Source organism: Nyctereutes procyonoides, unplaced genomic scaffold (genome assembly GCF_905146905.1).
Source record: "Nyctereutes procyonoides isolate TBG_1078 unplaced genomic scaffold, NYPRO_anot_genome, whole genome shotgun sequence".
Taxonomy (NCBI): Eukaryota; Metazoa; Chordata; class Mammalia; order Carnivora; family Canidae; genus Nyctereutes; species Nyctereutes procyonoides.
Window position 1 is genome coordinate 19,058,264 of NW_026575117.1, and position 576,716 is coordinate 19,634,979.

At 34.1% G+C, this 576,716-nt stretch overlaps 1 pseudogene; it reads right to left on the bottom strand.

Moving 5' to 3' along the window:
* Positions 1-54,655: 54,655 nt before the first annotated feature.
* LOC129515100 (heterogeneous nuclear ribonucleoprotein D-like) lies at positions 54,656-55,635 on the bottom strand (annotated as a pseudogene).
* Between the last annotated feature and the right edge of the window lie 521,081 nt (positions 55,636-576,716).

The following is a 576,716-nucleotide window of genomic DNA, read 5'->3' on the forward strand; positions in this document are numbered from 1 at the left end:
TTGTTATTTTGTATGGGAGGTTGAACAAGCTTTGTACAACTTGACTCAATATTAGATTGACTGGCTTTTGTTACCTCAGTGTACATGTTAAATCTTCCGGAGACATTTTCATTGCTGGTTAATGTAGTCATCTTCCCTAAAACTGTATCATCTACTAACAACCTTGTTTTATTATTCTTTTTGTTCATAGTATCTTACATATAAAGTTGGAAAGATTCTCACTTTGAAATTTGATAAAAAATGTGCTTTGATCATGTAACCTACATAAATTTAAGACATGACATGATGATAAGGGAAATCATTAAATGATTATAAGGGAAACAATTATATTAGGGTTTTGAAAGAGTTAGTACAGAATCTTTATCAGAAATGTGTGATGACTCAGGGATAGTCACTTAGAAGAAGGAATTTTTGATCCAGATCCCTGAGCTAAGGAGAATAAGCAGGAAGCCCAACATGGTGTTCAATCCCAGGACCCCGGAATCATGACCTGAACTGAAGGCAGATGCTTAACTGAATTAACTAACCATCGAGGTATCCCTCAAATAAAATCTTTTAAAAAGTTATTTAAAATAATGTTTTAAATGAAACAAGATATTCTTGATATAAGTATGGTTTGTCTTTCTCTGATTAATATTATCTTTAAATAAGTATTTTTCAAGGGGCACCTGGATGGTTCAGTGGTTGAACATCTGCCTTTGGCTCGGTCTTGATCCCAGAGTCCTAGGATGGAGTCTCGCATCAGGTTCCCGGCAGGGAGCCTGCTTCTCCCTCTGCCAATGTCTCTGTTTCTCTGTGTCTCTCATGATTAAATAAATAAAATATTTATTATTTTTTAAAGATGTTATTCATTTATTCATGAGAGACACAGAGAGGGAGAGAGGCAGAGGGAAAAGCAGGCTCCATGCAAGGAGCCCAACACGGGACTCATCCGCGGTCTCCAGGATCACGCCCTGGGCTGAAGGCAGCACTAAACCGCTGAGCCACATGGGCTGCCCATAAAATATTTAAAAATAAATAAATATTTTTCAAGATAAAAAGGCAAAACAGCAAGTTTTAAATTTAACCTTGGAAATATATAAACACACATATATAAATTAAATTACACATATGTATGTTAGGGTAAATTATATGTATTACTAAAAAGTAAAAAAAAAAATAAAATAAAATAAAATAAAAATTAAAGTATGGCTATTACAGTACCAGTAGCATCACCAGCTAGATGCCAAAGCCTGACCTTTACAGCACAGCTGCTTGTATACATTGACCTTTGTCCTCTATTTTTCCTTAAGCTCTTCTTTTTTTTTTTCTTTTTTTTTTTAATTTTTTATTTATTTATGAAAGGCACACAGTGAGGGAGAGAGAGAGAGGCAGAGACACAGGCAGAGGGAGAAGCAGGCTCCATGCACCGGGAGCCCGACGTGGGATTCGATCCCGAGTCTCCAGGATCGCGCCCTGGGCCAAAGGCAGGCGCCAAACCGCTGCGCCACCCAGGGATCCCTCCTTAAGCTCTTCTTTACGGCTTATCTCTTAACTCAGGCAAAAGACCCATGGGTATAACATACCTCAATGGAAACCAAAACTACTCCTCAAGCAATAACAACTGCCCAGACCACCCAGACTAGTTTGAACTTAATCCTCAATTCACCTTTGTGCAGATGGACCATGCAGTGACCTGTAGAATGACCTATCTTTACCCCATTATAATACTAAAATCTCTGCCAGAGGAGCACAAGCCTCATTTACATAATATACAATGTATATTTAGGTATGTTTCCATGTCTTATGCATGACCTTACGCCCACTTCTACACATGATGACAAGGTTCCCCTATGTAAATATTCATCCTAATCCTAAATAAAAAGAACCCATTCACCTCTGCTCAGGGAAGTCACGGTTTTGAAAGTTATTCCCTGTGATCTCCTTATATGCTGCAAATAAAGTTTCTAATTTTTTTCTTACGGAGTTGTTATAGTTATACCCATACATGAATATTATTTCTATCTCATTCCTCTTTCCCTACCTCTTTCTCTCTGATTTCTCATTTGTATTAGTTGCAGATGTGTTTTCCAGTTTGTAGCTTGTCTTTTGACTCTAATGCCTCTTTTGTGGATAAGATTTTTCAATTTTTAAAATAGAAAAAGGTATTACTATTTTCCATTATTTGAATGTTTGTGTTTTCATACAAAGACATTACTATGCAAATAATAATGCTGTGATTAGCATTATTAAAACATGGTTCTAAGCCAGGGATGCTGGATTTAAATCTTCACTTCCTCTAGACTAGCTGAGTAATCTCAGGCACATTACTTAAGTCCTGGGCGGTAAGTGGAATTCTAAGATAGACCTTAAAATTTCTGCCTTTTTATATGCATATTTTGTATAATCTCCCCCTGTTTTGGTGTTTGGATAATTTATAGATATTGCAGGATATCATATCTGTGATAGGTTACTTATCAGTTGACTTTTATTTATTTATTTTATTTATTTATTTATTTATTTATTTATTTTATTTTATTTTATTTTTTTATCAGTTGACTTTTAATCAAAAGGAGATTATTGAGATGCTACTGACTTAACCAGGTGAGTCTTTAGAAGGGAGGTTAGAGGAGATCCTTTCTGAGGTTAGAGGAGATGAAGTGTGCAAGAGCTTATGCCTATGGAGAGGTCCTTACATCAGATAGATTGCAAATATGAGAGAGAGAGAGGCTCATGTGGGAAGGACCTGAAAGCAGTCCCTGGTCACCTGCTAGCAAGACAATGGGGACCTTAGTCATATGCCCCAAGGAGATTATTTCTGCCAACCACTTGGACGGGGATCTTTTCCTAATGGAACTTCCAGATGAGCACATAGCCAGCCAACACCTTAATTTCAGCCTTGTGAGTCCTAGAGCAGACATCCCAGCCAAGTATGTGAGGTTCCTCCCCCACAGAAATGTTGAGATAATATATTTGTGTTTTCAGCTTGTAGGTTTGTGATTATTCATCAGTAAAAAATGTATGCACCCTTGAGGTCCAATTTCTTCATTTGTAGAATGAAGATAGCAGTAGTTTCTAGTTCATAGAGTTGATAGTTGCCAAGATTGCATGAGTGACTAAATCAATATAGACTTGAAAGTGCTTAGCAGTACACAATGCTTGACGAGGTGAACACTATGCTAATGATAGATTTTAATATGAGGAATATAGTTTTCCATATTTTATTCTAAAACTTTTAAAGTCTTGTTCTTTTAAGTTTATAGTCAACTAGATAGTGATTTTTGTGGAGAATCTGAGGCGGGAATCCATCCTTCCTCCCTTCCTCCCTCCCTACCTTTCTTCCTTCTGTGGAGAACCAATTGCGTAAACACCATTAGTTGAAAATTCCATACTTTCCTCTGTGATATGAAATTCCATCACTTTCCTAGGCCAAGTATTCATCCATGCATGAGTTGATTGCTCTGCTCTGTCATGTGCTATATTTCTTTCTTTCTTTTTTTCTTGTATCAATAACTCAGTCATCAACACAGTCTTAATATCTGTCAGGGCAAATCCCATCATTTTACTATTCATAAGTTTTCCCTCATTATTTTTTCCTTTTGAAAGAGTGAGACATGCATATTGCTAGAGGACACTAATGTTAACTATATGCACTATGTATTTTTTTTTACATATATATAAAAAAACATATATATATATTACAGGGCATATATACATATTATATATATTATCAGGGCAACTGTTACCCAGACCGAGATATAGAATATTTAGAGTATGCATGTCTCTTATGAACAATACAAGTCTGTAAAAACTTTTTTTTTCTATAAAAACTTCTAACCAGTATTTGGACTTCTAAAACATGAATTTAGTTGGACTATTTTTGAACTTCATATAATTATACTTTTTAAAAATATTTTGTTTTGTTTATATTGTTTCATTCAACATAATAATTCTGAGATCCACCCATTTTTGGATGTAATAAGATTTTTTTTTTAATTCTGAGTGGCATTGCATTGTGTGATTATGCTGCAGTTTCATAATTTGCCTGTTAATAGTTTGTTTCCAGTTTTTGACTATTTGAATAATGTTGCTATGAACATTTTCCTGAAGGTCTTTAATTGATATATCCACTTATTATCTTGGATATATAGAGAAAAATATAATCACTGGGCCATTAAATAGATATATGCTTAATTAGAAACTTCTAATAGTTGTCCAAAACTGTTGCATAATTTTATTTTATTTTTTTTTAAAGATTTGATTTATTTATTCATGAGAGATGGAGAGATAGAGAGAGAGAGAGGCAGAGGGAGAAGCAGGCTCCATGCAGGGAGCCTGACGTGGGACTCGATCCCAGGTCTCCAGGATCAGGCCCTGGGCTGAAGGCAGCGCTAAACCACTGAGCCACCCGGGCTGCCCTGTTGCATAATTTTATATTCTCATTACAGTTGCTCCATATTGCCAGTAATATTTAATAGGGGAGGTTATCTTATTTTTTAACCATTCTATTTCATTTTAGCTGATTAGGTCTTCATTATAGCTGTAATTTACTCTTCTTTGTAGCACATTTTCATATTCTTATTTGTTTATTGGCCATTTGATATCTTCTTAGTGAAATGTCTCCTCAGATATTTTTTATTTGTGTTCTTTGTTTTTTCTTACTGACATGATTTGTTTTACATTCATACATATACAACACACATATATTTAGTTTCTATAAATACACATATATCTAGTTTCTATAAATATAATTTGTAATGATACATATGATTTTATTGAAATAAAGGCTTTTATGTAGAAAAAAAGTTTGAAAGTCATTGATTGAATTAGCATTTATTGAGTGCATAATGGCTGATGACAGAAGTATTTGTTGAGCACTGACTGTTCCAGGCATCATATTAGGTTCTGAGAATTAAGTAGTGAAGAGCATAAATGCAATTCTGATGTCAGGTTGCATACAGTGATAGAACATAAATAAAACAAATCAATATTTAAGTGCAATACATACAGGCTATTCTTAGAGCAATTAACAGCTAAAATATCCTAATCAAGAAAGTCAGGAAACAAAGGTTTTTTTTTTTTTAATTTTATTTATTTATTCATGAGCGACACAGAGAGAAAGAGAGAGAGAGACATAGGCAGAGGGAGAAGCAGGCTCCCTGCGAGGAGCTTGATGGAGGACTCGACCCCAGGATCCTGAGATCACCACCTAACCTGAAGTCAAATGCTCAACCACCAAGCCCCCCAGGTGTCCCAGGAAAGGAATTCTAAGGAAGGACCATTGACGTTGAGGCTTTAACTGTGTCAAAGAAAAATATGGCACAGAATTCAATTTTTTTTTTTGTTATCTTATGGAAAAGGCAGGCCCTAAAAAGGTAGTTACAATACTGTTAAATGTTATGATAAGAGGAATTCATATAGGATATAAGAACATAGAAGGAACAAGTGACCAAGTTTGGTTAGAAGTCTTATTAGAGGAATTTATAGCATAGCTGAAGAAAATTTCAGACATTTTAAAGACAATTCCTGGGGGCACCTGAATGGCTCAGTAGATTCAGTGTCCAGCTCTTGGCTTTAGCTCAGGCCACGATCTTATGGGTCCTGAGATTGAGCCCTGTGTCAGGCTCCATGTTCAGTAAAGGAATCTGCTCAAAGATTCTCCCCCTTGTCCCTCCCCCAGCTCATGCCCTGCTCTCCACACATGCACATGCAGGTACTCTCTCTCTCTCCCTTTCTCAAATAAATAAAAAAATATATTTTTTAAAATGGACAATTGCTGAATATTGGACTTCTACTCGTACTACTTCTTTACTTTGATGATTTATTTCCTATTTAAGAAATCTCATGGTACTTAAACTTTCAGTACCTAATATTATCTTTATGGTGCATTAACAACAAAAAATATTAGGCCCTGGATTCAGATACCATGCTGTAAATGAACTTGATGAAGTTTGTGATCATGTACCTACAACTAGGCAGCCAGGTGTATGAAACACATTATGTTAAAGCAATATAAACTGATCTAATATAAATGTTAACGAAGTCGATTATTTACCTTATGATTTTAACATAAACTTACAGCATGTTTGTGTCTGTGGCACCAATAATTTTTGAATAAGGATAGCATCCTTATATATTATATTTAAGAGCCCTTATATGATATCCATCAATCCCCCAAGAAATTTTGCATGCACACAACATACAGGATAAATTAGCACAAGATTAATCAGCTGGGTAATACACAACAATTACTTTTTTTCCACACAAGGATAGATCATCAAAGGAAGCTTCAGATTTGCTTTCTGATGTCTAACATGATTAATTGTATTTTTGTGACCTGAAAAGGAAAACTTTCTGCTATTATGGAGATCGACATTATTGGGCTTTGAAGGCTGTGTGCTCTTTTCCTTCATCTGGAAATTATTTTAAAATTCGATAACGCTGGTTGAGAGGACTTCCCTCATTGCTCAATTTTGTTTTATATTTGACAAAGTGCTGATTTTTGGAAGCCATAGTTTCATTATATAAGACTTCAAATCAAATGAATCATTTTATTAGTACTAGGATGGAATTAATGTTATATGAGGAGAATTTTCTTGTTCAAAATGGATAGAATTTCACTTTAACATTTGAAAATACCAAATAGTTTTATAATTCCTTGAAGAATAAGATATTTTTGCTTTAAGCCTATGTAACAATTTTTGGGGAAATATAAATAAAAACATTTTCTCAATTTTAAATATCTTTTCTTCAATTTAAACCAGTAAAATATAACAAGTTTATAATATAGGGGTGACTTCTTCGATTACTTCTATTTCCTGTGTATTTAACTTTAGTTTTGAAAGCTACTACTACTATTTAAAGGAAGGGATATATAACATCCCATTATGTTTACAAACTACTTGTCTTTGTTATTCAATGTCAAATAATTTCTTAGGATGCCAAAATTGGCATCAGTGTTTTATATAAGTAGTGCTTCAGTTAGTTACAAATGATGAGTACATATATGCAAACATTCTTCAGGAAAATTGATTGGAATAAAAGTATCTTTCTACTTACCATATCTGGGCCTATATAGCCAACACATACACAAGAGAAAGCAGCTACAAAGAGTCATAGGCAGAATGTTTTTAGTTCTCAGTTCAGTAGCCAGAGGGACAGCTTGAAGTGTTGGATCAGAAGACATTAATGAGGCAGGAATGTTGGAAGGTGAATAGCACCCTTCCCGCCAAAAGTACACACCAACACTGCTTAACATTTAGTTCAGGTTGAAATGTGTAGTGCAAAAAGTTAAGCATATTAAAGAATTCAGAAGGCAGAAGCATCAAGAAAGAGGACCTCTTCAGTTTATTAAAGATTAGTAGTTTTTAATCATAATACATGGACATTGAGTAAAGCACCAAAAAGACCCATTGCTGTTGCTGACAAAATGCTTCTGTAGCCAGAAAAAAAAGGCAGACAATGCATAAATTCAGAGGAGCTCGAGAAATGATAGAGTAGGGATGCCTGGGGGGCTCAGCTGTTGAGCGCCTGCCTTCAACTCAGGACGTGATCCTGGTCCAGGAATCGAGTCCCACATCAGGCTCCCTGCAAGGACCCTGCTTCTCCCTCTATCTCTCTGCCTGTCTCTCTGTGTCTCTCATGAATAAATAAATAAAATCTTAAAAAAAAAAAGAGAGAGAAAGAGAAATGATAGAGTAGATCTCAGGGTAGAAAGGTAATCTAAGTGAAGATAACTAGTCATTTCATATTCTAAATACACATAAGTGTTAAACAGTTTTTGGTAAGGATGTCACACTTGGAGACAATATATAAAATGGTTACAGGCAGGGACTGTGACATCCCCACCTACTGGTATCCAAATCCATGTTCATTCACATATGGTCTTGTGCTGTTTCTAGTAAGTCCACTGTATATATTGGCTATCATTTTTCTTGTTAAAAAAAGGGTGATGGTGTCTAAACTATGGATACCGTAAAACCGAGAGGATGTCTACTCCACCTTTAAAGTGTGCCCAACTCCAGATTCTGACAAGTGATATGCATTCAATAAATATTTGTTCAGCGAGTGAACAGATGGATTGTATTATGTAAGTTTCTAACAAATGAGGTTTTATATTAACTCTTGAGTTTTTAGTTCTGTATTTGTTTGTTTCTGAATTCAATTAACTAATCCATTAATCTACCATGCCATGCCAGGTTTGCTCCCCTTATGTGTGTAGACTGCATTCCATGACTAAGTCTACCCACACTCTTCCTTGAATACAGTTTGAACTGTTATTTTTTTTGGTATTGCTTTACATAAATGCCCTCATTTCTTATCATTCTCCTCTTAAAAATCTGTTTATCCTTCAAGTAAAAGTCTTATGTACTTCTCCAATCATGACTAAACACTCATTTCTAAATAACAGTAGTAATCATAATACTAAGATTAGGATATGGAAGCACTTTAACGTACAGTACTTTCCCCTCACTTCATATTAACTGTCTTTTTTTTTCAGCAAGATAGTAATGGTCTTACATGTCTCATATATATATTATCTTTCTTATTTGTTTGTTTTTGTTGTGAGCATTTCCTTCCTTAACATTTATTGCCGTATGATAGCATAGATGCTTTTTCCTAATGTTTAAGTTCTTTAAGTTACACCAGGGTAGAAATCTTTGTATTATTCACTGATGTGAACTACTGAACCAAGTGCTTAGAAAGAGCCTGGCACAGGCAATAGACAACAAAAGTTTGCAGGGAAAAAAAAATGATTTGAGTTCTCCTGCTTAAAGAACTCTTAAAGCATAATCTGAATAAGATCCTCACATGCAATTAGATGCTGATATTTTGTCACACTGTATTTGCAACAGGGACTTGATTGTTATATTGGGTGTTACTGCTGCTGTAAGGTGTACTCTTTCTTGGGGTAATCCTTTCTATTTGCTTTTTTTAAAAGAAACTCCAGAGCTGAACATTATATTATAAAACCAGTTAATTCTAGGAGTGAAGTAGGCTCTGTTTTTTATGTAGCATTTTTGTACTCTTCAAATCTATACTGAGAGTCTTTGATATTACTATTTTACAAAGCAGCCTTCCTTCCTGAGTTTTTGTCAATTAGATGTACTTACTAAATATTCTAGTTCATCAAAATTTTACATAAAATATAATGCAAGAATGGTATATTGTGTTTCTATTTTTCAGCTTCAAAATAATTCAGGAAAATATAGGCAAATATTGCAGGACTCTAAAGAGGGAATCAGAGGGGTCAGGCTCGTGGTGTACTGTGTGTCAGACCCTTTGGCCTCATTAATGTATATATACTTATAAGGTGATCCTTTTCTTCTGTCTAATTGAGGGGAGAGTGGGTTATTAATAGTTTCCCTTTTATGAAAAGAGAAGAACAAGAAAGTCAGGAAGTGTAAAATCAAGGATGCCATGTAGGTTATTGATTTGATATTCTATTTGTACCATTTTATGAATGACTTTAAATCTTTGTAGCTTCTCAATTAACTATGGATCATAGATATCGACTGAGAGGAAATTTAGAGTTACTTAAAAATCTATGTTCTTTATTGAAATTCTTTTCTAGACTGTTGTCATTTCAAATACATAAACAAAAAGCAGGGTGCAAAGAGAGGGGAGGGGCAAGACGGCGGGAGAGTAGGGTCCCCAAGGCACCTGTCCCCACCAAATTACCTAGATAACCTTCAAATCATCCTGAAAATCTACGAATTCGGCCTGAGATTTAAAGAGAGACCAGCTGGAACGCTACAGTGAGAAGAGTTCGCGCTTCTATCAAGGTAGGAAGACGGGAAAAAGAAATAAAGAAACAAAAGGCCTCCAGAGGGGGAGGGGCCCCGCGAGGAGCCGGGCTGAGGCCGGGGCGAGTGTCCCCAGGACAGGAGAGCCCCGTCCCGGAGGAGCAGGAGCTGCACCAACCTTCCCGGGGCGGAAAGGGGCTCGCAGGGAGTTGGAGCAGGACCCAGGAGGGCGGGGATGCCCTCGGGCTCCCGGGGACACTAACAGACACCTGCGCCCCGGGAGAGTGCGCCGAGCTCCCTAAGGGCTGCAGCGCGCACGGCGGGGCCGGAGCAGCTCGGAGGGGCTGGGGCGGCGGCTCCGCGGAGGGGGCTGCGGGGCGGGAGCGCGAATCCACCAGCGCAGGCCCCGGAGCACAGGGCGCCGGGACACAGCCCAGGATCCGGCCTCCCCCGGGACAGGCAGAGGCCGGGAGGGCCCAGGACAGCAAGGACGCTCCTGCCCCGAACTGAGCAGATCAGCGGCCCCGCCCCGGAGCCTCCAGGCCCTGCAGACGGAGAGCTCTGGAGCTACTGCGGGAGCTGACTCCAGGGCTGCAGAGCTGCCGCCGCCACTGGGGTTGTTCCTCCTGGGGCCTCACGGGTAAACAACCCCCGCTGAGCCCTGCAGCAGGCAGGGGCAGAGCAGCTCCCCCAAGTGCTAACACCTGAAAATCAGCACAACAGGCCCCTCCCCCAGAAGACCAGCTAGACGGACCAGTTCCAGGGGAAGTCAAGGGACTTAAAGTACACAGAATCAGAAGAAACTCCCCGTGTTTTGTTTGTTTTGTTTTGTTTTGTTTTTTTGCTTTTTGATTTGTTTGCTTCTCCCAACCTTTTTTTCCTTTCTTTCTCTTTTTCTTTTTTTATTTTTTTTCTTCCTTTTCTCTTTTTTCTTTTTCTCTTTTCTTTCCTTCTTTCTCTCCTCTCTTTTTCTCCTTTTCCCAATACAACTTGTTTTTGGCCACTCTGCACTGAGCAAAATGACTAGAAGGAAAACCTCACCTCAAAAGAAAGAATCAGAAACAGCCCTCTCTCCCACAGAGTTACAAAATCTGGATTACACTTCAATGTCAGAAAGCCAATTCAGAAGCACTATTCTACAGCTACTGGTGGCTCTAGAAAAAAGCATTAAGGACTCAAGAGACTTCATGACTGCAGAATTTAGATCCAATCAGGCAGAAATTAAAAATCAATTGAATGAGATGCAATCCAAACTAGAAGTCCTAACGACGAAGGTTAACGAGGTGGAAGAACGAGTGAGTGACATAGAAGACAAGTTGATGGCAAAGAGGGAAACTGAGGAAAAAAGAGACAAACAATTAAAAGACCATGAGGATAGATTAAGGGAAATAAACGACAGCCTGAGGAAGAAAAACCTACGTTTAATTGGGGTTTCCGAGGGCGCCGAAAGGGACAGATGGCCAGAATACGTATTTGAACAAATCCTAGCTGAAAACTTTCCTAATCTGGGAAGGGAAACAGGCATTCAGATCCAGGAAATAGAGAGATCCCCCCCTAAAATCAATAAAAACCGTTCAACACCTGACCTCTAATAGTTAAGCTTGCAAATTGCAAAGATAAAGAGAAGATCCTTAAAGCAGCAAGAGACAAGAAATCCCTGACTTTCATGGGGAGGAATATTAGGGTAACAGCAGACCTCTCCACAGAGACCTGGCAGGCCAGAAAGGGCTGCAGGATATATTCAGGGTCCTAAATGAGAAGAACATGCAACCAAGAATACTTTATCCAGCAAGGCTCTCATTCAAAATGGAAGGAGAGATAAAGAGCTTCCAAGACAGGCAGGAACTGAAAGAATATGTGACCTCCAAACCAGCTCTGCAAGAAATTTTAAGGGGGACTCTTAAAATTCCCCTTTAAGAAGAAGTTCAGTGGAACAATCCACAAAAACAAGGACTGAATAGATATCATGATGACACTAAACTCATATCTTTCGATAGTAACTCTGAACGTGAACGGGCTTAATGACCCCATCAAAAGGCACAGGGTGTCAGACTGGATAAAAAAGCAGGACCCATCTATTTGCTGTCTACAAGAGACTCATTTTAGACAGAAGGACACCTATAGCCTGAAAATAAAAGGTTGGAGAACCATTTACTATTCAAATGGTCCTCAAAAGAAAGCAGGGGTAGCCATCCTTATATCAGATAAACTAAAATTTACCCGAACACTGTAGTGAGAGATGAAGAGGGACACTATATCATACTTAAAGGATCTATCCAACACGAGGACTTAACAATCCTCAATATATATGCCCCGAATGTGGGAGCTGCCAAATATATCAATCAATTAATAACCAAAGTGAAGAAATACTTAGATAATAATACACTTATACTTGGTGACTTCAATCTAGCTCTTTCTATCCTCGATAGGTCTTCTAAGCACACATCTCCAAAGAAACGAGAGCTTTAAATGATACACTGGACCAGATGGATTTCATAGATATCTACAGAACTTTACATCCAAACTCAACTGAATACACATTCTTCTCAAGTGCACATGGAACTTTCTCCAGAATAGACCACATACTGGGTCACAAATCGGATCTGAACCAATACCAAAAATTGGGATCGTCCCCTGCATATTCTCAGACCATAACGCCTTGAAATTAGAACTAAATCACAACAAGAAGTTTGGAAGGACCTCAAACACGTGGAGGTTAAGGACCATCCTGCTAAAAGATGAAAGGGTCAACCAGGAAATTAGGGAAGAATTAAAAAGATTCATAGAAACTAATGAGAATGAAGATACAACCGTTCAAAATCTTTGGGATGCAGCAAAAGCAGTCCTGAGGGGGAAATACATCGCAATACAAGCATCCATTCAAAAACTGGAAAGAACTCAAATACAAAAGCTAACCTTACACATAAAGGAGCTAGAGAAAAACCAGCAGATAGATCCTACACCCAGCAGGAGAAGAGAGTTAATAAAGATTCGAGCAGAACTCAACAAAATTGAGACCAGAAGAACTGTGGAACAGATTAAAAAACCAGAAGTTGGTTCTTTGAAAGAATTAATTTATCTAATTAATTAGCCAACCTTATTAAAAAGATGAGAGAGAAGACTCAAATTAATAAAATAATGAATGAGAAAGGAGAGATCACTACCAACACCAAGGAAATGCAAACGATTTTAAAAACATATTATGAACAGCTCTACGCCAATAAATTAGGCAATCTAGAAGAAATGGACGCATTCCTGGAAAGCCACAAACTACCAAAACTGGAGCAGGAAGAAATAGAAAACCTGAACAGGCCAATAACCAGGGAGGAAATTGAAGAAGTCATCAAAAACCTCCCAAGACACAAAAGTCCAGGGCCAGATGGCTTCCCAGGGGAATTCTATCAAACGTTTAAAGAAGAAACCATACCTATTCTACTAAAGCTGTTTGGAAAGATAGAAAGAGATGGAGTACTTCCAAATTCATTCTATGAGGCCAGCATCACCTTAATTCCAAAACCAGACAAAGACCCCACCAAAAAGGAGAATTACAGACCAATATCCCTGATGAACATGGATGCAAAAATTCTCAACAAGATACTAGCCAATAGGATCCAACAGTACATAAAGAAAATTAAAAAAGAAAGAAAGAAAGAAAGAAAATTATTCACCATGACCAAGTAGGATTTATCCCCAGGACACAAGGCTGGTTCAACACTCGTAAAACAATCAATGTGATTCATCATATCAGCAAGAGAAAAACCAAGAAACATACGATCCTCTCATTAGATGCAGAGAAAGCATTTGACAAAACACAGCATCCATTCCTGATCAAAACTCTTCAGAGTGTAGTGATAGAGGGAACTTTCCTCGACATCTTAAAAGCCATCTACGAAAAGCCCACAGCAAATATCATTCTCAATGGGGAAGCACTGGGAGCCTTTCCCCTAAGATCAGGAACAAGACAGGGATGTCCACTCTCACCACTGCTATTCAACATAGTACTGGAAGTCCTAGCCTCAGCAATCAGACAACAAAAAGACATTAAAGGCATTCAAATTGGCAAAGAAGAAGTCAAACTCTCCCTCTTTGCCGATGACATGATACTCTACATAGAAAACCCAAAAGCCTCCACCCCAAGATTGCTAGAACTCATACAGCAATTTGGTAGCGTGGCAGGATACAAAATCAATGCCCAGAAATCAGTGGCATTTCTATACACTAACAATGAGACTGAAGAAAGAAAAATTCAGGAGTCAATCCCATTTAGAGTTGCACCCAAAAGCATAAGATACCTAGGAATAAACCTAACCAAAGAGGTAAAGGATCTATACCCTAAAGACTACAGAACACTTCTGAAAGAAATTGAGGAAGACAAAGAGATGGAAAAATATTCCATGCTCATGGATTGACAGAATTAATATTGTGAAAATGTCAATGTTACTCAGGGCAATTTACACGTTTAATACGATCCCTATCAAAATACCATGGACTTTCTTCAGAGAGTTAGAACAAATTATTTTAAGATTTGTGTGGAATCAGAAAAAAACCCAAATAGCCAGGGGAATTTTACAAAAGAAAACCATATCTGGGGGCATCACAATGCCAGATTTCAAGTTGTACTACAAGCTGTGGTCAAGACAGTGTGGTACTGGCACAAAAACAGACACATAGATCAATGGAACAGAATAGAGAACCCACAAGTGGACCCTCAACTTTATGGTCAACTAATATTCGATAAAGGAGGAAAGACTATCCAGTGGAAGAAAAACAGTCTCTTCAATAAATGGTGCTGGGAAAATTGGACATGCACATGCAGAGGAATGAAACTAGACCACTCTCTCGCACCAGACACAAAGATAAACTCAAAATGGATGAAAGATCTAAATGTGAGACAAGATTCCATCAAAATCCTAGAGGAGAACACAGGCAACACCCTTTTTGAACTAAACCACAGTAAATTCTTGCAAGATACATCCACGAAGGCAAAAGAAACAAAAGCAAAAATGAACTATTGGGACTTCATCAAGATAAGAAGCTTTTGCACAGCAAAGGAAACAGTCAACAAAACTCAAAGACAACCTCCAGAATGGGAGAAGGTATTTGCAAATGACGTATCAGATAAAGGGCTAGTTTCCAAAATCTATAAAGAACTTATTAAACTCAACACCAAAGAAACAAACAATCCAATCATGAAATGGGCAAAAGACATGAAGAGAAATCTCCCAGAGGAAGACATAGACATGGCCAACATGCACATGAGAAAATGCTCCGCATCACTTGCCATCAGGGAAATACAAATCAAAACCACAATGAGATCCCACCTCACACCAGTGAGAATGGGGAAAATTAACAAGGCAGGAAACCACAAATGTTGGAGAGGATGTGGAGAAAGGGGAACCCTCTTACACTGTTGGTGGGAATGTGAACTGGTGCAGCCACTTTGGAAAACTGCGTGGAGGTTCCTCAAAGAGTTAAAAATAGACCTGCCCTACGACCCAGCAATTGCACTGCTGGGGATTTACCCCAAAGATACAGATGCAAATGAAACGCCGGGACACCTGCACCCTGATGTTTCTAGCAGCCAAACTGGGGAAGGAGTCTTGGTGTCCATCGAAAGATGATGGATAAAGAAGATGTGTCTATATATTCCTCAGCCATTAGAAACGACGAATACCCACCATTTGCTTCAACGTGGATGGACCTGGAGGGTATTATGCTGAGTGAAGTAAGTCAATCGGAGAAAGACAAACAGTGTATGTTCTCATTCATTTGGAGAATATGAATAATAGTGAAAGGGAATATAAGGGAAGGGAGAAGAAATGTGTGGGAAATATCAGAAAGGGAGACAGAACATGAAGACTCCTAACTCTGGGAAACGAACTAGGGGTGGTGGAAGGGGAGGAGGGCGGGGGGTGGGGGTGAATGGGTGACGGGCACTGAGGGGGGCACTTGATGGGATGAGCACTGGGTGTTATTCTGTATGTTGGTAAATTGAACACCAATAAAAAATAAATCTATTATAAAAAAAAAGCAGGGTGCGCTGGAGTCTCAAAAATATAATTAGGTTAGACTGCAAACCTCTTTGTTTTAGCTAGTGCATTCTATATACCAAAACACTCTTTGAAACTGAAAATTTCAATTTCATTTACATGTTTACAAACACCCTTTTATCCTAGAACTTTTGATATTACTTAGCCTCTCTTCCTTAGAGAAATGTGGTGGCTAGTAAGTTAATTTTATGCCTATTCCATACTATATATATAGCAGGCTGGATCCTCTAAACTTAGGCATTTTAAAGATGATAATATTTGTTGAACATTATTTTGAATCAATTATGCGGCCATTTAATAAATGACATTTTAAAAGTACTGACTTTTTAAAAATACTTTTTAAATGGAAATAGTTAAAAGGACAGTCATTGTCTTCCTTACTTTGGCAATTAAGCCACCTAAAATTTCTCTGTATCATTAGCCTAATGTAAATATAATTCACAACTAATATTAAATAACGCATAACACTTTAAGAGTATCAATCTTCAAAATTCCAAACGATATTTTTCAAATATCTCTACTTAAATTGTTTGACATTTAAGTGTTGTGTTCTATATTATTCTGTTGAGCAAATTTTAAGGTAGGTTAGGGGTTTAGAAATATTTATTTTATGGATATTTCACTTTTTATCTTTTGGATTTTCTTGACATTAATATATTTTTGTATGTGCATGTTATCATATCTCTTAACTTTTCTAAAAACTTTTAGCCTTGACCTGGAGTTCATCTTCTTTTATATCATGTTTCTTTTTTTCTCGGGGCAGTTCTTGGCTTTGTCAAGGATACCAAAGACAAAAGACTCAAAAAGCAGTAAAGCACTTCTCTTTTTTGTTCCTGAAGTTATTTTTTTTGTACGTTATTTTATGTTTTATCTTTTTGATTTCTTTTACAAAATTCAGGTATTGTTACTAGTCAGCAATAGGCTCTCTTCAGGGGTCCTTTGGTTTCTCGTAAACTACTGTGATAATTTATTGGGTGCTTTCACAACACACGCATAAGATATTTTGTGATTTATATGTCTTAATGTGTACTGACTTTGCTATAAAACATCTTTAACTTTTATGATTAACTATTCCAGTGTACCTCGTAACATTCAATAGCCATGCATAAAACATCTGATGATTATGCTGTTTGAAATCTAGCTTCAAAGATTGCAATTTGAATAATTAGGAAATTGGTGGAATATTTTTCTTGCATGTCATTGATTTCTTTTTCCCTCCAAACTACTAAAGTGTGTTTCTGTAAAGTATTATAATTGATGCCACCAACATATACCAACTGTCATTTTTGCTTCTATTAAAACAGATTTCAGTTAGTCACTGTAATAAAATATTCTTATGTGCAGATTCTGTTCAGTGTAATGTTTAGTTTGATAGAATGAGACAAGTGATATCACTATATTGTCTATTGGATCTGATGCCCAATAAATCAGATGAAAGCTTGATCCACATGCCATGCTGCAGAAAAATAATAATCAAATTTGGAATCTTAGACATTACAAAAAGTAGATTCTGTTTCTAAATCCCTGTGTATGAAAATAATTTTAATCAACCATAACCATGAATTTCCCATTCTTAATGTCATGACGTTGAACATGTTTATGAATCAAAATAGAATAGCATGCTTGTTTTCCAAGTGAAGCTTACATATTATTTTATATTCCAAGTTATGAAAGGCACTGCTTTCAGTACTCCAGAAATTCAGGCAATAAACATTGGTTGGGAAAAGTCAAACATGATATATTTTAAAAATGGAAGCACTTATGTAAGGTATAATAGGGCTTAATATAATTTATATGAAACCCAACAATAATTTCTAGACAGAAATAATATTTAATATGATTGGATTTAAACAAGATTAGTATGCATCAGTGTGTATACCACACCTGTACTTCGGAAATGTGCCCAATGTTATAATCTGAGTTAAAATTGAAAAGAAAAATGTGTCTCAAAATATATTTTATGGGAATTACAGCTAAAAGCACTATGATATAATGTATTTCTAAAGAAAACGTGGTTTTGGGGTGAGCGTCTATTAGAATCTTCTCCCTCTTCATTTTTCCTTTTTCCCACTCTACCCTTTAACTTGGCATATATTTGAAAAGTGAAGGATGCTCTGTCCGGCCAGTTTCTCTGTCCCACGTTACATGCTGTCAATTCCATGTGGTAGCCAGTGTTGGGCAGGTGCTACAGGTGTCTCAGAGTTCCTCAGCCTGTGGATATAAACAAGTGCCAATTTTAGTTTTTTGTTTTTTTCTCTTCAGGTCATTATGATACGATCATACATCCTTTTCTCAGTTTCCTTTTATCCTAATGTTTGTAGTGAACCCAGGGTTACTTGCCTAAGTTCAAAGAACCATTGCTCTCGTTACCTTGCCATTTGTCACTTGTTATCCGAGAAAGAGAATTTAGAGTGATATCTAAAAGCTAGAATCCCTATAAAGTGATTTCAAATAGTCTTGCCCATCGGGCTAGTTTGCTTTCTGGGCTGAGTGGAGAATGTTGAGATCCAGGTGGGATGCTCAGTCAGGGGCTGATTAAATCACTGTTTTAGGTGCTTCGTTCAGTGCCATCAGGAATGTGTGGACAGGCATCTCTCAGTTGGGTTGTGTAAAATGCTATTAGTAAAAGCATTTCTGCACTCTGTTAGGTAGAATTCTAAGACAACCCTCAAGATTCCATATTCCCTTTTAAATTCCAGGGATATGAGTATGATGGGATATTAGTCATGTGATTAGGTTACGTTATATCCCACAGATGATTTGGGAAGATAATCTAGATAAACTAATTCACAGGAACTGTTGAAAAGCCATAAATTCTCCCTTGCTGGTTACAGAAAAGGAAATCACAAAAGATTTGAAGTGTAAGAAGCTTCCAACACAAGGAAGTTTTTCACTGCTGAGATGGAGGGGTCCACACGGCAAAGATGGGGCGGTAGCATAAGCAGCTGAGAGCAGTCCATGATCCACAGCTTGCATGCCTATAGGGACCTGGCTTCTACACCCACAGAAATGAATTCCGCCAATCTGAACAAGATTAGAAGTCCATCTTAAAAAAAAAAAAAAAAGTCCATCTTTCTCTAGTGCCTCATAAGAATGCAACAGACTGATGCCTTGATTTTAGCCACTAAAGCCCTCAGAGCAGAGAGGATCCAGTTAAACTGGACAGACTGCTCACCCACAGGAACTGAGGTGATAAATGTGCATTATTTTGAGACGGTAACTTTGAGCAATAAAAATACTAATACAGGTACCAAGTGTTTCCTCTATCTTTTTCATTAAGATTTCTAGGGGATCCCTGGGTGGCTCGGTGGTTTGGTGCCTGCCTTTGGCCCAGGGTGTGATCCTGGGGTCCTGGGATTGAGTCCCTCATTGGGCTCCCTGCGTGGAACCTGTTTCTCCCTCTATCTGTGTCTCTGCCTCTCTCTCTGTGTGTGTCTCTCATGAATAAATAAATAAAATCTTTAAAAAAAAATTCTATTTGGACTTGTCCTTCACAGCTGTATGGGCACCTTACAGAGCCACTTTAGTCCATAGGACTGATTTTGATACTTTTCAAAGTCAAAATGAAGAGAAAGGACCACAGAATCTTCTCAAAGATGAATACTGAACACATTAAGTTCACATAAATGTATTAAATAGATAGAAAAGGATGCCACCAGTCTTTGACTACTTTGTAGTCTAACTCCAAAGCCCCACACCACCTCATGAACAGAGCTTGGGGTTTTGCACTCTATTTGCATCATGAAAGGACCTATTCGAGGAGGACCCAGAAGGCAGATATTGTTTGTAAATTTCAAGGTAGTAGATTTTTCTGCTTCAAAATAGTCATTGGTTTTTCTGTTGTTTGATTTCCTGTATCAGTTTTGGAAAATTAGAAGACATCTTTTCAAATACTGCTTATGTCCCACTTCACTCTTCTCCATCAGGTACTACAATTCTTTCTGAGATGCTTGCAGTATCCCTTGACCTCTTATTTTCACTTTTCCATTTTTTTAAATATTATTTTTGTCTCTCTGTCTGTCATTCTGGTTATGTTCTTCTACCTAATTACCAGCTTAACAATTTTATTTAACTGTGTCTAGTTGGCTGTTAAACACACCCATTGAGCCATTAATTTCAGTTACTGTGTTTTTCAGTTCCCCTATTTGTAGTTCTATTTTTCTGCAAATTGGTTTGCTTTCCTTTCTTTAATCTCAATTACAATACTGTCTTTTTTATAGTAGACATAACTATTTTATTTTTTTAAAGATTTTATTTATTTATTCATGAGAGACACAGAGACAGAGAGAGAGAGAGACAGAGACAGAGACACAGACAGAGGGAGAAGCAGGCTCCATGCAGGGAGCCCGAGGTGGAACTCGATCTCGGGTCTCCAGGATCAGGCCCTGGGCGGAAGGCGGCCCTAAACTGCTGAGCCACCCGGTCTGCCCCGGCATAACTATTTTAAAGTTTGTATTTCAATGCATCATTTTTTGGCTTCTCAATCGAATCCATTTCTATTCTCTGTTACTTCTCTTATGTTTGTATAATCTTACCTTGTTTGCATATACGCATCATTTTCTTTTTAACTAAATGCCAACTTTTATGAATAAATGGAGGTGTGGAATGGTGTTATCTCCATCAAGAAAAGATTTATTTCTTATTCTGATAAAACGGAATCACTTTAAATCCAATTATATTGAAATGATTAAAAGTTGGACTTCCTGTATGGACATGTCTGATTTTGGTTAACCCTCTAGCTATAGCACTGTTTGCTGGAGTCTAAGCTGAAAGCCTGGGTAGGAAGATTATCAAGCCATTAACATATTTTTTCTCAACTCATGAACCTCAACTTTGCTCCTCTTAGGCTCTAATCCCTTTGGGCTATCAATCTCTCCCCTGATTCTTATTCAGCTCTCTATCTGAACTGTTAGAGAACCCTGGGAGAAAAACATTACAAATCTTATTTCATGTTTCTGGATTCCTTTAAACTTCTGGATTGGGACTTGAGATACATATTTTTGAATCCTGTTGCAGATTTGCTAGTTTATTATGAAAAAGATTTTGAATTATTTAGATGGTTATTATCTAAAGCAAAATTGGTCTATGTATGTATGCGTGTGTATATGTTATTTATATAGTATATGTATACTATATATTTATTTACTATAATTACTTTATTTATAGAGTATATATATATATATATATATATATATATATATATATATATATAACATTTTATGCTTACAAAATATCTTTGATCATGAATTAAATGAAAAGTCCATAACCTTACTGTTCAAAACTTACCTGAGTGGTAGGTTATGCCAAACATTTATTACAGACTCTCATAGAATTGCACATTTAATTTTTAAAAAAATTTTTTATTTATGATAGTAACAGAGAGAGGGAGAGAGAGAGAGAGAGAGAGGCAGAGACACAGGCAGAAGGAGAAGCAGGCTCCATGCACCGGGAGCCCGATGTGGGATTCGATCCCGGGTCTCCAGGATCGCGCCCTGGGCCAAAGGCAGGCGCCAAACCGCTGTGCCACCCAGGGATCCCAGAATTGCACATTTAAAGTCTCTATTCTTTATACATATCATAGTCTTGGATTGTTGGAAAGAAATTGAAGGAAAAATAATGCATTGAATTGGAAATATTACTGTTAATGATGGTTGATTATTATGTGCAAAACTTGTTTACAGCTTAGAGTACGTTTTGATTTAAATTTCACCAGATTTTTATTGATTTCCCCCCTTATTTTCTATTTTAGAAATCTTGCACCGATAATTAAGTTTTGGTTCAGCACATGGTGGAAGGAAAGGTAAGAAATTCATTTTTTCAGTAATGTATGTAATATATGTGGAATGTTTTGGATATTTGAATCCTTAAATAGAGAATTATGTTTATTATACTTTTTAATCAATAGCTCTTGATAACAGTAGCACTGATTGTCTAAAATATTTTTTGAAGTAAAAAGTATTGTGTATCTTAAAGCAAACATTCCTGATGCTCAAAACAAGAAATATTTGACAACTTTATTGATAATTAACATTTAAATCATATATCAGGTATGACCCTATATTTAATAATTTTTGAAATAGTTGGCAATAATAGCTTTGACTACATGAGGTAAGGAATTCTGTATTATTTTATGAGTTTAAAAAATGATGACTATAAGCTATCAAAACACTTTCCTTTTTATGGAAACTTAATTCGATATTCCTTGAAGTTTCTGACAGGCCAAATCATGTTGGGCATAAACTTTTGCTGTTCACTCTAGCATGGAGAACATATATTCATAAATATTTATTCATATATATAAATTACATATTTCCCCTGAAAGTATTCAGTGAGATTATATATATACCAAAAATTTAATATGAGGACCCTTTATGAGATTTGGAAAAGAACCACTCCTAATTTTATGATATTTATAGATATTTATGATAACATAGGATTATTTATTCTATTTTAATGTATATGATAACATAGGATTATTTTAATGTATAAGTAGTTAATACCTTATCTTTTGGCTTAGAACACATTGTGTATATTATGTACATTTTATTTAAAAAATACAAAAATCAAGGCAGCCCTGGTGGCTCAGTGGTTTAGCCCCACTTTTGGCCCAGGGTGTGATCCTGAAGACCTGGGATGGAGTCCCACGTCAGGCTCCCTGCATGGAGCCTGCTTCTCCCTCTGCCTGCATCTCTGACTCTCTCTCTGTGTCTCTCATGAATAAATAAATAAAGTCTTAAAAACAATCATATGGTTTCAATGTACATTGGGATTTAAATATACATTGATATGTTTACGTTGAACACCTTGAATAATGTAGTAACATTAAAAGTGGTTTTCTTTTATTATTTTAGTGTTGGTCCACAAGAACTAATTGGAGTTTTCTGGGTTGTTTTGTTTTGTTTTGTTTTGTTGTGTTTTAAGATTTTATTTATTCATGAGAGGCAGAGAGAGAGAGACAGAGACAGAGACACAGGCAGAGGGTGAAGCAGGCTCCTTGCAAGGAGCCCGATGTGGTGGAACTCGATGCAGATCCTGGGATCATGCCCTGAGCAGAAGGCAGCTGTTCAACCACTAAGCCACTCAGGCCTCCCTGTTTGTTTTGTTTTTAGCTAGGTCTTGGCTAGAAGCTGGAGAGTTTTCAAAGCTATAAATATATCATCATTGCCATATAGAAACTTATAGTTTTATTTGACAATATAATGTGTAAAAATGATTGCCCTGAAATAGAACCTTCCTAGTCACTCAAAAAATCCATTAGATGAGCAACATTTTTCTTTTCTAGAGTATAATATATATCTAAAAAAAAGTCTGTGAAAATGCTGGGTTTTGTAAATGCTACGCATGATCACATAGCATCAGAGTTTAGAACAGGCAAATTCTCAGTCTTAATATTTAGGTCATTTGGGGCTCAGGGAATATATAAAATTTGCATAGATAGATCCATTCAGAAAAAAAAAAGGACTTTTGCTTATCTTATAAAGGCACAGAGAAGAAATGAATCATGATTATATTTTAGGTGATTTTGAATTAACTCACTTTTTTCTGGAAAAAGAGGCTAATCTCAAAACATAATTTTAGTATGGTTATTTATCTAGCTGCTATTCAGGTAATATACACAAGATAAAATTTTGATCCTTAGAAATTAATTATATTCCTTCTAATGTATGGTCTAGACTGACATTTTCCCTTTCCAAAACATCTTCCAAACTAAGTGCTTTTAATCAGACGATGAACTAAATGATGAATTTATAAACCAATATATCAGTACAAATCAATCATTCATGGGAAAGCAAATAATGGTAGAGCAAAGATGAAGCCTTGGGGTGCTCTATACTTAGAAAATAAGGCATTCACATGACAGTATCTTATCATCATTGTTATGGACATTATGTATTTCCCAAAACTTACAGTTTACAGAGATTATTTCCTCTACTTTGATGCTGTTTTACTAAGAAACATTAACTAGGGCCCTAAAACTTTTCAAACTGTCTGGAAAAAAATAGGGGTCACAGGTTGTAGATGTATTCTCCTATTTTATAAGAATTCATGCTTAGATTTTCATTTTTCCTTTTTTTTTTTTTGTCATTTGGCAACTCTTCCTAGAAATGTTTCTATGAAAATGAATGATAACTATGCAATAAATATTTATATGAATAAAAAATAGTTACATTTGATTATCAGCAATTTCTGTTAAGACTAAAAAATAAACTAGTGTGAACTGACTTATCTTCATTCTGAGAAATATTGGTTTTAATGGACTCATGTTATCCTGTGAACTTTGTTCAGCAATGTTAAAACATTACCCCTAGTACATCTGGTCTCAAAAGAAAAATGCCATTATAAAAATAATGATAATACAAATGAGGCTTATTCTGGTGATTCTTTGTTACATATTCATGTTCATGCCATGCAAATTAAATGTGAAGGTAGAAATACATATAGAAATAGATTAACTTAACCATAAAGCAAAAATTTTGAAATTTCAAAAAAATAAAATGACACTAAATAGCTTAAAAATATGAGTCATTGGAAAAGTAGGAAGTTTTTTTTAAAGGGGGAGATGTGTTCTGATTTTGTGTTATCTCAAAGTATAATTTTATAATATTTTATGCTTCAAGATACCAAAACTCATTAAAATTTGTATTTGTAGAAATTCGAACAAATGTAAAACTAGCTGCCTTTCTAGTTAAACTAAGCATTTAAGCAAAAGGCAAGGAATTCTAAAACTTTTACTCATGACACCAGAAAGAGCATTGCATTTTGATTTATTCATTAGTGTCTTCTTTCCTCTAACAAAGATGTTAGAGGACACTTTGAAATGGAGTCTATGGCAGGCAAGGAAAATATAAACATGATAGATATGTTAAAAATATAACCTCAAAGATCTAACACCTGTGCCAAAGAACTGGGCATGTAAAGGAAAACAGTAGACTACCCTGAATGCAATGGTGGAGATGTTATCCATATGATTTGTTGTGTGAGAAGGTCTCAACTATGGCCACAGAGAAAAGCTATTAGAGCTGTGGCTTAAGAGGTTAATTAGAACTTATTCGATAAGAGAGCAAACCTTAGGAAAAGTTAGAGTCTAGAGAAAGCATGTGCTAAAGAGCAAGAAGTCTGGAGATGTTGCCAAAGAACAATTTGAGAGTGGCAAGAAATGGGAGCAAGATGATTTGTGGTCAGGAAGAGGTGGCTTTCAGGACACATTAAGGATCATGGACTATAGACTGTCAGATGATAGGGCTTGTTTTTTTTATTCTCCATGAAAATATCAAGCACAATCCAAATTCCCTGTTACAATTTCATGCAATATAGAAACTATGAAAATTAGTGATGGCTTCTACGCCACTCAGTAACATGGGTAAGTGGTCTGTTCAGATAGATCACCCTGGAAGTTATTATGGAGGATAACTTTGAGGAAAATAAGAAAAAAGATAGAAGGACTAGTTTATTGGAATGTCCTAGAAGTAGAACTCAACCAAGAAAATGTTAAAATGACTATTACTACAACTGCAATTATTATTAATGGTTATGTTTATGTATGTCCTGTATATGCAAGGCACTGTGTTAATTGTACACATATTGTCCTATTACAATGCCAAGAACAAATCTGTGAAGGTGATATTTATATCTTCATTGTTAGTCTACATCCTCCAGAAAGCAGACACCAAAAGGGGACCAAATGTGCAAAGATGTTTCCCCACAGGGAAAATGCCTATATGAGAGAAAATGCTGAGGAATCCAGAAAAAGGTAGAAAGTCTTCAGATTTCGATGTCAATCTGACATATGCTCAAGGGAGGGAGGACTGAAGGCTGGGTGGAAGTGATCTGGACTGCTGCAGAATCTAAAGTAGCTTTGTCAAGACTGTCAGGGAACCCTGGAGCCAAAGTCAGCAGTCATTGGAATCCCCTCTGTCCCAGGAATAGACCTTGCTTTGTATCCCTTCCCTACTCTGGTGTTGGTTGGGAGCAGCCCCCAGGAAGCATGGCCTCAGAGAAAACATGGCAGTGGATATCAGAGCGCAATGACTGAGGCCCTTGGTCAGTTATGATTCCCCTGGTTGGACGTCTGTGAGAACCATTCTTATAGCCAGGAATAGCTATATAATTTGTGGGACCCAGTGTGAAATTAAAAAGCTGGATGCTTTGTTAAAAATAGTAAAAATTTCAACATCGCAACAACAGCGGGTTAAACCAACTGTAGCACAGGTCACATGCCCATAGAACAGCTCTGCTCATAGCCACCACAATTCCATTTACTAGATGAGAAAGTAAATGTTAAAAAGTATTCTCAAACATTGTAAATAGTGTGGAAAAAACCATCAGTGGAGGAATGGATAAAGCAATGTGGTATATGTATATAATGGAATACTATTTAGCCATTAAAAAAAAAGATAGCACGGATGAAACTTGAGGGGATTATGCTCTGTGAAATAAGTCACAGAAAGGCAAATACTGCATGATTTCATTTATATGTGGAATTTTAAAAATAAAACAAAAAGTCTCATAACTACAGACAATAGATTGGTGGTTGCCAGAGGTGGGGGGTGGGAGAATTGAGGTGAAGGTAGTCAAAAGGCATAAATTCCAGTTCTGAAGTAAGTAAGTCCTGGGAAGTAATATAGACCATAGTGACTATAATTAAAAATAGTGTATTAAAAAAGTTGCCAAGAGAATATCACAAGAAAAAAATATTTTGTAAATATATTGTGATGGATATTAATAAGACTTATTGTGATAATTTTATGATATATACAAATATCAAAATTTTATGTTGTATACCTAAAACTATTAGGTTGTATGTCAGTTCTACCTCAGTTAAATTTTTTTCATGGTTAAATAGCCAAGGGACAGTGGTATCTTCTTACAAATGCAGATATGTACTTAAATATCATCTTCCTGCATAGATCTCTAGAATAGTTTTTTGGGTTTTTGTTTGTTTGTTTTAACACTTTGCTGTTGGTGTTGTCAGTGTTCCAGATTATGGCCATTCTAATAGGTGAGCAACAGTATCCCATTGTTTTAATTTGCATTTCTCTGATAACATATTATGTGAAGCATCTTTTCCTTTGCTTATTTTCCATCTACATCTCTTTGGTGAGATGTCTATTAAGGTCTCTGCCTCATTCAGTAACTGTGTTGTTTTCTTATTGTTGAATATTAAGAGTGTTTTGTATATTTTAGAAAGGAGATGTGTCTTTTGCAAATGTTTTCTCATAGTCTGTGGCTTATCTTCTCATTCTCTTGACATTATCTTTCACAGATCAGAAGTTTTTAATTTTAATGAAGTCCAGCTTATCAATTATTTCTCTAATGAATTGAGATTTTGGTATTGTATCTAAAGAGTCATTGCCATATTCAAAGTTATCTAGGTTTTCTCCAATATTATCTTCTAGGTGTTTTATAATTTGGCAATTTACATTTAGGTAGCTGATCCACTTTTAGTTAATTGAAGGGTGTAAGGTTTGCTTGTATTTAGAAGATGATGATTGCATGTGAGGATCTAGTTGATCCAGCACATTTCTTGAAGAGACTGTCTTTGCTCTATTGCATTGCTTTTGCTCATTTGTCAAAGAAGAGTTGAGTATACTTATATAAGTCTATTTCTAGACTTTCTATTGTGTTCCAAAGATCTATTTGTCTGTTCTTTCACCAATACCACACTACCTTGAAGTGGTGCACTGTCTTTATGGTATGTCTTGAAGTTGAGTGTTGTCAGTCCTCTAACTATTCTTCTCCTTCAGGATTAAGTGGACTCCTTCTGACTCTTTTGGCTCTCCATATAAACTTTAGAATCAGTTTGTTAATATCTACAAATAACTTGCTAGGATTTTGTTTGAGATTGCATTGAATCTATAGATCAAGTTGGGAAGGACTGACATCTTGACAATATCGATTCTTCCTATCCATGAGCCATGGAATAAAAATTAGTTCTAAAAAGGTATGATAGATTACAAAGTCCATAGGAATTGAAATTGGCTGAACTGATGAATAATGTGATAGGTTGAGTGATTTTTTGTAAAGAATGTGACATGAGATTCTTGCTTAACATAAATTGGTACCTATAGCAGAGACAGATAATTCAGGAAGAGAAATAGGTTTGAGGCATAGATCCTGAGAACATTTTTGGACATGCTGATTTGGAAGTGCAGTGGGACATCTAATTGAAGATTTGAAGGACACAGCTGTGGGCATGAATCAGAAGTTTGGGTGAGAGGCCTATGTAGAAATGAAAAATGTGTATTGTCAGCACATTATCAGTTTATTGACCCATCTGAAATCAGTGATGCACAAACTCAAAGGTTTATTTTTATCCAATTATTGCATTTGAGAAAGAAAAGAAGTAGCCCCTCAGCTGTCAACTGAGAGCTGACCTTGCAGTAACAGCAAGGCCATAGAATTCCTCTGCCGAAAAAAAACCATTTCACAGAACACCAATATCAGACAAGGTCATTCCGTGACAGTGATGGAGTGAGACAAAAACAAGACCCCCCTGTAGTCATGGCTGAGCACAGATAAATGCAACAACACTGCTCATACCACAAAAATGACCAAACATCCCCCTCCCCAGACTAATTGGAATGCTGACTTCTTTCCTATTGATTTGTACTTTTGCCCTGTTTTACATGCTCTCCTAGTTAAAAAGTTACCCAATCACAGAACAGTTTATTCTGAATGACATTTTCCACTTCAGAGCAACACCATGGTGTTGTTGATGTCTGGTACACGCTGCAGCTTCCTACTCTTAGGGATATTATCACTGACAAGTTCTGTTGTGTGGGCTTTCGATAATATGCTACCTTTCCTTAGGGCCAAAGTAAATTTCTTGCTGGGGCAAAATGTAGGAATGTGAGCTTTACTGATGCATGTCTTATCCATTTTAACATTATGAGTCGTTCATTGTTTACTCTCTCTGCTCAAATGGACAGAAAAATCAGCTCAGCTCAGCTGTTCTATAAGAAGCAGGGTATGGGATGCCAGTCTTCTTTCTTACTATCTTCCTTGATATCTGTTTGTTCTTTGGCACACCTCATTCCTGAGAATGGAGCTCCCTTCTTTGATGCTACTAGTGATGGAAGGAAAGTGTGTACGTTCACCATGTGAGGAAAGGATGGGATGTCAGCATCGCACCTTAACTAGTCTCTCCAATAGAGTAGTCATTAGCCATAGGTGGCTATTTAAATTTATTCAAAACTAAAGAAAAATTAAAACTTAATTGCAGTTCTACTAGCTTTTTTCAAATGCTCAATAGCCTTTTGTGGCTGGAAGTACTATATTAGATAGCTCATATATAGAACTTTCCATCCTTATGGAAAATGATATTGGACAGGACACCTGGGTGGCTCAGTGGGTGAGCGTCTGCCTTCAGCCCAGGGCATGATCCTGGAGACCCAGGATCTAGTCCCACATCAGGCTCCCTGCATGGAGCCTGCTTCTCTCTCTGCCTATGTCTCTGCCTCTCTCTCTATGTGTCTTTATTTAAATAAATAAAAAAAATATTTTTTTAAAGAAAATGATATTGGACAGATTGCTCTAGAGAAGAAGACACAGACTGGTTGAATAATATAGGATAGCCGAACAGATTCATTAGTTTATTCATTTTCTATTGCTATGTAACAAATTACCACAACTTAAGAAGTTGTATCAACACATTTTATCTCACAGTTTCTCTGGTTCAGGAGTCTGAGCATGACTTATCTGGAACCTCTCCTCAGGGTCTCACAGACTGCAATCAAGATGTTGATCAAGCTGTCTTCTCATCTAGAATTTGGGATCTTCTTTCAAGCTCATTCAGGTGGTTGGCAGGATTCAGTTCCTTGTAGTAACATGTCTGAGGCTCCTGCTTTCCTTTCATCTCTCAACCAAAATCTGCTCTCAGCTCTTAGAGTCTACCTGCAGTCCCTTCACCATGGTCCCATAGAAAATTCATGACATAATTATTGCCTTCTTCCAGGGCAATAGGAGTGTTTGTCAGACATTTTGCTGTATGAACAGCCAGAGAAAATATTTTACTTTTAAAGATCTTACTTGATTAGGTCAGACCTAAAATAACCTCCTTTTGTGTCACATATGATGAGTTATGAAAACAATATATCATATTTATAGGTCACATCCAAAATTAGTGGAATCATAGAGGGTGTTTACACCAGGAGAAAGGTATCTGAGTGGTCAGCTTAGAATATTGCCTGCCACAGTCAGCTTTTTCATTCTTGAAGGGGTATCTTAACCACAAAGCACTGAAGATTATATTCTGAAATCATGGACACATTTAACTTCAGGTTTAGAACTCGTTTATCAGATACATAATGGGAATCCTCTCTTTAGCAGTACCTATGGACACAAAAGTGGTTGAGATAGAGCAGAGAGAATGCATAACATTAAAAGAGCAGAAGGAAAGAAAAAGTTATCCAGGAGGTCAGCAAATATTTAAAGGATGGATGGAGGCAGTGGAGCAAAGTAAGGATAGCTATGTAATCTGAAGAGGAATAAAGAGAATATTTCTCTGTATGTCAATGAAGTCAAAGGAATGAGAACTGTAAAGATTGAGAACTACAATAGAGTCAAATATAGGAGAAAGTTTGGATTTTAAGGAGAATCAATGATTTGTCAATGAGTTAGTGGCAGTTATCATAGATTGATGGAGGTAAGCTTTATTAGGAAAAAATTAAGGATAAATATGTACAATGGCTATTTGAATGAAGATGTTGGAAATATGGAAAACAAGGTCACAGTATTGTAGATTTGTTTGTATTATATTTTTGCTGCTTATTTATTTCTAATATGAGAAGGACTGAGGTTATTTATAGACATGAAGAAAGGAGCCATAATTAAGAGGTTTGGGAAAAAAAAGTTTGAAAATCTATGAGAGAAAAAAGACAAAACTGATAGAATAGGAATCTGGTAGAGAAGAATAAAGATGGAGCGAAGGATCAAAGTGCAAATAAGAATCATCCTGGACTGCATGAGGAGAGGACATAAAAATGAGTGTAGAAATACAAATAGAAACATTTGTAGAGTGAGTGGGCAAGATATCAAAGGAGGATATATTAGCTATGTTCAATTTTCTAAGTAATAGAATTCAAAGAAACAATGTCATTTGTTGAGAGCAAGAGTTATAGGCATTGAGTAAGAAAATTTATTAACCTGATGGAAGTTGTGAAAATGCACTGTAACCATGACATATGATCAAAACTACATAAAGGAATGAAGAAGGGATAAAGGCACAGGGAAAGCAGGGTCAGGATTTTTATTGGCATCACTTTGTACAAGTATGTGACTTTCTACAGCAACAGTTAATCATATTATATATAAAAACAGTTTACTTATTTACACAGGAGCAAGTGTATTGAGAGAGGGTTTACATTTTGCTAGTTTGCATAGGATTAAGGAGAGTTGGATTTTGGAGAATGGGTAGGTGGCCTGAAGTGGGAATAGCAAAGACCAGGATACAAAAAGAGGTGAGACCAAGATTTGTAACTAAGAGAAAATAGAGTTAGAAAATACAGAGTTAGAAAAAAATTAGAAAGATGGGGCAAAAGTTGGATGTGAGGAGACAACCTTGGATATATCCAAAATAAGAGCATTATTTAATTTTGCTACCGAAGTTTTTGTTGAGGAATTTTATGTAAGTAGTTTTATGTGTTTGCTGTACATGTGATCTTTAGCAAGTTTTAATTTCTAATTAAGTAACAATCCAGTTTCTTTTCTAATATGCCTATAAAACATGAAGAATTACTAAAATTCATTAAAATATTTGCAAAAGAATTGAGGTACTGTGTAGTTATCTGTTTTAGTAGCAACTTAAACACACAGAAGCAATAAGACAAAAAATGCAAAAATAATGGTATTTCCTCGTCAAATCAATACAAAAAAAGAGTGAAAAAAGTGCCACTTTGTGATGACACAAAGTGTGAATTTGACATGAAGTACTGGTCCATGCTGTCAGCTTCTTTTATTGATGATCAAGCTGGAACCACTTCATAGAGAGTAGGGGTCTGACAGTTTGAGTAAATTAGTAAGAGTCTAACATCACTAAATGCTCTCTTTTCTCTATACAGTTAATGTCTTTCTAACCCTATAAATTGTTACTCTACTTAGGATGATTACTACTATTTTATTTTATTTTTATTTTTTTTAATTTTTTTAAATTTTTTTTAATTTATTTATGATAGTCACACGAGAGAGAGAGAGAGGAGAGAGAGAGAGAGGCAGAGACACAGGCAGAGGGAGAAGCAGGCTCCATGCACCGGGAGCCCGACGTGGGATTCGATCCCGGGTCTCCAGGATCGCGCCCTGGGCCAAAGGCAGGTGCCAAACCGCTGCGCCACCCAGGGATCCCACTACTATTTTAATGGAAACATAAAAATAGTGTATTTAGAAAACAGATACTGCAGTAAAAAAATATTAAAATACATTAAAAGTAACAAATTCTGATCCTAAATGGACAGTATCACATTGATTAGCATAATAATTCGTTGTCTTAAAAGACACTTTTATGGAAATTTCTAATGAAAAGCAAAACAACTATATTTCATCTTGACTGTGGGAGCTCCATAAATGTTAGTTACTTTGTATTTTGATGAATTGGTGTCAAAGGACAACAACAACAAAGACATTATTTGGAAGAAAATAAAAATATAGTAATCTGGTCTCTGGAAAAATGTAAGCATCTATTTCTGATATGAAAAGGAAGACCACTCTTATTCAAAAGCACATTAAAGCTTAATTTTGCATGTTTTCTAAATCAAGACACATTTAACTTACTTTTGCATAATGAGGACACATTTTGTTTGCAGTTCCAGTAAACTTCTGTCTTTCTGCCAATGTCACTAAATTTAGAATAAAATATGATTATTTTTCTAGTGTTCCATATTTTATAAACATATAATAAATCATTGTTCAAAGTAAAATGCAACGGACAGATTTACATTATATTCAATAGGATACATAGTGTTGACTTTTAAAATATGCAAAAATATGTATATAAATATTCTCTTCTTTCCTACATATGTTTATTTAATGATAACAGAACATTTCCCTGAGAATGGAATGAACATAGCAAACAACTGAAATCTGCTGCAAGATTCCACACTGTACCACAATTGGTGTGAGGGTTCTGCTTAAAAGGGGAAAAAAAGAAACTAGCATATTTTAATTTAGTTTCTTGGAATGGCATTTGTGGCATTATAATAAGAAATACATTTGGTCTCCCTCCCATTTCTGATACAGAGTTCCTAAAACCCCTAGAATTTCTTAAGTGTTGAGAGAAACAAAAGTACCCTTTGTTTTGTTAATGAAGTAAATTTTGACCCCACCTCAGGATGGGGCTGGTGGTTAGGAAAACCAACTGGGTGAGCAGGGTGTTAGAACTTTCAGTTCCATCCCATGACTTCCCTGAGAAGGGGAGGGCTTGGAATTCGAATGAATCATCAATGGCCAATGGTTTAATCAGTCATGCTCAACGCCCTTGAAAGCCCCACATCAGAATGTAAACAGAACTTGGAGAAATTCCTCCATCCCTTCTGAAAATCCCCTAGACCAGCCTATAAAAAACCCAGCTGTAACCCACTTCGAGTTCCAAGTGCCTGCTCCCAAGCTTGAGCTTGCTAATAAACCCTCGTGCACTTGCATCGGTGTGGGCTCCTTGGTGGTTTCTCGGATTCGCAATCTTGGGCACAACAAAACCTTTTACTGGTTTCCATTTAGACTTCAAATACTATGCCAAATCTGAATTTCTTAATAAATCAAATTTTTAAGTATTTTGACTATTCATTCTAGGAAAAATAAAGTAGTGCCTCTCTATAGCTTCTTCCAAATAATTTCTCCCAATCTCTTAATTCTGTCATCTATATTTTTTTTGTCATTTATATTTTTACTTTTAAATTCACAAAGTTTAAATTTTTTAAATATTGTCTTCTGTACTATATAGCTTATGCTTCTGTAATATCTATAGTTTGATCCTACAAATTTAAAACAAAATAAGTGTTAATAATGTAAAATATTTCTAACAGTAGAGAAGTAGAGTAATTGATCTGTAGAGAAAAGATATTCTAATACATATATTTCTGTAGAGCAAAGAATTCTACAGAATGAAGTGGTCTTTGAATACTGGACACTTTTATGCCTCCATACAAAAGGCAGTCCATCATCACATTGAGCTAAACATCAGACTCTGACTTAATTCTATGTAATGCACCATTTAATACAACAGAAGATAAATAAAATAGAAGCTGAACAAATATTTGTAAGGTAAAATTAAACACTGTAGAAGAAAAGTGTCACAATGATTTGAGAGCCCTTGGGGTGTAGAGTTTGTGATTCAAAGCAGGATGGTTTAAAAAAAAAAATGACCCTTATATTTACTTTGCATTGCAGTGAGTGAGTTACCAGGACAACAGTCCCCATTCTGTCCCTGGGAGAGGCTATGGCAGCTTAGCTACCCATGGGAATGGGGATTGCTCCTCGTTTTCTAAGATGAAACAAATTAGCCATGGATCTCATGTTATCATGTCTTGGGCAACTGGCTTTCTCAGACAATTACTGTGAATAGTTACTACCCAAATCCAGGAGCAATCGGTATATTCTTCTCACTCTTAAAAGTTGTCCTTGTGCTATCGAACAATAGAGAGCGCTATGGTATGAATGTTGGTGTCTCCCCAAAATTCACATGTTAGAATCCTAATGTGGTCAATGTATTGGTGTTAAGTTTTAAGGGTGGAGCCCTCATAAATGGAATTAGTATTCTTATGCAAAAGATCCCATAGGGCTTCCTGGCCCCTCTCACCATGTAAAGACACGGAGAGAAGTTGTCAACCCAGAAGAGAGCTCTCACAGAACCCCCTTCCTCCTTAACTAGACGTTAGCTTTTGGTACAAGTGAATCATGTTGAAAGTAAGGAGCACTATCAGAGCTCCTCATCCATACTATACAAACCTCACTTTTCTGGAGTATTTATAGATACATACTTTAATAAGTAATATATTTAAATGATTAAGAATCGTTAGCAATCAGTCAGAGAAAGACGTATACCATATGATTTCACTCATGTGGAATTTAAGAAACAAAACAACCATCGTAGGGAAAACACACACACACAGAGAGAGAGAGAGAGAGAGAGAGAGAGAGGCAAACCCAGAAACAGATTCTTAACTATTAAGGACAAACTGATGGTAACCAGAGGGGAGGAGGTGGGGGGATAGAGATAGAGATGGGTGAAATAGGTGATGGGGATGAAAGAAGGGCACTTGTGATGAGCACTGAGTGTTGTATGGAAGTGTTGAATCGCTGTATTGCACACCTGAAACTAAATTACACTGTATGTTAACTGGAATTTAAGTAAAAACTTTAAAAAAAATAGCACATTCAGCTAACCAGGATATATATCTCTATACTTATACATACTTGGTTTTGATGCCCTGCGTTGTCATTGTGAAATTCATAGCTGTCTTTCACTAATAATCTTATTTTTTTTAATTAGGACATACTATTTTTAATAGTAAATATTTTATATAATGCATAAATGAGTAATAAGAAAAACATCTACTTATTTACCATTCACTTTAAGAAATAATGCCTGATAAAATTCCCCTCTCTTCCTGAGAGATAACCACCATCAAGATACTTGGTGCTTTATTATTGTGCGTTTTCATGTACATTTACTATATAAATTTTAACTAAACAATATATGGTATTCTGCATACTTTAGTGAATATCAGTGCCTTTAAAAATCTATAATAGCTCCCAAACCTTTCTTTAATTACTGATAATTTTTAGTTTTCATCACAATTTGAGATATGTTTGAAACATGCTATTTCAATTCTCCTTCAGGTTTTATTTATTTCTGTATTTTTGCCTTTTGTATGTTCATAGGACTTTCATGACATTTTCTCCATTGGTGGCACCTTTGATTAGTAGCCAAATTTATGGAATATCTGGCAGTTATTATTTCTGTTCACATGCTAGTTGAGAAAATGAGGATTTCAGAAGCTCTGTAACTTGCCAAGTCTCACAACTAGTAAATGATGCAATTGGAACTTGTGCATAGATATCTCCGCTTAAAATATCTTGTACTTCACTGGTGTTCTGCAGTTTCTTATGTATTATAGTTGTTTATGTATTACCCTATAGCTTTCTGTGTACTTTGATTAGGACTGGGATTTTCGACAACTTTATATACCCCTGCTGCATGTTGTCCTTCTTTGAATAGGCACTTCATAATTGTTACTTCCTTTCACCTATTAATCACTTAAGTGAATGGCCTTCTCATGCTTTGTTGTTCAAAGGCTAAAGAGACTAAATAGTACTATTAATCAGAATAGGACAGTCAAGTCACTCAAGAGTCCAGTCTTGCTTACCAATAGACGTAAATTTGTGTTGTCTATTTGAATTGACAGATCCTATACATCTTACCAGAGTTTCAGTATTTGGAATGGGAGAAAAACTGTACAACCATTTTAAGACACTTTTATAAATTTGAGGTATTAAACATAAGAATCAGTCCTTAAAAATAACAAGAAACCTTTTTATCAATGAGAAAAAAAGTAATGAAAATCTATATAGAAATAAACCAGACACTGGATCTATATGATTAAAACATCAGTTCAGAATTCAGGAATACGACAACTAGAAGCTGGAGTGAAATTATTCAACAAAATGCCAAACAAGGAGAAATTTAAAACTCTGTCTTCCAGAACAGGATCTGATCACAGAGTGAGGGAATATGAAGAAAGCATTTAGTATCTTTACCCAGAAAGATAACAGTATAGAAAGATGCCCAGTTGTCTGAAATGAAAAGTGAATAGAATCATTTAAAGTAGATGGATAGCTAACAGAATATTTATATAAGTAATTCTAACTAATATATAATGTTAAAATATTTATTTTACGTAGATCAAGAATATAATTCTTTTGTATAATTGTATCGGAAAGTGGAAGAACATCTTTAAAAATTAATATAATGATACTCTTTTTAAATAATTGTACTTGGATAAGAAGTTAGAAATTATATAAATTGCCCAATATGAGCAACTCTTAAATGGTGAATCAAGGATTTGAACCCTGAAGTTGGACTCATATTTACTAAACAAATTATCCCAGTGTAGCCATTTTTTTTCATTAGATCAAATACCTAATTTTGTACTTCTCTAGACAATCACGGTGTACCTAAAGGTAGCTAACTAGATATTTTATCAGACAGTGATTAATCTACCTCACTTGAATCATACAATCTCAATCTTAATTCAGTGGCAGAAGACATCACAAGGGTAACTTGTCAACTGAATTTCCTGAGATATAGTTATGGTGCCCAGTAAACCTGCAATATCTATGAGGAAGCAATATGCTAAACTGGACCCTAACTGAAACTAGCAGGTGCACGCTGCATTTATAAGAGAATCTATGCATCCTCTTCCTAATATCTGGTTTGTCAGCAGCAACTGCCATTGCAGTATAACCACCCAAGACATCTTTACATGGATGATTTATTGAATAAAGAAAGAAGCCATCGGATACAGGTGATGCTAATATCTTAGCAGTCTACATAAGCAAATCAAAACCTAAGCCTATAAGTGCCTCAAGGTTAAGAAATCAAAACCTAAGGGCAATCAATCAGTCAACTAAGTTTTCTCAAAGCGAATGCTTAAGCTCTGGTCCAATCATTTCCTTGTTTTGCTTCTGCCTTTCTTCTATATAAGTCTTTTCCCTAGCTTGGTTGGTAGAGGGTTAGTAACCACTTCTAGTTTGACTCTGCCCAATTTGAATAGATTTTTGGCCAAAAAAAACTCTTAAAAATTTAATATGCCTCAGTTTATCTTTTAACAGGTGGTTTCTGGCCTCTGGAATTGATATGAAATTAGACCGTGGCCAGTACTATAGTGAAAGTACTGGCATCTGTGTGACATAAAAGCAGCCATGATTTTATTGATGTTAGATCTTCCTTACTTAGACATTGACTATTCCTGTAACCAAGAAAACCAGTTATTCTCTATGCTATTAGATTTTTTTTTTATACTGAGTAAATGTTGCTTTGAGGAGGTGAAATCAGAAAAAGGATTCATTTAAAAGCAAGAACTTCTGACCCTAAGATGGAACCCTGATACTGATCTTGACATTCACCCTACCTAAATTTATCAATAAATCCATAGAGAAAACTTCAAACCAAATCTTAACCAAACTTCCAGTATAACTGTCTCCCTTAATGCAAAGTTATAAAGTTTGCAGTGTCTGATATCCCTTCTGTCAGGTGGCCCTGAACAGTGTGTTGTACAATGAACAATCAAAATATGTCAGGGGATATTGAAAGACCAATGATTTTAAACTGTACCTATGCATAACAAAATTTTTTGTTATAAAAAAAGTAACAACTTAGTGGCATTGTTGAAACGTACACACACAATGTTTCAGTGAATTAATTTTAAACTAATGATTACTACTGAAGATATCACAATCACAAATATATGAATGAATGCACGTTGGGCATTTTAGTAAGTAATTACAACAATATTTTTTAATCTTCTGAGTAATTGGGGAAAATATCATAGGTTCCGGAGCTGAATTCATTTTGTGAAGTATCTTGACTCATTATCTCTATTAAGAGATAAATAAAGTAAAACAAGGAAATCAATTGTACGAGGTTGACTGATTTTAAAGTGAAGCAAAGGCCCTTCTGTAGCTCAGGGAGTTGAAAAATCACTTGAGAACAATAGAAGCTATCAACTAAGTCAAGGTATATTGCGAGAGAAACAGCCTGTTCCAACACATGAAAGCCAGCATGTTCAGTGTGATTCATGTTTTTTAAATTTGGTCTGTATCAGTGGTTCTCAAATTTTAGTATGCATCAGAATCACTTGGAAGGTTAATTAAAATACAGGATTCTAGGCTCTAATCCTAGAGTGTTTGGTCAGTAGTTTTAGGATGGGAACTTAGAATTTGATGGTTCAAACTTCCCAGATGATGCTAATGCTTCTGGTCCAGGGATTACATTCTTAGAACCACCGGTTTTATTTATTCTTTTCAAAGTTAGGTGAGTGTAAGAATCCTTCTAGATCTTGCTCAACATCTTGAATCCATGGCATGGTTTCTCCCCTCCTCATCTTCATTCATCTGGTTTCTGTGGTTCCAGCAGTGTGTGTGTGTGTGTGTGTGTGTGTGTGTGTGTGTGTGCTTTCAAACACCCCAGGTGATTTTTATGATGAAGTAAGACTGCAAAAACACATCTAAACACCTAGGGTAGAGAGCAGGAGAATAAGCGTGATTGGTTCTGTTTGCCACAACCGTGTATGTGCAAAGCTACCTAAGCACAGATGGTAACACTTTTATGATACTGACCCCTGAATAAATTGGACAATCCTCATTTTTCCCATAGGACTGCATTTCTGTCATGGTAGAGCTGTGGCTTATTATATAAACTGCTTAAATAAAAATGACTTAAGAATTCAGTCCTTGGACGTGCAGCAATCAAAACAACTGCTGTAACTCTTACTCATTTTGAAGACAGAAGGTTCCTGTTTGGAAGAGAATGATGAAGTTCGATGTTTTTAATTAGAAATCGTCAATTAATAAACCAGAATTTGTGTCAAGAGGAAGCACATATTTTTTTAGAGCAATTACAATTCCAAGAGACTTGCCATTGATTTCATGATTCACACATCTTTCTCTGATATCAATAGAGCACCTTTGAAAAACATTATAATACAATGCAACTGCTTAGTCTCAGCCTTAAATATTAAGGTTCTTACATGCTTTTCCACTTCTGATTTGAATTGAAATAAGTTCATGGTGAAGAAGGATCATTTTGGAAATAATTCAAAGTTCAAAATGCAAAATGGTACTTTTATATTATGTTACTTGAAGGTATATTTTACTTCTCAGTTTCTGAGAACTGAATGCCAGTTGAAGAAGATATTACTGCCCTGAAACCCTCACAAAAATGCTGCAAGAGGATTTAAAATTGATTTTGGAAGATATACGGGTGACAAACAGAAAAGAATATTGTGAAGTGTCACTAAATATTTCCTCTATCAAAACATCTGGAAATATTATATGCTATTTCTATTTCTTCTTAGAGAAAATACTGAACTTAATGTTTCCAGCAGCTGGTATGTAACTCATATTTCTAGTCATTCCCATACTTCACAGCCTGCAGTTCCTGAGGCAATATCAAAGTGGACAAATAGCGAGCCTAATCAGATAGGACTGTAATACAATGTTGCACAAGGTAAGCTAAGTGTATTTTCTGTGTAAATGCAATATTTCCATAGCTCCTATAGGAATAAATAGTTCTGATATAATGCCATTTTCTATGAAAAAAAGTGTTAGTTTCTGAAGGAAATTCTTCATAATCCTCAGAAATGTCATTAAAGTTAGCAAACAACTTCATGTAAGAGTGAATATCCATTTGAAGTAAATAGCAGAATTGCAAAACTAGGGGAAATATCTGAACAGCCCATCAATTCAACCATATAACCTAGGGCATTTTAAATACAAAGCATTTCATAGACGTGCACGTTTCAAGTGGTAGGGGTTTATTTATTGGTATTTTTAAACTGATAGAAACATGGCTAAATAGCTTATATGTCAAATTAATTAAACTGAGCATGAGGACTCTAATTCTTTTACAGCAAATTAATGCACAGAAGTAAGGGACTTGAATGTTCAGATGGATAAATGTTACTAGGCAACCTTTTTAAAGATAACCCTTCATTTACTGAATATTTTTATATAAATTTATTCAAACATATTTTTGTCAGCTACACAGTATAAAATGAACACTGTTCATACTTCCAAGAATGTTTTATTATGACTATTTTGTAGAAACGTTGACCCTGCTTCTAGATGTAGAATACATGACTAGTTCTTGTACAGTCTTGGGTTAAGTGAAAAAATGACTTCAAAGAGTAATTGAATTGACATCTAACAATGGATTTATTGGCACTAGAAACTGGACAAAATATAATTTTTATTCAGGCACCACAGGACTGCAATTCCTCAGAGAAGAGAAACTCACCAAGTGAGGCCCATGATAACCCTGTTTTCTGCCTATGGAAGATTACAGGGAGCCTGGTGAACATGCTGAGCTGAGGAGGTAGAGAACAAAATCGGGGCTAGTTGTGGGTTGGGGTATTTTTTTTCTTCATATTACTAACAAAGAATTAGGAACATTTTTTAAAAAATATTTTATTTATTCATTTGAAAAAGAGAGAGAGCATGAGAGAGTGCACAAGCAGGGACAGAGGCAGATGGAGAGCAAGAAGCAGATCCCCCTTGCTGAGCAGGAAGCCTCATGCAGAGCTCAATCCCAGGAACCTGAGATCATGACCTAAGCCAAAGGCAGACACTTGACCAACTGAGCTACCCAGGCACCCCAAATTAGGAACATTTTTATCACATCTCTTAACAGCCTGTGTAACAAATGTTTTTGGAAATATACAGTGGAAAATTCTTGTATTTTGTCATCTTCCTAAATTTTAATTTAACCTGAGGCCTCAGTGTTAAGCAATGAATGGGCTTCTCTGTTCCCTAGGAAGAGCTTTCCCCATTGGAAATTGGTGTTTGCTTTGAATCCTCTGTCTTAGGGATGCCTGGGTGGCTCAGCAGTTGGGCGCCCGCCTTTGGTTCAGGTCATGATCCTGGGTCCTGGGATCGAGTCCCACATCAGGCTCCCTGCAAGGAGCCTGCCTCTCCCTCAGTCTGTGTCTCTCATGAATAGATAAATAAATCTTTAAAAAAGAAATCCTCTGTCGTGTCTTCTTTTACTATCCTGCCTATTGATACTAGCACAGATTAACCAAGCTTGATGTTACCTATATTTTTGGATCTCTATGTTTTACCTATATTATTATCAACTTCATTCTATTGATAATTCTAATTCTACTTCTTGCTCTTGAACTGCACTGAGAATGAAGAGCTGTGAACATTTGGACATTTTAAATTTTACAGTTATCTACTGTCTACCAAGCCTATCCCTTCCAAACCTACCTTAAGCCCAGGAAATATGTCTAATGGCACAAATCTATTACTTGTGGCATTAGACAAAATAGCATTGCTGAGTGAAAAGTCTCAAGATTTTACAACCCCTTCCCATGTGGTTTCATTTGCTACCTTTTACTGATGCTATACACTCCATGAATATTTTCTGCATGAATGAATTATGGACACCAGACCTCACATAGGCACCTTTATTCTCATTTTCTGTTACTTCCCTGTTTTATCTTTGTATTTGTCACTACCCACTCCTTCTGCTGTCGTTTGACATTATCCTTTTTGAATATGTATTTACTTATGTAATAAGTCTAGATTACTTTTCTGTTAAGTGGTGGGTGGGTAGAATGGTAATGATCAACCTTGGAAATTTTCAGTCCAAGAAGAAAATAGTCCTGGTTGTGACCATGATGTATGGACAGTATCAAGAAATGTCAGTTGCTAACATAGAGCCTGTCAGAGGTTTGAGTGAACATGTCATACATTCAGAACCCTTCACACTCAATCTGCCTGCCACTTTACTTACCCTTCTTACAACTGCTTCCTCCCCTCTATTGTTATAGTCCTATTGCCATGTTGAAAAAAATCTCATTTAGCTCTTGAATCTTAAGGACTAAAGTATTAGAAGTGAAGAAAATACACTAATATATATTTTTATAAGAATTCAGAAGGTTGATGAATTGCAGAGTGCTTTATAATTATGTAGTTATTACAGCTGGTGTTGAAATAGAGTTGCCAAAAATCAGTAGAGCAACTGTTGTTTAGTCTGAACCACTTTCAAGAAAAGTGCAAGGGATCTCTAACTCACAGAAATCAGTTGCAAATAATCTGGCACAAATTAGGACCAATGTTCCTTTAAAACTTCTCTGTTATACGTTTATTTTTTTCTCTTTGAAGCAGGACTCTTACCATTAAAGTTCAAAATATCATTTCATAAAGGAAATCCCTCTTTGGGAGTTTTCCTCTGAATTTCTATCAAATTTCTCTTTTATATCTACACTCATTTCCCTCCTGATTTCCTTACTGAAACACACAGAGTTGTAAGATGTTAGTGGCAAGAGTAAAATTACTTGGTCTTTGTATTTTGGTCAGTATTACTGACTTTGTGTGTAAAAGATGTAGGATATAGTTTGAGGCATGTGGAATTAGATCATGAAGACATACGCATATTATTAAAGAGAGCTTGAAATTTGGTGATCAGGCTACAGTGGATCCATAGTTTGGACTCTGAAGGATTTTCAAATATGACTTTGAATCATCCAAATGGATAGTCCGTGGAGAGGAGAATACAAAGAGGAGTGCCAAAAACCAGTGGATCTGAACCTGAACACTGCCATGAAGATTTTCTAATGGGATGACCTCAGAAGGAAGAAACAAAAGGGAATACCTGAAGGAAAAAAAAAAAAAAAAGGAAAGAAGTGTGATTCCTCCCACATTCTTTGCCTCCTATGGTTCCTTTACAATCTTTTGGCTAGGAAAAGGAGGATTTATTTTGCAGTTTTGGCTGTGTCTACTCATAGTTCAGTCCAGCTCCACCCTCATGTCAAAATGGAGAAAAAATTGAGAAAAACAACTGTGAAATTAGATCACTTGAGGATCATATTGTTTAGACTGTGGTTTCCTCTGTGATCCACCTGCTGCTATTAACTTTTCATCATCCTCTGGTATTGCTATTTGGGTTATTATGTCTTGAACTTTGAGATTGTAATAAGATGGGGAGTTAAGCTATGGGGATCTCACTCCATCTTGGCAAGAAGGCAAGGTTGCCAAGCACAAGAGTCATATACGAAATACAGCAGAATTTGTAGACCAGCAATACCAACTACAATATAAGAACATTTGGGTTGGATGGCATTTGAGAAACAAAATGAAGAAAAATAAGACCAAATAGGTAGTGAGTGCCTTATATAAGGGTGAACTCCAGATAAAATAAGATGATCTGTAAAACCGGAAATAATGTGGACAGCATGGGATATTACTGCATCATAGGGTTGGAAAATATTTCTATATACATGAAAAGCAAAAGGTATAAAGTAACAACCAATAATGAATTTGAATATATCAAAATTAAGAATTCTTATTCAGTAAAACAAAGCACAACCTAGGAATAATTATCAGAAAGTAACACTTTGAGAAAATATTCTTAATGTCTGAAAATGAGAAAAAGTATGGAAGGGACTCTCGAAAATTAACTAGGAAAAGATCTGATCCCAATAAATGGGCAGTTTGATTGAAGAGAAATCCCAGAAAGCTGAAAATCATATGAATATTAAAATTCACTTATAATCAGAGGAATATAGAATAAACCAATGATGGATATTACTTTATGTTAATAAGATTAGAAATGTAGAGAAGGAGGTATCTATATAAAACCTTCATGCACTGCTGATGAGAATGTAGTTTGAAGCAGCCATCCTGGAAAGCAATCTGGCAGTGTTTAGTCATGTCAAGAATGTGCATGATTTATTCCATTCCTCAGTATATATTTCAAATAAATTCTAACACTGATCCATAAAAGGACACATTAAAGGATATTCAATAGGGCATTATATATGGCATTTTGGGGACATTGGAATTTGGAGTCAATCTGTCTATTAGTATGAGAACATATCAGTTATTTATAGATCTGTCAAAAATTGAGTGGTTAGAAAAAGCAGATTCAAGGTGCCCATACAACATGAATGAAACATAAGAATATATCTGAGTTAAAATTTCATAAGTATATTTAAAATATATATATAAATTTAAAATTTAACATGTTCCGAGAGAACACATATAAATAAAAAAGCAATATATTAGGATCATTAGAATTATTATCTTTGGGGACGTGGAGGAAACAGAAAATGTGAATGAAAATAATGCAGAGTAAATACTTAAGACATATTTTAATATAATCAGAAATTACATAGCATTTTTTAAATAATTTTCCTTGAATTCTGAAGTATAATTAGCTCAACCCCAATAACCCGTTTTTTTTTTTCAATGCACAAAAAGTAACAACAAAATGCTCTTGTCATAAGTTTTCAAAACATTTTGGATGAAGCAGTGTAATAGCAAGTGATTAACTTTCCTTAGGGAATTCCTGCTAATCTTTCCTGAAGAACTTTTGATCTATGCCTTGAAAAGAAAACAGACGTTGATCGTTAATGTAAGACAAAACATTCCAGAAATAAATATTGGCACTGTATCCTAGCTTTCTTCCTATTTTGTAGCTGCTTTGTCTTTCAGTATAAACGTACTATCACCTGAGTTGTTTTTATAAAACACAGATTTGACCATCTGATTTCTCCACTGCTTTAAAATTGCAATAGCTCTCTGTTATCTGCAAAATGCAATATAGGTTACAGTTTTTAACTTTGTGTTTCATCACAACCCTACAATTACCATTGGTCCACTTTAATCAAATCTCAAAACGGTAGACTGAAATGTTGGGTTGTTTTTGGTATTGGATCCCATCTCTCAGGATGTCTTCTATTAAAGTCAGGGTATTGATTGGGAATGAATAGGATCCTGAAAATTAGAATGAGGACATATGCACTGATAAAGCTGGGGAGATTGAACCCTAAATTTTGCTGAGTCTTTTTTTGCCAATAGAAGCAGCCTTTTCACTTCTGTTTGAGAAAGTTTACTCTCCTTTGCCTGAAGAATTTGTAATAGTCTCTTCTAAAGTAGTTGTCTAGGTGGACAGCTGATTCTCTTCAGGACCTACCTCTATCACACTTCTTTGCTTCAAGACCTATAACTAGGCTCCAGTTCCAGAAGGATCTAAAGGGAGAGGTACAAAGTATAGCCCACGAGGAGTTGTACTACACTCCAAAGTAATTACATGAGGTTTTCTAATCCATATGGCTACAGAAGGCTGGGTAAGAGAGTGAGAATGAGGATATTAATGATATGGGGCAATGATGGAAGAAACCAAAGTTATGTCAAGACAAATTTATTGATATGGGCCATTAAGTAGAGATTCTCAGTTCATTGTTGTAGTTCAAGGGATAAGTAAGGGCTCTGTTTGTTTGGTTATTTGGCTGAAATAGCTCAAAATGTGGCCTTAAATGAAGCCAAAATCCAGAACTGATTTGGTATAGTATAGAGGAAGGTATCAAAAGGTTTAGAGAGATTGGAACTTTATAGAAGGAAATTTTCATTAAAGACCTGTTTAACAACTCCTCTTACCATGATTGTAAGAAATAAATTTGTGAGAGGAGACCTGGCATTCCTTTTTTTCTTTTTTTAAGATCTTATTTATTTATTTGAGAGAGAGAGTGTGTGTGTGAGAGCGAGAGAAAGAGAGAGCTTGAGCAGGGTGGAGGGGTAGAGGGAGAAGCAGACTCCCTGCTGAGCAGGGAGCCCCACACAGGACTCGATGCAGGGTTCTGCCCCAGGACCCTGGGATCCTGACCTGAGCTGAAGGCAGATGCTTAATCGACTGAGCCACCCTGGCATTCTTGAAGAGCTCTGTAGTTACTCTTCTCTGCAGGACATAATTTACAGTGGAAACTACTGCCCTGGATTATGAACTACCATATTGGGGAAAATTGGATATCAGGAGGCAGGGGCCAGGAGGCAACCTAGTTATCAAAAATAAGGTCATCACGGATACTGTAATGGACAGCAGAGCCAAAGTACTACACAATAGTTTAATTCACGGAGAGTTACGTTGTTGACTAGCTGATCATGGATTCCCAAGAAATAAAATAGATGGGCATCTACTAAATTCTTGTTTGACTTCTCAAGCGGAAGAATTCTAGATCAAGTGAGCAGAAGTCCAACTTGAATCATGAAAACAGAGTTATAGTCCCTCAGTCAATCCCTAGACTTGAGTCAGTTTACTGATGTACAGTGTGTGAATGAAGGTGAAGCAGATTCCCTTGAGGAAGGACCTCACCACACTACCATAAATTTCTACTTTTAACCTTTCTTCCAACCTTCCCCAACAGGACCTATGGCCTATTGTCACAGTGAATGTGCATTTAGGGAAAAGGAAATAATCAGATTTTATAGGAGTTAATAGATACTGCCTCTGAACTAATTCCAGGAGATCCAGAATGTCACTGTGAGTCATTAGTCAGTGTAGGAGCTTATGGAGATCAAATGATTAATGGGATTTTAGCTCAGATCCATCTCACAATGGGTCCAGTTTTGTCTCCAGACCCATCCTTCAGTCATTTCCCCAATTCCAGAATGCAAAATGGAAATAGACATACTTGGCAGTTTGTAGAATTCTCAGATTGATTCCCTAATTTTGGTAAAAACAAAACAACAACAACAAAAAATCCTGAAAAGCCCAGTCGGAGGCACTGCTTAGGAAGAGGGAACTAAAAACAACACCATGTTACTAGAGGGATTGCAGGGACTAGTGCCACCAGCTGGGACATGAATGATGCAGGGGTGGTGATTCCCACAGGATCCTCATTTAACTCACTTATCATCCTAGGCGGAAAACAAACAGATATTGGAGAATGGCAGTGGATTATCATAAATTTAACCAGCTCCAATTGTAGCTGCTGTATTAGGTGTGTCTTTATTGCACAGTGCATCCCTAATACCCAGTATGCAGGTATTGATCTGCAAATACTTTTTCTTTCTTTCTTCTTTCTTTCTTTCTTTCTTTCTTTCTTTCTTTCTTTCTTTCTTTCTTTCTTTCTTTCTTTCTTCTTTCTTTCTTTCTTTCTTTCTTTCTTTCTTCTTTCTTCTCTTCTTTCTTTTTCTTTTCTTCTTCTTTCTTTCTTTCTTTCTCTTTCTTTCTTTCTTTCTTTTCTTTCTTCTTTCTCTTTCTTTTCTTTTCTTTCTTTCTTTCTTTCTTTCTTTCTTTCTTTCTTTCTTTCTTTCTTTCTTTCCCTTTTTTCTCTTTTTCTTTCTTTTTCTTCCTCTTTCTTTTTTCTTTCTTTTCTCTTAGTATCCCTTAATGAAAACTACCAGAAGCAGTTTGCTTTCAGCTGTCAAGGCTAGCAATACACCCTCACTGTCGTATCTATGTGGTATACCAACTTTCTAGTTCTGTATCATGATTTAGTAAACAGAGGACTTGATTTCATTTCTCTTCCATAAGACATCATACTTTTCCATGCACTAAGATTATGCTGATAGGATCTGGTGAGCAAGAACTAGCAACTATTCTAGATTTATGGGTAAGACATTTGCATGTAAGATAGTGAGAAATAATTCTGACAAAAACTCAGATGGCTTCTACCTTCAGAAAAATTTCTAGAGGGCAGCCCGGGTGGCTCAGCGGTTTAGCACCGCCTTCACCCCAGGGCCGGATCCTGGAGAGCAGGGATCGAGTCCTGCATCGGGCTCCCTGCATGGAGCCTGCTTCTCCCTCTGCCTGTGTCTCTGCCTCTCTCTCTCCCTCTCTGTGTGTCTGTCATGAATGAATAAACAAAATCTTAAAAAGAAAAAAAGAAAGAAAAATTTCTAGAGATACAGGGGGTGTGGGGCATGTGGAGATCATTCTTTCTAGGGTGAAGGATAAATTGCTGCTTCTTCTGGTCCCTCTTGTTTTCATTTCTCACCTTTTTTTCTTGCTGTCCTGTGGGTTACTTGAACATTCTGGGGAGTCCACCTGAATCTAATATTATGAGAGTATCTCTTTGTATACTTTTTAATCATGATTGCTTTGAGTATTCCATTATACATATGTAGAGTATAATATATATAGACTTAACCAATCTATTGGTAACAACATTTAGCACTTCAAGTGAAATGTGGAAATAGTCCATTTAAGCACCGGATTTTTTTTTTTTTTTTTTTTTTTTTTTTTTTTTTTTTTTTTTTTTTTTTTTAGAGTAAGAGAAACAGAGAGAGAGAGAGTGTACACATATGCAGGACAGGGGCGGAAGGAGAGAGAGAATCCCAAGCATTTTTTTTTCCTAGTATTTAAAAACTACTGTCCCCCTTTCTTCTGGCCTCCATGGTCACAGATGAGAAATTTGCTACCATTTTAATTGGCTTTTTTTAATGGGTAATGTGGTTTTGGGGGGCTGTTTTATATATTTTTTTCTTTGCCTTCAATATTTAAAAGTATAATTTAATGTGTCTTGGTGTGAATTTCTTTGGTTGCTTATGTTTACAGTTTTCTTATCTTCTTGGGGCTGTACATCTGTGTCTTTTGCCAAATTTAGAGGGTTTTCTGCTATTACTTCTTCAAATATTCTTTTAGCTCCAGTCTGTTTTTCCTCTCCTTTTTGGACACCAATGTACAAATGTTGGATATTTTGTAATTGTCCCAGTGCATTGGACCTTAAGGCTCTGTTTAGTTTTTTGTTTTTCTTTTTCAGTCTATTTCTCTATTATTTTTTTAAGATGGAATGAAATCTATTTCTCTGACTTCAGTTTATTGATTTTTATCCTCTTATCTTGCTCTAATAAAAATCCCAAGAGATTTTAATTTTTGCATATAGTTTTATATCTATAATTTCCATTCATTTTTTTTATAATTTCTGTTTCTTTGCTGAATATCTCTATTTTTTCATTTGATTCAAGAGAATGTGCAAGCGAATGTTGGAATAATTTCATGAGGATTGCCTTAAAATTGTGGTCAGATAATTCCATTGGATTGAACTGGGTGTTAGTGTTAACTGACTTCCTTTTCTCATTCAAGTTGTGTTATTACTGATTATTGGTATGACAGGTAGTTGTTTATCATATCCTAGACTTTTTGTCTATTATGTTAGGAGGCTCTAGGTCTTATTTAACTCTTTCATTTTAGCTCGCAACCACTATTTAGAGTTAGTATCCTGGTATTGGCTTACTTCGGTGTGATGTGTTTTTAATGACAGCTTGATTTTTAGAGTCTTTTGGTCTGTTTAGTGTATCTGGTGCTGCTTTGCTCTCATTGGACCCTGTTGGTACTGCTTGGCAGAGCAGAAGCAGGTTGCTTGGCTTCTCTGGGGAGGAAGGGGAGCAGGGGATGTGGAGTGATCCTGCTATCCCCTGGCTGCCCCATGTTCTTGAGCAGGTGAAGATATTCTTGGGCTTGTGAGGACAAAGAGGCTGCCTGGATCATGATGTTGGTTGTGGTTGAGTCCCATCTGTCTGTTCTACTTACTTGTCAGGTATATCTGGGCAGGCCAGGAAACTCTGGAGCACATAGGACAAATAGGCTTCTAGGATAAGGCTACTTCCCAGAACTAGATCCTTTTTTCTTGTTCCATAGGTTCTCCCCAATATCCTTGAGTGAAGAGGATAACCTTTGCCTGGAAGGACATGCTTATTGATTGGGATGCTCCCTGTAGCTGGGTCTCTTTTGTAGGGGCTACCTATATACTCTAGAGTCTCTTGGCTGAAAATTGGAGGTTCAGACCTGGCAAAAAAAAAAGAGAGAGAGAGAGAGAGAGAGAATGCTTCCTCTGGCCACTTATTTTTGGGTTCTCAGTAGATTTTCCTTTCCTAGTAGTGTTGGGTTCTTCTGAGGTTCAGAAGGATTCCCATCTAATCTGACAAAGGAATAAACTTTCCTAGGTGCCTTCTATTGTTAGGTCAGGAAATGGGATAAGGGAAGTCTGAGTGCTCTTTATCTGTTTGTTGAAGGGATAACAAATTGCCCTGACACTATGGTGTTTCTTTAGTCCCGAGGTTGCAAACCAGTTTGCCTTCTTCTTGCCATCTTTAAGAGTTTTCTCTTAGTTTTCTCTTGTGTCACTTCCGGAGTTTGTGATTTAGCAGGATAGAGTGGGGAAAATAGGTCAACATCATCTTTTTCAGACTAGACATCCTTGGTTTAAGAATTATCATTAAAAACATGTTTATTATTTCCAGTTAATTCTTGTTGGATTTTGGTTGATCTCTGCCCATCATAAAATTATATATTTGCTTAACATCTTCATAAATGATTCTGTATTTAGCATCTAGTTGATCTTAGTCTTATTATTTATTTTTATAATTTACTGTATCTTCATTTTACAATTGTGGAAAATTTGGATTCAGAAATATAACTCTCTCAGTTTTACTTAACCATTAAATGGAAGAGCAAGGATTAAAAGACTAATTAGACTCAGTCATAATATCACTCTCTTTTCTTGGCTTTATGTGGCCTCTTTTGTGAGAAAAGCACACGTAATTAGGTGTTTCTTTTCTTAACATAGAAGTAATTAAATGTCCTTTGTGTGTGTGTGTGTGTGTGTGTTTAGTAAAGCCTTGGATGACACTACTGCTGTCCATTCCTCCCAGATAATATTAAGTATGACATAAACTTTGTAACGGTAGTATTTTTAGTATCATTAGTGTTTTTGCTTATGCCAGTGGTGTGCTTATTTTTGACTATAGCATGACTGAGCTAGTTACTAGAGAGACTCACATGGGTATTTTCCAGTGTGCATTTGATAATACAGCCTACCTGTGACCATATGTATATCTCAATGGCTATGTGTTATAAAAATGGGGAATTATTTGCTAATCTAAGATAGTTATATTTTATGGTTATATTTTTGTGTGTATTCCTTTTTTAGGGTCATACTTATTATTGTTCAAGTTTAATATAGTCTCTAAAATACACTGATATACGTATAAACACTCATGCCATCTGATATTCATTAAAAATAGCATAGAGGCCTCCCTATATACATTAATATTACATGTTACAAGTTCATAATATACTATAGATATTATATTTTAAAGGGAATTGAATTCCTGAAGGAGCATTAATATTTAAAGGAAGCAGCATAAGACGTTACTTTTTTTTTTTTTTTGCTATATCTAAAAAAAAAAATGCAAGCAGGGTTTATTGTGACCTGTAAAATAAATCTCTAATATTATTAATAAGAGGCATTCTGAGAACTTCTACTTCCAGCCAAGATAGGGAAATAGGGGCCAGACTTATCCTTCTGACTGAAATAATTAAAAAATAAATCAAAATGTATGACATAATGGTTTTAAAGCCATTGAACATTAGGTAATATAGAAGAGTGATACTTCAATACCAGAGACAAGCAAGGTGAGGGGGAACACTCTCCAGATTACCACCTTGAAGATTTTCCAGGCTGTGGTGGAGGGAACAGGTACCAGTGGCAGAGCCTGACTGACTCTCTAGGTTGAAGTGATATAGCTGAGAGTATAGGGAAGCTGTTGTGATAAAGTTCACAGGGAAGTGAATGGAAAGGAGAGAGATTCATAGAGAATTCCAAATATCTCCTGAAATATTGAGTATTGGGTAAAATACATGTATGAACTCACACATGAAATAATGAAGACACTACTTGAGAATGGGAAAAGAGCCACATGAAAGGATTGAAGAAATTAGTACTCAGTATTCACACAGGCCAAATATCTGGGCCTGTTTTCACGATAAGTTATGAAATTGTGGATCTAGTACACAATAAGCTCTTGCCTTAGCAGTGGAAGATCCTTAGACATAGACTAAATGCTGCCCTAGACTTGCCTAACATATCTTAAAAAGACATAACTACTGAATGACCGCTCATTGTTCAATGTGTATGACATTTCAATTATGTTAGATGAGTAAGTTCTAGAGATTTGCTCTACAATGTAGTGCCTATAGTTAATAATACAATTGTTGTATACTTCAAAATTTGTTAAGAAGACAGTTCTTTTTTTAAAAAATATTTCATTCATTTATTTGGGGAGAGAGAGAGAGAGAGAACATGAACAAGGGGGAGGAACAGAGGGAGAGGGAGAAGTAGACTCCCCACTGAGCAGGGAGCCCTGTGTAGGGACTTGATGTGGGGCTCATCCCAGGACCCTGGGATCATGACCTGAGTCAAAGGCAGATGCTTAACTGACTGATCCACTCAGGTGCCCCAAGAAGGTTGATCTCATGTTAAGTGTTCTTAACACAAAAAAAGCCCTAACAAACACCACCAACAACAACAAAAACAACAAAATCAAAGACAGAAGGAATCTCTGGTAAGGTTTTTTAAACTAGCATTGATAAAGTGGCATGATATCATTTAGAGACAGCTGGAAGGTATCTAATGGTGTATAATCTAAAACAACCACCAAAATAAAATTTGTTAAAGAGTGTTATAGAGGGACAGCTGTGTGGCTCAGCAGACGAGCATGTGCCTTCAGCTCAGGTGTGATCCTGGGTCCAGGGATTGAGTCCCATATCTGGCTCCCTGCGAGGAGCCTGCTTCTCCCTCTGCCTCTGTCTCTGCCTCTTTCTCTGTGTTTCTCATGAATAAATAAATAAATAATCTTAAAAAAAGAGTGTTATAGATAATAAACCAACAGAAGATATAAAATAGAATAACAGTACTTGATGATCCAAGACAAGAGAGAGAGAAAGCGAGGTGTAAATGGAAGAAGACTAGAGGGGACACATGTAAACAAATAGCAACATAAAAGATTTATACACAGACATAAAACATCATATTAATTATAAATGGCATGGTATGGACATCCGGATTAAAAGCCTAAAATGGTCAGTCAGATTGAATAAAAAAACCAAGTAACAACTCTATGCTGCCTTTAAGCTGTTCATTTTAAACATAAAGACACACATTGTTTAAAGTTAAAAAGATGATGGAGACATATATAACTTGCTAACATTAATCAAAAGAAACCTGAGGTAGCTCTTTTAATACCAGATAAAGTAGATTTCAGAGCAATGAATAAACTAGTTATTAAAAATATTTTTTAATGGCCAAGGGTACAATTCATGTAGTGGTCATAACAATACTAACCCTAATATTATTGTACATTTAATAACCACGCTTCAAAATACAAGGAAGAAACAGTGATAGATCTCTAGGAAAAAATGACAAATCCATAATTATAGTTAAACATTTTTATATCACTCTCAGTATTTGATAGATCAAATAGACTAAATATCACTAGGTATATAGAAGACTTAACTGCACTTTAATTAATTGAAATGTGTTACACATTCCACCAACAAGAGAAGACACATCCTTTTAAAGACCACATCAGACATTAACAAGACTTTCTTTCCATATTCTGGACAATAAAACATACTTAATAAAATTTTAAAGAGTTATGCTGTACAAAGATTATTCCCAGAACACAATAGAATCCAAAAAGAAGTCAATCTTGAAAATTCCCAAATATTGGAACTTTAAATAAGATAATTTAAAATAATCCAGACATTGAGGAAGAAATAAAAATTAAATTGTCTTTTTTTTTGTTTTTTGTTTTTTTTTTTGTTTTTGTTTTTTTTTACTGTATAAAAATGCTCTCCAAATTTGTGGGATTCTACTAAGGCAATGCTTAGGAAATAATTTATAACACTAAGCATCTATGTAAGAAAAGAAAAAAGGTCTCAAATCAAGAACCACAGCATTCATTTAAAACAAAACAGAGTTCCTGGGGTGGCTTAGTCTGTTAAGCATCTGCCTTCAGCTCAGGTCATGATCTCAGGGTCCTGGGATTGAGCCCCACGTTGAGTCCTTCATTAGGATCCTTGCTCAGCAGTGAGTTGGCTTCCTCTCTGTCCCACGGCCCCTCCCCCATCCTTCTCCTGCCCCTGTCCCCTGCTCATACTGTGTCTCTCTCTCTCTCAAATAAATAAATAAAATCTTTAAACAAACAAAAAAAAACTAAACAAATGAAGAACAAATAAAACCCAAAGAAAGGAGGAGAAAGACAATAATAAAAATGAGAGTGGAAATAATTAAATAAAAAACAGAAAAGTAATAAGGAAAATCACTCTAACCAATAGTTGGTTCTTTTATATTTATTTATTTCACATAGGGAAGCATTTGCTTGGGGTTTAACATAAAATCATACAAATAAAATTTGCATGAATGCAAATCCACACTGAGTCATAACACAGCAAAAGACAAAGCAAAGACAATTAATTGGTAGCTTTATACAATTGATCACAGTTGTGTTTTGTACATTAGAACGTCTCAATAAGCATCTTAGATCAACAGAAGACCAATCTTCAATGTTATCCTGCAATCTCATCCTGTTTTCTAGCATCCTCCTTTAGTATGGCTAATAATTGTTTTGGTGATTGCTATGCCCTCCAGACACCTTGCCATAAGTGCTCTGTTGCCCACTGTGGTCTGCATATCCCTGTCCATATCCATAGTTCCCATAGTCATACCTACTATAATCATAGCTGCCATAGCCACTATAGTTTTGATCACCACCATAGGCACTAATTATAATTTCCATATGCTTGAACATAAGAGTTATTGAATCCTTGGTTCCATTTTTGGCCCTGACCTCTCCATGACCCCTAGTACTACCTTGTCCACTAGCTGTAGCACCCCTTCTTCCTTTTTCTTATTGCTATTGCTGCCTATATATCTCTTCGGGTTGCACAACTTTGATTTCACACTTCCCAGAACTAGTTTGATGGTATCTGCATTCTCACAATTTCTTTACTTACTCTTCGTCTATGTATATGATAAAACAAAATCCTCTTCTTTCATTTGTTTCTGTTTCCATGGAGTTCAATTTTTCAATCTCTCCAAAGACTGTAAAACATCTTTTAATTTGTTCTTCAGAACTATCTGGGCTAAATCTACCCCAAAAACCTTTCTGGGGGATTTTTTCCAGAGAGAGAGAGAGAGAGAAAGAGAGAGAGATGTATGTGGATATAAATGTATGCATATATACAGAAAGAGAGAGAGAAGGTACATACCCTTTTGAGGTCTATCAATTTGCCATTCAGTTGGTGTTCTTTTAGTTCCAAAACCTTATCAACACCAGCAGCATTTTTGAAAAGCACAAATCCAAATCCTCTTGATCTTCCAGCCACAGGATCTGTTTTAATGGTACAGTCTACCACTTCCCTTCCCCAAATTGAGACAAATATTCAGTCAGAAGTTTCTTGCTTGTATCCTAGCTCACCCTCCAATAAACATTTTGCCATCATCCTGCTGATTTTTGTTCACATGGACCTTGGATTCTTCTGCAAATTCCTCTATGTTGCTGTACTCCTTCATGTCCTATGGGGTGGAGCTGGCCCATGGCATCCTGTGTGTAGTTGGGGTCACAGCAGCAAGAGATGGTGTATGGAGTAGGATTTAAAGTGGTAGTGGAAGAGAAAAGTTGATTCTTTCAGAAGATCTATAACATTGACAAAGGTCTCGCAAGACTGATAAGACACACATGACAAACACCAGAATTGAGAAGTTTACATCACTACAGATTTTACAGAGATTGAAATATTAATAAGGGGAATATAACAAACAATTGTATGACAATAAATCCAACAAAATAGAAAATAGACAAATCTAGGAGCCCCTGGGTGGCCCAGTTAATTGGGTGTCCAAACCTTGATTTTGGCTGAGGTCATGATCTCAGACTTGTGGGATTGGACCTAGGGTCAGACTCAGTGCTGGTGGGGAGTCTGCTTGAGATTCTCTCAAGAGATTTCCCTCTGCCCCACCTGCTTTTAGGCTCCCTCTCCCTCAAAATAAGTAAGTGAATCTTTAGAAAACAGGTAAATCTAAAAGACTAGGAATCTAGTAAAAACTCTCAACAGATAAAAATACAAGGGAACTTCCTCAACTTGAGAAAGAGCCTCTGTGAAAAACTTAATGCTAATATCATATGTAATAATTGAGACTAAATACCTTAAAGATCAGGGAAAAAGGAAGAATGTCCATTTGTATTCCTTCTATGCATTATTGAATTGGAAGGGCTAGCAAATACTGTAAGAAAACAATAAATATGTGTATATATATTTATATATAATTTATATATATGGTGGTAGAAGAAAAAAGTTGGTTCTATTTTCTATTTCTATATATTAACAAAAAGTATCCTCAAAATAAATTCAAAAGATACCAATTACAATGGAGAAAAAGTATGGTAAGCTAAATTTTATTTAGGAAATCACAGTTTCTGATATGGACAAAATGATTTTGAAAACAAAAAATTTGAGGATTCACAGTATCTAATTTTAAGATTTATTATAAAATTCTATATTCCATATCAATATGGAACTAACATAAAGATATATAAAAAGATGAACAGACAAATGAAAGAGAATAGACAGTTTAAAGATGTATGTGGATATAAATGTGTGCATATATACAGAGAGAAAGAGAGAAGGTACATAGGGAAATGATACATAGAATGAATAATCTTTTAAAACAAAGGTGTGGGATCCCTGGGTGGCGCAGCGGTTTGGCACCCGCCTTTGGCCCAGGGCGCGATCCTGGAGATCCGGGATCGAATCCCACGTCTGGCTCTCGGTGCATGGAGCCTGCTTCTCCCTCTGCCTATGTCTCTGCCTCTCTCTCTCTCTCTCTCTCTCTCTCTCTCTCTCTCTGTGACTACCATAAATAAATTAAAAAATTAAAAAAAAATAAAAAATAAAATAAAACAAAGGTGTTGGAACATTTGTATATAACAATGCAGAAAAAAGGACAAAAGAAACTTAATTGCATGCCATGGCCGGATAATAAAAATAACTCAAAATGTATCATCAACATGTAAATAAACTACACATTTTAAATATGTAAAAATAAAAAAAATTAGGGAAAATCTTTGTGTCCTATGTTATATATATATATATATATATATATATATATATATGACTTATTTAAAAATAAGAATGTCGTTCAAAGAATACTATTAAGAGAATTAAAAGATAAAGCCCGAAGAAAATATTTGAAAACCACATATCTGATAAAAGATGTCTATCCAAAGTATATAGAGAATTATCAAAACTGGATAATAAAAAACAATAAAAGTAAGCAAAAGATTTCAGCAGATAATTCACCAAAGAAAATGCACAGATGGCAAACGAGTCTATAAAAGGTGTTCAAAATCATTAGTCATTAGGGGAATGTAAATTAAAACTACATTATGATACCACTATATGCACATTAGAATAATAAAAACAGACCAAAAAACCTGTTCAAACCAAGCATTTGCAATGATATGCAAGAACTGCTCTCTTACACCCTATGAGCTAGAAAGATACAAGTTTTCCCATTTAGGAAAGAAGTTTAGAAATTTGAAAAAATATTTTTAATGTAAAATATAGACCTACCATCATGTTTATTTCTAGGTATTTATTCAAGCCAAATAAAAGCATATATCCCAATATAAAGACTTGTGCATGGATATTCATAGCATGTTTGTAATAGCTATAACCTGAAAACAACTCAAATGTCTAAAAAAGATGAATGGAGCAACAAAATATGATATACTGTACCATGGAATACTACTTAGCAGTAAAAAAGAATTAACTACCAACACAAAAACAACATGTATGAATCTTGAAATAATTATCATGAGAGAATCGTGACAAAAATCAAAACTCTATTATTGCATTCATATAAAATTCAAACATGTAAAGAGAAATAAAAACATATTAGTGGTTTCCTGCAAAAGAGTTTGGATGGAGAAGGGCTAGAAGGAAGAATTAAATAGGCAGGAGAAAACATTCGGGATTGATGGATATGTTTAGTAATGCATAATGGTTTCATGGATATATATGCCAAAAGTCATAAAATCGGACACTTTAAGTGCAGTTTATTTTTGCAGATCATAAAAAAGTATTCTGGTTCACTTTCAGAAAAATATAGAGCCATATTTTCCCATTTCACATGTACCAACTAAGAAAGTTAAATATTATTTGTTAAACAATCTCAGTCATAAACTTAATCTTACAAAAAGCTTCACAAATTCTTAATCACAAGCATCTGTGTACAGGTATTTAGGTAGATAATGTAGCTGATGTGATACATTTATTAAGCCCTATGAACAATGTTAACAACAATTAGACTCCTCAAGCTAATAGAACATTCATGTTTGATGTTTAAATAATTTCATTATCAAGATGAATAATAGGATTGACTTTGACAACTTTCTTAATTACTGATTTTGACAGGAAGCCAACACTAATTAGAATTTCATCTTTATAAAATGAATACACTGTTTGTAATCAGCCAAACATCCCTCAATTAAATCAGAGCTCTAATATTGCCCAAGTTGTCATTTTAATTACTACATAATATATGTAGAAAAATAAGTATTTATGTTAATTTTAAAATATTACTTTATAAACACCAATTTATATGTGAATTTTTGGTAATCTACTGCAATTTTTCTACATGTGAAAGAGACATTAGAAGTATGCTTAGCACTTCAGTTATATTTAAGAACTACAAGTGTCTAAAGACTTACCTTTTCTAATTCTTTTCAAAATAAAAATGTTTACTCTCCTATGGGAATGGGAACATTACAATAACCACAACAACACTCAAAAGTTTTCTTTGAGGTTCCTTAAGTCTGACCTGTGGGGGCACAGGTTGAGAGTGTGTTCAAAGTGCACCCAGCCAACTGGTAGACCATATGGTTCCTAGTTCACTTGGAATCGTTAAGTCTCATCTGTTTCTGGAGAAACTGCTTGAAGGAAGTCATTCCAGTCTGTCCTGTTTGTTCATGCCAATTTCAAGGTGACATTTCCACTCCATAAAATGACTGAGAATGGAAGTAATCCCATTTGGGGGTCCCCAACAATGGTATATAACCCTTTCTTTCCAGGAGTATCTTGTGTGTCATTGGGATTGTATTTCTTGTATGAGGAATCAGGCATTAATTTCCATCCCTCTGAAAAAATAGTGACCTGCACCTGAAGGTTAGTCATGAGTCCTTTAAGTGTTTAAAGTCATGGAAGGCATCCCTACAGGTTAGGCTCAATAGGCTGAATTGCCTTACTTGTAGTCCAAGGTGGAATCTGGGCGATCTTTAATACATCCTGCTGTTTCTGAATTGACGCTTTGAAACCAGTACAAAGGTGCTGCCTGGCTCTCTAAGCTAAATGCTGATGGCTTATAGGGTTTATTCAGGTGAGAGTGAGGAGTATAAGGTTGAAGTCAATAGTACAAGTTATTATCATTTTGCTGCAAGGGTCCTGTTGATAATAGCTTTAGTTAAATGCCACATAAGACATTTCAGAGTGATTTAGTTCCAGCCCTGTCAGTCAAATTGGAATCAGAGTGGCAGAGAGGATACACATGTGGGAAAATTCTACCTGTAGTGATTTGGTATAGAAATGAGGGTTAGGTATTGTTGGGAGATAATTCTCCATGAGTCCCATTTTTGACTGGCTTAAATTAAATTGTATTGTTTGAACTATCTTTTCAAGGATAATTATACAACAAACAGCATTGGAAGATAGAGATAGTCGCTCACTCTAGGACAGAGGACCCATGGGTTTCCTAACCAGTATCTTTATTAGATAATCTATCTTTCCATGGCAACAGTTAGGCAGGCTTGCAAGCACCCCAATTTAAAAGATTGGAACTTTCTAAGCTTCAGGTTCGTTGACTATAATCCCAAACCTCTGCATTCAGGACACCAGATGAGCCTTTTCATTTTGCCTACTGGGATGGCAGGTAAAAGAAACCGATTGGAACATGAGGGTAAATGTACCTACTGTGCCCTGAGTAACAGAGTCCTTTCCTCCCCCTGATGCAGAAGTCTAATATTTCTTGCTAATATCTATGAAACTGTCTGGATAGCTTCTTGTTTTATAAAGAAGGTAAAAATCTCAGACATTTCATAGTTCTTACCTCCCTTGCCACATTCTGTAACCAAACCATTAATTCCCAAGGATCAGATTGATGATTCCTTGCACAAAGAGACAAAAGTGATGGGGCAGTAGTTATAGCTTTTTAGGTGTATTTGCATATTTGTTGTGTTAATTCATGGAAGCTTTGTTTTTCGGGGACCAAGAGTCTTTATATTGGCAAAGACAAATTCCTTGAAATGTTTGGGTGTTCTCATTTTATGAGTAAAGTCATTCCAGGAAATGGCCACAAGTCCCTCTTCATGGGAAGACTGAAGGAATTGTTCCTGTGTATATTTGCCATAGCTTTGCCTGATTCTTCTCCTGGGGTGCGGGCTACTTCTTTTGTCAGTCAATTCAAGTCATGGTTCAACTGATTCAGACCCCAATTGGCATAAAGTTTGTGACTTTAAACCAGGGTGACTACCAATTGCCCAAGCTTGTTTCGTTCATGTAGATTAAGCAATTCCTTTTTTGGTGACTTATCGGTTTTATCTTAAGGGAATTCATGTTCTCTTGACCATCCCAAGGATCTCTAAGGGTTCATTCACCTGTCTGCTACTCACATATTGATATTCTTTACAAGAATTGCAGTCTACTTCTGAGGGTTAAGCATCATTATTATCTACTTTATGTCATTCCCTTTGCTATCCAGATGGTCAAATCTATGATAGTGTATCCTACCATCAGCTCTGACCTACCGAGAGCACCCACCACTTGTTTTCCTAAATTATAATGCCAGTACACCTCTCATCCAAAGTGTCTTCAAGGCACTCTCCCAAATCATAGTCAATTGGTAGGTTGATATTATTACTCTCTTAACACAGGAGATTTCTACTGTATCAATAACATTTGCCAACTTTATGTTCTGCACCTTTTGTTCTAGCTCCTACCAGATCCATTCTCTTTCTGGTCTGCTGGTGTATGTGGACTAAGTCCTACAGCTCATTGAAGATATAGTATTGTTCCTCTTTTAGCAGACATTGCTCTTTCTTTATCAGGTTGTGTGGTGAGAATTCTAGTTATTGATCTTATGGCTAGGTACCTGAGCCAGAGTCTACTCTGAATGAAGCATATTGTCTTTAGAGACAAAGGGGTAAGCTATATCTGAAGGTCCTGTGAGTGAAGAAAGTCTGGGATTTCAGGGTTTTCAAGTGTATATATATATATATACCCCCAATTTCTCAATCTGCTGTCTCAGGGTCCTAGTCCTCCCAGATCAGGACCCTTATGTTCTCATAATGGATTTGCTGGGTTTGAGAATTTAGACTTAATATTCAGCTCTATTGTTGTCAAGCTGGCTTTGTGATAATGTGCCAGTCTTATGTTAGCTTGGAAGTAGAGAAATGTAATGAAAGGTGGGGACAAGGGTGGGAATGAAAGTTCTATCCATACACCAGCAGGAATTGTAGGAGATAGAGTTTGAGTTCAGACCTCTGAGGGAGAAGCTTTCTAATCAGAGTCTAAGAGTTATAGAGTTTATAGAGTTATAGCAAATACATTTAGTTCCTCTCCAGAATTAGTGGATATCAAATTTAGAGAGGTGGGAGGAGAGGTTTTTCAAATCTATCCAGTAACTGAAGGAAGGAGAAACTTCAGTGCTACTGAGGAAAGCCAGTCAGCTTGTCTGACACTAAGCAACACATTCTAGTAATTTGTTCTAAAGTGAAGAGAAAGCAAGATAAAACCAGAGCACAGGCCAGTTACCAAAAACTGGACGAGCAAGAACAAAGCAGACACTCCGTTTTCTTTCTGGCTCCATCCTTTGCTTCCTTTACAGCCTGTAGTTATGGCTTCACCCCTTCCTTCTCTTTTAGTTTCCTTGTCTCTGCAGTCCATTTTGAGGGATAGCACATCTAGTTTACAAGGTACAAGGAGTAAAGAAAGGGATAGAAGTATTATGAAGAAACTGTGGCTGAAGCATACTGCACAAGTAAGGGATTACAAACAACTACCTCTAATCCCTACATTTTGCAAATGCAAAATTCTTTTATCCAGGGGGCATTTCATTGATCAGGGAAAGAGAGATTGGGCAACCGGTCGTTAGTTTCATACTCAGTAACAACTAAGATGGAGGTAAAGTGGTGGCAGGACTAATAATCTTAATCTTAATATATATTAACAAAGTGAGAAATCTATCTCAGGATCAAGGAGAATGATGATTATGGATCTTTTTATTGAAACGCATTATCAGTAGAAGAAAGTGGATATAGACTACAGAAGAAAGTATATGTGAGAAAAGTCAGGAGACTCTAAAGGAGCAATAACTTAATTTATTGTTCATTTATTAGCATATTTAAAAAATTAAATGGAATGAATCTATTATTTCATCAACAATAGGATGTTGCTAATGGTGCTTTAAGATAAAAGAAAAGTATATTTAAACAGTATTAGCAACTAAAATAAACAGATGTTCATATAAAGCCAATATAGTTGAAAGTTATTTCCTGTATTCCTTTATTGACTTCCCTCAGGATAAAACTAAGAACCATGAAGTCAGTAACTGTATGAACATTTCCTTTTGATGTCACAAGGGCTGATGAATTCTTAACTGGATTACCTTTCTGAAACATGGGGTATAATATGGACATGAATGTGATTGTTTTTGTCCTTTCTGAATGTACATGAACTAACTCCATATCATTAATTTGGGGGACTATTCTTACCCAAAGAGTGTATTTCCTAATAGAATTCTAAAAATAGAAGGATAGCCTAGTAATAGAAATATTTCCTAATAATAAAATTCAGGTATCTGATGGAGTTTAGAAACAGAATATATGATACTTTAGAGAAAATCATCAATTTCATAAAGAAGTCTGAGCAAATTATTCTCTTTGGGAAGATAATGTCTAACTATAGGAATAAAGTAGAAATTTTGTAAACTCAACTTGGATAAACTATAGAAACTAACTCAAAATAATGTATGCCGTGCAAAATCTTCAGTAATAAATGCTTAGTGAATGCTATATACAGAACCTAGTCTTAGTGAGGGAAATACAAATATACAGACCTTCTCTAGAAGTAATTAATTGTTGTTGTTAAGAGGTAGCCATATGCTCAGTTTAAGAACAAGGTGCCCATGTGACTGGAATTTGGCCATCTGGGGGAGGACAGTAGAAAATGATGCCTGAAGAGAGTCCTTTAGCCGGTCATGTAGGGCCTTTTGGAATATAGTAAAGATTTCTGATTTTATGTGAAGTGTGAGCCCTGGAGGACTGTAAGCAGTAAAGAGACACCATCAGATCTGTGTTTTGAAATGATTACTCAGATTGATGTATGAAGGATAGATTATAAGGGGAATGCGCTATAAATTATAAACAAGGATATGCACATGGAGGCTGTTGCATAGTCGGATAAGTGACATTGATGGTTTGGATTAAGATGATAGTGGAATTGTTGATAAATGTTCAGACATGGGATATATTTTGAAAGCTGATGACAGAATATTCTTCTATTTTTATTTGGAGTATGAGAAAGAGTAGTCAGGATGCCTCCAGGGTTTTTGGCTTGAGCAAATAAATGCATAAACAGAATTGACATATAATGAAATAAAAAATTTGGGAATGGATAATGTTGGGTGTGGGATATGAAAATTACAGTTTTGGACACGTATACTTAGTGGAATGATATATGGGTCTATAATTTGTGGAAATAATTTGAACTAGAGAAAAATTATATGCCACTTGAATTCATAGGATTAGTCTAGTGATATAATTATCATTGACTCCAGACAATTTACAGTATGAGTGTAATAGTGAAGAGAAGAATTTCTAGGACAAAACCCTAAGACATTCTACATTGAAAGATTGGTCCGGAAGAGAAGTGGAGCCAGAAGAAAAACTGAGAGGAGGAAGCCATAGGAAATCCAGTGTAAACCCCATAACTCTCTATTAAGTTTTCCTTCCTTTGCCTTCCAACCATTTTTACAATGTTAATTTATATATTTGACGGCTTATATTATTAATGTCTTTATTAAATGTAAGCCCTTTGATGGTAGGAAGTGTGTTTCTTTTACTCACCACTTTATATCTAATGCCTGCCATGGTGTCCAACATACCTAGGTGCTAAAAAAATTATTTGATGATTGAATAATTACTTTCTAATATTATCCATGAAATGTTATTTAAATATATAAGATAAATGTTAAAAATTTCACTTTCTGGAAGTTTTTATTGATTTTTTCTGTAAATATCAGTATCAATAAATCAATATTTATATCCAAATATTTGACTACACTTCTATTGTTTTCCTCAGCTTATACTTTTTAAAATATTTATAATTATATGGATATTTACTATTTCCCATAGATTATTTCTTGATTTGTGTTTATTTCATTTTTAAAATTTACAAACAAAAAAATTATACTGAAGAGTCTATAATACTATCAGACATTTTTTAAAAATTCATTTTACATTTATCTCTTTAATGTATCTAGAGTACATCCTGAAGGCAATTGTGATATGAAGAAGAAAACATAATTTTTTCCTGTCAAAAAATAACTCTAACACCTTTTATTTAATACTTCTTCCTTTCAAGACATGTGTAAGATGTTATTTTTAAAATTTATTCTAGTAAAACTTGCTTATGGAAAAATGCATAAGTCATAATTATATAGTTCCATGATTTTTCACAGTGAACATATCCATACAATCAAGACCCAATTCTAACAAAACTCTATCTCTAAAAATAGCATTTCGATTTAAAAATATGGCATTTTTGATTGATTATACCGAATCTATATATCTATATATAGAACTTGAAGTGACTTATAAAAATGAGTCTTTTAATTTGTCTCATGGGGTATCCTTTCACTTACTATGTCATCTTTAATTTCTCTCAATTAAATTTTATAGTTTTCAGTGTAGGATTATAATATATTCTGCTTTTATTTATTTTTATACTCTATATTATAAGCCATTATAATAGCGATTCTTTAATATAAGTGTTCACACAGTTTTTGTGTACTCTATTTATCTTGTTTTACCTTCAATATGAAAGTGAATATTTTAATGGAATATGACATTTTTGACTGACAGATTAGCACTTTTGGATGAAATTTTAAAACCCATCTACTGCATTCTTAATTTTTGTTACTGTATTTTTCAGTTCTAGAAATTCTATTTGACTTTTTAATGGATTTCGGTTCTTTGTGGAAATGCTCTAAATTTTTGTTTATTTTGTGAATCTTATTTTTTATTACTTAGAATTTATTAAGCATAGAACTTAAAAAGTCTTTGATAATTTCAATATATGGATCATCTGTAGGTAAACTTTTTAAAAATATTTTATTTATTTATTCATGAGAGAGAGAGAGAGAGAGAGGCAGAGACATGGGCAGAGGGAGAAGCAGGGTCCATGCAGGGAGCCCGATGTGGGACTCAATCCTGGGACTCCAGGATCACACCCTGGGCTGAAGGCAGCGCTAAACCACTGAGCCACCCGGGCTGCCCATTTGTAGGTAAACTTCTATTGATGATTTTTGTTACCCTTGTTTGTGTCATGCCCTTAGCCTGCTTTGCAAAATTTTTACTAAAAGCCAGACATTGTGACTGAACAACATGAAAACTCTAGATGATGTAAATGTTTCTAGAGAGAGATCACCCTTTTCTCTGCAAAATGGGTAAAGTAGGGATTGAGTTTAACCTGATTTACAGTTTCAGACAGTCTCTGCTTCCAGTTGAACTTTTAGATCCGTGGTCTAACCTGCCCAGTAGTTTCAACTAAGTTGTTGTACGGACCAGTCTCGCAAGAAAAGTCTAATTCTTGTCTTCTCAACACATCAGGAGTTCAGAAAATTATGATAATTTTCAGAAAATCTCTGCTTTGCTTTTCAGTCTCCTACTCTATACTGCTTGAAAATTCAGTACCAATTTCGGTAGAACATTTGGTACAATTTAGAGCTCAGATCTCCATTTTTGTTTTACTTGAATTTTCAGCCTTTAGATCTCTAATTTTCTATGTAAAGCTGTCTGTACTATGCCCGGCCCACACCTATAACCTCAGACTTGCCTGGAATCAGCAAATGTCCTGAAGGACAATATTGGTGCAGTGTGATGGTCTCCTTTCTGAGACATTTCTCAAGTCTGTGTTTCTTTCTGCTAAAGTACTGTTGCCTCAAAAGTTTTCCAGTGTCTTCAGTGTTTTTGTTATATTTTATTTTGTATTTTATGTAGATTTTCTAGTTGAGCTTGGTAGAAGAATTGATCTCTCAAGAGACTCATTCTCACCATGTTATATATTCTTAAATATCAAAAACAAGAGAATAAACTCTACAGATCTTAGTCTGAAGACACACATGCACATACAAACATATCATTGTTAAAATGAGTACTATTCATCAGGATTATGTAGTCAATGATATTGTAATAGTGTTGTATGGTGACAGATACTGTCTACACTTGTGGTGAGCATAGCGGAACATAGAGACTTGTCAAACTACCATGTTGTATACCTGAAACTAATGTAACATTATGTAACAACTATAATTTGAAAAAATGAGTGCTGTTCGCTTTTAATCCATAGTCTTATTTTCAATTATACTTTTGTTGGTTTTTATGTTCCTATAGTTTCCAAAATTTCAAACAATGGAAATGGAAAAATATACTTAGCAGAAGTAAGCTTAGAGAAGGAGTATGTTCTATTAATGAGATTTATATGAATACTATGGAAACTAGATGGCATAATGTATTTATTTGGAGTTTTTAGATAATTTTTTTATAATGCAATAACAGAAGTGTATTTAGTGAAGCAAAACATTTTGTTTGAACTACCAAAAATGACTTTAAATATTATTATAGCATTTTAGGATAGTGATAGGTCTTATTTATTTATTTTTATTTTCCACAAGCAAACTTTTTATTATTAACTCGAGTAATCATGGCCTTCTAAAGACCATTCTGGTTATCTTTGGTTTTCCTGGGTTGGTGGGGGGAGAACTCTGTGCCTGCTATTTTGTTTCAAGTAGGTTTTTAGCTATGAGCAGTTGAATTACTTACAAGATAGCTCTAAATAACACATGAGTTTGAATCCTATGATAACTTTTTCAGAAGATAATTATTTGGTAGAGGACTGTATCAGAGAGCATGTAAGAATATTGTGAATTCTTGTGTTCTCAATCACTGATGCTCCAAACTTTCAAATTAAATATACATTGCTGGTTGATGTTCACTGGTTTGTGATTATTTTAACTCACACTGACATTTACATACTGCCTTGTGTATATATTATTTATATGTGTGTGTATATACATTGCATATACTGGAGTATGTACACTGTGGCTGTTTCAATTTCAGTGATGCAAAGATCAACATCCAGCAATATACATTCAGAATATTTAGTTTATATAGAAGGTAGTGGCAGATATATGTTGATTATTTTTTTAAAGATTCTATTTATTTATTCATGAGAGCACAGAGAGAGAGGCAGAGACATAGGCAGAGGGAGAAGCAGGCTCCCTGTAGGAAGCTCAATGTGGGACTCGATCCTGGGACTCCAGGATCACACCCTGAGCCAAAGACAGATGCTCAACCACTGAGCCACCCAGGCGTCCCTATGTTGATTATTTTAAAGCTGTTTTTGTTTGTTTGAGAGAAATTTAAACTGTTTTCTGCATTACAACATCTTTAGAAGTTTTCAACATTTGATGGAAGACCATACAATTAAATAATATGATTTAGCTTGTTTTAAAGTATCGAGTTATAAATATTGTTACCAAGGTGACGATTCATTTAATGAAAACATCCTTTGACTGAGCCAGATTTGGGACATTAAAAAGTTCAGTTAATAAAGTTTATGCAGTGTTTGAAAAACAGAAGTAACTCCTGTTTATTAGGAGGTATTTGTTTATTTACTTCCTTGTTTATTTAGATAAGAGAGTAGCTTTAATGGATTCCCCAAATGCATAATAGCTAGAGAAGCAAATTGGGTCATGATAAATAAATGAGGATTCTGGTACACTTCATTTTTACAAAAAGTACAAGTATTTCCTGATCCAGAAGAAAGTAGCCAGCAATGGGTATTTAGGGAAGATGTTACTACATTATTATCACAATTAAAGACTGAACAGTGTAATGAGTAAGAGCCTAACATTAGGAGTGAGATCTCCTGGGCTCATATCCCAGCTGTGTCTTTAACTAGCTGCATGGTTTTGAAAAAGTTACCATGTTCCTCTCTCCTCAACTTTACAGTTGAGGAAATAAATAGTATTAATCAATAGGGTTAGTGTTGGGGTTAAAATATTGTACACGAGATTCTTTGAACAGCACTATGGAAGCTTTAGCTAGTTTTATCATTGAGATCAAATATTGAAATAGTCTCTGGGAAAAACAGATAATATATTCACATTCACATTTATTTGAAAGACATAACAAGCTTTATTCAATGTATTGTTCTTATTACCAAAAATACATTATGATCCATTTTGAGTTTATCTTTGTGTATGGCATAAGAGATTGGTCTAGTTTCATTCTTCTGCACGTGGCTGTCCAATTTTCCCAGCACCATTTATTGAAGAGACTGTCCTTTTTCCAGTGGGTAGTCTTGCTTTGTTGAATATTAGTTGACCATAGAGTTGAGGGCCCATTTCTGGATTCTTCATTCTGTTCCATTGATCTATGTGTTTGTTTTTGTGTCAGTACCACACTGTCTATGAAGGCAAGGGAAACAAAAGCAAAAATGAATTATTGGGACTTAATCAAGATAAAAAGCTTCTGCACAGCAAAAGAAACAATCAACAAAACTAAAAGACAACCTACAGACTGGGAGAAGATATTTGCAAATGACATATCAGGTAAAGGCCTAGTATCCAAGATCTATAAAGAACTGATTAAACTCAACAGCAAAGAAACAAACAATCCAATCATGAAATGGGCAAAAGACATGAACAGAAATCTCACAGAGGACATAGACCATGGCCAACAAGCATATGAGAAAATGCTCCCCATCACTTGCCGTCAGGGAAATAAAATCAAAAGCACAATGAGATACCACCTCACACCAGTGAGAATGGGGAAAATTAACAAGACAGGAAACAGCAAATGTTGGAGAGGATGTGGAGAAAGGGGAACCCTCTTGCACTGTTGGTGGGAATGTGAACTGCTGCAGCCACTCTGGAAAACTGTGTGGAGGTTCCTCAAAGAGTTAAAAATAGATCTGCCCTTGGACCCAGCAATTGCACTGCTGGGGATTTACCCCAAAGATACAGATGCAGTGAAACGCCGGGACACCTGCTCCCCGAAGTTTATAGCAGCAATGTCCACAATAGCCAAACTGTGGAAGGAGCCTCAGTGTCCATCGAAAGATGATGGATAAAGATGTGGTCTATGTATACAATGGAATATTCCTCAGCCATTAGAAACGACAAATACCCACCATTTGCTTCGATGTGGTTAGAACTGGAGGGTATTATGCTGAGTGAAATAAGTCAATTGGAGAAGGACAAACATTATATGGTCTCATTCGTTTGGGGAATATAAACAATAGTGAAAGGGAATAAAGGGGAAAGGAGAGAAAATGAGTGGGAAATATCAGTGAGGATGACAGAACATGAGAGACTCCTAATTCTGGGAAACAAACAAGGGGTGGTGGAAAGGAAGGTGGGCAGGGAGATGGGGTGACTGGGTGACGGGCACTGAGGGGGGCACTTGACAGGATGAGCACTGGGTGCTATGCTATATGTTGGCAAGTCAAACTCCAATAAAAAAATATACAAAAAAAGTACATTTTGAAAAGGTGCTGAAAACAAACATTGGTAATAGTCCACATCATCAGTGTTCACCTTTTCAAATGTTGAGAGTCAGTCATGTTTTTGAGACTTTTTGTTTTCCTAATTAATATTTTATATCAGGTATTGTTCTTACTATCACGGGAGCTAATGTTTTTAGTGTAGGTTATGAATAAAATAGCTATTTGCCATTTTTTTATAATGAGAAATTCAAGCAGTCTTCTATAACCTGTCTGCATCAATCTTTGCCACTTCTTTATTTCTTTCACAGCAAGGTATTTCAAGGTAATCTTATACTTTCTATGGGATCATCAATTTCTTCAAGAAGCTTTGTTTCCTATAAGTAGAGTTTGTAGAAAACATCTGGGTATTGGTATTTCATTGCTGCTGGGCTGTCATTGCTTCTAAGTACTCTTAGGAGACACATGTTTATGTGTATCTTATCTGACTACCCACCCACACACATACCTACCTGTATATGGATTTAAAAAAACATAGACACATTTTAAAATCTGCCAATTCCAACCTAATTAGCACAAGCTTCTTCTGGCATCTTTTAAAGTATATTTTTAATTTCCTTGTCTAGTAGAAAGAAATATGTCTCCAATTTCCCATATATATATGTATGTATATGGGAAATGAGACATATATATGTATATATATAAATATATATATATATATATATATTGCTTAATCTTCAGATAGAAATGAAGTACATGATTCAGACTCACTAATCCATATTGCTATGAAAAATGTACTATTAGGAGTCCAACATGAGTTTACAGTTCTTTGATCTTTAAGCTTGAAGCAGAAACATTTTCCAAGTGTCTGTGTGATAATTTGCTGTTGATATGTTGGTGAAAGCAAGACTTCTTCCATGTGAATGGGCAGGGAGCCTCCTAAGCACGTGGCTACAGAGAAGAGCGATGCCTGCGGGTAAAAGTCCATCACAGTGTGTCACTGGACCCAATGATTCATAACACTTCACATCCAAGGGTTCACTTCTAAGATCCCCAAAGTCTTATCTAATCATGTCATCAGAATCATAATCCATAGTTTTGTGAGCATATCGAATCCGGTTGTAGATGAAACTCTTCTGATGTATCTCCTCTTCATTCAGAGTTCTCTGAAGTAAAAAGACAATTATCCAGCCTGCCTCACTCTCAGAGTGCTTATACTCTGCAGTAGGCAAAATTCTAAGATACCCCCAAGATTCCCTCCTTCTGGTACACATGCCCTAAATCACTCTCTCTCTTTGAGTGGCGATGGGACTGGTGTCTACCAATCATATGATGATCTATCTCTCATATGATTAGATTACTATTCACCTCACTTTCAGTTAATCAAAAGGGTGATTACCCTGAGTAGGCCTGACCTAAGCAAGTGAGTCTTTTAAAAGAAGGGAAAGCATCAGACACATGCTTCTTTTGATTTAGTAGGAAGCAAACTACCAGTTTGTAAAGAGAACCATGTGGCAAAGAGAGGTGTTCTCTAGTAGCTGCGATCCATCATCCTGCAACCACGGAAACTGAATCCTGCCAACAGTGATCTTGGAAGAGTTCCTGGAGCACCAGGAGAGTTCATGGGGTCTGGCCAACTCCTTGCACCGAACCTGGTGAGACTCTGAGCAGGAAACTAAGCAAGTTGCTGGTACCCAGACTTCTGAGGCAGATAACCAATTTGTATTCTGTTAAGGCAGAAGTTTGTGGTAATTGATAATGCAGCAGAAGAAAGCTAATGTGTGTCCCATGTAAAACGAGAGAGGAAGAGCTTGTTCAGAGAAACTGTGAAATTCAGGCCCATGTTTCTGATGTTCCTATTCTAGCAGCAGGGAATGGTCTCTGATCAGGCCCCAGTTTTGCCCCCTAGGAGTACTTTCTTAGTCTAGCTTTCTCTGTAGTTCTTGGCTCTCTCCTTTAGATTGTCCTTCCTTTTCCAAAAGAAATGGTCCATGTTTGCAGCAAAGCAACCCTCCTGCAGTGTCTGCTTCAAAAATGGGGCCAAGAGACCTCATTTAATTTCAAATTTTCTCAGCCCCTGCTTCCCAGTGCAAGCTGGCAGGGTTTTTAATAGTACACTTATTTAAATAACTTTGTGAGTTTCCTGTGACATTTTGGAAGGCTTACTCCCTGCCCCAAAAGTCACATTAATTTCATGACAGACTTATCTCCACCTTAGGGGCATCAGGCTACTACGTGACAATATTGATATGATTTTTTTGAATTCCATTTTTGTCAAGCTGATAAGATCTATTAGGCATAGTTTAAATCTTTCTGAGATCTTTAGAAAAGACTTTACTGCTACAACCTTGCTTTGATCTTTACCTTGAGGCCACTTATTGCTTCAGAATCTTTGCCAGGTCCACAGACTTGAAATGTGAAAGCTTTATATTCCAGATCAGCTAGTCATGACGCCTCCCATATTTTCCCTTCAAATTGACCTTGCAACATGAATGATTCATTTTTATCACTTCCCTTTATTCTAGTACCTTATCATACTCAGATAAAAGAAGCCAGAAGATACTTTGTAAATTCTGCTAGAACATGTCTTTAGCCAGATCCACTAGCTCATTAGGTATAGTTGCCGCCTTTCCTGGTACTTTCTCTGTCTCTGCACACGTGGGTCGCCAGTATCCCATCCTGCACAGTAGTTTCCTCACCGTATTTATAGATATAGTAGCAATTTATTTGCAGTTCCTCCAGGCTTCTCATTAGGCCTCTCTCTGCTTTTCCTCTTTCCCTGTTGACCACCTGCTGAAGGTCACAAAGACAAAGCAACATTTCAGGTTTTTGTTATGGCAGTACTGCATTTCAAGGTACTATTTCTACTTCAGGCATTCATCTATAATTATAGATACACACACACAATCCTCAAAAACCAGGGGCCTAAAACACCGACAATATTTTTTTTTTTCCCACAATTCTGTGGATCAGTGATTTGGGCTGGACTCAACTGGTTGTTTCTACTGTTGTGTTCTACTGGAGGTGCTCATGTGGCTGGCCATTCAGTTGAGGCTAAATGGACTCACAGCACATTAGGTGGTTAATGCTGGTTGTCATCTGGGCTGCATGTCCACAGCGTATTAGCCTAGGCTTCTTCACCTGTTGGAAATATTACAAGAAGCCCCAGTGCAAGAGGGGCTTTTTGTTTGTCTCTACTTGTATTACCTTTGTTTTTGTCCTATTAGGCAAAATAAATCACATGGCCAAACCTAGAATCAATGTGGAAGTGACTACAGAGGGCATGTATGTAATATATACAGAAAGGTTCATTGGGTGTCATCACTCTGACACCTTTCATTTTGTTAATAGGAATATTCTGTAATGCTAAAACTATAAGTTAGAAACTCTGTAACTTCTCCAACCCACAATGACACAATTGCGTGAAATTTTTGGGATCATGACCGGGTTTTCTATGTATATTTTTCAACATGCTTTGAGCTATCTGGTTACCCTTATGGAGGTCATCTCTGTTACAGAATTATTTTTGTTAAATCTCACCAGCTCTGGTATGCATTTTTTCCTTCCTTCTTATTAGTCTGATATTGAGGGCCAGCATTTATCTCTTTTGGTTCCACATGACTTTCCAGAGGCACTCTTTATAGAACATTCACCTCCTATCCTGCCTTATCTCTTTTTCTGTTCTCTTCAGGTAGACAGTGTTTTCTTCTCTAAAGAAGAGATATTGTCATCTTTAAGTTACAATGCTGGTTATGAATGAGCTCTTTCTTCAAATGTCATATTCTAATTAGGAAGATTTCTGAACAACTTAATCTTATAGTAACCCTAGTTAAGCAGGTATGATTTTGAAGAAGTAAATTTGAAAGAATCTTCTCTCTCTGCCATGATTTCCTAATCAAAAGTTATTATGCGTGCATGGCATAATTATGAGGTTTTTTTAAAAATCTGTTCTATCAGTTCATGGCTTCAGTGTATTTTTAATGAGCTCAGAATAAATAAGTCATATTTTTCTTTTTTTAAAGATTTTATTTATTTATTCATGAGAGACACAAAGAGAGGCAGAGACAGAGGCAGAGGGAGAAGCAGGCTCCACATGGGGATTCCGACGTGGGACTCAATCCCGGGACTCTGTGTTCACGCCCTGAGCCGAAGGCAGATGCTCAACCGCTGAGCCACCCAGGCGCCCCAATTTTTCTTTGATAGTATACACATTAGAGTATGATCCCTGAAATTCCAGTAGCCATCCTCTTCTACACTAAGATGACAGTTTGAAGGGTGAGAGAATGAAAAGCAGATAAAAAAAGAAAATCTTAATGACTTTTGAGTCATTTATTCTGTCAGTTGTAAGCACTACTATGTTTTCTTTCTTTCCTTATTTTCTGTATATACTTACTAATAATTATTCTCCTATTATAAGCATTTAGGAATATTATTTTCTTGGTCACTTGCAACTAATACTGTATATGATTAATATAAAACCCTAATAAAAGCATTGATTTCATGGGCACCTGCATGGCTCAATCTGTTAAGCATCGGCCTTTGGCTCAGGTTATGATCCCAGGGTCCTGGAAAGGAGCTCCACAGGGGGTTTCTTGCTCGTGGGGAGTCTTCTTGTCCCTCCCTCTTGCTTGTGCTCTCTCTCTTTCTCAAATAAATAAAATCTTTTAAAAAATTGATTCAAGGTATAAACATACTAGAGAGGCTATTGTGAGGAAAGTTCAGTCATAACAAAACATTACCAAATATTAATGATATTTTTTGTGGATATTAAAGGGTATGTTTACATTTGGTATATTCAGTCTCAATTTATATGCGTTTTATAAAAGTCACATGCTGTCATCTTTCACATCATCTGTTTTTAGTCTTTCTTATACTAATCCATCCTTCAGATAGACGTTTATCATTTACTTTGATCTAAATACTATGATTTGTGCTGGGGAACAACCATCAACATTCATTTCGAGAAGTTTTTTTGTCTACTTTAAGGATAAGAGACAGTGAATTGAAATACAGTATGATGAAAGCTAGTTGAGGGAGCTTTCTGGCATGTTAAAAATCTGTTTTAATTGTGTAATGCAGATGTATACATTTGTCAGAACTCATATAAATTTACGAATAAAATTGAAGCATTTTGTTGTGTATAAATTGTGCTTCTGTAAAGTATCCATTGTAATGAAGTGCAATAATAAGAGTAAAGAATAAAGCAACAGGTATTCACTTGTTTATATAGTTATGCTCCAATTTTATCTTATTTTCACATTTTACACATCCTACTCTATTCTAGTTTGCCTTGCAATTACATTTTTTCTTTTTCTGCTTTCATTTCTTTAGGTATCTTCCTGTGGCCTTTACCAAATTCAAGCTATGGACTTAAACTTGATCGCATATTCTTCATTGGGTCATAAGCCCTACTGAGGGTGAAATACAATTTTTCTCAGTTAATTACACAATATGCTTGACTATAGGAAAAAGAAAACTTGAAAAAATTGTAAAATAAGGGAATAATTTGGAAGGCATTGCAGGAGTAGATGGATAAGAGTGAAAAGTTAATTGAAATTCTTGAGGAAATAAGAATCAGAAAAATTATGCCGTTTAAAAAAAAAACAACTAATGTGTAGATGTTTAGACTTCAGCTTGGGCTTTCTGCAGTTTTATTTTTATCTGTTCAGCAGATAGTTATTTAATTATTTTAGTTGATCTTTCTTTTAATAAAGGAACCATATAACTCAGAGTAAAATAAAATAACTCCAGGTTAGAACTAGAGCAATTTGACCACCATCTTGAAGAGTGACCTGGTTGATGACCTTTCACAATTCCACTTTACCAGTCCTCCATGTTCTTTGATGTGGAGCTAGAATCTCTCACCAGGAAGTAATTTATATGCAAAAAAATGATATCAACATAACTCTAGGGAACCATCTTCCTTATTTATTAACTGCATGTTTCTTTAATAGGAATTTCAATAAAAATAAGTACTCAGTATTTAAATATTTAGTTTCTAAGTAATTTTTGAAATGCATATTTCAACTTTTACATTCTTAGTGGGATTTTTTTTAAGAGTGCCAGAACTTAGCTTTTAATTTTAGTTATTAAAGCTTTATTGAGATCTTTATTTAAATAAAGTACTTTGTAATATTTCTCTAGTGTGTATTTTGAATATATATTCATTTCTCATAATATTATTACTTCAAAAAAGTCATGTGGGACTTGTTAGACTTTTTTATATAAGTTTTAAATATATGATTAATTGATCGATTGATTTAAAGAAAGGTTGCATTGAATTGGCAAACCCAGGTCCTTTTGTTTTAATTTGTCGATATCAGCCATAGTTAAGTAGACACATGTTCAAAGCTGTCAAAATTTAGAAGAATGAGAAGGCAAATTAGTTTGGATTTTCACTTCACCCTCCATAGCAATTGAATTTTGGGTTCTTCTGTAGATTCAGGTTCATAAGGATAGACTTTAAACATGTTTTTCTTCCTCATAAACAATGCTTCTGAAATTGAAATTGTCCCAAAGAACAATGGTACTTTTAGCATTTCCTTCTTAAATTCTTAAATATACTTTAAATTAAACTTGAACAGGACAGTATTATTTGAAAATTATTATCAAATAATTATCACACATATTCTACTTCCTTTGTTTTCAATTTATGAAAATATTTGATTGACTCAATAGAGAAATGACCCTAAATTTAATTGAACTTACAGATTTTATGTGTAAATGTAGCTGATTTATTAAATCAGTTATGTTTATGCCTTTTAATCATGTTATAATTTAGCCAAGTAGCTTAGTTAAAATATTTTTTTAAGAAAATGCAATGTAACATCAAATACAACAGAACTTTTCTTTCAAATTGTGATTTTGTAGGAAGAAGAAAATAGGAAGAAGAAAAAAAGAAAATACTTAAATTTACTTTAAATCTACTTAAATCTAAAGTCAGTTATCTGGGGTTTTTTGAAGATCAATACAAAAGGAGAATAAAAAGTAAACCATGAAATAGAATAATTTCTATATACTTATACAGCCATAGAATATGTGGCTATATAAACCAAACACTTCTGAAAAGTGGTTGGCTGAAGGATTATTTTAATATTTTAAAGCAATAGTATTACACAGAGTTAAAGGACAGTATATGTGATTTTATTTTTAAAAGGCAAACATTTGATTTGCGAATAATATTCAGTGCATGCAGTTCTAAGTTGTATATATTCTATGTTGGATAATATAAGATTGGTTGCTAGCACTCAATATGGCTATTTTCTGGTGTTTCTGGTGTCTGTTTCTGTGTAACAAGCCACCACCAAATCAAATGACCTATAGCATTTTCTTATTATTAAGGAGTCAAACAGAAAGGGAAAGTGGGGATAACTTTTCTTACCTTCACTTTGTCTGGGGCCCCAGCTGGAAGATTTGAATGACTAAGGGTGGCTTTTAGAGATGCAGTTGAAATACTTGGAGCTAGATTATCCAATTCAAACATTGTTTGTTTGTTTATTTGTTTGTTTGTATTCCTTCCCCAACACTTCTGGCTCCTATTGGGATGGTTGAGACCAAATCAACTGGTATTATTGACTGGAATGTTCCAAAAAACAAAACAAAACAAAACAGTATGGCACCTGAATACTGTGTATAACACAGCTTCACTATGAAGCTTTCAGTTTCCAGGAGCATTTTCTCAAAAAGTACTTCCTCTTGGAGTCCTGATGCGCCATGCTAGAGAAGCATTCCAGGTCAACAGTCAGCAATCTTTACTGTACCTGCCCTTCAACTATCCCAGATCAGGATTCAAAGCACTACATCTGATATATCTTTAAAATAAAGTGAAGTTTTCTGGGGTGCCTGGGTGGCTCAGTTGGTTAATTGTTGGCCTTCAGCTCAGGTCATGACCCTAGGGTTCTGGGATTGAGCACTTCATCAGGGTCCCTGCTCAACAAGGAGCCTGCTTCCCCTCTGCCTCTTTCTGATATTCCTCCTATTTGGACACTCTCTCTTTTTCTGTGTCAAATAAGTAAATAAAAATCTTTAAAAATAAAATAAAATGAAAATTTCTATAATTGATACTTCTTGTATTTATAAAGATTGGTGATATGTATATAATTACTGAAAAGATGCTTTTAAAATTCAAATCTTAGCCATTATTATCTATATATTTTTAAAATTTTGATAGTTATTCCTTTAAGAAGGTAGATTATTTCCTAATCTGTGACCATAATAATTATTTTGTTTTATTTTTTTTCAAGAAATAATTAATACTCTACATGTTTTGTATGGTCAGTCATATATCTGATTATACCTACTGTAATCCCTGTAACATCATTATCATCCAATATAAAAATTCAACCTTGTTGAATTTTATTAAATTTGGATACTTCAATATGTCTATTTTTAATATGTCCACTGGCAATGAATGATATGTCTCCCTATAATTTAGTTTGTCTTTTCTATATTTCAATGATTTTACCATCTTTATATCTTCTTTGGTGAGGTATCTGCTTAAATAATTTGTCAATTTTTTATTCATCAGTTCACTTTCTTATTGAGTTTTGAGAGCTCTTAATGTACTCTAAATAAGTCTTCTATCAGATGTGTAATTTTCAAATACTTTCTCTTACTCTATTCTTGCTGTTTTATCTTCTTAACGGTGTATTTTGAAGAAGAGAATTATTTTAAATTTTGATGAAGTCCAATTTATTATTTCTCTTCTTTAAGGAAGAAGTTAACAAGTTTTGGTATAGTATCAAAGAAGAATATTTAACACGACTTGAAATGACTTATACTTACAGATAAGAACTTCTTCATATTCATATTCTCCAAGCATAAAATATTGTAGCATGTTAAATGCAGAAGCAGATATAAGAATTCTTTTGTCTTCTGCTAAGCTAGACACTAAGAGACTTGCAAAAATGTAATTCAATGCTAATCTTCTCTTTTTTTTTGTTTGCTTTTGAAAAGGTGGTTACTTTTCATAAAATACCTTTTATATTAACATGTGACAGGTGTATTATTGTTGTTTTAAGTTAATTAGTACATACATGTTTTTTTTAAATGTTCTCAGTTCAAATTGCCAGCATGGCAAATATTAGTAGATAGAGGACATAAACAAAATCTCTTTTGGGGGCCCAATAATTTTTAAATGTGTAAAGAATCCTAAGACTAAAAAAAAATTGAGAAACACTAGTTTAAGACATATATCAAAAATTTATGAATAAAGTTATCATCATTTCCTTTTACATACAAGGAAATTCTCAGGTAAGTCAAGGAATTAGTCCATTGCCACTCATCTAGAATATGGCAGAGCTTAGATTCTAACCAAGCTTTGATTTAGGAATGGTTATAGAAAATAAAGAAATATATGAAGAATAAGGGAAAAGGAAAAAAAAGATGAAAAGAAAGAGGAATAGTGCATGGAAATCTGATCCTGAAGAAGAGGGGTTATGAGTTCATGTTTTTAGATCCTATTTTTGCAGTCTAATGTGCTTTTAGTAAATAATAGTAACTTTTGTACTAATCCTCCTGAAATTGGTAGAATATTTTATTGTTTTGGTTTTGACTTTTGGACTTATACTTCTTTGTTATTTTATGTTATTTTTAGGCTTTGCCTTAAAAGTTTCATTGAGTGAGGGTAGGCTAAGATAAAATAATCATTTGTTTGAAAACTAGTGATGCTATCAGGAATTGTAAAGGGTCTTTTCATTTTATGTTACTGTTATTTCTTCTCTGTCATTAGTTTCTCTTTCCTTTAAGCACCCTTCTTCCTAGCACACAGCTCTCTAATTTTTTTTTTTTGAGAACTTAGTTGAGATGTCTGAGAAATTTCAAATTTCTTCTCCTAACTCCCTTTTACCATTATTATTTTTCCTGATGACTTTAAAAATTGTTTCATTATGTCCATATTCTTCTCACTTAGTTTAGTGATTCATAACTTGCCATTAATAATTTGTTAAAGATTAGCAATGAAGTAATGATTTCTATCTCCCATAGACATATGCATTTTAATGCATATTTTAGGTGATACATCCAATTTTTGGATGCCTTTACAATTACAATAAATCATATCATTTATTCATGGAGGATTCTTTCAATTACACTTACTTTGTAAAGCTTTTATTAAAGGCTATCTTATTAAGATATATAGAGTTCTTATTAATACTTATTGATACTGATCAATATTAATCAATCAGTATTAATACCGATCAAGCACTGGAAAAACAGAAGTAAAATAGCAGATTCAGTCTCTATTTTCAAAGAGCTTACACTCAAAGAAGCATGGACACATATAAATTTTTATAATATAAAAATAAATGTTAATTAAAATCACTTTTAGAATAAAGTGATTTAATAGTAATAAGGGTTATTATGAAAGTAAAACAGGGAAAGAATGTGAGCCAAATGGCAGTAAGTTGTTCTTCTCTAGGCAGGATAGAATTCCAGGATTCTCCAAGGAATTTTAAAATTCCTCCAAGGAATTTTAACTGAAAAGTAAATATCAAAAGGACCAGTTGAAAGGGAGGAAAACCTCTAGGTGAGAGTGAACCATAGCATAAAGGTCTATGTGTGGAACTAACTTGGGTGCTCAACAGCAGAAAAAGCTGAATTTGCCAGATTACAGTGGCAAGATTAAGAGTTAACAAAATCAATAAACTAGATGGGCACAAGATCACATAGGATTTTGCAGATTAAATAAGAAATTTGGATTCTATTCTAAGTACTAAAGGAAAGCATGGGAGAGTTTAAAGAAGGACTGGCATGATTTAAAGTTATATGGATTACTCAAGCTACTTTGTGGCTAATAGACTGAGAGAGGAAGAGCAGAAACAGGAAAATCATTTAGAAGAATATTCCCTTACTCCAGAGAACATACAATGTTGGCTTGCAGGAAGGTGATAGAAATAGAGAGCACAGTGGTGAAAACCAAGATCTACCTTGGTGGAAGTGTCTCATGGAGATGTGATTCAGGCTGCTATTCAGTGCTTTGGGTCTACTCATTTGGGGGAATGGAAGTACCAGGAAGTGATATAGGAAAACTGGAGTTGGAGGCATCAGAAGTGGTGTCTGTTGTTGAAACCATGAAGTACACTTGTCTAGAGCAAATACATTCAGAGTTATCCCCTAGAAACAAATACACATTAGTGGAAAAGAAGTAGTCTGGTTTCATGTATGCTCTACTTATTTTCACGGTATGTTTATGCAACTTGAAGTTTGTGATGAGCACTTTCACATCTTAGACATAATCTTTTTTGTTAATTTCTAGTAAAAGATATCCAACTGTTAGCATATTTGAAATTTTTTTTCCTTTTATAACAATGCTTGTCCTTTAATGAAATTATTTCTCTTAAGAAAGATGAGAATATTCAGTTTACAACTGATGATCCCATAACATATATCTTGCAGTATTAAGCTTCAAGATATATTTGATTCTTCGGTAAGCATTTTAAGTGTATTTATCACTTGAAAACATTCCACATTTTCTTTTTATTTTTAATGTAGTTACCATGGTAATTATAGCTGTTACTTGATGTTTGCCTCAAAAAAGGAGCCATGTCATTTTAGACAGAAATGATGAGGGATGTAGTTTCCCAACCTCCCTGTATATTTTCTCTTTATTCTTAGGATAACATAATGTGATGATAATTTTAAAGATCAGATTATATAAATGCCAAGTTGCTCAAGGGTTTGTGGCATGTCTTAAGTCTTTCTGCTTTATGTTACTGCAGTGTAAATACTAAATTACTACCTGATTTTACCACTTAAGCAACAGTTAGTTGTTCTACTATGATAGATCTGTGACATGAAAATTGACTCCCTGTGTGAATTAGAGACCTTGAATCATGCTGCATAATGAGGGGTTATATAAATTATTGGCAAAGCTTATGGTAAAGGTGAAACTATTGCTAAAATACTATTTAAGATTTGAGCTGTGGGGGATCCCTGGGTGGCGCAGTGGTTTAGCGCCTGCCTTTGGCCCGGGGCGCGATCCTGGAGACCCGGGATCGAATCCCATATCGGGCTCCCGGTGCATGGAGCCTGCTTCTCCTTCTGCCTATGCCTCTGCCTCTCTCTCTCTCTGTGACTATCATAATAAATAAAATAAAAAATAAAAAAAATATATATATAAAAAAAAAAGATTTGAGCTGTGTGGGATCCCTGGGTGGCGCAGCGGTTTGGCACCTGCCTTTGGCCCAGGGCGCGATCCTGGAGACCCGGGATCGAATCCCACGTCAGGCTCCCGGTGGATGGAGCCTGCTTCTCCCTCTGCCTGTGTTTCTGCCTCTCTCTCTCTCTCTGTGACTATCATAAATAAATAAAGAAAAAATATTAAAAATACTTTAAAAAAAAAAGATTTGAGCTGTGTAATGTGCTATGTCTGCAAGTTTAAACTTTAGAATGGGTTTCCTGATGTAAGATTCTTATTGAATCTGAGTCAGCTACCTGTTTGAGCTAACTTTATCTACATCTTTAATCCCCTTTTCTGAGAAAACCTGGTAAAGGAGTGAGCTGCTACTTGACTATTCAATACAATTTTTGCCTTAAACTAGTGAAACTTAATTTTATTTAGGGTGGCAATATCCCTGCTTCTTTAGCAGGTAAAGATTGCCATAGAGCTATACATAAAAAGTATGTCAGTCTGTAGGGTTTCTGGTAAAGCTTTATAAAAGGTTCCAACTCACCTGTGAGATTTACTGTTTTCCCTTTTTTCTTACATACCTTCTAGAGGTTATGACATATTGCTTCAAAGGCCATATTAGAACATAAAGTACTTTGGGCATAGGAGCTTTGAGTTAAAGATGGCCGGGGAGAAAGATTTGAAAAGAGAAGAGAGAAAGAAGAAGAGGAGAAGAGAAGAGAAGAGAAAGAAGAGAAGAGAAGAGAAGAGAAGAGAAGAGAAGAAGAGAAGAGAAAGAAGAGAAGAGAAAGAAGAGAAGAGAAGAGAAGAGAAGAGAAGAGAAGAGAAGAGAAGAGAAGAAGAGAAAAAGCCTGAGGTCGTTATATCATTTGGGATCCTCCTATACTACTTACCTCTGGATTTCATGTTATAAGAATAAAATAAACCTTTATACACTGGTTAAGTCATTAGGTTTCCTGTTCTGTGTTGCCAGGTATACTCTCTAACTCCTTTGCCTTATATAACAAAATCAGTTCAGTGTGTGCATTTTGACATGTAATATCCACTACTAATTTTGATAATTCTCTCTGAGGTTTGTGTTTGTTATGTATGAGCTACTTTGAATCCTTCATTCAACCTTCGCAACAACTCTATGGAGGTATATTGTTATCTCCTTTATTTGATGAGAAAAATAAGTATTAGGATGGGTAAAGGCTTTTACCATGGTCACATAGCTTCTGAGTTCTGTTGACATTCGAATCTACCCTGCCTAACCCAGAGGCCACATTCTCAACAACGCATTTATCTGCCTCTAGACTGCTTTAGATCTGTGTTTGAAATAGGGCCCCAAAATGGAGTTTGTGGAAAAATATTTTGTGGGTGAAGGAAGTTAGCTATAAATCTGGTAATGAGGTGGCAATCGTATGCAATTTTACTCAGCAGCTCATTATTTAATTTTCTGGCTTAACAAACATTTCCCGTTGTTTTAAACTTTGTGCTTCAGGGAAAGAAGTTAGTAAAAGAAGAGTAGAAGAAATTTCTTTCCTCTAATAGGCTTACCATTAATAATCTATGGAGCAAAATAGGAAAGTGAAATTCAGTCTCAAGAGTATAAGTAAAGGAAAACAATGATGATATAATAAAGAGTCAAAATGATGCTGATAATAAAAAGTCAAAATTCTAGAAAATCCTCCATGGAAATTAATGATATGGGTCCTATAATTACAGAGATATCAATTAATTTATTGCATAAACTTTATCTGCTGGGTATGTGTTAAGCTCAGTACATAAATTATCATATTTAATTCAAGAAACAACATTACGAAAAAAAAATAAAAAAAAAGAAACAACATTACACCTAGGGTGTAACCCTTTCCCCATTTCATAGAGAGGTAGAGGATTAAAGAAATACTATGTAATTTGGCACTTTCAAATATGGACTCCATGAGAGTAGGAACAATATACCACTTCATGTTGTATTACTTCTCTCAAAACAGTACCTGTCCTATGGTAGATCTCAATAATACTATCTATGAATGTCATGATTTCCGGATCCTAAGATGGAGCCTCATGTTGGGCCCTGAGTTCAGGAGGGAGTCTGCTTGAGATTCTCTCTCTCCCTCTGCCTCTACTCCCCGTGCCTGCCTTCTCTCTCTCTCAAATAAATAAATAAATAAATAAATATTTCTTAAAAAAAGTTTTTGCTACTAATCCCTCCAGAATGTGGAGCTTAATACTTTTCTTCAGTGTGGGCTGGATTTAGTGACTTACTTCTAACAAATAGAATATGACAGGAGTGACAGTATATAACGTATGAGAGTAGCCATAAAAATCATTGAAGTTTCTTCCTTTCTCTCTCTTTTGGGATCATTGGCATTGGGAAAGAGTAGTCATGTCACAAGAACACTCAAGTCCTATACTTAGTTACTCATTTCAAGGAGGGCTGGGTGGTTTTTGTTTCTGTTTTTAGGTATAGTATAATAAGAGAATATTATATTAGTTTCAGGTGTCTAATGTAATGATTTGACAATTCTATACAATACGAAATGCTCACCATGGTAAGTATAGTTACCATCTGTCACCATGCAAAATTATTTTGTATACAGTATTTATACAGTATTATTGACTATATCTGCTATGCTGTATTTTTATTCCTGTGACTTATTTACTTTATTACCGAAAGACTGTACCTTAATCTCCTTTACCTTTTTTGTCTATCCTCACCTACACCTTCTCTGGCAACCACCAGTTGGTTCTCTATATTTATGAATTTATTTCTGGTTTTTCTTTATTTATTCATTTGTTTCATTTTGTTTTTAGATTCTACATATAAATGATATCATATATTAATATTTTTCTTTCTGACTTATTTTACTTACCATAGTATACTTTAGGCCCATCCATGTAATCATGAATAGCAACATTTCATTTGAAAAAAAATATATATATATAGTGCAGTATATATTATATTTTGCAATATATTATATATATTTTGCAACATATATACAGATATACGTGTGTGTGTGTGTGTGTATACATATATATCATATCTTCTTTAGCTATTTATCTTTCATTGGATGGTTAGGTTCCTTCCATATCTTGACTATTGTGAATAATGCTGCAATAAACATAAGGCTGATTATATCTTTACAAATTAGCACTTTTGTTTTCTTTAGATAAATAACCAAAGGTGGAATTACTGGATCATATGGTATTTTTATTTTTAACTTTTCAAGGAAACTTCATACTGTTTTATGTAATGGCCCCACCAATTTACATTCCCACCAACAATGCATGAGCATCCCTTTTTCCTCCACATCTTCTCCAACATTTATTAGTTATCTTTTTTTATTAAAAACATTTAATTCAAGTATATTTAACACACAATGTTCTATTAATTTCAGATTATTTCTTCTCTTTTTGATTCTAGCTATTTGGATAGGTATGAGGTGATATCCTATTCTGGTTTTGATTTGCATTTCCCTGATGATTAATGATGTCGAGCATCTTTTCATGAGTCTGTTGGCCATCTGTATGACTTCTTTGAAAAAAAAATGGTCCTCTGTCATTTTAGGTCCTCTGTTCATTTGTGTGTGTGTGTGTGTGTGTGCATGTGTGTTGAGTTTTGTTAAGTTCTTTATATTTTTGGATATTACTCTATATTGGATATATCATTTGCAAATATCTTCTACTATTCAGTGGGTTTCCTTTTCATTTTGTTGGTTTCTTAAACTGTGCAAAAGTTTTTAGTTTGTTATAGTCTCAATTGCTTACTTTTGCTTTAGTTTCCCTTGCCTGAAGAGACAAATCCAGAAAAATATTGGTAAAGATGATGTCTAAGAGAGTACTCTTTTCTTTTGGGAATTTTATGGCTTTAGTCTTAAATTTAGGTCTTTAATCCATATTGAGTTTATTTTTGTGTGTGGTATAAGAAAGTGGTCCAGTTTTGGAAAGGTCCATGTGGCAAGGAGCTGTTACCTGCAAACAGCCACGTCAATGAGCCATTTTGGCAGTGGATCTTTAAGTGCCACTCAAACCTTCAAACTATTGCAGCCACTGCCAAGATCTTGACCGCACCCTAGTAAGAATCCCATGTCAGAACCTCCTAGCTCAGGCTGCCACAGAACCACTCCCAATATTCTGACCCACAGAAAACATGAGATGAAAAGTTTGTCTTATGGTGCAAATTTTTGTGGCAATTCATCATACAGCAATTGATAGCTAATATGCCATGTTTAATGATCTTTCACATATTTGCTTTGTTTTGATAAAAATTATTCTCATTATGGTAATAGATTCTGTGGAATAATGTTATTGCATTTAAATAGTAGAACCAATTACCTTTTCTAATATCCTTTTTGTGTTCAAGGATCTGCAAATACCTTAGATTTTAAAGCTGTGGTAATAATAAAATTTAATTTTATATTTGTCTATTATTTATAGTTTACATTCACTTTATCATTGCATTACCATGTTTAAGCCCTAAATAATGCTGAAAGGTACATTAATCATGTTTTCCAACTTCATGAAGGAAAAAAGAAGGCTTAGAGCTTTTAAATATCATGTTCCCAGAGTCACACAGCAGGTGACTCAGTGCCAGGTCTTTGATTCAGGAATAGTGCTGTTTCCAAGGCATCATTCTGCTTACTAATGTTTTCTAATATGTGACATGTGAAGATGAAAGAAATGGTTGTAGGCTGACTGTATTGCCACTAATAAAAAGTATCTATCTGAGGCAAATTATATTAGAATGTTAAAATATGTAGGTATGATCATTTTAGACAAATTGTCAAATAACTGCATTAAGTGAAACATTCTAAAATATAAATGATTAACTTCTTAGAACTACATTATTTATTTTTAAGGATTTCACTCTAGAAACAAATGGAGAAGGAATCATAATATCAGTCTATTGTTATTGAAATAGAGCTAAGTATTAGTTCAAAGGTGATATGATGAAAAGGCAACTTTATATCTTCATCCATCTGCTCCTTTGAATTTTAGGTGCTTTCTTTTCCTTATATATTATTTTGTATTTTTGTGATATGTTTAGGAACTGGCAAAAGATCCTTACTGTGATTATTGGGAAAATATCGGTAGTACTTACTATTTGATAGTTAAAACTGTAATTACAGGGATCCCTGGGTGGCGCAGCGGTTTGGCGCCTGCCTTTGGCCCAGGGCGCGATCCTGGAGACCCGGGATCGAATCCCACGTCGGGCTCCCGGAGCATGGAGCCTGCTTCTCGCTCTGCCTATGTCTCTGCCTCTCTCTCTCTCTGTGTGTGACTATCATAAATAAATAAAAATTAAAAAAAAACTGTAATTACATAGATTCCCTAAAACTGATTTTTTGAGTAATACTATTTCTTTGAAAATACCAGTACTGAATTTTGAAATGCTCATTATAATGAATTAATTTTAATCACATCAAATATGTACTGCTATTATAGACTTTTATGAAAACAGAAACAGCATCATATTAACTTCAAAACAATTATATCTAAGTTTTGTAAAAGAATTTTGCATGTATTAAATTTATCATCTGCATGTCTTAGAGAGGGTCATCAGCCTTAAAAACAACATAAGTCAAATCAAATATTAGTGTCTGATATTTTTCCAGGAAAATCTAGCAGGGTGGGATACATAAATAATATATTTCACTAGGATATTAAGATTCAGTGTGATAGTTGAGCACATGGGTTTAGTCAGCAGACTTAATGGGCTTGAAATCTAACTCTGCCACATAATATATTTGAAATCCTGGACAAGGTACTTCAATTCTGTGTTAATTTCCACATTTTTCTCTTTTTTTAAGATACTGTACTTTCTCTTATATATTAACAGTAACCGTTTTTAACTGATAAGCTTACTGATAATATGTTGTTTTCTTTGTATAATTTGTTATTCATTATTTTCTGTTACTATTAATGCTAAATTAAGTATTCAGTAATATTACGTATTATTGAAAACAGCATGAACTGTCTTTATCGACTACATACTAATGGTACAATCCATCCATAGTACAATTTCTCATAAGACTTCTATTAATGACTTAGTATTTTGTATTTCCAAAGGCTACTCTGGGAATTGCCCTCTCCCTTTAGATCACAAAGCCTCAAAGCCTCAAAATGAAGACTTTTTTTTTTAATCTTTCTAATTAGTTAATTTTAAAATATAATTCTTTGAGGAATTTTGTTGTGCTCTGTGCTCAGTGTGGAGTCTGCTTGAAATTCTCTCTCTCTGCCCCTCCCACTTGCACACTCTCTCTCTTTCTAAAATGAACAAATAAATCCTTTTAATAATTCTCTTATTGTTGCAAAGAAAGACTTTGAGGTTTTTTTTTTCTGATTTTACATAGTAGTGAGGACATTAGTTTGTGGTCTTTATTATAATCATTTAAATATGAGCTTTAGGGAAAGAAAACATCAACAGTAATCATGACATAATGTATTTCTTTAGTCTTCTTATAGTGCAAGATGATTCATTTCAGATTCTGTTCTCTATCTGTGCCATGAAGAAACAGAAAACCCTTGGGGAGCAAACCTTATGTAAATGGTGTATTATATAAACATCTTAGGTTAATGGGAAGTGAATCTTCCAACTTGCCAAGTGTTTTGAATTTGCTATGGCTTTCTGCTTTTAAAATCATTCATACATTCTGGAGATCAGGAAAATCCTGATTTATTGGAGAATATATGGATATTCTTATGGATTTTGCTTGTTTCAGAATATGATCCACATTGTTTTAATAACTCTCATCATCTGCATCTAATCATCTAATATTTCTAGGTGCATCTCTTATGTTTTTGTTATTCTTTACAGTTTACAAAACATGTTTGTCTTTATGTTATAGCATACATGAAACTTTTAAAAATAGTCTTTATTACTTTCAGTCATAGATGACAAATATTGTCTTATATCACCTATTAGAAACTTGTGGAATCATTACTTAGAATTGAGTCTTGTTACTCTAAACCCAGTAATTCTGAGACTATATTATATATGGTAAATGAAGTTGTTGGTTACAAGCATTCACTCTTCTTTTACTTCTACACATCTGCCACAACCACATGATGGATGGAATACCTGATACTATCAACCATGTGACTTGCTTTAATTAATAGGAAGTGAGGTAGATGTGATGGCAGCCAGAGCTTGAATACAGTGTGTGATCATGATGCCTCTCTTGCACTCTGACACCACCATAAGAAGCTGCCCATTAGTCAAAGGAGTCTGAGACAAATAAAGCAGACCAAGACCTATTTGAAGCATGGTGCCAGGCTGATCCCAGTCTGATTCAAGATCTTTCAAGTGTCTGACCCATAGGCACATGAGGGGGTTTTCTGATGCTTTGTTTATGCGATATTTTTGTGGTAGGAGCTGATTAATACCCTATGTTATGAGAATGAATCAACTATGTAGAAAATGGATGATAGAGCTATGAGGAAGTCAAATATATGGTCTTAATCCTTGTTTATTTATTTAGTTAGTTAGTTATTTATTTAGTTATTTTAGAGATTTTAAATATTTATTTATTTATGAGAAACAGAGAGAGAGAAGAGAGACATAGGTAAGGGAGAAGCAGGCTCCTTGTAGGAAGCCTGATGTGGAACTTGATCCCAGAACTCGGGGATCACACCCTGAGTGAAGGCAGATGCCCAACTGCTAAGCCACTCAGGCATCCCAATCCTTTTGTTATTTAAAATATAGTTAATTACCTCTTTAGTTAGGTTTACTCCTAGGTATCTTATGCTTTTGGGTGCAGTTGTAAATGGGATTGACTCCTTAATTTCTCTTTCTTCAGTCTCATTGTTAGTGTATAGAAATGCCACTGACTTCTGGGCATTAATTTTGTATCCTGCCACACTGCCAAATTGCTGAATGAGTTTTAGCAATCTTGGGGTGGAGTCTTTTGGGTTTTCTGTGTACAGTATCATGTCATCTATACCCTAAAAACTACAGAACACTTCTGAAAGAAATTGAGGAAGAGACAAAGATGGAAAAATATTCCATGCTCATGGATTGGAAGAATTAATATTGTGAAAATGTCAATGCTATCCAGGGCAATTTACACATTTAATGCAATCCCTATCAAAATACCATGGACTTTCTTCAGAGAGTTGAAACAAATCATCTTAAGATTTGTGTGGAATCAGAAAAGACCCCGAATAGCCAGGGGAATATTAAAAAAGAAAACCCCCCAAAAATAAAATAAAATAAAATAAAATAAAATAAAATAAATAAAATAAAATAAAAAAGAAAACCATATCTGGGGGCATCACAATGCCAGATTTCAGGTTGTACTACAAAGCTGTGGTCATCAAGACAGTGTGGTACTGGCACAAAAACAGACACATAGATCAATGGAACAGAATAGAGAATCCAGAAGTGGACCCTCAACTTTATGGTCAACTAATATTCGACAAAGGAGGAAAGACGATCCACTGGAAAAAAAGACAGTCTCTTCAGGTGCTGAGAAAATTGGACATCCACATGCAGAAGAATGAAACTAGACCACTCTCTTTCACCATACACAAAGATAAACTCAAAATGGATGAAAGATCTAAATGTGAGACAAGATTCCATCAAAATCCTAGAGGAGAACACAGGCAACACCCTTTTAAAACTTGGCCACAAAAGAAATAAAAAAAGTAAAATAAAAAATAAAACTTGGCCACAGTAACTTCCTGCAAAATACATCCATGAAGGCAAAAGAAATAAAAGCAAAAATGAACTATTGGGACTTCATCAAGATAAGAAGCTTCGCACAGCAAAAGAAACAATCAACAAAACTCAAAGACAACCTACAGAATGGGAGAAGATATTTGCCAATGACGTATCAGATAAAGGGCTAGTATCCAACATCTATAAAGAATTTATTAAACTCAACAGCAAAGAAACAGACAATCCAATCATGAAATGGGCAAAAGACATGAACAGAAATTTCGCCAAAGAAGACATAGACATGGCCAACAAGCACATGAGAAAATGCTCTGCATCACTTGCCATCAGGGAAATACAAATCCAAACCACACCAGTGAGAATGGTGAAAATTAACAAGACAGGAAACAACAAATGTTGGAGAGGATGTGGAGAAAGGGAACCCTCTTGCACTGTTGGTGGGAATGTGAACTGGTGCAGCCACTCTGGAAAACTGTGTGGAGGTTCCTCAAAGAGTTAAAAATAGACCTGCCCTACGACCCAGCAATTGCACTGCTGGGGATTTACCCCAAAGATACAGATGCAGTGAAACACCAGGACACCTGCACCCCGATGTTTCTAGCAGCAATGTCCACAGTAGCCAAACTGTGGAAGGGGCCTCAGTGTCCATCGAAAGATGAATGGTTAAAGAAGCTGTGGTCTATGTATACGATGGAATATTCCTCAGCCATTAGAAACGACAAATACCCACCATTTGCTTCTAAGTGGATGAAACTGGAAGCTATTATGCTAAGTGAAATAAGTCAATCAGAGAAGGACAAACATTATATGGTCTCATTCGTTTGGGGAATATAAAAAAATAGTGAAAGGGAATAAAGGGGAAAGGAGAAAAAAATGAGTGAGAAATGTCGGAGGAAGACAGAACAAGAGAGACTCCTGACTCTGGGAAATGAACAAGGGGTGGTGGAAAGGAAGGTGGGCGGGGTTTGGGTGACTGGATGATGGGCACTGAGGGGGGCACTTGATTGGATGAGCACTGGGTGGGATTCATGGGCTTCGTGGGTTCACTCTTTTTGGGCAAATTAAAAACATGAGCAGAAACTAGTGTGAGGAAAGGGTAAAGTGGGGTCCCTGAAGCCCTCAGTTATTAGGGCACCCTGGGCTTTCTGAAAAGGGAACTTCACAGGTAAGAAAGGCCTGAGTTGTTTCACTAATAGCTTATCATAAAGGTGGATATATGTTTATTCAACATGGATGTCTTTGAAATGGAAGCCACAGCAATCAAAAGCTTAGTCTCAGTCACTTACAATGGAAAAGGTTATTGTCAGGCACTTAAACTACATATTCATATATGAAAAAACCTAAGAGGTATTCTCCTGTAAACTCCTTTTATTTATTTTTCCAAAAATGGTGTGTTTCTTAAAATGTTTTGGTCATCAAATGCCATGAAAAACAGGAATGTTCTGAACCATCTCCAGGAAATTGGTAGATATATGGGTGTATGTGTGTGTGTGTGTGTGTGTGTGTGTGTATGCACATAGATATGCATATATATGTGTGTATATATATATATATATATATATATATATAATATTTCATCTTTACCATGGAGATATTTAAAAGAATAGATTTCCAGTCCCTACAACTTGTAAATTGAATTTGTATATTTTAAATTTTCCTTATAAGATTTTGATGAAGCTCCTTTAGAAAAAATATTTGAATCCTATATCATTGTTTGATCATTTTGTGTTTTGTGATATTTTCTAGTTCTTCAATGGATGATGATTATAATACAAGAGTAGCGTATTCTCTTTTTCTACCATGAATGTATTTCCTAAATATTTGAAAACACTACATTTGTTTAGGGAATATCTCATTGCATTTGGGGAGAAATTTTGGAAATGAGAATTTCTGATGTATATTATAATTTCTTTTCAATGAACGTTATTTTAATTGAAGATGAAAGCACCCTAATATTCTAATTTTTAATTGAAGAAATGTGTTTATACATCAACAAATCATCTTCCTCAAGTATATAAACCAAATACATTTCATAAATATTTCTTTGCTTTTGGTCAAAAATTAATAAATACTTTCCATGGTAAATAAACTTTTGGAGTTGGAGAAACCTTTTAGTTCTACAGATTTGAGGATAAAATAATTATATTTAAAAGGGTTGCTTAAACTGAGGTTGAACAGTTGTTTTTGTAACTTATTACTTACAAGTTTATATTAAAACTGCCAGAATTGTTCCTTTTCTTTAAAATAAAAAAAAAAGCCTCTAGAAACTAGTTTTAAAGGAGATACATGCCCAGTATTTCCACAGAAGGGCCATTTTGGGAATTTAGGGAGGTAGTCTTTTGCTGTCTTGGTAACAAATCTATGTTAATCTTATGGACTGGTATGCTGGAGGTCAAACAAAACAAAATAAATGTATTTTTTAAAGATTTTATTTATTTATTCATGATAGACACAAAGAGAGGTGGAGAGAGGCAAAGACTTATCCCTGTGAGGAGTCTGATGTAGGACTCGATCCCAGGACCCTGGGACCATGACCTGAGCTGAAGGCAGATGCTCAACCACTGAGCCACCCAGGTGCCCCAACAATATAAATATTTTTAAACAAAAATATTTAGAGTCCCCCAAATGTTACAATGGTAATAAAATAATTTTAATATTTGGGAGGCCAAAGTATCACTCCTGTATTGTACTTGTTATCACCGTGATTGTGTGTGTACTTCATTATTTATTCTGTTATCACAGTACCCAAGAACTACTTACATCATGAGATATGTATTCATTTATGGAAATTTTCCTTCCTTTTTTCTCTTTCATATTAGAATTACAAAACAGACCAACAGAAATTGTTTTTTAGTACTTACGTCCAATGAACACTTTGGTTTTAGTTGCTTGTAATATAAATTGAGATTATTTTCTTCTCTATTTTCTGGGAGTGTTTGTGTGAAATTGGAATGATTTCTTCTTTAAATGTCTGCAAAAATTTACCAGTGAACCCAACTAGAGTGTTCTGTGTGTGAGATATTTAATAATGAAAGGAATTTCTTTAATAGATATAAAGACTATTCAGGCTATTTCTTCTTTACTGAATTAACATATTTAGTTCTTGATTGATTGATTGTTGAAGATTTATTTATTTATTTATTTTAGGAGGGGAGAGGCAAAGGGAGAGAGAATCTCAAGCAGACACTGTGCTGGATGTATAACCCAACTTGGAGCTTGATCTCACGACTCTGAGATCATGACTTGAGCCAAAATCAGGAGTCAGATGCTCAGCTGACAGTGACACCCAGGCACCACTAATATATTGGTTTTTAAAGATATATATTATGTACTAATCCTTTAGGTGCATCCTTCAAGTTTTGATACATTGAATTTTTATATTCATTCAATTCAAAATATTTTATTTTTTTAAAGATTGATTGATTGATTGATTCATGAGAGCCACATAGAGAGGGAGAGAGAGGCAGAGACACAGGCAGAGGGAGAAGCAGGCTCCATGCAGGGAGCCTGATGTGGGACTCGATCTTCAGACTCCAAGATCACACACTGAACCAAAGGCAGACATTCAACTGCTGAGCCACCCAGGCGTCCCAATTTAAAATATTTTATAATATCACTAGTGACTTCCTTTATTTATTAAACATATTGTTTCTTTTGAATTTTTTTGGTGGAATTTTTCTCATATTCATTTTGATTCCATCATGATTATAAAATATACTTCATATGATTTAAATTCTTTTAAATATTCCTAGGCTTACTTATGATCTAGAATATACCTACATGATCATGTTCCTTATGCTCTTGAAAAGAAGCATATCTTCTGCTGATATTGAGTGAGGTGTTCTATAATTATCTAGTCACTCTATAATTATTCATTAGTTCTAGTTGGCTAGTGTTGTTCAAATATTTCATATTTACTGAATTTTTAAACTTTATGTACTACTTAATAAAAGGATGTTTAAGACTGCAACAAAAATTTTGGGTTTGTTCACTCTTCTTTTTCGTTCTGTCACTTTTTGTTTTATATATTTAGAAATTTTGTTGTTAACAGACATAGACATTTAAGATTAGTGTGGGTTTTTTCTGGTGTGTGAAAAGTTGACCAATTTTTTATGATGCACTACTCCTGTTTGTTATTCCTTGTCCCAAAGTCTCTTTTTTTCTAATATTCTAGTCACCTCAGAATTCTTTTACTTAGTAGTTAAATACTGCATTTTCCACTATTTACTCTTAACTTATCCATGTCTTTATATATTTTTTAAGAATTTATTTATTTATTCATGAGAGACACAGAGAGAAGGGGGGAGCACGGAAAGGCAGAGACACAGGCAGCGGGAGAAGCAAGCTCCATGCAGGGAGCCTGATGTGGGACTCGATCCCTGTACTGTAGGTGACATTAAACCACTGAGCCACCAGGGCTGCCCAATGTCTTTATATTTCTATTTAATCTGTCATTCTCTTTGGATTGATGTGTTCTAGAACATTTGTATTTAACATTTTTAAAGTGGTTAACTTAAATCTACTATTTCATGAGTTGCTTCTTTTTTTTTTTTTTTTTTAAGGACTGAATTGATTATCACTTTTCTCTGCTCACATTGAATGACAATGATGACCTCTCTGTAGCAGGTGCCCACATTCCAGTGTTCTCCCAAGTGCCTTGAAGGGTAATTCTCCAGTGTATTTGAAATAACTAACTTTAGGTCAACTCCTTTTAGTCATCTTCAGCTCCTAATCCTGTTGGTGTGCTTCAATCCTAGGGCATCTATTAAATTGTTGGCAACAGATAAAAGTAGTAAGCCAACAGTGCAGGTAATATGGAATGATAATATTGAAAAAACACAAAACACTTCTGTATGAATCAAAAGCACAGAGAAAAGAGGAAAAAAAAACAGAAAAAGAGAAGTAAATATTCATATATCCATAACTTTATCATTTCAGCATCTCACAGGTGAGAGAAAAGATTTAAAAAAATAACAAAACCATTATTGATACATTGAGAATCACATTTTATGCCACAGAAGGAGGAATATAATAATGAGATAGGAAAAATTGTTAGTAGTAGCAAAATCAGAATAGTACAAAATCTTACTATCCAAGAGAGGGAATATATATATTTTTAATGATGATGAAAATGTAAATATCACAGAGAAATCCTAAAAGATTATCTCTGGATTTAGCATTTAGTAAGCCATTGAAGACAGTCAGAGGTAATGGCTTCTGGGGCATTATAATCATAGTAATAGAGATTCACGGAAAGTAAAGAGGTATTGTAGAAATGTATTTGACAAAAAAAAATATATTTGCAATATTTGGGAAAGTAATATGAGAAGAAAAACACTGCCTAATAAAGAATGGTGAGTAGCAAAAAGGCTAAAACAATGAAAGATCTGTGCACATAAAAGGATAAAAAAAAGGAATAAAGGCTGAAGATAGAGGAGTAAGAAGGAATTTTTGAAGAGCAGGGGGAAAGTGGAAAAAGGGGAAATCAGTAATTCCTAAATAAGACTTCCATATCTTCCTCCACTCCCAGTTACTTAGGGTAAGAAAAAGAGTATGGAATTCAGCCCTACTCATGTGTTGAGAATGAAATTGTAATGAAAACCTTATTTATTTTATTTTATTATTTTATTTTATTTTATTTTATTTTATTTTATTATTTTATTATTTTATTTATTTTATTTAAGATTTTATTTATTCATGGGAGACACAAAGAGAAAGTCAGAGACATAGTCAAAGGCAGAAGCAGGCTCTCTGCAGAAAGGGATCCTTCAGAGAGAGACTCCGGGATCATGCACTGAGTCAAAGGCAGATGCTCAACCACTGAGCCACCCAGGTGTCCCAAAAACAGTATTTTAGGAATACAGCACAACCTTTGCTTTTGGTAAAAGCCCACCAATTTTCTAACTTTATGCCTTTTTTTTTTTTTTTTTAAGATGATAGGAGTGGTCCTCTGAAGGTTAAAGGATTTAGAAAAAAATGAGTCATTCATTGTACCCTGAGTCAAGGCAAATAGTTCAGTTGCACTGGCCTATTCAAAATAGTTTCTTAAAAGTTGCAGAACTCCTGAAAAGCACAGAAGATAAGTTCATCAGCCAAACTTCTCTTTCTGATATTATATTCAGATTGTTTTTTAATTTTGGCAAACTAAACTAAAATCAGCAGGAATCCCATGGGTCACATATTGTTATGTTTACTTTTTATGTATTTCTGACAATAATTAATCTCCCAATACACCATAGACAACTGTGTGTTTAAGCTGTAGCAAGTATTCCCTTATGATATCTGCAGAAAGGGTGCAATTTGTTCTCTTAAAATAGCAGAGTTTTGAGAAGCTATCACAATTCACAAAGGACATTCAGATTCATATGGTAAGGTTAAGTGACATTTAATTTGCATTTTTACTTCCAGGCTTCTTTTGTATGCTGCTGAACATTTTGAAATGCTTCTAGATCTTTCAAAAATGGAAACCCTTGTTCTATATACCAACCTCACTACTTTACCATTACAGTAAAAGTAAAATATACATGTTAGCTCAACAGTGTCCCCAGTTTTCCATAGGGGACACTGGCAATAGATTGTTTTTCCTTTATTTTGCCCATCAAAACCCACCTTCATTCATTTTCCTACCCCTTCCTCCTACTTATTCAAACATGAAATTATAGAGAGTGTGCCTCAGTCACTGTGCTAAACATTGAGAATACATCAGAGAATATAATTAGCAGCAGCTCCTCTTTTCATTGAGTTTACAATCTAGCTGATAAATTTTAAAAATGAGATTTTAATTGAGAATGTGTATAGAATGTATTAATGAAGTATATAGGAGATCACTTAGTATAAATCCTGGTCCTTGCTTGCAAAAACAGAAATATTTTAGCTTAAGCAGCAAAGGAATCTTTTTTGGAAGATATCTACTAACTCAGAGAGTCAAAGGGAAAGATGGAGGGTCAGGCTCAAATAGAAACCAAGGGAGAGAAAGCACAGCCAAAATCCTGCCCCAAGCACTTTTGTCCTAGGGTGTCCACATTGTCTTGACCTCAAAGGTGCCATTTCACATTAACTAAAGGTCCTACAGCACTGAATCACTTCATAAGGATTCAAAGGGGAAGGGAACACTCTGCTTCCCACTTATTTTTGGATTCCCTTCAAGTTGGGGGTTTACATACTGGTCAGAAAAAAAAAAAAAATCCTCTCTAGCCGGTTTGGGAGATAGCTCCATTCACTTTTTTTCTTTTTGTTTTTTTTCTAGTTCTGACTCTATTCTCAATCTGTGCCTTATATTTTGCTTTCTCCAGCAAGAGCATTCTCAAGAGGTTAGAAGCTCCTTTTATAGGAAACCATTGTGTCTTCAACTTAAATAGCATTAAAACATTTCTTATCATTACTTAGTCTCTTGGTGTTCACATTCAAAAGTACAGTAGAGTTGGTTTTATTGATTGAGAAAAATCATATTCTTTCATTCCTGAACTTAGAAAATGCAGGTTTCACTTTTTTTTTTTTAAATCGGTGGCGATTTTTTTAATTGCTGGCACAGTTGTGAAATGGGAGGCATTGCTTCTAAATCAGTGGAAAATAACAAAGAAAACACATCAGAGAATGAAGAGTTAAAATGAAACTAGGGGCACCTGAGTGGCTTAATCAGTTAAGCATCTAACTCTTGGTTTCAGCTCTTGTCCTGATCTCAGGGTCATGAGATTGAGCCCTGGGTTGGACTCCACATTCAGCACAGAGTCTGCTTGAGATTCTCTCCCACTCTCTCTCTCCCACTGGCCCTCTCCCCATTTGTGCTCTCTCTCTAAAATAAGCAAATAAATACATCTGAAACTAAAAGTATAAAACAAAATAATAAAAACAGAAACATAGAAGTTATTAAAAAAATAAAAATTTTTAACTCACCACTCAGAAGAAAAGTAGTATTAGGCTGAATTAAAATTTGTTTCTGTAAAGGGGAAGGAGAGAAAATATCAGTGAGGGTGACAAAACATGAGAGACACCTAACTCTGGGAAACGAACAAGGGGTAGTGGAAAGGGAGGTGGGTGGGGGTTGGAGTGACTGGGTGATGGGCACTGAGGGGGGGGGCACTTGGCGGGATGAGCACTGGGTGTTATGCTATATGTTGGTAAATTGAACTCCAATAAATAAATATATATACATATATATATAAAATAAATATAAAAATAAAATAAAATAATAAAATAAAATAAATAAAATTTGTTTCTGAGTGGAAACAACAAAATGAATAGTACCTACCTGGCATATGCTAGGCTCTCAATAAATAGTTGCTGAATGGGAAAACTGTTTTCCACTTACAAAAAATTTAAGTATTAGTACAATAAATATAAATAAGAGGATGATATAATACTAATTAGAAAAGTTCTAACAGTGTTTATGATTAAAATGTAAATGAAAACTAGCATAATAGTACTAATTTTAGACAAAGTTAAGGAAACCAAAGAAGATTGCAAAATTTACAGTTAAATGAAAATAATATTCGGAAATATTTAAATGGCAAATTACATATCATTAAATATAAAGTGAGAACTGTTAGATGGGTTCTCTAGTTGGCTCCTTAACACTCTCAAGCAAATGAAAAAGTGAATATTGCTTATCATAATATGGTAGATATTAAAAATATACCACAATTACTATCATTTTTTCATCATTATTATCATCTTGTGATCTTTTAGTATTACAAAGATATGTAAATTAGAAATATTAAAAATAAAATCAAAGAAATCAGTAAATGTTAAAGATTGAATACTAAGTGACAGAAAAATACCTGAAAAATCATTTGTGGATAAGGCAGCTGATCGCCTACCCTGCCACTCTTCCTCTTTTTCTTACTAAGAGTTCCCCCCATTAGAGCACATTATATCTAAGCAGAAGCTATTTCTCAACAATCCCTGCAGGTAGGTTTGGTTATGTGACTATTATCTGACAGATAAGATATAAGCTGAACCTATTGGATACTTTGTGAATAACTCCATAAAATGTGGGTGATGAGCAGACAACTGGGATGATCACATTTGCCCTCATACTTATACCTGGAATACAGATATGATGGATAGATCTTCTGCAACTTGTCCTGAGCCATGAAGATGTAACCATGAAGCTGGAAGAGAAAGACAGAAGCCCAGTCTTTGATAAAACCATTGAGCTACTATGTCAACCCTGAACTCCAATCCCTAGGCTTTTTTAGCATGAGGAAGAAAACAACCTTTATCTTGTTTAATTCACTGTTATTTCTCATATCTCTTAATAGCAGGTGACTATAATTCCTAAATAGTATTATAGAGGTACCTTGGTGGCTCAGTCAGTTAAGTGTCCTACTGTTGGTTTCAGCTCAGGTCATGATCTCATGATTGTGGGATCCAGACCCACATGGGGCTCAGTGCACTGTATGCTTCAATTCTTTCTCACTCTTCCTCTGCTCCTCCCTGTTCACATTCTCTCTATCAAATAAATAAATAAAGGCTTTAAAAATAGTATTACATAGGGAACCCTGGATGGCTAAGCTGTTTGGCGCCTGCCTTCAGCCAGGGGCGTGATCCTGGAGTCCCAGGATCATCCCACGTCGGGCTCCCTGCATGGAGCCTGCTTCTCCCTCTGCCTGTGTGTCTTCCTCTCTCTCTCTCTCTCTCTCTCTGTGTCTCTCATGAATAAGTAAATAAAATCTTTAAAAAATAGTATTATATATTATAAATATATCACTAAGGTAGCCAAATGAAAACACATAAAGGTAGTAGTTTTTTTTAATGTATTAATATTAGTTAGAATATATAATGAATAAATGAGCCTATTCACAAAAGCAATATAATTCTTAAAATAGATCTGAAGAAATTTAACAAGAATTTTGCAGGGCTTACATTAATGTTTATAAACTTTATTAGGATTTTAAGAAATGGAAAATAATAATTATAGTAGTGGGAAGGACAGCAGAACATCAAAAATCAGTTGAGGGTACAATGGATTCTCTGCAGGATTTCATTTAAAATTGGTGAAAATGATTCTTAAATTTATCTTGAGTGATAAATGATCATAAAAGATTAAAATGAAAGATTAAAAATTTTATCAACAAAGATCTTAATGATTAGTAACTGATTAGTATATATTATTAAAAATACTTATTTTAAATGTTTGATATTTGCTATCATGTCAGTGACTCAACTAATTCACTGAGCAAATTTTTGAGAGCAAATGTAGGTTTGAGAAAGTATGAGCAGAGTCTGTTGATAATGTGTCACTGTGAGAGACTTAGAACAATATAAATATTTAAAAATATCTTAATGCATTGTGTTATGTACAAAATTGTGACACATGTTTAAAGTAACATGCTATAGTATTTTATGATTGATTTTTAAACCATTTTAAGTGAAAGCTTAGGTACACAGCATAATTCTTATAAATTTCCATAATCTGTCATCTGTCAGCGTTCATATTTATAATATAATAGGCATGCTGTTTATTGTTCATCAAATGTGTTTGAAATGGTCATGCCTAAGCCATGTCCTTTCAAGGCTGAAAATACATGAATTTATGGATACTGTGTTTCTTGTGTTTAGAGCTTAAATTTCCTCTTTTCCTTCCCAACAGGGAAAATTTGAGTTTTTGAATTTTTGTGTGGAAAATTCATGAACTGATTGGAAAGCTGACATAAGGCCTTGAATTTAAGGAGTGGATCTTTTGATCCTGTGCATCCCCTCCTCTTGGACATTGTGTTAGGAGTGAACTAAATCTGTCCAATCAGAATAAATCTCAAAAGGTTACTTTTTTCAACTCAGATATGAAAGAAGCTACCCTTAGGAGGAAGGTGGAAAACAAAACCATGAATGGAGGCTGAGATCAGATGGTATCATATCCCCCTATCAAATTGTGCCTGTAGGGAGCACCATACTTAATTCCTGTAAATCACATTTGTGGCTTAAGGATGGTTGATTTTGATTTTCCATAACTTGTAACTGAAAAATTATAATTGAATTTACACACTTTGAAAATGATACAGAGGCCTAAATGGATAAAGTGAAAAAGGTGGCTTGTAAACAATTGAAGACCGCCTAGTTTTCTTGATAGAGCTAATAAACAGGCAGATTTAGGCAGTTAGGACAAGACTCTAGACACTCATGGGAGACTCTGAACAGGAGCTGAGCAGGGAAGGCAAAGTTGGACTAGGAGGAGGAAATAGGAGGAAAACCCCAGTAGGGAAGGCAACGTAGACTACAGGCAGGGGTAGGGTTATGGAGAATTTTGAAAGAATACTCATTCATTTAATGACTACTTTTGAAAGTAACAACTTGCTGACTATTTATTAGTTTCGACAAATCACAGGCATATATTAGATCTATCAGACACAGTTCAAAACATATCATAAGTGGCTCCAAGCCAGGTGATCATTAGGAATAGGTTGTGTTTCTACTACCCTTAGATATCAGAATACAGCTGAGGTTAATAATGCCTGACATTGGTGTGCATGGGGTAGGTGAAGATGCTTTGAGCTTTTCTTGCTGCTTTTTATTCTTAGTTATTGCTAAACGTTAAGCATCTCTCTAGGTGAGCTGTTCAGCCAATCGAGAAGAAGCTGCAATAATGTATTTGGAGAATTAATCTGCTGTATTTAGAGAATTAATCTGCTGTAGTCCAATTTCACCTCTGCCATATTTTTTAAATTTCATTCTCACAATGCCCTATAAGCAGGATTATAAAGCGGGGTCAGCCAACGGTGAGATTGGCACCTAGCTCCCACTCCTGAATGTGAACAGGGTGATTTGATAGCAGATTACACCACAGTCCCAAATTTTGTTGAGATCCAGGGGTCTCAGAGATCTGCGGTCCTTGTCACATTTTCACTTCCCTCCCACATATGCCTACCGCTTTGGAGGATTATTATAGGCGATATAACTGGCTGGCGATGAACAAGCATATGCTCAAAGGTTTCATGGCATGGATTTTGGACTCTCTTGGCAATTAGCTTCTGTGATTTTCCAAGCCTCTTAAACAGCTTTATCTTCTGTAAAATAAGAATAATGAAAACAGTAATGCTATCAGATTGTTTTGAGAATTAATTCATATAAAGAGCGCAGCAAAGGTCTAGAAAGAGAAGATTTCAAGTAAAGATAGTTATTTCTTTTCTCTACTTAAGAATTATTCCCCAAAGATCAGTGAGTATAGTTTTATAAATCACTTGATGTTTTTGTGCTCACTAGTGTGAACACATGAAAACTATGCCTAGATGTGCCATTGTATTTCTACTCCGTTGATAGAGATGTTTACCCTATAAAATATCACAATGTGTAATCTTCACCGAGTGAAACTGTGATATTACCACTGAACTGTCAGAACAATGAATCAGAATAAATTGCATTGTAATCTACTCTAGAATACCTAAAGACTCTAGAATACTTAAGTACATAAATAAGGGAAAGAATGTGTTCCTAACCATATGCTCCTAAAATTTAGCAAATGGTATTGGAAATCTGGTCTATTTTGAAAAAAAAAAATTTTTACCATAGTTGTGACATCAAATAAAATATCTTTGAAAGAATTATGAAATTTAGAAATATGTAAGAAAAAATGTATAATGTTTGCATTATAAAAATTGGCAAAAGAAATACACAGATGGTTTACAAAATAAATGTACAAGGCTAAGACAAAAGCAGAAAGCCCAACCTTAATAATAAACTATAAAAATGTTTTTCCATATAAAACTGATAGAAGCACTAAAGTTTTTATTAGGAAGCATTAAATGCTGTTTTTTCTCAATTCTGGACAATTTCTCATTTTGTGGGAATGTAAATAGGCAGAGTCTCAGAGTAAAATTTCATTAATTCAAAAAATTCATATTCTTTCCATTAGTAGGATTATGATAAACGAAGGGAGGAGGGAAATACATATTTCTATTTCTTACTATACTATTTGTAACTGTACACTGTTATAAACTGTGGAAGAGTTTAGCAAAATGGCTAATTGACTTATATATACTTAATGAAATGTTTAGTAGTCCTTAATAATGTTATCACAATGTCATGAATAACTGTGGACAAGAGAAACAAGATTTGGTATGATAAAAAAACCAAAAAAGTCAATATTCGAAATTTTCTTTTAAGTCTGATTGGAGTATATACATAGATTTGTGTGTTTATGTATGCATCCTGACAATACCACCCCTGCATCTAGGCCAATCACGATAATTCCATCACCTTTCCTACTGACCAATTCTGGAACAGTGATGTGGCTCAGTTTGACTGATGATACTCCAGGGGAAATGCTTCTGGGATCTTCTGGAGGAAGTTTCCTTTCTCCTAAAGGAGACACATAGGAAAAGATACGCTCTCCTTCTTCTGGGTACTATTGTGCTTGAAGTCCAGCAATTGTGCATGTGATTACATGTGACTACAGCAACTACTGCGGTCTTGTTATGCTGTAATAATGAAGCCAGCGCTGCAGACTATTAGAATCTCTGAATGAACCAGTCTGGATGCCCACTTACCTCTGGATTTATTGTTATTTCTACATGCTTATTATTAAAACTAATTATTAATTGTAGCACAGTATGTTTTAATATTTGCTACATCATCACTTATATATGTTAAAAAAATCTATCTGTAATAAATATTCCAGATTGATTATATTAGATAGATAGATGATAGATAGATAGATAGATGATAGATGATAGATAGATAGATAGATAGATAGATAGATAGATAGATAGATGATAGATAGATAGATAGATGATAGAGAGATGATGATAGATAGATAGATAGATAGATAGATAGATAGATAGATAGATAAATGATAGCGATGGACTGTTCTTATTCCACTACTTGGGATTTTCATTTTGATGGACTTGAGTTTTTCTTTAATATTTTTTACTCAAATCTTTTTTTCCATAAAAATTAGCTTATTTCCCTTTTGATTAAATTCTATTGGTTCCCATTTTATTTTTTTTTTCCTTTTCTTAATTAATTGTCTTCTGGTATCTAACACTCTTTTCTGAGTTTTTGGTCAGGACACATCCTTTTTAATTTTGAGATGTAGTTCAGATTTCTTCTTAAGAAAGTTATTGAGGGCAGCCTGGTGGCTCAGCAGTTTAGCACCGCCTTTGGCCCGGGGCATGATCCTAGGGACTCAGGATCGAGTCCCATGTTGGGCTCCCTGCATGGAGCCTGCTTCTCCCTCTGCCTGTGTCTCTGCCTCTCTCTCTGTTTCTCATGAATAAATACATAAAATCTAAGAAAGAAAGAAAGAAAGAAAGAAAGAAAGAAAGAAAGAAAGAAAGAAAGCAAGCTATTGAGTAGTATTGTGGTGTGCAGTAAGGTTAGCAATGGCTTTTATATATGAACCACAGGGACCTCCTAGAACTATATCGAGAAAGAAATTAGTGAATTCATAGATGAAGGGGCAGAAATCTGCTAAACTTAGGGAATGCCATGTAACCAGGACACTAATCCCATCTTTTCTCTATTGCTTTTTATGCTTCTACTTTGTTTTTAACTTTTATTACGGATAATCCTCCTCTCCACTTCCCCCACTCAGGTTACATGACCTAAAATACCACGCAGAGCACTGTGTTTACTTCTTCTCAGTAATATTAAACCAAATTTAGCCTTTGGATCTCAATTCAGTTCCAAATCACCAAGTAGTAAACACTGCTTCACTTTAAGTCATTGATTAAGTTTTCAATTAATTAAATATAAGAGGATGTAGGATTTGGAAAGAGGATTCTGATGTGTGAGCTTAGATCACATAGCACAGACCAAATCAAATATAAGAGAGTAAGAGCAATTTTTTTAAACAAATTAGTTTGTACAAAATGAGTTTATGAGCTTGCCTAATAGGGATGATTAAAAGAAGACACTGTTCATAGAAGAGGGTTCTGGATGTGTGTGGCAGAGGAGGGCTGGATATACAATCAAGTAAGTGTCCAGCAGATTGTATGTGAGAACAGAAGGAACGTTGTCTTGGATCGCAATCCTCACCTTGCTTTAATCCAGGTGTGTGTTTTTGGCAAGTCACTATTGTGTGTGAAACTTAACTTTCCCTTTATAAAATGTTGTGTTGGAGGTATTCACAGATTTTTTTCTTAAGATTTTATTTATTTCTTAATGAGAGACATACAGAGAGAGAGTCAGAGACACAGGCAGAGGGAGAAGCAGGCTCCCTGCAGGGAACCCGCTGTGGGATTCCATCCCTGGACTCCAGGATCACACCGGGGGCCGAAGGCAGAGCTAAACTGCTGAGCCACCTGGGCCTCCCTATTCACAGACTTTATAATCCTGTAGTAATTTTTTTTTTCTACAGGTAAATGCATTCTTTATAAAATATTTTGCAATTCCTTCCCATTGATCTGCATCACAACTTTATTGCTTTTTTGATTATCTCCTCTTCTCCTATACCATTTCTTCTTCTTCTTTTTTTTTTTAAATGATAGGTTAAGGTCATTTCTCACTAAATGTACCCTCGGGCCTACATCATTCATAAACTCAACAGAGCCACCAACAAATTTGTTTTACATATGTGTGTATAATGTTATACATATATACAAATTAAGTATATATGTATATATGTATGTGTATATACATAGTCATCATTTGCCATCTAGATACAATGAACTATTGCTGTTTGTATATATTGTCACCTTATGAATAATTTACAGAATAAAAGGGATAGTGAAAAAATATTTTTAGAAATATTTGTAGGAAATTAATCAAAGCAGACCCACATTTTTTATTCAGCGTTTCCTGGCTTTGAAGTCATAGATTCCTACAGTTGGCAATATAACTGTAACGCAACTAACTTCACAAGCTGTTGGTACATATTCATAAATACTGATCCCAGATTATAAAAGCCAAAGGAAATGCATCTCCATTTAGTATTTAATTATAATTGTTCTCGTGTCCTATCTTACTGCATGTTGAATAGTAAAACTTTTTCAAAATTTTGACAAAATAGTTTCTTGATGAGAGGGCCTCATCACTTTGTTCCATAATTTAAAACACTTTTTTTTAGATTTATAATATCAACTAAAATGATCAATTCAACTAATATTTTCCTTTCTAAATCAGATTACTCTCAATCTCCCCATATAAATTTCTCTTCCCATTAGTTTGTAATTTAGGAAACAGAATCAAGTAAAATTTATGTACAGACATAATGAAACATGAAAACAATGTTCACACATTTTTATAACTAAATAGATGATGCGATTCTTGTCACAAGATATTCTATAATGGTGTTCTGCCTCTTTAATAATTAATCAGGCAGGGTTACCAGATCATTTTGTCTAGGAATATATTGTTCACTCTTTGATCTTGATTTTGAAGAATTATGTCCAAGTAAATCATCATCTGTAGACGATATTAGTCTGTGATTTTGCTTTTAATATCTACTTAACCAATATCATATGGAGTCTTAACTCTATTTGTTTCTGATCCATCTACTCGAAAGCATTTTCTCGAACTGCCATTCATGAAAGCTAACAGATGAAAAAAAACATAGAAAAAGATATTCCTAATTTATTTATACTTTCGTGGAAGAAAATAAAGCATTACCTTCCTATTTAAAATTTATTCCTAACCCCCAATCAATATGGAGAGCAATTGCGAGTCATTTGTATACCTGGGCAACCAATGGAAAAATCATTGCTTTGGCAGTCACATGTGATGAAAACCAAAGGATGCTGCATAAAAGTAATATTCTATCATTTTTCATTTTACTGATTATTTTTAGTAATTTTCAATATGTCTAGGAATAACTTAATAGTGGTGAAATAATTTTTCGGGTATAAAATAGCAATTTTAACTTCAAGATACAGGAAAAAAATAAGATTATTAAGATTCTTTAAGAATCTTAGGTTTATAAAATGGTCTAAAGGACCCATATAGTAATTGAAAAATAGAATAAATTTATTTTATTTAAAAGGTAAAAGTGAATTTTCTTTTGTTCTCTGAAAGACTACTAAAAAGGATAAAAATGATGAAATATCAATATTTACAATATTTTTTATTAGAACTACTTATAAATAATTTTAAAAAATCGACTCCAGTGGTTCCCGGTGATACTGTAGACTAAATGAAGAGTTAAAAGCATATTTTTTAAAAAGCTACATAAAAATTATAATTTTACATTTCAGCTACATTAAAATGGACTCCTGACATATTGCTGTTGTTGTTTACTTCAAAAAAACACAAGAAAAAAAGAAAAGAAGAAAAGAAAAACAACAAAACTTTCCTCTTTTAGCCCAGAGGAAAGGCATAAACCAATAAAGGTGATGAAAAAATTCACAATATCAATTAGCATGTCTCTCACCTGGTATCTGCTCTTTAAATGTTATTTCCAACTAAAATGTCCAGGAATTTTTGGATAAATGTCTGGTTCTAAATCTCAGGCAAGATGTACCAAATGAATCATGGATAGGATTATGTCAAAGTCCCAGGAGCCAAAATAAAGGGGATTATACTGGCCTAGGAGAGTGCAATTTGTACATAACCAACACAAGCAAAGAAACACAATATTTGTTTAAAAAATAAAATTTATGAATTTGATTAAAAAATAAAATTTATGAATTCATCTGTGAGTTCATAATAACTTTAAAAAACCTTTACTATGCACTATTTGAAATTGATAAGGAAAGAATCAAGTAATCACATAATTGTCTTTTATAGATTGCATAGCCTGGGTTTCCTTAAGAGGGAAACCACCTGGGTGGTGGAAGAAAAAGAAAAAAAAATAAAATTAAAAGAAAGAGAGCAAAGAAAGAAGTTAGATTAAAAACAAGGAAAGCAGCAGATACAGTCCAGGTTTTCATAAATGATATATATAAAGCCAGGGTAAAGTGTGGTCTGTGCATAAATTGTGTCCCTATGTGTGTTTGTAGGGAAAAGTAGAGAAATTCTCCTTACTAGAATAGTCCTACATAATAATTGTAGGAGACATTTTTTTTTATTACAAATTTAACATCCCTTTTGGAATTTGTAAATTTGCTACTGCTGCAATGACTATGTGAATGGTTCGTAGCCAATTTGTAATCAAGGAAATCAGGTCAAAAGCAGCTGGGCTCATTGACTAGTTGCAGCATCTCTAGTTGTGAGATGTCATGACTTTATGTGTCTTCTCAGGATATAATAGAAATGATATTGCCTGGAAGATATTCTTGCCTCTAGATTTTAAAAATATATCTTACCATTATTATTTTTTATTCCATTTTATTGAAGTATGATTGACATGTAAAAAGATGTACATATGTAACATAGACTTGATGAGTTTGAGGATAAGTATACATCTGTGAAACCATTACTAATTTCAAGACCATAGATATTTCTATCACCTCACAAATTTTCTTCTCAGCCACTTCATTATTATTATTTTTGTTGTTATGATCATCATTATCTTGTCATAAAATCATTTAACATTAAAATATGCACTCAGTAAATTTTAAGTATGTAATACAGCATTTATTGTTAGCTCTGGGCATGATACTATATAAAAGGTTTCCAAAACTTATTTATCTCATAAAACTGAGGTTTTGTAGCTTCCATCATCACCTACTTTTTTCCATCTTCCTACAGGACTGCAATCCCTAGTCTCTGCTTCTGTAAGTTTGACTGTTTTAATTTTACATATAAGTGAGATCATACAGTATTTATCTTTTTCCAGCTTTTTTCACTTAGCAAAATGTTCTCCACATCAATCTGTTTTATCACAAATAATAGAATTTCCTTTTTTTTAATGGTTAAATAATATTCCATTGCATGTATATACCACATTTTGTTTACTCATTCATCCACTGATGGATGTTTAGGTTGTTTCCAAATCTTGGCTATTGTGAATAACCTCAGTGAAGATGAAAGTGCAGGTATCTTGAGATCCTGACTTCATTTCCATCCTTTTACATGTGAATATCCGGTTTTCGCAACAACACTTATTGAAGAGTCTATCCTTTACCCATTTTGTATTATTGTTACTCTTTTTTTAAAATCAGTTGACCATATTTGTGTGAGTTTATTTCAAAGCTCTCTCTTCTGTTCCATTCTTCTATATGTCTATTTTTATGCCAGGACCATACTGTTTTGCTTACTACAGCTTTGTAATATAGTTTGAAATTAAAGAGTGAGACTTGTAGCTTTGTTCTTTGTCAAGATTATTTTGGCCATTGGGGGTCTTTTAGTGATTCAGTATGAGTTTTTGGAGTGTGTTGTGTTGTGTTTTGTTTTGTTGTTGCTATTGTTTGTTATTTTTTTTTTTTGTCTTTGCATCATCACAAATATTTCTTGTAATTTTCTTTTTTTTATAGCATACTTGTCTGACTTTGGTATCACAGTAATGCTATTAAGACTATGTTTAACCATATTCCAGGAAAGTAAATAGAGTAAAAGTTAAAAAAAAAAAAAAAAGAAAAGAAAAAAGAAAAAGAGACTCATTAAGAAACAATCAACCAGAACAGCAACACAGGAATTTCTTGTACAGATTTTTCTGGTTTCTTCAGCATATAGATGGTATGAGATGAAAAGAGAGAGTGAGACCTAAAAGAAATGAAATGTTTAAAATGGACTTCCTTTGGAACCTGATTTAAATGTACCAACTATAAGAATATATTTTGAGATATTTGGAGAAATATAACTATGAGGTTCGTTACTAGATGATATTGAGGAATTATTTTAATTTTAGTAGGTAATAAGGTATTATAGTCATGGGAAATATAAAAGACTATATGTCAGAGAGCCATCATAAACTATTTATGGGTGATATGATATGATACCTAGGATTCGTTTCAAAATGCTTGCGATCAAAAGTTGTAGGTGAGTAAATTAATTAGATTTGTTAGAAATGAATTACTTTTAAAGCTAAGTATATAATTTCACCAGTTCTATGTTTTGAAAATTTCCATCATAAAAATTTTAAATAATAGAATCAAAATAGAATATTTTTCACTTCCATAGAAGTGATCTTGTATTTTTTAACTGTAATAATACAAATAATCTAGCACTGAATGTTATAAAGCAATCATTTTTCATATCAGGGCTAATAATTTTTAATAGGATTCTTGCATTTGTCAGTTTTCTCATTATTAATGATTTCTTCTTCTTCATACTAAAAAAAATTGATTTTAAAAAAGAAAAAATTCTGCTTCTGAAATTTCCTTCTTCACATTATGAAATTTATTTTGGTCAATCTTTTAACTCTTACTAATTTCCTGCCTCTAGCTATCTTTTCAGTAGAAAATTGGTATTCTTAGGTTTTATGAGTCTGTTAATGGAAAATGAAGTGCTCATGCTTTGTTTTACAGAAGGTAAAATTGTTTCCTATTATATATTTGAGAGTCATTAATAATTTTGCCCCATGAAAAATCTGTCAGGCTTCCCTTCCACTGTCCCTTCTGCCTTCATTTCTAAACGTGACTGGCTCTGGGCCACTGAATCACAGCTTTTCTTTGGCTTTGCCACAGGTGGGGAAAGGGTTTTTTTGCTTTGTTTTGTTTTATTATTCATTTATGCTTTCTTGTCTTCTTAAGTGTGTAGCAGACACATAGTACTTCCTGAGATCAAGCTGTAGAAATTTATAGGATTTAATGGAACCCTTAGGAAGAACAGCTTTGAATTAATTACATAACACAGAGCAACTTAAACCTGCTACTAGATGGGAATATTTTACAGCCTTCTGGTCCAGACCCGTTCACATCAGCTCTGAGAATACATCTTATTCTTTCTTTTTTTTTTTTTTTTAACGATTTTATTTATTTATTCATGAGACACACAGAGAGAGAGGCAGAGACACAGGCAGAGGGAGAAGCAGGCTCCCTGCAGGACGCCCAATGTGGGACTCGATCCCAGGTCCCCAGGATCATGTCCTGGACTGAAGGTGGCACTAAACTGCTGAGCCACCCGGGCTGCCCAACGTCTCATTCTTAATTCTGATCTCCCTGCATGTGGCAGGGCCCCGCTATCCTTCATCATCAAAAGTGAAGAGAGCATACCCAGAAATTTCAGAGCTCACATTGCCATTGCTTCCAAAGATGTTGAAAGTTACCTTTGTATCCCATTTCATGATCAAAAATCTGTCCCTGGAGTCTGAAATGTAACTGGGGATGGGAAGGTAAATGGAGTATGGGTGACAAGACTCTGCCTCACATATTCTTTAAGTGCTTTTTATGATAACAAATTGACATGGTGATCTTTAAGATAATGAAAACAAAGATCCTAGTGGAAGCCATTTGTAAACAAGACTATGAAATTCTTAGAGAATTCAGTCAAAGGTCGTATTATTTTTTGTTCCCTCACATCAACTACTGACTAGCTTGTCTTACTTGTTCAGTTGTTGTCTTTTCCAGAATTGATGATAAAGAGAAATGCCATCATTTTCAGGTGTGGATTTGGGCTTGGAAGGATTCTTCTCAGTCCATAGTATTTATCAGCATCCTAAAGTTACTCAAGATATGTAGAATATTTATATAAAAAGATGTTTATGCAATAAAAGTATAGTTTTGCAGTGAATATCGGAACTCCCCTTTGCTTCTCTGACACACAGATTGCCTGCCTTTCTTGCAACCAGGGTGTTTTTCCTAAATATCTCTGTAAAAAACCTGGAGCACAGTGGTTCACTACTGATTTATTTTTCAAAGTTTAGAATAGTAAGTATCAACACTACATTTTTATTTGGGCCGTACTAGATAAAGCCCAGCCTTTTTGTATACTGACAGGGTCCTCCAAAATGAGATGATATTTATGACTGCACATTTTTTTCTATGGCTGTCTCCAGAACTGTAACTAGAGAAGAAATGTAGGTTTAACTTGAAACTCAGAGGGACACAATTTTAAAAATAGTAATATAATTGTGCATGTATTTATATTCATGTCTTCCTCCTCTATTTCTCTGAACTCTCTTTTTGCCCTGAGTTTAGGCTTTCCTTTTCCATCCAGAAGCAACTTGGATGCTTCAGAAAGATGAACTCTGTGTAAAGAGAGAAAAAAAAAAAAAAACTCAATCCAGAAGCTTTTTTTTTTACATGTGTGTTTGAGACAGTATCTTCCATTTCTTATTTCCTCTCCTCACTCCTACCCACACACATATCACAACTTTAAAGTATTTGTTTCCGTTGGTTTTTGAACAAATTTATGTATTGCTTGACCTTCTGTAAAGTAGCCTAAGATAAAATTACTGATAAATATCTTTTCTTTTTGGGAGTTTATCTCCTATAAGCAATTGCTTATAAAAATAAAATACGCATCTCTCCATGGCAACATGTAGTTTAGAGAGAGAGAGTGCATTCAGAAACCATACAGGAATTATCACCACAGAAACCTACACCAACTAAATCTCCGTAAACAGTATCACAATAATACAAAATGCAGTAACCACCTCAGATATTTATGTCTGTATCAAAAGTAAATTTTAATATACATTAGTGAACCTAACACCTAGTACTACTGACTTGATTCAGATCCCTGAATCTTCATTCAGTTACTGCACCTTTCTCTGAGAACACTGGGCCTCTACTTGATTTATTTTATGTAGTTTGGTTTCTTTTTTCTAGTATTTGCTCTCAGTAATTTCAATTGATCTGTTTTTTATTTCATCAGTCATTAACTTGCCTTTTTCCCCCTCATTTCTAATCTAACATTGAGTCTATCTAGTGAAACTTCCATTTGGTTATTGTATGTTTTTGTTCTACAATTGTCCTTTGGCTCTTTTATATATATATATCTTCTATTTCTTTGCTAAGATTTTCAATTTCTTATTTGTTTCAAGAATACTTATAATTGCTTGTTGATACATGTTTACAATTAATACTTAAAATCCTTGTCAGAAAATTCTAACATCTGACATCATTGAGTCATCTCAATGTTATGGTCTATTGATTGCCTTTTCTCATTCAAGTTATGCTTGTTTTTGGCAATTCAAGAGGTTTTCAGTTGTATTATGTCATGAGACTGAATTCATTTAATCTGTCTTTTATCAGGCAATTATTTGTTTAGATGTCTTATACAGGTTCATTTGGGAGTGGAAGCTCAGCTCCTTTACAGATTCTGACACCTAAAGCCCAGGGAGAGACTATTTTTTCATCAGTGTTAAGCTGGAGCAAGTGTGGTACTGTCAAAATTATTTTGTTCTGTTAGGCCAACTTTTTTCCCAACCCTTTGTCTGGAGGTAGTAGGTTCTTTTGGTACATATACAGGTTTTTGTATGGAGACATATGTAATGGTGGTTCTAGTTTGCTGGCTCCTCTAGTGCCCTTATAAAATGTGTGTGAGGCAACATGAAAATCCAGGAATTCATTGCTGTGTCATTTCTCTGTCCTGAAGTTCTACTTCTTCTTACCATCTTTCAGAATCCTCATAGACTTATTTGTTGCACTAATTCCCAGTGATTTTTAGATGCAATAGAGAGCATTAGGCAGGGATAGGGTAATCCTACCTTGCCTAGCAATTTTATGTTAATAAAACCAACCCAGTTATACCAGTATGGGATGGATATCATTGGAACTGTGTAGTCATTCTGTCAGACTAAAGGGTAGCAACTGGCTTGGCACTAACTGGCCGTGCTGCCCATATTTATTGGGTAGCTCTGAATGGGATCCATGGTTGTATGACACATACCTTTGGCATGGCTTTTACCTGAGTGGTTGGGTTACTGCCACTGGGTTTTTCCTGGGCTGGGTGGGGAGAATCCATGCCACAGAATAAACTTTGCCATTCTATTTTCCATTGGTACAATCATTTGGCTTCTTTCTCTGTCCCTGCATTGGCCTGGGGGACATTACAGCCTCCTTAGAAACCCTTACTAACTTCACCTAGCAAGCGTTGAATGACAGCCAGCAAAGCCCATTTTTATCAGATACTGGTATGTCCCTAATGAGATAAACTCTCCTCCAAAATGCAATGGTCTGGGATGCAAGGAGGAACCTGTGCCTTTTTCAAACAAAGTAGTGAGTACTCATACCTGATGAATCTGCTATATGATCTTTATTAAATCACTTGAGGCTATGAGTGAATGTCCTGAATGATCCATCTTACAACCCAGGGGAATTAACAAGTCAGTGGTTTGGATCATGGAGTCTTTAATGGAAAAAAAAATTACTTATTTTAAGAATTATTATCTTCATCTGTATTTTTCTCTTGCATGTGCCTATATTGTTGTGGTGCATCTGCCTCCAGTGCAGCCAGATGGTTGCCATATAAGCCATCTCCACACCAGTGAAATCCCTTGCTAATTGTTCAGGGCACATAGCAGAAGAGGGGAGCATGTGAAGTTGTAAGAACCAGTCCTGAGGGATGAAGTGTCAAAGGAGGTCCTTTGAAGGACAAGAGCACTGGTTGTCCCCAGAGCCATATCCAAGCAATCCAAGGCTCCTTAGCACCTCCCTGAACTTGGAATGTAGGTCTGCCACCATTCCTACAGTGGGAGCCATTTTCAAAACAGAGAGAGTAAGGTGTTACTGATACCTTGTGGATGGTATATGTGATTAAACTTTTAAGATTCTGGCAGACGGACGTGGAGATCTACTCTTCTTGTGGCCACCTCAAAACAAGCCTCTATGTAAGTTTCCTTGTTTATTAAAACCACTACCTACCACTGTGGAATGTGGTCTCCCTCTTTCTTCAGCTTCTCTTTGCCCTCTGAGTATGGGGCTGAGTTTCAGATTTCCCTGGGGTAGCTCTCAAATTTGCAAGGGAACAATGTAATCCTCCTGGCTGGGTCCTTGGAAAAAAAAAAAAAAATGGCTGTGAGTTAGGAAGTTTATGCAAAGCTCAAAGACACCTGGGAATTGGCATCCAGGAGATTAAACTGATGATTTTAAAGGAATTACCAAGCTTAGAAATTTAAATAGAGTTATTTCCAGGAGACACCTGTTGGCTGAGCTAATCATGTTATTTCTGGTGCTGCTAGATTTGTTATAAAATTAAAATAGGGATTTGTGTTGGTTCAGTGACCTTTAGTATTTGCAGATTGGGAAATGACTATATATGTATGATAAGAGTGTGTATGTGTGTGATCCCTTCCTGTGTTCTGTGTGTGTATCATACTAGTGTTCATGGTTGTATATATAGTAATTTAATTCTCTATACAAGTGTTGTCTGCATTAGGACTGACACAACAATGCTCATTTCCTAATGCATTCTAGTTAATGATTAAATAAATGCATGCAAAAATTTTAATTGTAAATACAATAATTTGTTACTAATACCAATTTGATCTTACTTAAAATTTGAAACAAGGAAATTATGAAATTACATTCTCAAGCATATTTGTTTTATAAAAATCCTTTTGAAAAATCAAGCAAACAACAGTTGCAATGACAAACAGTATCCCTATTATTTGAGAATTGAACCCAAGATTAGAAACACATTATTAAGATTTAAGGTCAAGATTGAAACTGTTAATTTAAGGCTGGTGAAGAAGTTATTTCTTCAAAAATAATTCCCTTCTAACAAAAGGTATGTTAATATAAACTGTTAAATATTTGTGGCAATATAGGTAAATTACTATTTTATTGTGCAACATGATATAAAGAGGTATTTATTTAAAAAAAATCTCATTCTAGAAAATTAACTTTCAGTAGTTAATTGAATTCATGACATGAAAACTCTGAAATATTCTATCAATAGTCTCTAAATTACACTGACCATTTTCTGCTAAGAACGAAAGAATTTATACTAATCAATAATGTAGCACTCCTGTCAATTAATTTTTAATCTTCCCTGATTAATAAGACTCTGCTTAATAAGACATAGATAATCAGGGTGTTTAGAATTGACACAGCTTTTAAAGATCTAGCAGTAGAGCTGCTTAATATAAAATTTAATTTTTCAAAAAGAGAAAAAAACAATTTTTTCCTCAACTTGACTATACATGATTATCTTGTTATTATGAAATTAGATGTTGTTTAAATATGTAAAACAATAAATAAAAGGCATTACTTTATTCAGGATACCCTCTTACTCTTTAGACAGAATGTGCTCTGAATGTGGCTAGAGAAGTTTTAACAATTCACTTTATGCTTGTGAAGTTCATTCATTAATAAAAACTTTAATTGTGTTTCTTGCAAACGGTGAATTCATGGATTGAAAGGCAAGCTTCTGAAATCAGGGTTTGTTTGTTTTTTTTTCCTGCCTTTCTAAGCACTTTGTTAGTATATAAAATAATCCCTGTCATGAAACTGTAGCTGTAGCTGTGGTTTCCCTAATTGAATTAAGACGTAAGGAAGATCTGCCTTTAAATACTTAATGTTTTGGTGTATGTGTTTTGTGTAAAGTTCTCTGTGCTTATGGGGATTGACTTTTTAGATAAGTTTGATTTAAAGGAGCCACGTTTTTCTTGTCCATACTGAGATACTGGATTTGTAAACCATGGATTACAAACCTCCTTTCAGATTTGTCAGTAATTCTTATTCTCAGTCTGATGTCATTCAACTGTCAGCATGACACTGGGACTACAGTTATCTGACTTTTTCAAAGATAATGAGACTCGAGAAAATTGTAACTGTATTATCTTACTTGGCTCAAGGTAGCCAGGGCATAAAACTCAAATTCATCCAGACATAAAGTTCTTATCCAAGACCTGCTACATAGCAATGTGATGTAGGACCAATATTTTAGTATGTTAGAGTTAAAGCCCTACTTGAAAAATGGCATTAATTGGATATTCTTAATACATATTGTCTTTTATGGTTGTGTATCATCATCTGCAATGTTGCTTCTTTCAAAACCTAAATATTACCTTGATATCCAAGAAACTGTCCTTTACCTCCTACGTGTTCATGCTTTCCTTATATACTTTATTCTGATTCTCTTGACTTACTTATTTTGCCTAAGAGAGAGGAAAAAAAGTGAGTTCATTGTGCATTCAAAGTGTTAAAAACATGCAGAAATTGATTTTTTATGACATTACAATCTTATTAAATGCTTAACCACAGGGAGCAAAAAGATTTATTCAATCAAAATGACTTTATTAAGAAGAAAATGAAAGAATCAAAGCTACTTTTTACCCCTCTGAACATCTAATAGGAATAGCACATATTTCTACATTTTTAGAATATTTTAATATGCCATATTTTTGGCATCTTAGTGATGTATGTAAGTACTACCATATGGTGTAAATATTAACACATTTCATTTATAAATGTTGTGATTTGTGGAGATTGAAGTTCAAGTTCTGATTCATTGGCTTGGAGGGTCTTTCCTCCTGAGAGAAAATCATGTCTTTGGAAAATAATACGTGTATGCTAAAATGTTAAAGTTAATTTTTTTCATGCAAATATTATAGTTTTGAAGTTAGAAAGGTATTTTTTCTGAGAATTCAACAGGAAAGCAATAAATACTTCTAACATTTCCCACTTATCCCACTATTCTCACTCTTTTAAAATATTTCTTACTTTTTGATATTGTGACATGTCAAAGCATGTATTTCAAATTTCTATTATTATGCAAAGTATCAAAACAGCAATGAAAATTGTTCTGTTTCTGATGATATTGCATGCAACTCTTTGCTTCTTTTTAAATTATTTTTTCCAATTTTCAAAATTGCCATTTTAAATTATGATAAACATCCCAGTAATATTTCAACTTTATAGAAATGTGTATTTTGGTGATTTGTAACAAAGAAAACATCTGTGTGAACCACTGAAGTCAATAAATGGAACATTGCAAACATCTCCAAGTCTTGCTTCAATTCCTTTCCTATTATTCATCTCTTCCTATTCCTGTCCCACAAAGCATCCTAAGTAACACTAAGTACACTACCAGACATTCATTCATTCATTCGTTCATTCATTCATATAGAGCAGTTCTTTCCTCGCTTTTCTTTACATTTTTTCCACTTAAGTGTAAATCCCAAAACATTGTTACTTAATTTGAAATTATTCTGAGTTTTATATAAATGGTATCAGAGGGTAAATATTGTCTGTGTTTTTCTTTTCTTTTTTAAAAGATTTACTTCTTTTTGAGAGAGAGAGAATAGTGAGGGGGGTGCAGGGAGGGGAAGGGGAGGGGGTGAGAGTGTTAACCAGACTCTGCCCTGAGTGTGGAGACAAACTTGGGGCTTGATCTCACTACCCTGAGATCACAACCTGAATGGAAACCAAGAGTTGGAAGCTTAACGAGACTACCATCCAGAGGCCCCAAGTCTGTGGTTTTCAATCAATTCTTTTTGTATGATTCCTCTATGTTGTTGCCTATATCTGTCATCTGCTCATTTTTATAGTACTTGATTTTGTGTACATAGCTTGCTTTATTTATTTATTTATTTATTATTTATTTATTTATTTATTATTTATCTATCTCTTGATGACAGTAACATATCTATATTTCAGCTACACAAAAATACCTCTTGGTGACTGTGTATGCCTTGCTTTTAGGTAGATAGTTCAGTTTTGATAATTCAGCAGTTGCCACATTCTCCATCTCTGAACTCCTTTGTGTTCTTAAAAGTTACTGAAGAATCAAAGAACTTCAGTTTATGTGGATTGTTTTTTTCTGTATTAATATTGCATTTGATATTGACAGTTACTGTATTAGACATTAAAATAAGAATATTTAATTTTTATATATTTATTTTTAAACACTAAATAATATGTGAACACAAATAATTTTCTTGTGTGAAAAATATATTATTTTCCAAAGAAATAGAATAGGGAATAGTTGGCATTATTTTACCTTTGTGCAAATCCATCAATGTCTCACTCCTGTTTGTGATAAAAATAGGTAGGTTCTCACAACTGTTTTCTGCATATTCAATCTGTTGCAATGTCACACATCGTGTAGCCTCTGGCAAACTTCACTGTATGCTTATGAGCTATGGAGAGTGAAGAAAGAAAATCGCATCTTAGAATTATAAAAATATTCTTTAGGGATCCCTGGGTGGCGCAGCAGTTTGGCGCTTGCCTTTGGCCCAGGGCACGATCCTGGAGACCCAGGATCGAATCCCACATTGGGCTCCCGGTGCATGGAGCCTGCTTCTCCCTCTGCCTGTGTTGTGTCTCTGCCTCTCTCTCTCTCTGTGACTATCATAAATAAATTTAAAATTAAAAAATATATATTCTTTACCCATAGACCTTATAAAAATGTTTCAGGAACTCTCCATTGATCTCAGGACCATACTTTGAGAACTGTTGTAGTAGACTGTGCCCAAGTGATTTGTAGAGTAGTTATACTCTCATTATTAGTACAGAACAGCAGTAAAGGATATGGGATAGCAGTTTCCCCATTGCTTTTCCAGTAGATCTTTTAAATCTTTCTTGTAAATTTGTGTCAATCTGGTAGATGCAGAGTGTTTATCTCACTGTGGCTTTATAATTTTCATTTTCCTAATTATCAGTGAAGGTCAGAACTTTTTTAATATACACGTTCCATGTTCTGTAGAAAATACTAGTCCAAGTTTCCTGGTCATTTTTCTCTTAGACTTGTCTTTGCCATATGGATTTGTTGGAGCTAATAGCTTTGAAGATTTTTTTTTTTAACCATTAGGTTTAAATAGTTTTACTTTCTATCCTTTGGATGGGTTTCTTTTTAGTTATATCAAACCCATATTGGGGTTCATAGATACACTTAAATTTCCAATTTCATGTATTTTTTAAGTTTCAGAAAAATTCTCAGGCATTTATTTTTTCAACTTATGATCCAGCACTACTACCTTCTCTATCTAAAATTTCAATTATACATGTAGACTATATTCACTGCATTTTCTGCATTTTCCATAAAATTTTTTCTGCATACTTCATTGTCCATATTTTCTTCCATGTTATCTTCTAGCTTCTGACTTACCTCTTTAGCCTTTCTTATTTTTAAATAAATATGAATTAACCATATGCATTTCTCTATATACATAGCTTTATCATCATCTTAAATAATTTATTTATTTTTTTATTTTTTCTCATTAAACTTTTGTTTTAATGGGTTTCAAAATTCTGTGACAGATTTTTGGTCAAGTTGTTTCCATTAAAAAGTACTGATTTTAAAAACTAATAACTTAAAACTTCCACACATGCACAAAAAAAAAAAATGGTTCACAAAACATTCTCCTTTTCTTCTGAAGGTGTTATGATGTGTTGTTAGCATTAACCAGTCTTTTTACTATTAAACTTAAATGGCCAATTGACCCAAACTGTTCTGAGACTGTTCTTCCACCACTGATTAAGACTGGGGTGGCAGGTATTGGGGATAATATTCATTTAGCCTTCTGAGCTTTCTGGGCAGACTTGGTGACTTTGCCAGCTCCAGCTGCCTTCTTGTCCACTGCTTTGATGACACCCATAGCAACTGTCTGTCTCATGTCACGAACAGCAAAACGGCCCAGAGGAGGATAGTCAGAGAAGCTCTCAACACACATAGGTTTGCCAGGAACCATATAAACAATGGCAGCATCCCCAGATTTCAAGAACTTGGGACCATCTTCCAGCTTCTTTCCAGAACAACGATCTATCTTTTCCTCCAGCTCAGCAAACTTGCAAGCAATGTGAGCTGACAATCCAGCACAGGTGCATATCCAGCATCGATTTGGCCTGGATGGTTCAGGATAATCATCTGAGCTGTGAAGCCGCTGCTTCCATTGGTGGGTCATTTTTGCTGTCACCAGCCACATTGCTACGATGAACATCTTTGACAGATACGTTCTTGACATTGAAGCCCACATTGTCCCCAAGAAGAGCCTCACTCAAAGCTTCATGGTGCATTTCAACAGACTTGACTTCAGTTGTAACATTGACTGGAGCAAAGGTGACCACCATGCCAGGCTGAAGAACACCAGTCTCCACTCGACCCACTGGGACAGTACCAATACCAACAATTTTGTAGACCTCTTGGAGAGGCAGAGGCAAGGGCTTATCAGTTGGACGCGTTGGTGGCAGGATGCAATCCAGGGCTTCAAGCAGTGTGGTTCCCCTGGCATTCCCATCTTTATGGGTGACTTTCCTTCCCTTGAACCAAGGCATGTTAGCACTTGGCTCCAGCATGTTGTCACCATTCCAACCAGAAATTGGCACAAACGCTACTGTGTCGGGGTGGTAGCCAATTTTCTTAATGTGGGTGCTGACTTTCTTAACGATGTCCTCGTATCTCTTCTGGCTGTAGGGTGGCTCAGTGGGATCCATTTTGTTAACACCAACAATTAGTTGTTTTACACCCAGTGTGTGAGCCAGAAGGGCATGCTCACAGGTCTGCCCATTCTTGGAGATACCTGCTTCAAATCCACTGACACCAGCAGCAGCAATCAGGACAGCACAGCCAGCCTGAGATGTGCCTGGAATCATGTTTTTGATAAAGTCTCTGTGTCCTGGGGCATCAACGATGGTCTCGAATTTCCACAGGGAGATATCAATGGTGATACCACGTTCACGTTCAGCTTTCAGTTTATCCAAGACCCAGGCATACTTGAAGGAGCCTTTTCCCATCTCAGAAGCCTCCTTCTCAAATTTTTCGATAGTTCTTTTGTCGATCCCACCACATTTGTAGATCAGATGGCCAGTAGTGGTAGACTTGCCCGAACCTACGTGTCCAATGACGACGATGTTGATGTGAGTCTTTTCCTTTCCCATTTTGGTTTAGGTTTAGCGATGGTTTTCATGACACCTGTGTTCTGGTGGCAAACCCGTTGCGAAAAAGCCATCTTAAATAATTTAATGCGCATTTGCATTATTATTCAATTCCTTCTCTTATTCTATTTATTCATCAATTTCATTTTGTCTTTTTTCATCTCTTTATAGTTTAGATTTTTTAATGTGTGCTATACATATTTTGTCTATATTTGATAAACAATATCTAGAGTACTTCTAAGATTTTTCATATCCATTTTTCTTTATTTTTGTATCATTGCTGTTGTTATCCACACATTCCTGATAATTCTTATTGTTTGACAGATATTATATTTGAAAAGTTGTCTGTAGAAATTGAGGCCCAGAATTGTGTTATTTTCCTTCTGAAAAGATTTATTTTTGTTTCTACCAGATGCATATGGTCATAGACAGTGAGACAGCTCAGTGCATCCCATTGGCCTGTGCACTTCCAGTTCTCTTATACTAATCATTTCTTTCTCTTTATAGTTTCTACTTTTCATTTTGTATTATCTACCTTATATATTCTACTGTGGACATATTATTTTAGTAGTAGAATAATTATAGATCTTCACGATCCCAATTCTATGTGAAGACAAGTAGCATCCATCCACACTGCTTTGGGATGCCTTGGATACCAACCAATGCCTTTGTCTTAAAACAGAAAGTCTGTTAAGGGAATACTTAGCCTTTCTGTCATGCCATCCCACCATCAAAATTAACAACACCACAGAGGAAGAGTCCCAAATTCCATAATACTTTCATAAACCTTTTCTAGAGATGGATCAGATGGTCCTTTCTTCTCTTGTTAGCTTTCTGCATAGAAAAAATATATATATATATATATATTATATAATTATATATATGTAATTTCAGCTTTCTCATATGTGTTTAGTAAAAGGGCTTGAGCAAATTATCCAGTCCACCATTGGTAGAAGTGGAAGTCTGCTGAAAAGATTTCAAAGATATCTTCTTACCTGCCTACTGTGGTCTGAATATTGTACTCTCAAAATTCACATGCTAGAAACCTAACACCTAATGAGATGGTATTAGGAGTTGGGGCCTGATAGGATTAGTACCCTCATGAAAGAGGCCTGAGAAACCTTCCTTGCTCCTTCCACCGAGGGAGTTTATAGAAAAACAGTGGCTATGAACTAGAAAGCAGGCTAGACACTAAATCTGCTGATGCCTTGAACTTGGAGTTCCTAGACTCTAAAACTATAAGAAAGAAATGTTTATTGTTTGAACTACCCAGTCTGTGATATTTTTCTTGTAACAGCCCCAATAGACTAAGATACTGAATTGCCACAGTAATCACTCTTTTCTACTTAAAACACTTTTGTCCCTTGGATTCCGTAACACTTCACTCTCTTGGTTATCATCTTATATCAGTAGCTTCTTGTAAGTCTATTTATTAGGTTTTCTTCACCTTTCTGACTTCTCAGTGTTGGAATGCCCCAGGACTTAGTTTTTTATTCTTCTGCTCTCTCTATTCACTTGCATGGTGACTTAATCCCATAGCTTGCCTGAAAAAGATTTATACCCTGAAGACTCACCAATTTATATCTTCAACCCACACTTCTCCCCTGAACTTTACATGCATGTCTTGCTTGACATCTCCACTTGGATGCTTAATAGGCATATCAAACCTAACTTGTCCAAAAACAAATTTTTTATTCACTCCCCCTCCTCCCAAAATAACTTTTTCTATTTCACTCTGTTTTTTCTACTTCATAAATAGAAGCTGCATTCTTCTCCCAGTTTTTAAGTCATCTTTGACTTTTTTTGTTGTTTTTTTCTTTCTTTTACAACTGACATCCAGTTCTTCAGGGGATGCCATCTCTGAGTTCTTCAAAATATATCCAGATTATGACAACTTTCTGGCAATTTATCTTAATACGAATCTGGTTTAAGTCATCACTTCCCTTCTGAATTGCAAGATCAGTGTGATAGAGAGGTCTCTGCCAGTCCTGGACCACTTACCTAAGGGCTATTATGGTAAGAAGTGAACTTTTATTTACTTTAAATCATTGTATTTTTGAAAATTTTTGTCTTCCAGTACTTATGTTTAGCATGTATTCTAAATAACACAAATTCTAAATACTTGCTATTATAAATTTTTTGCCAATTTGCTCTCATAGCAATGATGAAAGCCCTATGTTGTGGCTCTGCCTCTCAAACCTCAGTGTGCTTGGAATAGCCTGGTGATCTTACTATGCAGGTTCTGCTTTAGGACATTTAGATTTTGGCCTGAGAGTCTGCATTTCTAAAAGCTCCAAGGTGATACTGATGTTCCTGGTCCTGACATCCCATTTTGAATGTCAACTCTCTGGAACAAAGCAATATTAATTTCCTTCTCATAAGGGATGCCATTAGTTGCTGCTTATCTAATTTCATTTTTTTCTTACAAATGAGTTTTAGGAATATATTTTTGTAAGTAAACAAAGTATTCAAAAGCATATTTCTTTCTAACTTTTCTAAGAACTTTTATTCTAAATTGATTAATAGATAGGTGTAGACCAAAGCCAAAAAGAGATTTTTGGGGGGAGGAATTCTACAGCTAAAAAAGCCTTATTTCCACTCATCTAGATGAAGAAGGTAACTCTCCATAATCAGTGTACTTGGGTATACTAATCACTTCCCAAAAAGGAGATAGCAACAGACTTTACTCTAGTGGGACCACAAGTGGAATTAGCTATTAGCATTAAGGCCCTATAACAATGAGCTCAGTAAAGTCCCTGCTGCTACCACAAGATCTCAACACCTGCTTTGTGGGACTGAATAAATGTGTGAATCTGGAACATCCAGAAATTTCAGCGAGAGAACACAATTAGTTTAAATGAGGTTTTCAGTAAAATCCAAACACCTGACAGTGGTAAAACTAGAATCTTTCTGTCTCAAGAGAATGAGAAAATTAAGTGTCATTGGGGAAACAGAAGGAAATAGTGCAATTTTCTGTGAATCTCTTTCCTTTCTCCCTTCTATTTGATAATTAAAGAGTTGTGCTATATCACACTCAGTCTTTCTCTGAAATTTTAAAAAAAGAATTTAAGGAAGAATGAGGCAGTCAGTGTTTACCATTTTGGAGGATGAGTCAAGATTTATATTGCTAGGAAATGTGGAACCCACTTGAGGATTTTCTACATTTGTTTCTCTCCCACACCACCCATTCTCTTTCTCTCTCTCTCTCTCTCTCTCTTTCAAAAATAAATGGAACTTTTTTTTTTCCCCGAGCTTATGATGATGAAGTTGATTGTTGTTTTAGAGATCATTAATTATGCAGGACATGCTGTTATGAAATTTCTTCTCTCTGAATGTGACACCTTGGGCCACTTTATTGAAGAAGAAATGAGGACACTTGAAAGTATATAAGACTGGGTTTTATTTACTTACAGTATAACTGTAGCTTAATGAAAGAGACTATAGAGTATAAGAGAGATTAATCAAATTTTAAAATGTACAGGTCCCTAAATCTCCCAGTCTCCTGTTGTATGAGTTATCTACTACCGTGTAATAAATCACTTCAAAACGTTGTGGCTTAAATAATAAAATGCATTATTTACTCATGATTCTCTGGGTCAGAAATTTGGGCTTTCAGTAGTGGATGGTCAGACTGCAATCATTTGGCAGCTCCACTGAGAATGGGTAATCTAAGATACTTTATTCCCATGTCTAGCAGTTCATGATGACTGTTTGCTGGGTCAAGTACCTACAGCAGGTTAGGTTGGGCTTCATAGCAGCCCTCTGAGATAGGGCCCAATGTTTCTTTTCAAGCTCTTGATTACAATGTTTTTGCTGATGTCACACTGGCCAAAGTAAGTTACATGGCCAAGCACAGATTCAGTGTAAGAAAAGGGGCAACACAAAAGCATAGAATCAGAGAGAGAGGATTCCTTGGAGGCTGTTACTTCACACATTTACCATGCTTCCCTTCATGAATCAATATGCCAAATCCAGGATTCACAAAATTAAAGATTCACTCACACAATATACCTTTAACTATAAAATTATAATCCATCATATTTTATTCTTCTGTAACTTTAGTGGAGAATTCTCAGGAAAGCAAAAGATGGTGAAACTATTACTAGATTTCCCATTAAGACTCTCACAAATTTCAATGCTCCTTTTCAGAATAGCATGGATAATTTATGAACAATTTACATTTTTATTTTATTTTACTTCTCAGCAGCCTCATTAACAATTTGGTTATATTCCATTTGATATTCGGGAATTTGAATATGGGTGTTCTGCCTTGAGCCCTGGCTCTTCTTGAGGAATCACAAACGTCCACAAGATTAATTCCAAAACTCCTAAGTATTAATGTTGATTTTACCTATAATGTAATTTTATCAATAAGGCCTACTCTGACTCCATATTAAAAATTGTTTTCCCAAATGTGATGCTTTCACAACTTGAAATGTGTTCTATTTTACTTTTAAAAATGTGTTTATTGTCTTTCTCCATCCTCTAGAACATACACTCCAAGAAAACAGGGACATTTTGTTTCATTAGCTGCTTTATTGTAAGAACCAGAGTGACTGTCATATTTACTTGCTCAATAAATATTTTTGGATGAATGGTTATATGGATGAAAGGGCTGCTCAATTATTTTAAATGAGCATGCTCCAAATGCTATCTCCTAAACCCATAACTCATCAAAAGTTTAAAATATTAACAAATGATAATAACATGGCAAAGTTGTATGATGTGATTTGATCAGTTGGCCTGGGGCTATTTTAATTGAGTTGTCAAGAAAGGTCTCTTTGAGGAGACGCATTTAAACTTGGACCTAAACTATAAGAGAAGTTACATATACAAGTTTCACCTCAGGCAGAGGGCACAGCTTATACAAAAATGCCTAAGGTATAAATGAGCTTAGTATGAGTGAGAAATATGTGAGTGTATTTGTGCAAAATGGCACAGAAGAGACTAAAGTTTATTAATTATGTAGATTTTTATGGAACAACAACTACGTGTTGGGAATTGTGTGTAGAACAGGGAACAAATTTCATGCTGTCACAGAACCTGGTAGGTAGTAGAGTGGGAAAGAGAAGCAGAAGCCAGGTCATGTGAGGCTTTGAGGATAGTAGGGAGACCAGTTTTATCAGCATGATTAGAGCCTTTTAAACGAATGATATGATTTGATTTACCTTTAAAAAATCACTCTGATCAATGCTTAGAAAATGGACTATAGAAAGTCCAGGTTATGTAGTAGCTCTGACTTGGACAATGCTGTGGGAGTGGAAATGGAAAAATGGGTACATTCAGGCTAATACTCAACACTGGCATCTACAGGACTAGCTGTGAGTTCTTTGTGAACAGGAAAAGAAGAGTAGTCATGTATGACAGAGTTCTCATTCTTATTATCAGCTATTTAATAATTTAGTTCACTTGTGCTTGCCTAATAAGTAACTTCCATTTTGAGGACATTACAGTTATGAATATCATATCTTCAAATGCTTTTGATAGTATGTATAGTAGACTGGGAGTAGGGATCTAGCAGTGGAATTGGCTAAAAGAATACACTTATTTTAAATTTTGGTACATGTTAAATTGACTTGACAAGAAATTTGAACTATTTTTTTTTAAGATTTTATTTCTTTATTCATGAGAGACACACAGAGAGAGGCAGAGATAATAGGCAGAGGGAGAAGCAGGCTCCCTGTGCAGAGCCCCATGTAGAACGCCATCCCAGGACCCTGGGATCATGAGCTAAGCTAAAGGCAGACACAACCACTAAGCCACCCAGGTGCCCCTGAACTAACTTTTGAAATCACAAACCAGGGATTTTATGAGAGAAGACTCTTGTTGATATCATAAAACATTTTCTTTAATAGCTGGAAAGTGGTTAGCCATTGTTAATTTGGTCTGCATTTTTTTTTATAGTGAACCAGCCTGAAACTCCTTTTATGTATTTTCTGTTCATTTATATTTTTTTCTGTGTATGCCATGCCTCATGTCCATTTTGTTCTTGTGTTATTGTTATTTTGCTTATAAATGGTGCTAACTGCTATTTTTATAGCTCAGAATTAATTTTTCTAGTTTGTTTAGTTTTTGTTATGTGGACATTTTGAACTGCCTTTTGTTATCAGTGACTTCCTTAATGATCTTGTATGTTCCACAAAACCTTGTCTACTACATACATACTATAAAGCAAAACATATAAATGAAAGTTCAATTTTTTTTTACCTAATATATACACAGTTTTTTGTGCTTGTATGCCAAAATGCTGGTATATTTGGGATTTATTTTGTTTTAAGCACTAATTATTGATCAGATCTTCTGTCCTCCCTCCTGACCTCCTTCCGCCTCCTCCTCCCTCTACCTTCCTCCCTCTCTCCCTTCTTTTCTTTTGATCTTCCTTCCTTCCCAATTACTATGTTAATTTGTGAAAGCATCATTTTTTGTCTCTGGAAAGAAATGCCACCTTCATACACTATAATTTTTTTATGTATTTTGATCTGTATCTAGACTAACCAGTTCTCATAGTCTCTTTATTTTTTTTTTCCTGTTAGTGTCTTTATATCCCAATAGTAACCTGTTCATTTTACTCTAGTTTAATATACATTTTCACAAAATTTCTGGGCCCATTCTTTACTATAACTATTCTCTTTAAAGATATTTCTAGAATTTTTTCCTGTTTAATGTTTTCTTAATGAAATTCAGAATCACCTTATGAAATTCCCAAAACAGAACACAATAAAACAACATCAAAAATGGGTATTTTTTATTATAAGTACATTAAATTCGTATGAGGATGTCAATCAAATTCACATCTTCACATTATTGAACCTTTCTAAGAGAAGGTAGGATTTTTCATATTTTTATACTTGATGTAAACTTTTAACTCTTTTCTCAGAGGACCTGTCTGCACACTAATTGTTGAGTATATTTCCAATCTTTGATTTTATTGTAACATGTATATAAGGAACTTAGTCAGTTATGTAGTTTAATTTTAAACCAAATGACATAATAAATTCTTGTGATTTCTATTATGTGAATATAATAACAAATATTAAATTGATTACTACTTAGGTAAGAGCTTTTATCAGAATAGGTAGGATTATTAATAGCATACATATGCATCTTATAAATATGTTTTATTTAAATATATATACACATGTAATTAATACCATTACAGTTAATGTTTTTAAAGTAATTAAAAAATAATTTGGCTGAATTTTATTATTATTTATATAAACCTTTTTTGTATAAACCTTTTAAAGAGAATAGATTGATAATATATAATATATACTTTGAATATAAATACACTTAAATATATAAATACACATATATATATATATCAACTTACTGTTCTTTTTCAAGGTGTTTTCTGATGTCAGTTTACCGTCTTTTGAAATATTTTAAATAATCATAGTTGAACTTTATTGAAGGAATTAATTTCTCTAGAATTTATCATAGACCTGTGTTTTTAGCCTTCTAATGTATGTATTCATGTATATGAATACAAAACTCCTTTGAATGCTATTTATTGGTATATTGATTTTGCCTTCTACAACTGGAATCTATTTTCTGTGATTTAATTCATGGTTTTGCATTTGTAGTCAAATGTTATTGGCATGAAGCTGTCATTATTTCAATCTCTTATTGAATTAGGAAATCAGGAAATTATGTAAACCAAATTACATTGGTTTCATATCTATGGTGGCTTTCTTATTTTTATTAAATTCTGGAATTGTAGACATAGAATTGAAATAGCCTGTCTTAATTAGTTGATGGCATTCTTCTGTGATTGCTTCCGTAACCAATATTTTTTTTTGGAGATGGGAGTTGTTAGGTGAATTATTCTTCAAATTTTCACATGTGAATTATTGGGTTACATTTTCTTTTGCATTTCTTTAAGCGTCTGTTTTATTAATTGACATTTATTATTAATTTATTAATTGACATTTTCCTAAAAATTCATATCATACAAGTTTTTAAATTTGTTTTTATAAGTGAGATACATTTTGGTCTCCTTTGATTACCTCTCTACCAGTCATTTATTTAGTTTTGTTTCTTTTCTTTTTTTAAGATTTTTAAAAAATTTATTCATGAGAGACAGAGAAAGAGAGAGAGAGAGAGAGGCAGAGCCAGAGAGAAGCAGACTCCCCGCTGAGCAGGGAGTCAGATTTGGGACTTGTTCCCAGGATGCTGGGATCATGACCTGAGCCAAAGGCAGACACTTTTCTGCTTAGCCACCCAGGCACTCTTGGCCTTGCTTCTAATTTTGTAAAAGCTTTCTTTAGTTTCTTGAGTTAATTAGCTTTTTGTGAATCTTTTTATTATTATTATTATTTCCTTTTCATGATACTTAATTTTGATATATTTACAGATTCCTTGCTATTTTTCAAACTAATTGTGTAATCTTTAGAATTCTCTTTCCTGTGAATTTTTTTATTTCATTATTATATTATAAAATTTTTAGTTGAATGTTTAATTATATATCTTTGTTCTTTTATTTGAAATGTTTGTGACTTAATTTTCTCTTCATTCATTTTTTTAAAGACTTAAAGAGAGCAAGTGGGGAGAGGGGCAAAGGGAGGAGATGATCTCTAGCAGACTCCATACTAAGCATGGAGTCTGGCACAGGGCTTGATCCCAAACCGTGAGATCATGACCTGAGCCCAAATCAAGAAGAGGATGTTTTTAAAAGACTAAGTCACTCAGGTGGCCCTCTTTGTCATTTTTTTTAAAGCACATTCATTGGTTATGAATATGCAACAATTTGACCAAATTTTACTCCAAATTTTTTACAATTGATATTTGATTCCCCCTTTGGTGTAAGAGTTATTAAAAAATCTTAATGTGTAATAGTGTCATAAAAATATCATGGTAGAGTTTAAAAAATTGGACCCTCCACTGAAGCAACCATTAAGTTGGCAAAAACTAATAAAATCAACTTTTTAAAAAAATATATTTTATTTATTCATTCATGAGAGACAGAAGGAGGGAGAGGCAGAGACACAGGCAGAGGGAAAAGCAGGCTCCATGCAGGAGCCTGATGTGGGACTCGATCCTGGGACTCCAGGATCACACCCTGGACCAAAGGCAGGCACTAACCCTGAGCCACCCGGGGATCCCCCAAAATCAACTTTTTATAAGTCTGGAATATAATCAAAAACAGAAAACCAGGAAAGTACCAAATGAATAATAAAGCTATTAAATTTTGATAAATTAGTTTATCTACCATTCCCCATTCTTCAGATTTGCACCAGTTATTGCTCATCTTCCCAGGGCAGCTTACTGATGCTGGGGAGTGGGGAGGGCTTAAAGGGAAAATAAATATGCATCTTGTTTTCAAAAAATTGTTTTTAGACATTATGATCAGGTTGTAGGTCCCTAAGAGGCCAGTATAGAGGATGGCTTTCATTTTACTACACTTTTAGGCTACTGCTGCTTTCCTAGCAGCAGCTGTAGAAAGTATGTATGTATGTATGTATGTATTTAAAATATTTACTTATTTATTTTAGAGATGGAAAATACTTTAGAGTGGCAGTGAGGAGGGACATAGAGAGCGGCAAGCCAATCTTAAGTAGACTCTGTACTAAGCATGGAGCCTCTCACAGAGCTTTAGCTCATGATTCTGAGATCACTACCCAAGCCAAAACTAAGAGGCAGATATTCAAATGACTGTTCCATACAGGTGCCCCAGCTGTAGGAAGTATCTAAAGACTTGTATCACTCATAGCTTCCTGTGGCAAGGAAGAACAGATGGAGCAAGTAGTATCCAAAGCAAAAAGCATGAAAAGGAAGAGACTGAGTGGCAATTTCTTGGAAGAATTAAGGACTTAGAAGAGCTGCAATGTATAGCATGGAATTTGGAGTTCACATACTAGGGACAGATGCATACTCAGAAAATATTTGAGAAACTCTAGGCTTACATCAATGGTTGATCTTTGTGCCCCACGCAAGTGAAAAGTGAAAGCTAAAGCAGAGTTGTAGACAAGAGGCTTATCATTAAAGGAGTGAGCTGCACAGAGCCAGTCTGCAAAACCAGACAGTTTTTTTTTTTCTTTTAGTCACAGGCATTTAAGGAAGTCTCTACCAAGAAACTGGCTGACCAGTGAAATAATAGAATAGATACTTTTATGACAACACATGACAAGAAATAGAGTCTTTGAAAAAGAATAATTTGAAAACTCACTGACTATATGGACAACTATAGTTCTCAATAATCAATAAAAGCAAACTCTGGAGAAGAGGAGAATCTGACTTCCAAAATTATCACATTCTAAAATTCAAAATATCCATTCTTTAATAAAAAATAGTAAAGGTATACAAGGAAACAGAAAAGCATGGTCTAGTCATAGGACAAAAACCATCCCTGAGCAAGTTCAGATACTAAATTTGATGGAAACATATTTAAATACAGTGTCTTAAATATGCTCAAAGTATTAAAGGAAAATGGACAAAGAACTAAAGGAAATAAGGGAGAATGATATATGAACAAATAGAGAACATCAAGAAAGAGAAATTAGAAAAGGAGCCAAGTAGAAATTCTGGAGATTCAAAATCCTATAACTGAAATGAAAAATTCGCTGGAGAGATTTAACAACAGATTTGAGTAGGTAGAAAAAAGAATCAGAAAACTTGAAGATTTGGTCAATTATAGTTACCCTGGCTGAGGTGCAGAAATACAAAGAAAAAAATAAAAACTAAGAGACATTTAGAATACCATCAAGCTTATCAACATATATATATAATTGTCCTAGAAGGAAAAGAAAGGGAAATAATGTTTGATTAAATAAGATCAAATTTTCCCCAAATTTCTAGAAACAAATGACTCTACATATCCAAAACCTCAACAAACTCCATTTCAGATAAACTAAGAAAGACCCACACCAAGATACATTATAATCGGAGTTTCAAAAGCTAAGGATAAGCTTATCCTTGAAAAGAGCAAGAATCTTGAAAAGAGCAAGAGAGAAATGATTCCTCACTTAGAAGAGATTCTCACTAACACTTATAGCTAAGAGCTAAACATTAGAGTCTAGAGCTCTATGCTCTTATTTCCCCACAGAAACATAAAAAACAAAACAAAACAAACAAAAAACCCCCAGAATAATCAGAAGCAAGTTTTTCAGAATTCTGGAAAAATATAAAAGTTTATAGCAATTAAATAAATGTTAAATTAAGAAAAAGACAACCTCAAAACGGCAAGTGTGTGTTACATTTCTTTGTCTTGGTTTTGAAATGTTTATAGTCTAAGCTCCCAGTTTGGGATATTGGTCTTCGTTTCTGTAAGGAGCATACAGTAGTGGCAACTATTGTGTATGTCTGCTTTTATCTGTCTGAGTTCTACCTGAAGGACTGACAGGAGACACTCATCTACTTTACCTAACTCAGAGTCTAGGTTGGAAGGGCAGCACATACTGCTCAATAACACAGCAAACTGAATTAATCTAGGGGCAAAATTATAATCTACACATATAATAGACCATTTAAGGACCAGGAGCAAAAGCTGGATAGAATATATTTGAAAAATTTGGACATTCAAAAGCAACCATGTACATAGAGAACTTTAGAAAACAATTACATGCCCAGGAAAATTTTCATGCACAAAAAAGACTTGAGAAGACCTGAAGTTTTCACGATGGGCTAAATCCTAGGCTCACTGCAATCATGACTAGGTGCCGAAGAAGTGTCCTGGCACAGAGCCAATCTGCAACACTGGAAGAAAACTTTTTCTTTGCACAATATACAAACACAGCCTAAATATAAATGGTAACAGACAATACTCTTAAAATAAAATGTAGGGAAGTCTTCATGACTTTATATTTGGCCATATATTTTTATATATGGCATAAAAGGAATGAGTAACAAAATAAAGTAAGTAAGTTGGACTTTATCAAAATATAAAACTTTTGTGCACCAAAGAACATTATCAGGAAAATGCAAAAACAACTTGAAGGATGGGTGAAAATATTTGGAAATTATATATCTGGTAATGGTCTAATATTCAGAATTTATAAAGAACACTACAACTCAGCAACAGAAAGATAAACAATCTAATTTAAAAATGAGCAAAGAATTCATGCAGACATTTCTTCAAAGAAAACATACAAATTGCCAGCAAGTACAGGAAAAAAATGTACAACATCATTTTTAGGCAAATGAAAATCAAAATCACAATGAAATACCTTTCCACACACTAATACACAATAATTGTTGGCAAAAATGTGAAGAAATCGGATGCTTTCACATTGTTAGATGAAGTGTAAATTAGATCAGCCTCTGTGGAAAAGAGTTTGGTAGTTTCTCAAGAAGCTAAACACAGAATTACCATATTATCCAACAATTCTCTTCATAAACCCCAAATAATTGAAAACGGATACTTAAATACTTGCATGTGAATGTTCATAGCATTATTCCAAATGTTGGAAACAACCCAAAAGTCCACAAATGAATGAAGGTATAAACAGAGGTATATACGTACAATGTAACATTATTTATCCATAAAAAGGAGTGAAGTGATGATACAAGTTATAATACAGATGCGTCTCGAAAGCCTGCTAAGCGAAAGTAGACATCAAAGGTCACATAATGTATGATTCCATTTATGTGAAACATCCAAAAAATATAAATCCGTGGAGACAGAATGCAGGTTCTGGTTGCCAAATACTAGAGGCAGGAGTAAGTGTCGACTGTTTAATAAGTATGGAGTTTCGTTTTGGAGTGATAAAAATATTTTGAAAACAGAGGTGGTGGTTGTACAATATTGTGAAGATACTAAATGCCATTGATCTGTTAACTTTAAAATGATTAATTTTACACTGTGTGAATTTCACCTCAGTTAAAAAATGAGTGATCATAAAATCTTATGGGGTAGCCTGCCCCTTTCTCCAATTTTTATCATTAGTTTATGTTTTCATTGCATAATGACTAGAAAATTTGATCTATTTTTCTTACTTTTGCTTTGAGATCAATTTTTATTTGTTAACCTGTGGATAATATAGGTAGATACTTTTTAAACTCATAATTTAATGTCAACTTTGAATATTCAAAGTTGAACTGTGGAAAATATATTTGCTTATTGAAACTATAAAATCATTTACTGTATGTTAGTGATTGTAATGAAATAAATTGGTTTATTACACTAAACACAATCTTTTGAATTTTAAGCCTCTTTAAACAAAAACCTTTGATTTCTGATTGTCATGTGTAATCTAATGTATGATTAGAAATATTCCATCAACCATTACCTACATTAGATAATGTAATACTACATTGCCAATTTTCACTATATTAATACATTTAAACTAATAGCTGTCATATGAAGAAATATTTATCTACTTAGCAATTCTTACAATTTTATTATATTCTTTTTTGAATTAAAGTTTATTTTCAGGATTGGCTTATGAATATTAAAAAACTTTTTCATAAAGGCATTTTGTCAATCTGTATACCATTTATTTTTAAGTATTCATTGAGAGTTATCTGATTACTTTTACTGAAATTAGATTTAATTATATTAAGTGAATTTTGAGTGTTTTTCCTTTTCTTGCTATACTTGTCTTCTACTGTTTGATTCATTTATAATAATAAATATTTTTATATAAAAATTGTAATTACCTTTTTTAAAAAAAGACTTTATTTATTCATGAAAGACACAGAGAGAGAGGCAGAGACAGAAGCAGGCTCCGTGCAGGGAGCCTGACGCTAGACTGGATCCCAGGTCCCCAGGATCACACCCTAGGCTGAAGGCAGTGCTAAACTGTTGAGCCACCCAGGCAGCCCTATAATTACTGTCTAAAGTAGAAGCTTTATAGAAAAAAAAGATAGAAATATATTACAAGGCAATGGTAAATATCCATAATTTTTAATCTAGTGTTTTCTAGAAATACATCACAATGCAGAAATCTGAAATACTGACCAATATTTGTGATTACATGTGCATTTACAACATTGTTTATAATTAGAAAAATTAGAAGGAATCTAAAAGCTTATTGATAACTGAATAATAAAATAGATAACAATTTTCATTTGATCTTCATACTTAGAAAAACCATGTGCACTTTTTCTCAACCATCCCCTTATATTCACAGACTTTATCAGCATTTATCACTTGGAATACTGCCATAGTCTCTTGAATGATCTTCTTTATCTTCTCCTTAGGCAAGCCTCAGGTAAGATACTGATTAGGTCAAGCCATTATAAGCTTCTTACTTCACCAGAATGCTCTTTTTTTTCAGCATTTGATAGAGAATTTTTTTTTTACATTTTTATGCACTTACTAGATTTATGTATGTCTTCACAAATGACTGCTATGATCACAAAATTAGGAATTTTGTATTTTTCTTATATTTTTCAATATGTCTTCATATATTTGGGTCACTCAATAAATATTTATTAAATTAATGAATAAATAATGTAAATTATGGTGTCATTAATAAAACCACAAAGTTATGCAAAGTTCTTTAGAAAAATAGAAATGTTTCCAACATAGTTGTAATTAAAAAGACAAAGAGGAATATAATTTTTTTGGTCAATCTTCTGATTTCAAGTATGATAAAATATTCAAGTTAAAGAAAACACTAGAAGGGAAAAATTTAATAAGAGTATTTCATGAATATAAGACTTGTGAATATTCTGTAAAAAGGTAGGTGATGATGATATTGTATTAGATGTTAATATTATTTTAAGTGTTGAATTTCAAATGCTTTAGAAGTTAAATCAATTTCACATTAATTTAAAAACCAGGAGAAAAGAACAAGAACTTAGAATCAAGTGTGAGTTTAGAACCAACATAGAATCATGTACAGGAGGAATTACAATTACCATGCATTTTAAGAAACTTCTTTGCCCCTAAAATAAATATAAGTAAATATTTCTTAATATTCCAAGAAATACATACTTTCTCTACCTGTAGTCTTTTACTATGAACCTAGTCAGTAAAGATTACAGGGAAAATCATAGAACATGTTCTGTTAAGCAATGAGGAGGACATGTCATTCAAGTCCATTTAACTCCTATAAGAAATCAAGTGTTGGTAAATTGGACTTTTCATCACTTTCCATCTAACTACACCTAACAACTAAAATACATCAAAATATAAGGGAAGGGAGAAGAAATGTGTGGGAGATATCAGAAAGGGAGACAGAACATAAAGACTTCTAGCTCTGGGAAATGACCTAGGGGTGGTGGAAGGGGAGGAGGGCGGGGGTGGGGGTGAATGGGTGACGGGCACGGAGGAGGACACTTGACGGGATGAGCACTGGGTGTTATTCTGTATGTTGGTAAATTGAACACCAATAAAAATTAATTTATTTAAAAAAATAAAAAAACAAACAAACAAACAAAAAAAAGATAAAGATGTTTGGCCATTGTTCATGACTTTCACATGAACATTAACTTTGACACCCTACAGTCATTCTTCAGGTAAGAATGATAGCATATAGGTATTCGGTGCTATTAACTAAAAGTTATTTACACTTGCTGTGGCCAAGGGTATATATTGTCATAATAATGAATCTTAATTTTTCTATAGCTTATTATTTACTTTATATTTTTCTTATACATTGTTTAAAGTGGATATAAACTTGGATATTATGAAATAAAAATTTAAAATGACCAAAACCTCAGATTTTTATGATCTCATGTGCTTTTTTGGCATTATTTGAGTTTAAAGAAGTTAATAATATCCTGATTAACTAGAATATTATTCTCTTCAGATGACGATATTCATGCAGTTACGTAAGTATGTGGATCATAAGGTACCTGCTATAATCAAATCACCATTGATGGGAATGATTTGCTGAATCAATGGTGCATTAATAATTAAAGAGCTATTTCTGTTTCTTATAAATCACTATAGAGAAAATGGAGTCATACTTTCCACATAGGCACATGTGGAAAAGGATCATAGTTAGAACCTATGCTAAATGTAATTTTACTGAAATAGATTTTGCACCCATTAAAGCTAGGAAGCATATCAAATCATTTTGGATATACATGCTGCTTCACTTACATTTTTTTGAAATGTCTTTAGAACAAACAAAGAATTGCCATTCCGTCATCTTCTGGTTATCATAATTACATTATAAAACCAAAATCTCATTTGTAATCCTCATTAGTTTTAGGAAAAAATGGAGTCGTGTCACTTGATGAGAATCTATGCCAAAATGTTCTGTGAAATTTAGTGTTATTATCAATTTACAGGCACATAAATGCTATTATTATCTAACAGTATGATGTTTCTTATACTCTAAAGTACTAGGAAATTTCGTTTTATCATTAGAGGAAAGATAGATCAACTTGAAAAAAAATCTTTATATTATTGGAGTAATCTATCAAATGCTTAACTTGGTCAGAGGACCCAAGAACCTCTGAGTTCAAGGTCATTGCAGAGTCAAGAAACCAGAACTACTAAAAATTGAATCAAAGCTAAACACTTTGAAAAAACAAGGTAAATGTTGTCCTGAAGTATTGATTCAAACATTAAATGCTATTTGAAGTTTATTTTGATGAGGTGAGGAGATGGAAAAGTATTGGGGGAGAGGGCACTGCTGGTGAAAGGTAAAAAGGAACACTGGTCTCTGTTAAACTACCCTTCATGTGCCTAAAGTTTCCTGGTAGAAAGTCATGATCTATTCTGGATTATTTTTAAGGATGGAGTTATGTTTCTATAAATGCTTTTCTGTTTTCCCCATTCTCTGTATAACAGTGTTCATCCTCCCCTGATGGATATGCGCATCTTTACCACCTTGTCCTCCAGTTTATGTAGCACAGTGACTAGTAACCCTGATGAAGACCGGGTGGACAGATAGTGCAATGGGCCAGAATATTGTACATTTGGTTAACTTTTTATTAAAGCTCTGATAGGTAAGATAATTAAATCTCATCTGGATTGAAAATTTAGCAAGAACAGTAACTTGGGACTCTTCAGTCAGTTTTAATGCAAATATGCAGTGCAAAGTTATCAAATGGGCAAGGTTACAGGTGAATGAGTGGATACAGTTCTTGCAGTGAGCACAGTTACAGAGATGGTTGATATCTGATGGTCAGGCAGCTTGCTAAGAACGCAAAATTATTTAAGTCAGAGTAGCTCAGAGTCACGGGTTTATATAGCTTGTATATAATTTAATAGATTGGAAAGTAGTGCTTTATGCCACTCTAACTGACTCATTTGATTAACTGAAGACCTGGCTATGGGTAGAAATGGGAAGTATGGAGGGAACATGTACAAAGATAAACCTTAAAATAGGTGTTAATGCAAAATTATCTCTTGCTGCCATTGCCTATTTTTTTAATTTAAATTCATTTAACTAACATAGTGTATTATTAATTTTAGAGGTAGAGTTCAGTGATTTATCAGTCTTATATTTTATCCAGTGTTCATTCCATCAAGTGCCCTACTTAATGCCTTTCATCTCCCTCCCTGATTTCATCTTGTTTTATTTTTCTCCCTGTCCTTTGTTCTGCTCCTGTAAAAGCAACATATTACCCATACTGGTTAGAGTTTTTCCTGACAATCCTCCAAATATTGATCAGCCTTGGCATGGTAGTAGACCACGATGTAGGGAAATAACAACAGCAACAACAAAATCTACTACTAAATTTATATTTAGGTGAAGATTTATATTGAAATAATATGCTCATGATTGATATTTGAAAGTATTTGGAGCTGACAAATAGTCTACTAGATGAGTAGTATAAAAACATTATTTCAGGATCAGTGCAGTCTTTCTAGTCACTAGACACCTAAATAGTAAGTGGAAAGGTGAATGCAGGTAGATATGGCTTGATTTGAGGACATTGTTACTTATTACCGTTTACAAACAGATATTAACTGCAAACCGGCTCAACCATAAAATGTCTTTGTTGACTTTGCACCAGACTTAGACCTGGTGGCTCAAAGGATTTCATCAAGGCTCCCCAATCCCACATCTGAATGTTTTGTTTTTTGTTGTTTCAGGCTTCATAAGGGTGATTATTCCCCAACTTAGGATGTCCAAGATGTTGTTTTCTAACCAGGCAAATATTTGTGGTGTTTTCACAGATCACATACTCCCATGACATCCTCTGGGGGAAGGGAAAGGGTCTCTTCTGAGAATCTAACAGAAGTCTACTTTCCATTCCTATTAATTGTACAAAATTGGGTTAGGTTCTCATGGTTGAACCAGTAACTATTGGCAGGAGTGAGACTGTTTGATTGTCTTAACTCATAAAATGAAAAAGGGAAAATTAATGTTACCAAAATGCATGATCAAGAATAGGGGAGTGGCAAAAGGGTAGGGGAAGGAGAAAAGAAAAAGAAAAAATTGGGGCATGCCAAAAGGGCACAGGAGCTAATCTGAAAGAACTCCCAGTGGCCAAAGTGGGAAAACTTTGAGCAATGCTGAAATTAATGACAGGTAATGCTGAATTATAAGTCAAAGAACGAAAGAAATATCCATGATTACACACATGAATAATAATCAAATAATATAAATAAATAGGTAGAGTGTGAAACTATTTTTAGAAAAGAATTCCAGTTAATAATGTAGAAACATTGAAGTATAAAATTACCATTAGATGTCCACAGCTATATTTTCAAAGGCAAGATACAAAAAAAATTGTATTAAAATAATGAATAACAATTAAAGGAAAAAGGGACTGTATGCACATTCTCAATGCACCCTAGTAAATATGTGTTAATTACAAACAGGGTAAAGGTAACTATCTAGTGGAGAACCTTGGCACTTGCCATCTTAACCAAGTTACCAAAGAGCATTGCCAAAAATAATACTTCACATCATGTGCTCCCTGACATGCACTGAGAAAGTCATACCACAGTTGTCATTTTCTTCCCGATGGTGCATAACTTTAATACAGTTATGAGAAATATCAAACTTACATTGAGAGTCATTCTAAAAAAAATACTTGGCAATGTTCAAAATTTCAAGGCTAACATAAGTAAGGAAAGTCTGAGGAACTATTACATATTTAAGGAGACTAAGGAGATGTGACAACAAAATGTACTGTGAATCTTGAGTTGTCTCTGACTTTAGTTAAAATGATTGATGGCATGACCTCAGCCACGGAGGGCATTTGGGTCAATCTCAACTCACTGTCCAGGGTAGTTCTGGACGATAAAATCACTTCATGCTTTTCTTCTTATGGGACAGCGTACAGTCTTTATATCTCTAATACATTCTACACTATCTAGATAAGATACCCCAGACTGTTGTAAAGATCAATACTAGCCTTTGTAGAAATCCACCTGACTTTCTAAGTTAGACATCAAAGGTTTAAAAGATTTGTTCAGAATTTGATATCTGTGTTCAGGCCCCTGGGAGGAGTGGTTGAGGTCAATACTTCAGGTTCACTTCCTATTGCTGTTTGGAGTCCTATTAATAGAAGCCCTTAATTAAATACTTTATAGGAAAAATAAATAGATTTGTTACTATATTCCATTGGTTACATTAGAGCCACCAAAAAGGAATTCACCACAAACCAAGCAGGGTGGATAAGAGAAGTGGGTATTGTTGAGCAAAAATTGTGTATGGTCTGTGCGTTTCTATATGATCTGTGAACAGACACTTGCTGTTCTGGACTATCTTTGAAGGATAATTTTATAGCAGACAGCCTTGAAATATTGAGATGGGGTTTCCCTTCTGAGCAAAGGACAGGTTTCCTTACTATCCAATATAATAAAGATACTATCTCCCTCCAGAGCCAAGGTCAGGCAGGCTTACTACTTATAAAAGATCTGGGTCCCTAAGCTTGTGGCTCTGCTCCAAGAATTAATATTACTGTTTGCAAAGACTTAATGTTGGGCTCAAGGAACTGGCATAGATACACCATAGCCACTGCTATTGTTGTGAGTATAATACAGTATTTTGCCTCTGACCAAGGAGTGGTGTAGATTTTTTTCCCTCTTCTGTGTAATTGTGCCAAGCTAGCTTGTTAACATTTACTATGGTAAAAACTCAGATCGTTCATAGTTGTTGACACTCACTTCAAACTACTGTTTCTATAAATCAAAGGAGAAAGTCATGCTTACTATAATAGGGTATATTAATAGTCAAGAGCATCTTGAGGATTCAAAATGTTAATAAATAAGACATTACATAGAATGGACACTAAATTTTAGAAGGAATGTAAAATTTTCTAGGGAAAACCTGAAACCTGCCTTCTGCTATCACACCTCTACTCAAGCAGCTCTTATTTATGCTAATATTGAGCTTCTAATTGCTTTTTTTTTTTTGAGCTTCTAATTGTTAAATACATTAAACAATTTTTAATTTCTGGATTATTGGACCTGTCTGTTACCTTGGACATTTTGACTATTCCATTCTACTTAAAAATTTTCTTTGGGATCTGCAACATTTCTTTCTTCCTTCCTTCCTTCCTTCCTTCCTTCCTTCCTTCCTTCCTTCTTCTTCCTTTCTTCTTTTTCTTTCTTTCTTCTTTCTTTCTTTCTTTCTTTCTTTCTTTCTTTCTCTTCTTTCTTTTTGTTGGGGGGCTCCACAACATTTCATCTTTTCATTCTACTTGTACTTTTTTATTTATCCCTTCTCAATAGGATACCTCTTCCTATCTTTTAAAGGGTTACTGTTTCCCCAGGATTTGCCAATGTGAAAGATTATCCACTCTTCATAGATTTCATTTCTCAAGTATTCACTTTTTACTCTTACTCTGATATATCTCTCTCCATAGCTATCATTTCCCTGAGCTCTAACTTCCTGCTGGATAATTCTATCAGAACACTTGAATATGTTCAAAACTGAACTCACAATCTCTGTATTTTAACCACAGTTTCTTATTATTTTTTCATTTGTTTCATTAGTTGGCAACATCATCCAATCAGTTGCTAGAAAGCTATCTTTCACACTCTCTCTTTCATCTTAAATCTAGTCAACTACCTAGTCCCTCTGGGCTTTCTCAAATTGTCCCTAACCTCTCCATCTTTGTCAATACTACTTTTGCTGTGGCTTTCATCTATTGTTTTCTGCACTTGTATTGTGATAGTTAAAATTGACTTCTGCTTTGCTACCAGAAATTCGTCTTCTGCTAGATGCCCGTTGGATAAAATGGAAATTACTCTGAATTCAAAAATCTCTATAAATTATCCCCTGCCTCCTCTTCCATTTTGTCTGCATTGAATTCTATAGCCAAGGAATAGTAAACTATGAATTTCTACTCCGGTCCTGCATACAAGCAGATAAAACACTCTCACCTTCAAGATTGTGCTCATGCTATCCTCTGGAGTGATCACTTGCCTGAAATAATTTCATCTTTCCTATGTTTCCAATAAATAAATAAATAAATAGATAAATAAATAAATAAATAAATTCTTCCTTTAGGAATCAGGATTTAGCTTCACTTTTTTTTTTAAACTAAATAATTTTTTTTTATTGGTGTTCAATTTACCAACATACAGAATAACACCCAGTGCTCATCCTGTCAAGTGCCCCCTCAGTGCCCTTCACCCATTCACCCCACCCCTCCTCCCCCCCCCACCCCTAGTTTGTTTCCCAGAGTTAGGAGTCTTTATGTTCTGTCTCCCTTTCTGATATTTCCCACACATCTTCAATCCTAATAATTGAATGAGTCTATTATCTGATGTTACTTATTTTGGGTGCTTTCATAGTTTGTTGTGAATTCCCTTTACTATAAATACACAGTGACTTTTGATCATCTCTTTTTCTATGCTTCTAAGTTGGTGAATTCCTTAAGGTCAGGTGAAGTCTGGGAAACATGACTTTTTGTTTTGTTTTGTTACTTTGATTTTGTCTAACACAGTGTTTAGTGCAGGCTCATCAACTAAAAAAACTAGTGGAATAAAATGAGCAAATGCTAAGTGATATGTTTATATCTATATCTGTGTGCGCACGTATACATATAAGATAACTATAACTGAAAATTGACTAAACCATTTTGGCTATTCTGAAGCAGTGACATTTATTAAATAATGCCCAAACTATATCTGGATTGCCCTTTAGCAGAAACAGCAGAATTTAGTGTCTATATTTAACATACTGGCTGCAGAGCCTTGTATGAAGCTCTTCAGACTAATTTCCAAGTCATTTATTTTAATAGCTATAGCATCTCTTTAAACCAATCCTGCCTTCACACTTTCCCCCTAAGCAAATGTGGGGCTCTGCATTAAGAAAAATACAACATAACTCTTATCTCCTGAACACCAGTTATTTAACAAATAACCAACATAATGAGTTATGTACCCTTTTATAGTTTTTTGACTAAACATTACCATGATAATTTGAAGCACACCCACTATTGAACATGTACATTAAATATATGTAATAAAATATAGTTTGCACCTTTCAGACATTGAAAGTCTTCCAATAAGTTACTGATGTTTATCACTTTTTAAAGACAAACCATAAGATTCTACCTTCTAGAAATAACTATTTAATGATACCTTCTTGCACTCTGAGATGCAAAAAAGAGTCCATGTTATCAGGAATATCCAATGTTATCAGGAATATAAAATGTATATGTTCATATATGAGAATATATCTGAAAACTCCATCTAGATATCTGGCATACTTCTAACCCCATGTGGGAGCAGCAAAAAATTGGCAACAAATAAAAATGTTTACTTACTTAAAAAATAAAAGTTATCCAAGCACTGTTTAAAAAAAAAAAAAGACAATTCAAATTCAGGAAAATAAACATCAACATTCATTGACTCATGATACTTGTATAGCTTTATACTAGCCCCTAAAAAAAAAAATCATATTAAGACCAAATTGGTATGATGGGACAAATATGGAAAATATTTTAATAAGAAAAGTTTTTGTGAAAGTAATCATGAATTTTAGATTGATTATTGATTGAATATACAATCCCATTAGAATTCATTTTAGATATATTTTAAAGTTACTATTTACTTATAAAGATAATACATCATTTAAAAATTAGTAACTATTACCAGGCTACTAACAAAAATAGTAGCTCTCTAAGAATTTCCAAATATAAATTCCTGCTGCTTTTTATTTAAGTAATCTCTACACCCCACTCAAACTTGCGCTTAAAGTCACAACCCTGAGATCAAGAGTTGCACGTTCCTCCAACTGAGCCAGGTAGGCATGCCTTGATGGTATCATGTTTAACATGTATTTTTTGAGTTTTTTTTTCTGCATATACCATAACTGTCTCTTTGATATTGAGGTTTTGGAAATTACATGGTTTCTTTATTTTAAAAAATGAGAATTTCTTATATCTAGTTCCACAATGAGCTTTCCTTTGATTCTATCATTATAGTCGTAGTACCATTTTCATCAAATAATATTGCTTTTTGTACTATTATAGCTAAGATACTTAAAGCACTAAGATTGCATTGTATTTCTTATATGACATTTGTGTTTTTAAATTGAAGTTAATAATTACCTCATTTTTTTTTCATTTTGAGAAGAGAATTCAAATTTTTATCTTATTTTTATTTACCTGGTTGGTTTTTAAGCACACTACATACTTGTTCTCCAGGGATACTCTTTTACCATAATCTAGTAATTCCTTCATTCTATTGCAAAGAAAAAATACTTTAATGAAGAATGAACTTTATAGAAAAGTGGTACAAAGATATAAATGCACAGTTTTTTAAAAATATTATATTTATTTATTTTTGAGAGCACAAGCAGGGGGTGTGGGGCAGAGGGAGACAGAAAATCCCAAGCAGACTCCTTGCTGAGTGTGGAGTCCAACACAGGGCTGGATCCTGTGACCCTGAGATCATGACCTGAGCCAAAATAAAGAGTTGAATGCTTAACTAACTGAACCACCCAGGTGCTCCTATGAATGTGTTTTGATGAATGTCCATATATTAAATAATCTTATGCCAGATCAAGAAACATTTCCTGGGGCAGCCCAGGTGGCCCAGCGGTTTGGTGCTGCCTTCAGCCCAGGGTGTGATCCTGGAGACCAGGGATCGAGTCCCATGTCGGGCTCCCTGCATGGAGCCTGCTTCTCCCTCTGCCTGTGTCTCTGCCTCTCTTTCTCTGTCTCTCATGAATAAATAAATACAATTTTTAAAAAAGAAACATTTCCTGAACCTGAAAGACCCCTGTTGTGCACCCTTTAGTCACTGTTTCCCAACATAACTTCTATTCTAACTCCCAACACATTAGTTTTGTCTCTTTTGTACTTTCCATAAATGAAAAGAGTCAAAGAGTATATGCTTTTTGTCCTACTCTGTTATCTCTAAATAATTTTTATGAGATTATATTTTGTGGAATTATAGCATTTACTCAATATTAGTCTCCTGTATGGTTATATTCCACTATTTTGATTCATTTTACTGTTGGACATTTGAGAAGCTTTCACATTTTGGTTTGTTTTATTATAAGTAGTCCTGCTTAGATGTTTAGTGTTAGTGCTCTATCTTGGTGCTGCTATTAAGAGTTTGTTGTCGGGATCCCTGGGTGGCGCAGCGGTTTGGCGCCTGCCTTTGGCCCAGGGCGCGATCCTGGAGACCCGGGATCGAATCCCACGTCGGGCTCCTGGTGCATGGAGCCTGCTTCTCCCTCTGCCTGTGTCTCTGCCTCTCTCTCTCTCTCTCACTGTGTGCCTATCATAAATAAATTTAAAAAAAAAAGAGTTTGTTGTCATTCTCATTCATATGTTCTAAAAATTCATAGTGGTATGGTTGGATGTGTGTGTGTGTGTGTGTGTGTGTGTGTGTGTGTGTGTGTAAGCATTTCATTAATTGTATGCAGCACATAGGAATTTATTTCATTCTCAACATTGATACCTTCAGTACTCAAAATTAAGCTGGTGCAATTTACTTAATAATTTACACCTATTTCATTTCTTTCTTCTCTTTACGTTTCTATTATTTGGACAGTGGATCTCTTGAAGGAATTCTTTATATTTCTTGCTCTTTCCCCTGATATTTCATTGCTTTTTATTTTGTTCTTTGTCTCAGATTTCCTTAATATTTTTTTTCATTACTTTTTCGAAAGTTCATTGTTTGAAATGTTTGTTTTTTGCTATCATATCTTTATTCTAAAAAGCAGTTTCTAATTCTGAGTATCTGATTTTCATTTTTCAGTAGACTTGTGTTTTCATAATTCAGTGTCTTCTGTTTGTCCTTTGAGACAAAAATACATTTATATTTATATAATTTCACAGTATCTTTTCCTTTGTCCTAAGTCTTGATCAGATTGATATTTTGGCCTTGATCTATGATGATACAGGCTTTTTAGAAATATTTGTTATTCTTTATTGTTATAATCATATAATGATGAGGACCTCAGATATTGAATGGAAATTTGTCTGCTGTTGGGAATTGAACATGTCATTGAAAGATACTAAAGACTTGTAACTACTCCCCCTCCCCCGCCTTTAAAAAAAAAAGAGAGAGTTCTACTTTCTTTTCTTATAAATTTTTTGGCTTGGAGCATCTTGGTGGTGGAGGGTATGGGGAGTACAGTTCGAGACCTTGTGGTACCTGGTATAACAGGTATAAACGTCCTGTTTTGAGGATACCTGGGTGACATAGTCAGTTAAGCATCTCACTCTTGGTTTGGACTTGGGTGTGAATCTCAGTGTTGAGAACTCAGAGTTGTGAGATTGAGCCCCACTTTAGGCTCTGCACTCAACGTGAGTCTGCTTTAGACTCTCCCACGCCTCTCTGTAAAATAAATAAATAAATAGATCTTTAAACTTCCGTTTTCAGAGGTGCCTGGGTAGCTCAGTCTGTTAAGTGTCTGCCTTTGGCTGAGGCCATGATTCTAGGATACTGGAATGAAGTCCTGCATGGAGCTTGGAATCAAGATTCCCTTCTCAGCAAGGAGTCTGCTTCTCCCACTCCCTCTGCCCCTCCCCCTACTAGGGTTGTCTTTCTCACTGCCTTTCAAATAAATAAATAAATAAAATCTAAAAAAACAAACAAACAAACAAAAAAACCCACACAAAACAAATCCCTGTTTTCAGCATGGTTTCTGTTATTACTTCATCTCTTCTCCCACTTCTAAAATATATTAAAATACATTAATTTCCTTCTATTGTCTCTTATGTGATTCTTTTTAATCTTTTGATTGATGACTATTTTTCAGATCCTCTGACTGCAATATTAGTGAGGTTGCAGAAGGAAATGGAGATGAAGATAATGAAGTGCATTTAACCTGTTATGTTAACCAGAAGACCTATCTCCTGCAACTTCATTCCAACTTCCCTGCAAGTTAGGAAGAGAAAATGGATGAAAGTGTAATTATTTAGTGATGTGTTTTTTCTTTCATTGATCTCAGTGATTTCATAACTATTTTTGACTGTTCTGGTGCTGTGCTGAGAAAGGTTCTATAGTAGTTAACCAGAGAGCAGTGACCTCTCCCTGCAGGACAATATTCCTTGATGGATGGGCTTCGGTGAAGCAGCTAGTTGTTCAATGGCAGGATGATGAAAGTTGGGCTGGGTCAGAAGGAGAGAGTATTACCTTGAGGCTGCTCACCAAGGAAAAGGTTCAAGGGACATCCGAGATGGTCTCCTGGAGTGAATTCTAGAATACCCTGTAGCTGCCAAGAGGAAGAAAAGTCTCAAGGATTTGCATAAATGCCTGTTTTTTGTTTGTGTTTGTTTTTTGTATGTGTTTGTGTGAAGGACTGTGTATGTGTGTGTTTGTGTATGTATGTGTTTGCATGCAATTGTTTCCTTTTGTCTCTACCTAGTATGTGAAGTATACTAAGTGTTCTTTGTCAAGAACAATGTCTAGGTGGACAATACAATGTGTCTTAAGACAAACCGAATATGTGTACAGGTCAGTATACCTTGGGTTCCAGGTGTAAGGACCACTAGAAAAAAAAATTAAAAATCAGAGAATTTAGGCCTCATGATATCAAATGAAATGTGTCTTGTGATTAAAAAAAAAAAAAACATGCTGATTAATATAACAAGCAGTAATCTAATCTTGGATACCAGGGTGGCTTTCCTCGGGTATTTATGGTTAATTTGATACCTAGTGAGTGAGTAAAATACACAATGTAAGTCGGGGAGAAAAAGCATTTTAAGTACTATGAAAACTATATTCAAAGACCCTAAGGTAGAAAATAACTTTGAATACTCCAGAAATTTTAAAAGGTTAGCATATTTAGAATATACTTGTTGATATAAGTAAGGGAAAAATAATTCAGGATCTTCTGTTTTATAATTTTATGAAAGTAACATATAGGGAGGTCTTAATCATATTTACATTTATAAATGTTCTCATAATTTTCCTGGGGAAGATGTGATGAAAACTTAAATCAAGTATTAAGCCAGTGGAAAGAAGAAAGCCCAGTCTGTTCTGTTACCATGTATGTTTCAATGACACAAGTTATCTCAACCAAGTAGTTAAATTTGTGTCAATATAACATAGAGTTTGTATTTTTGCATACCAAAATTTTCCTGTATTTATAGACCAGGATAGTGGAAATAGAATAATAACTTTAAGCAAGAGAGAAAAATTCCCTTTGGCTGCTGCACAAACAAGCTGTAAGAAAGTTTAAATGAATGCCTGGGATTTCTGTTTCCGAGAGGTTGGAGTAGCATAGTTTTCCCTGTTCTTTCCACTAAGTACAACTTAAACCCCTGGGAGTGATATCTATCTATATCTATATCTATATCATCTATATCTATATCTATATGTATATCTATATCTAATCTCTTAAGATTCTGAAAGATGGAGAAAAATAGGTAACCAACCAAGGCCCTGGGAACCTGAGGAATGAGATATGATGAGGTCTCTCAGTTTTCAGAGAAAAATAAAATTACTGGAGAAAAAGAAGAATATTATGTTATAAACAAATCACTCCATCATGAATAGAATTCCTCTATGTGTTTGTATCAGCAACCACAAATGATGTGAAGCCAGACTGACAGACCTGAAAAGAGTAATAGACAAATCCAAAATTATAGCTTCAGTTATAAATGCAATGAAATTATACATATACACACAGTGCTGGGGCATTTGGACATCCATAGGCAAAAAAGCAAACTGTGACCTAATATTGATACCTTATATAAAAATTAACTGAAAATAGATTATGGACATAATTGTAAAATGTAAAATTCTGAAACTCTGAAGGAAAAAGTAGAAAACCTTTAGGATCTAAGTGTAGGCAAAGACTTCTTGTACTTGATACCAAAACATGGTACATAACAGAGATTGATAATTTTGATTTCATCAAAATTATAAATGTTTCCTTTGTGAAAGAGATCAGGGAACAAGAATATGTTAAGGGGATAAAGAGAACAAACTACAAGGTAAGAATTTTTGCAAACCACATATCCAACAATAAACTAATATCTAGAATTTATAAAAGACTTTCAAAACTCAGTAATAAAAAGCAAATGATCCAATTAGAGTATGAGCCAAAGGCATAAAGAGATGTCTTCTTCAATAAAGAAGATATACAAATGGTAAATGAGCACATGAAAAGATGTTCAAAATAATTAGCTATCAGAGAAATTGAAATTAAAACTTACATACCCATCACAATAGATAAACTAAAAAAAAAATCGTTATAGCATCAAATGCTGGTAAGGATGCAGAAAACCTGGGCTATTCATATTGGCATAATTTAAAATGGTATCGCAACTCTAGAAAATACATTGTCAACTTCTTTCCAAAATATGCAATTATTATACAATCCATCAATTAAACTCCTCAGCATTTATCCCAGAGAAATACAAAGTTATGTTCACACAGAAACCTGTACAAAAATGTCTATAATAGCTTTACTTGTAATAGGCATAACTGGAAACTACCCAAATGTCCTTCAAGGTATGAAAGGTTCTGTTATACATCCATACCATGGAATATACTCACACTACATGGGAGCAGACAACTGATACATGCAACAACTTGCACATGCATATGTACATCCCTAAATAATTATCCTGTAAGAAAACAATCCCAAAAGGTTACACGTTGTATGATTCCATTCACATAAAATTTTTGAAGTCTTACTCTGTATCAATATACACAAATAAATTGAAATGTTGATATACTATAATGATATCCTACAATATAATTATAGAAATGGAAAAAAGGTTACCAGTTACTGGGACTTAAAGAAGGGGTTGGGGATTAGGGAAGCAGGTGACATAGGTACCCTTTTGGTGATAGGAATGTGCTTTATCTCCAGTGTATTAATGCCAATATCCTGATCATGCTACTGAACTATCATTTTGTAAAATGTTATCATTCAAGGAAGGTGGGTGAAGAGTCCACAGCACTTCACTTATGTTGTTTCACTTACGTTATTCACTTATGTTATTTCTTACAAATACATGTTTATGATTATTTTAAAATAAAAAGTTTAGTTTAAAAAAATGAATGGCTGAACCTGAGTTCCATCTTATATGATAAACAACTCCTGGAAAAGTTGTACTTTTTCCTGTGGCTACCTTAGTTGTAGCTAATTATCTACAAGCTAGCATTTTTACTATGAATGTGTATGTGTATGTGCGTGGGCATACGCATGCACACACACACACACACGCACACGTTTTTAATATAAGAGTCAGCCTCTAACTATTTTAAGATCTGTCAAGTCTGAATTATTCAAGTCATTTCCTGAAGTAGCAATTATTCATTAGTTCATTTATTCATGCATTCATACGTTTATTTGTAAAAGTTCTGGTAAACAAAGTTGCATAGATTTTGAATGGTCTATGACAAATCCTGCTTTATGTTGGTGATAACATAATTTATGTTGGTGATAACAATATGTTAGACTGATAGTGTATGACTTTGAAGTGTGTGGAATTTGTCAGGAATGCCTATATTAGGCTATATGGTCTTTTTTAAAGACCTATTTTGAGGTCTTTAAAGATAAAATCAACTAAATTTTCATTGATGGAAATATAGAGGCAGAAGAATTAAGGTTGTCTTCATAATTATCCCTTGAGGGGCAAGGTGGTGGTGCAGCGGTTTAGCGCCACCTGCAGCCCAGGGTGTGATCATGGAGACCCAGGATTGAGTCCCACGTAGGGCTCCCTGCATGGAGCCTGCTTCTCCCTCTGCCTGTGTCTCTGCCTCTCTCTCTCTCTCTCTCTCTCTCTCTCTCTCGCTCTCTGTGTGTGTGTCTCATGAATAAATAAATAAAATCTTTAAAAAAATAATTATCCCTTGAGTACCTGGATCCAAGAAAAGTTTATTTTATTTATTTTTAAAAATTATTTATTCATGAGAGACACAGGGAGAGAGGCAGAGACATAGGCAGAGGGAGAAGCAGACTCTCTGCGGGGAGCCCGCAGAGATGTGGGACTTGATCCCAGGACCCCAAGATCACCACCTGAGCCATAGGCAGATGCCCAACCACTGAGCCACCCAGGTGCCCCCAAGATAAGTTTAATTCCTGATAGAAGCACAAGTGGATAAAGCATAGATTTGAGGGGAGAAAAAAAAAAGAAATCTTAAGATTTTTATATATTATGATTTTGTTCTAAAGCCAAGAAAGATGTTTGAGATAAAGTTATTTATTTTGGGTTATCAGCAAGCACGATGATGATGCTGTGAGGGTATGTAAGATTAACTTGGGAAGAAGAATAGAGCAAGAATAAAAGAGAACTGTTGGGTACAGAGCTCTGGTTATTCATTCTGTGGTCAAGAAATATAGAGACCAATTATTATGAAAATAATATTTTAAGCATTTAAAAATTATTGACTTTGTTCAATATTGTTCAGACTTTAGTGATAATAAAGATTCAAAAGTATCTCACGGATATAAAACAAAAGAAGTCAGTGACAACTTGAGCAGATTCATTCACGTTGTGGAGGCAGGTTGAAGATGAGAATGTGTTGAGTGATGAGTGGGAGATGAAGAAACACCCATGAATTTCTATCCTTTTTAAGAAAGTTAGCTTTGGAGCTATTTTTACTGGGTAGATCTGGTCATAAAATCCAATTTTGCCATGCATCAGTTGTGTGAACTCAGGCAATGGAATGTTAAGAAACCAAAGAAAACAGAAATCAAACAACAATATCTAGCATATATCCCTCCATAAACATAGGCAAAGAACGGGCACTAGAAATGTTCCTTGGGAGAGTATATTTTCAAATACTTAAGAAGTTAGCTAGGAATCTTGAAATCTGAAGAAAATGGAGATTGGCAGAAGCCCAAATAACTAAAAGATGAGCAGCAGTTTTCAAAAGGCGGGTGCTAACGGGGGTTAAAGAGACATTTACTTTTTTGTAGTTCTTTAGTGATTGGACAAAGCACATTATAAAAATAATGCTACCTTTCTTCTAATTGAAATTGCCTATAATTTTCCAGGTGGCAATGAAAACTCTTTTTTCCTCTTCACTAATCTTCATTAGTCTACAGTATTCATTTATGTTTTATTTGGGCGTATGGGTGTTGGGTTGTGGCTGTGTAAATTGTGTAAGAGGCTGCATTTCGCGTCTTTCACATCTGAGTTAATGTATTGAGTGTGAAAGTACATGTGGGAATTTGCAGAATCCTTGGATATCCAAGGATATCCAAGTTTTGGATTTTCACAACTAATGGATATCAGTGTTTACTTCAATTATAAGTTGATCAAAAAAGAAAATCTCCATTTGTCCATCTGGATTATAATTTCATGTGTATGTGCGTCAGCTCCTTATAAGTATAATGGCATAATAGTAGAATTGTTTTGAGTAATTGAGTTTTCCTATATTTTGCATGTTTTATATTATAGTGGTAGCAAAAAATATTTTTTGTCCTCTTTTTATTGAAGTTCAATTTGGCAACATATAGCATAATACCCAGAGCTCATGCCGCCAAGTGCCCCCTCAGTGCCCATCACCTAGTCACCCCAACTCCCCATCCACCACCCACCTCCCCTTCCACTACCCCTTGTTCATTTCCCAGAGTTAGGCGTCTCTCATGTTTTGTCACCCTCACTGATATTTTCACTCATTTTCTCTCCTTTCCCTTTATTCCCTTTCACTAATTTTTATATTCCCCAAATGAATGAGACCATATAATGAAAAAATATTTTTATTATCAAATATCTAACCCAGAGTAAGAAAAAGGAGAATCTCTTAAAATAGCTCATTTGGTCATTGGGCATCTCTGAGCAATCAGACCATCCTCCTTAAAATAATCCCAAATCTTTAATGCTTAATTATCTATATGTCATCCCTAGTTATTCCAATTGGAAAATCTTCATACAAGCCTAAGACAATTTAATGTGCATTTTATGTTATTGTATTTTTCAGGAAGTTAAAGGCAACTCTCATTCTTCTCTGAATATTTCCTTTCATAGAATAAATATCTCCCGTTCCTTTAAGCACATAATAGAATTCACACTTCCTCATCATTATTGTATTTTTTTTTTCCTACTCTAACCACCCTGGGTTGTGTGGCACAAGCTATCAGTTATATTAAGCAACTCACTTGTACCTCTCCCTTTCATCTGGACTCTTAACAAGCTGCTCTGTTTTTAGTTCCTTAAACACACCAAGATTTTTTTAATTTCATAGCGTTCCCATATTCTGTACTATAGATTTGGAATGTATTCGTCTCATCTGTTAAGAGCTTAGCTTCTTCTCACATTATTTAAAACTTATCTTAAATGCCACTTATTAAGAGACGCATTCCCTGATAGCTAAAGCTTGCCGGGCATCAGTATTTATTTTTGCAATCCTTTCTCTCTTTCTTAATACTTTTAGCAACACTGAGTTATTTCATGTTGTCTTCTTTGCTTGCTTTTATGTCTGCTTCCATACAGAAATGCAATACCTCCTTAAATGTAGAGGCCGTAACTGAATTTGAAATTGCTGTTTTTCTAGTACTTCAATCAATAACTAGCACATATGCTCAATTAATATTTGTTTAATGAGTGAATAGAGTGAGTGAAGTAATTAAATATGTTAATATTTTAACTCTTTATGTTATAAACAGTTTACTTAATTTTTTATCCATCGAGATATATGGTGTAATATGGAATTAGTATAAGTGATATATAAGAAGAGTAGACCTACTCTTTATAAGATCTAATTATGGGCATGAATAATCTCCATACTTCAGTTCTCTCATGCTCATTTATTCAGCTGGTGTCTTTGAATCACTCAGTTATATGTTAAATACAAAATTAAATTGCTCACCTGGATCAGTATCCAAGCTATTGATTCCATGGACTACATATAGTTTCAGAAGACGATTGGCAAAATTATTAAAAATAGGTTTTAGTTTTCTTTTTTTTTTTTTTACCATTAATAGTAGGATTTAGGTGGATTCTACTTGCTTTGGGGCCATGCCTAAATTAAAAGTAATGATTTTCATCTTTGCCTTATAAACCTTATCAATCCTAGGTAACCTATATGAATTGATTCTTAAATACTCATATATTGTCTGAAGATTTTGGGGAGTCGGTGTTTGAGTTTAAATCTTTGAACTTGTGATGAAAATATCACTTACACTAGTTCTGACATCCACAGTGCCAGACCTATCTTTTAGCTCCCGATAAATGGCAAATGTAAGAGTTTTGTAAATACATTTATGTAAGAGAGCTCTTAAGTTTTCCCTTTACATAGTTCTTATGTTAGAAGAAATGCATGATCCTATAATTTGAGGTAGTGTCTGCTTTGTGATGCAATATGCAAATATCAAAATAAATATAAAACTCCAGCCGGATGTCATATGTGTGAGGTATGTGGGAATGGTGAATGATGGTGTGTGCACATGTGCTGATCAGGGAAAAACTACTAGAGGAAAACTTGGGAGTTGCCAACTGTGAGCAATGTGAAAGCATAAAATCAAAATCTTTTGTTGTTGTTTTTTTTTTAAATCTAATGGGCTGAGATCAAGGATAACAGAGAATGATAATGGAATAAAGGAAATTAAAATAAGACACAGAAGACTAAATGTAAAAAGTCATCCAGAGATCTCGGTCCCTCTCCCCATCTCTGGCAAGATCCACTTAAAGTTCTATAACTTTTTCATCTTTACCACAAAAGGGTTGAGCTCGGTTCATATCCTTACATGTCTATTAGTTTCATCTGCTTTGCAAAACATCAACATCTCTCCTCTCTTCATAGCTCTAGGTGGCACAGTCCCTATTTGATAACGACGCTCTCTATTCTAAGCACTTAATATACTTTAGTAATAATAGTGGATTTTTTAAAGCCTCAAAACAAAGTATCATGAATATATTTATACCACCCGTGACATCAAGAAAGGCCTTTTTACCTTACCTCAGGAAATTAAAAAAAAAAAAAAACTTGGGACTTCATTAGTCATGATGGTTTGGATGTTCTTATAAGGGAATGCACATGATTTCTTCAGAGGAAGATATCATACACAAAATAAGACAGCAATTAGGAACAATTTCCTAAATGAAAATATCCTATCTTCTTTTGCCAAATTATATTTGGAATCCTTCTGGTAGTGACACAAACTCTAATGTTCTCTGGAATTAGGCAGAACTATGGAATCAGAGGGTGAAAATAATGAAGTTGTAGGGAGGGAGAAATACTGTCGCGCTAAATGAGATAATTCAGAGTGTTTCAGACACTTAATCCAAATAACTCATTCTTGCAGCTTTTCTTTCTTTATATTCCCCTATTTCAAGAGGAGCAAAAATAATTTTGGTGCAAAGAATTTACTAAGTACAGTCCATATTCTATTTCCTATCAGTGTAAACAGGGACACATCTTCAAATGTCTCTGTGATATTGAGATTAGAATAATGCAAGACTATTATGGAATGCACATGTGAAATGATGTGAGATAATGAGAACAGATTTATTTAGAAAAATATGTATAACTATTTTATTCACTGATCTCATGAGGACACAATTTCATCATACCTAGCAATTAGGTTTGCCATGATCAATGAACTAATGCGAAGTAGGGAGACCTTCATTCTTATTTTTCTTTGTCAGTTCACTTGCTATCTTTCTGTCTTCATTTTTTCTCTATAAGTGAAGGTAATTTCTGGGCTTACAGAAGAATTTCAGATTTTTAATGCTAATATGAGAAAGGAATTATGTGAATTTTATAAGAAGGCAAGTCATCGAATATAGTTCATCTCAATACTGGCATATATTTTGGTAAGTTTTTACATGGGACATCAGACTTCTGATTTTCACTGTAGAATATTAGTGATAATGATTCATCTGTTCTGTCTCATTAATGTTCAGAGGAATGTGCACAGATTTATTCCTGCATTTCTGTTCTTTTCTCAGTGGTTATTATCCTTTTCTTGCAAAACTTTCTATAATATTCTTCTAGTATGGGTTCTGATTGTTAAAATCAATACATCACAAAACTCAGTTTATTGTGTTTTTCTGACGACATGCTTGTTTATTCTCGGTATTCTATGATATGTTTGCTTGATTTAGAATTTTAGAAAATAGCATTTTTCTTTTATTTCCTTTTTATATTTCAGAATTTTATAAACATTTTTCGATTGTTTGCTGATCTTTGTCACTTCTGTTAAAAAGCCAGCTATCAGGCTTTCATTTGCTCTTTTGAAGATAGTAAACCATTTCCTCTGGATGTTTTTATGATTCTGGTTTTGTTTTGTTATGTTCTTGGTTTTATAATTTGATTTTAATATGCCATGGTAAAATATTGTTCTTGTTTTTATTTGTATCTTTTGTATCTATGTGGCTTGAGATTCTCTGAACTTTTGTAGTATTTATAGGCTACCAAAGCCATTTTATGAGTTCCTAGTATCAGGTATTGTAGTTTTCAGTCTTAGAATATCAATATCATCTTTTTTTTTTCTTTCTAGATTCTAAACTCTTGAAATTTTCCATACTTATACTATTGTCATTCTTCCTTCTTGTTTTCTCGAACTTACTAACCATCACTATTTCCAAGTTTGTGTATTATTCACAACTTTTATTTATTCAATTTCCATTTGTTTTTGTTTTTTTTTTTTTTTTTTTTGGCTACATGGTCTAAAAGGGAGAAAATAGAGTTATGGCACTATAATGGAGAAACCCAGTCCTGGTGAAAAAAAAATTATTTAAATAAATGTTGCCTGAAGCATGATGGTTATCTCTGGATTTTTTTTCAGTTACATGAGCAAAAATATTTCCTGTATATCTTCCTATATCTTCTGACAGCTAGCACAGATGTGTAGCAAGATTAAGGTTAAATAGATGTTGAACATAAAGTGAAGAGAAAGAACTAGATTACTCTAGTGAAATTTGCTAGAATTGTATGGCATTTTCTGTGCCAATATATGGAGGGTTAAGGGCAACAAAAAGTATTTTGTTCTCACCTCAAATTTTAAGGAGCTCAACCAGAGGGCAAAGTAGTACAATAGCATTCCCTAGAGTGTCAGGCACACAGTGGTTTCTAATTGGTATCTCAACAATGTAAATATAGATCTGTGAATAGAGCCCTTTTGGCAGACAGAGGAGCATGCATTTCTCACTAACCAGATATGACTCTAAATTTGAAGCACATTTCAAGTGCTTTTCCCTTAGAGATGAGTCAGTATAATAAGAAGCAGATATTTTGACAAGGTTATGGGCCACGTAATGTCCCATTTTTTCTCTGAGAGGGAGATTTTACAAATTTGTGTTTACGTTACAGGTAATTGACTCTAGATTCTTGGATCAGATTCACTATCATTCTTACAAAGTCAAAGTAATTGTTTCCTCTTTTATTTTCTACCCATTATGTCTACTCACATTCTGTAAACTTGTCTAGCATTAAAATGTAGGGAATATCTTTTTCTTGGGAGAAGGTTGCTATAGGTCCTTCTGGGCCCATGATTTTTTGGAACTTAAGCTACGGATATAATAATCTTATAGGTCTGGTTAGTGTTCTAAAACATAGAAAATGTTTCCAATTTCTCCGGCATGAAAGATTTGGTCTTTATTTATTTGTTTGGTTGATTATTTATTTATTTGTTTCTGTTCAGGTGTTACATAAACATTTCATCAAGTTTTAAAGAAGGAATTTAGTCACAACAGGTAAAGCTGCAGAAGGCCTATTTGTGGCCTGTAATCTTTAAATTTACTAAGGTTTTAATTAATGGTCTCCTTTTAAGTTTACTGTTAAGGAGGAGGGATAGATCTCTGCAGAAACCTGACAATGAGAAGAGTTTATATATTTAAGTTTTTATGGTTTTTATATTGGTGGATTATGCTGCCACAAGTCACCCTGCTAAAGTGGAACTAGTATGAGCTTGACTGAGTCAGAAAACTCTAGGTTTGATTCATGGTTCTGGTACTTAGTAGACTGACTGCGAGCCAATTGCTACATACAGCCAAATGTCTTCCTTTTTAACTCTAGAATGGGTGCTATGGTAGATATTATGTTACAACATAAATGTGGATTTTAATTGTGTTAGGTCTTATTCTAAGGAAAGTGTTATTTATTTATTTATTTATTTATTTATTTATTTATTTATTTATTTATTTATGAGAGACAGAGAAAAGAGAGAGGCAGAGACCCAGGCAGACGTAGAAGCAGGCTCCATGCAGGGAGCCTGATGTGGGACTCGATTCCGGGTCTCCAGGATCAGGCCCTGGGCTGAAGGCAGTGCTAAACTGCTGAGCTACCCGGGCTGCCCCAAGGAAAGTTTTTCTATTCAGAATTTTATCCTTCTGGAGTGTTCAGCTAGTATCTGATCACAATGGCCACACTCTAGAGGCAGTTACTAGAACAACTTAGTTATTTGTATTGGCAACCAATGTCTGAGGCTTTCTATTAAGATAACAAATATTAACATTTAGATTTTCATTGATGAATTTAGTGACTAGCTTATCTGCATAATGAATGCTAGAATGGTATCTCGATAATATAAGCGGTATTCAAGATCTGTGAATTAAATATCCTAGAATATTCTGATATTACTCCTTATACTTCTGTATGCACGCCCTGCAGTTTGTACTATTTATGGATGGAATGCAAAATTTGATCCTTAAATAGTCTTGTGTCCAGCTACTGAGTGGGAGAAAAATTGGAGGGAGGTATTTTTCTGAAAATAATGTAATGGAATCTTACCTCTAGAATAAGACTGCATCTTCTTAAGGAAACTTTTGGGTAAAATATGTTGGATTACGTAGAAAGACAGACAGCTGGGAACTGTTTTGTGTCTGCTTACACAAAAGTGTGTGTACTAAATGCCTGGATATATGTCTTGGTAACAAATTTGTGGGGTTAAAACTTTCGGTACCTATACTTTTAACAAAAAAAATGTTTGAAGGCTCCACTTATCTTGTTGCTCAGTTTACAACAATGCTTATTCCAAAATTACTTATTTCTTAAGGCAGGACAAAATAAGATCGAATACATAATACAGTGTGAACGCATATAAAGTGCTCACTAAAATGCTAATCCTGTTAGAATATGGATTGATTGTCATGTCTGTGAATCTAAGTCAGATGGGGAAAAAATCAAGAGGGAATTGGGATAAGTGAAATTTGCAAAGTATAGCATTGGAATATGTTGATTAGTGACCTAACCTGATTCACATCACAACTTTCTGAGAATAGTGTAAATAGGAAATCCCTTGAATTAAACTCTCCGTGTACCTGGAGTATTTAGAACTTTCCACTTACCTAGGATATTTCTAAATGTAGTAAAAGCACATGGGAAATATTGTTCTTAGGTGAGATAGATAGGATTTTCTTGAATACTTCAGCGATGTCCTACTGTGGTTGATGTGTGGCTTTTCTCATAAATCCGGTGAGGGAACATGAAGAACTGACTCTGGATGAAAATTGGCATCTGTGAAAGAAAAACCCTTTTAATTTCCTCCTTTCTCATCTTCCTCCCTAGGGAATTAGAATAACTAACCTAAGGGGTTTGATTCTAGGAGAGTTTTAGGGACATTTAGTGGAGGAGTCATTGTTAAAAGGCCACATATTTAATGTGATTCTTGTTTTCTTCAGAGTGCCAAGACCTAGTAAAAAGTAAATAGTTGGGCCATAGTGTGCTTTCCATAGCAGGAATCTGACTATTAGGGTCTTTTTCTCATGAACACCACAACTCACTTGGTTATTGTTTAAGTGAGCCTGGGAGTATGAAAAGCATCAAGTAAAATCCAAAGTTTAAGTTTAGAAAATTCATCTATCTCCATATACTCCTACATAGCTTACTAAACTCCTTAACATTGAGAAAATAATTATTTCACAGAAACATTAACACCTAAAATCATTACATTTCACAAATCATAAAGCTTTTGCATATACGTTAGGATGCTTTATTCCCATAGAACCCCGTAAGTTTGTATATGTAATATTATTGACTTCTCAACATAAAGATTTAAATAAAGTGCACTATACTGAAATAAATGCTGAGCCTACATATTAACAGAAAAAAGGGATTTAGGGCAGCCCAGGTGGCTCAGCGGTTTAGTGCCACCTTCAGCCCACGGCCTGATCCTGGAGACCCGGGATCGAGTCCCACGTCAGGCTCCCTGCATGGAGCCTGCTTCTCCCTCTGCCTGTGTCTCTGTCCCTCCCTTTCTCTCTCTCTCTTTCTGTGTGTCTCTCATGAATAAATAAATAAAATCTTTTTTTAATTTTTTTTCATTTTTTTAAGATTTTATTTATTTATTCATAGACACACACACACACACAGAGAGAGAGAGAGAGAGAGGCAGAGACACAGGCAGAGGGAGAAGCAGGCACCATACAGAGAGCCTGATGTGGGACTCAATCCAGGGTCTCCAGGATCACGCCCTGGGCTGCAGGCCGCACTAAACTGCTGCACCACCGGGGCTGCCCCCCACCCTTTTTTTTAATAGAGAGATTTAAAATACAAATCATTTTTTCCTTTGTACTTTAAATTTAGAAAAGGTGGCAAAGTTTGTTATGCTTTTTAAACAAGTTCATGTGATTTCAAATTCAGTTTGACTATGTCAGGAAGAAGTTAAACACTGTTTATCAGATAATCACCCATTTGTAGGGTATTTACCCATTGGGGTGTTCTAACAGGAGCAATTCTGCAGTTATACAAAGGAAATAATTTTTTTTTCCCCAGTAATGTCTTATACCTGAAAGTCAATAGAATAACTTCTGTGCGATTTGAAAACAGAGCAGAAAGGACTCAAGGGTTGAATCTAGAAACCATAGTTGTGATGTTTTACTCGGCCACCACCTCTTTCAGCAAGATGTTGGGTGGCTCCGGAGGAAGTGCAGCCTGATTGCCCTCTGGTTTCAACTCTCTCACAGATTTGGCCAACGCAAATTTCTTGTTTTTGTTATTTCATGCCTCTAGGAGAATTACAGTAGATAGACAATGAGCAAGAGAGATTATAATGTTATATTATTAATATATAATTCTGTGGTTCTTGTTCTAAATTCAAAAGTCTCTGTAACTGCTGTAAATAGTGTGTTATAAGAGATTTGTATGGCTTCATAAAACTTCACATTGTATCAATACCCTTCACTTTGGGTAATAGAGCTATACATGTAATTCCCATTAGCTGAACATCTGTTACACAGTTTATTGAAGTTTAATTACTTATGTGATTCTGGGTTGCAAGCAGTTATTTTAAAAGTGCTTTCACTTTTTAAAAAAATAACTGAATAGATTTCTTTTCCTTCAAGCCGCTAATGGGATAGATATTATTACTCTCTGTTTTATCCCCAAGAAATCTAACACAGAGATTGATAAAGTCACTTGAAGTCATTCAATTTATAAAATGTTGAACTTCAGCTCTGTAGGGTCTTATTCTTCAAAAGGCTGTGCTCATTTTCACATACTTAATGTTACTACCTTGTTTTGAAATTTAACAGTTTTGATCACTTGAGAAATTGATCACTTGAAATATTAATTGTGCAGTTTTTGAAAAAAGAGTGAGTCATTAGAATATTTTTCTTACAAATAATTATTGTCATCTAACTTATAAAATTTCCAATTTAGGTTAAGAATTAAATCTATAGAAACCATACCTCTGCTATGTATCTACCATTCTGCAAATGATTCATTTTTATATTTTAGCAATAAAATTATTATTTCCCTTTTTTAAGATTTATTTATTTATTCACGAGAGACACAGAGACATAGGCAGAGGGATAAGAGGGCTCCCTGCAGGGAGCCCATTGAGGGACTTGAGGGACTGATCCTGGAATTCCAGAATCATGCCCTAAGCCTAAGTCAGACACTCAACCACTGAGCCACCAAGTCGTCCCTATCTTCTTTTTTAAAGATATAAATAATTATAAATAAGTTGGATTTTCTCAAATATAAAAGTTGGACAATGAAGCAAACTTCCAGAGACAGTAGAATATTCTATTTTTCTATTCAAAATACTGTGTTCTATTTTCCAACTTTACTCCAAAAAGATTTCCCCCAACTTTTTAACTGAAGCCTATACAGAAAAAAATAACCAAAAATATGGATACTATAGATACATAGAGTGGCTTTAGTAATCTTTACCTAAATTATAAATTGTTATCTCAAATACTTTTGATTAGACAATTAGTAACATTTTAAAATACTATAATTCTGTAAAATCTCTTATTCATGTCAGATTTTATTACAGATATCAATGATTTTAATAATTTCCCTTTTAAAATTATATATATTTGTGTATATATATATATATATATATATATATATATATTTCTACAAACTGGAAAAGGGTGTTTATTCTGATTGTTTTTCATAAAGTCGCCCTCATCCTTTGAAACCAATGCTTTGAAATGTCACCATTAACACATCCTTTTATAAGTGTTAAAATTATAATGGGCCCACACAAATAAGTGGGAGGTGCTAATGGGCACTTTATTTTTCCTGAATACAGAATATCTATTAGAAAAGAGATGCTACATAGCTTTTAAAGGCTTGGTGGTTTCTTATTAACTGAATTTCACATGAAAGTCCAAAAAGGTAGCTGTAATATACTTTTCTACTGTACAAAGTAGAGGGATGAATCTAGAAACTATGGCATATATATATACACACACACATACATATATATATATATATATATATATACACACACATATACATACACATATATATAATGTTATAGAAATTTAATGGCAATTATGGGCTTTTCTTGCATATGGATAAAAATTACTTTTTTGTAGATTGTTATGGAACAGCCTATTTCTGACCCAGTTAAATGTTTGTGGACCCTAGACTCATCACACATTCATGATATGTCAGGGAAAAACCTATGTACCCATTAACTTTCATTGAGAATAGCATAAAGATATAACATGAACAATAATAGCTTTAAATTGTTTTGTGATGAACTGTACCATATGTTTCTATCTGGACTTCTCAGAATCCCAATCATCCCAAAGCTTGAACAGCTGCTGCCATTTTGCAGATGATTGCTGTAAGATGCATTTTGTCCTTCCATGTGTTGATTTCTCCTTCTGTTTCTTTAAGTCCAACTGGATGCTTATCACATTCCTTTTTCTAAATGTGTCTGCTTTCCTCCTGAGCTCACTTTGCAAACTAAATACTTTTATCCAGGAAAAATTCCTCCAGGTGTGTATCTTTCCAAGATATATGAGAACTGATGATAAAGATTTATTCTCCTGCTTACTTTGTATTCTCAACAAATATTTAGATTCAGTCTAACCTTTAAAAATGTAGCATGCCTTCCCTTCTTCTCTGAATAATGAATTGTGATTTTTCTTCAGAGTTGCTACGTGATGCAAAGCATGGAGAACTTGTAAACCAAGGGGGATAAGGTTGTCTTTTTGTTGTTGGTTGTTGTTGTTGTTGCTTTTAAAAATTTAAAGAACATTTCTAAATCTGAAAAGCTTTTGTTTAAATATTAATTTTAGGGAAACACACAGAGTTGTATTGCAAAAGGATAATGGCAATATTGAATAATTAGTGATTATCATGAAGCCTTTTTTCTTAAATGTTTTTCACCTGTGAGTAACCTGTTTAATTATATTTCATATAAATGTATATGATCCTCTGATTTCACTGAGAAACATTTGACTATCAGGTTTTTCCTTTAAATTTCTTAACTTCTATAATTTTTGCAATTCCAAAAATAGTAATTGGCATAATGTAATAGTATGAAACAAAAATTGCTTTTCCAAACTTATAGTATCATTAAATATATTGGGCACTGTACCTAAAAGGGTGCTTATTTTCCTTTAAGGAAAGTCAACCTGGGGTCCAGATTTCATTCTATGGGATTACAAATGTTCTTAGGCTATACTGAATTAGGACAGTAACACTCAGAAAGCCATGAAGTTGGCAGGGATGAGTGATCTCTCCCTTCTTTGAAAATACTCCCTTAACATCAAAGATATAGTACTGTGTCCATTTTTAATTTTTTTTTAAGATTTTATTTATTTATTCATGAGAGACGCAGAAAGAGGCAGAGACGTAGGGAGAGAGAGAAGCAGGCGCCTCACAGGGAGCCTGACTTGGAACTCGATCCCCAGACCAGGATCATGCCCTGAGCCAAAGGCAGATGCTCAACCGCTGAGCCACCCAGGCATCTCTATAATACTGCTTTCAATGACCTTTTATCAAATATTCTTCTCAAGCATTATTAGAAAAGGATATATCCACAAAATTATTTCCATTAAAACACAGTGATCAGTTTTGTTGTAATGACCATGCTCCCAAGAGAATTTACCTGTCTGAAATGGGTATGAGTCCAGAAAAGACAACAATGTGATCTGCTTGGGAGAAAAAAAAAAAAAAAGTTTGCAACTGCTTAAATCATATGGATGGCCCAGGTAACAAGGTTTGATTTGTCCTATTGAAGTTTATTAGCTTGAATCAAACAATGGCAGGGCATTTTTTTTTGATTGACATTTTTACTTTGTCTATGTTTTTCTTAATTTAGAAATAATGGTTTATAGTCATACTTACTAAAGGAGATTATCCTAATAAGGGCTGAATATTGGAACAAAGTGCAAGCTTTCTTGTCATGTCTGTTAGTGAGTTTCACTCCACCCAAATAATACTTAGCCTTTAAAAGACTGGTAACTAGAGTGCAAGGGAGAGGTAGTATTTTTTTTTCAATCCAAATACAAAATATTACTGTTAAACAAATCATACATTCTTAGGTTCAGAAATTGGTTGAGTATTTATTTATTTGTCTATAGGGAGGATATCACAAATGTGAACTACCCAGAAAATTAGCTTTGGAATACTATTTCTTCCATCTTATGGAGGCAAATCTTGCAAAATTAGTGATTACCTTTGATTTTTCTGACTCATTCAAATATTTAAGACAAAGACACTTCCACTTGGACTATGGATAAATCTCTTTCTACTGTAGTGAAATTAATGTCACATGTTTTCTTGAAATTTCTATTACATAATCAAGCAATTATATGAGAGTTCTGGTTTAACTTTTAAAAAATATATTTTGGGCAGCCTGGGTGGCTCAGTGGTTTAGCATTGCCTTCAGCTCAGGGTGTGAACCTGGAGACCCAGGATCAAGTCCCACATTGGGCTCCCTGCATGGAGCCTGCTTCTCCCTCTGCCTGTGTCTCTGCCCCTCTCTCTCTCTGTGACTCTCATGAATAAATAAGTAAAATCTTTAAAAAAATAAAAATAATAAAAAATATATTTCTAATATATATGGCCATGAGTTATAATTTGATTAATGCAGTGATCTCTGTGATCTAATTCAAATAGATCATGAAATGATGTATGTAAATGTATTAAAATCATCTTTATTTTTGTGGATTTTAATCTAAATCTTTATTTTTGTGGATTTTAAAAACACAGAATTTGATTAGTTTAATTATATTCTGTGGCTTATGATTTAATGGTATCAATAGTTCATGTGGCATCGATATTCATATTTTATTGCACTTAGTTATATCTTATTAACATTATCTTGATATCATATCATGTCATGTCATATCATATTATACATCCTGGCCAGGACAGCCTTAACATTTCCCTTAGCTTGACTAAACTTAAGGTTTTTCCTGATGATAGGCCCCTGACTTCCTTTTACTTCAGAAAACTCTTGAGATTATAAATTCCTCTCTCTGCTCCTTTGAGATGTAAATCTTCTTCCAGCCTTTTAAAGTTTTGAAACCCAAAAGTGTCTTTCTCAAGGAGGTAGCATTGATACCTTTGAAATGCAATCATCAAGCAAGATAGGACCCCTATCATCTAGCCTTTTGGAGGGGAGGAGTCAAACCTCCGTTAAGTACCAGTTAGCAAATACAGATAGATGGTCTCATCACATTGACTAACCTTCTCCTTAATGTGCTCCAGTACTTTTCCATGAGCTCACCCAGTTCTTGAAATATCTCTTGCCCTTTATTTCAACTGAATTTATTTCAATTCTTGTTCTTATTTCAATAGCCTTGACTCCCAGGGTCATAGTCTTGAATAAAGCCTTCCTTGCCTAGTTCTGTACAATGCAATTTTTCTTTGAGAGCTCCAAGATGTAAAATCTTACCTGCAATCCGTGTTCTTCTTGTGTGTTCTATTCAGCTACCTTCCATGTATGGGCCATCACAAGCTGGATTTAAGATTTCTCCTTCCCTTCCATTTTATTTATTTTATTTTTATTATATATACATGAATGTTAAAAATATTATCCTTTCTTTAAAAAATTTAAAAGGGCATTGTGCTTGTGCTTTTCAATTGATTATACCTTACTAAGATTTATTCATATATTTTTAAAAGATTTAATTTATTTATTCATTAGAAACATACACACAGGCTGAGACATAGGTGGAGGGAGAAGCAGGCTCCACGCAGGAAACCCGATGTGGGACTCAATCCTGGGACTCCTGGATCATGCCCTGAGCCAAAGGAAGATGCTTAACTGCTGAGCCACCCAGGCATCCAGATTTATTCCTATTTTGATTAATATTCACAGCTGTAGTACATTTTCTTTTGTGAATATACAACATTGTTATGAATAGACTTTCTGTACACCTTGTTGTATACATTTCCAGGTACATAAAATGAGAGGTTTGTTGACTCTGTTTTTGGGAATGAAATAATTTAAGATATATGAGTTATAAAATTTTTCATATTCGGTTAAATGGATTTCCTAAATGGCTGTATTAAACATCAGTTTACACATATTTTCCAAAACTTGATAATGTCAATCTTTGTCTCTCTTTTTTTCTCTCCCTCTTTTTAAAAGAAAATAACAGGTATGCCTTTAAAAGATTTACCATGTTAAGAGCAAAAATTTTCATTACTGTCAGTTGTGTCTACCTTCAGCTGAGATCATGATCCCAGGGTCCTTGGATTGAGCTTGTGTCCCTGTGTCCTTTGTTGAGCTCCCTGCTCAGCCAGGAGTCTACTTCTCCTCACCCTCTTACCTTCTCCCTGGCTCATGCTCTCATTCTCTCTCTTTCTCCCAAACGAATAAAAAAATTTTTTAAAAATATTTTAAACTTAAAAAATAAAGTGACAAGCCACAATCTGGAAGAAGACAAAAATCTACAAAAACATAAACAAGAGTTTCAAAGGAGAACATATGTTGTCAATAAACATATGAAGAAATCATCGACTTTGCTAAGGATCGATGGAATGCAAATCAAGAAAAAAAATGTAACGTAGCAACTCTTGAATTTAGATCCTCCACCAGTTCACATCCATGACAGTCTTATTATTGCTAATAATTGCTATGCATATTCTTTTGGATTTAATAAAAAAAACCATGTGTTATTACCAATTAAAATAAGAGGGATAAAATTGATGACATGGTGAATGTATTTCTGAAGGTATTTGTTTAAAAAGAATTCAATTTTAAACTATGTTTGCTGTGGTAGAATTACAACAAATGCCGCATAGACATTCAGTATCTAATATTAATTACACTTTAATAATTATACATATATTATTATATTGCAAACTAATGTATAATTCCCAATTGTATATTAGAAATTATATATAACACCATTGAAATTTGATAAGAACACATTTTATGAAAGACACAAAATAATTATATTGAAAATCTCTCCATTCCTAAGAATATTATTGAAAAACCCTTTGAAGCTTTTATTCAAGTAACTAACACTGGAAATATCTGGATAAATATACAATAAAGTAGTTCCAAATTATGAAATGAAACATTTTGGATATGGAGGGGATATTTTAAGACTTTGTCTCTTAGAGCAATTTTATGTTTACAACAAAATTGAAAAGGTGGTACAGAGATTTCCCATGTACCATTTACCCCTATACATGCATAGCTCCCTCCTCTTGATAATATTGCCAGAAAGGTACACCAAGAATGAACCCACATTGGCACATTCTAATCAACTGAGGTCCACAGTTAACCTCAGAGTTTAGTATTGATATTATACATACTTGGGTTGGACAAATGCATAATGACATATACCCATCGTTGTCATATTGAGTTTCACTATCCTAAAAAGTCTCTGTACTTTGCTTATTCTTCTCTCTCCTTCTCCAACCCTGGCAATCCACTGACTTTTTAATTGTCTATTGTTTTGCCTTTTCCAAAATGTTATATAGTTGCAATCATAACATATGTAGCTTTTTCAGATTGGTTCATGCCACTTACCAATATGCATTTACAGTTCCCCCATGTCTTTCATGATTTGATAGCTCCTTTCTTTATAGTTCAGAACAATAAAGAATTCACCTACTGAAAGACATCCTAGTTGTTTCTAAGTTTTGGCAATTATGACTAAAGCTGCTATAAACATCCATGTGCAGGTTTTTGTGTAGGCACAAGTTTTCAGTTCCTTTGGGTAAATACCAAAGTGTGTGATTGCTGGATCATATGGTAAGATTATGTTTTGTTTTGTAAACAACTGCCAAACTGTCTTCCAAAGCCGCTATACCATTTTGCATTCCCACTGGCCAAGTATGAGAATTTCTTTTGCTTCACATCCTCTTTGGAACTTGATGTTTTCAGTGGCAGACTCTTGCCATTGTAATAGGTGTGTAGTGGTAGCTCATGTTTTCATTTGTATTTTCCTAATTAAAACGATGTAGAGCACCTTTCATATTCTTATTCGCATGTGTATATATTTCTTTTCCATGAGGCATCTGTTACTGTTTTGGGACCATTTTTTGGGAGGAGCTTGGGAAGATGTTGGAGGAGGAGGACCCTAAACTCATCCCATCCCACATTTACAACTCAATATCACTCATATCTGTGTAAATAGACCAGACAGCAATCTGAAGACTGGCAGAAGGAACTCCACAACTAAATGTAGATATTAAGAAGGGCATAAAAAGTGGTCAGGAGCTGCCGGCAGGAGTAAGGGAGCCACAGGTATGGAGAAGGGAAGGAAACAGTCTCTCCTACCAGGGAGCCTTCACAGAGAAGATGAATCCTAACATCTTGCTTTGAAAACCAGAGAGGCTGTCTTAGAGTTTGTACAACCAGCAGGAGCTGGAGCCTGGAGCTTTAAAAGTCAGCTCATTCAGCCTTGGGCTAGCCCTGAGGGTGAATGATAGCTGGCTTCCCACTCTTAAAGAGACAACAACACGTGGAGGGACAATCTAAAAGTGACAGTTTGCACAACACCTGGGGCAAACAGGTGGAAGATCTGTTTATAGTCTTTCAAAGTGTGTTGAGGGACTTTATGAGGAACAAAAGGGCTGGCTGGCAGGCACCTACTTCTCCCCTGACCCCTGGCATAAACACAGGACCACCTGCAGGAGGCGGCACTGCACAGACACTTGCTACCTAACCTGCTAGCAGTGTGCACCACCCATGAAGTCTCCTGAGGACTTGCCCACTCCAAACCTGCTGGCCTCAGCCTTGGGCTCAGTGTAAGTATTGCTAACACCACATGTGTGTCCTGCTCAGCCACCACAAACAGATGCTGGGCAACCCCAATCATTACCACAGCAGGCTATGGCCACTGCACTTTGCGGATGTGGCTAGGACTCGCAGTTCAGTGCAAATTTTACTAAAGTGCCACCACTCTACCTGGAGCCACCCTATGGTCACACCCCCTTGGAGCCAAACTGCCTGGGTCTCACTAACACCACAGAAAGCAAGCTTAAGCATAGCCCTTAACAAGCAGAGTCAGTGCAGATATCTGGACTGAGAGAAAAGTGACTCAGACACAACAGCAGGACTCAAGCAACAAACACAGGAGACTCTCCTGAAGTGCCAGGTTCTGGTGAGCAGGGGGCACTGTATGGCAAAGTACTACACGACAACTTCTTCATAAAGTTACTACTTTCAAGAGCAGGTGACATAGCTGACTTTCCTAACATGCAGAAAGAGACACAGAGAGATAGACCAAATGAGGAGACAGAAGAATATATACCAAATGAAAGAACAGGACAAACATCACAGCAAGACATCTAAATGAAACAAAAATAAGTAATATGCCTAATAAGAATTTAAAGTAATGATGGTGAAGATGCTCCCTGGACTTAAAAAAAGGTGAAGGACATTAGTGAGACACTTGACAAATAGATGAAAAATAACATATCAGAGATGAAGAGCTCAATAAATGAATTTAAAAATACAATAGATGGAATAAATAGTAGGCTACAGGAAATGGAGGAACGTTATCAGTGACCTGGAAGATAGAGTAATGGAAAGCAATCAAGCTGAACAGGTAAGAGGCTGAGAGACAAATACTACATGATGAGAATAGACTTAAAGTGATACCATCAAGTGTAATAACATTAGCATTATAGGGACCCCAAAAGAAGATAAAGAAAAAGAGACAGAAAATGCATTTGGAGAAATAAGAGCTGAAAACTTCATGAACCTGAGCGAGGAAACAGATCCAGATTCAGAAGGCACAGAAATCCCTCAACAAATTCCACCCAAGGAGGCCCACATCAAGATATATAATAATTAAAATAGCAAAAAATGTGGATGAAGAATTTTAAAAGTTGAAAGAGGAAAGAAGGCACTTACATTCAAAGGAAACCTAGAGAGCTGTCAGCTGATTTTTTCAGCAGAAACTTTGCAGGCCTGCAGAGAGTGACACTATATATTTAAGGTGTGGTAAGGAAAAAAAAACATGCAGTCAAGAATGCTCTCTACAGTCAAGGCTATCATTCAGAATAGAAGGAGAGATAAAGAGGTTCCCAGACAAACAAAAGTTAGAAGAATTCATGACCACTAAAGCAGCCCTACAAAAAATGTTTAAGGGGACTCTCTCTGTAAGTGGGAAACAAAAAACATAAGTAAGAGTAAGACAAATGGGAAGTATGAAAGCAAAAAAATAAAAATAAAAAAAATTGAATATATCTGTAAAAATCAGTTAAGAGAAGTACAAAACAAAAGGATAGAAAGTATGATACCAAATATCTGAAATATGGAGGGGAGAGGTGTAAAGGATGAGTTCATAATTAGACAACCATCAACTTAATATAGACTGCTATATGCAGGAATCACCATACAAAACCAGCAACTGTGAAAGAGAGAAAGAGAAGGAGGGATCGGAGTGAAATTACAAAGACAACCACAAAACAAGTAACAAAATGACAATAAATACATACCTATCAATTATTACTTTGAATATAAATGGGCTAAATGCTCCTATCAAAAGATATAGGGTGTGGGGAGCCACCTGGGTAGCTCAGCTCCTTGGGTTTCTGACTCTTGATTTTGTCTCTGGTCATGATTTCAGGGTCCTGGTATCAAGTCCTGCCTTGGACTCCTCACTCAGTGGGGGAGTTTGCTTGTCTACCTCTCCTTCTATCCCCCTTCCCTGACTCATGCTCTCTCTCTAAAATAAATAAATAAGTCTTAAAAAAAAAAAGATATAGAGTGACAGAGTGGTTAAAAATAAGACCCATGTATATGCTGCCTATAAGAAACTCATTTCAGACCTAAAGACACCCGTAGATTGAAAGTGAGGGGATGGAGAAATATTTATCATGTAGAGGCATGTGAAAAGAAAGGCAGAATAGTTTGAAAAGTAAAAAGAAAGCCACAATTCTTATATTGAACAAAATAGACTTTAAAATGAAGGCTGTAACAGGAGACCAAGAAAGACATTATATAACAATAATAAAGGGGACAATTCAACAAAAAGAAGTAACAATTGTAAATATTTATGCCCCCAACCTGGGAGCATTCAAATACATAAAATGGTTAATAACAAACATAAAAGAAATAATTGATAGTAATACAATGATAGTAGGACAATTTAACACCCACTTCCATTGATGGCCAGATCAAACAACAAATCAACAAGGAAACAGTGGCTTTGAATGACACACTGGAATTGATAGCTTTAACATTTACATTCAGAACATTCCTCCCTATAATAAAAGAATACACCTTCTTTTCAAGTGCATACAGAATATTCTCCAGAACAGATTACACATTAGGCTACAAAACCAGGATCAACAAATTCAAAAAGATTGAAATCACACCATGTATCTTTTCTGATAACAGCACTATGAAACTAGAAATCAACCATAAGAAAATATCTGGAAAGAACATAAATATATGGAAGTTAAATAATACACTACTAAACAATGAATGAGTCAACAGGAAATAAAAAATAAATAAATAAATAAAGTACATGGAAACAAATGAAAACGAAAACACAATGGTTCAAAACCTTTGGGAGTCAACAAAAATGGTTTAAGAGGGTAGTGTATAGCAATACAGGGCTAGGCTACCTCAAGAAAAATGTCAAATAATCAACATAACCTTATACCTAAAGAAACTAGGAAAAAAGTAAATAAAAACTAAAACTAGCAGGTGGAAGAAAATAATATAAATTAGAGCAGAAATAAATACAATAGAAAATAAATGAAAGGGGGGGCTCAAAATCATAACTCAAAGAGGGGAAATAAAAAACAATACCACAGAGAACAAATAATTATAAGAAAATATGAAAGTATTATGAAAAAATATATGCAAACAAATTAGAAGAAATGGATAAATTCCTAGAAATATACAACTTATCAAAACTGAAGGAGAAGGAAACAGAACATTTGAACAGACTGATTATCAGCAAGGAGATAAAATCAGTAAAATCAATAAACCAAAGTCCAGGGCCAGATGGCTTTATAGGCTAATTTTATCAAACATTTAAAGGCAAGTTAATACCTATTCTTCTCAAACTATCCACCCCAGCCCCCCTCCAAAAAAAAAAAAAAAAAAAAAAAAGAGGAAGGAAAACTTCCAAATTCATTCTATGAGGCTAGTTTCACCCTGATACCAAAGTATGAATGTAACACCACAAAAAAAAAAAAAAAGAGAGAGACCTAGAGGCCAATATCCTGATGAACATAGACGCAGAAATCCTCAAGAAAATACTAGTAAACCAAATTCAACAATACATTAAAACAAAAAAATCACTCACCACAAACAAGTGGGAATTATTCCCTGGATGCAAGGATGGTTCAGTATTCCCAAATCAATCAACATGCTACATCACATCAATATGAGGGAAAGGATAAAAACCATATGATCATTTTAATAGATGCTGAAAAAGCACTTTGACAGAGGACAACATTCATTCATGATAAAAGCCCTCAACAAAGTAAATTTAGAGGTACTATACCCTAAAATAATAAAGGCCATATATGAAAAACCCACAGTGAATATCATACTCAATGAAGAAAAACAGAGCTTTTCCATTAAGGTCAGGAACAAGACTAGGATGTTCATTCTTACCACTTTTATTCAACATAGTACTGGAAATCCTAGCCGCAGTAATTAGAAAACAAAAAGAAATAAAAGGAATCCAAACTGGATTAGGAAAAAGTAAAACTTTCAGTATTTGCAGATGACATGGTATACTGAAAACCTGAAAGACTCGACAAAAAAACTGCTGGGACTGATAAACGAATTCAATAAGGTTTCAAGATACGTCAATGTGTAGAAATCTGCTGAATTCTTATATACTAAGAGTGAAACAGCAGAAAGAGAAATTAAGAAAACAACCCTATTTACAATGGCACCAAAAAGGATAAGATACCTGGGAATAAACTTAACCAAACCAAATCTTGAAAAAAAGAAAAGTAAAGCTGGAGGCATCACGATTACAGACTAAGTTATATTACAGACAATATGTTACTGGCACAAAAATAGGCACATAGATCAGTGGAACGGAATAGAAAGCCCAGAAATAAACCCATAATTATATAATCAATTAATCTTTGACAAAGTAGGAAAGAATATCCAATGGGCAAGAGTAAGTCTCTTCAACAAATGATGCTGGGAAGGACCATTGCAAGGAACGATCCTTGTAATGCATGCAAGGAATGAAACTGGACCACTTTCTCACACCATACACAAAAATAAACTCAAAATGGATTAAATACTTAAATGTGAGACCTGAAACTATAAAATCCTAGAAGAGACCACAGGCAGTAATGTCTCCAACATCAGCCATAGCAACATTTTTTCTAGGTATGTCTCCTGAGGCAAGAGAAACAAAAGAAAAAATGGACTATTGGGACTACATCAAAATAAAAAGCTCCTGAACAGCAAAGAAAACAATCAGCAAAACCAAAGATATTTGCAAACGACATATCTGATAAAGAGCAAGGATCCAAAATATGCAAAGAACTTATACAACTTAACACCCCAAAACCAAATAATTCAATTAAAAAATGGACAGAAGACACGAACAGATGTTTTTCCAAAGAAGACATCCAGATGGCCAACAGACACATGACAAGATGCTCAACATCACTCATCATCAGGGAAATGCAAATCAAAACCGCAATGAGATATCATCTCATACCTGTCAGAATGGCAAAAATCAAAAACAAGAAATAACAAGAGTATGTGGAGGAAAAGAAGCACTTTTACACTGTTAGTAGTAATGCAAACTGGTGCAGCCACTGTGGAAAACAGTTTGAAGCTATGTCAAAAAGTTAAAAATAGAATTACGCTAAAATTCAGGAGTTGCACTACTGGGTATTTACCCAAAAATACAAAAATATTAACTTAAAGGAATACATGAGGGGATACCAGGGTGGTTCAGTGGTTTAGCGCCTGCCTTTGGCCCAAGACATGATCCTGGAGTCCTGGGATCAGGTCCCACATTGGGCTCCCGGCATGGGGCCTGCTTCTCCCTCTGCCTCTGTCTCTGCCTCTCTTTCTCTGTGTGTCTCTCATGAATAAATAAAACCTTTAAAAAAAAAAAAAACAAATATATGAACCTCAATGCTTATAGCAGCATTTTTTATGATAGCTTAATTATGGAAGCAAGCCAAGTGTCTTTTGATAGATGATAAAGAAGATATTCATACTCATATATATATATGATGAAATATTATTCAACCATAACAAAAGAATGAGTATCCTGCCATTTGAAATGACATGGATGGAACTAGTGTATAATGCTAAATAAGTCAGTCCAACAAAGACAAATACCATATGATTTCACTCATTTGTGGTATTTAACAAACAAAACAAAGGGGCAAAGGATAGAGGAGGGTTGGATGGGATGAGTGAAATAGGTGATGGGAATTAAGGAGTGCACTTGTCATGATGAGCGTTGGGTGGTATGTGGAATTGTTGAATCTCGTTATATTGTACATCTTCAACTAATATAACACTGTATATTAACTATACTGGAGTTAAAATACAAAAAAAAACAGTTTTGGACCGTTTTGTAATAGAATTGCTGTGTTTTTAAATTTGTTTTTATTTTTGAGTTTTATAAGTTCTATATGCTCCCCTGTGTTTACTGTAGCATTATTTACAATACTCAAGATATGGAAGCAACCCAAGTGTGTCCATGTGTCTACTAATAGGTGAATATATAAAGATGGCTGGAAGCCCAAGGGGATTTTTCTCTGGTATTTACTGTAGGAACTTCCTAGAGATTTTGGAGGTGAATCTTACAATATTGTGAGGATCCCCCCATGACTGGGTTTCCTTGGTGTTTTTAACTCTCAGGCTTATCTACCCTGAGTCTCCAGGAATTTTTCAAATGCAGTTCAGGGTTTCCTACTGTAGTACTTATTTTGGGCCAATTTCTGCTTCTGAGTCTGTACCAGCGAGCCACGACTCCCTGAATTCTCTTGTTCTGTCCTTCTAATCTTGGAAGAAGTGACCTGCCCTGTGTCTTCCCACTTGGATCCAAGAAGAGTGGATTTTTCAGTCTGTTAGTTTTTTAACAAACTGTTGTCAGAATGGAGTGATGCCTTCCAAGCTCCTACACGTGGACCTGGAAAGTAGGAAGTTTTTTGCTTTTGTAAAGGTTCCAACTAGTAAAAAGGGATTCTGCTATAGGAAGTAGAGGAGAAAGGAGAAAAGGAGCAGGGTGTGCATGCCAGGTGAGAATGAGAATTCGGAGCTCAACATCAGGAGTTTGAATCCCAGCTTTGAAAATACTAGCCCCTCTATGATTACTTCCCCTTGACTCAAAAATTTGCAAAATAGGAGTAACCATTTTTAGGGTGCTAGAGATTTAAGATTTCATAAAACCGGCATATTTAGAGCCATTCCTGATATATGCTAAGTTGATTTTTGCATAGAATTTATATTAGCCTGCGGATATAGTATTAGTTTGATACTAATTATTTGGTATTAACTATTAAATAATATAACTCCCTACTTTTAAACATGTCTTCATAGAAACTTAGAAAGTTGTGCGTCATTCATTTTTAATATATTCTTATTCATACCGAGTCTTACTTAGCCTCTTTCAGATTTAAATTCTCATAATTGAGATCCCTCCATATATTTTACAAGAAAAATATAATTTGAGGAATAGAACAAGATCTTATGTTTTCACTGAACTTATAACTCTAAAGACATGGGCATTTAATAATAAACAGTTTATTGTATATTCACAACTGGAAGAGCTCTATAGGATAGAATTATCTATTTTTTCCAAAAACCCATTCAATTCTGTGGATAATTCTAATCCTTTTTAACACACACATACACACATTTTTATATGTTTATATGTTTTATATGTTTAAATTTTTTTAAAGATTTATTTATTTATTTATTTATTTATTTATTTATTTATTATTTGAGAGAGAAACAGAGATAGTGACAGCGCTAGTGAGAAAGAGCACAAGCAAGGAGGAAAAGGACAAGCAGACTTCTCACTGAGTGGGGAGCCTGACGTGGGGCTTGTTCCCAGGACCCTGAGTTCATGACCTGAACCAAAGGCAGATGCTTAACCAAATGGGCTCTTCAGGCACCCTATGTTTAAATTTTAAATGTTTAAACACACATTTTATTTTTTTTTCTTTTTTTGCTAGAAAGCCAGATGTACTCTACCATCATTTAATGTAAATAATTTGAATCAAAGTTTTCTTCACCATCCTTATAGTATTTAACAGTGTATGTTTCCCTATTATACTTTGAGCTTTCCTTATTTTTAAAATTGTTATTCTGGAATCCAAGATATCTACATTCTTGCTAGTTTTGCACATAAACCTGTCATATTATCTTACAGTCTTCTCTTTTCTATGTGAAAACAAAGAAATTAAGTGTGACATTATAGCAGCTAGGAAACATTTAGCAAAGCAGGGTCTATGGCCAGATCAAGAAGGGCTAGTGAATTATTAAAGTAGTTCAACGGTTGATTTTTCAAGATGCAGTTGATTTTTTTTCCATATGGCCTTAGAATTGTAAGCTGAAACTGCAGAGGTAACAGAAAGAGCAAGGCCCTTGGCTGCCATCCCTCTTGATTCAAGGGCAGAAAATATTGGTCAAAAATATAAATTTGGACATAGTTACTGTAAGGAGTTATTTTTTGCTTTAAAGGATGTGTCTATAGATCCCTTAGCTGTTAGCAAGAGAAAAGGGATGAAAGAAGATAATTCTAAAAAGTGGATACATGTGAAAATTCACAAGAGTATTTCACACACAAAAGAAAAGTGAAGAAGTAGAAAAAGATTAAGGTAAAGACACAAAAACTCAGTGCACATATAGAATAATATGGAATGATACAACTGCTTGGGGAAGAGGTACTGAGATACTGTATAATTTCAGTTGCCATATCACATCCACAAGGTCATTCTTAAATATATGAATATATTTATATGTTCATTAATTTCATCTCTCTGAGCAATTCCTATGAGTAGAAAAAATAATTTTGGCCTTTCAGTTTCTTTTCTACTGAGTGTTTAAGCTTTGTGTCTTTTTAAGCACTCTTTTTTTTTTTTTAATCAGGAATTAAATTTTATCTTTGGGATTCAAGATCTCTTTTTCAGCAGTATCCTTTTTATATTAGCCAATTGAGTTTTACATATAAATATAATATTTGTAAGCTAATATTTTTTCTCTGCAAACACTAAAATCTTTTAAAAATAATTATTATAAAAAATCACATATTTTATACTAGTTAATATTATTCTTAAAAGAGCAATCTAGATTAATGTAACCATTTATTTAATAATCATCATTCTGAACATTCATCACTGTAGTTTACAGTGACCTTAGTCTGTTGACTACTTTCAATGTTTTTCATCTCTGATCTCTTTGTCAAAATGTCATCCTCATGTCTCCTGCCATTATCATTTTTGCTTTTAACAGTTAAGTCTATACATAGATCATTTCCTCTCACTCATAAAGTAAAAGCTATTGTCAACTGGGGATTAGTTTGAGTGATCAGAGTCCTTTTTACATAAAAATGGAGTTATGGAAAGAAAATTAAATGGCCAGAAAGCTATCCTCTGAGTAAGAAAAGCTGCTACTTATTATTTTTAATATGTTATAATTATTAGTTAACATTTTATTATATCAGATGATGTTAAAAAAACAAATTACAATTTAAATAATTGTCTCTGTCTTTTAAAGTTTACAAAAATAAATATTAATCAAGTTTCTTCAATTTGGAAAGAGCTGTAAAAATTAGTTAAAGGATGTGAGCAGCTTTTTTATATTCAAATCAGTCTGAAATGACTCAGAAAGCTGATTATAATTTGCTTTAGCACAAAGAATATAATCAGAGCTTGTCAAATCAATGTACTTAGAATCATTTTATAGTGCAAGGGACATCTGATGACTAAAGCTGAATCTTATGTAATGACTTAAAATAAATATATCCCTTATCAATACTACAGTAATATGTAAATGTTTTATTATATGCATATCAATTTGTATTCAAACATTAATATCACTATACAATCACTAAATATTCTTCATGGTTCCTTTCCAAGCACTTAGTGTCTTTTTAACTTTATTAGAATTAATTGAAATTTACATATATGTGTGAATATATATATACATGCATATATATATATATATATATATAGTCCCCATGTATGTATGCATATTTGTGATGTATACACACACATATATAGTATTCAAAATGGATGGTGGAAGTAATTTTTTTTTCCCCTCCCAAGATCCACAATTTCTACTAACAGAGATAACAACTCATCTTTGTTCCATATACATACCCCCAGAAATAGTCAGTGCTTATAGAGGACATACTGTACCACTTTAATGAACCATTTTTTTTTAACATATCTTGGGGATTGTTTTACATATGTTTATGTAGATCTAAGTTATTATTTTAGTCATGTAATAGCATGTTTCACTGTTACATCATCATTTTATATTGATGAACATTATGTTGCACTCTCAGTAAAATTCATATTGCAAAAACATTATAAACTAACCCTCTTTGTATATATGCATTTGTGAAAAAAAATTGGAAGTGGATTTCCGGGTCACAGGTATGCAAAAAAAGGATCTACGAGTATGCTTCAGTGACTGAACTTCATGCTAACTTATAATCGCACTTACAATATATGAATTTTTCTTTGTTTCCTACCCCCTTTCAACCTGAGCATTACGAAAGTTTTTAACCAACTTTTCATTTGTTTGAAAGTCATTTAAAAGTATTTAATGTGTATTGCTAGGTCATATGTCTTACATTGTCTAAGGAGTCATTAATCTGTTATTGATTTTTAAGAGGTCTTAATTACAACATGAAAAATACTTAGGATATATTAAACAGATGTAGTTTCAACTTATTCTTGCTTATTGTTTCAGAAATGGAGGTCACAGGTCCCGTCTAGAATGATGAATTTACAGCGACCCTGGCAGAAAGCAAACAAAACACTCTAGACATATAAAAGAAAAAAAAAAAAAGAAAGAAAAAGATCTTCCAAATCAAATGAACCTTTAAATTCATCAGTGAATGCTTGCTTAAATGAACCAAATCATTATTCAACTTTTAATGCTCTAAGAACATAATATATATGTAATACAGGATCACAAAACACACACACACACACACACACACACAAAAAAAAAAAAAAAAAAAAAAAAAAACACCAGAATGAAAAAAGAATGCCCCTTCCATGAGTAGAACAATGTCCATTTTCTTACAGATTTCGCTTCTTAGATACAATGTTCTGCTGCTCTTCCACACATATTCACAACAGATCTTCATCAAAGGATATGGATTCTATGAAATGTAAATTACTTTTTTGGGATCACTTAATCGTTTTGATCCTGACTTGAGTTTTCTGTTGATTTGGGGATTGCTCTGGCCTCCCTTCCCTTCTCCCTTTCTCCTTTCCTTCTTTAATCCCCTTTTATCTTCCTTCTTATTTTATTTTACTTAATTTATTTCCTTTTGTCTCTCTGACTCGTGATCCCTGCTCTTAGTCATCGTATCAGAAAGGCCATTCATGGAAAACAGCTTGGTTAATGTTGACTACAGAGTTCTTATTTCCGCTGACTTTGCTGAGGATCTGCTGAGGCAGGCACCCTCCTTGCCATCCCCTAGCCTTGGGTTAGTCTTCACACCACTTATCATGATGGTTCCTGACATCATTAAGTACAAGGGTTGGTTTCTCACTCTCTTTTCGTCCCCCTCCCCTTGTTTTGGTTTGTTTGTTTTTGTTGGTTTTTGTTTGAGAGGAAAAGTATTAGAGGAAATTTTGCTATACCATCTTTTCTAAAATCCTTATTTTTAACATAGATTATCATTTGTCAAAACAGCATCAGAAACATTCTTTTAACAATATTGTTCTTAAAGAGTAAGATCTGATGTAAGTGCTTCGTGAAGAATAACACTCTAAAACAAAGAAACAAAAATTAATAGTAAATAAGTTTTTCCATATAAATCATGGAGGGGAAATCATGTGTTGTTAATCTGTTGTTATGTTGTATTTGTAATATTTTAAAGACAGTTTTAGTATGAACTATTCAGTACACTTTGAGCTCCTTTTTTAAGAGAATAGTTTTAGACGATTCATAAATGTATACCATGCATTCATTGTTAAACGAAGCACATATAAAATCCTTGCAGGTATAAAATTCAATCAATAATCATTTTGTGTAGACTAGAGATGCAGTTATAAAACATCCCATTCTATTTGTAACTTAAATATGCCTTTGTGTTTGAAACTCTGGTCTATCACTTTATAAATACTTTCAAATGGCCCCTACCTGGTTACATACATTAAAATTGCCCTGGATATCAAGAATACCAAAGGGACAACTACAACTTCTATTTATTTTATATGCGTGTATTTATGTTCAAGTTAATTTGCTACTTTCATATCAAATACATAGAATCAGAGCACTACAGTCCGGAAAATAAATTTAAAGTTTTCTACAGATTATTATAACAGAAACAAGACACCAGCTAGCCCATATATACCTACTTTTTTTTTTTTAACCACAGATTTCTTCTAGATCTTATACGTAGTATAAGCGATGAAGTGTGTGCTTTTGTCTTATTTTAAATATGAAGTGCCTGGCTCTGAAAGTTTCCATATAACACTGGAGGACATATGGAGTGTTTGAATCTTAATCTACCTAATCATTAGACCAGCTATTTTACTAGAGTAGTATAATGCTTCTCTGTTATTTAAAATTTAAAAGAATTTTAAAAGTGTATAGTATTATTCTTACATACAAATAGAAGACCTTATAAAATAATCTTAAATAAAAGCCAAAAAGCTAATCAAGTCTAAATTTGGTGGAGAGTTCTCATTATTTAAATAGAAAAGTCCAAGATATTCAGAGAACAAGAGCCCTGTACTTGTTATGTAACTATAGGGATTTCTTTTTCATTTTTTTGAAGTATAGTTGACATACAATAATTTATTAGTTTCATGTGTACAATGTAGTGATTTGGCAATTATATCTATATATCTATATATCTATATAATCTATCTATCTATATGAAATGCTCATCACAAGTATAGTTACCATCTGTCACCATACAAAGTTAATATAGGTATTTTACTGACAGTCTTTAACAAATTTAATGTGAGGTTCTTAAAATGTTTTATAAACTTTTTTAAGAAGAAAAAAAAAACTTAGAGCATCAAGAAGCCCATTATTTAGACACTGTTATAATACATATGTATTTTTTACCACTTCCCTCTATTTAAATTTGTGAGTACAGATATCTTTTGGCTGAGATCATATGCTGAATGTATAACCTGAAGATGTTAATTAAATTCAACCATGATAGTTTCCTTATAATTAATGTCAGAAAACTTTAAATAGCCACATACTGTCCTATCTAACTTAAACATTTTCATTGATTCTACCTTTTTATCTAGTATGTTATCATTTTTTCCACTGAAAGTATATGTAAATATATATATTTAAATATGAAAGTCTAATTCAATAATATTTGCATATGCTTAATTCCTCATGATAAGCTTCTGTAAAATAAATGCTGAGATAAAGAATATGGTTATTTTTAAACGCTTTGTTATTGACTTTAAATTTGTTATCAGAAGAATTTATATCTATATGCCATTCATCAAGCCATGAATGGAGGTACTGATTTTGCCACATTTTACTCTAGTCATTATTTCTATTTAAAAAAATCTCACTGATTGTAAAGTCATACATTTTAATAATAATAGAATTGAAAATGTTTTCTCATCTTACTAAATATAGTATTTTTATTATTTGCCTATCAATAAATTTAGTTCATTTGTCTTTTGATGTATTTGTCCTTTGAGTAAATATGCTTTTGCTTCCATTGCCTTGATATACATACCTATAATATCAGCATTGTTCTATTGCTTTTAAGAGAAGGCAAAAGAAAGAAAGGAGGTAAATGAACACGTCTCCATCTTTCCATTGTATCACTTAGGTTCCCTGTTCATTTTTTCCATGTTCAGAAATAACAAAAATAATGAAAGTTGCCAAATGATTATAACCATCTATAATCAGGTTAAAGTAGATTATTTAGACTTCTACCTCAGGTGCTTTGTGACTGCAATTTAATCGAAAGAAAATAACACTGTCAATTAAAAATAGAGTGAAAAGTGGGTTGTGACTGAAATGTAGTTTCTTTAGAAGCAAAGAAAGTAAGGCACAATTAATAAAATTATAATTGGGCAATGTGAAAACAGATAATTTGTCTGTTCTTTTGTTCATCTAGAATTGAACATACAGCATTTGAGTAATGACATAAATAAAATAGATGCATAACATTTATTCTGATGAGAATGATTAGTAAAATTCTATTTCTAAATTGACTTAATTTTCTTCAGGAATAATGCTAATATGGGATCTGGTTCAGGGTTGCACATGAGATGTAAGAAAAGCTCATCAAATTTCTCTTGATTTATGAAGAGTGAAGAGAAAAAGGCAGATTTCCCCAGGATTGTTAAACTCGGAGATGTAAGTCTGGTTTAGTCCAGCAGTAAAGGAAAATGGGACCTGTAATCAGTAAGCATGCCAGCCACCACGAGAAAACAAGTGAGCAACATAAGTCATTCCAAGGAATATTGTTTGCATGATTATAATTCAGTAGGGGAAGCCATAGTTGAAGTACATCTGAGTGTCGTATTGTCTCATGCGCTTCATCAATTTAGAGAAGTAGAGGATTAGAAAGTGATGTTAAGGGCAGGCTTGACCTGAGAACATTGGGGACATAACAGATGTTAGAATTCTGGAAATGGGACGTGGTTTTAGAGCTTTTTGTAAGGACATACATACAAACAAACAATAGCTCAAGGAATTAGAATTTGACAAGTTCACATATGTATTGAAGGTGATTCACAGAAAGAAAAAAATGGAGAAGGGGACAGAATATGGGAAGGAGAGAAGGAGAGAAGGATTGAATTATTTAATATACCTGGTATAAAATAAAATCCTTAAAAAGTATTTCATTTGCCCTCACATCATAACACAAAAATGTTTATAATAATTTACATGTATTAAGAGATTATATGGATATAGTTGACCAGCAGTGGTTTTTTGGGGATGATTCTTTGTCAAAAAGTTGTCACTCGTATCCCCTTAAAATAAGAAAATTAAACAATATATCTATTCTCCTTTTCTATTAAGAGAAGTTGAAGTATTCATGATCCAGACTGAGCAACAGAAAGTATATGATTTCCAGACTTGCTTCATTTTTTCAGTAATTAAAAGATGGCATGTGGCTTGCTATTGTCATTATGCCACCTTCCTTCCCCTCTTAGTCCTCCTCTTCACCATCTATCCAGACTCCCTCACCTCTGAGGGGACAGTTGGCTCACCAGCCACTGGCAGGTCAAGGCCTTTTATTTTAATGATAGAGATAATGAGCAAAACATGGAAAACAAAAATGAAGACACTAAGTGGATTTACTACACTTGGAAAGGGTTAAAATCTATTTGTAGAAGAAAAGAGCAGACTCTGAAAAGTAAGGAGGAGTGTTGTTGCTTTCTTTTAAATTTTTGTGTTTAACTTTTATTTTTTTTGTAGGGGAGAGAGAAGTGAAATAAGTCATAGAATTTTTTTCCTCCCAAACTGACTTTTTAAAAATGTATAAACACACATGAAGGTAAATTCAAGTAAAATAATATACAAACAATAAAAGTTGAAATAAGATTTTCTGTATCTCTTACCATTAATGTTTTCCAGATTTGAGTCCTGATGTAATACTAGATATTTTTAAAAATAATAACATGTTACGGTTACTCTTCTGAATAAGTTTTTATATATACATGTGTCTTAAAAGCCCTTGTCCTAAAGCTAACAAATAATTCTTTTTCTAGCAATGTCATGAGTTAATTTCAGGATAACTTCTATCAGGGCAATGATCTGATACATTTTCAGTGTTATAAAATAAGCCATTTCAGATGGAGCTTATGCATTATAATTTTTCTAGGTTCTTGCTTCCTAATTTGTATTACTTGGAGGAATTTGACACTGAAGAAGTATTGTATTTTAGAAAAAAAAATCACTATTTTTAGATAAAAAATTCTTCCAGTGTAATGGCTCATATCATTCACCCATTATTGACAAAGAATTTGCATGTGATATGGAAAATACAGCTAAGGAAATCCCACCACCCAGAAATAACCTATTTCTCTTGAAGTTCTATCAGTTTTATTTTCATATATTTTGATATGTTATTGTTAGGTGCATATGTATTCCTGATTGTTACATCTTCTTGGAGGAATTGTTTCTTTTATCCCTCTGCATCCCCAATAAATTTTCTTGTTCTGAAATCTGCTTTGCCTAAAATTAGTATATTTTTATAAATGTTAGCTATGAATAGTCTGCCCATAGACTGGGTGGATTAAACACCAGAAATTTATTTTTTCAAAGTTTTGGAAGTTAGAAGTCCATCATCAAGGTACCTGCAAGGACTGGGGAAGCTGGTGAGGGAGATAGGAAGGAGGAGAGAGGAAGAGAGAGACAGAGAAAGGGAGAGAGATATTTATTTTTTTAGGAGGTTAAGATAGAATTGGTATTTTTCACAGTAATCCTCAGACATTTTTAATACATATTGTCCAAGGACCACAAGTTGAGTGAGACTCACTGCTAAGGTGCATATATTAACATAGAATTCTCAAACAATCCTATTTTATATTTACCATTATTATCCTTGTGTGTAGATGAAGAATCTGAACTACAGAATGGTCGAACTAGCCAAAACCTGCACAGCTAATAAAGGACATAAATAAGCATTTCAATTCCAGATGCTGTGTTTGTAAATAGTGCATAAGACCCCCGTATATGGATACTTGTCAAATGAATTTACTTCTGTTGATAAAAAGTAAGTACTTGAAATAAGATCTTTAAAACTCGATATAAAATCTTTATTATTTACATACTACCATTTGTTAATGTTTCAAGCTTTTTTAAAAAAATATTTTACTTATTTATTCATGAGAGACACAGAGACAGAGGCAGAGACACAGGCAGAGAGAGAAGTAGGCTTCCCTGCAGGGAGCCTGATGCAGAACTAGATCCCAGGACCCCAGAATCATGACCTGAGGCAAAGGCAAATGCTCAGCCACTGAGCCACCTAGGTGTCCCATAATATTTCAAGTTTTTATTTAAATTCTAGTTAGTTAATATATAGTGACATACTACCTTTAAAAGTAAACAAAAATCTTAAGAAATATAATTTCTAAGCAAATATTTAAACAAAGAGTAAGAAAATTTGAAACAAATATTTAGTCTGCTAAATATTTAAACAACTATTTAGATATCTAAACTTTTAGATATTGAAAGTGCTGAAAGATCATGTACTACTTCAGGGTCTTAAGAATGGAAATGGAAATTAGTAAAAGTAAAAATGAGATTATTACAGTAATATATGCCCAATCCTTCCACTCCAACCTTATTAAAATCCTACACTTTAAACTGAAGGATAACAATGAATAATAGGGTATTAAAGTGTTGAGTAGAACAGTGCATTTTTATGAAAATACTAGCACTAATGTTTTTCAGAAATTTCAATTTTATCTACTTTCACATTTCCAGTAATGTACAACCTCCTAAGAACTTAGGGAAATAAAAATCTAAATAAGAATGGATTACATGTTATTCACTGAAAAAAAAAAAAAGAGGGAACTGAAAAATTAAGAACCCAGTATTGAAAAGGATTTGATAAAATTCAAACTTCAAACTCTCTTAAAGAAATGTAATTTGTTACAAAGTATTTAGAAACCAATACTTTCCATGTATTTTTCCATCTACTTTTAATTTTAATATAAATATTGCTGGGAGTAACTTCTTATAACAATATTGACATAAGCTCAAATATTCCTAAATAATACCCTCATCAATATAATACTGAAAATCACCAGTATTTGCAGAATAGTGGTTTCTGAGAGTTAAGCTGTCAGAATTATTCCTATCCTGAAAGAAAATATTTTTATCATCTTTCCTAGACCACATTAAAGTTATGCCATTGTAATTATACCATACTTCTAGCGGTGTGGTACAGTGATAAACATAATAGCTGCTCTTTACCTTTATACAGTAGTTCATTGTGGTGTTCTAGATCTATCTATCTATCTATTTATTTATTTATTTATTTATTTATTTATTTATTTATTTCCATCCTAGATTTAATAACAGAGGAGCACTTAAGAACAATTCTGTGACTCACTAGCTGTTTGATGATCAAGTTCTGTTTTCCACGATTTTTGTCTCACATTTGCCATGTGTACAATATGTCATTTTTGTGCCTTCCATGAAGTCTGTAAAAATCAAAAAGTCAATGGATATGAATGTACACTTTGGAGCTAGAAGAGGATTATTCTAAGCTAAATAAATCCGAGAGAGACAAGTACCAGATGATTTCACTCATGTGTAAATTAAGAAACAAAACAAATGAACAAATAGAAAAAAAGATAGAGGCAAAACAAGAAACATACTCTGAACTCTAGAGAACAAATGGCAGTTACCAGAAGGGAGGTGGGTAGGGAGGATAAGTTCAATAGGTGAAGGGGATCGAGGAGCACACTTGTGAGGTGCACAGGGTATTGTACGGATGTGTTGAATCATTGTATTCCACACCTGAAACTAGTACTACACTGTTTATTAACTAACTAGAATTTAAGTAAAAACTTAAAAAAAGAACCTGTAGATCATTATATGTATTTTAGATACACTTTTATAAATCTCTACTTAAAAAAATTAAATAAGTGGCCAAGAGGATAAACTATTTCTTTGATTAAGAAACAGCTGATAGCTGTTAATATAGCATTTGCAGAGTGGCTTCCTTGCAAGGGCTTAGAGACCTGCTCATACAGAATGTTGAGGGTTCCTCTACTTTCAGCTGGAGTTTACTTACACTGCCTGGAACACTGTCACCGCTTCTGCAATGCAACATATTCAGTACTCCTTTGGTAAGGATCATTTTGGGAGAGTTAAAAATGAGAATGTTTCTGAATTAAGTATTCCTGGAAGACTAACGTGACATTAATTGATACTGAAGAGCAGAATATCACTTCTGTAGCATTTTTTTTATGCTATACAAGAAAAATTAATACCGCTAAATAGCATTTATCACTTTACTAAAGGCATAGTTTTAAAGGTTTATATAGAGTTGTAAATTCTTTAAAAGAATCTTAGTTACAAGAAGGGCACCTGGATGGCTCCAAGGAGCTGGGTGTCCAGCTCTTGATCTTGGCTCAGGGTTTGACCTCAGAGTTGTGTGTTCAAGCCCCATGTTGGGCTCTGCCTAGGCACAGAGCCTACTAAAAAATAAAAATAAAAAATCTTAGTTACGAAAAGATGTGAGTTTAAGCCAATGAATGTGATGTAAAGAGACAGAGAGAAACTACTCGAATGCATAGCTGAAGTTAAAACAATATCATTTCATAAGTATACAACTCTGCTGATTTATAATGAAAGAACCTGTATGAAAGATTTTTCTATGGCTGGATAATTTGTATTATCTCTTCTGATACTTGTGTTTGTAGAGTTATATGCAGAAAAACAGAATCTATTTTAGACATGAACCTTCGATTAGAATGTCCCCCATATCCCTTTGGGTGAATAGCCAACTATTAGACAGTTTTGTACATAATATGGTCACCTATCTTTTTCTATAACATGAGCATAGCAGAATATTTTTTTTTACGATTTATTTATGAAAGAGTGAGAGAGAGAGAGAGAGACAGAGAGAGAGAGGCGGGGGGTGGCAGAGGGAAAGAGGAGAGAGGTTTTTTTTAAGATTTTATTTATTTGAGAAAGAGAGAGTGAGTATGGGAGAGAGAGAGAGAGAGCACAAGCAGGGGGAAGGGACAGAGGGAGAAGCAGACTCCCCACTGAGCAGGGAGCCTGATGTGGGACTTGACCTCAATACTCAGGGATCATGACCTGAGCCAAGGGTAGACACTCAACCCCTGATCTACCCAGATGCTCCTGAGAGGAGAATCTTAGGCAGATTTCACGCTGAGCATGGAGCCTCGCACGGAGCTCAGTCACCTCTTTTGATATATTTATAGATGCATTTCCAGATACAATGATATTTCCATCAGTGTTAGTAGCAGAATGGAGGAACCTTATATATTATCCTTATATTTCTAAATATTGCCTGCCCAACCCAACAGCTCTTCTTAACTTAATATCTTCCATCCATAAGTAAAAACTCAATTCAAATTATTCTCCTAAAATTATTTCTGAAAATTGCAGTTGAAATAAAATTATTTTACTCAGAATAATAAGTTTTATGTTATCTAACCATCATCATATTTATGAGCTTCCATAGGACTCCTTTTGGACCTCAGATTTTTTTTTCCTTTGTGGACTGAAATGTTTTAAACACATTAAAAAAGAAGCAGAATTATTTTAAGGCCAAATTATATAGTTTTTCATATAGCATTTTACAAATTCAAAGATTTATGTAATTCATAGTTTATTTAAAATTAATTTTTCTGTCTTTAAAAATATTTATTAACCTATCCTTAGAAAAAGAAGACCCTGGGTACTACTTTTTTTTTTCTTTTTCTTTTTCTTTTTTCTTTCTTTTTTTTTTGTGGGAGGATTATTCTTTGGGTAGAATTTTTAAAATATTCTGCCAATAAATATAAATGCAAATTCTGATGTATGTATTTCATAGTTGCAAAATTAGGAGTGATATCCTGCATTATATGCAGATACACAAGAAAATTGTGTACCCACCATCTATCTGATCAATTTTTATGTCTGACATCTATAACCTACATCTGTATTCTAGCACCAAAATTAGTTTCAGAAAAAGTATTGCTTAAGAAAAAAAAAAGAAAAAAGAAAAAGAAAAATAGTTTTGAAAACACTACTCCAAAGTTAAATCACTGTGAAAGGAAATACTCTGTCAATAATTTTTGTCACTTCTGGAATCTATTACAATTATTTTTTGCAACTTAATACACAAGTATGCACATACTGCTCAAGCTGTTTTCATTGTTTTCAGGTACTTCACTTTCCTGGGGCAATACAATCAGTTAAGAAATGAGGACCAGCTTCTTGATACTGTGCCTTTTCTTCTCCCTATGTTGTCTAGTCAGACTTCTTCTTACCTTACACTCTATACCTCTTCATTAAATCTTACTGATTTTTAAAAAGATTCTATTTATTTATTCATGAAAGACACAGAGATAGCGGCAGAGATACAGGCAGGGGGAGAAGCAGACTTCCTGTGGGGAGCCTGATGCAGGCTTGATCCCAGGACCCCGGGATCATAACCTGAGCCAAAGGCAGACGCTCAACCACTGAGCCACCCAGGTGCCCCTAAATCTTACGGATTATGTATCCTAAAGATAACTGAATCTCTGCCACCACTTCCTTATGCTGGAGATATGTAAAATAAGTCTTCAATAATTGTTTCACTTTAAGATGATCCCCAATGCTATTGAAAATGGGTAAAATAATTACCCTCATTTTCTAAAAAGAGAGACTAAGCACATTTGTAGTGCTTGTTAATGAGAACCTCATAGCCTATCCTTCACTATCCTTCAGGCTAGAAAGTGAAATAACCCATGGGGAAAGTAAGGGGATTTTTCAGAATGTTTAGAATACCAGTGTGCACATACCTACTCTCCAACCCCCTTCCTTAATCTCAGTCCAAGAGGATTAGATTTAAGCAATCTTTAGCCGACTCTTCTCAAGAGGACTACTTTGCACATCATAGCTGGAAGGTGTGGTTTATATTTTAGATCCATTCCTGACAGATAGATAAGATAGAATAATTCTAAAGCCATGTAACTGTCATTGCCTTGCTAGGAAATGGGTGGTAAGGAGAAGGTCTTCAGGACATGACTAAAGATATCTCTGAATCTACAAAATAACCTCCAGGGAAATAACCAGCATTCAAGGGTCTGCTGTATAGACATTGGTTGCACCTACTCCAGATTATAGCAACACTACTCAAGAAGAACTGTTTTTGATACCTTACCATTCTTTCCTTCATTTATTTAAAACCTGAGGGAAGAGTATGGCTGCTCCTATCTCCCCAGTATTGGTGAATTTGCTGGGCAAGACAAGCTAGATGAACAAAGATTTATTTGGATGAGGTTGATATTTTGATATTAAAATGAACTTTTTCTTGTTGAAAATGATATTGTTCTTTAGCACCTTAAAGTGCCTGGGAAAGTGTGGGGTCTAACCAAGATATTTTTCAGAATGGAGAGAAGTTATGATAAGAGTAAGCTTGAATATATGGTAATAAAAATTAAGTTGTTTTCTCCTTCTAACTTCTTGATTTTAGTTCATTCACTTATGTAAGTTTCACCATCACTTTTTATGATAGTGGTCTGCTTGCTTTATTTTTAATTTTTAAAAATATTTATTTATGAGAGACAGAGAGAGAGAGAGAGAGAGGCAGAGACATAGGTGGAGGGAGAAACAGGATCCATGAAGGAAACCTGATGTGGGACTTGGTCCAGGAACTCCGGGATCATGCCCTGAACTAAAGCCAGACGTTCAACCGCTGAGCCACCAAGGTGTCCCAGCAGTGGTCTGTTTTAATAGTATATTGACTTCTAACTTTCTCACCTCTAAGGGAAAAAAAATGATCTATTGCAGACCAAGCCAGCATTTTCATCCATAAATATGGTTATATCTTAGTCCTTGTGAATATTTTTCAGCTGCTTCTTTTAGCTAAACGATAAGTGGCCAGCTTCTCAGCCTGATTCTCTTTCCCTCTCTAGCCTCATCTTTTCCCTGTACCCATATCCCAATTTGAATCTAACCTCCAGCTATAATTAACTCTTTTTTGGTTGAGATATAACTCATATATAACACCATTTAAGGTGTACAACATGTGATTTGATACATTTATATATTGCAAATGGTTGCCATTATGGTCTTAGCTAATGCCTATGTCATGCCATATAATTATTATTTTTGAGTGATAGGAAGACAATTGAGATCTACTCTTTTCACTTTTTGAGATATCTAGTTTTTTGTACAATTTATTCGCCATGTGTAATCTATTATCTATCATCTATCTATCTCTATCTATCATCTATCTATCATCTATCTATCATCTATCATCTATCATGAGAGACACACAAGAAAGAGGCAGGGACATAGGCAAAGGGAGAAGCAGGAAGCCCAATGTGGGACTCGATCTGGAGACTCCAGGATCACGTCCTGAGCCGAAGGCAGATGTTCAACCACTGAGCCACCCAGGTGTCCCTGTAATATTTTTTTCTAATACTCTCACATGTCTTTCTGATGGATTCTTACTCATGCTTCATGTTTCAGCTTGAATGACTCTGAGCATTTCCCTAAAGACTTAAGAATGGAGTAGATGTTTCTGAAATATGCTTCGAAATGTATGTTTTCATAACCACAGCTCCTATAATATTAGCTTTTGTAGTAATGATAATATTTAGCATCATCCAGTAAACTACAAACTACTGGTAACAAGGAATCATGTTTTTCTTTAGTCCCCATCACAGTACAATTGTAATGATGTTTAACATCTTTCTGAATGGGAGATGGAAAAATCTGCATGGGAGCATAAGCACATAGGCACTTTTGGTGTTGTCCTCCTAATAAGTATATACCAGGCACCATGTGAGATCATTTTATATTTTTAAAAATACCTTTTGCTGCATTGAGATTCAAATGAAAATAAAATTGCATTGGAAGAATTGTTGCTGTATATTATTATCTAGGAAAGGCTCCCCAAGGCAGGTATGTTTTCTTTATTGAAGTGGCAAATTTAGTTTGTTCTGAGAGACCACAGAAAAATAGTAAAACACAATAAAAAGCTGAAAATAAAAGAAAAATAAACTTTTCCAAAAAAAGCCTAACTTAATATATTTTATGGATATTTAGAGATATTTTGCATTATTTTTATTTCCTCTTGTACTTCTTTGTGGGCTTTTGCCAAATGCATAGGCCATCGCCCTGCTAATTGCACCCTGCTCTTAGGCTTGACTTCTGCTAGTTTACAGTGATCCCTTTTCAAATTAAAGATCAGAGATTTAGTAATCTTGATGCAGTACTTTCGTAATGTAATGATGCTTATTATTGTCGCTTTTAAAAGTTAATAACGAAAAAGACATTTTGAAGATAACACTGACCTGACTCATTTAAAAAACAAATTAGATTACACAATTTGCCTTAGTTCATAACACATGGCCATTAGGTTTCTTAATGGATTTGGAAAACTCAATAATTCCTTGCTCAGATTAGATTTTATTAGATTTAGTTGTCATTCGTACCAACTTTTAAAGATCTGTAGACAGTATAATCAGATTAGAGTCCCAGACTCAGTGACTTACAATGTATTATAACATTTTTACTGGTTCTTCACAAGCACATAAAGTCACTTTTTTATTGAAGTATAATTGACAAAAAGTATTATATTAGTTTCATTTATACAAAATAGCAATTCAACATTTGTGTACATTGTGAACTGATCATCATAATAAATCTAGTCACCATCTGTCACCATGCACAGTTAATACTATATTATTGACTCTGTTCTCCATGCTGTGCATTACGTCCTCATGACTATTTGTTTTATAGTTAGAACTTTTTACCTCTTGATCCTTTTCACCACTTTTGCCCCTCTCCTTGGAAACCACCACTCTAATCTCAGTATCTGTGAGTCTGGGTTTTGTTATGTAGTGTTTTTTAGATTTTATTTATAAGGGCACCTGGGTGACTCAGTTGGTTAAGTGTCTGCCTTCAGCTCAGGTCATGATCCCAGTGTCCTGGCATTGAGTCCTGAATTAGGCTCAATTCCCTGAATTAGCAGGGAATCTGTTCTTCCCTTTCCCTCTGCCTTCCCCAACACTCATACTCACTCACTCTCTCAAATAAATAAAATCTTTAAAAAATAGATTATATTTATAAGTGAAATAATGCAGTATTTTTCTTTTTTCTGTCTTATTTCACTTAGCATAGCACTCTCAAGGTCCATCTATGTTGTTACAAATGGCAAGATTGTATTCCTTTTTATGACTGAGTAGTATTCCATTGTGTGTGTGGGGGGTATGTGTGGATATTATATCATCTTTATCCATTCATAGGTCAATGGTCACTTAGATTATTTCCATATATTGGAGATTGTAAATAATGATACAGTGAACATAGGAGTGCATGTATCTTTTTCAAATTTGTGGACTTTTTTTTTCCTTTGGATAGAGACCCAGGAATGGAATTGCTGGATCATATGGTAGTTCTATTTTTTTTTAATTTTTTAAAGAAAACTCCACACTATTTTCCATCATGTTTGTACCAATTAATATTCCCTCCAGAAGAGCACTAATACTGCCTTTTCTTTACATACTTGCCAACACTTGTTATGTTGAGTCTTTTTGATACTAACCATTCTAACAGATGTGATGTAGTATCTTATTCTTATGAGAGATCACATAAAATTAGAAAAAGTTTTGATTTGCATTTCTCTGATGATTAGTGATGTTGAGCGTCTTTTTGTGTATGTGTTGGTATTATATACCCATTCAGATGCTCATTTTTTAAAGTTAGATATTTTTTTTGTTGTTATTATTGAATTATATGGAATTCTTTGTATATTTTGGATATCAATTCCTTATCAGATATAAGATTTATAAATATCCTCTCCCATTCAGTAAATCGCCTTTTCATTTTATTGATGGTTTGATATAGTTGTTGGTGGTTTCCTTTGCTGTGCAGAAGCTTTTTAGTTTGATATAGTCTCAGTTGCTTATTTTTGGTTTTGTGCCCCTGGCTTTGGGGTCAGATCAAAAAGATCATTGTGAAGACTGATGTTAAGAAATTTACAGCCTATGCTTTCTTTTTGGTATTTTTATGGGTTTATGTCCTAAATTCAAGACTTTAATCCATTAGTTCACATCAGTTATGTTGTGAGGAGCAGGAAGGACATGGGCTACAGGTCCTTGTCACTTACACTTCTATCCTTTCTCGATCACTTAATAGTAGTACTATCTTGGGCAAGTAAATTTACTTTACTGTATTTACCTCTGATTTCTCATCTGTAAAAGGTGATTAAATTACACAACCAAGCTCTTAGTGTTGTTTCAATTTATAAAGTGCCAAGCACATAGTAAACCCTCAATAAATGCAAGTTATTATTATTTCTTTTAATTTAGCTAGAATCTAGTATGTAGAATTATAGCTCCTACGTTATCTTTAATTTCAATTCAGTAATAATGTTCTGAACTACAGTGATATGAGACACATGCTAACAAATGCAGGAGTTTTAGTGTATATATATATATATATAATTTCATTTTTTTAATTTACTTTAATTTATTATTATTATTATTTTTAAAGATTTTATTTATTCATTCATGAGTTATATATAGAGAGAGGCAGAGACACAGGCAGAGAGAGAAGCAGACTACACGCAGGGAGCCGGATGTGGGACTAGATCCCAGGAATTCAGGATCACACCCTGGGCCAAAGGCAGGTGCTAGACTGCTGAGCCACCCAGGGATCCCCCTGTGTGTGTGTGTGTGTGTGTGTGTGTATATATATATATATATATATATATAAATTTTATATATATATATAAAAATTTAAGTTAATGCCCCTGCCCTTGTGAAGATATGAAATAATTATCAACCACAGTGAGCAATGCTCCATTAGCTTACTGTATTAGAGATAAGAGTAAAGGCTTTATAGAGAATATGTCACATGTGAAATACCTTTGAAAAACTGCAAAAGAATATTAAGTGATGGGATGAGTGGAGGGTTGCTGTAAATTAAGTAATATCAGTAAGCAACCAAAGCAAGGTAACACAAAGTATGTTCTAGTAATGAAGATAAATAAAGATTAACAAAAAATCATTTATAGATAGACAGGTGTATTAAAATTAAGGATATCTTGAGTGCCAAGGTATGGTCTATGTACTTGCCTTACTTAATAGGCTACCAGGAGACATTGAAAATAAGTCTGTTTCTACAGAGTCCTACAGTTTTAAGGTGATTAATCTAATGGAGAATACGAAATGGTTCAGAGCTGCAGGTGACTGACAGCTAAAAAGTCATGCTAATGAGTCAACAGTAGAACCTGCACTATTTCACGGCTTGCGTCTCTAGCATGGTACTGTTCATGGACTTTGTCATTCTCTCCATCCACAGTGTTGGAATTTTTGTCATCAAGTAAATTCTCTGCCTTTATAATTCATCTTCTCATGTGTGTTCAGTGATTTTTGTTGCATAAAAAGATGAGTTCATTGAATCATTAAAAATATACTAAGCACATATGTTTGATATAGTGTAAATAAATCATTGACATCTGTGTTTCCTCTTGATTATGCATTTGTCATATAGTGGACATTAGATGGATTCCATAGTGAGATATACACAGTTTTAAATATAATAGTGTCTGCTTATTAGATATGTGCCTTTGGGAAACATATTTAAATTCCTCTGTTTCTTTATGCATAAAATGAGAATTATAAATCTACTTCATAATGTTTTGTGAATACTAAATAAAGTACATAAATTATGTGGTCTAATGTTCAGTACATTTAGTTACTAAACCTTTTTATACATTCTTCAACAGATTTAATAATATTTTCAAAAATAAAAAAACAAAAAACAATATTTTCACTGCTTTGCAACAGCAATAATCAATAAACCCAAGAGTCTATTTTTATATCAGATTTTCCTTACATAAGTTCTGGCAGTAAATTTCTCTCTTTTTTAAAAATTAAGGTTGCATAATATTCACTTTTTCTCTTAAAATCCTCTGCATAAATAAATAAAACCCTCTGCTTAAAAGTATTCAGGGTGATCCTTTTAACATTTTCTGAACTTTTGATCTAATGACTGTATGAAACCTGTACAAAATTGAAATGACTTTTTGGTAATTCCGAATAATGTTATTTTTCTAGTTTATTTTATGCTTTGATGTTCAAAACAGATAATTTTATAACTATCACAAAATGACACATTATTTTTAATTAAAGTTAAATAGTTGAATCAATTGATTTTTAGAAAATGCTGTTCTAGTCCTACAAGAATAATTGTCTTTATCAACAATACATTATATTCTATTTTTCTTATTGTACTTTCCTTAGCAATTTCACAGAAGAATTGAGGTACAAATGAATAAAACATGTGTTTATCACAGTGGGTGAAAGAAAAATGACAAGTTTCACATCTTCTTTCCTTGGCAGCTGTCAGACAGGGGAGGAGTCGAGACGGTCAGAAAATGGAATGACCCATCAAAGAGATATATTTAGAAGTTGTTTTTTTTTTTTTTTGTCTTTTTTTTTTTGTTTTTTGTGTTTTCTTTTCTTTTTTTTTTTTCTTTTTTTTTTTTTGACTTTCCTAAGAAGTTTTTTAAGTCATACTACAAATGGGAACAAAGACAGAGACACTAAATGTATAGGAGTTTTTAATTATATGCTTCATTAAAATTTGGCTATTTTTTATGAAAAACTAAAAAAGTAACATATATTCATTACATAGTCTATCATGTATACTTTTCTGATTAAAATAACAACAAATATTGAAACATGGAAAGGCTTATGTTTACAATTGTAATTGCACAACTCAAACCAGTTAGAAAACAAAATTGTAGTAGCTAGAACTTTGCAAACTTGGGAAAATGTACAAGGATATACTTGAGTGCAAAGGAAACTATGATGAAAGCGTCAAAGAAGAATATCTACTAATAAATACTAATGGGAAAAATTGAATTACGGAAGCAATATGATGGGTCCAGTAGTGGCCTATTACTGATTAAAAATCCCTACTAGTGTTTTTTAAAATTACAATAACTGCCCAGAAGGCAGGGAGATCTTAATCATAAACTAGAAAGAAAATTTGTGTTTTATATCAAAAAGCAAAAAGAATATGCACATTTAAAGATATATCATTATACTCGAATATGCACATTTAAAGATATATCATTACACTTGAATATGCACATTTAAAGATATATCATTATACTTTAAAGTGAAACATATCTGCTTACTATATTCACAAGATATCTTATAATGTCTACTTGATCCAGTTAAAGATATTGAGAAGTCTTTCAATAAAGTCATTAGTTTTAGTATGACACCTTTTCATGAAACTATTTTTCTTGGATGATACCTTGAAAAAATACAATTTGAAAGTTTTCAATAAAGGAAGAAATATATAGGGACACCTGGGTGGCTAAGCATGAGCGTCTGCCTTCAGCCCAGGACATGATCCTGGAGTCCCAGGATCGAGTTCCACATTGGGTTCCCTGCATGCAGTCTGCTTCTCTCTCTGCCTATGTCTCTGCCTCTCTCTCTGTGTTTTTCATAAATAAATAAATAAAATCTTTTTAAAAAATTAAAAAAGAGGAAATTTCATACATATATGAAATTCATATATATTTCATATATATATGAATATATTCATATATATATGATATATATATATATAAAATTTAAGCAGGAGAAGAGATACCTGATGGATTCTTGCTGCTGCTCTTCAGATATAGGAGTATTTCAACGTAGAGGGTGGGGGGAGTGCAATGATTATATTTATAGTTTACTAGTAACTGAAAGTCATTGGAATCGTTAGAAGGTCAAGTACTTTAAGGACTTGAAAATCTGTTATTGGAGAGCTAAATAACCTGTAGGTCCTTGGATCTTTAACATATATGTCAGTTTAGGTAGAGATTTACCTATAGGCAGAGAAATAAACTGAATTATCTGCCAAGTCCCTTTTACTTTGATGCTTGATTTTCACATAAAGAAATTGAAGGTACTGTTGGATTAACTTGCTCAATTTTCTCTTTACAAATCAAACAGTTAAGCACTTATTTTATGTGTAAACTGAAATTTTAATATGAAAAGGTACTGGCACAAACCCTCCTAAATGTTATTATGAAGCTATAGCAATGGAACTTATGGGACACATTATTAAAAAGTTATAAAATAGGATCTAGGCATAGCATCATACTTTAATTCTCCAGAAACATTTTAAGTTGTTTTTTTTAATGGCTACAACACAAAGTGGCAATAAAGCAATAGAAGATTATGCACTTTTATGAGTGTCCTGATGCAAGGTGTAGTGTGCTCACAAAGTACAGAATTGCTAGGGGTTATATATTTCCCATGGCTTTCAGAAAAGTCATTGATTCCATGACTTAAAAATTTTATTAATACCTGGAGATTTTTGCATATAACATGAAATAAGAAAAGGTAAGATGAGGCAATTATAATCACTTTATTGGCAGGTGCAAGAGTATTTTATATAAATTACAAAATTACAAAGGAAGCGGATATAGTAATTAACAACCACAAACCCTTAAAAACTTTAGTGCCCTAAATTCCATTAAAAAATCCACAATAAAGAGGAAATTAGAAAAAACATTCTTTAGCTCGTAACATTATTAAACATTAAAATTTATAGTGTAAAACCTTGTGCCAACTGTAATTTAAATCAGTTTACAAAATTTAAAAACTATCTTGTCTCCCAAATAGATATTTTTATACAGTATTCCATCCTCAGAGCTCTCGTTCTTTTTTTCTGTTCTTTCTTGATTACTGTATTTATTCTCAAGCATCAGGCTATGTGCAGATAGTGTGCCTTTGAGTTTCATTTCCATGACATTTCTCACATTTATGGTAATGCATGTTTCCACTGCCACTACTCTAGCTTGGATTTTCACTGTTTTTAATGAGGTTGAGCATGTGTGTGCACACAGCTGCACACACATTTTCTTTCCTTCTCTGATTAAAGATTAAGATATCTATATTTCATCTGAATAAAACTTCTTTACCAATTTTTGATCACTTTATCTCATTATTTTATATTCTTTTTTTTAATATTTTATTTATTTATTTATAAGACAGAGGCAGAGGGAAAGGCAAGCTTCTCGTGGTGTCTGATGCGGGACTTGATCCCAGGACCCCAGGATCACCTGAGCCAAAGGAAGACGCTCAACCACTCAGCCACTTAGGCGTCCCTCCTTATTTTATATTCTTGAAATATCCTTTTTCATATTCTCTGAAATAAAGTATATGAATCACACCCATTTAAATTTCTTCAGGAAGATTCATAGAAGGAATATTCTTTCTTTTGTGTTAATACATTATTTTGCATTAGGTATTTTATTATATTTTTCACATTCTGCCTACATTTCAATGTTATTTGTACTTATCTCTGCTCTTAGATTGTAACTACTTAAGATCTTTTCATCATTGTATTTACCAAAATAAGAGGTACTTAGTACCTATTTGCTGAATTGATTTGAATTTGCAAGATAGAAAGTTATAGTTTCAACTTAGTAATTGCAGTGGAAGAGAAAATTGAAACAAAACAAACATCTTTAGTGATTTTTGTAGAATTGTATCATTTAACAATGTCAAAAATGAAGTTGAGTGCTTAAATTTTTTGCGAAGTATTTTTTTGACACATATTCAACAAACATTGGTTAAATATATATGCTGTGCCAGGAACTATATCACTATTGAGATACAAAGAGCTCAAAACTCTTTCATGCATGGACAAATTAAGCATGCCAACAATCAGTAACAGTGCGCTGCTATAAATATAATCCCTTCGGGCATCAGATCATCTGGTGGCATAGAGTAAGGAGTTCCTATCTCTGTTAGGGGTGTCAAGGCCCAAAGGAGTTCACAGTGGTGTCACGTGTAAACTCCTGACATTTTTAGCTTTTAACCATATAAAATTCTGAAGTAATCAATAATTTAAAGACCTCCATAAATATTAAAGCAGTCATTTTAAATATATGATCTTGAATAGCTACAAAAAGAACAATTTAATTGCTGAAGATAGTAAGTAAATAAAATATCGGTAATCCAAAGTGTCTTAACGTTTATTTTAAAAATGGTAAAAAAAACCTTCTCGCACACAAAAATCAACTGAAAATGGATTAAAGACTTAAACATAAGACCTGAAACTCTAAAATTCCTGGAAGAAACCATAGGGGAAAAGTTTCTTGATGTTGTTCTTGACAATGATTTCTTGAAGTTAACACACAAAAGAACAGACAATAAAACCAAATATTAGACAAGTGGACTATATCAAACTAAAAGCTTCTGCACAGTAATCAACAGATTGGAAAGACAACCTGTGGAATGGTAGAAAATATTTGCAAACCATCTATCTGATAAGGAATTAATATCAAAAATATATAAGAAACTCTTACTACTCAACAGCAAAAAAGAAAAAAAAAACTCACAAACAACCTGATTAAAAAATGGCCAAAGAATTTAGAGATTAAGAAGAAATATAGTTAACAAGTAATGTAAAGGTGCTCAATTTCATTTAATTATCAGAGAAATGAAAATCAAAATCACAATAGGTTATTATCTCATACCTGTTATGATGCCTATTATAAAAAAAATGACAAGTGTTGGTGAGGACGTGGAGGAATTGGAACCCTATATACTGTTGTTGGGAATGTAAAATGGTGCAGCTACTGTGGAAAACAGTATGGATGTTCTTCAAAAAATTAAAAATTGAACTACCATATGATCTAATAATCGCACTTCTGGATATATAAATCAAAGATAACATATCAAAATACATGTGATAGGGATCCCTGGGTGGCACAGCTGTTTGGCGCCTGCCTTTGGCCCAGGGCGCGATCCTGGAGACCCGGGATCGAATCCCACGTCAGGCTCCCGGTGCATGGAGCCTGCTTCTCCCTCTGCCTGTGTCTCTGCCTCTCTCTCTCTCTCTCTGTGTGTGACTATCATAAATAAATAAAAATAAAAAAAAATGCATGTGATAAACATAAAACAGCATTCAGAGAGTAATTTATATCATAGTATTAAAAAATAATACTAAAAAAGAAAAAGATCTAATATGAGAATATAAGGTTTGCCTTAAGAAAATAGAGAAAGAAAAGTCAAATATAACTAAATCAAGGAAAAGAAAGGAATATAATTGAGAAGAAATAAATGAAATTGAAAACACAAAACATTATAGAAAATCAATGGAAACAAGAGCTGCTTCTTTGAGAAGATCGATAAATTGATAAACCTCCAAACTACATTGGCAAAGAGAAAAAAAATCAATTATAAATATTAATGATTAAGGAGAAGACATTACTACTGTCTCTATAGACATTAAAAGTATAAGGAAATATTAAAATAAAAATGCCCATAAATTCAAATACTTAGATGAAATGAACCAATTCCTTAAGGATGCAAACTGTTAAAACTGACTCAAGAAGAAATAGTCTAAACATCCGCATATCTATTCAAGAAATTGAATCTGTAATTTAAAAACTTCCATAAACAAGGTCTCCAGGGACAGGTGGTTTCAGTGACAAATTTACCGAACATTTAAAGTGGAAATATTACCAGCCCCTGCGGTCTCAGCTGGATAATAGAGGAGGCCATGGTAGGGAGTGGGAGAGGATATAGAAGTAGGGATAGTGTTGAAAACCCAAGTGATTTAATAGGAAGCTTTCTTATACTTACCAACAGATTAAAATTGTTAGAATCTTTCAAACTCGAGAGAACTTTTACTCCCCACCTCAAATGTATCAAAACCATGGTATTACACTTGCTGTGACTATTTGGAATGTTTTTCTACCATATTCATGTGATGCAGCTTTTTTTATTTGGGTCTCTGCTCAAAGGTCACCTCCTCAGAGAAGCTCTCCCTTCTAGAATAGAATAGTCATGCAACATTTTCTTACCACTTAATTGGCTTTATTAGGATTCAGCACACTTGTCATTATCTTAGATCACATTATGTGTTTATTACTTTGTTTTACCTACTTATGCTAATGCTGTAATCTACTTGATTTGACTGAGAGTTTTCATGTTTGTTCATCACTATTCTTTTTCATTTCCACTTTTTAGTTGAAGGGCAAAGGTAGACTGTGCAGATATTAAAGGACTATTTTGGCCAAAAGCATATAAAAATGGCAGCTAGGCTCACACAATCATTTTAGAACGCTAAACTGTCTTTACAAATTTATGTGGTGAGTCAGTATTTGATTTGGGATCCATGGGTCATCTTTACAATGGGGAAATTTTGGGTTGCCCCCAGGTACTTTTCCCCTTGTGGCTCTAAGAATTTGCCAAAACATGGGACTAACGTCTAGTCCCATGAGTACTAGTCATATCTATTATTACCCCCTGTGCTTTTTATGTAGTAACACTATTTTTAAGATATACTATAAAGTCTCCTATTTTAATTCATGTGAAGAGAAGGATTATGTAGGAATAAAAGAAGGGTGATGCATATTAAAGTTCTCCACACATTTTTATATAACTTATTAGGAAGATACTAAGTTGTACATGCTTTGTGAGTGTGTGTGTGTGTGTGTGTGTGTGTGTGTGTGTGATGCCCTAAATAAACAACTCATCATGTTGAACAGAAAGATATTTCAAAGAACACACTAAAAAGGAGTTGGTTCTGCATTCAAACACTATGCTGAGAAGTGAGGCATTATTCAGTCCCAAGGATCAGCTAGTGACAAAACCTAGGGAGACAAGCGTTGAGGCAGAAGCCGAAGGTATTTGTTAACAGATCATCCACACAAGTGGAGATCCTTACTACTCTTTAGAAAAGAACCTGTTTTTTGTGGCTTATCCTAGTTGACTCTACCAGGACTTTCTCATATTTATCACTTTCTTCTAGTACCTTCCAAGTGCTTAATACCATAAATCTATCCATATTTCAAGAACTGGCATTACTTTCCTCGATTTCAACATTCATACATTAGTCATATATGGCTTTTCCTTGTCTTGCCTTCTCCACGTTAAATGACTTTACTATTTATTCTACCCCAACAAAATATGACCATATTCTAGAATTTACAGGAATCTAAATCTGCTCCAGTACTCAGACCTTGATTCAAAAATGTCACTGTCTTAATTTCAATGTATTTTTATTATTTATTCAATAATCCACAGCAGTCCTAATCTCCATCCTAGTAAGTTTTTAGTCCTCTTTGTCCAAAAGTACTGAATGCTTTCCTTTTTAGCCTATCTGTATGCCAATGACCCTCGAAATCTGTATCTCCAGCCAAGGTTTTTCTTTTATTTTTCACATGCATCTTTATTTAGATTTCTGATAGACACATCAAACTGAAAACATTTATCTTTCTCCTCTTACTTTTCCTCTAGTGTTTTCCATTCTCAGTATTGACACCACTACCTAACCAGTGCCTTAGGCCAGAATTTAAAGTATAATCTTTGACTCTTCCTGGTCACTTATCCCCCATTTCTATCAGTTGCTAAACATTTTCTAATTAATGGCTTAAATATTCCTCAGGCCTACTCTCACTCTCTTAAGGGTGCATCTTATCATGGCTGGAATTCTTTAACAATATTTCAGATATTTTCTCTACACATTCTTTTTTTAAAATATTTTATTTATTTATTCATGAAAGACAGAGAGAGAGAGAGAGAGGCAGAGACACAGGCAGAGGGAGAAGAAGGCCCCACTCAGGGAGCCCGATTGGGACTCGATCCCAGATCTCCAGGATCATGCCCTGGGCTGAAGGCAGCGCCAAACCACTGAGGGGCTGCCCTCTCTACACATTCCTGAGACCCTTCTGATCTTTTCAATATACCGAAGACAATGTGATATTTTGGAAATGCATAGTTAACCAAGCAAGCCCCTGATAAAACTTGGATAACTCAGATTATAATAATAAAAGTTTGGAGACAAGCTAAATGCTCAAATTTTCAAACAGGGTTTGGCCATAGTGGAGTGGGAGGAAGGTGATGTGAAGATGGACCTGGGCTCCAGGCCAACTCTGCCAGTTGTACAGTTACCTGGGGGTACTTCTATCAACTCTCTAAGGCTTAATTTTCCTTATTCTTAAAATAATACATTTCATGCTGTTAGATTTGAGGAATAAGCCAAGTAACTTAAAGGCCAAAGCAACATAAAGTCCTCAGTTACAATGATTCATATTCTTACTTTATAATAAGACATCTGTCAGTTTTGTGAAGTAGGGTAGTATGTATGCTAGTATATTCTCTTCCATCAGAGTGGGCTTGCTTTTCTCCGCAGCTTCACCCCCTGGCTGTGCAAGAAAACTTGGTACTTTGGTTGCCCATGGTCTATGGTCTGCCCATAGCTCCTGACAGAGCTGATGTAGCAAGTAAAGTTGTATCTGAGCTGAGATATTTAAAAGGACAATAAGCTCTAGCTGAGTTTATTACCTCTTATCTCACCATTTCAATTTTATAGGAAAAAGAATCTTTCTAAGTAAGACTAAATTGGTAAGAACAAGCAAAACCAAATAATTCCTGAGTAGTATTGAATAACATGAATGGCAGTTGTGTCACAAGGCTTAACCAGATATAAGGTACAGGTCCTAGAAAATTCTTTATTTGAGGTTTAGTTAAAATATAATTGAAAATGGCTTGGCTAAAGAGATGCTACAGTGGCCATGATGATTATTTTTATAATACTGATACCAGGTTTCAAAGAATCATAGGCACTGAGCCAATACTAATGATATATTAGTTTTTAATACAGTACAACATACAAGAAATCAGTAATGATTTTATTAACAAAAAAAAATAGCAATCAGTTTAGTCTGCATATTCCATTGACTCAACTAGATCTTTTTCCCCTTGCTTTTAAAAGCTTTGTCACGAACATTGACTAGAAACAACTTTTAATTACAGAGGACTACTCATACTATTAGTTATTTAATTCTGCTATATGGCCATTCTTTATTAATTTAAATTAATAATTTTAAAAGTAAAAGGAAATCTGTAACATAATGAAAAACGGCTCAAATGGGATTATTATTCACTTGATCATGTTTTAAATAGCCTGCATTTATATAAATTTATAATAAGAGAACGATTAAATTTGTGAATTTTTCTTAATCTTCAAGGACAAGTTTGCAGAAAGAAAAAAAATATGTATTATTTTTTATCATGTTAAGAGGACACATATACATTACACTGTCTTATAAAAATTACTTTAATAAAACACTAATAGGAAGAACCTCAAATAGATTTGTGGGTCACATAAGGACACATTTTTGATGACATAATAAGGAATTTGCCATAATTCAAATCACTCCACTTAAAAAACTTCATCAATAATTCATTTCATCCATTCATTCAAAATAGAAGTGGGCAGCAATTGTGAGAAAGGAATTTTCCCAGGTGTTTGGCATTCAGAAATTGATACATTGTTGTTTTTGTCCTTAAAAATGGTGCTTTGGGAATGACGAAGTCCTGATAATTTATGGCCATACAGAGTGATGAGTATAAGCTCCTCGTGTTTAAAATGGGGGTAATAATAGTGTACTCCCTTCAAATAAATGGGACCATATAAATAAAACTTTAGTATTGGACATATTAAGAGAAGGTTCTCACAATCAATATTAAAGGTGAGTGCAAGGCTCTAGCTTATACAGAGAAGGGTGACTTTCTGGGAGGAACAGTAAGAGAAAAGTAATACCATTCTATGATTCTCTTCCAAATCCTTGGAGTCATCATTCATTTTTCTCTTCTTTATATAGTCCACTTCCAATATGTTAGTAAATCCTGTTGCTTTTGCCTTCAAATTCTGATAACCTATTACTATTTTCCTGTTAACATCTTGTTCTAAAAAAAAAAAAAAAAAAAAATCTTGTTCTGAGTCACCATCATTTTTCTCCTGGATTACCTATATCACTGTTTTAACTCTTATCCCTGTAGAGACTGTTTTACATTCAGCAGTTAGAATAATCCTATGAAAGCATAACTCAGTTTATGGCAATTTCTCTTCACCAAAGCAGGAAATTGAACTGCTCCATTGCAGAACAAAAGGCAAGGTCTCCTCAAGGCTATATGCAACTTGCACCTTTCTCCTTTGTGATTTGACCTCATTTTCTAACTCCCTTTTTATGCACCCTGCTGACATCAGCCTGGTCTCCTTTACAGTTTCTTGAACATGAATGCACATCCTCACCAAGACATTTAATGTGCCATTCTCACTGTTAGGTTGCTTTTCTTCAAGATAACTATGGGGCTCCCTCTGCTGAGTCAGCTTTTTAGATCTTCGTTCAATTATCACTTCCTCATCAAGATGTTCCCAACCCACATTATTATAAATTGTCAATTCCTTCCTATCTAAAACCCATAGTGGTTTTTGTCTCCTTTTGTTGTTTTGTTTTTCTTATGATACTTAACCGTCTTCTGATGTTTTGAGCATTTATGTGTTATCTGTTTCTCATACTGAAATATAAGCTCCACAATGGGAAGCATCTTTGTCTCTTGTTTCCTGCCATATCCCCAACAATATTATTACATAGTACTTAATAAATACTTTTTAATTAAAAAAAGAATAAATGATCATAAAGAATAAATAAGCAATTATCAGATGGTAAGGGAGGAAGAAAAGATATTCTAAGCAAAATATATATATATATATAGCATATAAAAAGCCAAAAGCATCCAACAAGAAGACATTGTAAGATTTCTTTATATAAGAGAATAGGAACAAATGAGATTGGAGAGATTAGCAGGGGACAGAGCTTTTTGAATCATATCAATATAATGCCAAGTCTAAGCTAACTTCATTTTAGAATCAGATATGATGAAATGGAATTATACACATTCTCTGATTTTAAATGGCTGTCCTTTAGTCCTTGCCTATGGCTTACCTACATGTTCATATTATCTTGCTAATTTGAGGAGAAATAGGTAAGCACATATTTTATAAGCTTACCAAGAAACACAATAATAAATCAATAGCATACCTTCCAGGTACATTACATGTGAGAAGATAGTGAAGTAAGAACTATGTTCTGTATTTAGAGATATTTATTTGAGATTTATTAGTGTTTCAGAATTAGAACATCATTTTGATCTATTTCCTTTAACTTTTGAAAATACACTGAAGAGATAAATTAATTTTAATAAAGGTCACCACCTAAAATTAAAGGGCACATTTTATTAACATTTCAAGTTATGTGCTGGTATATTTAACAAAACTGAAAAGACAACTTAATGAAAACCTTACTCTGTTTTCCAAAGGCAAGTTTATTAAACATATATTTAAAATTTCATATTTACACATCACACTCTGTAATTACAGTGATTTAAGAACTATTAGCAGCAGAAAATAACCAAAGACTTTGTAAACATATAAAATATTTATACAATGAGTAATAGTCAAACACAAGAGGCTCTTTTCTATATATGTTTATTATTGACAGGAGAATTCGAAGAGGTGAATAGTACCTATATGAGTAAAGTGAAACTTTAAGCAATTTCATAATAAACTTTGTCAAGTTAGTTTTTGCTGCATAAATTTCTGGTTAAAATATATGCATTTACCTATGACTTCTCTGCCTTACTCTTTTAGAGAATATCACATTCACTAGTAAGAGAAGAGCATGTTCTAATTCCTGATCTGCCACTATTGGTTGTACCAAACCTGAGCAAATTAGGGTTAGGGATTGAGGGAAAAATCTGTGCATGGAAAAGTCTGGCAAATTTGAAGTGCTGAATTAATATTAATCTCACTCCCTTATTCTAGCATTCTCTCTCACTCTGTTAGACTGTCCACCTCAACATCTCTCTTAAAGATAGGAAAGCAACTTGATCATTAATCTGTGATCTTAGACTCTTGGTATGACTTGGTTTTAAATGAATATTTCTTTAAGAGGGATATAGAAGGGATTATGGTAAGAATAGCTAACAGTTATTGAGTAATTATATTCGCCAGACACTGGCCTACATATTTTCTTATATAAATTTGTTCATTGGGGGGCGGGGGTAACTCCTTGAAGATATACTTATTTTGATAGATGATAGAAGAGGGAACTGAAGCATAGTAGGTGTAATTATTTTTCCATGGTCATCACTTAAATGGCAGAACCAGAGTCTAAACACAGGAAATTTGGCTCTGTAGTCTGTGTGCTTAAGCACTTCTCAAACAAAGGACGTTCAAGGACAGTTTTCATACATGTTAGAGTAAATTTAAGATATTTTCCTCACCTCTTATTTATTTCTCTTGGCAAAAATGATGTTGAATGGGGGTGGGGTGCTCTACATGTTTATGCTCTGTAGAAAAAAAAAATATATATATATATATTTTTGGCTTTACATTCCAGATGTTTTTCTTGTATTCTCCATAGAAACTTGAAAGATGCTTTATATGGTGTATGGGCTCAAATGTATTTTTGACAGACAAAAATGGAAAGAAAATTTGGTGAGGAATCCTTTCTAAGCTTGTGTTCTGGATTGTTAGACTTTCAATAATGAAGGACAATAGAGAAGTCCTTGGAAAGGCCTCACTCCACAGGACAATAAAACTTCCATGTGAAAATACGTGAGCTAAGATCACTCCTAAAAATTCAGGCAAAGGGATGTGTTAGCCAGGATCTGTGTGTCACAGGTATATAACTGTGATATTATTTTCCCATTGCTCACCACCTGCCTTGATACACACCCTATCATCAGCAGGCTAGTGGGATTCCTTCAGCAATGGCAACAGAAGGGCTAAAATTTGCAAGCATGAATAACTACAAACTACCATATAGGGCTGTTTCTCTGATTGCTTTCCTCAGCTAGGTCATAACTCATAATGATGATAATGCATTAAATTTATTTTTCTTTTTTCTTTCAAGTTCCCTTATTCAGGATTAGCCTGCCAGAAGCATCCATTTGCTTTGGAAATAAGTAGGATTTATAGCAGGAATACAAAAAGGATGAAGACACAATGTATTCACCTTTTGATATCTAAAGTAATATTTTAAGTCATGAAAAATCAAGCTTTTTTCAGATTGTCTTGGTTCTTTCACCTTTCACTGACACAAAGAATCTTCCTTGTTGATTAGGTCAGAAATTTAGTAAACTAAAGCTGTGGTAATAATAACTCAGGATATGAAATATTAAAAGTCCCTGTCATAAGAGAAGAGAATAAAAGCCTAGTAGCTTCTAGCTCCAAAAGACTGTGGGAAAGGAGAAAAGTCAAACCAGTGGGATATACTGTGCTGATCTCCTGTAAAATGGAAGTAGGTTCAAAGGCTTAAGAGCAATCTTAGAGCAGAGGGATTTTGACTTATTTTCTGTATGAGATCTTTGAAAGAGTCTGCTTTGCACAATGTCTTTATTCTAGGATGGGAGCTGATGGCAGAGCAGTTGTAGTACCATGGAATGTCGCATCTAGAGGCGTAAATCTGATTCAGTGATTCTGTTCTCCACATTTTGTCTGGCAAAAAAAACAGAATCGGAAGGTTGTTTATGTCTGTGGAGGCCATGAAAATGTGCCTCTCCTAGTTCCTCCTTTTGATAGCATAATTGAACAATACCCCATCTGCTGACACTCTGTATCCACCATTGACTTTTTTACCCAGACCACACATTCATAGACTGCTCCTAGACAATGACTAAGCATAGAAAGGGATACTAACGCAGGTTCATTCATGTGAGATATCAGACACATCCAACAGGTCTACCCTTTGGCATGGCTCCAAAATTCTTAGAACTGCATTGTGATGTAAGACTCTTCCACACAATCATCCTTCCTTCCTTCCTTCCTTCCTTCCTTCCTTCCTTCCTTCCTTCCTTCCTTCCTTCTTTCCTTCCTTCCTTCCTTCCTTCCTTCCTTCCTTCCTTCCTTCCTTCCTTCCTTCCTTCTCCTTCTCCTTCTCTTTCTTCTTCTTCTTTCTTCTTTCCTTTTTCTTCTTTCTTCTTTCTCCTCCTCCTCCTCCTCCTCTTCTCCTTCTTAAGGGTCAGATTTGCATGATCACCCTAACAGTCTTCCTGATCCATCTCTTCCAAAGTAAAAGATCTGTTTGCAGCAGATCTAGGTTTTGATGAAAACAACCCTACCACGTGGCCATAAAAACGTATGATCAGAAATGCCAGTGCTAGGAAACAATGCAATGTGGAGCTCACAATGGATTTTGAAGGGAGAATTACAATGTGGGCTTCTGAGATTCTGGAGCAATTTGGAGAATTTTACCCCTTTTGACAACTGGCTCTAGGTATATTATTGGTTCCTGGAAGAGACAGGATACTTGATCATAAGTAGCAAATGACCTGCCCACTATGAATGAGGGTCTCTCGGGCACATCAGATCATGAAATTGGACAGGCCTATTTACAGTTTATCATTAAATAGTATAACATCAAGCTTGACCAGGACCAGAGGCATAAGTAAGCCACAGAGGCACGAGGAAGCCAAGACCCTTATGTTGCCCACCGGAGTTGTCCCAGTGTCCCCCCCCCTGGTTTGTACCTATGACCATATGGGAGTTGTTGCCAGATAAAAGAGGAACAAATGGTATAAGCTTGGATTATAGATGATTTGGCTCTGTATGTGTGTGTCAGCTGAAAATGAACTATTATTGCATAATAGCCTCAGTTAGAAGTGACCTTAAAAGACAATAATGATGGAAAATTTCCCATAGATTGAGTACATGACCAGCAAAAATGATCATCTACTTTGTATGGAGAGAGAAGTAGCCCAAGATGAGAATATATACTATAAGCTAAAGGTATGGCCAACTGAAGCATCACACATGAGGATGGATAGACCTGAGAGTGGACACAAAATGTGGAATATTATATCACATTTTAACATATAGGAAGAAAGCATTCACCGTAGAAGAGACATTGAACAACTGAATTTAAAATGTCTTGGTTACTTGGTATTAACTTTGTTGAGGTCACAATGAAACTGGCAAAATGGTGCATGAATAAATTGGTTAGGGTTGCAGTGATGGAGGCTGCATATGAGCCCATCAACATTAATTATCATTTATAAAAACTAGTTGCTTTTGCAGTTTCTGAAGATCTAATCAGTCAACAACAGAGACCAATGCAGCCATGCTAATATGACAGTATAATTTAAAGGAGACCAAATGGCCACTTGGCAGCAAGTCAATTACATCAGGATCTTTCTGTCTTAGAAGTGAAATTAAGCAATCTTTCCTCATAGGAATACATACCTATCCTTGATATGGATTTGACTTTTCTTCTTGTAGAACCCTAGTCACCTAGACTATCCAGTCGTTTATGGAATACCTCATCCACAGACCTGGAATCCTACACAAAATAGTATATGAATGGGCGACCATTTCATGTCGAAGTCTGGGAATTAGCCCATGACTGTGGGATCCATTGGTTATAGATAAATCACACAATTTAGAAGTAGTTAGCATTTCATAGAATACTGGTATATCCTTCTAAAGGTACAACTGAAACACCAACTCAGAGGCAACACATCTAAGACTGCCATCCTTCAGTCATATCCATCAAGTCAAAGATATTCCTCACCCCCACATAATGTTCTATTCCCAATAGAGAGAAGACCTCACTCTGGAAAGAGTAGAAGCAGAAGCACTTCTAAAACTCCCAGTGGCCCATTGCAAAATTTGTTTCTTCCTGTCCCCATTCTTCTATATTCTATAGGAATGGAGGTCTTGTGTCATACTTGTGCCAGGAGTCACAGGAAAGGTCCCATGAAAGTAAACTATGGAGATCACCAGTGAGATTTTGACTCCTTGTCTCCAGAGACCAGCATGCAAGAAGAAGAGTCAACATCTTGGCAAGGTTATTAGCCTTGACCATCAGGATAAGGTAGGGCTGCTTTGTTTTGTTTTGTTTATATTATGCATGAAAGAATATGTGTGGAATTAAATTGTCTTGCTTGGATGCTTTTCTTTGTCCTTTTATAACTGAATGAACATGTGTAGCAACCCAGCCTGAGAGAGATATGATTGCCAAAGACCTAGAATTAATGAGTCATCTCTGGCCCCTCAGTGTGAATCAGCCTCTGCTCTAAAGTCATTTGCACTGGTTTCAGGCTATCAGCATATCATCAATTCATCTCTAAAAGAAAGACCAGTCTCATGTCTTGGCCTGTTTATTGCTGGCAAAATAACAAGAGATTTCAGGTGCCCTGTGGCAGCATAGTAAATGTGATGATACAGATACTTCCCTTCTCACTTAACTCCTTTTCCAAATCTGGAAAACTGAATGTGTAATAGGTCTCCCCACTCAAGAGAAGATGATAAGAGAGACACTTGAGCACTATTTTCTCAGAGAAGAGACTCTGGATCTTCCAATAGTTCACTTTTCCTTCTGGTAAATCAGAATGCGGTAGTTCAGGGTCATACATAGAGAAGGCTCATTTGTTCTTAGGCAACGACTCAGTTTCTCAGTTTTCCCAGGAGAGGGACATCAGTCTCCATAGGCAAAATTTGTCCTTTAATGACTCAACTGCAATGCACAGATACATCAAATAAATGCACCTCAGGCTTCTAATATTCCCCTTCCTGATAGTGGCCAAGGCTATTCTCTGTTTCCTATCTTGTTGGAGAACAAGGAATAATTATGGCACCATTTGGGCTGCTTATTTCATTCTTACCTCTCACCATTCAGATTCTATCCATTGACTTGACTCCTGTTCATTAGCATGTACAATGTTCAGGGATGCACTTGTGACATGCCACCCCACTATCACTTACGACTTGGACAAAAAGAGTAACTGGTAATTCTTGAGGAGTTTCCTCCCATCCCTGAATCTGGCCCATAACTTGTCATAAGGTGATTCCACCATGGAATGACATGATATTTTATCGAAGGCTAGAGGGCAGTGTCCAGGAGATACACTTGCTAGGGCATGCAGCAGAGAATACTATCAAGATTCCCTTGATAGAGGGAGGTTAACCCAGTGGCATTCAACCATAGCTCTTAGTGCCCACAAATGGGCCAGGTCAGGTAAAGCTCAGTGGAGATAGCTGGAGATAGCACCCCCCCAATGTGAGATCAGGGCATATTTCATCCCACAGCTAAGAGGACCATACTCTTTCCATAAGACCAAACAGAGAAATGAGGAGCAGATGATGAAGAGTCTTGGATTTAAAATTTGCATTGTGTTTGGAGTTAAGATGGCAGAGGAGTAAGAGAACTCTAAGCTTTCCTTATCTCTTGAAGACAGCTGGATAAATACCAAAGCATTTTGACCACCCAAGAAATCGGTCTGAGGACTGAGAGAGCAAAACTGCATGACTAGAGGTAGCAAAATGGCCACATTGTGGAAACCATTTCTTTCGGGAGCAGGGATGCATGGAGTTAGTTGTCTCTCTTCTATCACCGATCTTGCCCAATAGCCTCTTACTCTGTGGTTGAGGTTTGTAATGAGGTTGATTGTTATAATTAGAGAAGATGAGGAATTATATTTTCTTTTACAGCTTTTTACAGTGGATTGATTCATAAGATTTTTTACACAGAGATTCCAGATAATAAGATGTTAGAATATAATTACGTGTATGATTTGCATGTATTTCTGTGACAGTGTTTTATCCTGTTTTCATTGATTACTATACACTTCAGATTCTTGACTTGATTTTTTTCCAAGATTACTTTATAATTTTCACTACCCCATTGATAATCTATTTTCCTCCAAATATCCTGTATAATTTTTCACTACTACCTAATAGTGCATGTGCTCTGCCTACATTGATCTCTCTTCAGTGTCCTATAGATGTAAGAATCATACGGTATACAGCAATAACAACCCAACTTATAGCCCAAATGCTTGGATTTCAGTTGTGCTGCCTGCATATGAAAGTTGCGACCTATGGCACTTTTTCAAAAAGGTTTCTGAGCTTTTGATTATTTTTCGGAAGAGTGGAAATTATTTCTTATGTATTGAATTATTGTAAACATCAAAATTAAACAAGATAAAGCATAGGTGAGCATGTTGCAAAGTGGAAAATGTGATATAAATAATTGTTATTAAATATCCTTCCTTAGTGTTTTAAAGCTTTGGGTATTCAGTGTATAAGTCAGTGCCCAACTGTTTCACATCATTCCTGAAAACTGCACATTTCCTCTAGACTTATTGGAAACACCTGGAGAGCTTCTGCAGTATGGCATTGTCTTGCCTCCAACAATCAATCTCAGAGAAAATGGTGAGCCTGAGCATGAGTATATTGGAAATATTCCCCTGATGCCAATAATGTACAGATACGGTTGAACCTCAAATATCTGTTGCTATCCTCTCAGTATGGGGAAACTCAAATTCTTTATCTCTAACCCAAATGTTCAGATTAGAAACTCAGCCGGGGGTGTGGGGGGTGTGGGTAGATCACCTTCTGGTGATTCTGATGCTCATTAAGGTTTTCACCACTAATTTTTAGTACGATCATCTATTTTTGGTTAGTCTTTTTCTCTTCTATATTTTTAACAGTGGCTGAAGTACCGGAGAAAACATTAATTAAAAGTTGGGTGAATTTTAGAAATTTTTTTTTTTCATTGCAATGTCTGGTCATCTGTCTTCTTTGAACCTTCTGTGGTCATAGAATCATTATACAAGCAAATTTTACTATTTCTTACTGTTTCCTGAAATTGTCTGGTACCAAAGACTACTCGTGTGTAGAAAAGCAGGTAAGTATGAATAATAACTATTAATAAAACAGGAAAAAATCCTCTAACTTTATCTAGTCATTACCAGGATATCTCAGAGTGTATTAAGTATACTTTCACCTTGTTAATAGGCCTTCAAAAGTTTTCCTATACAATTTATGTTTAGCCACTTCACTGCAACAGAATGGTTTCTGGGTACTAATGACTTCTATTGTATTATCTTTAATAATAATAATAATAATAATAATAATAATAATAATAATATAAGTTCAGTGGAACACCTAGCCAATAGATTGATCAAGAGATGAAATAATATCCCTTAATGGGACGCCTGGGTGGCTCAGCACTTTGGCACCTGCCTTCCGCCCAGGGCGTGATCCTGGAGACCCGGGATCGAGTCCCACATCGGGCTCCCTGCATGGAGCCTGCTTCTCTCTCTCTGCTTCTCTCTCTGTCCCTGGGTCTCTGCCTCTCTCTCTGTATCTCTCATGAATAAATAAAATCTTAAAAAAAAAGAAATAATACCCCTTAAAGTCATTCACATTACCAGGACCACCGGGGTGGCTCAGTTGGTTAAGCGTCTGATTCTTGGTTTCCACTCAGGTCAAGATCTCAGGGTTGTTTGAGGGAACCGCTCATTGGGCTCCATGCTGAGTGCAGAGATCTCTCTAAAAAAGAAAAAAAAAAAAAAGATTCTAAGTATTGACTTATAGTTACTGATGATAAACCTGCTTATATATTCAACACTATGGAAAAATTTTTTCTAGAGAATCAAGCAATCTTTAATGAGTTATTTTAAGTGTTTTGTTTAGAATTCCAGAGATAAAGAAAATATGGTTTAATGTTATTATTTTAACTCAGAATTTGACATCAAATACACATACATACATTTTAGAAAGTAAAACCTAATTAAGATAATTCTTTAGATGATGTCAAAAATATTAATATTTCATGAATTTTTGATTATAAGAATGTAGGTTCTGTTAGTTGTGCTAAGAAATCAGATATTTGCTTACCAATGTTATGATCAAGGCTACTGTTGGTATCTGAGTATCATAAAACTGTAATTTATATTTTTATATTTTATATTCAGTGTTAATGATTAAGGCTAATATTTGCATATGACTGTGCTTAAAATGTTTATATTTAAATGTTTTCATCAACATCTGAAGTCTCTATGTGCTTGTTTTACACTTTTCCTATTCAATTAAATAACTACAAATTAGACTTTAGGCCAAGATGTTATCCAGTAACATAATTTGTTGGCTTTTGTGTTTTAAGGAAAACTGACTGCTGTTCAGACCATTGACACTAAAATATAGAGTAGAATAGCTCCCTGCCTTATCCACTGGGAATATGTTCCAAGACCTGAAGTGGATGCCTAGAACCATGGATAGTATCAAATCCCATATATTCTAATTTTTTTCTATACAAACATACCTATGATAATGTTTAGTATAAATCAGTAAAAGATTAACTACAGTAACTAATAATAAAATGGAACAATTACAGCAACATACGGCAATAAAAGTTACGTGAATGTGGTATGTGCTAATTCCATAGATACTAAGGCGGTTTGACCTATTGCCAATTACCAAGCACTGAGGACGATCTCATTATTTTATGATAGACACTTTAGCGCCTTTGGAGTGTCAATCATTATGCTAGGCACTAGAAAGACTGAGACAAATAAAGCCAGGTTTTTTCTAATTAAGGAATTTATAACCTAGTAGAAGAAGCAAACCACAGAAAACAGATAATTTCCACAGTTTGTTTAAGCTATGATATTTTATAATGGTTTGTTTAGATTGCATGGTACATGAGGGGAACTCAACCCATTTCAGAGGTCCAGGAAAAGAATTTTAGAGGATATATTTGATTTGATTCTTTGAAAATAAATAAGATTATGTTTTCTCGTTTGTGAAAGAAATAGGGTGGGAAAAATTCTTATTTTTCCGGGCACTAGTAGAAAGTCAAAGAGATGTAAAGGAGAATATTGCATGCAGGAGTTATGACCTGTTCTACATCACTTGCACTAAAATAAATAAGTGAGGGCAAGGAGATAGCTGGATGGGTGCAGGTCACAGAGCACCTTGTGTTTTGGTAAGGGATATGGGTGTTATCATTTGAAATATGATTTCATGAGCATTTGTCTGATTCTTCCACATTTCCCTGAAACAGCCACACATTTCTAAAAAGTGTTTAGTTTCTAGACAGGATTATGATTTTCAAAAGACTTATAAAAGACTTTGTTTACATAATCCTTGAGAATGAAAAAGTATTAGATGAGTTCTTAGTCATTTATGAAATCATTCATAGGGAAATTTTTTTTGGCTGATATCTTAGGCCCATTTCTATTACTTATTCATCCAGTCATCCAGTTTTTTAAAACCAGTTGCTCTTTGACCTTTTCCCTCAAGTTTTTTTTTTTTAATTTCATAGAATTTTTATTAAATAGTAATAACAAGGTGCATTTTACAGCCAGTAATTATCTTTTTTATTTCCAAGTATAGGCTAAAAAAGGATTCAAAATAGGGGCACCTGGGTGGCCCAGTTGGTTAAGCAGCTTCCTTCAGCTCAGGCCATGATCTCGGGACCCTGAGATCCAGCCTCATGGGGCTCCCTGCTCAGTGGGGAGCCTGCTTCTCCTTCTGCTGCTCCCCCTGCTTGTGGTTTCTCGCTCACTCTCTCAAACAAACAAATAAAATCTTTTTTTAAAAAAAAGGATTCAAAATATAAATGTTTAGGGTTTTTGTTAGATTAGGTTACTGTCTTTAGTTGAGGTACTATTTTCCCCTGAGGAAAGGTGGAGGAAATGATTTCAAGGGAGAAACCAACGCAGAAATATAAGATGAGGTAATAGCAAGAAAGGAATGTATTCATGTCTGATGATATCCTTCAAGGAAAAAGGAAGGTTATCAGGGCACACAATCTGCTCTTAAAATATCTTTCCCCAGAATTACCCCTTGACAGCTGTGTATGGTCTATTGCAAAAAGTTAGATCTTTGCATCTATTTGGTTACTTAGCTTTCGATTTATCTATCTATCTATCTATCTATCTATCTATCTATCTATCTATCATCTATCTATCTACATATATATATAAAATATATATATACATCATATATATATATGACATGTAGAAAGAAGTGATTATGTCATCTACACAATATATATATAATATATATAATATATATGAAATGCATATATATATTATGTAGAAAGAAGTGATTATGTCATCTACACAATAGTTTCAATTTCCAGTGTGAAAGCAAATAAATTAAATAGTAGTTGCCTTTTATCTGTTATATTATTTGTCGTTATCTAAAATTTGACTAAATAATATGTTTTCTTCCAAAGGACCTGTCATTGATAGCTTTTTTAACCTGAGTCTCAGAAAGAATTTGGCAAAGCCATATCTCTTTCTGCCTTTAAAATTTTATTTCTTTCTGTTTTTATCAGTCACTATGAAATAATAAATATTAAAAATGGCAGGCAATATATTTTAAGTGCTACTGTTATAGCATTGTTTTCCTATAAATAAACAGGCCTGTTTCTCTAGAGCTTAAATAGGAATAAAAATTTGATACACTCTCTTCCCCCATCAAGCAGATGTGGCAAGAAGCCATTAGGGAGTTGTTAGATTTGCTGAAGTTTTCCGTTATGCCAGGTATTAAATTAACTGTTGTACGTGTTCTGGAGTAAAGGGAAGGTTGTAATCTTATGAGGATGCTTAACATGCTGACATTTTCATTGCTCTGAATATAAGTAGACATAATTACTGACTCTTTATATGGGTTTTTACGTGATATGTTGACCAGCAGGAAGGAGTGTGCTTGTGAAGACATTAAACATCCAAAAATAATGTCTTTTTTAATGAAATGGATCTAAGTGAAATCATAAAATACCTTTAATTATTTTGTACCAGTAAATTAGTGCTAGGGTATAGGCTATGAAAACTACATGGTTCAAAACAGGCACTGTATTGAAATGGATGCTGTTGGAATGGAGGAGTCCAAACTAAGTGTTAGCCATTTTTCGCCTCTACTGTGATATGTTCATGTTGCACAGTGCTCATGGGCTGATAATGGTGGGATTTACAAGTTGAAATCCTTAGTCTATTCTTCCCATTTACTATAACAGTCTTCCTGCTTTTACTCTTATTTCTAGGCTCCCATTTATCTAACTTTCCTATGTACTGGGATTGGATGACTGCAATGCAGAAGATAATTATAATTTATAGCTTGCATTATTAGTAGTTATATCCTATGTCCTATATAGCATTTTTTTTCCTTATTGCCTGCCCCCCACCCCCAAGTCTTGTTTCCAGGATTTCAGTCTGTTCTTGAAATCCAGCCCAGTATGATAAAACTACCTTCTACCTTTCTGGATCTCTGAATAACTTCCTTCCTTGACCAATCTGTACATAATACTCTACCCTGGCTCTTCTTCATTTTCATTTATGTTACAAGAGAAAACTTTGTAATTCTTAGGACAAATCAGGAACTTTATGTCATTTTTTTAGTTCAAAGGTTACTGCTGTAATAATTGAACTGGCCTATAAATGCAGTAAATATGTAGGAATGAAAGATATTCTCAAATTTTAAGGATTGTGATTTCTAGTTGAATATTCAAATAGCTACATTAAGCCTAAATATAACTCTGGGACTTTGTGTTTTAGAATCATTCATTCATTTCAGAATTCATTCATTCATTCATTCATACTAAAGTGACTTAGAGAAGCTAATATTTGCTGAGCTCTAGTCTAGTGTTTTGGTATATAACTATAAATTTCTGTAAAACTATAGCAGTATATAATGCAAATATATGTTTTTTACATTATTTATGGAATATTAATGTATAAATATAACTTATAAAGTTAATATTAAAAGTTGCATATGCCCTTCTAGACCTTATGTTTTAGTTGGAGATGCCAATGAAAAATGTAACTATTAAGTTATTAAGTTATGTATTATTATAGAAGCTTATAAAGTCTATGAAAAAAATAGTCCAAGTAAACTTTTGTGTTGTATAGCAGAGATACCAGGTGGAAGAAGAGGCCAGGTGTGTTCACATGCTTTTGCATTAGCAAGGGGGCAATAAGGATGGAGTGGAGTAGGGGAGGGAATAGTTGTAGAAGATAGAGTGGAAAGGAGGTGCAGGGTGTTGCACAGAATGTAGAAACTTGTAAGCAACTATGAAGATCATTCTAAGACCTGTTAAACTTTAAGTGAGGGGATGCCTGGGTTGCTCAGTGGTTTAGCACCTGCCTTCGGCCTAGGGCGTAGTCCTGGAGACCCAGGATCGAGTCTTGCATCAGACTCCCCGTATGGAGTCTGATTCTCTCTCTGCCTGTGTCTCTGCCTCTCTCTTACCTCTCTCTGTGTCTCTCATGAACAAATAAATAAAATATTTTTTTAAAAAAAAGTGAAGTGGGGAGCTAGTGAAAGTTACTAAAATAAGTTTGACCTCGTTCACTTGGGCCTTAAAGGAATTATTTTGGCTGTAAATTATAAGAATTGTTTGTGAAATGAAAGAGAGAAGCAGAGAGACTCTTTTGAATGTTCCTCTAGTCTTCTAGGTATAAAATGATTAAGGTGAGATGAGGGCTGTAGCAATGGAAATGGAAAAAAAAAAAGTGGTCAGATTTTAGATACATTTTGAAAGCAAGCCAATTTTTTTTTTTTTTTTTTTGCAATGGATTGAATGTGAGATGAGAGAAAAAAGAGCAAAGATTATTCATCTAGATTTTTGGCCAATTATCTGGATCTCACCAGACTTTTAAAAAAAGAATCAAACAATGATATAGCATGCTATTGATATGCAAGGCACTGAAGAATATTATTTTTCTCACAAAGCTTCACATCCAATGGGAGTAAAAGAAACATTTAAGGACTAATACAAAGTTACATATCTCAGTACCAAATGATACATATATATGTTTTATTAGTTTTTCTAGTATGCAGTATCAAAAATTATTTGCTAATACACATACACACAATAACAGTTAAGCTGCTAAAGCATATAAGTTGGTCACCAGGGCCCATCTGCATCAAAACCTACTTCTATTATGGGCCTTCTAGAATAATTATATGAGAACATAGCACATTGGAAACATTTATAAATATACTTATCAATATTGGAGATTTGCTTACAAAATATTTAAGACTCTCTCCATTACAAGGGTGCCTAGGTGGTCCAGTTAAGCATCTGACTCCTGATATCAGTTCAGGTCTCAGGCTCATGAGTTCAAACCCCACATTAGAAAAACAAACAAACGAACTGAAGGAATATATATATATATAAAATAGAGTTTGCGTGTGCTTTGATTAAAATACTAACAAAAGATCCAATATATCAAGCATATATTTTATATTAAAATTAATGATATATCTTCAATTTAGGTCTAAATTATAAATTATTTTAGTATATTTAAAACTATATTTATTTTGCAAAAGAAAGAGCAAAATTCACTCTTACTTACATTGTTTAAAGTAAGTCTATTCTGTAACAGGAAGAACATCTGCAATAAAGTAGTTCCAGGGAAAACGCTGAATATAGATATCACAAGGAAGCCTAAAAATAGATATAAAATACTTCTTTGGAAAGAAAAATAAAGCTAATTTATTCTTGCACTTCCTTGTTTAGAGACACTACATCATAGTTTATTTATAGCTTCTCATAATGTTTTAGGGAGACATAAGATCTCATTGTCAAAGAAAAACAACTAGCATTTATTAAGGGCTCTCCATATTCAAAAAGCACAGTACTAAATCTTATGGAAGAGATAAAAATGAATAAGACTTAGGCCCTTCTGTCTTAGGGCATTCACAGTGTAATGTGGTAGAAAATTAAAAGAAAAAATACAATAGAGGGTAGCGAATGCTAGGTAGGGTAACACACTCTATGAAGAGACAAACTGAGAATACTATGTTTTCCTATGGAAGTAGCAGAAACTTAAATAGAGAATTTTGTATTGTGTTTTGACAGAGTAAGAATTCAATATGGTAAATGGAGCTGCTATTAGAATGAAAAATCTGGAAAGAGAACCACAAGTTCCTCTGAAAGGAGTAGTAGAGAAAGATTTAGTGTGAGTGGTTTATGGGTTATAGGTTGGAGATTTAAGAGTCATGTCAGAGAGTTTATCTTGAAAGCTATCCTGTGATTTAAATAGTTGAAAGTGACCGTGTGAAGCAAGAAAAGAGGGCTGAAGATAATACCTGGAGGATTGCCTTTTTCTTCCTTGATTTTCTTCTTCCTCTTTTTCTTCTTTCTTTTTAACTTGAGGAGTAAGAAAAGCCAGTGAAGTGTGCTGACATAAATGACTGCAGATATAGGACGAGTGCATTATTATGCAAGACAAATGAGAAAAGGATTTCAAGAAAAATGTTGTACAAGAAAACAAAATATATATGCAGGGTGCAGTCAGAGGAGTTCAGTGCTTCCAAGGGGTTACCAAGCCCAGGACTGAGTATAGGCCAGAGGAATTGGAAACAAAAGTAGGCACTGGAAACCTTGGATAAAATACTGCCTGGATAATTGTGCAGATAGATATCAGACTGTAGGTATTCAAATTGGAATGTAAATAGAGGCAAAAATACTGTGAAGTTATAGACTAATTCCAATTTGGGTATTTTATAAGATTTTCTGTTCTCCTCCAAGAGATTTAATGTGGATAATAGAAAAGATCTTCAGATTTCCTCTTTCCCTAGATCCTTCTTCTCTACCACCTACTAGGATTTTATTCTCCATTGTGTCATTTCCGATTACTTATTATATGGGCTGCCTATTAGCAGAGAAGGCCGGTCATTCAGACAGTGACAAATGTTGCCCTCTGGTCTGTAGAGCATTTTGTTCTATAGTTTCTCTTCATACTTTCAGCTAACCTTTAGACCAACTATTTCTTAACTGTGAACAAATGGATGAAGACCAATCCAGCTACATTTCCTTTCACCGTCAGCCCTTTTCTCACATATGTCTTGAGCCTATAAACCCTTGAGCCTTTATTATTTTTATTTTTTTTAATTTTTATTTATTTATGATAGTCACACACAGAGAGAGAGAGGCAGAGACACAGGCAGAGGGAGAAGCAGGCTCCATACACCGGGAGCCTGATGTGGGATTCGATCCCGGGTCTCCAGGATCGCGCCCTGGGCCAAAGGCAGGCGCCAAACCACTGCGCCACCCAGGGATCCCCACCCTTGAGCCTTTAAATGATCAATTTAAGAAAAATGTTTTTCCAAAGATAAAAGCTTGACATACACTGTCTGATATTGCAAACTGTCTCTGAGATCCTGAGATAAACACAAAATACAAATTTTTAAATAATGTCTTATGGATATATTAAACTGCACTTACCAAGGTGAGAAAAGAAAAGATCTCAGCGTGACGTGGGCATTCTTCATTTGTTTTATTTTCTGGGTGATACAAATGCCAAATTTTAGAATAAATTTAAAAAAAATGAAATCTCATTTCTTGTTTATTATAAATGATTGGCAGCAAAGAGGGTATTATGTCATTAAAATAATTCTAAATAGTTGACAGTTATCGTTATAATAGCTATTTGAAAGAACAACCAGGATGATGATGCCCTGGAGGTCTAAAAGTCAAAATGTCAGACAGTAAAAAGGCTAGTGAATATTAATTATCCCAGTTCAGAGAACAGAGAAGAAGGATAATTAATATCTTAGCAGATACCTTTTCTAAATTCAAGGTACTTAATATCAGCTTTTTATTCAACTGTAGATGTTAAAACTTAAAAAGAGAAGGAATGGCACATTTTCTTGTCCAGTCCTTCTCTTCCCTCACCTCCCTGTGGCATTGCTAACTTCCCTTGAAAACTGTACCTTTCTGCAAATCTATGCTCGCCCAGCCTGCCTACGTATGTTATAATTTCTCAGTCTCTTTAAGTGATTTTTCTTTAAATTCATCCAGAAACTATGAGCATTTGTCCAAGTTGTGTCCATCTCTGTCTTATCAATTTCCAATGGGTCAAAAGAGACAGCTCGCTGAGAGCACAGACACTAATCCCAAACCACCTCGTGGTACGGAGACCCTGACACTTGAATAAAATTACTTAGACTCTGAGGAGTTGCAATTCTTCATTCACTTCCCGCTGTATCTCGCTTTTTACGAGTCTGACTTAGAGTGTATCCGCTGCATCATTAATAAAAGTGATAAAAATCAAAATAAACACAATATACACTTTCTACAATTGTAGAAGTTTTATTGGGCAGCCTTTTATTTTTCTTTGTGTGGCTTCCTTGGAAATCTCATCCTCTGTTGTAACCCTTATTCTTACGTATCTTGTCCCATCTTCTCCTGAGTGATTACCTTTAATACTTTCAAATCTCCCAGAAGTTTTCGTTTCCAGTATCCCACTAAAACCTCAATTTCAACATGTCCACCCCTCCTTCAGCTTTTTATACTAATTGTTATTAGTACCTTGGAGTCACATGGCTTGATAACTGGAATTAATCTTTGTATTAATGTGACATGCCTCAGTGATCACACCTTGTCAAATCTACCTTCATAGCATCTCTTACATACAGTCTTCCATTCTCTCACTTTAGACATAAATATTAAATGTCTACCAAGTGCTGTGGGTTTCCTGCTCATCGAGGTAACAATGGCGAGGTAGATTAATTACATTCTCTTATGTGGTTTATACTCTAGCAGTGAAGACAGTCATTTACATGTGGGAAATACCATAATAGAAAAAGTGTAGGATGATAAGGAATGACAAACAGGAAAATTGTTATATTCTGGGAAATGGGGTATGATGGTTAATTTAATTTAATTTAGAAAATAAATTTTAAAGATTTTATTTATTTATTCATGAGAGACACAGAGAGAGAGAGAGGCAGAGACACAGGCAGAGGGAGAAGCAGGGAGCCTGATGTGGGACTTGATTCCAGACCCTGGGATCACTCCCTGAGCCAGAAGGCGCATGCTTAACTGCTGAGCCACCCAGGCATCCCAATGGTTAATTTCACATCAATTTGGCTGGATTGTGGTAGTCAGATATTAGGCCAAACACTATTCTAGATGTTTCTGTGAAGGGTTTTTGTTTTGTTTTGCTTGGTATGGGATTAGAATTTAAATAAGTTGACATTGAATAAAGCATATTGCCCTCGATGATATGGGTGGGTTTCACATAATCAGTTGAAAGCCTTAAGACAAAGGTAGACTTCCCCAAAGAAGAGAGTTTTCTATCATCTGGCTACCTGTGGACCTGACCTGCAATTGTTCCCTTAGAAGAATTGTGTCTAGACTGCTAGACTACCCTGTAAATTTTGGACTTGTACCTGCACAATTAATCTTATACCTCTAAATCTCTCTTTCCCATTCTGTCTTCTTCACTACACACACATGTACACACACTCACATTTTATTTATTCTAATTTTTTGGAGAACAATGACATAGGGCAAAAAAAGACTTTCTGGAGAAAGTTTTTTTTTCTTGCATATTAATTTAGTATTTTTAACAGTTTTAGTGAGGTATAATTGTTAACAACGAACAGTACAATACCAAGGAATGTGATTGCTGGATCATATAGTAAGGATATGCGTAATTTTGTAAGAAACTGCTGGACTGTCTTCCAAACTGGCTGTACTAGCATTCCTACAAGCGATGCATGAGAGTTCCTTTTGCTTCACACTCCACCAGGATTTGGTGTTGTCAGTGGATTTTAGCCATTCTAATGGATGTGTACCGTTATTCGTTGTTGGTCGAATTTGCATTTCCCTGGTGACATATGATGTGAAGCATCTTTTCATGTGCCTATTTTCCAACTGTAGATCTTCTTCAGTAAGATGTCTGTTAGATCTTTGGCTCATTTTTTAAAATGGGTTGTTTGTTTTCTTATTGTTGAGTTTTGAATGTTCTTCACCTATTTTGTATGACTGTCCTTTATTAGATGAGGTTTATTTTTGTAAATATTTTCTCCCACTTATTGACGTGTTTTTTAATTCTCTTGATACCATATTTTGCAGAGTGGAAGTTTTTTTTTTTTTTAATTTTAAATAAGTCCAGTTTACCAATAGTATTACACTTTTGCTTGAAAAATACCTTTAGTGAAAAATTACTTTTGATGAAACTTCTCAATTTTTTTGACTAAAATTTTTTCTCCATTTTGCCTTAAATTTTTCAGGTTATTCTTACTAGATGTAGAATTCTTTGTTGGTAGATTTTTGTTTCTACCTCAGCACTTGAAAATAAATAATTTCATGGTCATTTTTGCTCACTTCTGTCATCAGGCCACTATTAGTCCTATCATTTTTGAAGATATCTAGATTGTTTAGATATTCTTTTTTCCTTTTGACATTTTAGATATTTGACTATAAATCACTTTCTTTATATATGTGTTTTAGTTGAAGTTTGAAAAGCTCCTTAAATCTTTGACTTGATGGCATTGGATCAGTTTGGAAATCTTCAGATATTAATTTTCAAATATGTTTTCTGCTTCATTCTATTTTATTTCTTGTGGGACTCCAGTTACACATATGTAGACATGTTCATAGTATCCTTTGCTTTCTGTTTTCTTTCCTTTGAATATTTGCATTTGTTGTATTCTTCAAATTTTTAATCTTGTCTTCTGCTATCTTATCTGGTTTTAAATCTAGCTCTTTGCTTCTCAATTTCGCCTATGGGATGGCTTTCACTCTTAATTTTTCATGACCATTTCCTAGAATTCAGGTCCCTTATAAAAACTTCCAGTATATCTATATTTTCTTGAAAATTCTAATTTCACATGTCTTAAAATCTGTCTCAAAACTCCAAACTGTGGCTTTCCTCTGGAAATAGAAATGCATTTTGTCTTTCTTTTTATCATCATCATCATTATCATCATCATCATATTCATTCTTGTCTCTTATTAGGCCATTTTTTAAGAGTTGAATTCTGAACATTGTGGAAGAAAAATTCTAGAAATAAGGTAATATACTGGATCCTGTTTCTTCATAGATATTTTACTTTGTTTTTCATAGACCATTCAATTAGGTCCATATGCTTTAGTACAGTATAAAAGTAAGCTTACTTAAAGCTGAGTATGTCACTTTTGGATAGCTGACTTACATCTCATTGACCTTGAATTCCAGTGTAAGTGACAGTATAGTATATTAATCAGAAGTGCTCCACCTCTACAAGTCATGAACTCCAATACTGCTTCCATGCCTAGTAAAATTATTAATAGCTTTCTTCAGTCTAACCCTTGGGTCTCAATGTAGGCTAAGCATATATAATCATAATTCAATCAGTAACTGACCTCATCTTTGGTGTGGTTTCAAACTTTGTGAGAGCTAGTCTCTTTCTAAGCTTGCCATTACTCTTAGAGAATGTTTCTTCAAGTATCACAAATGAAACACTGAAATATTTACAAGTTCTCCTTCCCCTTGGTGGGTCTCAAATTTAATTCTGTTATTTTACCTTTGAAAGATTGCAAAAATATTGGTTCAGTATCTTGGCTTTTGCACCAACATATGTGGATTGTTAAATGCCAATAGGAAGAAGCACCTAGGAAATCTAGACTCACTTCTTTACTTCCCATTTGTCCAGGATCTACTTCTTTCAGATCTTGGCAGCCTTGAAGTAACTTTGTTTGTTGTTTTTAATTATCTGTTTTCTAGTTTGGGGTTGGTAAATTTGTCTGATACAAGCTAATTTGACATAGACCTAAGAAGTACTTCTGTTATTTATATGTAAAGAGTCACCCTCTTGTTCCAATTATGCATATGATTTTTATTATTAAGCATATGATGATCACCAAAATTAAAGCTGAAAATTATCTAAATATATTTTCTTTTTTTCTCATCATTTAGTACTGTAATATGTACTACTTAGGAAGCCTTTATAATTTTCATATATATTAATTATACTTCTATTTGTATAGAGGTATATATTAAATATACTTCTATATATTAATTATACTACTGCTTGAGGTAGTAAATTTTCATTTGTGTTACTAACTTCTAGACTACTGAGAAACTTAATATTAAAAATGTATTGTTTTTTTTTAAAGGAGCAAGATTTATATAGCATAATTAACTCATGGGAGGGACTTCCTGAAGTTTTAAGGCCAGGTTTGGGCATCTTAAATATTATTTTATTTTTTTAAATATTTTATTTATTTATTCATGAGGGACACAGAGAGACAGGCATAGACATAGGCAGAAGGAGAAGCAAGCTCCCTGTAGGGAGCCTGATGTGGCACTTGATCCCCAGGGTCCTGGGATCACAACCTGAGCCAAAGGCAGATGCTCAACCACTGAGCCACTCTGGTGCCCCAATTTAAATATTATTAATTAAGTATCTAAAGAATAATGGATATCCAATAACTCACTCCATATTGTGATAAAAATTGGGAAAAAATTTTTAGAACACATCATTATTCTTGCGGATGCATTTCTGAATTATCTGTGCAGCCATTAGAAAGGTAAGATTGATCCAATAAATTTATTTCATGAAGAATAATTCCTTAATTAATAAATATTATGGCAAAAGATAACAAATAGTTAGGATATAAACTAAATACTCATCTGCTTACTTAGTCTTTTGCATGCATGGTCACTATATATCAATACAACTCTTTGAGATAGATATTAGGCTTTTAGTCTAAATAAATTGCCCAAGATCTCAGAGGTAATAAGTGGTTAAGATTGGACTGAAGAACAGTATTTTCTGATTTTAAACTCAGTTTTTAAAATAAAATTCTTCTTACTCCACATATTACTTCGCAAGTTTACAACTTATTCTCAAAGAAGTATTTAAAGTACAGATTGTGAAATAAAAGTTAGTTCTCAATTTTCTTTTCATAGCCAGTTACTTTATGTGATTTGTTAACTGTTTATTACTAATAAATACATAATCCGAAGTACAATAATGTGGGTAAATATAAGAAATCAGGAATTTCTGGGGCACATGAATTGGCTTTGTTTGTTTTAGATCTATTTGTTTACCTATCAACTCTGGTTATTAAATCAGACTAGATATGGATACCTACTGAGATAGTCTACTTCAATATTGTGGTCATTTTTAAAAATTTTTCTGATGTTACTGTGGATAGTGCAGGATAGCAAAATATGCCATCTCAAAATATAACTGTAGGAGTTCAATGCATGAAAACCCCAAATATGCCACACTAACATAAGGAATATTTTGAGCCACAGGCTCAAAATTTTGAGAAGAGGCAGACACAAGTAAAGCTCTCTGACCTCCCTCTATTTGCCTAAAATTTGCCAAGACATAAATTTACAAAGGTCTTCCTCCTTCTTGCTCTACCAAGAAAGACAGAAGTTAAATACATTTCTGAATTATCTGTGCAGCCATTAGAAAGGTAAGATTTATAATACTTTAGACCATTCATGGGAGGGAGATCATGGAGATAATACTTTAGACCATTCACGGGAGGGAGATCATGGAGAAAGCAATGACTTAAATCTGCATAACAGACCTTAGCCTTGTTTACCATGTTTCTTCCAGTTAATCTTCCCATACTGGACTCCCTGCTACTCACCCTACGCACCCTTATTTCTTTTGTCTTAGCTAAAGGTAATATTTAAGCTGGAGTTCTATACCTTGCTTAAACTCTCTTTACATTTGCCATTCCTTAAAATTGGAGAAATAATAGGCCACAATGGAGAGATTGGCTGTAGAACCTAAAGTGGAGAAGCCATAGTAGACAGTTGAATTAATTTATGTGTGTGTGTGTATGTGTGTGTGTTTTAGAACTACTTGTTGCTGATTCAATATTAGTACTTGTCAACTCAAGTGATTCAAACCAGCTGGTCTATGGATTAGTGTTTTAGGCAAGAGTTTTAGCAAGGCTTAAGGAATATTGTGTTACATGAAATGCCTTCTGCCTATCTCTATGAACCTAAGATGGCAACAGGTGACTGTTGGAAATATGATGTTTCAGATCTTAATTAATTATCTGTCAAAATAACTAACACCTCACTAAGGAGATTTGGCTTGTCTAAGACTAACAGATGTGCAAAATACTGAAGGAGGTTTTGTGTTTTTGTGTTTTTTGTTTTGTTTTGTTTGTGTTTTTGAGAGAGAGAGAGAGAGAGAGTATGTGAGTGGGAAGGGAGGGGCACGGGGAAATGGGGAGAGAGAATTCTAAGCAGGCTCCACACCCAGCATGGAGCCTCACCTGGGGCTGGATCTCACAACTCTAAGATCATGCCCTGAAATCAAAAGTCTGATGCTTAACTGACAGAGTCACTCAGGTACCCCAACACTGAAGGAATTTAGGCAAGGAACAATTATAAGATTTACTTACTTGAGAAACTACTCAGAAGACAGTGAGTGGAGAAGAGAATGAAAAGCTATAAATCCTATAGATTAAAGAAAAATTATAAGACTATAATTGTTATGATAAATGTTCATGATATTCAGATTTTTATATTAGCTAGTTAAAAACTTAATTCACACTTGCTATTTTTCTTAGAGACAGATCAAATGATTTAGTGGCTTTTCTATCAGTTTCTGTAGGATATCCCTTTTGGTTAAGCCTTCCCCAAGCATCAGGGAGATTAAGAGACCCAAAGAAAGAGCTGTTAGGTTTTATTTGTTTGTTTGTTTCATTTTGATTCACTGAGGACACTAAGTGGTGAAGATCAAACTTTGTATTTTATTTCATTGATAGTCTTTTAAGAAGAAGATGATCACATAGATTATAAGTCACGCAGTTACTTACTGCCAGTGTCTGCTTCCTTTATTGAAATACATCACCCCAGCATTCTTTGGAAGGCCCAGACTCCCATTATCAACCATGTGGTGTAATCATTTGCTCCTGAGGTGGGCTGTGTTAGATTCAGCCCATGCTGTATAATCGACTTCATTACCATAGTAGTATTTTCAGAAAAGGGCTTAAAATCCAAACATCTATTGTGACTAAGATAAGCATCCTATGAATTTTTGGAGAAAGAAACTTCTCCTCTCCCAAAGTGATTAAATGAGGTCGTTCTTTTAAGAGCGATTGTCCATAAGAGTTGATCTACATAATTATCTTCCGTGTATTATAGCTATTTATTTTCCACACTTACACTAGTTCAAATGCTTCAAAGGAAGGGAGTGTGTGTGTGTGTGTGTGTGTGTGTGTGTGTGTGTGAATTGTAGTACATGATATTAAATATCCTTTTTTTTAAGCATACTGATTGACCTACTAGAACAACTGAGAGAGAAGGTTAAAATTTAGCATTCTTCTGTGATTCCAGATGAAATGAAACTCACAGTGATATAATTAACTATTTACAATTAATTACATTTATCTTAGTTAGCTATGTATGATCAACTATTTAGTTTTTCTTGTTTTGTTTGCAGTTATATAAATGGAATATTTGTCAAACTGTAATAAATTTTCACTTACTAATAGCAAGAAATATTCTATATTCCTAAGCTCTGAATGGTTACCATGAGAAACACATTTACATTGGAGATACACGTGATAACAACTATATTAAACAACTACCTTGTGCTATCATGTCTTAGAATATTATTTTATTTTTATGAAGTCCTTTTATTTATTTATTTTTAAATTTTTATTCATTTATGAAAGTCACAGAGAGAGAGAGAGAGAGAGAGAGAGAGGCAGAGACACAGGCAGAGGGAGAAGCAGGCTCCATGCACCGGGAGCCCAACGTGGGATTCGATCCCGGGTCTCCAGGATTGCGCCCTGGGCCAAAGGCAGTCGCCAAACCGCTGCGCCACCCAGAGATCCCAAGTCCTATCCTTTAAAAGTGATATTTGCTTTATATGAAACATAAGATTAAAAAATAAGTATATAAAACTAATTTTTAAAAATGTTTATTTTATTCTTGAGAGACACAGAGACAGAGGCACAGGCTGATGGAGAAACAGGATGGGGAGCGTGATGTGGGACTCAATCCCAGGACCCCTGGATCATGACCTGAGCCAAAGGCAGACACTCAACCACTGAGCTACACAAGTGCCCCTATACAACTAATTTAAAAAAATGTTACCAAACCCAAATTTGGCAGCCTGTTGCTGGAAAGACCAATACCTAAGAGACGTCTTTTAATTGGAAAGGAATGGGAGCTTTATTCAGGCCAACCACCTGGAGAAAAGGTAGACTTTAGTCCAAAAGCCAACTCTGAGGTGTCTGGCTGTCCCAGAGACTTTTAAAGGGATTTAATTAGTTAAGGGAGTGCAGTGTTTTGTGACATTTCTTGATGTTCTGTAAACCGATGATGCCATCTAAAGAGTTATCTGGTGCTCAGAGGCTATGCAAGAAACTCTAGTTCCTTGGTACCTGGGGTTTGTGCAAGAGTACCCTGTTCTTTCTGTAAAGGAGGGCTCAGGGCAAGGTCTAAGGTCTGCAAGGGGAGGTCAATAAGTCATGTGTGACCTTATAAAAGGAAAACATTTTGCTAAAAGATTGTTGGACTAATCAGAAAGCTGAGGCAGCTTCAAACAGACTTGCTGGCCTGGGAAAGTTCTGGTCCTCCATTCCCCAAGGCCAGTGGTCTGTGAATCTCAAAGAAAGTAAATTAGTTCTGTTACAGATCAAGGGCCTTAAGTCAGCAGGCCAGGAGTAAATTAACATGAAGCAAGTTAACCCTTAAGACAGACTAGAGTTCTGACAACACTAGAAAAAAACATTACTAACATTTGCTAAATATCATTTTAGACACTTCTCTAGGAATTTGATAAGTTATAAAGAAAAAAATAAGAACAAAAATAAATTGATTTATTATATTCAATATTAAAATTATTATATCTAAGTTGATTTTCACCCAAGGAGAAGGAAACAATACTGAATCTCTTTTAAAATATTTATTTATTTATTTGAGAGACACAGAGAGAGAGAGAGAGAGAGAGTGTGTGTGTACGAGCAGGGGGAGACCGTCTCCCCCCTGCTGAGCAGGGAGCCCAGTGAAAGGCTTCATCTCAGGACCCTGAGGTCATGACCTGAGCTGAAACCAGGAGTCAGATGCTTAACCAACTGAGCCACCAACATGCCCCAAAACTATACTGAGTCTTAAGGGACTAATGGTAAATACTTTTTCATAAGAGATGAGAAATATTCTTTAAAACCAGAAAATAAAATTTTGTAAAAAAAGATAATTAGGAAAAAAAAAGATCAATATCACTGTATTTAAAGTCTTGTATTTTAAATTAGATTCTATAAAATCAAGATCTTGGTATAGGAAGTGAGGAAATTAGTATATGCATGCTAACACTGACTTCTTTCCAATATTCTATCTTCTGATATGTTACAGTGCTAATTTTGAAATATAAAGGCTTATAGCATTTATATTGTTTTCTCAGATTTTTAGTCTTTGCTCCTTTCTAAATATATTTATTTAATATATTTAATACTTAACCGAAATCTTTTTACCATATTTTCTCTATTTTGCTTAATTTTGAATCATAATCTATCCCATGGATTGATCTTCACAAAAGATTTTAACATTTTTTATATGTACTCCATTTCCTGGATTCTAACATGATGCAAATGTCTATGTTTTACCACCAGAACTAAAACATCATTTACATATTTGTATCATTCTTGGTCCATTCTTTTTCTCAAATTTTTGTTGGAATTACTCCACTGTCATTGGTAGTAAATATTGCTACAGAGACTCTGAGGCCCAACTGATTTTCCACATATAGGTGATTCATTTATTTTTCCTAGACCCACATTGATTTCATCTTTATGATTAAGTTTACTGCCTTCACTTGGATCATCCTTTTCCCCTAACTGAAACACAGTGAGACATTCACTATAACAAAATCTTTATAAGAAAAATCTCTTCTCCTAGATGAGTATTTTTCTCTTCTATTTTTTTATTCTAAGCAAATGCCAGTTATACCCACTAAATTTCATTTGTCTGGTTTCTATAATTAATCAATAACCATTTTATTTTTTTTTAAGATTTTATTTATTTATTTATTCATGAGAGATACACAGAGAGGCAGTGACACAGGCAGAGGGAGAAGCAGGCTCCATACAGAGAGCTCGATGCAAGCAAGACTCCATCCCAGGACTCCGGGATCACACCCTGAGCCAAAGACAACCCCTGAGGCAACCACTGCTCAACCACTGAGCCACCCAGGCGTCCCTATTCCACTATTTTTTTTTAAGATTTTGTTTATTTATTCATGAGACACACATACACACACAGAGGCAGAGACACAGGTAGAGGGAGAAGCAGGCTCCATGCAGGGGGCCCTACATGGGACCCGATCCCAGGTCTCCAGGATCACGCCCTAGGCTGAAGACGGTGCCCAACCACTGAACCACCCAGGCTGCCCCTCCACTGTCTTTAAACAAAAATTTTGTTCCATAAAGCACTATAACTGAATGGAACATTAGTGGCCATTTAACTGAACCTCTCTGTTTCACAGACTGGAAAATTGGATCCCAGTAGTTAGTGGCAGTGCTAGAATAGAAGACCAAACTTCCCAATTTATAACCCAGTGCTTATCCCACGTTACCTGACTGCCTTTCTATAGAACAAATACACCTGTTCCACAGAGGACATTTCTATTGTATTCACAGGCAAAAATAATTTTTGTTCCACTATTATTTCAGTGATGCCACTATGGCCCTTCTTTCAAAGTATGAGTTACTATTGAACTTCCTATCTTTCTTTGGTTTTATTGGTGGAATCTGATTGTTTTGGACAGAAAGCAGAAGGCACAGATGGAATCACAAACTGCATGTTGTTTAGTTTTTGTTGGCCGTAAAGGAGCTCTTGGGTTTTGTTTCTCACTAATCTTGTTTTGTGGGTGGAGGAAGAAAAGGAAGTAGTAACAAATGAATCAAGAGCATTCATATCCAGTATAAAATTTATTATCGAAGCTAGAAGGTCAATGATAGTTCTTGAATTCATAATCTGAGTAGAATAAATTTTGTTGTTGTGGTGGTGGTGGTGGTGGTGTTTGGTGTGTGGGGGTGTGTGTGTGTTTGTTTTGTATAACCTCGTCAGAACTGATATAGCAGATCTAGCTATAATGGTTCCATTGACATCCTAGGATTCTGACCTTCATAGATGAAAATCTTTATGATTTTTAATCATTCACATCTATCAAAGTGAAGAGAATCAAATCTAAGAGGAAGTAGCCTCTGTTCTAAGACCAAAGGTTAAAGCCTCGTCATTAGCATTGTTCTTCTCTGCTTTTGACCCATTTTTCAACATTGAGTTCCTTAACTATAACTAAGTAAACGTTAGCCTCTTGTTCTAATCTGAAGGGTTCTGCCTTTAACTTTACAAGCCATTGACCTTGATCAGATCAAGACCCTAGACTCATTTGCCTGCCTGTGTCTAAAACACTGGCATTCTCTTTTCTGTATTACACTTGCCTGGGATTTGATTTATTGACTGGTTAAAATGCTACTGTTTTCAGAGTCCTTTTCTACAAGATTCATTACTCCACTGGTCTTCCTTAATATGTTTCAGCCCAAACAACATCATGACATGTTTCTAAAAGAATTTACTAGAACTATTTTTGGAATTTTACACCCTTTGGAGAATTTCTTTGATGTTTATCTTTTCAGAGTTCTATGTAGATATATTGCTTATGAATACAACTATTTGATCTTTTGAGGTTTTAATTTTAATTGAATTAATAATTGTTAAAGCCCCATTTTCTCTTACATGAGTCTATGAACATAGTAGAATCAGGGCAGGAGGGGGTTCTCAGAAATTTGGATTTCCTTTCTTTAATGTCTTTACTTTTTGCAAACCCTTTATAATTCATCTGAGGTATCATTTCCAGAAATATTTTCCTGACTTCTTCAGGGTCCCTTAATATTTCAACAATTCCCTGTTCATAGCTCATAACAATTAAATACTTATTTTTCCTTTTCTCTCACATTGCTGTATATTCTTTTTTTAAAAAAAAAAAAGATTTTATTTATTTTTTATTTTTTTTATTTTTTTATGATAGTCACAGAGAGAGAGAGAGAGAGAGAGAGAGAGAGGCAGAGACACAGGCAGAGGGAGAAGCAGGCTCCATGCACCGGGAGCCCGATGTGGGATTCGATCCTGGGTCTCCAGGATCGCGCCCTGGGCCAAAGGCAGGCGCTAAACCGCTGTGCCACTCAGGGATCCCATTTTATTTATTTATTAATGAGAGACACACACAGAGAGAGAGAGAGAGAGAGAGAGAGAGAGAGAGAGAGGCAGAGACACAGGAAGGGGGAGAAGCAGGCTCCATGCAGGTAGCCCAACGTGGGACTTGATCCCAGGTCTCTAGGGTCACACCTGGGCTGAAGGTGGCACCAAACCACTGAGCCACCCAGGCTGCCCACATTGCTGTATATTCTTAAAGACTTACTCATCTTGATTTTTCTGGAAGTTAGCACAATGTGTAATATGGAAAGTGTTCGACAAGTGTTTGATGGACAAATAAGTAAGTCAGTAATATGAATTCAGTTTTTACTTCTGCCATTGTTATAACAAAAGGGGTTGAATTAGGCAAATTATAATGCCCCATCCACATCTAAATTCTTCATTCTTCAGAAGTTTGGAGTATATGAAACAAGAAGCTTAGAATTTTACAGTTATGACAATAGAGTAAACCATCTAGACAAAGATCTTTATCTCATGGTAAGCAAGAAACTGAAAATCTTCACTTGCTGAAAATACAGAATTTATAGGTTGCAGAATTAGAGCTGCAATCTGATTAGTCTGATAATTGTGATATCATTATTTTTTCAGTGACATACAGCACAGTTGAAGAAATAAGAAGTATTAAATGATTGGCAAATATATATATATATATTTATATATATTTGCTGTATATATCTATATATTTGCTATATATATATATATATATATAGGTAAATATGAAGTACAATTAAATGAAATAGATATTTAGTAAAATAATAGGGATATGGGCAACATGAAGTAAAATTGGATCCAGAAATTTGGTAGGATTTGCATAGAAACGGGGATGCAGGTAGATAACATTATGAAAGACATAGGCAGGCATGCTTGGATTGCTTAGGTATTTCAAAAGTAAATTTTAGTAAAAAAATGGCAGAGCCCCCAACCTTTCTAAGAATTGGGAATTACCAACTTAATTTAAACAATAATTTTCATTCAATATTCCTCATGTTCATTTGCCTCAAAATATTTATCTGTTATTATTATGGAATTCATCAGCTACATGAAGGTGAAATAATAACAATATTGCCTATTAAAATAGTTTTCTAAACTGAACCATAGGTCATCATCATGTTAACATTTGGGTCTCTGGTGTTACTATTTTTTTAAGATCTATTTATTTATTTTAGAGTGAGGAAAGGTCAGAGGGAGAGGGAGCTGAGTGTGGAGCCCAATGCAGGGCTTGATCTCACAACCCAGGAGATCATGACCTGAGCTTAAACCAAGAGTTGGAGACTTACCTGACTGAGCCACTCAGGCACCCCTCTGGTGTTACTATATATATATACTTTTTGCCTTTCAGAACTAGTAACTTTTAATAGTCTCCCACATTTTCTAATATTTATTTTTGTCTCTCTCAACTATAATGGTACACTCTCTGTTCATAGATTATTAAGGTTATATAATGCCTGCATGTTTCTGTGTTTTGTAAGATAATAAAAAAATTACAAATGCTATCAATGTTGCATTCGTAGCTTTTGGAAACCAATGTACTTTAATGGAAAGTCTCAAGTTTTAGGACTAAACCATGTAAGTTTACAGTCCTCCTTCAGACATTTATATATAAGACCTCATTGTAAATTTTAGTCAGCCAGTAGTAAGATTCTGTTTATTTTATTGATTAAACAATATCATGAGCAACTGTGATTCATTTAACAATATAGATAGTGGCTAAATAAAAATTTAAAAAAAAATAATTTTAAAAGGGATCCCTGGGTGGCGCAGCGGTTTGGCACCTGCCTTTGGCCCAGGGCGCGATCCTGGAGACCCGGGATCGAATCCCACGTCGGGCTCCCGGTGCATGGAGCCTGCTTCTCCCTCCGCCTATGTCTCTGCCTCTCTCTCTTTCTCTCTCTGTGACTATCATAAATAAATAAAAATTAAAAAAAAATATAGATAGTGGCTTAATCATTTAGTCTTAATTCCTGTCACAGTCTTTATATGATTTTCTTTATATATGTGTAGCCGGTGATAATTTTTTTTTTTGGTAAACCCCTTTCCATTATTAAGCATGCATATTGGAGTGTAAGAATATTTGAAAAATATTTAATATTTAATAATCACATTTGTATAGCTTATGCCCTATGGCTATGTATAGATTCCCATTCCAAAGTTTTGGTATTATGTAGCTTCAATTTTGTATGTGTGTGTATTTGCAGATGAGAAAGACATTTAAAAGAAAATACATGAGTAAAGAATTGAAAACTTTTACCTGCTTCTGTTTTCAAACTTTCTTGATATTTATAAATGCAAAATTATTTACTTAGATGCCACTTTCATATTTTGATTCAGATATCACTCCTCCCATTCACAGTGAATTTGCCTTCTTAAGACAGATAATTTTGCCCTTGAGATGTTAGGTCACTTTCTGACATCCTGTGAAAGAGTCCACATCTGTTCAAATGATGAATACTCAATCTCATGTGGTTTTTTATTTGTGGGAAAAGATATCCTCATGGTTATAATTTTACTTTGTCACTCGAGCATGGTTCTGTTGTTTTAGCCCAAGTGAGGACTGATCTGTTTCTTATACTTATGCCTAAATAGAATATGTCTGAGGAGGAAATATGGTTGTTTATTGAAGGATCCATAGTCAGAAAATGACCTTTCAAAATTCGAAGTGAAGTTTCTTATTTTCTGGCTTTGCCATTGAAAATATGCTTGTCCATCTCTTTACCTTCTTTAATAACTTTTGCACATTTTCTCCATTGATTTTTCAAAACTAACTGACCTTGCTTGGGATGTTTTTGATTTTGTTTTTTCTTAAATAAACTATGAAAAACTAGGCAAAATCAACGGTTTCAACATTTTCATGTGCCATTTTCTGTATTTCTATTAACAAAAATTATAAAGAGGTTTTTCTCTTATCACAGCAAAATCTAAATTACTGTACTTATAGGAAACAATATGGGAATTGGTCTGTATGTTGTGCAAAAGCCTTTTTTTTCAATACTTATAATGCAATATTTATTGGGAATATATACATTTTAAAAATTATATAAACCTATACTATTATGGTAGCCACAGTCACATATGCCTATTTGAATTTAAATTTAAACTAATCGGGATGCCTGGGTGGCTCAGCAGTTTATTGCTTGTCTTTGGCCCAAGGCATGATCCTGGAATCCCTGGATCAAGTCCTACATTGGGCCACCTGTGTGGAGCCTGCTTCTCCCTCTGCCTATGTCTCTACCTCTCTCTCTCTCTCTCTCTCTCTCTGTATCTCTCATGAATAAATAAATAAAATATTTTTTTTAATTTAAGCTAATCACATTTAATAAAATTAAATATTCTGTTCCTCTTTTGTAGGAATCACATTTCAAGCATTTCATAACCACATGTGGCTAGTGGATGCTATATTGAATAGTGCAGAATTAGTACAGGTCCATCATAGCACAGAGTTCCATTGTTCCATTAAACAGCACTGTGAACCTTGACACTGGAAATTGTTTTTTTCCAAAGCCTGCTTTTTCATGAACTCACAATATTTTTTTGATTTTAAAAATAAAATAAATAAAATATTTGATAGGCAATATAAGATCAGTCTGTGCAGACATGAAAAATATTGCTTCTTTCCCAAATGAAAAAGTGCTATATTAGCTGATTATTGTATTAGCTCTAATAGAGATTTTCTTGTGTGACATAGAAATTTATCATTTAAAAATAATTTTTGCTTATCTTCATTTTACTGATTATACCTTCCATTGATATGTTTTTTTATTTATTATGATAGCTCGGGCCTTCTGAACAGCATTGAATGTAATGGTCATGGCAGCCTTATTTTCGCTTGATTGAAATGAAAATGATTCCAAAGTTTGACTACTAAGTATATATTTTTTATGATTTATTTATTTATTTTAGAGAGAGAATGTGTGCTAAAGCTGGGGAAGGACAGAGGGAAAGGGAAAGACAGAGTCCTCAAGCAGACACCCCATTGAGTGAGAAGACTGATGTGAGACTTGATCCCAGGACCCTGAGATCATGACCTGACCCAAAATCAAGTTGGCCACCTAACCAACTGAGCCACCCAAGCTCCCCACTATGTATAATTCTTACTCTATTGTTTGTACAAATAGAGTATATATTTTAATTTTTAAGTTTTAACTATTTTTTACTATATTTACAAAGTCTTCGGTAATTTTTCAAATTATTATTAAATATTTTATGCTTGTCGATAATTTGCAACCATGAGCAATGCAAGAGTGTTTATTATACATAATAATACCATCTATAGTATCATAATAGATACTAGTTCATAAAAATATAATGAAATAAACCCCACCCCATTTAAAAAATAGAAATAGAAATATCTTACAGAAATAGAAATGTGATTCTATTGCATGAAATATTACTAGTCAAAGGAGAACATCATAAAATTTCATGTTTATTTATTTTTAAAGATTGTATTTATTTATTCATTAGGAGACATGGAGAGAGAGATAGAGACATAGTCCCTGTGAGGAGCCTGATGCAGGACTCTATTCTGGAATTCCAGGATCATGCCCTGAGCCAAAGGCAGATGCTCAACTACTGAGCCACCCAGGAATCCCTAAAATTTCATGTTTAAAAGATCTTCTTTAATTTCATCAGTTGCTCAAAATTACAGCATGTTTTCATTTTCTTCATATTTGCATTAAACATTTTTGTCTATAAAAAATAATTTTCTATAGCTTTGCTTTTGTCACAGAGATTATAACTGATTTCATTTCATATTTTTTCTTAAATAATAACCAAATATTACACTTTCTCACACAGATTATCCGAATTATTTTCTTTGTACATTTTTTAAAGTGTAAGAAATTTTATCAGCCGTCTTATTTCTAATTATTCTCTCTTCTGCTCTGAAACATTCTTCTTTATTACTTTGCTAAATATTTGTTCCTCTCTATGAACTAATTGATTCTTCCAACACATGACTTTTGTTGCTTATGGAATTACCTTATTCATTTATCACTTCCATTTTATGCTTGGCTATCAATTTACACTTTGGAAAGTCAATTTATATTTGTCGTTGATATGAGTTTCCTTTGTTATCACTCAGGTTTTTTTTTTCCAATGAGCTAACCCAGAATTAGGTAGATTATATGAACTTGCAACTCTCATTTTAGGGCATTTAGTTTAGATGGAAAGCAGCCCATGAGAGTGCCCTCCATCCAGTCAGTTCAGAAGCACCAATCTTCACTAAAATCCCTAACAGTGAAAGTCATACTACTTGTTTCCTTTAGAAAACATACCTGATTTTAACTTGGGCCCAATATTCTGATTCCTGTCTTTTATGCAGGTAGGGCCAAAGTTGGAAAAGCTGCCAATGGGTTCCATGTACATTCTGAACACTGTACCCACACCCATATGCTTTCTGTATTTTCAGTGAGCTTGGAAATTTTTCAGAATCATGGTGAGAAGAACCACTCACACTCTGCTCTAGTCTTTTGTTGTTAAGGTTTTGGTCTGAGGATGTGCTTCTTCATTCCTCAGTATGACTCTTTCCACACTCCATCTTGCAGAAATGTGTCCAAAATTATTGTGGCTCTTCCATGCTCTGTATTCTCAGGCTTGAAAAATGCAATAATTTTGTTGATTTAAGCAATTTTTCATTTTCATTGGAATTCTAGGAAGATAAAAAGGAAAGAAAGAAGAGCCATATGCCTTAAGAGACATATTTAACTGTTTTTTTTTCTACCAATGATGAAAACAAATCTTTTTAAGTTTTTTATTGAGGTATGATTGATACGCAAAAAGTTATACATATTTAATGCATACATCTTGATGAATTGTGAGACTGTGAGAGTCTCACTTGTGAGACTGTCACTATATACAATATCCTAAACTAGCCATCACCTCTAAAAATGTCTTCCTTCTTTCCTTTTTTTAAACATGAGAAATTAATTCTTATAATCTCTTTCCACTCATCAGAGACATTGACTGTATCTATTTTTTCCTGTAATCCTCCATATAGTATGAAATCATCTAAAGATGTTTTCAACAGATACTCTGAGATTCTCTGTTGAAAAAGTAATGTTTACAGTTTTATCAAATTTTATTTTCAATTTTTACTGTCAGTTACATTGGTTTATTTGTCAGTGTTTTCTCACGTGAATACTTTCTATTTTATCGATACTTCAAGTTTTTATATTTAGGAAAATCTCTTTATTTTGTCCTTAAACTTGAGTATTTGCATGTATTTACATGTACAGAATCTGTTCGAAATCTTTCTTTCTTTCTTTCTTTCTTTCTTTCTTTCTTTCTTTTTTTTTTTTTTTTTTGCTTCAGAGAAATGAATATTTTGTTTCATTATCTAAGATTTGTCCACAGAAAAATCAGTGGTTGATATGACAGGTTTTCATTTAACAGATAACCTGTTTGGTGTTTGTTCTCTTGAGAAATTATAATAATTTTCTTTATTATAAGTATCTTACATTTTATCATTTTGTTTCTAGATATATATTTTATAATTTTTGCTTTGTTCCCCACAAATCTCATTTTTATGCCATTATTATAATGATGTCTACTTTTTTCTTTGTATCTGCATTTTCAACTACTGTGAGTTAAAATTGAGGCCTTCTGCTTTTATAATCTATGACACTTTCCTTTTACAATATCCTTGCATAAAACTTGGTGCCCAAAGACAAACCAGCTGTTTTTCTGCAGTAAGTTTTAAGTAATGAATTTTTAGAATGCTTATTTTTACATTGAAAAACCTTTTAATTTTTATCAAAAATTTGTATCCAAGTCTCTTCTTTGATTGTGGTTAAATATCCTCATAATGTTTTTGTATATGTATTTTTTTCCTTATTTTCAAACTTTATTATTTATTTGGTTAACTATTTTGCAGTTGGGAAAACTTTGCAAAATTTCAAGCTAAAGGCATTCTGTGATTGTTTGCTGATTCTTAATTTTCTGACTATGTTAGACACCACAATATTAGTTGCTAGAGTGCATATCATCAAAGTAAGTAGTAAGTAAGTAAGTACGTAAGTAAGTGATGATTTATTTAAGAATTGTTGGGAGTCTTGGCCATGTAGTTGCATGAGTACTCAGAAGGAGGGCTAGGAAGAGAAAGCTTTCTGCTGAGGTCCAAAAGTCATCTCTAGGTCCTGTTTGATTTTTTCTAGCCTCACAACCTGTTTGAGAGGTGTCCCACATCAGAGAGTTGATATTCTTAGCTCCAGACTGGAAACAAACATTGGCATCAGTATTTAGTGCTCAAGATCAACATAGGTTTGGTTTGTTTGTTTGTTCCCGTTCTAACACCCAAATCTAGCATATACCCCTAATCACACTTCTTAGTATAAAACTAATATTTTTGGCAGTCCCTTTGATAGCACCCTTTTTTTCTTTGCAGCACTGCTGTGAATTTATATTTATTCGTTGTCTTTTTTCCTAGTTGTATTTAGAAGGATAGAAAGGTAAAGCAGATACCTCTTTATCTACTGTGGATTAGCTTTGTCCTCATCTTTTCCCCAGGATCTGATGTGTAGATAGCACATGTGCTGCAGCCGTTGCAGGTTATTATTGTTAATTGTACACTGGTGATTTTTGAATTATCAACTATTTTTGGCAATAAATTTACTTAATTCCATTAAACTTGTTTTTTAAGAGTGCACATCCTGATTCTAAATTATAAGTCCCTAATTATGTATTTACATTCAATACCAAACTTTTATCCAGGGGGAAAATTAAGCATAATAATGATGCTATATTGTTCTCCTCCAACTATAGGGACAATGACTTATGGCATTGGTAATGAAAGGGAATTATTTTCTAGTAAAAGACTCACTACAATTATATTTTAAAGTGTTTCTTCAGATTGCTCTTATGAGTTAAAGAGCAAAATGAATCTTACTTCAATCCATTTCCAGATGCTAATGATTAGAAGTGATTTTAACATTACAGCTGTTACCCAATATTATGAGTATTTTATTATTGCTTTTCAGAAAGTAATATATCTACTATTGATGAGATGAAGTGAGGGAAATCAATGGAATTCTTAAAAAGACATGTTCTTGAAGCTTGCTGTTATTTCATCATTGTACTCGACAATGAGCCTTTAATTAAGCAGAGCCTGGTAGATATATAACATAAAAGATTGCATTTTAGTGTAAAAATCCTTCTAACAGTGAACACTTAAAATGTATATCATGTAAGAGTGGAAAAAAGTTGAAAAATGAATGAGCTTTACTAAGTATATAAATGCCTTTCTGTAATACAAAATATACTTGAGTAAGTATTCACTCTATGATGCACATTTGTGTTTAGATAAAAAAATATAGCAGCTGGAAATAAAGAGTTATAAATCATAGTCTGTTTTGCAAATGAAGAGAAATGAGTATCCTTATCTAGAAGAAGATAGAAAATCAAACCAAGAACTTTGGCTGATAAACCAATAGCACTAAAAGGAAATGAATAGATTTTTCTGGAGTTTAAGTGTATTTTATAAGTTTCTCATTTTTAAAAATGCATAAAATAGTTTTAAAAACAAAGTTACAAAATGCAAGTCTAAAGTAGTAGGATGTTTATCTACATTAGTGGATCTTCTAATTGAAATCTGCTTGCTCCTCTCAAACATTATTTGTAACATAAATATATTTTGAGGTAGTATGAATTCATGTAATTTCCTAAGTGGGTCAGGACATTTGTTTTTGGAAAGCTATAGGGTACCAGAAATACACAGAATCTCACCTGAATGTTGGGTCTGAGTAAATGAAATAAGTCAATGATGTAAGAATTGATGTAAGGAAGACTCACAGAGGAGCCTTCAGAAGGCATTGTCAGAATTCTTTCATTCCTCTAACCATTGTCAACACATTTATGGAGATTCAAGAAATTCCTCCGAACAAAATGGCAGTGCTTGTCAGAGGGAAGTCTGTCCTCTTGCTCCCAAATGACTAATTGCTAAGCTGCAGAAGTTTTGTGTTTCTGGACATAATGAAAGGTGGAGTGTTTCTGATCAGAGTGGAGATATTGTCAAGTGACTCCTAGAACCTGTGCAGAAAAATGTGTTGGTAATTGACTTTTACCTCATAAATTCTGAAAAAAGACTGAGTGAAATTTCTGTGACATGGAGTGCATTAGCTTCCAATGGCTGCTGTGATAAATTACCATAAACTTTGTGGCTTAAAACAATACACATTTACTCTTTCACAGTTCTAAAGGCCAGAAGTCTGAAATCATTATAACTGAGCCAAAATCAAAGTGTCAGTGTGGCCATGCTCCTTCCAGAGTATTTGGGAAGAATCTCTTCCTTACTTTCTACTGCTTCTGGTGGCTGCTGTCCTTCCTTGTCTTGTGGCTGCATTACTCCAGTTTTCAGACCAACACCTTCAAATCTTTCTCAGCTATGTCTTCACATCACCTTCTCTGTGTGTCTAAAATCTCACCCCTTGGGATCCCTGGGTGGCGCAGTGGTTTGGCGCCTGCCTTTGGCCCAGGGCGCGATCCTGGAGACCCGGGATCGAATCCCACATCGGGCTCCCAGTGCATGGAGCCTGCTTCTCCCTCTGCCTGTGTCTCTGCCTCTCTCTCTCTCTCTGTGACTATCCTAAGTAAATAAAAAAAAAAATAAAATAAAAAAAAAAAAAGTAAAATCTCACCCCATCTCCTTTCTATGAAAATATATGTGATTGTATTTATGGCCCACTCATATATCCAGAATAATGTCTCTGTCTCAAGATCCTTAATTTAATTGGACCTGAGAAAACCTTTTTTGCCATATAAAGTAACATTCATAGGTAGGAATCAGGTCCTCTTTTGGGAAGTCAGTTTCAGCCTACCACATAGCATCATAAGAGATGACACAAGTGAGTGAAATTGTTCACTTATCCTCAAGGCCAAAATGAAGACACAGGAATAGATTTGAAGGAGGTATCTGGGCTCCCTTGCATTGAAAGAGTATTCTATTAAGAGACATTACTTCCATCTCCAAATCAATGAGTGTAAAAATGAGTGTAAAATGAGTGTAAAAATCTTAAGAGGTAAAATATTAAACTCGATGAGATAAAACAATAAATTGTTTTAAAAGGAAAAACACATATTTGAGAAAAATACTTTAGAAAAGATTCCTGGGTGGCTCAGTTGTTAAGCGTGTGCCTTCGCTCAGGTTGTGGGATCAAGCCCTGCATCAAGCTCCCTACTCAATGAGAGTCTGCTTTTCTCTTTCTCTCTTTCCTTCCTGTCCTCACTGCTAGTTCTCTATCTTAAATAAATATAATAAAATCTTTAAAAAAGAAAAATACTATAGAAAAATTCTAGAAATAAATTTGTAGTGGTAAATAAGAGTAAAGGACTTTAATAACCCACTTACATTAATGGATAGATTATCAGATAGAATTTCAATGAGAAAACTAGGATATTAAACAACATGCTAGATCAGATGGGCTTAACAGGTGTATATATATATATATATATATATATATATGTAAAACATTTCATTCAAAAGTAACAGAATACACTTTTTTTTCAAGTTCATATGGAACATTCTCTAGGACATATTGTATGGTTGGAAACAAAAAAGTCTTAATAAATTTAAGAGGCATGAGATGATATCAAGCATGTTTTCTGACTACAAGTGTATGAAACTAGAAATCGATTACAAGAGGAAAACTGGAAAGTTCATGGAGATTAAATAGCTTGTAACTTGAACAACCAATGGGTCAAAGGAAAAAATCAAAAGAGAAATTAAAAAAATATATATCTTGAGACAAGTGAAAATGGAAATACATCAAAATGTATGGGATGCAGCAATACCAGTTCTAAAAGAGAAGTTCATAGTGATAAATGCCTACCTAAAGAAACAAGAAACACTTAAATCATCTGACTTTGCTCAAAGAACTATAAAAAGAAGAAAAAGCCCAAAGTTAATGAAAAGAAGTAAATAACAAGGATTACAAGAAAAACAAATGAAAGAGTACAAAGACAATAGAAAAGGTCAATGAAAATAAGAACTGGTTCTTTGAAAAGATACATAAAATGGACAAATCTTTACCTAGACTCAGAGAAAGAGAGAGAGAATTTAAAGAAGTGAAAGTAGAGAAAGAGAAGCTACAACTTATACCACAGAATACAAAGGATCATAAGAGACTAGTAAGTATGATCAATTATATGCCAACAAATTGGACAATCTAGAAGAAATTGATAAATTTTCCTAGAAACATACAACCTAGCAAGACTGAATTGTGAAGGAATAGAAAATCTGAACAGATTGATTACTTTTAAAGAGATTGAATCAGCAATCAAAAACTCCCCAATAAACAAAGTCCAGAACAAAATAGCTTCACTGGTAAATTCTACCAAACATTCAAATAATTAATATCAATCCTTCTTAAACTCTTCCAAAGAGTAGAAGAGAAAGCATCTCTTCTAAACTCATTTTACAAGGCCAGCATTACCCTGATACCAGGGTAGGACAAAACCAGATCAGGGCAGCAAAAGAAAGGACAATTACAGGCCAATATCCCTAATGAACATAAATGCAAAAATCTCAACAATAAATTGGCACCCTGAATTCAACAATATATTACAAGGAAACTATACCATGATCAAGTGGAGTTTATTCTTGTGATATAAGGCTGGTTCATCTGCAAATCAGTAATTGGGATACATCATATTAACAAAATGAAGGAAAAATCATATGATCACCTCAATGAATGCAGAAAAAAATCTGACAAAATTCAACATCAATTTGTGATAAAAACCCTCCACAAAGCAGTTATAGAGAGAATGCATCTAAACATAAAGACCATATATGACAACCTCACAGCTATCATACTCGATTATGAAAAACTGAAAGCTTTTCTGTAAGATTAGAAACAAAATAAGGATGCTCACTCTTGCCACTTTTATTCAACATAGTATTTAAAGTCAGCCACAGCATGTAGGGGGAAAAAAGCATCCAAATTATAAAGGAAGAAGTAAAAGTATCGCTATTTGCAGATGACATAATATTGTATACAGAAAACCCTAAAGATTCCATTAAAAGACTGCTAGACTAATAAATTCAATAATGCTGCAAGTTACAGAATCAATACATAAAAATTTGTTGCATTTCTATACAATAATAGTGAATTATCAGAAAGAGAAATTAAGGATACAACCCTATTTGCAATTGCATCAAGAAAAATAAAGAATCTAAGAGTTAATTTAGTCAAGAAAATTAAAGTCCTTAATACCAAAAACTACAAGACATTAAGTATGGAAATTGGAAAAGACACAAATAAATGGAAAGATTGTCTATGCTCTTAGACTGGAAGCATTGATACTGCTAAAATTTCCATACTACCCAAAGCAATCTGCAGATTTGGTGTAAGTCCTATCAAAATTCTAATGGCATTGTCACAGAGCTAGGACAAATAATCCTAAAATTTCTATGGAACCACAAAAATCCCTGATATAGTCAAAGCAATTTTGAGAAGGAAGAATCAAGCTGTAGGCAGCACACTCCCTAATTTAAAACTCCAGTACTCTGTACTCCAGTACAGAGTGATTGTAATTAAAACAGTATGATATTGGCATAAAAATAGACACAGAGACCACTGAAACATAATAGAGGAAACAGAAATACACCTGGATATATATAACCAACTAATATTTCACAAAGGATCCAAGAATACTCAATGGAGAAAGGATAGTATCTTAAATAGATGATGTTGACAAAACTTGATAACTACATGCAGAAACATTAAATTGGACCCCTATCTCACAACACTCACAAAAAAATTAACTTAAAAGGGGTTAAATACTTAGTATATATAGATCAATGGAATGGAATAGAGAGCCCAAAATAAGCCCACATCTATATCGTCAATTAACTTAGGACAAAAATGTCAAGAGTATACAATGGAGAAAAAATGGTCTTTTCAATAAATGGTATTGGGAAAACTGAAGAGTAAGATCTGAAGCTATAAAACTCCTAGAAGAAAATGGGTCATAAGGTTCTTGATATAGGTATGGATGATGATTTTTTAAAATCTGACACCAGAAATGAAAGTAATAAAAGCAAAAATAAACAAGTGATATTACATGAAACCAGAAAGCTTCTGCACAGCAAAGAAAGCCATCAACAAAAGGTAACATTGAAAAAAAAAATTTGATAAAGAACCAAAAAATCCCAATAAACCCTCATAATATAATGAAGTGGTTATGCACTGAGGAGAGAATAAAAAGGATAGAATGAAGAAGCAAAGAGGAAAGCAAGACCTATACATGTACCTTGTTTTTATTGTTTAGACTTTGAAAGAATGTATGTGTTTCACATATTTTCAATAGAAATATTACAGGAAAAAGAACAAAATTCTAAAACTTGAAGATGGATTGAGAGTAGATCTATATCAAGTTGGTAACAAAACCAATTATAACAAATGATTTTAAAACATGTTTATAAGGGATCCCTGGGTGGCTCAGCAGTTTAGCACCTGACGTCAGCCCAGGGCATGATCCTGGGGACCTGGGATCGGTCCCGTTGTGGGCTTCCTGCATGGAGCCTGCTTCTCCCTCTGCCTGTGTCTCTGCCCCTCTCTCATTCTGTGTCTCTCATGAATAAATAAAATCTTTAAGAAAAAATAAAACATGTTTATAGTGTCTATAAATCTTATTAGCACAGAGTACAAATAGATATACAAATAAATGTTAAATATCATTTATGAGTCTTATTTTAGTATTGTTATCTCCATTTGAAACTACCCTATGTATATTATAGCATAAAACAAACAAGAAAACATAAGAGCTGTGGGTTTTAGCATAACAAACAAAACCAGAGTTAAAAATGTTCAAAGTTTAAGTAAATCACTATAATCTTGAAATTCAAATTATTTTATCTTTTAGAAATAAATGTATTTCTTAGCTCCCCACTGAAATGCCTGGAGAATGGTATTCTAATAATAATAATTTAAAAAGTTGTATCCTAAGCACCCAGATTGTAGTTTGTAAATGCCATTTCTCCCTAAAGGACATGAAATTAGAAGAAAAAAAAAAAAGGAAAAATTCAGATATCAGGCTGGAAAGTCCACATGGAGTCAAGGACTCTTATTGTACCAGATAGAAAGAAGCTATTAGGATTATGTTCAAAAAGAAAGAAAGAAAGAAAAAAAAAAAAACCTTGAGGAGATTCTCACTATCAAAGAATGGTACAATTGGAGCATGAAAATGAATAGTGACTCACTGAAATATATCAAATATAGAAAATCCATCTGGTGTTCAAGAGAAACTATGTCTTACACTCAAAATCAACAAGGGAAATAAAGTCTATATTCTCTTTCTTGCAAACTAGTGGCAAGTGGGGAAAACATTCTTCTTCATATTAAATGCAGTAAAATACATATTTTAAAGGTTTGATAGAGCTAGTTAGCCATCACAAGTGGATGCTACAACAATTAAGTGATAGATAAAGAAGAAATATTATAATGGTTGAATCACACTGACGACATCTTTACTTGATGATCATTTATCAATCCTAGCATCCTCAAAATTGTACCATGTATATTTAGTGTATAGTAATATGATTCAGTGAGAATAATACAGAATATCACCTGTGAATTACTTTTAAAAATAAATTATTTTATTTAAGAGAGTCTCTAGCTATTTGCAACTTTATTTTTTTAATGAGAAAAGTAACAAGTTTGAGGATTCTTTTAAGAAGCAATCACATATATCCATGAAGTATCTGCAATATTGACTCAATGTCTTCAACAAATATGATATGGAAAAGAAAAGACAATTGATACAGATTAAGAAGTTATAAGATACATACAAATACACTTTGTGTGTCTTGTTTTAATTCCCCTATTTGGATGAATCAACTATAGAAAGACATTTTAGTAAACTAAAAATTGAATATGGACTAGGCATTAAAATATGTTAAAGTATTATTTTTTGTTACGTTTGATAATGTCATTGAGATTATTATTAAAACAAAACCCAAAAGTCATACGATTGTAATATATATTGAAGTACTAACTTGTAATATAAAGAAAACCTGTCTAGAATGTGTTGGAAAGTACTCCAAATAGGAAAAACCAATCAAGCAAATAAAAACAAAGAGAAGGAACATAGATTAAAAAAAAAAAAGTTGGAAAGATGTTTATAATTCTTAAAGTGGGGTGAGGCATGTATGGGGTTCATTATACAATTCTTACTGCCCTTATGTGAAGTAAAAATTTCCGTTTAAAAAATAAAATCTGATAAAAGACACAACACAGAGAGGCAATCATTTTACTGACAGTAGGTTTCATAACTGTGCTTATAACAGCCAGAAGATAATGGAATAATATTTTCAAAATCCTGAAGAAAAGAAAGCTGTAAATCTCAGATTCTCTAGTCTCTTACATATCAATCAGAATTGAACATGATAAAAAGGTCTATCCCATTTAAAGACTAAGATCTTGCTAATAATAAGTGAACATGAGGATTTTTGTGTAAGGTGTATTGCAAAATAGTGTTGAGTTAAAATATCAACTAAAATGAAAATTGTGATAATGTCAACTGGTAAAAAATGAGAAATAGAAGACAACTTATAGAGGAAGAGTCCTATTTATTGCAAAAGCATGGCATGCATGGGCAGTACAAATATATATTCCTAACTAGATTATAGGATGCCGGAAGCATGTGTTATGGGCTAAGTCCACCAGAGAAGCTAGCGATCACATCACACAGAGGAGTCTTGCCTGCTCTCTTATTGAATTTGAACATACTGCATAGAAACAGGAAAATTTTCAAAGGTCATTAGAAAGATTATTATTAGAGTCAAGATTACATTAGAAGAGGATCCATCGGGATCCCTGAGTGGCGCAGCGGTTTGGTTCCTGCCTTTGGCCCAGGGCGCGATCCTGGAGACCCGGGATCGAATCCCACGTAGGCTCCCGGTGCATGGAGCCTGCTTCTCCCTCTGCCTATGTCTCTGCGCCTCTCTCTCTCTCTCTGTGTGTGACTATCATAAATAAATTAAAAAAAAAGAAGAGGATCCATCTGTTAGTATTATGCATGTTAGATTTTGAGAGGAAAAGAGAAGTGAAGAAACAAAATAGGAGGTTATTGAATAATAAAAAAAAATATATTACAAAGTCTGTCATTAAAGCCAAAATGCGGTAAAGATAGAAGAACAGATTTAGAAAATATTTAGGAGGTGAAACCTGAAAGAATATGGGTAACGTTTGATTCAGAGTGTGGATGAACTATGAAGATACAAGACCCACTCCAGATGTCTGTCTGGATATTCCAGGGGATGCTCACACTGTTTTTTGAAATGAGATTTACAGAATATCCAATTTTAATAGGAGGGAAAGGGGCACCTGGGTGGTTCAGTGGTTGAGCATCTGCCTTTGGCTCAGATTGTGATCCCGAGGTCCCAGGATCAAGTCCTGCATCAGGCTCCCCGCAGGGAGCCTGTTTCTCCCTCTGCCTATGTCTCTGCCTCTCTCTGTGCCTCTCATGAATAAATAAATAAAATCTTTTAAAAAATTAATAGCAGGGGCAAATATGATATGTTTAGTTGTGTATTGTTGAGTTGATGGTAATTTTTTGGCATTCAGGTGCAGAGATCACTGAGGATTTTTATACGTTGGATGTAAAAATTGAATATATTATTCTGGAGCTTAAGGAATGAACGGGGTAATATTTTAGGAGCCACTGTATTATTAGTGACAGTGCATAAATATATTCCAGATGGAATGAGAAAAGAAGATTAAGGATCCCTGGACAACATAGGCATCTGTAAGCTGAGAATAGATGGGGGACCTTTAGTGAATACTCCGATATTTGCAAAGATGTGATGAAAGAAATGGGAAAAGATAGTCAAATATGAGTTAGGCCTTTAAGCAAAGAGAGATATTTAAAATTTAAAAAGTTTCCCGAATTTCTTAAATGATATCAATGAAACCTTTTTTCAGGATAATTCTAATGTAATAAAAAGCACAAGTAAAATTTAGGTGTAAAAGGACAAAGTGGTGAAATCAGCTGTACAGTGGTTTTAGAGAGGGGAGCTAAAAGGGAAGGAGAATCGAAAGTTTTTGTTTTGTTGTTTTTGTGTTCTCATGGAGAAGCTAAAGAAAACAAGTCTAAACAAAAGGATAGAAACTCTTGAAAAAAGTAACAGTAGATGTTGCAAAGTCAGGGAAGAGAGAGGATGAAATAATGTGTAATTTCATGTCAAAGATGATAAGAGATTGGATCAAAACATAGGTGGGAGAATTAATCTTGACCTATAGTAATACATCTAGTCTTTAGAAACTGCATAAGGAAAGCAAAGAGCAAACATAGAGGTTTATCTAGAGATAGGAGTGAGCATGGGGATTGAATGAATTTCATTGTAAAGTAAAAAGCTAAAATATAAGCTAAAAAAGTATAGCCCAGAAAGAGAGAGGAATATCTGATCAATGGTACACTTATTATTAAGCACTAAACAAACCATTGCAGTTAAGGAAAATGAATTTGTTTTGTTTTTCTCCTGCACCACTTTGTGAATCCCTCCAGAGACCTTGAGAGTAAAAGCAGAGACTCAGGTAGTTGATCCAAGGCAGGAGGTTTGTAGCTTAAAAACAAAGAAGAAAGGGATGACATATTAAGGACACTATCAAAAAAGTGGCTACAGAGAGATTCATCTTTGATTACAGAGTGAAATAGATGAGTAGCATAAAGCTGAAAATATGAAGGTCATAGTGAAGTCAAAGATGAAGGCCCAAGATATCATATGTAACTCACAAAAATTACTCTGTTCATAATAGGTGCTAATTGTATATTTTAACATTATTTTTACAATTATTAGAATAACACTGGTTGTACCTTTTTGTAATAGTTTCCCTTAGCTACTGTAATAAACTGGCACAAATTGGCAATGTGGCAAACTTCAGAATGAAAGAAATGTATTTTTGTACTTCTGAACACCAGAAGTCCAAAATTTAAGTCAGCAGGCCCACACTGTAGGAGATCCTTTGTGTCTTCCAGCTTTTGGTGACTCCTGGTGTTCTTGGCTTGCAGCATGGCTCCAATTTCTGTCTCCATTTTCACATGGGCTTCATCATTGTGTCTCTGGTCTTTGTCTTTTCTGATTCTTCTAAGGACACCTGCTGTTTGATTTAGGGTTTATTCTAATCCAGGGTCATCTCATTTTATAATCTTCACCTTAAACACGATTGCAAAGACCCTAATTCCAAAATGGTCATATTATGTGATTGTGAGTTGATATATCTTTGGGGGTGGAGGGGACACAATTCAACCCTGTAACTTGGGGATCTGTAAGGTAAGTCTGTGGATGAGTGGCCTTCCCTTCAAAGGAAGAGGTGTGCTGGAGGAAAGGTAAAGCAACTCAAGTTAGGGTCTGGAGGTGAAAGGAGGATTCTGTGAAGTGGTTGAATATTTAAGACAATGTGGGGATCCCTGGGTGGCGCAGCGGTTTGGCGCCTGCCTCTGGCCCAGGGCGCGATCCTGGAGACCCGGGATCGAATCCCACGTCGGGCTCCCGGTGCATGGAGCCTGCTTCTCCCTCTGCCTATGTCTCTGCCTCTCTCTCTCTCTCTCTGTGTGACTATCATAAATTAAAAAAAAAAAAAAATAAGACAATGTGTGATCACACAGAAGAGTTGGGATGAAGATAGACTTACAAAATATTGGGGCACAGTGACAAGTAGAAACGTAGGGAGGAAAACATGTGACTAGAGTTGATTGGAAGATACTTGCGTTTAAGGAAGTGGCCAATGGCCATAGTGAAGAGTGTCATAGAAAGACTCACCTAGATATTACCTCGTTTCTGAGGCTTTTCACAGAATTCAAAGGGAATGTTGCTAAGAAGTTTTCTGGCATATATGAAGATAACTCTCCTGAGACTTTTCCAGGATCTTTCCAAAAAGATATTTCTAAAACTGCAAATGGTCTAATAGGCTTCCTCTTGTTAGATTATTGCTAGTAGGTCTATTTCTCTGAAATGAGAAGAATAAGCATGATGTCTTCACTTTCTCTACAAAAAGTCAAAATAAGAAAACTTCAAATATAAATAATAATAATATAGAAATATTGCAACATTTGGTTTAGTTGGAAACTACTAATTTTACATAATTGCAAATGTTGTTAAATTATCTTCTTTTGTATCTTACCTGAAATACAAAAAGAAGTTGTCCTATCAATTAATGAGGGTATTCTTGACAGGCACCTTGACAGGTGTATGTTTCAACAGCTTACACTACCACATCAGAGAAATATATTTTAAAATCTTATTGCATTCTATTAAAAAAAAAAACTTTCGGATTGAAAACTTAGAATATATTTCCAGTGAATTTCTTGTACATATTTGAAAGTTTTAAAGAAGAAATATTAACATAGACCTCATCAATGACGTGAAAAATGTTAAACATTAAATTAACTTTCATATGGGTAATTTTCTCTTTGTCTTATACCAGTATTTTCAACTCGAAGTTAATCGTTTATTTTTAATAATGAGTTTTCTAAATATCTTCACGTTTTTTATACATTCTCCCAATTTTAAATGTTTTATTTTAAAAATCAATCACTCTAAAATTAAGCATTCTTCTGAACTCTGTCCTAAAACTGTTATCTCATGGTTCTTAGATATGAATGCTACATTATGTCTGCAGATATATACACTAATAATATATTTTTCCCAGTGGCAATAGTAATATAATCATCTTCCATTCTTTATTACTTCTAAATCTTTTCAAAAGCATACAATGCAGGATGTATAGAAAAGTAGTCTTACTTATAATTTAGGGGGACATGTATATATCCAATGATACAAGTCATCTTTATATGCAAATACATTTTTACAAGTGTCTAAAAGGGAACATGTAATTAATAATATTAGAAAATATGTAGAGTCATCTATATTCCTATAGTGCCCAACCACAGTGCTTCAAAAATAACAGTTATTATTCATAGATGAAGGATTGATTTATATGACTGTTCATTAAATAGTAATTTACTCAATGAATTATTAATTCCCTTGTAAATTTTTCATTAAACTTTTAAGTGTCAAAGAGATCTTAGACACGAATTTAGACATTATGACTACAAGCATGAATGAGGTATGGCTTCTTCAGTTACTCATATTTAATGTGAATTTTATTAGTTGTTGATACTCTACAGTGATATATTGATTCACATACCAAACATTCTCTATTTTTGTTTATTGATAAATGTGGTACCTTACTGAATATATATCATTTAATGAGCTACCAAGATTCCTTGGATAGTGATTCAGTGAAAGGGTGTGGAGTATAACCAAAAAGTTGGCAAACAGTTTAAAGTAATGAGTATGTATTTACTCCTGTATGAAAAATCACAATTTTTAAAAGATTTATTTATTTACTTATTTGAGAAAGAGTGTGTGTGTGTGTGTGTGTGTGCAAGGTGGGGAATGGTAGACAGATTGGGAGAGAATCTCAAGTAGACTCCTGGCTGAATGTGGAGCCCAGAATAGGGCTGATATCAGGATCCTGAGATCATGACCTGAGCCAAAATCATGAGTCAGACACTTGACCAACTGAGCCACCCAGGCGCCCCAAAATAATAAATATTTTACTTAAGTTTCAATAAACTCCCCAAAATAATTTTATTCTTTGTCGTGCAAGTTTTCTGAAATAGAAATAAATAGCTTGATAATTTTAAGTGAATGCATTTATCCTGCATTTATTCAATACTTTAATACTAAGAGTAAGATAAGTTAGTAAGCATACATTATCTTACAGGTTGGTAATATTTACCAAAAACATAGTATATAATATAAACAAAATTGTGTAAATGATGATCTCACAACATATGAAAAATGTGTGTGCTCTTAACTAATATTATTTGGACTTAAAAATCAATATAGTATATCCATATTTGAAAAAACATTTTTATTTCTCATTTTAAACTCATATATCTTTATTTTTAAAGACATTTGTAGAGAAGTTACAGAAAATCATGTAAATTATATTCTTAAGTAAAAATAGCATGAATCTATCTGTTTAGATAGATCCAATTTATGTATCCTAAAATATTACAGACATTTTTCAGGAATGATACAAAAATTATTATTAGTTATTACCTTTAGGAATAGAAATTAAGATGAAATAAGTGGTGTTATTTTTCAGAAAATAATTTTTAAGTTAATTAAATGAAAGATGAACAGTATGTTTTTATTTAGAAGCCTAACAAAGTTCATTAATGCTCTAAAGAATTTCAATTATTCCTTTTGTGTTGGAGAGAGTATAAAATTTTAGTACATGTGCCACTGTAAATGTTGTCCTAGAGATCCTTATTTCACTAGGTACTTGTTTGTTTGGTTTTTTTTTAATATGGTTTGAGATACATTGGAATAAATGATAACACCCATAAAATTGTTTCTTTCTTTTCTTGGTAAGCTTTGAAAAATCTTTCCAAGCTTTGAAGACGTTCTGATTTCTTGTGTACAATAGTACTTGAAAACAGGTCATTAAAACTCTTTTGAACTTACCAAGATGGTTCATTAATTTGAAAAATAACTGTTGGGGGACGCTTGGGTGGCTCAGCAGTTGAACAGCTGCCTTTGGCTCAGGGCATGATCCTGGGGTCCTGGGATCGAGTCCCACATCCGGCTCCCTGCATGGAGCCTGCTTCCCCCTCTGCCTGTGTCTCTGCCTGTCTCTGCATCTCATGAATAAATAAATAAAATATTAAAAGAAAAACCAAAAAACTGTTGGGTGTCTATTATGGGCTAAGGATACTCTTCAATACCTGAAACTTTCGATTTAAAGATACCTCTAAAGATACTTTATAGAGACTGAATATTGTGATTAAAAACATTAATTTCTGTTTTACACACACACACACACACACACACAAAAGGCAGTCTTATTTGTGATCTTTTTTCACCAATATGTCCCTCTTTTTTTTTTTTTGTATCCTCAAAATCTTTTCTCTAAATTATTTGTCCTGAATCTGTAAACACAGTTAATTTCAAACATTCTTTGATCCTGATTGGGTCACTATTCTCACTGTTTCTTTGCAATCTAGGTAAGCAGCAGAACTCACATAGAACATTTGCTCTTCCGGGATCCCTGAGTGGCTCAGCAGTTTAGCGCCTGCCTCCACCCAGGGCCTGATTCTGGAGACTGGGGATCGAGTCCCACATCAGGCTCCCTGCATGGAGCCTGCTTTTCCCTCTGCCTGTGTCTCTGCCTCTCTCTCTCTCTCTATGTCTATCTTGAATAAGTAAATAAAATCTGTAAAAAAAAAAAAAAAAAAAAAAGAAGAACATTTGCTCTTCCATATTTCCTAGCCCCCCTTCAGTTCATCAGAACTTACCAGTGAGTTCTACAGAATGGGCTATATCCAGAATGAGATGTGTCACCTTTGGGCCAACCCATAGAAGAGACCATGAAGTGTGCCGCTGAATGATATCTTGTCAGCAGTGGTGCTGCCCTGCTTAATAGAGCCTATGCTGACTTAGAAGTGACTCTGTGGATCAGGGCCTGCCATCCCAAACCCTATCACCAGTACATGCTAGACATGTAGTTAGGGAAAAACAGGCAAATCTTTGCACTATTAAACAACTGAAGTTGCAAGGTTAACTTGTTAATGCAGCATAATATAATTTATCCTGACTAATACACCAGTGATCCATTTTTTTTTGTTCTATCCAGTGATATCCTTTTGTTGTTATTGCTGTTATTTGATTTGAATAAAATCTCAGTTTTATTATTCACTAGCCCAGGAAATATACTTAATGTCTTTGCTTCTCAGTAGTACTTCTGTAAATTGTTAATATTAATCGCTGAACTATTCCTTTGCTGTAAAAACAGAGATTAAATAGTTGTTACTTTATTTCTCCTTTCTCCAGATAACCTGGCTTCTATATTATTTAAATCTCCTGGGGTTCCTAACCTTTTTATTTGCTCTGTATTTCCTTGAGTGACTCATCTGCCCTTACTCAGCCACAGAAAACACACACTAAAGCACTGCTTTCACATTCTCCCTTTCCTTAGCACATGTATTTAATCCTCTCAGTGCTCTCATTTCTTTTCATAACCTCAACTAACATTTCTATGACATATTCCTATATTTATCTAACCAAGAGCTCCCTTCTGAACTCCACACTTCCTTTTCTAACTTCCTGTGAGATGTTTTCTCGTATCTGTCATAAACTAAGCACATCCAAACATTTTACCCCACTGTGTCTCCCTAGGTTACATTTTCCTTCATGGTTCTTGGCATCATACTTCTTCTTAGATGAATTATTGAAAATGTTCTCTTCAGCCAACTGATTACAAATTATCAAATCATAGTGCTACTATTTTGTAGTTATCCTCCTCTTTGACACATCTTCATTGGTTCAGCTGAGGCTTACACTTACGATTCCCACTGTGTACAGAATAAAGTTTTAAAAATATGTATATGCACAAACACGTACCACACACACTTTTTAATACTTGTCTTTCCCAATAGAGCCCCAAGTCCTATTTCCAAACTCTCATCTTCCTATTCTATGTTCTAGACACACAGTTTTATTTCCCTATTTGATGAACACGGGTAATTCTAGGCTCAAAAAGTGTGAGAATAAGATCATGGAACTTTGATTTTTTTTCGATTTCCTCCCTCCAACCATATCTGAAAATAAATAAACTCCCTGTCAGCAATGCACTCTAGAAAGTTAATTTCATCCAATAGAAAGCAATCTCTTCCTAACCTCCTACAGAATTTGGTTCCTGCTTTATAGCACTATCATGGTGTGCCTTATACTTTAGTAATTGAAATGTTTATGAATTCTCTATTAATACGTGGCTTATAAAGAACAGCAAGAAATGCCTTAATCTTCTTCTATTTCTCATAATAACTAGAACAGTCTGGAAGCACTTAGTAATGCTATAAAATTGGAGTGAACATCTTTATTAGATTATCTGTAGAAATTAAGATATAATTCATTTATAATAATTATGTGATCTAGGCCTCTAATCCTTTTAGATTTCATCTATAAATTCTATGTTTGGAAAATGCATGGATGCATATTTATAACCCCCACTTCTGCCAACAGAACACCTAATGCTGTTTTTGAAAACAACTTATATTAGAGCACTATAGAACATAAAAATAGTTTATTTTTATATTAGAAAATCTATCTGTCTCTATTTTATTGGAATACTTTGGTACATGTCTACTACTTAGCTAGGGCATATAACCTTCTTAGTAATATGCTGTACCTAAACAAATGACACAATATGAATTAAAAATTAAAGCTACCACAAAAAAATTAAAGCATGCCCATGCGTTAAAATGAGAAAGACTGGTGGCTCAGCAGTTTAGCGCCGCCTTCAGCCCAGGGCCTGATCCTGGAGACCCAGAATCGAGTCCCATGCCGGGCTCCCTGCATGGAGCCTGCTTCTCCCTCTGCCTGTGTCTCTGCTTCTCTCTGTGTGTGTGTCTCTCATGAATAAATAAATAAAAATCTTTAAAAAAAAGGAAAAAGACTGATGATAACAAATGTTAAGAAGGATATTTCTTTTTTTAGCAAGGATATTTCTATTCAGAGAGTATGTCATTTCATATGAGGAATTGCTATTTTAGTTGTAAACTCTAGCTATAATTGTAGAATGGCAATGTTTGTTGAATTTATTGATAAAAACTAGGGCTCATATTTGCATGTATTTGGCAGTCTTCTAGTAATTCATTTATTTATAGTACATACAAAATATTATTTCATAATATATTAGAATGAATAATAATATATAATGGAAGATAATAGTATAATAAATATAATTAATAATAATAAAGATTATGATAATGACAAGAATAAGTCGATCTTTTAATAATAGTTTAGAAACACATCTCAGACCCACTGAAGGGACACTTGCATAGCAGGGACTTGGAAATAATTATCAGGGACAGAGTGGCCTGACATTCTAGGAATTCACTGGGAGTAGTTTGTGATACTCACCATATTTCACTAATGAAGAGATTCATATACTGTGGTATCTTTTAATTATGGAAGCAATATTTATAAGCTATTTACCATGTACCTAGAAAAATTGTTCACTCTTAAAGGGATTTATAATCAGATTTTTTTAAAGCAAATCCAGGTTCCTCGATGTCCCCTTCTCTCTTACCTCAGAAATGACAATTACTGAAATCTGTGTAATAGTCTGGCTTAAGGTAGTGAGGAACTACAGCAGATCCTAACAGAAGAATTACAGCAAGTAGTCTCGTTAGTCCATTTGATAATTTTAGCGGAACACCATACTCTTAGATATGGGAATGCACTTCTATTTCCTGGCAAAAATCCAATATCACTAAATGTATATGATACATAAACAAACAAGCTGTAGGAGTCTCAACAGGCACAAGTAAGATCCATGATCAGATTTTTCAAATTTCTAACACACTCAATGTTTTTGAGTATCTTTTTTATTCTCTCAGCTAATGAATATGCAAAGAAATACTTGATCTCACTTTACGTGTGGTTTCACATGATATCATGGCACTAGTTGGAATTGAACTGCGATAGCTTTGGAGAACATGCTGGAAAGTGAGGAGAGCAAAAAAAAAAAAAAAAAACATGCTAGGGTAAAGATTATAGTTAAAAGTGATATGTCCTGCCATCTGCTATTCTTATCCAGAGCTTTCTGATATGATGGATGGTCCAATTTCTTTTTATTTATCTACATTTTAATTATAGGCATTCTTTTGAAGGATAACATGATCTGAGTGATGCTCTGTTGGAGTCCAAACACTGATCTTATTATGAAGGGTTGGAGTTAGTGACTCTGAGTCACATATGATGGCCCACTTTCTTTTTTTTTTTTTTTATTATTTATTTATGATAGTCACAGAGAGAGAGAGAGAGAGAGAGAGAGAGAGGCAGAGACACAGGCAGAGGGAGAAGCAGGCTCCATGCACCGGGAGCCTGACGTGGGATTCGATCCCGGGTCTCCAGGATCGCGCCCTGGGCCAAAGGCAGGCGCCAAACCGCTGAGCCACCCAGGGATCCCGATGGCCCACTTTCAAAATGGGTCAGTTGATCTTCAGGATCATGAGCTCTGATAATCTGGACGTTTTATGATTGTTGATAAGAACACCATCAGCTAGATGGTTCAGGCTTCTTATGTTGTTAGAAGAATAGAAAGAAAAGAACTATGGTATGCTCTGAATTCATAGGATTTATGGGTAGAGGTCTATTATGTAAAACAGATGATCTATAACATAATTGTCACTCATTGTGCTGCCATTCCCATAAGGAAAATTAATGGAAGAGTATTTCAGTTATATGCATAATGCACTGCCTCAGAATCTATGAAGGTAGAGGCTAAATTTTCTCTATTAGACAAGAGAAGTTGAAATAGCCAAATACAGGAAAAAGGCAAGAAAAATGTCAAGACAGTAACGGAGGAGAGAAGCAATAAGATCACTGGCACTATGAAAACTCTGGTTTGTGCTTATATTTTATGTTAGTTTTCTTTCTGTTACTAGTGAGTGGTACTTAGAATTTATAAGCCCTATCCACGGTCTTTTTTTTTTTTTTTACATTTCCTAGACAGTATTCAAAGTGCTAATGCCTCCACCGTTTAATTTTCAGAACAAAATTGGCAAGACTATTGGAATTGAAAGAAATTACAAAAATACAGTGACAAATGGTTACCACTAGTTCACAGGTTGCAAACCAGCAAGATACACTCAAACTAATGGAATCTCCATGATAAATGAACACAAGTTGACATTGCCCTGTGATAATGGACTCTAAGACTTTAAAAGTCACATCAAAGAACTCTAAAATATCTGTAACTTCCTGACTCAAAAGTGGAATATAGGGGATCCCTGGGTGGCTCAGTGGTTTAGCACCTGCCTTTGGCCCAGGGCGAGATCCTGGTGACCCGGGATTGAGTCCCACATCGGGGGATGGAGCCTGCTTCTCACTTGGCCTGTGTCTCTGCCTCACTCTTTCTCTCTGTCTCTCTCTGTCACTCATGAATAAATAAATAAATAAAATCTTTAAAAAAGTATATAATTTCAGAAAAGAGAAAATGAGTGTGATGATTCTACTCAGAACTGCTATTCTTTGTTAGCAGGTCACTTGTATATATTGACGTGTAAAGAATTCTTGCACATCACTGCCACTGTCCAGGTAATTTCTTTTCAATCTCGAATATATTGGCACTGAACTTCAGTTTTTGTAAATGGTAGGAGCATAACTTTACTTTCAATTCTCAGCAACGTGGCCAGGAAGTTCATGAAGTACTGATGAGTAACATATAAGAAAGTCAGAAAAAGACGTAGTAAAGCAGTTGTAAGTGTTTCCTCCTCGTTATTTTCTGGAGGACAGGGATTATGTTGTTTATATTATGTTCATTTCTGAGCACTTGTCAGCTGGCCTATTGTAATAATATTATACTTCATTGGAAAAATGGGAAATACAGCAAGTAATATAAAAGACTTACTTTCCAACATCTGTCAATTTCCATAACAGGAGATTAGGGCTAGAGGTCAGGAAATGACCAGATTTGGGAGAAAACATGGAGAGATAGGAAGAAAAGCAAGTTACTGGATGCTTCCTAGTCTGTAGCACAATTTTAGCAGCTGATTTCAAAAATACCATTGCTAATAATTAGTCTTGTATGATGCTTTCCCACACAATATATCCCATATAAAAGATCCTGATACAGAAGAGAATCTCACAAATAATTTTAGACCACAGGATAAATACAAGAAAAGAGAGGATGAAAAGAAGAGAGGAAACTGATAGAAACAGCTGTAAGAAAACATCAGAGAAAGTTCCACTGAGAAAAAAATAAGGGAAAAAATTAACAGTGAAGAGCTTAGACTACATGTGATTCCAGGTAATACCTTGCTTGTCATATGTTAACCATATTAACATGAAGAAATGTACATATGCTATCAGAGGGAGGAGGAGAGATAAATGAGAGAGAGAGAGAGAGAGAGAGAGAGAGAATCATTTTCAATATGGGGAACTGGGAACAGGAATATTTGATCTCATTTGGAATAAATCAATACTGATGTCAGATTGTGACAAACTTGTACAATAAAGGTAGAGTTATCACGTTTTTTTTTTTTAACCTCACTTGCAGATTTACATTTAATCTTCCATTTTATTTTAAAACTTCCTGAACAAATGTTTATATTTTCCAAGATTTGTTTGTTGCATGGCAGCCATGTGTGTTTTGTATTATGGTAGATATGGCAAGACTGAGTGTCTTGGATTTAGAAAATCTTTTACTGTTGACTCCTAATCTTAATTAGTTACCTGCTACACTTGCTTATTCCTACACTATCTTTTCCACTCTGTTGCTTTATAGTGACAAGCAGTGATGCTACATGCCTGCCCAGGGCTTTACTTGTCAAATTGAAGTCACAGAAAGCACAGCACCTTGTTTTGGATGGAGCTGGATAAGATAAATTTTGTTTTTCTCTTCTTCCTGCTAACAGCTAGCTTCTTTGAAAAAAAAAATGGCCTTTTTCAAACTGAATACATAAAATCTAGAAGGTTGGAACTGCAGAGGGTCCACTTGCAAAGTCTAAAGCCAAATAAATTACAGAGCTATTGTGGTATAACAGCATGTTGGGAACACAGGGACTTTTTCCCCCTCTTTTATTGGATTTAGGTCAAAGAAGGATCAAGTGAAACTATAGCTCTCCTGGGAGGAAAAGGACTGATGGCTGTAAGTGGTTTCTGGCTTTGGCACTGAACTGACCTTAACAATCTGTGTTAAGATAATAACTATTTTAAAATAAACATCTATGAATTGGTTAAAAATATAATGATGATGAAGAAAGGGTATTGTTCACACATAAAAATCCTTGTAGTATTTAAACTTCTATAAAATTATAAAATTATATAATAATCATTTGAATATTATATGTTGCTACATAATGTTATTTTTATAATTTGCATTTTCATTGTTATGATATCTATAAAGTAAAATTTCCCATTTAGTTGTGCTGTATTCTTCACATTGAGACGAGAATGATGGTGATGAGAAGCATATATATTACTTCACAGCTAACCCAACATACTCACATTATTATCTTATTATCTCACATACATACATTATTATCTTAATTGTAATAGGAAAGCTGAGTAAGACTATGATTGAGACATTTCGGAGAGTTTATTCAAGGTATCACCATTATAGAGTAAGAAGTGCTTAACAAGGATCTGAATCATGAGAATTTCTTCCATTTTCAAACCATTATTATCTGTAAATAAGATGGGTATTATTTATCACATTTTTAGTTATTCTTGAGGCTTTTTTAAATAATCTATTTTGGCAGGGTACCTGGGTGAATTAGTTGGCTATACTTCTGGCCTCTGTTCAGGTCATGGTCTCAGGGTCCTGGGATTGAGCCCCATGTCAGGCTCCTTGCTCTCAGTTCTCCTTCTCCCTCTCCCTATGCCCCTTCCCCATACTTGTGTGCTCTCTCGCTCTCTCTTTCTCTTTCAAATGGATAAATAAAATTTAAAAATCTACTTTGGAAATTATATATATATATATATATATATCCAGTTGGTAATTTACAAATATTTCTTGAATATCTACTAAATGAGAACTACAGTGTATGGCAAGGAAATAAGGGTAAAGAAAAGGAAATGGCATTGCTGCTATCATGTAACAAAAAGGTATACCAAAATAAATATAATAAATAAAAGAGTGACTCTTTCTCATGAATGTTATAGTGAATTGCAGGATGCTATAGGAGTAGAGAGAAATTGTATGACCTACTCTGGAAGATAAAAGACGTCCAGAGAAATACATTTTTATTTGTGACCTAAAATTATTAGACAATACTAGAGCATTCATTGCTCACTCAAATGGAAGAGCACATGTTGGGAAATCTGGGAGAAAGCACAGTCCAGTGAAAGAACTGAAATGAATCCACTGTTATCTGGAGAGTAGAGAGAAAGGAGCAGTGAAGGGAAGACTACATATATTTACACATGTAAATAGGGCAATATGCACAGGGGCGCATTTACTCAAAATCACAGGACAAAACCACAGATGAGCTTTTCAGTCAGTATGTGATATGAGATTTACAGTGGTGGCTGGAATTAGATTGGGCTAGAACTGGCTCACAGAGAGCTCACATCTGTACATCTCTTTCTAATTCCACATTCACATTGTTAGCTTGAGATCAGCCATACCAGGGGTATTTATACCACAGAACTCACGATGGGGCCACTTTTTAAATCCTTCTGAAGAATGACTGTACAGTGTGCAACGAGAAAGGATGCAAGAAGGCTCATTACATGTCTATTGTAGTAATTCAAGTGAGATGTAACTGAAATTTAGATTAGGAAATTGACAGTGAGGATCAGTGTAAATTAGTTTTGAGAAGTATTTAGGAAGTTGAAGTAGGATTTGTTGATTGATTGGAATTGGGAAGTGAATGAGGGGGAGTTGCAAAAGACATACATTTCTGGCATGAACAATTGGGTGCATAGTCCCCTTTATGAAAGTCATATAAATGTCTTACCACTAAATGGGGAGACATTTGTTCCTAGATATTTGCTAATGGATATCTATTTGCTCTTGAATAATTGTATAGCTGTTCCCATTTTGTCTAAAATAGAGAGCTCTACCAAACATGATTTTTCTTTTCAACTCCAATCTGTGGAGTGGGCAATGATTATTCAAGGTGAGATGCAGAAGGGGATTTTATGAACAAAGATAAATGTATCAATGATAGTGGTTAGTAGTTGGAGTCAAGTTAATAGTGTTGGTGAGATCTTAGGAGACACAAGTCAGACAAGGAGATAATGGTGACATAGGGATGGGATTGTTTGCATTCTTTTAGCCACCATTGGGATAGGAGAAAAATACCGAGTTGGGGTTTAGCGCAAGAGAGAAACTGAGCATACGGCGGTTTGATTCCCTTGCAAGGTGCCTTCAGACTCATAATAATGATTTCTTGCTAAGGAATAATACTACAGATACAATAACTAGTAATTTGGAGTGCAATATTTGGTGAGAAGATTTGGAGAGAATTTTGGACAGATTTTGTGATGAAAGGATAGGGACACAAGAGGAGGAATCTGAGCATTTTTCTTACTGGTTTGGTCACAATTGAGGCCAGTAAGTGAGGTCCTGAATATCATATCATCTCACAAGTTATGAGAATTGATGTTGCTGCCTGCCAAACAATCTTGCTAGAAAAATCAACTTCATTTTCTTAGTTATTTATGTAAGTTTGTAAAAAAAATGTTTTAGCATCTCTAGAGCTACCTTCTCTAAGATCACTCAAGTGATAAGTGGCTGAGCCAGTATCAAACCTGAATTTCATTGTCCCAGTATCCTAGAATACCACCAATGGAATGCAAAGTTATTTTTCTAATTTTATTTTAAAGATAATGACATTGTACATAATAATGTTCTTAAAACCAGTTTGCTAACAAATTAAATCTTTTTTAACAACAGAGAAACTACCACAAAAATGTTTCCCCTTCCATTTTAACCTGATTGGAGGCAAAAAAAAAAAAAAAAAAAAAAAAATTATAGCGGCCTATTATGGTTGAGAGCCTACTCAATAAAAGTGTTTTTTGCAATTGTTCCATGTTCCTTATGGGTTTATAACTCATAAATTATTTATAATTAAAGGAAAATAGTAAAACATCAGAACAAATCACAACTCAGGAATGAGGTACCTAAAAGGATATTTGAGGCTCTTAATTCCACTTTCAGCATTTTAGTTTTTTTTATGTAGAAAAAATTGTGTGAATCACTTTAATTTGAAAGGGTTTTGTTTGTATTTTGTCCTTTTAGAATATATGCAATCACCCAACATACTGCTTGTCAAAACCTGCCAGTATAATTTTGGTATGTTGTACATACAGAGACTCTCAATTTTAAATTAAAGGAGGACTGCTTTGGATAACTAAATGTGGAAAAGTATTGGTTATGTTAGTGTTTTGTTTTTGCAAGAAGATGAAAACTAAAGTACAACGAGCATTTGTTCATTAAAAGTGGCTGAAACCTAAGTGCAAAAAACAATTACTTCCATTCCCCTGGTCAGACTCCAAATTGGGTAATTGCATTTTTGCTTTCTTACAGTTTCTTCCCAGCTCCCACTACAGCTGCTATGCCCCTCTATTGCTATTCTAAAACTACAGCCAGGGCTCCCATGCATAATGTGAGGCAGCAAATTGTTTTACTCTCCAGAGAGGTAAGGCTAGGAGCAGGAGATGGGGATGGACTCTGTTTCTTTTCTCTGATTCTAGGAATGCTGTATGATTTGATCATATTTTGGGGGAAATGGCATTGTGTATGTAGTATTTTCCTTTGTTATCATGTTTTGTCTCATATATATATATATATATACATATATGCATATATGCATATACACACACTTCTTAGACCAAATTTCAGGTAAATTTCCTTTAGCATGTAGGAGGTCTCTAATATAAGACTTGTGTGACCCTGTAATGCATAGACATGATTTTTTATATATAGATAAAAATGGATTTAAAAAAGTATCTTCAGGGATCCCTGGGTGGCGCAGCGGTTTGGCGCCTGCCTTTGGCCCGGGGCGCGATCCTGGAGACCCGGGATCGAATCCCACGTCGGGCTCCCGGTGCATGGAGCCTGCTTCTCCCTCTGCCTGTGTCTCTGCCTCTCTCTCTCTCTCTGTGACTATCATAAATAAATAAAAAAAATAAAATAAAAAATAAAAAATAAATAAAAAAGTATCTTCAGTCTGCCAAATGATTTACGATGTTGTAACATCATTCTATAAATATATTAAAGCTGAAGATGTCCATACCCGTGCCTCAACATATTTGTGCACCAAAAAGTATGTATATGAATTGATCATAGCAATAGAAAAAAAAAACTAATGTTACATGCAATAGAAGTAAATACTACATAATTCCATTGACAGATGAAATTCATAAAGAGATAATACTAATCTAAATTGTCATAAGGACGAGATGTGATTGACACCAAGATTGAGGGGCTTTTCTGAGGCCACTAATGCTCTCTCTCTGTCTCTCTCTCTCTCTCTGTGTGTCTCTGTCTCTCTCCTTCTCCCTCTCTCTCTATGTGCATCTGGCTTTCAGTTACATGACTATGTCCACGAAAATTTATTCAGCTATACAACTATGATTTGTGATGCTTTCTATTTAGATTGTATTAACGAACAAAATATTAATTTAAAAATTATTAATGTTTTCAATAACACTAGCCTATCCATCTGCTAAAACTCCTGTCTATATTTTACTGAGTTTTAGTAGTGTTGATTATAGTGTCTTAGATTCCCCGAATTTCTTCAGAAGTCACCAGGTATCTTCATTTCTCCTAAACAGCAGTTAGCATCATGGCCAACAGAGGAAAGTGCTTGCTATTTGTTTTGAAAATGAAGGAACAAATAAATGAAGGTTTGGTGTGGATTCCAGGCTCTGATATGTTTAGAATTAGAAAATTAGACATGGATTTTGTTGTTACATAAACGAGTCAGATAAGTAGTGAGAGAAGAAAATGACATAAAGAAGTCAACAGCAAGGGAATGAGAGGGTACCCAAGGAAATCTGATAAAACAGATTTGGAACCATTTGATATAGGGACAGATATTCCAACATACCTCTACAGGACTTACAGGTAACTCTGAGATAAATGCAACATAGAGCTGAAATGATTAAGTTAATGGGAAAACTTTCAGGTTTCACTTCTATTCTTAATTCTCCCTTAAATAAGGACACAAACAAGAAATGTATGATATGCAGGATTTTACTGTGGTTTCTTTCATTTTTCTGTACATACAAGATTATGTTGGATGACATCTAAAAATATCTCTTTCAAGCCCTCATTAAAAATCAAAGAGGTAGTTTATGGAAAAACAGTAAATTTCCCAAGAATTCTCCCAAGTTAGTTACTTTCTCCACCTTCCCCAGTAAGTTCCATTGTGTCCGTATTTCTCCATTAAAAGTTTTTTGATTACTTTGATGATTGATGTAATTACATGAATATAAATAATATAAATGTTTGCCTCACTGAACTTCAAATACCTGCACAGCAGTCATAGGCCTATTTTATTCATTCCTGTACCTTTTCCTATTAGCATAGCATTGGGGATGTAGAGTGTGCTCATAAAAATGGGTTAACACAATGATATTCACAGTGCTCAAATCTACACAATTTCAATTATCTTATAATTCTGATCCATAAAGTGAGCTTGCTGTATTTATTTACATTACTAAAAAGTGAGTGTTCTATTTTCAACAGGATACCAACAAACATGGTCATTTTGGGTAAATGCTTCAGTTGCTACTGGATGTTGACACCTACTAACGTTCTTGTGCAGTCAGGTCACTATGAGGAAATGGGAAGTATATACCTAATTTGCAAATGTGTGGACCAAAAATCCTTAGCAACTCTCTGTCAAATGACAAAACTAAGACAATTTAGTAACAGGTTTGATGTCCTTTATTCAACGGAAAACAATCCATGGATTGAGAAATACTGTGCCTCATAACCAGTGGAGCACTCTTCCTGGGGGATTTGAGCAAGAGTCAGGCCCATTGGGCAGCCCTGGGTGGCCCAGTGGTTTGGCGCAGACTTCGGCCCGAGGTGTGATCCAGGAAAACTGGGATTGAGTCCCACGTCCGGCTCCCTGCATGGAGCCTGCTTCTCTCCCTCTCACTCTGCCTGGGTCTCTGCCTCTCTCTCTCTCTCTCTCTCTCTCTCTGTCATGACTAAATAAATAAAATCTTAAAAATAAATCAGTTTCATAGACTAGAGAAAAGGCAATATGGAAACAAGGTGTGATTGGCTAGAAGATCAGTGATTAAGCTTAACAGGTCCTGATATAGGGTGATATAAACTACCTAAAGCTGAGATAGAGGATTGTGATTAGTGTATGTTAGTTTTCCTCAATAGGTGTTTTTCATAGATACAGGCTGACTTAGGTTAAGATTTGTGACATAGGCTGGGCCACTGGGGTGGGTCCTAAAATACAAATTAGCTCTACCACTTCAGTATGCCAAATGATTTATAATGTTGTAATATCATTTTATAAATACATATATGAATACTTACCTCAACAATTCCATTCTTAGATATATCCTAAGCAGAAATGTATACATATGTACACCCACAATATTGACAGAATGTTCATAACAAAAGATTTATGGCATCTGATGGCTCAGTTGTTTAAGTGTCTGCCTTCTGCTCAAGTCATGATCTCAGAGTCCTGGGATTGAGGCCCATGTCGTCAGGCTCCTTTCCCTCTGCTCATGCTCTGTCTCTGCCTCTCTCTGTGTATCTCACATACATAAAATCTTAAAAAAAAAAAAATCTTATAAAAGGTTGGGTGACATAGAAGATATTTTCAGTTTAGCCAAGTGCAAGTTGGCTCCCTCTATCACTGTTCTACATTTTGTTATTCCCATGGTATTTACTGGTTGCAACATATATTTATTCTTTGAATAATTATCCTGATCATTGTTTATCACTATATGTAGTGTCATTTAATTAAATATTAACTGAGTGTGGGATGTGAAGTCAAATTTCTTGGGTTTATATTTCACCTGTTTATTTATAGTGCTTACCAGTGGTGTATATTTAAATTCTATGCCTTGTTAGCCTCATCTGCGAAATGAGAGGACAATGACAGTACTACCAAAAACCTCGAATGACTATGAGGATTGAATGAGATCATAGTTGTGTTGCACTTACATAGTGCTACTCATAAAAAATGCTCAACCTAATATATATTATTATGATTATTGTGAACTGTATTGATAAAACAATGGAAATGTCTATTTGAAGCTATGAGTAGAGAAAGAAGACTGCCAATTTTGGTGGCAAAAGAATTCAGTTGAGATAGGGAAGAGCTCCAGATTTCCTGCTCTGACTCACAGAGTGTATGATGTCATTAAACTTAATTAACCTCTCATACCCTCAGTATTCCCATATTTAAATAGGATTGATAATCCAATTCCATAGAGTTATTGCAAGCCTACTTTCCTTCCTTCTTTCCTTCCTTCCTTCCTTCCTTCTTTCCTTCCTATACATTTGTTTTAAAATACAAAGATTTCTTAAAGTGGAATATATGGCAGAGTTTAACATGTAAAATATATTTAAAATTGGAGAATCCCTTCTGTTACAGGTAAAAACTCAGTATAGGAACTTAACAAATATGATTAGATGTTAAGTATTTATCTTCCTTTAATATTCTCCTTTATGAATATTAAGTTATCTTGATCAAATAAATACATTTCATTTTACCATGAAAGTTAATGACAGATTCATAGACTCAGGGAGATAATATGTGGAATGAATATATTCAGATGGTAGATACATGTTCCATGATGTCTTGAAGATCTTTACAAGATAGACCTAGAAAAATCAGAATGTTTCACAAAGAGTGGTGAGTGTAATAAATTGGCTTTGTTTGAAAGAATGAGGAAAACCAAGAACTACTTCATAAATGGAGAAGAAATATATTAATTTATTAATTCTAGAACAACAAAAGCAAAGAAAAATAAAAACAGATTTTTGGTATGAGATCTACATCATGTAAGTATGAATAAGCTATCGCCGATTCTTATTTTTGTCCTAATTGAGTTTGACAATAACAGCAAGGAATATCAAGGAATATCTGGACAAAATTATTGAATTTGCTCTCTTTTGGGAAACAGGTACAAATAAATGGTATGTTGGCAGGCATTTTACAACACAATTATTTGAATAATTAATAAAAAATTAAATATTTCTCTTAAAAGAACATGTGTAAAATCAGTTCTGGAGTATTTTCACTTTACTACTTTAGAGGTAGAAATTTCATTTTAGATTGTGCAATGCTGATTTTAAAAACTTATTTTTCAATACCAATAATTTATTCTTCGTATAAACAAAAAATGGATTCTGATTGTATTGCATTTCTCTGCTGAGTGTATAGTTTATTTTATATTTAATATATAAGATCCTAGTATATATACCAGCTTCTACTTGTAGACACCAAGGCATTTCTCCCTTCCCTATCTCTATAGTTGTTATGTAAAAGATGCTGAATCCATGTGTCCTGTTCAGTCAGTACAACATAAGGATTCAATAATAAAATATATTTTATAATATCCTTATATATTATCATTATATTCTTCCAAAAAGACTATGTATTAATTATTATATAACTGTAAAACTAGTGACTTTACCTGAATGCTCTGATCCTGAAAAACAGCAAAGATTAAGAAATCGTTCAGCCCGTGTGCTTTGGAAAACCACTCATAACAAACAGCCACACTTCCCTACATGTCTTAGATAAGACTCACGAATGCTTCCTTTATTTACCCCTAAAAGCAGATTTCAAATTCCCATTCTCTGCTTCATAAATGATTAGCTGGACTGATAATTCCCATTATTTATCTGGAGCAATATGCTCATTAATCAAACTTTGCTTAAGATACTCACCTCCTCCTAGCCAGGAAGTCCTGGCTCACCCTTATTCAAAACCAGTAGACAACCTTTCTTCAATAGGCCTTTTGGAAAATAGGCTGGCTTCAGGGTATAACATTCTCTGCTCTATCTGATCACACCATTGTTTCATTTCAACCTTTCACACACAATTATTTTTAGACTTGTTTACTACTCTATAGAAGAAAATCTCATTTTTTTTAAATTTATTTATGATAGTCACAGAGAGAGAGAGAGAGAGAGGCAGAGACACAGGCAGAGGGAGAAGCAGGCTCCATGCACCGGGAGCCTGATGTGGGATTCGATCCCGGGTCTCCAGGATCGCGCCCTGGGCCAAAGGCAGGCGCCAAACCGCTGCGCCACCCAGGGATCCCGAAAATCTCATTTTTAATGATCCTTGAGACCCTTGAGGATTTTATGATCAGAGAATTTTCCTAATAATAATAATTTTTCCTCTACTTGTTCCTTTCTTCACATTGCAGTCATCCTTTTGAATAAAGTCACTCCTTACTAAACGCAGATGAATTTTGTTTGTTATTTGTTCATTTGACAGTTCCTTTAATGTTTCAGTTGAACTTAAATGTATGATTATGATATCTTGAGTCAAGCTTCTCTTAAATGTAAATCCTATTTTTAGAAACCTTGGATGACTATTTGCTAATAGCTGTGATAGAATGATTACACGTTTCCAGGATTAATGCATGTAATAAAACTTGAATCATTCTTGTACATTGCATAGGGGCTCAAGTATTCTCATTCAAACTTTGAAAGCTCAAAATCAAAATTGAGGGAGGAAAAAAAAGATGTATGGAATTATACAACTCAAAGACTCATTAAAACTCAACAATTCTACACTGCTCATTTACATATGAGATAATATGAGAGTACAGAGGTAAACCATGTCATCCAAAATAATCCATCTAGTAGGAAGTGGAATCATGGAGAAGAAACTAATATACAAAGATTGTTATGTGCCTCATCTGACACTAAAAATGAACTTCCAGTTTCTTTCAGAACCCCTTAAGCACAATCCTGTAAACCTCAATGTTCTCATTTTTTTTTTACTACTTTACATTAAAGTATAAAATACATTTGGACAAGTCCACCTATGAGAATGATATAGCTAGCTAGCTGAATTTTCACAAACGGAACAAACACACTTTTAGAAAGAGCATCCTCTCACCCCATCATATACCCTTGCTTTTAAAGTCAAGTCTTGAGATTGTCAACATATAGTCTCAGGAAGAGCCAGAGAACATAATTGTTTAATCATGGGCTGTGGCATTAAGTTTCTGTTTGAATCAAGATGTGCCACTGAGGTAGTGTTTCACATTGGAATACAGATTAACCTTTCCAAACTCAGTGGAACCGTGTCTAAAAAAGGGTGTTAACCCTTCCACTGACTCCTTGGGGGATAAAGGAGATGCTGTGAATTGTGGAATGCAAGCTTCACATATAGTGAACACTCTGAAAAAATTCAGGTATTTAGTACTAAAGACCTTCTAATCCACCTGAAGAATGACTTAAGACATTAAAAACAACCTACCTTAAGAGAATTTTTTAAGCTTTTATTTATTTATGATAGTCACACGGGTAGAGAGAGAGAGACAGAGACACAGGCAGAGGGAGAAGCAGGCTCCCTGCACCGGGAGCCCGACGTGGGATTCGATCCCGGGTCTCCAGGATCGTGCCCTGGGCCAAAGGCAGGCGCTAAATCGCTGCACCACCCAGGGATCCCAAAATCAACCTACCTTAAAACAAATTCTCATGCTTTCTTCTTTGGATCCCCTCATTCTCACTGAATGTCCCACCTTCATCTCATATCTCTGCCTCTGGGCAGTCAAGGCCTAGAGAATTAACTGCCTTATCAAAATGTATGATTTCTAACCCTGACTACGTATTCAACCCTACTCTGCAATCTTTTTATTTATTCCTAATTGGCTTCTTTTCACATTTTCTACACTACCAATTAGTTCCTTTTAACTCCTCACAAACCCTTCATCTTCTTTCAGGCACTTTACACACATGTGGATGTTTTTGCCTCACTGGTAACTGAGAGGATCAAAACCAGCAGTTCTTTGAATTTCAACTCCTCCCGGTCCCATCTGTTTGAAGGCCTAGATCTTTCCCTTGGCTCTCTATTTTCTTTGCCTGTTCATTTGCTTAGAATCATCTTTTGAATTCACATTATTGTCTGTCTCTCAATCTTTTCCCTTAATTAACCTTGCAGGCTTCCAATGACGCATATATTCTTCTATTTGATGTGTCAAGCTCTTCCAATTTGGCCTGACCCAGAACTACGTGCTTCTGCTTTTGATTTTTCTTTTTTACTTTTCCTTATTTTTGTGGAACTGATTTAAACATATGAAATTAAATCCAGAGTGTTTGGAACAAAAATGGGAGAACTTTTTAAAAAGAAAAAAAAAGATGGAATGTTCCTTTTGATAGTTCATTAATTACTCTTCAACAGCATAGTTGTTTCACTTGTCTGTATAAATATTATATGTGAGAGACAATCTAGAGTTGTATGTTGATGTGTATAAAAAATATGTGGCTCTGAAAAAAATACTATGATAGTTTGTTAGAATTTTAAAGTTGCAGCTGAGTAGTCTGAGACTAGGAACAAAATTGCTATTTCAATTCCATATATGTTGCAAGAGCAGAATATTTTCTTGGTCTTGTACACCTTCAGAGTGACAACTGATAAAAGTGCCAGTTAGGTATGTGGCTCTCATTATTATTATTATTATTATTTTATTATTACTATTTTAATTTTTTAGATTATTTTCATAGTAGGTGTGAAATATCTTTTGCTAACAGGGAAACGAAAAAAAAATAGAGTACATTATTGAAGGAGTTCAGATTTTGTAAAATCATGATTAGGAATTTAATTTTTTAAATGTATGCAGAAAAAGCCACTGAGCATGCTTCAGTAATATAAGTTGGAACTTGCAGTCATTTATCTGAGACTGCCAGTATGAGTGATAAGGATAATGGGAAAATGTCAAGGAAAGTTGGGGTGGGGGGTAGGGAAGTGATGGAATGGAGAGACAGGTGAGCAGAACTGGAAACTTGAGATACTAGTCCAACTTTCAAAATCTCTGACACACAGGTAATATCTACATTGCATTATAGAAAAGAAAGGAGCAAGTAACTTAGAAACCTATAAGCAGGCTAAGCACAAAGCAATGTAAAAACCATACCTAGACATTTGATTTAAGAGTAAGAGAAAATTATGATTGTTCCTAGTCATGAAGAACCATTCTTTTTCTCCTTATAAATATCTTGTGTTAAATCCCACTTGGCTTTGAACACCATAACTCAAGGATTGTTTGCAACTGGCAAATGTAGAATGTATTTTGTCATATGTTATCAAAATGTTGCAATATATGTGGTTTAAAACAAATCATGCTTACTTAAGTATGCTCACCATAAGAGGAACTGTCTTTGAAATCAATACATGAAATCTTCTGTATATTTTACTGTAATTTTTTTTATTTTTTATTTATTTATGATAGTCACACACACACACACACACACACACACACACACACACACACACGCCGAGACACGGGCAGAGAGAGAAGCAGGCTCCATGCACCGGGAGCCCGACGTGGGATTCGATCCCGGGTCTCCAGGATCGCGCCCTGGGCCAAAGGCAGGCGCTAAACTGCTGTGCCACCCAGGGATCTCCTATATTTTACTGTAATTAAGGTGTTTTAAAAAAATATTCAAAAGGAGTGTAATTCATCCTGTATTACCCCCATATTGCCCAGTATTTGAAGCAATGAGAATAAATTTTCATGGAGATAAAGTTGAGATCAATGGAAGGTTCTTTGTTTGGTTGGGTTTTTCTTTGGGGGGGGTGGGCCATTATTGAAGGAATTCTCATGTTTTATATGATATTGAGTCACATGTCTCCCATGTTCATCTTGACACCACATCATTTACAATTATACTATTATTACCTAAATTTGTGATCTGAGAAAAAAGCTATAGAAAATTGAGAATAAAAAAATTTCTAGACATTTATTGAATGTATGGATGGATCAGCCAAAGTTTAATCACCAAATGCCTTTTTTTAATTCAAAAATAAACTTGACTAATGTAGTAATGCACATTAACACAATGCTATAGGGTATTATTTATACAGATAACTAATATTTAACAATTAAAACCAGTTTTCTGGTTTCAGGAAGTTTCTTACCCAGTTGAGTGGGTGAGGAGTAAATATAAGCAAATGTAAACATGTTCTTATTGATGTCCTGCTATCATCATCATTGTACATTATTTTTATCATCTCTGGCATGTCTTTTTCCTTGATGACCACAACTTTCAAAAATTAGTTCTTTTCTTTTAAATTGCCAGCTATTAAAACTAATTAATTCAGTTAAGATTCAGACAGGATGAAGAGAACTGAGACAAATATTCAGAACGTTATTAAATCTAATTGAGAAGCTATCTTTCAAAATAGATGCATGGACCGGACTTGTTGAACAATGTAAAGTTAGTGAGTACAGGCAACATTCAGTTGGATAGATTGGAGTTTGAAGGTTAGATAAGCTAAGGGAAGACTTTTACTGTTGTAGAGTAAATTTTTCCCCAAGGAGAGTTTTCCTGGCCCATTGTATTCCATTTGCTTGCCTGAATCAAAGAGGCTTGGTTTGCAGTTTATTTACTTGTCAGGTTCACTTTTGTTCATATTCTGAAATAAGAGTGGATCTCTTCTTGGACAACACCATGATATTTCCGTGTAAGAGTGCTAAACACCCCCGACAGCAGTAGCTCATAAAGCTGCTATTTAACTGTTGCAGTATATAATGAAGGCTGTCCTCTACATTGGGACTACCTGAGAGGTTACTAAGTAAGCACAAAAAAGACTGACAGACCTATTTAAAGGACCTACTGTCTTATACTTTGGGGTACAGTGGTAAGAGGGAGTGTGTGTGTGCGTGTATGGTTGTCTTGGGGGGAATTGGGAGACACCTAAGGATACCATTTCAGCTTTATTAATAAACCTATGAACTTTTTCCAAACTTTTTTTTTGTTTTGTTTTTGTTTTTTTGTTTTTTTTTTGTTTTTTTTGTTTTTTCCAAACAATTCCCAAAAGAACATTTTTGAAGCATATCAACATTTTGAATATTTAACCTTAAATGTTTGATATATTTAGATGGTTTATTTACTTTTTTCAAAGTTTCATTATCGAATGTGTAGTGTAGTAAATGTGTTTTCTAACTTGTACATAATCAACCTAAATATTTTCTTTTCTAGGCAACTTCTTAGTTATCTTAGGAACTAGATACATGTGACAGATGAGTGTAAGAGAGGAAACAGAAAAAGATAGAACCTGTTAATGAAGCCCACTAAAATAAACCATTTGACTATGACTAAGTTAAAAGAGGTAACACCTAATTGTGTCTAATTGTGCAGAAATGGGACCATTTGCTTTTTACTCTTTATGCAAGATGGATATATTTCAAAATTCTGGCTGTCTTCCAAATCTCATGTGCTGTGAATATTAGCTTCTAATTTTCATAATTTAAAAAGATATTACCGGAGATGTGATTTAAAACATAATATACTTGATGTTTTGTTTCTGAACACTGTATAATAATTTCCTTACCATATTGGGGAAAAGAAAGGAAAATAAGAATAATAAAAGCAATTCAGTTATGTGTGTGCTTGGTTTGTATATCTGTGTATATGCCTTTGTGTTTATGTGTGCACACACATTAGTTTAAATATCAAAATATATAGTATGTATTAGAATTTCTTTCTTACATGTGAAAATTATAAGGCACAGAGACCTGAGGAAACTTACCCTATTGCTAGTTATATGGCTGATCAAGAACTGAAATGAAGCCCAGGAATCTTGCTACAGAGACCCGGAATTGAAGCACTGTATTATACTGTATTATACTGCTTCACTTGGAAATATAGATAAAATATACTTTATACTTTAGAAAATCAAGGCATGCACTAATAAGGAAATAAAAACATTAAACGTGTTCAATGACATTATATCAGTGCAATGCATTAACGTTTTCAAGAACTCAGAAAAAGTATCAGCATATAGAGGGAGTGAGTCTTACTTAGGAACTTCAATTCCAAGTGGAATTCAAGGACCCTTAAGGGATCCTGAGAATATTTTAAGGGATCTGCAAGGTTCTTCCTTTTGCTGTGACGTTGATGTGTGAGGCTGGATTTTTTTTTCCACACTCAACCAAAACAACAAGCTGCAACAAATGAAATGTATAAGTAGATAGGAAATTCTAGCTGTCTGCTATTAAGCCAGACATGAAGGAGATTTGAAAAAAAAGTAAAACACTGATATTCCCGTCACTAATTTTGGAAGTGTTTGCAAAATATCTTTATTTTTTTCATAAAATCTGATACTTATGAAACATATAACAGGTTAACATTGTTTCTTGAAAATTTATTATTTATTATTTTTTCTATTTTTAAATTCTAAAGTGGTAAGTATCAGTATATTAAACCCACTTAAACAAAAGCTTTTGGAATTCTTAAGACAAAAAGGTTGAGAATGTAAGGATTTAAATAATCAGAGTAATAGGAAAAACTTAGGCAAGACTACAGCAAGAACAAATAGTGGAAACAGGAGTGAGCATGGCAAATGCTGATCCCTTTGAGGACACTGATGGGAGAGATTTACTGGGATGAACGGCATATGTTTGAAGATAGTGGGAAATAAAACTGGGTGGAATAGGTCTAAAATATGTCTGAAATACCTAAAACAACTGGGTTAAAAGTTTAAATATGATTTTATAATACTATATTTTCTGAGGCTGGGAAATACTCTGACTTAAATGGATTTAAAAACTGTATCCATCTTAAGTAGGGAGCTGATAAGAACTATTACCAATAAAACTTATTATATGGTTTATCCTATGGAGATCAAGATATAGAGCGACCACGAATAGGATTAAGAAGATGGTGATGTGGTGATGGGATTATGGAAATCTGGCCTAATTCTAGGCATATGGAAAATGTAAAATATGCTAAAACTTGCCTGAGTACAGCAGATGCAAAAGAAACAATTAAAAGAGAATATAGGATTCTGCATATGGACTATTGGAATAGACACAAGTACATTTCTCTTATTCTGTGAGTAGCTTCTGACATACCTCACAAGTTTTACATATTTACTGATTCCAGAGCTGTCATTGGAAATCTTCTTTGATATTTTATTACACATTTTAGAATTCCTCTTGCCTAGGGATACAAAAGTTCAAGCAAGTTGTTGATTAAAATATTCTCTTCAAAGAGCAACACATTTACATTTTGCACAGCTACTCAATGATATTTCAGCGTATGAATAATCGCCCAGTAAAAGTACACAAAATGACTGGATCGTTGAAATTGAACCTAGGGTTGTACTCATAATATTTAACAATTTGTAGAATAGAAACACTGAACAAATAGAACAGAGTTGGTTTGAGGAATCTGCACATCCGTATCAGGGCAAACATTTGAATTTAAGCCATAGTCTCCACATAGATTAGCTCTGTGTCATCTATTTGAAGACACTCTGGGAGATCTACTTGAAGGTGAAGTGACTCTCCTAATGTTATTGCCAAGTAAAATCATCATTCATGTGATTGAAAGTTACAGTCAAACAGGGTCTGTAATGGCCATGCAGTGAATAGTCATTAACTTTACTTTTACTCTGCTGGCTGAGAACACAATCATGCACTGCATTCATGTTAATATGCAGAAATTAACTGTAGCTTTTGAAATATAAGAACCCAGTGAAAGCCTCACTTTCTTAAAAATGATAGCATATATTTTTACCTGTGTTTGTGAGTGAAAGGAGATCAAGTCAGTGAGTGCTTAATCTCCTTTTAGATTCTATCTCGAAAAGAATGGTGTATTTTGGTGAAATTCAAAATTGTCACTCATGTCTGTTTATTGAAGAAAAAAACCTGAGACTAATTTAATTTTCTGCCTCTAACTCTTCTAGATGTGAACTATTTATTAGTTTTAGAGCAGACAGCTAGAACTATTGGATATCATAATTACAGAGGCCACCGCAACTGCATCCACATGGTTACTCTGGGTCAATATTTTAATTTAAGTGACAGTTTAATATTGAGAGGTAATAATGGCATAGATGTTGAAAGTAGCGATGCTTTACCTGTTACATGCAGGGGTTAGAGACCAGCAATTCTGTTTGGCCTTGAACAAGCCTCTTGAATCCCTACCATCTTCATCTGTAAAATAAAAATTATAACAATACCCACCTAAGTTATCATGAGAGATACATTTATTTATGGGACATACATATAGATGTTAGATATATGACATATGATTGATAATAAGCGTTATTATATAGTATTATTTAATAAGTTTAAATGTTTTTTATGAAAATCAAGGAGAATAATAATCATTCTCAGCAAAATTTTAATATACAGTCTTGCAGCCTTTTTTGTCTTTCTGATTCTCCTTCTACCTCACTCTTGTTCTGTCCCTTTTTCTATCCCCCATAACTTAAAGTTTCTGCTTACTGTATGTAGTAAGTCTATAAATAAAAATTTCAGCAGTAGAGTCTTGAGATGACTTGCTGGTAGTGGCAATATAAGATATATTCACTATTACTGAATTTGGCTGGAAGTATGTAAATACACAGTGAAACAACCTGCTTTCATGTGTAGTGATGTTCAATATATCTAAAGATAATGCTAGAGCAAAATAGCATTGAAAATATCGGACTGACATATTTTTACCACAAGTGTAGACTGGCAGCCAGGAAACTATTAATTCCCTTTGCAACCACTTTCCTACACCTATGATTTTTATAAAAACCTAATGTTTTTTTAGGTTCTAAAGAATAAACCCATGTCTAGTGATTCAGTCTATTTTGCAAAGCCTCTAAGAATATGATGAAATTTATGGAACCTCACAAAGAAAAAATGTGCACATGTATACAACAAATTATTTGTATATGATGCTCTGGTTTTTAATGTCCCCTTGAAGGCCATCTGTATATTTGATCTGTATAGAGGAAGTAAAGCAGAGAAGACATACTCCAATGACTAATAAATATTTATAAACTAAAGTATTTAATAAAATTAAGCAATTTTACTTAATTTATATTATATGAAATATTGTATACACATTGCATAAATATAGTATTTTGAATTGTATGCAATATTACAAGCATATTGTAAATATAATAGTTGTGTATAAACATATGTAGGAATATACACAGATATATATATGTCTACATATAAAAATATGGAGAGATAGAAAAAGAGTATTAATCTGAGTAATGCAAACAGATTATCTTCACAAATTTCCCCATTATTCCTTAAATAATTGCTTTACCCCTGAATTTTATTTTACTAGACGCATCATTTTAAATCAGATAATTTGCTATTCTTTAATGGGAAAAAAGATTCAATAATAACATTATATTTGGCAAGAACATATTACCAAATTAAATATATTCAGTTCATTATAGATGTAGAGTGGTACTTCAAACAGCTACATTCATGTTTTGCCTTTAGGCGCTTTTGATTCTCAAGTGTGTATGTATTCACTGAGAATCGCTTCACGAGTTTGGTAATTCAGTTATGAAACATTAATTGATTCTCATTTCCGTACGTTAAACTGTTAACCCATATAGAAAATGTAACTGTTCCTAAAAGTGAAAATAACTATTCCATATTCTAAAATTCTTCAAGTAATTAGGGCAGGAAACAAGATATTAAAATATAATTTGTATTAATACTCTAATTCCTTTTGCCACCAGGACATGCACCTTTTTATCACTGAAACTCTATCACCGAAATAGCACTGGCTAGTCTGCAATGCTTGAGCATATTGTTTTGTCGACAAATATATCCTATTTTTCACTTGTATTTACCAGTAGCTTATCAGTTCCCTTTTTCAGTGCAGTAGTTTCACGTTACTGCTATATCAGAGTTAAAATGTGGTACTTTAGAATCAGAAGCCTGCTGCTGTCATTGGCAATGTGCAAAAGGCTCTGGCGGGTCCTCTCTTTTGAAAAACGTATCCCTTCAATGTAAAAAGCCTTAAGCAAATCTACAAAAGCCAAGGAAGCCTGAATAAAAGGGAATTGTGATGCTAGAGTTGGCACAATCATAGTGAGGCCTATTCATGTGGGAACAGCATATGTGACCCAAATGATAAAAGTTAGAAGCACACCAGTGACTGCAGACTGAAAGTTAAATCCAAAGCAGTTACTTCATAAGTCAGTTTTTTTGCCTGCAAATAATTGCATTTCATTATGCAACATACTTTGGAATGTTTATGCTTTAACTAATAAGCAAAGAAAAAAAATTGCTCTTCTAAAGAAGGCAGAGAAAACATACACTTCCTTATGTGAATATAGGAGTGATCCTTCATAGACATCAATAGCTAAAGTGTTAAATTAGAGCCTCATCACTCCTGTGGTGCCCATTTATGCCTCAGCTCAGATTCCTTTCTACTCAATCCAAGCCTGCTGGAATATTCATTTTAGAATAAGCAAACAGAAGATTTGTCTCTTTAATATACCGTCAAAATTCAGGGGATGGAAAATTTTTACTTTTATATTCTGTTCTTTCTCTGAGGCTGTGTTAGCTACTGGTACAAATTTGGTAATTTTCTCTTAACTTCTCACTTACCAAGAAAATTACACATTTTAACAATAGTTATGGGTTTTTACGCATGCACATAAATAAACTTTTGAAGATCTCAAACATCACTAATTATGTTTGAAGAAATAATGAATGCATGTAAGGAAATGTATACATTACATTCAATGAGTACAGCCCTTGGAAAAATGACAGAATTCTGATGGTAAATATTTGCAATTTATTTGTCTGCATTGTAACAATGAAGTGAAATATATTTTTCTAAGAAACTTTTCCTCAGAGGATTTGTCTGATATATTTTCTCCTAACAAATTTGGTTTTCTAACTATTTCGAAAGCTTTATTAGACATATATTATAGAGCCAACAGTTGAAGTATATAATAGAATACTTTTTAGTCTGATTCACTGAGTTGTACAACCATCATCCCCAAAAGAACGCTAATGCTGGGATCCCTGGGTGGCGCAGCGGTTTGGCACCTGCCTTTGGCCCAGGGCCGATCCTCGAGACCCAGGATCGAATCCCACGTCGGGCTTCTGGTGTAAGGAGCCTGCTTCTCCCTCTGCCTGTGTCTCTGCCTCTCTCTCTCACTGTGCCTATCATAAATAAATAAAAAATTAAAAAAAAAAAAAAAAGAACGCTTATGCTTATTAGCAGACATATCCTCAGCTCTCGGCAACCACTCATCTCCTTTCTTTCTAGATTTGCCTAATCTACATTTTTAATATACATGGAGTCCAACAATCTGTGGTCCTCTGTGACTGCTGTTATTTTTCACTCAGCATGATACTTTCGAGGTTTATCCACATCTCATACATTTACTTGTATTTCTGAATAAGATTGAAATTATTGACATACCATTTTTTATTTATCCATTCATCAGTGGATGGATATTTAAACTGTTTCTAATTTTGGGCTATTGTGAATGGTATCGGCATGGGTATTTGTGTACAAGTTTTTTTTTTTTTTTTTTTTTTTATTCATGATAGTCACACAGAGAGAGAGAGAGAGAGAGAGAGAGAGAGAGAGAGAGAAGCAGAGACACAGGCAGAGGGAGAAGCAGGCTCCATGCACCGGGAGCCCAACGTGGGACTCGATCCCGGGTCTCCAGGATCGCGCCCTGGGCCAAAGGCAGGCGCCAAACCGCTGCGCCACCCAGGGATCCCGTGTACAAGTTTTAAAGTAGTTGTTTGTTTTCATTTATCTTGTATGATTTCATTTCTCTTAGGTACAGATCCAGGATTGAAATAGCTGGGTTATATGGTAACTTTATGTTTGACTAAGGAACTGCCCAACTCTTTTCCAAAGAGCTTCAACTGTCTTACATTTTCATGGGCAATGTATGAGAGTTCAAATTTCTCCATGCCCTCCCAAATACTTGATATTTTATGTCTTTGATCGTAGCAATATTAGTTGGGGGAGGGGGGAGGATGATTTCTTTTTCTTTTTTTTTTTTAAGATTTATTTATTTATTTACTTATTTATGAATAGACAGAGAGAGAGAGAGAGAGAGAGGCAGAGACACAGGAGGAGGGAGAAGCAGGCTCCATGCCGGGAGCCCGACGTGGGACTCGATCTGGGGACTCCAGGATCACGCCCTGGGCCAAAGGCAGGCGCTAAACTCTGAGCCACCCAGGGATCCCCTGGAGGATGATTTCTTGTGAAGATCTCTTGTGGTTTGGCTTGCATTTTGATGATAGCTAACATCAAGCATGTTTTTATGTGCTTATTGACCAGCTGTAAAATAGTTTTGCAGAAATGTCATTTATGTTTGTTCATTTTTAACTGGATTGTGTTCTTTTGTTGAACTCTAAGAATTTTTAAATTTTTTCTGAGCTAATTCCCTTATCAGATATATGATTTTCAAAAATATTTTCCCACTTTACAGGTGATTATTGCCCTTTCTTGAAGTATCCCTTAAAGGTATCCTAAAAACTCAAAATTTTCTACATATGATTAAGTCCAATTTATTATTATTTTTTTCAGCAGATTGTGATTTTGGTGTCATAAGAACGTTTTAGTCTAAATCAATTTCATGATATTTAATCTTATGCTTTTTTTTCTAAGAACTTTATAATCTTAGTTAATATATTTAGGTCTAATATTTCTTTTGAGTTCATGTCTACTTATGGTATAAAGAAGGTGTCCAATTTCTCTTAGACATATGTCTATGGATATGTACTTGTTTCAACACTATTTGTTCAAAAGACTATTATTTCCCCCATCAAATTGTCTTGGTACACTTGTCAGAAATTAATTGACCGTAATTGTAAAAGTTTAGTTCTGGACTCTCAGTGCTATTCTGTCGATTTTTTTTTTTAACTCTCTTGGTATAATCACATTGTATTGATTGCTATTGTTTTATAGTAAATTTTGAAATCAGTAAGTGATTATCCTTCATCCTTGTTCTTTGCTGAGATTGTTTAGACTATTCTAACTGAATTTCCATTTCCAAATGAATTTTAGGATCAGTTCACCAATTTCTGAAAAAGAATCCACTGGAATTCTAACAGATATTGCATTAAATCTGTGGACAAACTTGAATCGTTAATCAAATCACATTTAGTATTTTGATTGATACACTTGAATACGTGTCTACCACATTACCTTTTGCTTTCTATGTCTCATATTTTTTAAATTCATCTGTTGCTCTTTTATTGTTTTCTTGTGCATTAAGTGGATGTTTTCGAGTGTAACATTTTAATTCCTCTAATGATTTTTAATTATGTACTTTGAGTTACTTTTTAAGAGTTACCCTAGGGCTCACAAAATAAATCTTATCAAAGTCTACCTCAGATTTATAATAATGTAATTTCAGTGAACAATAGAAATGCTATTCTTCTATAACTTTAATCCCTCTTTTATTTCATATGTTACAATTATTATTCATATATATATCATAAGATATATATGTCATATACCAAAACATTCATTGTTATTTATATTTATTTTATAAGATTTTATTTTATATAAAGAAGTTAAGAGAAGATAGGAGCATATTTTTAGTATATACTTATAGAGTTTGTTATCTTTACCATTGCTTATTTACCATTTTTCATCATATTTCTTCATGTTACTATCAGGTGTTATTTATTTAATTACTCCAATATAGTTTATTCCCACCTAACTTTCTTGTTCTACTTTTGTCAAATACATTGCATATTTTATTTTATATGACTAACAATGCAATTATATGCATACTGTTCTTGTAGGAGCTATTGAGTATGTTAGAAAGGGGAAGAATATGCAATTATACTACTTTCTATGATTTTCTGTGTAATTTATTTATTGGTACTTTTTTTTCTTACATAGCTTAGAATTATATTTTTGTGTCACTTACTTTCAGCTTGAATATTAATTGTAATGTGGGCTTACCAGCAACAAATTCTTCAGTTTTCATTAATATATGAATGTTTATATTCCACTTTAATTTTTCAAAGACAGATTTTCTGGTTATTAGATTCTGGGCTGAGTTTTCTTAACATTTTGAATATGTCAACTTACTACCTTCTGGCCTCCATTTTTTTTTTTAATAAAAAGTTTGCTGATAATTTTCTTGGAGTATTTTTGCATATTATGAGTGCTTTCAAGATTTTCTTTTTATTTATGGTTTTTGATATTTTGATTATGATGTGTAAGGGTGTGCCTTTTGTTTATTTATCTTTGAGTTCATTGAGCTTCTTGGGTGTATAAATTAATATTTTGTTTTGTTTTGTTTTTTTTTAAGTATGAGAAGTGCAAGCCATTATCTATTCGCATACTTTTTACCTTTTTTTTTTACCTCTCCCCTTTTATAGTTCTCCTATTGCATGTAAATTGACATATTTTATGGTGACCCACATTTCTCTGAGGGTCTCTGTTCTGTCCTTTATCCCTCAGATTGAGCAATTTCTATCAACTGATTTTCAAGTCCACTGATTCTTTCCTTTGCCACTCAAGTCAACATTTGAGTCAGCCTAGTGAAAACTGCATTCCAGTAATTATACTTTTCAACTCCATGATTTCCTCTTGGAAATACATATAATTTGTATTTAAATGATATTCTCTATTAAATGAAGCATGATCATCATACCTTGCTTTTTTTATGTTCTTTGAATATATATATATATATATATATATATATATATATATATATATTAAGATTTTATTTATTTATTCATGAAAGACACAGAGAAAGGCAAAAACATAGGCAGAGGGAAAAGCAGGCTTCATGCAGGGAGCCCGATGTAGGACTTGATCCAGGGACCCCAGGATCATGCCCTGGGCCAAAGGCAGATGCTCAACCACAGAGCCACCCAGGTGTCCCTTTAAATATATTTTTAATAGCTATTTTTGTTTCTTTATTTGTTCTTTCCCACTCATCTCCCTACCAACCTCCCCTGAGGTAACCATCATTTGTTCTCTGTTAAGAGTCTGTTTCTTAGTTTCTCTCTCTCTTCTTGCCTTGTTTGTTTTGTTTCCTAAATTCCACATCATGTGATATTTGTCTTCCTCTGACTGACTTACTTTGCTTAGCATCATACTCTCTAGCTCCATCCATGTCATTGCAAATGGCAAGATTTCATTTTTTTTTATTTTTATAAATTAATTTTTATTGGTGTTCAATTTACCAACATACAGAATAACACCCAGTGCTCATCCCGTCAAGTGTCCCCCTCCGTGCCCGTCACCATTCACCCCCACCCCCCGCCCTCCTCCCCTTCCACCACCCCTAGTTCATTTCCCAGAGTTAGGAGTCTTTATGTTCTGTCTCCCTTTCTGATATCTCCCACACATTTCTTCTCCCTTCCCTTATATTCCCCTTCACTATTATTCATATTCCCCAAATGAGTGAGAACATACACTGTTTGTCCTTCTCCGATTGACTTACTTCACTCAGCATAATACCCTCCAGTTCCATCCACGTTGAAGCAAATGGTGGGTATTTGTCGTTTCTAATGGCTGAGTAATTTTTCATTTTTTTTATGGTTGAATAATATTCCACTACCTCTTCTTTATCCATTTATCTGCCCATGAATACTTGGTCTACTTCCATAATTTGGCAATTATAAATAATGCTCCAATAAACACAGGGATACATATATCCCTTTAAATTAGTGTTTTGTTTTTTGGGGGTAAATACCCAGTAGTGCAATTACTGAATCACAGGTAGTTCTATTTTTAATTTTTAAGGCAGCTCCATATTATTCCCCAGAGTGATTGCAACAGTTTGTGTTTCCATCAACAGTGCAAGAGGGTTCCCCTTTCCTGGATCCTTGGCAATATCTGTTGTTATTTATGTTTTTTATTTTTGCCATTCTGACAGGAGTGAGGTGATATCTCATTGTAGTTTTGACTTATATTTCCCTGTTGATCAGTGATGTTGAGCATCTTTTCATGTGTCTGTTGGCCATCTAGATGCTTGCTTTAGAGAAATGTCTATTCACATCTTCTATTTTTAATTGGATTTATGTTTTTTGGGTGCTGAGCTGTATACATTTTTTATGTATTTTGGATATTAACCCTTTATTGGATATGTCACTTGCAAACATCTTCTCCCATTCAGTAGGTTGCCTTTTAGTTTTGTTGATTTTTTTTTTCACTGTGCAGAAGCTTTTTCTTTTGATGCAGTCCCAATAGTTTATTTTTAGTTTTGTTTCCTGTGCCTCAGAAGACATATCTAGAAAAATGTTGTTATGGACAAAATAAAAAAATTTACTTCCTCTGGTCTCTTCTAGGATTTTAATGGTTTCCTGTCTCACATTTAGGCTTTTAATTTATTTGGAGTTTATTTTCATGTAAGGTATGAGAAAGTGATCCAGTTTTATTATTTTTGATGTAGCTGACCAGTTTTCCCAACACCATTTGCTGAAGAGACTATATTTTTCCAATTGCATGTTCTTTCCTCCTTTGTTGAAGTTCAATTGACCATATATTGTGGGTTTACTTCTGGGCTTTCTATTCTACTCTATTGATCTATGTGTTTATGTTTGTGCCAGCACCATACTGTTTTGATTACTGCAGCTTTTTAATGTAACTTGAAGTCTGGAATTGTGATACCTCCAGTTTTGTTTTATTTTGTTAGTTTCCTTTTTGGGATTATTTGGCTATTCAGAGTCTTTTGTGGTTCCATACAAATTTAAGGATTATTTGTTCTAGTTCTATGAAAAATGCTCTTAGTAGTCTTTTTTTTTCCTGATTTTATTTATTTATTTATTTATTTATTTATTTATTTATTTATTTATTTATTCTGGTTTAGGATTTTTATTTTTTTTATAATAAATTTATTTTTTATTGGTGTTCAATTTACCAACATACAGAATAACACCCAGTGCTCATCCCATCAAGTGCCCCCCTCCGTGCCTGTCACCCATTCACCCCCACCCCCTGCCCTCCTCCCCTTCCACCACCCCTAGTTCGTTTCCCAGAGTCAGGAGTCTTCATGTTCTGTCTCCCTTTCTGATATTTCCCACACATTTCTTCTCCCTTCCCTTACATTCCCTTTCACTATTATTTATATTCCCCAAATGAATGAGAGCATAAAATGTTTGTCCTTCTCCGATTGACTTACTTCACTCAGCATAATACCCTCCAGTTCCATCCAAGTTGAGGCAAATGGTGGGTATTTGTCGTTTCTAATGGCTGAGGAATATTCCATTGTATACATAGACCACATCTTCTTTATCCATCATCTTTCAATGGACACCGAGGCTCCTTCCACAGTCTGGCTATTGTGGACATTGCTGCTGGAAACATCGGGGTGCAGGTGTCCCGGCGTTTCATTGCATCTGCATCTTTGGGGTAAATCCCCAGCAGGGCAATTGCTGGGTCGTAGGGCAGGTCTATTTTTAACTCTTTGAGGAACCTCCACACAGTTTTCCAGAGTGGCGTTTTATTTATTTTAGAGAGAGAGAGGGAGAGATAGCAAGGGAGAGAGCATGAGCAGGGGGGAGACGGAGAAGCAGGCTCCCCACTAAGCCAGAAGCCTGCGTGGGATTCAATCCCAGGACCCCAGGATCATGATCTGATCCGAAGGCTTAACCAGTTGAGCCACCCAGGAACCTCACTGTTGGTATTTTGATAGGGATAGCATTCAATCTAGATTACTTTGGATTGTATTGGCATTTTAAAAGTATTTGTTTTTCCAATCCATGAGCAGGGAATGTCTTTCCATTTCATTGCGTTGTCTTCAATTTCTTTCACCAAGGTTTTATTGTTTTCAGAATAGTCTTTCATCTCTTTTAGGTTAAGTTTATAACTAGGTATTCTTTTTTTTAAAAAGATTTTATTTATTTATTCATGAAAGACACAAAGAGAGATTGAGAGAGAGAGAGAGAGAGAGAGAGAGAGAGAGAGAGAGAGGCAGAGACACAGGCAGAGGGAGAAGCAGGCTCCATGCAGGGAGCCCAATGTGGGACTCGATCCTGGATCTCCAGGATCAGGCCCTCGTCGGAAGGCAAGCTACACCTCTCAGAGGGTTACTCCTGCTGCATGAGCAAAGAGCTGGGAAGTTTGGTAGTCTCTGAGCTTTTTGCCATATCCCTTATAGAACATTTGACCTAACAGTAAGCTAGGAAAGGGTGATTGGGGTCCAGGTCCACTATTCTGAGTCTTCCGTGGTTCGGTTAGAGCTTCTACCTTATAAGTGGGTGATGGATAGAGGAAGTAGGCCTAGACCTCTTACCTCCTCTTGCCTGTAATAACATTTTTGCCATATGGAGTTGGAGTAGATGAGAAAGGCTGGTAGCCTGCTCCTTTTGGAATAGGCCTAAACTGGAAGGTTAGGTGAGAAGGGTCTGCCTCCTTCTTGGTAGTACCCACCTGGAGTAGAGTGCCTGACACTGAGCTGCCTGGGGGGATATGGTAAAAGGAGCTGGTCTGGCTTCAATGTCACTGACTCTCATTGTTCTTATGGATATTTAAGAGGATTTCTTGAGGGGTGCCTGAGTGGCTCAGTCAGCATCTGCCTTTGGCGTCATGATTCCAGGATCCAGGGATGAGCCCCTGCATCAGGCTCCTGGCTGAGTAGGGAGCCTACTACTCCCTTTCCCTCTGTTCCTCCCCCCAATTTGTGTGTGCAGGCTATCTCAAATAAAAAAAGTCTTTAAAAAAAGAGGACTTCTTGAGTAAATGTTTCTATAGTTGCTTTATGCCCTGAAGGCAATCTCTAAACACTTTAAGCAGTCATTGTTATGATAATTTGCATAAATTATGGTTGTTTTGTCCACAGAGCTTGTAATACTCCCATTCTGGAAGTGATCTCTTCACCAATTTCTTTTTGAAGAGTTTCCCCACATACAAAATCTTTGCTTTCACCTTCCAACTGCCACAACATCAGATTTAGCCTTTATTTGAATAGGAATAAATATTAAATAAGTAAGAATATATTTATATTTAAGATAAATATGTGGTGTGAGTTGTTATTGAAAATAGCTCAATCCCATCAGCCCTTTCTTTCTTTCTCTTCTTAAAGCAACTAACATCCTCATATCAGTCGTTCCTATTGGGACTGTGAATTCTCTTCATACCTGAATATGCCTTTTTACCTTGTATGATTGAAATTAATAGTTGCTAGTGAAACAAATAGACACTGAGGTAATAACAACATAATTTTTTCTTAAATTAATTTTTTTCACTAATTATTTAGTGTGTTAATTTTCTGTCTTTGCTTACATATATTTTTAACCTTAAGAAAGCCTCACATAATAAAAATTATAATTCTCTGTGTAATTCTTAAGAAAACATTGATGAAATGAATAGTTTTTTAACTTAAATTTTAGTTTGCTAATTATAAAATGCAACTTTTTGTAATTTATGTTCCAAAGTCTAAGGTGTTTTTTCCCAAAATAATTTCCAAGAAGTAATAATTGAAAAAAATAATACAAGCTTACTGAGTAAGAAAAATTCATTTTAATCCTGTCCCTTTCTCTTATAGAAGCATTATAGTTTTTCAGCATACAAATCTACTGAGATGATCAACCATTGTTTGTAAAATATATTTTGTAAAAAAATATGATACCGACACATGGAATGCTGCTTATGACTAACAAATACCGTACAATGTGAACATGGCTTTAGAATTAGGTAATTGGTACATTCTGGAAGAATTTGGAGGCCCAAGATAAAAAAAAGCCTATATTACCTTAAATAGACTGTTTTGGCGGAAATATGCACACTAAATATGTTTCTGGTGAGGGGTCAGAAGGAATGTTATTGGAAACTAGAAAATAAGGTAATGTAACCAAGGAGGTATGAATTGGAGTGATGTAGCCATCAACCGAAAGAGATCCAAAGCTATCAAAGCTGGCAGGACAAGAAATGAATTCTCATCTTGAGCCTTTAAAAAAAGGGTGACTCTAGCAATACCTCCATTCTAACCCAGAGATACTGATTTCAAACTTATGGGCCTAAAACTGTAGGAGAATAAATTTAAGCCACACAGTTACTGTTAATTTGTGATTGCAGCCACAGGAAACTATCCCATATTTAACTCTGAGTTTTAGTCTACTTACTCTGAAATGGGAGCTCTATGTTAGAAAGGCTTCTCACCTAGCAATCTCTGTTATATAGTGTAGACAAACTAAATTTAAAAAATTAAAAATAAATAAAAAGTGTCATTGCAAGAAGTGCATTTGTTCACTTATTTTTTTTAACCCATTTAAAACATTTATGTGAATAAATTAAATGAATCCAACAGTATTATTTGTATAGCTTTTATGTTACATGCCTGTTATATCCCACGACATGGGCAGCAGATTATAAAAACTTACCTTTTTTGTTATAGAACTCACTTCTAACACAAAGAAAAATTATTAGACACCATGAGGAGTACCATGGAGGAGTCAGTCTACAGAAGTGACCTAAAGTACATTTCACTGACACATCCCCAGACCTCTGCTAGCTCTGGCAGCCCAAAGTATGCCAGTGTTTTAGAGAAGGAAACATATTTTTTTCACTAGCCAAAAATATTTGAGTGACTTAACACAAAAAGTGAAAGTTATGAAACAAGTTCTATGCAATTAAAAAAAAAAGAAAAGAAAGAAAAGAAACAGTTATAATTGCAGAGGCAAAATCACTGTGTTTGGCACTCCAGCCATTGTTCCAGTGATGGGGGGTGTGAGATGTTAGTAATTACTAAGATATTTTCTCTTGATTATTTCCTCCCTTTCTTTTCAAGAAATGTTGCTAATTTTGAATCCAAAAGAAAACAAAAACTCAAACATGTGAAAGAGATAATGGCTTTCCTTTACATTCTATGGACTTCATCTTGAAAAGAAATATAATATAATATAATATAATATAATATAATATAATATAATATAATATATATATTATATTATATATAATATAATATGATGAATTATCTGTGACATAAATATACAGTCTCTGAAAGAAACAGAGCCAAAATATGTAGGCATTTTCCTAGTGCTAATTTAACCAGTGTCTACTGCTGAGGCTGATATAATACATGAAAAGAAAGTAGTGCCACAAGTCCATGACTCTAAAATTGGGGCATCCAGAATAACACCAGCATCTTTAAGGATGTTTTTTAGAAAGAGCCAGCTTAAATGTTGTATGACAGTTTGTGCTGTTGGGCCACAATTTTGTGACCAGATAATCAGTGTTTGATAGACATATTACTTGGAAGGCAAGTGACTACTAGCAGACCAAGCCAATAATTGACTCATCATCAATACTATTAATATTTAAATTGTTAAGAATGCCTTTAAAAATCATTCTATACACTTAAACCTTGGAGGCATTCTTAATGACAAGGAAGATCCTAAAACCGTGAGCCAGTGATGAAAATTCTGACTCATGTGTAATACTCTCAAAGGTGATATTTGACACAGTCATATGTTTATTCTAATGAAATGAATTTCCATTGAAACACTGAAACCTCCCTGCTTCTTTTAATATATCTAAGCATAAAAATTCATTCTGTGGCAGTATTGGGCTTCTGTTGTGATTTAACCCATTTGTTTAACAGAGGTTAATGAGACCATGTCATTAATTTAAATCTTATTTTTCAAATATTCAATCACATCTATGTAGTTCCTTAGCCGCAGACTGCAAGATAACTCGGGCCACCAATCATGCAAATTAGTTCAGTTGGCCTCCCCCAAGGCTCCCTCCAACCTTCTCTAAGTGTCAAGTTCTGATTTTTTTCCCCCACTGGAACACAAGGTTAGCTGCTGTAAACTGAAAAAAAAAAAAAAAAAAAAATTTAATCTGGTCCACAGAAACATTTCTCCATATTCTGAAAAATTCTCTTCTCTCCTAATTCAAAGGAAAATAATTTGTTTTTGTTGCTGCTCTTTCTACTTTTGTTCTTTAATGTATTCTCAAGGCTTAACTTACTGTCTAACATATATGGTTAGAATTCAATACATGTTTTATATATGTGTCTTTTCTTCCAATCTTCAGAAGATATACTTCGCAAGATTAATCTTTTTCATTTCTCTTATCTCATCCTTTCCAATCTCAGCTAGGTTCTTAGTTTATATTGGTTCCTTACCCTATTTTTTTTTTAAACAACGTATTATAATGGTTAGAGCTATTGTGATAGGCTACCTGTGTTCAATTCCTAACTCCTTGACTTACTAGATATATGACTATGGGTACATTATCAATCACTCTGTTCTTCTGTTTTCCTATCCAGAATTGGATGTAACAATACAAACTATCTCACAGATTTACTAGGTTACACATAAGATACATATAGAGCACCTGGAGTAGTGCTTTGCACATAATAAGCATTCGGTAGTCTGCGTGTTATTACTCGGCTTTTTTTACTCATTCTATTTTTTCTTTCTCTTGGCTTATCACTTTATTAGGACTTTTCTTACTACAATACAAAGTCTTCATATATGTCTGATTCCTCTTTAATTTTCTATATTTATGCTATGCTCAGTAAATTTTTGAAAAATATAAATATTTTTATCTTACTTCTTAGAACTCATATACCTTAATAGAAACAACAGCAACAATCTGATTAAAAAATAAGCCAAAGGACTAAATAGACATTTTCTTAAAGAGGATCCACAAATGACCAACAGGTACATGAAAAGATGCTCAACATCACTTATCATCAAGGAAATACAAATCAAAGCCACAATGACATATCACCTCACACCTGTCAGAATGATACTATCAAAAAAACAAGGTGTCTTTTTGATGATCAACTGAGAGTGATGATCATCCTGAGATGATCAACTAGGGTGTATATCAGACACAAAATAATTCTGGAATAAGATGCTTCTCATCTTCTAGTAAACAACAACAACAACTAACAAACATAACACACCAGAAAGCATCAGAGGCAGAGTACAGGATTTATGTAGAAAGTCATGCACTGTGCCCCTTCAGGAATCTTGTAATATTGGGCATCTTTAACTTGTTTTATGCAAGTCTTTTTTTTTTTTTTTTTTTTTTTTTTTAGGATATGCAACTCTTAACATAGTAATGTATGCTGGTCGTTTGAGATGCTGATATACCAGCATGTAGCAAGGGGGAGCTATCAGTCATACCAATTTCTGCTAATGGCAAACCCCTGTTTTCATTACCAACCAGTAGCTGCCAATAAGACTGTTAACAATAGATTGGGTCCCAGGATCCAAGAGTGAGAAAAACATGCAGGCTGATTCTCTCTCCAAATAGACACAAACTTCCCAGACACTGTAGATGTTTGGGAAGACTGAAGCTGGTCTTCATCAGCCTTTTCTTCATCCCTCTGATTGTTCGGCTCCATACAACAGTTATGTCTGTCATGATGATATATGCAAACTTATAAACTGAACTGTCTGCCTTTCCTGAACTTTTTCTATTAGGGCAAGAACCCTCCTTTATTTGTATTGGATAAATATGATCTGCATCCCAAGTTGAGCTTCTAGCTTTTCTAAGATTTTTTTTTCAAAGATTTTTTATTTATGTATTTGAAAGAGAGAGAATGAGAGAGAGAAAGAGCATGAGCAGGGCAGAGGAGCAGAGGGAGAAACAGATTCTATGCTGAGCAGGGTGCCCGACGTGGGGCTCGATCCCAGCACCATGGGATCACGACCAGAGCCAAAAGCAGATGCTTAACCAATTGAGCCACCCAGGTGCCCACTTTTCCAAGATTTTTTTTTTTTTAGATTTTATTTATTTATTCTGAGACACACACACACACACACACACCCATAGAGAGAGAGAGAGAGAGAGAGAGAGAAAGAGAGAGGCAGAGACACAGGCAGAGGGAGAAGCAGGCTCCATGCGGAGAGCCCGACATGGGACTCGATCCTAAGTCTCCAGGATCATGCCCCAGGCCAAAGGCGGCACCAAACCGCTGAGTCACCTGGGCTGCTCCCCATCTCAACAGACCAGCAGATGTTACTATGTTAAGAGTTGCATATCCTTAAAAAGAGAGAGAGAGAGAGAGAGAGAGAGAAAGTTGCATAAATTTAATTAAAACTTTCTTCCAGGACCTCATGTCCACATGACGGTTGAGATTTTAGGGAGTGCTTTTTCTGGGAAAGGGATGGTTCATAAGAGACAATGTAGTGCACAACTTCAAACCTGATCCTACTCCTGGGTGGATGTAATTAAGCTGATGAGAATAATATTGTTAGTCAGGTAAGGCCAAAAGATGAATGATACCAAGCAAGACTTTGAGGCCCAGAAGATTAGTTTGCTTTTCCTGGCCAGAGCAGTCTGCAACAGTAAAACCACCTTTATCTGTGGTCCACCATGCAGGAATTTTTGTGGAGCAATTCATCATGTCATATGTATGTTAAAATAGAGTGGCTAAGTAGAAAAATCCATTTCCTGGGTATGGGAATTGGAAGAAGATTCTCTAAAGAAGATTCTTTCTGGGATCATCTGGGCTCTTTTAAGGGAGAACTTCAGGTGTCAAGGATTTTTTTAATTTACTTATTATTCATATCTTTCACTCTCTCCTTCGGGAAGTTCAACAACTATCCTGACAACCCTGTGTATTGAAATGATATGGTGGTCCATCATGCGAGGAAACACTTAGAGAGTCATCCTATATTCAGGATGGATGAACTAAGAGATAAGGGTTATCATATTCAAGATTGGCCATAGTGTGGGCCAAGGCTCCCTACAGGGGTTCTTGTAAACATGTCAGCCGTTTAAAGTAACTCAGCTGACAGAGTGCTGACAATATGACTGGGAGCTATTAGACCTCTATGGCACGCTGCTGCAGTGACCCAGTTTTGTATCCCAGAAACTGACCGTAGCAAGGGAAGATGTAGCATATTCCCAAGAGATGATATGAAATATAGAGACGTATCATGTCTCCATCATATTGTATTTCTGTAACAAAGGGATTTATCTCCAGCCCTATGCACACTTGAGGGGACAAAGAGATGCAGTTGTATAGTTGTGAAGTTTATGACCATTCAACCCAAAGACTGTGGTCTATTTATGTAAATGTGGCACGAGGCTCTGTTTGATACCTGAAATGCTTTAGAAGTTAATGGGAAATGGGGGCCCCAGGCACTTGCTACTGTGCAAGTCTGTCAGCTTTCATCTGAAAATGCTTCTCTGGAAAAGTGTGTTTTTGTTTCTTGGGTACGTAATCTTGGTTATTCAGTAGAAAGACACAATAAGAAAAAAAGATAATAATGTCACAAGGGTAAAGGGCAGGCGTGGCGCTATCTAAAAGAGAATACAATTATGATACACTATTTGATTTTAAATCAATCGATGATTCAGTCATTAAAAAAATCCAAAAATTATTTGTTGATATAGCTAGATTGGTGTTAAAGTGGCAAAAAAAAAAAAGTATGAGAAAAGTATGAGAAAGTATTTCTTTATAGAAAAAGAAATACAAATAGTTGTATGTATAAGACATTTCTTAACTTTGTCACTAATTAGAAAAATACAGACTTAAAAAGCAATGACATAATGTTTTGAACCTTAAGACAAGGAAACATTTTTAAGGCAATATAATTTGGATGTCGACAAAAGCCTGAGAAAACTAATGTTCCCATAAACTGCTAGTGGGAATGGAAATTGGGTCAGTGGCTTGGGGAAACAATTGCATAATATATTTAAAAATTAAAAAGGGACTATCCCATATTTATTTCTATGTTTATTTCTGGGAGTATGTGTGTATGTGTCAAGCATTCCAGACAAAGGTTATTGCTGTTTTGATAGTCTACATTCTCATATTTATTCTGCTTCATTTGTTATTGTTAAATCATGTAGCATTATTAATGTTAAATCATGCTACATGTCTTTCACTCTGATTGTGGACTTAAATCTTTCAACTTTATCAATTTGTGTCCTTATTTTACAGCTCTAGTCTTACTGCATTTCCTAACATGTAATTTACTTATTTTTTCTATTTAATATTTTTAGCATTTTATTATTGTTTTAATTTGGATATCTTTGATTACTAGTAAGATTGGGCATTTGTTCACATGTTTATTAGACATATGTTTTCATGTTGGTATTTACCTTTTTCTTTTCTTGTTGTTTCAAATTTTTATTTGAATTCTACTTAGTTATAACATGGAGTATAATATTGGTTTCAGGAGTAGAATTTAGTGAGTTGTCTCTTACATATTAACACCCAAGTACTCAATTGTGTATGGAATACCTTTTTTTAGCTTTTCCTCCTCTAATTTATTTTTTAATACTTTTATGACATTATTTCTGAATTCTACTTGAAATTGGCACAGAGCTACAATCTGTTCCATCCAACCAGAGAATCTCTGATATTATTAGATGGTTGAGCTATTTCATATTTATTGTGTTTATTAATAATTATTTGACACACCTATGATACTTTATTTAGTGCTTTTTCTCTATCATGTTTTATTGCAGTTTATTCTCCCTTTTCTACCATTTGTGGAATTGGCCGTATTTTCTTGGTTCTGTTCTTTCTTTAATATTTTAGATGATACACATCTTGTTTCTATCATATTAGTAACCACCCTAAAGTCTTAAGTTTCCTAAACATGATTAGATCTAATTAATATATATATTTTTACAACCAATGACTTAATTACCTTAGATAGCTTTGAGTCCTTCCTCTTGTGTCTCCATTTAGCTCTTCTGTTGAGATCATCATTTAAATTTTTTTCTTACTATTATATTTTTAACAAAACACAAATTTAAATTTGGTATTATAGTTTTACCAAGTGTTTACATATTTTTGCTACTCCATTATTTATTTCAGTTTGAAATTTCCTTTTTCTTGCTGGAATATATGATCTTGGGAAATGAAATCTTAAACTTTTTTGAGGTCTTTTTTTTTTTTTTTTCAGATTTTATTTATTCATGAGAGACAGAGAGGCAAAGACATAGGCAGAGGGACGGACCTTGGGATCACGCCCTGAATCAAAGGCAGACACTCAACTGCTAAGCCACCCGGGCATCTCCCCCCAACCTTTTTTTTAAGATTTTATTTATTTATTCATGAGAGAGAGAGAGAGAGAGAGAGGCAGAGACACAGGCAGAGGGAGAAGCCGGCTCCACGCAGGGAGCCCAATGCGGGACTCGATCCCGGGTCTCCAGAATCAGGCCCTGGGTGGAGGCAACGCTAAACCGCTGAGCCACCTGGGCTGCCCAGCATCCCCCTTTTTTAAATGTTAATATGTCATTTCACCTTTATGCTTGAATGTTAATCTGGTCAGAAAAAGTGTTATAAGTTTATTTTTTGTTTATTATTTTAACTAAACTTTTAATATATTGAATGTGTTGATCAGTTTTGCATTTCATGTTCTAATGAGGCTTCTGATATTCTGATTCTTATTATTATTTATATATTTTTAATTCTCCTCTTTATCTGTGGTTTGGGGATTTTTTCTTCTAGTATAATCATTTTAATTATTTAATTCTAAATTATTCTGAATTGGCAAAGTTTTTATTCTTATACTTTATTAACTTAAAAAATACTGCTTAGTCCCTTTCATATTTAATCTCCGTATTTCTATTTATCTTCAATTCTGAAGAAGCCTCTCAAAATATTTCATTTTAATTCAGTTTAAATATAACCTCCATGAATATTTTCTATTTTCTTTTACTGGGATGCTTACCATATAGATCTTTCAAGTTATGCTTTTTAATATCTCCAATATTATAAATTTTCTTACATATCTCCATCTCAGACCCTCTTCAGGCTACATCTTAGGAAAATTGTTGACGTTATCTTTTAAGCTTAATAACAACTTAACAATTTGCTCTGCATCTTTGTCCATTATAATCATTACTATATATATTCAGTAAATATATATTTTATATTGATCTCCAACTGACTTTTCTATCATAGAATTTTATTGATATAGTAAAGTTCTGTTATCCTCAGTAAATAATAATCACATTTATTTAAGTTTGTCTTATAGTTGTACTATTTCCTACTCATATGCATGTTCTATTTATTGAGGGTTTTTTTTGTTGTTGTTGTTGTTTACATATTTACATATCCTATGTAAAGAGAAGAAGTTAGTACTTCTACCCACCTGCATTTTAGCATTCCCCTCCCCCCATTGGTAAGGGTAGAGAAGGGAATGGATGTGTCATGGAAGAACTTATGGTCCATATAGTTTGAGAATTGGTGCTCACCCATCTTAGGTATTACCAGTAGCCTGGAGGTATTACTGCTCTATACATTGAATGTAGGATATAATGTTCCTCTTTGCAGACAGATGTTACTGTTGTCCCAGGGTCCCCAGAATTTGTGAATCTAGGAGTGGAATACCCTTGTGGCCACATCCAACTTCTGCAGCATGACTATCCTGGATGAGATTTATTCTTTCTAGGATCTTGGATTTTTATCTTCATGGGATTCTTTATATGTTGTTTTTTACTAGTATTATCCATGTATTCCAATATTTTAATCTAATTATAACCTTTAGGAATTTGATTCATGAATGGAAGGTTTTAATGGATGATCAGGTTTCTAGGATTATTTAGTCATTTAATCAAAAGTCATTTAGGTAAATAAAAAAGAACTATGAAATTATAGTTGAAGTGAGAAACCATTTAATTGTATATTTGCATAATTATATGAATAAAATAGAAGAAAGAGCATTTTCCAAATTTTAGTTATGGTTCATCTTCAAAAATATGTATACCATCAATTCTACAGAACATTCCAATTCCTATGATTTAAATATTGTTATTTATTTCATAATAAATACATGGGGCAGTAATATTGATTAGTACTATTTTATGATTATATGATCAAAAAGTGTTTTATTTATCAATGACTCTGAAATTGTTTTATATCATTACATGGAAATGATAGATGAGCATTATCTTAATGGAAACTAAATCCATCAATAATTTCTAAATGAGTAAACATCATTATTCAGGCAGAATAGGATTATATGATTTATTTAAGATGTACCACAGATAGTATTAGTACAAAAGGTGACTTAAACTTGAATTTATTCATTAACCACACTTTCACATTATACTCTATATATTTGTTAGCATTCTCTTGAGAAACAGAACCAGTAGATGATAGATCAATTGATCCATCTGTTTGAGCTATTTTAGTGCTATGATATGAGGATGGTGTCCCCCCAAAAGTGGTCTCTCCAGAGGACTAAATTAATCATTAGTGGAATCATCCAATTGTATAATGAATAGCAGTTTATGGGTATAAAAGTCTACAAATTGCAAAGAGATCCCTAGCTAAAACATGATCTACTAGAAGTTTTTTTTTTTCCTTTTACAAAATCATTTTTTTCCTTTTACAAAATCTGTTAAAATTGAGTTTTACTAAGTCATTGTAATTTTCTTCTTACATAAGTAGACCAGATAAAACCATTTTACTTATAAGGCAACTATTCAAGATTTAGCAAAGACCAAGGCCAGGAAGTATTCAGGGATAAAGCAGGACACACACCTAGCTTTTTTGTCAGATGCACCAGCACACCATCCTTATGGTACCTGACCTCTCCTTCTGGATTACAAGGGTGCATTAGCGAATTTCTTTATCTCATTAGCATGGACTCATTTATCACATAAGCCAGCTGTACCTAGTAAAGACTAAGACAAGAAAAAATAGAATACTAAGGAGGTAGGGTTTTTAATGATGTTTCAGTAGTAAAGGGCTTGGAAGTTTAAAACTTTACTGTTGTTGTTACTGATCAGTTCAGGGGTACGTGAGACACCAGGAAACAGAATAAGACGATAGTACTAAAAAATTAAAATATATAATTAAACATCTTAGTAATAATAGTAATAAAGATCCTATGACATATCTTTTCTGTTTATAAACAAACTAGCAAATTTTGAAAAAGTGATGGCAAAAGGGCAGTCCAGGTAGCTCAGCGGTATAGTGCCGCCTTCAGCCCAGGGCATGATCCTGGAGACCGGGGATCGAGTCCCATGTGGGGCTCCCTGCATGGAGCCTGCTTCTCCCTCTGCCTGTGTCTCTGCCTCTCTCAATCTCTCCCTCTCTCACTCTCTCTCTCATGAATAAATAAATAAAATCCTTTTTTAAAAAATGATGACAAAAATGCTAAAAGCATGATGAATTGGACACTTTATATTACATAGATTATAAATTGGTGCAATCCTTCTGGAAATGTGTTTGTAAACAGGGCACATGCATGTTAAAATATCCATATTCTTTGGTTTTGATTCAGTAACTTCACTGTCCGTAGGCATTTTTCTAAGAAAGAATAAACATATAACCAACACTTTATAAAACAGTTGTTTTATGTAAACAATATTTATAAAATACGTTTTTATCATTTATATAAAATCAACAAACTGAGAATTACTAATTAGGTATTTAATTATTCCAAAATAGAATAAAGTAAATAAAAGTATAATTAAATAAATAATATACTGTTACTAAAATAATTTGCGAGAAAAGATTCATAGAATTATGTTTATAAGATAACATTAAGTAAACAAATTATACAAAAATATATACATATGTATCAGATATATATATATATATATATAGAGAGAGAGAGAGAGACAGAGAGAGAGAGAGAGAGGTCTAGATATATGTATGGTACATTAATTTAAAATTTATACATAAATCAATTAAAAGAAAATAAAACAAAATACAAATCCATGAGGGCCCCTGTGTGGCTCAGTTGGTTGAGCACCTGACTCTTGATTTCAGCTCAGGTCATGATCTCAGGGTCCTGCGATGGAGCTCACATGGGGCTCTGCACTCAGTGCAGAGTCTGCTTGAGAGTCTATTTCCCTCTGCCCTGCCCCCCCCCCCACGTGTGCTCTCTCTCTCTCTCTTTCTGAATAAATAAAATCTTAAAAAAAAAAAAAAAACCTATGACATTATCTTGGAAATGAAGATAATGATGACTTTTGATTTTTTAAAAAACTTGCATTTATTACCTAAACTCTACCCCCAACATGGGGCTCAAAACTTACAACCCTGAGATCAACATTTCCATGCTCTACCAACTGAGCCAGCCAGGTGCCCTCATAACTTGACTTTTATCCTGAGTGCTTCTCTTTCTTATTTTTCAAATTTCTTAAATGACTGTAAAATTTCTAGAAACACGATTTATTACGCTATATAACTTTTAAAGTGACTGTGAGAAAGGTAGGTTTTCCTTATCATTTATTTCATTTATTTCCCTTTTGAGGTCTTAGCTTCTGGAGCTCATGTTCAGATATTTCCATGCTTTTTCAGAATTCTTCACTTAAAAATATTTGAGTCTGTAAATTCTATACTGAAGCATTAATTCTGAGTGTTACTGGGAATGCTAATTACACAGAACAGTTTCCTTTTTTCTATTTTTAAAAACTTGGCAGCTTTGTTTTTAAGGGAATTTGTCTGTCATTAGTTGTTGGAGTGTCCAAGTGAAGAGGGCTGTGGTGTATCTTGTGGGTGAACAATTTAAGCACATTTATTCTACTCAAATGGCTGTGATGTGACACAAGAGAGGTTTCATGTCCTTGATGTTCTCAACACCTAAATTAGGTAAAAATTTAAAAAATAGCTTAAAATCCCTTTAAAGTGTCTGCTAACACTTGGACTGAATCTAACTGATTCTGCATATGAATAGACACAATGTTCTGGGGAATACTGAAGTTAGTTGGTGTGATTAAGCTTCATTTAAACCAGTCCCTAAAGTGAGGGTTTGCTTCTTTATATCTATTCTGGAGGGAGATAATGTAGATTACTATATATATTTTTTATAAACCTAAGACTGGCATTCACTTGAAAGCTTAAAGGGATGCTATTAAATGTTATTGGACCTTAAGGACTTAAAGTAATAATCATTATTTCCCTTGAATTATAATGCATGTTCTAATTTCTATGATAGGGACTGGGAAAAGGTGAAACAATAGATGTGATTCTTGGCATATCAATTAATATGAATCAAAGTATATTTTAATGTTGATTTTAAGAGTTTTTACTTATTCAAAATAGAGAATTGGTTACTTAGATCTGAAGACTTTAGTAGTTTACACTTGAAATATTCAATTTATCAGGACATCTGGGTGGCTCAGCGGTTAAGCGTCTGCCTTCTGGTTCAGGGCATGATGCTGGAGTCCCAGGATCAAGTCTGACGTCCGGCTCCCTGCATGGAGCCTGCTTCTCCCTCTGCCTATGTCTCTGCCTCTCTCTCTCTGTATCTCTCATGAATAAATAAATAAAATATTTAAAAAAATAAATATTTAATTTATGATATTATCATAAGCTGAATAGTGAGAGTTTTCAAATTCAGTCATCCAATATAATCAACGTTTCCTCTGTCCATGAACAAATGATATTTTCAGATATTTCACAAGACAATCTAATAGCCACTGCAGAACATTCTTCAATTTGTTTAAATAGAAATAGACAATGAATAAATAAACTTTAAGAATTTTATTATATGGACCACCACTTCCATTTAGGGTATATAACAAGCAGAATAAACTACAAAATGATAGTATTTAAAAACCATCAGAGTACTGAAGATCCAAAGAGCTCATGTACTAAATTCCTGTTACATTTCCTTCCCAGGAACAAAGAGACCCATGGCTGTTTTCATTTCTGGTTGAGTAATAGAAGGAACATCCACCACAAAAAGAAATAAGGAAAAAAAAATACACTGATCTTTTAATGAACTAATGGTAGCATATGCATGCTGAAATGACAAATAAATATTTTGTGTAGCCTCAGCCCCAGAGCAAGTCTACTTTCACCCACTGACACTTTCCCATGGGCTTATACCAAGTGCATAGGGAAGCAAGTAAAAGGCTGGGAGTAGGGCAGAAGAGCTGAGATATACCCTCCTGGTTTGCACAAAGCTCTTCCCAAGGTCAAGATAGCAGTTTTCTGAAGAGCTAAAGTAAGTCTCTAAAGCACCTGAAGACTCCCCCACATGTACTGCAGTGAACATCTAATGGCTGGGGCAGAGCAGAATTGCTCAGAGAAAATCCAGTAAGGTACTTCTGACCTTCACTAAGTCTGGTGCACTAGGCCTCCAAAGGCTGGAGTCAAGGCATCTAGGGGAAGAGTAATCCCCTGAAGTGCAGAATGCCAGAGTGAGGATTAAAACGCAAAAGAATACCCTGGAACACAAAAAATACAAAAGCCAAGCTGTAAAATAGAAATAAATGATCCAAGAGTTGGAAAGCTGGCAGCTGAATTGTAAATCATAAAGAGATCTTTTGAGTCTCATGGGTTTTCATATCCCATGAGCTTCTGAAGGAAAAGTGATCTCACTGTCAAACCATTGTAAACAAATGGTAACTAAATCTACTTAGAGCTTTAACAAAGTCTAGGCATTTGTAAACTATGGAGTAGACTCACCCAACTATAGTGACCCTAGGCAATATTCTGAGCAAAAATGCCTTTATTTCTTTTATTTCTATTTCTGCTGATCTTTCACACACAATGTGTGGAGTGCAATGAAAATAATATATGAGAAATGCTGAAAAGCAAATAAACTCATGGCAGGAATGGAAACAGTCAACAAACACAAGTAAAGGGACAATTGAGATTTTGAAATTATGTGACAAGGACTTTAAAATAACTATTAAAAAGTGTAAAAGGAAGGGCACCTAGGTGGCTCAGTCGATGAGCATCTGATGCTTGGCTTCAGTGGGGGGTTGTAATCTCACGGGTCCTGGGACCCAGCCCCAAGTCAGGCTCTGCACCCAGCAGGGAGTCAGCTTGAAGATTCTCTCCCTCTGCCCCTGACCCCACTCACATGCTCTCTCTCTTATCAAATAGATAGATAGATGGATAGATAGACAGATGATAGATGATAGACAGATGATAGATGATAGATGATGATAGATAATAGATGATAGATAGATAGATGATAGATAGATGATAGATAGATAGATAGATAGATAGATAGATAGATAGATAGATGATAGATAATAGATATGCATTTTTTAAACGTTAAAGAAGTGTTAAAGGAGGCAATGGAAAATATAGACAGCTTACAGGAACAAATAGATCATTTTAGCAGAAATTAAAGTTATAAAAAATAGAAATGGTAGAAAACACATGGTAATAGAAATGAAATATTTATTCAGCGAGCAAACAATAGACTAGATACAGTGGAGTAAATAATCAATAAACTGAAAGACTAGTTCATAAACGTTATTCAAAAAAAAAACGGAAAAAACAAAGAACATAGCATCTAAGATTTGCACATCAAATAGTTTAGCATTGAATAGTTCAGTTGAAGTAGTGTCTCATAGTTAATTATGGTATTTATAATTTCATTCTTTTTGTTGTTTTAGGTAATACTCTAATGTCATCACATTGATGAATTGGAACTGTAGATATAATGGAATTGACATCTGAAATATACAACAATTCACAATTTATTTTGAGTTTGGGGTGAGCACCAACAAATTTCAGACTAGAATAAAAAGCCGAGGCAATAAATATATCAAATCATATTTTTAAAACATTTTATGGATATAATAAAGCATTTCAGATGTATTTCCTTATTATTTCCTTTAACAAATATTTATTGTATATCTTTATGCAGATTTTCATGTATATTTGGATGATTTACGTGTAGTTCATCATATTTGTTATATCGGTTTATTTCCTTATTTCTTGTAAACTGCATAAAATCAAACTTTACCCTAAATTTTATCATTCACTAAACCCTTTATTTATCCATCTTTTATTAAAGTTACTTATATTCGGTGCTCCACAAAGTACAGTTTTGGCAGAAATTGGACAATTCATTGAATCTCTTAACTTGTATCCTAGCTAAGGTATATACAACTTCTAGGCCTGACCCACTGCATCCTCCACTTGCTCTCATCCTCCATCTGGTGGCTGGACAATATGGAACATTCCATATGGGATCTGGGCCCAGACTACATGGGGCAGAATTGACTCACATCTGCCCTCACTCTATCACACTCAGTACCAATTAATATATATGTGGCAGAGAAAAAAAAATCTGAATTAAACAATTGAACCCAGTGTGTATTTATTATAACAGCTTGTGTTACCCTGAGTAGTATAACACTTAATTTTTCATTGAGTTTTATGATAAAATGAAGAACATTGCAATAGACAAGGAAGAATGAACAAAGATTAAATGTGGTGTTCCTTATCAATTTGCACGTTTTTGTGGGTGTTTCGTCATGATTTTATTAGCATTCTAAATTCACTGTGCTTGGTTTTAAGTTGTGGATATACTTGCCCTACAAAAGTGTTACCTCACTTGTAAGAAGTTTTGTGTCATCTGTGGTGCTCAGCAGTGCCATATGTATAGCTATCAGTAAATAAAAATATTATTTTGAAGGAATAAATGAAGTGACTAAATATCTGAATATATTAGTTATTTAATTTACCGTGTTAATATATTTCATTTTTTATAGCAAATATCACAAGATTAAACATATTTACACATGGCATGTGTATTGCCTTAGTTTGGAGATGATCTCAGGAGACAGAGATTTAAAACAAAAAAAAAGAAAGAAAGAAGAAAAATGGTGATAGTCTTGGTCATTATTTTTTTATTGAAAAATCAAACATTGAAACCTTCTGTATTGAATAATCAGACATTAAAATCTTCTGTACTCTGTGAGTGATGGTTATATAAAGATAAAAATATTTCTTTGCAAATCACACAGTCTAATTAGAACATCAGATAGGTAAAAAATTACACACAATGAAACTTACATTAATAGGAAAGTGTAATTGGGGATCCCTGGGTGGCTCAGCGATTTAGCACCTGCCTTCAGCCCAGGGTGTGATCCTGGAGTCCCAGGATCGAGTCCCATGTCGGACTCCCTGCATGGAACCTGCTTCTCCCTCTGCCTGTCTCTGCCTCTCTCTGTGTGTGTCTCTTATGAATAAATAAATAAAATCTTTAAAAACAGAAAAATAGGAAAGTTATTATAAAGAAAGCCACATACTAACAATGGAGTACTAACAGCAGAAACCAAACTGTTCAGGGTATAAAGACAGGTTAAAATGTACACTCTGAGGAAATGAATTTTAGGTGAACCTGGTAACTCAATGGTCAAGAAAAGAGGGGTAGGATTTCCCCCAAGTGAAAGAGGGAGACTGTGAAAAGCATGAGATTATAGGAGAAAGCAACACCTCCTCTAGGAAGGATAGCATCTCAGAAGAGTTAGTCAAGAATGTGATAGGCAGAGTTAAAACCCTGAGGTGCCATGGATATCATTTCAAAGGTCTTTGGACTTTGATCAGAAAACTATTCATTGTAATTGGCATGTTTTAGTTTGGTACGTGATGTGGTCCCTTTTACCCAAGTGTCCTACAACCCTGCTGCCAACTGTGGTAATCTCATCAGAGGAATGGGAATCTTCCCACCTCTTGTCTCTTATTTACTTTCTTTCCCCTGTAGTCTATGTTTTTGTTTGTTTGTTTTTAATATAGTAGCGCCAGTTTAATTATACTTTTAGTCTGATCATTTTTCTCCCAATCTTGGAAACCTCCAGCAGGTCACAGTGAAATTCAAATTAGAAAATGAAGTTCAAATTTGTTACCACAGCCTATGTGAATGAGACACTGCCTACCTCGCAGAGGCCATATCCTACTTCTCTCCTTATTTACCATGTCACCTCTACATTGGCCCTTTTATTTTTCATTAAACATATGTATTTAATTAATTTTTTTCCTTCAGTATCAGATGAACAGACTGAGAAAAATATCCCTCTAAGTTCACAGCACCTTTTAATCACTGGAATGCTTATTACTATTATTGTATTTTTACTGTGCTTATTGTTTTCAATTGTATGTGTCCTTGCCCTAAAAAGTGTCATCTCACTTTGTAAGGAAAAAATTAGGTTCTGTGCAAAGCCCAAGTTTGGTTTTTAATCAGCTAAGTCATTCATTCATTCCACTCATTCAGTTTTGTAGCCAACTTCTACTATCCTCTCCTCAAATAAACCATTCTCATGTATTTTTATTAGAATATATTCCTTTGATAGGGGAACTATTATTTTCTGTAAGTATTTTTTGTGCTGTTTTTGTACAGTTTTGTTTTTGTTGTTATATATCTCACACTCCTTTCATCAAGAATTCTCTTTTTAAGATCCACCCATGTTGCTAATTGTGCATCTAATCCATTACCTCAAGACAATGCACTGCTGTCTTTCTTTCTTCAAGGTAGGTATCACTTTTAGTTGCTGCCTCTTGCATATTGGGCACTTAGTAGTAGTGTCAGATAAATCGCTTCAGTGATGGGAAATTCATGTTAATCAGAGCTACCTGCCACTTGTTGTTTGTTGAAAGGACATGTCTTTGCTTTAAAATTATAGTGCTAGCCTCTGTAACTTTTCTTTCCAGACTTGCCATAAGCCTAGTAGAAAAGATCACTTTCGGGCAGCCCGGGTGGCTCAGCAGTTTAACACCACCTTCAGCTCAGGGCCTGATCCTGGAGTTCCAGGATCGAGCCCCACATCAGGCTCCCTGCATGGAGACTGCTTCTCCCTCTGCCTGTCTGCCTCTGTGTGTGTGTGTGTGTGTGCGTGTCTCATGAATAAATAAATAAAATCTTAAAAAAAAAAAAAAAGAAAAGATGACTTTCCACAGAAACTTTGAATATCATTGGATGTATGGGACCACAAAACAGGGGAAAAATAATGTTAATATTGCATCTTAAACCATCCCAGGAGAGCACACCCATTCAGGAGAGCATAAGAGTGAAAGAAGGACAGTAATATTACAGGTACAGGCATTTCAGAAATGTAAGAAACAGTTTATGTACCTTTCTTGGACTTTGGCCCTTGCTTACTCTAGCTTTACGCAAACCACCTTCTTGATGAAGAGATGGTGCTAAGAATGCCTTAATTTATGGTTTTATTGATCATATTATTTACAATTGATCATGGAAAGCTTGGGTTCCACTGTCATGTCACCTTATGACCAGGCATATGGTCTCCACTAGTGTCTGATAGCAAGCCAAGAACTATTTTCCATCTCTAGCAAATGCATCTTACAGAAATCTCTACCAAATGTGAGTCATTTCCTTCTTCAAGGTTTCCCTGAAAATGATTCCATCAGGGTAGTGGACCCATGTGATGTCCTGTGGGAGGATGAGATAGTCAGTGTTTCTGTACACTACCTTATAGCCAAAATTGAAGAATAACATCTAGTTATTTACTAAGATTCTTCTATTGTGTCAAGGACGGGGAATCTGGGTAAACTCTCCCAAATTAGGAAATTATGCAGAAACAAAGAACACAACCAAGCCTTGCTATAGACTTGAATTGCCTGGGGGTTTCCTTCTGTAGCTTCTCTGGGAGTCTCCCCAAGTGCAGCAAGACATCTGATGGCACTTCTAGTGGACTTACCTCTTTCTCCTGGAATTCAAAACTGGAACATGAAACACAGGGCTTCTTCTCAAAGATCTCTCATTATGTCAACCGTGTCTGCATTCTCTTTAGTTCCTCACTCATCCCACCCCAACTTGATAAAAAGGAGGGGAGAACAATCTTAGTTACATTACAGAATATCATATTGCATTATAAAGCATGTTTAGAACACAGAAGGTGGTTAGAAAATATAATTTTCCTTGAGGTGCGTGGGTGGCTTAGTTGGTTAAGTGTCCAACTCTTGATTGTGGTTCATGTCATGATCACAAGGTTGTGAGATCAATCCCCAAATTGAGCCCTGAGTCAGCTTGGCACTGGGTGTGGAACTTGCTTAAGATTATCTCTCTCCCTCTCCCTCTGCCCTACCTTCAACCCTTCTCTGTCTCTCTATCTCTTAAAAAAAAACAAAAACTTTATCTTCATGTCCATTTTAGAGTTATTTAGTGTCAAGGAGGAAGACTTTCCTCTGTCCTATGGTCCCTTTAGCTGGACTTAGAACCAAATCAACATGAGACAGATTAACAAGAGAAAATAAATACAGGGATACATACAGGGAATCCATGCAGACCCAAAATTCCAAAGACAACATGAAGCTTATATGAGATAAGGAGAGAGGTAGGAGCCTGAGGATACAGAGGGGAGAAAGCCCATTAACAAGAAGGTAAGGGAGATGTTTAGAGAAACAAGATTGTCCTATTGCATAGATGAGTTCCTTAGGTAAAGGTGGGGAGGTCCTCTGTCAGTTGTTCTATTCCTGTTGCATGCTTTCCTTCCCAATGTAAATTTAGGTAGCTGTGGGGGAGGCAGATAGTTTTTTCTGCATCTGCTGGGTTTTAATTACTTTGAACTCAAAATAATCCTTGTGCCAAAGTGGCACATTTTGGAGCATCTCATCGTACACTCCTTTATTTGGTATCTCAATTTACTTATGAATTTTCCTCATGTTAAAGTATTGATGCAATCCTGTGTCTGGTCCCGTGTTCAAACTTGTGTTTCTAAGTTTGAAGGTCTGGAGAAGAAAACATGAGAATAATAACATTACATATTAAGATCATCTCACTTTCGTATACTTGGTATTTTCAAATAATTACAAAATATGCGTTCTGAAGAGGAAGAAACATGAAGTGATGTTTCACTTTATGAAATCAGTTTCTAAATAGAAGCTTTTTTTTTTTTAGGATCCCCAAGACTGAGTCACATGCTGTAGTGATGGAGCCAGCCAGGCACCCCTCTGAATAGGGACATTTTTAAAAGAAAAAAAGAAGAGGAATAGTTGCATGGTTTAACTGTATAAAATACCATAGTTTATAAGCGATCATATAATAAAATTTTACTAAAAGGACTTCTGTTATAATTTGAAAGGGAAAATAATATTTGAGAAGATCAGAAAGTGAGCTATAAAATTAAGCTGGATAAATGTTTCATAACAGTTGAATGGCATAAAATCAACGATATTTTAGGATGCCCTTTAGAAACACAAACCAGATAAAACAGCAATTTCTGTTGGAAGGAAAATCAAATTCTCCCTCTCTAATATAAATGAGCAGGGGATTTCTCTGAAAGCTTTTAATCCACTCCAGCAGTCAATCTTCTTATAGAAAGAGCTGTCCTATTATTTAGACTTTCAAGGAAAATCTACCTAAATTAATAGTGATTGCATTGTAATAACAAAATAAGAAGTGGTTTTATATGTGTAAGTTCTCCTTTAATTATGAAAGGAGTATATGATAAAGTCTGTTACAAAACAAACAAAAAAAATGTTCCTACTATTAGCAAGTCACTTCTAATCTGAGTATATAAATAGTTCCTCTGGTTTAACTTTCCTAGCACAACCCACTTCGTGGGGAATTTAAGAGTGGCCCTTCTCTTTAATTTAACTTCTAGAAAAACAACTCAGTGGTGAAATAGTCTTTACCCCAGGCTCTGGGTCTACAATATGTGGCCCCACTATTCTTTGTTTCTACGGTGAGCAATAGTCTTTGAGCCTTATATCCTTTCCCTCCCTTTCCTCTCTCATTGTACTCTGGTATCAGCCACTCCATTCCCCTCACCAGACCCCAGTGCTTATGATGTAGTTTTGAAATGGTTGGGGTTTGGGAGCAAACGGTCAAGAAAGAATTCTTGAGACATCTTCGGTGCAAAAAGTTGGTTTTATTAAAACTGGGGGGCAGGACCCTTGGGCAGGAAGAGCTGCACAGGGTTTGTGATAAGTGGCTCCAACTTTCAAGTTGGGAGGGGGTTAAGGAGAGCATGAGTCTTCTCCTTAGAGAAGGAATTTGGAAGAAGAGTTCCAGAACCTTAGGGGCTAGCTGTTGTTAGAATAAGATCATTTATTATTGTCTGGTAAAACCTTAGTCATGAGACTCTTCAGATGTGTATTGGTGAGTCATATGCTTGGGGGAAGACTGCCAACATATATCTTGAGGGTAGAGATAATGGAAATTTCCAAAGGAGTTTTTATACGTTAAAGTAGCTCCCAGAATCCTGGAGGTTGGGCTAAGATTGCCTTTTTCCCTTAGCAAACTATTAACATCTAGGTCCTGAGCTCCTAGAGAAATGTCACTCTGCTTGTTTCCAGGATTTGTCAGTGGGCAGTAGGCAGTAAGGAAATTTAATTATTTTTTTTCTTTTGTCTGTTTCCCACATCACTCAGGCATAACAGCCAGCCATTTCCTATTTGTAATTATGCTTCTTGGTGTATTGGGTTCCTATTTTATGAGTGGGTCATAGGGGGTTTGAAAATGAGCTCATAATGTGGCCCTAACTCCAGGTGATTTTTCTGTACAACAAAAAGATATGTTATTTCTAAGTTTACTCTCCTAATCTACTTTTATCTGTGGCCTAATTTTATAATTGTCCCTGTTGGATTTCCTCCTGCCCCAAAGCACATTATCAAAATTTGTCTACTTTTATCCAATCTTTAAAGAAAAAAGGAGTTTGTACAACAGCTTTCTCTGGATGTTTTACAATAAACTGAATTAATGCAAAACAAAACTGTGTTTCTGAAATTGACATTTCTATCAGAATATATAGTTCACTTTTCCAAAAGCTTTTTTAATTTCCCAATTGTTATTATTTTTTTGTTTATCTCACTATTCTAATTCTTGAGGTTCATGTTTTATCAGCTTTAAGCCTTCTTCTCTCAACATATAATACATGGTTCATTATCAATCAGTTTAAAATATTTTATAATTTCCACTATATTTTTTTTTATTTAACCATTGGATGGTTAAGTAATATGTTATCCTCCATCTCTTCTTCTGAACATACTCAATATAAAGGAAAATTTATTTGCAGTACCCTGAAAGTGGAGATGGGAAGGGTAGTTTTCTATTTTACCTTGCACTGAGAGTGTGTCTTTTTTGAATTCACAATGCAGCTGAAGCAACATGAGCTCGCTCCTTGGTGGGTCAGAAAGTGTACCAGGTTGAGCTGTTGCACCGAGTAAATTATTTGCAGCAAATAAGGGGATCAAGAGGAATGGCTTCCAAAGCCGTGACTCAACAAGACAGGGTGAGTGGGCTTCTGTTTTAGGGGTAAGGTGAATATTTAGATGTCATCCTATGTAAAGGTGGGCATAATAGGTTGCACATGTGCCTTGAGGAAACATGCCTTTACATACATGGTATTTTATATAGATGAAGCTGAGGCTCCTCTTTGGGTGGAGACTTTAGTATTACAATGAGGTAAAGGTAATTATAGGTGTTCCAGAGGTCAACCCATGGTCTACCTGTAGGTGCAAGTCAGTTTAGCTCTAAAGGCCTAGGTGTGGGGGCATCTGGGTGGCTCAGTTGGTTAAGTATCTGCCTTCAGCTCAGGTCATGATCCCAGGGTTCTGGGATCCAGCCATACATACATGGTACTCCCTGCTCAACAGGGAGCCTGCTTCTCCCTCTCCCTCTGCCTGCCTCTCTGCCTACTTGTGCTCTCTCTCTGTCAAATAAATAAATAAAACGTAAAAAAAAAAAAAAAAAAAGTCTAGGTGGTCTGGACCAGAGAAGATTTTTTCAGTGCTGTCACTAGCACCTGAGGGATAGTTTGGGGTCTCATTGTCTGAGTAAAGAGGAAGACCAGAAAAAGAGCTTGGGGGAAAATGTAGGACAAAGGTTAGTGAGTCCAAGCAGGTGGGTGGTTAAGGCCAGGTCTTGAGGTCTAGCTGGTGACAGCACTGGGTCTCCTGGTATACTCTCTACTCAGGCTCTGGGGATTAGAATTTCTTTTTCTGATCCCAGGAGTTTTTCAAAGCTAGAAATGCTATAAGGCAACTGCAGATTCAGAATTTCTCATGCCTTATGCCCTCCTCAGTTCTTGTTCTCATCCAACGTTGAGGTTATTCCTTAACATCTTGTCATTTCTTAAGTTTTTATTAAAGATTTTAAAAAATATGTCTTATAAAGAATCTTATTTATTTTTTTCATGAGATTTTGTTAAAATATTCTAGTCCATTATTATCTCCTTGCTCCTTGCTCCCCAAAGGAAGTACATTTGCTTCCTTTTTTTTTGGGGGGGGTGGGTTTAAATCAAGAGATGCTGAGAGATGCTGGTGGACTTAGAATAGGATGTTAGCCAAGTGATTAGATTGGAAAATGAATAAATGATGCTTATGATACTTTTGAGGTTAGGAGAAAATAGGGAAAAGGGTGGAGAATAAAGTTTCAAGGAATGTCACTAATGCAACAATTTCATATATATGTTTTTTCTTTTGCATTTGCTTTTTTTGGAATGCACCTATATTCTGCTCATATTTCATGAGGTGCAATATCTTCTACCATTTTAAGCGTACTATTCATAGTGTAATGAATTTTCCACTGTATCCTTTATTGCCTCATATTCATTTGAGGATTCTTTCTATTCTTTCTTGTTTATTTTGTTTGTGTTTTATATCACTTGTTAGCCATTTCCCCTGACTGATAATCCTTTGCTGCCAGATAATACTAGGATCTAAAGAGCTCATTTTAAATTTTGGCTATTTGGAAAAGGACTTATTAACTGTTGGATCTGATTAGAGATAGTCGGGAGAGGACCATGTCTTTAGGGAGCAACTTTTTAATGTCAGTCTCTGGGGTTTTTCTTTGTGGGCTGGCCATTTCTCCAGAAAGGAAGACAGGGTTAAGTAAAATTCAAGATTTTTCACTGTTCTGTTTATAGGCTTTCATTCAATCCTGCTGCTTTGGTGTGTCATCATGCAGTAGCTCTCGTGTCTAATTGGTGTCCATTGTTATGGAAAAACTGATCTTCAAAATCTTTACCAAATAAACATTTCAACCCCTATCATAGTGGAGAGAGAACAGTTATGTGCTATACAAAATAACAAAAGGAATCTAAGGTTCAAGTGATTCTTCTTATTCAAGGGTTCAAGTTGAACCCTTTAGTTTTCAATCTCTATCCCACAGGTCTTCTGTATAAGTTACTACCAAAAATTCAGAAACTGGCCTTATTGAGTTTTGGAATAAGTTTGGATTACATTTTCTAGTTTTTTTTTTTTTTTTTTTTTGAAACTAGGTGTAATCTTCTGTTTATATTATTAGTGAGATGCAGGGAGTTATATGTGACATTTCCAAAGCATCTGCTTTAAAATTGCTAACTCTACCAGATTTATGTTTGGTTCTTCTTATGTTTTCGTTCTTCTGTCGTCCAAACTGCTATGTTGATGTGATGACTTGTAATCATCTTGGACTATGTAGTAAACCTGAGAAGGTGGGTCAGCCTGGGTGGCTCAGCGGTTTAGCCCTGCCTTCAGCCCAGCGAGTGATCCTGGGGTCCCAGGATTGAGTCCCACATCGGGCTTCCTGCATGGAGCCTGCTTCTCCCTCTGCCTGTGTCTCTGCCTCTCTTTGTGTCTCTCATGAATAAATAAGTAAAATCTTTAAACAAAATAAAAAAATAAAAAAATAAATAAACCTGAGGAAGGACTCCAGACACTGGAATGGACAAAAAGAAAGTTGGGATCATGATGGCTACCACTCAAGTTTTTGTTTCTGTTTTTGTTCTTTTCCCAAAAGGAAAAATACAATTTTACTTTGATTCAGTAATTTTAGTTTGAAATTTTATAATAATATATTATTGAGCTCAGCCTAATTCAAAATTACTGTCAATGACATTTATTACTTCCTATCCTGAGCATATGCTCAGTTCTGTGACACAAATGTGTCAAGAATGTTGTGAAATATATGAAGGCAGAGATCCAGGATTGCTTCTAGAGGGACGCTTCCAAAGACTCCACCCTTTTCTTCCCCACTCTTAAATATCCTGATGGTCATCCTAGCATAGTGTTCCTTGGGCACTTGAAACACAAATGTCTCCACTAGCAACACAGGTTTTGTGTCCCTAATGGTGAGTGGAGTACTCTACAGTCAGTAGTCCTCAACTCATTGGCTTTGCTTTATGCTTCTTGTCTCAAGAAATGAAACAACTCTGCTCACTGCATCTACTGTCTGTACTGACTTCAGGAGATTGCCATCAGACCAGATCTCATACCAGCCTCTCAGAAGGATGTCCTAGACGAGAATGGAGACACCTTGGCCCACTTGGGCTGCTCTAACAAAATACCACAGACTATTGCCTTATAAACAAAAGAAATACATTCTTCACAGTTCTGGATGCTGAAAGTCCAAGATTAGAGTGTCAATATACCCAAGTGAGGGCCCTCTTTCAAGTCATAGACTTCTCCTTGAATCCTCACATGATGGAAGGTTTCCAGGAAGCTTTGTGGGCCTCTCCTATAAGACCATTAATCTTTTCTGTAAGGACTTCACCTTAATTATTTCATTGCCTCCCAAAGTTTCACTTTCTAATACTATCACATTGAACATTAGAGTTTCAAAGTATGAACTTTGGGGAGGGGACACAAACGTTGGAACCATAGCCAGGGAAGTGACAATCTAGGGCTTCTGATAACCTAAATCCTGCCCAGCCAAGTAATTAGAAATGTCTGCCCTTCAGATTCATCACCAAATGATCATTCCCAATACCCCAGCCTTGAATACTCAGTTTTCCTTACAACCCTGACAGTTGGTATTTCTGGAAAACACTTTCTGACCTTTCTTGTACACGGCTTAAGCTTCTATATGAGATCCACTTTTATTACTTTCTTCAACTAGTAAATGGTGAGTCCTCCTTGAAGGCCCAACTCTAATTTTTCTCCCCTTCAAGAGTCCTGCTTAAATCAAGATGAATTTATTGATTTCTTATGTGTTCTCTTATCTCTTCATATTAACCAGTTAGAAAAGTTACAGGATCATTTGAAACCATTATGGGTGGGATGAGAGTCCCAGCCAGAATTTCTTTGAAGAATGTAAAAGAAAACAAAACCACATTTTTTTTTTCAGTTTGGGTTTGAGATATGCATTACAATCTTTTAAGGGCATAATAAGAATTCTTAAATAATCAATATGGATTTGTCTGCCCTTTCTTATTATCATCACTACCACCACTTTCCCTTCCTAGTGAGGACCTTAGTTTTTTTGTTGTTGTTGTTGTTTGTTTGTTTGTTTCCTTTTTTCTGTGAGCACACCATGGAGAATCACAGAGCATAGTCTTCCTCTTGCACTATCCATCTGTTTCTTTTCTTTAAATCACTTATATCTATTTGACCCCTAGCCACAGGCACCTTACTTTTTCTTATATTAGCTGCCTATCCTTTTACACACTTAGCTTTCTTTCAACCCTATGGAATAGAGAAGGAAAGGTGAGGAAAAAAGTTTTTTTATGCAAATTTGCCCTCCTAGAGTGTTATCTTAAAGATGATGAGGCTTTTTTATATACTACCTACCTAAATAATCCTCTGGTCATCTTTACTATGATATTTTATGTTAAAAGAGTATCTATGCCTGACTGTAATCTGAATTTATGCTTGACTCCAGAGGAGAGGAGAAATAGAAAGCAAATAAGTCACACTCAATCTCAATATGCTAGTTAACTGAATTTTACTTATTGGATTGATGAGATTTTTAAAGTCAAGTACTATATCCTATTCATCTTTACATTCCTAGCTCTAGCATGGTGTAGAAAGCATTAAGGCCCTTTATGTAGGCTTCCCCGAATTTAAGAACATATATATTATGTATATACATTATATATTTAACTAGTTCAAAATAAGTTGTGTTTATGTTAGCAAACAGTAATATCTGCAGCGCTTAAACATAAAATTTGAAATTGTCTAGTCAGAGGCATTCTTAAATACACATTAGAAATCTAGAGTTTGTGGAAGAGTATGTATTCTAGTTTATAAATTCTTTATGAAATGGGAATGAAGAGCTTCTTTTCAGAGTAAAAACTTGACACCACTTTCATGACTCAGCCTAATAGTATTTTGAATGCCCAAAGAAAAGTTATAATAAAGTTGCTAAAATATAAATTTGCCTTTTTCTCTAAAGCATGCTTACATGTCACTATAGCATTTCCCAGTACTTTTTGATAAGATTTCTGGCTGTGATGGCATGTGCTAAAAAATGCACTTACATTTTTATAAGAAAATTAATAAAAATGTCAAGGTAACTTCCATTTTATGGCACTAATCTTACTGCTGTTCAGGAAGATATACACAGTGTTATTCTTTGCAGTATTGCCAACAATCTGTTTGGTCTCTCTGAACATTTAGCTGACTTTTAAATATGTAGCCAACATCATGCAAAAAACAAGACAAAACAAAACAAATAGAAAGCATGTGTGCTTGTTCTTAGGTGCATAGATAAAGCTTTTAATTGATCACTTCAAATAGTCGTTGAGAACTTATGAGCTTTATTAAGTTCCAGGTTTTGACCTATACTAAAAAGTTTCAGCCTCTATTGTAGGTTGGATTTCCTGAGATTTTTGAGACAGAGCTTTCATAGAGAGGCTTCTGTAAGGAATTCTGAAGTGTGGATGATCCTACAAAGTTGTCCCAAATTGGGGTAAAGGAGGCAAGAATTTTTTTCTCTAAGTAGATCAGTCATTCGATGCAATCCACCCTGAGAAGCCTCCAGTAAGGGTGCTCTTTTTGTGGAGGCAATCACCAAACGTTGTTGATAGTTAAAAACTATCTACAAGCAATACTCACCTAAGCTAGGGAATAGGAGGATGCATGATAGATAGATGATAGATAGATAATAGATAGATGATAGATAGAAGACAGATTCTCAATAAATTATTGCATCTCTCTATTTTAGGCAGTAAAACATAGATTACAAAAATCTATTCTTATGGATAAAACAGAAAGGCCTAGATTATTCCTTAATGGGCTGTATTATTCTTTTAGTGTGCTAAAAATTTTAAGATAGAGACAAATTCTGTCTTGGTAGTTTTATGTGAATGGTTCTATGTGAGTTGGCCAAGTTAATGGATTTGACCCTTCTTAGTAAAGGTAATAGACTGATATCAAAGCTTAAGTAGAAATGAAAATCTAAATGTCTATGTGAAATACAGATTTGAATATCCAGCTGGTGATAATATCACTTTAAGTTAAAATTAGTTCTAGTTCCTCAAAATGTATGATTTTGACCTTCTCCAGAGTTCCCTTATGCAATTCATTTTATCTTTAATGAAAGAAGAATGTTAGACTAATACTCAAGAATTGTAGATTTATGACTTCTACATATTTTACTTTGTAGCTCAGCCAAAATAGGCAGGATGATTGAGTTAATTATATTTATAGTTCTAAACTATATAATTATTTTCTATGATTTTTAAAATAATTTTATTTCTTTATTTATGAAAGAGACAGAGAGAGACTACCAAAAAGTAAGGCGCAGAGGGATAAGCAGGGTCCCGCAGAGCAGGGAGCCCCTCGCTGGGCTGGATCCCAGACCCTGAGATCATGACCTGAACCAAAGGCAGATATTTAACCTACTGAGCCACCAAGGTATTCCTTTTCTATTATTTTTAATCAAATGTGGGTTTTTTGGTGATTAATTTTATTTAATATTATTTTATTAGTACCCCTTTAAATTTTCTAAATTTATTCAGAATCAAAGGGCACACTGAGAATAATAATGTTAATACAATGCATTAAAATAATTTGTACTTTATTCATTAATACTATATGTAGTTCATTAGTAATTCTGGTATAAAAGCTGTTTTGTAGGCCATATCTGGTATACAACCTGCTTTTTAAATGCAAAACATTTAAACACAATTTGAGTAAGTGTATGATTTGAAGCCAAAACAGTAATGTTAATAAATGATATTAATTTTCAAATATATCTGCAAAGAGAAGAAATTCTAGGAAATGATGCCGAAATTAAAATAGATATAAATTACCAGTTGATTTCATCTAAAGTTTTTCCTTGAAATTGCTATTACTGACACTTGAAATGTATAGCAGTAGATCAGAATACATTCTCTAAAACTTTCTTGATGCTAATGCCAAGAATGGAGAACATGGTAGGTTTCCTTTCCAAACTCCAACAAACATATCTGACAGGCCTGGCAACTCTGACAAATTTTGGAAAGCACACAAACTCTCTCACACACAATGGCAGTTAGAAAATGAATGCATTCTGCAAGCTTTTTTCATTGCTCTTTGCCAATTTGCAAATAGTCCCTTTTTATAGATATTCGGAATTATCTTTGCATGCAGAATTTAAACATTTTTGAGAACATATATGGCTTTTAGTGATATTTCTATGAAAGATTGAAATTAGGACCTCAATTATATGATGAAAAGTAAAGGGAAATACATGTTTATTTATCAGTTATTAAAATAACTATGAATAGCCATCAAATTAAAAAATACTTAAGGAATATATCAATGATATGTCAAGTAGCTAGTTTTAAAGCACTGAATATATGACAGTATATGCAGACTGTCTTGGAAAATGAAATATTCACTATTTTATGTTTTGGCTATTATGCTATTCACAGAAATAACTGAAAGTTTTCTAAGATTTTTAACTGATTTACATGATATTACTTAATTTACAAATGTACAAATATGAACCAATGTTCAAATATATTTATAGAAATTAAGCCCATATGATCTTTATGTCAAAGACTATTAAGCTTTAATAAGAGGTTTATATAATGAAAGAATATGAGAAAATGTTATTTGATATTTGTTTTTAATATATACCTTTATGTTACACACACTTTTAAGGTTAAAAACAAGAAACTATTTGCATATATATAAATATATAGCATTATATAGCATTATGTAGTATTTAACATTTAGCATTTAATTCAAAAGTTATTTTCAAGATATTTTCCTTATAATCAATTGATGTTTATCCCAAACTGCAAGTTAAAATATTCTCCATCACTGACTTAATTTTTTTTACAGACTTTTCAATTAAGTTTCAGGAATGATCAAACAAAATAAATTACTGCTACCAAAAGTCAATTTAAGAGCTTTTTTTCCTTTCATTTTCCAATAAAAAATAACTATTTTTTTCCAAAAAAATAAACTATTTGGAATGTAGAAAAAGATTAAAACAAATCAAAACATTTGTAAGATCATAAAAATAAACCATAACTCATATATAAAAGTTCAGAGAAATAAATCTTCTTTAACGATCAAAAACCTCTGAAAGAATGATTAAAACTTCAGTGTTAAAAGAATTCTTTTGAATAATTATTGCTTTATTAATTTATTTACATTTTAATACGGAAATTTTACAAAAAATATTACTCGTGTGTGTGTGTGTGTGTGTGTGTGTGTATGTGATGTGTTTAAATTTTATCCTGTCTCAACTTCATAGAATTTCTTGGATCTATGGTTTGATGTTTTTGATGTTTTGGGAAAATTCTCAGACATACTGTCTTCAAATCTTGTATCTATGGAAGTTTTTTTCTCCTTGTACACTTCTATAAGAGGTTTACATTGTGTGTGTGATGATTTTTTGGCTCTTTTAACTAAAATCCCCCTCCCTTCTTCTCTGTTCCCTTTCCTTTCATCTTCTTCCTTCTTTTCCCACTTGCCTGACTACTTTCTTATAATGTTACCTTAGGCTTACTTGGGACAATTCACTATTAAGATTAAAAAAGATGTAAAATAGCCCTGGTGTCACCAGTTAATCTGTAGGCAGAAAGTGAACTCAGAAAGTTACTGAGCAGCTAAGGAGGGCAAATTTTCCAGTGTCCAATTACTTTATGGCAAAAATGGCAATGAGGATGACTTACACAGAGGGTGGAATAAAAAATCTAGAGAGATAAATGAACAATGTTCTCTTTCAAGAGACAAAACTAGAATCTTCTCAAGAAATATATATATATATATATATATATTTCCAGGGCAAAATGTCCCCTCAGTATCTCTTTATCAGGACTTCAGGACCACTCTACTCTGTTTCCCATCTCCCTTCCCTGCTTCACATGACACTTCCTATTTGTTGTTACAGTGTTTCTATTTCTCTAATTACACAAAAATCCATGATGTTGAGTTTGAGACCATCATGTAAGGAATTTTTATTTTTATTCTACTGTGAGGGGATGAGTGATTTTTTTTTTATTTAACCCATACCCCATTCCCCTTTCCTCTGAAAACCATCAGTTTGTTGTCTATAATTAAGAGATTATCTCCTCTTTCAAGATTTTATTTATTTATTTAGAGTGTAAGTGGGGGCAGGGGCTAATGAAGACAAGGATGCAGAATCCCAAGCAGACTCTGTGGCAAGCATGGAGCCCGATTCGGGCCTCGATCCCACGACCTTCAGATCATGACCTGAGCTGAAATCAAGAGTTGGACACTCAACAGACTGAGCCACTCAGGCACCCCAAGACTCTGTTCCCCATTCTTAATTTCTCTCTCTCTCTCATATTTTTAATGAGAAAAGGAAAGTGAACTAAAGGGTATTTAATAAATTGAAAGGGTGGGTGTAAACATTGACACTATGTACAGACATTTCATTTTTATTTATTCCAGGTGTTAGGCAGGGTTATACTTCCTAAGTCTTCAGATGTTAAGTTTGGCTCAGTGATTTACTTTACCCAGTGAAATGCAATTAGAAGCACACTGGTCACCTCTGGCAGAATCTTGAAAAGTCAGAATAGGGTCAGCTGTGTCCTCCCTTTCCTTGATTTGTAACTGTTCAGTATATTTCTAGAAAAGGTTGCTCTCAGAGTCTGGTTACTAAACAGAGAAAACACAGAATATACACCTATCTGAACTGTGTATGCGCTAAGAGTCAGAAAGAGATCTTCATTTTAAAAAAGAGATTTGGGGTTATTACTTATTACAGCAAAATATAACTCATGTTTACTTAATAAAATTATCTTCCCTTCCTTATCCTCAACTTTCTCTGAGCTTAAAATTTCCCCCAATTTTTGGTATACATTGTGATGGTGTTCATTTAAACATAGCTTATTTTTTAATCAATACCTTAAGTATATAAATGTAAATACACACAGATACACATATATTGAAATACATATCTGAAATAAGAAAGAAGCTACAGTTTTATATTAAGTAAAAATGTGTATATTAAAACAGCCATATCTTTGATAGGAAGTTATTACATATTTTAGAGCATATTTATATTTAAGCACAAGTTTGATTTTTTTAAACAGGTTTTCTCCAAAAGTATCAGTTTCTGGTTTGTGTTCTTTGTAAATAAAATGAGACCTTTTTTGTTTCATTTCATGTGCAAAAGATAGAAAAAAAAGTCAGCAGAAATATTTAGGGGAATGTTTTGGACTAAGCTCAGGTTCATAATTCTCCCCTTCCCCTTTAATTTCCTACTGTGATATCTCAATAAACAAATAAGCATAACCTGATATTGGAACCAAATAATGTCATAAGAAAGGTGTGCCTCAATGACAGAGCTTAGAATAAGGACCATCCTTCTTTTTTCTTTTTTTTTTCTTTTTTCTTTTCTTTTCTTTTTTTCTTTCTTTTCTTTTCTTTTTTATTTTCTTTCTCTCTTTCTTCTTTCTCTTTCTTTCATTTCTTCTTTCTTTTTAAAGATATATTTTTAAATCATCTCTCTCCCCCAATGTGGGGCTTAAGCCTACAACTTCAAGATTAAGAGTTGCACATTCCACTGAGTGAACCAATCAAACCTCCCAGGACCATCATTTTCTATGCAACTTGTGAAGTCCTAACAGCTGATGTGAAAGCACCTCAGCACTACACAGACGTAGCTGTCCACAGTAGATCCCTACAATTCACCTTCAGAATGGTCATCCAACACTGACATGACAGATAGACATAATGGAAGAGTATTCAAGTAGCCAAGAGATGACTGACTCCCAGATTTCATGTGTAAACTCCTGACAAGGTTAGTCTCTCTGCCTTGCTCAACAAACACTCACATCTTAGCAGAATTTCTCATGGACTCCTCACCCTTGTAACCAGCCCATTGGATCAGAAATGCATCCTTTGTCATGTATCATGTTTTAATTTACTATAACTGAAGCCAGTGAAATGAAATTGCTAGTAAGATAAAAATAGGACCACTGTAATTGTAGAACCTTGTATCAAATATCCAAGACAATTCTTGACAGAAAGAAAACTAAATAAAATGTATAAATATTGAGACATGAACAAAATTACATGTCTAGGTAAATGGTAAAGCTCAAATAAAATATTAAAGATACTTAGAAAATTTGGTATGAATTTTAATGCAGCTTATAATTTCTTATACTTGGAATTAATAGAAATGAAAAGGAAAATAACCATTGAAAATTCAAAGTATATATTATAAAGCCTATAAATAGATAAAACAGAAGATCATAAGATTCAGAACAAAACTCCACATTTAAGAAAGGACAGAAATTCCAAACTATCAGCTTATTATATCGCTGGTGAGGAAATTATGTCATAAATGTCATTTCTCATGAAGTTAATATATATCTTTTGCAATTTAAATCAGAACACCAACAGAGATTTTTCTTTGATGGGAAGTGCATGAAAACTAAAAAAATTCTTTGAAAACTAAATATGACTATTTCCAGTGTCATGCTGCCAGTTACTGGGTCAATTTTGTCCTTGGTACTTTGACACTAGGGTTTGTCCTACTAAGCACTATGTAATGTAAGTCACCGTGTGAATTAATCTTTCTGGAGTAACAATTGAAGAAATATTATTATCAGATAAAGCTTGGTCTTGAGACTTCATCATCACTATCATGATTTTTTAAAATATATCAAATATTCTTTTTACGTATAATAGATTATGTAGTGGTAAGAAACAGGTTTCCTATGCCTTTAGTTTTTCATTACTTTGGGGGAAGAGTATTTGCTCCCCATGGCCAACTTTACAGCTGTCCTCAATCTCCCAAGTCTTTTTTCTGCTTTTCCTGGCACACAGCTGCCCAACTACATTCTCCAGCTTCTATCTCACTTAGATGTGGTCATGTGACTATATTATCTCCATGTGGGCATGAGCAGGAATGAGTTCAGTAGCTTCAGGATTATGTTTCAAAATAATTTTTTTTTTCTAGACATACTGTTCCTTTTTTCTTCACCTAGATATACCTGGGTATGTTTGGAGCAATCTTAGTTTTCGTGTGTATAAGGCTGAGCTACTCTGCTCAGCCTGGTGCCTCAATCTTTGTGTCACAGGAACTGACCATTCACATTGACTGGCTGCAGTAGACAGAAAATTATATCCTCTGTGATGCACTATATTCAGGTTGGATATGCACAAATAGACATAGTTAGTAATTATCCTGACTAATATATATTCTGGAAATCACTAATCCTCTCAGAGATTTTTACACATTTAGATACTTTTGCTTGTCCTTGAGAAATAGCAGCTCTAGAACAAAGGTATACCACAGCTTCTCAAAAAAACAGAAATGTGTACAATTCTCAAGCAGGCTTCTAATAAAGTCCATTTATTCATGATCATGAGATTTGAGTTCAGCTACATAATGTGATGTCAGCAGTTTTCTTAATTAACATTGACATCATGTTAAAGATTTTAGACATGTTTTAAAATTTTACTTTTTGTGAGAACATTTGACATTCATAAATTGGGACTTAGATATTATTCCTTTTTTTTTTTTTGCTTGTTTTACGCTAAGCAGCATGGCATTTTTCTTTAAAAAAAACTTTTTAAAGAAAAGTATGTTTTCTTTGAAGACAAATTATGTTGAAACAACTAATACATATTCCACATTTTTTCTATTTGAAACCAATAGGATTTCTAGTACCTAGAACCTTATATGAGAATGTATAAATTAATTGTAGGCCTAAATTATAATGTTGTTTTTTCAAGACCACTATATTTAGTCAAATAACAATGCAGAAAGCTACTGAATGTTTTTGGATTTTGCAAATGGATATTAAAGTTATATAATCATTAAGATCTAAAACATGATACAGAAAAACTCCATTCTTGTCATGGTTACAAATTGTTAATATAACATTTAGCAGTAGAATGATACAGTTATAGATTATTTGCTATAGCTTTACTACTAAATAAGTTTCATTAAAATGAGAAAGTGTTGCCAAGCCTTAACAATTATTATCATTTTTCCATTCCCATTATTGGCATTAAATTGAGTAAGTCAAAATTGCTGAAATGAAATCAGAAACATATTAAACTTGACATCAAAGTAGATAATACACAAGAACCACAATGAGAAAGATAGATTTATTTTTTTAACTGAAAAAAAAATTCTTCCATATAATTTTAGAAGTCATTTTGATTGCCTTTGACTTATTATTCCTCCAATTTGTATCAGGATTGGCAGGAGTTTAACTGAGATAATGCACACACCATGAGACTGACACAACTACGGGCTTACGGTATATAAACCAGTCCTAAGCTATTCCTGCTCCTACCAGACATGTCAGTGTGGCACAGGGATTCCTTGACATGACAAATTCTGCTTTTTGTTTATTCTCCCTTTTATAAAGAAAGGTTTTGAACCTTCATATCTATAACATATCATAAAGAAGAAAGTGATTCCATAGAGAAAATGTTGGTACCTAGTAAACTATCAAAGGGAATACAGATGTGGAAGATTCAATTCCACAGAAGAGTAGCTCTCATTACCAGCAATAGACAGTATTTGGCATCACAAACTGGAAGCAGAGGATCCTGAATAAAACAATAAGAGACCCATTACTAAAACTGTATTTTGAAAAAAAAAATATCAAAAAGCAAAGATCAGACAACAAAGGTTTCAGAACAAGAAAATAATGTGGAACAAAAACAACATCAGGCAGAAGAAATTAATCGAGTCAAGAACACAAAAACTTTCATTGTCACACTGGTTGATATTGTGTTCATGTTAAAGAACCAGAGTCCTACATCATAGACATTATAGATTCTTTACATTGTTGTGCATAAGTATATTTAATAAATTGTATATAATTCTTTGAACAAAAAGAAGTTCAACATTCTTGCATATTTGTGTAGATATATGTTTATGTTTGTGTCTTCCTTAAGTTTCTCAATCAAAAAATTTCCTCTAAGAGCAATTCAACATAAGTGGTACTGTATGCTTAAAAAATTTTTATAATAAGCTTTTCCATTTCTAAGCTATAAAATTAAAATAAACATGACCCCTGTTTATCTTTTTTAATGAGCACTTTATGCATGCAACATAGAGATACTTAAAAATGGTAAACAATTCATATCACCAGAGTGCTTATAATTTGAGAGTGTACAATGCAAACATTTAGCATATAATTGGAAGAAAGAAGTTGCTACTGGCATTCAAATAAAAATATAGATATTGGGTGTATTCAATGAAAACAAAAGATATTAGATTTGGTAATATGTGATTAAAACGTTAAAGGAAGTTAGAGAATTAGATCCACAGACAGCAAGAAGAATTTGTAAGTTAATTTATTATATTTTTTCATGTGTTTTGCATAGTTTATTCCTTTATTTAGCTTTCTTTGTAAGAAAATTAACTAGAGTATTTTAAACAGAAAAGAGTTATTCTTTCTTGAATGAAAATACTAGAGTAGAAAGTCTACCATCTAGGTTGAGAGCTCTTTAAGTCATCCTTTTGCCTGAGGCACATGGTGTCCCTCACTATGACAGGTGTAGTTCCTGCCATTAGGAGAATGCAGTCAGTAGGAAGAGGCAAGAGGAGAGAGATCTCAACTGCACCTTCTTAAAAGATGCATCCCTGAGAATCTCACACAAATCTATTAGTTATGACATATTGGCTGGGATTTAGCTCCATGCCCATTTTCATCACAAAAAAAGATTTAATCAAAAGTAAAAGAACATTTTCCTTTTAGGCCGCCAAGTGTTCAGGGTTCTGAGACAGAGCAAGATGGGAGAAAATTAATATCAAAAGGTTATTTGCTGTCTTTGCCTATGAGAAGCCAATACCAAAGAAAGGAGTTGTGCTCATTGCAGGTCTACCAGAAAGAACTCAATGTCCCAAAGTAGACTAAAGATCAGTTTACAAGAGTCACGGGTATGCAACACTGAGATTGAGTAGGGGTAAAACTCTCCTCATCCAAGTTCAGAAACAATGGAGATTTAGAGAGAGAAGTTAAATATATAGAACCAAAGATTAACATCAATGGCAGCTAAGTTGGAGATATTTAAGAGTGCAATTAAATACCCTCTCCCTCTCCTGCTACCGGAGCAAGATCCTCAGAGTCCTTCTTTGGAGCCCAAACCTTATAACAATCTTTATAAAATATCCTTCTCTTCCTTTTCTTGTGCAGTTCTCTTGGTTCCTCTCAAGTTCCTTTCTGCACTGGATGGAGCCAATACATGCCATCTTGTCAGATTGCAGGTTGTTCTAGTGGTCTTTGATTAAGTTTCAGCAAAACTAAACCCTAGTCACCTGCTATAGAAGCTGTCTAGCTTGTTTACCCTTTATGGAATGTTTCTCTTCCCTGTATTGTTTCCATAACCCTCTACTAGTGATTCTTACCTACATCCAAGTTGCTCTCAGTAGCGTCCTTGTGTCAGAAGTCACTTCTGGGCTGGGGCACCTGGGTGGTACAGACAGTTAAGCATCAGACTCTTGGTTTCAGATCAGGCCATGATCAGGTCATGATCTCAGGGTAGTGGGATCAAGCCCCACCTCGGGTTCCGTGCTCAAGCAGAATCCGCTTAAGACTCAATCCCTCTCGCTTCCCCTCTATCTCTAAAATAGATAAATATTTTTAAAAAAATATCTAAAAAAATAAAAGAATCCACTTCTGGGGATCCCAAACTAAGACACTTTCCATTTATATAGGCAAAGAGCAGAGTGTTTTAATTCCTGGAAAATAGTGAGAAATGTCTTAAAATGATAGGCCAACAGAGTGGATAATAAGAATGATTATGTATCTATGCCTGTAAGACAGGGATGAAACAAGAATACTAATCACTTTTATTTCAGATCAATAGTAGTAGAATATCAGGATGAATAGCATGAGATAAGTAATAGATGACTATATTTGGTAGGCTTCACTGTGGTTTAGTTTTTGTAGATAAGGATGAGGGTATCCCCTGTTGTTTGAGTGGTTTTTAGGGAAGCCACAGATAAAGTGAGATTTTCAGAGGGAAGTGCAACAGAGTAGTAATGTCAAGATTAACAACATGCAAGTTGAATACAATTTATTCATTTTTATAATACATTACAAAATCAAAATGCAAATCGGTATGTTGTTTCTCTTCATTTGTAGTAAGTCGGTGTAATATATAGATAAAATGAAAAGACTTTCAAGCAAAGTGTGTAAGGCACGGTTTTCCTTTAGTAAGTGTGTAGGTGTGTGTTAATATCTACATTTTCAGCTTTGGGGAGTAATCAGAATCTCAATAAAAATAGAACCTCATGTTCAAAAATTTCCTACATATTTCATAAAAGATGTATATAATGCCAAAGATTAATTGGTCCTAAAGTTGTCTTGTACTGCTGATGCATCATCATTTAATGTTTGTTAATGGTAAATAAAAATCATTGAATAAGTTGACAGTAACTGAGGTGGCATGTGTTATTTTTCTCCACTATTCATGGCTGTCCCCTAAAGGATTATACATTCCTACCTGCTGATATGTGACTTTCTGTGCTTCCCTATGCTATTGGCATTAGGTTTGGACAGATGATGAATCAGAAATACAAAATAGGCCAGTTCCAAATAGAAGCTTTAAGAAACATTGAGAAGTTCCATATACTTTCTTGTTTTTTCCCCTCTGCTGGCAGAATGACATGTCACAAACATGGTCGTTTCTTCAAACTGCTTCTAGACTGAAAAAGGTACGTGGCATGTAATTGTACCTGTAGCAAACCAATCAAGAAATAGAGAAAAAAGATAAAGAAATCCATGGTGTTAAAAGCAACTAATACAGTAACAGAACCTGGGGTAAACCCAATAAATGAGTGACTGATTGGTATAGATATTTAATGATGCGTATACACACTGTTTTTGAAATATATCATGTAAAATTCTGATCTGCACATTTCCTCCAAATAATCTTGAAACATTTGATTTCTTTGGAAATCTTTCCACTGTGTTTTTAAAAAAACAGCTTTACTAGGACATTACTTTAGTTCATAAAGGAGGATAGAAAGCTGTGAGGGAGGGTTTGGTTCCCTGAGATAACATTAAAGAAAACGTTAAAGAAATCAATCTTTCCATTGTCACTTTGTTTGGCAATACACCATGGTAAGATTCCAGATGGATAAGGAGCATGACTTTCTTTTCTAAAAAGGAAGTGGCTATTGAAGGATTAAGGGTAGATGTAAAGAATGGGGTAGGGGAACAACATGAGGTCACAGAGAGAATAGTGTTGGCCTTTTGTTATGCCAGTAGATTTTAGAACTAAATATATAGGAAAGTTGAAGTTTTAGAAATATGGGTGTGCCTGTGCCTGTATGTGTTTATGCTTGGCAACTGTTTGGAGGTTTTTCTCAAAATCTCAGGAGTATGGATCCATTTTAAGATTCCTAATCTATGTGCTTAGGGATGTAGTATTTTGGTCATAGAAAATACAGAGTCCCTGACTTATGATTGTTTGACTTAGGACCATTTGGCTTTGTGATTGTGTGAAAGTGATTTCCATTCAGTAGAAATGTAATCAAATTTTAATTTTGGTCTTTTCCATCTTTTCACAGGACAGTGATATACAGTAGGACACTCTCTTGTGATGCTGGGCAGCTCCCAGTCAGCCACCTGATCACAACCTATACACTTATAACCATTTGGTGCCCATACAAGCCCTCTGTTTTTCACTTTCATTTCAATATTCAATAAATTACATGAGATACGCAGAGTCTGTGGTTTCTTCTATAATGTCTGAATCTTGAGGGATTTAAATTATTTCGAAAACTTTTGTCTCAACACCAAAATTTGTCCCAGCATAACCATTTTCTTGCTTTTATTTTAATAATGAATGTAAGTAGCCTAGCTCACTACCACACATGATATTTAAAACAATGCCACTAAATTGCAGCTACCTATGAGTTTCTCTCCTAGCTTATCAACCTGCCTTCCTTCACTGAAGACTTAACTACTTAGTATCCTTAATCTTTTATCATGCCCTTTGTATTCATATATGTCTCTACACACACACACACACACGCACACACACACACGTTTTCATAAGATAAATGGATTACTAAAATATATATTATTATTAGTCATTTTAAACTCATTACAAATAAAATCATATCTTTTTAAAAGATTTTTAAAAATTTATTTATTGAGAAAGGGAAAGAGGGAGAGAGTGAAGGGGCGGGAGGGAGGGCCAGAGAGAGAGAGAATCTCAAGCAGACTCAATGCTGAGTGCAGAGCCTTACTCGGGGATGGATCTCAAAACCCTGAGATCTTGACCTGAGCCCAAATCAAGAGTCAGATGTTTAACTGACTGAGCCACCTAGGCTCCCCAAGAAAATCATATTTTTAAAACTTTATTTTTCTACTCAATATTCTAAAGATTCATCCATGTCTTTGAATATTGTTATTTTATTCCTTTTCAAGTTAGTATTATGTTCCAATCTATTTATATGTATCTTTGTTTCTAGAAGATTTTACTGTTTCCAGATATTTACTATTACAGTGATACCAAAAGCACATTCACACAAACTCATACAAAAAGAGGTTACCACCAACATGAAGATATTTTCTTAACACAAACTTGCAAACTGGTAACATTTGTGTATCTAAACATTGACATAAAATAAATATATTTTGAATGTTCAAAAATTCAACAGAAAACCTAAACTCTAGGAAAAAAATAGCATATGAACTAGAAAGATTGTTTTCCAAATTTCAAGCATATTCTAAAAATCGCTACATTGGGTAGATATTATTAGTAATTAGATTTCGATTAACTTCCAATGTTACATTTCTAGCACAATAACCAAAGGGATAGAAGTGTAACACAGATTATAATAAGTGTAACAAGATTTCTAAATCTTGATCTTTTGTGATCTCTTTACACAATTCATTGAATAGAGAATACTGTCAATTACAAAGAATAAGGGGATGCAGTTTGGTAATGAGTAATACCTATACCTCAGTGATGCAGGTTTTCACCCAATTAAGTTACCCCAGTAGATTATAATATAGGATTAAGGGATTCTGGGAAAAGGACATAAATAAGAAGCCCCAGGAATCTGTCTATTTACCTAGGCAATGGTTTCACTGGCAGAGTCTGTCTGATGTAATTGTTTTGGAACTCTGGAGTTTTTTGAAGGCTTAGGATTTCCAGGGCATGGCTTGGATGGTAAATCATGATTAATTTTGGTCGACTTCAGAATTTAGCACAGTATCAGCAATCCACCACCTGTCAGGCCTGTGCCAGGCAGCCTTCCACTTCTTCCAGGAGCAGCTTGCACACAATTTGTGAGACCCAAATGGGCCAAAAGGACCTTGTTATTCAAATATGAGAGGTCAGTGCTCTGACCCTGTATTGCTGCTTCTCATATCAAAGGTGCAGAGGAAGAGGTTAGTGGCCAAGGCTTTTACATCTTTTTGTTGCAAGCCCCTCCATCTCAGGCTGAAGGGCAGCCAAGTATTTAAAGAGCCAGTGTCCTTTTTATCTTCCTCCTTATCAGAAATCAAACATAATGGATTAATCTCTCTAAGTAAAAGACAGAGACTGGCAGAATGAATTTTTTAAGAGTGATGCAACTATATACTAACTATAAAAGATTCATTTTACATCAGAAGACACAAAAAAGGTTGAAGGTGAAAAGATAGAAAAAGATGTTTTATGCAAATAACAGCCAAAAGAGAGCAGAGGTTACATATCAAATAATACTAATATCAGACAAAATGGACTTTAAATCAAAAGAGTAATGAGACAAAAAGGACATTGTATTAATAAAAGATATAATTCAGCAAAAAGATATAAAAATTACAAACATTTACAAACCCAATAACAGATGATCAGAATATATGGGAAGCAAAAATTGGCAGAATTAAAAGGAGAAATTGATGGTTCTACAGTAACAATTGGAAGCTTCAATATGCTACTCTCAATACTGGATAGAAAAAGCAGACAGAGGATAAGTAATGTAATAGAAGACTTAAATAATACAACCCAACTGGATCTACCAGAAATATACACAACATTTCTACTTAATAATAATAGAATATACATTTTTCTCAGTTTCACAGGGATATTTTCCAGGGAAGACCATATGTTAAACCACAAATCAATCTCAGAAGATTTTAGAAGGTAATTATCATATAAAGTATCTCTCTGACCACAATAGAATGAAACTAGAAATAAATAACAGAAGGGAAACTGGAAAATTAACAAATTTATGGAAATTAAACAACAAACTTTTAAACAACCAATGGAGACATAAGAAATCAAAGGAATTAGAAAATACTCACAGATTAATAAAAACAAAAACAGAGTATTCCCAAACTTATGGGATGCAGCAAAAACAGTGCTTAGAAGGAAATTTATAGTTATAAATACTAACGTTAAAATACAAGACAGATCTCAAATCAACAACCTAACTTTACAACTTATGGAACTAGAAAAAGAACAAAATAAACCCAAAGCTAGCAGAGGAAAGGAAATATTAAAGATTGAACAGATATAAATGAGACAGAAAATAGAAAAATGATAGAGAAAAATCAATGTAACAAAAAGTTGGCTAATAAAAAGATCAACAAATTGAGAACCGTTTAGCTATATAGAATAATGAGAAAGAAGTCTCAACTTACTAAAATCAGAAATAAAGTGGGACAGTACTACCAAATTTATGGAAATAGAAAGGATTATAAGAGAATACTGTGAACAATTATGCCCCAACAAATTGGACAACATAAATGAAGCAGGCATATTCTTTTCTTAGAATCAGAAAATTTACCAAGACTAAAACTGAAGAAACAGAAAACCTAACTAGACCTATAATGAATAAGGAGATGGAAACACCAATCAAAAAATGTGTTCCCTTCTCCTAAAAAAACAAAACAAAACAAAAAACAAAGAACAAAACCATGTACCAAATAGTTTTACTGGTGAATTTTATCAAACCTTTAAGGAAAAACTAACACTCATTTTTTTTTCAAACTATTCCAAAAAAATTGGAGAAGAAAGGATGCTGTCTCACTCATTCTTTGAGGCCAGCATTACCATAATACCATAGACATTACAAGAAAACTACAGGTTAATTTTCCTTATGAATATTGATACAAAAACCTTCAATTGAATTTAGCAGCATCTTAAAAGGATTACACAGCAATAGCCATGTAGGATTTATTCTTGGAATGTAAAGATATTTCAGTATACAAAATCAAACAATGTAATACACCATGTTTACAGAATAAAAGAAAAAAGCACACAATTGATGTAGAAAAGTCATTTGACAACAGTCAACACACTTTCATGATAAAAAAATACTCAGCAAAGTAGGAATACAAGAAAACTACCTCACCATAATAAACACTATAAATGAAAACCTCATATTGAATCATACTCAACAATGAAAGACTAAAAGCTACTACTCTAGCATGAAGAATAAGACAAGAATACCCATTCTCACCACTCCTATTCAGCATAGTACTGGAAGTCCTTGCCAGAGCAATGAGTCCAGAAAAAGAAATAAAAGACACCCACCCACATTGGAAAGGAAAGATTAAAAATAACTATATCTGTTCACAGATGGTATGGTGATATATGTAGAAAACCTAAAGATTCTACACATAAGATCACTAGAATAAGTGAATTCATCAAAGTAGCAGGATAGAAAGTCAACACATGCACATACACACAATCAGTTGCATTTCTATATAATAACAATGAGCTATACAGTAAAGGGAAATAAAATAATTTTATATATAATAGCATCAAAAAGAATAAAATACTTAGGTATATCATTGGTCAAGGAGGCATCATGGTTAGTATAATGAAAACTATATAACATTGCTAAAGGAAATGAAAGAAGATGTAAATAAAGGGAAACGTATCCTGTGTTTATAACTTTGGAAGATTTAATATGATTAAGAAGTCAATACTACCAAAGCGATCCACAGATTCAGTATAATCTCTTGTCAGAATCCTAATGACATTCATATAGAATCTTCAGGGAACTGGAATAGCCAAAACAATCTTGAAAGAGAATAAAGCTGGAGGATTTGTACTTCCTGATTTCAAAACTTACTACAAAAATGCAGTTATCAAAACTGTGTGATATTGGCATAAAGATAGACTTATAGACCAATGGAATACAATAGAGTCCAAAAATAAACCCTCATATTCATGGTCCAGTGATTTTTGACAAGGATGTCAGTCCATTCAATGAGGAATGGATAGTCTATTCAACAAATGGTAGTGGGAAAATTGCATATCCACCTGCAAAAGAATGAAATTGGACACTTTTCTAAAATCATGTACAATGATCAAAATACATAGAAGACCTAAATATAAGAACTAAACTATAAAATATAGGGTAAAATCTTTATAATGGATTTTTTTTATTTTTATTTTTTTATTTTATTGTATTTTTTTTTATAATGGATTTGACGACAATTTCTTGGATATGACAATAAAGATACAGGTGACAAAAAATAGACCCATAAATGTTTTTAAAAAATGTACATCAAAAAAAGTACATCAAATGATACTGTCAATAGAGTAAAAAGGCAACTTACAGAAAGGAAAAGATATTTGTAAATCGTATATGTGATAAGCAATTGGTAACAGAATGTACAAAGAACAAGTAAAATTCAATAACAAAAGTAGAAACAACCCAATTCATTAAAAGCAAAGGACTTAAATAGACATTTCTCCAAAGAAGATATACAAATGGCCAATAAGTGCATGGAAAGAAACTCAACATTATTAATCACCAGGGAAATGCAAATCAAAGAACTACAATTAGATACCACTGCATATTTATTAGGATAGCTACTATTAAAAGAAAAAACAAGTGATGCCTGAGTGGCTCAGCAATTGAGCATATGCCTTTAGCTCAGGACATGATCCCAGTCCCTGGATTGAGTCCCAACATCAGGATCCCTGCGCAGAGCCTGCTTCTCCCTCTGCCTATGTCTCTGCCTCTCTCTCTCTGTCTCTCATGAATATATAAATAAAATCTTTTTAAAAAATAAATAATATAGATAGATAGATAGATAGATAGATAGATAATAACAAAACAAAATTAGAAGTGTTCTTGAGGCTGTGCAGAAATTGGAATTCTTGTGCACTGTTGGTAGGAATGTGCAATGGTACGGCCACTGTGGAAAACACCATGGTAGCTTCTCAAAAAGTTAAAAATAGAATAACTTTATGATACAAAAGTTCCACTTCTGGGTATTTACTCAAAATAATTCAAATCTCTCTTGAAGAAACATCTGTGCACCCATGTTCACGGCAGCATTATTCACAAATGTCAAAACATGGCAGCGACTCAAGTGTGCGTTGGCACATTAATGGATAAGAAAATGTTACACACACATACACACACACACATGCAACAGAATGTTATTCATCATTAAAGAGAAAAGAAGTTCTGGTATATGCTTTACATGGATAAAACTTGAAAACATTATGCTAAATGAAACAAATCAGTTACAAAAAAAATGAATGCTATATGATTCCTGATTCCTATTATACATTATGTTTAGGGTATTTATAGTAACAGAAAATAAAGCGATTGACTACTAAAGCCTGGGTGGAGGAGAAAATGAGGAGTTACTGTTTAATGGGTATAGAGTTAATTTTACAGGATAAATCAAATTCTAGAGATAGATGGTGATGATGGTAACACAACACATAATGAATGTTTAATACCACTGAACTGTACACTTAAAAATAGCTAAGTCGGGCATTGGTGGTATAGTGGTGAGCATAGCTGCCTTCCAAAAATGGATACGTTGGTAAATTTTATGTTCATTTAATGCAATAAAAATTGGGGAAAATAGAATAGATATTAATTTGCAATCAAATATGTCTTATATTTTACAAAGAGAAATGCACTTTTTTTTGGACAGCATAACATTTTGACCTATCATGTTCTTATTAGTGAAATATCTGTATATTCCTCATGTTTTGTATAATGCCAACATAGCATGTTCTGTACAAGTGACACCTAAGTACTAATCACATGCCAACTGACCAAAGATCATATGGCTATAAATGTCTTGAGATATTTTTCAAGAGCAGGCTATAAATTCTTTGAAGTTTAATGACAACTTTTTGGCAATTATTTCTTCGAGATCATTGAGAAAATTGCAAATACTGATTTTTTTTAAAAAGTGGGTGTATGGGTTAAATTTGGTTAATTTTAGACTCATCACTTAAGCTTTGAAATACTTTGTTTAGAAATAAGAGAATACTTTTCACAGATTTTCAAAAATACAGTATTTTGAGATTGGTTTTAGTTTGGAGTGTTTCTAACAACAGTAATAGGTCAAGCTGCATATTTGTACACTCTTTTGACTTCATTATTTATTATTTCACTGGAGAATTTACAGCAAGGTTATGGTACATTCTCCTTTCAAACTCATTATTTTATTAAATCATCTGAGTTCTCACATACTGTATTTTTTCTAAAGCGAGAATGTCAGCAGTTTGTTCCATTTTCATAATGAACTACAATTATCCTATATTAGAAACAGATTTTTACTTTCTGATGTCAGATTATTTTTTAAAAAATGATTCCCAACTGAACACAAGGGTATAATTTAATTTCTGCTGACATCATAAGCTCTGAGTTCAGCATAAGTAGTTCATGAATGACAGGAGAACAATTAAGTTAAATTATATCCTAAAGATTTATTCCAACAGAATAAAAGTTTTTTAAAAAAATGTCTTCTATTGAAATTCAAATAATGCACTTTCTTCATAAAGGGCAGTGAAGCAGTATCTCCTCCCCAGAGAGTCATTTTTTCATAAGTGAGATTTAGATAGCATACAAGATATTTATGTTATAATGTGAAGAATTAATTTTCACATAATTAATATATGGTCATAGGCTCTATTTTAAGTATTTTAAAGATACTGCTCTTTTTAAAATTTTTCTTTACTATTCAAAAGGCTTTGTAAAAATCACAAAATATAGAGTGTTCTTTTTCATTTTGTTAATTACAAACTGAAAAACACTGGAGCACTCATGCTGAATAACTCTGACAGTACACTACCTTTAATAAATGGTCCATAGATCAAGTGAAATTAAGCAAGAAGTTAAATCACATTATCATGTTTTTTATTTAAGATTTTATTCATTTATTCATGAGAGAAGAGAGAGAGAGAGAGAGAGGCAGAGGGAGAAGCAGGCTCCATACAGGGAGCCAGACGTGGGACTCGATCCTGGGTCTCCAGGATCACGCCCTGGGCCACAGGCAGGTGCTAAACCGCTGAGCCACTCAGGGATCCCTCACATTATCATGTTCTAAATGAGGAAAGTACCTTGACTTCTTTAGAGATTATGTTAAAATATACTATTTTACAATTAGCAATGAGCACTTTTCCACAGGGATTACGTGAAATTATGGATAGAGTGACAACGATATTTTCTTTGTGTGTAGCAAATTCAGCCATCGCAATGAATCAGCAACCTCATTGTGCTGATGCCTCCTAAACATCTTTTAATTTTACACTCTCCACTTTATTTCCATCTCCACTCCTTTAGTTTGATCCACAATAACTCTTTCCTTGTCAGATCCTGTTTACTTTTCCCTTTGGTGTTGCCATTTGTCTTCCTAATGTGCATATCAGGTCTATTTAGAATTCATCAATGGGTCTTCTCTTGTGTAGAAATCCAAAACTTGTAGTAGGTCATACAGTATTATAAAATATATGTTTGTAATTTCTTCCCAGATCTGGTCTTTCCTAATCCATAGATGGAGAAAAAATACAACCTAACCACAAATTTGTCAATATTATGAGTCTTGATAATTAACTAGTAGATATCGAGTACCTTAGACTCTTCATTTCAGGCCTTTGGTCATCTTGGGCATTGCAGGAGTGCAGTGGCCAGATAAAACTAACAGGCATTATATCCCTTTTTTTAGGCTAAGGTAAATTTTTCATATTGCCACCAAACACTTCCACAATTTATAAAAAATATTTTATTTATTTATTCATGAGAGACACACAGAGAGAGGCAGAGACATAGGCAGAGGGAGAAGCAGTTTCCTTGTGGGGAGCCTGATGCAGGACTCATCTCAGGACCCTGGGATCACGACCTGAGCCAAAGGCAGATGCTCAACCACTGAGCCACCCGGATGCCCCACACTTCCACAATTTATCACTCATCCTGCCTCTAAATTCTATGTGATTATTGTAGAACTTTTTGGAATTAGATGATGAAGCAAACACCATTGTTTCTAATCCACATAATTTTTTTTCAAAATATTATGGTTTTAACTGCCAAAGAGTTTTTATTTCCTTATCTCTTAGAGGATATTGTGCAGGAGTCCTGTTGAGCACCAAGCAATACAGTTAAAATATTGTTTATAGCGGACTGAAATACAGCGTATTAGCCATGAGAATGTTAGGAATATGCACCATCCCTTTCTACTTCCCTCTTCTCCTATTAAAGGTGCCTCTTCCTATCTATACCCTGAATCTCTACCTATCAGCATCCCACCTTTGGTCATTCTTTGTTCTCTATGATAGTCAGTATGTTCTTTCATTCTGGTCTATTTTCACTGGCATTTAAGTATACATGCAGTTTTTGTTTTATATGAAGACCTTGTCTTTATTTCTGCATGCCATGCTGGATGTGGGCATCTGTGTTATTTCTGCTTTAGAACCAAGTTTGTTAGATAGATTTTTCACACTCATTCTCTGTTGTTGTTGTTGTTGTTGTTGTTTTTCTCTTATATCTATTCCTAAATCCACTAAATCTAGATATGCCTTCTATCACACAGTGAAACTATGTACTGTGAATAGAAACACTTTTCTACTTCTAATTTGTTTAACTTTGCTAACTTGACAATTTGGGAGAATGCATCATCTTGAAATAGTATACACACACACATACACATACACACACACACACAATATACTTCACAGTTTGTATTAATTTATTACTGCCATTTCAAAACTGAGTTGATCATTGACATGATCTGGATGTTTCTGTCCCTTGCCCCAAATTCATATATTGAAATCCTAATGCCCAGTGTGATGATATTAGGAAGTAGGGCCTTTGGCTGATGCTTAGGTCATGAGGGTGGAGGCCTCATGCATGGGATTAATGCTTTTATGGAAGAGACTCCAAAGAGCTCTTGCCTCCCTTCCACCATGAGAGGACACAGCCAGAAGTAGTAGTCTGCAGCCAGAAAGAAGATCAGGTCATGTTGGCATTCTGATCTTGGACTTCCAGTCTCCAGAACTGTGAGCAATAAATTTCTGCTGTTTATAAGCAACCCAGTCTATGGCATTTTGTTATAGCTGCTCCAATGGACTAAAACAGTTCTCTTTCCATTGCAAATATGGCCTCTGCCAATTCTCTGCATTTCAGTGAATCTCACTGTGCTCTTCCCCAGTTGCTCAGTTAACATTTTATTCCTATTACATTCAGTCACCAAAATATTCTCCAGGTCACTGTCAATCCTCATCTAGATTATGACAAGAGGCTTGTAATCATTTTCCTATAATTTATTTTTCATTTATTTTTCAGACTCAATAATTTTAGTGACATTCATATATATAATCATGTCACTCCTTTAGTTAAAATGATGTAGTGTCCCCTCAATCAGTCCTAAAAACAATTAATAATGATAATATTAAAATAATAATAAAAATATGATCAAATACTTGTGTATCGAGTATCATATAGCAAGTACAAGTCAATTGCATATATTAACACATTTATTCTTCAAAACATCCCTATGAAATATGTGCTGTAGTTATTCTTTTTTTTATCTTTATTTTGTTCTTTGTTATTTATTCATTTGTTTATTTAAAGATAAATTGAGACAAAAACGGTTACTCCACATCACACAGCTAATAAAAGCACTGGCCAGTACAAGAGATAGAGCTCACAGTACCATTCACATGGCCTCTACTGTGCATTTACTCCGACCTCCTCTTCGGACACATGAACTTTAATGTTTAGCTCCAAATAATTTGAGTTTGATAAGAGAAGTCTTTATCTTTTCACTTGCAGATCTTCTTATCTCCTTTCCAGTAAAAACACTTTATTTGGCTAATCTTATATCATTCTTCAGTCTCCCTTTTAGGATCACTTCCAGTCAGAGGCTTTCCTTACTCCCCCATGATGTTATTTCCAGAGTGATCTCTACTACCTCCTTCACAACACTCCTGTGCCTTATAATTACCTATTTATTTGTTTATTTCTCTTGCTGGTGTTTAAGTTTATTGAGACCAAAAACCTTCTAGATCTTGTTCATTGTTATACCTCCAGCTCTGGATAATATTTCTTCTGTGACAAGCACTGCAAATATGTTAGTTGAATAAGTAAGACTAAAGACTAAATCTACACTATCAAACAAACTTAAAACATTTACAAACCCTAACATAAGATCATGGTTCTTCATTCTGTATAGCATATCAAGTAAAACGTTTTTATGTTCTACCCCAGATTATACTTTATCACTTAAATGATGGTTAGTAATTTGGGGTACCAATCTAAAATTTGTGCTCCTCCCACTTACCTAAGGATCAGTTTGGCTATGCTTTCTCTTGTAGGGTCATGAGAAAAAAACCTTGTTTAAAGTACAAAATAAAAATGAGACTTCCTCATTTTCTCATGTGTTTTTGCAGGCAGATGCATGTTACAAACTCTTGTAATATGAACTAGCAGGTCCTGAAACGGTTAAATATGAAAATACTTATAGCTACTCTGAATTTTAAAATATTATTTAAAATTGAGCTGAGGGATCCCTGGGTGGCGCAGCGGTTTAGCGCCTGCCTTTGGCCCAGGGCACGATCATGGAGACCCGGGATCAAATCCCACGTCCGGCTCCCGGTGCATGGAGCCTGCTTCTGCCTCTGCCTATGTCTCTGCCTCTCTCTCTCTATCTCTCTCTCTCTGTGTGACTATCATAAATAAATAAAAAAATTAAAAAAAAAACATTGAGCTGAAATGAACCATGTTAAGAGCAGAGTGATCAGCCAAGAAGAAAAAAGCAGAAGGGAGGCAACTTAGGAATGTGGTTCACCCATTAAGAGAAATTGATAAAAAAAAAGAGAGAGAGAGAGAGAGAGAAATGATGCCAGGGAAATCACAGGGATGATTTTGAATAATTAGAGTAGAAATACTTGCCTCATTTTTTCGAAAAATTATTTTAATAAATAATTGTGTATGTTTAAGGTGTACAACATATGTGTGTATGTAGTGAAACACACTACACACTAATTAATATAGCACCTCACTACAGTTACTGTTTTACGTGTATGTATGATGAGAAGAATACCTGAAGTCTACTCTCTTAGTTAACTTCCATTATTCAATACAGTATTGTAAACTGCAGTCACCAAGCTGTATATTAGAGCTCCAGATTTATTCATGCTAAATAACTGCAACTTTGTACCTTTGGGCCATGTCCCCATTTTCTCCCATCCCCCTTGTCCTAGTAACCACAGTTCTGTTCTCTGCTTCTAGGTATTTTTTCTAGGACTTCTAGGACTTTTTTAGATTCCACATAAAAGGGAGATCACACAGTTGTTGTTGTTGTTGTTTTCCCTTTCTGTGTCCGTCTTATTTTCTTTAGCATAATTTCTTCCAGATTCATCCTGTTGTTTGTTGTAAATGGCAGGATCTCATTTTTTTAAGACTAAATAATATTATACACACACATACACACATGTTTAGTATTATATATATATATACACACACACACATATTTTTAACATTGTCTATACATACATATTTAATATTATATATAGTGTTGTATATACATGTATTTAGTTATTTTATATATTTAATATTATATATAGTTTTATATATACATGTATTTAGCTATTTATATATAAATATATGTAAATATTAGTATTTTCTTTAATCATTCATCCATTGGCAGATATTTAGGTTATTTCCATATACTGGCATCTGTGAATAATGCTGTAGTGAACATGGGAGCACAAATATGTCATATAAGTGCTAATTTCATTTCTTTTCATTTCCTTTGGGTGTATAGCAAGAAGAGATATTGCTAGATCATATGATAGTTTTATTGTTTATTTTTTAGAAGACCTTCCATACTGTTTTCTGTAGTGGCTGCACCAATTTCCACTGTTTACCAACAATTTTCAAAGGTTCTCTTTTCTCCATGTCCTCACCAACACTCATCTCATCTCTTCTGAGATAGAGTTGAAAATTAAAACTGAGTCTTAGTCTGAAATCGCAATCTTTCAGCTAAACATAATGGATTCTGGGGACAAAACTACAGTATAACAGTCTTAAATAGTATTTTTCTTTGCTTTAAAATATTAACTTATGGATGCCAGGGTGGCTCAGCGATTGAGTGTCTTGCCTTTGGCTCAGGCATGATCCCAGGGTCCTGGGATCAAGTTTCGCATCAGCTTCTCTGTGAGGAGCCTCTCTCCCTATGTCTCTGCCTCTCTCTCTATGTCTTTCATGAATAAATAAATATTTTAAAAAATAAAATATTAATTTAAATGTTACATCATTTACTAATTTGCAATATATTATGTCTCAGTGCAAAAAGACTGAGAAACTACCCTTGTTCTGGTTGGCTATGTATTTTAAGTTCAATTAAATTAAAAAATAATAATAATAAATAAATTTTTTTAAAAAGTTGGAAACCACCTAAGAAGTTTTTATTGGTTAGGGTTTCTTTTTGTGAGCTAGTTGAGTTTTGTGTTGTGTGTGTGTATGTGTGTTGCATATTAGTTATTGGAAAGACTTCTCTAACTTAATTGTTTCCAAAGAATTTAAAATCGCATAGTTTCCATAAGGATTCATAGACTTCTATGGCCCACACCATTCATTTGTGTGGGTGGGTTGCTCAAAAGTTAAATGTTCACAAGTCAGAAATGGCATATGCTGAAGCAGGGGTGGCAAATGTGAATGTCATTGCATAAGGTAAATGTATATTGAACAGGAAGAAATTTTAAAATTTGGCCTGTGGACCTTTGAGTCTAAACTAATACAGAGAAGTTTGTTCAATGAGAAACAGAAACATAACTTAAACATATGACACAAAGAAATATACTCATGAAAAAATAATAAATAATAAAGGTGAATAAAGGCAATAAATAATAAATGTAAAATCATGATTTATTACATAAATGATACACATTTCATGAATTCCCTAACCAGGGCTAACATTATTTCATATTTTGACCCTGATTGCTGTGGTCAGATGGATATGTTGTGTGTTAAATACTTGTTGACATAAAAAAAAATATATGTGTCACATTATTCATTTTTATAATGCAGAATTCAATGTGATGATCACAGAAACTATTTTTCATAAACTCCTAAACTCTATCACTTTTATCTGCAAACACTTCATGAGTTTCAATATAATATTGTAGTAGAAGAGAAAAGATAAAGCTTTTCAAAAACTGGAAATTCTTGTGTGAACAGAATCCTTTATCTCTGCTTAGTCTACAGGGAAGTGTTCCAATGATGAATGACTTTCAATTCCCCTACTTTCTTCTCCTTAGCATTACAAATTTTCATTCAGTACCCAACTCTCCTGTCTGACATATTCTACTTCTTAGATTGAAAAGTCCCATTATGGGAGTATTTGAACCTTCCTGTCTGTAGTAAATCAGAGCAAGTTTAGTCTGTTTATAATTTCTGTCATTTTCTAGTTTCTACAGTGCATTAATGTAACTAATATTCTGATTTAAATAATGTTCATATCATCATCATTTAAAAGTTGCCTCACAATAAATGACGAATATCTCATCATAAACGGAGAAAATTGCCTTTTAGAAGCCATCAAGGACTAAAGTCTAAAAATCTAAAATTCTAAAATTCACTCCCTGAGCTTTAATTTAAATTTGGCATGGCTGTCTTTTAGCCAATGGTATAACAAATCCCAGACAAGGCAGATTTGTTTTGCTAAGCTCAAAACATAGATGTCATAAATTTGCCCTCCCTTCAATTTCACATAAAACTCAAATAATAAGGGAGAGCAGATATGTCTTTCCTTGCTTAAAAAAAAATTGAAGGTAACAACTTTAAAAGGCATAGATAATAATTTTATATAGGTATATAATAATAATTTCTCAATTTTCAGCTGCTTCCTCCAAAATCAATGAAGAAAATTTATTGAGTTGGTGGGGAGCCTGAAAAGCAAGAGTTCTGCTTGGTGTATTGGAAACAGAATGCATATCTCAGGAAGTAGTCCTATGTATTTCCCTTTTGGGAAATAGCTTGCATAGAAATGAGGAGACCAGCAGTTTTTGTTTTTTTTTTGTTGTTGTTGTTGTTTGTTTGTTTGTTTGTTTGTTTTTTAGATTTTATTTATTTATTCATGATAGACATAGAGAGAGAGAGACAGAGACAGAGACACAGGCAGGCAGAGGGAGAAGCAGGCTCCATGCCAGGAGCCCAACACGGGACTCGATGCGTGGACTCTAGGATCACACCCTGGGCCAAAGGCAGGCACCAACCCACTGAGCCACCCAGGGATCCCTGAGACCAGCAGTTCTTAAGAGCACAGTTCCCTCCCTGAGAAACAAGATTAGATATCTAAAATATTCTACTTGATACCTGCACCCTCAGGGAAAAAAAACCATGGACCGTTTATGTGATCCACTTAAAGATAGTAGTAGTGATCCTCCAGCAGGAATATCAAATGAACTTTCCTGCAGAGTGGTGGGCTTAGCTAACAAAAAACATAAAATGCTGGGGAAAAAATACATATGCATATGTGATGAATAAATTCTCATGTATCAGCAAAAGTATGCAGAAGCCCTGTTCTTGCAGTTCATGATTATGTCACCTTCATGGCTTATGCTTGATCTGAGCAGAATTTCCTTCAGCCAATAACCTCTTTCCTCACCAAATTTCAGTTGAAATAATTTGAAAGCATCAGCATGTAGAATATTCAGGAAGAAAACAGATTATTTTGGAATAGAACTTTATGTAGGTGTCCAAAAAAGTAGTCATAGAAAAACAATAAGATGGTAAGTTTGACATAAGCTTTCCTTTATATTTGAACCAGAGTGATAAAACCAAATGAGAAGACATGTAATAACTCTGGTGTTAACCAAATGCAAGTTATATTTCGGATGCTGTAGTGATCCATGCCTTTTCCTGAGATATCACTGTTCCAGAACTGGTCCAAGAGTTGCCTCTTCAACATTGCCAAACAGCCAGCTCAGCAGTGCCATATAATGCAAGTTGACCTCTTGTCTTGATCACTGTGACAGCAGCATAAGATAGGGAATAATGTTAACCTTTCTTTGGCGGTGGCAAGTGCCTCTGGAATAGGATTTATCAGACCAAGAGTTGGATGTACTTTTGTGCAGATTGATTAATGTAGTTGCAACCAGAGCCTGCCCTAAGGTGTTAGGCCTGTGTTCATTGTTCTACTTACAGCATAGAAAACTGAATTTAAAAAAAAAAAAAAAAATTGAGTTTAGTAGTTTAGGAATGGGTATTTATAAATAAAGTTTCAGTTTGTAAAGGATGGACTCACAGAGTGGGGGGGGTGTTTCAGAGCCATTAATAATTAACTAATAATAAAAATATGAGTTTTAAAATTGAATAATATAAATATTTACATAATAATAGGACAAGTTTTCTGTTTTCTCCAAAGAAGTCTTTATTTATACTACACATTTATAAGCTGAACAGATGCTAAGGCTCTGGACTAGGTTCAAATCCTAACATCGACATTAACCCTGGTAAATTACTTACTTCCCATACCCTTATTGCTTTTCTTACCTGTAAGTGCAAATCATAATACCTCCCCATTCATGTGTTTGATGGGAGGATTAAACATGTTAGTGCATGTAAGATATTCAATAAATGTTAGTAATTATTATAATTAACATTGCTGTGACTAATAGCTTTCTGTAAAAATTATAATGCTCACAAAGTGCCCAATGTTGAGCAGTATTATGTAAATACAAATAAAATAAAAGATAATAGCCTAGATGCATGTAATCATATTACTTTAATTATTTATAATATGCAATGATATTGAAATATCAACATAAAAAAGAAATATCAACATATTAACAATAACCACTTGAACTATGTAAATTTAGAACAAATTACAAAATTTTATATATGGTTATTTCCATGTGCCTTTGTATTACTATAATCATGTAAAATAATAAAAAATATTTAAGCACTATTAAAAATTAAAGTGATATAAATGCTAAAATACCATGATTTATTCACATTAAGAGCACAAAATGGGGATGCCTGGGTGGCTCAGTGATTGAGCATCTGCTTTTTTCTCAGGTCGTGATCCCAGGGCCCTGGGATTGAGTCCTGCATCAGACTCCCCACCAGTAGCCTCTTTCGCCCTCTGCCTATGTCTCTGCCTCTCTCTTTCTCTGCGTTTCTCAAGATAAATAAATAAATAAAATCTTAAATAAATAAAAGTAAAAATGTGTATGTAAAAATTAAAAGAAACAATATATACATGGAAAAACACTTGCGAAAGATAGGGCAAGATGTCAGTCTTTTAAACAGAAGTGATGATTTCATAAAATTGCCTTAAAAATCACTATATTCTCAAGTACTAAATAGACTAACAAAAAGATAAATTACACATAGAAAATATAGATACTACTAGGTATTTACCCAAAGAATACAAAAATACTGTTTAAAAGGAACACATGCACTCTGATGTTTATAACAGCATTACCTACAATAGCCAAATTATGTAAATAGCACAAGTGTCCATTGGCTGATGAATGGATAAACAAAAAATTATATATATAATGAAACATTACTCAGCCATAAAAAGAATGGAATCTTTCCATTTGCAAAGACATGGGTAGACCTAGAGTATATTATGCTAAGCAAATAAGTGGGTCCAAGAAAGACAAATACCATATGATTCGCTCATATGCAGAATTTAAGAAACAAAACAAGCAACAGGGAGAAAAGGAGAGAAGGATAAACCAAGAAACAGACTCTTAACTATAGAGAGCAAACTGATGGTTACCAGAGGGGAGTTAGGTGGGGAAGATGGGTAAAATAGGTAAAGGGGATTAAGGAGTGCGCCTGTTGCGATGAACCCTGAGTGTTATAAGGAATGTTGAATCACTATATTGTGCACCTGACACTAATATTACACTATATGTTAACTGGAGTTTGTTAAAAATATTTTATTTATTTATTCATGAAAGATACAGACTGAGAGAGAGAGGCAGAGACATGGACAGAGAGAGAAGGAGGCTCTATGTAGGGAGCCCGATGTGGGTGGGACTCGATCCTGGAACTAATTCCAGTTAGTTAGGGATGCCACTGAGCCACCCAGTCATCCCTAACTAACTGGGAATTAAGTAAAAACTTAAGAAAAGAAGAATGTATAACTAGTCCCTCAATATTGAGGCAATCACCCTTAATAATAATAATTGATAATAATAATAATAATAAATGTATTTCAATATATTGATAAATAAAGAAAAAGACTACTTTTCAAGTGCTTATGTATATTTGACACAGTTTTATGCTATTGTGTTTCTGTTAGACACATGTTCCATATGTATTACTTATATATAGGTTTCTGTGGTTTTATACATAATCTTTTATCAACTCTATTTTATAGCTGTGGAAATTGAAGCATAGAGATATTAAACGATCTTCCTAATGCCACTTAAAGAGAAATTTATATTGTATAAAGTGTGCATATATGTATTATGTATATATTATACACATATATATATATCATATATTCTTCAAATGTAATATAATATTGGACAAAGGAAAGGATGAACAAAAATTTTCTGTAAAGGGCCAGATAGTAAATAGTTTACTCTTTGGGGAAGCCTGGGTGGCTCAGCAGTTGAGCATCTGCCTTTGGCTCAGGGTATGATCCTGGAGTCTCAGAATCGAGTCTCACATCGGGCTCCCTGTAGGGAGCCTGGTTCTGTCTCTGCCTCTCTTTCTGCATCTCTCATGAATGAATAAATAAAATCTTAAAAAAATAAAAAATATATATAAATAGTTTACTCTTTGAATACCATATAGTGTCTAACAACTACTCAAGTCTGCCATCATCAATGAAGCAATCATAGACAATACCTACAAGCATGACTTTCTTTTGTAAAAACTTTATTTACAAAAGCAAGCGGCAGATCGATTTGGCATATGGACCATAGTTTTTTGGCCCCTAATATACAACATATAATGGGAGCACAGTGATAAAAAAAAATTGAGCATAGAAGGAATAACTGAAGTAGCCTAGGGAGCAAGGTGAATACATCTCCACTAAAGGATACGGAGATCTGAAAGAGGATTAGGAGTTGACAATATGTTGAGGGAGAGCCATTTCAGACACCAGGAATGGGAAATATAATGAATATACTGCTGCAGAGCATTTTGATTTGAAAAATTGGAAGAGCACTAATGTGACTGGAGTCCAGGGCAAGAGACAGAGGCAAGGAAAAATCCATGCAGAGCACTATAAACCACACTGAAGGATTCTTAAAGTTGTATTAAAAACCATGAAATCAATTCAGTGGTTTTCTTTCTTATAAATGAGGGTGTTTTAGAGTGGTTTTCTGGAAACACACAAAGATGGAAGGCTGTAAGCAGTGAATTATAGTGTGTGCTCTCTAGGAATACCGTAAAAGAAAAGAAAAGCAAGTTTGGGCAGAGGGAAAAGCTGACCCACCCTGCAATTCCAGCTGAGGTCACAGCCTATTTTACAGTAAAGTTTGAGATAATCCTTCAGAGTGGCCCCAAAGTTGACAAGAGGTGAGGGCCCTTGGGATTTGTATCTGTCATTCACTGGTCAGGGCTTGCATTCTGGGACAGGATTTGTTTCTTGGGAGGGTCTCCTGTGACTGGTGGAACACTTCACGTAGACCCACAGTAATTTCTTTTGAGGGGTTCAGCGGTGTGCTTAAAACAGCATCTATTTCCAGTGACTGGAGAGTTATCTTCTAGCTGTTTCACCCTAGGAAAAGGGTCTGGAAGGTTCACCTCAGACTAGACTGGGTTAGTATTGTGATGAGATTATTCTGGCTGCGGTATAGAAACTTACGGGTAGCAATCAAATGTGAAGGGAGAAAGACCAGACAGGAGTAACTACAGTGCTCCAGGTCAAAGTTAATATAAAATTGAATTAGAATAGTGGTGTTAATGTACATAGTGAGTAACTATCAGCATGAGATATTACTGAGGAGGTACAGTAATGGGTTTAGGAATATCTTGAGTATGGAGCATGAAGGAAATGAGTCAAGGACAAGTTTTGGTTTCTCATCTGCATAATTTTGGAGTGACTGGGCTATTTCCAGATATTTCAAATATTGAAAGAGAGGCAGGTCTGGTTGAAAAATCATGAAAAAATTTGGAGCATGCTGAGATTGAGTTAATTTTTGTATGTTCAAGGAGGTAGGTATGAGTAATGCATATGATTTTGTGTTTTAGAGTTTGGGGGTAAAGTACATACTCTCATATTTTGCTTTTAAAAAAATCAATATTAGGGATCCCTGGGTGGCGCAGCAGTTTAGCGCCTGCCTTTGGCCCAGGGCGCGATCCTGGAGACCCAGGATCGAGTCCCATGTCGGGCTCCCGGTACATGGAGCCTGCTTCTCCCTCTGCCTGTGTCTCTGCCTCTCTCTCTCTCTCACTGTGTGCCTATCATAAATAAATAAAATAAAATCAATATTATACTTGTGAGAAACGTTGATATGGTGACATGTAGTTGTAGATTAGTCAACCCTGGTGCTTTACAGTATTCCACAATATGTTTATCTATTCTGCTGTTGATGGGCATTGAGTAGTTTGTAGTTTTGGGCTATTATGAAAATTACTGCAAGCAATAAGCTAACACGAATCATTAAGTGAACATATATGCATTTCTATTGAATATATAGTAATGCAGAATGGAATTCCTTGCCATAAGTTATACCAATGTGCAGTTTTAGTAGATATGGCCAGTTTTGCACAGTGGTTTTTCAAATTTACACTCCTACCAGGACTGAATGAGTTTCAGTTGTTACCTATTCTTATCAATACTCTGTAGTTTGTCAGTTGTTGAGTGAAGTGAAATTGCATTTTGCTATTTCATTTCCTGGAAAGGCACCTAATCATATATTTATTCACCATTTGCATATCATTTTGTTGAGGGGTTCTTTGAAGTGTTTCTCCCACCCCTTACCCCCATTTTTCTGTGGAGCTTTCTGCCTTCGTCTTACTTATTTATAGAAATTTATTGTATTTTTCAGATATAAGAATTTTGTCGAATAAACATGGTAGGGATTTCTTCTTCACCGTTTAAATTGCATTTTTTTCCTAAGCGGTGCCTTCTTGATGAACTAAAATTCTTTATTTTAACATAATTTAATTTGGCACTTTTTTATTATATGGCTAGCACTTGTGTATCCATTTGATATTGCATATTCTAAAGTCAAAGATATTCTCCTATGCATTCTACTAAAAGCTGTATTTTTAGTTTTCAATTTGGGATCTGAAGTCGATCAGGAACTATTTGCATAAGCTGGGGACAATATACTTTTGCCCCTGCATATTTATCCAATTGATTCATTACCATTTAAAATATTATTATTCCCTTCTCCCACCCTGCAGTCCCCTCCTGGGACTCCACTATCACACCCTGGGCGAAAGGCAGGCACTAAACCGCTGAGCCACCCATGATCCCCCATAAAAGTGTTCTTATAATCATAAGACAAGAATCATTGTTTTTCCTGAAAATGTATCAATATTGCTTCACAATATGGAAGTTGTATGATTTAATTATAATTCCATTATTTGTAATGATATTTGAAATTTATTTACATTAATAAGACATTTTTTATGGAAAAAAAGTTACATGGTTAGGTGTTTAATTTTTTTCTTAAAAGGACAACTGTCTACAGTGTGGAGAATTGTTTGTTGGATCACAGGTGGAACAATGAGAGTTAAGGGAGGCTCTCATAGGAGTCAGTGTGAGAGGATATAGAAACAAATAACAAAGGCCAGATATACATAATATTTAAAAGGTAAAATTGATTAGATGTTGTAGCAGACATAGGAAGTGGAAGAGGAGAAGTACGATGAATACTTCCCAGCCTGGCCTGCAGAACTAGATGAAAGATGGCATTTTTGTCTGTTAGGAGGGGCTATTGAAAAAAATAAAAAAAAGTAAGTTTTATTGGAAAGACATGAGTTCAGTTGGTAATTTGAATCTGAAGAGTTTTTATGGCTATATATCCCAGCTCTGGGATCATAGTCATCACATTAAAAGCTTTCAAAATACTTGTAAAGTTATGGGACTCCTGGGAGGCTCAGTGGTTAAGCGTCTGCCTTCAGCCCAGGGTGTGATCCTGGAGTCCCACGTTGGGCTCCCTGCATGAAGCCTGCTTCTCTCTCTGGCATGTCTCTGCCTCTCTCTCTCTGTCTCTGTCTCTCATGAGTAAATAAATAAACTCCTAAAAAAAGAATACTTGTAAAGTTCTGATTTTTTTTTCTAGTATAGATCCCAAGTGTCAATAATTTTAAAAAGCCCATAAATGATCTATTATTAGTCAACTTTGAGAAACACAGCCCCAGGACAATCAAATATAGATAACTAGATGGTTTATAAATGCAAACCTTCAGGCATATGCTTATGTATCAAAATCTGGAAAAAAAAAAAAGACCAGAATATTAAAACATGTAAAAAGAGATTAGAAAAGATATATGGTAATGAAGAACTCTTTCTTCTAGTAAGAAAACATATTAACTCAGAATTTTCATCAATATGTTGCCTTTTTTCTCTCTAGAGAATTTCTGTATTACTTTTTCAAAATATTTTCCTCTATTGGTAATGTTGGATTTGGGGATTCATTTTACATAAGTATCTATCTAAGCATGGAAAGGTCTTCTCTCTTCTGGCATTGAGGTTTACTGTTTTAACTCCCAAATCTTGCTTTCTTATATTTTTCTCATTCTTTACTTTTAAAAATATTTCTAATAGCCTTATCCTTTCCTATATTGTTATTAGTAAATTCATAAGTAAGCTATTGCCTTCAAAACTGAATTTCATATCACGTATAGTTTTTGGAAATGTTTACTTTTATCCGTACTGGTTATTGTCATATATTGTACATTAAAAAAATATAATTGTGTTTGCTATCAATCATTGTTGAGAAATAGCTTCTACAACATTTAATGAAATAAGTTTAATACTCTTCATTCTTGGGTTATATATGCTTTGCCAATGGGGTTAAATTAGTTCACTTTGTTTTATCCAAGAGTTCACCAATTATTTGGCAAATTAATAAATAAGTTAATATTTGGGATGCCTGGGTGGCTCAGTGGTTGAGGTCTGCCTTTGGCTCAGGTCGTGATCCCGCGGTCCTGGGATCGAGTCCCGCATCGGGCTCCCTGCATGGAGCCTGCTTCTCCCTCTTCCCGTGTCTCTGCCTCTCATCTCTCTCTCTGTGTCTCTCATGAATAAATAAATAAAACCTTAAAAAAAGAAGTACTTAAAGTTTTTTGAATAAATAAATAATAATATAAATAATAAATAATAAATAATAAATAAATAAATAAGATAATATTCAATCAATTGCAAACCATAACAATCCCACTACATAACAACCAGCAATTTATGACTATTAAAGAAGAAATATCAGTGAGACTGACTCTTTCAAGTATATATTTTATACTCATATTTCTATGTATTATATATAAATATTTATATATACACACCTACAATTCTTTGGCATGTTATATTAATATAAATATAAAAATATATAAGCTATTTTTGAACATCATAAATACATGTGTATATACACATATATACACAAATTTACCAATAATTAGAAGGAAACAGTTTAGAATGTTTTTTACGGGACATAATGTATATGGATCTATTTTATAAACTAGCTAGAAGATGACTATGAAAGCAGGGATTAGATGTCATATCATTGTCACTTTTGCATTCCCAGTGAGTGATGCAGTGGACAGAGGAGGTGCACAGTAAATATTCTCTCTATTGCACCAGAGTTCAGGACTAACCTGCTAGTAGACTTTTAATACCAATATATCATACCATCAATACCAGCTCCAAACATAAGAATTCTTTTTTCCTATTTAAAATGATTCAAATCTTGACATAAAAATAAGTGTTCCTATTTGGAAAAATGATTTTTTTTCAGTATGCACATATAATGATTTACCTGCCTTTATGAATCACAAAATAAGAGAGTATTGAAGTTATGAATATTTCAAATGTCAGCACTTGTGGATCAAAATATAACTCAACTGACATAATTTCTGAAAGGTCTACATAATTTTTTTTGTGTTTCTCATTAATACACTATGATGCAAAGTCATTGGCAATGCAAATTATTCTACATAAAATGAAAGATTAAATCAAATAAAAATGCAGTGTTAACTTTTAAAACCCATGTTTTAAAAATAAACATTCCACTGCCGTTTGTGAGGCATCAAATAAAACAGCCACAGGAGTATCATCATAAATGTGACTTCACAGGAGTTAAAGTCACAAATTCCTTTCCAGACATTTATGAGGCTAAAAAAATATAAGCTAGTATTTGAGAAGGCTGGAAATTGTTGTGTGACAAGAATTCCTAAACATTCTTAAGTCTATAATAGATTTTATTTTAAAAAAGAGATAAGTATATTGTTCAACTTTTACCTTAAGCAGAAACAAAACTCCTATCAATATGAAAACATGTTTAATATGCTCTATTCAAATAATTTAACTGAATATAGTTCCCTGATGAGAAGGGTGTGGGTCTCTTTCAACATTAAACATAGTTTCTGAGTTACTCCTTTCTTTACTCCAGGCATTGTTTATTGCTTGTCATCAATATCTGAGTACATGTTGCCCTTCCCCATTTATTCAGCATTGTCTTAACAATGGCCAATGGAAGTTCATGAATGTTTAGGACAGTACCTTACATTAGCCATAGGAATTCTGTGAAAGTTAATTCTAAAATTTTGAAAGCCTCACTTGATCATTATTTATATGACTTTTCAGTGAAATGTAATGTGTTTTGATGCCACTCAACAAATTGGCATTTAATCCTTAAAGATAAAATGTATTACTTTATATTACTTTAATATATATTAACACAGTTTCAATTTGTTAGAAAAACCTATCCAAAAAAAAAAAAAAAGAGAGAGAGAGAAAAACCTATCCATATTTTACTTTTTAAAAAAAAGGATTTCTGGTGTATTTTCTTCTGTTTATTCACCCAAGTAAATTTTACTAACACTTTATCAGTTTACACTGAAAAACTACATTAACTGTGACATATGAATTTGTTAAGACAGGAAATCTTCAGAATTTCAGAGATTGACATTTAGGAAGATTTTTTTTTCTCCAATCGATTTAGATTCTATTCTGTCTTCATTAAAATCCTAACATTATCTTTACACAATTTCTAGGTATTTGTTTTTTTATTTATTTCTAAATATTCTGTCAATAATATTAATTTTTTAAGGGTTCATTTATTTATTTGAGGTGTGAGTGGAGGAGGGGCAGAGGAAGCGTGAGAGAATCCCAAGCAGACTGCACTGAACATGGAACCTGCCTGGGAGCTTCTTAATCCTATGCCCCTGAGATCAGGACTTCAGCTGAAACCAAGAGTCAGAGGCTTAATTGACTGTGCCATCAGGTGCCCTTGTCAATTATATTATTTTAAAAGGAATTTTTTTTCTCATATTTTGTCATGAGGTTTTTCAGTTATGAAAAGTGAAACTGATTTAAATGCATTTATCTAGTTTCTTGTACCTGGTCACATTACTAGCTTCCTCTTATTTTGAATAGTTTTCTTCTTGGTTGATTTTTTTTTTTAATTTTCTAGGTAAACATACCAGAACTTCTCAAAGCAATGATGTGTTTATTTCTAATCACTCCTGTGCTCTCTCTCTCTCCCATATATGTACATAAACATAGATATAAATCAATATATATTTATATATAATCACCTTTTCTGAATTTTAAATGAGAGAACAGTGTCCAATTGCTTTAAAAAAACACTTTCTTGGGGATCCCTGGGTGGCTCAGTGGTTTAGAGCCTGTCTTTGGCCCAGGGTGTGATCCTGGAGCCCCGGGATCAAGTCTCACATCTGGCTTCCTGCATGGAGCCTGCTTCCTCTGCTGTGTCTCTGCCTCTCTCTCTGTGTGTCTCTCATGAATAAATAAATAAAATCTTAAAAAAAAAAAAAACACTTTCTTATATAATTCTGTTCCATTTATTTATTGCTTCATAACCAATCACCCTAAAACAGTGATTTAAAAGTATAAAATCATTTTACTACTTCTCACAATCTCGATGGGCAGCATTCAAGAAGGCCTTGACTAGGTATTTCTTGCTTGGGTCTCCAATATGGTTGCAGTCTGTTGCTGACTGCCAGGAGCTGCAGTGGTGGGGCTGGGAAGCACTGAACTAGAGGCTGGCTAGATATCCCTGTCTTATAGCCTCTTTCTATGTTCTTAGCATAGCATGGGCTAGTTTGAGTGTCTTCTAGGCGTGGATCAACTTTCCATCATATCCAAATTCTTCTTTCTCCCCACTGATTTCAGAACATGAAGACTGTTTACTTGTTACCTGGAGGCTTTTAGGGTGAGTGTTCCAGAGAGCAAAGCTGAAACTTTATTAGCTTCCATGACCTAGCCATGAAAGACAGCTCATATCATTTCCAAAGTACTCTATTTCTAACAACAAAAAGTTCATTTACCTTTGTAGTAAGGAACACAGACTCCACCTCTTGATGAGGTTATTGTCAAATAATTGGGAACTTCATTTTTAAAATGAGAGTTTTGGTATTTTGTAAGATTTTTGCTCTTTACTTTTTTTTTGTTTGTTCTTGTTTTTGTTTTTGCTCTTTACTTTGAATAAATATTGAGAAAAATTCCTTCCACTTTTCATTTATTTGAATTTTTCATTTCCTATAATTAGAATGTATTTTAAAATTTCTATCAGTATCTGGGACATCTGGGTGGCTTAGCAGTTGAGTGTCTGCCTTTGGCTCAGGGTATGATCCCAGAGTTTGGGATCGAGTTCTGCATCAGGCTCCTTGCAGGAAGCCTGCTTCTCCCTCTGCCTATGTCTCTGCTTCTCTGTGTGTGTGTCTCATGGATAAATGAATAATCTTTTAAAAAATTAAAAGAAATAAAATTTCTATCAGTATCTATCAATATAATAAATATGTCTGTTGCATTCCAAAAATATTTAATGTTACCCATGTGCCAGGATCCATGATAGATCTTCAACACAGAAATGAAACAGGCAAGGTCACTGTCCTTCAGCAGCTAAGACGTGCCAGGCATGCTGAATCATTTCAATGATTATTTATAACTATAAATTATCTTTTGGTCAGAGAACTACCCAACACACTACATTTTGCTGAGCAATTTTCTGTTATACTTTGTCTATTCACCCTTCTCTTCTTCCTTCAGACCTGAAAACTCCCAGTTTCAATTCTCACTTAATAATCTTGGTTCCTATTCTACTGGGCAGGGGTTGGTGGGGGGAGCTATCAGTAGGCATATGCAATATCATTTTGTTATAAAAATTTCCCCATAAAGCTCTACCTCCATATCCATTTCACCTCCGGTTACAATGGATGAATTATTCCTTCTACTCTTTTTCCTCCTTCATTTCTATACTAGAACATATTCCTTGACATACCCCGATATTATGATCCTCCAGTTAATTTCACTTTTTCTTAGATTATAAAATTTTTGTTTGTCTACTGGATCATCCTTATCAGAATAGAAATACAGTATTGTATCTCTCATTTAATTTTTAATTTAATTTTTCTTAAATATTTTTATTTATTTGAAAGAGAGAGAGAGCATGAGCAGGGGGAGAAGCAGTGGGAGGGGAAGAAGCAGCCTTCCAGCTGAGCAGGGAGCCCAATGCTGTGGTGCTCGATCCTAGGACCCTGGGATCTTGAACTGAGCCCAAGGCAGACACTCAACTGCTAAGCCACCCAGATGTCCCAGATGCTGATAGAAATTTTAAAATACATTCTAATTATAAGAAATGAAAAAAATCAAATAAATGAAAAGTGGAAGGAATTTTTCTCGATATTTATTCAAAGTAAAGAGCAAAAGCAAACACTTAACCAACTGAGTCACCCAGGTGTCCCTGTAGCTCTCATTTCAAAACAAATTGTGTGAATTCATGTGTTCTTCCCTTTACTGTTCTGATTCTCCTTATAGCAAAACATTACTAAACTAAAAGTTTTGACTTTCTCTGATGATATTCACCTTTGGATCCATAGTGATGAGTATCTTTCCCCACAGACCACAGAAACTGTTTTGTATAAGTCAGCAATATGTTGCTGAATTCAACAGACATTTCTCAGTTCTCAGCTACTTCACTGTAGCATTTGACACAGAAATGCACTTATTGAAATATTTTTTTCCAATTTTAAACTCAGGAGAGTGTCTTAACTTCGTTAACCTATTTTTCTTATGGTCTACTAAAAACATAGAAATTCAAATTTATGTAAGTTTCTAAATATTTTTTGGTAAAAAAAAATTGAATATCAGGGACAGAATAATCCTTAGAACAAACACATTTCAAGCAAAATATACTTAAGCTTAAAATGTAATTAATATAATTCAGAATTATCTTTCATAAAATCAATTAGGAAGGTTTCCATTAATATCCCTAACCATGATTAGTTTCATCAATATGGAATTACCTATTTGTAAAGATATGCTAGAATTCTGCTCCCCATTCACCTTCTGGATGGGAACAAAAACATTAGGAGTAGGTCTGCAATCCATTTTCTTCCTTTATCAGGAATAGTCAGGTAAAGTAAGAAAGATGATCTAGTCAAATCCCCTTATAAGATGTTAATGATATATCTCCTTGAAAACATTAATGTTCTTTACTAGTAGAGAGTCTTTGTGTAGTCTGCCTAAGTTAGATTAGGTTTAACCAGTCCAGTATCTATAGATTTATGGGAAATGGCTCCCTGAAATTTTCATGTAAGATATGTGGTTATTGGAGTTAAAAAAAAAAAAAAGAAGAAGAAGAAGAAGAAGAAGAAGAAGAAGAAGAAAGAAGGTGTGTTATCACTGAGATAGATCCCTTTTACGTAAGTAGTACTGCATGGCCGCTCAGCAGCTTCATATGTTAAACCTGGTCCAAAAGCCATTTAAGCATGGCAAGAGAAGGTCTGGGAGATGGCAATGAAATCTTGAACTCTGTGCTTCCCTGTCTCTTGCAATTACTCATATACATAAAATTATTAGAATGCTTGGGATTGGTTAGATTTCTGATTCTCATGCATCTGATTTGGCAATCTGGCACTTTGTCCTATTTTACCAACCCTGGCATCAATTTTTAATCATAATTTCAAGTCTTCAGAAAGATACAAGAATAGTACAAAAATCTCCTGTATACCCCTTAACCAGAATTGTTTATATTTTATTGGTCCACTCTCATAGAAATATATATGTATATTGTGTGTGTATATATATTCATATATAGTTCATATATATGTTAAAGTTAGATACGAAATGAAGGGCAGATTAAAAAATTTCCTGAGCAGACAAAACCAATTATGCCACATAAGCAAAACTTAATTTAGTTTATTCTGCAAAATAAGTAAAACATAACTGGGTTGCTTCTTGTAAATGCTTCTAAAAATCATAAACAAAACAAGCTGTTCCCCAAAAATGGCATAAGGTAAGCACTTTTAAACAAATAATTAAATCACCTGTCACTAGACAAACTTTAATGCTATAACCAATCATTACAAAAAATAAACAGCTTCTGTATTTTCACTATAAGCTGTCCTGGAACAATATACTAGAGTCTTACTCCACTGTTGGTTTAGAGCTCCCAGTTCACACACTGTTGTAATATGCAGAGTAAACTCTTCCTAATTACTATTTTATTAACCTGATGCTTTTAGTTTTGCTTTTGTTGGATTCTTGAGAGTGTAATGAAATCAAGATCATATAATAATAATGAAAATATTATCGTTTTCAATGTGTTGACATTATGGACATAATGGAAAAGTTATGATGAGTAAAATTGTTGGTATCTCATCATGAATCAAAGAAGTAGCACCAAAATGTAATGGTAATCAATGTATCGTCCACTCTCATAAATTTTCAGGGAGTAAAAAAAAGCGCATTTTACTCAAGAATGTCCTTGGTGAAGCAACAAAATTGTTAAATTTATTAATCCCAGCCTTCGGATATACCTCTTTTTTAATATTCTGTGTGAATAAGTGAGAAATAGGTATAAAGGTCTTATAATGCATACAGAGGTATGATGAATGTCTTGAAAAAAAGCACTTGAACATTTCTTTGAAGTACGAAAACTACCTGCTTTTTCATGGAATATTTTTTCCTTGCAAGGATCCATGACAGCCAAATTATGGTGATTCTGGATTGAGTATTTGGCAGATATTTTCTTAAACATGAATGAATTGAATCTGTCAGTTTAAGGAAATTGGTAATATGTGTTTCCAATGATAAAATTCAAGCTTCAAAGATGAAGTTAGAATTGTTGGCAACTTGTATCCACCACTGTGACTTTGACATGTTTCCAAAGTCTAAAGGTTTTCAGAAGAGATCAGTGGTGATAAAATATTTTATAATGAAATATGTCTATATATGAAATATCTAAAACCACAGTCAACCATTCATATTTAATATAATTATGGGTAGATTTAGAGTCTGGTTTGCTATTTCCCTTCTGTTTGTCCCACCACTTTCTTTTTCTTTTTCTGTATCTCTTTCTCCTGCTTATATTGTTGTAAATAAGTATTCTTTATTATTCTCTTTCTTCTATTGGCAGTTTAGCCAACCCTTTTGCATCATTTTTCTCTATTAGGTCTTAGGATATGCATCTTTAATTTATTATAGTCTATTTAGAGTTCATTTTGTACTCATAATTTGAAATAAATACCTTATAAAGTATATCTATATTTACCCTCTGATACACTCTGCTATTTTTGTCATCTATGGTATATCTACATATAGCTGTATAATATTATATGTGAAATATATCATTATGATGCATATGAAAAACTCCAAACTTTTCAGAGCATGTAAAGTTGATTTAAATCAAATAATATTAAGTAATTAGGGGAAATACAAATTAAAAATGGAAGGAACCAATTTATCCATAAGGAAAACATTTAGATGCTTTTGCAGTATAGATTCTGATAATTCTATGGTTTACATTTACCATTTACCTATCTATGGAGCGTGAAGTTATTATATTTCTGCAAAACAAAAAAAATGTTAACAACTAAGATATAAATATAGTGTTAAATCTGACCAAAGGTTTCGGTGGGAAGGGTGGGAAAATGGTGGCATATTAAATTAGGATACTAACACATTTATCTCAACTAGAAGTGATTAGTGATATTTATTGAATTTAATGTGACAAGACATGCAAATCTATCAGGAAATATATGACAAAGCTTTTGATTTTTCAGAAGAGAAGAGATAATGGGAGTTGGAGACAAATATATATCCTTTAAACCTTATAATTTTTAGTGAAAGTTGGATAGCTATTACCTTAGGAAAAGAACAGGAAATAGAAGCATAAGGATAAATTTTAAATCTTTGAAAATGAACACTAGTAAACTAAAAAAACAAAAACAAAAAGCAAATAAACAACAAGAAAAAAAAAACCCACAACTGACTAAAAAGAGTTACTTTGGGATGCCTGGGTGGCTCAGCGGCTGGGCACCTGCCTTTGGCTCAGGGCATAATCCTGGGATCCGGGATCGAGTCCCACATCAGGCTCCCTGTGAGGGGCCTGCTTCCCCCTCTGCCTGTGTCTCTGACTCTCTTTCTCAGTCTGTCTCTCATGAATAAATAAATAAATTTTTTTAAAAAAGTGTATCTTCTAGGAGTGGAACCAGAAATAGGGGAAGCACTGGGAAAGAAATTGCTACTTTTTTTGTCTTCTTATTGGTTTCTAAAAACAACAATGACAATAAGAAACAAACCTTGCCATGTATTTGCATTAGCTATTGTTTCTGTAATAAATTATCACAAATTTAGGAGCTTCAAACAATTCAAATTTATTATCTTATACTTCTATAGGTTAGAAGTCCAACATGTCTCACTGGGTTAAAATCCAGGTGTTGAAAGGGCTACATTCCTTCTGGAGACTTTAGGGGAAAATCTGTTTCCTTGCCTTTTCCAGCAGTTAGAAGCTGCCTCAATTTCTTGGTTTTTGGTTGCCCTCCTACATCTTCAAAATGGATCAAAGTTGTATTTCTCTGACAATCTTTCAGTAGCTGTAATTTCTTTGGATGCTCTATTCAGCCTCCCTCCTCCACTTTTAAGGACGTTGGGATACATTGGATTCACCTGGATAATCCAGAATACTCTTCCTATTTTAAATTCAATTGATTAGTTGATTAGCAATCTTAACTCCTCCTCTCCATATAAACTACCATATTCACGGGCATTAGGAAGTAGATATCATTGAGAAGGCCATTATTTTGTTTACCATAGTATTAGCACTTTATGTGAATCTTAAAATAATATTAAAATAATGTGCTTAACTAATAATAAGTTCACACAAAACTTTTCTTAACTTATCCTCATATTTCTTTCAGGATGGTCTGTATCATGCAAATCATCTGCATCGAAATCACCTGTACTGTGTCACACTTTTGGGTCCACACTCACCTTTAATAAATAGAAACTTTGAAAATAGGTTCCAGTGGTCAGGATTTTAATAAGCATCCCAAATAATTTTAACACATATTAAGGTTTGAAGTCTGCCAACTGGGGCCACTGAAGAAGAGGTAAGGAAGCAGCGTCAGTTTTGGGAGATAAGAAGTAATGGGACAAAAACTAATTTGAATTCTTTGTCCATAAACAGAAAGCTCAAAGCAGAAGAGTTTAACAATTCAACAAGTACCAAGATAAGATTTCCTTAAAGAATATAAACTGCAGGTAATAGATTCAAACACAAAGAATATACAATGTCTTGTACATATTATATTATTTGTAAAATGTTTAGTGAATGAATGTTGTTGATTGATGAATGTTGTTGAATGATAACTATTGAAAGAAACAGAAATAAGATAAAACAAATAAAATATATTGTGCAGAAGCCTGATGATTGGAGAAAGACACGACTGAATACTTAAACAATTGATCTCAGTATAAGTGAGTAACAGGTGCATGATTTGTACTGAGAATCATTTGCTACATTTTAACATTTATATTATACATTTTACGTAGTGTATACAGAAATTGAACCTGAAAAATTTGTGTCACATATAAAATACATATGTTTTAATTTATAAAAAGGAATCAGTGAAAATTTTAAACTGTAATATTCCCGTTTTCCCCCTTTTTGTTTATGCATGGAAAGTCTGGCCATAGAAACTATACTTAATGAACACTCATTAATCACCTAGTGGCAGACACTAGCCATAAAAGCGGAATACATGGGAGGAATTTCAAAGTGACTCTAAGAATCGCCCTGAACTTCGAGTTCTTTGAAGTGATGGAAAAGTTCATAAAGACATCGAATGCAGAAAAGTAAAAATGCAACTTTAAAATGTGACCAAGTCATAAAGGAAATGTTTCTTCATTTATCCTTTTGGGTCTCTTAAGCGCTTACTCTAATGGGTTCTCAGTATCTCTAGTGCAGAATTTACAGCAGCTTTAAATTAGTGTCTCTGTGACCAAACCTAATTTTTTCCACTTAGACGATTTTCTGCTTATGGATAGAGATTATCTTTTTTGGGGGGAGGCAGGGATGGGGTGGGGGAAGACTCTCATCCCTAGCAGAGTACTCAGCATTTTATTTTTTAAAGATTTTATTTATTTATTTATGAGAGGAGAGAGAGAGAGAGAGGGAGAGAGAGAGAGAGGTAGAGACAGGCAGAGGGAGAAGCAGGCTCCATGCAGGGAGCCAGACATGGGACTCGATTCCAGGTCTCCAGATCACGCCCTGGGCAGAAGGCAGTGCTAAACCGCCTAGCCACCTGGGCTGCCCAGTACTCAGCATTTAAAAAATGTTGAATGAAGGTCTGAAGCATGCATGTGAAAGACAAAAAGAAAGGGCCTGATGGCTACCCTTTAAAAGCTCATTTTTCTAAAATGACTTTTTTTTTTTTTTTGTAAGAATACATTCCATTTAAGCAAGGCAGCTGTACATTCTTATTTTCTGGCTTGTTTATTTGCTGCTAATTTCCATCATGGAACATTGTAAATTAATTGAAGTCATATGTTAATAATCATTTGGATGCAAGAAGAATATTTTCCTTGCAACAGTATGGTTTATAAAAGCATTGAAAATCTGACTTCAACAAGCTCATTAAACTTAACAGATTATTTTAATGGTAAACATTCATATTAAAGAAGCCAATATATTAGTAAGTAGGATTAACAGAAAGAAGCCTAATTCTCCAAATACAATTCCAATGAAGTAAAAACTAATAATTCTCAGGATTAAATAAAGAGGTTATTAGGATTTCATGGCCCTAATAACTTGTTGATAATATGATTTTCTTGATATCAGTGCATTACATTGCATTACAATGTATTGATTGAGGATAATATTTTCTTACATTTGTTTTTAAGTTTATAAGCTACTTTTAAAAATAAAAGGGGTTTATGTAGCATTTTTGGTATATCCAAGAAAAAAGATTTTAAAGTATACAGCATAGGGGAAACATGCTAAACAAGGAATTTCAACTCAAGATTCATCCAGTGTTTCTGTTATTAACTAAATATGTATTGAAAGTCACTGTAAAGATGTCACTGTAAACATTGAGACACTTAAAATGAGTTCAAGTATGCTAGCTAAAGCAATGGCATCCCAACAAACCAAAAATTTAAATGTGATTGCTGAGAAAACTCAGTGATACTGGTTGATGTGGGAAACAAAGGAAGAAGATAATTATTAAATTTCCTTACTACCTACAGCCCATTGACAAATCCTTGAAACAAGCAGAGTGACATTCCTCAAGGGATTCAACTTCCTCCTTGTTAGTACTTCGCTAAGGGCAAAAGGCAATCTTAGCGGGATCCCCAGGATCTTGTGAGTTTAACATACAAAAATTCCCTTACAAATTTCCTTTATCTCTAAAACCCCCAAGATACATGTTGGCAATCATTCCCCAAGCATATGACCCACCGATATATATCTGAAGGGCCTCATGACTATGGTTGTATTAGACGGTAATAAATGACCTTTTCCCAACAATAGCTAGCCCCCTCAAGGTCCTGGAAACCTTGCTCCCAAATTCCTTAGAGACTTATGTTCTCCCTAACCCCCTCCCAATTTACAAGTAAATAATCAGCCACTTATCACAACCCCAGCGCAGCTCCTTCTGCCCATAGGTCCTCTCCTTGTGCTTTAATAAAATGACCTTTATGCTACAAACGCATCTCAAGAATTCTTTCATGACCATCAGCTTCAAACCCCAAGGTCTTTTCCTACATCACTGGTGACATATCTTAAATAGCAGTTTTGACCAGAAGTTGGACATAATATAGGGAGGTGGAAGATGAATCTAGGAAGTAGGAGTAGGAAATAATGTTCTTTTAATATAATGTTAACAGTTGAGGCAAAGACAGTGCTCAGTAAATAATGAGGCTCTCTTTTATGATTACAAAAATCTCAACCTCTCTTTACAGGTGGGTTGGATATTATACTTGGTTCTGGCCATGGACTCTGCTATTACTGAAGTATGTCACTTTTGGTTTCAGAGAGCTAAAAGTTGTGTGCCTTCTCAATTTCGCTCTTACCCTGCCGCACTGACATTATAATCCATGTATTTAGATGGGGATATAATCTTAGGGAGACGCCTAGATTCCCAGTTCAGTAAGAACATGATGTTCCTACCAATCCCCATCAGATACGGCATGAGCTAGAAACAAACTTTTAATGAAAATTTCTCTTATGAGTGCTTCAAGGAAATAGCACCAAATATTATATATATATGTTTCTCACTATATATACACTAAAATATAAAATATATATAGTGAGGTTAATTCTAGTTAAAAATTATTGGATTAAACTTTGAAAATCACTCAATATAATTCTCCACATTAACAACAAAGTATAAAGAAAAACAGTTATCTTGATAGACGCAGAAAATGTTTGACTAAATACAGCATCCAAATCATAATTTAAAAAAAATCTAACCATACTAGAAATAGATGAGAGCTTTCTTCATCTAATTAAGCCTATGTATAAAAACCTACTGCAATTTTTGTACCAAACATTGACATGCCGAATTATTGAGAAGTTTCTAAAATAAGAAAACTAAAATAGAAAATGATGCAAGGATGCCCATTCTTAACCCCTTATATATAAAATTGCAATGGAGTCTCAAGCCAATATAACAAGGCAAGAAAAGAAATGGATGTCATAGTATAGCAATAATTATAACAATATAATTAGATATCTAAAAAAACCCTACAAACTTAATAGAATAAATATGTGATTTAGCAATGTCACTGGATATAAAGCCAATAGAAAAAAATAAGTATATTTATATATACTATTGATAAACGAAATATCTTAAAATGTTACTATGTACATAGAATGAAAAAACATCAAAGTCTAGAAATAATATTACCAAATAATATATAATATCTCTATGTTAAAAACTCTAAAACTTAAATGTGGTGATATACAACAAATGTGTGGTTGGAAAGCTTTATTTTTCTTTAAATTCATCACCAGTTTTAATCCAATCCAAATCCAAATCTAAGTTGTTTTGTTTTGTTTTTTACCAAAAATGTTAAGTTGAATCTAAAATTTATATGAGATTAAAAAGTGCTAATATAAGCAAGGCAGTCCTGAAGAGAGAGAGAGAGAGAGCAAGAATAAAGATAAAGAATTTACAGTATCAAAACCAAGACCTAGGGCAGCCCAGGTGGCTCAGTGGTTTAGTGCCACCTTCAGTCCAGGACCTGATCCTGGAGACCAGGGATCAAGTCTCGCATCTGGCTCCCTGCATGGAGCCTGCTTCCTCTGCCTCTTGTCTCTGCCTCTCTCTATCTCTCTCTCTCTCTGTGTCTCTCATGAATAAATAATAAAAAAATAAAATAAAATCTTAAACAAAAGAACAGTTTTATGTATCAAACATTTTCTTCAATAGAGAGCCTTGGTAGGCTACTAAATTATTTCCTCTTGAATCAGAATTAATATAGAAATAACATGTTGCATTTAAATACCTACGTACAGAGAATTTCTATGTATTTTAAGTGACTAGGTTCCTACACTTAACTATTATTACAGTATTGTAAGTACTTGATAAAAGTGGAATTAATAGACATTACTATTTGTATAAAAGCAAATATTTTATGCTGAATGTACTCTTAGAGTTCATGATGAACTCATAGGGACAGAAATGTTTTTAGATATATACTGACTAGCGTTTCTCTCTAGATGTTTTTTGTAAGAATGATATTCAATGCTAAATGTAATCTTTTAAGTTAGCTGGTTTTATTTTTACTTATTTTTAATAATTGAGATAATAATGGCTTAATGTTGAGTAGGCATTTGCTCCATGTAAAATATATGCTCTCCACTCCATAGTTAGTTATTTGTCCTTATCATCTTATAAGCCTTGTGGCTCTGGGATTTGAAGAAGGTAATTAAATATAAAGCAGAGAATATTTTTGTGAAGAAGACACCTAATAATAGAGGTTAATTACCTGCTTGAATGGCAATAGGACTATAATGAAAAACCACAAAGGAACACATAAGCAATTAAAAACAGAGCAAATACATCAAAATCCTAATGTATTTTATACACATCAAATTTAATAAATATCATACAAGTGTTTTCTAGGATTTACACATTCAGTTTTAAAATCAAGAGGACACCACAATTTTATTATTTTTATATTTTTTTCTTTTTCAAGTTTTTTTTAATTCCAGTTAATTAATAAACAGTGTAATATTAGTTTCAGGTGTAGAATTTAGTAATTCATCAATTACATACAACACCTAGTGCTCATCACAAGTGCCCTCCTTAATACCTATCACCACTTGACCTATCCACCCACCTACCACCCCTCCAGCAACCTTCAGTTTGTTCTCTATAGTTATGAGGAATACACATATTTTAAATTGAAGTGAATGGTTCATCAACTAAATATAATCTTAATACATAAGATATATGTTATATATGTTATTTTAAAAAAGCTTGTTCAAAAGCCACTAAAAAGAATAAATGAGAATATTAGTAGACTCATTTTAGATAAGGTCCTAAAAACATTAGTAAATATTCTAATATTATAAAAAATTTATAAGGAAAAGGAAGATAATATTAGTAATATTCTTAAATGGGAAATAAACTAAGAAATTGACATATTCAAATACATATAAATTATGTAAAAATGAATCTAAATAACCAAAAGATAAATTAATGTCTGGTATTCTAAACATAATTACATATAAATTATTTTCATCTATACAAATCAGATATATCTTAATATTTCAAAATTTAACAAGTTATTTGCCATAGAACTTTGATATGAGTTAACAAAAAAGTTTGTCCCTTTTGTATTAGCATATTCAAACTTTTGTATGTGTCCAAATAAAATATTAGATTCCTTCCTATTAGAACTGCATTTTAGAATACCATATTATGGATTATTAACAAAGAATATGGCAAAAGTCCTACTTATTTTTTAATAAACCATGTTAGACAGAAAGATGGGACAACTACAGATAAAATTTCACTGGATTGGGAACCTCAGCTCATACCATAATTCACAGGATAGTTGCTAATGCTTCAGAAGAAGACAGGTGCATTTAATAGCTCCAAATTCTATTTCTCAAGGGTGCAGAAATACATAGACCTTATGGGTGATCATTGTTGAGAATAAACAGAATAGAAGGAACATAGGAAGTTCTTCAGATATCTTAATCATCTGTGCCCTTAATATTGTAGAATATATTTAGAACAGTGAATTTATTTTGTAATTAGTAGGTCTCCAATTCCAGTGGACAAGAAGAAAGGAACAGTAGAATGCTTTTCTGAGAAGTCTAGAATATAGTAAGTTTTCTATGCTTTTATTATTATTATTTTTTAAGATTTTATTTATTTACTCATGAGAGACAGAGAGAGAGAGAGAGAGGCAGAGACACAGGCAGAGGGAGAAGCGGGCTTCCATGCAGGCAGCCCGACGTGGGACTCGATCCCGGGTCCCCAGGATCACCCTGAACCAAAGGTGGCGATAAACCACTGAGCCACCCGGGCTGCCCAGGTTTCCTATGCTTTTAAATGGTCTGACAAATGCTAGGTCATGAATTAATGACTACCTTATCAGAAAGAACTGAAGACAATTTAATAGATACATTTTTAAACAATGTAACAAGATTATTTAGGATGGGAAACCATTGTAACTTTTCCTTACAATAGTTCAAAATGATTGTCTTGTCATGGACAAGAGTAAGCCCTGTTGGGAATTTAGGACATCAGATACAACAGGAATATAAATTTAAATGAAAGAGATAAAGATCATGTAGGCAATCATTAATGCTTTTACTATATATTATTACATTGGATGAACAACATCTTATAATTTAATGCATATTTACCTCTTCTTTCAATACTTAAGGCTCAATAATTTTGTTAGGTGAATGTATAAATGAAATATAGTAAACAATTTTTTACATAGAGAATAGCATGAAATGTTTTTTTTGGGGCTATTTAATATAGTTACTAACCTCTAATCTAAGATTCTGGCCCTGAAGAACAGTAGGAACCATAAGTCTATAAGTCTTATGTGTACTCTGTGAAGTAAATTATATAAAAAATCTCCTCCAAATAACAAAGTATTGTTTTCTCAATAATCAGGAATCAATATTTTATATTTTTTCACTTATTTTATGTACAGCATAAATATTATTAATTTGTGTAAAACATCCTTATCCCTACTATTGGTTAAACTCCTAAGTAATGCATTTTTTATAAATATTTAATTTCATCTTAAATTATTTTCAGTTCTGATACGAGACCTGGTTAAATCACAAACAAAATGATTCCTTTCTCCGGTCATAGACTTATAAACATTCATATCTCAAAAAAGCATGCTATCTGTCACAAAAGGAATTGGATATATGAATTAAGATTGCTCAGGGCAAAACTTCCACTGTTACTGACAAAACAAGTAAATGCACTTGCCCAGTTGATGGCTGGGTAATAGTGTACCTTTATATACAAAGGACAAACTATAAAACATACATAGAATTGATATAATGTAAATAAAAATACTATTTTTAACAATAGAGTAGGACTTGCATAGATTTTAATATTAAAACATATATGTATATGGTATTTGCAGAAAACTTCATTAAAATGGAAATTGGATTTTCATTGAAAGTAGAAAAAAATAGCAATTTGGGGCAAATTCATTGTTGTTTATATCTATGATGTGTGTCTGTAGCATAATTTTAGCTACATAATTGGTTTTCTTACAAAAGTCAAAGGCTCCAATTTTTCCTTCCATACCAAGCAGAAAAGTATGCATATCCTATTGTGAATTTTATATGAAAAACAAATGACAGAATTTGGCTTCGTATGTTTATTTCACAATGTTAGCTACTTATAAAAATGGACAATATGTCTAAAGCCAAGCAATATGATCTGAGTTTATGTTTAGGGGAAAAATAATAAATTCATTTGGTTTTGTAGTATTCTAGATAAATATCAATATTTTATGGTAATCTTTTCATAATTAACTATTTTTGACTTGTTGATCAAACTACCATAATAATGAGTTTCAAGTTATTACAGCGAGAAAAATAAAAACTATTTGTATTTAATGTTTATTGTTAGCCAGTTGAGTATCTGACATGTAGTTAGCCCTGCATTATACGCTTTATTTAAATTTATGCCACTGAATTTAATGATAATTCTGAAGGCAGGATGTATTATCTACATTTTACAGGTTAAAAATATAAATAGGCTTAGGAATTAAATGGTTTTCTCTAGTAAATATTGCTGATATCTGAGACTCAAACCACTTACCAGGGATTCACACAAGTTGTTTTAGGTTCCTATGTCCTCATAGTACTCACAATTTTCTGCATATTTTTTGGCTAAAGCTCTAAAATATCATTATATTTATATAATTTCATTATAATTTATATGATGACATAGCTATGTTGGCAGTTTGCATTATCAGATCAGTAGAACAAGTTTAGGGATACCCAGATGGCTCAGATGGTTAAGTTCTGGCTTCAGCCCTGGTCATGATCCTTAGGTCCTGGGATCCCACCCCACATGGGTTCCCAGCACAGTGGGGAGTCTGCTTTTGCTTCTCCCTCTGCCCCTCCCCCCTACTCATGTGCTTGCTTTCTCTCTCTCAAATGAATAAAAAATTTTTTAATTAATTATTTTTTAAGTAAGCTCTATACCCAAAGTTGGACTTGAACTCATGACTTTGAGATCAAGAGTCACATGTTCTACCGACTAAGCCAGTCAGGTGCCCGAGAAAAAAGTCTAAATTCAGTAGTTTAAATTTTTTTCCCATATTTTTTGTTAATGTAATTTTAAAAATTTCTCAGTATGTACAGAATAGCCATGGATCAAAATTTAAAAGTTCTAGGGACTATGTACTTAAAAGTGAATCCCCTTTATGCCCTTGCTCCCTAATACACTAATCCTTTTCCAGAGTCAGCTATTGTTACAATTCTCTCTGTAGTAATTTTATCTCTGTATATAAACAGAGATAATTTAATTTATATAAAAACATGTAGTTAGAAAAAAGACATGTAGTTGTATAGTTTTTTTTATTTAAACCAATTACATGAAGCATCACAAAAATAACTAATTTCATCTAATCTTCAGAATTTAAATTAATTTTAATCTGATGCTTTTTGAAAACCAATCAGCTAAATAATAGAGATGCTAAATACTGGATCCTTGTATGTGGTATATTTATTGAGAATATAGTTTATGAAGTGGGACAGACCTGGGTTCAATTGTGTCACTTGCTTAAACTTTATAAATCTCAAGTACTTGGGCAGCCCCGGTGGCTCAGCGGTTTAGCACTGCCTGCAGCCCAGGGCAGGATCCTGGAGTCCCAGGAAGCAAGTGATTATTCTATTACTATTTCTCCAATTTTACATGTATACATCATATGACTGGACTTAATAACAACTAATGTCTGTTTTTTTTTTTTTTAATTCCTCTTGTTTTAGGATTAAAAATAAATTAGGAGAATGGACAATGGCATGAAATAGTGTTGACCAGCTAAGCATTCAAACACCAAAATAAATCCATTCCATTTAGTTCCAAGGAAATCACAGGGAAGCTTCTGAAACAAGATGAGGATGAAAATGAAGAGTTCAAGAGTCAGAATAGAAAGTAGAAAAATGAAGTTCAGCCAATGTATTAAAGGAGGACTACAGATATAAGGAAAGGACCAGTATTCCATCTATAGGGAAAGAGGGCTATTGTTTATTTATTATTTTGCTTCTTTTTAATTGAGAACTGTTTGAAACTTTCAGTGCCATGTTGTGAAGTAGAGCACATGAGCTTCATAAGGGATAAAGGCTCATTGGGTGGCTCTGAGCAGGACAAGTTGGGAGGCACTGAAGATGTTGACCTTCACTGTCTTTCAATGAAAGAAATTTTTGTCAGACTGTGCTGGATAACTATTTGTGGAATATTAATGAGATGTCACCAGTCATATTTAGGATAGTTTTGAACAAACAGAATCCTACTCTGGAACCTATCATCCGAAGTGATGACAAATTTGCTGAATACTACAAAGACATACAGTAGTCCACAGAACACGTGGTGGATGACCTCACCGCTCTGAGTGGTCAGGAATGCCTTCCCTGATAAAGTCTTTTTAAAAGGAATTGTTCCTATTCTTAACATGGAGTAGAAGTTAACTAGGTGAGGGCATGAGAGTGAGGCTAAAACTTCAAATCACTAAAGGATTTGAAGGATTTCCTTTAGGCCAATCCCTAAAGGTAGAAAGCAATTGTTGAGACACCTCAAAGGAAAACAATATGGATAAAGAGAGGTGTTTGGAGGATATGGTGGTAGCAAGATGGTGGGAAGAAGTATTTTGAAGGGTTAAGTTTGAAAAGTTTTCAGTGTCCAGATAATACAGGGCTTCCCAATCCATGTAACCTATTTAGATGGCATTTGAATGCTGTGGAAGCCCCCATTAGAATTTAAAGCAAAGGGAGTGATAAATCAGAGGTGTGTGTTTAAAAGTTCACAAAAGCCTGTATTACTGTTAGTGTGAGATGGGGGGCAAGAGTGGAAACAAAGTGCTAAAATAGGAAAATGATGTTACAGAAATTTAGGCATAACATGGTGGGAGCCTTTAAAAGGTAGCAGCATGTGGCATGGAGAATGCAAGTTTTCGATGATTGGTAATTTAAATTGGTGGGAATAGAAGTGATTTGAAAGACCGAATGCGTGCTCTGTACAAGTGGCTTGTGCTTTTCGACTGACATGCCTCATGTTCTGGGAAGAGAGCAGACCACTGTAGTGGATTTCATAACCACAGAACCCAGAAGAGTTCGTCTTGAGGAAATAGCTTGCTCTTTAATTTCCTTTGCTTGGCCCGATCCGTCCAGTTCTTTAAAAGAATAATCATAGGAATTTCTTTGCTAAGAGTTGAATGCCTAATAGCCAGATTGATGGAATGACACAGAATGTAATAAGGGGACTGATTATTTCGTGTATTGACTTCTGATTACTAGAATCATCCATTTAAATCCTAGTTCTCCTTCCCACCAACCACTGTATCACACATCTCCAAAACACAAGCCCCTCCTGGGTTCTGTGGGCAAATTAGGTTTTTCCGTTGCTGTCGAAGGCTCTAGAAATACTCCCGGCTGAATTTTCCTCTCTCTTTCTTTAAAATCTCTATAACTCCATCTGCTTCGATGTTCCCAAGTATGGTAGAGAGTTGGCTAGAGGCTTATCAAACATTTATTCTCTTCCTATTATCTCTGTTTTTTTTTTTTTTTTTTTTTATGATTAGTCCTGTTATATACATTCCTGCATGCTGGCAGGTCATGATGACATTCCACAATATTGTCCTCTAGGAGGGTTCTCTTTTTGAGCCCTTATAACTTGCGGTAATAATAATTATTGTATGCTATAATAATAATAATAATATCATTATTAGTTATAATATATTATTATATTAGTTGTCATTATTATCACCAATATTATTATTTTACATTATTTTATAGGCTATGACCTCCAATACAATATTAGAGAGGACTAGGATATCAGGATAGTTATTTCAATACCCATAAATGTAAGAAATATTTCAAAACATAACCACTAAAACTAATGTTTTCAGGGTGCCTGGGTGGCTCAGTAGGTTGAGCATCCAACTCTTGGTTTTGGCTAAGGTCATGATTTGATGGCTTGTGGGATCAAGCCCCGGCGGCGTTGGGCTCTGCGCTCAGCAGGGAGTCAGCTTGAAGATTCTTCTCCCTTTGTCCATCTCCCCACTTATGCTTTCCCTCTCTCACTCTTTCTCTCTCAAATAAATAAATACATCTTTAAAAATGAATGTTTCCTACAGGGTTATTTTTGTAGCTCTTCTCACTCAGGTTAAACATTTTATTTCTAGTTTACTATGAACTTTTTGTGTGTATCTTGTAACATAAATAGGCATTACATTTTTATGATTTTTATGTTAATTCAGTGTAGTGAACATACAGTATTATATTCGATTCATCTGTACAATATGTTGAATCAGCAATTCTGTACATTACTCAGTGCTCATCATAAGTGTACTCTTAATCCCTTTCACCCATTTCACCCATCCCCACAACCCACCTTCTTTCTGGTAACCATCAGTTTGTTCTCTATAGATAGGAGTCTCTTTTTTTATTTGTCTCCTTTTTCCTTTGTTCATTTGCTCTTTCTTAAATCCTACATGTGAGTAAATCATATGGTATTTGTCTTTCTCTGCTTACTTAATTCACTTACCATTATACTTTATAGACCCATTCATGTTGTTGCAAATGGCAAGATTTCAAGATCTCATTCATTTTTATGGCTGAGCATTATATATATACATATATTATATATATACATATATTATATATCAATATTATATATATAATCCTTTATACACTCTTTTATCAATGGACGAGCTGCTTCCATATCTTGTCTGTTGCAATTAATGCTGAAATAAACATAGAAGTGCATATACCTTTTGGTATTAATATTTTTTTTAAGATCTTATTTATTTATTCATGAGAGACACAGATTGAGAGAGAGGCAGAGACACAGGCAGAGGGAGAAGCAGGCTCCATGCAGGGAGCCCGATGCAGGACTCGATCCCGGGTCTCCAGGATCACACCCTGGGCTGAAGGCGGTGCTAAACTGCTGAGCCACCATGGCTGCCCCAATATTTTCATATTCTTTGGGTAAATACCCAGGAGTGGAATTACTGTATAATATGGTAATTTTATTTTTAGAACCTCCGTACTGTTCTCCAAAGTGATTAAAACAGTTTGTATTCCCATCAACAGTTTACGAGAGTTCCTTTTACTCCACATTCTTGCCAACATTTGTTCTATTTTTAATTTTAGTCATTCTGACAGGTGTGAGGTGATATTTCATTGTGGTTTTAATTTACATTTTACTCATGATTAGTGATGTTGAACATCTTTTCATGTGCCTGTTGGCTATCTGTATGTCTTCTTCGGGGAACTGTCTGTTCAAGTCTTCTGCCCAATTATAATTGGAATACTTGGGTTTGTTTGTGTTGTGTGTGTGTGTGTGTGTGTGTGTGTGTGTGTGTGTTGGAGTAATAAAAGTTCTTTATACACTTTGGATTCTAACCTTTCTTAGATGTCATTTGCTAATATATTCTCCCATTCAGTAGATTATCTTTTAATTTTGTTGATTGTTTTAGTTAGTGTGCAGAAGCTTTTTATTTTGATGTAGTTGGAATAGTTTATTTTTGCTTTTGTTTCCCTTGCCTCAGGGGTTACCTCTAGAAAAATGTTGCTATGATCAATGTCAAAGAAACTGACAGTGAAAACTGTCAGTGAAAACCGACAGTGAATATTTTACTGCCTGTGGTCTCCTCTAGGATGTTTATGGGGTCAGGTCTCACATTTAGGTCCTTAATCCATTTCAATGTTATTTATGTGAATGGTGTAAGAATGTGGTCCAGTTTCACATTCGGATGTTCGGACGTAGCTATCCAGTTTTCCCAACACTATTTGCTCAAGAGACTTGTCTTTACCCTATTGCATAATCTTGTCTTCTTTGTTGAAGATTAATTGATCATGTAATTGTGGGTTTGTTTTTGAGCTCTTTGTTTTGTTCTATTGATTTGTGCATTTATTTTTGTGCCAGTAACATATATTTTGATTAATACAGCTTTGTAGTATATACTAAAATATGAAACTATGATACTGCCACATTTTTTTTTCTTTTTCAGGATTTCTTTGGATATCCAGGGTCTTTTGTGTTTCCATACATACTTAAGAATTATTTGATCTAGTTCTGTGAAAACTGTTGTCCATAAAAATATGGATAAGGATTGCATTAAATGTATAGATTACTGTGAGTAATTTAACTCACATTTAACAATATTTTTTTCTCCTAAACCATAAGTATGCAATATCTTTCCATTTATTTCTGTAATCTTCTATTTCTTTTATTGATGTTTTATAGTTTTCAGAGTATAGGTCATTGACCTCCTTGGTTAGTTTATTCCTAGTTTATTTCATTTACTGTGAGTAATTTAACTCACATTTAACAATATTTTTTTCTCCTAAACCATAAGTATGTAATATCTTTCCATTTATTTCTGTAATCTTCTATTTCTTTTATTGATGTTTTATAGTTTTCAGAGTATAGGTCATTGACCTCCTTGGTTAGTTTATTCCTAGCTTATTTCATTATTTTTGTTGCAATTGTAAATAGGATTGTTTTCTTAATTTGTCTTTCCACCACTTCATTATTAGGGTACAAAAATGCAACTGATTTCTGTATATTGACTTTGTGTCCTGTGACCTTACTGAATTTATCAGTTCTGGCAGCTTTTTGGTGGAGTCTTTCAAGTTCTATATTAAGTATCATGTTATCTGCAAATTGTGAAAATTGCACTTCTTCTTTACTAATTTAGATTTTTTTTATTTCTTTTTCTTGCCTGATTACCATGACTAGGACTTCCAACAGTATGTTGAATAAAAATGGCAAGAGTGGACATTGTCTTCTCCTGCTCTTAGGGGAAAAGCTCTCAGTTTTCAAAGTCAAATGTTATGAGGATTTATCATCCCTATGCCAGTTCCCTGTGCCTCGGATGCTTGGTGGAAGGGTATGTTTTTCTTCTGGGTGCTGAGGCATCCCCCCCTCCAGTCTACAGTCCTACAGGTCCTTTTAGATACTGACCCCATCTGCCCTTTCTACCCTCTTCCATGTGGCCTCTTCTCTATATTTAGCTGTGAAGACTCTGTTCTGCTAGTCCTTGAGTTATTTTCTGTGCTATATACACCAAAATGATATGGTTGTTAACTGTATCCTTGGTACTAAGTGGGCTTAGGGTTTTCCTACTCTGTCATCTTTTCTGAAAATCCTCCAAATAGATACTACATTTTATCAAATCATTCTTCCTTCATGTTTTAGGATTATCATATTTTCTCCCTTTGTACACTATTAATGTTATAAATTACTTTGTTGAATTTTAACAATTACACCAACAATTCTTTCCAGGTATACATTAAATATGGTTGTAATGTATTAGGCTTTTCAAATATTACACAATTTGTTTTGCTTAACATTTGTTTCAGATGTTTTTACCAATATTTATAAGACATTGTTTTATGAATTACTATTATTATTATTGATATTTCAATTTTGGGATCAGGTTATGTTGACTTAATACAAAATAACTTAGATGATATCTCTCATTTTCTTTTATCCCCCAAGATTCTGCATAATCTTGAAGCTATTTCTCCTGAAATATTTGGAATACTCAATGTTGAAATGATTTGAGTCTGTAGTTTTCTATGTCAGAAGTATTTTTATTGTTTTTAATTTACAAATGCTCACATACTTTATATCTTGTGGCAGTTTTAATGTATTTTGCTATCTAAATTTTCAAGTGAAAAGATTTAAATTTCCTTATAATGCCCTATTATTTTTATTGCCTGTAGGATCTGTAATAATATTGCAATCCTCAATCTTTATATTGGTTATTTATGCATAGATCTCTCCCCTCCCTCCTCTCTGGGCTTAACATTTTTATAATCTTTACATCAACTTTATCTTTTGTTTCATTGATCATCTGACATATTCATTTTCTGTTTCCTTAATTTTCATTCATTATGTTTTTTTAATCTTTTATTATTTTTTTAAAGATTTTATTTATTTATTCATGAGAGAGAGACAGAGAGAGAGAGGCAGAGACACAGGCAGAAGGAGAAGCAGGATCCATCCAGAGAGCCCGATGTGGGACTCCATCCAGGGTCTCCAGGATCACACCCTGGTCTGAAGGTGGCACTAAACTGCTGAGCCACCGGGGCTGCCCAATTTTCATTCATTTTAAAAATAGCTTAATCCTTTCATATTTGGGGGTTTGTTTTCAATTTATTTTCTTATTTTGTAGCCGATATGCTTAAATCAGTGATTAATGGCCTTTTTCCTTTTCTATAATAATATAAGATTATGGATTTTCTCTAGGCATGCTTTTTGTCATATTTTTAATGTCTAATATGTTCTTTCATTCTTAATAATCATTATTTAATATGTTCTTTCAATAAAATGTATCTTAAGCTATTCTTTTGCCTCTAGGTTACTTTTAATATATTGCTAATTTTCCTATTTGGGGTTTTGCTGACTTTCTTTTAAAATTAATTTCTAGGTAGATTTCATTCTCCTTAAAAAACTAACTTTATATGACTCAGTTCTTTAAAATATATTGAGATTTATACTATGCCAGATAACTGGTTAACTGTAATAAGTATTGCCTAAGGTTATGAAAATCTTGTTCAATCTGTGTTCTTTGGGTGTAGTGTACTTTAAATGTAATTTAGAGCAAATTACTGAAAGTTTTTCTAATCTTCTGTGATCTTTCTGTTGTTTTTCTGCTTGTCTATCACTTATTAAGAGAAATGATTTCTTTTTTTAAAATTTACTTATGTATTTTAGAGAGAGAGTGTGCAAGCAGGTGGAGGGTCAGAGGGAGAATCCTGAAGCAGACTCCCTGCTGAGCACAGTGTCCAATGTGGGGCTCCATTCCAGGACTCTAAGTTCATGACCTGAGCCAAAATTAACAATCAGATGCTTAACCAACTGAGCCACCCAGGCATCCCTGAGATATATGGTTTTTAGTATAATCCATTATGAATGAGGATGTGTTAATTCTCCTTTTAAAAATTATATATGTATATATAACTATATAACTATATGTAATTATATATATATGTTATAAAAAATATTCTTTATTTCTAGTAATGCCCTTGCCATGTTTACTTTGTCTCATGTTAAATAACTGTGACAGCTTTCATGTGTTTTGTGTTTCCATGGTATATTTTTTCTTTTCTTTTCTTTCTTTCTTTCTTTCTTTCTTTCTTTCTTTCTTTCTTTCTTTCTTTCTCTTTCTTTCTTTCTTTCTTTCTTTCTTTCTCTCTCTCTCTCTCTCTCTCTCTCTTTCTTTTTCTTTCTTTCTTTCTTTCTTTCTTTCTTTCTTTCTTTCTTTCTTTCTTTCTTCTTTCTTCTTCTTTCTACCTTTTTTGCTTTCTCATACTGAAAGTATTTACTCTAAGTGCAAAATATAATTGCTTTAATTTATTTTTATACATATTCTGACAATCTTTGTCTCTTTTTTATTACCTAATACCACTTTTATAAGAGTTTACATGATAAATCTCAGAAAAATTTATAAACAGTTAGATTTCTTTCTGAAAGATAATATTTATTAAATCCATTCTATTTCCCTTTCGCTTCATCATCAGGGAATCCAAGGTAAAAGTTTTTGTCAGGGTCACCAGTGACCTCCATGTTGCTCAATCCAATAGTAACTTCTCAGTTTTCAATTTAACCCATCAGCATCACTGAGCATGGATGATTATTCTCTTCTTAAAATTCTTTCTTCATTTGGTTCCTAGGACCCTTTACCCCCTTGGTTTTCCTTCCATCTGACTGAACATTCCATCTTGGTTGATTGCTCCTAATCTCCCCAACCTGTAAACATAGGAGGATCATGGGATCCAGTCTTTTGTCATGTTTTCATCTCTGTCACACTACCTCCATTGACAATCCCATCGAGCCTCATGACTTTAAATACCATCTCCCTGAAGGTGATGCCCAAATTTGTATCTCTAGACCAGAACTTTCTGAAATTTGGTCCCATGTGTCCAACTGCTAACTTGACATCTCCTTAAACACCTGTATTACTTACTTCAGGCTTCTATTCAAGATACCACAATATGAATGGCTTAAACAATACTCTTTTGTGTGTGTGTGTGTGTGTGTGTGTTTTTTTTTTTTTTTTTTCATAATTCTGGAGGCTGGAAGTCCAAGATCAAAGTGCCAGCAGGGTTGGTTTCTGTGAAACCTCTCCCCCTGGCTTGTAGACAGTCACTTTTTTTTTCTTTTTCCTGTACCCTCCATTTTACTGGACTTTACTTTGCGAGTGTGTGGAGAGAAAGATCTCTGTGAAACCTCTCCCCCTGGCTTGTAGACAGTCACTTTTTTTTTCTTTTTCCTGTACCCTCCATTTTACTGGACTTTACTTTGCGAGTGTGTGGAGAGAAAGATCTCTGGGTGTTCATTCCTCTTCTTTTTTTTTTTTTTTATGAGGTTTAATTGCTATATATCATTATATTAGTTTCAGCTCTACAACATAATTATTTTATATATAGGCATATATTCCAAAATGTTTACACAGTAAATCTAGTTAATATCCATCATCACACATTGCTACATTTTTTCGTTGAGAAAATTTATTTATTTATTTATTTATTTATTTACTTACTTATTATGAATATACAATACACTATCATTAGCTGTAGTCATCATGCTATTCATTACACAGTTAGGGTACATTTATTTTATAACTGGAAATTTGTATTTTTTGAACTAGTTTCACCCATTTTACCCAACCCCACCTTCTATCTTTGACAACTTCCAATCTCTTCTCTATACTAACAAGTTGAATTTTTTTTTTTTTTGGCTTCCACGTTTAACTGAGATTAATCTTTGTCTTTTAATTGGAGTAGTCTGTTTACATTAGTTATAAACAAATATATATTAACCAAGTTCACATTCTTAATTTATTTTTAAGTTTTATTTATTTAAGTAATCTCTACACAGTGTTGGGTGGAACCCATGACCTTGATATCAAAAGTCACATGCTCTTCTGACTGAGCCAGCCAGGCACTCGACATTCTTAGTTTTGTTTTCTTAATTGCTACACATTTTTTTTTTAAGATTTTATTTATTTATTCATGAGAAACACAGAGAGAGAGGCAGAGGTATAGAAGAGGGAGAAGCAGGCTCCCTTAGGAAAGTCTGATATGAGACTCAATCCCAGGACCCCAGGATCATGACCTGAGCCAAAGACAAATGCTCAACAACTGAGCCACACAAGTGCCCTACTACACTTATTTTTCATTTTCTGTTTTCCATTTACACTTATTTTTTAGTTTCAGTTTTCCATTTCCAGTTTTTATTACTCCTCTATTTCTATGTTCTGTTTCCTTTTTTTTATCTTATATTGTTTCAATTAAGATATGTGCAAATATATATTCTTTTTGCATTATTTTTTTTCTCTGTTAACTCGAAGTTTTATTTTCAGGAAGCACTACAAAATGATACTATTTCTGGAAAGCTGTTTGGCTTTTTCTCCCTCTTATTGTTTCTATCCCATTCTCTTTTTTTTCTATACTTTTATATATCTAAACTCATATATGATTATTATTTGACATGGCTTACATAGACCTTATGTTTTTTTCTTTATTTTTTTACATGACAATTTAGTTTTTACCCACCTATACTCTGGTTTAGTAAATATTTGTTTAGTATGTCTCATCTGATGTTACATCAATCTACTGGGTTTTTAACTTTAATTATTATATTTGATTCTTTCTTATGACTTCCATATTTCTTCTCAAGTTCTCAATTTTATTCTCTACTTTCATGAACAATTTGATCACAATTATTTTAAATACTAAATACATTCAAATATCTAAATTTTATATGGGTTTGTATTGTCTATTTTTCTATTTTGACCTATTCATGCTTTTTAGAACCGATTATTATTTACTTTTTTTATTTAATATACTTGATACACAATGTTACATTAATTTCAAGTATACAGCATAATAATTCATCAGGTCTATGCTAATCTCAAAGTGTAGATACCATCTGTCACCATATAATATCATTGACATACATATATCCTATGCTGTACCTATATCTTGGCTATTGGAAATAATGCTGAAGTAACATAGGAGTGCATACATCTTTTTGAATCAGTGGTTTCATTTTCTTTGGTAAATACCCAACTGTGGAATTACTGGATCATATAATATTTCTATTTTTAATTTTTTGAGGAATTTCCATATTGTTTTTCACAGTGGCTGCACCAATTTACATTCCCATCAACAGTGTGCAAGTGTTCCCTTTGTCCCATATCCTCATCAAGATTTGTTCTTTCTTGTCTTTTTGGTTCAAGCCATTCTGACAGGTGTAAAGTACCATCTCATAATGGTTTGATTTGCTTTTTCCTGATGATTAGTGATGTTGAGCACTTTTTCATTTCTATTTGTCATCTGTGTATCTTCTTTGAAAAAATATCTATTCAGGTCCTTTGCTCATTTTTAAATGGATTATGGTTTTGTGTGTGTGTGTGTGTGTGTGTGTGTGTGTGTGTGTGTGTGATGAGTCATATAAGTTCTTTATATATTTTGGATACTAACCCCTTATTGAATATGTCGTTTGTGAAAATTTTCTCCATTCAGTAGGTTAACATTTTGTTAAAAATCCCATTGTTTTTGCCTAAGCATATGGGGAGAAATATGACTGGTATAATACAAAAAAATCTTTAGAGGTTATCTTAATTACTGGATAAGTTTATCTCCTACAAGTTTAGATTTTTTTTCTGATTTTAGCAAACAACTAGAGTAGAGGCACGCCTTATCAAATAGCAGAATGAGTTTATTCATTGATTTTAGTTTTAGGGTAACAGTCTATTTTTCTTTCAATCTTATTTCAAAGATTGTAGCCTTTTAAAGGTCTATTCCTGCAATGTTTACAAGGTTCCTGGTTCCCTGGTGGGTCATTAACTCTATTTTTGAAGTCCACATAGATGTATAGAAATGTTATAAACTTTGTTAAGCTTCTTAGACTCTCTTTAGTCAGAATTAGTAAATATTTCGATGATAAAATGAAACTAAATATTTTCTTTATCTCAGTGTCTTTCTTTTCTTTTCAGGATCTTGGGCCCCTGAAATAGTTATTCTGTGGGTAATTCGCTGATAACTTCAAATAACAGTGTTCTTACTTTTTCTAGTTTTTCTAGCTTTATTTGTGTGTGGGCTGGTCAGTTGCAATGTTATCCGCTATAGGCAGAATTCAATAATTTCTGTATTGCTATTGCTGTTATATATATTATAAATCATTATCTTACAGATGCCTTTATTATTGAAGCCATAGAACTTATTTTTTTCTTTTTTTCAAATTCCAGTTAACATGCAGTCTAATATTAGTTTGAGGTGTACAATATAATGATTCAACACTTCCATACAATACCCAATGCTCATCACAACTGCTCTCCTTAAAAATCATCACCTGTTTTACCCATCCCCTCATCCTTCAGTTTGTTCTTTATAGTTAAGAGTCTGTTTTCTTGGTTTGCCATTCTCTCTCTCTCTCTCCATCTCCCTCTCTCTCCCTCTCGCTCTTTCCCTTTGCTTGTTTGTTTTGTTTCTTAAATTCCACATATAAGTGAAATCATATGGTATTTGTCTGTTTCTGACTAACTTATTTCCTCAGCATTATACTGTCTAGCTCCATCCATGTTGCTGCACATGGCAAGATTTCATTCTTCTTATGGCTGAGTGATATTCTATCAAGTCTCTATTTCTGTCTATCTTCTTTATATATTCATCAGCCAATGGACACTTGCCCTATTTCCATAATTTGGCTTTTGTAGATAATGCTGCTATAAACATTGGTGAATGTCTCCATGACATATGAATTAGCATTTTTTATGTATTCTTTGGGTAAATACCTAGTAGTGCAATTGCTAGATCATAGGATAGTTCTGTTTTTAGCCTTTTGAGGAAACTGCATACTTTTCTCCAGAGTAACTGCACTAGTTTGCATTCCCAACAACAGTGTAAGAAAGCTCCCCTTTGCCCACATCCTCACCAAATTTGTTTTCTTTTAGTAGTAAATTTAAATTCATTTTAATTTATTGGCAAGGTATGGATATTATTTATACCTCACAATTTTTGTTTTGTTTATTTCTAGCTTTCTTGATTTGTATTTGCTTTTTTCTCTTCATCCTGTATACACAATAAGTGGCTTAATTTTTTTTTAACCTAATGATCTGGAATGTATTCAACAATGCTTTGTTTTGGTTTGTTTTGCTTTAATTCACATTTAATGATAGTATACTTGTTAATTGAAATTGATTAGCTGTGCCAAGAAAGAAGTGCAAATGGATTGACAAAATAAAAGATTGTACATATTCTTAAACTATTTTCTATTATTTTTATTTAATAATTTGGAAATCATATTTTCTATATTTATTTCAAATAGTAGATTTATAATTTATTATACCTGTACTTATATAATTTTTTATTGTGAAGAGAAGATATATGTTGATATATATATTGATATATTGTATTTTGAAACATATATATTCTCATTTCTATGTCCGTCCAAAATTCTGTATTTATTGGCAATATGTGAGGCCCCATAACAAGATTTTTAATGTTAAATTTTTCATTTTGGTTTCACATATGTTTATTTAAAAATTATTTATAGCTCTTCTCTTTTATCTCCACATTCTTTTTTTTTTTTTTTTTAAGATTTTTATTTATTTACTCATGAGAGACACAGAGAGAGAGGCAGAGACATAGGCAGAGAGAGAAGCAAGGTCCATGCAGGGAGCCGAATTTGGGATTAGATCCTGGGACTCCACAATAACCCCTTGGGCCGAAGGCTCAGCTCAACCTCTGAGCCACCCAGATGTTCCTTATCTCCACATTAGTGACATGTATTCAAATAGAATACAATGTTTACTTCCTTTCAATCCCTATTATATTTCCTCTTATACATAATTTTCCACTCAATAGTTCTTTACTGCTGCCTAGTCTTATAAATTAATAGATCAATTTTTAAATCATATTCCCCTCTGGAAATGTCCATGGGTGCTTTATTTCCTAAATTATTGCACCTATGATCAGATATTTGTGTTGTTTCACAGATGGCTGCTTTGTGGCTGAGTTGAAAAGCTGTACATCACAATTTTAAAAATTTATTTGTTTGTTTGTTTATTTATTTGTTTGTTTATTCATGAGAGACACAGAGAGATAGAGGCAGAGACATAGGCAGAGGGAGAAGCAGGCTCCCCCTGGGGACCCTGATGCAGGACTTGATCCCAAGGCCCTAGAATCATGATCTGAGCCAAGAGCACTCAACTACTGAGCCACCCGGTGTCCACACTGTTTTTTTTCTAATTATTCTATACAATTATTTTCTAGTGTTTAATATTTGGAGGTGATTAATGAACATTTTCACTTTTTAAAGATTTATTTATTAGAGAGAGAGAGAGAGAGCTGAGGGAGAGGCAAAGAGAGAGGAAAAGATTCTCCAGCAGGCTCCTGTCTTGATTTCATGACCCTGAGATCATGACCTGAGCCAAAGCCAAGAGTCAGAAGCTTATCTGACTGAGCTATCTGACTGAAAGAGTTTCAGTTTTTTAAAAAAATTCTTCAGTAATTCTTTTAACGCACATGGATGCTTGGATGATTTTGTGCTGTCTATTTTAATTTCAACATGTTTAATCTCTAATAAGGAGAATTCCTTTTGTCAGATGTAATTGTGAAAATTATAGCAATTAATTTTGATAGCTATTCTCTTGGGAGTAAGATGCACCCTTTGTTTTTACAGCATCTTCTGTAAATATATTTGAAGTAATAAGAGGCCTAGCTAAAGGAATTTAAGAAACAGAGTTTAATGGTAAAAAATATCTCTTTAATGGTGGTAAAAGTTATCTCTTAACACAACACAGTGGGAATCTGAGACATTCTCTCTCTCCTTCATGGTGAATTCCTACTTCTATGGAGTTTGTTTGATCTTGTAAGAGGACAACTTCTATCTCTAATTGTTGTTATTGTTAGTAGTTCTTAAAGCCCATTAATACCAAAGTCTTTCTTAAATAAATTCTGTAGCCAGTCTTGACCTTTATGCAGATAAGCCTCCAACTGCTTTGCTGAACTATTTCAAACTCCTAAAGGAACAATCTTCTCATACCATGTTCCCAACCTCACTTATTCTGCTAACGTCCCGTATATTATGTAATTTAGTAGACATAAAATGTTATAAGGTGTAAGGTTCTTTTGAATAAATGTATACTGCTGTGTGTTTATGTGCATTGTTTTTCATTGGTAGACATTAAACTTTATTTTATTTTTTATTAATATTACTTTTTTTTTGAGAAAGAGGGAGGGAGACAGTAGGGGAAGGGGCAGAGGGAGAGAGACAATCTTAAGCGGACTCCACATCCAGCACTGAGCCCAATCCAGCATCCAGTCTCACAACCCTGAGGTCATCACCTGAGCCAAAATTAAGAGTCAGATGCTTAACTGACTAAGCCATACAGGTGCCTCTTAAATTTTATTTTTAAAACACTTCTGTATTCTCTACTTTTCTATAGTACTTATTTCTTATTAGACTTATACATGGCCTGGGTGGGATTGTTGTGGTAAAATAAACTCTAAGGTTGGTCCAAGTTATCCCCACCTATTGGCACACTTGTTAATCCCTCCTGCCCTCAGTGTTGGCTAATCTTGTGGACTCACCTCTAACAAATAAAATATGGAAGAATATATGGGACATGATACAGAAGTTTTTATAAAAAGACTGTGGCTTCTGTCTTTGGTGTTCTCTCTTCTTTGCCTCGCATTGTCCTGAGAAGCCATTAGCTGCACCATTAAGGAGTCTCAGGGTGGCTCAGGATGAGAAATGAAGGCCTGCTAATAATTACATGAATATGAACAGGGATGCAAAATCTCATTCTTAGTCAAAGTGCAGAAACACACACACACACACACACAGACATACACACAGACATATACACAGACACATACACACAGCTTTGGTTTACAGCTTGCTTGCAACCTCATGAGAAACCCTAAACTAGACACATACAGCTAAACTGTGTCTGGTTTCCTGTACCACAGAACCTGTGGGCAAAAAAAAAAAAAAAAAAAAAAAAAAACTTGGTTGCTTTGACTTGCTAAATTTTGAAATAATAACTTGTTTTACAATGGTAGATAACTAATATAGTGTTTTTCCTATTTATATTATTTCCTCTTCAACTGAGTTAATAGCCAGAGTCCCACATATTAAGGTGGGGAACATATCAGAATAAACCAATTATTCATTTAATCATTATTAAAGGATTCTGCAGGTAGAAATTCTGTTTTTTTCTTCAAATACACAATTTTGGAATGAGCTCCACAAAAGAATAAAAATCAAAGGCATTCCTGTGTAGCCAAAGTGTCCATATTAATCATGTCAAGAGATCATGTCCTACATCATTCTCACACCAACCTGAATTCTGGCCAGTTCATTGAATTGACTATTTCTTATTGATTTTTCTTTTGTTCTTTTTACCATTTTCTTTTTTCTTTTTTTTCTTTCTTTTTACCATTTTAAATCATTACATGTTATTTTCGCTGTTGTTGTTACTCTATTTTATAGAAATTCACCAGGAACTAGGCTTTATTTACATTTACATGTGACTGAAAACTAAATTTGGGTCAGTTACAGTAATCAGGATTTTCTAAATTGAATTTTTAAAAACAATAATTACTATAATATTTCAGGATAATGGTTTCTTTTATGTCAATAATTAAAGTAAAAAGTTTTAACTCATGTATATTTAACTAATCATTTTTGAGTATTGAGTACACAGACAGTGGCCAAATCAATCTCTTTTGGAAGCTACACTAACATTTTGAAGGCACGAGGAAGAAGACCCTGCAATGCCAAAGATAAAGAAATACTAACAGTGATTTATGATGATTCTGTGTTTTCAAATATATTTTCATAAATATTTCTCTATCCTAACTTGCCCTTGACAAACTGATTTATTTTTTAAAGTATTAACACTGTTTCTTTAAAGCAGCCTGGAAGGCTATCGTGATAACAGCTTTGAAAAATGTCATAAAAATCTTAAAATGTGGTGTCAGGTAGGAAGCTCCTGAATTCAAAAGGTCAGGATTCTAAAAACTACTAGAAACTATGGTGATACATGTTGTTATCTTCAGTGAAAATAATTTTTGCAGCTTTTTATCTTAGATTAATTTAAAAATACTTACATAGGTTATTATTTTTTTTATTTCATTTTAACTGTAGCCAAATTAAAGTTTTTTTTTTTTTTTTTTTTTTTAATCTCTAGGACAAATTTCAGCACCAGAGAAGTTTTTAAATCTTGGTAAAAATCATGGTATTGTGACTTATCTACTTGTAGGTAACTATCATGTATTAGACTAATATTTTCACATATAAAGCAAAACATAACAAATGTGAATATAAAATATTTCCAAGGATCCCTTTCCTCAGTACCTATTAAAGATTTTCTGGTCAATAATGAACTGAGTATGGTAGCTTATGCGAAGTGACCAGCATACTCAGTTCTAGGCAGAGTGGTACAAATTATTAAAAGAAAGGAATTAGATATTCATCACCAAAATATTTTCTTCTCTTGCTACTCAAGTTAATAATTGGAATTTTGGTATTGTTTACCAAACTCTTTGGTAAATGTTTTAAACCATAAAAGTGAAGTTAACCTAGTGTCAGTCCATTGATAAAGTATTCTGATAACATGGTAAAAATATTGTGGAATTAGTGCTGAAAGGGACCTAAGAAAGTCTGAGTATTTCACAAGTGGATTCATTTCCAAATTGATTAAATATTATTTAAGATAGTGTTTAGGTTAATATGCTAGTGCTATGATAAGAAAGTACCATAGATTGGTTGGTTTAAACAAAGATTTGAAGTCTCAAAGTTCTAGAGGCTAAAAATTCTGGAAAAAAAAAAATGGAAGCTGGAAGCTGTGGGGGAGGATCTGTTCCAGGCCCCTCCCCAGCTCCCTGTGATCACGGGCAATCTTTGGCTTTCCATGGCTTTTGCTACATTGCCCCAGTTTTTGTTTTTATCTTCACATGACATTCGTGTGTGTGTGTGTGTGTGTGTGTGTGTGTGTGTGTGTGTGTGTGCCTTTGACCAAACTTCCCCTTTTCACAAGGACACCAATCATATTAGATTAGGGGCCCATCCTATTCTAGGATGACCTCATATTAACTAAGTACATTTGACATCACCTCATTTCCCAAAGATGGGTGTATTCTAAAGGATTTGGGATTATGATATCAACATATGAAATTGGGATTGTAGAATACAACCTACAATAGCATTCCCCTTGCTCTCAACCTCTACCCCTAAATAAAGGAAAGAAAAGACACAGTCACCACCTAAGAGTTTGTAGGTTATTAATGGACAATAGAGTGGTGAAGCAGCTGCACAGAAGGACACTTAGGTGCTGAATCATGTCCTTTTTTTTTTTTTTTAATCTTGGAGACTGAGTATCTTTGTTCTTATTTTCTCTTCAAAGATTCCAGCCTCCCCACTCTTTACTTTTGAGTAATTCTCCTCCAGCTTCACCAAATTCTGATATTAGTTTTGAAAGTTAAAGAAAAGGAATAAACAAAAATAACCATAAACAATAAAATAAAAACAAATTATTCAAGTTCTTATGAAGTCCTTCTGTGTTTTACTTTTCTGAATAGCAATTAATTTCACTGAATTTTACTACACAGAGTCTTTATTAAATTGCGTTATCTTTTTTTTTTTTTTTTGGTCTAGGTAGAGGTCAGGAAATATAAAATACTGATCTAGTGCTGTCCTGTGAGACAGCAGAATATGGTGGAAGTGTAGAGTAATACATATGTTAAGGACTGAATAGTTATGTCCTCCCAAATTTGTGTATTGTAGCCCCGACCCCCAAAGTGATGTATCAGGAGATGAGACACTGGGCAATAATTAGGTCTAAATGAGCTCATGAGAGTCAAATCCTCATGATGGGGTCAGTACCATTATAAGAGGAGAAAGAGACACCAGAGCTTCCTTTTCTGCTGCGTGAGGATACAACGAGATGTCAGCCATCTGCAAGTCAGAAAAAGTACTTTCACCAGAACTCAAACTTTGTTGGGACCCTTGATCTCAGACTTCCTAGTCTCTATAACTGGGAGAACTAAATGTCTGTTGCTCAAGCCACACAGTTTGTGGTATTTTTATTATAGCAGCTAAAAGAGCCTAATCTTCAAATATAAGCCTATCATATAAGTGCTTAATCTCCCAGAACGTGCTGAGAGATCTCCTAATGTTCACCACACATAACTTATTTGTAAAGGGTATCCAACAGAACAAAATAGAAGAAGAAGCTTAATTGAGCTAAAGAGCTGTTGTTGACTTTAAATTATTATGTTGAAAATAATGACATTAGGACACGGCATAGAAAGTATTTTGTTCAAAGGCAGACACCTGGGTTTGTGAAACTGTAGTCATTGTCTCATGAAATCTTGTTCAGTGAACTACAGTAATGTCTCATTTAATGCCTTGAAATAAGAGTATGATTACTTTTGTCATTTTTAAAAATTACAAAATAGGTGAATTATTTTACTAGTTCTGATGGAAGAAGCATAATGATGCTGCATTAGCAAATGGAAACCCAATTAACCAAATACAAGTAACATCTGAATAATTATTTCTAATATTAAAATAATTATTACATAATTACACAGCTACCAATGGACTAAACTACATTTTATGAAGCCCATCAATAAGCAAATGTCATAGCATCTTATGGCGTGTAAATAAAGCCCTGTAACACTTTCATTTTATTTATACACCACTATATGTTAGTATTTTATTTTAACTGCATCCATCACAGTTTATAGAACTAGCTTTTGGTGTCAACAGATGAAATATCTAATGAGTTATGATCAGAAAAAGGAATACAGATGTACTGTATGTCAAATTCTCTTTTCCTCATTAGTATAGCAGCTGTTTGGCTGACAGTTTGAATGATGTTTTAGTGTTTATTCTAGATTGCTTTTATAATTTATGGAAGTTTTGGTTGGAATTTCCCATATTCTTCTTTCATTTATTTTTCAAAGAAGCAAGATAAAATAAGCTTAGGTGAATTACCTGTTATATTAGTGAAGCATGATTATATACACATTGACCAAATAACCAATAGTATAAATTATATCATATAGATGCACCTACAAAAAATGAAAGACAAATTATATTTCGACATTTTTTAAAAATTTTTTTATTTATTTATGATAGTCACACACAGAGAGAGAGAGAGGCAGAGACATAGGCAGAGGGAGAAGCAGGCTCCATGCACCGGGAGCCCGACGTGGGATTCGATCCCGGGTCTCCAGGATCGCGCCCTGGGCCAAAGGCAGGCGCCAAACCTCTGCGCCACCCAGGGATCCCTATTTCGACATTTAAATGTATTATGACTTGTAAAACCTATATAAAAATCTATGCTACACTTTAAAGAGGACCTATACATTTTACTATTTTAAGAAATATATCTCAAGCATATTTGTGGATGGAAGGCTTCAATTCTCCCTTAATATACTTACATAAATTAACATAATTCAAATCAAATAATAGAAAGAACATACTACAGAATAATTTGTCCCAATATATTATTAAACTGCAATACAAAATATCTGTTACTGGTGCAGAACTGGGCATACATATTATGAAATGATTGACAGAGGGGGGTTGTAAGTGAAACTGAATGACAGCTAGATAATTTGTTTGTCTAACCAAATGAAAATTGACATAGTTTGGGGATGAAAGAAATGTAATTTATAAATTGATTAAACAAGTTGAATGGGGAAGGATATAATAAAGAACATGGACTGGGTATATAACTCCATTACAGAAAAAATAGTTTTAAAAACCCAAACAAAGAACCTCTACATATGTCAGGATTGCACACCAAGCTTAAACACATGACTGGTAGAATTTTCATGAGAAACATTTTAATTATAAATACATTTAAGAATCAGACTTCGTTCTTAAAAGTAATAGTAGTAATTCTTGAATTTATGCTTTCTGAATATTTATCTAACAACAGGCAAAGATAAGTAGTATCTTGGCAACTTGTTGGAATCTAAGTGAAAAAAATCTTAGTACCTCTGTTATTTGTTCAACAGACAAAAGGAATTTCTATGTGGATAAATAAATATCTATAAGTGACCTCCTTTTATGAAGTATTATGATAGTGTTTTTTTTTTTTAAGATTTTATTTATTTTATTTGAGAGAGAAAAAGAGCACCAGTGTGGGGGAGCAGAGGAAAAGGGACAAGCAGACTCCTGGCCCAGCAGGTAGTCTAAGACCTGGCTCCAGGCAGGGCTCATCCCAGGGTCCCATGACCTGAGCCAAAGTCAGACGCATAACTGACCGAGCTACCCAGGCTCCCCTCTGATAGTGTTTTTAAAAAATTCTTTGACTTTGTACATGTTACCCTTTTAATATTAAGATCTTGGGCTATTAATAGTTTTATAAATTATAATATTCTAATTTTATTTACTATAGTTTATATATTAGAAACATATACATTTTTACGTACTAATAGTTAAATATTAACCCATCTTAATTCATTCCAGGAAAAGGTGAATCAGTGTTGAACAAATGTGACAAATTGTTAGTTTTTAATTTCAGATTCTGTCTTTGCTGCAATTAAGTTCCTTTCCCAATTGCTTCATTCAGGTGAGTCACTGCATTTTCACACAATTTATTAATAAACACAAATTTAAACAAAGCCTGAAGCTTATATTAACCTGAAAATACTAACTCTGGAGACTTTCCTTTCTATTATAAAATTACCTATATTGCATCATTTAATTTTTTCTTAAATTCAAGCCTTTCTAGTAACTTCCTTTATAATGACCTGTAGGCAAATTAAACTCCTAAATGTATTGGGTTTTCTTTTGAAAGAAGTAACCTGTAACAGTTTGAAAAAAAAATTAGGAAAATGCAAAGAAACACAGAGAAAGATTATAGAATATAATACTATTATCAATTTGATTTATTTAGTTTAGTTTTAATTTTTATATGACTCTGTTTAGTTTTTAATTTTTATATGACTGTAGAGATCAAGGTGTTTACTGATTTCTTAGTATTAAAACACTCTTATGCTTTCATTTTATTTTTATTTGTATGTTTGTTGTGCCCAAGATTGCGAATCCGAGGAACCACCAAGGAGCTGACACCAATGCAAACACACGAGGGTTTATTCACAAGCTCGAGCTTGGGTCCAAGTGTACCTGACACAGCAGAGCAGGGACTTGGACTTGGAGGTGGGTTTCAGCTTAGTTTTAAGGACTGGTCTAGGGGATCTCCAGAAGGGCTGGGGCAATTCCTCAAGTTCTGTTTACATTTTGATATGGGGCCTTCAGGGGCATTGAGCTCTGTTCTTATTCTAATAGGGGCTTCCTGCCACTGGCTTGGGCTCTGTTCTTATTCTAATATGGGGCTTTCTAGGACGTTAAGCTGCAAACTGTTTTCTTCCTGTAACTGAAGTAAGGTAAAGTTCAGCTCTTATTCACAGGGGCCTGGGATGGCTGCACTTGTGATAATGCTGAACTCAAAGTGGAATGGCCTTAATTTTCTCGGCCTCCACATGTTAAAGATTTTTCCTTTATCATTAACACATAGCTTAAAATAGTCTATACATAATCCAGAATAGGTGTCTACATTATATATACACCTTATTTGCCAAGATTCCTCTAATTACCTTGCCATGGTCAAGCCCATGAATTATATCCTATATTTTCTATAAAGTGAGAGGGATGAAGGTTCCAATCTCAGATATCTGGCTGGGCAGAGATGCTCATTTCCTTTCTTTTGCAAATATAGTATCTTGATTTAAAAACAAACAGGCAAACAAAGAGAATAATAGGAATTCTGGAGCCTGAGCTAGGTTGCAATGACTGCTCCATTGGGGTGTATGTCTTCAGGTGACATCATTTGTATTTAAGTCTAGGCCTTGTTTTGAAACAGTAGTTTAATTTGTAGACTCTGGTATGCTGAGTATTAAAATGTATTCACAAAATACATGTATAATTACCCATTTAAATAAAAAAATAAATAGATGATAAAGAAATGTAGCAGGGGCGCCTGGGTGGCTCAGTTAAGCAGGTTAAGCATCATGATCATGATCCCAACGTCCTGGGATGGAGCCCCGCATCTGGCTCCCTGCTCCTCGGGGAGCCTGCCTCTCCCTCTCCCTCTGTCTTCTGTTTTCCCTGCTTGTGGTCTCTTTCTCTCTCTCTCTGTCAAATAATTAAATAAAAATCGTTTTTAAAAAGTAACAAGAGAAAAGTAAGGTATTTTAGAGTCACTGAGAAATGTTCTAGTGAATAATAATTTTCATATTATTATATTAATTCATTCTGTTTATATCAGCAATATGATTTTAATAAACAAGGTACAAAATCCAAAGTTTGTGTACTATAATACTTTAAATATACTAAATAATATTTACTTTTAAAAAGTCTCAGTTGTGCTCTTTTGGATTGTCATATTTTTAGATTTAATTCTCTATTTTTCAATATGAAACTTTATGAACAAAACTATGGAAAAGAGCAAGAGTAATAGAGGTAGAGAAAAAAAAAAATAAATGTCAGATGAAAGTACATTGCCTATTTTAAACCTATAGGGTCCGAGGGAAAATATTTTGTATTGTAAATATTTTGAAAGTAACATACCATCCAAATACACTGCATTATAATATGCTAATTATTTCCTGGGTTGACACATTATTTCTGAGTATCCTTGACAACTCTCTTTTTCTTAAAGATGTATCTGAAAAATATGCTGTGTTTTTAACATAAAATATGTTACCAGTTGATACTCCCTTAAAATTTCATATTTCTACCTTCCATTAATTTCATTTTACTCTTTGTGTATGTTTACTGTTCTTAGAGCTATGAAAAATCAGAAATATTAATAGGTACCTCTCAGTTTTTCCCAAGATAATTTATCACGGATAATTTTGCTACTCTCAGACTCTTTCTAGAGAATTTACCAGCAACCAAATAGCAGCAGAAAAAGTTGCCTTCCTAAACTAAATAAAGTAAAACAAAAAGCAAAATGTCCTAAGAATCTACTAGCAGCCATAGACCAAATTTGGTCCCTCTCTTCTGGTTCTTATGATCACCATCTAAAATTCCTTCTTCATTTATTACTTAGCCATTTACCATTTCTATAACCATATTCAAAAAGACTAGATTTTTTGGAATATATATAACTATGAATTATTGCAAAATCGGGGAACATAAGAACAAGAATTTTGAGCAACAGTGTATTGTTAATTCAGTCACAATAGTGAACATACTGTTCCATAATACATGCATGTTTTAATAATTATGGGTTTCTTTTTATAATATACTTTATGGAGTACTGACAAAATTCCCTACCTCATTACTCATGCAGAGATCTAAAATACCAAGCAAGTTATGCCGATGTACAGCAGTGCCAATGTTAATGTCTGTAATTAATAGAAATATTATTTTGCTTGTATGTAAATCTTTAAGTGGAAAGTTTGCATTAAGAAAATGGAAATCTTCAGGAACCACAGTTATATAATGAATTTCTTGCATCAGCAATGCCTGATACTTTATTTCTTAGGATGATCCACGCTTGAGGTGTGTTTAGTTCCATTTTAAGCATCCTAGTTCTTGTTGCACTCAACGTTAGTACGAATTGCATCTTGGAAGCACACAGGATTCTTCTTTGGTCTCAACCTCCACTGAATTGGCATGTCTTCTCTGCACCGGTGCTTCATTGACATCCTGTCTTGCACTCACCTCTGAACCTTCTGGCCCCCTACATCACATAGAGGCTGCTGTGTCTCTAGCCTTGAAGAAAACACAAATAACAAAAGTGGTAACACTAACCAAACCAGAGTGCTCTGGCTGCAGCCCCCTGGAGGTGTTTTACCCCTTTCTTACTTTTAGCATTGATCATCTCTATTTTTCCTCTTCTTTGCGTCCTTCTTTCACCAAATAATCACTTTGTTACTTGGTGTTTTTTCTAATACCCTTTTAGAGTATATTTGTCTCTTAGAGTTTCACAAAAATACTTTTAGCATAAACACTTCCCAAATATCTTACCTTAAATATAGAGAGAACTTTGCAATAGAGAAGAAAGGACATATTAAAATCCAATTTAACATTCTTCTATGTTAAAAGGAGCAGTATAAAAAAATACATGGGAGTAATTCAAATGCAGGGTTAGATAACTGAGACAATAAAATAGGAGGTGGTAATTTTATATCATTTTAATGGAAAAAATCTAAAGTATTGTGGATTATAAAACAACCTCCAGGAAATAATGCAAGTTTTTAGAATTTAGAGTAATTTTTTCAACAATGAGAGTGAGGTAGTAGACATTTGAATACTATCTCAAGGAATTTTCTTTTAAGTGACTAGGATTTAAGAGATTATTTTACTTTATCTAGGGATAGATTATATGCTTATAACTGCCTTCAGATCCAATGATCTGTGTACAAAATTCAGATTTCTTAATTCCCATTTCAAATAAAAAAATAAACTTTTTATGAATGTGAATATTACACGTTTTCATATGTGTACGTCCTTTTACACGTAAACACATACGTAGGATAAACTGTTTATCAGTGTTAATATTATTTGTACATTTTCATATTTAAGTTATTTCATATTTAAGTGACTTCTAGGCTTAACATAATTCATAATGCAATGCACATCATTTTAAATAAATTAGCAAGTCCTCCACTGTTGGCAATAAAGAAGAATCCAACTTCAAAACTCATGCTAAAATAATTAGATACTAGATAATTAAACATCATTTTACGTATAAATGAACACACATAAATACACACAGGTTTACATGTCATGGTCTTATAGAATAGAACAATGTCTATTCGAGATAAATGTAGAAACTACTGATATTCAGGCGTAACTGGGCTGGGCACGCAGAGACAAAGTGTCTCATTATTGAACCAGAAATCAGCAAAGATTAGATGGACAAAATAGCTTCTGAGTTGGGTTTGAGAATAGGTAAGGTTTTGTAATGTAATGTGTTATTTGTGAGTGAAATTAATTGCATTCTTGAATCACATGGTAATTAGGTGATATAATGGATTAATAATATTATTTTTCTGACAAAAACTCTGAAAGCTATTTGAGCATCATAGATTCTGTTGAATATCACCACACAGTGCTTAGCAATGTGAACGGCTCTATGCCTGGTGCTATTAAGTGAAGTTACTCTTAGAAAAATATTGGATATTTTGATTAGGGCAAAAGTGAACATATTTTAAAGGAGACACCCTTATAGATGGTTTAAAATAACATCAGTGACCAATGTGTCTGACCTTTGAATGTCACAAAATGTCATTCTAATCTTGAAGCACAGAGTGAAAATAAAGTTTCATTTACTATGGTTAGAAAATGGTGGTTTTAGTTTCTTGCTTATATATTACCATCAACAGAACAGCCAGTAAGAGTCTATTTTATGTTAAATAAAAAAGCCTTTCTTTCAGTACAATGAATGTTTGTTAAATATTTTTATTGTATTTGGAATTATCAAATACTAGATTCAAGGAGAGTATACTGTCGTGGCTATTGCCTCATGGAGGTACAAAAACTATAACAACTTAGAAATCACTCAATTTTTATGTATGTATTGATCACATATTTTGTGTTGAACCATCTTTTATTTGGTGAGAATAAGAACAAAGAACTGGAAAAAAAGACTTGAGAGGAACTTAAAGTGCAGTTGATAAAGGGAAAAAAGCAAGACAAAACATACATTGCATTATGTTAAAGGAAGTGCGAGGATCTTAGGCTGTCAGAGAGTAGATAAAGGGAAATCACCTTAAAAGTTACTAGTTGCTAATACTGCTAGTTGGTTAGATATAAATATAAAAAGTGTATAAAAGTATATAAAGTATATAGGAAAAAAAGTTCAATGCAAAGATATTTTAAGAAAATCTGGAGGATCCCTGGATGGCTCAGGAGTTTAGTGCCTGCCTTCAGCCCAGGGCGTGATCCTGGAGTCTCAGGATCGAGTCCCTCATGGGGGCCCCTGCATGGAGCCTGCTTCTCTCTCTGCCTGCGTCTCCGCCTCTTTCTCTCTCTGTGTCTCTCATGAATAGATAAATAAAATCTTAAAAAAAAAAAAAAAAAAAGAAAATTTGTACGTAACATGATTTAATAAAAGAGGTGATGAGAAAGCAAACTGAACTTACTACTATACCTGTAGTACTGACTATATCCCTGGTAACATGTTACCATGGGGACTGTTCTTGTTCAATATTATCACTAAACTCTACATGCATTTTCCAAGCCCATCCTCCATCTAGGTAGTCTGCACTATCAGAATTCAGGTTCATTACCAACTGGTGAATCTATGAACCACCACTCTGATCTTACAAGTTGCTCTAAGTTATGATTATATTTGAAATGGAAAGGCTGTGACTATGAAGAGATTTATGTCATCTGACAAAACCATTGCTTTGTTTTCAGGATTTGAGTTTACTTGATGTCTTTTTGTTTTGTTTTGTTTTTGACTTACATAACTTTCCACTGTATAACAATTTATACATTCTTATGTATTCACCAATTGAGTATCTGTAAAAACAGGTAGGAAGGAAAATGAGCATGAAACGTATATAAATAGTTACCAGTGATAATTTATGTAAGAGAAGTTAAAAGAGGCTTCTTATTGCAATGTAGTCTTCAGAAAGACGTATCATTATATCTCGGTCATGAAGAATAATTTGAACAACTGTCTACAGAAATGGAACATAAGCTGTTACGGTATAGACTGAGAAAAGACATAGAGATCTGAAAAAGCTATGCTTTCCAGAGATTAGGGGTTTTCTAAGTTATCTATTGGTGTGTAATGAATTACATCACTACTTAGCAACTTAAAACTGCAAATGCTTATTTTTATTAAAGTTTTTGTGGTTCAGAAATTTGGTAATAGTTCAGTTAAGTGGTTTTGCCTCAGGGTCTCTCATGAGGTGGCACTTAAGCCACCAGGTCTTCAGTCACATCAAAGTTCAACTGGAGCTACATAATCTGCTTCCTATTTCACTCTATGATTGTTGGTAGCCTCAGTTCCTCACTGAAGTTTGGCAGAGGTTTCTGATCCACATCAGGTAAGCTCCCTCTATCTTTCCATAGAGCTATTTACAACATGGTAGTTTGAACAAGTGATTTAAGGGAGAGAAAGAGAATCCAAAATGGAAGCCATCGTCCTTTTTAAGCCCAATATTGGTAGTGACATATCATCATTTCTGCCTAATACTATTAGTATTTGTGAATTAATTAATCACATTAATCACAAAGACAAGCTAGTACAGAGTGAGAGTGAACTAAACAGAGATGTGAATAGGAGGCTAGAGTCATTGGGGCCCTTTGGAGATGCTGCTACACAGAGTAGAGAATGCTACAATCAAAAACATTACCCTTTACCCCCTCCCAGAAAACTTTTGGCAAGATATGGAGTCAAGTTTGGTTGTCAGAACTGGGAGTGTTGCCTCTGGTATCTAATGAGGAAAGGCCAAAAGATGCTGATGGACATCCTACAATGCACAGGACAGGCCCTCAAAACTAATTTCCATCCCCATATGTCAATAACGCTGAGTTATACAACACTGTTGAGCCAAGCTAGAAAGTATACAGGAGGCTATTAAAAAAATAATTTGTGACATGCAAATTCTCTGTATTATTTGCAAATGATATTCTAAGGAAGCCAATGATACACTCAAATAAAACAAGAGAAACAAAAATAATACTAAAAATGTAAATGTAAAATAAAATGATCAGAGAGAAGAAAGGTGCTTGTTTCAAGTGATCTGATCATATGTGTAAAACTAAATAAGATCTTCTGACAAAAACTAAGAGAATATTTTTGAGAGTTGCAGTAAGAATTTCCTTTATATAAACCAGAATACACTACTTGCAAATAAATATATTTTCCTGCCATTTTGTTTTTTTCTTTCCTCTTTCATCCATGAGCTGAGAATGTTTCCAGCAAGCCAGGAAGTGGGGTTCTGTTTTTCTAGTTTTATTAATACTGCTTAGGTTTATCACTGCCTAGCAGAGATTACCATCTGTGTGTTTCCAAATTATTTTAGAAAGGATTGAGTTTTCCTTTGTTGTTTAAGACATGATCAGTTTTGTAATTTTATATGATATAAAAAGCATTCTTTTGTGTGTTCCTATTCTCTTTAGCATTATTTAATATTCATTTTAAAACATCCAACAACTTTCCAAGCTGTCTTTTCAAATAATCAACTCTGGCTGTATTATTTCCTTGTGTTTCATCTTTGTCTTTTTGCTTTATTCATTTTTGTTCTTTTTTTATTTTCTTCTTCTTTCATTAGTTGAATGTTATTGTTACTCTAAAACCTTTAAATAAATTTATACCTTAAATAAATAAATTTATTTAAACCTTTAAATAAATTTGTAAATTTATCTCTGTATGCATTTAAAGTAGATGGCAGTGTTTGGTTTATGTTCCTCAGACCAAATTCCTTACCATGTTCTTTCAGTCTTCTTTACTTTGATTCTTTTCTACTTTGTTTTATTCACAGTTACTGAGTCACCATCTAATATTATTGTGCTTTTAGATATATTAGAATATTTATTTGTGTATGTATTTTGTTTACTCATTTATTTTACATGTATTTGTGGTCATTTGTTATAAATTCATATTATTATGTTCTTCTGATTCAATGAGTATTAATTATAATTTTTCTATTAATATTCTTTGCCTTAATGCTTATTCTGTCTTAAGTTAACATACCTATACCAAATTTCTCTTTGCTTCTTTCTGCATAAATATATTTTCAATTTGTTTATTTTCAACTTTCATAGCCATTATGATTTAGTCATTATGAGTTAGGTATCTTTGAAAAGGGTGTGCATATACCTATGTATATATTTTGGTATGTTCATTTGTATATATAGATATGTAGTAAACAAGATACATTCTTCATTACTTAAAAATAAACAGATATTTGCATATTTGTTTATATATGTAACTATAATTATACATATCATATATATAATTTTATTTTAATTTATAAACATAGTCTATTCTTCATGTTAATTGATACATATTTACTTGTTGAACATTTTGAACACTCTATTTGTATTTTCTCTGGTAATTTTGTTTTTCATTTTTTACTGTTTATCTGAGTGATTATTTTTTTCTATTTCTGTTTTTTTTCCATCTGTTGTTACAAGAGTGAAAGACTATTAATGTTGCTTAAGAGGCTACTTGGCAAAAATTTCTATGACTGTAGTTTGCAGAGTCTGTGATTAATCATCCACCTGGATAATTAAAGAACTCTTGGATGCTCCACCTCAGATTATCTCTTCCTAGTGTCAGGTTTAAATTAATATCCCATCAGTTTTTTTCACTATTTTCATTTCATATAAACTTTGGAATTACTAGGTTTTAGTGAAGAATATTTTAATTCTTCAACATTTATTTAGATTATCAGTGCTTTTTCTGCTTACTTTTCCTTTTTGCATGTCAGAGTTCTCTCTGTGATAATTTTTCTTTTTCTTAACGTATGAATTCTAGAATCTCCCATCAGATATTGTTTTTTTTTTTTAAGATTTTATTTATTTATTCATGAAAGTCACAGAAAGAGAGAGAGGCAGAGACACAGGCAGAGGGAGAAGCAGGCTCCCTGCAGGGGAGCCTGAAGAGGGACTGGATCCCGGGACTCCAGTAGCACGCCCTGACCTGAAGGCAGGCGCTAAATCACTGAGCCTCCCAGGAATTCCCAAGTTATGGTATTTTTTAATAGAATGTTTCATTTCTTTGAAAATCTACTTACTTGCTTTTACCATTGAAAGATATTTTTGTTGTTTGTATAATTAGAGGTTGACAGTTATTTTCTATCACAAACTTTGTGATATTTAATAATTTTTTGTCTTCCACTGTTATTCAGAGATCACTTAATTTTTGTATATTCATTGTACTAAAATTGAATACATTACTATTTAATTAGATGTGTAGTTTGATAAATGATTAGGCCCTCCTAAGCCTCCATATTTTTTTCTTGCTTATGTTCTCCATATTTTTGTCTCCCTATGTAACTTGCTGATTACCTAGTACAAACTCAGGTGAGAGAAGTCCTGAAACTAAATATTTTCAGAATAGACAGTGATTTGTTATACAAAGCACAAATTTCCTTTGCCAGAGATTGGGTACATTTCTATTTAGGTTATACTATATCTATGTGTTTTTATCTAGCTTGATCGATCTATCTCTATCTATCATCTATGTATCTTTTATCTGTATATCTAAATTGTAGACCTATGTGGCTTTAGGCTTGAGGGAGGAAGAGAAGGAAATATCTGGAATTTATTATTAAGGCAGAAAGTTTCAGTGTATCCCCAATACTCATTCTTTTATTTTTACATAAAAATAAAACCTGATTTTTATTTGTGATGGCAAAGAACCTAACCAAAAAACACTACATATCTCATCATTCTATGATAGAATTATCCAAAGAAATGTTTATTTAGTGCTATGATAAGATTTTGGGAATAGCCCTTTTACACTTTGCATACCCTTTCTTTCTATTTGGAAAGATACTTAAAATACCAAGATTTTAACCAGTCACATTTAGACCTTCCGGATGAGTACTAGGTATCGATAGCCAACAAACAAATAGTAAACATTGTTTTGGCCTAAGGCTCAGATGGCTACTTACACTGTTGTATAATACTTAGTTGATGTTGTTTTTTACCTTGAACTTTCTTAGAACTTTCCAGATGTTGCTCCATTGTTTACCTGATTGAATTTTTTTTTTCTAAAAAGACATGCAAGGCAATTTTATTCTTCTCACTCTCTAAGTAATATGTCTCTTTATATTGACTATATAGTAATTTTATTATTTTATGCTTTGTTGTACTTTGTACTTATTCTCTGGTTTTGTTGAGCTTAGTAGATATGTGAATTTATATTTTTTTTTAGATTTATTTAAATTCAACTAATTAGGGATCCCTGGGTGGTGCAGCGGTTTGGCGCCTGCCTTTGGCCCAGGGTGTGATCCTGGAGACCCAGGATCGAATCCCACGTCCGGCTCCCGGTGCATGGAGCCTGCTTCTCCCTCTGCCTGTGTCTCTGCCTCTCTCTCTCTCTCTCTCTCTCTCTCTCTGTGTAACTATCATAAATAAATAAAAAAATTAATAAATAAATTCAACTAATTAACATAGAATATATTATTGGTTTCAGAAGTAGAGGTCAGTGATTCATCAGTCTTATATAACACCCAGTGCTCATTACATCACGTGCCCTCCTTAATGTTCAGCACCCACTTACTCCAACTCTCCAGCCCCTACCCTCCAATGACCCTCAGTTTGTTACCTATTATTAGAATCTCTTATGGTGGGCAGCCCCAGGGGCACAGCGGTTTAGCGCAACCTGCAGCTCAGGGTGTGATCCTGGAGGCCTGGGATCGAGTCCCACATCAGGCTGCCTGCATGGAGCCTGCTTCTCCCTCTGCCTGTGTCTCTGCCTCCTTTCTCTCTCTCTGAATAAATAAATAAATTAAAAAAAAAAAAAGAATCTCTTATGGTTTGTTTACCTCTCTGATTTCATCCTGTTTTATTTTTTCCTTTCTTCCCTTGGATCTTGTTTTGTTTCTTAAATTCCACATGAGTGAGATCATATGATAATTGTCTTTCTGATTGACTTATAATTTTCATCACATTGAAAAGGGTGTATTTATTTCTTTAATGACTTTCTCCCTTCTGCTGTGTGCTCTTGCTCTTCTATTTTAATCATACATGTTAGACAACTTGAAGTTTTTCCTCACATGACTGAGATTCTTTTTTTTTTTTTTTCATGACAAATTCTTTATTTTCTCAGGTAATGTTTTTCTCTCTGTGGTTAGTTTTTATTTTTAGTCCTGTCTTCAATTTCACAAACTTTCTCTTCTTTAGTGTCTGATTTTCCCTTCAGCCCATCAGGTCAATATTTCATTTCAGGTATGGTATTTTTTCAGCTCTAGAAGTTCAAATTGATTTTTTTTGTAACCTCTATTCTCAATATTTTTATGTTTTAATAATTTTTATCCATGAATATTCATTCATATTAGCTCTCTAAAAGTCATTGTCTGTTGATTTCATAATATTTTTAATCAATACTAATTGATTATGGGTCATACAGTCTTGCTTCTTCACACTTTCAGTAATTTCTGTCAATTTTAGGACCAAGTAATTTCTTTTGCTAAACACCATATGTAATATATGTAATTTTCTAAGTATGCGTGTGTGTGTATATATATGTACATATATATTAATTTAAACATATGTATTTTTATATTTTATTTTTTGACACATAATTAATTTTCAAATCACCTTAACTCTTTCAAAGTTCTTTAGGGCTGATCTATAGTTACCTTTGCTCTAGGGCTATTTAGCCCTATTTTAAGGGTGTAGCTCCTCTGGGATTTCTACCAAATGTCTCATCTTTAAAAATAATCTCTGTCCTCTAGATGATTTGCTCTAGCATTATGTGAGCTTTGAGTAGTCTTCCACTAGTAGCTTTCCTGGTAGTTTGACATTGTCTGGTAGTTTTTCTTTGACTGGGCTTATGGATTCTTTTTTTTTTTTTTTTTTTTTAAGATTTTACTTCTTTATTCATGAGAGACACAGAGAGGCAGAGACACAGGCAGAGGGAGAAGCAGGATCCCCATGGGCAGCCCCATGCGGGACTTGATCCCAGGATCCTGGGATCATGACCTGAGCCAATGGCAGATGCTCAACCACTGAGTCACCCAGTTTCCCCGGGCTTATGGGTTCTTGCCCTTTACTTAGTATTTATCCCAAGGCAAAAGGAACCCCTATACATGTTTTGAAAATTTGGTCTCTGAGTTCCTTCCTTTCATCTGGTACTCTGTCATTAAAGCTCCTGCCTCTTTCATTTCCTAAACTCTGATATGTGTGTCCTTAAATTGGTGGAATTACTGTAATCTTCTTTTGTTTGCCATCCCACAGAAGGTACTGTGTTCTGTAAAGAGTCTTTGTGCAGAACACCGTGAGCTTGCTTTATTCTCTGCTGTTAGAAATCACAGTCCAGTGATGCCCCTTTTCTAGTGTCTAAAACAACTGTTGATCTCATGTTTTAGGCATTTATGGAGGTTGGATAAATCTGGTACCATTTATGCTTTATGGCTGAAGCCATGTTATGGTCTTGCCATTTATGGATTATGTTTTTGCTTTTTAAAATTTTAATTCTCATCTCTTGATTTATGGATATTTTCTAGTAATATGCTGAAAATCAGACTCATCTTTGAGATTTATTATTATTTGATTGTTGTGCAGCTGTTTGATAGTTCAGGAACAAGTATTGTTCTTTTAATGGTAGTTGTTTTCACATTTATAAATATAACTTCTGCTTATTCCTTTTGTTGGATGACTGTGTTTTGAATCATCTGGCATGACAGAAGTTAAACAGCATTATATATTGTTCTGAAGATCATAAATCTGGTCACCATAACACAAACACTAAAGAAGGAATTCTCATTAAAGTTTAGAAGGTACTTCCAAGCCATTATCCTAGACTTCAGATCTGGACCATGAAGACCTGCTCTATCATCTGTTTGCATCCGCCTTAGATAAACAAGTGCTATTGTCCTTTAATTTGGTTACAGATTGCTTAATAATGCCAATTTCTCAAGAATTCATCTTATATCTGGTGTTAAAGATCAAAGTGTTGGAAAAAAAACCAAATGTTAAGAGCCATGTATTAAAAATAGCAAACCCCATATCAGCGAAGATGAAAATTGGCAGGAAAATAGAAAATGGAAGTGGAAAGAATCACAGAAGCCTGTAGCGATCCTTCGCTCCAGCATGGAGATATCTTATTCCCAATGGTCTTGGTTACAGATTAACTTCTATTTTAGTATAAAGACTTATAAAATTATAACTTTATGTTCCATATGTATTATTTATAAAACACTTTATGGGAGATGATTCACAAGTCTTTTTTGTCCTTATGAATATATTCATTATATTTTACCAACTTTGTCCAAAATCTTAACCAATTTAATTGATTCTATCTTATTTTTGTATTTATAATCTTTTTTGTAAGTATTTATAATCTTACACAAATAATTTATTTTTCATCATGCAGTCTACATTTATACCATACTTCCAACTTCCTATTTTAGTATCTTTTACTCAGAAACAGTTAAATGCTTCTTATTTTAGGACAAAATTATACTTTTTTTTTCTTTACAAACAAAATCACATTGGTAACCCTTGAATACATATGTTTCCACCCTTTTATTCTTTCCTCATAAACACACATATTTACATAATACAAAACCATTTAACTATCTTTTTACCTATTGATTTATGGCTACTTTATAATGTTAAATACAAACAGGAATATTATAATTATTTTTGTCTGGAATTGAAGGTGGTTTGTCAATTAACTCAATCTAGTGTTAGTTTGACTTTAATTTATCTAAAGATGTTGAAATTACAATTTGAATGAACATATTGAATTTTAGTGTATGACATTTTAAGAGATTCACAAGACTAGGGTTTTGAAAAAAATCCATTGTGATAATTATGTTTGGTTACACATAGTTACATATGTTTGTAACCTTAAACAATATATCTGAATAGGGTTAGTTTACAACACAAGAGATCTAGAAGGTGTAAACATGAGAAAAAAACTGCAGGCATAGATAAAGAGAATACTATTAAACTATAATAGAATTAGGTAGAAAGAGTTGTTTGCAAAAAATATTAATTCACTGTAATTTTTTAGAGATATTATATAGGCCTTTTTCATTTAATTCATAAATATCTCTATTCACAAGTTAAGTATTTATGAACTTTTACAATCTTTTTTAAAAGGTCCAAGTATTCCAATCTCCTTCATATTCAATAATCTTATAATTAAGGTCATTAGCTTAAATCACAGTTAAGACATTCTTCTCAGGGTTGATGTTTCAATGGAAAAGTTTACCTTAGAATAATAAAACTGTGAAAATACTAGTAAGGGGATCCCTGGGTGGCGCAGCAGTTTGGCGCCTGCTGTTGACCCAGGGCGCGATCCTGGAGACCCGGGATTGAATCCCACGTCGGGCTCCCCGTGCATGGAGCCTGCTTCTCCCTCTGCCTGTGTCTATGCCTCTCTCTCTATCTCTGTGTGTGTGTGTGTGTGTGTGTGTGTGACTATCATAAATAAATTAAAAAAAATTTTAAAAAAAAGAAAATACTAGTATTTCTTGGAAGAATTTCTTATGAAAAATCTCCCTTATGTTAAAATTTCCCCCCACATTGTACCTGAAACTTATAATTATGCTTGAATTTACGCTATTTAGAAAGATAAGTACAAGAATGAGACTACATTATCTAGTCAAGTGAAGTACAAGTTTATCAACCAGTGAATCTGTAAGGAATTGACTCATAGTCAAAAATGAAATATCATTTGAGAATGCCTTGGTGTAGAAATCAGCAGAATATGCGGAGAGTAGCTCTCTTTCAAAGAAAATTTCTCATATATAATAAAGAAAAGAAACGTTTCTATAAGGTTTCAAAAAATTCCTCTGGCAGTTTATGCAAATGATACCAATCTGAGGGGAACTCCTTAAATTGGCATTCCTTGAGATGAATTCTGAAGACGGATATATTGGCTCTTTGCTCCTGACTTAGGAGCCTAGTCTAATAGATATGTAACAGTGTTGGCTATAGACAGACAGAATGGTTAGTAGCAAAACAGTGCTCCTGCCGACATTCAGCAAAGAAAATAAGTACAATTATGATCACCCAACCAAAAAGCTATGAGGATCTTTATTCATCTAGGATAAAGTAAATAACCTCAACCCTGAAGATCTTAATGTTGTATTCAAAGCTCTGATTCAGCATAGGTCTTGTGACAGACAAGTTGGCCGTGGCTAGGCTGAAATTTATAAACATAAAAGCTATTACTGAGTCTACAGCAGAGAGATTCATGGCCAAATCTAGTAGAACCTCCAATTCTTTAGAAACCCAACAGCCAATTGCCACAGTTACTTTTCCTTAGTGAAGCAACAAACAATATATATTAAGGGAATCAGTGTGTGTTTCATGAGGAAGGCATTTGGAGAAAAGTACTTAAAGAATTTGATGAACTAGAATCAGTCATTGAATGGTTTTGGCAGGGTGGATCAGTTTGCAACCTAGAGAAGTGCTTCAACAGTAAGTGGAATGCATGATGCTGTAAGGAATTGCTGATAGATCAGTTTTCCTGTAGTAGAAATATGGGACTGAAAGTACTGCTTAAATGAGCTTGAGCTTAAGCATTTGTCTTAAATTTCAGGGTAACTTTTTTTGTAAGTCATAGTATATAGTTTTGCAAGTTCTGGTGTTTTTCTAGGATCGATTCTTAAGTGTTTGTTGTATTTTATCTAGCAATCTTAGGCATAATGTAGTAAAAGTTTCTTTGTTTTTTAGGATATCACATGTCAAATATTGCTGGAAAAGGAAATGTCACATTATTATGAAAATGACAGGGACGCCTGGGTGGCTCAGCTGTTTGGCTCCTGCCTTTGGCTCAGGGTGTGATCCTGGGGTCCCGGGGTCGAGTCCCGCATCGGGCTCCCTGCATGGAGCCTGCTTGTCTCTGCCTGTGTCTCTGCCTCTCTCTCTTTCTGTGTATCTCACGAATAAATAAATAAAATATATTTTTAAATGACAAAATAAAAAAAAATTATATATATATATAAATTTATATATATATATATTCCTTTATATATATATATATTCCTTTATATATATATAAATAAATCTTTACCACCATGAAGGGCTCCAGTGACTGACTTTAGGCATATCCTCTTCCTTATATCAAGGCATACTCGAATAAGTAGAATTCTTAATATCAGTCAAAAGTAGATCATATTTAAGTAAACATAATAATATTGAACATCCAAATCCCTGATACCTGAAGCTAGAAAGGTTATTCGGTATTACATAGTATCAGTGATTTTGTGTATTTTTGAAAAATGTTTTGCTATGCCTTCAACCTAAGAATTGTTCTAATCTTGCCTAAGTACAGTCCAGGGTAATACATATCTTCTACTTCAAAAAAGTGTAGAGAGAGAAGTGATTTTCAGGGATGGGTAGCAAATGAAACTCTAGAATACATTTTCAAGAAAAGTAAAATTTACTGCATGAAGCTATTCAACGTTTAGGAGGTCTACACTATTTGGAAAATATACATAAAATCTGAAATTTTATGTTTTGGGCAACTTATTCTTGGACTATCAGTCCTATTAAAAACCTAAGTCAGGGATGCCTGAGTGGCTTCATTGGTAAGTGTCCCAGTCTTGGTTTCAGCTCAGCTCATAATCTCACAGTTGTGGGATCCAGCCCTGTGTTGGGCTCCACACTCAGTGTGGAGTCTGCTTGAGATGCTCTCTCCTTTCTTCCTCTGCCACCTCCCCACCCTGCCAAGCAAACAAATTTCATTTGAACCACAAATTATGTTAGCATTCAGGATTCTAGTAGTCATCAAAATTATACTCTGTAACTATCATAAATTATAGAAGATGATTATTTCTTCTTGAAGTGATTTAAATAACAGTACTGATAGAGAGTTAAGGGGAAGGGACTTGGTGAATTTACATCTGTGTGTGTGTGAGCACATGTGCACGTGTGTTCAGCATTTGCACATTATATAAGACTGAGAAAGAAGTTCCCTTGGTTAAAACCCTCTGATCATTTGTGAGGTAGATGCTTTTCTCCAGCTCCATTATTCTGTCTATAAACAATGTGGGTAATGCTAAGTAGATAGTTGTAATATACACTTATAGTAGTAAATGGAAGACAAAACCAAACTTAACTAATGTGCCAATGCAAGTTACTATATGTGCCAATATAATTTGAAATACACATTTATTAAAAATTCAGATGTACTTATAACTGCATTTCTCTAAGAAACATACTAGGGAATAAACTACTATGTATTCATTAGAACATTTGAAAGAATTGAGGAACAATTGAAAACAGAGCCACCTGTTTTTTTTCAAGATTATGTTTTTATGTTTATTTCCTAAAAATTATTTTGAGATGCCTTGATGGTTCAGTGGTTGAGAGTCTGCCTTCGTCTCCGGGTGTGATCCTAGAGTCCTGGGATCGAGTCCCACATTGGCTCCTCACAAGAAGCCTGCTTTTCCCTCTGCCTGTGTGTGCCTCTGCCTCTCTCTGTGTCTCTCATGAATAAATAAATAAATAATATATTTTTAAAAAAGATTATTTTATTACATACAACAAAAAATAAGTGTGACAGAGGAAGCCTGGAGTTACAAATAGGAAATATTAGAATCAATAATAATGATCTTCCCAATATTTAATAAGGCATTTTGCATTTTAAACATTTACACATGATGAACTTAAACATTTATGTAACAAATCCATATTTCATTTTATTAAATTTATTTGCAGCAACCAAAATAAAAAAATGAAATTGGAGCTGCGTGCCAAAAAAGAGAAAGCTCATAATGAGAACCTGTACTGAGAGAGATAAGCTCAAGTATGGAGGGGAAAACAGTTTAGATTACTTGGAATGCTTGTTTCCCTTCATTTTCTAATGACACTCTGAGGTATATTTCACCAAACTGATTAATGTGCTATAGTACAGAAAGTAAAGTGCCAAATAAATTTTTTTTCCCTGATTATGTCAAGATTAAAAATTGCAGTTTTAAAAACTGGCCTGTGTGTATGCTCATTTCAAAATGTGAGCTTCAATATGGCATGGTGGATAAAAAAGAAGAGAATGACCTGAAGCAGTAGTTTGACAAACGGGAAATATAACTTGAAATAAATATAAATGTATTTCTTCATATAAAAATGCCATTGCACATGGAGTTCCTGGGTGGCTCAGTTAAGTGTCTGCCTCCAGCTCAAGTCATGATCCTAGGGTCCTGGGCTGAAGTCCTGCATCCCCTGGGATCAAGTCTCTGCTCTGTGGGGAATCTGCTTCTCCCTCTGCTCCTCCCTCTCCTAGCTTTCTCTCACACATGCTTTCTCTCCCTCAAATAAATAAAATCTTTTTAAAAATGCCATTGCTCACATTTAAAATACACATCATCAATCACCTAATATTGTTGCTTGCATTCTAATTTTCAATATTTCTATTAAATTTCCCAATTTGGGATCCCTGGGTGGCGCAGCGGTTTAGCGCCTGCCTTTGGCCCAGGGCGCGATCCTGGAGACCCGGGATCGAATCCCACGTCGGGCTCCCGGTGCATGGAGCCTGCTTCTCCCTCTGCCTGTGTCTCTGCCTCTCTCTCTCTCTCTCTCTCTGTGACTATCATAAATAAATAAATAAATAAATAAATAAATAAATAAATAAATTTCCCAATTTAACATGTGAAATATATATTCCTAAAGACAGGTATCATAATTATATTTAATACCTCCATGGTTGTTTAAAACATAACCCAAGCTGTTTGCAATAAGGTTTAAAGAGCATTTTGTTTGCATTCATTAAATGATGTAGAGGATGACAAGAGAGACTGATTTTAGCTTTGTGATTTTTATATAGCCAAATTAGAGAAGTTAAATTGGTAGCTAAGATGATTTATCATATCACAATGATTTCACAGATGGATTTTGTCGAAAGTATATGCTATTATTAACTCACTTTGTGTTTTATTATATATGTTCAGGTTGTAAAGTTATATTTTATAAGTATTAAAGCTTTCTGGATGCAAAATTCTACTGAATATTGATTTTAATATTTTTCAGAGTATTGGGAGGTGTACCAGGGAAGTGTATTTATTAGTTACTTAGAACAGCTTCTTAGAGAGAGACAGAAAGGAGAGTGAGAGACAGAAAGGGAGAGTGGGAGAGAGAGAAAAGAAGAAATGAATATTGTATTATGATTCCCAATTCTTTTCAATATTTTATATTTACTCAGAAATTCATGTGAAACTTGTTTCAATGAATGAATAAGATAATTGAAGAGGTAAGAAGAGATATCAAAAAGCACAGTATCAGATTGGTGCATATTTTATAGATACTCATATATATTCTAACTAATGTTTAGAAAAAAAAATACTCTCAAGTAGTGCCTCAAAATTTACAGAAATGTTGACTGGAAAGGAGAGAGCCTCTCTCTCTTATCTAATTGTAAACTTTTATATTTTTCTTCATCTTTGCTACGTGGCATCCTTTTTGAATTTACTTCTATAGAAATCTTCCTCTCTGTCTTATGTGACTCCAATACATAGACTGTCTACCTCATCATCAGATCATTTATTTATTTTCTCATTCAACAAACATGTATTTGGTGTTTCAAACACGCTTGACCTCATGCCAAGAAGTACAGAGTTGAATAAGGTAGACACAGATACTGATTTCAAAAATTCGCATTTTCACCTGCTAGCTACAAAGTCCACCAAGCTAAAGACCACTAGAGTTACCTCCTTTTCCAAGGAAGAACGTGATATTAGCTCCCATTTATTATGTAATAGCTACTAAACAAGGAGATTTACAAATAAATTCTCTCATTCAATCTCCAAAACATCCTTTTGAGCTAGTTGTTCATAGCCATATTCTCAGTGAGGAAAACAAAGCTCAGAGACAAAAAACAGTTTGTCCAATGTCCTTAGGTTGGCAAATAGTGGACTCAGTACAGACTTTGTTTCAAATCCATGTCAAACACAACTTCATTAGGTCAAGAATCAATAAAAGATGGAGGTCTAGTATTTTTTTTATTAGGCAGATAATTGCAGATATATATTTCAACTTCTCTAGGATTTCCTTTTTAAAAATAATTCTCCCTCTTAGGCTATTGTGAAAAAAATATAAAGAAGTTATCTAAATTTTATAGACCAAATAAAGCATGCCATTTAATTATAATATGAGCTTATTATGCTATGAATATAAATTATTTCACCTTTTATGAGTCATTGGTCTCCTGGAGGTGAGGCTACACCTCAGCAACCTCATGGTGAGAAGGGTATGAATTAAACCAGACCCCCAAAGCTACTCCAGATTTGAAGATTTGTGAGAAGAATTATTCAGACTCAACTGAGTTTGCTTAGACTTTATCTTATTACTGAGCCAACAAGCAAGAAGTGAAAAGGGGAAGATGGGGAAGAGAAAATGTTGGAGTAAATGAAACCTTACAGTGCTCTCATTTACATCATTAATAATATGCCATATCCGAGGAGCCCAGGACCACTAGCCCACTGACTGTTATCCTGCTTTAAATTGAAGTCGATTATTTAACACAGGACACTGTGTTGTCATAAACAGAATTTCACTTTGTATGTGCTTGCCTCTCGGTTTACTTGATGCTGCACCACTGAGCTTGCTCAAGGTTTCAGGGCACCTAGCAGGATGCAGTCTGTCCCAGGACAGAGAAGTGATGCAGTTGCTGGGATACAGCAGAGAGGAGACAAGTAGATAAGGAACATGAGAGACTCCAGAGTGAAGTAAGGAGGCCGCAGTGGATTGCACTAAGAACCAAAAGATGCTTGAGTAGAGAGACTGATAGGGCTGGGGGTGGGGAGCAGTAGGGAGGAGAGGCTCACAGCAGAGCTCATCTATCTAAGGGTAAGCCAAAGACTAAAATCAGAGTATACTCATCTCAGGATGTATGACCTTCCGAGGCACTGGGATTGGTGAGCAGAGCTAAGCCAGGGCATATTGACTCAGTGATGGGAAAGATTCCCAGAAACCAGGCAGTTAAAATGATTCAATCAAGAGTTTGCCAAGTTAATACCAAGATTAGAACAAGGAGTTGGAAAATGAGGTTAAATAGGTGGAGTTAAGCAGGACAGAGAGGATCGAGACCCTGAATGCACAATTAGCAAAATAAAATCCTGCTAGAAAATTGGGTGTTTTCCTGTTACATATTCTTTTATTCCCAATAGTACACATGTGCATTGTGAATTAGAAAGCATTAAAGCATTTGATAACTTGTTAATGATTAATATATTAGTCCTTATAATCTAATACTATTTGTCTCAAGGTGTCTTTTCATTTTTTTATAGGTAGACTCTATGAAAGGCATTGATCATTGTATTAAATAAAAAAGTGTTTAGGCCCAAAATGGAAATATATGCTCATAAAATTGCTATATATATGTATATATATATATATGTATATATATATGAATATATATTTTAGAAAGTGGGAGCAGGAAGCCAATAATTTCAGAAGAAACAGTTTGGTTATATCTATGAAAGCATATTTTGTGTTCATATCTGTCTCAACATACTTTTGGCTGGGATCCCTGGGTGGCGCAGCGGTTTGGCGCCTGCCTTTGGCCCAGGGCGCAATCCTGGAGACCCGGGATCGAATCCCCCATCGGGCTCCCGGTGCATGGAGCCTGCTTCTCCCTCTGCCTGTGTCTCTGCCTCTCTCTCTCTCTCTCTGTGTGACTATCATAAATAAGTAAAAATTAAAAAACAAACAAACAAACATACTTTTGGTATATAAAAAGGCAACCAAAAAAATGAAGGTTCAGTATTCCCTCAAACAATTGTCAGCAGTTTGATGCAAACCCCATTCAAAGAAGTGAAGATCTATCATGGTCAGATATCATGTTCCTCACTTGTTAGAATTCCACCAAGAGGAAATTAAAATGAATAATTTAAGTAATACAGTTGGATATAATATATTTGGAGAGCTGGAAAGATACATTAATGAGATAGTTAATGCTTACGTAAGTGATTACTTTTGCTAGGCACCTTTCTGAACATTTAACACAAAGGAATACACACACAAATACAGACATGCACACAAACATTCATACATATATATTTTTCCACATGTAGTGTCCATACAACTTTGGACATGCTTTTATGCTTTTTGATCTTTATTTTAAAGATGAGAAACCGAGGTTACATGCTTTTATGATCTTTATTTTAAAGATGCTTTTATGATCTTTATTTTAAAGATGAGAAACTGAGGTACACAGAAATCACATTACCTGCCCAGAGGCAAACAGCTAATTAGTGGTAGAATTGTTACTTGATCTCTGTTTGGCTCCATAAACTTGTTCTAAACCAACACCTTATGCTGCTTTTCTGAGATAGGGATAAATTTCTAGACGCAGATAAAACACAATGATAAACTGAAAATATAGAACATAAATGTACATACAGAAACAGAAATATCTTGCCAGCCCGCCCCCCCCCAAACCCCATCGCTACATTATGTAGGACAATCAGGAAGATATCTCTGAGGGAACTCTGAGGATGTAGAACTCAAAAAGGAAACTCAAAAAGAATGTGTAGAAGGTGTGAGGTCTGAAATGGGGGTGAAGAAATAATATTTCAAAACATCAACCATTGTCATATATATACACGCACACATAACACACACAACAGATTTTGATAAAAGTAATGATTTGGGGGAACTTACCCAGTAAAATATCAATTTCTTTCTGTTATATATTTCCATTGAATAGGTAGTATCAAAGCTAGTGTTTAATATCTTGGACCAATGTTGAGCTTTTATAAAATACAGAAAGCGATTAACTTACATTACATTCAAGACAGAAGTACACCTCCTCCTAATTGGTATGTGTAAATTCTTCAAAATGAAATCACTTGGACTTTTGCACTTCTCCCAGAGGTTTATGGAATAGCAATTGCTTACATTTTATGGATTTTTGTAGGAGGTGGTCAGGAGAACTTTTTTTATTATTTTTATTTTACAGAAAGATGACTTAAAATGTATGATATTAACATAAGGGCTTTCCAGTTCCTTTGGAGATTGGAAAATGTGCATATTTTTTATACATATTTTACAATAGAACAATTACTATTTTATATGTTCCAGGAGACTGGGCAACAAATTTATTTTATTCACCACTATATATTCATTAGCACTGATCCTGGTGATAAATATTGAATTAATTAATCAAGTATATTTTAAGGGGAAGAAAACACAGTAATAAACAGTGCACCTGACTTTCATTGTGAAGGCAGTGGATGCCCTAATCATTAGAGCTGTTAGTATCTATTTAAGGCCGATTCTCACTCATACTTATTAACAATCATGTAGGGTGACACATGAGAGAAACTAATCACACATTTGCTTAACAATCTATTTATTCTCTAAATAGAAAAATAGAACATGATATTTCCAAGTATTTGATAAATTAAGCCTTCTCTGTAGCGTATCTTGTGGAGAATACAAAAGAGACAGCTGTAAGTAATGAAATGTACATTTTAATTTATGATCTACATATAAAAGGGAGTATCTTATAAATGAATTAAAATGAAAACTGAAGGAAGTTAAAGCAACATACTTTTGCATGTTTAATTGAAATGTAATGAAATATAAATATAATGGTATAACTGGATATTTTAATCATTCCCATTAGGGTTTCTAATTTTCCACTAGGCTTAAGATGATGATGATAAAGGAGAAAAACTTAAGAGTGGCAAATAAAAGCATATATATTATACAGCTAAAAATAGCAGGTAGAATTCAAGTGGATTGTTAAAATATTTCAAAGTCCTCTTTTATATTTTATTATTAATAACTCAACCTACTTAAATGAATACCTCTATACATGATATATGAACAGTGTGATCACACACTTTCTGCTGATGAACAGTGTGATCACATACTTTCTCCTGATGAGCGCTAAAGCTTACAAAGATAGCTCTTGCTTTAGAATTTCTAGAACTTTGCTTTTCATGGATTTTAGCTCTGCTTAACAAGCTTATTCCAGCACAGCCTGCTCCCTGCCATTGCCCCATTAGCCTCACATCTGGCACGCTTTCCCCCTTTATGCTGCCTTGGTTCCTTTGATTGCTTCATTTGGGCATAAAATCAGGCCAGTACTGCTGACTTTGCTCAGGAAGCACCTGTCTCATGCTACACCAGGGCTGATCAGGTAAAATGAATGCAAAGGAGAGGCCACTGCCCTTACTGGGACAGTAAGAGAGGTGTACAGTGTGTCTTTGCTCTTCCTTCATGTTTTAATGGAGAAACCCACCCCCCATCCCCCACTTATAATACATATAATGTTTTATATCTCATAGATCAAAGGGAAGTCTATTTTGGAGGAGGTTTTCACAAGAGAAATCTCCAAAACACCTACCTCAAGCCTCCTCCTTGTATATTGCTATGATGTGAATATCTATATCATCCATTTAGGGATTCAAGTTAGAAAATATCTTCCCAGTATCTTTCTTGGCTGCTTTCCAACAAAATTATTCTCTTTGTTAAAATGATATAATTAAAGGCACCTGGGTACTCTTTCAGTTAGGCTTCTGACTTCAGCTCAAGTCATGATCTCAGGGGCCTGGGATTGAGCCCCATGTCAGGCTCCCTGCTCAGTGGGGAGCACGCTTCTCCCTCTCCCCCTGCTTGTGCTTGCTCTTTCTCTCCCTCTCTCTCCTCCTGTTAAATGAGTAAATAAATCTTTTTAAAAATATATAATTCTATTTATTATAATTAATTAAAATTAAATGTTAGAATTTCTGCAGTAGTCTGTACTTTTTTCGTGAAACCCAGGGTAATTCCTTTAGAGACTAAGGTTCTCAGTCTTCATTGTTCTGTGCCATGTATTGTTTACCATCTCTGCTTTTATTTTTTCACAGTAAAACATCTCCCTTTTAATTAATTTAAAACAGTTGCACAGTAATGAATGGGAAATAAACTACTTGTAGTAAGTGAAAGTTAAACATAAGTATAATGTTCTTACTCTTAGCTGCAGAACACTCTGATTATCCGTTTGAAGATTAGTAAATGTTAGGGTCATGCTAAGCACTTTTTCCTCATTGATATAACCAGACATACTGAGAAAAGTCTGAGAAGTGAATGGGTTTTGGTCCCTGAAGTTAAATGTTTTGCAGTTTCTCTATGTTTGCAACAATTTAAATTCTTGCTCACCCTCGGGATAATATTATCCCCCCACTCTGTGCTTCATACAGACAGGAAAACACCCGTTTTGCATAGTTTAAGGTTTATATCCATAAAGCATTGAATTTATTGACTTGAGTACAATTCTTAAATGTCCTAGGGTAGAGTAGACATATACACAAAGTCTGAAGGTAGGCATTAGGAGTCTGGTGAGGCAACATTTTGCTCATGAAAGGATCCATATATTCTGTATCTTTTTGTTTTGGTGGGCCCAGCTTTAATTTTTAAGGTCAATTCGTAATCCATAGCAGCTTCTAGAATCCATTCATATCATCTTTTTCATGGAAAGTAGAAATGAGAAAGGGAAAGCAAATCCCCATCCTCAAAGCCACTTCCTTTCAGAGTCTATCTTTGAACTTTCAGACAAGGTGTTTATGTCTCATTGACTAGAAAGTAGTCTTATAGTCACTCCTAGCTCTAAGGGTGAATGGGAAATATCCTTTGGGCCAAGTGCATTGCCACCTCCAAATAATATCATTGTTAAGAGATCGAGAAACAGATGATATTGGGTGCAACTAATGTTATCTAACCCCACAAAAACCTCTAACGTGGCCTAACCATATTTTAGAAAACAAATCCACTAACATAACAGAATAATACATTTTATCTATGATGGAATTTTATCCTGTGAAACCTTTCTAATCCAAATTGCAAAATCAATTTAATTGATCACATTTAAGCAATAACTAATATGTATAAATATATAATACATATTATATATAAAGTCTATATATATAAACTATATATAAACCAATATATTTGATTATTTCCAATAATCAAATTGATTATTTACAATTGATAAATTATAAAAAATTGATAAAGACTGTATAGTTGTAAAAAATTGATAAATTGTAAAAAATTGATAAAAACCGAATATATTTATGATGAAAATACTTATCTCTTTGTTCTCAAAGTACTTATAAAATCAAACTTTCCTGATCTTGTAAGGAATATATAAAAGATGCTATGCAAACATCAGACTTAATGGTGACTATTGAAAAGCATGCTTCCCCTTGAGATGAGGAATAAAACAATTAAGTCCATTATCGTCAATTTAGTTCAAAATTGTATTGGATTATCTGGCCAAAGTAGTTAAACAAGTAAATGTTATAATGTTTGAAAAGAAATGAGAGAAGAAGATATCCATAGATGATTTATTACTTTAAAAGAACTTGAGCAAGAGTGGTGGTACAAAATCAACACATAAAAATCACTATTATGTCAGTAAATTATTAGGAAATAAAAAATTATTTTTATTTTTTTGAGAGTTCATTTTTAAAATACATTTTAGAAATGTGAAGCATCAAAAGTGTGAAGGATTTAGGACTAAATTTAACAAAATATGTTTATGTTTTTTAAGGAGAGAATTATATTATTGAGAAAAAAAGAAGTCTAAAGTAAATCAGATGATACTGGCTACTTACTGATTAAAATGTTATATAGTGTTGTAAAGATACCTACTTTCCCCAAGCTGATTTAATACTCACCCAATATCAATTTTGTGTATATGAGAGAATGTGTGTGCACAGGTATGTCTACAAATTGACCAGCAACTGTTATATATTTAGTGGAAAGGTCAAGAATGGCTTTGCTTTGTTAAATGACTCCCTTCAAATCCATCATGTCAGATTTCTATTCTTAGGTAGGTAATATGGAAAACTCTTCACATGTGCACCACGAAGCATGTGCAAGATTGTCTACCGTAGAATTTTTCTTAAGGGCGAAGCTTAATAAAATATATGAAAGGCAATCAATAATAAATTGGGTGCATGGGATCCCTGGGTGGTGCAGCGGTTTGGCGCCTGCCTTTGGCCCAGGGCGCGATCCTGGAGACCTGGGATCGAATCCCACGTCGGGCTCCCAGTGCATGAAGCCTGCTTCTCCCTCTGCCTATGTCTCTGCCTCCCTCTCTCATTCTGTGTGACTATCATAAATAAATAAAAATCAAAAAATAAAATAAAATAAATTGGGTGCATATATTATGGCATATCCATACAATGCTATACTCTAAGCAGAGGGTTAAGTCATCTGCATGAATACATTTTACACACATAGTGTCAAGTGAAAGAAGCAGATCAGAGAGAAATTCAATAATCCTATGAATAGGAAATCTCAAGACATTTGATATGTATAACACGTTGCTTAAATATGCACACGCGGAAGTTAAACTTACAAATAAAAGTAGAGGCGTTATTTAAAGGGACAACAAATGTTTTTGCAATGAGATAAGAGATTTCTAAAATAAATTGCTAACTGACTTAACTGATTTATGGTTGCATAAGTACTTTATTATTTTCCTTAAGGTACACATGTATATTTCATATACTTCTGGATATATAATACATTACACAAAAACTTAAAAAAAGAGGAGTAATACCTTGACTGTTTTTCATTCTTTCAGCTTTCATGGTAATCCATTTTACAATTATTTTAGTCATTGATTATGTCCATATATTTCATTTATACATGACACTGAATCTTAAACACAGAAAAAGGGCAAAATCACATAAATTTAACTTTAAGTTATATTTTATTTAATTAATGCATTATTTTTTTTTTCTGGTTGGTTGGTTTTTGTTTGACATCAAAAAGCTGTATACAATTAAGCTGTACTACTTGGGATGAGCTTGGACATGAGTATATTCCTATGAAACCATCACCACAATCTGTGTCATAAACCTATCAAAAGTTTCTTCCTGCTTTCTTTATTATTTGTGTGTGTGTGTGTGTGTGTGTGTGTGTGTGATATGAACACTTAACATATGATCTACCTTCTTGGGTACCTGGGTGGCAGGTGGCTCAATGTTTGAGCGTCTGCCTTTGGCTCAGGGCATGATCCTGGGGTCCTAGGATCAGGTTCGCATCGGGCTCCCTACTGGGAGCCTGCCTCTCTCTCTGCCTATGTCTCTGCCTCTCTCTGTGTGTCTCTCATGAATAGGTAAATAAGATCTTTAAAAAAAAAAACAAAAACCCTACACTCTTAAGAAATCTTCAAATATACAGTACAGTTTAACTATAGGCACTGTGCTATGCAGTAGAGCTCTAGGATTTATTCCCCTTGTATAACCAAAACCTCATACCTGTTGACTAATAACTCCTCATGTCCCCTATTTTAAACTTTAAGAGCACTTTGTCAAGGTCTGTGAAAGGTCTGAGATCTTACCATAGTTGCAACCTTACAAGTCTGTTTCATGCTGACATAAGTCTCCTGTGTTCAAAACAAAGACTTTATTACAGCCGAGCAAACAGGCTAAGCTTCATGTTTGTATGCATCTCTCTCCACTCCACAGCCCATGAGGGAGGGGTGTGCAGGTGACTGATGCGTACATAGTGGGTTTACATCATTGCAGAGGAACTCTGAGTCAGAAATCCTCCATCACTTATGGGGACTTCTAGCAAACTGCCCAACCTTTGTCCTAGTGTCTTTACTATTCTGGAGAGTAAAAATATTTGTTCTATGCTTTAGAGTGAAACACCGTCTCTGTCTTCCAAGGTTGTTTGCTATACAAACACTCTTGACATAATCACCCAAAACAAAAGACAAGATGCGCAGAAACTGAGAAACCTATGAAAAATTGTTTCTCAAGACACATTAATTACTGAATACTTATCTTGAAATGTTACAAAAGGCATTTGAAGATGTTTATTTAAATAATGGGAATTTCAGTCTAAAGTAGTATTTACAGCAGTCCTTATATTTAAATTAAGTATAACAAAAAATAAAAAAATAAAGTATATCATTTCCCATAATAACAGAATTTTAAAATAAAGTTCCTTTATAATTTTCACTAAAAACAAAGTCTATATATAATTTTTGTCTATCTTCACCAAATAAATTGACCATTTGAATTTATCTCTAGAATCAAATGATCTATTATATTAGAGATGGCTAGTATGTAAACTCACATTATATATCTAACATATTGGCGTTTGAGTTCCCTGAAATGCTGGGTTGAGAAGAATTTTGAGATTCCAGTTATATTCATAATGAAAAAAAAATAATCACTGATTAAAAGTGTTTACCATAAAAAAACAAAAAGAAGGGAAATAAGGAACTTCTGTTTTATACTATCTTAAAGACAAAGCAAACAAAAACACCATTTCAGTAAAATGATATGTCAAGATTCACGCAGCTATTGTTTTTATGGAACACTTTACTTAATGTAATATACAGACTACACGTATTATTTATAACTCTTTTTCCCTGTTTTTAAATACTCCCAATAAGAGTTCTAAAGCTAAGGCAAAGGTTGTACATCGGTGTCCATTGGTGTACAAACCCAAAGCCTTGTGGTGAAAACAAAAACAGGTAGCACTGGAAGTAAGATGTACACAGAAAGGGTCTATCTCTGAGAAAACCAATACAGGACCCTGTCCAGGTCCCTTTGGTCTTTTAAGGGACCAAGACATGAGTTTTGTTTTTGTTCTTGTTTTTGAGATTTTCCAGGTGTGATGTGCAGCCCACATGGAGAACAAATGCAGTAAACTCAAATTCCTACAACAAAAATCCCTGGATCAGTAGACTCACATTTAGTTTCAGCTCAGAAGGCCTGCTGTATTAGGGTGTCTCAGCTGTCTGTAACTGCAAAATCCTGAAATCTAAACGTCCAAAACCAGTGAAGTGTCTCAGTCCTTATCAGGGACTTGCTCTCCCTGTTGAGAGCCTTTTGCGAAGGGAGAAGAGAACGGAGAGATACTGAGGAGGCAGCCAACAATCACAAGAGATCAAGAAGTGCTATTTTCTGCTCTCTGATTCCAGGGGAGCCCCCTCCCAAATGCATTTAAGAAACCTTGTGTCAAAGTGAAACACTTATTTATTGCAGAACTTTTCAGTCTTTAATATACAGAAAACCGAGTTTCCAAGAGAAATAGCTTTGAGTTTTCCAAATTCACTTGAAAAGTCTTTTAAAATAAAATCTAGTATTTTCTCCCTCCTTCCCTCCCTCTCTTCTTCTTCTTCTTCTTCTTCTTCTTCTTCTTCTTCTTCTTCTTCTTCTCTTTCTTCTTCTATTTCTCTCTCTCTCTCTCTCTCTCTCTCTCTCTCTCTCTCTCACACACACACACACACACACACAGTCCAAATTAAAAAAAAATAACTTTGGGAAACACCACAATACACATTTTAATCATAGTTATAAATAAATACAGGTTTCCCCCACCATCCTAAAGTAGAGCATTTCTATGAAATCTTTGTAAATCTAAATGATGTAAGATGCATAAACAATTACCATTAATTTAATATGGAAAAATTTTGAGCATTCCCAGACCTCCAATATAACTTCTTTGGCTTTTAGGACACACTTTGTTAAAGGAGGCACAGAATAAATCTAGATAAAGCACAGATGTTTGCAGACTTCAAAGCTCTGGCTGCTTGATGCTGAGAGGCTGAGTGTGGTTCCTTGGAAGAAGCTTGCAGGGACCATTCTCACTGCTCATGGTATGTTCTGCTTCCATAAGGCTAGCTGCAAAACAAATGCTGAATGCTATTTTTGCTTCTTGCCTCTTTTCATAAAATCAAAAATAATATTTGTATTTCTTTTGGTTTTAGTGAAAATAGGTACCAACTGTAGGTCTTAAAAGTGAAGTGGCATAATGCAAACTTTCAAGGAAAAATGAGGAATCACTGTATATAGTAAATATCCCTTTTTCTTTTATTTCTGCCTACTAATAATTTCTTAAAGATTTTATTTATTTATTTGAGATAGAGAGGAAGAGCACAAGTGAGAGAAGGGACATATGAAGAGAATGTCCAACTAGACTCCTGCTGAATGTGGAGCCCAACTTGGGGCTTGATCTCAAGACACATGAGATCAGGACCCAAGAGAGGAGGACCTGAGCCAAAACTAAGAGTCAGACGCTTAATTGACTGAGCCACCAAGGCACCCCTATCTACTAATAATTTTAAGTAAAAGAGAGATTCTTGCCTTAGATATTTCAGTATATCAAAAACAAAGTTGTAAAATGTATAATTGCATTAGTTATATTATGTTTAGTTACAGTTCTATAGAAATCTATTATTCCTGCTCCATTTTCAGATAACCCCAGGGAAAATGTTGTAGTTAGTCATGCATCATACCATGCTTCATTCATCCCTAATACTGCTATTTGAACAGAGGTTCTTGGCTACTAAATTAAATGGGAGAGATTATGATATCCTGTTATAAGGAATTAACTTTCATGCTATGCCTCAAAGGATAGGTAACTCTTCCCATGGAGAGGAATTTAAAATATATCTTCCTTTATAAGAATCAGGTTCCTGGCGCTTATTCCAGTGCAAATATTCTCTAATATTATGACAAAAGTGCAATATGTTTAGGGAGTCTAAAGACTTAGAAGTTTGTGGTCAAGTAAAGTCAGAAACTAACATTTTATTTAAATAATACTTATTGATCACTGGCAGACTTAGGTAGTACTACTTACATGTATCACAAACTATTAAAGGAAACAAAGCCTTCATTGAACCAAAGACTCAGTACAAAAAAGACGCATGTTAAGCAAAAGTAAATCATAGTGAGTCTTCTTACCACACCAAAGAAGAAAAAAATAAGTAACTAACATGAGGTGATGGATGTGTTAACTAACTTGGTTGTGGTGATCATGTCAAAATGTCTATGTATGCTAACCCATCATTTTGTATACCTTAAATAGATACAATTTTGCTTGTCAACTATACTTTAATAGTGCTGGGGAAAAAAGATAAGAAAAAGAAAAAAATGGGAGAGAGTTAATTTGACAAATTTGTTCTTAATATAATTGTAAAATCCTATAGAAATATTAATAATGTAATAGCTACAGTCAGACTGGCTTCTTTGAGCTTTCTTCCAGGGGCTCCTAGACTGTAGCTAAGAGGGGCTGGACCCACATCACTGGCCATTTTAGGTTCAAAGTCTGCAGGCCTACCCATCACCCAAGGTAGAAGTGGGCATGACTTTTCCTGGATCCCAGGACCACAGAGGATGAATGGGCCATCTGGTCGCAGACCTGCCTTGGCAATTTTGGACCCCAAAGGGGTGTCACAATTTCCTACCTGGATCTCTAAGCACCCACAAAGTCACTTTGTCTTTGGATGGCTGCCAAATCATTGTTGCTGAGGGAGATATGAGTAGGGAGCTCTTATTCTTCTACCTTGCTGACATCACTCCTAGTCTTTTACTGTCTGTGCCAGCTTTTGTTACCAATCTAATGCTGAGAGGTAATTAATTAGAAGATTCTCTGTGGGCCACATACCTTGTGAGTGAGGCTCTGATTGCCTTGTATTCCAGAAAATCTTTACAAGTTCTTCATATAGTGAAAGCTTTGGGAACAAGAAATACTATCTGCCTTTGGTAGGTTACTATCTAGTATAAAGGGATAATATCTGTCCCTAAAGCAAAGATAGGTAGACTTCCAGAAGATTTGAGTTCCCTAAACCTGCTGCTCCTGTCCTATAATATAACTCACTGTGTGTACTGGACTCAACTGGCTCTCTTTACATTGCACTGTAATTAATAATGGTTTATGATTCTAAAATATGGATAAAATAAAAATACATACAACAATGAGAGGAAATTCACACAAGATATAAATGGAGTTATAGTGTTCTACATTCCTTACATTTTTCAGGATGTTTTAAAATTATTAATTTTTTTTACATAAAAGTTTATGTAACTTTCTTACATAATAACTGTGAATTTTATGACTCATATAACCACAAAAAGAATATCAAGTTAGTATACAATGAACAAGCTAATAGAAAGGAAAGTGGAAGAGTGAAATATATCATTAGTTCAAAAAATGTTGAAAGAAACACAGAATAGATGTCAGAATTATTAAACATGTAGTAAAATGGTAGACCTAGCTAAAACATAATAATTATATTAAATATATATGTACAAATATATACATTTAAAAATCTGTTTACCTAGGTCAGGGTAGATAAACATTTTCTGTAAAGAACCAGTTAGGGAATGTTTTGAATTTGGTTGGCCTTGTGGTTTCCATCACAACTGCTCAGCGTGGCAGTTGAAGCATTAAAGTAGCCATATGTAACTCAATGAACAAGGTGGTACTTTACAAAATAAGTGGGGGGTGAGATTTAGCCAGTTGGAAGCAGTCTGCTGAACCATGGTCTACAGCTTAATAGAATATTTAGTAAAATAGACCCAATTGCTAATAAGAAGTAACATAATTTTTTTAAAGGTTTTATTTATTTATTTATTTATTTATTTATTTATTTATTTATTTATTTATTTAAGAGAGGGAGCATGAATGGGGGAAGGAACAGAGGGAAAAGCAGACTCCCCACTGAGCAAGGAGCCTGATGTGGGGCTCCATCCCAGGACCCCAAGATCATGACCTGAGTGGAAGACAGACACTTAACCAACTGAGCCACCCAAGCATGCCAGAAATACCTTAAAAAGCTTGAAAGTAGTAGTATAAAAAAGGCAAGTATTAGGTGCACAAATATTATTTAGCTATGCTAATAAAAGTAAAACACACAGACAAAATGTATTACTAGAAACAAAGAAAGCATACCCCAAAATTAATGTCAAATAATAGAAAAAATAAAATGCTAAGTCTCTATAAACCTAAACATATAATTTGAAAGTATTGTAAAGCAACAGGACAGAAAAACGGGAAAGAGACAAATTGAGAAATTGATTGATCATTATTCTCTCAGTAACTGACAGAAAAAATAAAGAAATCAAAATCTATTAAAAATATGAAGGAATTGTAATACATTAAAATAGAAATCATATTAATTTACCTTCACAGAACATTATATACAACTATTATCAGGAATTTTGTCTACATATTTTAAATTCATTAAGATGCTATTACTGTTTATAAGTATCAATTTATAATTAGATTTTTTTCACATATTTACTTTTCCATTGCTTTTCTTTTGTTTGTTTTTTTCCTGAGTCTTTATTTGTGCTTCCTTTGCCTCCAGAATACCCTTTGTTACATTCTTCAGCACAGTTCCTTTGGCAACAATCTTTCTATTTGGTTTATCAGAAATTTTCTTCATTGTTTACCTTCATTTATTCTGAGTCAGTAGTTCTTTTGTTTTGGTACTTTAAAGATGTAATTCCATTTGTTTTATGGATCTTAATTTTTCTCTTGAGAAGTCAGATGTAAATCTTACCTTTCTTGCCTCTGAAGAAATATGTCATCCTTTCACTATCTGACTGCTCTTTATCTTTGGTTTTCAGTTATTTATGATTTATCTATATGTGGTTGCTTTGTATTCATCATGAATTTGTTTCATTGATCTTCTTAGAACTAGGGCTTTATGTATTTTTGCAAATATTGTTTCTGTTTACTTTTGGAATCAATCATAATATATTACATTTTTCACCATGTTCCATAAATATTTTGTTATTTTTCTTTCATTTTCTAATCATCTTTCTATGTATGTTTAAATCTTTGTAAATTATTTTCTATTGTACTAATTCCCAGTTGACTTACTCTTTCTTCAACTATATCTCATCTACTACTAAAATATCTACTGAGTTCTTACTCTCAGTTGTTATTTTAGGTTCTTAAATTTCTGTTTGAGAGCGCCATATGTATTCCAATTATTTCATTATGTTCTAAGTTGTTATTAATTTACTGAATTAATTAATCAATAATATTGGGTCTGCTTGAAAGTAAATTTGAGCTTTTGTAAAGCTGTTTTTTTTAATATAGTATCCTTTTATGCTTGTGTTATCACCTTTGATTATTTAAACTGAAAACCCAAGTTATCTATCAGTGACCCTCCTTTTTGCTGGTCTTTGAACTACGCATTCCTTGTGAATGGCTAAGGATCTGTTTAGCAACTCAAGGGATAGTATACCTAAATACTTTGCTTCCCCTTGTCTTCACATTCTGGGCACCTTCACAATTCTTGCTATCTTGCTGTAATTTTGACACTTTCATATAGATTTTAGTTTCCAATTGTGTTTATTTTTCCAGGTGTTCTCACTGGGATTATATTAGCATTAAGCTAATCCATGATCACTAAAAGAACTACGCCTTGCCCACATTTTTGGTGGTGAACTTTATTGAAATGGAAAAAACTAGAAAAGAAAATAGCTTGGTATTTATAACCAATTCTACCTTTAAAAACTGTAGATTTGGGGATGCCTGGGTGGCTCAGTGGTTTAGCGCCTGCCTCCAGCCCAGGATGTGATCCTGGAGTCCCGGATCGAGTCCCACGTTGGGCTCCCTGCATGGAGCCTACTTCTCCTTATGCCTGTGTCTCTGCCTCTCTGTGTGTCTCATGAATAAATAAATAAAATCTTTTAATATATATTAAAATATTAGTACCTCAATATATATATACATATATATACACTACATTTATATACATATATATGTATATATACTATATATATGTACATATATACATATATACACACTAACATTTTCAGATGGCAGCTGGATAACATTTGGATGGTTTATCATTTGGACAAGCTTATCATTTAGATGGTTTTATTATTTTTATTTTTATTTTTTTTATTTATTTACGATAGTCATACAGAGAGAGAGAGAGAGGCAGAGACACAGGCAGAGGGAGAAGCAGGCTCCATGCACTGGGAGCCCGACGTGGGATTCGATCCTGGGATTCCAGGATCGCGCCCTGGGCCAAAGGCAGGCACCAAACCACTGCGCCACCCAGGGATCCCCATTTAGATGGTTTTAATTGTCAATTCAAGTTGATGATTAAATTCAATGAGACGCATAGTTATAGGAATAGAGCTTTAGAAGCCAAAAATAAAAGAGGGTTTAGATATAAGTTCTGTGGAATTGCAAAATTCAGATTATAATGGAGAAGAACGAAACCATCAAGTAAAACCATAAGAAGCAAGCAAAGAGGATGGAAGGAAGTCAAGATAATATGTTGATCTGAAAACTAACAAAAGAGAAACATTTCAAGGCTAGAATAGTCAATAGTGATAAATAAATTATACATTTAATTAAGATAAATCCAAAAATGTATCAATTGGAAATGGATTTTGTAATAAAGTTTTTCTACCAGAATCATGGGGTAAATAAAACCCAGAGAGGAGTGGGATAAAAATGAATGGAATACTATAATTTTAGCAATTTTATTAACTAAAAAGGCGTATAAACCTCCTACTCTAAAACACCACGTAATATTGTGCATGATATAAGAACATTATTTTACATGCAAAAATGACTACAGAGCCATAAGAAAAGATCCCTAGAGGCTAAAAACAAAAAGGAGCTAGAAATAAGGCTATGAATTGAAACAAAAATTTCTGCTTTGTATCTCTGCAAAAAATGACCTGCTTGTGAAACACTTCATAATAATATTACAAAATGTAATACATATTATATAATTCTTGAAAATAAATAATAAAATCACAAAAATTTGTTAGAGCTAAAACAGAAATTAAACTATTTAAAAATGCATATATTTAAACAGAAACACTTAGAAATAATGGAGTGAATTCAGATATAGGAAATAAGAAAAAGATTAACAGAACAAATCCAAAGGGATTAGGAACAGGAAAATTTAAAAAGTTCAAAAACAAATGAATACATGAAAAATAAGTCGAGATATTTGACTTTGCTAAAAGTTGGTTATTTCAAAAGATGAATACAAAATTCTCCCTGAAATTTTACCAAAACACACACACACACACACACACACACACACACACACAGACGAGAAAAACAGAGTGAGAGAGAAGGAAAAATATTTTAAAACTAACAAAAAAATAGAATATATGAACTACTTCTGACCAATCCATTTGGCATATCACTGGTTAAATAAATTTGGCAAGTTGAATGACTTTACCAAAAACTGATGGTCAGTAGATATTGTTAAAAAAAAAAAAAGAAAAAAGAAAAGAAAGCCTGAATAAGCATATAATGATTAGAAAAGTGAATTCAGTAGTAAAATTATGGACACAAATAAAATGAGCACACAAAATAAATACCAACAATAAAATTCAGACTGTAATTTTATTTTATGTATTTATTTTTAAAGATTTTATTTATTTAACAGAGAGAGGGAAACAGAGAGCACAAGCAGGGTAAGCAGCAGGCAGAGGGAAAGAGAGAAGTGGGCTCCCCACTGTGAGAGCCCAATGCTGGATCCTGGGATCATGACCTAGGCCAAAGGCAGATGCTTAGCCAACTGAGCCACCCAGGTGCCCAAAAAAATCAGACCATAATTTTATAGCATGTTTTAACAAATATTCTAAGGACATATTATCCTAAAACTATACAAATTCTTTAAGGTAACAGACACTAGGGATGCCTGGATGGCTCAGCGATTAAGCTCTGCTTTCATGATCAAGGCATGGTCCTGGAGTTCAGGGATCGAGTCCCAGATCAGGCTCCCTGAAGGAGCCTGCTTCTCCCCCTGCCTATGACTCTGCCTCTCTCTCTCTCTCTCTCTCCCTCTCTCTCTCTGTCTCTAATGAATAAATAAAATCTTAAAAAAAAGATGATGGGCACTAATTTTACTATGATTATATAAACTTGATTGCAAAAAAACAGTTTTTAGAAGTTAACAAAACCGTAAATTACAGCCATTATTAGTTTTTAGCAGATATATCAATATCCAAATAGAACAAAAGCAATCTAAATCCTTGAAAGTATGAGAAAAGTTCATCTATAATGATCGAATTAGGTTGTTTCAAGGAATAAAAGACTGTTTTGACACTTAAAAATCTGTTGATGTTATTTATCACATTAACAGAAAAAAGCAAAAGATGACAAATGATCCTTTTCAAGAGAAAAAGACTTCAGTAAAATTAAAAAGTCACACAAAATCTAAAATATTTGATCATGCAAGGACATTCCTAATTTTAAAAAGAAGTATTTATTGATCAAAAGTCTATAGAAACTCCAACCATAATGATCAAACTTTAAAGCCTTCCCTTTGAAAATATAATTTAAGGTGCTTAGATCATCATTTTTTTTCAGTATTGTCGTCAAACCCTTCAAATACAGCAAGACAAAAAGAGCATAAAGATTGATAAGGATGGGGATCCCTGGGTGGCGCAGCGGTTTTGCACCTGCCTTTGGCCCAGGGTGCGATCCTGGAGACCCGGGATGGAATCCCACGTCGGGCTCCCGGTGCATGGAGCCTGCTTCTCCCTCTGCCTGTGTCTCTGCCTCTCTCTCTCTCTCTGTGACTCTCATAAATAAACAAAATTTAAAAAAAAAAGATTGATAAGGATGAAGTAAGAACCTTTATTTTCAGGTTATCAGTCTTTTCATATGAAACAAGAGAATATAGACAAATTTTGGGGAAAAGCAGTATTATTGAATATAAGATCCTATAAAATAAATTTCATATGTACTAGCAGCAAATAATGATGAAAACAGAATTACATACATTATTTATAATATCAGTAGAAATAAATTTGATGAGGATTAAACCTATCAAAATATAGCTTTTATAAGCATACTTATAAAGAATGGAGGGCTTTAGGACAGTCAAATAGACATATCAGAACTTGAAAAATAATAAATTTAGCATTTCAGATCATGAGGACCATTCAATAAATAGTCTGGGACAACTAAATGTATCCTTAACTATACACCCAACATATTAAAAACTAGTCTAGAATTAAATCTTAAATATAAAAGTAGAATCTTTAATATTAAAAAAAATATGTTCATCCAAATATAATTTCCCTGAAAAAGACTTTTTCAACAGCACAAGAAGTGAAAGCAGCAATTATTAATATATCTTCTTACATTAATGTCAAAAGGATAAAAGGGATGTGAGGGACATGAAAATGCAAGTTTACATACAAATGTAAAGAAATGAAAATACCATCTTTAAAATATAATAGGCAAATCTGACAGATATCTTCAAAATAAAATCAGATTGTTAAAAAAAATAGGTCTCTGCATAATCTGCATAATCAGAAGATAAGTATAGCAAATAGTTGTAAATCTTTAGACTATAAAAAAACTGTGTTCCAAATACTAAATACTAAAATTACTTGCGTACATGTGTTGCGTGCATGTATCATTTTTTAACAAAACTGAAAAAATATTCTTTCACATGCAAGGACCCAGGAAGCACCCTATTTGAGTACCTCTCTAAACAAAATCTCAAAAGTAATTTTTAACAATTTTTTAAGAGGAATGAAAAACTCTCGAGATGTCAGAAGTTTTAGTGGAGATCTAAAAGCTGGTGTTACCTATTATATGTATTTGTCTGATGAATCAAAAAGTAATTACTTTTTCATTAAAGTTAAAAAACCAGCACAAGCTATGCTACAGCAAAGTACATAATGCAAAAAAAAAAAAAAAAATACAAGTGTTCATTCACACATCCCATCCCAAATGGCAGCAAATTAAATACAGTGAATTCAGTAACATTAATATATTCACACCTTTATGTTAAAATATAAATAAAATCAATAATTCAATAAAGAAAATAAATGTCATGAAATCATGCCTTCTGAGTAAAATACCCATAAAACTAAAGTTATCCTTTTAAAAATTAAAAGAAATAATATCTACTTTAAAATATCTTACATGTGGTGAAAACTGAGGTAGGCCCTATTTTTTTTTTTGTACAATTTGACTATTCAATTATTTTAAGTGTTATTGTACAAGCATTATAATGCTTTCTTTGTTCTTTGTTCTTTTTTTTTTCTCTCTTATTTTCCAGTCCCCACACTCCTCATTGGTATCTCCTCACCCTTCACCCTCCACCTAGGGAACCCATGCTCATAGCATGGTGTGTGTCCTTTCAAACAATGTTAAACATTGTCTCTTGCTCTATCTCAGTCTCTATGTTTATCTCTGGAGCTAACATACCTGAATACATATTTAGTTAATTATCTGAAAACATACTTACCTGTTTGTTTCACCTTTGAGTCCAGACTGGAGACATAAATCATGGCAGCTATTTTAACACAGAGAATTTAGTATCAGTAACTGTCAAAAAGATATAAAATCATTAAGTTAATCCAAAAGTGCAATAAAAAGAATATTAACATATCAGAGAGGTAGTAGCTGCAGAAAGCAGCATTCCTAAAGCTGGGAAGCAGAGGAGAACTTTTTGAAATTAGTAAGGAATAAACTCTTTGAGAGAGGAACACCATGGAGGACAGTGTTGGCTGAGCTTGAAGGAAGGGTCTTTTGAGGCTAGGACCAGGTCTGTGAAGAGACTGCCAGCTGGATGATATTATAGTCCCGAGGTGGGTGAGCCTGATTTCACAAGCTTTAGAAACCTGTGAACTGTGTTCAACTGCTGATACAGAAAGGGACTGCCGATGCCAGGGGAAGAGATGTAGGACGTAGGCAGAAATCAGCAAACAGAAAATATACAGGAGACAAACAGGAAGGGTTCAGTCCTTTGGTGGCCAAACTGAACACAGGACACCTGGCACCCTCGAAATGCAGTTTGCAGAGCCCAAGCATTGAAGTCACAAAGCAAACTGCAGAAGTTTAGCTTTGGAGCTGAAAAGCAATGACTTCATACATGGCACTGTCCATCCTTGGGTTACACAGCATCTATATGTGCGCTTCCATCAAAAACAAACAGATAAGCACTCCTACCTTGCTTCTGGCTACATCTTTGTTAATAAAAACCTGAGAAAACATATATACAGCTCTAAGATCCGCTCTAAGTTCAGCTGTAATTTTCTTACCTCTCTTTTCCATAGCCTCCCATGAGTGAAGCTATAACGTAGTCTCTCTCTACTATGCGTGATGATAGTGTACCCAAGTAGGATGCATCTTGAGAATTTCCACATAATAATTTATACAACGTATACGTGAATACATAATGTTTGCTAGAAAACAAGTTACAGCTCAAAATTATGCAAGAGAGTCACAGATAAACACTAATATTGTATGTGCATATTTGAAGCAAGGTTGTGGGAAAATATGAAATTGAGTAATAATAGAGTATACAGAGTCCTTCAAATTCTTTTTCTCCCTACAATTTGTTAGCATAGATAGTTTGTGTGAGCAGTGGCAAATGTCTAGTAGAGAAGAATCCTACTTTAGGTCTGTTTAGCATGGTAGAGGGCAGGGAACACCTGTAATCCTACAACAATTGGAGCAAGCCCTTATTAAGAGAGGAAGACTGGATAACTCCTACATCCTGACCCAGTTCTTAGTAAACTACCTAGAGGGGGAGGAGAAGAGCCTCCAGGACCATCCGGATCTGCTTGTCCTTACTTAACTACGCTAAATGCATTAAAAACTTAAATAAAAAACAAAAACAAAACAAAACATAAACGAATAGGAAAAAAGAAAAAAATGATAAATGACTATTTACATGACTTTGAGTGGGAAAGAACGTTGTGAGTATAACACACCTAGAGAAGCAGTCATGAGAAAAAAGGAGATTCTAAATAAGTAGATAATTTCTTTATTAGATGAAATATTGTTAGGATATACTGAAATCTGTAATAGCACTATGTCTTTGTGGTCCTTTTCTCTAATTTTCCTAATTCTCTATCACTAGCATATATTTCTCTTGTTATCCTGGAAAAATAAAATGGGCATTGTTTTCTGTGTATTTTTAATTGCTATGTTAAAATTATTTGTCAGGTAAGTATTCTCTTTCAAGCCTTAAGAGAAAAAATGATTCTTATGTTGCATACACTAAGCATAATTTTAAACATTAAAAATGATCAGGATATTCCAAAAATGGCAATTGCAAAGGAAGGAAAAGTTAAAAGCAATATAAATTGGCATAGTTAGCCTATTATTTTAGAATCTGCCCAGCACAAATTGGACTGGTATTCACTCCTTGGAAGATTGTCCCTGTTTCTTCCCACTCCAGCCATATGGAGAGAGCCATATGGTTGTAATTGCCTTCAAGTCTTTTCTTAAATGTCGCCTTATCAGGGAAGTCTTCCCTGACCATCTTATACTAAACATAACATCTCTCCTTTGTTCTTCATGCCCTTTACAGCTTTATTTTTTGTGATAACATATGACAACCTGACACATTGCTTTATTTGCCTCTTGTCTTTGTGCTCTGCCTGTTTAGAGTTAGAACAGGGATTGGACTTTATTAGTCTATGTCATCCCAAATGAGAAGAAGACTGCAGTGGATGTGATAGGGCCCAATTAATATTTGTGAAGATTTGATGAATGTGAAAATTGCCTATTCACTGATCACATTTCAGTTTTGGAGGGGTCGCATGCATCTTTCAGAGTACTTTCGTCAAGGCTTTACTCACCTTACTAAGAGTACGGAAGGGCTGTCTAGTCTTGTGATGGTTAACAGGGTGAGATGCTAAGTGACTTACAGCCATTGCTATGTTCTCAACGTTATGGTAAAGGATGGTCAAAAATAATGAGAAAAAAAAAAACAGAAAAACAAAGATGATCAATTAAAGTCCCAGTGAGACTTGATTCTCTCATTCCTATAATACTTAAATCTGTACTGCACATGCCACTGCCACGGTCTATTTATATGAACAATATATTTTCCTTGTGCGTACACTTACATTTGGGTTTCTATCACTTTCAACAAATAGATTGCTGACATTATATTAGAATTACATAATATACTATAAGAATGTGAAGCGTCAGGCTCTAAATAGTTCTCAGTAGATTTAAAAATAAAAACAAAATTAACATTAAGTGAAATCTGAAAAAATAAAGGAAGACTATTGACTTTTAAGAGATAAAATTATTATTCTATACAGTTTGATTTTTTTTTTTATCAACTTGTACCTCCTCCTTGTCAGTGAGAGTCTAACTCCAGAGCAGCTTTGAATAAGGTGCTAGGAAAAGTTGTAATCCTTTCTGAACTAGTTCGTGTAAAGTCCGTGAGAAGAGCTAAGCCCCTGTTATTTGTTATTAATTAGTTTCCTCGTTGTCAAAGTACTTTTCAAATATAGCATACACTTGTTGAATCTTTACTCATTTATTTTATTTAAAATCCTCGTTTTTCAATTTACTTTGCAAAAGATCAGCTATCGGAATTAATTTTTAGAGGAAATATCTGTGAGATAGTATTTTGTTTTCTCCTTCTCTCCTTTAATTTGTTATCTTAATCTATAGGAAAACTGAAGAGATGTGTTCTCTCTACTAGGTATAGAAAAAAAGAGTGAATGTTCTTTTCCTCACAAAATCAGAGGTGAAAATAACTTCTTCAACGATGAGCATGAAGATATTTTGTAGAACATTAAACATCCCAATTATCAGCAATAAATGCAGGGATTTCCTGATTACGCATTTAATGCTAACTGCAATTTACTCAACAAGACATCCTTTTAATTCAACTAATAATCCTTCTAATCATAGGATATTTGATTTATCTTTGTAATTACTTTACATCAATTATGGCACACAGTAGGCATTCAGGAAATATTTCTTATGACTCTCATTGGGCTGGTTGATCATTAACAGATTAGAAATTTTTTATGAACTTCTAATTTTAGAATAACTTTTAAATTACAGAAAAAATTTAATAATATAATATAAAAGCATAAATTGTTCTTATACACCCACACCTAGTTTCCCTATTATTAATATCTTACGTTAATATGGTAACTTATTACAATTAATAAACCTCTATTAATACATTATTATTTGCTGAAGTTCATACTTTGTTCAATATATTTCCTTAATATCTTTTTCCATTCCAGTATCTTATTACTACATTTCATTTAACTATCAAGTCTCTTTACGTTCCTCTAGGCTTTAACAGTATCTCTACTTTCCCTGGTTTTGATGACCTTGATAGTTTTGAGGAGTATTGGTGAGATATTTTATAAAATGTCCTTTTATTGGGATTTTTTTCATGATTTAACTGAGTTTTGGATTTGGTGAGAAAACCACAGAAATAAAGTGCCTTTTTCATCATATCAAGAGGACATACTATCATCATGACTTATCACTATAGATACTAACTAACCTTAATAAGTTGTTTGATGTACTTGTTTGCCAGGTAGATGTACCCATCGATAGAGTTGTTTCACTGATAGATGAGTTTTGGTAAATTCTGCTTTTGTTTTCACTGAGTTCAAGATACTTTCTAACTTGCCTTTAGTTTCTTCTTTGAATCATAGATTGTTTGACAGCATGTTGTGTAATTTTCAAATATTTGGATATATTCCAGACATGCTTTTGTTGTCAGATTTGAATTTAATATTTTGTGGTCAGCAACCTTTGCTGTATAATTTTGTTATTTAAAATTTGATTAAGTGCATTTTTGTTCAGAGACTAATCTATCTAGATAAATATTCCATATATGGTTGATAATGTTTATTTACTGGTTTTGAGGTGTAGTTTTTTATATATATGATTTTCTATACACATGAATTAGTGTATATTTTTGTGTAAATATGCACTAAGAAACACCATATTCCTTATTAGGAGAGGTGTTAAGTCTTCTATTTTCTTACTTAATTTTTGTCTGCCTTGTACTATCAATTACTGAGAGGGGAGTGTAGAAACTTCCAACTATGAGTATTTACTTCATTTACTTTGTAGCTTTTTTCAAATACCAAGAAAATAAACATCCTCATGGATGATTAGGACCTGCATATCCTTAAGGTTAATAACACTGTGTTGCACATCAATATATTTGTTAATGGAGAAAAACACATACACACAAACCATAATAAATCTAAATCCATGGACTTTATGGATGTAACCATTGAACAGCTTACCATAGAACCTCCAAGTCATTAAATATTCGAACTTAAATTTTTTCTCAATGCAAAGTTCTATAAAATAAATTATGCTACCGATCATTACATATGAATGACAAATATATGAAATATTTTATGTGAAATATATATTACATTATATTGTGAGTTCCTGAAGATCTAACTACGTTTTATTTACCTTTGTAGCTGGTGGGCTGGGGATTGGCAAAATAATTGCCAGATACAAGAATAAATAATAAATATTAAATGTCCAGTTTAAAGTGTGGAAGGTACATAAACCTTTACCCATACCCCCTATATTTTATTCAAATTCCAGCTGCTGAATTCCTACTTGTAAATATATCTGGATGTGTGCCCTACCAATGACTTCTAGATTTCAGTCATCACTGAATTCATACTACGTAATTCCTTCAAATATATTTTCTATTTTCATATTCCCTTAGCCTTACTATAAAACTTTTAATGATTCCTTCATGCCTGCCAGAGCAAGAACAAATTCCTTTTCTGGACTTCCTGAATTCCTCAGTCTTGATCCATATTATCCCACCTCACTTTTTTCTACTTCAATTTCCTCAATTGTAAATTGGGATCTACAAAATTCCTTCAGTCACCCTAAATCTAATTGAAAGAAACACCATGTCACACAATGTATCTCCTAGTCTTTGTTCTGGTTTCTTTCTCTCCCTATCATTTTACCACTATATAAAATACTTCACATTTATATGTTTACCAACGGAAATAAGCCAGGATATGCTGCAATATTTAAAATCAAACTGAAAAATGCCAGGGCTTAAAGTGACAAAGGTTTATTTTTTAATCATGTCATGTATATATTATGGGTCAACTGGCTTCATGTCTCGGTTTTCATTACCCTCACTCCAGACCCAGAGTGCATAAGCATCATTATCTAGAGCTCTTCTGGCCTCAGTTCTAAAAAAAGAGTGATTGTGACAACATGTGTAATAGCAGTTAATTTTCTGTCCAGAAATGACAAATCACTTCTACTTGTATTTTATTTCCCGAAGTAAATTACATAATTATGAAAAGGTCAAATGATTATTGTTTATTTGGATACTGTCCATCTTTCTCACAAGCAAGTAAACTCAATCAAGGTTGGAAGCTTTTTTATTTCATTCAGTCTGATATAACCTGTTCCTAGAAGAGTGCCTTACCTATGGTAAACTCCAAGTAAATACTTGCTGAATGAATATATTTCAATAGATTGTTCATAAAATAAAATTTGTCAATAATTTAAAGCATTTATAACACTATCTGGCACATAGAAAACATTGAATAATGTAAGCTACTCCTATTCAACGAAATAGAAACTTCTATGAACAACACTGTTTATTCATTTAATCATAACTACTTTGTGTCTTCTGCTTGGTAGGTAATGTGGCAGGTGTGTGTGTGTGCGTGCACACATTTCCTGGCTTAATTGTGGTATAATTGACAAATAAATATTGTATGTATTTAAGATATGCAATCTGCGGTTTTGTTGGGTATGCCTTATATAATGGTGGTAAGATTTTTAATATTGTTTTTTCATTTCCTGAAAACCTAAAGGTAGAATCTATTTCCCTGACCCTTCAGTTTAGGCTGGGTTTGTGACTTAATAAAATGTTCATAAATGACATTGTTGTAGTCTACCCCTAGATCTAAAACACCTTGCAAGCTTCTCACTTTGCTGGAATCTTGCCTCTGTAATGTGAATAGACCCAGGCTAGTATGCTAAAGGATGAGGGGCAAGTGGAGAAGAGGTATACATGCCAGCCTGCAAACTTCTGACCTCCAAACACATGAGATAATCTGCCCTAGGTTAAATCATGTAGTCCACTGACAACTCACCACAGGTATATAGGATAAACCCAGATATGATCAGAAAAAAAGCCTAAGTGCTATATGCACTGATTGAAATAAATGGCTGTGGAAGTAAGCCACTAAGTTTTGTGAAGCTATTACAAAACAGATAGCTACATATAAAAAATATAATAGCTATATGATGTCCTGAAACATCACACAGGAACCTAGCAGTGCAAGGTATCAGACCAGAGAATGGGATGCCTATCATCTTGACTCTGAGATTTTAAGACTCATGAGTAGAGTCTTGCCTACTCTTTTGTTGGGATGAGTTTAGGCCGAATAGAATGATGACATAACCAAGTCTTGTCTTGTAGCCAATCCCACAACATCTACATTCATTGTTGGGAGTGTACTACCCCCTATCATTTGCGATCAGTAGCTTGAAGCCAATGCATCTACGTAATGTATTTGATGCAATACATAATGTATTGGATCTGATCCAATATCAGTGTTATTACTAATATTGGAATCATTGGACTAATTTTAAGACATTTTGTATATTATTTTATTAGTGAATATTTTACTAGTTAAGATATATTGGAAATCTGGGAATCTCTATGGTGGAAAGAATAGTTATTATATTTTAAGATTCCAGAAGTGTTGAAATAGATGAGAAAAAAAATAAAGACATTCAAGAGGCCTCAAAATGAAAAAATTCAGCAAATCCTTGGATCATAGAAGATTGCAATTTAAACTCCATATTTTTAACTTAAATACATGATTTTTGAGTAAATTCTTGGTGCAATGTCAAAGTCCTGGTGTTGGGGAGATTAAACAATGGATATTTATAAAAGAATATGGAAATATTTCTTTACTTGTAAAAATCAATAAAGAAGCAATTATTATACGGTATGACCAAAATTGGCTCCATGATTTAACTAGTTTAATTTTTTAAAGCCCTAGAAGGTTATTATATACAATTTATAATTAAAAAAAAGTAGAACCTACCACAGAAAGGAAATAACAAGACCGAAGGAGAGTATGAATAGAGAAGAGAAAGAGATCATGGAGACAGAGGAGAGAAATGTTATATTATGAAACCAACAGTAACTATTTCTGAGTTAGTGAAAATGGAATCACAGAACTTATATAATTTTGGTTATTGAATCTGGGGAATTGGCAAATATCATTTTATAGTGATATTAGATAAAAATTCAATGCAAGATAGAGTAAAAGCAGGTAGGTAAGAAAATAACAGCATATTTTGGGTCATTAGTAGACCAAAGGGTTTTTAAGAGTCTATACAAATTTTTTTTAATGCTCTTACTGTTAAAATAATTAAACTTTTAGAGATCTGTTATCTTTGTTTTAACCTGATTCAGTTCTTAAAGTTAAATTATAAAGGGAGAAATGGTATTTTGAAAATAACCTTGTTATATTACTCAATGGTATATTTTTGATAGAATTTCTAGAATCCTGTTCATCCAATTGCTTTATAATAATACAATTGTTCTGTGTTATAAATGATGTGCTATTTCACAAAGTACATTATTTTATAAAGAGAGCAGTATATGCCAATAAGAGAATCAGGGTTTATTGCAAACCAAAATATATATTTCTCTGAAAATTGTTTTTACATACAGAATAGAAAAGTGTCTTAGTAAAAGATCATGATTCACTGGATACAGTAATTACATGACTTCAACTGACATGTTAGTATTAAAAATATGCTCTATTACCTGAAAATGAACAATTTTCATTTTATCTCATTGTCATGTCTCGACACTTTTTGTAAATTAGAGGATGTCATGTAATAACTGCTGAATTTGCAGATGTTAAAAAAATGTGCACATTCACAGTAAGCATTTTTGTCAAGCTGAATAAATGTTTCATACATTTTCTGTGTAATATAGAACAGGTTTGCCCCCATTACTGGTTCATTACTGTGCTGAACATTTTATTTCATTAGCATCATGTAGTGGCGTTTTTGTGTCTTACCATAAATTTTGTAGGTTGAATAAAATATAAGTGATTAAAAATAAAGACCAACTTTAAATCAATGCCTAGCATCATAGACATTCAATAAATTGTGAATATTTAATTAATCACCAGGATTATACTCCCATTTTTGGTCATAAGAACTACATATCTCTGTTTGCACTCCAGAAAATCTTGTCTTAATTAGAAATGTGATGTTTCAGCTTTGTTTGTTGAATCCTCCCAAGATGTATGAAAACAAAGATAAATAAGCAAAAACAAATTTACTTTTTGCATATGTTACACCTAAAACATAATCACATGCTATTTTATATTTCTCATTCTGAGAGGCAGTCTTTTATTCTTTATTTTATAGGAAAGAATTAAACAAGTTAAATGATTTGTTCAAAAAGATTCACCCAGGGATCCCTGGATGGCTCAGTGGTTTAGCGCCTGCCTTTGGCCCAGGGCGTGATCCTGGAGTCCCGGGATCGAGTCCCATATCGGGCTCCCTGCATGGAGCCTGCTTCTCCCTCTGCCTGTGTCTCTGCCTCTCTCTCTCTCTCTCTCTCTCTCTCTCTCTCTCTCTCTCTCATGAATGAATAAATAGAATCCTAAAAAAAAAAAAAAAAAAAATTCACCCAGTTATTTTAAGAGGAGGAGTTGGATTTGAACTATTTTATATCTCTAATACCTCTTTCTCTTTATAAAATAAGTTGTTTATATAAAAATTAGAAGGAGCATATACCCAATTCCTTTAAATTATATATGAAGAAACATATTTAAGAAAAATATAGCAAAAAAAAAGTCTAGGAAATGTTGAGTATAATAAACTCTCAAATTGATTTTCAAATAATCATGAATTTTTATAATGTCTGCCATTACATTTGTTCTTAAAAATGCATTTGTTGTTATGCAGACTATTTTTGAAAATGCTAAATTTCTCAGATAACCTCCCTCTGCTTCTTTCTGTAAAATATTTTCTAGACTAATGGTAGGAAAATTGAATGAATTATATTTTGTTTCAGCATTAGGGGAAAAGGATGCTTCTAGACTCATACCAGCTTTTGGGGGTGTTTAGCTGAAGTGCATTAATCTCTGGTGTGCATAATGTGCATTAATCCACTAATTGGTAAACATGCGGCTATCTCTAAAGCTGATATGAGCAACAGTTAAACTATCAGCTGAAGTCACCAGCTCACATTCTGCTATTGAGAAAAATTAGCCAACCTCATTTCCTTTATCTCTCACTGGCTTAAGCCAACACGGTCTTTGCTACACACTCCATCCATGATTGCATGGGACATCAAATGTCCTCTGCCACGGAGTCAGAATTTGCCATGGTGAGCACCCTGGCAAGAACACTGGTTCTTTTTAGAAGACAATCAGTAATCAATTATTTCAAAAAGGAGAAGGAAACACTGTTTTCTTCTCCATATTGTCCCAGTATCTAGCACAGTTTGAAACTACAAATATTAGCTGAAGAAATGAATTGGATGTGGATCTGAGCTTAACATCTAAGAGGATACTAGCACTGAAGAAAATAAAGTATTAAAAATGCAAGATTTTGTCAAGTCCAATTTGGCAAAGAAAGAAAATAGTCATGGATTCTAGGGGCAGAGACTAAAATGCTGTTCTGTGGGATTTATATCACAGGGAGCTGAGGATGCAGAAAGGACAAAGAACTGTAATATCAATATAGGAAGAAATATTAGAATTTAAAATAAGTGTGAAATATACAGAAACACATTACTATACTATTATCCTATATCAATACCTAATCATCTTTTATTTTCTGTTTTTACTTTCTATTTTCTATTTTATTTGTGTGTGTGTGTCCTGTGTATATATCCATGTCTGTGTATCTGCATCTGTGAATCCATGCTATAATACATATTTTAATTTACCTTTGGGAACTCCTTAATAAAATACTTTTGTATTATACCTTCCTCCAAGATGTGTAAGATAAATTTGTTAACTCCACAGATTTTAACATGGAAATATATACTGTGAACACTGACGAAGAATACATTGAGAATTTGAAGATTGGGGGGCACCTGAGTGGCTCAGTGGGTTGAGCGTCTGCCTTCATTTCAGGTGGTGATCTCAGGGTCCTGGGTAGGAGACCTGAGTCGGGCTCCCTGCTTAATGGGGAATCTGTTTTTCCCTTTCCTTCTGCCACTTCCCCCTGCTCCTGCTCTCTCCCTCTCCCTCTCCCTCTCCCTCCCTCTCTCTCTCTCTCTCTCTCTCTCTCTCTCTGTCTCTCTAATAAATAAATAAGATCTTTTAAAATAAAGAATTTGTAGATTGTTCTCATATTTTCACCTTATTATTTATTTGGCAAAACTGATATACCCATAGCACACATAAAGATATTTTTAACAATTAATGAATGTTAAACACCTTTATAAAAACTGCAGCTCTGAAAGTGTCATTTCTATTATAATTATTATCGGTATATAAGAAAACTAAAATCCCATTTTAGTACTAAGTTTCAACATGTCCAAAATAGATTTGGAATTCATACTTTCTTTTTGAATGTCAACCACAATCTCTTTACAATGTTATTATTCCACATCTACTATAATCTGTTTCAGAATATATATATATATATATATACACATAGAACATGTACATAAATATGTACATATATTCTATATAATAGAATATCCAATTTCTGTATATTCTACATATGTATTATAATATATTTAATATGTATGTATTATATGTATGAATTATGTATACATATATTCTATATATTTTGTATGTATATAATAGATATTCTATTATATAGAATAAATACAGAATATAATACATAGAGAATATTTTATTATGTAGAATCTATACATATATTATAAATATACACATATTTATATACATATAAATATATACTTATCCCAAATTTTATTATAGTCACACAATGAAATTCTGTACAGCAATAAAAATGAACTCCAAATTTGCACAAAAAAAAGATTAATATGAGAAACATAGTGATGAGCAAAAGAAGATGGACACACACACAAAAATACTACCATATGATTTCATTATATAAAGTTTAGAAAAAACAACTAAAACTAGTCCATGCTACCAGAAGTCAGGATAGAATTATCCTGGATGGGGGGTGGAGGGGGTGGTAAACAGGAAATGGAAGGGAACATGAAAGAGGTTTCCAGAATGATTATATATTCTGTTACTTGATCTGGCGACTGCTTACATGGGTGTGTTCCACTTGTGAGGTTTCATCAAGCTGAATACTTTGATATGTGCACCGTTCTGTATATAGAAGATTGAGAAGGGAGAAAGTGGAGAGAATCACCATCACTTTAAAGATACGATTTGGAAGTTAGACGTGTAGTCTTTGCTCCCATTCCTTGGAAGCAGTCTAGCATCATGACTATAATTAGCTGGAAGGAAGACTGGGAAATGTGGTCAGTTTTCTGGCAGGCGGGTATTCAGCTAAAACTGGTGTTCTATTACTAAAGGACAAAGGAGAAAAATGGAAATTGAGGGACAATTAGGAGTTCTGCTGCCATGAGTCAGGACTTTTTTCCAGAATAATGTTAACTTGAGAGTTCAGTAATAGTACCTTTCCTGTGCATTAAAAATATGTTAGAAGTTGAAGTGAAATTTAAGGGGCAGTGAAGGAGCAATTTTCTCAATAGAAAAAAATATCTTGGTGAGACATTAGGAAATTGTTTGAGAGCCTGTAAAAATGAATGATCACAAAAGTTCCCCACATCATTTTTACCTATCAATTTATTCTTTTGTTTAAATTGCATTAGGGGCACCTGGGGGGCACAGTTGGTTAAGCGACTGACTTTTGGTTTCAGCTCAAGTTGTGATTTCAGGGTTGTGAGATCCAGCCTTGCATGGGGCTCTCCTCAGTTTTGCTTAAAAGGCTCTGTTCCCCAGCCGCCCCCCCCCCAATAAACAAATCTTTAAAAAATTATACTAAAAGGTGCTTGTATTTGGATTGTTTCTTGTATACCTACAACTGATTTGGAAAATTATTTTGTGTAGAGCATTTAAAGTCAATGCCATCTGTACAGAGAGCTGACAGCTGATTTGATTGAATGAGGCAAAAATGTGGACAATGAAAAAAAATGTGGACAATGTTGGAAGAACTTATTTTAAGGGATAGGAGTAAACCATCATTATCACTGGACAGGATAAAGCTATGTCAGAAACTGTGTACGTCATTGCATGGCTTTTTCTTATAGTAGATAATATTAAGTCTGGAATATTTCCAGAACCATTTCTTATAAGTTAATTTAGTCAAATATTTGGTCAAGCAAGTAGTACAAAGGGGGAAAAAGCTGACTTCTATGATAGAAGAAATTGGTAGGAAATCAAATACTGGTTTCCCCACAGTATAGGGCCAAATCTGGCCCACATAGAGGCATCATCCTCCCTTCTGGTTAGTTGTCAACATATGAGGAGAGATGAGTCTCTAGGATCTACAACAGTAAAAACATACAACCAATAACAAGAAAAATACCCTCAGATACTTGTTAAATATCTCCCCATAAAAAAAAGCTAACCAAAAAAGTTGGTTTTTAAATGGCTAAAAAAAAAATATCTAAATGACAGAAATGACCTGTGGACCATCAAATTGCAAACTCTGCATTACAGTTTGAAATCTTTATTAATGTACTGCAAGTTAAATATATCATTCTACCTAATATGAAATGCGGATTTTCATTATTATTTCTTAATTTTGTTGTTAAGGTAGAGCCTTCATATTTGAAGAACAATTTTTGGAGAAATTTTTATAGGAAAACGAAAAAAAATTGCAGAGCTCTTTTTATTTATTAAGTAAAAAGTGCATAAATGAAAGCGAACTCATGTATCATTAAATAGAATTAAAAAGGACATTAAATATAGATATCACATTGATAAATTTTCACAAGATTGATAGATTTGCACAACTGAGCGGTGGGATATTTATAGAAAAGATGTCATGTTTTAGTGTCCCATTGTTTCTAATTAGGTTTTGCAGGTTTAAGAACATTTAAAACTTCAGGCTTAAATGTAGATAGGACAATTTTAAGTAAGCAGTTCATTAAGGCTTTTCAGTAAGCCCTTGGATAAATTTTTATTTTCTTTCCTTCTTTTTTAAAGGATTTTGTTTATTTATTCATGAAAGATACAGAGAAAGAGGCAGAGACACAAGCAGAGGGAGAAGCAGGGTCCCTGTAAGGAGCCCGATGTGGGACTTGATCCCAGACTCTGGGATCACGCCCTGAGCCAAAGGCTGATGCTTAACTGCTGAGCAACCCAGGCATCCTTAATTTTTTTTCTCTTAACCTTGTTTCCTCACCAAAGATAAGTAAAATATTTACCTATGTAGAATATGGAAGCCAGAGAGGGAAAAAAATCCTTTATACACACACATATAAATATATACATTTTTCCTTTCCAAAATTCTACATATGCTAGCTTATGTACTCCAGAAGTGACCTATTAGAAAATCTCCTTTTCCTCTCATTGTGCTGTTACAATTTTAAAATGTAAGGTAATTTTTCTTACATATTTTATCCTTATAGTACAGAAGATGAACTCAAAGTTCATCTTAAGAGTTTTGACTCAATTTTAAGGTTTGGCAACTATTTTTGAGCTTATTGAACAATATTGCATTTTAAAGATCACTAATTGTGTTATTTTCATGTTGGTTTTTGCTCCTTCTCATGCACACAAAGGTAGAGGGTCTATACATGTAACGGGTCGTAGCAGTACAAGACCTAGAAGTAGGCGAGTACAAATAAGCAGCAATTAGACTGGAAATGGGTTAGGAATGAGAATAGGCTAATCCAAATAAATGGCTGTAATAGTAACAGAACAAGATCTAGGATTAAATACAGTCAGAAAAGCAAATAGAAAAAAGCAGATATTAGGGATAAAAAGAGGCCCAAGAGGAATTCCAGGAACAAATCAAGACAAATATAATTAGAGCATACAGTGTGTCCAGAGAGTTGATTTCTTCAGGCAAGTATTGAAGAATCCAGCAGTCATTAAAACTCAGCTCATAAGAGGTCAACAGAATAGAAGAACAATCTGCATTCCACACACCAGGTTCTCAAGCACTAAGGTTCATCAACAGATTCAAGACCAAGAATGCTCACTAATTTACAATAAAAGCAAAGAAAATAGCTTACTTTTAAAAAGTGCTTACTGTATCATTTGACGGATGGACTTCATCTATAATCTCATTTAAAGTGACATGTCTGAAAGGAAGATATTATTGTCCTCATTTCATATTTGAAGAAACTCAGGCACAGAGATTTTAAGAATAAGCCCCATATCACTAAGTCATTTAGCAGTAGACCTGAGATCTCAGTCCCTGTCCAATAACACAGTGAATTAGTTTCCACTTTCTACTACTTTTTTTCCCCCAATTTCTACTCTTGATTGCTGTTCAGTTGCTTCCAACAACACAAACCTATTATTGTCCAGTTCTGGAGATCAGAAGTCAGAGTAGATATCACTGGGCTAAAGCCAAGCTGTCAGCAGGGCTGCATTCATGGTGGGAGGCTCCAGTGGATGATGGATTTCATTCACTATACTGGATGCCTTTTTCACTTTTGAGGACGCCTGTATTTCTTGGCTTATCACCTCATTCCTCCATTTACAGGGCCGGTAACTGTGGGCTGAATCATTCTCACTCTATACCTTCCTTGGTTCTTCAGAGTCACAGTTTTCTCTCAATCTTATTAGGACCTTTGCAATCACATTCTGCCTACTTGAATTATTTGGGCCAATCTTCCTTTCATAAAATTGGCGGATTAGCAAATTTACTTCCCCTTGCAAACTTCAGCTTACCTGTGTAATGTGAGCTATCCACAGGTTCTGAGTATTAAAGCCTGGGTGTCTTTGGGATAGGGTTCGAGGGGAGGCACTGTTCTGCTGACCACAGACGTCAAAGTCTGATACTTGCCCTAACCTTTAAGGCTTCATCCCGTCAGGGGAATAAATATGGGGAATAAAGTTATGAACATATTCCATCTTCCCCCTCATCTCTTTGTCTAACTAATCTTCTAGTTTTAACTCAGAATCAGGACTAGTCCTCAAAAGTGTGTAATCCAGAAGCAAGAGCTAAAGATAAGTTTGAACCCTGGTTAGAAAAGAGAAATTTTATGTTCAGTTTTCTTTTTGTTTTTGTTTTGTGCTGATGAAGAAAAATGATGGATATGTCATGCACGGAATCTGATCAAAAAATAAAATTCAAAAAAAATAAAAATAAAAAAAATAAATAAATAAAAAAAATAAAAATTCTGTGCCATGTTCAGGCAATATATATTTTTAAGGAAAGAAAGATAATGATAAGAAATGTAGATGAATATTTTTAAAAATTCAGCGCTCGATAGCTGGTGGACACTGTGTTAGAAACATGTTGTAATTGCTGATGTACTAAGATTTCTCTCTAGTGAATTCCAGCATACATTATGTGAAAATGATAATATGATAGACAAAGTATTTTAAAGTAGTTTTGAGAAAATAGAAGTCTTTTTAGGTATAAAGAACAAGCATACAGAGAAAATGGCATTAAATCCAAAAACCTGTAAAATCCTAACATTGAATTAAGAATCCAGAGGTTTTCTTTTTTTGCTTCTTTTTTTTTAATTTAAAAATAGTTGACACACAATGTTAAATTAGTTTCAGGTGTATAACATAGTGATTCAACATTATACATTATACTACCTTCACCACGAGTGTAGTTATCATCTGACAGGATACAGTGCTATTGTAATTTCATTGACTATATTCTTTTTTTAATAATAAATTTATTTTTTATTGGTGTTCAATTTGCCAACATACAGAATAACACCCAGTATTCATCCCCTCAAGTGCCCCCCTCAGTGCCCGTCACCCATTCACCCCCACCCCCCTGCCCTCCTCCCCTTCCACCACTCCTAGTTCGTTTCCCAGAGTTAGGAGTCTTACATGTTCTGTCTCCCTTTCTGATATTTCCCACTTATTTTTTCTCCTTTCCCCTTTATTCTCTTTTACTATTATTTATATTCCCCAAATGAATGAGACCATATAATGTTTGTCCTTCTCCAATTGGCTTCTTTCACTCAGCATAATACCCTCCAGTTCCATCCACGTCGAAGCAAATGGTGGGTATTTGTCGTTCCTAATGGCTGAGGAATATTCCATCGTATACATAAACCACATCTTCTTTATCCATCATCTTTCGATGGACACCGAGGCTCCTTCCACAGTTTGGCTATTGTGGACGTTGCTGCTATCAACATCGGGGTGCAGGTGTCCCGGCGTTTCATTGCATCTGAATCTTTGGGGTAAATCCCCAGCAGTGCAATTGCTGGGTCGTAGGGCAGGTCTATTTTTAACTCTTTGAGGAACCTCCACACAGTTTTCCAAAGTGGCTGCACCATTTCACATTCCCACCAACAGTGCAAGAGGGTTCCCTTTTCTCCGCATCCTCTCCAACATTTGTGGTTTCCTGCCTTGTTAATTTTCCCCATTCTCACTGGTGTGAGGTGGTATCTCATTGTGGTTTGGATTTGTATTTCCCTGATGGCAAGTGATGCGGAGCATTTTCTCATGTGCTTGTTGGCCATGTCTATGTCTTCCTCTGTGAGATTTCTATTCATGTCTTTTGCCCATTTCATGATTGGATTGTTTGTTTCCTTGGTGTTGAGTTTAAGAAGTTCTTTATAGATCTTGGAAACTAGCCCTTTATCTGATACGTCATTTGCAAATATCTTCTCCCATTCTGTAGGTTGTCTTTGAGTTTTGTTGACTGTATCCTTTGCTGTGCAAAAGCTTCTTGATGAAGGCCCAATAGTTCTTTTTTGCTTTTGTTTCTTTTGCCTTTGTGGATGTATTTTGCAAGAAGTTACTGTGGCCAAGTTCAAAAAGGGTGTTGCCTGTGTTCTCCTCTAGGATTTTGATGGAATCTTGTCTCACATTTAGATCTTTCATCCATTTTGAGTTTATCTTTGTGTCTGGTGCAAGAGAGTGGTCTAGTTTCATTCTTCTGCATGTGGATATCCAACTTTCCCAGCACCATTTATTGAAGAGACTGTCTTTCTTCCAGTGGATAGTCTTCCCTCCTTTGTCGAATATTAGTTGACCATCAAGGTGAGGTTCCACTTCTGGATTCTCTATTCTGTTCCATTGATCCATGTGTCTGTTTTCGTGCCAGTACCACACTGTCTTGATGACCACAGCTTTGTAGTACAACCTGAAATGTGGTATTGTGATGCCCAGCTATGGTTTTCTTTTTTAAAATTCCCCTGGCTAGGGATCCCTGGGTGGCGCAGCAGTTTAGCGCCTGCCTTTGGCCCAGGGCGCGATCCTGGAGACCCGGGATTGAATCCCACTTCGGGCTCCCGGTGCATGGAGCCTGCTTCTCCCTCTGCCTGTGTCTCTGCCTCTCTCTCTCTCTCTGTGACTATCATAAATAAATAAAAATTAAAAAAAAATTCCCCTGGCTAATCGGGGTCTTTTATGATTCCACACAAATCTTAAAATAATTTGTTCTAACCGTATGATCCTTTCAATAGATGCAGAGAACGTATTTGACAAAATACAGCCTCCATTCCTAATCAAAACTCTTCAGAGTGTAGGGATAGAGGGAACATTCCTCAGCATCTTAAAAGCCATCTACAAAAAGCCCACAGCAAATATAATTCTCAATGGGGAAGCACTGGGAGCCTTTCCCCTAAGATCAGGAACAAGACAGGGATGTCCACTCTCACCACTGCTATTCAACATAGTACTGGAACTCCTAGCCTCAGCAATCAGACAACAAAAAGGAATAAAAGGCATTCAAATTGGCAAAGAAGAAGTCAAACGTTCCTTCTTCACCGATGACATGATACTGTACATAGAAAACCCAAAAGCCTCCACCCCAACATTGCTAGAACTCATACAGCAATTTGACAGTGTGGCAGGATACAAAATCAATGCCCAGAAATCAGTGGCATTTCTATACACTAACAATGAGACTGAAGAAAGAGAAATTAAGGAGTCAATCCCATTTACAATTGCACCCAAAAGCATAAGATACCTAGGAATAAACCTAACCAAAGAGGTAAAGTATCTGTACCCTAAAAACTACACTTCTGAAAAAAACACTTCTGAAAGAAATTGAGGAAGACACAAAGAGATGGAAAAATATTCCATGCTCATGGATTGACAGAATTAATATTGTGAAAATGTCAATGTTACCCAGGGCAATTTACAGATTTAATGCAATCCTTTTCAAAATACCATGACTATATTCTTTATGATGTGCCTTTTAGTCCTGTGACTTCTTCATTCCATCACTGGAAGCCTGTATCTTTCACTCTCCTTTACCCATTTTGGCCATCTATCCACTCCCCTTCCCTTGGCAGCCATCAGTTTACTCTCTGTATGTGTCTGATTCTGCTTTTTGTTTGCTTGTTTACTCACTTGTTTTGCATTTTAGATTCCACATATGAGTAGAATTCATATGGGAATTGTCTTTCTCATTCTGACATTTTTCACCTTTCATAATATTTTCTAGTTTCACCCATGTTGTCACAAATGGCAAGATCTCATACTTTTTATAGCTATGTAATATTCCATTGGGCAATAAAAAAAGTTTTCGTTTAATAGAATCCAAAGATTCTTAACACTTTTGTGAATAGAAATTTGAGTAAGATGAAAAATTCCTCTATCCTTTTCAAGAGCCATGGTGAGTTGGAAGCATAAATGGCTTAGTAGTAATTAATAGGTCGTTTCTAAACAATAAGTTCTTCTACACCAAATAAGCAATATTGGAAATAAAATTAGATGGTGACATGATGGGGAGAGAGGGATGGAGTGAGGGAGGAGTGGAACACCGTCTGGAGATATCCTAAAGGTCAGCAGTGATCTCTCAAGCACAGAGATACTTGGATCAATTAGATTTTAAAAATCCAATGCAACTATCTATTATATAACAGGAATATACTTGACTAATACGTTCATCTCTTCATGGAGTTGCCATATGTGTGTATGTGCATGTCTGTGTGAGAGAGTAAGAATGCAAGTACCTGAAGCCTACCCTCTTAGCAAATTTCTAGTATACGTTATAGTAATATCGACTGCAATCATCATGCTGTACATTAGATCTCCAGAACTTATTTTATCCTAGATAACTGCAACCTTGCACCCTTTGACTAACATCTCCCCATTTTCCCCACCGCCCTAGTTCTTTTTACCACTACTTTTTGCTTCTGTGTATTTAATATCTTTGCATTCTACATAGAAGTGCGACCATGTAGTATTTTTCTTTATGTGTCTGACTTTTTCCACTTAAAATAATGTCCTTCAGGTTCATCATCTTGTGGCAATTGGCAGGATCACCCAATTGTTACGGCTGGATAATATTCCATCATTTGTGTGCACATGCATATGTATATGTGTTTGTATATATATATATATCGCAATTCCTTTATCCCTTTATCCATTGCCAGACACTACAGGTGCTTTCGTATATTGGCCATTGTAAATAATGCTGCACTGAACATGGAAGCAAAGGTATCTTTTTGAGGTACTGATTTCATTTCTTTTGGGTATGTACATGGAAGAAGGATTGCTGGATCGTATGTTAGCTCTATTTTTAACATTTTCATTTCAGTATGTAAATGTATATTGAAGCACCATGTATATCTTAAATATATCATTTTCATTTGAAAATAAATAATAGAAAGCAAAACAACGTAAAAACAGAAAGAACATGCTTAAAGAAACAAAGAAAGGTGAATCAAAATAAAATGCAAGGAAATATATGAAGCATACATGAACCTAAATAAATCCCAGGTGTCAGTTTAGTACCAGACAACTGAGACTTGAACATGAAAAGCATTATAACAAAAAGAACAATTTTTTTTGTATCAATAAAACAAAATAAATCATCAATGTTTTTTTTTGTGTGTGTGTATGGTTGTATGTCACTTGACAAAGGTAGAACCCCAAAAAACAAAAGAATAGTAAAATTACCATATATAGAAACTAAAATACAATTTTTTACCTGTGATACATACAATCTAGGGTGACCAGACTAGGTCGTGCTAGATGCCAAAGATGACAGATATCACTGCATTAGTTATATTTCCCAACATATGATTCTGTTTAGCAGATTAGAGAGAGGTCATATTCTGCTGGTCTTGAAGAAACAAACAGCCAGGTTGTGAACTAAGGAGAGGGTCATGCATCAGAAAACTGCTGGCAGCCCCTGAGACTTAAATGTGGCCATCAGCCAACATCCAGAAAGAAAATGGGAACCTAATTCCTATAATCACTAGGAGATCGATTCTGCTAACAACCTGTGGGAGCTTGGCAGATGATTTATTCCCAGGCAAAACTCTGGCTTAGACCACAGATGCCAACAGCTTGATTGCAGCCCTGTAAGACCTTGAGCAGAGAACTCAGCTAAGGTGTGCTCAGACATGTCCCAGAAACACTAATATAATGTGGGTGTTGTTTTAAACCACAATGTTTGTGTTAATTTGTTTTGCAGCGATATGTATCTAATATACATGTATCTAATAAATATGTATCCTCTGCATATCTAATATATGTTACATATCTATAATATATCTATACATTAGATAGATAGAAGATATATATGCTTTGATCCGATCCTACTAGCAACACGAGTCTAAATGTGATGGATGGGACTGTGGTTGTGACTGAGCATACTGCGTCTTGTAAGCATTTGTGAACATGAGCACATATGCAGGCACATTAAAGGAAGCACCTTGGGAGTGGGGATTCTGAATAAAGTAAAAGAAAAATGATTTAATTATTTAAATTAGTTTTTAAATTTTATTGTTACTAAAACCCGAAGAGATTGTTAAGTGGGGTTATAAGTATTGCAGAGAATATGATATAAAAATTAGCACAGTTAAACTTTTGAGTACTGAGAAAAAATATAACAAGAAAAATGCAAATCATTGTAATGAGAGTTAAACAGAACACTATCAGTTTTGACATGAAATAGGACAAAAAATGCACTTTAAATACTTGAACAACATAAATAATAAAACGGGCATGAACTACTAGTAGAGAACTGGAATTGTCTTTACCTTCTCCTTTTTTTTTTTTTTAGCATTTTCTTTTATTAGATTATATTACCTAGGGCAGTTTTAAGTGTACAGAAAATACAGTGTTCCCATATACCCCCACTCCACACAGTTTTCCCTACTTTTAACATCTTCCATTAGTGTAGTAGATATGTTACAATTGTTATTAATAATAATAATAATTGAATAAAACTGATATTGATACATTATCACTAACAAAAGTCTATAATGTACATTATAATATACTCTTTGTATTCTACATTCTATGGGCTTTGACAAATACATAATGCCATGTTCCATCATTAGAGTATACAAAATAGTTTCACTGTCTTAAAAATCTTCTCTATCTATTCATCTCTCCTTCCTTTTTTGTGTGTTTTAAGATTTCTTTCTTATTTATTTGAGAGAGAGAGAGAGCACAAGTTGGTGGGCAGAGGGAGATGGAGAAGCAGACTTCCTGCTGAGCAGGGGGCCTGACACACGACTCAATCCCCAGACCCTGAGATCATGACCTGAGCTGAAGGCAGACTCTTAAGAGACTGAGACACCCTTGCACCTCATCATCCCTCCCTCTTTCTTCCCCAACCTCTAGACACCACAGATCTTCATATTACCTCCATTTTCCAGAATACCATATAGGTGTAATCAGACAGTACATTGCCTTTTTAGATTGGCTTATTTCACTTAGTTATATGCATTTGGTTTCCTTTATGTCTTTTCATAGATTGATAACACATTTATTTTTAATCATTAAATAATATTCCATGGAATGGATGTATCACAGTTTGTTATCCATTCTTCTGTTAAAGGGCCTTTTATTTAGTTCCAAGTTTTGGCAATTTTGTGAACAAAGCTGTATAAACAATTGTGTGCAGGTTTTTGCATGAACATAAATTTTCTGTTCATTTGGGTAAATACCTAAGCATGTGACTACTGGATCATATGGTGAGATTATGCTTAGCTTTGTAAGAAACTTCCAAACTCTGCCAAAGTGGCTGTACCGTTTTGCATTACCACCACTGATGGTTGAGGGTTCCTATTGCTCCACATGCTCTCCAGCATTTGGCATTATTAGTATTTTTTTACTTTTAGCCATTTTAACAGGTTTGCAGTGTTTTCTCGTTGTTTTAAGTTGCAATTCCCTAATTACATACAAAGTTGAGCATCTTTTCATATGCTTATTTGCCATTTGTATATCTTCTTTGGTTAGATGCCTGTTAGATAATTTGCTCAATTTAAATTGTGTTGTTTTCTTATTGTTGCATTACTTTATATGTAAGGACTTTATATGCAAATCCTTTATCAGATATGTATTTAGCAAGTATTTTCTTACAGTTGATGACTTGTCTTTCCAGTGTTTTTCACAGAGCAGAAGGTTTTCATTTTAACAAAGTCTAAATGTCATTTCTTTCATGGAATGTGTTTTTGGTGTTGCACCTAAAAACTCAGTGTCCAACCCTAAGTTATCTAAAATTTCTGTTTTATGTTATGGGACTTTTATATTCTTATGTTTTACATTAAGGTCAATGATCCATTTCTTGTTAATTTTTGTGACGGGTAAAATTATGTGTCTAGATTAATTATCTTGCAGGAGGATGGCCAGTTGTCTGAGCATCACTATTCAAAAGGTTATTTTCTCTTCATTAAATTACTTTTGATCCTTTGTCAAAGATTACTTGACCATGTTTGTGGGTCTCATTCTAGGTTCTCTATTATAAACCTATTTTTCAAGTATCCGTGCAAAACTTACAAACACTGTGTATCTGGGAAATGAGGTAAATTCCTCCAGCAGAATAATATTATCATATTAAAAGCAATGAGCAATAAAAATTTTTCAAATTGCTCCTAATAAATGCTTTTAGGTATTATACCAAGAAAATAGTTTTATAAAAAAACCTAATATACTATTTACATTAATAGGCTTAATATTTTATTATTAAGAGAAACATTATTCACATTCCAATGACTCCAAAAAGAATATTAATAATTCAACAGAAAACAGAAGAGGAGATACAGTATAATTAAACTTGAAAAAAATCTCCAGATGATTTGTATTTGGAACTAAATTACACCTATATACATGGAAAGAATTGACATTGACACCATTCCGTGTCATGTATTCTCTGTTTGGGTACATTGTATTTTCTTTCCAACTCACTCTATTAAGTCAAAAGTTTTGAGAATTTTAGGATACTGGTGCATATTCAGTAATAGGTTTATGTTGAATTGAGTATAAAAATTTTGTATTTGTATTATTATTTTCTTGTTGCTTGGTTGGGGCATTTCTTCATAAAAAAACAGATTTTCTGTAGATAATTTAGTTCTGTCTCATTATTTTCAGACCCCTGACATTGCCTACCTGTGAAAGAAAGCACAGAATCCTCTCTGAATAAAAGAACATTTTAGTACCTTTTTGTTTTACTAATGGGTCCCCATCACAACGTGGATAATGAAGGCTGACCTGTGACTAAGCAGCAATCTGCTAATCCTTGGTCGGTTTTACTTCTAACATGGATTTGTGGTAATTTACTACATACAAGGCACGGCATAAAACTATTAGAACAAACTATCTTAAATCAAAGCTGGGAGTGTGAAATAAATTATAGTTAAGAGTTAAGCAAAATAACAGTATGATTGGACATTATTGCATGAAGCTTTTTAAAGTTTGGATCATTGTGTAAATGATTCAGTGGGAAGTCTTATGCTTTGATAAATTAATCTCATGCAGTGAAACATAAAATGTACACAGAATACTAAGATAAGTTTCAAAGGGGATGTGTTGCATAGTTAATTTATTCTCACTAGATTTATGTATGGATTGTTTACCACCAAATTAAACATGAATGATTTAGAGAGATTATTATGAACTTCAAAGTAGTAGATTCCCTGAACTTGCTATTTTAAAAGCTCAAGAAAATTATGCAAATCTACCACTACTAATAATAAATACAGTAGATAGCAAAGCACCACTAATACTTTCTTCCTGCACTAGAAGCACGGAAAAAATTAGGATAAATTGAAGACGCTACATAGAATATCCAATGATCATGGTCATTTTCCTTTACACAGATCCAATTGGTTGCCAGTGACAAATAGCAAAAAAAACTTTTTAACATAAAGCAAAATTGGTGTTTTTCTTTTTGTTATGCAAGCATTTATAAATATGTGTGAAGTTCAAACAAAATAATTCCAAATTACTTTAATGTTAAGCAAAACAAAAAATACCATTTCCTGGGAACATTGTGAAAAAAGAATTAAAGAAGCCATTTATAGGACTTTTAAAATTACTCTCTTTCTGTCTTTCTCATCCATCTACTATCTATCTGGACTAATATTTTGTGTGTTTTCTCTAAGGAATATCTTGATTCATATTTCCAAACATCTGTTAGAGCATTCCAGATATCAGTGTTCTGTATCATTTACAATGTTTATTTTACACAAAGAATCACTTGATTTTAAATGTATGTCTTTCTTTTTCTTACTCTCCCAGCCTCTCTTTTATCTCTCTTTCTTTCCCTGTCTCCCTTTCTCTGTCTCTCTGTCTTTCTCTCAGCTACCCTGGCAGAGTATGTCCAAGTCAAAATGAAACTGCAAAAACTAAGCAATAATCAGTGAACCCTCAACTAAAAATCCTACGTCTTTTACAAATACCCATTGCCCTTGTGATGTAAGAGCTTTGAAAATTGAATACACAAATAAATATCATTTCTTTGGACATATATGAGGGATTACATGGTAGTAGGAAAAAGCAAAGTTTTATTGATCCAATGTCAATGATGGTAGATAGAAAACAGTAACAAGAGGTCAGGGGGTCAGTAACAGGAACAATGGGGTGAGCTTTTTTTTTTTAAGATTTTATTAATTTATTCATGAGACACAACAAGAGAGAGGCAGAGATATAGGCAGAGGGAGAAGCAGGCTCCCTGCAGGGAGCCTGATGTGGGACTAGATTCCAGGACTCCAGGATAATGCCCTGAACCGAAGGCAGATGCTCAATCACTGAGCCACCCAGGGATCCCGAGGCAAGTTTATTTTAGCCAATCGTGGAGAATCAATTCCTCCACTGGCCTACCTAGCCATGTATGGCACAAGTATCTTTCTTTTTCTGATAAAAAGATAAATGTACATCCAAGAATTTAAAAAAGAATGATATTCTTTAGGTAAGGACAATCCCTCATTATTTTTTCCCCCATTTTATTTGGCTGATGAAGCTGATTAGTAGGAAAATATCTGTCCACCTTACTCCATGTCTTCAGATCCTTTAAGTTTAAAAGTTTTATACTAAAGGATTTGAAGTGAAGTTACTAACCCAGCATTGATTTGTTTTGTTTTCCACACTTTAGTCAGCATTATCAATGTCTGGAAAGTAATTGAATTGATTAGTTGTAAACATGCTTGATGGCAAATTATAGAGATTTGGATGCTGGATATTATTAGCTGGTGGAGGCTAGCATATAAATCCCCTTTCTAGTCTTGTACCAGTTTATTTTGGATGCAAGGGATTTGGTTCCTAAAGAACAATTTGACCATTCAGCAATGTAACTACCCTTCCAGAAATTTTCAAACATATTTTGAATGTCAGTGTTGACTGGAGATATTTTCTGGTAGATCAACCACTGAGATAATTGAAATTAAACTCTCTAAAGAAGGCAATTCTAGTTTACAAGCTTAGAAAATAAAATGTACAATCAATAAATAATAAATAATGTAATGCTGCTGGTAGCACATAGCACTAAAAAAAACAAAGAAGTTGACAGTTGGTCATAAAGCAATATCTATTCATTGGCATTTCAATTAGTATAATTTCTAATATCTTTCGAGTATAAAATTAATAGCCCTAATATAAGAGTGTTTTTAATGACTATAGAAGTCTATAAACTGGGCAGCTGGAGTGCCTCAGCGGTTTAGCACCACCTTCAGCCCAGGGCGTGATCATGGGGACCCGGGGTCAAGTCCCACTTTGGGCTCCCTGCATGGAGCCTGCTTCTCCTTCTGCCTGGGTCTCTGCCTTTCTCTCTGTGTCTTTCATAAATAAATAATATAAATAAATAAATAAATAAATAAACAAATAAACAAACAAATAATCTTAAAAAGAAAAAAGAAGTCTACAAACTATTACCAAAATAATATATATACATCCACAAGCACTAACTTAGTCACAAATTAAATGGAAATATAATTTACCATAAATACCAGTCTTTGTGTGCAATATTCAGTTTAAAATGTATGTTGATGGCTGTGTTTGTACAAGCTTGTAAATAATGAACAATTACAATGTTTGTTTTTGATAATATGTGTTTAGAATATCTTTTATTTTTTAAAGATTTTTTAAAATTTATTTACTCATGAGAGGCAGAGGGAGAGAGGCAGAGACACAGGCAGAAGGAGAAGCAGGCTCCATGCAGGGAGCCCAACGTGGGACTCCATCTGGGGTCCCCAGGATCATGCCCTCGGCTGAAGTGGCACTAAACCACTGAGCCACCGGGGCTGCCCACGTTTAGAATATCTTGTTGAGATTTATGTTTCATTCTGTCACTACTATTCACAATGGTAAAAAGCATAAAATTTAAATATTGACACAAAATAATATTTTATTATATATACAATGATAAAGGTAGAAACAGGTGGCTTTTCAGCCAAGAGTGGTAAGTAGATAGACATTTTGGGGCCAGAACTTTACTTTTAACATTGGGAATTAATATTTCTTTAATCTGGTGTATACTTTCTCTCTGCTAAAGAATTTGATATTTTCTATTTTCATATTTGGCGAGACCTGCACTTTTATTTGGATGTCTGATACCTGTAGGCATTTGATTTCCCTAAAATGCATGTTTTTTAATGGTCTCTGAATATCATCTGATTGGTATTTCTACCTCATGTTTGATAAAAGTGGAAAATATATGATACCATGGGCCAAATGGCATTAGAGGTTAATTCTTGAATGATAATTCAGCCTCTCATGTAAAGATATGTTGGCTTTTAAGAGGGCAATATCAGCATACTTATTCGGGAGACATTATAGAAATTTACCCTGAAAATAAAAAGAAATTTACACTGACTTAATTTAAAGGTCCTTAAATAAACTCACTTGATAGAATTGACCTTCTTAATCTCATTCTTCCTCTTCTGTCCTAAAAGCTATAGGTTCTTCTACTTTATTGAAACAGGATTAATACTGATCTCTTTATCTCTCCCAGCCCATTCATAACATTCTCATGACACTAATATACCGATTAAGTCTATCAAGATATTTCCTCCTCCAAAAGGTGATTATTTTCCCATGAAAAGTATAATTTAATTCTATGTTATAATAGCTATAATTTCCATTCACATATATACCCCTTTTGGAGTTCTACAACTTGGATTTAGTTTTCTCAACAATATTTCTATATGAATCAAAGAAATATTTGAGCAGAAATTCACCCAAATAATGGTAGAAAGGAATGGCACAAAAGAATGGGGCAATTTATAAACATTTTGTATGGTTGTAATTATATATCATAACCTGATGTACATGGGAAATAATTAGCCAGATCTATAAATAAATCCATGCCTTTGAACCAGTTATTTCAGGATTCCTGGATATTTATTTTGAATAATTAATTTTAACTTATTTTGAGCTGTAAATTGAAGCGCACACTGCAACATTATCAATAACAATATAAAATAGAATGGTGTAGAAAATTGTTATATGTAATTAATAGTTTTTAATCATTAGTATACTAACCATGAAGATTCAGAAATATCAAAATGTCAATTATTTTTTAAAGATTATATAAACTCGGAATGTTAAAAATTTACGTAACAGTGATAATAATATAATTTAGTATAGTGACTATATAGTATGTAGTATAACTGCTAAGTAGTACTATAATAAGATCATTAAAATGTTTATTACTATAATTATTGATACTCTCATTGAGAAGAAACATATAGATACAGTTGTAAAATCACTGGTACTTACAAAATAAGAATTCCTGTAAAGAATTTCCCACAATATGGGTCTCTGTGTTTGACCATTATTTTTCATATCTGACATTGATAATCAGGGGAATGTTTCCTTTAAATACCCTTTTCAATTTCTTAGCATTTGAGGGAAAAAAATTGAGGAATTGTATTTTCTTATTCTATTGAGGATATATATAACCATATAATATTTTCAATAACATCTAGATAAAATATGGTGAAAAGTAAGAGCCATGTGTTTTAAGAAGTATGGGTTTGTTCAAGCTGCAATCAACAACTCTAATGTGCAGAATGCAAAGCCACCACTGACTTCATTTGCCATATAAAATAGAATATTGAATTTTCTTTTTCATTTCCATTTGTAAAGAGTTGTTATTTTTAAGTGCAAGACATCGAGCTCTCATTAATTTGGTCAGTAGGAAATTTGAAGTGCAAGACATTTGTGTTAATGTTTTAAATTAATTTTTATTGCTGCTAAGAATGAAAAGATAAATTTGTGATGCCAAGGTATAAGAATTTCATAGTGTACTTTTTTTTAGTTTAATATAGACATTATGAGTTATTTAATTCTGTCACCTTATAAGCAAAATCTTAAAAAAATAGGTGAATTTTAATTTAATGAAGGTTTTAAAATCTATTCACACCAATATAGATAGCATTTTTATATACTTACAATTTATAGCTGCAGCATATATTTTATTAGTCAGATTTACTGGGTTAAAATTTATATACTATAAGATTCATCATTTCATTCATTATATCTAATTCTCTGGATTTTGACCGAAGTTGTGCAATGGTCACTGCAATCAAAATATATAATGTCTTGAATACCACAAAAACTCCCTCATGTTCTTTCGTAGTTTATGTCCTTTCCTTATTTCATGTACTGGACACAACTGGTATGTTTCTTGCCCTAGTACTTTCACCTAATCAAGCATGTCTTATAAATGAAATCTTACTGTATCTAGTCACTTAAGCCTGGCTTCTTTCACCTAATGCATTTGAGATTCATCTCAGTTGTTGAGTGAACAAATAATCCACTCATTCTTTTTATTTTACTTTATTTCATCTAATTCATTTTTTATTAGAGAGCATGCATGTGTGAGCAGGAGGAGGGGGCAGGCAGAGGAGGGTAGAGAGAGAATGTTAAGCAAGCTCCGTGCCCAGTGTGAAGCCCAACACAGGGCTTAATCTCACAACCCTGGGATCATGACCTGAGGTAAAATCAAGAGTTGAGGCCTTACGGACTGAGCCACGTAGGCACCCCTGCCCCTATTCACTCTTTTTTGCTTAATAGCATTCCACTCTATGTCTGTACCCTAGCTTGTTCAACCATTAAAGTCAGAAACACTTGGATTATTTCCATTTTGTGTTTAAACCACTGTGAACATTGCACACATATTTTTATGTGAACATATATACTTATTTTTCTCAGAAAAATTGGAGTACTTTGTTGTCAATATTTTCATCTTTCATGTTTTTAATGGTGTTTTGATAAACAATATTTTTTACCTTTCAGATTATTTATTTATTTATTTGAGAGAGAGAGAATAAGTGGGGTGAGAGGCAGAGGGAGATGGAGAAGCAGTCTCCCTGCTGAGCACAGAGCCTGACATGGAACTCAATCCCTGAGATCATGACCTGAACCAAAGTCAGATGCTTAACCATCCAGGCATCCCCTGATAAACAAATTCTTAAAAAAAATAATGAAAGAAAAAATTAATGATCTCCAATATATTGACACTTGGTAGTGCTAGATACCAGGATATTTTATTTTATTTTTTAATTTTAAGTTTAAGCTACCCTGCAACATGGAACTCAAACTCATGACCCCAAGATCAAAAGTCACATGTCTATGAACTAAGCCAGCCATGTACTTCACACCAGGATATTTTAAAAATGAAAATAATATTGTACTAATTTATATATCTGGTTAATCATACTATGTATCCATATCTGCTTTTTATCTATATCTATCTATCCACACAAGTCTAATTAACATCTTCAGTGATTGCCTCATAGACATCACAGTTTTTTCTTACAATATTTGATCCCATCAACCAATCTGTTAATTTCTATCCCTTCCAGACTCAGTAAATGACATCTTACTCCATGTTTTTACTCAATTAAAGCTACCTAGATCCCTCTCTTTACATGTCATTTTTTTCTTTTTATAGAGTGCATCTCACTTATCACCAAATACTGCGAAATTGATAATTTTTCTTTTACTATTTATACTGCACTTTTTTTGTTTCTAATCAACTTTCCATACAAAATCATGAATGATATTGCTTAAATATTAATTGGACATGAATGCCACTTGGAATCAACTAAAACTCTTTTTCTCTACCAACTTGCTCAAGCTCCAGTTGTATAGAATTCTTTTCATTTATTCAACTATGGTCTCACTAGATTTTCAGTTCTTTAAAAAGCCCAATGTTCCCCCCCATCATATATGGTCTTAACATATATTGCTCTATCTCAGTAGAGGCTTTTCCTTCCACTTTTATCTTGCAAACACTTCCTTCAATAGTAGGTCATTTATCATTTCCTAACTCAAGACTTCCTTCACTGTTAATATTTTGATGACCATTTGTATCCTACTATGCCCTTATTAAACTTGCTCATAACAGCTTTACCAACATTGTGTCACTAAAATACCTGCAGAGTAATTTAAAAGATATAAGAGAGATGTTATTAGAAAATTACTCATTAACCCCAAGAAATATTTTGAATTAATTCATATTCTTTGAAAAAGTTCTAGCCCACTCATATTCATTTTTATACCTTTAACAGCAAGCTTAATTTCTCACAAATAAAAAAATGTCAAATATAATTTAAATGCTATATATATATATATATATATATATATATATATATATATATATAGTTTCTTCCCTGGCTCCACCAGTTTTTAACAGTAACATAAATCAAACACACATTTTATCAATCATACATATAAAGTAAGACTATTTTATACCCATGCTGTGCACAGGTGATTTAATAACAGCCAAGGGGATAAATATTTTAATTAACTTGTGAGCACTCTGTTGGATTTACTACAGCATAGTAGTAAAACTTTACGTTTAATCCACAAACTGTGGTGCCATTTCCATAATTTCCTCTTGGAAGAAAACGTTGGGCAGTTAAAAGGAGTAAAAGAATCATTACCACACGTTCACAATTTTAAAGCAGATTAGTACTCTCTGAATGTAACCTGCTTTATTCATATATTAGCTGTAATTATTCACAGAGACAAAAATTTGAATACATTTTATTTATGAAATCTATTTAGGTTTTATGGCAGTAGCAATAGATTTTTATTAAAGATACATTACATAGAAATTCTCAAATTTATTATTCTCTGTAGATATTTTCAAGAAACTGAAAATGAGAATAAACAGAATTTAATCAGCTCTCTATATACTTAAATATATGATGTTCAAGTAAGCAGCTCTTGTTTAACGACCTATAATAAATGCTCATGGAATGTTTGAATGGGCTTGTATTTGACTTAACCAAACAACAGAGTACACATCTCTAATTTCTCTATACTCGTCTATTTTGCAGTAAACCTTTAAATAAGATGAAGCATCACAAGAGAACAAAGTGTTCTCCACTTACAGGTCTTGATCCTCTTTTTTTGATTTTAGCTTTCCTACCTCCCTGTTCCATTGGTTCTGAGGCTGTGAATATCAGCTCTTATGACCTTCCAATTTTTTTTTTCTCATCTTTTTGGACACTTACTCTCTCTCACCTTACCCTACTTTCAATCTGTACTTCTTCTTGGACATCATTTGGTAAATGGCTCGCTATCTATTTTGGCTGTATGGGACACACACAAGGTAGCTCAATCTTTTTTGAAAGGGACTTGAACGAGACTCCAGACATCTGAACACAAAAGAGATTGAACTAATGCACAGTATTTTATCATCATGCCTCTTACTTCTGTCAAGAAAGAGTGTAAGAAGGATGTGTGTTCAGTTTTGAACAGTTTCATGGGTAACTCAGGGTAAGGGCAGAAAAGTTTATTAGTTTTCTGTCTTGCCAGAGAGATGTAATTGATCTTAAATATATAGTAGATGGAAATGGAAGTTGGAATTCTTCTTCCAGGTACATCTTTACTTCCCGTTTAGTTTTACACAAAAACAACTTAATCTGAGGTATCTTTTCTTCCTGGCAACCCAGTGTTTCACAATATCTTGCTAATTTAAATTACAGAACAATTCCTCCATACTTGATGAATGATTTAATTATTTTTACATAGTACAAACTAATACAAGTAATCAAAAAGCACACACATATATATCTAATAATAATCTCTGTAAGAGAACAAGACTAGCCAATTGCCGGATAAAAACAAAAATTTAAATATGGACATTTTTATTTATGGTGAAGAAAGAGTGAACCAAAGGAGAATAACATTGAGAAAAGAAATAGCAGTCAAAGTTGTACAGAATTTTGGTGCCAAAGTTAACTACATTTCTGTCTCTTTCAAAGCTTTTAGAGATGAGGCTTCCTTGATCATTACAAAATATAACAAAATAGAAAATTTAGTTGGTGGAGTCAAGATATCCCTGATAAAATAAGAGCAATGACAAAGAACAGCATAAAAATAATGAACAATATTTTGTTTTGGCATGAAGAGACATCTGCATTATAAGAATTCTGTTTTACAATGAAGGGAAGCAACAGGCCATTGGATCTTACTGAAGATAAAATATTAGTTTTTCTCTCTGAAAGGGTGTGAAATGAAATAATGGTAACTTAACATAGTCAATACTAAACTCACAATTTCACAGATTTGAAAGCAGCAAGTAGAAAATATATGGAGAGAAATTCAAGACTGTTGCATTCAAGAAAAGCATGCCTAACACATGTCAGTAAAAGTGCTCTCTCTGCCCAGCTGCATCCCGTTGACCTCAGGGCCACCACCACGGAAGGTAACTCTCCAAAGCAAACCTCAAACATCTCAACCTTTAAATAATCCTCAAAATTGTTGACAATATATTGTTTACCAGAATATTCCTGGAATTATGTGTCCATTTTTTCCTGAATACATTCTGCGTTAATGGTCACCATCCATTCTTGGATCTATTTAATTTGAGCTGTTTGGGTTTTTTGATCAAGGTTTTTGGTTGTTTAACTTTTTGCAGATTTAGTTAACCATCCACTTTATTTTTCTCTTCAATTTCCTTTTATGTACTTGTGTTCAGACACAATTCATTAGTTTGGAGAGACAACTCACTGAGATTAAAATCTTGTTTCTAATTTCTGAACTGTGTCCTTGCTGGCCACATCTATGCTGCATCCTATCCCAATCAGAAGTCTGGATTTGGAGATCTAGAGGAAAGAACTTTGAGATTACTGGGTTTTTCAAAAGGCCACAATTGAGAGTTTAGCATTGATTATTTCATGTTACCTTCTGGCTTAAAATGTAAATATTCACATTAAAATTTAATAGTGATAATAAAATAACTCACATAAAAATCTTAATACTAAGTAATAATGACTATCTATCTAAGTCATTCAAGTTTTCCCAGTATGCTTTCATCTATTACACAAAGAGAAAATATATGCCTCTTAACCATGTGATGAGTTAAATGGGATTAAAATTATTTTAATTAAAATTAATTATTTTGATTAATTTTAATGTATTTATATTAACAACTTTTAAAATATCCACATGAAACAAAAACACAGAATGTCCTTGTTGCATAGATTTAAATAGTAAAATGGAGATATTTGTATAAATCTTTCTCTCATGTGAGTATATGTGCATACTAGTACATTTTTTATTACTATTCATTTGTTATTATTTACAACAATGAGAGAAGAATGGTGAAAATTTTGAATTTTTAAACAGATATAAAAGAGCTAGGAAACAATTATTAAATCTTTAAACTTTTTCATAAATTTAAGAATGTAGTTATATTTAAGCTGAGTCTTAGAAAATCTGTAATTTAAACAAAATTAAAAATCTGTCCCATTTAATTATTTCACCAGTAATTAGATTTCTAACTTTTAGTCCTCTGATATACCTGCCCTATATGATCTTCTACCCCTTATCATGGATAAGACTTGTGGATATGGTGTGATTATATTACTTTATGTTATGGCAGAAGGGATTTTAAAGGTGTGATTATGACCTCTAGTCAGTTGACTTTTAGTTAATCAAAAGAGCTATTATCCTGGGTGGACCTGACCTAATCAGTTGAGCCTTTTAAAGATGTCAGAGCTATTCAATTTGGAGTGAGAGATTTTTTTTTTTTTTCTTCTGCCTCTGCAGGAGAAAAATCCTGTGAGGTAGAGAGGGTCAGATAGCAGAGAATGACAGGCAGTCTGTAAGGGCTGAAACAGACTCAATTTATAGCCAGGAAGAAAGAAGAGACTTCAGTAACACACCCACAAATGGCTGAATTCTGCCAACAACTGGTTAATTTGGAAGAGAACTACAAGCATTAAATGAGCTCGCAGCCCCAGTTTATTGTTTGATTTCACCCTTCTGAGATCCTGCCTGGAGAACCTAGCTATGCTAGCCCAAACTCCTAACCTAATGCAATGGTGCCATAATAAATGGATGTTGCATTAAACTGCTACATCTATAATAATTTACTATGCAAGAAGAGAAAACTAGATAAAATTCTAAGATAGTAGAAATGACCGCTCCTTGATGTACACACCACGCAAAACCTCCTCCCCTTGTAAATGGGTAATGTAAATGAATATACTGGGACCTGTGAATAGTGGTGGTCCAGGTCCAGGTGGTCCATAGTCGTTCCTGTGACTAGGAGGGAAAGGTGAAGGGACCTTTCAGATGAGATTAAGATCCTAAATTAATTGTTTGTGAATCACTTGTAAGGAGGATTACATTGGGTGGTTCTGAGCTCTTAGTGGAAGATCTTAGAGAGGGACTTGTCCTTTCTGAAGAGATTTTCCTGCATGCTTGAAGGATTAAGCTGCCAAGTGGTGACAAGGCCTGACAGGAGTCATGTGGCAGGACCTTGCAGGCAGCACTAGTTTCTGAAAGTGACCCCCAGCTGATGGCCAGCAAGAAAGATTACCCACAGTTCAATAAATGCAAAGGCATGAATTGTGCCAACAACTTGGAAGCAGGAATCATAGAAGAACCTGAACTCCACAAAACAATGGAGCTTGGCAAAACCCCTGATGGCGGCCTGAGACTGTGAGCAAATGACTCAATGGAGTCGTGCCCAAGCTGCTAAATTGATGGCCATTTGTTATGTAGAGGGAGGAAAAGAATGTGTACGTTGAGATGAAGGTGAAGATGTCTGAGTAAAATTTAGCAAAAATCTGATTACTTTGATTAAAGTATTCAGAATTGTTATCTACACTGCTATCTACACTGCTTAAATTCCCCCAACTGCAATGCACATATAGCTTTAACATTTTTTTTTAAGATTGCATTTATTTATTCATGAGAGACACACACAGAGAGAGAGGAAGAGACACAGGCTGAAGGAGAAGCAGGATCCCTGTGGGGAGCACCTTGTGGGACTCGACCCCAGGACCCCGGGATCACGACCTGAGCCAAAGGCAGATGCTCAACCATCGAGCCACCCATGTGCCCTCGCTTTAACTTCATTTATATAAGCAAACAAAGGTTTATAATTGTAGAGCATAGAAAAATATTTTTTCTTTCTAACAACTTGATGTGAATATCATTAGTCTTTCCTGCATCTAGTACTTTAGAAGGATACTTTCCTGAATAATTTTTTTCTTCATTTCAAATATCTTTTTGGATGAAGATGTTAGCTCTAACCTGAATAGTTCTGATTTTCAATATTTAATGCTGTCTACTTTTTTTCTTGTCCACTGCTGATTTTTTTCTTAGTAGGTTGTGAGTATAAAGTTGCCAGCTACAAGAAAATAGTATTTTATTTCATTTTGAGATTTGAGAAAATATCTGTGTAACCATGTTTAAGTCATTCAGCAGTGAAATTAATGCTCTTTCACAGTATCAACATTTTCCAGGCTGCCTTTCTGATTGGCAGACTCAGATATTGCCAAAGCTGAAAGCTTCCAATCTGGCAAAATTTTGATTCATTCTGAAGAAGTTAATTGAAAGTAAATAATAATGCATATGTAAGCATCTCATATCAAATACAATTATCTCATTCATCTTGCATATTCAGAGAAGAAATAGTTGACAACTAGTAGAGCTAAATTTTTAATTTTTAGTTGTACTTATAAATAATGGGTCAACTGGAATAGTCAGTCAGTTCATAGACATATATTTATGATATTTATGTATTAAATAGTTGAGAATATGCACAAAGCATATCTAACAATGAATACAAATACATAATTTTTATGTAATTATGATCCTCATCAAACTCATTAGTCTTAGGACTCATTATAATTTCTAAATACATTATTCCTTTCTGATTTAGTGGTTGTTACTCAGTTTCTGTCCCATTTATCTATTCCTTTATATCTGCATCTATATACTGTATATATCAGTACAAAATCATGGATTATTTCACTTAAAGATATAAGTGATATATCCATTACTCTCATACTCAACACATACAGAAAAAAAAAAAATAAAAACAGTTCTCCCACCAATGTCCTACAGACTCGTGGTCATCCTGTCATATTCCCAGTCTAGCATCATGCATTTCATTCAGTTTCCAAGTCTTTTCATTCTTTTACTAGATGCAGCAGTGTCTCACACTATTTACCTGCTGCTTAATCTTGATATTTTAGAAGAGTATAAGTCAGTTGTTTTGTAGAATGCCTTTCACATTGGGATTGCAAAGTGACTAGATTCAAGTTATGTAATTTTCAGTTATGTAATTATCAATGAACTGATTTAACCTGCACAGTGCATCTTACTAGGTGATGTTGACTTGTCTCAGTAGTAGTGATATTAGTTTTGATGACTGGTTAATGTAGTGACCAGCAATTTTCTGAAAATGCTGAAAGTTATTGTTTTCCCATTTGTTTTTTTTTAAAGATTTTATTTATTTATTCATGACACACACACACACACAGAGAGAGAGAGAGAGAGAGAGAGAGAGAGAGAGAGCAGAGACATAGGCATAGAGAGAAGCAGTCTCCATGCAGGGAGACCAATGTGGGACTCCATCCTGGGACTCCAGGATCATACCCTAGGCCAAAGACAGGCATTCAACTGCTGAGCCATTCAGGCTTCCCTTGTTTTCCCATTTGTAATTAATAAATAATTAGTTGGGAGATACATTTTGTGTCTATGTAATATATTGTTACTCTTCAATTTTAACTCATTAGTTTTATCATCCATTATAATTTTGAACACCAGTATCCCTTCCCTATGTACTAGTTGGCATATTGCTTCTATTTCATTTGTGTAAGTATTTATTTTTATTTATTTATTTAAAAAAATTTTTAAATTTATTTATGATAGTCACAGAGAGAGAGAGAGAGAGAGAGGCAGAGACACAGGCAGAGGGAGAAGCAGGCTCCATGCACCGGGAGCCCGATGTGGGATTCGATCCCGGGTCTCCAGGATCGCGCCCTGGGCCAAAGGCAGGCGCCAAACCCCTGCGCCACCCAGGGATCCTGTGTAAGTATTTATTGTTACATAAAAGACAGACCACTCCAGATTGTTAGGTGGCAGGCTTAATAAGAAAGGGAACTTACATACAAGACATGTCTTGGATGGCTGCCAACTCCATAGATATCTGCTCTGCTTGCTAGAATCTTAAAAGTTTATATAGATAGAGGCCTTACCTGGGTTCAGTCATATATTCAATCCAGGTGATCTCAACAACACCTTACTCTCTCAAGGCTTGAAACAGCTACTAGTATGGGAATAGTAGGTGGGATGTACATTCCAAGAACAGGAGAGTTGGTGAGGAGCCTCGAGTTACGGGAGTCCAGCTTTCATGGATCAAACACTGATCATATTCCCTCTATGACCTCCTTCAACAATAGATTCTTCTTTTATTCAAGACTACAGTCTATGACTTATTACTCATTTTCATATTCAAAGTGTCATAGATGTACCAGTGAAGCCCCCCTCCTTTGAGATTTTATTTATTGGGGGGGGGATTACAGATGGACGGTGAGAAGGAGAAGCAGACTCCCTGCTGAGCAGGGAGCCCAACGTGGGACTCAATCCCAGAACCCTGGGATCATGATCTGAGCTGAAGGCAGACACTTAACCAACTGAGCCACCCGACCCCAGTAAAGAACCTTTCTGATTGAATTTCATGCTTTTTTTTTTTTTTTTTAAACCTGTCCCCATGATTCTTTGAGTGCTTTCTTGCTTTCTATTCAGTGTTTCAGGTTCATCTTGTAATTTCCCTATGCCAACCCTGAAATTAGTCAAATTACCAAGGAACCTTTTTTGTTTTAATCTTTCTTTTTTTAAAAAAAAAAAAAAATTTATTTATTCATGAGAGACACGGAGACAGAGAGGCAGAGACACAGGCAGAGGGAGAAGCAGGCTCCATGCAGGGAGCCCTATGTGGGACCTGATCCTGGGTCTCCAGGATCACACCCTAGGCTAAAGGCAGTGCTAGACCATTGAGCTACCTGGGCTGCCTGGAAACTTTGTTTTTTTTTTAAGCAAAGAATGGTATTTATAAGTCTGTATTTGTGAACTACTTTTGCTCACTGACACCAGAGTGTTATCTTCTCATCAGATAAAGCTACACACACACACACATATGTATGTGTGCATATTATATATACTCTCAATTGGTAGATCTATGTTTATATATATATATAGAGAAAATATATATATATTTACTATATATAAAATATATATTTACTATCATTTGATAGATCTTTCTGCCAAAAAATAAGAATTCTTATTAATTTCCCCAACTCCACTGGGTACACTGTAGTGTTCCTTCTCTCCACATATGTAATTCCATTTCCCAACCAGAAATATGTGGCTCTTGTTATGATGATTATATTTTTTTATTTATTGAAGTTTACAATGTAAAGACATTAGTTTCACAATTGCTTACCACGATAGCAACCCATCAAAAGCAAACTACCACCTAGATTTAAATATTTATTCACAATTCTTTTTCCCTTTTGGAGTAAATTTTACATACATTGATATACACAAATATTAAGTTTAGAATTCAATGAATATAAAGATATGTTTACACTTAATGTCACCTACATCTTTACTAAGATGCAGAATGTTGCCATATCCTAGAAAATTACCTTATGCCTCTTCCCAGTTAATATTCTGTTGGAAGACAATTATAATTATTGACACATTTCTGCACAGTCCAGTCTCTGTGTAAAAAAGATCACTGGAAAAAAAATTGATTAAAAAATATTGAGGAGAAAACATGCATTCGTAGCTACAGAGAGTGTATAGTGTATTTTTTCCAGAGAGATTTAGAGATAGTTTCCCCTGTTATTTTCTTAAATTACTTGGTAGTAAATCTAAAGACCATCTTCCTGGGATGCCTGGGTGGCTCAGCGGTTAAGTCTGCCTTCGCTCAGGGTGTGATACTGGAGTCCCGATATCAAGTCCTGGTATCAAGTCCTGCATGGGGCTCCCTGCATGAAGCCTGCTTCTCCCTCCACCTATGTCTCTGCCTCTCTCTGTGTCTCTCATGAATAAATAAATAAAATCTTTAAAATAAATAAATAAATAAATAAATAAATAAATAAATAAATAAATAAATAAATAAAAAGACTATCTTCCTCTCCTCACTAGGGTGGATTTGTTTATATTCCATGATAGAATTATCTCTATCTCTATCTTTCTGTCTTTATCAATCTCTGTCTCTTATAGCATTGCTTCCACCATCTCCTATGGTGTGTCTTAGTCTCCCTCTCTCTCTCTCTCTCTCTCTCTCTCTCTTACTGGGACATAAGTCAATGTGCAGTCACCCTGAGTCCTAGGTATTAAATTTTTGAAATTCTTTTCTTTTCCAGTGTAAAGTCAATGCATGAGCAAGAGGGAAGATTTGGCTCTCACCATGCTACCCTGTGGAGATTAGGGCTCAGGATGCCTCTGTGAGAAATGAATAGTTTGTTCTCTAATTGAGAAAAGGTCTGTATATATTTAACATGTCCCTCACGATCACTCCAAAAGCAATCACTGGCTTATTGTTTTTGTTTTCTACCAGAGATTAATTTTTCCAGGTATAATGTTTCATACACATGAAATAACCCAGCTGCGTTCTTTTTTAGCCAGACTTCATTCTCTCAAAATAATATGTGAGATTCATCTGAATCTGTAACAGCTGATGATTCCTTTTTATTGATGAATATTCTATTATAAGAATATATTACAGATTATCTATTCTCTTACGGATAGACTCTCAGATGTATTTACTGCTCTGGCTATGATAAATCCAACTTGTGATAATGATTCTTACAAAAATCTTTTTTTAAGAATTTTTATTTATATTAGGTAAGTATCTTGGAGTGGGTTTCCTTTTCTCCACATTCTCACTAGCATTTATTATCTCTTGGGTTTTTTTCATAATAGCCATCCTAACAGGTAAGAGATAATATCTCACCATAGTTTTGTTTTGCATTTCCTTAATGATTAATGGCATTGAATACTTTTTCATGTACTTGTTTGCCACTTATACGTCTGCTTTGGAAAAAAAAATCTATTCAGATCCTTTGCCCATTTTTATTTATTAATTTTATATTTTTTAAAGATTTTATTTATTTATTCATGAGAATACACAGAGAGAGAGGCAGAGACACAGGCAGAGGGAGAAGCAGGCTCCATGCAGGGAGCCCAAGGTGGGACTCGATCCCGGGTCTCCAGGATCACACCCCAGGCTGAAGGCAGTGCCAAACTGCTGGGCCACCGGGGCTGCCCCTTTGCCCATTTTTAAATTGGACTGTTTGCTATTCAGTTGTATGAATTTCTTGTATAATTTTAGATACTGACCTCCTATCAGAAATGTTGCTTGCACATGTTTTCTCTCATCTTGTATGTTGCCTTTTCATTTTCGTAATGTTTTCCTTTGCTGAATAGAAGCTTTTTAGTTTGAGGCGGTCCCACTTATTTTGCTTTTGTGGCCTTTGCTTTTGGTGTCAAATTCAAAAATTGTTGCCAAGACCACTGTCCAGTATCTCCTATTTTTTCTTCTAGTTTTATGGTTTCAAGTGTTATGTTCAAGGTTTAATCTATTTTGAATTAGTTTTTGTGTATGTTTAATTCTTTTACTTTTGACTATCCAGTTTTCCTGCCACCACTTATTAAAGTGACAATCATTTCCCCATTGCATATTCCTGGCTCCTTTGTCATAAATTACTTGACCATATATGTGGGGTTTTATATATGGGCTATCTATTCTATTGATCATATGTGTTTTTATGTTAATACCATACGGTTTTGATTACTATGTCTTTGTAATATAGATTGTAATCAAGTAGTGTGATGCCTCCAGCTTTGTTCTTTTTTCTCAAGATTGCTTTGGCTATTCAATATATTTTTTGTTTCATATTTAAACCATTTTTATTCATACATTATATGATTGTACAGTTAGATAATACTGAAGAAATTACAAAAAATTCTAGAATTAATAGATGAACTAGGTAGCAATGCAGAATATAAGGTCAACTGACTTGAATCAATTGTATTTCCTTATAATAGAAGCAAAGTAAATATGAAATTTTAAGAATATTACCATTAATATAAAATCTTATATATAATTGCACATGTATATATACAGACACACACACACACATACAGAGCTGAGAAAATATTCTATATTTTTATTGCTGTTAGTTACACATGTTTATATACTTATCAAAACTCAAAATTATATGCTTAAAACTTGTACATTTCTCTATATTTTTACTTAATTGAAAATTATATATCACATATCATGTAATGTATATTATATATATAGAAACTGAATTGACCCACACCCTTCAGGATTCTTTAGTTATTTGTATCTCGTTCATCATCCTTATGGAATTTGAAAATTTTATAAAAATTTCAATGTGTATTAGATCCAAAATACTTAGTCCAGAAAACTTGTTACATTTTATGCATTTTAATTATAAGGGAAAATTATCTATGTATCTTAGAATAATGCATGTATTAGAAAAAAGCTCATTTGCCTAAATTAATTATCTCTACACAATAATTTTTCAATGACACATTGCTTGACTCTTCAACTTTCCATATATTTTTGCAACCTAGAAAAAAAGTTTCTATTTCTTTCATTGCTTTCTGATAAGTCTTCATCTAAGGAAATGGAATATTATTAATTTTTCAATCATATTATTTTGTTACATTATTTTTAGTAAATCCCTAGTATAGCTGACCTCCTCATATTCATAGAAACCATAGTCATGGTTTCTAAGTTAAATTACACCATATTTGTTATGACTGAGATTTCCCCCAAAACAATTCTCCAAAATAAAGGACATCCTCAAATTTTAAGTAATATTTTTTTCATATAGATTTAAGTTATATTAGTCTGGATTCAGAATATATCCTATCTTATCAAAGCATTTCTGTTATTAGAGGGCAGGGTGATATCTCCCCTTTCTTGAGATTACAAAGGAATTCCAGAATCCATCCAATACTAAAACTGGGGGAAGGCCTGTGGACTTCCATGCTGTCAGGTTCACAATTACGATGATTATTGCTCAAGCCTATGGGTTCCATACAAATAAAGACATATTTATCAAGATAGTAAATGATAGAGGTCACTTCAAACATCTCCTGAAATCTGGGTGATTTAATTCACTGATATTTTATTTCTTGGTCACATAAATTCTGATACAATTCAGAAAGCCCCTCTTCAATTTGTAATCGCCTCATGTGGAATACTTGGCATCTGAGGTCCCAGTGCAGATAAAAAAGGATATAGGAGAGACACCAGCTCTTAACTGCCTCAGAAATAGCAAAGATAACATTCCCTCACAGTAACTGAACACAGTAGATGCGGTCTAACGGCAAAGGAAGCTGGGAAATGTAGGAGAGCTCAAGAAATATTTATGAGGAGTAACTCTCTCTCAGAGCAGATAATAAACTTATTACCACATCCATTTCCATCATGCCCACTAGACAGTTGTTAAGGCCCTGCACACATCCTAACAACATGCAGTGTCTGAACAGGCACACATCCAATCACCGCTTGCATCAGTCCTTCTGTCCTGGGGCATTCTGTCTACACAGCATTTGTGTTTCATCACTCCCCTTTTGTAGAAATCCAGGCTTTCTAAATGAAAATCATTTTGCTGTTTTTGGTTTCTTGCTCTTCTCCACAAGACTTAGAATTTTCTACAGCTCACTTACCATCCCACATCACAGCACAGTCTCCAAGGATATACTACAACAGGGAATGATGTGAACTGAACTCTGCTAAGGGGCATTTAAATTATAATTGTGTGAAAAACTATTTTCCACAAAATTAAACGTATATATTATATTTCCTGCTCAAGTTTGAAAGTCCTGCCTTAGACTTTAAGGGGGAAAAATACTTGTAACGCTTCTCTGCTGCATGAAAAGTCAGGAAAAAAGACTTTCAGATCATGATACCATGGCCATGCTCCTGATACCATGGCTATGCTCTTGAGCAAGTGAGGAAAAAAAAAAAACTATTTTGTTGATTTTGAGGTCTACATATATGAAAATAGAATATTGTTAATTTTTCTGTCAGATTATTCTTCACATTAATTTTGATAATATCTCTGACACTTATCTAAAAAGTTAGGGTTGACGATATTTAAAAATCACTTTGTAGTACCCAGAAAGCACTGATGTGTAACTCATTTTCCTAAGACATAGGCATGTATTCAAATTTTCAAAACTTTCAACTTTGCAGTTTACATGCAGAATTTAATAATGCTTAGCCTTAAAATTCACTATGCGAAAATTGGCCCATAATATTATCTTTCCATTGGCATTTGCCCTATCTTCCTGTGTAATTTTTCTTAAAAGAATTATTTTTAATTTATAAAACAATTAAGTGTTTAAGGCAAAATAATTCATATAGTACAAAAAAGTATTTAATTTAAAACCTTACTAATTGGGCTGCCTGGGTGGCTCAGCGGTTGAGCATCTGCCTTTGGCTCAGGGCGTGATCCCAGGGTCCTGGGATCGAGTCCCACATCAGGCTCCCCACAGGGAGCCTGCTTCTCCCTCTACCTATGTCTCTGCCTCTCTCTCTCTCTCATGAATAAATGAATAAAATCTTTAAAAAAAAATCACAATTTTCCCATGGTGTCCACACTCCAGAGATAGCTATCCATTTAGTAAGACATTTCTCATGTCATATTTTCAAAATTTCCCACATTCTCCTCAACCCTACCTCTCTCTTTCTCTTTCTCTTTCTCTTTCTTCTCTTTCTCTTTCTCTTTCTCTTTCTCTTTCTCTTCTCTTTCTTTCTTCTCTTTCTCTTTCTCCTCTTTCTCTTTCTCTTTCTCTCTCTCACACGCACATAAACACAGACACTTTGTACCCCAAAAGGAGTTATTATATGAACTTGTTCTTAATTTGTATTTTTAAATTCATCAACATGTGGGTCTTTATCCTATGCCAATGCCTGTAGATAGCTTTGCTTCAAGTTTTAAATTATTATAATGTTGCAATTGTCATACTTAAATAATTACAGCAGTGATTGCTTCATATCTCAGCTTCTGGTAAGTCAGTTACTGGATAATAGTTACCTCTCTAAATTACTTTCGGCTTCAAGCATACAATCAAAACTAGAAAAGGTACAGTAGAGTAAGAGGAATATTCCATCATTACATTGGAGGTAGTGAGATATGACTACTGATTGGGAAGGACATTTTTTCTTTTCTCTTCTCCTATATCAGCCAGAGAATATTCCATCCAATTGGATTTTCCTCATGACTGTCAACTTTGTCTTCCAATCTTTTGTTTATTTTTAAGAGAGAGAGAGAGAGAGAGAGAGCTGGGGGGCAGGGGAGGGGATGCAGGGTCAGAGGGAGAGACAGAATCTTAGGCAGGCAGGCTTCACACACAATACAGGCTCAATCTCACAACCCTGAGATCACAACTTGAGCCGAAATCAAGAATCAGTTTTTTTTAACTGAGCCACCCAAGTGTCCCTCCTGTGTTCCTTTATAACAGTAAAATTCCTCCTACAAGGTGGTTTAGGTAATAATGAGTTGTTATCTCATTAATGATTTTATTATTCTAAGCATTTTGGTAACTAAAACTGTTGATTTTTCAAAAAATTGTATTTTAATTATTCCAAGTCATGAGTATTATCAATTTAAAGGCAAGGAGATTACTTGAAACCTTTGATAATGTGTCTCAAGTCCATTAATTCTATTAAAAGGGAAAATTATGGGATCCCTGGGTGGCGCTGTGGTTTGGCGCCTGCCTTTGGCCCAGGGCCCGATCCTGGAGACCCGGGATCGAATCCCACGTCGGGCTCCCGGTGCATGGAGCCTGTTTCTCCCTCTGCCCGTGTCTCTGCCTCTCTCTCTCTATCTGTGTGACTATCATAAATTAAAAAAAAATAAAAATAAAAGGGAAAATTAAGTGGACCGAAGTTCCTATCAGATACATTTAAGAGAATCAATAGGTCAAGACAGACTATCAATTTCTCTGCCTCTTTCTCTCTCTTTGAAATACTTAAAATAGGTAGTGAAATGATATAAAAAAAAATCTTAAACAGGGATCCTCAAAAGAACATGGGTGAATTTGTGGCTTTTATGCATGTCCTGTTTCCCATAGATTAGGACATTCATTTATTGATATTTACTTATTTCATTTAACTCAACAGACTTACTAAGTATTTGTTATGCCATGAGAATAGTAACCTGCCTTAACACATTCAATTCACCATTACCAGAGATGTTTTAAACTTTGGATTTATGATCATTGTGTAAAAAGAAAAGAAAAGAATGTGTAAAAGTAAATAGAATTATCAAGTGAGTATCTTAATATCCTTTTGAACCTTAGAATTTTAAGTGACAGTGATGGTATTAAGGAGGAAAATTATATAGATGTGACCTACTCCCTGACTTACAGTATCCAACATTTAATGAGACCTGTTATGTGCCCGTTATGCTTCCCTGCACAAACATGTATTCCTTTTTTAAAAATTGTATTCTGTTAAAAACATTTATTTATTACATAATATCATTATTCTTAATTTTGTATATAAATAATTAAAGAATTTACTATATTATTAGCTTTGTACAAATAAGAAAAATACCTATAATAGATAGTATCTGTTTAATGATGCATTTCAACTCAATTTTAGGAAATGGTACTATGTTGCATATGATTATTAGAGGTTATCAGGTTAAGTTAATGACCAAGGCCTAAAATAGTCCTTGGATTTCATGTTATCATGAATACCAGAAAATAATTTATCCATCTGGAATCACAGACTACATCAAGAATAATAATGAAATGCATATTAACAGTAATCTAATTTAAATACTGTATCAGGGACTCCTGGGTGGCTCAGTGGGTGAGCATCTGTCTTTGGCTCAGGGTGTGGTCTCGGGCCAAGGGATAGAGTCCTGCATCAGGCTCCCTGCATGGAGCCTGCTGCTCCCTCTTCCTATGTCTCTGCTTCTCTCTCTCTTTCTCTGTCTCTCATGAATAAATAAATAAAATCTTTAAAAATAAATAAATAAATACTGCATCAACAGTGTCTCTCCATATCTATATATAAATAAATACGAACTATTAGGCAGTATTTTTTAAATGAATGTGATATTAGCAGTTTTCTACCTGCCATCAAATTTAAGACATTAAAGATAACACTTTTAATTTAAATCCTAGATTGGAGACAAAATGGCTATTGAAATATATTTTTTGGTGGTGTGGTGATTTGCTTAACTTATTTTTGCAACTTAATTGAGCGGCAAGGAACTTTATATGTGGAAATGGAGCAAGCCCCACAGTGGTTCCAGAGAAAAAATGTTCTTTACATTGCAAAAATTATTTGCACATAGTCAGAATTTATCCAAACAGAATATAGATGTATATATGTAGATATGTAGATAGATAGATAGATAGATGATAGATAGATATCCATCCTGACTTTACCACTTTAACCTGAGCAAATATAGATCATAGGTAAATGGTTACAAGATTATACTGAGAATTTGCATGATTGCTATTCTGAAATCAGGTCCGAATTATGGTTGTACGTTTGTTTATTGATGAACTTTTTAATTAATATCAACTTAATTGAAAATCCCATGTTATTCTGATCTTCTTTTGATCAAAAATATGTTGGTTTGACAAAGTAATGATCAGAATCCGTCATTAATCATTTAGGAGTACTGATTGAATTATTATAATTATGCCCTAATTTGCTGTTAAATAGACTTGTGTTCCTCAAAATAGATATTTTTATATTAAATGAATGACTTGTTAATTTCTTGAAGGATAAAATAGACTCAACTTTGCTGTAGTTGCTGTTAAAAATATAGGCAATTATTCAATCCGTGGTAGAAAAAGGTTCATACTGAACCCTTGACTAAACCATTGTTTAGAATTAATGGCACAGCACTGCATGTCAAAATGTTTCAAATCTGTTTTAAAGTATATTATGCATTTACTCTCCCCAATGTTTGTTTTGCATATTGAAAATGTGAAATGAGAAGGCAAAATGTCATGTCCAATGCACCAAGCACTGAATAAAAAGCAGATAGCCTGATTCAAATTCTAAACATTTATTTACTAACCTACACTACCACTTTTTATGAGAATATTTTTTAGCTTAAGAATGAAAATATTTTTATATATCCTGTCATTTAAATAGAAATATGAGATCAAAACGTTTTGAGGTTGAGTTTTTTTTTGTTCATAGTTTATTAGTAGATCTTTTTTTAAACATTATAAAAATAAATAATTTCAGGCAAACCAATATTTGAAAAAATATTAATTCTACTAACATCTCTTTATATTTTTATGTTTTAGAGAAATTGAAAACTCATAATAAGAACTATTTGATTTAGCTAAACATATTGAATTAGCAAACATAGAAGACAATTTCCAAGGTTATTTTTCCTCCTGCTACTTGTATCCTCTTATCTAAATGCATACAGCTTTCAGCCTGAACAAGCATTTGAATTCACTCTTCAAATTATGTATGTACACTTGACTTAGTCCAATGTGGGAATGTAACATAAACAGGAAAATCTGTAGAGCAAACTAAAGCCATCAGAAAAAAAATATTTTTGGTGTCCTAGTATTCTAAAAAAAGGGGGGCATAGTAAAATTAAAAGTTAGCAATATATATTAAAAAGATTTTTAGAATATATTAAGAACATGTTTTTCCTTTAAAGAATTTTGCAAAGCTAAAAATGGGTGATATATTTTAAGGAAGCCATGATTTTTAACACGGTATATTCTAAAAACTCCTAATAATATCAAAATAAAAGAATCCAAGTAGATCTATTCAATAAAATTTTCTTCAACAAAAATTAGAGAAATTATTCAATTTTAAAACTTCTCTTCTGGGCAGCCCAGGTGGCTCAGCGGTTTAGCCTGATCCTGGAGACCTGGGATTGAGTCCCATGTCATGCATGGGGCCTGCTTCTCCCTCTGCCTGTGTCTCTGCCTCTCTCTCTCTTTCTCTGTGTATCTCTCATGAATAAATAAATAAAATCTTTTAAAAATAAATGAAACTTTACTTATGTGAGTGCTATTTTAATATAGTTTCATATATACATAAAGTTTTTAGTAATAACTTCAGAAATCATAAAGTGATGATTTAATTGGTAAGTGATGTTTTTAAAGGTCATGAAGATATTGTTGATTATATAATTTCTAAACTTTCTCTGACTGCTCATCTGTTAACTCAAATCTGCTAAGGGCACTTCTCCAGATCCATATTAGCAATACATCTGTTACACTTGATCAGGTTGAAATAGAACAGAAGTAAACAGCATGTATTTGCCCAAAGAAGGTTGATTTTAAGTTGTTTTGGTGAGAAGCAGTCTTTTTATAAAGTTTTAGAAAAAACAATAAATTTATTTGTTTAGTAAAATGTTCTTTCTATATAGTATCAAATTATTTCATAACAACAAAATGTTTAAGTAAGAACTAAAATAATCTTAAAAATACTCTAATAGTCAAGACTGTCTTGATATAAAAACTACTGCTAATCTAATAATTTTTTACCATAATACTAAAAATAAGTTATTTTGCCTAGTAGTTATTTTAATAAAAAATGCAGTGTAATATTAGTATAACAATAACCAAAAGGGAATGAAAATTGTTGGGAAATAGACATGTGTATCTTCAGAGTCTAAATACATCATAAAATATCCACATACATTTAGATACAGTGTACAAAGTAGAAGGTGACTAGATGTCTAGGAGCATGCATTGAAAACAAATTGGCTGGGACACCTGGGCGGCTCAGTGGTTGACCATCTGTCTTTGGCTCAGGGTGTGATCCTGGAGTCCCAGGATTGGGTCTCCAGGCTCCCTGCATGGAGACTGCTCCTCCCTTTGCCTATGTGTCTCTTTGTATCCCATAAATAAATAAATAAAATCTTTTAAAAAAGAAAAGAAAGAAAACAAATTGACTGAATTGAACTACAAGAGAAACTATACTTACCTGTGTTTAAAACTCATAATAAAGCTTATAATAAGGCTCATGCTAGTCTGCGGTAAAATTACTCTAAAATGTGCTATATAGGGGCTTCTGGTTGGTTCAGTCAGTAGGACCTGTGGTTCTCAAAGTTGTTAGTTGCAGCCTTACATTGGGCATGGAGCCTACTTTGAAGGTATACAAACAAACAAATAAATAAACAAATAAAATGTGCAGTAGAACATACAAGGCAATCATACTCATTAGAAAACCAGAAGCCAACTAATTTTCAGGCACAGAATGTTAATGCCACTGCTATTTTGCCCATTTGATTCTTCTATTTGGTCCATTCCAAAACTTGTGTCCTGGATTGAAAAGGAATCCATGAAATTCTCACAATGATCCATTGTGATGCTAAAATATCTGAGCATTTAATTTAATTTATTTTTTTTTGTCTTAAGAATAACAGCAAATAAGTTTCCTTGTCTTTAAGTATGGATTGACATTAGTCAATTAGTCATACATCTAGGTAGTCTTAAACTACTTACTAGATATAAGACATCCTGAAAGAAGAGTGGGACTTCCCCAACACTGGGAGTGTGGAGATAGGGAGACTGGATGAGAACGAAAGGATAGAGGAGTGGAAGGAAGAGAAAGACATATAATTCATAATCAGAATCATGACATGTCTAAGAGTGAAATGTCCCAATTGGTCAGGACACCAGCATACACCAGCACCATTTTGGCAAAGGGACTAGTGTCATAAGCATTCAGTACCAGCTTATTGAGATATATGGAGATTTAATGTACGAACTCTAATATGGTTACGTTTATATCGTGGAGGTATATTTAGTTATTTTTAAACAAATAAATTATTGCAAAATTGACAGAAGGTATATAAATCAGTGTTGGTGTTCGTCTCTACAATTGCTTTTCAGAAACCTCTCCAGGCAGATGTCTTACAGAATTCAGAATTTTTAAATTTATGAAACAAATGAGTAGATATTATCCTAGCAGGTTCAGAGAAAACTTTGGATTAGTGAATTTTCACATATGTTAACATATTTTCAGCAAAAACATGCATGTAATTGCTCTGAAATGCATATAGATAATGATTAACCTCATGCTAATTCACACCAAGTTTTCCACTAATGGATCACATGACTATGTGATAAGCTTCCGAAACTTGTGGGATTTAAGAGTTTTGGAAAAGGAATGATAGATATACAACACATAAAGTTTTCTTTTAATAAAACTTTACATACATTTTTCACCATTTCTGTAATAAAGTAATTGACTTGTTCCTTAGTTTACTAATTAGACCTTGATCTTTGCAAAACATTTGTTTTGCCTGGTCTTGTGCTTAAAATTGTAAATATGTTTTTTTTTTTCTATAATCTTGATAGTTCACGTTATAAATTTATGCATGACGATTATCCTTCTTTGAAATCGTGCTATTAAATGCAGATTTTCTAATAACTATTGTCAATCAGGAATAATATCTAATATTGCTTACATCTTTTGTACATCAGACAAAATGAGTAAGTCTATCAAATTTAATATTCTCAATAAAAGAAGATTAAAACTCTAATCCTATTCAAGTGCAAGTTATTGCCACATTGTTTAGTATGTTTTTTACACCTATCCAGAATGTTATTCAAAACAGATTTTCACCATTTATTGTCAATCATGATGCATACTATAATTAAAGTCTCATAAATGACTATCACATACTCAGATGACTCAGTGGAATGATAGATTTTCTTCTTTTACTGTATCACTTTTAAATTCTGAAATAAAGGCTTTGGATAGCTTCTCCAAATCATTATAATATACATACATTACATACATACATATGTGTGTGTATATATATATATATTATATGATCTATCCATCTATCTACTAAACATTTCTTAGCTTGTCTCTGAAGAATGACTTAGATTTTAAGTAGAACAGTGGGAATTAAATAATGCCTGACAATTTTCTATCCTCACAGAGGATAGACAAATGGAATAATTTAAAATAGGAAGAGATGGAACAGATACTTAGCATAATTTATTTAGAGACAGTTAAACTTGAGAATAAATGTATAAGCTTTCAAATCAATTGATGAGTGAGTTATGAATATCTTATATAAAGCTTTTCAAAATTCCTATGACTTTCTGACTCAGTTGACTTTAAATGTGCTTTAAAGCTTTGAAAACCTCCTTCTATATCCTTTTGTTAATGAATTTTTTAATAACAAAAGGAGAAGTAACTTTCAGTACATTTTGGCAAAATGTGATTGCAGAACTGAAATATTTGTCAATCAGAAGATCTGATAGATTATGTCTTAAATTTGAAAGTTAAAGGGTTTAGGTCTAGGTATATAAATAAGTATAAGCTTTATAAATTGACTACACTTAATAATGAATAAAAATAAAGGAATTTTGGAGTCTCGTATGTTATTGGATTAATCTTCCATGATCGATTGCAAATTCTTACATAAATACACAGAGAACAAAATTAACAGTTGAGTTATAAAAATCAGCCATTTTCTTCAGTATGCAAAGAATGTAAAATAAATACACTGAACAACAGATGGAAATAAAAAGACATCATGAGATACTGTGTGCTTTAATCTTTGTGGTAGAGCAGTAGAACTCAATAAAAATAAGAGTAGAAGGTTAAAGAAATTCAGAATCCAGTCCCTGAGATGAATTGAAGGAGGGTTTCTCTGAAAACATGGGATATTTTAAGATGTTATAGCTTATGTATAAGTTTCTATTACTAAAAAGAAACATTGGAAAGGGAGAAAACAAGCAATTGATCATGATCAAAATGAGAATAGAAGGAATCGGAGAAAGATCACAGATCAGTCTTAAATGAAGGATTAACTTTTCTTCTGAACCTAGTGTAACTGAAAAAAGGAAGAATGTTGACTGTGTAGAGATCACTTCTCTTAGAATGTAAAATTAAGCATAACTCTGCTTTCGACTAGTAAGGATTGGCTAAACCCTCACTATCAATTATTTTTCCACTCTTTCTTCTCTGAAGCATATGTATTAATAGGGAAAGGAGGTATGAGAAGATTTCATCACAATTGCTTCCTACAACTCTCTGTCATTTGTTCTTTTTCGTCTCTGCTGCTCCAGACAGGCTACCATGATAGCTGGTCACAATGCTTCTGTACTTGATGACAATGGCTCCTTACAACTATTTTCAACTAGAGCTCCTGATGCTTAGCCTCCAAAGGCTTGTATGTGCTTTTGAAGCCCTACCACATGTGAAGGATACAAGCGTTCACCTTTTACATGACCCTGAATGCTAGGTATCTTTCACGGATATTGAGAAAACACTTTCAGATTGCAACTTTTTTCATGCCTTTGATCCCTAACTGTATTTTCTCCGTATCTTAAATTACATAAACTAGTAAATTCAAGTGCTTACTAAATCTCTCTGTACAAGGAAAGGGCTTAACTCATGGACTATAATGACTGACTAAACTTGTCTCAAAGGGATTTAATTAAAAAAAAAAAAAAGAATCCATGACATCCAATATGTATAAACACACATGTCCTCCCTCTACACACACTTCACACCCACATAGTCATGTTCAACAGTCAAGGAATATCTATTCAGATTATCCTCCATTATTATTTTGGGATTAAAAACCTTATTTGAAAAATTTTAGTTTTGTAACCGATGATATTATCACTGACTCAGAAAAAAAACTTCATTTGTTATGTATAAGTTTAAGTTAGCCTTATGCTTAATGGAATTTACCAGGCATAACCTGAAATTATCCATATCCAAAATGATTATAACCATAAAACAATTACTATCAATTCAGTATCTCTTATTACAATTTGTGACATATGTTTATAATGCCTGCCATGAACAGATTAATTAAAATTGAAAGATTCAATAATATTCTATTTATTAAAAAAAGAAACAGAAAAGCTGAGACAATGGGGGAATTTAGGAAGCCAATAGAATTCCAAAGCAATGGAGAAAAACAAAAATATAATATGGGTTATTCATTTTATTTTATGCTTAATCAGAATATGTAGAAAGTGCTTTTATTTTTCACACTCAATAGTTATGGAAAACAATAGACACATAAGTAGCATTAATGATATTTTCTGATTCACAGAAAGGAAGCCTATGTTTTCATCAGTAACTTAGGTAATGAGAGCTTAATTGATATGTATTTTAAGTATGTTAGTGTTTTTCTGTGTCTCTGTAATTCAGTGTCATGGAAATTCCTCTGTGTCTTTTCAGTTGTATTACCTTTACATAAGAAAATTCAATCCCAGGAAATTAGCTGAAATTCAGTTATAGTCTCTAGTTTCTATGAAGTTATCTGTGATAATAACACTGTCACCAAGATACCATTTATTCTGATATACGTGGAGGAAAATTCAATGTTCATTGCATGAAATCAAGAAAGTATTAAATATAACTTTGTTCTTACTCTTAAAAAGATGCCCAAAGGCAAAAGTGCCATTTTCTGTCAAGTACAACTCAATTGATAGTTCACTCTCCATTCTGCACAAATGCCTCTTTTAAAATGATTCAATTCCTCTACTACCTCATCTTCTCTGGCCAGGCAGGAGTCATCGAGAGAGAAGATTGGCCTATTATCTTCCCACTCTGTCAGAGGCTGCAACAGTAATGGTCGTGATTCTCTCATATGCTACCAGTTCAATGCTCCATAAAACACATGAACTATGCTACCTAGACTTAATTGTGCCTAGAGTAAAATAAAGTGAAATGAGGTGAGTAGTTAAATAATATGTTGGTATTATGTTCTCTCTCTAGTACATATTTTAATTTTAAAAATTTAAATTAACATGTAAATTCAATATCTTACTAGGCATTCACACAGTTAAAAATTTAATTTGCATTTCATCTAAAATTTGAGTTGGTTAGGATATTTTTACAATAAACAAGCTAGACATCAGTTAGAAAACATATTCAATTCACTTTGTCAGCCCCCTTATAAATAGAAAAAAAGATTAAGTTACCAGGTGTTATTTGTCTCTTAGATCAATTAATTTTTGAACATATGGACAAAGCTTTAAGGATAATTGAATGCAGCTTTCTGCCCCGTCCTCCATTTTATTTTTCCTCTTAACTTCTGAGAATGTGATTTTATGTATGCATGGGTATGACTGTGTCTGCATGAGTTCAGAAGCCAGCTGAAGTAGAAAATATCCTATGCGATAGTCTTCTTTTCATGGCATTTCTGATCTTGCCAGTTAGGGAGTAAAAAAAAATTATGTGAAAGTTTATTCCTGTCAGATTTCCAGACTGTTTCCAACTAAAATTCTCAAAGAAATATAGATGAACTACAGAGAATTAAAACAAAATTTTAAAAATCACATACTAAAAATAAGTGTATTTCATAATCTGGGGGGCCTATCAAATCTCTCCCTTTGGCATTTTAATGATTAGACTCAGTAAAATATTAATCCCTTAAGCAAAATTTACCACTAACTTTGGTATGCTGTATCCCAAAACCCCAGTCATGTAGATAGCTATGAATAGGAGGGATATGGTGTACACACCCACACACACACACACACACACACACGCACACACACACACACACACACCCAGGAAGAACAACAGAGGCCCAGCACTGGATGAGGCAAACAAAGTGATATCACATAAGAGTTCCTGGGTGCAAATTTGCCAGCTTGTCCATTCTATAATCTGTTGTATTTGGTGAAAGCATTCAAAGGATAAAAGTCCTTGAAAAGGAAAAGCAATACATCAGAGCATGTTAATAGAATTTCTATGGCGGCAGGATCAGCAAGTTTAACAGTTAATTGTGGTTCAGGGAGATTCTACTTACTGAGGCAACTATCATAAACCTTAACCACACAAGGGGTCACAAATTTAAGCAGCATTAATGACAACTCTTCCTCCAGGGATATGTTACTAAGGTTGCAGATTATCTCAAAATAATATGAATAATAGAGGAGTAATTATTTTTGAAATACATCTAAATAACTTTCTACACAAAACTGTTCTAGATCCAAATAGTGAGTATAATTCCAAGGATCAGAAAACACATTTTATTTTAAGAGATAAGTGAGAAGAAGCATGGCATAAAGAATGTTTTCTCAATTCATTCAATAATTGTTAAATGGATTAAAACAGCACAAAAGAATAAATAATAGAGAAAAATGTTAATTATAAACATTGATATAAAATTAGAATCTAATAGTGTACTGGTAAAATATATGGGTTCCTATTCTAGAAATTTCTAAATTTCTATGATTTTCTAAAAATCATAAGACTCAAGTTAAAAGTAATCTATATGTCTGGATGAAAAAGGTCTTTTTAAGTTAGTTTTTCATTTTGAAGAGATACAGGAATATTATAGGAATACCTATAGGGGGAAGAAGAAGAAGAAGAAGAAGAAGAAAGAAGAAGAAGAAGAAGAAGAAGAAGAAGAAGAAGAAGAAGAAGAAAGAAGAAGAAGAAAGAAGAAGAAGAAGAAAAGAAGAAGAAGAAGAAGAAGAAGAAGAAGAAGAAGAAGAAGAAGAAGAAAGAAGAAGGAGAAGAAGAGGCGGCTAAATTGGTAGCACAAGCTGTAATTGTCCTGAAGTCATTTGATGAGTTTTTTGGGAAGAATCTTTTTAAAAAAATTTTAATATAGGGAGAATCTTAACTATCCATGGAGTACAAATGAGGGGAAGGGAATAGTAACCATAGTCTTGGCTTATGTTACACTAAAGTTAGAAAAGTTAGACTAAAATAAATGTGCACCATCCTCACACACATCTTCAAACACAATGTATAGGGAGACCTATGAATGACATGTGCTTACGTTTGGCTAGGAGATAATAAAACAATAAAGTTTCACTGAAAATCTTAAACACATTGAAACGGCTATTTTTAATCTATGCCAATGGTTAAGCAAATTACAAACCAAAAAAATAGTAGTGTCTTGACATTCCTAATGGACGTAAAAATTTTTTTAAAGCAAATTTTGGAAAATCTTGCCTGAAGAGATAATTTCCCAACTCACACTAATTGATTTATAACTATCAAATATACTTTATTGGTTGTAATTTCTTTCATCAATAAAACAAAAGAGAATGTTGCAGTTCCACATGACTACACTACTAAATTCTACCAGATATTCAGGAAGAAATATTTTTAATCTTACCCAAGCTATTCTAAAGCAAGGAAAATAAAGAAAATAGAGGATCCTGAGTGGCTCAGCAGTTGAGCGCCTGCCTTCAGCCCAGGGTGTGATCCTGGAGACCCAGGATCGAGTCCCACATCGGGCTCCCTGCATGGAGCCTGCTTCTCCCTCTTCCTGTGCCTCTGCCTCTCTCTCTCTGTGTGTGTCTCTCATAAATAAATAAATAAAATCTTAAAAAAAAAAGAAAAGAAAGAAAATATACCCAACCTGATTATAATGTATGAAGAATGATAATGTACTGGTGAAATCTAGACAAAGAAACTATAAAAATGAAGAATCACAGAGTAATCTCACTAGGGGATGTAAGTTCAAAATCCAAATTATTACCAAAATATATTTAGCTGTATAGAGAAAATACAAGGTATAACAAAATCAAATTCATCTCAAAAGCCGTTAAACATTTCTTTAAAAATTAAAATACTTAAAATTGATACATTTTAAGAATCAGTGGGGTCATCTCCGCAAAGATGGTGAAGTAGTTAGTTCTAAGGACCTGTTTTTATACAGAAACAATAAAAATAGGGGCAAAACCTGTCAGAATAAATTTTGTCAGAATTCTAGAAAATAGACAAAAATTTAATCAAGAAAAAATGTGAATTAAAAATAATAATGACAGCTTTGTGGTGTTTTAGCTTGCACTCCCTTCCCCTGTGCCCAGGGCTGTGTCAGTCTTCACATAGCAGCCACATTTCCAGTGTGGGACCTGGGTTACTGGTTGGGATGGAGCAGAGTAGACCTTGCTCTCAAGGATCAATCATGTTTGTTTAGACACGTCTAGAGGCTAACTGAAGAACTGACGCAGGGCACTGGCCTTTGTTTTACCTGATTAATATTTGTATATGTTTCTTGGGAAGTTTTACGATAATTTTAAATTTGGACCTTCAAGCTCATGTTATAGCAACAGGAACTGATAAAGACATAAAGGGAAATATAGATATTAGAAAGTTTTGGGTATATTTCTATCATTTTTGCACTTTAAAATATTTTAGTTAAAAGTCATACCTCAGGGGCACGTGGGTGGCTCAGTGGTTGAGCATCTGCCTTCAGCTCAAGTCATGATCCCCAGGTCCTGGGATCAAGTCCTGCATTGGGTTCCCTACAGGGAGCCTGCTTCTCCCTCTGCCTTTGTCTCTGCCTTTCATGAATAAATAAATAAAATCTTTAAAAAAAAAGTCATACTTAAAAATAAAAGTCATACTTCAAACACAGTTCAGCTTAGGCGAGTTTAATTTTATCTTCTTTGATATTGTATCAATTAAGTATGTTCAAAGATTACAATGCCATCTTCTTTATTGATTCTATGAGTAGTTACTTTAGGTGTTAGTATTAGGTTGTCATTTTATTTGTAGTGGAGATCTCCTTTCAAAAGAAAAAGGAATAATGAATTAGTATGACATTTAACCAAGCAGCTATCTCTGCTAAATTGTAAGTACATGATGACAGAGAAAAAATTAATCACTTTTATAATATTAATATTTCCAAATAATACATACAAATTATAAGACAAAATGCAATTTTACAAATCGAATCTTATATGTGGAATTCCAGATCTTGTATTGAAATCATTCTTTTTTAAAAGTAATGGGAAAGCAAGAGTAGAAATGATCTTGACTCTATTTTTGCTCACTATTCAGAGAGATTCAAATTGAATAAAGAAAAAAACTTATTTTTTAAAAAGATGAAATATCTGGGGCACCTGGGTGACTCAGTCAGTTAAACATCCAACTCTTGGTGTTGGCTAAGGTCATGATCTCAGGATTATGGGGTCAAGCCCTGCCTCAGGCTCAACTCTCAGCACAGTCAGCTTGTCCCTTTCCCTCTGCTCCCCCCTCCATAAATAAATAAATAAATAAACAAATAAATAAATAAATAAATATTTTTTTAAAGTGAAATACCCTAAGCAATAAATTATAAAACAAAATAGTGTGTTTTAAGCACTTACATAATTTATTTTGCACTCATAAAATTTTGATCATTATATAGAGTTATTATGATTTTTACATCATAAAAAGCACTCTAAAATTTGTATACTAAAGGTGTGAGAAGTCTTGAGAGTATAAGTGGTCTTTATAATTAATAGAAAGGATTTAGAAAGGATCTAGTGATTCATAAAAAATGAATTAAAGAGATATGAAGTGAGAATCTCAATAGAATTTAAAAAGCATGTGTAATTTTAGGTCTTGATTGTGTAACCTATGGGAAAATATTTGTACTTTCCATTCAACCAGGTAGTAATATTGTTTTATTGTTTATAAAAACAAGTGTAGGGGATCCCTGGATGGCTCAGCAGTTTAGCACCTGCCTTCGGCCCAGGGAGTGATCCAGGAGTCCCGGGATTGAGTCCTGCGTCAGGCTCCCTGCATGGAGCCTGCTTCTCCCTCTGCCTGTGCCTCTGCCTCTCTCTCTCTCTTTCTCTCTGTGTGTGTCTTTCATTAATAAATAAATAAAATATTAAAAAAAGCAAATGTAATACTATTACACATCTTAGCATTTTAAGATGAAAATCTAAATGATACCAAAAAATGATAAACCTACTATTCAATTAGAGACTGCTAGATAAGGCGGCTATAATCATGAGAAAAGAGAGAATTAGGATGTATTTAACCTTATAAATAACTTCCACTCAGACAAATCAAGTAGGCCTTAACTACTCATAGGAGAAATTTTAAAAACAGTTGTAGTTTTGGTAGAACTGTAGCTTTGAAACAAGTTGACATTTTCAAAATATAATATGAAATTAGTTTATTTATAAAGCTATAATAGTTAAAGAGAGAATTCATTAAATCCTTGATGAGCACCAGATATAGCACTTCATCTATAAGCATTATTTATTATATAATAAAAATCACATTTCAAATGAAACAATAAATTATTCAATAAATAGTGCTAGAATAATTATTGATTAGGAATTTGTTTTTAATTGAAACACAAAAATTGTAACAAAACTAATTTCCAGGTGGATTAACATGCCACTTCCAAATTATCCCAGGAAAAAAGAAAGAACTATATATTTTTCAAATACACAGGATAATTTCATCCTTTCAAAACAGATAGAATGTTTGTGTTTTGCAGAGTAAATACTAGTCCTGCAACAGTTCTCTCTCAAGAATTTCTTTTTTTTTTTAATTTTTATTTATTTATGATAGTCACAGAGAGAGAGAGAGAGGTAGAGACATAGGCAGAGGGAGAAGCAGGCTCCATGCACCGGGAGCCCGATGTGGGATTCGATCCCAGGTCTCCAGGATCGCGCCCTGGGCCAAAGGCAGGCGCTAAACTGCTGCGCCACCCAGGGATGCCTCTCTCAAGAATTTCTAACTGCATATATGTTACACATTTACAGATCTAAGCAGTGATCTGTGACATGTACTTATTTAGAAGTACATCATCTTCTTTAATCACAAGCCTACCTTGTTTTATTGAGCTTTACTTTATTGGTGTTTTAAACAAATCAGAGATTTGTGGCAACCACGTGTTTAGCAAATCTATCAGCATCATCTTTCCAAAAGCATTTGCTTACTTCGTGTTTCTGTGTGACATTTTGATAATTCTCACAATATTTCAACCATTTTCCATGATTAATATATTTGTTACCGTGATCTGCAATCACTGATCACCACTCGCTGAAAGCTCAAATGATGGTTAGCATTTTTTTAGCAATAAAAAACAAATGCAGTTTTTAAGGTATGCCCAATGATTTTTGGACATAATGCTATAGCATACTTGATAGGCTATTGTACAGTGTAAACATAACTTTTATATGAACTGGAAAGCCAAAGAATTCATTTGACTTGGTTTATTGCAATATTTGATTTATTGCTGTGGCCTGATAGCAAAAATCCAATGTCCCTGAGATATGCCCATATACCTATGAAAGTTGTAGATTAGGGGTGGTATTAACTTCATTTAATACAAGAGGCAAATAAGGTCAAGAGAGCTTAGGTAATTTTCACAAATTTACACTAAGTTTGGGATTTAAATATAGATAAGTCTTGTATAAGAACTTTTACAAAGATATATACATATATGTGCTTCATATATATATATGCAGAGTTATAACACTTAACTGCATTAGGAAAGGCTTAACATTATTTTTCGAAGATAACTCATTGAATATTTAAATGAACTTTTTTTGTTGCAGTAACAGATTGTGACATTGTTTTCTCTGTATTATTTTTAATTTGTTTTACATTTTTGAAAATAACTTTATGTTTTCAAACATTACATATATTTTTAGATATTGTGTTCTTTAAAATGCCTTCTCCTTCCAAAATCAGGAAAATCGTATGATTTGTTACTGCAGTAGACTTTATTGATGTTCAGTGTATTTTTTTTTTTAAGTAAGAGCAAAACAAAGCTAGCAGATTTCCCTCCTCCAAATAGGCTAGGTCTGGATTTAAAGAGTTTATGAATTAGCAGTATTTTATTTGGTTTTTACTCCCCAGTGAAATCAAATGTCAGGCTTGTTTTTATGAAGGTGCTGAGCTAATAAACAATTATTGAAGGTACAAAACTATGATTTGACTTGAAGATTCACAATTTTAAACACAACAGTATGATATTGGCAGGAATTAAAAGTAGATTTTGAGTCTTTCATATTTAAAATAATAATCAGAGATGAAAGTTATATTCTTTAGGCACTAAAAAGAAATGCTTTTTAGCTGCCTCAGGGCCAGTTTTAGAAGTAAATTGTCCCTGTGACTAAATTCAGTTGATAAAAATATATTCATCCAGATTTAAACAATTTTATCAAATAGCTACATGCAATAGATACAATGTCTGGCATTAAAATAAAACGGCAAGCTAAAATTGGCATGATCTCTACTCATATGGAGAGTATAGGTTTGTGAAAGAGAAAGAAATACCTGAAATGATTGCAAATTACATGTAAAGATGCCACCTTGCAAGGCCCTGTGAAGTAGGGTGCGTGGTTTGGCAGTAGGGCAAAGCACATCACCTAAATAGCACATAAAAAGAAGCCCGTTGGGCTGGAGAAAATACAAAAGAGGTTGGGGTGAGGGATGTATGTGTTGCGACATGGAGCTACGGAGATTGTTGGGGCCCATCCTTTTAAAGGTATTAAGGCAATTTACTAGTTATTTGTCTTCATAAGGGCAGAGCAAACTAAAATTAATCAAGTAGAGAAAGCCTGAAATGGAAGACTCGTATGATTCATTTTGCACATTCAAAATATCACTCTGATGTTGAACAGCGGATTGGAGGATTTCCACCGATAGGAAGATTGGCAGGTCAGGGAATCTGTCCAATTCTGCTGAACACAAAAACGATAGTGATACAAAAACTTTCTTAAAGAATCCTTTAAAACTGCATAGATAATCTTTCTAACTTCACTCTAAGTACAGGAAAATGGAATTTCATGGCAGAGTAAGGTTCTACTTTAGCTCTTGCTCCTCTAATGAGAAAATGAAAACTGATATCTAAAGGATGTGTTTGCTACAAGCGAAGACACACATGATTTGCTGAAAGTAAGGAGTGTTGCTTGCAATCAACTAGGCTCGAAAGGAAAATGGGACTGTATGGGCTTGCCTAACTCAATTCTTCCGCCAGGCCTGTGGAGGGAATGCACACTTCCTGAATATTAAGTAGAATTGAGCAAAATGATACCATCAGTAAATAAATTGGTGTTAATCTGATGGCACTTCCCCCCTCTTTTGTCACTATGTAATATGTTTTCTTGCACTTTAAAGTCTAGATTTTTTTGAAGTTGTTATATGCATGCAAACATTTTTCAAAGGATTTTATCCGACAATAGATACACATTAATAACAGAAATATCAAGATTATTATTATTTTTCTTCCCTGCAAGGAAAAGGGATCTGTGCTTGTTGTTGGCTTGTTCGGGCTTTGCCCCAAGCTATAGCAGAAAAATACCTTTTTTTGAAAATAGAGTCAACATGTTTAAAATAAGACACTAGTTTAATATTCACCTTTATTAAACCCAATAAGTATGTAAATTATACAAATGAAGTAAAGGTAACATAAAACAAAAGAAAAAATGACACAATACTCTTACAAAATTGCTCTTTATTAACATGAATAATAAATGATACTCCACTTTGATTATTTCCTAGATAGATAATCATTCTCCATTAGCTAATGACAGAACTAAATATACATAGAGAAAATACGATATAAAAGATAATAAAAAATTGACTACGAATATGTAGAAGTAGTATCTTTTTTTCTAAAACGACTTGCTCTAATTTGGAAAATTCAGAGCATGTCGAATATCTGTCAAAACAATACAGAACTACAATTTTGAGCTATGGGTCATGGCCCAGTTTTTTTAAACCGTAGCCAGATGAGTCAAATGCATTGGAGTGACTATGCTGAATAGATAATTAGATGGATGGCCTGCATAGTTCCTTCCATTGGTTTTACCCAGTTTTAAAATCCAATTTTTGCAACCACCATAAAACGAGTTCAGTAGCCTTCAGTCACCTAGTCTTTGGAACACTCCATATCAGACAGGGATATATTTTCCTTCCTCAAGGTATAAATTTGGTAGAATTTTCTATCATGATATTTTAGATAGCTGCTTTTATGGGATGAAGATTTTCCATATCTTGAGCCATTATTTGTAAATTGAGGTTTTCTGTTTCTTTTTGGCCAAATTTAGCATCCTACAGGATTAATTTCTACAGAAATTAATTTTTAACAATGCTTTTAAATTTTTATTGGTGTATGTTTGTTTATAATTCACCTTAAGTGTCTTTGTATTTACCTTGTCTGAACTTGTGGAACTTTGACACCCACGTTTTATTGTTTGGAAATAAATCTCCATTTTTCTTACTAGGTCCTGTGAGAGTCCTGTTACTATCATTGTCCTAATCCAATTATTTTCAATAAAGCAGCTCTTGTTTTTGTTGTTTTAATATTGCTTTGTAGTTGGTTCTTCATTTTATTAATCTTCTCCTTATGCCTATTTTTGTTTTCTTCCTTGGAGAGGAAGAGCAATGCCATTAATCTGATACTGTCTTGTTAATTTCGTTAATAACACTTTGTATTGTTTTTGATTGACCAATTTAAACAATTTTTTGCAATAAATATTGCATTATAGGGTGCAAGATCTGTTGTTACTGTTATTGTTGTTGTTTATTACTTAATATCAGCCTGATTTCCACTTTAAACCAAAGGTAATGCACAGAAAGATTTTCTGAATTTCTTTTTTTTTTTCTATTTTTTATGTGATTTTTAATTATATCAGGCTTTGTTCATAGAACATGTGGATTTTGTGGGATTTTTCAGACTTCTTGTAGTATACCACAAAAAAGTGAACGGTCTATATAGAATTTATAAACATATTCTCTATTAGTTCTGAATTCATATTAGTTAAATTCTTCATTTTAAGTTTGACTTATTGCTTTTCTGCCTCCAACTCTCACAATCTCATTATAGATTTATATTTTCTACATATTTTTAAAAGTTATATATATTTTTATAAATTTGTTTTTTATTGGTGTTCAATTTGCCAACATATAGAATAATGCTCATCCTGTCAAGTGCCCACCTCAGTGACTTTCACCCAGTCACCCCCACCCCCGCACCCACCTCCCCTTCTACCACCCCTAGTTCGTTTCCCAGAGTTAGGAGTCTTTCATGTTCTGTCTCCCTGTCTGATATTTCCCACTCATTTTTTCTCCTTTCCCCTTTATTCTCTTTCACTATTTTTTATATTCCCCAAATGAATGAGACCATATAATGTTTGTCCTTCTCCCATTGACTTATTTCACTCAGCATAATACCCTCCAGTTCCATCCACGTCGAAGCAAATGGTTTGTATTTGTCGTTTCTAATGGCTGAGGAATATTCCATTGTATACATAGACCACATCTTCTTTATCCATTCATGTTTCGATGGACACCGAGGCTCCTTCTACAGTTTGGCTATTGTGGACGTTGCTGCTATGAACATCGGGGTGCAGGTGTCCCAGCATTTCATTGCATCTGAATCTTTGGGGTAAATCCCCAACAGTGCAATTGCTGGGTCATAGGGCAGGTCTATTTTTAACTTTTTGAGGAACCTCCACACAGTTTTCCAGAGTGGCTGCACCAGTTCACATTCCCACCAACCGTGCAGAGGGTTCCCCTTTCTCCACATCCTCTCCAACATTCGTGGCTTCCTGCCTTGTTAATTTTCCCCATTCTCACTGGTGTGAGGTGGTGTCTCATTGTGGTTTTGATTTGTATTTCCCTGATGGCAAGTGATGCAGAGCATTTTCTCATGTGCTTGTTGGCCATGTCTATGTCTTCCTCTGTGAGATTTCTGTTCATGTCTTTGCCCATTTCATGATTGGATTGTTTGTTTCTTTGCTGTTGAGTTTAAGAAGTTCTTTATAGATCTTGGAAACTAGCCCTTTATCTGATCCGTCATTTGCAAATATCTTCTCCCATTCTGTAGGTTGTCTTTGAGTTTTGTTGACTGTATCCTTTGCTGTGCAAAACTTCTTATCTTGATGAAGTCCCAATAGTTCATTTTTGCTCTAGTTTCTTTTGCCTTGGTGGATGTATCTTGCAAGAAGTTACTGTGGCCAAGCTCAAAAAGAGTGTTGCCTGTGTTCTCCTCTAGGATTTTTATGGAATCTTGTCTCACATTAAGATATTTAATCCATTTTGAGTTTATCTTTGTGTCTGGTGCAAGACAGTGGTCTAGTTTCATTCTTCTGCATGTGGATGTCCAATTTTCCCAGCACCATTTATTGAAGAGACTGTCTTTTTTCTAGTGGATAGTCGTTCCTCCTTTGTCGAATATTAGTTGACCATTAAGTTCAGGGTCCACTTCTGGATTCTCTATTCTGTTCCATTGATCTATGTGTCTGTTTTTGTGCCAGTACCACACTGTCTTGATGACCACAGCTTTGTAGTACAACCTGAAATCTGGCATTGTGATGCCCCCAGTTATGGTTTTCTTTTTTAAAATTCCCCTGACTATTGGGGTCTTTTCTGATTCCACACAAATCTTAAAATAATTTGTTCCAACTCTCTGAAGAAAGTCCATGGTATTTTGATAGGGATTGCATTAAATATGTACTTTGCCCTGGGTAACATTGACATTTTCACTATATTAATTCTGCCAATCCATGAGCATGGAATATTTTTCCATCTCTTTGTGTCTTCCTCAATTTCTTCCAGAAGTGTTCTATAGTTTTTAGTGTATAGATCCTTTACCTCTGTGGTTGGGTTTATTCCTAGGTATCTTATGCTTTTGGGTGCAATTGTAAATGGGATTGACTCCTTAATTTCTCTTTCTTCAGTCTCATTGTTAGTGTATAGAAATGCCACTGACTTCTGGGCATTGATTTTGTATCCTGCCATGCTACCAAATTGCTGTATGAGTTCTAGCAATCTTGGGGTGGAGTCTTTTGAGTTTTCTATGTAGAGTATCATGTCATCGGCGAAGAGGGAGAGTTTGACTTCTTTGCCATAAAAATTATATATTTTAGATTTATACTTCGGTTGTTTTTTGTGTTTCTTCTTTAATTTTAATATTTCTTTATTTTTAAAATATGTAATTTTTTCTTATGTTTTAAAAACTTGATTACCATTTTTCTGATATTAAAATTATCTAGGCTTTCCTTTAGTTTTCTCAGTTGTTTTGTTGTATTGTACTGTCCATCATTTTATTTTCAACATCACTGCATTATTTAGATAGAAACATTTACCTACAAATAATACTTTGGTAAATCTTTTTTGTTGTAATCCAATCTGAGGATATCTGGTTTAGACTGGTAAATTTAAAACAATTATTTTAGGTCACATATTCAGTAATCTCAGGCCCAGGGATGATAAAATAGCTAATTTAATGTTAGTTTACTATAGTTCATAATTCATATGAATCACAATTTGTATGTTCTGTATTTTTATTTTGGTTATTGCCAGGATCTTTATCCTTGAAGTTTTTTTCTTCAGTGTTACCCCAAATTTAAGAATCAATATATCAAAATATTTTAAATTTTTGATAATCTTACATTATCCTGAACAAAAAAAGTTATATCATGATCTAATCAATTTTGGTCTTCTAAACAATTAAAAATTAAGTGAGACAAATAAAAATTTGAGCAAACATTCAAATCAGGTGGCACTAAACCAAAAATGTTCCACCAACAGGGGCTGGAATTATTTGACTGGCTATGGCTTAAAGGTTGCCTTATTTGGGAAAGCCTAGTTAGTTGTTTGAGATTTCTTGCTCTTAAATTTCTTCTTCTTTTTCTTTTTCTTTTTCTTTTTCTTTTTCTTTTTTTTTCTTTTAGGATGAAAGTGCATTTACCACCGTAAATGCAGTGGACTCTCGTTTGGGTTTCCGTTTGCCTATATAAGCTTCTAATTCTCTGAGGCACCTCATTTTAATGGCTTTCTTGTGTTATGGCTTTAACATTACACCGTGAGGGTCAATATTATGCCTTTATATTTTTGATGTGACTACTCTTGTGGCATTGATTTTTTTTTCCCTCGACAACAGTAAAAACTGTCAGTTATCCCCTCAACCTAGTTTCTTGTTTTTTATTCAGATATTAATAACCAATCTTAGTACTTCTTAAGCCTATAATATATTCAGAATGTCTTCGATCTAAATAGTTGTTGGAACAAATATTTCAAGTTTGATTTTACTTCCCTCAAGCTTATAAAGTATTATTCCTTTCCTTTCCCTCTTACTTAGAGTTTTGCTATTAAGAAGTATGACATGAATGTTAGGAGAGATTGCATTAACAGTCTAACTTATTGTATTTATTCAGTGCTTAGGTATTCGGTCTCTAGAACCAGTCTGAACAGGTTTAAATCTCACTTTTGGATTTTCTGATATTTGGGAACATTGATTGTGTTGTAGAATTGTTGTATTAAGCTATTCACTTAAAACAGGAGTCCATAGAACACTTTAGCACTCAAATTCATTTTAGCTTCATTATTAAATATACTAAAATATTGTGAAATCATTGTAGAAACTATATTAAGTATCCTCACTATTAATTTTGAATCAATACTAGACAAATACAAGGCAAAGGTAGAAATTCAATACACTGGAAAGAAGAAACTATATTTAATATTGTCAAAAATGCCTATCCATCTGGAAGAAAAAAACACTGGATTTATGCTTCCTAGTATATAAAAAAGTTAATTCCAAATAAGTTAATGGCCTAACAAATAAAACAAATAAATATCTTATAAAAATTTATAAATAGGTATGTCAAGCTTAGAGGACCTTCATAAAAAGTAAAAAATATAGCAAGTATAAAATAATCAACCTCCCCCGCCAACACACACATACACACTTACAAGTTATAGCTATATAGAGATTAGTGAATCATTCATGGCAAAAATACCACATAAACAGGAAAATGGTTGCAGCTATCTAAGAGATAAGTAGTATATGCAATAAAAATACAATTAAAATCAATACAGAAAATTATTAATCAAATAGAAAACAGCCAAAGAACATCAAAAGTCAATTCAAAGAAGTTCAAAAACTAAACAGCAAACATATCAAAAGAGCTCAAACTTAACTAGTAATCAGTTTAAATAATCCATTAATATAACTTTATGTCCATCATATAGCCAAAAACCTAAGTATAATAATTATTGTCAGTGAATATTAAGGGAAATGATAGTATCATATATTGCAAGTGACCAAATGAATATATATAGTCTCTTAGACAACTAAACTGGCAATCTCAATCTACCTCTTTCTCCCTCAACTACTGGCAGTAGCTCTCTTTCTCTCTGCAACTAGGAGTATCATGTTAGTATAGAAATATTACTACTGAAAAAAAAGAAATATTACTACTGAATGTGATCAAAGAGCTATGTGTACCTTCATATATATTGAAGAAATTTTCTTGATGTCAATAAAATTTGAAATTAAGCACACTTGGCATATTCAGCAAGGTAGAGACTACCTGCTAAATATTTTTAAACAAGAATATAAAAGATTTAAAAATATAAGGAATATGTACTTATATTAATAATTAAGGAAAGTTCACAAAAAAAAATAATTAAGGAAAGTTTATAGCAATCAATGTTAATGGCAGAAAAAAGAAAGGTCTAATATTTCTAAGCTAAGCATTGACCTTAAAGAGCTAGGAAATAGAAATGAAACCCAAAGTTGGTAGAAAGAATGAAAACTCAAATAGCAGAAATTAATGAAATAGAAAATAGACAAATGATAGAGTAAATCTATTAAATTAACGTTTCTCTGTTTCATTTTAATTGTAATAAAATACATGTAACATAGTGTTTACATTTTAAACATTTTTAAATGTATAGTTCAGTTGTATTAAGCACATCTGTACTATTGTGCAAACATCACCATCATCAATCCCAGGAAAGTTTTTCCTCTGGCAAAACCAAAACTCTATATCGATTCAGTAATAATTCCCCATTCTTCCCTATGCCTAGTTCCTACCAACTGTCGCTCTACTTTCTGTCCCTATGAAATTTGACTATTTTAGGTATCTCATGTAAATTAAAGTATCTGTGTTTTTAAGAGTGGCTTATTTCACTTAATATAGTATCTTAAAGGTTTATACATGTTGCAGCATATATCAGAATTTCCTTCCTTTTTAGTATTTCATTAAATGTATATCCATTATATGTTGCTTATCCATATATCTATTGAGGGACACTTGGGTTGCTTTCGCATGATTACTACTGCCATGGACATGGGTGTGCAAACATCTATTTGATACCTGTTTTGAGTTATTTTGGTCATATACCCAGACTAGAATTGCTATATATGATAATTCTACTTTTTTTATTTTTTTGAGGAACTATATTTGCCATTTTTGGCAGTAGCTGTACCATTTTACTTATATACCACCAATACACAAGGTTTCCAATTTCTCCACATCTGCAACAACACTTGTTATTTTATGCATTTGTTTATTTTGTTTTATTTTAATAGTATCCATCCTAATGGGTGCAGGGTTTGATTTGCATTTCCCTAGTGAGTAGAAATGGTGATAATCTTTTGATGTACTTATTAGTTGTTTATACATCTTCTGTGGAAAGATATCTCTTCAATTATTTTGCCCATATTTTTTCATCAAGCTTTTGTTTTCTTGTTGACTCTTAGAAGTTTTTTTATATATATATTCTAAATATGAATCCCTTATCAAGTCTATGAATTGTGAATGTTTTCTTCTGTTTTGTAGGTTCCATTTTTGCTCTATTCATAGTGTTTTTTAATGCACAATTTTAAAAAATTATGAATTCTAATTTGTCTATTTGTTGTTGTTGTTGCCTGTGCCTTTGGCATCATATTCAAGAAACCATTGCCAAATGCAGTGTTGTAAAGTTTTTACCCCATGTTCTCAGATTTTTATACTTTTTAGTCTTAGATTTATTTCATGAATCCATTTTGAAATAACGATGTATATAATTTTAGGTAAGAGGTCAGCTTTGTTACATTACATGTGAATGTCTAATTTTCTTAGCACAATTTGTTGGAAAGACTGTCTTCTACATTGAAGGGTTTTGAAGCCATTTTCCATAAAAATTTGATCATTTATATGAGGGCTTGTTTTGGACTTCTTGCTCTGTTGATCTATGTGTTGTTTTTATGTCAGTACCATATTGTTTTGATTATGGTAGTTTTGTAGTATGTTTTGAAATCAGAAAGTGTGAGTACTCCAAGTATATTTCTTTTTCAGGAATGTTTTGGGGATTTGAAGTTGTTTGAGAGACCATATGAATTTTGGAATTAATTTTTTTTCTGCAAAAAAAAGTCATTGGGATTTTGATAGAGATAGCACTGAATCTGTAGAATGCTTTGGATTGTATTGAGATAGTAACAATATTAAGTTTTCTAATCTATGAACATGCAATGTCTTTTCATTTATTTATATCTTCCTTAATTTCTTTCAACAGTTTTTTGCAGTTTTGTTTTGTTTTGTTTTTTTAAGTAATCTGTATATCCAACAGAGGGCTCGAATTTACAACTCCAACATCAAGAGTCACATGCACTACTGACTGAGGCAGCCAGGTTTAATATAAAAGTTTTCATCTTTTTGGTTAAATAAATTTCTGAGTATTTTTATGTCATTATAAATGGAATTATTAATTTTCCTTTCAGATTTTTCATTGTTGCTGTATAAAAATACAACTGATTTTTATGTGCTGACTTTGTATCCTGCTACTTTGCATAATTAATGCATTCTAAGATTTTTGCATGTATGGAATCTCTGAAATTTTCTACATGAAAGATCATATTTCCTGCAGAGGTAATTTTACTACTTTTTTCCCCAGAATAAGTGTTTTCTTTCTTTCTTTCTTTCTTTCTTTCTTTCTTTCTTTCTTTCTTTCTTTCTTTCTTTCTTTCTTTTCTTTCTTTCTTTCTTTCTTTTTCTTTTTCTTTTTTCTTTCTTTCTTCTTTCTTTCTTTCTTTCTCTTTCTTTCTTTCTTTCTTTCTCTTTCTTTCTTTCTTTCTTTCTTCTTTCTCTTTCTTCTTTCTTTCTTTCTTTCTTTCTTTCTTTCTTTCTTTCTTTCTTTTTCTTTCTTTCTCTTTCTTTTTTAATTACTCTGCCTAGGATTTTTCATACTGTGTTGAGTACAAGTGGCCAAGGCAGCATTTCCTCCCTCTACCCTGATCTTAGAGAAAAAGCCTCTAGTGTTTCACAGTTAAATATGATGTTTTCTATGTGTTCTTCATATATGACTTTTGTTATTTTGAGTGGTTTCCTTTTTATTTTTTGGATGTTTTTATCATGAAAGGATTTTATTTCAAATGATTTTCTGCATCAATTGAGATAATCATGTGTTTTTGTTTTGTTTTCCTTTATTCTGTTACTAAGGCATATTACTTTGATTGTGTTGCAACCACCTCTGCATTCCAGAAATAAATCCAATTTGCTTGTGAAATATAACACGTTCAATATAATGCTTAATTCAGTTTACTAATATTTTTGAAGATTTTTCAATTTATATTCATAAGGGATATTGGCCTAAAATTATTATTGTATAAAAAATCAATAGTATCTTTGTCTGACTTTTGGTATCAGAATTCAAGCCTTTTAGAATGAGTTAGAAGTGTTTTCTCTTTTTCAAATTTTGGCAAAATTTAAGCAGAGTTGATATTAGTTTGTTTGTATGGATTTTTTTTTAAATTTTTATTTATTTATGATAGTCACACAGAGAAAGAGAGAGAGGCAGAGACACAGGCAGAGGGAGAAGCAGGCTCCATGCACCAGGAGCCCGACGTGGGATTTGATCCTGGGTCTCCAGGATCGCGCCCTGGGCCAAAGGCAGGCGCCAAACCTCTGCGCCACCCAGGGATCCCGATATTAGTTTATTTGTAATGTTTGGTACAGTTTACCATTGATACCATCTAGACAGAAGTAAGGTAATAGAAGACTAATATAAAACAATAAGCTGAGTAGATCTGGATCCCTGAGTGGCTCAGCAGTTTAGTGCTTGCCATCCCTGCATGGAGCCTGCTTCTCCCTTTGCCTGTGTCTCTGCCTTTCTCTCTCTCTCTCTGTGTCTTTCATGAATAAATAAATAAAATCTTTTAAAAAATTAAAAATAAACTGAGTAGATCCAACAGGCATATGCAGAACACTGTCTAATAACAGGAGAATGTGCATTCTTCTCAGGTGCACATGTGACATTTTCCAGGATAGTCCATATGTTAGGCCACAAGTCTCAATATATTTAAAAAGACAGTTACTATATCTAAATATTCTCTGACTTCAACAGGATGAAGTTAGAAGTCAATCCCCAAAGGAAAACTAGGTAATTCACAAATTTGTGGAAATTAAACAACAAAAACTGAAACAACCAATGGATCAAAGAAGACAAACAAGGACAATTAGAAAGTGCTTGTTTTCATTCATTCATTAGAGATGAATGAAAACAATACAACATACCTACCTTATGGTTTACAGAAAAGCAGAGCTCAGGGAAAATTTAAAGTTATAAAACATATCAAAAGAGAAGATCTACAAATCAAAACAACAATGAGATACCACCTCACACGGTGAGAATGGCTAAAATTAATAAGACAGGAAACAACAAATATTGGCAAGGATGTGGAGAAAGGGGAACCCTCTTGCATTGTTCTGGGAATGGAAACTGGTGCAGCCACTCTGGAAAATTGTGTGGAGGTTCCTCAAGAAGTTAAAAATAGAGTTACCCTATGACCCAGCAATTGCAGTACTGAGCATTTACCCCAAAGATACAGATGCAGTAAAAAACAAAAACAAAACAAAACAAAACAAAACAAAAAGATACAGATGCAATGAAACGGCAGGACACCTGCACCCCAATGTTTATGGCAGCAATGTCCACAATAGCCAAACTGTGGAAGGAGCCTCGGTGTCCATCGAAATATAAATAGATAAAGAAGCTGTGGTCTATGTATACAATGGAATATTACTCAACCATTAAAAACGACAAATACCCACCATTTGCTTCAACGTGGTTGGAACTGGAGGGTATTATGCTGAGTGAAGTAAGTCAATCGGAGAAGGACAAACATTATATGGTCTCATTCATTTGGAGAATATAAAAAATAGTGAAAGGGATTAAAGGGGAAAGGAGAGAAAATGAGTGGGAAATATCAGTGAGGGCGACAGAACAGGAGAGACTCCTAACTATGGGAAACGAACAAGGTGTGGTGGAAAGAGAGGTGGGTGGGGGGTTGGGGTGACTGGGTGACTGGAGCTGAGAGGGCACTTGGCGGGATGAGCACTGGGTGATATGCTATATGTCGGCAAATCGAACTTCAATAAAAGATGTACCAAAAAATGCCTTTCAGTAAATAACTGCAAGGGGGAGAAAATTAAGTAATTGCTCCATTTCTAAAGATTTATGGCTTAAACACAAAATCAAAGATTATGTCATATTAAATCAAAATAAAAATGTCTGAAATATCAAAAAAAAAAAAGAAAGAAAGAAAGATTTCAAATCAACAACCTCACATTACAACCTAAGGAATTAGAAACAGATGAAGAAACTAAGCCAAAAATCTAGCAAATGGTAGAAAATCATAAAGATTACAGCGGGGATAAACAAGAATAGATAAGCAGTAGAGCAAATCAGTTAAACCAAAAGTTGTCACTGCATCCATTTGAAAATAGTTTCAATATTTCTCAGATTCTTACTAAAAGAGTCCAATACATGTAATATGTATCTAAATTTGCTGCTATATGACCTGGTTTCACTGTTGTCACAGCAATTTAGCCTTCATGTCAGGCCTCAGGTCCTTTGTCTCAAACATAAACATATTACCACCTTCATAATTAAAATAACAGACACGGGACACTTTCACATTTTCCTAACTCCAACTTTGGCCCTGGTGAATATGGAGTCCAAAGCAAGTAGATGCTAATATCTAAAAGTACCAAAATATGTATTTCTCAAAAAACCTAGCAGAGAAATCTGAATAAATTTCAAGCCCACTCCTGGTGCTAACTCAGAGATAAGCTCATATAGATGCCATAACATTTATGTATCATGCCTTCCTTCTCTTCTTACTGTATCAAATTACTTCTCAATTTTTATCTTACCATTTATTTTTCATCTTTGAAAAAATATCTCTTTATTTCTGACTCCTCCGCCCCCCCCCCTTCCATTTCAGACAGGATCCTCCTTTAACACACCCTTTTATGTCATTGACTTGTTTCAGAAAGCTAGTTAGTAGTGCTGTAGAATGATCCACATTGTGGGATTTTTCTGTCTGTGCCTTTTGGTGTTCTTTAATTGTGTCTCCTTGCCCTAAATTTCCTGCAAATAAGCATTAGACCTAGAGGATTGATGAGATTCAGGTTCAAATGTTTGGCAAGAAAATTTTTTTAGATGGTGTATTGCATTTTATAATGCATAAATGAAGAGATACTTCAATAAGATTTGTTTTTTAACTTTCATTTTTAAAAATATCTTATTAACTGGACAATGTGTATAAGAGTAGGATAAAGATACGAGGAACATATGCTGGCATGGGTATTACCTTTAACTTGTATTTCTACCTCTCACCATGGATTTATTTGTCCCCACAGATGTTTTTGCTCATTAAAACATTAAATATAAGACTGGTGGCTAAACTCTTTTGATTGTTTCAAAGCAAAATAGAACACAAATGACCTTATTTGCAATTGTCTCAATAGTTTTCAGACTGTACCAGTTAATTTGAACAGGTATGAGCTTTTAAATGACAAAAATCAATTAATTTAGAGAATGATAGAGTCAATGATGATATAAAATTTTACAGTCATTATGATGCTGTATTCTTAGGAAAAAAATAAATGCCAAGAATTCTATTAAATAATCACTGAATGGATACTTTTATTATATCATATAGTAGTTATACAATTTTTGGTGCCAGACTTACAAATAAAGTATTTTTTTAAGATATGATTTTTAAACATCCCCTTATTTTACTCAGTTGTGCTACAATAATATTAAACAAACTGCTAAGAGGAAAAAACAAAGGATATCATAGCATTATGAAGGTAATCAATTAATTTAATGGATGTCTTCAAGCAACGACAACCAATAGAAATTAAAATACAAATAGTAAGAATTGGTAAATAACCACAACCAATTGCAATGGTCAGTCATGAATTGAGTCATTAATAGCTGAGTTGTTTAAATACATTATAAATTAAGTACTGTAATGGCTACAGTAGCCATTATATCAGATGGCCTTTTTTTATTTTCATATGATATAAAGGAGGATTTTTAACTAGCTCTTTAAAAATAAAAATCAGAAAATTAATGAAGTAGAGTTTGTATTTTTTTCTGTAATCTATCTCATGGCTCTTAGTCCTGGAAGTTACTTAAATTAGTAAGTTAAATTACTTAAATAGATATTTAACAAATTCAAAATTTATTAAATAGAATAATTATATTAAATATAACTAAAGTTACATAATTCTATTTTTCTCTCTAAAGATTATGTTTGGTCTTTTTTTTCTGGTCATTGCTTCAGCTCTTTTGTGAATCTTGAACACTATCATTTTATAAAAATGAAGCAAATATAACTTTTTACTCACAAAAATCTTACAGTCTATTTTGAGAAACAGATAATATTAAGTTTCCTGAGAATCACATAAATTGTAAAATCAAAAGTATCTGTTACATACAGCATATCAAGTATGACATTTTATAACAAAGTTCAGGGATATTCAAGTGAAAGATTTATATATAAAAACTTTTCTTTATAATATTTTTAAATCAGATGTGTGTGCAAGAAAATATAGTCTATAATTAAAATGTTATCAAAGGGAATTTGCAAGTATATAGAAAAATAAGTAAAAATTATAATTTTAAATATAAAAGTATTACATATTATTGTCTGCACCATATATTCATTCTTTGAAAAAAGTTCTAGATGCAATCTAATTGGTTAACTTTGTATGTATTTGTTTCCATGTGACATACTTCTCAATTTACTTTTATACTGGTTTCTGAGTTGTTGTTTTTTTTTTAAGTTTTATTTATTTTAGAAGAGTGGGCAAGCAGGGGTAGGGGCAGAGAAAGAACGAGAGAATCTCAAGCAGACTGTCTGCTGAGCAAGGAACCCATTGCAAGATCAATTCCAGGACCCTGAAATCATGACCTGAGCCAAAGGCAGACACTTAACTGACTGAGCTACCCAGGCACCCCAGAGTTCATTTTAAATATGCTAGATAGAACTATAATTTTTCAAGTCATTGGAGGTGTTTTAATGACATTTTAGATTTTAATTTCTAACTCTTTTTTGTTAATTTTATACTTCAAAGTGAGTAACAGTTTCAAATTTATTTGCCCAGCTTAGACCTCCCTTCGGATCCCCAAAACAGTTTATCATTTTCACTTGGATATTAATAGGAAGCCCATTAAAGCATATTGAAACCAAAAATAATGACTTCTACTATTTCTCAAGTAAAAAATTCTCTGCATTTGAATAATAAATCCTATTATTACCACCTCATTAATATTTCTTTAAATCATCTAATTCTTTGCATTTACTGGCATCTTAGCCAAAGCTTCTCCTCTAATTCATTTTCTGTTCTGAGCCTAACAATCTTTAGGCAGAAAAATATCATGGGTACTACTCTGATAAAGTCTCCTTAATATGTTACTATTACCCTCAGGTGAAGAAAAAAAAAATGATGGTTAAATGGTCTACAGAACTTAGAATAAATTTGTCCTGCTTATCTCCTCAAGCTCACTGATGCTACTCTCTATGTAGATTCTCTGCCCTGTTGATAATATGCTCTCTGTTATCTAGCCATATTTACTCTACTTTTAAATTGATCTGACTCTGATGTGTCAGGACCTTCATATATTCAAGTCTGTCTCAGTCTCTGAAATGTTCTATACTAGCATCATCACATGGCTAATCCTTACTACAACTGGTCTCACATTCAATTTCACTGAAGATTTTCTTTCCTACAAATGTCAGTCTCACTATACATGCTCTACTAATACCTGTACTATTTTGTATCATCCTTGATACTTAAAGTACTTTTCATATAGCTCTCTTCCTTCAGGACTAAAAGTTTAAGTATCTAGGGATCATGTCTCTCATTCATCACTGAATATCTCAGAATTAACCATGTTTCCTTGTAATACAGTAGTTTCAAAATAATCATTTGCTGAATGCAACAATGATTGAGTGAGGAAGAATGTATAAGAAGGTAGACAGCAAAGGATTAACTTAACCCACTTCAATGTTTTGACTTGGATCAAAGCTCCAATTTGTGACTTTTATATAGTCACTTTTTAAATTTCTGACTATTTTATATATACATATAGATATATATGTATATACATATTGTTAGTGATACTTAAAGATTTGCAAGAATATATATTTTCAGATTTTGTCACATAATAGCAAATTCCTTGTCCGGATAAAACAGGTAAGTTTAAGACATATACAAATGACAATCTTAATTTTCTTTGCCTAATTTTGTTGAGGATTTTCACATTTATGTTCATCTAGAATATTGGCCTATAATTCTGTTCTCTTGTAGTGTCTATCTTTGGCTTTGGTATCATGCTAATGTGAACCAAATTTAACAGCACATTAAAATGATCGTATACTATGATTAAGTGATATTTATGCAACAGTGATTCAATTTAGCAAATCAATAATTGTGATATACCACATTAACAAGATGAAGGATAAAAATCATATGGCCATGTCAACAGATGCAGAAAAAGCATTTTTCAGAATTGATAATCATTTTGTGATTAAAACTCAACATATTATGTATAGAAGGAAGGTAGCCCAACATAACAAAATCACAGCTAACATCATCCTCAGAGATAAGACTGAAAGCTTTCCCCAAGATCAGGTAAGGATACCCAGTCTTGCCATTTCTGTTCAACAGAGTAAAAGAAGTCTTAATCAAAGCAATTAGGCAAATAAAAAAATCATAAAGGAAGAAGTAAAACTACCTCTGTTAGCAAATGGCATGATCTTCTATATAGGAAACTCTAAAAATCACTAAGAAACATTAGAACCTATAATAAGCAAATTCAGAAAAGTTGCAGGATACAAAATAACATAGAGCTATCAGCTGCATTTCTAGACATTAACAATAAACTGTGTAAAAAGAGATTAAGGAAACAATCTCCTTCATAATAATATCAAAAGAAAACAAAAATAAAAAATCTGAGAAGTAAATTTAACCAAAGAGATAAAAGATATATGAACTAAAGACTTTAAAACATCAATGAAGACATTATGGACACAAATAAATCGAAAGATTCCCTGTGTTATTGGATTGGGAGAATTAATATTGTTAAAATGCCCATACTACCCAAAGTTATCTACAGATTCAATGCAGTGCCTATGAAAATTCCAAAGGTATTTTTCTCAGAAATAAAAAAGAATTCTAAAATTTGTGTGGAACCAAAAAGACCCATATGGCTAAAGCAATCTGAGAAAGAACAAAGCTGGAGGCATCACACTTTGTGTTTTATTTTTTTAATTAATTTATTCATTTTACAGGGAGAGCATGGGCATGGGGAGGGGCAAAGGGAGAGGTGAGAGAGAATCCTGAAGTTGGCTCTGTACTGAGCATGGAGTCCAACATGGGGCTTGATGCCAGGACCCTGAGATCATGACCTGAGCCAAAATCAAGAATCAGGCACTTAACCAACTGAGCCACTCAGGCACCCCTACCTATTCTGATTTCAAAATTATATATTACAAAACTGCAATAATCAAAACAGTATGGTATTGTCATAAAAGCAAACACAGAGGCTAATGAAAAAGAATAGAGAGCTGAGAAATTATATATATATACATATATGTGTGTGTGTGTGTGTATTATTCAATTAATTAAATTATTCAATTACTTTAAACTAAAGAATAATGAATATACCGTGAAGAAAAAACAGGTCTTCAGGACATGAGGCTAGGAAAACTGAATTGTCACATGTAAGAGAATAAAATTGAATTCCTTCATCTTATACCATACACTAAATTCAACTCAAAATAATTGAAGACTTGAATATAAGACCTACAAATGTAAAAGTCCTAGAAGAAAACTTAAATGTTAAGCCTTGACATTGCTCTTGGTAATGATTTTTTGGATTTGACACCAAAAAGCAGAGAACACAAAATCAAAAACAAACAAGTAGGACTGCAATCAAAAAGCTTCTGCACATCCAAAGAAATAATAAAAAGGCAACCTATGGAATGAGTGAAAACATTTGTAAACCACATATCCGATAAAGGGTTAATATTCAAAATACACAAACAACTCAAACAGCTCAAAAGCAAAAAAAAAAAAAAAAAACAAAACAAAACTAATTAATACATAGACAAAAGACCTGAATAGACATTTTTTCCAAAGAAGACATATAAATGGCCAACAGATACATAAAAAGAGGACAATGAGTTTCCCTGCATTTAGAACATTCTTAGAATGGAGCAAGATAACCAACTGGAGGGCCTATTAAAGAACTTTTACAAAATTCTTCTATGAAAACAAAAACAAAACTTTTCTATATTTGGAGACTTTAATGTTAAACTATGTAATTTAATCACGTACATACATACACATGTATACATACATTTATATCTATAATACTTACAGGCACTCAAATTATACCATTTTCATTTTTTTCTGTGTGAGTTTTATCCCAACTGAAGTGGTAGGGTAGTGTGAATATTCATCATTTGATATGAAATTAATGTAAACAAAAGATAAATGCCAGTTTTCTGGTATATTTAGAAATCAATAACTAAGCTCAAAAGTATTCAAACTGTGTTGTTTCATTGTATAAAACTTTAGTTATGTTTTCCAGCTCTTACCTGAATTCAGATGGTAAATAGGAGAATTTAAAAAGACACATTTTATATTTAAAGAGTCGGGTTTGCTCCCTGGGAACATTTTGGAAATGAATTTTGCAAAAGAAAATGACTTAGCATTCAGATTCTAAAGCACTCTGTTTGTTGTTTTTAATTTTTTTCTATAGTTCAAGAGTCTTGAACAATTTAAATGATTGAGATTTCTGCTGCTTAGTTGAAATGCTTAAGAAACTGCATTTCTACTTAAAAAAATGTAAAGAAAAAAAGCATTTTCTGATTCATACCAGTATCATTTTTAGGCAGTTTGAAAGTTGACGGTACAATTTTTCTCTATGTATAGATTTTATATCATTTACATGTTTTTTTTTTCCTTCTGGTTATTTCTATTTATGAGCATTATCTTTCAGAATTTTATGATTGCTTTAATTTAGGATATTTTTGTTTTTTCCAATTTTAAAAAGGAAAATATATAAACAGTAATTGGCTTGATATCACATAAAACGATTTCTGCCAAAAGAATTTTCACTGAAACAATTCACAATTTATAATGTTTCCCGTGAAATGTAATTTTCTGCTTTACATAAAACAAAAGAGAAAAAACAAAAGTCCCTTGTGATCTTTTTTATATCTGTGGTATTAATTGTAATTTGTTCTCTTTCATTTCTAAGCTATCTATTTGAAATTTCTTTGTTTCTTTTTTTTTAAGATAGCTACAGTCTTGTCAATTTTGCCTCCAAAATACAACTCTTACTTTATCTTTTTTCTATTGTTTTTCTGTTCTCTATTTCATTAATTCCCGATCTAATCATTCTCTTCCTTTTGCTAACTTTGGTCTTAATTTGTCCATCTTTTTTTTTTTCTAATTCCTTAATATGTAAAATTAGTTTATTTGAGATTGCTATTCTTTTTTTAATGTAGATATTTATTGTTAAAATCTCTTACTGCTTTTGCTGTATCCTATGCTTTAGCATGTTATATTTTCATTTTCTTTTGTATCAAATTATTTTCTGATTTCTCTTTTGATTTTTTCTTTGACTATTTGTTGTTTAGGAATGTAATAAATATAAATTAATAAATCTTGGTTTCCACAGATTTATTAATTTTCCATTTTTGCTCCTTTTTAATTAATAATTACGGTTTTCTAGTTTCATATCTTTATGGTTAGAAAACATACTTGATATGGTTTCATTATAAAAATTGTATACCAACAAATTGGATAGCTTAGAAGAAATGAATAAATTCCTGGAAACATACAATCTACCAAGATTGAACCGTGAAGAAATAGAAAATCTGAACAGATCAATAATGAGTAAAGAAATTAAATCAATCAATAAAACCTCATAGCAAAGAAAAGTCCAGGACCAGCTTCTAAACAAAGTATAGAAGGAGTGTATCTCAATATAATGTTATATATGACATGCCCACGTTAACAACATGTTAAACAGTAAAACATGATTTTTTTTCCAATATCAGGAGCAAGACATGGATACCCACTTTTGCCACTTTTATTTAACATGCTCCTGGAAGTCCTAGCCAGAGCAATTAGAGGAGAAAAAGAAATGAAATGCATTCAAATTGAAAAGGAAGAAGTAAAATTATCTTTGTACCAGATATGATCTAATATATACAAAATGGCAAAAGCTCCACCAAGAAAACTGTTAGACCTAATAAATTCAGTATAGTTCCTGAGGAGGCCAGGAAAATTAAGGCCATTCCACCTCAAGTTCCACGTTAGCACAAGTACAGCCATCTGAGGCCCCTGTGCTTAACGCCGGTGGCAGGAAGTCCCATACCAGAATGAGAACAGAGCTCAATGCCCTTGAAAGCACCATATCAGGATGTAAACAGAACTTAAGAAATTCCTCCCCCCCTTCTGGAGGTCCCTTAGACCAGCCCATAAAAACCCAGCTGAAACTCACCTCGGGGTCCAAGTCCCTGCTCCTCTGTGTTGGTTATACTTGGACCCAAGCTAGAGCTTGCTAATAAACTCTTGTGTGCTTGCATCAGTGTTGGCTACTTGGTGGTTTCTCGGATTCACAGTCTTGGGCACAACAGTTCCAGGATATAAAATCATTATCAACAACAACAACAACAAAAATACTCTATCACTGAACTGTTGAAACAGAAATTTAGAAAATTCCACTTATGATAGCATTGAAAAAATGAAATATTTCAGAATAAACTTCACTAAGGAGGTAAAACACTTATGCATTGAAAACTATAGATCAAGGATGAAAGAAGTTAATGAATATGCAAGTAATCGGAAAGGCATATCGTACTCATGGATTAGAAGGCTTAATATTAGGAAATGTTTATACTATCCAAAACAATCTATAAATTCTAAAATTCCAATGGCACTTTTTATAAAGATATGGAAAAAGTTCTTTAAAATTCATGTAGGAACACAGAATAACCAAAATAGCCAAAGCAGTCTTGGAAGGAACAACACTAAAGCCATCATACTTTCTAATTTGAAAATGTATTACAAAGGCATAATAGCTAATACAGTATGGTATACGCATTGAAGAAAAAGATTAATAAAGATTAATAGGACAGAATAGAAATCCCAGAAATAAACTCACATGTTTACAGTCAAATGATCTGCAAAAGGTTGCCAAGAATACAGAATGGTGAAAGTCTCTTCAACAAATGGTAATGAGAAAACTGAATATCCACATGGAAAAGATTGAAATTGAACCTCTATCTTACACCATACAAAGATCAATCAAAACTTATTACAAATTTAAAGGAAAAAATTAAAACCATAAATTTTCTAGAAGAAAACATGGATTAAAATGTTGGCATTGGTCTTGGCAATGGTATTTTGGATATGGCAATGAAACCCAGGCAATAAAAGCTAAAATAGACAAATAGGACTACATTAAATTAAAAAATGTCTACACATCACAGCAAAGGAAACACAATCAAGAATGAATGTCAGCCTATGCAGCAGGAGAAAATATTTGCAAATAATTTACCTGAGATGATGTTCATATCAAAAATATGTAAGGAAATTCTATAAATCAACAGGAGAAAAAGAAAGACAAATAGTCCAACTAAAAATGAATAAAGGGGGATGCCTGGGTGACTCAGTGGTTGAGCATCTGCCTTTGGCTCAGGGCATGATCCTGTCTGGGATCAAATCCTGGATCAGGTTCCCTGCGAGGAGCCTGCTTCTCCCTCTGCCTATGTCTCTGCCTCTCTCTGTGTGTCTCTCGTGAATAAATAAATAAAATTTTAAAAAATAAAAAAAATAAAAATGAGTAAAGGACTTGAATAGAAAAAAAATGGCCAACAAGTATCTGAAAATGTGCTCCAATAAACTCTGGAGATCTACATAGCATAGTAGCTGTAGTTAAGGACACACTATTGCACACTTAAAATTTTGTTAGAGGCAGATCTCACATTAAGCGTTCTTACTGCACACATACACAAAAATAATAAAAAGGAAACACATAAACTCGTGAAGGCAATGAATATATTTATTACTTTGATTGTGGTGATGCTGTCATAGGGGTATGCATATGTCCAAATCCACCAAGTTGTATATACTAAGCATTTGAAGTTTTTGTATATCAATTATACCTCAATAAAACTGTTGTAGAAAAGAAAGTATAATTTGTTTTTTGTTTTTTTTTTAATTTTTATTTATTTATGATAGTCACACAGAGAGAGAGAGGGGGGCAGAGACACAGGCAGAGGGAGAAGCAGGCTCCATGTACCGGGAGCCCGACGTGGGATTCGATCCCGGTCCCCAGGATCGCGCCCTGGGCCAAAGGCAGGCGCTAAACCGCTGCGCTACCCAGGGATCCCAAGAAAGTATAATTTGTAAACAATGTGAGCATTTGCCTTATCACTTCTTAAGGCTTTACTGAAAAATTAAATACTGGAAATCCATGAAGTGTCCTTATTGAAGGTCTGCTTTAAAATAACCTGAGGAATTAGTTTGCTCTCAAAGATCAAAGAGGCAAGGATCTCCCTGCATTCCCAATGCTAAATGAAGATTTTATCACATACATACTTCCATTTTGTTCCTTGTTTCTCTGCCTAGTTTAGTGACTCTATAGTTCAGAAATAAAACTTTGCTCATAATTTTATCTTGAAAAATTTTCAAAGTTTGAGGAAAATTTTTCCTGTGGATTATCATGTCTTTTTTTTCACCTTTCTATTTATAACACCAACATGCACATACAGACACACACACACACACACACACACAAAGTACTCTCACATATCTTCAAATTATCATCCTTTTTAGCTCTAGTAAAATAACGTCACTGGATAGAAAAGAAAGAGTAACATATGTTTCCCCTTCTCCATTATTTTCATTCCCACTTCCATAGCTGGCAAAGAAATAGCACTTGACAATGATGGTCTGCATTTTCTGCCTTTCCTCTCTCTTTCCTTCTATGTATTTAAAATATTCATAAGAAAAAATGTCATGGATTCATTATTTGTTTATAAGGGTAGAAGAATATAAACACACACACGCACACAAAAATAAACCTAAGAGAACAAAAAAGCAAGATGCTAGAAGAAGACACATAAAAGTGATTCAAAAAGTAAAAGATAATATAAAATGGTAACTAAAAGCCAATAAGCTTTTTATTAAAGATTTTATTTATTTATTCATGAGAGACACACAGAGACAGAGGCAGAGACATAGGCAGAGGGAGAAGTAGGGATCTCTGTTGAGGAACCTGATGTAGGACTCGATCCCCAAACCCTGGGATCATGCCCTGAGCCAAAGGCAGACACTCAACCACTGAACCACCCAGGCCATCTCCTAACCAGCTTTCTGGAAAGCATGTAGCTGTACAGATGGCAGGGTACTCAGTCTCTCACACTGTCTGGTGGAGAGTGTCATTTCTGTTCTTTGTAAAGACAACATTTCCGGTCTTCATCTACTGAGCCCAAACTGTCACAGATGGAAGTCAGATGTAATTGAGAATCTGTCTTTTTTCCCATGTTCAGGAGGACAAAGTCCCTAATAAGGAATATAAAATTCGATGTCATTTTCTTTTGACGATACCTCAAAAAAGGTTCATTCAGATTTTAAGATGCTCACTTCAGTGGACTGAGCTGGAAATGAGATGCTGTGAAGTCTGTATGGAAATGACTTTTTGGTGAGTGAGGTTTTGAATGTCAATTCCAGTAGTTTCTATCTGCAAGGCCCTGAGCAAGAACTTGAAACTCTCAAAGCTTCAGTTTTGTTTCCTGTCAAGTATGTTGTTAATAATACCATCTTCATCAGAATGCAATTAAAGAGAAGTAAGATATATAGTACACGAACTCAGGACCTTTCCCTAGCTTATAGTAAATGTTCACTGAATGTTAAGTATTGTTTTATTCTTTAAAAAAAGCCTTGATCTTGGGACATCTGGGTGGCCCAGTCAGTTAAGCATGGGACTCATGATTTTGGCTCAGATCATAATCTCATGGTCAAGAGGTCAAGCCTCAGGTCATGCTCCCTGTTGAGTTCTCTTTCTCTCAAAAACAAAAACAAAAATGAAAACATTGATCTACCATGTGGCTTCCGTTCACCTTGGATTCCCAGCACTCAGATAGATCCTAGCAAACATTAGATACTCAGTGATTACTTATGGACACATGAAAAATACCTTGAGTTACATAAGTCATCTTTCATATTTATTTCTGGGAAATGGCATTTCTAAGTAATAATCAGTATCCAGCAGAAAAAAAGAAAACTGTAACATAATGTAACTTCTCACTTTGAAGGTCACCATATGAAATAAGAAATACCTCATACTAAAGGAAGAAAAATCCAAATTCAGTAGATTGCAATGTGATCTCATTGTTTTGGTTACATTTATCATTTTGGAGCATGTTTTTGAATCAAGCAACTTCTGAATTTTTTTCCCGTTATATATCATCTGAGTTCTGCTTGCTCAAACCAACTCTATTATTTAATAGCAAAGGGAAACTAATGAGATTAATATGGTCTCTCAAGGTCACTCAGCTGATATATGTCATTTTGAATTTTTAATATTTGAATATTGTATGAGTATGTATGTGAGTATGTGTATGTTTAGGACTATTTTTTTTTTGTTTGTCTAGGACTATTGCAGTTTGTTGTGTATGTGTGTTGGAGTTTAATTTATTAACCTCATAAAATTGAAAACGTAGATTATTTTAAGCTTACAATTTAAATTTGCAAATCATAATTTATTCCCCTTTTAGTCTAATATATATTCCATTGAACAAGTTAAAATATTAAATTCTCCTAAATCATTTACAAATTTAGCTAATTAAATTACCATGACATTTTATTCTGTTTTTACAGTTAACATGATATTCTAAAGGACTTTAATACCTCATAAAGTATTCTTAAGAATTATCAAGCAAACCATTTCTATGCATTTAAAGAAATATTATAAATATAAGTCAAAACAACAAATACAGTAAATTAAGTCCTCTTAAATATTCCAATATCATTAACAGACCTTAAACCTGATTACACTATGCAACCTAATCTCACACACTTTGTTCTGATTCCTCTTTCAAATGAAAATTATGCCTAATATTCTGAATATTCTCATATTTCATATTCTCTTAAAGATTAATCTTCAATAATAAACACAATAAGTATCCTGAAATAAAACAACCTCTTTCCAGGCTGGAAATACATTAATAGTGTGGGTTGAAAGATTCCAGCATCTTATTTCTAGAGCTTATTTATTTCTAAAATATCTGGTGCAATAAAGTTATTCACACACTTCATTGAGGTAGTTTTACCATTTTTATTGTCTTTGAACTTACTGGGAGAAAATTAATAGGAAAGATATAAATCAGTCATGTATTAAAGATTGAACATTGGGACCAGTGTACCATAGACTATCACAATGATTTACCTGAATGTTCATCCTGTGGAGCTACTTCTCATAGTCATGTTCTCTGTTCTGTCTACCGTATCAAGAATGAACTTTGAGCAAACACCTTTTATTTTGTATTTACTTTCACGACTTAGTGCATCATCTATCCCTTGAATAATTTTGAATTTTGAATTACTCAAGTGCTTTAGTAATTTTTTTCCCAATTTAACACCTAATTTGGATAGGTAGAATTCTCCACACCACTCCCATGCTGACTTATGTCCACACCCACACATATATACACACACCTATGTAGGCTTGCATACACACAAAGGCAATTCATATATTTTCTGCATGACTAGCTAACCACCTTTTACCCAGTCACTTACTAGGTTGTAATAGCAATACTAACAGTTGTATTTATCTCTTTTTTATTTGAGAATACTCTCTCATCTATATCAGCTGTCTCACTGGCAATGAGTTTATATTTATAAAACGTTCAATATAGAGATACGTAGTAAGCAGAATGCCAAATAACAAGACTAGTGAAGTATTTAGGTAATAGCTATTACCTATTGACACAACTGTGTTGAAATGGTTCAGGTCAACACTGTGTTTATGACTGTGTAAAATTTATCAGTGTGATGATAGGTGATTTTTATTTCTTAGTATGCTCATGCATTTCTCTTGTTTACATTAATTCTTATACTAATAATACAGAGATTTCATCGTATCTTTTTTTTCAGGAAGCTTTTTTTTCCAGTCCCAAATTGGGATATTTATCCTACCAGTGGCCTTTCTGCTAATCCTAACTTAGTGACTGACATCCTGCACTGATTGTGCCTATTTAGCTAGCTTCTCCTATACTATGGTCTACTCTGAGATGGAGTTAGTGATTGGCCACTACTTTATTAGTAAAAGCCAGTATAAAGACTAAAATATAATAAGAGATCAGAGTTATTTGCTAAATAAATGTAATTGTTACACAAAGTATACTTAGTTACATACTTCAATTAAATAATTATCAAACATTTTATAAGGGAACATAAAAAAATCTACCTATGGTGGGAAGTTAGTAGCTTCTGTTAATAAGTGAGGTTTTTGAGTATATTTACTAGGCCCTCCTGACCCCAGTATTGATATAAAATCATAACTATAAACAGCTAATACTTGTTAATGTTTCAGATCAGTGTAATAATACACTAATTATCCTAGTGAAAACTTCCAATATCACAGTCTTTAGTATATGTTCACAGGAAGCCTTTCCTAGGTTAACAGTGACAACATAGAATACGTTATAAAAATAAATTCCCACATCTGTAATTTCTTATGGTCTCTTTAGTAAAACTGATCTGTCTGTGGATTCACCTATATATGTTCATAGGTTCTCCTTTCTCACATACCTCTCCCTAAAACTCCTATCTAAAAAAGAAATATATCCTCTTGCTATCTTGGATTTTATTCTGATATGGTTCCTGGGTGTAAAACCACCTGGGATGCAAAAGAAAGTGTCAATTAGAATTATTGGTTCTTGTGGAAGCCCCTTTATGATTTATTATGGCATAAACATTCTTGCTTTTTTCATACATATTTTTGTTTGAGTTAATGAGGCTTTAAAAGCAGAGTATTTTGGCACTTGTCGAGATATTTTAAATTCAAATATATTGTCAAGAAGTTAGTAAAAGTGATTTTTCCTCTTCCGTCTTTCACCGGTTTTTGTCAAATAATGCTTAGGAAGAGAGTTTTAAAAACAACTCAAAGAAAATATCAAAAGACAAAATAATTAAGCAGTATTTAAAGGTAAGCAATATTTTCAAGCTTTCTCACAACTCTTCATTAGGATGAGTGAGTGGCTGAAAAGGAAGCTGTGGAAAAAAGTAATAAATAAATAAATCTGTTTATGATGCCTAATCTTTTAAATGTCACTGGAGTGCTTCCCAGGACAGCCTAAATTTTCAGGATGCACTGAGTAAACAAATGTGATTTCTTTTAGATACATTGTTCATTATCCAGTAAAATAGGTAATAATATCATAAAGTATTTGTTCCAAAAATGGCCGTTTCCCATTTTATTTTTTTCTTATAATACGTTGTGTTTTCTACTTACCGTTACTGAAGTAGTTGTTAGTTCATTTAATTTTAGCAGTATATAATTTTCTTTTTCTTTAAATGCAAGGGAAATGATGCTGAAGACAAACAAAATGAATGAATTTATTTCTTATTTTATTCATATTCTTATTCACTACTTAGATGTTAAAATTAGACTGCTGTATAGCCATACATAACTTGGAAATAATATCCTTTCTTCTATCATACATCTTACTTCATAAATAACATCATTTTAACAATATAGTTGACTATTTTATTGCAATTTTGATAACAAGAAACTTGTGTCATCTTATTTTATAATTCACTTTAAACATGGAAAAACTAATTATATTACCTGCAAATTATGTTGGTCATGACTTAAAAACTGTCTTTTATAATTTATGTCTTGGTTTTAAAACTATTTCTTAGGTGCATGTAATATGTTATTTGATTTGAAAAATGAAAAAATTTTCTGGAGAAATGAATCCAATTTGGCTGGTTGGCTTGACAATGACATCTGATTTTGTTATAAAAAATAATAAAAGAGGGGATCCCTGGGTGGCTCAGCAGTTTAGCGCTTGCCTTTGGCCCAAGGCGTGATCCTGGAGTCTCAGGATCCAGTCCCGAGTCCTACTTCTCCCTCTGTCTCTGCCTCTCTTTCTCTTTCTCTCTCTCTCTCTGTGTCTCTCATGAATAAATAAATAAAATCTTTAAAAATAATAATAATAATCATTAAAAGAATAAAAAACTTAATTTTAATATTTTGATAAAAACCATTTAAACCATTTAAAAGAGATTAATTTTTTTTTTCATTTAGGGAACCTGGGTGGCTCAGTCAGTTAAGTGTCTGACTCTTGGTTTCAGCTCAAGTCATGATCTCATGAGTCATGAGATCAAGCCCCATGTAGGATGCCATGCTCTCTGCGGAGTCTGATTGAAGAATCTCTCCTTCTGACCTTCCCCTGGTCACTCTCTCTCTAAAATATGTAGATAAATTTAAAAAAAATTCATTTGAAAACTATAATAACATGTGTAATGCCATTTTAATTATTGTTTTACCAAAACTGTTTGTAAAACTGATAAAATTAAAGTTCTCCACACAAAGACGTAATGTATATGATTACTAGTTATATGATAAACTTATGAAAACCTTTGTAAAAATATAAAAAGCAGATGCATTTCATGACAGACAAATTCTGTTAAATGTCAGACTGGTTTCCTTTCCTTTGATTTCAATAAAATTGATAAGGGACTAGTTATCAATTGATAGATCATTATTTATATACTATGATAATAGACTGTTATATAAATTCTGACTTATAACTTGAAATGAGTTAAAATTATTGCATGGTATAGATATATTAAAATTCTTTTCATGCCATATACTATCTTATGTGACCCAGGTTTCTCTGTTATTATAAACATTATTATGTAATTCCAAAAGTATGTAATTACACAATAATTCTAATACCAGATAATCAATGAAGGTGGAAGATAAGAATTGATCTGTATTACTAACCAACTTGCTATCTATGAATTGGTGAACTAGAAGTTCAGAAAAGGCAAATTAGAGTTGATAATACTTGATTCCAAAGAATGAATAGATGAGGAAAGAGTTTAAATATTTGCAGGTAAAGAGAAAAACTGACAAAGGAAAGTAAGTGTTAGACCATGGAGTATGTTAAGAATTAGTAGTAGTAATGTGAAAGCTAGAAATGCACTTTAAAAAAGCACAAAGATATCCAGGCATGAGTTCTCTTTTACAGTCAGCTGAACTCTCTAGACTTTATACTGTTGCCAATGCAAAGATCCCAATGAAACAGAAAAAGGGCAAAGTTGGATATATTTGGATCATGAGAAAGGCTGATACAGTTGACCTTGCCAGGTGGACTTGCACAAAGGAAGACGAATAACTGTGGACAGTAGTTACCTCGTAAAGATTTTTACTCTATTCATTCGGCACCATATGCACCATCCTAACCCTTGTCCATTCCATTTTGAGCCCTCACTGGAACTGCTACAATATACTTCTATTTGGTTTTTCATGTTCTGATCTTTTCCCCCTTTCCTTTTCTTCATTCCTCACCAACACAATTCCACATAGCAGCCAGAGTTGTTGTTGTTACTTAAATTAGATTATTCCAGTCCAATGTTAAAAACTTTCAAGAAATTCTCAATTAACTTATGTATGTTATGCGCTAATCTTTAGATATATTCTGTAAGTCGAATGATTGTCTAACTCCTCGTATAAAATTTTCTGTGGCTGAAAGGGAGCACTATTGATAATTATACCAAACAACAGTTATAACCTCATTTGGGCATGCTGGAATGTATATTTACCCACTTTATAATGGTCCATATCTCTGTCTCCTGCCTGTCCAGCGAAGCTCATCACATTTCAGTCTCCATCTTTTCTCTCTAGTTTATCAACAATTATCTCTCATTTGTTTGATACAATCATTTGTATCTCTCCAGTACAAATGGTGTTATAATTGTTCTTCCCTTTGTTTCAACATCCTACTCAAAATTTCTGCTGCTTTCCTACTCTTTGTATTTTTATTTTTACATATTGTTTTTACTTTCTGACTTTCGTTTTTGAATTTCATATCATGTGTCTTTCTCACAAGAATGAGGTTATTTAAAAGAATGTATTTTGTCTGACTTATTTATTACTCTATCCCCAGTGCCTAGAACAATGTCTGTCACATTCAAGGAACTGAAATTTGTTCAGTAAACACATGAATAATTTAATACATGAAACATTTCAGAAAACACTACAGTATAATAGCCAGGATCTCCTGAGATATTGAAACAGCAATTGATATTAGGGATCAAAAATAAGAAATAAATACAAGAAATATTGCAACAATAAAAGAAGGAAGATTTTAGATCAACACACAGTGGATAGCACATTACTTTTATAACAGGTAATATTGGCATTTATGAAGCAATAATCCTTTGTTTATTATTATCTAGCACATTGCAGGATTTTGGGATATCTGGCTTTGCTCTACTTAAAACCAGTAGTATTTCTTTCTTTGTGACAATGAGATGTGTTCTCATATACTTTACTCCTTAGAGAGGTGATGAAGGTTGAAAACCATTGAGTTAAAAAAGGGGGGGGAGGAGTTTAATGAAATTGAGATTTATGGCATGATGATATAAAAGGTAGTAAAAATCTAATAGAGAAGTGACAAATTTTTTATGAGGTTGCAAATAATTAAGGTATCAGGGCACCATTCCTGGGCTCAGTTGGTTGAGCATTTGACTTTTGGTTTCAGCTCAGGTCACGATCTTGGGAATGTGGAACTGAGCTCCATGTGGAGCTCCACACACAGTGTGGAGTCTGCTAGAGATTCTCTTTCTTCTCTCTCTGCCCCCACTCCAGCTAGCGCAATAAATAAATAAATAAATAAATAAATAAATAAATAAATAAATAAAATTTAAAAAAGAATAATTAAGGTTTTTACATGTGCTTGAAACATGCAAGCATTTTTTGAAGTAGATTCTCCACTGAGATAGAAATACAAATTTGAATATTTCCTGTATTATAACTATGTAAACAGATTACCCTACCCAGTAAAAACAGAGAGAGAAAAAGGGTAATAGGCTGAGGCCAGAAATCCAAAGTTATGTAAGTAAATCCTAGGAGGTAAGGTAGAAAGACTCACAGAAAAACTAAGAAACAAACTTGGGGAGAAACTATGAGATTAATTACTAGGAAAACAAGTTTCTTTTTGTCGATTAGAAGTTACTTCAATATTCTTCTGAATAGTTATGAGTTAGGATAAAAATAATGGAAACAAGACATTTCTGATCTTTGAACCTTTCCTTTATGAATCTTAATATTGGATGACGACTTAATAACTTAGTGTCATATAACTGGCTCTGTTAAAAAATGAAATAGATAAAATCATATTTGAATAAATTCAAATTAGCTAATTTCCTAAAAGGAAATTCGATGTGCAATGTATAAAGAATACTAAAAACATAAGCTAATAAGAATGTGATATATGGTCTTCAAAATATTGTTATCTGGAAGTGTTCACTGCAGCATAATACGATTCATGAAATATTATTTTAAATCTGTTTGAATACTGATCATTTTCTTCCTACATAAATTTCTTGAAATAATTTATTATTATGGGATATTTGTGTTCATACTGTTGAAATGGAAATATGATTCATTGATATTAGCATGTTATTTTTTAGAGTTATTTATTTATTTTGACAGAGAAAGAGAGAGAGGGAGAGCACATAGGGGGAGGAGGGGCAAAGGGAGAGGGAAAGAGAATCTCAAGCCGGCTCCTCACTCAGCATGGAGCCTGATGCAGACTATCTCAGAACCCTGAGATCATGACCTGAGCCAAAATCCAGAGTCAACCAGGTGCTCCAACATGTTATTTTGAACAGCAACAAAAAAGAGCCCTCAACATGAATGAATGAATGTAGTGTATAGTCATTTCAACTCTCAATCACAATTATAGTATAGATTCCTTATGATTTATATATAAGCTTCATATTAGCATAGTGTTTAATGATCCACCTTGATTCTGAGTTTTTCAACCCACTAAAGCTTATAGATCAAATGATTTTGACATTGAAACCAGTTTTCCTAGAGTAATAAATCAGTTGAATCCATATTGTTTTCAGTATCTCATTTCTTTTCAGATATCTTAATTATACACCCATGTATTTATTCATTCAAAAATATTTATTGCTATGTATAATGACTGATATTGACACTAAACCTTGATTACAAAATGATAAATAAAGCAAACATACTTCTGCTCTCTTGTGTTTACAAACTAGGGAGTCTATTAGAACCTACAGGAAAGTAAGTAGATAATTTTTAATTTTCAATGTGCAGTCTAAGACATATTTCAAATGTATGAGGGCAGCCAGGTTTATGACAGTCATATGCTCATCACAAAGGCCAGGACTCTAGAGGCCTTTCTAATTCCTACACAAACAACATCTCTAAAAAGAGATGACAGAAACTTGGAACCACATTTTAGATACAAAGAATTTGTTAAGTTTTCTAATACACAGTTCATCCATCTACAATACAAGCATGATAGTAATCTATACCATACGGTTTTGGTGAAAATTAAGTTAAACTTTACCTGTAATGCAACGTGCCTAGAATGTATGTGTATATCTGCATGATTACAATATATTATTGATCTTATTATATACATAATGGGCTCTCAGTGAAGGCTAGGAAGGAAAAGCTAAATAGCAGAAAAGAGGTAAAAAGGAGAAAAAAAAAGAGCACAAAATGTGACACTCTGTTGACTCTGAATGTTTATAAATTCCCAATATATGGGTGGACAAAACAAATTTAAATGTAATATTTAATAAGATGCACTGTTTGAACTACTCCACAAGTCCCCAGAATCTTCACAAATATCTATCAATCTTTAATGTTTTATGATGTACATGAATGAATATATATACAGATATATAGACATAGATATAGATATTGATATACATTTATAAATGACCCTTGTGGCTAAGAAGGAAACTAGTGCCAGAATTTATCATAAGAATGTCTCTGTATCTCTTCTTCCAGAAATCTGCATAAATTTTGGTCTTGTGAGGACATTTTATTCTGTACACTATGCAGTTGGATATAAGTCCAAATGAGAGTCACAGCTCCATCTCATTTGAATATGTTTATACTATTTATGAAATCAGAAATTCATTTGATGAATATATTTTAATGAAGTTTATCATGTTGATAAATTCCTATCACAATATACATTGAGTAAAAACAAATGAAGTTAATTAAAATAATAAAAGTACCTTAAAAACAGGGCTTCAATTTGGATATATATTCAAGTAATAAAAATATCCCACCCAAAAGAGAAAAATATGAGCTATACATGTTTATATTTGTTGAATGTGGAAAATATTTTGATTTATTAAGATGCTTTATCATCTTTTTAAAAAAAACACAAGTCCCAAATCATTACAAAATCAATACTTTTCCTTCAAAAAATACTCGGGCTTTTTTTTTTTTTTTTTAAGATTTCATTTATTCGAGAGAGAGAGATTGAGAGCATGAGTAGGGGGAGGTACAGAAAGAGAAAGGAAGTTGCAATCTACAGGAGACATTTACTGAACACAGGGCCTGACATGGGGCTCAATCTCAGGGCCCTGACTGAGATCATGATCTGAGCTGAAACCATGAGTTGGAGGCCTAAGCCACCCAGGTGCCCCTAAAATATTCAGTCTTTTAAAAACAGATTAGAAAGATAAAATAGTAGAAATAGTAAAAATGGTACTATTACAAAAGAAGCTTTGCCAATATCTGTTCATTCATGTCATGAATATTTTAATTATCTGTTAATCATGTCTGAGACTACTGTATTTGAAGCAAGGTGCTGATGATAAACACATGTAAGATGAATGACAAGGAACCGTGAAGTAGTTTTATACGAGCAATGATATAGAATTTGGAATGTCAACAAGATGCTTAGGTCAGTTATTTTTAAATTACCAATCAGAAACGTTGATCAGGATATAGAAGAAAGAATGGAGCTAGATTTAAGAATCTTCATAAACTTAATGGTAATTATAGACTCAGATGTAGGGAATACTGCTTAGAAGAGCTGTTTTAGATATTTGGGGTTTTATTGATCAAGCATCTGAATTTTTTTTCATGTATTTAAGAAATTGTCAACTATTTTTCAAGCTAAAATTATTGGTTTCTCAGCTTCAATGTAATTCCCTAGGGCATAGGCTTGTGAACAATGTCTATGAGGTGGAAATTGCTCCTGATTGAATCTCCTCCATTCCCTTTTTATTCTAGGGTAACTTTTTTTTTTTAATTACATTTTTCCCCAAACTGTTACAGTTTTGATATGCACTCTTGGCTTCTGGCAGTTAGAACTAAAGAAGAAAAAAGTTGTCTTCCTGCTTTTTTTGACTGTTTTTCTGCTGAGTCAAACAAGACTTCTCCACTTAACATATTCTAGCCATACTTCTAGAAAGAGAAAGCATAGAAAAGAAAATGCATGTTGCTTCCTAGAGGTATTAAACTGTAATGGCAAGCATCACTTCTCATATCTTGTTAGAACTTAGCCACATATTTTCACCAGTTTTCCAGGACAAAGTTGTTTTTGTGCCAAATAAAATCCAGGAGTAGTGTTGTTAACAGAGGAGGTCAATATATATTTTAGGAGCATTGTTCTTGTAAGCCATTAATACCAGGAATATGGAGATTAGAAGGCCTTCAGTGGGGGTTCTACTAATTGTTGCTGTGGACTTTAGTTTGCATCCCAGGATTGACAGTGTGGCAAACGGTTCTGGTGCTTGGTGAGAATGGCAGAGGTTTATTATCAGTTCTGCATGGCAGTCAGGGCATTGTTCCTGGCTGCTTTGCCTCAGGGATTTTATTGCCAACCTGCTCTGTCAACTACACCATATCCTTTTAATGGACTCATCTCTTTAAGCAGCTGGATCCAGCTCTTCTTGTGACTCAGAATTCTGAGTCTCACATGATTATGCAGACAGATGGCAAGAGGCCTGATAACAGAATCCAGAGGAATACAACCTTTTTTTTCCCCTCTGGAAAATTAGGCACTAGGTATGAAAATCCACTCAAACCGTTGTTAGTTAATATTTTTAAAAAGGTACTTGTATTATAAAGATAATGTGAGGTACTTCAATTTTAGAAATCTCAGTTGTAGGGATTTTTGAACTTACCTATGAAATTTTTCAGGTACATCCACATAAAGAGCTGTTTCAGTTTGCTGAGTGATTTAGATGATCAGTTTCTCATTTCTAAATTTCTTACAGAAAAATCAGATTAGCCCAGTATACATTTCTGGCCAGTAGAGTCAGGTGCTTCTCTTCCTCTCTCTCTCTTCTTCAATCAGTTCTGACACTGAGTTTCAGGTCTGCATGACTCCCTGTCTATAAAAAACACCATCTGCTATGACATGAAATACAAAAATTTAAGTGACTAAAAAATAAAGCTGTATTTCCCACTTACAACGAGTCTGATATGAATATCATTTGTCAGATGGCTCTCTTTGGTGGTTCTTCTCCAAGTAATAAATTCGAGGTTTCATGCTTTTCCCATTGTATATCTCGAGTAACATAACATCTTTAGTTGCCCGTCATGCAGAACAAGACAGAGAGAGTGGGACAAATCCAGGTTAAGAAATGTATCTTCTATGTGCCAAGAGGGAAAATTAAGTCCTTTAATGGACATAGCAGCATTTGACTCCTTCACATTATCCAATGATTGAACTTGTTGAGAGAAGTCAATGTCTCTGAGAAACATAGAGGAATAACGTAGCCTACAAAGAATTTAATATAAATGCTTAGAAACAGGAAGTGTTCATGAAATTCAAGAAATACTATTTTCATTTTATAACTAACCAGACACAGAGAAGCTAAGTAATTGCCCCATCATCTCACAGCAGGTTAGCAGAAGAGCCAGATTTTAAAACTGTAGAGTTTATCTCCAGTGTCCACATCCTTTTTTTAAAAAAAGATTTTGTATATTTATTTGAGAGAGAGAGAGAGAGTAAGCACATCCAGGGGGACAGACAGAGGAAGAGAGAAATGAAGGAGCAGACTCTACTCTGAGCAGGGAACCCAATGCAGGTCTTGATCCCAGGCTCCTGGGATCATGACCTGAATTGAAGGCAGACGCTTAACCGACTGAGCCATCCAGGCACCACCTGTGCACACATTCTTAAACAATATTCTTCATTACCCTCCACTGGGCTTTTATTCTGAAATTTCAAGATTTTTCTTTTGATGCTAATTGTTCTTATGTATTTATAGTTATATTTGAACCAAATCTTCATGTCTTAGGAAATAAAAAGGAGGGTATATTCTCATTTCAACTTAGTCTGCCAAGTCTAAATGGAAGGAGTAAATTATTTTTAACCGCTAGAGAAATTAAAACAAACATGTATAGAAAAAATTACCTACCTAATAGATTCAAATGAAGAATGTAGCAAGTAATAGCATAACGATTTTATACATAAATTATACATTTAAAAAAGAACACACCCATACTGATTAACCTTTATATATATATAAAATATATATATATATTTTTATATAATATATAAAAATCAATGAGTTTTGATGAATGGATTTTTAAACTTTCATAAATAACAAAAATTTTTATGAACGTATCTATAAGAGAAGTATGTGGCAAACCAAATGATTAGTTTAGCATCAATTTATAGCCACTAGGATTTTGAACATTATACAATGAAATGTATCATACAAAATGTAGGAAAAGAGAATATTAACACATTGCTAATGGAAATATAAATTGGCATAGTACTTGGGACCTGGAAAATTATTTCAGACATCTGAAATCACAAGTAAATAAGTGTGACTGATCTTTATTAACGTGTTCAGTTTCCTTCCAAACCATTTCTAAAATGTAGAAGCTCACATTCTTTGATATTTGGGATTAAGGTAGTATTTTAAGATCTGTTAGCTGGATGCATTTGTGCAGGCTTTGATTTACAACTAAATTATTCAGAGATAAGAGCATTCAAGAAGGCATTCATTTTGCTGTTATTGATTATAGGGAAATCAGCATGGTTCTGATGTCTGAAATTATAATAGGAGCTTCCTGATTCAGGATACCAGATTGCAGAATTGAGAAGCACAGTTATGTTTTGTCTTGTGAAATCTTATTTCTGGAGACAGACTAGAGAGATTTCAGCCCTCTCAATAATCCCGGAAGGTTATGTATATATATTTCATGTGCACTTGTGCATGTGCGCGTGCACACACACACACACCACCACACACATTTCCTTCATTAAATTCCCTTATATGAAAACTAGCAAGAGAGATTTCTGTTATGTGTAATCAAGAGTACTGAATGTATAGTAATTGAGAAGATAAACATCTAAGGAATAGGTATCTATATCTGTATAGGTCTCCCACCTGTTAATTTTGCAGGCAGTGAGGATCTAGTTTCAGGAAACAGACATAGTAAGCCATAGCATTCAGTGTCTAATTAGTGGGATCCTTATGTAATGAACTGTGGTCATCTGGAATAAAGTGCTTATTGAAGCAGTAGGAAATAACAGACTAGCATGAGTTGGGGATCATAAGGAATAGAAAGACTGTGACAATCTGCCTCTATTTGCCATGGAAAAAAGAATAGGTTTATATTTTAAATTTTTCATCTTAAGGCATAGACAAAAAAAAAAAAAGAAAGAAAGTACGAAAGAAAAAAGAAACAGTTTCTACCATTTACCTTAGAAAGCTCTTCTACCAAAACCAAACAAAAACCCTAAGGGTTGACACAGCTGAAATTACTGAGCGATTGCTAATCTGAGTTGGAGAACTACAACACAGATTTGATGTATATCTTCACAAGTTTGTGTTTGTTTGTTTCAGACTTGGAGATCTGATTAGGAAAGAATAGGGAACCAAGATCTCACTGGTGACATTTGAGAAGAATGAGATGTCTTGTTAGTAGAAAAACATCATTCTTGACACTTGTTGAGGAACAATAGGGCAGACTGTATTCAAGAGATACGCCACAATGGGGTTTTCCAGTATGAGAGAGAGGTTGAGTTCCATTCCAAATATAATAAGGAAAAGTGAGAATTTATAGCAGAAGGAAGAGTTGGGGTTCATTGATGTTTTTTATTAGAATGCACCATAAGCTTTTTTAGTTCCTTAATTACTCAAGAGGCTTCTTAGGATTTGGAACAAAACTCAGTTGAATGATTTCAGTATCACAAATGAACACAGAAGGGACTAAAGGGGAAAGTAGGGAGGGGAGCACTTGTGGCGATGTTTCTCTCAACACATTTTGTCATTCACTTCCCTTGCAAGGATAGGTGCTTTCTTTTAAAAATCAGAGATCCACTCCATTGTAGAAGAAATGATTAATGATATTATTTGAACTATTGGATGGTCAGAAACTAAAACAAATAATATTGGAAGGTTCTTCTCAAAATGTTTGAGGGAAATATGATAGAATTTTCAGGATAGATATTGAGTATGAAAGATGCTTTTTTCCACATGTTACTTGTTAGGCAAACTCTTCTGCAATGACAGTTCTTAATCTGGGGGAAAGATAATCTATTTATGAAGTCAGTGAGCTTCTTCCCCAAGTCAACCCAATAGTTCCTCGGTGGCTTCATGATTAAAGTATCTAGAGTGGCAGTGACAGATATTGTGTGTGTGGTGTTTTTAAATTTAATTTCATGAAGACTAATAAGGCTACTGTCAATTTTAGCATTGATTTGGCCAGCAATAGAAACCAATGCTTAATCTCCCAGAAAAGCACTATATATTATCAAGGATACCAGTCTAACTGGACCCGTTCTAACATGGAAGAGGTAGAAATGTTTTCTTCATAGAACATAACTCAAGATCTGGAAGGGATTTGTTGAGCTAAAGTCAAAGAAATGAAAGGATCGGAGATAATCAAAATCTGACATAATATTTTAGTGTGATTTTAGTTTTTAAAAAGATTAATAAAAATAACTTTAGAAAGCTAAAATGAGCTATTATTTATTCCTATATTCTACCTTGCTACTTTTGTTAAATATTTTGCCTTTTTTTAAGGAGAGATGAGGATTGGAAAATAACAGTACTTATACTACAGATTATAGAAAATTGAAATTTCTTCAGTACCTTTCAGAATGTGCTAATACTTAATTCTCCTTTTTATTGTTATGAAAAATTTAGTCATAAAATTAGCAATAATCATAACTAAAAATGCAGTTAAGAGACATATTTCCATAATCTACAGGAAAGTCTGTCAATGGTTTTGCACATATTTGTTTAAAAATGTGGACATTACATATCTATCAACATTTTTCAATCTAAAAGTACTCAGAGTCTACTTGGATAAGACAAACAGATAAACAGACTATTCCAAAATAGTGCAATGTTTGTATAATAAAGTCCAGCAAGATTAACTATTTTATTTAAGATTTTAAGTAGTTTTAGATTATTTATCACTGTTCTTTTGCTTTTCTTCTCCAAAAGGTGGTCTTAACTAGTTGCAGCACATCCATTATTTTATACTGTGTAGCACATCCATGCAGCACAATATAAAATAAACATCTCAAATGACAAGACAACTAGACCATTTAAGCCATGATTACAGCAGCCAGCTGGAAACACAATGGTAAAACACAAGTGAAATCCGTTGATAAAATAATCTCATATAACCAAGGATAATCACTGTAGTAGGTATAGGACGCTGATAGTAAGTGGAAATAAATACCCTCAATCTGAGAAAGGAAGAAAAATCTCTTCTTATTTAAATACTTCTAAGCCTCTGAATGTAATGGGGTGATAGCTAATTTCACTGAAACATAATTGGAAAATTTCAAACAAAAAGCAATTAAATATATAGTCTATAAAAATTTTAGGAGTTGATCAGAATCCCCTTGTATTTTATCATTTTTTTTGTATTTTATGGATTTTTATCCCACACTTAGGTATAATTGATATCATGCAGAGGGGCTTTTTCTTTGCATACATGCATTTCAGTATATATTGGTCCACTTCTATCTGACCATTTTATGTTTATCCTTTGAGTCACCTTTTGTTTCTTTATTATTAAAAAACTCAAAATGAAAAACGATTATAAATAAATCCTAGTGACAAAATAGTTATATGTAAATGAATATCATTATATATATATATCTCACTCTGTCTCTCATGAATAAATAAAATCTCTAAAAAAATAATTAATTTTGACTTTTTTAAAGAATTAATTCTGCTATATTTATATTAAATTTTAATTTTTTACATAATTTTCCACATTTATTGAGATATAATTGGCATATAGTATTAAATTAGTTTAAGGGTACAACATAATGACTTGATATATATTGTGAAATGATTGCTACAATAAACTTGGTAAACATCCATTACCTCACATAGTTACAAAATCTGTTTGTGATGAGAACTATTAAGATTTACTATTGTAGCAATTTCAAAGTACAATATGGTGTGTTAAATATAGTCACCTTACTGTACATCACATTGCCAGGACTCACTTAATCAAAAGTTTATAGCTTTTGAGTACCTTCACGTATTTCCTCCACATCCCATCCCTCTGGAAATCACTAATATGTTCTATTTCTATGAGTTCAGAGTTTTTTTGATTCCTCATATAAGTGAGATCACACAGTATTTCTCTTCTTTTTTTTGGTTGACTTATTTCATTTAACATAATGCTCTCAGGATCAATTCATATTGTCACAAATGGCATGATTTACTTTTATGACTTCATAATATTCCATTATGAATATTATGGATTATTCCAATTATTACATCATGAATAATCCCATTATTATAAGTGATATATAATACATATTACATATTATATAATACATATTATATAAGTGACATATATATATATAAATGTAATACATATGTATATTACATTTTTTTCATCCATTCATCTGTTCATACAATTGGACCATGTCATTAGGGATGCAGATATCTCTTTGAGAGAGTGATCTTATGTCTTTTGGATGTATCTCTAGAGATAGTGATTTTGTTTCATTTGGATATTTATCCAGAAGTTGAATTGCAGAATCACACAGTAGTTCTATTTTTAATTTCTGAGGAACATCCATGCTGTTTTCCACAGTGGTGGCACCAATTCACATTCCCACCAATAGTGCACAAGGGTACCTTATTATCCACATCCTCAATAACACCTGTTATCTTTTGTTTTTGATGATAATCATGCTAACATTTATGGGGTAGTATCCATTGTGGTTTTTATCTGCATTTCCTTGATAATTAGTGATGTTGAGGACTTTCTCATGTAGTCATTTTTTTTTCATGTAGTCATTTTATGATGTCTTTGGGAAAGTGTCTATTCAATTCCTCTGCCCATTATTAATTGGACTGTTTGGTATTTTTGCTAACGACCTGTATGAGTTCTATTGAACCTTACCAGATGTGTCATTTACAAACTTATTTTCCCATTACATAGGTTGACTTTTCTTTGAACTTTATTTTGCTGTGAAGAAGCTTCTTTGTTTGATATAGTTCCATCTTGTTGATTTTTGCTTTTGTTGATTCTGCTTTTGGATTCAAATAGAAAAATCATTGACAAAATCGAGGTCTTGAGGATTATCCTCACATTTTCTTCTAGGAGTGTTACATTCACAGATTTTATGTTCAAGTTGGTAAGCTATTTTCTGTTGATTTTTGTAGATGATATAAGACAGGGAGTCAGTTTTGTTCTTTTCATGTAGCTGTCCCGTTTTCTCAAGACCATTTATTGAAGAACCTATCTATTCCCCATTGTATATCCTGGGCTTCTTTGTTGTAAATCAATTGACCATAAATTCATGGGTTTATTTCTGGGCTATCTATTCTTTTTCATTCGTCTGTGTGTCTTTTTTTATGTCAATACCAAACTGTTTTGATTCCTTTAGTTTAAATTAAAATTTGGAAGCATGATGCCTCCAGCTTTGTTCTTTCTCAAAATTGCTTTGGCTATTTGGGGTCTTCTGTACTTCTATATAAATTTTGGGATTGTTTGTTGTATTTCCTTGTGAAAAATGCCATTGGAATTTTGATAGAGATTGGATTGAATTTTTATATTGGTTTGTGTAGTAAAGACATTTTAAGAATATTAATTATTCTAATCTATGAGTATGGAATATCAATTTATTTAATCTTCTTCAACTTCTTTCATTAATATCTTATAGATTTCAGTATAGAGGTCTTCCACCTCTTTAGCTATATTTATTCTTTGGTATTTTATTCTTTTTTATGTAATTATGAGTGGGACATTTTTCTTACTTTCTCTCTCTGATAGTTCATTTTTAATGTATAGAAATGCAACTGATTTTTCTTAAATCTTGATTTTGCATCCTGCAACTTTACTGAATTTGTGTATTAGTTCTAACAGTTTTTTCGTGGAGAATTTCGTTTTTTCTATATGTAATATCATGCCATCTGCAAATATTAACAGTTTGACTTCTTCCTTTCCAATCTGAATGTCTTTTATTTATTTTTCTTGCCTAATTGCTCTGGCATGAACTTTCAGTACTATACTGAATAAAAGTGGTAAGAATGAGCATCTTGGTCTTGTTCTTTATTTTCTTGGAATGACACATTGGTTGGGAAGAATGTGTATTCTCTTGGAATGACACATTGGTTGGATGGATTATTTTGTAAAGAACTATTAAATCCATCAGCTCTAATATGTACTTTAGGTTCAATGTTTCTTTATTGATTTTATTTTTTTTTTTAAATTTTTATTTATTTATGATAGTCACACACAGAGAGAGAGAGAGAGAGAGGCAGAGACACAGGCAGAGGGAGAAGCAGGCTCCATGCACCGGGAGCCCGACATGGGATTCGATCCCGGGTCTCCAGGATCGCGCCCTGGGCCAAAGGCAGGCGCCAAACCGCTGCGCCACCCAGGGATCCCTCTTTATTGATTTTCTGGCTAGATATTATTCTTTGTTGAGCAGGGAATTGAATTCCCCTATTATTATTATATTGCTCTTTCTTTTAGGTCTATTATTATTTGCTTTATATTTAGATAATCCTATAATGAGTGTAATAATATTTACCTATGTTATCTATCTTTCTGGATTGAACCCTTTATCATAATATAATAAGCTTGTTTGTCTCAAACCCTTTATTATACAATGAATATGCAATTGATCCACTGTTTATCAAAGACTGTCATTTCTACATGACACTGCAGTATGACCTTTGTCATAATTTAGGTCATGGTATGCCTGTCTTCCATTTCTGCGCATTCAGGTGTCTTCCAATTATCTGTCTATTCTTCTGTCAAAAACAATCTTAATTACCATAGTTGTGTAATAAATCTTGATACCTGGAAGTGTAAGTCACCACTTTTTTTTCTTCAAAAGTTGACTTTGCTAAGTTGGGCAGTTATATTTCCATATATGTTTTAGAATCAGTTTGTCAATATCCACAACATATTGGATCTAAGAATGTAGGGTTGTATTGAATCTATACAATGATGAGGGAAAATTTTCTGTTAGTACTGATTTCTCCTTCAGTCAATATGATATATCTTTAATTTTTTAAGATCTCATTTATTTTTTATAAAACTTAACACCCCCCCCAAAAAAATAACCCAGTTAAAAATAGGCAGAAGATGAATAGACATTTTTCCAAAGGAGACATATCTGTGGCTAACAGACACATGAAAAGATGCTCAACATCATTCATCAGGGTAATACATCTCTAATACAAAAATACAGATTCAAAGGGGTACATGCACCCCAATGTTTGTAGCAGTATTATCAACAATAGCCAAATTATGCAAAGAGCCCAAATGTTCATTGGATGATGAACAGATAAAGAAGATTTGATGTAATATATATATAGAGAGAGAGAGAGAAAGAGAGCGGAATATTATTTAGCAGTTAAAAAAAAACAATGAAATCTTATGATTTGCAAAGATATGGAGCTAGAGAGTATTATGCAAAGTGAAATAAGTCAGTCAGAGAAAAACAAACACCGTATGATTTTACTCATATATGGAATTTAGAAACAAAATAAATGAACATAGGGGAAAAAACAGAGAGAAGCAAACTGAGAAATAGACTCTTAGCTACAGAGAACAAACTGATGGTTACTAGAGGAGAGGTAGGTGTGGGAATAGGTTAAATATGTGATAGAGATTAAGGAGGACACTGTGATGAGCACCAGGTATTGTATGTAAGTGATGAATCTCTAAATTCTACACCTGAAACTAATATTACACAATATGTTAACTAACTGGAATTTAAATAAAACTCAAGTTAATACAGTAATATTTAAAAAAATAAGCAAATGATCAAAAACAATCTTATGCATTTTTCCCATAATAGGTTTATATATATATTTTACACATATTTACTCATAATCATTCCTAATACCTGCTACAATGGTGTAATCAAGTGATATAATTTTAAAATTCAATTTTATATTGATTTACCGGTAATAGCAATATGGTTCCACTGTGATCTGTAAAATAACCTAAATAGTTTCAAAATTCAAAATTTGTTGTGACTTACTTTATAATACAGTGCATGTTCTACATCTTCTCTTTCTCACAATAACATAATCATTTAAAAACACATGGGTTAAACTACTTAAATTCCATTTAATGAGATTTGTAGATTTCTTTTTTTACAAGACCCCATCTAAATGCTTAGATTTTAGTAAGATTATTTTACACTTATAATCTGAGACCATTAGATAGATTATCCCTTGAATCATGCCATAGTATTTCAAGAATAACCATTAAAAAAAAAGTTTTATTGTAGATTTTCAGGTACTTGACAATTATCAAATTATATATGTGTGTGTGTGTGTGTTTATAGCTATATATATTAAATATAATCACTATACTTATAGATAGGTATAAAAACATATCTGTATTTATCTATAGCCAATATTTATTGTACTCTTAATAGTTTTTCTCCATTTTTTTCATCAGCAGAGCTTAGAAAAACATACTTTAAATATGTTGTGAAGTTTATTATCCCACTTGATTTCCACATTGACATTTATCTCCTGCTTGAATTTTTTAGTTGGATTCTTCTCTTATGCACATTCTTTAAATGGATAAACAGTTGTTTTATATTCTGAATTTTTTTGTATTTGCAAATGTAACTTTTTCCAGTGCTATGTTTGTGAATGATATCTTGGTTAAGAAAAGACTTTGGGGCTGTGATCTTGTCTCCTAGAAGTTTCCAGATGCTATTCCCCACTCATCTAGTAGATGAAGACACTGGCAATATAACTTATAGTTATTTGTTAGTCCTATATTCTCTTTCGTCTGGAAATTTTATAGATTAAGCTCAGGAATTTTATGATGCTAAGCCTTATATTACTTATATTACTATCATTCTTGCCTATAATTAAAGTGTAAAATTCTTTAAGTTGAAAGATAAGGTTTCAGATTTTCTTCTTTAAATTATTTTTACTCAAAATATTATTCACATGAACAGAAAAGACAAAATAATTTGATGTCCAGCCATAAATGCAAAGCACAACTTTGTCAAATTATTTTGTCAGGTTTACTCCAACTCTTGTTTTTTGTCATTTTAAGTAAAAATAACTTACATATAAAGAAGACTCTTATGTATTCCTCCACAATCTTTTTATCTTCCTCTTTCTCCAGAGGGAAGGCCTGTAATGAATTTGGAAATTCTTAAACAATAGAAAGATTGAAAAATGTTTTTCTTGTCATAAAATATTAAATAAATAATATCTACTTCTGCAACCTTTTTTTATACTCAGCATAGTTTTTTTAATTGTATAAGTCTTGATGCATATAGTATTTGTTCATAGGTTTTAATTCTTATATCATATACTAATATATAAATATATATTGACACATATGTCTTTATGTATTTACATACATTTTGTAAGATATTCTGTTATTTGTAAAAGTGTATATATTCACACTCATATATAAATATTCTTAAATTATAAACATATATTTAGTATTCATTTTCACTTTAATGTATATTTAAGATATTTGAAGTATTGCTTTTTTTTATACAAAAACTTTATCTTCTTGAGATATATTGACATACCTTTCTAGACTGTTTTCTTATTAGTGAAATAGCTAAATATTATATTGCACAAAGTATAAAATATGTTTTCTGGCATGTCTGACTTAGTCTTCTCTTAGATATCTTTTTCTATACTAAATCTATAAATATATTTTGCTATATTTTATATAACACTTTAACATTTTATGTTTTGCAATTAAATAACACCTTCATGTTTTTCCATGAAAAACATGTTTTCATGGAAACATGGAAACATGGAAACATGGAAAACATGTTTTTCCATTATTACTCAGAATGCATATTATCAGTGTGAACACCAGAAAAGTATAAATAAGTAATAATTAATGGAAAAGTTTATGTTAACCTGGAATTTATATGTGCATATGATATTAGCTTGGACTCCTCAATTGAAGCATCATTTATTAAATTTTTCATTGTTGTCCAAGCCCTATCATTAGCAAAGATGATAATGAGGACACTGAGGACAAGGACATAGGTTGTTGGTTAGAGTCATGCAAACTCTGTCTCAAGGAGCTCCATAAATGCCAGAGACCCACATACACCTGGAACATTGCCAATAACACTGACACCAACAGTAAGTGACCTGCTGAGACTAGCCAACTACATAGATATTTCTGTGCCAGAAACTAAGACTAAGGAACTACATTTGCTTCTAGAAACATCTCATTAGACTAAAATTTACATTAAGATGATGAAAAAGGGCAGTGCATCTGAGCAGCTCAGTCGGTTGAGAAGTGGACTCTTGGTTTCAGCTCAGTTCAGATTTTGATCTCAGGGTCGTGGGATCAAGTCCTACATTGGGCTGTATGCTCAGCTCAGAGTCTGCACTGAAATCCAAAGCAACTTGAAATTGTTTGCCTCTGCCTCTCCCCATGCTCTCCTTTTCTCTCTCTTTCTAAAGTAAATAAATAAATTTTAAAAAAAAAAAGATGATGAAAGAGGGCACTGTGCTGAGTTCACAGGTAATCCTGTTGCTCCTGCAAAAAAAAATTAAAAATAATAAAAAAATAATAAATCATTTAATAATTAAAATAAATAAGACTTCTATGGATACTTTTTGGCTAAATTCCATGTGTCCTTTTAACTAACATAAAATTTTTGTATGTGTATTATATTTTCAATATATCTATTAGATAAAGCCTGTTAATTGCAGTCTTTCAAAGGTTTTGCTGATCATTATCTTCCCATTAGTAAAAAATTATGGAATAGTTTTTTTATAGTGACTTTGATATATAAAAAGTTTACTTGCCTTTTTTTCCCTTTATGTATCTGAGAGTACATAATTACATTCATCTACCAAAAAATTAATTTCTTAAATCCTGTTTTTTCATTTTATGATTATGCAGTATCCCTTCTTATCATTAATAATTATTTTTCTCCTTGAGGTGTCTTTTGTCTGATATGACTATTTGTAATGCCTACTTCCTTTATGTGCTTATATTTTGTATATATTTCAGCATTTAGTTTTTAAAATTTTAATTTTCTTGTTTGGAGCTAACAAATGGAGTTCTACTTTTAGCCAGTATGTAGAAACAGACCAGAGTTGTCACCCTTCAGCCTGAAGCAATTAAAAGACCAGACAAAACATAGCAATGGTTTTGAGACATTGGACATTAGGCAATACAGGACAGTGATCCCTGCAAGTGGGGAAATAAACAAGTGGAAACCTAGGTTTGCCCCCAGCATACCTTGTGGAGACAGTTTTTTAGCCACAACAGAGGAAAAGGGAACTCTGCTGGAGCATGGCACCTCCCCCAGTTGAGAAACTGGGAGAAAGGGAAGAGCAAGGAGGCAAGAGTTTGCAGGGCAGAAAACCACTGCAGAGGACTACACTGAGTGAGAGCTTTGAAAATCTTCAAAAGGTCCCCCTGGAGTCATCAACCTCAGTCTTCAGAGCTGGCCCTATTGTGCAGGCTTAAATAACAAAGGTTTTACTACCTTACATACAAGAGTAAGTAAGAGGAAATCATGCATCTTACAGATTTGCAATGGAAGCACTATACAGTGCTTTAATAGAACGTATATCTGCCTTTTTAAAGCAACAATATTACCTGTAAAGTCTGTATCAGGACTAACTGTGTAAAAAGGGCTGAGTTGACCCATACAACAAGGGAAACTATTGTAAAAGGGAAATCCTGTTACATAAATAATTACAGAAATAGTTTATGTAGAGCTATGTTAAAATGAAATCAATGTGGTTGTTTTCAACAGGAAGCCCACTAATCATTACTGTGTGAAGCACAACCCTTCCAAGTAGGAAATACTCATTAGAAGAGAACTTTTAACCCAATTAGCTGAATTGTTTTATGGATGAATCAATAAATTCAAATCTCCCATTTAAATCAATTAAAATATAATTTGTGTGCTAGTGAATAAATGCATTTCTGATTCATTTGCATATTTAAAGGAGCATACAGTTCTGTAACAATCAAGGTACAGATAAATCATTGTTTTTATGGAAAGAACTGACGTATATACCATTTAACAGAACTTAAAAAATAAATAAAAGATTCTGAACCTGACAAAAGTATAAAGCTCTCTGTTCAGGAACTCCATACTAGCTGGTCCTCACCCTCTCTCCCTATTTGGATGTGATGCTAGGACAGCATTTTGGAAGAATATTTAACTAAGTGGAATCTCATCAGGAAGCACTTCAAAGGAGTGCTGTTTAATGTTCAAATATAAATGTACTTTGATGACCTTCCTTTTATCGAGCCCACTATTAAAATGCTTTCCTAGTGCTTCCTTCCCCAAAAGCCCAAGCTGGTTAATCATACGATCTCTTTGAATAACCTTTGATCCTACTAGGTGATTAAAACCAAATTTGAAAGGAATATAAGGCATTGAAGCAAGTTTGACCTTGATAAAATTATAAACATTGTCTTCAAATATCCCCTCATTTTGAATGTCATTTTCTGTTTTAATTTATTGATTTTTCTCTTATTACTTATGCTATCTTTCATTTGTTCATGTCTTTTACAACCTTATTGTAGCTGTCTATGTACAGCTACAACTACAGGCAGTTGCCGAACCTCCAAAAATGTGACAATTGTGACAACACATGACTATAGAGAAACTGATACTCAAATTTTTGCTTCACTATTATATTAGTTGGGTTACCCTGAGCCCTATACCCTTTCTGAACTTCAATTCACTTATGCACAAAGTTGGAAAAAAATCTGTGATTTCACATAGCATTTAACTGAAATCAACTGATAATGCAGGTTGACTTTCTCTTAATATAAAATATACTATAAATTAGTATATTATTAGATTTAAGGTCATTCATGGCATTTTTCCCCACTGAAGACATTTCTTTAATAAACCACCTTATTCCTTTAAATAATCACTATTTGTTTTGTTTTGTTTTATATCCTGTGAATAACAAAATTTGAAAAGTCACCAGGCCACCATGACTTAAAAGTCTTCCAGTTTATGCTAAATTGATGAACTACACACAAGAAGTACCAGTCAGGTGACACATTATAATGTGGAAAATAAGCAAACGAAATTAAATGGATAACTAAGGAAGTATTATTTCAAGTATTGTGAACAGCCTCTCAGTGGAGTCTTCTTAATAGATAAAATTGTCAGAATATCTCTCTTTTTATATTCCAGAGAATATATTCTATTCCTAATGGAAAGTGAAGTTTCCACTGATTTTCATTTGCAGACTAAGGTGTACTTCCTAGTAAACCAAATGGGTAATCAAGCCAAAACTTGGTATTCAGAGAAGAATATTAATTTATCCATAATTATTGTGATGTCTACTAAGTATTAAGCAGTATATATGCCAAACAATGGCTGGCTAAGCTGCAAAGCTCCTGCTATGTATGCAATGCACAAGTTTCAATTGTGGGCACTCTTTGCAAAGAGTGCTTTCTCATTGGGTATTCATGGTGTTATGACATGATATAGTTTTTAAATGTGGACATTTTTGCTCTATATTTATTCATTATTTTATACTAATATATTAGTATACTTTGCTGTAGCTTTTAGTTAGTCCTACACATCATTGTGATATTTGTAGCAATATTCCTTGACTTCTAATTTCCTAATAATAAGACCAAAAACATGCTTTTAACATGAACAAAATAAATAAGATGCATGCAGAAATCATAAACATTTGGGATGCCTGGGTGGCTCAGTGGTTGAGCATCTGCCTTTGGCTCAGGTTGTGATCCCAGAGCCCCAGGATCAAGTCCTGCATCGGGCTCTCTGCATGGAGCCTGCTTCTCCCTCTGCCTATGTCTCTGCCTCTCTCTGTGTGTCTCTTATGAATGAATAAATAAAACTTAAAAAAAAAAAGAAATCTTAAACATTTGAGCCTTTTTTTTTCCCAATGGAGAGTATGAATACATATTATAGTTGAGCCAAAGGAGAGAACCAAATTGAGTAAAACTGAACATTTCAGAAAAATTTGGTCCCAAAATTACAGCTCTTAAAAGAAAAAGTATAAGAATTAAGATTCTTGGGTGGCATGGAGTTTAAGAATCAAAACAATTGGGCAAGGAAAAAAAAAAAAGAGAGGGAGAGTGAGAGAGAAATAAACCAAGCAACAGACTCCTAACTATTGAAAATAATCTGATGGTTACAAGAGGGGATGTAAGTGGAGGGGATGGATGAAATAGGTGATGAGGATTAAGTAGTGCACTTGTGATGAGCACTGGGTGATTTATGGAAGTGTTCTATCACTGTATTGTACACCTGAAACTAATATAACACTATGTATTACCTATACTGAAATTAAATTTTTTAAAAAAAGATTCTTGGGTGGCAGGAAATGGAAATTACTGGATAATGTAAAGGAGAAATAAATTTACTAAAATATGTGGAATAAAAAAAATAAAAAAAATAAAAATAAAATATGTGGAATAGTTTACAGAATGGAAACAAATCCCAAATAGCCTGGACAGAGTAATTTCAGAACCCCAGTCATGACTTGCAAACTTGTAGGAATATCCTAAAGAATGCCTTAAGCTATTAACAGTTTGTTTTGTTCTAATAATTTCAAGTGTAGTTAGCTAGAATTCATCTCCAGTAAATATTAAAAGTATTATTTGGTAGAAAACTTACATTTATCCATCAGCGAATCACAAATCTGCATTGTATGCATACCACTGTTATTAGCCTTTTTGATTTTTCTAATATATAGTACATTATATGGTTTGGGGAGAGAAATCTAGTTCATCTTTTTTTAAAGATTTTATTTATTCATCAGAGACACACACACACACAGAGAGAGAGAGAGAGAGAGAGAGAGAGAGGCAGAGACACAGGCAGAGGGGAAGCATTCTCCATGCTGGGAGCCTGATATGAGACTGGATCCTAGGACTCCAGGATCATGCCCTGGGACAAGGCAGGTGCTCAACCACTGAGCCACCCAGTTGTCCCTATTTGATTATTTAAAATAAAATGTTTAAATGTAATCAAGTATGACTAAACTTAAAGTTTCTAAAATTAGCTAAAAATTCAATGCTTTTTGAAAGCTTAACTTAAACTCTTAATGGTACCTCATTTTCAGGTGGTCCACTCTAATTTTTTGTTTTAATTCTTTTCTGGAGATAGTACATTTTATTGTGTACTTGGGGATAAAGGAGAGGGATTGATATATATTATATCTCTAGATTGTGAGTCATTCCTGGAAAGGAAAATAAATAATAGTTTATTTTCTACATTTTAGAAGAGAATGTTTAAAAAAATGGCAATGGCTGCTTTGGGGGGATGTTATTTTCTTTTAGAGAACACTATAAAGGCCCCAGGCAAGTACTTTAATTAACACCGATTCCATCTATCATTTGAGTTCCCCCAAACTCAATTATCCACTTGAATAGTTCCAAACTTTCAAAATAAACCTTTGAACAACATAGGGGAATTATCAAAAGTGAGAAAAGCAGATTCATGGCTTACCCCTTTCAACATGGTTATTTATTTTATCACAGTCTTTGTGCAAACAATAAATTCACTTTTTTTAACATAAGGTATATGACACTATAGTTGTAATCCTGAAATGTATTTCACTATATAGATTATTAACTCACATTTATGTGGATGTTTTTAATCTTTGAATAAACCTTATGTAGAATAAACCTCATTTCAGAACTAATATTAAGAATGAACTTAATCATCTTACTATAAATAATTTTCACTACTGATTTCATTAGAAATTTTGCCATAATATAATATAGAGTATAAATATTGGTAATTCACAAATGTACCCATAACCTTATAATTTATGGTGATTAAGAGAAAGGCTTGGATGTCAGAACTTTGTTTTGATCTCATTTCTTGTACCTTTAAAATGGGTGCCTTGCTTACATATTGGGGTTTTTGTTGTTTTAGAGAGAGAGCTCATGTACACACAAATAGGAGGAGCAGAGGGAGAGAAAAAGAAGGAAAGAAAGAATTCCAAGCAGGCCCCACAACCAGGGTGGAGCAGGATGCAGGGATCCCTCTCAGAACCCTGAGATCACGACCTAGGTTAAAATCAAGACACAGGCCCTTAACCAACTGAGCCAACGAGGCACACCATTTTCTTTTTTACTTAAAAAAATTTTGCTGAAAGGGTTAAATAGACTTAGTTCTATAAAAAGACTTAGCATAGCATCTTGTATATAGCAAACATTTAAGAATTTGGGGATATATTGGTAGAACCTAAGTAAAATTTATTTCTAACTAAATATGCAAAAATTATTGAAGATATTTTTTTCTCATTTTATCAACACAGAAGTATTTTTCTAAAGTTCCAGTGCATTGAACACACATTTTTGTTTATATTAGAGTTGAGTATCACATCAGTGCAATACATATAATTGCTTCATTTTAGATATATTTAACTGTTTGAAAGATAAAATATAATGTGAATATTTTTTGAATGTCAAAACTTCTATAATAGAGATGGGAAATGATGATCCCCTAAGTTATATCAATTTTGGTTTTCACATTCTAGATTATTTTATATGAAATATAACCATATTAATTTATTTTCATGCAAAGGTTTCTATTTTACAATTAAAAAAAAACAATGGTAGAACACCACAAGTCTGTTCCTAGCCAATAAGATATTCAAATATGAGAGATCGCTTATTATTGTTTGGCATCCTTAGAGAATTTGAAGACAAGCATCTCTTCTTCTCTACTCTAGGAAGCTGAGAAGAACAGAAAGAATATTTTTATTTGGCTTCTTTTGATTATTAGCCCTTGCTTCCATCCTCCCTCCTTTTATCCTTCCTTCCTCCAATTCTTCATCCCTTCCTGCCTTCCTATCTGCCTTCTCTCTGTAATGAGGTTAATTTCTAAGAGTCATTCAGCCTCCATGATTTCCTCTTTTCCATAAGTCAGGTTTATTAAAAGAAAACTAATCTAACATCAGTTGTACAATAAGAAAGATGCAATACGAATCAACAGACACTATATTAAAAACAGGAGCCAGATAGGATTTTAAAATTACAAACATTTGTTCTCTGAGTGTTGAATAATTACAGATTAACAATTTTCTGTAATAGGTGGGTCATTTCTGACCAATCAATATTAGACAAATGATAAAATATTAAATGGCATCAGACATCAACCAGCATAGTATATAGGAAAGGATAGGTAAACAACAGAGAACCAGAATGTCGAAGAAGAGGTTAGAAAGAACAGATCCCAATGGACACAACTTACCAAATGGCTCAAATATGAAATGAGAAGGGGGCTAGCTTGGGAGTTTGTAGTACAAACTGCACACTATACTGTGTCATGACTAAGAATGACAATATTGGGGCACCTGGATGGCTCAGATAGCTAGGTGTCTGCCTTGGGCTCAAGTCATGATCTCAGGGGTCCTGATATGGAGCCCCACAAAGTGCTCTGTACTCAGTGGGAAGTCAGCTTGTCCACTTGCCCCTCCCCCAACTCTCTGTGCTTTCTCTCCTTTCTTTCTTTCTTTCTTTCTTTCTTTCTTTCTTTCTTTCTTTCTTTCTTTCTTTCTTTCTTTCTTCTTCTTCTTCTTCTTCTTCTTCTTCTTCTTCTTCTTCTTCTTCTTCTTCTTCTTTTCTTTCTTCAGATTTTTTATCCATTTATTTGAGAGGGAGAAGCAGACTTCCCACTAAACAGGGAGCCCTACATTGGGCTTGATCCCAGAACCCTGGGATCATGACCTAAGTCAAGACAGATCCTCAACCAATTGAGCAACCCAGGTGTCCCTCTTTCTCATTCTTTCAAGTAAATAAATAAGACCTTTAAAAAATAAAATGAATGACAATATTATTATTCACCTCAACATTCATTCATTATATTTTTGGAGAATGTATATCAATTTTTCTCTGAAGAACTGCCCCCTCTGTCACTTTTTATCCCTATACCTCAGATGATTGACTTCATCCCTGATTTGGGGATTAATCACTCAATTACTGCTGACAGAAGCCAAGCATCATGTTGCTGTAGCTACGAGAACTCATTTCTGAAATGGTGGGGGGGGGGGGGTCTCAAGGCCAGGGAGTATTTTTATGTTACTGTTTAGAAAGAGATGCATAACTACATTCTCTATTGTCTGCTGAGGACCATCAGAGTAAGGTTGATATAAAATGACTTGCTGGAACTCTGAGACTGAAAGCAGAGGCAAGCACATCATACAGATGGAAAGAAAGACAAGTCATATAATATTGTTTGATCTTAGAATCAAGCCATACCTTAATATAAGAGTGCCCTTGATTTTTCTTAAGTCAATATATTATTTTACATGCTTTTTTAAATTTAAATTTTATTTTTTTTATTTTACATGTTTTAAAGAGTTTGTATCTGTCCAAGCCCAAAGAGTCCTAAATAGCACATATATGTGCAACTGTAAACACACAATCATGTGAAAACATGCACATACATGAGAAATTATGGGATATTTTCCAAAAGAAACATTTTTTCCAAATAATATTAAACATTATTTAATAATCTAATGTAAACTATTAAGAAAAAAAATTGTAAGAGAACCACTGATTTAAAAAAAATATTTTTTTTCATCTTCAGCATGTTGTCTTAAACATCTTATGGAACTATAAATATCTATGGAATATGAAAAAGAAATGCTTAGAAATTTTAAAATAATTCTAACTGCTGCATACCTCTTTCCTGATGATAATGAATAGTGATGCACCTTATTCATTATAGTACCTGCCCAAGAATACCACTCATTTAAACTTAGGCTTTCATCTTTGGTCTTTACAAATAGCCCTAATTATTTGATATAATCGATTGCTCTTTATATTTTTATTTGCTGGTAGAATGTTAACAGTCAGAGGATTGGTTTTTGGAAAGTATAACACATTAAGTGAATATTAAATTTTGCCGTATAAATTCAACAGCAGGCATAAAAAGCTCTCTACTTCAAAATATAACATTAATGCACAGAGGAGACTGGCACCATTAATCCTGCTCAGATCATTTTCCCTATCAAGTGGAATTTGACACAGAATGATCTTAAAAGATACCTCATACCTGCATTATACTTTGGGAAAGAAAATATGAATCTTGTCCTCTATTGATTCCTCTTTCATGATGATTTTCCAGTTCCTCCATTGGATTCTGTATGAAGCTCCTGCTGGATATTTCCATGTATAAAGTAGGACACGTAAGCTGTTTAACTCCATTTCGAAATTTATTTCATTAAAAGAGATGTTTTAAAATAGTTACCTTCATTAAAAATTCTGTTAAAAGTTATTTCTAGCATATTTAATGGGGAAAACATTTTCTTTTTAAATCTTATATTTTATTCTACAATAAGATACTGTTGTCATAAAGTCTTGAAAATATATAAGATATTCAGAAAATTATGTCCATATGGCAAGATGGCTGGTGACTCATGGCCCATAATATTGCTCATTTTGCGTGACTAAGCAGCTAGCCAAATGTGCAAATATAATTAGCCACACGTCTCATCTGTGAAAGGGTGTCTTTAAAATGAATCTGGTTCATGGAGAATATCAGGTTCATTAACTCTTTGGGGCCATTAGGGTGCCATTTAAAAGGCATTTATTCTCTCTGACATAATTTTCCAAATCAGACTCTAGTGGCTTGTCTTGGGTATTCATTTACTTGAAGATATATAGAGTGAGGGGGGAGAAAGAACAGAAAAGAAGGAAGGATAGAAGGAAAAAAAGATTTTTGTATTCATATTATACCATATTCTCAGTTTGCTCTTTTCATTTTTCTTCAACAAATCTATTTTTTTTTTGTTTTAGGGACATCTATGCGTTATTTATAAATATACTAATAACTGTAAAATATTTTTAGATTATTTTCTCAGTCACTATAATTAAGGAAAAACATAGTATATATATTAAATATAGATTTCAGATATCTATAGATTTCTATCTATCAATCTGTCATTTATCTCTCTATCTACTTACCTACACATCTATTTAAGACACAAATAACTTGGGATGCCTGGGTGGTTCAGTGGTTGAGCATCTGCCTTCAGTTCAGGGCATGATCTCGGATCTGGGGATCGAGTCCCAAGTCAGACTCCCTGTGAGGAGCCTGCTTCTCTCTGCCTTTTTCTTTGCCTCTCTTTCTGTATCTTTCATAAATAAATAAATAAATAAATAAATAAATAAATAAATAAATAAATAAATCTTTAAAAAATAACTTCATTAAGATCTTTGCATTTTTAAAATTAGCTAAAACTCAACTATCAAGCATATGCTATATTATGGGGAAAATATGTACCCTAAATATACAGAAAAGCTTTACTGGAGTTATACTTCTTGTTATAGACTTCTGAATTCTTACCTATTTAAAATTTAAGTAATATAACTTAAATACTATTATATTGATTTGTAAATTATACATATTTTTCTAATAATAAGAAATAAAGTACACCCATTTTATAAATTCAGAAAATAAAAATTATACTTTGAAACAATATTTTTGTGTATTTTCCATATAGGCAGGTAGGGACTTCATTACTTTTATTTACTTAAAAATACTTTAAGGGAAATCTAAATGCTTTTGTGTTTTACATATTTATTTTTTTAATTTTCTATTGTTTTTATAACAATAAACCTGATATTCCAGCCAAAGTTATTATAACTTTTTCCTTTTGAGAAACAAATATGGGACATAGGGCAGAGTTTTAACAAGTGTTCTCTAAAAATTGTATGGATAAGTATCTAGACAGTAGAAATGAGACTGATCATTTTTTAGTTCACATTACTTACTCTATTTAAATAACCTAACTTTTTAGTTTCCCTCTAAAACTTCCCTATGTAGTTTCAAATTCCATAAAATTGCTTAAATCTATATAAATATATCTACCATGTAGTTTTTTTGCCGCCTTTAAAAAAATTGAGATATAATTGACAAATAATATTTGTGTAAATTTAAGGTGTACAACATGTTGATTTGATACATTTATATATTGCAGTATGATTCCCACCATGGCATTAACTAACTCCTTTATTACTTCCCATAATTATCATTTCTTTTTTTGTGGTGAGAACATTTAAGATGTAATATTTTAGTAATTTTGAATATATAATGAAGTATTGTTGACTAGAATCACCATGCTGTGCCTTAGATTTCCAGAAATTATCTTCTAATTATAAGTTTGTATCCTTGGAATATCTCCTCCAATTCCCTTACCCCTTTAGTCTCTTCTACTCTGTTTCCACAAATTTGGCTTTTTAAAATTCCATATATAAGTGATATCATGCAGTACTTATCTTCCTCTAATTTATATCTCACTTAGCATCATGCCTCCAGAGTTATCGGAGGCCATCTTGTTACAAGTGATAGGATTCCCTCCTTTCTCATGGCTGAATAATTCTCCACTGTAAATAAACTGTAGAAATGATCCCTGAAAGTATAGTCTTTACTCCACTGTAAATATATACAATATGGTCTTTATTCATTCCCTGAGAGACATTAATTTCTACATCTTTGCTATGGGAGTTCAGATACCTCTTCAATCTCCTTTTAATTTCTTTTAAATCTATATCCAGAAGTAGGATTCCTGTATCATATGGTAGTTCTATTTTTACTTATTTTTATTTTTTATTTGTTTTTATAGATTGTATTTATTTTAGAAAGGGTGAGAGAGAGAACATGATCAGGGAGGAGAAGGAGAAGCAGGCTCACCACTGAGCTAGAAGCTGACATGGGGCTTTATCCCAGGACCCCAAGACCACAACTTGAACTGAAGGCAGATGCTTAACTGACTAAGCCACCCAGGCACCCCATGATTCTTTTTTAAAGTAAACTCTATATTGTTCTCCATTGTGATTGTACCAATTTACATTTCCACTAATAGTGAATGAGGGTTCCCTTTCTTTACATCCTTGCCAACACTTGTTATCTCTTGTCTCCTAATGAAAGCCATTCTAACATGTGTGAGATGCTATCTCATTTTGGTTTGATTTGCATTTTCAGTATGATTAGTGATATTGAGCATCTTCTTCATGTACCTGTTGGCCATTTATGTGTCTTCTTTGGGAAAATGTCTATTCAGTCCCTCTGACCATTTTTCTTTTAAAAAAATTAAATTTAATTAATTAACATATAATGGATTGTTCGTTTCAGAGGTAGAGGTCAATGATTCATCAGTCTTATATAATACCCAGTGCTTATTACATCACATGCCCTCCTTAATGTCCATCATGCAATTATACTGTTCCCCCCACCTTTTCCCCTTCAGGAACCCTCAGTTTGTTTCCTATGATTAAGAGTTTCTTGTGGTTTGTATCTCCTTTGGGCTTTCCCTTGTTTTATTTATTCCTCTCTTCCCCTATGATCCTTTGTTTTGTTTCTTAAATTCCACATATGAGTTAGATCATATGATAATTGTCCTTCTCTGATTGACTTATTTCCCTTAGAATAATACCCTCTAGTTCCATCCACACAAAATTTCATTTTCTTTGATGACTGAATATATATATATATATATATATATATATATATATATATGCCACCTCTTCTTTATCCATTCATCTGTCATTGGACATCTGGTTTCTTCCCATAGTTTGGCTATTGTGGACGTTGCTGCTATAAATACCGGGGTGCTGGTGCCCCTTTGGATCACTACATTTGCATCTTTGGGGTAAATACCTAGTAGTGTAATTGCTGTGTTGTAGGGTAGTTCTTTTTTCAACTTTTTGAGGAACCTCCACTGTTTTTCAGAGTAGCTGCATCAGCTTTCATTTCCTCCAACAGTGTAAGATAGTTTCCCTTCCTCTGCATCCTTGCCAAAATCTGTCATTTCCTGATTTGCTAATTTATCCATTCTGACTGATGTGAGGTGGTATCTCATTGTGGTTTTGATTTGTATTTCCCTGATGCCAATGATGTTGAGCATTTTTTCATTTGTCTGTTGGCCATCTGTATGTCTTCTTTGGAGAAATGTCTGTTCATGTCTGACAATTTTCTTTACACATTATTTAAATAAGCATAAGAAAAATTTTCAGAACAAAGAGGGAAAGAAAAGCAATCTTACTGTTTTCAGATTTTAAACAAGCAACAAATATTTATACCTTAATACTTTTTCTCCAAAATATATGGATGATATATGATTATTGTATTTGTTTATGTCTCTATGTTCCAACCTGCATAATTTTCGAAATGACAGGTTCTTAGAAGAGAAATTACTGGTAATAAAAATAATATTAAAATAATAGCAATAATAATAATAATAATAATATGTTATATATCTAGTCCTGTTAGTTATACTATCATAAGGGCCTCATGACTTAATTTACGTGGAAACTGAACCTCAGATAAATTATATGTCTTGACAAAGGTCACATTTCCATGGAAGAGTTGTGGTTGCAAAGTGAACACAGAATTACCTCCAAATCACTATTTTTACTTCTATATCCTTCAGGTATATATGCTGGTTTTCTGAATTTTCTGTAAAGGATATTACTTTAATAATCATCATGTATATCTTTTAATTTACACAGAGATGTTTATTGTAAGAACTCATGGGGAGGTAAGAGAAACAGGAATGAACTTCAACAGCTATATAATCATAAGTTATCTAATATATATATAATGTTCATTACAAAACCTATTGACCAAAAATTAATTATATGCCTTAAGCATTGTGACTGCTCTGTATTATAAGTCTTACAGACTGAACTTTTTCTGTCTCTTCTGTATCAGATTGTCCTCTACTAAAGACTAACTTTCATTAAATCTTCCAAGCATTGATGTGACTGTGTTAATCCACCACTGACTAGATCACTCACTATCAGATAGATGATGCTTTGTAGCCTGGTGTCATTTACTGATGCAAACCAGCTAATAACAATAGAGGGATTACCTAATACAGCATACAGGATGCAAGTGAATACTCTGGCCAATTTTTCTTAGAAAGGAAAAAGAAGAAACTGTGTACATGGCACCCATAAAGGCACATAGAGTTTTGTGCATATGATCAGAAAATAAAAGGATCAAACAGTAAAAAAAATAGTGAAATACAGATCAAAAGTCCTAATAAAAGGAACACATGTAGTTTTGAGTCTAGTGAGATTTTTGACTATATTTTTTACTCAGTTGTATTTTTCTTTCATATAGCACAATCTCAAGAAAAAATTGATAATTTTCTGAACTAATGAAGGAAAGGAATCGTGAGACAGAATTAACAAGGAGCACCTGGGTCCTCAGTCAGTTAAGCATCTGCTTTTGGCTCAGGTCATGATCCTGGAGTCCTGGGATCAGCCCTGCATTGGGCTCCCTGCTCAGTGGGGAGTCTGCTTCTTTTTCTCCTGCTGCCCCTCACCCTGCCTGTGTGCTCTCTCTCAAATAAATAAATAAAATCTTAAAAAAATTAACAAGATTTTCAACTCATTGGAATAGGATTTAACAGAGGTCAGTAAATTGCAAATTTTAAACTTGGTGACTCAGAAGTTTAGGTTCAACAAAATGGAGAAAGCATAAAGTATAAAAACATGGAAGGATCTATAGGAAATTTGGACTATGTGTAAGTTAGGTTCTTCTTTCTCAAAGCAATCAAAATTAAAATTTCTCTGAGCAATTAAAATTTGTTTTAACCCAAATTTGACACATATATTCTATTTTAAAGTATTATATAATTGCAGTTATGTCTATATCTTATTTTCTCAATATTTGTCCAAGTTCTCATTTGTTTTTCTATCTATTGTTAACCCAATGCTGATTAATTACATTTCTTGATAGAGGAACCACACAGAAAATATTTAAGTATGATTGTGTGTGTGCGTGTGTGTGTGCACACATGTGAATTCTTGCTGGATAGGTTCAGTATTCTGTTTTCCATTTAATTCTGCCACTTTTGTTGTTCTGTTTTAGGAGACTGTTCTTGTGATTTTGTTAAAACAGACTCAGTCATTGTGTCACCCAGTGCATATGTGTGACAGACTCTGAGGTGCCAGTTTCATTTCAAATGTTAATCACGTCATCACATTTTAACCCTACTGGTCATTTTATTGCCAACAGTTTTAAAAGTTCCTTATTTTGAAAAAGAATCTTTTCGGTTCCTGCCATAAATAATGGTTAAGTATACTCTCTTATTATAAACAAAACTAAATATGCATGCTTAAATATTCCATCTTGCAGCAATACTAAAGATGCAGCCTTAAATTTTTGCAATTCATGTTTTTATCTTTAATTCCATTCTTTTGACTGTTAAAAAACTAACCTTATATGCAACTGCATAAGAGAGTTTGTATTAAAGAAACTTTGTATTTTTGAAACTCATGAAATCTTCCTTTTTAGTTGATCGAACAACTACAGTACTGCCTGTAAACACACACACACACACACACACACACACACACACACCCTGCACACATATAATCAGTATGTAAAATAACATCAGTTTACTGACTGGATAGTTTCATTTAAATTTTATTCTGCTTAAATATCCTCATGATGATGACATGAAATAAACAGAACATACTTCAAAATGTTCTTTCCCTGTTGTATAATATCTTTTTAAGGTACAAAGAGCTATCTTCTTTACATGAACAGTCCAACAAGGTAACTCAAGAAGTATGTATGCCTGGGTTAAGTATCCTCCCCGTGTGGGGGGGGATGGGGGTGGAGAGGTGAAGGGAAGGAGAAAGCCCTGTGTTAAGATGGAATATTAGGGATATAAAGTTTACTACAAACTGTAACGCAAATTATTCTCCTTAAATAAATATGGTTGTTACGTTTTAAGATCTCAAGCAATACAGGTTAGAAGAGGTTGTTGTTTTTCCATGTGGCTGATTTGATCAATGTATTAAATGTGGTGCTAAGCTGATTTCAGGGCTTAGTTTAGGCAGCTAAGTCTAGAGAGTTAGCTGGTTGAAGATATATTCAATAACATAAAAGCAGATAATCTTTGAATAATCCATTGTAGCTCACTTTTATGTGTTTCATTTCCCCCTGTAGCATTGGGTAAATAAATCTGCTTGTTTCCTTCTTTCTTTTTCCTCCCTCCCTCCTTATTTCCCTCCTCCCTCCCTTCCTTCATTCTTTCCTCCCTTTCTTCTTTCCTTAATTGTAGTTTTTTAAATTAACCTCTTATTTTTAACATCATAACTACATTTTAGGTCCAGGTTCTGTGTCCTCGTTTCAACTAGCTTTAGTATTAAAGTGTTTTGAAGCTTATAGGGAAATTATAAGTTTCTTATTCCTAATGTCATCTTTATAAATTGTTGGAAATGTGGATGGGACGCCTGGGTAGCTCACTGGTTGAGTGACTTGGCTCAGGGTGTGATCCTGGGTCCAGGGATGGAGTCCTGCATCAGGCTCCCTGTGAGGAGCCTGTTTCTTCCTCTGTCTCTGCCTCTCTTTGTGTGTCTCTCATGAATTAAACAAACAAACAAATAAATAATTATTGGAAATGTGGAAATGGTCTCAGGATAATACTGAATCTGCTAGTTAATGACAGGTTAGAAGGTAGGCCTCTATCCCTGTAATGTCCTTATTTTATTTTATTATTTTATTTCACTTGATTTTCTTTGTTTAAACAATTATTATTTCCTGTTGATATTAGCATTCTTTATAGTCTTGAGACAATTGAAATTACTGCTATTGTCAATAAAGTAGCACAAATGACACCCTGCTAAAGCAGTAAAAAGAGACAGAATAAGTTAAAAACATAAGAATGACTTTAAAATATCTTAAATTATACAATATTCTTAAAGCAAGACATTCAAAATTCAGAAGTTGTACAAACATAACTTTATAAACAACAGGATAAGCATAGTCTCTCAGTGCTTGTATAATCCTGCATCTCAATAACTTATTAGCAAAATATAAAAGGTATATAATAAATATAAAATCTATGAATTACCGAGATGTGTCTGTATTATACACACCTATATGGATATATATTCTTTCAAAGGCAGATTACCTCTGTAAACACAAGTCAATGACATCCTCATTTCTGAAAGTCAGCTACTCAGTAAAGAATACAGTGCAATAAACACACCTCTGAATGCTAATAATCAATTACTCATGCTTCTGCAAATAATGGCAATCTACTCTTACCCCTGAAAGTCTACCACTCACAGATTTCCATGCTTACCAAAAACAAAAACAAAAATAGCCATACATACATATACACATATACATACATTTATTACAATCAGCAGCTGCGTGAGTTGGAATACTGTGATTGAGCTGCATGTAAGTAACCATATGTAGTAAGGATATGACATTATAGTAAGTTATAAATTCAGCTTTATCTTTTCAATTCCGTTATTAAGCTGTGGTCTCATTATCCTTTGACAATTCTGGAAGTGGTCCTGAGGTTATGCAAAGTCTCCCAAGTTTGGACATTTGAAAAAAAAAAACATATTAGCCTTGACAGGACATGCTCATAGAAGACTTTTATTTAAAGGCAAGTGATACAGTGCCACTAGATAAAAAGAGTGTGGGAAAGCAATAGGAGGTCCTAGAAAAAGCTCAAGAGCAAGCTCTCCAGGGTCCTCATTAACTTGGGGATGGACTGTCATCTATATCCAAATTGAACCCCCAATATCTGTGTGTAGAGTCTTAGTTTTTGGAAGAAATCAAAGAATTTTTCAGCAGAGTTTTTGCATGCATTTGGTTATGCATCCTGGCCAGACTATCTAGAGTCAGCCAGGTCAGTTAAAATTGACTTTGGAGGGGCGAATCCCTGGGTGGTTCAGTGGTTTAGTGCCTGCCTTTGGCCCAGGGCATGGTCCTGGAGTCCTGGGATTGAATCCCACGTTGGGCTCCCTGCGTGGAGCCTGCTTCTCCTTCTGCCTGTCTCTGTATCTCTCTCTGTGTCTATCTTGAATAAATAAATATATATATATATATATATTTTTTTTTTTAATTGACCTTGGGGGGCAGCCCGGTGGCTCAGTGGTTTAGCGCCACCTTCAGCTCAGGGTCTATCCTGGGGAACCGGGATCAAGTCCCACTCGGGCTTTTGTTATAAAGGACCATCTAATAAATATTTTGGCTTTTTTGACTACATCCAATATCTATGGCATATTCTTCTTTTGATATTTTTAAAAACATTTATAAATGTAAAAGTCTTTCCTTAGCTCAAGGGCCATACACAAAAAGTCATGTGACCTGTTAGGTTCATTAGCCATAGTTTGATGACTACTACATGTATGAAGAGATAGTACATGTGTTTTTGTTTTGTTCTTAACTGCTGTCTTATTGTAAACATTTTATTCATTATTTATTTAAGAGAGCAAAAGAGAGAGAGCACGAGCAGGGGAAGGAGCAAAGGGGCAAGAAGACTCCCCAGTGAGTGGGGAGCCTGACATGGGCTCTATCCCAGGTCTCTGAGATGCATGAGCCAAAGTCAGACACTTAACAGACTAAGACACCCAGGCACCCCTCCAACTGAATATATGAGAGACTTCCACAAGGAAAAGCAGAGGGCATAGGCCTAATAAGTGTTTAATCCAAGTAGTCCCAGGATACTTGCATAGCTCAGTAGTTGAGCATCTTCCTTTGGCTCAGGTCGTGATCCTGGGGTACTGGGATCGAGTCCTGCATTGGGATCCCCACAAGGAGTCTGCTTCTCCCTTTGCCTATGTCTCTGCTTCTCTCTCTGGGTCCCTTATGAATAAATAAATAAAATCTTAAAAAAAAAAACAACCATGTATTCCCTAAGAGCTAGTTGATGGAGGTCTATTAGACTGAGGACCAGTTTGGAAAATCACAATTAGCCAAAATTTGCCTTGAGCCCTACAACATCTTTATGTGCACACTTCCTGTATCGTTAATTTATGAAATCAGAAAATCCTCATCACAAGCAAATGTTAATATGAAGTAGCCAACTTTTGGTCAAACCATCTGTATCTTACATACATTTTTAAATCATCAATTTGCTCATAATTTTGTTCTATCACAGCTTTAAGTTTACATATTTCTCAACCAGTCTATCTTGTTCTTTTCACCCCTAAAAATAATTTATCTAAGACCAGGATTTGATAGAAAAAATCATCACCCTAACAACATAACCTAGTTCCTCCCAGCTATCATTAGCACAACCAATTTAAAAAGTGATATAAAGCTATGATATACATTAGTCTTAGCAATAATGATTTTTTAAGCAATGAATGAATGAAGAAAAATAGTCTTGTATTAGAAGAATCATTAAGGTCCAAAAATATATCCCCCACAGAAACACCCAGAAAACCATTCCTACAGCTGTAGTAAATCAATTACAACTTTTGTGAGACTACTGGATACTCCTTTTTAGGTCTGAATTGAGCTTTTGGTGTCAATCTAAGACCAAACTAATTGCTTTGTAGGGCTATTAGTTGGAAAATTCCAAGGGTCTAACTCCCCCAAATACTCAGTTGGCTATATATCCTTACAAAACTCCAAAGGGATGAAACACTGTCTGGTGAAATAAATATTAGCCAGTGGAAGAGACAACCAAAAATGTTCATTCTGTTAGAAAGACTTGGAAAATTTAAGATAAACATCAAAAATCTGTCATTCACTGTGGCTGTCATATTAAACACAACAAACTATGGCTGCACAATGATTCTGTCGATTATGTTTATTTTAAGTATAGATAAAAAGATTTATAATTGAGGGGTGGCCATATATGAACCATCTAATATATAATAGCTCATGAATCATTGGAATTTGTCTTCTGTTACAGAAACACATTAATTAATTATTGCTAAGTTCATTATTTTTTTCATGGATAGTGATTTACTGTTTGTACAGCAATCATTTTTTGTCACAAGATGTGAGTTTGAACTTCAAAACCATATGAAACTCAAATTTCTTATCCAGATCATCTATATTCACTCAATATTTTCATCAAGGAATGAAGTCTCAGACAAGTTAACTGAACATATAAATGCAGTCATTAATATAATTAATCGTGCCATTTTCTCATCATTACAAGTTATAATCTTTCAATTTATGTGGAGATTTTTAAAATATCCCTAGATTTGTAACATTAACTTGAAAATTTATCTTTACTTATAGTACCAGATTTTAGTGGCTTGTAACTTGACAATCTCCTACCAATTCCACATCAGTATTAATCAGTATTAATTTACTTCTTTTTCTAACCTAAAATCTGACATACGATCTCCTAAGGGGGTGAGATAAATTTCTTTTCCAGCATTTGAAGTCATCCCTTCTTTGATCTTATGAAGAAAGACTAACAATATTCTTTAATGTTATACCACTTTGATCTTGGTAGCATTTTATGTGGAACTCTGCTTCGAAGAGACAATGAGTGTGATTTGGAGAATCTAATTTCTAATTTCTACTGCAATTAAGTCAAAGTGTAAACAACTTATGCGATTGTGGAAATAAGTTTATTTTCTGGTACTTCAGTGAACATTATGATATCATTTAAAATGACTCATGAAAGTAGAATTTTACATTATTCTAAGCCTGTTTCTTTGTTAGGTCCTTTTGCAAAATTGCATTTGACATATTAGGCAGTGAGTCCACTACTAGCTCTGGCCAAATGAAATAGGTAAATATTTCAAAGTATAGTAGTAGAACACGTCAAAGCATTGAAGCTTAATGATTTTAACCATTTTGATTGTTCTATGTGGGAACTTTTCATTCAAGTGTTTTCTATCTCAGTCCTTACAGAACTATATTTCCTAGAGTTCTACTAATGACATACGGAGTGTTAAAAAAAAAAAGAGAGAAAATAGAAGAAACATTAAATTTATGTTTGACAGAAATATTGTTGTTTAGAATTGATGAAAAAAATTGCAGGGATAAGAGTGATGGAATAATAGAGATTGCTAGGGAGTTACCCGTGCTTAAGCAAAACAAAAGACAAGCCAATACCTGTCTGTTGGAATAAATAAGATAATATCTCTAACTTTTGACTCAGAGTGTGTTTACCCAAGAAATAAAATCCTTATTCTACTTCTGAGCAGGAACATTCCACACAGTGTTTTCCCACCTCCTCACTCCATAATTCAATACCCACTATTAACCTTTTTTTTTTCAGATTTATTAAGATATAATTGGCATATAACATTCTGTAAGTTTAAGCTGTACAATGCGATGATTTGATAGAAATATGTGTGATAAAACAATTATCACAATAAAGTTAGTTAACATATCCATCATCTGACAGTTTGTTTTCTTTCTTCTTTCTTTCTTTCTTTCTTTCTTTCTTTCTTTCTTTCTTTCTTTCTTTCTTTCTTTCTTCTTCTTTTTTTTCTTTCTTTCTTTCTTTCTTTCTTTCTTTCTTCTTCTTTCCTTCTCTTTCTTCCTTTCTTCTTCCTTCCTTCCTTCCTTCCTCATATGTCTTGTGGTGAGAACATGCAGAATCTACTATTGAAGCAACTTTCAACTGTATAGCAATATAGTATTATTAACTTATGTCATAAGAACATATATATCTTATAACTGGAAGCTTGTACTCTTTAACTGACATCTCTCCATTCCCTCTACTTCCAAGCCCTGGCAACCATCAGATCAGAGGAGAACATAGAGAAAAATGGACATGGGAGTTCTAAACTAGCATGATCAGAGACTAATTCTTTGGACTGTCTTCTTTTCAACTTGTTGGTGAAGGAGGCATTTACAATGTAGGGTTTGGGAATGGTCATATACACAGCACATGACACTAGACAAATGAAGTCATGGCAATTCTTATAGTAGATAAATATATAACATATAATTATAATATGTAATTATGTATGTGATAAATTTTTTTATATAATATATATATATATATTATTATACAATGTCACTTTATTAGTCACATTTGAAACTACAGATGCCATGCAAGGTTATGTGAGGTTTGTACTTAAGAATGAACAAGCAAGGATTGTAGGAGGCAAGTTTTGTAGCAGCAAAACATGGAGTAATTTCTAATTCTCAGAAGCCTGTGATTATCTTGTGTTTTTTTTTTTTTTTTTGAAGATTTTATTTATTTATTTGAGACACACAGAGAGAGAGAGGCAGAGACATAGGCAGAGGGAGAAGCAGGCTCCCCATGGGGAGCCTGATTCAGAACTCAGTTCCAGAACTCTGAGATCACAACATGAGCCAAAGTCAGACATTTAACCACTGAGCCACCCAGGTGCCTCGATTATCCTGTTTTTTTAATAATATTTGGGGCTGACAAGGAACTGAAGCTTGCTATACAAAGAAGGCAGGCATGGTATCTAGAGGGTTGTTTGGCTGTAGGACCTTACTTATTCACAGGAGTAAAGTTAGGGAGAGGTGAGTGTGGTTAGGCCTTTGTTGGCCCTCTAAACTTTTGATGTTATGGCAGCACATAATATCGAATCCTAATTTCAAGTCTTGCAACCATCAAAGAACATTCTATAGCCAAAGGGATTTCAGGGTTTCTATGGACCAAAAACTGAAGTCTGGAATTATGCTGTACAAGCTTCACCAGTATAGAGATTGTGTCAGAGGGTAGACAACTTTTCTTTTTAGTTATCCAATCTCCAGATAAAGAGAAAGTGCATCTGGAATACAAAATTACCTTATGTTACATCAGGTGAAGAAATTATAATGCATTACCAAAAACTACTGGACCTTGATCTTGATGGTATGACTGTGTGAACTAATGAGTTATTTCCCCTGCAAAGAGCTTGAGTGCATTTTGTAAGCAAATAAAAAGCGGATTTGGTATTTGATGGATTCTAGTGTCTATTAAAGGTCTTCACAAGCACTTAATTTCTCTTCCCATTTGAAGCTAGATCTGGCCCATGGCTTATTTTGGCCAATGAAATAAGACAAAAATATCTTATTTGGCACATTATTTTCTCTCTACTATGGTAATATGAAACATTGTATACGGCAAAAGCTCAGTTAGCTAGAATCCTTGAGTGTTCCATGAACCGTACTGACTGGCTCTCTCTGATTTCAGAACCACTGTTGTAAATATTTTCAAGAAAACTAGCATGTACAATTGTATTACTCTGTTTTATTCTTTTTTCCCTGTGGACAAGTAATAGGTGTGTAGCTATGTAGCTTATACTATATACACATACATGTGCACACGCACATGTATGTGTATATATAAATACATTTTGTTGTTTTAAGGCAGTGAAGTTTTAAGTATTTTTATTTTATTTATTTATTCATGACAAACACACTGAGAGAGGTAGAGACATAGGAAGAAGGGGAAGTAGGCTCCCCGCAGGAGCCCAATATGAGACTCGATCCCAGGACCCCAGGATCATGTCCTGAGCCAAACCACTAAGTTATCCATGTGCCCCTAAGTGTATTTTTTTTAACACAGTTTTACTGAAGTATAACTAATACAATAAACTCTACATATGGAAAGTATACAATTTGATGTTTTGATATATTTATATACCTTTGAAACCATCACCACAATCAAGATAAAAAACATACTCCACTCACAGTAGTTTCCATGTATTTCTTTGTAATTTCTCCTTCTTATCCCTCCATGACCCCCTTCCAACTCCAGAAAGCCACTGATCTACGTTCTGTTACTATAGAAAGTTTTCATTTTATAGAATGATTATAAAAATGAAATCATATAATATGTGCTTCCTTTTATCTGGCTCTTTTTACTCAGTATAACTATTTAATTCAACGTAATTATATTGAGAATCATGACTGGTTCATATGTTGTGTCCATTTAAATTTTTAAGAAACTGACAAACTAATTTTCAAAGTGTTTGCTACATTTTATACTCTAACCAACGGTGTGTACGATTTCTGGTTATACCATATCCTTGACAGGATTTTGGATGTTTACTCATTTTAATTTTTCATGCATTAATAGGCCTAGTGATATCTAGTTGTGGTTTTAATTTACTAATCCCTAATGATTGCTTCTTCTCCTCCTCATTATAGATCATGTTTTCCTGAACCTTTGCATGACTCTAGACAGTGTGTCTGACATCAGACAGAGTGAATTTTTCCTTCCTGTGTGTGATGGATACATTTTTTATCCCTCAAATATTTTTGAGCTTTGTTCAGGGATGTCATTAAATCTCGAAAATGGTTTGCTGCTTTTCAATCTTTTTTTAATACTGTTGGAGGCAGGAACAGAAGAGCATTTAGTCCAGGGTTAATTTCTCTCCACTACGGAGGCAAGACCTTCTGAATACTCTACCTAATGTCCCATGAATAAAAAGATTTTCCAATATGGTGGGTGGTAGCAGGCGGTTTTCTGGTACTTGGCGAGCTCCAGAGATTGTTTTGTTCTAACCCTCTCTGTAGGTCTTCCCACACCTCTCATTCATGCACTGATCAATATGTAACTGAATTCCTGAAGGGATTACCTGAAGATGTCTGGGGTTCTCCACCTGTGCATCAGTCTTTTATCTGATACATTTTCCTGCAGTTCTGGCCATCATAGTCTGCTTGGGTTCTTTCTCTGTCTTATCAAGTTTGGAAGATTCTCTGGGTCTGCTTAGATTCCTGCAGTCTGAGCCTTGAGCCACAGTGTGGCAACGTCTTCAGGCAGTAAACTGGGGAAATAATTGGATTTGTTTTGTTTGTTTGCCATTGTCTCAGCAATCATCTTCCTTCATTGCCTGGTGTCCAATGTCTTGGGAGCCACTGTTTCATATATTTTGCCCACTCTTTTAGTTGGTTGAGAACAGGACAGTAAATTTTGCCCCAATTACTGCATCTTGGCCAGAAAGGGAGGGATATCATGGTTGTTTTTTAACTACACCATGAACTAGCCTTTTTGCCTACTATAGGGAAGGTTATATTAGAAGCAATATAATAAAAACTTGACGTAGGACAAATTTAAAAAAAAACTCACATACAATTTCTAAGTGAGTTCTGAACATATGTCCATGTGTATGAATGTACATGTTTTATATGACAAGAGGACAACAGTAGTAAACAAAATCAATATATCAATCAAAATTCTGTGCAAGACAGAAGGACCAAGAAGATGCTTACACAATTTTTGGATGAAACAGAGCAGTTGAAGTCACATGCCTACCACTAAGTTTTGGCTTTAATTTCATCCTACTACAGCTTGGATCAAGAAGCCAGGACACTGCTTCTGTCCCCCAGAGTCTAGGAAACAGTCTCTGCCCCTTTTAACAGTGCTGGCAGTCAGTTTTTGGAACACAGCGCTGGTAATTAGACATTAAGACATGGACCCCACCTTCTGCTAACACTCATTGTTTTCAGAGCAACCTTAATCTGCCCATAATACTCCAGAAATATGGATCTGCCTCACTTTCAACTTATAAATGTAATACCTTTACATTATACCGTAATTTACATTCAGAACTGTAGCTTTAAAGTGTCTGAAAAATCCAATATTTAGCTTTCCAACCCTAGAAATACAAGGTAAAAGAACGGTTGTGAGTATCAATCAACATATCCATCATACTCCATCAGTTTAGCTACTCAAATTCCACTCATAGCTTCCTATACATAATGAATGTCTGTCTTCACTGCAAGACAAAGCCAAAGAGGATTCCCAGTGCATCATCAGTCATGATATTCATCTCAGAGTGATATCCATTATATGCTTATTTGGTCAAAATTCTGCCTTGATTTTCTGTAAAGAGAAAACCAATTTATAAGTTAACTATAAAAAATACAACATATATAAAGTATTAGGGAAAAGGAAGAGCAAGTCTTTTTCCACAATAAGGCAAAGGAGAAAATATTCATAATATGGTATTAGGAAAATCATAGGAAAATGTAACTACATGTTTAACTATGGAGGTATTCGAAAGGAAGAGAGGCCACACTGTTACTAACTTCTACATTTCAGATGCAGGGCTAGAGTTGATATTCATATTCTTCTTCTTTCACCATATATTCCATGTTGCCTTTTCCTTCAGCCAGCATCTCAGGACTTTAACTTTCATTACTTGGTACTTTGAACCATTTGTGTTTCTTCTTTTTCTATTATTACAGGTTATGAAGAAGTTGAGCAATTTACTTGAGGATCCTCTGTTTTCAAAATACACGCCTGCCTACCTACTTAATCCTGATAATCAGAATTAAGCATCTCAGTGCAATAAATATATCTTCTTGCAAATTTAATGGCATAGAGACCTAAAGTAGTAATGGTGACGGTAAGACAACAGTGTTTTGTTTTCCAAGTGAATTAGATTTCTAACCAGAATAGTAGACTTCAGGTGATTGAAAGCAAAACTTACTAGTGAATTATAAGGAAATACCATTTACAAATCTTGAACACTGAACAATATGTTGTGGCGATAGCAGAAACAGTTTCAAACATGGTCTAGGGAAGGCATATTCATATCCACCATAATTGCTTATTATAGTACCTACAAATGGATGCTTGCATACACCACATCCCATTGGACAATATACTTAGAGCTTATAGTGATGCCATTGTTAATTCTTTAAAAGATCACTTCAACTTTACATGAAAACAGTTTATTTAGCTGAGAAAACTGGTAAGACAGGTTCCCTAGACATGAGCCATTCCATCCTTGATAATAATTTTGTTCTGTTGTTATTGTAAAAATGAATTGTTTACTCAAAAACAATGTTTATCATAACAGTGAATTAGACATTTGGTAAATGTATAATTTATAGTTTTTAAAGAAGTGTTATGACCAGAGATGACACACCCATATCCAGCATCATTTTTTTATTAGGGAAAATAAATGCTTATTTAGAAAAGAAGGGGGTCAAACAGTCAAAATTTCACTGGGTGTTTTCCCAGTCCTCCAAAAGAATGGTGTAATAATAGTGTTCTTTGCAGTTTTGAGACTGTGCCTCATCAATGGCAGTGATTAATTTAGCCTCAGTGAGGTGAAGTCCCTGCTATTTGATATAGGGATGATCTCTATCCTAGCTGCTTTGTGAGCCTATTGATCGCATTTTATGGTAATTAGTGAAAGAAGCTGACCTGGATGGGTAAGCTTGTCCCTCTGTGTCTCTTCTGCAGTACATACTGTTTTGTAAGCATTCACATGGGAAACAAATATGCTCTCACTTGATTCTCATTCTGAAATTTTTATACATATAATTCTTCCCCAATTTCTTTTATGAGGAATGTGGAAACTGTTTTTGTTGTTTGTTTGTTTGTTTTTGTTTTTTTATATTGCCCTTATCTTTTTGCCATGTGATTAGCCGTTGCCCATAAGTCATTGCAGATTTTGTACCTCTGGCACCTTTTCCTTTAGGAAAAGTATACTTCTAGATATACCATTCAAAGTCCTGTCCACACGAGGGACTGATCTTTTCCACTACCCTTCAGGTCCATCCTTGAGTCTGTAGGTTAAATGGGGTAACATTTTACTTCTAGCAGAAGCCAGTCAATGAGACAAAACAAACTGTAAATACGAGTTGAATTTGATTTCCTGAGTTGAGTGCTCATTATAATCCCTCCATGGGTCCACAGATGTGTTCAAAATATTAGTGGCTCTAGGACATATAGTCAGCCCTCTCTCATTTATACCATTTCCACTTGAAGGAGTCCTGCTGCACACATGTAGGAAGCTGAGACTATTTTTCACAAGAAGAATGGTTCTTAGCATAGCTTTCTTTCATAAGCTAGTGGTCTGTGATGTGCTTCTCTGAAGTTTTCTGCGGGCTCTGACCAGAATCCTGATCCAACAGAGAAACATCAATCCTCTTTGGGATCTGCTGGATCAGCAGCAGCATTCACACAACACTGTGAACAGCCAGGACAGCAGCTAAGCACTTTCTTATTCTTTATTATTGAATGCATGGTTAAAACCAGATATTCAGCCAAATATTCCATGTGACCTCGAGAATCTCAATAGATCTAATAAGCATTCCATTAGCTAAGAAAACTGTGACTTGTAATAGTTTTAAACCCAAAAATCTCAGTGAGGGGAAAAAAAAATAATTAGAAAAGAAGGAACAAAAGCTGTTAATAGCCACAGGTTATATGATTTCATGCATAAAAACATCTAAAGTAACTAAATTAATAATAATTGCTAATTATTAGAATTAGCAGATTAATAAAATGGCTAAATATATATTAATATACATATACACATTTTATTTTAAAATAAAAGTAACAAGTAGTTTTTATTTCTTGATTCTAAAATTCATATGAAAATTCAACTGCCTGATGATAGTCAAAATGCTACTGAAGGAGGAGATATAAAGACTTAACAGAAAAAAAAATGAAATTGGACTTCTATATCACATAATTAAAAGGGAATCAATGCCAGGCAGATTGAAGACATAAAATGTGAAAGTCAAACATATAAAGCCTTTAGAAAATAACATTGGAAATGATCTTCATGACCTTGAGGAAGAGAATGATTTCTAAGACAAAACATTAAAGAGTTGATGCAAGGAAAACTTTAACATATTGTATATACATTAAAATTAGGAACCCATAAAAGTTGTGAAAAGATAGAGAATAGTGATTATATAGAATATATGAAGAACTTCACAAATCAATGAGATAAATTTTAAAAAGCAAGTGAATAAATGGGAACCTTACAAAAGATGGACTCCAAATGGACAATGAATGTGTGAAAAGGCACTCAACATCTTTAGTGACCAGACATAAGTAAATCAAAGCCACACCGTGATGTTCCTTCTTACATCACAGATTGGTTGGCTAACACTAAAGTCTGCCAATATCCATATTGGTGAGGATGTGGGTCTGTGAGAACACTTATACACTGCTGGATGCCAGGCAAATCAGACAAGACTTTTGGAGAACAGGTTGGCAATTTCTACAAAAGTTCACCATATGCATATCCTACAATTTAGCAATTCTACTTCCAGCTGTAGACCCTAGAAAAAGAAGTGCCTCTCTAATCTGGAAACCATGTATGAGAATACACATAGAATCATCATTTAGAATTACCAGAAATTGGACACAACCCAAATGTTCATCAACATTGGAATAAATTGTGGTTGTAGAATATGCAGAGCAATATAACAGTTGAACCGTAGCTATATACCATTGGTAAGTATCTTGAACACTTGAAAAAGAGAAAGAAAAAGACAAAAAAAAATATAAGATAGAAAAGAAGGCTAAAAGGCATTGATAGATAAACATATGTCTTCTTATCAATCCTAAGGAGTTTTTTTTTTTTCCTTTGTCACTTTTTGTCTGTCAGGATATTGAACATAAGTCATAAGGACTGTCTATGATAATCCAAGGAGGATAGGCCTTAACAATACAGTTATCACAGTGAAATCCAATGACCAGGTTTGATTCTGTTATGTTGAACCTTTGAGCAATGTTAGTTCAAAATATTTTATCCAGTCATGTGTGTAATAAATTCTCATTTAGCTTATAAAGAAAAGCAGGAGAAAATGAGGCTAAACTGTCATTTCCCAGTGAGAGGATGCTTATTTTTAATATTTCTCCTAAGGAGCATATGATTGAAAGCAAATGTTTTCACTCTTTGTTCTCAGTTTTTTTTTTCCTCTCCAATCTGAAGAGGCTCGTACTCATAGACATTTCCAGGATAAACAAACTACTACATGAATAATGCTTTGTGATGTTATTGCAAATGCTAATGTAAAGTCTTCCCTCAGCCCATTTTTAAGAGAATAAAGTCACAGGAAGCTCCTCTGAAGAGGCAGCAGTAGATGTGGTTTTTTAACTCATAAATCCACTCTCTCTGGCCATGGTGACTAAAGGGAGGGTGAATGGCTGAGGGAAGAGCATTTAATCCACAGACTGGCCTGAATTTATGGTGAGGCCTCCTGAGAAAGATAACCTGAGTCAAACAAACTCTCATCTTGGGGAATGTCAGTAGCAACTGGGATTGAAATGATGCACTGCGAGAGGAGATCGGGGTGAGCTGAAGTCATTACTGCCTCTAATGGGGATTTTAATCTTTCTGACTTTTTAGGTTCTTGGCAATGCTTTTCTAACATGATCCATATACTTTTAACCCCATCCTAGTGGGAAATATACCACAGCCTGATTTATGTTTTTGTCTTTCTGTCTCCATTTCATGCACACCACATCTTCTAACATTCTAAAGATTCAGATCAGTTCACTAAAATTCCTATAGTTTTCAGAATTTTGATTTTTCTCCGTTTTTCCCTCTTTCTTTATTCTTTTCTTTATTCTGTTGTATATTGCTTATCATACATCCATGATTTCTTTTTCTGGCTTGGGAGAATTATATGAGCACGCTAATCACTGATAAGCCCTCTCACTTTTACACTTTAGGGAACTGGAACTGAATATGCACGTATGCACAGTATGGTATTGTAATCAGTTGTTAGAGGAAAAACATTTCAAAAAACCTATGGAAATATTCCAAAACCTCAAGGTTCTCAAGAGCAATGTGAAATACTAATCTACGCGGTAATCAAAATCAGGGCTACACAGGCATTTTGAGTAAAGTGAAGCAAGGGCTTGGATAAGGATATAAGTAGAAGAGGATGAGGTTTGGTGTTCATTGTAAAAGTCTAGATGTAATGGCAGAGGAGGATTGAGGGTGCATTGGATGACTGCTTTGAAGAGCTTTTATGGACAATTTTATTTACATCTAGTCTGTGCAGCCTATTTATGTATTATCCTTGACTTTCCATGAAGTCCAACTATAGTAATATAATCCCAGTGTTGCGCGAGTTGCGGCAACACGATCAGGGTCCTGAGGATAAGGGGATGAGGAAAAGAAAAGAAAAGTAAAGAGATGGGGACAGGAGGGACACAGTGGATGATGTCCAAGCAGTGCCAGCTTTATTCAAGGTTTTACAACATTTTATAGCATGAGCAAAACAAAGCCAAGAAGGTGTTTATTTTTAGCAGGTTCGTGAAACTCTCCAAAGTTCCCTTTTCTCAGCATGCAAGACAGACTCACGGGTGCCAGAAGACCTTGGTAAATAGATAAGCTTGTTGCTCCAGATGTGCATACTTCAGAGGAATATCAGGTATGGTAAACAGACCAGCAAGGACAGACAGACCCTTGTTTACATTGATGACCAGGTCAGAATAGGTTTTATCTATTGTGTTATGTGGGCGATCACGTACAAGCGAGCCCTGAGAACCATTGCTCAAGCCCTTTCTCAAGCATCTACCAACTATTCACCCTTTAGGCTCTCGAGCCTTTTGAGTGAATGAGGGACGCAAGTCTGCGTCCTGGTTTGGTTCAGTTACTCCAGCTAGATCGTGGTCGCCCACATCCCAGGTTTCTTATCCTCTGCCCTTATGGTACATGAAACTTGTCCTTTCCTCTGGGCTCAGGTGCACAAAAAGACCCATAACTTATGATAGATGAGGAACCTGGGGTATAATACTCTCTAGTGTAGCAGCCCATACCCTCAGTATAAGTTAACTCAGCTGAAATTGAAAGCTACTGGCCCATTGAAGATCCGCATAATAATAAAACCCAAACCCAGCTTAAGCACTGATGACATTCACCCAATGCTCACATTCAAGAACAGCAGAAGAGACGTGACCATCTATATGCATGTCTAATATTTATTTCAGACCAAGTGTCTTGCACATCATTAATCATCAAAGTTACATAACTTTGAACTACAATGCTAACGTATAGCCACTAATATAGCAAAATTAAAAGGAAAGATTGAGAATAATGATGACAATGTTGTAAGGCAAACAGCTCTGTCAGAAATAGCTGGTAGGGATGTAAATTAATTAAATAAGCTAATAATTTAATTATTCATCATGTAACATATTAATTTAATTATTATTAATTATATAATTTACTAACATGAATTTGCTCCTTGGTAATTACAAGTACAGACTACACC